The sequence below is a fragment of the Melanaphis sacchari genome, unplaced genomic scaffold (assembly GCF_002803265.2).
Source record: "Melanaphis sacchari strain LSU unplaced genomic scaffold, SCAv2.0 Contig0_pilon_pilon, whole genome shotgun sequence".
Taxonomy (NCBI): Eukaryota; Metazoa; Arthropoda; class Insecta; order Hemiptera; family Aphididae; genus Melanaphis; species Melanaphis sacchari.
Window position 1 is genome coordinate 18699559 of NW_020270366.1, and position 468586 is coordinate 19168144.

General features: G+C 24.6%; 30 protein-coding genes, 1 long non-coding RNA gene and 2 pseudogenes across 49 annotated transcripts in view; 16 read left to right on the forward strand and 17 right to left on the reverse strand.

Moving 5' to 3' along the window:
• Window positions 1-806: 806 nt before the first annotated feature.
• Window positions 807-3526, reverse strand: LOC112604019 (queuosine salvage protein). Its single transcript, XM_025352878.1, has 7 exons — window positions 3055-3526; window positions 2250-2477; window positions 2020-2179; window positions 1821-1934; window positions 1624-1738; window positions 1165-1235; window positions 807-1088 (listed from the first exon to the last, which is right to left on the reverse strand). Exons 1-7 carry the CDS (start codon window positions 3148-3150, stop codon window positions 862-864), a joined length of 1011 nt encoding a protein of 336 aa, XP_025208663.1. The 5' UTR covers window positions 3151-3526; the 3' UTR covers window positions 807-861.
• A 385-nt stretch (window positions 3527-3911) lies between these two features.
• Window positions 3912-9334, forward strand: LOC112604007 (isoleucine--tRNA ligase, mitochondrial). The gene is made up of 16 exons (XM_025352867.1): window positions 3912-4278; window positions 4334-4456; window positions 4520-4679; window positions 4780-4931; window positions 4994-5043; window positions 5107-5423; window positions 5485-5654; window positions 5741-5977; window positions 6663-6826; window positions 6887-7010; window positions 7077-7237; window positions 7304-7438; window positions 7512-7838; window positions 7906-8048; window positions 8113-8306; window positions 9113-9334. Exons 1-16 carry the CDS (start codon window positions 4105-4107, stop codon window positions 9323-9325), a joined length of 2844 nt encoding a protein of 947 aa, XP_025208652.1. The 5' UTR covers window positions 3912-4104; the 3' UTR covers window positions 9326-9334.
• Window positions 9335-9353: 19 nt separating this feature from the next.
• On the reverse strand, window positions 9354-9964 carry LOC112604027. The gene is made up of 3 exons (XM_025352886.1): window positions 9859-9964; window positions 9666-9775; window positions 9354-9598 (listed from the first exon to the last, which is right to left on the reverse strand). Exons 1-3 carry the CDS (start codon window positions 9865-9867, stop codon window positions 9427-9429), a joined length of 291 nt encoding a protein of 96 aa, XP_025208671.1. The 5' UTR covers window positions 9868-9964; the 3' UTR covers window positions 9354-9426.
• An 864-nt stretch (window positions 9965-10828) lies between these two features.
• Window positions 10829-14664, reverse strand: LOC112591606 (src substrate cortactin-like). Of its 2 annotated transcripts, XM_025335477.1 has the most exons (10): window positions 14383-14664; window positions 14190-14309; window positions 14006-14126; window positions 13735-13900; window positions 13552-13673; window positions 13361-13475; window positions 13018-13253; window positions 11477-12173; window positions 11232-11287; window positions 10830-11023 (listed from the first exon to the last, which is right to left on the reverse strand). In XM_025335477.1, exons 1-10 carry the CDS (start codon window positions 14541-14543, stop codon window positions 10943-10945), a joined length of 1875 nt encoding a protein of 624 aa, XP_025191262.1. In that variant the 5' UTR covers window positions 14544-14664; the 3' UTR covers window positions 10830-10942. The 2 variants fall into 2 exon arrangements, with proteins under 2 accessions (XP_025191257.1, XP_025191262.1); XM_025335472.1 differs by having other exon boundaries at window positions 10829-11023; window positions 14006-14309.
• Window positions 14665-16450: 1786 nt separating this feature from the next.
• On the forward strand, window positions 16451-18681 carry LOC112595493 (cuticle protein 1). The gene is made up of 2 exons (XM_025340734.1): window positions 16451-16937; window positions 17934-18681. The coding sequence occupies exons 1-2, from the start codon at window positions 16923-16925 to the stop codon at window positions 18357-18359; spliced, it is 441 nt and encodes a 146-aa protein (XP_025196519.1). The 5' UTR covers window positions 16451-16922; the 3' UTR covers window positions 18360-18681.
• A 724-nt stretch (window positions 18682-19405) lies between these two features.
• LOC112600182 (SET and MYND domain-containing protein 4-like) lies at window positions 19406-25043 on the reverse strand. The gene is made up of 6 exons (XM_025347354.1): window positions 24962-25043; window positions 23770-23891; window positions 23059-23694; window positions 22839-22993; window positions 20367-20448; window positions 19406-19450 (listed from the first exon to the last, which is right to left on the reverse strand). Exons 1-6 carry the CDS (start codon window positions 24999-25001, stop codon window positions 19406-19408), a joined length of 1080 nt encoding a protein of 359 aa, XP_025203139.1. The 5' UTR covers window positions 25002-25043.
• Window positions 25044-29571: 4528 nt separating this feature from the next.
• LOC112596106 (alpha-1,3-mannosyl-glycoprotein 2-beta-N-acetylglucosaminyltransferase-like) lies at window positions 29572-31260 on the reverse strand. The gene has a single exon (XM_025341606.1). The coding sequence runs from the start codon at window positions 31258-31260 to the stop codon at window positions 29980-29982; it is 1281 nt and encodes a 426-aa protein (XP_025197391.1). The 3' UTR covers window positions 29572-29979.
• Window positions 31261-31883: 623 nt separating this feature from the next.
• On the reverse strand, window positions 31884-34807 carry LOC112596116. The gene is made up of 3 exons (XR_003114746.1): window positions 34393-34807; window positions 32680-32781; window positions 31884-32172 (listed from the first exon to the last, which is right to left on the reverse strand). It is a non-coding gene; the product is annotated as an uncharacterized LOC112596116 (long non-coding RNA).
• A 226-nt stretch (window positions 34808-35033) lies between these two features.
• On the forward strand, window positions 35034-61410 carry LOC112596122 (proto-oncogene tyrosine-protein kinase ROS). Of its 4 annotated transcripts, none has more exons than XM_025341624.1 (28): window positions 35034-35498; window positions 39932-39988; window positions 47532-47591; window positions 47671-47767; window positions 47842-48062; window positions 48649-48891; window positions 50274-50430; window positions 50515-50634; window positions 50709-51003; window positions 51071-51262; window positions 52495-52811; window positions 52890-53188; window positions 53459-53659; window positions 53720-53909; window positions 53997-54152; window positions 54216-54380; window positions 54650-54825; window positions 55082-55417; window positions 55486-55761; window positions 55855-56048; window positions 56125-56573; window positions 57244-57435; window positions 57498-57719; window positions 57789-58264; window positions 58340-58566; window positions 58622-58813; window positions 60793-60914; window positions 60988-61410. In XM_025341624.1, exons 1-28 carry the CDS (start codon window positions 35385-35387, stop codon window positions 61275-61277), a joined length of 6036 nt encoding a protein of 2011 aa, XP_025197409.1. In that variant the 5' UTR covers window positions 35034-35384; the 3' UTR covers window positions 61278-61410. The 4 variants fall into 4 exon arrangements, with proteins under 4 accessions (XP_025197409.1, XP_025197417.1, XP_025197420.1 ...); XM_025341632.1 differs by having other exon boundaries at window positions 57792-58264; XM_025341635.1 differs by having other exon boundaries at window positions 54234-54380.
• A 3116-nt stretch (window positions 61411-64526) lies between these two features.
• Window positions 64527-78725, reverse strand: LOC112601250 (protein inturned). Of its 2 annotated transcripts, XM_025348747.1 has the most exons (20): window positions 78174-78725; window positions 69644-69790; window positions 69336-69582; window positions 69088-69274; window positions 68932-69017; window positions 68592-68866; window positions 68448-68537; window positions 68307-68384; window positions 68068-68230; window positions 67958-68002; window positions 67828-67887; window positions 67503-67771; window positions 67332-67432; window positions 66696-66785; window positions 66553-66633; window positions 66310-66482; window positions 66186-66247; window positions 65928-66117; window positions 65757-65860; window positions 64527-65692 (listed from the first exon to the last, which is right to left on the reverse strand). In XM_025348747.1, exons 2-20 carry the CDS (start codon window positions 69748-69750, stop codon window positions 65578-65580), a joined length of 2523 nt encoding a protein of 840 aa, XP_025204532.1. In that variant the 5' UTR covers window positions 69751-69790; window positions 78174-78725; the 3' UTR covers window positions 64527-65577. The 2 variants fall into 2 exon arrangements, with proteins under 2 accessions (XP_025204532.1, XP_025204542.1); XM_025348757.1 differs by lacking the exon at window positions 78174-78725 and having other exon boundaries at window positions 69644-69847.
• On the forward strand, window positions 69873-74942 carry LOC112601259. 3 transcript variants are annotated; one of them, XR_003115044.1, is made up of 5 exons: window positions 71602-71682; window positions 73257-73546; window positions 74375-74609; window positions 74680-74786; window positions 74851-74942. XR_003115044.1 is itself a non-coding variant. In XM_025348767.1 (4 exons), the coding sequence occupies exons 1-3, from the start codon at window positions 70217-70219 to the stop codon at window positions 74749-74751; spliced, it is 405 nt and encodes a 134-aa protein (XP_025204552.1). In that variant the 5' UTR covers window positions 69873-70216; the 3' UTR covers window positions 74752-74786; window positions 74851-74942. The 3 variants fall into 3 exon arrangements, 1 of the variants encoding a protein (XP_025204552.1); XM_025348767.1 differs by lacking the exons at window positions 71602-71682; window positions 73257-73546 and adding an exon at window positions 69873-70328 and having other exon boundaries at window positions 74694-74786; XR_003115043.1 differs by lacking the exons at window positions 71602-71682; window positions 73257-73546 and adding an exon at window positions 69880-70328.
• Window positions 71438-73419, reverse strand: LOC112601269 (nuclear RNA export factor 1-like). The gene is made up of 2 exons (XM_025348786.1): window positions 73190-73419; window positions 71438-71603 (listed from the first exon to the last, which is right to left on the reverse strand). The coding sequence occupies exons 1-2, from the start codon at window positions 73354-73356 to the stop codon at window positions 71510-71512; spliced, it is 261 nt and encodes an 86-aa protein (XP_025204571.1). The 5' UTR covers window positions 73357-73419; the 3' UTR covers window positions 71438-71509.
• LOC112600191 lies at window positions 74988-78159 on the forward strand (annotated as a pseudogene).
• A 9733-nt stretch (window positions 78726-88458) lies between the features above and the next one.
• LOC112591003 (pre-mRNA-splicing factor Slu7) lies at window positions 88459-91299 on the forward strand. Its single transcript, XM_025334626.1, has 6 exons — window positions 88459-88680; window positions 88750-88935; window positions 89619-89921; window positions 89993-90216; window positions 90275-90581; window positions 90642-91299. The coding sequence occupies exons 1-6, from the start codon at window positions 88567-88569 to the stop codon at window positions 91233-91235; spliced, it is 1728 nt and encodes a 575-aa protein (XP_025190411.1). The 5' UTR covers window positions 88459-88566; the 3' UTR covers window positions 91236-91299.
• A 1287-nt stretch (window positions 91300-92586) lies between these two features.
• LOC112593039 (transmembrane protein 87B) lies at window positions 92587-97479 on the forward strand. Of its 2 annotated transcripts, none has more exons than XM_025337264.1 (16): window positions 92587-92833; window positions 92913-92973; window positions 93354-93442; window positions 93511-93627; window positions 93693-93746; window positions 95048-95221; window positions 95287-95407; window positions 95469-95637; window positions 95702-95911; window positions 96393-96513; window positions 96576-96679; window positions 96749-96831; window positions 96897-97003; window positions 97080-97132; window positions 97217-97244; window positions 97306-97479. In XM_025337264.1, the coding sequence occupies exons 1-16, from the start codon at window positions 92729-92731 to the stop codon at window positions 97345-97347; spliced, it is 1638 nt and encodes a 545-aa protein (XP_025193049.1). In that variant the 5' UTR covers window positions 92587-92728; the 3' UTR covers window positions 97348-97479. The 2 variants fall into 2 exon arrangements, with proteins under 2 accessions (XP_025193049.1, XP_025193059.1); XM_025337274.1 differs by having other exon boundaries at window positions 92588-92833; window positions 96749-96828.
• Window positions 97480-97736: 257 nt separating this feature from the next.
• Window positions 97737-115186, reverse strand: LOC112598232. Of its 2 annotated transcripts, none has more exons than XM_025344645.1 (12): window positions 114807-115186; window positions 114177-114737; window positions 113094-113408; window positions 112340-112504; window positions 110347-110634; window positions 106053-106093; window positions 99524-99970; window positions 98869-99075; window positions 98400-98595; window positions 98194-98342; window positions 97958-98116; window positions 97737-97878 (listed from the first exon to the last, which is right to left on the reverse strand). In XM_025344645.1, exons 2-12 carry the CDS (start codon window positions 114378-114380, stop codon window positions 97749-97751), a joined length of 2301 nt encoding a protein of 766 aa, XP_025200430.1. In that variant the 5' UTR covers window positions 114381-114737; window positions 114807-115186; the 3' UTR covers window positions 97737-97748. The 2 variants fall into 2 exon arrangements, with proteins under 2 accessions (XP_025200430.1, XP_025200422.1); XM_025344637.1 differs by having other exon boundaries at window positions 114177-114474; window positions 114550-115186.
• LOC112598249 (UDP-N-acetylglucosamine transferase subunit ALG14 homolog) lies at window positions 105057-105852 on the forward strand. The gene has a single exon (XM_025344654.1). It carries the CDS (start codon window positions 105116-105118, stop codon window positions 105764-105766), a length of 651 nt encoding a protein of 216 aa, XP_025200439.1. The 5' UTR covers window positions 105057-105115; the 3' UTR covers window positions 105767-105852.
• Window positions 115187-117758: 2572 nt separating the features above from the next.
• On the reverse strand, window positions 117759-120811 carry LOC112595825 (UDP-galactose transporter senju). Its single transcript, XM_025341197.1, has 5 exons — window positions 120559-120811; window positions 119886-120000; window positions 118848-118894; window positions 118269-118756; window positions 117759-118188 (listed from the first exon to the last, which is right to left on the reverse strand). Exons 1-5 carry the CDS (start codon window positions 120671-120673, stop codon window positions 117916-117918), a joined length of 1038 nt encoding a protein of 345 aa, XP_025196982.1. The 5' UTR covers window positions 120674-120811; the 3' UTR covers window positions 117759-117915.
• A 1148-nt stretch (window positions 120812-121959) lies between these two features.
• On the reverse strand, window positions 121960-124358 carry LOC112595813 (lariat debranching enzyme). 2 transcript variants are annotated; one of them, XM_025341185.1, is made up of 8 exons: window positions 124211-124358; window positions 123913-124129; window positions 123564-123855; window positions 123367-123467; window positions 123145-123280; window positions 122700-122914; window positions 122158-122609; window positions 121960-122093 (listed from the first exon to the last, which is right to left on the reverse strand). In XM_025341185.1, the coding sequence occupies exons 2-8, from the start codon at window positions 124107-124109 to the stop codon at window positions 121987-121989; spliced, it is 1500 nt and encodes a 499-aa protein (XP_025196970.1). In that variant the 5' UTR covers window positions 124110-124129; window positions 124211-124358; the 3' UTR covers window positions 121960-121986. The 2 variants fall into 2 exon arrangements, with proteins under 2 accessions (XP_025196970.1, XP_025196960.1); XM_025341175.1 differs by having other exon boundaries at window positions 124201-124358.
• A 3381-nt stretch (window positions 124359-127739) lies between these two features.
• On the forward strand, window positions 127740-131299 carry LOC112601000 (zinc finger CCCH domain-containing protein 15 homolog). Its single transcript, XM_025348399.1, has 7 exons — window positions 127740-127978; window positions 128093-128273; window positions 129402-129643; window positions 129712-129831; window positions 129928-130137; window positions 130204-130329; window positions 131034-131299. Exons 1-7 carry the CDS (start codon window positions 127907-127909, stop codon window positions 131232-131234), a joined length of 1152 nt encoding a protein of 383 aa, XP_025204184.1. The 5' UTR covers window positions 127740-127906; the 3' UTR covers window positions 131235-131299.
• A 37-nt stretch (window positions 131300-131336) lies between these two features.
• LOC112600224 (renalase-like) lies at window positions 131337-132326 on the reverse strand. Its single transcript, XM_025347403.1, has one exon. It carries the CDS (start codon window positions 132324-132326, stop codon window positions 131337-131339), a length of 990 nt encoding a protein of 329 aa, XP_025203188.1.
• A 511-nt stretch (window positions 132327-132837) lies between these two features.
• Window positions 132838-136482, forward strand: LOC112601010 (fibroblast growth factor 1-like). The gene is made up of 5 exons (XM_025348407.1): window positions 132838-132939; window positions 134593-134803; window positions 135726-135820; window positions 135899-136193; window positions 136249-136482. Exons 3-5 carry the CDS (start codon window positions 135771-135773, stop codon window positions 136432-136434), a joined length of 531 nt encoding a protein of 176 aa, XP_025204192.1. The 5' UTR covers window positions 132838-132939; window positions 134593-134803; window positions 135726-135770; the 3' UTR covers window positions 136435-136482.
• A 1126-nt stretch (window positions 136483-137608) lies between these two features.
• LOC112601019 (short coiled-coil protein A) lies at window positions 137609-139016 on the reverse strand. Its single transcript, XM_025348419.1, has 4 exons — window positions 138736-139016; window positions 138531-138647; window positions 137971-138057; window positions 137609-137879 (listed from the first exon to the last, which is right to left on the reverse strand). Exons 1-4 carry the CDS (start codon window positions 138797-138799, stop codon window positions 137737-137739), a joined length of 411 nt encoding a protein of 136 aa, XP_025204204.1. The 5' UTR covers window positions 138800-139016; the 3' UTR covers window positions 137609-137736.
• A 168-nt stretch (window positions 139017-139184) lies between these two features.
• Window positions 139185-145040, forward strand: LOC112601029 (cysteine-rich hydrophobic domain-containing protein 2). The gene is made up of 5 exons (XM_025348426.1): window positions 139185-139437; window positions 139722-139863; window positions 142356-142566; window positions 142667-142783; window positions 144794-145040. The coding sequence occupies exons 2-5, from the start codon at window positions 139742-139744 to the stop codon at window positions 144842-144844; spliced, it is 501 nt and encodes a 166-aa protein (XP_025204211.1). The 5' UTR covers window positions 139185-139437; window positions 139722-139741; the 3' UTR covers window positions 144845-145040.
• Window positions 145041-147849: 2809 nt separating this feature from the next.
• Window positions 147850-150502, reverse strand: LOC112596455 (SH3 domain-containing protein 19-like). Of its 2 annotated transcripts, XM_025342153.1 has the most exons (9): window positions 150439-150502; window positions 150181-150360; window positions 150056-150110; window positions 149851-149983; window positions 149277-149449; window positions 148963-149218; window positions 148383-148466; window positions 148116-148319; window positions 147850-148035 (listed from the first exon to the last, which is right to left on the reverse strand). In XM_025342153.1, the coding sequence occupies exons 2-9, from the start codon at window positions 150212-150214 to the stop codon at window positions 147916-147918; spliced, it is 1059 nt and encodes a 352-aa protein (XP_025197938.1). In that variant the 5' UTR covers window positions 150215-150360; window positions 150439-150502; the 3' UTR covers window positions 147850-147915. The 2 variants fall into 2 exon arrangements, with proteins under 2 accessions (XP_025197938.1, XP_025197931.1); XM_025342146.1 differs by having other exon boundaries at window positions 150181-150474.
• Window positions 150503-150770: 268 nt separating this feature from the next.
• On the forward strand, window positions 150771-153901 carry LOC112596468 (60S ribosomal protein L18a). Its single transcript, XM_025342165.1, has 4 exons — window positions 150771-150830; window positions 151028-151207; window positions 151276-151452; window positions 153684-153901. Exons 1-4 carry the CDS (start codon window positions 150813-150815, stop codon window positions 153843-153845), a joined length of 537 nt encoding a protein of 178 aa, XP_025197950.1. The 5' UTR covers window positions 150771-150812; the 3' UTR covers window positions 153846-153901.
• A 1165-nt stretch (window positions 153902-155066) lies between these two features.
• On the forward strand, window positions 155067-159342 carry LOC112592704 (protein C12orf4 homolog). The gene is made up of 12 exons (XM_025336862.1): window positions 155067-155250; window positions 155313-155458; window positions 155531-155715; window positions 155787-155895; window positions 156871-156989; window positions 157066-157239; window positions 157309-157430; window positions 157507-157655; window positions 157718-157835; window positions 157896-158014; window positions 158370-158495; window positions 159026-159342. The coding sequence occupies exons 1-12, from the start codon at window positions 155067-155069 to the stop codon at window positions 159182-159184; spliced, it is 1710 nt and encodes a 569-aa protein (XP_025192647.1). The 3' UTR covers window positions 159185-159342.
• Window positions 159343-161009: 1667 nt separating this feature from the next.
• Window positions 161010-171401, forward strand: LOC112592095 (protein dispatched). Of its 5 annotated transcripts, none has more exons than XM_025336104.1 (12): window positions 161010-161276; window positions 163651-163780; window positions 164755-164878; window positions 165766-165942; window positions 166282-166444; window positions 167707-167924; window positions 167989-168165; window positions 168238-168370; window positions 168455-168887; window positions 168963-169350; window positions 169430-169975; window positions 170054-171401. In XM_025336104.1, the coding sequence occupies exons 2-12, from the start codon at window positions 163770-163772 to the stop codon at window positions 170930-170932; spliced, it is 3249 nt and encodes a 1082-aa protein (XP_025191889.1). In that variant the 5' UTR covers window positions 161010-161276; window positions 163651-163769; the 3' UTR covers window positions 170933-171401. The 5 variants fall into 5 exon arrangements, with proteins under 5 accessions (XP_025191889.1, XP_025191882.1, XP_025191864.1 ...); XM_025336097.1 differs by having other exon boundaries at window positions 161010-161315; window positions 166279-166444; window positions 170054-170932; XM_025336079.1 differs by having other exon boundaries at window positions 166279-166444; window positions 170054-170932.
• Window positions 171402-175902: 4501 nt separating this feature from the next.
• Window positions 175903-181628, reverse strand: LOC112600231 (annotated as a pseudogene).
• Window positions 181629-184955: 3327 nt separating this feature from the next.
• LOC112596044 (60S ribosomal protein L8-like) lies at window positions 184956-185954 on the forward strand. The gene is made up of 3 exons (XM_025341496.1): window positions 184956-185065; window positions 185421-185767; window positions 185835-185954. The coding sequence occupies exons 2-3, from the start codon at window positions 185429-185431 to the stop codon at window positions 185874-185876; spliced, it is 381 nt and encodes a 126-aa protein (XP_025197281.1). The 5' UTR covers window positions 184956-185065; window positions 185421-185428; the 3' UTR covers window positions 185877-185954.
• An 11938-nt stretch (window positions 185955-197892) lies between these two features.
• Window positions 197893-424350, reverse strand: LOC112591463 (protein eva-1 homolog C). Of its 2 annotated transcripts, XM_025335303.1 has the most exons (9): window positions 424061-424350; window positions 259027-259223; window positions 229831-229963; window positions 211918-212067; window positions 211277-211420; window positions 207516-207725; window positions 205540-205677; window positions 202439-202710; window positions 197893-198184 (listed from the first exon to the last, which is right to left on the reverse strand). In XM_025335303.1, the coding sequence occupies exons 1-9, from the start codon at window positions 424146-424148 to the stop codon at window positions 198107-198109; spliced, it is 1410 nt and encodes a 469-aa protein (XP_025191088.1). In that variant the 5' UTR covers window positions 424149-424350; the 3' UTR covers window positions 197893-198106. The 2 variants fall into 2 exon arrangements, with proteins under 2 accessions (XP_025191088.1, XP_025191096.1); XM_025335311.1 differs by lacking the exon at window positions 205540-205677.
• Window positions 424351-442212: 17862 nt separating this feature from the next.
• Window positions 442213-460106, forward strand: LOC112600240 (ionotropic receptor 25a). The gene is made up of 15 exons (XM_025347427.1): window positions 442213-442282; window positions 447676-447795; window positions 448257-448466; window positions 448525-448688; window positions 448767-449042; window positions 449170-449370; window positions 449458-449631; window positions 449720-449819; window positions 454288-454462; window positions 455061-455244; window positions 455970-456091; window positions 458440-458587; window positions 458879-459048; window positions 459118-459239; window positions 459820-460106. Exons 1-15 carry the CDS (start codon window positions 442213-442215, stop codon window positions 460104-460106), a joined length of 2523 nt encoding a protein of 840 aa, XP_025203212.1.
• A 225-nt stretch (window positions 460107-460331) lies between these two features.
• LOC112598645 (protein transport protein Sec24D) overlaps window positions 460332-468586 on the reverse strand; it is a 10712-nt gene continuing 2457 nt past the window's right edge. Inside the window, exons 4-18 of one of the 3 annotated variants that reach the window (XM_025345208.1) lie at window positions 467992-468586; window positions 467748-467927; window positions 467482-467677; window positions 467304-467419; window positions 466257-466460; window positions 464672-464878; window positions 464398-464524; window positions 464179-464339; window positions 463905-464084; window positions 462728-462929; window positions 462469-462663; window positions 462200-462403; window positions 461945-462138; window positions 461723-461877; window positions 460332-460475 (exon numbers count right to left, since the gene is read on the reverse strand). The exon at window positions 467992-468586 is cut by the window's right edge and continues 1271 nt beyond it. In XM_025345208.1, the coding sequence (XP_025200993.1) occupies window positions 461737-461877; window positions 461945-462138; window positions 462200-462403; window positions 462469-462663; window positions 462728-462929; window positions 463905-464084; window positions 464179-464339; window positions 464398-464524; window positions 464672-464878; window positions 466257-466460; window positions 467304-467419; window positions 467482-467677; window positions 467748-467927; window positions 467992-468586 (2902 nt within the window). In that variant the 3' untranslated portion in view covers window positions 460332-460475; window positions 461723-461736. Of the gene's footprint in view, window positions 460476-461722; window positions 461878-461944; window positions 462139-462199; window positions 462404-462468; window positions 462664-462727; window positions 462930-463904; window positions 464085-464178; window positions 464340-464397; window positions 464525-464671; window positions 464879-466256; window positions 466461-467303; window positions 467420-467481; window positions 467678-467747; window positions 467928-467991 lie in introns of those variants that run through there. The other 2 variants (XM_025345291.1, XM_025345372.1) reach the window with 2 other exon arrangements.

A 468586-nucleotide genomic window follows, 5' to 3' on the forward strand; every position in this document is an offset into this window, starting at 1 on the left:
TCTCCTCATATTAAATTATGTAAAAGTATTATAAAATAATTTTTATACGTCAGTGAATCTTTATAATATACATTTTATGTATTATTTTAAATTTATTAAATAGTTACTCATTATATAAAATACTGATGATTGATGCTATAGAATATTTTAACTAGACTGTAGGATCTGTGATTAGCATAGATAATTCATGAATTGCAATTACAGAAAAGAAATAAGAAAGGGATTAGGTCATTACTTAATAGGGATAATTGACGAAACTATTACAGGAATACAGTTTCGGTTTGGCATTAGGACCTTCAAGGTTCCAACATACACACCACTAACATCCACAAACTTCTGCATCCTACTCATTGATTATTAATTATATTAATAATATTATAATATAATTTAATATTATAATTATAATTCTATAATCAATGATCCTACTACATTTATCATCTAAAACCAGAACCGAAATATGTAAGCATACATCAAAAACTAATTACTGATAAAAAAAAAAAAGAAATCATTAATGTTTATTTCTATTATTTAGTATTCTACTTAAGAACTTTTAAAAAATAAATACATTAGTAATTACTGGTAATAAGTTACATACCTAATACCAAAATAAAAAGATACAATTCTTAAGCAATTCTTATTTCATTACTATTCTTAGATTTATAGTAATATAATTAAAAGGATTTCAAATTTGTAAGACTTTAAATGAAACTGATTGAAATATTATGCAATTTATAAAATTTCAGAAGTCAAAATACTATATTTATTTTTTTTATTATTTAAAAAAATGACAATGTTTAATTATTTGCTGTATACTAGCAACAAATTATCAAAAAGCAAAATTAATTTACACAAAACATAGTTTTAATAATAAATATTTAATGTCTTATGGTATGGTGTGTCTTCCAACATTGCAGCATTTTCTCTTCGATAACCCCATAAAAAAGTATCAACCATAATAGAATTACAAATCTTATGTATATTTTTTTCTGCCATTATTTTTTTCACCTCATTTACAATATCATCAACTGCTACAATAGAAGCTGCTCTAATTTCCACTTCTTCTGAAGCTCCATGCTCAAGAAGAATACCTAAGTTATGATTAATAATATTAAAAATAAATAATGTAATATATACAATACATTTTTAAATAAATAAGCTCCTTACCTTGTTTGAGAGTATCTTTTAAATTATCTGAATACTTCAAAACACCAAAGTATAATAAAACTTGAGGGACTCTATAATGAATATAAATTCTGTATATTAAGTAAATAATGATGCCAATTACTATTTATAAGTATTGAGGATGTAATATCTAATTTAGGTAGGTGGTGTCATGATGTGCAATAATAGTCTATAAGATGTATCATTTAGCTATAAAAGTTATAAATATTTGGATATAAGTACATGTAATTTATCCCACATCTAAGTTTAACTAATTCACTGTTTATTAATACTTCCATCTCAGATTTTAATTGTATATAATATAATTTTAAACTGACATTGGTGGAGCTGTTAGTAATACTCATCTACACTTAGAGATTTATCTAACTTATAATTCAACACAAGATCAAATTTGTTAAAAAATTCATAATAAAACTTATAAAACTGTAATATGTATTTTACCTATAATCTGCAAACATGGTTAAAGTATCTATGTCATGAAATTCGCCAAGGCCAGAACCCCTGAATGATGACCAAATGTCAGCAATCAAAATCTGAGCTCTTTTATAAATAGCAACTTAAAAAAAAAATTAGCATTATTTAAATATAGTGTGTGTATTTTATTCAATACTTTAATAAATAATAATATATAATATTACCTGTTTGATTGTTATAAATAGATTCATCTCTAAAATGAAAAAAATTTTCAGAAATGATTTCTAATAATTTCTGAGCAGAATGATTTGATTCTAATATACAATTCACAAAGTTTCCTAACAAAATAAATTAAAATTAAAAATATCAAGTCTGCATAATTGTGCAAAAGATAAAATTATAGAATTAATTTGAACAACATACCTTTATATTTTTTTAATAAAACATCTGCGGATTGTTGTAAACACAAATACCTTTCTTGTAATAGTGGAAGAGTTGCTCCATCATCTCCCAGTAATATTTCATCTAATTGCTTTTTTGTTAATTCCAAACATGTATTCATATCAATCATATTTATCCCTTTCTATAAAAATAGAAAAATTTTTTTAATAATTAATGTTTAAAATATAATTATTTTTAAAATATTAACAAACTTCTATAGCTCTATTGATAGCAGCGCACAAACCAAAATATCCTGTGTGTTTTTCATTTTTCCAAGTCACACTCCAATGCGATTTATTGTTAGGATCAAAAAAACAAAAATTCAAAGAATCAACAATAAATATCCAATTGATTGCTTCTTCATCTTCATTTTTTGGATGTAATGGACATTTTTTAAATTCATCAAGAGTTAGTTTATCTTCTTCTATTAATGTATAAATCTAAAAGAAAAATTAAAAAGTATTCAAAAATATTTAAAAATTAGCAAACAAATAATAGTTATATAGTATGTAATATTAATTACTGATTAGTGATTATACATTTTCAAAGTTTAAATAGTTAGATTTGATTTTATAGTGTTTGTACCTCAACAGTAAGAACTATTACTTATTAAGGCTTATTATCTAATGTTTATTAATTATTTTAGCTAATAAAAAAAATGTGTAAAATCGCCATCATAGTCTAATCCATTGACATTGACAATTTAATGAGTTTCTACTGTACTATATTATTAAAAATACCTCGAATATAAAAATTGTGTTGGATATTCATTTATTTAAAGTATAGTAGTATAGTACTTAAATTATAAGGTTAATAAATTACATAATATAAGTGGTTTGTTAATTTTACTGTTATTATTTAACTATATTTAACTGGTCCAATATTAATTATATTATTCAAAACTTAAAAACAATTAATAAGTTAATATTTTTATTCTCGATGAAAATAGATGGATAGAATAAACCCAAATATTGATAAAATATTAATGTGATAAATATAACAAATACAATTAAATACCTTTTGAGCCAATTTTGGAATGTTTGATGAAATAATTTGCACATCTCTAGATTGACTTACTACATTTTGACATGTACTTAATATTTGTAAGACCATCTTGACCCAAGTTTAATATCCAGTAAGTAGCAACTAAACTGTGAACTGCTTAATGTTTATTCTTCCTTAAAGGAGTACCTACATAAAGGGCGTTTTCGCGGGATTACCAAGAGTCAACTGATTTGTGATTACTTAAATGTTTGCTCCTATCACTGACTTTCATCGGTTTAATGCATAGAGTAAGTCTCTGGTACTCCTGATAATACATTTTTAATACAAATCTCTGATCATTTTGACAATGAACAAACGTCATTTATGACGTATTCAACAATCAACTAACAACTAACCATTTGTTTTGAGTTTTTATTATCTCCGCAAACTCATTTATAGCTTATAGTTTATACCGTTTATAGATATAAGTGATTTAACATTCAACATTCTATATTATAACAATAATAATAATGGTAAAAATGTTTTAGTTAAGTATTACCAAACCAAATATTATTAACGAGTATTTAGAATTAGCATTGGGTAAAAAAATATGATAGAATCTTTTATTCGTATTATAAAAGACAAGAAAATTAAAATAATAATTAAACCTGTTTTTTACTTATTTTTGAATAGGTATTGATCGTTATCATACCATAAAATAATCATAGGAGTATAGGACATGGACCTGTAAATAAATCTATTATTTTGTCCATCGCTATGTATAACCATAGAATATATAACATACATATTATTTTTAAATAGCTTTTATCATATCATATTATTATAGCACGTGCTTATGATAACACTTATCAAACAATCCGGCTAGTCTCAGTCTTTACACTTTACAGTTTACAAGCCTAAAAGAGCAAATGCGATTTTCCAGAAATTTCCTTCTTAAATAATAACAAATGTTTTTTATGTATTTACATTAGTTTAATTTGCTTTTAATGAGCATTAGATATGTAGAGTATTGTACGATCTCTCTATTAAAACTATACAATTAAAGAACAAGCCACAGTTATCATGTATAGTATAACTTCTGTAACCAAAAAATATCTATATCGTTTTCATTTAATTAATCGTTTTTATTCCGATGAAACAACACTATTAAAAAAATCGGTATTCTTGCCTGCAACCAAATTTAAAAATCGGTTGAATGCAGATCAAACTATTCAAAGAGATAGCCATATTTTTAAGGTAATAAATAAATTATGTTATAATACAAATTAAATAAAAATTATCATAACTGTAGACATGTGGTTTTTCTGAACTATATTCTTGGCAAAGGCAACATATAAACAATGAAGAATATATTTTACATGATGGACCACCGTATGCAAATGGCACGGCACATATGGGTCATGCAATAAATAAAGTAACTTATTACTTTATTCACCATATTTAATTTTTTAAATTATATATTTATTATTTTATGTAGATACTTAAAGATATTACTATACGTTATAAACTTGTAAATGGAAATAAAATAAATTATATACCAGGATGGGATTGTCATGGTTTACCCATCGAGTTAAAAGCTGAAAAAATTTATGGAAATAAATGGAAAAACTTTGGTCCATTAGAAGTACGAAGAAGTGGTGCGAAGTTATAACATTAATTTATCCTTATTAAAAAAATGTCTTAGATTAATAATTGACATTTTGAAGACTTTAATACAAATGTATAAATATTTTTCAGCTAGAAAATATGCTTTAAAAGAAATAGAAAAACAAAAAACTGTTTTTAAGTCATGGGGTATACTTGCTGATTGGGAAAACAATTGTTATTATACCTATGATAAAAAGTATGTTCTAAAGCAAATTCAACAATTCTTTAAGCTATATAAAAAAGTAATACTGTATAATATGTCTCCTATAAACATTTAAAAATACTAATAACTTATTATTTATAGGGATTAATTTATAGAGATCTCAAACCAGTTTACTGGTCACCTTCGTCCAAGTAACAATCTATCAATTTTACTTGAGTATCTTACAATATTTAGCTTACCTTATAATTTTGTAGAAGTGCACTTGCTGAAGCAGAACTGGAGTATAACCCTAATCATCAAAGTAAATCAGTCACTGTAAAACTTGAGCTATGTCCATCTACTATTTCAATAGATTTAATCAATAATAACAGTGAACCAATTTATGCACTTATTTGGACTACTACTCCATGGACATTACCAGGAAATATTGCTGTTGTTTATTCACCTAGTTTATTATACTCTTTTATAAAAATTCATGATACTCTTGGTATTTATTTGCTAGCAACTGATTTAGTAAACAATTTAAGTACCAAAATAAAAAAATCTATTGAAATAATCACAACTGTTAAAGGTATGTATCATAAATTAACTGTTAATTTATTTTCGTATAAGTTTATAGAATATCTTTATAGGTCAACATCTCAGTGGTTTAAAATACAAAAGCTTAAGGTATGGCGAAAGTGATAAAACATTTTTGGCTGGTGATCATGTGACCACAGACAAAGGCACAGGATTAGTTCATACAGCACCGGCATATGGACATGAAGATTTTTTAATTGCATTAAAACATAAAATACCCATTGTAAGAATCTAAAAGTATTTCATATCTTATAAATCTCTAAACAATAAATACTAAATAATATGTAATTACTAATTAATTTTTCTCAGGAATGTCATGTGGATGAGCATGGTATTTTTATGCCACAAACATGGTCAGAACTTATAGGTTTACCCGTTTTAGGTGTTGGAAATGAAACTGTATGCTCATTATTAAGCGATAAAATATTGCATACAGAAATATATGAACATAGTTATCCTTATGATTGGCGCACCAAATTACCTGTGATAGTTCGTGCCAGTAAACAATGGTTTTTGGATACAGCTGCAATTAAAAACCAATCAATTGTAAATATTTATCTAATACAAATTGAGTATTCATTAAGTTTGCTAAGTACTACATATTTTATCGACAAATATGCTTATGATTTGTATAGTAATTTATATTAAAATTATTTTTTTTCATTTTTATTTAAAAAAATTATTAATAAACAAATAGGGAGTGCTGGGTGACTTCTTCCCTCACGTTTTCATGTCAAATAAAATATTATATCACATATTCTTATTGTGCCCAAGGGTACGGATTGTATATTTCTTGTTTAAAAAAAAAAAAAAATAATTTTTATTTTAATAAAATTATCTCAGAAATATTATAATAATTTTCCAAAAACCATGAAAGTATTCCTATATTAAACTTATGTGACCAGAAAACAGTTAAATTTTAAAAACAATTAAAAATATAAATTTTAATGATTTATAAATAAAAGTAAACACATTGTGGGTAATTAATAGCATATTTAACTAATACAACAAATAATTAATTTATAAAATTAATATTAATATTTCTAATTTTAAATCTAAAAATACTAGATATGTATTTAAAATTGATTTTATTATTCAACTAACCATTATTTCTGAAATAAAAACCCTGAATAAACATTTGTTAAGTTCTTATTACCTTTTTACTTAATAATATTATAGTAATGTTTAATTAAATTTCAAAAATGTATTTCATATCTTTTCATAATCTAAGGAATGTTTGAAAGATATTAAAATTTATCCTGAAATTGGTGGAAGTCGTAATGCTCTTTTGGCATTGATTGAAAAACGTCCATATTGGTGTATTTCCAGACAACGTTCATGGGGTGTAGCCATACCTGTGTTATATGACGAATCAGATAATGCAATTATAGATGAGTAAATAATTAAATTTTTATACTTTTACTCAAAATTTATATGTTATTATATTTTTTCCAGAAAATTATTAGACCAGTACCATACACTTTTAGAAAAAACAGGGCAAGATTTTTGGTGGATTCATGATGTTCAGAAGTTGGTTTCAAACACACCTCACAGTCCAGAAAAATTAAAAAAAGGACTTGTGTGTTCATGTCTATGAATTTTTTAATTATTATTTAAATATCTCATTGTTATTATATTATTACAGGATATTCTAGATATCTGGTTTGATAGTGGCATTTCGTGGAGCTGTGTATTAGGCGATAACAAAATTGCTGATTTGTACATGGAAGGTGTTGATCAATGCACTGGTTGGTTTCAGGCATCTCTTATGTCATCAATTGCCCTTAGAAATGTTTCACCATTTAAGTAATACAATTTTTTTTCTCTTAAAAATTAATATTAAATATTAATTAGAACACTTTTATTACTAAGGTCTTTGTTTGTACATGGTTTTGTTGTGGATAAGAACGGTAGAAAAATGTCTAAATCTATCGGGAACGTAATTGATCCTCAAGACATAGTAAATGGAAATTATGATAAATTAATTAATGGAATTGACATACTCAGGTAGACTAATTAAAACTTTGAATTAAGTTATTTATAAATAATATTTTTGTACTTTTCTGTAAAACATTATTAGATGGTGGGTTGCTAAACACGGATCACATCAAACAAACATTCCAGTTACGAAAGAAACCATGAACCATAGCAAACAATCAATTGATAAGCTTCGCCTTATTATACGTTTTTTACTTGGTTCACTTAATAATATCAAAGATAATAATTTTATGCATGGTATAAATTATCTAAAATATTTAGATAAATATATGATGTTGGAACTCAAATCATTTGAAAATGAAATATATGAACTGTATAATACATTTCAATATAATAAAGTATGTGCTAAAATATTACACTTTATCACAAATCAAGTTTCTGGATTATATGTACATCACATAAAAGATAGGTACAGTAAAAAAAGGATATAAGTCTCTAATAAAATTAATTGTGTTAATTATACTATCTATTCTTAGGCTCTATTGTGATTCTATAGAATCAGATGACCGACTTGCATGTACGGCAACATTACAAGCTATATTAGAAATTCTTCTCAAGAATATAGCACCAATTTTACCTCATTTAGCTGAAGAAGCATTTTCTTACTATCCTCTTAAAAGTAATTTTAAATCTTCAATATTTTTAAAGAAATATTAATTTTTGTAATTTCCAACTTATTTTAGGAAACACTACATTTTTTAAATCGTCCATTGTGAATTTAAATCAAATAGTGATTCCAGACTCAGAACACGTAATATCAATCATGGAAAATGCTTTAATGGTTAAAAATAAATTATCCAATTTATTACAAGGAAAAAATTCACTTGAACAATCGCTAGTTATTGCATCACCTAACAAGACATTCAATTTATTAAAAGTAAATATGTAATATTTTGCTTATTTTATTAATTAAAAATATTTTAATGTAAAAAATAATAGTTTAAAAGAACAATTATTTAAAATATTATCAAAAATAAAAATCTGGGAATTGAATGAATCCATGGAGTAGGTCATTGAAAAATATTAAAAATTTGATATATTTATAAACAGAAGTAATATTTCCAAAGAACCAAATTTAGTATTTTATCATGTCTATTAAATTATGAATATTTGAAGAAAATTTCAAGTTTCTACAATTATTAGTTTCATTAGTTTTTGGATTACAACAAATTAACATTTTAAATTATGTTATGCTAAAAATATAAAAATGTCTGTTTTTTTTTTAAATATTTTGAAATGCACTGTAGTATTTACTATCTATAAAATACGTAAACTCAAAAATATAAAATTTGTTGTTGTAAAATAAATACATTCATTTTTCGACTCAGAATTTAATATTATTAGCAGTTTTTAAATTATTTAATCAATTAATGTTTCTGGTAAGTCATGGTCATCGAGTATTTATAACATGGCATTTAACAACATTTTTCATTTAAGATGGTGTATAAATGAAGGTTAGTTATAGATTAGATTTTTTTGGGTTAAACAACTTTTCTTGTACTTCTTATAGTATTATTTTAGATCAATAAATTAAGAGTATTAAAACATTTCATTCTATACAATTTGTATTAAAATGTTGTGCACTACTCACTTACTAAATATAAAAAATTATGCTTCATTCCATGATGAAAAAAAAAAATTCAAATAAACAAGTAATAAAAAATTAATATTTAATTGTTTTAGATTTTGCATCCCAAAAACAATGCTACAAGATCTGAATTAATTGAATTACTTCAAGTAAGTTCAATTGATTTAGTTCTTAATGATACACTTGATTTAAAAACAAGTGACACAAAGCAAATTTTATGCAAACGATGCCGTAGATGGTCAGCAGAAAAAGAAAATAATTTATGTAAACGATGTGAAAAAACAGTCAATATTTTTTATTCAAAATAGATGAGTAGATAATTTTTATAGTAATAGTTTTAATTTTAAGGTAATTATACAAGTATAATTAATACTGTATTAAAAAATTATAAAATTGTATTTATTGTTTATTAGACTTTTGAGATCCTGAAACCTCTTGTGTCTGCTATCCAATTGTATGTTATAAGTCGCCCATCGACATTTGTAGTATATGAACCTCGTTGAACGAGAATAGCATCCTCTCCATTATTTGATAATAGTTTACCCATCTTCTCTTCTCCAGTACCATCATCCAATTTATAACTGTTAAATATTTAATTAAAAGTAAAAAACATTATTTTAGTATATTTATTAAATATCAATACATTACCGTGATAAGAATTGACCAGAGTCATCTCTTTTATTTGTTAGAGACACTAATTCTACTGGGTTACATTCAATTAAATTAAGCATTAAACAACCAATTACAAATAATAATACCTAGAAAATACAATAATTTCAAAATAAGATTAGATTTTTATCAAGTATTTAATATAGTCTAAAAATATAAATAAAATACTCACAAATTTCATTGTAATCGATATTGGTATCGAATTATGTGGAGTTGATTGTATAAGCTATTCAACCATAAGAAGACTGCAACGTAAAATAAATTCCTTCTCACTACTTCTAATTTATTTATTATTATTATTATTATTTTTTTTATGTGCCGTATAGTGCCATTGCCTTGAAGATTAAACAATAAATTATGTTTCGGGGTGTCAAACTGGTTTTACTAATGTATTCTTAAATATACATATATTATATTATACATATATATGTGTATGTATATATATATATATATATTTGGCAGTGTTCGCAGAACATCAATTATCGTTGGACAATTTGTATGTGACAGAATTAAACAGTTTTTAAATGTTTAAAAAATATATAATGCAAAAGTAATCAGATATAAAATTATATAAATTATAATGTCACATATAAAGTAATATAAAGTTTTATTAACATTAACCTGTTTTACTACTTTTCTTATGACCTTACACTTGGTTATTTTAAGTTAATAATACATAAAATATAAGTTAGTACTATTCTGCAATTATTGAGTAATAATTTAAATTATAAAAAAAAATTGTATAATTTTGATTATTTAACAAAAATATCACAATAAAAATATTTAAATATATAATAAACTAATATTTAAATAAAATAAAACATAATACAATAATATTGATAAAATATACTAGATAAATAAATATTGAAAATAAATTATGTAAGAATCAAAAAATTAGTTTTAGTACATTGAGCAGATAAGATAATTTATAACAAAATAAAAAACATACATATTGTTTTATGAATAATTGTATTAAAAATCAATTTTTTTTATAAATTTCAGTTATTTATTAATGTTTCGATTCAAGTGTTTTTGTTTTTCATTTTAATTAGAACTTAAGACTTATGATGCAATAAACAATATTTTGGAAGCTATATGATAATTATCAAATAATAGTAAAAATTAAATATAATATTGGAAACCAATTTATTTATAAATATTATATTACATATGATTTTGTTTTGTTGGTTAGACTTTACATTATAACTTGCTCGATCACTTAAAACACTTAAATATAATTACTGGCAATAATTATACTAATTAATAATTTCAACATAATTGGCTGGAAACAAACCATATTGACCTTTGCATAATCCTCTCCACCAACCTTTATCAATCTGAAAAAAGTTAAGTTACAACTTATAATATTCATAAAAAATATTAATTCGAATATTATTATTTATTTAAATACAACCTTAAATTTATATCTGTATTAAACACACTTTTAACTTAAATTCTATTTTATTGTTTATATATACATACAATACATATTATTATGTAGTTAAATACATTTATTAAGGTTATACTATAATTTTAAGTATTTACCATTTCAATGTTTGTCACAATATCATCGGGATCAAAACTTATTTCATCATCAGCAGCTAAAAAATAATTAAAAAAATAAATAATCATATATTAATCACCTAATCTAAAAATCTAAACTAAGGTATTTTTTTTATAATATATATTTAAGTAATTGTATAAAAATTATTAATTAAAATAAATGTATGACAATCATGTTCAAAAACTAAATAATTAAAACACATATGAAGTTTAAAATTTATACTAACATGCTTGATAATCATATAAAGCCACAGCAATATATCCACCTTCTGGATCTTCTTCAGATGCTGCTCCATTCTTAAGTTGCTCATGCAGTTTTTGTTCTTCTAATTGTCTTTCCTCTTCAAGTCTATTTTGCTCATCTTTTTTCTTGGCCTCTTCTTCCAATTTAAGCTTAGTCAACTCTTCATCTTGTTTTTGCTTTGCCAACTCTTCGTCTAGTTTTTGCTTTGCCAACTCTTCTTCTAGTTTTTTCTTTATTGATTCTTCCTCAAGTTTTTTCTGGATTGCTTCTTCTTCTAATTTTTTTCTTGTTGCTTCTTCTAATTTTTTCTTATTTTCTATAATTTTTTCTTCTTCTTTTTTTTTTAATTCAGCTCTAGCCAAATCTTCCTTTTTTTTATTCTCATTATCTTTTAATAGTTCTTCATTCATTTTTTGCTGTTCTTCTAATTTTAACCTCTCGTGTTGTCTCTTTATTTCTTCATTTATTTTTTCATCTTCCTTCAGCTTCTGTATCAGTATAGTATTTTCTCTTTCAATTTTAGCTTGTTCTTCTTTTCGTTTACGTTCTTCATCTGCTGTAATTTTTTTTAATGCTTCCTCATCATTTTTCACAGATGGTTGAATAGTTGCACCAACAACAACTGGAGGACGAATAAATTCGCTAGATATTGGTAACTCTTCTTCATCACAATCAATTTTCTAAAATAATATTAATTATCATAATTAATAAATATTTAATAACATCTAGGTTATAAATTCTAAAAAACTTTAAACTCCATAGGAAAATTATAGAATAAACATATATTATTAATAATAATAATAATTTATTGTACATGGTGTAAAATCAATAAACTGTTTTAAAAATATATTTACTAAGATAAAAATTAATAAAAACAAAAAACAAATATGAGGATAAACATTCTAATATTCTCTATTGGTTTAATAATTTTTGTTTTCTGTTTATTCAGAATTTTACAATAAAACATCATTATAGAATCTAGATTTTTAAATGTTGAAATGAAAATTCCATCAAGTTATCGATATCTTAAACTTATGTACCTACTTATAAAATATATTTGTACTACATTGGGCAATACCATTTTTATATACTATTATTATTTAGTATCAATACTAATTGGATAAAAAGTTACACTTAAAGTTGTTATCATTATTTAAATTATAAAGATAAAAATTTAGTCTTTACACAATATATTAAGCCTTAAAATTTGTCATTACTAAATAAAATCAAAAAGATATAAATAAGATTGATTTAATAATGATAGTTGACCTCTTAATAATCTATAAAATTACATGACATTAACATAAATTATCTTCTTATTTATAATGAAATTTAGTCATCTATTAGAGATGGTATCTTTCTATACTACTTTGTTTCAAAATTTATAGTTTTTCAAGAGCTAGCTAATCTCTAACTAAACACTGTTTTAAGTACTGATATTCAAAGTTTAAGAAAACTATATCCATTTCTTTATCATCACTATTATATTTCATCTCTAAAAATGTTTTTAAATATAATACTTACTGTAATTGGAGTGTTTTTAACTTTTTCTGAACCATCAAGAAGCTTTCGTTTTTGTTCTTCTTTCTCTTGTAATTCTTTCAAACGTTTTTCTTCTCTTTCACGAGCTTCCTTTTTTTCTTGTAATTCTCTTAGTTTTCTTTTTTCTTGTTCTACTAAACGCCGCTTTTCATTTTCTTCTTCTTCTTGCTTAGCCATATTTTCAAATTTTGCTCTAAGACTTGATGGTTTAATACTTGCTGAGAATAATAAAAATTATAAAATAATTAACTTTAAAAATTATGCACAAAAAATAAATTAAATATTTAATTTAGAATTTAGATATTATACATAATTTAATACATACTTATTTCTGGTTTCTGTTTTTCATAATTTGTCCCAACCTGACCAGAACTTTCATTATAATTATGAGCAGATTTATCTAACCTATCATTTTGAACACCAAACTTTCCTCCAAAACCCTATACATTAAATTATTTTATTATATAGTTATCGAATAATATAAAAAAATTAATATATTTTACTAAAATAACCTACTTTACTGTGGTCTACTTGACTTTGATGTTTTTCCACAGTTTCTACATTATCCCACCCAACAGCAGACTTATCTTGACGATCTGACTGCACACCAAATTTTCCACCAAAACCAACAGCATAATCTATTGACCATATAAATGTAATTAAAATAATTGTATTAAAAATAATAATGAAAAGTTATACCTTTTTGGGATTCGTGCTTTTGTAATTTTTCCACATAATCCCATCCAACAGCACTTTTATCCTGACGATCAGCTTGCACACCAAATTTTCCACCAAAACCAGAACTATAATCTTTTTGAGATCCATGTTTTTCCACTTTTTCTTTATGACTCCAACTGACAGCACTCTACAATAATAATATAATGAATAAAATCATTTTTAAGTATACATAATATCTACTTAATCATATTATTTTAAAAATAAATCAAAGATAAAACATTTATAGACATACCTTGTCAATTCGATCTGATTGAACACCATATTTACCACCAAAACCAGAACTATAGTCAGTCTGTGAAGCGTGCTTAAAGTGAGGTGCAATATAGTCGTGTCCAACAGCTGATTTATCCATTCTAATAAAACACAACAAATTACAGTTTATTATAAAAATGTATTTAATATTAAAACAACTATACCTGTCAGATTGCACACCAAATTTACCACCATATCCAAAAGCTGCTTGAGGCCCTTCTTCCATTTCTTTTTTCTTTTGAACTTCGTGAGCCTTAGTCACTTCTTCTCGTAATTGACTCATACTAAAAAATAATAAAAAATAAAATAATATAAAAAATAATAAAAATTCCAGTAAAAATATCAAAAGTGACTAACTCGACATGATCTAATACACGTCCGGAACCAGGGACAGTGCGTGAACCCCATCTTTGTTCTTCCTCACTCACGTCGTTCACAAAATCTGGATCAGTTTCCCAGTCATCATCCGTGTTCTCAACCGGTACCTCAATGTTGACTCCAGCAGACGACTTCCACATAATGTACTTTAAAAACTCTTCTGCCGATTACTCTATAAATCCACATACAAAATTGTATATATATTATACTAATAAATTATTTAGATTAAGCGAGCACGAAATTTTAAAACATAATTAACAAGTAATGACTAATGAGTAATGAGTAATAATATTATTAATAATAATAATAACAAGTATAACGGTATACACTATACAGTATAGACTAAGTGTTTATAAGAACATAAGTTAATGTTAAAGTCGTAGGATTGTGATAAGGTCTTGACTCTTGAGTTCCATCATCTGTTATCTAATCATTTTCCATAAAAATAAGATGATAATAAATCATGGAAATTATTTTTTATCACTTTTTTGCAACGATGATTTCGAAATCAGAGTACCAGGACAGAGTCGACTTCCAAACGAATAACGATTCGGTTTTATAAAAATGACAAAACAATTTGTGGTTGAACGGGACGATGTAAGTCGTAACAGGCTACAGTGTATCATTACAATAATGTTCAACTATATAGGTATTCGACTGTTAAAGTGTATCATAATTCATGATATCGCGTGTGTGCATAAATATTGTGTGCACTGACGCGCGCAAATGTGTTGGTTCACACAACCATACACTCATTAGTCATTAGGTAGGTAGGTGCTCATTATTACGGAAGGGTGTCGGTTTGGATGTTTCGACGCGTTTTCGCCGTTTTCGGTCTATTAATGAAATCTCCGGTCGTGTTGCGGCCGCATATCATTATGAGTACACTGCAACGTGTGAAAATGGTGTTGAACTGTTGATATTGTACCTACATTGCAATCTATATGTTAGGCACCTACCTATATTGTATTGGTTATTAATACTATTGACAAATGTACCCAAACGTTGCGTGATCGCGTCGATCGAAAAACGTGTCGAAAACGGACTGCACCTGAGTACCCGACCCGACGCTATATAGTATTGTAATACAGGGTGATTCACTAAGCATGCTCACCCAAATGTTTTTCCATAGCTAAAGAATTTTTTTTGTATTCTGATCGTTGGAATTTTAAAAACCAATATTTTAAATCTTGAGATATTTTCACTGCTTAAATATATCCTATGACGATACAGATTACTAATATTTGTTTTTAAAATCAGAACTTCACTTTTTACTAAACATTATAATATTTTTGGGACATTTTTTTGAACTTTTATTTTCTAATTCAAAATTTTAATTCCTAATATACAAGAATTTCTTAACTATTGAAATATTTAATCGATGGAATACTAATAAATAGATAGTCCTTAAAAATGGTTTTACCAAAATATTAAATAACAGTAATACTGGATTTAGTATTTAGTGTATTTGAACCATTTTTACGAATTATAAATAGGTATTGATAAATTAATGTATGTAAGTTATTACATTTTTCAAATCACCATAGTTTAAGTACCCGTATCTCCTAAACCTATTATCTTTCATACATTAAGTTAAATAACTCAAAAACTACTCGTACCAATTTTAATTTTGATACGATTTGAAAATTAGAAGTATTTTAAAACATTCCTCAAATAGTACAAAAAATTTCAAAAATTATGTATCTTAGAGAATATATTTAAAAATTTTTAAAACCAGATTTTGAATAACTGCATTGTTCAAGAACAAAGGGATGAATCACCCTGTATAAAAGGTAACATAATATTATATTATCACACCTGTTTCGATGCTTATTGTTTATAATAATAGGTATATAAATACATAATATATTATTGTAATAATAAAATGTATCATTATTATTATTATTATTATTGCGGTGTTCCGGTCACTGCAAGTTGTGTTATTATGTTAAACCTTTATGGTAAATGCGCACTACATTGCCCACCGTGACAACAAATTTCTGCGTCAATTATTGTACCAATGTTAATGTTTTATTATTTTATTATCATATCGTATTGCGTATCTTACGTGTTTCGTTGGTTGCGGTTTTTGGCTATTGGTAGTGGGCGCCGGTGGTTATTTGGAGTGGCGGCGGCGTGCATAAGAATATCTGAAATTTTTTGACTTTTGTATAAATAACGGCCACATCCACGACAAACGCATACTTCGTCGTCATATTTCCACAGTTCAACAGATCGAGTTCAACGTGCAAATATATAAACAACTAATTTATATAACAATATATTACCATCCAATTTATTTTTTAAGTTTTAATCGAGTTTTTCCAGTCGTTGTACATTCGTGTTCCGCAAACGTTTACGATTTGTCGCATTAAAGTTTAAACTTATATTTTACATAATTATTAAAAATTGCCCTACGATTGCAACTACAGTGTCTTAACTTACAACTGTGTGCATTTGTTGGAACAAAGCAGTCTTCAGACAACTCAAATATTATATATATCATTCATCTATTCATAATGATCGGAATACTCGTGAGTAAAATAATATCTTTATTAAAAGTATACATTATTGATTAGTCAGTTACCGCGTGGCGTGATTAGTCGAAATAATATGCATCGATAATAGTTTAATATCAGGTAAATACAGTCGACTTTTGAATAAAATACATATTTGTATGTATTTTAATTTTTAGTAATATTTTTGAATATTCTAATAGTTGCAGTCATGCTAGATAAAATTATTTGTATACATAAGAATTTCATGACTTAAGACTTTATGAGGTATAACGAATTATGTTTTTATGCATTTTAAATCATACTAATAGTTATTAATTAAGTACTATACATGTATGCGAAAGTTTAAAAATTTAAATTTATTTGTTTATTATTTCAAATTCTAAAATCTAACCCTAGTTGAAAAAGATACCCAAAGAATCATGAACATTTCTTAAGGCACAAACCACAAGGAATTTATTTATAAAATAATTTCATTTAGTATTATGTCTTATGTATTATTTACGCATTCGTTATGATTTATAATTATGTAACAGACGATGTTACTATTATATCGTAGAAACTTAAGAATTTCTGATAGACTCCTGGTCAAAAGACTCGGTGTAGTGAAATGTGAAAACATTTTTCTATGAATTATTGGTCATGTTATATTATTATGTATAACGATACCTACCATAGGTTTCTTACCAAACTTTTTTTATAAATATATTCTTCAAAAAATCAACAAAAAAAAAATCACTTAAGTAAGTTTTGGTATACTTGAAAAGTTTGTGATCATTTCACAAACTTGCATTTCCAAATATATATATAATCAGGGTAAGTTCGATGTTTGAGAACAACCCTATAGGTATCGTAATCTGTTGTGTTTACACAATACCTACCTATTTAATGGATTTGCAATAGGCACACGTGTTTAACGTGTATACCTAATAATTACGGCGTGACCATATATAAATATAGTATTACTGTACATCGAAATATCGTGACAAACCGTTGTTGGTCTGTTGTACTCAGGCTGTCGTTTTTGCCGTCCAAGCCGCGGCGGTGCTGGCCGGCGGTGCCCGGTACCCGTCCGGACTGAATCCGGCCCTGTGTCCCAATTATCCGCACTGCGACAACGTGCTGTTGGCCGCGTACGCCCAACCGGCGGCCGGCAACGATTACAACGACCACTACACCAACAACAACGCCGGTCAGTACCATGGTTCCGGTGGCTACCAACACCATCCGTCCGAGGCGTTCAACTACCACAACAACCAGCCGCTGGTCCCGTCGCCGTACTCCGAGCCCGGTTACCCGGCCGGCCTCACGTCGTCCAACTGCCCCAACTACCCGTACTGCTCGCATCAGGTACCGGCCGAGGCGCTCAAGTACGCAAACAAGAGATACCCGTCCGGCGTCAGCCCGCACAACTGCCCCAACTATCCGTACTGTCACTGACAGTCCGTCGCCTACGTTTGAATAATAATATTATACGTCACGTGCGACGCACCGCTGACGCTAAGTGCATGTTACATTTATATAATATATGTCGTATACGTTATGCACCCATGTCATGTTTATAGTCAAAATATAAACACGCATATTAGTATGCATATATTTTGTTGAACACTCATTAACCCAATTTACTTATAGGTATATGTAATATTCGAATGCACTCAGTGCCAAAGTGCTGTAGCGTACATCGCGCACTTTATTGTTAAAAAATTATCATTATTGTAATTTTATATTGTCATACTTCTCGCACTTATAATATTAATATAGCTACAATAAAAAGTTATGAATTAATTTTTTTTTCTCGGAAATTTCTTCCTGTACACCTAATATACCCGTATATTACGTAGGTACATAATCTATACGTACAACAGGATTATTATTAGTATTAGAGCTCGGAAGTTATATAGGAGCTACAACATGCTAAATATGCACAAAAAATGTTAAGTAGGTATGCAAAAGAATTATTCGAAATTCTAAAAAAAAAACAAAAACATCTTTTTAAATTGAAAAGATTATTTTAAATAATACAGTGAATGTTAATTGTATATACAATAAATTAACTAATGAATAAACAATAAATAGATTTATGATAAGTCGATAACTTAAATTTTAGGTTTTTAAATTTATACCATCATATAGTTTAGATTTCTTATTTGATCTCTGCTATGAATCGAGATTATATTATAGAACAATATGCAACTCCTGAATTTGCACGTATTATATTATATTATTTCGTTAAGTTTAACGCATTACATATATTTGTTATTTTAATTTTATACCGATTACTTAAGTTATAGACAAAATATATAAACATATAAATCTTAGCCCTAGTTAATAATATTCAAAAATCAGAATTCAAGAATGTTGACTATAGAAAAAAGAAAAAGATCTTTTACCAAACTTTTTGAATACAAGACACGAGTACATATTATTAATACCACGTACACTTATTATATACATCATATACACTGTTGTTTTTTAGTAACTTATTAGTTAATGTCATGTATTTTTGGCGTCTTAGACAAAAAGTAGTTCTGAAGGTAAAGACAAAAAAAAATTAAGCTAACTATGTATTGTGTGAAGGCTGGTCATAGTTATATTACTCTGGCCATTTTACTATTTTGGTGAACACATCTTGCTAAGCTATGGCATGATGAGACATTATAGAAATCTGCTGGGGGATTTGAGGTACCTATATTGTTCCAGTATGCTGCTGTGATGAAAGAGCGGTTGAGAGTTTAGATATGTACTATGTAAGTTATTTTGCTATGAGTTCTGTTAGTATATATCTAGAATTACGTGAACAGATATTAAAGCCGCAAGGGTTGAATTTAGGCGGTTTGGCACGAGCGCAAAGATTGTCGGTTATACTAACCAACATTCTTCAAAGTGAGATATATTACTATTACAGATAACCTGGAAACTTCAAAACTATCAGAAAACTGAAAAGAAGCCATAGCCTTCATTTTTTGACCGTTCTTTCATCGTAAACCTAATATATAGGCGTACTACATAACTAGTCGTTTTTTTTCGTAAGAAACCAAAACTGCGACGTTACAAATGAATTACTTTATAGGATTGAATAATAGTTAAACAATTATTAAAAATATGAGATATATAATGTGTTAAAACAAGCTTTGGGATGAACATCTTTCGGAATCACCTGCAGTTCGTAGTCGTACCTTCTGAGTTCAATACTAAGCCGCTACGCAGAGGAGTGTGCGTTATTCTTCATACCACTATATATATAATGTATTATTTTATATTTTTATTCAATGGCATATAATGTACTTGATCTGAAATGTAATATAAACATGCTTGAACTAATTGAATACATTTATAGTAAGTGGTACATGGTTTTTTTAAATTAAAGTATAACAAATTTAAAAATCTAAATAAAAAATCTAAATAATCAATATTTATCTTGCGTTGTGTTAATAATAAATGTACAATTTCATTGAATTTTGATAGAGTTGATTTTGGAATACTAAGCTGGTTATAGTCCTCTTTGTTAGTAGGAAGTAGATCATAGCTGCAAAATAAAACATACATGAAAACTAGTTTGTTTAATTATAAAAAAAAAAAAAAAATGACTATTTCAAATATAAAATAAATTGGTATAAAATCAGTTTCATGATAATAGCGCCATAGAGTCATAACCGAGCTCCGGCCCACCGGGAAACTTCCGGTCCTCTGGTGGGTGGCACAATCCGCCACTGCAGCGTACACCATATTTTATTCAAAGTAACGCGTGCTTTATTAAAAGGTAATAATTTATCCAATATTAAATTACATAAAATTATTCGGTTTAAAAATGTCATCAAACAAGGTTGTCATAAAATAAAATGGATAAATATAGTCATAAGCGTAATTCGCAAAAATTATGATACAGGGCTAACGTTGGTTGCAAATTTTAAACTTATATTATATATACAATATACATGTATATATATATATAAATACAGAATATTCAATAAACTTGAAAATGGTCTTTGGACTAATTGAGATTAATAAACAATAATATGATATAATTAATGAAGTTATAAAATAACTAGTATTATACATTATAAATGTACAGCAATCTGTTATTGTTCCACATATAAGTATTAAATTATGCATATAGCAATTAAGCGAGTTTCCAAACTTATTATGCACTAGGTATAAGAACTTTATATACACGATATACGTTTAGTATTGCATATTATAGGATAATATACGAAAAAAATATGCATTTTTTAGCAAGTGAAAAAAATACAATGGAAATAATAATGTCCGAGAGAGGGAAAAAATGATTGATTTTTAATAATTATAAATATTCTTTTGCTCACGACCAGTCACGAGTATGTGGCAAAATTCGCTGGTGTTATGTTAAGAAGACATGCCCAGCAATAAAAATGTTTAATATTGTATATATTATTGTTTTACATATCTGTAGTATTTTTATAATACTAAAAGTATGAATTTATTGATGTAATTTAAGTGTGTAAAAAATAAAATTATACACAGTTTGGCATTGATGATAACTTTTCGCGAGAATCAAGTACACATCTACATGAAAATTCTACACCAATATTATTGTTCGGTAAATGATTGTATAACAGGATAAAAAAGGAACTTGATGATTTATTACTGATCGTTTATCGGTTTCTCAAGTTAATAAAACTTAAAATAGCAACTAATTTAATAACAGCATCAACTTAAACATTAAAGACACAAAATTAAGTTTTAGAGATACCATTTTTTCGTGGACGCATACGAAATTCACCAAAACTTCCAAATCTAAATCGATTTTTGGAAGTAAATGAATATATTTATAATATTACCTAAGCAGATAACAGTTAAAACTTAAAGACGAATATCATATTATTATAGCAAATGATCCGTTAAATCATATAATTATTATATTTTAATGCAATTCAAATTTAAATTTTATATGTAATTCCCTTTAAATGTCTACGGTAAATTTAAATATTGTACGAACATTTTTCATCCGTTATTTAGTGCTCACACATATTGTAGATAATGCAGTGTACTCTGTGTACTCGTATTTGTATTGTATCAATTATGTTCTGTTTTCTTCCAAATAAAAATAAAGATAGATATACGGTTATTTGAAAAATATTTCGTGAAAAATGTCAAATTTTTGTACTATTAGTAGTCAAAAATACAAAAAAAACTTGTGTGCAGAGTAATAAGGGTGATATCTCGTAGGTACTATAAAATGACTATGATGAGTGTACAGTTACGGTGTATCGATATTATAATTACGCCAATCACGGTTTGTACCTGTATGTTCTTGATTTGTATATTTTATTATATGCACAATAATATTTTTAGGAAAGATAAGTATTATTTATTTGTTGGTTTTGCATAGTTTCATTGTATCTTATTGTACATTATAGTTTAGCTGATGAAGATTTTTTTTTAAAATAGAACAGTTGATATCGAATTTCCCAAAATAATTCTGGGATGAATTATCATTTATCACTAAACAGTGATATCTAAAAGTTTTGCTGAAAAGTAAAAGGTTCCTTGGTATGTACTAAGACTAAGTTATTAACTCAGAATAAAAGTATATCATTATATTATTATATTTAATATAATATATTTATAGATAATAATTTAACAATACACTTTTGTTGTTAATATATTCAACATAATCATGTGTACCTATTTTGTTAACCAAAACCGTAAATGAAGTGACTTTTTATACCTACGTTTATCTGATAGGCAAATGTATATTTATTATTCATATTTTATAGGTAATAAATAATGACCAAAGTTTTACAGTTTTGAGTTTCAGAAGATCATTATGGATTGTACAATTATACTACAATAATTTATCCAACTATCAATTCTATTAATTTTTATTTTAATACATCTTAAATAGTTATATAGTATAATATATTAATACATACATACCCAATAAATAATTCATTGAGTTCCAGCAATGCATAGTTGGGCCAATCATTAATACACGCCTGACAATGACATTGAAATTGGTATTGATCAAATAAATGTGCATTGCGTTTTTCTTTGTTATGTGACATAAATTTGACACCATAGTCAGTAAATACCTATAATGTAAAATAAAACTATAATTTTTGTGAAAACAACGTGTGTAGAGTTTAATATGGTTTACTTGGGATCCTTTTGAAATTGGTTGAATTGCCCGAGTTACTTCTATACCACTATACGTTTGAACCATCACATTTGGATCGCACGAATGATTTATCAAACTGTACACTGAGCATAGAATTAAAGCGATAGAATCAAAAGTTTCTAGTCGATTTGAGACAATATTATTGCTGTTCTTGCCTATATATTTAGATAGCTCTATAGACGCATACGAGTTCAAGTTAGCTATACACAGCAAATGAACTAACGATTCACCAACGGTGCCTAACAAATTTGAAGGGATATCATATTCATTTAACAACAATAGAGACACCATCATTGATGCAGTACAATACATAAAAAATAAATTGGATGTTGTTCTTTTGGTTTCATTTCCATCCAGTGCATAAATTGAATAAAATAATTCCATACAATAATTGCTGCTTTCGTCAAAACTTAAGTTTGATTCATTATACTTTTGTACCATTGAACTGTAATATTCAATGCCCATTACATTTATGAGCTGTATAAAACAACGTAAAGCCAAATCGTGAGTGGGTTCAACAGTTGGATCCTCTTTGAGAGGATAGACTAATGAACATTCTATATTGTGGTAACTGGCGTAGGCTTTTTGTAAACACGTCTCATCACAATAGATAGCCTGTTATAAATAAAATACTTATTTCATAAGTATTATAAACTTGTATAATTTAAAATATATTAAAAATCGATTTACCTGTGAACATTTCGAACACGGTATGGCTGATAAACATCGTTTGAAACAATAATTGCAGTTAAACATCCACTTATTATTTTTAAATACACCAGCAATAGGCTCTTCTACGATGAGTATTTCACCTTAAAACCGTAGACTTGAATTTTATTCATATAAAGTTGTTACAATTTATTGTTATATTTTTAAATAGCCAATTTAACTTAAAATTTTGAACTAAAAACATTTGATTTTAATTTATATTATAGTTATTATACTCATATTTATGAATAAATAGGTACGCCTGAAGTTCCATCAATGAATCTTTATAATAAGTTAATTATTCACATATTGTTAACACTATAACGATTCACACTATATCTATAATTTATGTATGATTATATCTAAATATTTATATTTTATATAATAATGAAAGACGTAGATATAATAGCATAATAGGCAGGTTTGACGTCCAATGCTTAATTGGACTTTGTATTTTAATTATTATTAGGACTATTATAGGTATCTCAAGTTTATTAAAGGAATAAACAAGGAAATTTATAAACGCATTACATATTGTTCATATTGATATATATTAAGATTACCTATATGTATAATGTATCTACTATATGTCTTTATAGGTACATCTATTTATATTTTAAGTTTTAACTTTTTTTAACAATTAAGTCCAAGAAGATATCTTGCAGCAGTATTATAATGGTAATGCAGTTTTAATTTTTTATAAGTTAGATGGTACACTCATTCTATATTATTATTTTCGAGATAATATATATTATTAATTATTATATATTTATATGTTTATTAAATTATTATGTTGGGTTGCATGAATAATTGATTAATTTAATCCAATTATACAAGTCACCAATTCGTGTTTTAGGAGCTTAGGATCACTAGCTCACTATTCAATATTGATTCATTATAAATATTAAGTGATTGATATATAACCCTGAATTAGAACGATAGTTTTTCATTATTAATTATTATTATTAAGACAGTAAGATATTATATAAAATATTGATATTAGAAAACATATCTCTTCAAACTGTGTGATGGATTATAATTTATAGTGCTGTGTACTGATTGCACACAATATATTTGCTTATAATGTGTACATTGTGTAGATACGGAAATTTAAGATTATAAAACGGTAATCACTAATCACTAATTAGTATAAATTATAAAGTATAAATCATACCAGGTTTTATGTTTTTTGATGCGAATAGTCCTTTTCCCATTTCTTTTGAATTTTGTATTTCAATACATTTTAATGAATCAGAATTTTTATCAAATTTAAGTTTTGTAAAATTTTTATATATACGAGTAACATTCACTTTTTTTGTTTTTTCTTCTGCCTTTTCACATTTTTTCACAAATTCTGATATTCTGATTTTGATTTTTGCTTTGGCATCAAGAGTTATAAAAGTATTATTATTTAAATGTGACAAACAATCCTGAAAATAAATAGATATCAAGAATATAACTATTTAAAATAGATATTTATAATAAATATTATCAATGATGTATAATAATATAATTTAGACTAATAAAAAAACTATAAATTTAAAAAACTTATTAATTTAAAAAGAAAATTATAAGTAAATGGCTATTTTGGAAATTTAAAAATTAAAATGCATAAAATAATTGTTTTTGAAATTTTTGAATTTAAAAAAAAATAATTTAAATCTTTATTTAGTTAGATTTTTTTCATTTATTAAATAAAAAAAAACTGGCATTTAAATAAATTGATTTTTTGCTAAAATACTAAAGATGATACAGACAGAAATATATAAATATACTAACTATAAATAGCATATATATTTTATCTATGGTGATACACTTATATGTCAATATGTGACTTAGACACACACTATATGTCTATATAATTGTAAAACTATTAATTTAATTTTAAATTATATTATTAAATAAGCAATAAGTATATCTAATTAATAGTTAATTATTAATACAGAACGTGAAATTAATAACCATAGAACAATACATTGATACATCAAAAAATTAAAAATGTTATTATCTTAGATGAGAGAGCTTTCAGTAGGAACTACTGTTCCTAGTAATACTACTAATACTGAACTGTCTGAATTTTTATCTAGATAGAGATTACATTTTCAAATTTGCCCAGTGGTCTCACAAATGTCTTTATCTGGCTACGCCTACGGATTGTTCAGTGCTCAAATAAATTCAGGTGCAACACTGTTATTTGCCGTATAAAAGTATTATTTAAATTAAATTATTAAAATATAACATACCGAATATAATTCTAAAGCAAGATATGTATGGTTCATCTGACGGTAACAATTTCCTTTCCTTTCAAGTAACTTGTAATGATTTTGCAATGGATATTGTTTAGATTTAAATGCTTGATCAATATCTTTTAAACAATTCTCGTATTCTTCTAAATGATATAAAGTAGCAGATCTATTTGCCACTGATAAAGCAAAGTTGGGAGAGTAAATTTCTGCTGTCATTATACTTAGAGTATACATTTTTAGCGATTCCTCATAATTTTTAATTTTAAACGCTTCATTGCCACGTGATCTATATTGATCAGATATATTATTATTTTTGTTTGCTGTGGTACAATCCATATTTATAAATATTCCATTTTTTTTAAGGTTTTTTTTTAGTCGTTTTCTCCATCGTCGATGCGCCTGTGATAGTCTAATATGACTATCACATTTTGTAGGTAACCAATTATATTCTTTTAGTAAGTCATGTACGTACAGAAATCGATCGTTATAATTTTCCTTGTCAGTAAATGTTAAATAAACATCTTGATCTACATTCATTTCTTCGAAATGTTCTATGTACACATATTCAGCAATTGGCATCTTGTAATGCGACATAATACCTATTAATTTTTGAAAACATTAAACATCAAATAATTAGAATAACCAGACTAGGTACATTATGTATTTTTTTAAACAAATTTTAATTAAACATAGGTCTCAAAATAATCAAATGTAAAAATATAAAATGTATAATTATTAACTATTGTAATCCACACAGCAGTATAATATTAAACTGTTTAAAATTCAAATACTGTTAATTTAGTTTTTATATTTAATGTTTTAATCTATAATACGAAATTAAATATTTTTATATTTTAACTCAATAAAGATACCAGGTACCTTATACATTTGGGTAAGAACTAAGAACACCGAATAAATGAATAACGTGTTCTGACTATGATTAATTTTATATATAGGTCTGTAAAATGTATGTAAGTAGGTATATCTACTAATTATTTACTGACCACCACGCATAATTATTACCTACTCCACATATTTTCATGACATAAACTAATTCCTACGTATCCACCAATTGAATAATATGTAGGTATAAAATTTTAAATATATATAATATAAGTAAGTACATTTTAAGTTATTATAAATGTTAGGTATGTACGCGCGAATGCATGATAAAAGATAATAACGATCATTATGAACTATGGTTAGTAAATTCCGAGTCTAAAGTGTTCAAACTGCTTTCACTTTTGAAGTTATGTGTAGCCGTGTAGGTATAAATGTATAATTAATTTTTAATTGACATAAATGTATACCAAATGAAATATTATACACCTGTATCTATAACATATTTAGATACTGTCAACCACCTAGACTATTATTGAATTGCACTTAAATACTAAAATTTGATCTACCAACACATTATTATTTATTTAAGTTATACTTACCATTTAATAAATATAAAAAATATATTTTAAAATATTACTTACAAATATACAGTATAGATACATAAACATAACAATTTAATAGTAACGAAAAGTTTATTTAACATATTTGTGAGAGCATATTATTTATGTTCCTCTGTAGGTAGTTAAGGTAGTTTGCTTATATACCTAATAGCAGTAATCCTACATAGTAGGTAATTCAGTGACGTATTTAAAATGAAGATTGAAAGAGCATTTATTTGAATGTACGTCACACAAATAAAATATATTTATTATTTATCTTTTTAAGCACTAAACTTTTTTTAACGCGTTTTAATTATACAATTTAATATTTATAAATTACAATATATATATACACTTCTATGTGGACATAGTAGACATAAATAATATTATGATTAAAAAAAATAACAATAATTCTTTATTTACGGAAATAAAACTCCAATTTAAGCACAACAAATTTAATTTACATAATTTTAAAATTGTTTTATTTTACTAGTAAATCTCTACTCTTTAATATCTCTTTAGCCTTCTCGGAATATAATAGTTATATAATATATATAAATAATATAGGTATTCTATTACTAATACCTATTATAAAATATGCATAATAATTAGTGCTGCAATATCTACTCTAAATTAGTACCAAAAAACAAATATAACTCACAAAATAGGTACCTACATTTCAACACTGATAACTGATAAATTATATGTAATAAATAATTTCAACCTACTGTAAAAAAATACAATATTATTATCAATATTTAGTAATATATATGATGATAGATCATATCCACTCAGAAATGTTTTTCGTATACTTATAATGAAATATTGAATTCAAATTTCCACTTCCATTAGTGATCTTGGTAAGATCACAACGACGAGGTACTTATACTTGATACTTACTATACGACACTACAGTAGAATGAGTTTCTGGTTGTATTTATCTTTAGTTATTAAGAATAAAAGATTTTTAAAATTTAATTTTAACAATAATTTTTTAAGTTATTTTAATATTCAATACCTGTAGTAAAATAGTTTTAATTATTTTAATTTACCTACCTATAAATTTTAAATTTGGATAGGTACTAGGTTATTCATATTTTTTAAGTTTAGGTAGATGATCTACTGGAATTAAAACGGTTTCAACCCGTATGGAATTTCTATGGATTAATGATTATTTAGCTATTATATGAAAATTAAAAGTACTGGTTTAATTTATAATAAATGATAATATTCATACCATTTAAATTTTAGTCAAAACCCTAGTACTCTACTGGTTTAACAATTTTGTTTTATTACTAAATTGGTTTATTTTTGTTACATGAGTTTTAAATTTCAACTAATTACCAATTAGTTAAACTATTGTATTAATTGTATCCTAAATGTTTTTAGCCTATCTCTAATAGTCTATGTTGCATACAATACATATTATAACGATAAAATAATATTATATTAGTTCAATGGATGTGTAAATAAACATTTATCACCTACATTATTGATTAAATGTGCCTTGTAAACAAAACACAAAAAAAAAAAAAATAAAATATTTAATACATAAATGATAAATAGCTATTCAAATATATTTATTATACCCAATTTCTTTTTAACAAATAAAACACAAAACAATAATTTTCTAATTATTAATTTATAAATAAGATAACAAAATAATTTAATAGATAATTAAAATCTTATTAGTTATAACAGCCAATTTGAACTATAAAATTTATATAAAATAAAAAAAAAAATAATAATAATAAATCAACTTCTCATTATGAATATATTATTCTACATATTCTTTGGTGAACAAAATATAAAAAAAGGTTTCATAAAGAACGCTGCTTTTAATTTTGCATTAAACATTTAATATTTTTTTAATATGTTAGCTATTATATATTTTGTTTCTTTATAAGTTGAGATTTAAATGTGAAGAAATTTGATTCAAGCAGAATGTTGTTACTAGTTATAAATCCAATATGATAAATGCTTTGATTTTTGAAAAGTTGCACGGCAAACTCTTGTCTCACGCTACCGAGAATATGAAATTAAATTCCATGTAACACTTTATGTTTAGAAGTTGAGTAAATCACAGGTTTAAGAAAAAAACTGTAAACTTTAATAGATCTCAAGCAAGGAATTTACTGGATCGTCAGTGAGCTTGATGGATAAAGCTGATAACATTTGATTAAAAATTACATCTATTTTCAGTTAATTAAGAAACACTTGATCAAGAAAGTTAAGTAGATGAATTCCTGTTATAGTATTTCACATTTGATTCACAACTTATAGTAGAAAAACAAAATATAAAATAATTTATACACTTTTTATTTTTAATTAAATTGATTTATACCAAAATTAAAAGCTGTGCTACTTAAGAAACACCTTTTACATATGTATACTAGTAATGTAGATATATTGAGTTTAAATTATAATTAAAATAAAATGAGTGTATTAAAAATATTATATTTTATTTACATTATATATAAAACTATATTCAAAAAGATAGTAAATCATTGCCAACTCGGATCATAACTATGCCATTCTTTAACAGGTGCTAAATACACTCTTCTATTATCATATGTAAAACTAATTATGCCTTTGTAGGCAGTTCTTGGTACACCGCTTTTGAAATCATCCATGAGACCAAATAGTTTTGTTAAAGATTTCAAGTTATTTTTGGTATAATAGATGATTCTCACAGGATCATTGTGACCAATTTGCTTATTTTTGAGTTCATTTATACTGACAAGTGGCGCTCTATATACCATTTCTACAAAATTATTATCATATTCATTTTTTAGTAAATAAGTTAAATTTAATTTGGTAAAATCAACTGGTAATTCATTTAAGTATATATATTTTAGATGTTTTTCATAAAAAAGGCCATTGCTAACACCTATTTTTCCAAATGTCTTGGTTCTGGATAGCTCAGGTCTTATACATGATCTGCCTTTTCTTTGATCAGGATGTCTCATCCAATCATCCCAATAACTGTGAGGCCATTTATGCATTAATTCTATCCATAATTTACGAGTTAACATCCATCCAAGACCAGGAAAAAAATCTGACCGATATAACAGCTTTGGATCATTTCTATCAATCAATGCAAATTTTCCATTATCATTCCAAGCAGAAACGCACCATAGAGTTTCATCTTTTTGAAGAATTGGTAATGTAGCTTTGAAATATTCATAAAAATCTGGAGCTACATCCAAGTCATCTTCAACAATTATTGCAGTTTCATAATTATATGTGTTAAAAACTTGATTAAGTGCCCATTTATAGTGTCGAGATATTTTGAAATAACCACTAAATTTTTTTTCTTTAGATGGCACTTTAATTTCTTTTTGATCAGGTTGATGTATATGAATTAACTCTCTGCCAAAACTTTTTATAACTTGTGATGTTCTTTCATGAATACAATCTTGAGACACGATGATAGGAAACTCATCTTTTGATTTGCGATATTTTAGTAATTTGTTTATGCACCTTGATATAGATGGACGATTACAAGCAATTATTAAAATAGCAACACTCGATGAATTTGATAAATTATGTTCATTAAATTGATAACTATCTTCATGGCTTGAATAATTTAACTGTTTAATATTTTCACGTATTAAATTATGTGTTTCTACTTCAATTTTTAAACGCAACTCAAAATCATCCAAATTTTCATCAAGATAATTATTGGGTTTAGAAATAAAATTATCATTGAGTATAAAATGATTAATACCAAGCCATATAAAAATAATGAACAAAACTAATACTAAAAACCGATTTTTTTTCATAGTAGCATATAATAACTAAATGGTGGACTTTAATTTAATTATCAATAATATTTGTGCTATAATATTCAAAATCATGTTTGACTGATGACGTTTCTGTTATTTGAATTTTAATACAAATATAGATTTTTCTTGTAAAAATATAGGTACTTGATATCTGCAAAAAAATATTCTTATTAAAACATTTTCAATGTAGGATTCCATTAAAAGTAAATTATCAAAGTGTATTCAAAGATTTGACAAATTTACATTCTAAAAGTAAAATATTTACAACATTCTAGTTTGTCATAAAAGAATAAACCATTATTTTTAATATAAACTAAATACATTTTAAAAAATTTAAGAGTAATCAGCACGCGCATGCTGATAGAGCCCAACTATGAATGGAAATAGATAAATATTGTATGTAGTAGGATATGATGAAATTATCCTGCATTTATTAAATGCAATAAGAGGGTGCAAATAGATTTAATTAAACTATGTAAATAAAACTCAATGATTTTATTGTTGAATTTTAATTTAAGTTTAATGATATTGAATTCTATTGGTAGAAAAAATAATAAAATACAATAAATTAACATAATTTATAAATGTATAAAAATATGATAACTAATATTATACCTATATATTATCATATAATTCATACTAATTTTATTTGTACAATAAATAATAAATAAAACTTAAAAAGTGGACTGGTGTGGTGCGGTGGTTGTCTCAGTCATTAATATGTTCTGAGGTCAAGCATCGGCTGTCGTCACTAGCTTTCAGATGGGTGACTACCCGAGTTCTTAGTGATGAATCCATTGCGCACACACATACACACACGTGCTCCAACTGTGTACTATCCAAAACTTTATAAATCTTACAAAAAAAACCTACTGTTCCTATCCACAGCTAATGGCCTTAGTTGCCGGGCTTAAATAAGATCAAAAAAAAAAAAAACTTAAAAATATAAGCTATTATAAATAAATTATGGTAGGTATTAAGTATATATTAAACTTGACAATAGATTAGATAGTTTACATCAGTGATCTCAAACTCAAAATACCTACGGGCCATATATTTTTTCAAAAAAAATTTGCGGGCCAAATTTTAAGTGTCACTTTTATACTTATACACTAGAAACTAAAGACAAAATGAAGGCAAAAATACATACAAAATCCATTTATTTACTTTTTATTACTACAAAATTATCATTAAAAAAATATAATGATCGTTAACTTAAAAAAAAATTATAATTAAAATTTAAAAATAGCTTGAATATTTGATAATTTTTATTTTTGAGCTGCAATATTTTCATATTTTTGTTCAAAATGTATTTTTATTGCGGGCTACATAGAAGGGGTTCGCGGGCCACTTGTGGCTCGCGGGCCGTATGTTTGAGACCACTGGTTTACATGTAAATATAAATAGTATACTTACATCAGTCCAAATATGAGGATTGATTAGAAAATTGTTGTCATAATTTATTGCACAATAAAAAATAAATTGATGTAGGGATCTTGCAACATAATACATAGATACCTGTAAATAAATTATTCTATTACTGAAATATTAGTCAAAAAAAGTTAAAAAAATATCTGATACTGTATTATAAGTACAAATATAATCATAATCAAATTAATTTATAGTTATTAGAATATACCTAAACACATTATTTTTATGAACATACATGTTTAAACTTTTTAATACTTAGTTTAAACAAGTATAATTACATTATTATGCAGACATGCAGTGATTTAATAACTATCAGCAGGGCAGTTACCCCAAGAAATTATTTTATTATTTCATATTATTGTTTTTTCACAAATTTGTTTGGTAATCGATTTGACTTTCTTAGGACACTTAAAAATATAACCATTTTACTGTGTAGTATACAGATGCAAAATTCTGTATAATGAAGAAAATAAAGATAATCTAATGGATGTTATCATAATTTTTAGTATAATTGAAACATTTTCATTTTAAGATTGGATGTTTTAATTGTTATAAAAATAGTAGATAAATATTAAACATGATTTGTTAATAAATAATTTAAAATTTTAGATTAGGATGTTAACTTAAATTATTACAGAGAGTATAGCATATTAGCAGTGTATACTTAGTAATAGGCAGTAATAGGCATTTGGTATTTCATTTATGTATAATGAATGGTGCTTATCTAAGAATAGTTATAGATAACAAAGATTTATGTTTAAATTTAATTAAACATTGATATAATTAATTGTTTAATACCTATAAGTAAGGATTTACCCAAAAGAACTTTATCACACAATAATGTATAAAAATAAGAAATGTTGATAGTACTTTTTAGATAAAGCAAATGCTCTAAAATGTATTATCTGGAAGTAGTTTTGATGGATGTTCCCTGGGCTCTTATTTTTCAAGTCTTGTACAAATGTTAACAAATTTACTTACTGTATTAGTGTATACAAAATGTAATGTTTTTTTTTAAATAAAAAAAAAATTAATTAATTAAAAATGACAAATGTCAATAAAACTTAATTATTTAAAATAAAAGAAACAATACTTGACAACTAATTTTTCTTAACTATGAAATAATTGTTCATAATATAATAGTTTATTTTATTAGCTTATTAGTCAGTAAGTTAAGTACCTAACTTAATTAAATTTAAACACTGAAGCCAATAGACAATCAGTAAAAAGAAAATAATAGAAAAATATTTTACCAAGACTTAATGATGATCAAAAAATTTTAATGCTGGTACTGGTATTAGAAAAAAAAGTTTATTTCCAAACAATTAAATAGATAAATAGGCCAAAAAATAATAAATTTGCAGCAGGATTTTTTCTAATAAAAGTTTTACTATTAAAATATAGGTAGTATAACACAATTAAATTATTGTAAATTAACTGCAAAATATTTTTAAATAATAACTTTATGATTTAAATTAATTATAGACAATTATGAAAGATTTTAGCAACAAGCATAATATGTTTTCAATTTTCAATTGAGTTATTGCAAAAGGCCGTAGCATGTAGGAGATTGACAACACCAGAGTATAAGACTAAACTTTATATTATTCTGTAACAATAATAATCGAGTAATACCAATTGGGAGCTTTTTAATACAAATGAGAAAACGAGATAAAGGATAGACAGTATGTAACGTACCTAGATCCTGGGAATAGAGCATTTTACGTATTCGCCACTACAAAATCCAACCGTCGAATGGTGTAGAAGAGCTCCATATTAGTAGCTGGCGAACACGTATCTGTAACGTTATAACATGATGCTGTATAAATGTGTGTTGAAACAGTTGTTTGTAGTCCCTCTACTAAGTCGAAGTGTATAATAACAGTCGTGGTGATCGGTAGTAGGCCAACAACACAGTTGGCGTACATTAATGTTTACCCGTAAAATGGTTAAAACACACCTACGGGTCAGGAGACGAGTGGTGAGAAAATAAAAATTAATTATTATCACCAAACAAATGACTAAAATAACGATCATCTATATTATGTATCGTGTAATTATTTTATTAGCCCGTGCAACGATCCGGACGTTATCACAATATTATTATTAATAATTAATATTATTATCATCAATGTATCAGGCTGAATTTTTATTGTTATTTTATTTCTATTATATTTATGCGGTGTGATAACGTATGATAAGAATCGACCCGACCTGCACCACCGCGGAACTTTTAGTGTGATGGTATATAGTACATTTTTCGACCATCGGTGAATGATTGGTGGCGCTAGCTGGTATGAGCATCAGCTGCAGCTGTTGCAGTCTCCTCTCTCTCTTCGTTACCCGCAGTACGGCGCAAACTTTGAATATCACGGCCCTACGAACCAGTTTACTAGAGTAGTAGAGTCCACTAGTACGGTTTCTGATGCGACCGTGGTTCAGTTGTATGCGTAAATTTTAGCTCTTCGTCGTCACCAATCGTTGGTCAGTGGTCCCGGGTCCGACAAATTTAGATTTCAGTTTTTCCGCGACCTTCGCAGTTCGCATGGATCATAATATAGTCATATAGTGGTTATGAATTGAATTTTGTGTGCGCTGCCTCTATGTGTATCTTCGTCACTTCGACGTCCCGTTCATCAATATTATAACTTTTAATAGTATATCGTTACGCACACACGCGGAATTTGATCATGGATAATCTTTACTTATTTTTAACTTTGGTGTTGGCCATCAAAATCTCTGCGCATTCAGATTTTCAAAAGGATACCATTCGTTTGGAATGCAATGAAAGGTGCCATTTACAGGTAAATAATTTGTTCGTTTAACCGTGTTTAGTTGGATATTTTTCAGTTTTTAAATTAAAATTTATATATTCAGTATTATACTATTATAGGAAATGTCCTAAGATTATTTTTAACGATACTATATGTCTATATACCTTTTACAGATAATTAATAACTATTGCAAATAAAATATTTGTGCGTTGGATTAATAAGCAAATCTATAAATAAATTTTCCTTATCAATTAAAACACTACTATTTAGTATTGAAACTACCAATATTTATTGTTTTGTCATCTGAATACTTATAGCGATAAACCGTTTATATCATTTCAACACTTTTGAATAATATTTTATACCTAATTTCAATCAAAAACATTCATCACCAATTAAAATACATTTTTTAAATATCAGTGTAAATCTGTATTCAATAATGCACTTAATTGGTTACAAATAATTTGAAGAATCGACAGAATAGTATGTTAGTAATTTTTTTTTTAATGTTTTACTATTTTTATTTTTATTATAGGTATTTAAATTAGGTAGGTATGTATCAATTGTATATGTTTTTGGTCTACACAACAAATTTAATATGTGACGCGGTTAGGTTATTCAATGACGCTAAAAAATAGTATGTATTTTGATTTTTGTATGGAGAGATTGAATTTACCATTACCCAATAGAGTAATATTTTAGCTTAAAACCAGCCAGCTTTTAGACAATATTAAAAGCGTACATATTTTTTTTGTATTTCTACTAAATTCAATTTTTATGAATAATGAGTAAATAATTTTTTTAATTAAAAAAATAAATAATTAAGTATTATAATATTTTCATAGTTATGTTAAATATGTTTAAGGTTTGTATTCCTTTATACATTTATTTGATGTAGGTAATATTTTATAACTAGAAATAATTGGTCCATATTAATTATATATGCCTATCGGTGTAAAATTGAAAAGTTAAAAATGATAGGTATTAAGGTCAGATAATGAAGAAAGAATGTTTTTTTATAATATTCATAAATATAGATAAGATACCTAATATTTGTTTACAACTAATGAGTAAAATTAATAAATAATAAATCTTTAATACGTGTAAATGAAATAATTATTGTTTTACCGTTATTCTAAATAAATAATTGATCACTATTTACTACGATAAGCTGATTACAAATATAATCATAATTTAAAATAATGTACGTTACTACTAAAGTAGATAATATTGAATTCCACTTTGAAAGGTATATTATGTTTTATCTTTTGTCAATAATATTCTGTTTATATTATTAATTTCAGTTCAAATTATTAATTTGTTGGTTAAATTGGTTAAATTATTATTCGTATCAATAAAATAATATTATTTACGCATTTGTAATCGTACTAATCATAGGTATAAAATATAATATTATAGGTATACATTTTAATTTTATTGATATTATCATCAAAATCGTCAATTAGTATAAAGATGTATTTCACTTTTGTCTAATATTATTACTGGTTTGGATTTAATTAGTTTTACTTGGTAAACTTAAAAATAATTTTTGTATTCATTGCTTAAAACATTACAGTTATTGTATATATAACATATATATATTTTCATATTTAACTAGAATTTTTTTAAATTTAATGGAACACCGTGGCTCTTGTAATTAAAATTAATGGTTTGAACTGAGAGGTTATCATTGAAAATGAACAGCTTTTAAATGCTATTTTTGGAGATTTCAAGATTATAAACTAGTATTAATGAACATAATAAGAGATGTTAATTGTTTTTTTTTTTTTTAATAAGTAATACTATTAAGACTATTAAGAGCAATTATTACAATTGCATTCAAGTATAATATTGTTTAATATTTTCTCTCTATAGTTATATATTTCCTGGCCATAAAATTCACAAATTAATTAAGGCAATTTAGTGCGCTGACATGATGAAACATTTTAGTTAAACTATTTATGTATATTATTTGCGTGTCTTTTGCTTATACAAGTTAAAACTTTATATTTTGTATTAACTTTACTCATAAATATGTATGTATATATAATATATAAATATTATAGATCATATTCATCTTATCAATAAAATATTACGAGAAGATATTATATTAATAAAATAAAACTTTAGTGTACTTTTAGTTGAAAAAGACGTAGTGTAGGTATATTGGTTTTACAACATTTAAAAATAATAAAAGAAATTACATGAATTAGTTTATTGTTAATTTCAATCATGTATTATTAAAATGATTTGTTAATATAAATAGTAATAAGTTACATTAAATTATAAATTAATAAATTGACCTTTTATCAAATTTACGGTAAGAATATTATCTGTATTTGTACTTTGGTTTTTTACGAAAATTCAATTTTTAAGCAAGTAATGAAAATGTTATTAATTTTAATACTTTACATATATCTCGTTAAAAAATTTAATAATAAATTAATTTGCTCTAATATTCTAATAACACGTAATTGATTATGATCGCAAATTTGCTTTGGCTTACGTTTATAAGATGGGGAAAACACGAAATTATGAGTAGCTTTCTTAAAGATTGATTGACCTTGTAAATATAAATTAGTACAGTTAATTTAACTTGTAATTTCAATTCTATAATTAAATTGAAATTAACTTATTGTATTGCCGGAATTTTATTTTTGTTTACATTGCGTTTCTTAAGTTTCTTTGTATTTATGAAATGCGTTCCTGCCCTTGCAGCCTACCGGTATCGGTCAACTATCTGGATATTAAATATAACCATGTCGGCTATTAGTACAAATTGTTCTTATTATAGTATAGATTAGTATGATACATTGCTGCTATGACGTAATTTAGTTATTCACATAATAAAATTACTGAACTGTTTTTATAAACTTTAAATAATTAGTCATAACTTTATTTGATTATAAAAATAATAGTTTACTTAACAATTACTAAATAATTGTATTTAAAAGTAGTTTTAATACATTTTAGAAGTAAGTATCTATAAAGAAATACTGTACCTTTGTATTAATAATCGTAGTAGTAGTAATGATCTTCATATTTAAATGTAGTAAAATTATTCTCTTCATATCCTACCTGTTACTAGTAAAGAAAAAAATAACAATGTTCATTCAGACAGTTACTATTAAAGGTAGTTAACGTGTCTACAAGGGCGTACAGGATGTCCGCTTATTTCACTCGCAGGTAGATAATGAACATTTATTCAACCACCTGTTCAAAAATGTGATTCTTTAGTGTTTCTTTGGGCACTTGTTTTAACGTTAATAAATTCTCACGCGTATTTGTTTCATTTAGGTTATATTTTTGAATAATTCTACTACATTAGATATAGTTTTTTTTCAATCGTAATTTAATTTTCGTATTTTTTTTCAGATGAATAAAATGATTTTTAATTACCTACCTAACTATTATTATTTTTGTGTTTAAAAAATATACTCTTATAATTATTTTAATTTTAAAATGTATTACGTTAATGCATATTATATAAATAGGTATTTTATAATATTAGTTTAATAAATAAATTATAACTTCTACCATTTCACATGAGTAATAGATTTAAAATTAATAAAAAAGTTTATTAGTGAAATTACAAAATCATATAATATTAATATACCAACATAGTTGGTTGGTTGATAAAATTGTATATATAGTTGTAGTTTGTACTCAGCAGTTATAATTTAATATACAGACTGTCCGCCGTGTTTTTACATCAACTTACGTCCTACTTTATCATACTATTTAAATGGTTAATGGAAATTAAACTATGTACTAAATATTTAAATAAGTTGACTCTGAAAAATTTCATAATTTGGAAAAACATTTTTACTCAGAGTTTATTTTATTGATCTTATTATAAGTCCGGCAACTAAGGCTATTAGCTTTTGGCTATTCTGAGTTTCAGCAAATAAAAATATACAATCGCTCTTATTTATTACTAAATTTCTATTATCATATTTCAAGTATATATAGTATAAATAATATTATAATTATTCGAATAAAGTTATTAACGCATAATTTACAATGATACGTACTGTATATTATATTTAATTGATTTATTTGTTTATTTTTAATTTATCCATCTAAAGAATACGATACGTATTTATTAGAAACAAAAATAAAAATAAAACTTATTTTAATTTATGATAATGATTTTTTTTACGCTTAAATTTCAAAATACGAATACAATAAAAATTAGTACTTATTAATAAAACTAACTTATTACTAACTAGTAAAATAAGTATTGAACAAAAACACAAATGTAAAATATATACATTTTATTTTTAAAAATTTATTTTAATTGATAGTTTTTGTACCCTTATCAATGAATAACTATTTTATGAAATGTAATTTTATGAATTTCATTAATTTTATTATATTAAGAAAACTATAATTTTTAACAATAGACGAATTTATAATGGTTATAACTACTAATTAATTAAATTTTAATTATTTTATTTCAGAATGAAACTATAAATCATGGAGAGCTTTTATGCAATTCTGAATGTGTAGTGAATCAGGTAATATATATATATATATATATATATATACATATATATGTATAAATTATATTTCTACTTTCATATTATAACAAATAATAACCTTCATTTAATACGAATTATTTTGGTTTCTATCATTGGGTGTATTTGATATCATTTTGTATAATGTATTTATTTATGTACTAGAATTTCTAAAAGAAAAAAAATCTCCCTGAGAATATATTTTTTTATATCCGGTGTTTATATATATGATTTTATATGTGTATCGTTAATAGCTTTCGTGTCGGGTGAATTTCTGATATCTATTTTCATAATGTGGTTAGGCGTAAAATTATTTTTTTTAACTATGACATTTATATGGAGAAACCCTAAAAATAATTGAAATTATAATGTTTAGGGGTTTTAAAATAAAACACTCGTATTCATTTCTATAATATATATCTATTTCTATTTCTGCTGAGCTTCATCGTAATGTATAGGTATTCAATTGTTTCAAAAATTGAAATTTTTAAACTAAAAAAACAATAAAAATAATATATATTAAACATTTGTTAGTTTATTACATTAGTACAAAATATTTTAATATGAAACTTTTCAACCGGATACAGTTTAATTTGTAGGAATTTTGTAAAAATCTAAATGTCAGGTGGTTATTTGATGGGATATGAAGGGCGCTACGGAAGTTCACTCGACCGCTTACAAAAAAACTGCCGAACAATAGGATGAACTAGACTGTGTATTAATGCGTAGATCCTTTTTCAGGTTAATATTTCTGTTAAATCTGTATAACATTGTCCTATATTATAATTTACAATGATACTTCTTAGAAATTACTGAAGTAATGTATAACACTATTGATTTTGTAGTTTATTTGATTTATATTTTTAACTTTAATTAAGAATGTGTTATTAACGTTATTAACACCTTATGGGTTATTTATTACAGTAAAAATATAATATTCAGTACAAAATAAGTTTTGTGAATAAAAACTATTATTTTGTCACAGTTAATGGCTAGGAAAAGAACTAAACCATGAATATAATTTATATAGACTATACATTATATATCCGGTTCCTTCATGACCAATATATTAATAATATTAAATACGTCTATCTTCCAAACCTTATTAAGTAATATTTGATTTGGTGTTCCGAGTATTATAGATGATATTATTATCGCAATTAATTTATATTAGTATAAATTGTATGCATAATATATGTAACGTATATTGGTTTATAACTGAAGATAGGATTTAGATGTATTTTATATTTTATTTCCCTTACTAGAGTTGGTGCATAAGATCGCACCTAATTGCTACTAAAATATTTATTTAATTACAATAATAGGATATTATTTAAAAAATAATTGAAGTTACTCAAATAGATTCAATGAATATTATTGTTTCATGTCATCTTTTACTGTATAATATTAAATATATCTAGTTTTATTTTACTAACATTAATTTATTGTGAATGGCTCATTTTTCAAAAATTGTATAGTTTAAAATCAGCAAAATATAATCGTCAGATTATTATGCGTAATTATTTTGCAGTACGGAATGATTGAATAAAGTGGCCGGGATACTTGTACATATTTTGCTGTGAACAAATATTTATTGAATGTTTCCTGTCTTGATGCAGACAATAGAAATTAATTGTAATTTATATAAAACTTTAAGCCTTGGTTCACACATGAAGAAAATAAATCTTTATATATTTAATGCTTGTGTCTCTCAGCCCTTCATGGATAAAAATAAGTTACATTTAACGTTGTCTTATTAATTAACATTTTCTAAATTGATTCGTTCTATTGTTTAAAATTAAATGTAAATAATATGTGTGCTTTTACTTTTTCGGATAAGAAAGTAAGTTTTTAATATTCATGTAGTGATGTATGAGTACATTTACATTTTTAAGGGGAAAAGGGGGTTTTATTCTGAAAAATATTAAGATTTTTATTCTTTAAAAACATTTTCATTTTTATATATAAAAAATTGAGCAAAGTCGAAAAACCAGTGTGTATGCCACTATATCATATTACCTTATTATGATACCTAAATCCAATAAAACTCAAATTGTAATTCCGAATAGTAATGTTTTGAATTTCTATATTGTTTCAAAAATCCTTCTAACACCAACAAACAATTAATAATGAGTATTAATCAAATATATACAATAGTAGTTTTAGTATTTTAAATAGTAATTTTTTATCACGTTTTAAGTGTCGGGTCTTAAACGAAAAGCCACACTTACATAACCACATCTATGAAACACTGTTGATATTTTTTTTTTTTTGTCATATCTATTTTATTTGTACAATTTGTTTAAAATATATTTACAATAAACACAATAGATGGAAGGATATATAATAGGTTATAGTTGGCTTGAGTGAAAAAGCTATTCAGTAATAGCACTTCATGTTGATAATTTAAATTTTTAACTTACATTTTTAATCGTAACTTAGTTTTTCTAATCACGATTAATTATTGCAATAATTAATAAATACTCATGAGTATTGACAATTTATCGTTTATATAAATATATATTTAAAATTCTTATTTTTAATATTAAAAACTCTTTTACATTGAACATTGTTTATTTTACATTTTAAAATATTTATATGCTCAAAGCAGAAAACATTTTTTTTTCGAAATAGTAGTGTAAACTTTATATACCTACCTGACTATATAGTTATATTTTATAAACTTTAATATCAATATATTAAATTGTTATAATTTTACCATGTACATTGTATTCCATAATATTATTATTCAAAATATTGTATTACCTAAGTACATTGTAATATTTAATAACTAATATGGCTTTATTTAAACTTATTCTAGTCTATTAAATATTAATCCAACATAAATGTTTGTGTTTGGTGTAATAAAGAAGTGTGATCAGTACGTTTAATAATAATTATTGCTACTAAACAAAGTCAAATTGATATGAAGGGGCTCTCGACCCGCATTTGTGGATTGACTAATAAGTAACCCTGACTATTATTTTATCGAATTAATACATTGTTAGGGTCCCCCGGATGATGTACCGTGTGAATTTTATTGCCGTGGATCTGGTCAACATTGTTTTTAATTTAAGTAAAAAAAAAATTTATTTATTCTACTTCATTTAATTTTACCAATAGTTTGTATATTTTTTTGTTCTGAGTAAATAATATTAATATTATTATTAAAATTTAATCAATAATTTCAAAATTGTAATATGTTAAGTTAAGTATTATGTATTTTTTTAGACTTTATAATCTGTTTTCGTAATTACATTTTAAGCTAGAGCATATTTTGATTTCATATTTAAGTTGATCTTATTATTTAAATTATTTTAATTTGTTAATACGTATGAAAGTTTGCAACATAAATACTAATAACTAGGGCTGGGATTTTAATGTCTTAAAAAATCTCAAATAATACAAAAATTACTTTAAAAACTCAAAAAATGCTCTATAAAAATGCATTTAAATTTATTCATTATAGCTTATAAATTAGAAAAAAATTTTAAAATGATACTACAATACCTAGTGTATTTTATTTTATTTATTTTTTTTTTTTTATAGTATTGTACGTTGTTACTTGTTTAGTTAAATTATCTTCTATTCTTTCTTAATCATTATTGGAAAGACCTATGATAAAATATTTGTTATTGGCGATAACTTGTGTTATATATAGTTTTTTAATCGTATCATCAGCAGTTAGTTGAAAGTCTCTTGTTAATCGCAAACATTTTTGTTCATTTATGGACAAATTGTGAAAAATGTTCTATATACTAAGAAAGTGCACCTAATCTAGTTAAAAAATGCAAAAAAAAAGTTACTTTAATATAATCAGCATCACCCAAAACACGTTTTATAATTACAAACGAACGTTTCAAAACACCAGAAAAAAGATCAAAATCCCACTCCTACTAATAACAGGGCTAATAACTATACTTATTATTATTTATTAATATTTTAAACTAAATTTTTTTTTTTTTTTATAACTTTTTGGTTGTATTATTTAATATCACAGATAAGTGCACAATGTTATTTTGAATATAAAATTATAGGAATACCTTGTGTTTGTATATGCTTTGATTCACGTTTTATTCTTACTCAGTATACGTTTATTAATTGTTTTAAAAATTATTTTAAATTTAAGGTCGATTATATGAATTAAATTCAAAATATAATTTCATTATAATTATAATATCACCATGAATTATTAAAAACTAAATTAATAAAATAATTTATAAAAATATTTACTGAGATAGTCATCTACAATATCTAATTTACTATCATTAGCTATAGATACAATTCTGTACAATAGTATTTATAATCAATCCTATATTATTAATTACTATCATTTACATTATTTTTATTTTTATTATATAAATAATTAAATAAATACTTATTAATGCATTAAAATACTTTTAAAAATATCTGTATCTTTATATTCACTAACTAATGTCGAATTTTAATTATTTTACTAGGTATTTTATTCCATCTCTAATAAAATACATTATTTGCACCTTAGATCATAATATATATTTCGTTATCGTATTATAAATTGTTGTGACATTATGGCTGGTAAATCACAAATAACTTAATTGTCTGATTAGTGTAATACTCAAATTTTATCATTTATGGGAAAAATAATAAATTACATTGCTAAATTCATATCTCCTTTATTAATACATTTTTATCTAAAATTATTTTCATTTTTAGATATCATATTAATTATTAATAGTCTAAATGTATTTATTTTATTGTCTTACAAAATAAAAAAAGTATAATTATTGTGTAATAATAATATTTTATATAGTATTTACTTTAGTCTATAATTATTAATTATCAACATTATTCATCATATGTATATTTGTACAGAACAAATATGAACCTTAAATCAATATTAAATATTTAGTAATACAAAAATGGAATCGAGATTTCTGTTAGCCGTCAATTAATTCCTGGTACATAATGACATAAAAGTACCAAAGCCACTTTTGTTAAATTTATTCAAAAAAATATGGTGTAGATCCATGTATAATTTATATGACTCAAGATTCACCATTTAAACCTTTTACAATCTTATTTAGATTTATGAATCATGGTTATAGATATGATATCTGTCAGAGTATCTAAGTGTTATAGAGTAATATTGTAATCGTAATGTATAATAATTAATATTGCAGTCTAAACTGAATTGAACAATAACAATAATTATCGTATAAATATCTAATATCTATTATCCTTATTATAGTTGTATCATTGTCAGTTATCGCTTTTATAATCGCTTCTATAAACTATTAATCTGTTGGAATTTCTCCAACTGTAAAATAGTGACTATAAATAAATAATACAAACTCGGACACTTCGTTGTCGAATTATTCGCCTTACGGCTCAAATTGCTCGCCACTGGGCCATTTTGCCCATTTTCTCTTCCGCGAAGAATTAACCTCCCTACAAAATATTAATAATGCCAATAATTTATCTGAAATTAATATACAACTATACTAAGATTATGATATTTTTTCAAACCTTTTTTGATCGCCAAAAATTTTACAAGCGTTCGTTCCTGTTTAATACATTTTAAGTTATGAAATCATCAGTGTTGATATGTTGGGTCAAGAAACTTGAAAATTTAATACGAAGGATTGCTCATAAGTTATTATAATAGCAGTTAAAAAATATTAAAAATATATACGTATGATTAATGTTTTATAAGCATTTAAAGTTCAAATTTTGACAAAATTCATTAAATTCTCGAAATTTGTTAATTATTTTGTAATTAAAAATTAATAAAATGTTTAAAATTATAGTTATGAATTGAAAATTTAAACAAGGTTTTTCATAAGTAATTCAATTTGTTATTTTTAAAGCATATTATTATATTTTAAATACACAATAAAGTTTTTAAATACAATATTTAAGGCAAAAATAAATTCAACCTACTCTATTTTTTTATTTAGTTATGTATAAAATATTAACTTAAATTACATTAATAGCAACAATATCAAAAAATATATTTTTTTGGTATAGAATTTCAAGTTTTCGCTCAGAATCGTTTTTTATAGGTAAAATGATTCCTCTATACTCTATTTTATTTAAAGTTATGTTTCAGTTCGATCTGAAAATGGATATTATGATTAAATAGATCGAAAGACAGAAGTTATTTGTCATGAAGGATTTTAATATATATTTGATAGAAAGAGCGTAGACAAAGTTTTAAAATATGTTTTTTTTTTTCCAAAAGTGTTATTTTGCGGGATTTAGTTCATATTATAGCTTCTAAAAAAAAAGTGTCCGCTCCCGGAGTATGCAAGAGGCAAGGACATGGCTGCATACCCCTTGCGCATGCTTATAAGTTATAAGTAGTGTATTTATGCACACGAAAATTAGTGTTGCAAATTTTAATATGAGGAATGATAAAATTTAACTTATTTTAATTAAGGAATATTTTCAAAATTGATGTTTCACAAGTCCTAATATATTTATCAGGGGCGAACCCGTGAAAAATATCGAGTGGCAACGTTTGAAGAAATGTCATAATTTTAGTATTGTTGTTTATTAATAATAAATACATTATTGATGTTATTAATATTTCGTGGGAAAGTTAATCCTTCACGGCGGAGAAACAGTCATGGTAAATAGTCCAAACTCCTAGACCCTAAATAATAATATGCTTGCAAGTGAAGTACATAACTATAAACTCATAGGTTAAATATCTACTTAAATTTAACATATTTTGTATTAGTAGATCGATTTTGTTATTTTAAAATTAATTTAGAATTCTCATATAAGTCACAATAATGGTACAACCTTTTAGTTTACAAAAAGAATGTTCTAGTAAATACCGTTCTGCTGTACGGTAGGTTTAGAGGAGTATGTCATTGTGATGGATTTGTTAAATTTGAATTAAATTATGTATTATCGTTGTACACTAAAAAAGATTCCAAACAAAGATGGTTTATCAGCCTATATCATTAAGTATATTTCATGTTATGTATTTGATATTGCTATTGGCTAAAGTAATTTATTTTACTTTTATTAGTACAGTAGGTCATATATATTTTTTAATTATAATAAAATAATGAATATTGTTATTTATAGTTTAAATATTTAGTTTTGTTTTGTCCAAATTTTAACTCCAATTTGGATATTAATAAAAAATAATATTATGCTTATATATTTTTAGATATGGTGAACATAAATTTTTTTTTAAGTTGACTAAAGAGTTTCAAATTTTAATAACGATAAATATTATATTAAATCGGTAGTATAGAAGTATACTTAAACTTTAAAATATATTCATATGATTTTTTTTTTTTTTGTATTCATAATAGTAATCAACAAGATAAATAATAATGCAATGCAACATTGTAATTTGTAAATATTCGACTTTCATGTTTTGATATAAGTACTTCTAGAAACTCATGCCCCCTAATAATACATATTATTATATTTTTTATTTTTTTTTTGAATTAGCTGTAAAAATTCCCTTGTATTTTGATTGAACATTAAATTATAATTTTCTACATTTATAGCAGTATTTTTTTTTTTGTTTATTTTTCAGTGTATTAGAGGATGTGCTTTATGGAACGAAGCACTTACTTATAATTGTTCAAAAGTTTGTGTAAGTTAAAGTACTTTTAATTAAGTAATTTTGTAATAAATCTATATTTATTAAAAAAAAAAATTTAAATATATTACAGGACAAATTTAATGATGCAAATCATATATCTCAAAGTAAATTATATTGTATTGCAGGATGTAATGATGCTATTACTTTATACTTTCAAAAACTCCAATGTATGTTAAATGATATTTTACTTATTAATATTAATTCGACTATAATATTAATAATATCAATATAATATGTTTAGTTGAAATTGGGCCTTTACCATCCCCGACATTAGTACCAGATTCTCTGTTTGATAAATCTCTTAAACTCCAATGGAAAGGTGTAAGAAGGAAAAATTTTAAATATAGAGTTCAATGGAAATTAGAAAATAATCCTGGAAATTGGCAATACTGTCAAAAAGAAACATGGAATAATGACTCTATTATACAATTGGACAATCTTCGGCCTTATACAAATTACCAAGTACTTACTTATTAATTTTATGTGATTATATTATATTATATTAGTTCATGTTAAAAATATTTGATAACTAGGGCTCGGATTTTAAAGCATAATAAATAACAAAAAAGCACAAAATTGTTGTAAAAAAGCAAAAATGAAGCGTATTTATTTTTTAAAAAAGCAAAAAAAGCACGACTAAAAATTAATTTAAGTTCAAAAAACAATTTACTACCATGTATTTGCTAGATTTTCATTACAGAAATTGACTCTATTGTCTGATATTATTAATTAAATTAACATTTTTTTTTATTATAGTATAAGAAATATAATATAAAAACTCCACAACTAGAAAAACTGAAAAAAGCAAAAATAAATTCGTTTATTTGGAATCAGCATGATGTGAAACGAATTTATATATTAAAAGAAGTATTTGCTTTAAAATCCGAGCCCTATTGATGACTTATATTTAATAATATTAATTCAAAATAAATTAGTTTGATTCTCTTATTTGTTCTTTATAAAAAAGTTTTTAATTATTGATCAATTAATTAATTTTACTCGTTGTTTTTATTTATTTATGTTGTATTGTTGTTTTTATCTTTATTAGTTTCGCGTGGTATTACTGTTAGCATGGTCTGGAATGATGCAGTTTGTGGTTTCTGAACCAAGTGTGGTAATCAGCACACATCCCAGCAGAGTACCACCTTCAATGACACCAGAAATTGTGAGAACAATTCCTGCAGATTCTAGTATATCAATTACATGGGCTGCCATTCCCTTTCCTTTAGCCCCAATCCTTTCCTATCATTTAACCATCCAAGAGCCTACAAAAGAGTACACCATCTTCAAGGTCAGAACATAATATATACATACAATTTCTGTTTTGCTTACATGTTCTTCTTCACCAAAATGCATGGTCTTTAAAGCACAAATTATTTTTATTAAATGTATTTAAAAATAAATTTAATTAGTTCTTAAAGTCGATTCTGTCAAAGTAAACTTACTATACTAATATTTAAATTTAAATATTTTCATATTATTTAGATTAATTATATTTCAAAAGTAAGGTTAAAGTTACTTAATACTTTGTAGTATCATTAATGAAAATACTACAATATACAACATAATATTTATTGATATTTTAAATTCTGAATGGATGAAGTGGTTTTTATTTATTATTGTTCATTTATGTTTCACCTTTTTGAGTAGAAATATTTCAATCTTCAACTATGAGTGTATTTGAGAGATCAAAAGTAAAAAAATTAAAATTACTTTTAAATAAAATTAAAAAAAAAAACTGGAATATTTACATAATAACAAAATTAATATATATTTTGTTGTATTTTAAAAATGAATACTTAAAATTTTCATAAATTATTTATTTTTAAATTTTCTCAACATCAAACAATTTTCAAAATATTTTAATTCTTTTTGATCTATTTATAAATAAGTTTTACTTTTTTTAATATTTTAAAAATTTATATTAATGAATGAACTTTTCAAATCAAAATACGCCAAAGATTAATACAAAAATCATAATCTGTACTTGCTGCAATTTTAAATTATCGGTATTGGGAAACATTTTTATGTTCATTTAAAATACAAATTCATCAAAATTATGTATTATAATAATTTATTTTGTACTTAAAATTAGTACAACCTACATAATTATTAATACAAATTAATTTGATAAGTATTATAAATAAATCATAAAATATCTTTAAAAATTGATTCCAACAACTCTGTTTTGCTCAGAAACATTGGTTTGAATTCAAATATAACACATCCATTACAATAATATTTTTAATGATGAATTGTATATAAAATTTACTGCACAGCAGAGCAACTTCCTTTTTACTTTTTTTTTTAACTAATAACTCAATCATAACACTGAAATTCGGGATTTTTTATGTCTAACCTTCCACTTTTAGTTTTAGTAGAAGTTCTATAGTAATTAATGCTTCTAGTTTCTCTTTGCCCGTGTTAATTAATAAATAATTGAATGTATTAATGTATTATAATTTATATCTTTCTAATGTATTAAAAAATATCAAATATTTTATTTTTAACTAATTATTTGTTTTAATTTTATTAATTAGATTTATGTATTTTCCTTTTACTAATATTCTATAACATTTAACACTTCTTTTCAAGTATCTCTCATATATTTTTATTGTTGTATTTTTTATCTTCAAAATGTTTTATTTTTATTAAATGTATGATACTATTTAGGAAATATTAACTGGTAAAGAAAATGAAACAGAATTTTTTTATATGTTTCGTAATTTGGAATCTGCAAAAAATTATTCAATTTCACTTGCTGCTAGAAATGAATATGGTGTTGGACCAATTACCAATGTCTTTGTTAAAACCCTCCCCACATCAATGAGTAATTATATGCTATTTATTAGTTTGATTTAAAATTTTAAAATATTTCATGATTAATATTCTGTGATTCATTATTTATTTTTAGTAAAATATTCTCCTGAGCCTGTACACTTATTCCTTATATCTAATCATGATATATATGTGAAAACTATTGAAATGATGGATATACCTATTAGTGTTTATTCTACAAATCAAACTATCAATAGTATGTATTAATATTATTAACTATATATATTATATTTTATTTATGTTATGGACTTAAATAAAAATTTATCTTAGGTGTATCAATTAATATACATACAAATATTACCTATATTTTGGATTCTTCGAGTTCGTTACTGTCATTATCAAATAATAATGTAAACACCATATTTACTACAGAAAGAGAAACATTAATGGATACCACTATTGATTGGCTAAATAATCACCTATATATCTTAATGTCATTAAAAACAAATAGAAATACCATTGTGTATAGTATAAGAAAATTTGATTTAGAACAAAAAATAATGGAAGAAATAATTTCTGGATTTGATTATAAACCACTCCAAATAGGAGTGGATCCTTGCAATGGGTAATTATTTTTTTTTAATTATTAAAAGTGTATAATTATTGTATTTATTTAATTTTATTAAAAACAGATATTTATTTTGGACTACAAAATTGGGTTTATATCGTTTGGATTTAAGTAAAAAAGCAAAAAACTTAAAAATGTCAAGCATGTTAATCCTACAAAATAAAAATATTGGACCATTTATTATAGATTACATAAAATTTTGTTTATTAGTGTTATTCCAAAAGAATAACACAATAATGTCGGTTTCTTTGGATGGGTAAGTTTTTAAAACACTGTACTAATAATAATCATTACTTAATGTAGATGTATGTTTTTGTTCAATTGCTCCTGTAATAGCCAATAATTTTATTTTTTTCTTCTATTCTATTCTCAAAATTTTAAATTTTATAAAAATTCTAAACAATGTTGAAATTATTTTTAACAAAAATTGTTACAAACATAATATATAATATTAATTGAGTATAGTATGCACTGCTGTACCAATATCTTATCTTCATTTTTAAATTAAAAATTGTTGTCTAATAGTACATTTTCTGTTAATTTATTTTCATATTATGATAGTTTTGATGATAAAAATTTAATATTTCAATAAAAACGTATTCAAGTATATATTAATGTATTCAATATATTTTTCAAATCATTACTCTTGTTTTTAGTAGTTTATTTTAAATCTAAATATATAGTAAGCAGATGATTTTAATTTTTTAGTACCTTGCATCATGTGAAGCTTATTATGTATTTAGTTTATACTAGTGTTGTTTTTATTCTTAGTTACTCTTAAAGTATTTTTTGTTTACTATCGCTTACCAATATTTCTTAACTAAATACAGTAGACGCCGCTTATAAGACTCACAGATATAAGGTTCAGTCGCTTATTAGACTCAAAATCGTCTAGAACGGTCCGGACGTATCCAAATACATTAAAAAAAATCGGTTTTAAGACTCTACACTTCGGTTATAAGACTCAAATTTTGTAAAATAAATAGTAGAAAATAAAGTTTTTTGGTTATAATTTAGAAATAAATTGGTTTTGAAAAATGAAATAATATTCGTGTTGATTATTTCCAGTTTCTGTTGGTACCTTATAACGTATAATAATTTTTATCGCAAATAAAAGTTCACATTTATCGCAACGATAATTATAACGATTATAATTTTAGTTTTTTTTATCAGGATTATTAAATTTATTCAATAATAAAGTATGTAATATGTAATATGTGTTAATGTATTAAAATCAAAGCAAAATATGTAGTAAAATAAAATTTATAAATACGTAATTAATTTTTTTTTTCCACTTCGCCTATAAGATTCATTCGGTTATAAGACTCACTTTGTGCTGGTCCCAAAGTGAGTCTTATAAGCAGCGTCTACTGTATATTAAATGAAAATAATAAATATATTTTTTTGTAATTGTTAATATTATTATTTAAATTAATCTCTTTAAATTTTATAAACATTGATTATTTTAAATATTTTGGTATTTTACAGTCAAGATGTAATAGATATTAGAAATAACACAATAACTGCCTTGTTTAATGATGCAATCACCTTATCACATGTTAATGGATCTTTTTATTGGTCAAATGGTTCGGTATTAATGGGAGAAGAGTATTTTATTAATGAACAAAAATACTATCAAAATATATACCCAGCTATGCATTTTTCCTACAATTTAATTTTATCCAATTTTACTGATCAACAACCAATACCAATTCCAAGAAATCCACCACAGTCTTTACAAGCAGTTTCTACATCTAGTAAACTGAAGGCTACTTGGCAGGTTCCACATTTATTAGGTGGACAAGGTAAATACTAATCAATTACTATTTTAAAAGCTATTTACGAATGGAATACACAATAATTTAAATTATTTATATTTGTAGGGCGTAATTCATGGCAGAAATGGTCATATTTGTTTTCGATATCCTTTGAAAATAAAACAAATTGGATAAATATCAAAACTAATAAAACAGAAGTGTTAATTAATTCACTTTCACCAAATACAAATTACATAATAAAAGTAGCTGCTTATTCGTCTTCTGGTCAAGGACCGTGGTCGTCAGAATTTGTAGTAAAAACATTAAATCATAATGTTTCTGTACTTTGGGGAAATGCTCAACAAATTTTAATATCTGATATCATGGGTGATTTTATAGAATCAATTTCAATAAACGAAGATGAAGTAAATATTTATAAATGTTTTATACTGTAATAATGTAGTATTAACTAGAAAATAATGTGGATTAAATATTGTGAATTTGTTTTACTTGATTCATTTTGAATTTCATCATAAAAATTATCATATTCTAAAAACTATTTTGTATTGACAATTTATTGGAAAAAAAAAAGATTATTATTATTATTATTTTTTTTTTTTATAAAGCTAATTAATTTAACTGTCTCAAATTGTATTTTAACAATTATTTGATAAATGTTACTTTTTATTTTCTAGAACAGTATTAAAAATTCTTCATTAGATGATGTTGCTTGGTATGAAGATTGTGTTTTTTATGTAGTTAATTCAAATAAAATTAATTGGCTGAATCTAACAAGTCGTCAAGGAAGTACATTAGAAGATATTAATAGTGTTCAAAGTATTGCAATTGACTGGTTGGGTCATAAAATTTATTGGGCAGATCCATCAAAACAATCAGTAATAAATGTTTTTATTTAAATTAATTGATGAATACTTTATTATTGAATTAATTTTTAGATATTAAGAGAAAATTTATTTGGAGGTGAAAGAGAGTTGCTTTTAGCATCTAATATTGCCAAAGAATTGAAAGTAGAATCTGTTGGTGGTTACTTATATTGGTCAACAGGGTTTGCAGTGAAATCTTCAAAACTCAATGGAAAAGAACAGCACAGTTATTATAGTGCAGATTTCTTTTCTGGAAAAAGAGGTATAATATCTGAAGATAAGTAGAATTTTTAATTTTTTAATTACTTTTAAAAGAAGTTGTTTGTATGTTTCTACATTTTAATTTTAGTTATGAGTTTAGCCGTGGATTCTGTTGGTAGTTGGGTATATTGGATACTTTGGGAAAATGAAAAATCAAAATTATTCCGTGCACCAACTGTTGAAAAGCTGAGTGATTTAAATAATCCTAATCCTATCAAAGAATTTGATGACTCTTGCACTCAAGGTATATAATATTAATATATTGTGCATTAGAAGTAGATATCAAGTTATTTTGTTTTATATCCAGGACCTTTATTCTATGTAGACCATCATTTGCTGTGGCTTCAAAAAGGTAATGACATAATGATGAGTGATACAGATGGCCAATATCCAGCAATTATACGAGCTATGAATTTAAATGGTATTCAGACATTTAGTGTGCGTGACAAATATGCTCATCCTAAACCAAAAGGTATATAGTATAAATACATTTATAAATATGATATTAGTTTTTATAATATAGTTAATATTAGAATAAAAAGTATTACATATATATGAATGTCTTTTAATAGTTATTTTTTAATTTTAAACTTGTATTTTCTAATTATGTTCATAGTAATTTTATGTTTAATAAATAGTAATATTGTTTTATATTTTAGTAAGTGACTATATTACTTACAGAATTATCAAGATGTGTATTGTTTTTTTATAAATATAAACAATTATTTATGTGTTATTTAGGTTTAGAAACAAATGTTATTCCAGAAGAAGTGGACATAAAAATGATAAAAGTTAATCCCAGAATTAATGAAAGTGTGTTTGAAATTATCTGGGAACCTGTCAAAACTGTTAACCATGGATTAGTTTCTTATACTGTTAAAGTTTTGGAAAAAGAAGACAGTAAAATTGATTCTTTGGTTAGTATATATTTAAATTTTAAATGAATTATATTTAAATATATTTTTTTTAAATAAACATAATGCATACATTTATTTATTGCTGTAGTGTATAAATTAAAGTTAGTACTTGTTAATATCAAAAAATGTATTGTCTATATTAGTATATTATGTATAATAAAATATGTTATAAGCTAGTATGAACTCATTTTATAATACATTATTCATAGTATTGATTTAAAGATGTAATCTTAATGGTTTTAATTTTATCTAATAGTTTGAGACACCAAATACCAAAGTATTAGTTGATAGTACACCTTTAGAAATCAGTATCAAAGCTTCTACTGTTTGGGGTTCATCTCAAGTTGTAACAGTTTATTCACCAATTCCTGCTATACCAACAGACATACGTGTTTTTGTGAACTTTAATGATAATTATACTATGAATATCATACTGCAACATTCTATAATTCAAAATGTTACAAACTACGAAGTTGAATGTTATTATCAATTAAAAAATTATTGGCAAGCATGTTCAAAACAATCTATTGTGTCCACTAACACATTAACAAAATGGACCGGACTTTCTATTTATTCAGATTTAATGTTTAAAGTAATATTTTACTATTACTATCATTAATAAAATATGTAAATTTAACAATTTTTTTTTTTATTTAACAGATACGAGCTTGTTCTATGGCTGGCTGTAGTGGATGGAGCCAAGATATAATATTTAATCAAACTTGCAACTCGGCAAATTTTAAATTTAAAACTGCTTTTGTGAGTGGTTCCAAAATAATGATTTATCATTCAAATAAACAAAATAATCATCTAATAGTGTTACTTACAAAAAGTTTGGTAACTAGTTTTACTTTAAACGATGTGGATGATATTGCATTTTGGACTGATAATAAGACTATATACAGTTCACCAATTAATAAATCAATTAATAACAAAGTAATTATTTTATAAATATTAAATTAGTGATTTTGTTCTTTTATACATATAATTAATATATATACATATATTATATGTTTTATATATATATAGATTTATTCAATTTCTGAAATGAATACAAAAATTGAAAATCTTTCATTTGATTGGATATCAAAAACACTTTTTTGGTGTGAAGTTGCTGAAAATCAATCAAATATTATGGCCTTTGATATCAGAGTAAAAACAGTTAAAAAAGTGATGTCTAGATCAAATAAAATATCTCCATCCTCAGCTGTCCTCTCTGAAGGGTAAATAATAATATAGTTATCTTGGATTAATATTTGATTAAATAGATGATTTATAACAAAAATATTGAATTCACAGTTTATTTATTTGGATTGAACAAATTCCTGATTCCAATGAAAAAAATATACTGAAAAGTAACATGAGTGGCACAGATATTGAAACTTTTATATATTCTAGCAATAGCAATTGCAATTGTACTAATTTGTACCCGTTTGATAATGTATTAACATCTTATATATCAAATAGTGGTAAAATGAGACTTCTGTGGATTGAAGGCAAATATCGAAATATTATTGTTTCTGATATTAATGGTTGTAAATGTTCAGTTATATATTCTGTAAATTCAACTTTAAATTTAACATCTCTGGCAGTTGATAAACGCAATATTTACTGGACAACAGATGAATCAATGTGTACTATAGGAATTAAAGATTTGAATGACAAACCCGTTATTGAAAATAATGCATCATTATATTGTTTAAATAATATAACAGCTGTATATACAATTGATGGATTAACTGAATCAAGTAAGTAGTAATAATTCAATATACATTAGTACTGATTATTTTTGGCTACTATTATTATAAGTCACCATTTTTAAAATTATATTCTATTAATAGAGATAAATAGAAAAAGATATGTGTGTTAAGTATATGACTCTTAGTAAGACCATTGTAGAGTGGGATGAATTGTGAAAGTCAAATATAACAATTAACTTATTGGTAGTTACATAATCATATAAAATGGTTATTTTTTTATATATAAAATTATTTAAATCGAAAATGTTGAAAAATTAAAATTTATTTTTGATTTAAATAGAGCAACTTTAAAGAAAGATACCTAAATAACAAATAGTTTAATAATATTTTTGTCAACATTATTATGATATTTCATCAATTATTTTTTATGTATCTACTCTATTAATTTTTTATATTTTCTTCGAAAAAATTCCATTTATAAGTAATATTTCTCAGTTCTCTATTTGAAAACTGCATAATTTATGTACTCAGTTTTTAAGTACTTTTTTAACCTTAAAAGTAAAAAAAAAAATAAACTGGTTATCATAGTATGAAATAATAAATTGTCTTCAGGTTTTAGTTTGATTAATATTTATAATATTTCAAGTGAAATGAAGTATAAATTAAATAATCTTTGCCTCTTGTATCATTAATTTATTAATTTTATATTATATTTTAGTTAAAAGACCGTGCCCACCTGGATTTCCTCAAGTAAATCAAACATTACCATCTGTTTATATAGTATATTGGGATCCGTCAGAATCTCGTGTTAAAAGTTATTCTTTAGAAAGAATGATAATAAGCGAAATAAGAAATAAAAGAAGTTTGAATTTAAATACGACTAATTGGACAACTGTTTACAGTGGACCTCGTAATTTTTAAACAACTTAAAAATTTAGTATTAAGATGTACTATAAAAATAACTTTTTTTAGAAAATCATTGGTTCATGTCTGATGTAAAACGTGACCTAGTATTTAAATTCCGTGTTAAGGCAGAGAATCATCATGGTTGGTGGAGTGAATATAGAACATCAGATGAACTATTCAACCCTCAATACCAAGTGGAAACTTTAAGAAATGAAGATGTCCCTTGGAAGATATTAATAACAGGATTTATTTTGATTTGCCTATTCTTAACAATGTTAATTAAGTATTGTATGTAATATTTTATACAATTGTGCAATATTATTTTTAATTAATTAATTTTTAAATAATTTATTTTAGTAGGTTCAATTACTTTCAATGCCAAAGGACCGATGAGACCAGATGTTGAATTAGGAAGACTTAGAGAAATGCCACAAAGGCCAACATTTTTTCAAGCGTTAAATGTGGGTTACCAAGGTGCTGTATTATTCCAAAAAAAAGATAAAAATGAATTGCCAAACATCAAACGAGAGCAAATAACACTTACAAAACGATTGGGATCAGGTGCTTTTGGAGAAGTTTTTGAAGGAAAAATGAAGGATATAGTAAGAGGAGAAGCAGAAACACGTATTGCCATTAAATCATTAAAAGAAGGTGCTACTCAAAGTGAAGTTGTAGAATTTTTAAAAGAAGCAAAACTAATGAATAATTTCAAGCATAAACATATTTTACAATTAATTGGAGTATGTTTAGATAATGATCCTAATTTTATTATTATGGAACTTATGGAAGAAGGTGATTTGTTGAGTTATTTAAGGAAAAACAGACATACTAATGTAAGATAAGTTTTATTATTTTATAAAAAAAATAACAAAATTTTAAAATCACATCTATCTAATATACTCATTTAGGTACTAAATCTTATTGACTATATACAAATGTGTATTGATGTGGCAGAAGGATGCTCATATTTGGAACAGATGCATTTTATTCATCGTGATTTAGCTTGTCGGAATTGTTTGGTATCATCTTCTGATCCTAAAGAGCGAATTATAAAAATTGGCGATTTTGGACTGGCAAGAAATATTTATACTCATGATTATTATCGAAAAGAAGGAGAAGCTTTACTGCCTGTTCGGTACTATTTATATATTATATTTATTTTGTGTGTCTATATTATATTTTTATTTTAGATGGATGTCACCAGAATCACTAGTGGATGGTGTTTTTACCAGTCAATCTGATGTTTGGGCCTTTGGTGTCTTATTATGGGAAATTATGTCTTTGGGTCAACAGCCCTATCCAGGACTGTCAAATATAAATGTTATGTATCATGTTCAACATGGTGGAAGGCTTGAAAAACCAATTAATTGTCCCAAAACATTGTAAATATACAATAATAAATAATAATTATATATAGAGTATACCATATACCAGAGATGGGCAACTCAAAGTAAATAGCGAGCCACTTTTAAGTACTTTAAAATATAGTGGGCCGCAGTGCATAGGAGAAAGCAAAAGAAAAAAAAAGTCCTTCAAATTTACTAACATTTATTTTTTATCTTTATTTATTTATATTTACAATTATTATTTAATGTGATACTTAAGGATGAGGTTTTTCAATAGACAATTAAGTAAAATCCACTTCTATTTCTGTAGTTGAAACTCATAGTAAATGTCCCAAGGTTTCATCTGTTAAACGATTTAATAATTTAGTTTCGGTTTAAAACTAGATAATAATTTATATCTACATTTTATAGAAAAATGTAATAAAATACAGATAAGCGCTAAAGCTATATGAAGTTATTTGAAAATGTAGTGCGGGCCGCCAGTTTCCCATCCCTGCCATATACCATTAATATTGTTCCTACAATATTATTTAACCAACAATTTAAAGTAATTTTTGAAAACCTATGTACCCATTATTGATCAAGTTTATTAGTGAATTATATAACGAACTTGTTCAAAGTTTTTAACAGGAACCAATTTATTTGACCTTATGGAATTTATAAATTATATTTTTTTAAATTAATATTTATATCATAATCTTTTTAATGTAGAGACTCAATATTGACATTTTAATGTCTATTATAATTTTAACACTTAGGATTTTTTTATACCTATATGAAATATCCTGTTCAAACTGATAAACTTAATTTTGTATCTGATTGAAGTTCAGTTTGTAAATATTTCAAAAACTGCAATAGGATAGTCTAAACTTTGAAGTTAAAATTTAAAATTCAAGCTGTTACAAAATATTAGATTTTGAGTGGAAATATAATGTATTGATTTTTTTATTATGTCTCATTACCTTTTGGGATAGTAAAAATGCTTCAATTTTAACTTTTAAGGTATTTTCTGGTAGCAAATTGGATTTAATTGGTGCTTAGTGGAGTCAGAAATAAAAATATCCAATATTTTTCTAATTGATCAGATAAAACTAATTACCATATAAACTTCAAATGTTCATATTATAATTTTCAAAATATTTTATTTATATTTTTAATTTTTTTTTTATTGTTAATAAAAATTGTAGTCATATTAAATGTCTTAGACCAGGGGTCTCCAAACTTTTTTTATCCAAGGGCCAAATTAAATAAAAAAAGCTCTTAGCGGGCCAAAATGTATGAATACATTTAATTTTTGTATATAATTTATAAATTACAGCTAATACAGCTGATAATTGCTCGTGCGCGCGATAACGACTATGAAAACTAGGTATATATATTTTTAGAATATTTTCCGTTATTTGGTGGGCCGGTGAAAACTTATTCGGGGGCCGTAGTTTGGAGACCCCTTTCTTAGACTAATAGACTGACTCCACTCAAAATGTTTTTTCTAATCAATGATATATCATTGAAATAAAATTCAATACATTCATTACAGTGACCCCCACTTGACCCCTATTTTACAACAGAAGAGTACCCACTTGTTTACCTTTTGTTGAATATTATTAATAGAAAAATATTGTTGATATTATATAATACAATGTTTTAAACGAGTCAAGAACGCTATTTGTCAATAATTTTTATCTTTCATTTATAGAATTATTAACATAAATGTTTTATTATTACTTATGACTTATAAGATATTAATTGTCTCTGAATACTAAAAATTATTGTTGATCTATATTTATAATACAAAAACTATTTTATTTATGATAGGACATACTGCCTTCAAATGAGGGGGATTAAATAAAACATACATAGTACATTTTGACTGTATAAAAATAAAAATGGTTGACTATGCTCAGTCTTTTTAAAGTACAATTTTTTCTTTTAAATAAACATGAACTTAATTGAAATTCATTATACAACATTAAACATAAAAAGAAAAGAATCTGTTCTTACATATTTTATTGCAGATATAATTTGATGCTTAAATGTTGGAATGTACAACCAGAAAAACGGCCAAGATTTGAATTCTGTTTAAAAGTTTTACAATCATTTATGGCTATGCCACTGGATTATGTTAATATCTCTCATAGTATGTAAAATTATTTTTAAATTATTAAACATTTTAATTAGTTATGATATATATGGAATAATGTATTATTTAGCTCAACTGCATAATGTATCATTACCATCGGAAAAATATACAATAGACCTTATGACGTGTACAGATTCGCAACAAGAATTGCCATCTCAACTCATAAGTAATAATGAGGGATATGAAGTACCAATCAAACTAATTAATAATGAATATCTAGAATTGTCATGTGAGTACCTAGATTTATCTGGAACACCTACAGTTAATTTTATCGATAACAAGGATTCAGAACCAGAAGAATTAATTCCCGAAGATATAAATATACTATATTGCAACATGAATCAAGAATTTTCAGGATAAATTTGGTGATTTCTCACTTAGCTGAATACCAATTAATCAAAGGCAAAAAGACTTAAAATTAGTTGTATATTATTTTTGTTTTGTATGAAATTTTGTAAAAGGGTTATATAATTATTGCCTTAAATGATTTTTGTAAATATTTAGTCAAATCATAACTTTTGTTGAAATTTATATTTTCTACTATTTAGTTAATTATATTTTGTTGAATTATTTCTGTTTATCTGATTATTGGCATCTATTTGAAGTTAATGACAACTATTGAATGATACAGTAAATGTACTGTATAATAATTATTTTAGTTATTTATTGTATACAATCTTTATTTATCAATAAAAACTAAAACACTTGAAAGTGTATCACTTTTGGGTGTTTAGATTGTATAAAGTTCAAAGTTCCTAAATAAGATATTATTTATGTTAAATATAATTAAGTTAACTGTAAATTAATGTAATATATTTAATATTATGTTGTTATTTATTTATTTATTTTTTTATTGGTTTATAAGTTTTCAGAGATGTTTTAGGGGATTTGGTATTGAACGTTTCTTTTTCTTATTAAATATGTGTGAACAAAAATGTATAAGGATTCTTTACCAAACACACCAACTTTATAAGTTAATGTAGTGATAACATTTCTGAAAATAAATTTGAATTTGTCAATAAACCTACTTAAGATTGACCTTCCCACATTTATAATTTTATCACTACAATGCTAAAACAGTTAAAAATAATTAGAAAACATGTGTAAAAATTGATTTCTAGTAAATTTTATCAAAAATTCAAATATTTTCTGAATTATTATTATAATTTCAATATATTAATCATTGTTTGCCAATGCATATTATATATAAATTTCTATTTTGCATGATTTAGACAAAGATTAAAAACTGTTGCCTAAACTATTATTTTAGAAACAAGTAACAATTGAGGAATTAAATGATGTGTCAATCATCTCACATATCTAAGAATAGATACAATTAGATATTACAATACTGTCTCAGTTGGTCAAAACATTTATCATTCTTTGATTTTAATTTATTTTTGAATTCATATTGAAAAAAAAAAGTTATTGCAAGACTAAAAATTTATTCACAACTATTTATAAATTTTAGGCAGTTTTTTATTTGATTCTGAGCTGATGAATATATTGATTTTACAAAGTGTATTTCCCTTTGTGTGTATTTGTTCACGATTAGTAGTCAATGAAATGCTTCAATTTTTATTTTTAGAGTGGTTTTTGGATAGTTAATAGAATCTAGCTTTGTAAAGGTCAACATTTAATAATTCTCAATACTTTTTTTTTTGTAATTGGAAAAAAAACAAAAATAGCCAAGTCCAATTTTCAACAAAATTGATTTGATTTTTTTTTAATGTTATTATTAAAAATCAATTAGTCGCATGTACTTTGAATTCAATCAATTGTTTAAAAAATTTTAATTTATTTAAAGTCATGATGATTACATTTTTTTCTAAATTTCGATTAAAAGTAAGAAGTTATCTCCTAGATAGAAATGCTTGAAAATGTAATACAAAGATCCTCACAATTTTTAATTTTTCAGTTAAAGAATATTGAACATCTAGACACAATATTTCTTTATAAAGTTTAAAATTATAATTCTTACAAAATCCTTTAAGTTTTTCAATCTTTAACCACCGTTAAACCAAATTAATTTTTATGAACATTTCAAGTTCAAATTTTAATATTCACCTGCCAAATAATTATTTCTTCTTGAACAATTGATACTTGGTTGCATTTTGAATAAAACATAACTGTTGATCCATACAACACATTTTGAGTTATTTATATACATGAAAAATTTTCATTTTTTTTTTTTTTATATATTATGTCAATAAATTAATTCATACTAAAATCATACATTTTATTATTTTTTTTACACACAATCTATACAATAAAATTAGCATAATAAGTTTAATTGAAGAGAGTAACAACATAACACGAGAGGTTTGATTACAGCAGCCAATAGCCATTCATCGGATGAAATTATTTATACTAGGTATGAATTGATTTTTAAAGAAAATTAATACACTAACGATTATACCTCGGTTATTCGAATTTCTATTCGAACTATAATTACTAATTATCGTATCTGAAAGTTCTATGGTTCTGTCATCGGAACATGAAAACTCGTATCCGGCCGGCCAATTTATCGAATTTATCATAACTATCGCTTTTGGTTTATTATTAGTACATATTATTATGTACGTATTTTACGTGCATCAATTAGTAGATAGTAGATGACCAAAACCCAACGGACTTATCTAAACGACGTCCTTGTGAATCGTGTTTAACTTGCAGGTTAGTTCGGCTCTCTACCGTTAACATAATATCGACTATCGTTATACATACGTGCAAATATATTACGATTGTCAAGTATCTAAAATGTCTAATGTATTTCTGATAATGTATTGTATGTAATTCTAATAAAATATTAATAAGAATAATAAATAATTAATTATAAAAATAATAAATAATTAGTACATGATATTATTAATTTTTTTTATTTTATACTTCCAATATCCGAACTAGGTGCATCCCAATTAGTTCGGATAATCGAGGTTATACTGTATATAATATTCTAAAAGTATAAAAATACATATGATATGATTAATGCAATATTTTTGAAAAAAAAAACTATTTTGACCTACCGCTAAACTAAATATAAAATTAGTTAATTCAAGAAAAAACAATCATGAAATAGAGACTACCTACATAGTTTTTGATATAGGTGTCAGACCATCTCAGCTCAATCTCATTTACATACATGACATATGTAATATGTATGAATTCAAATTTAACGCATCAATACTAGTGACACACTTGACACCTAATTGTCCTAATTAGATTAGGTTAGGACCATTAATGTACAGAAAAGCTATATCCACTTACCCACATTTATTTAGAACAGGTGTGATTTAGTTTTAGATATACTTTTTCAAAATATAAATTTCTATCATCAATAAAATAATTTTAAAATCAAACTTAAATTATGCCATATTTTTTATAAACTATAGACTAAATAAAGTTTTTTTCATAAAAAAAAATTAAAAAAATAGCAACAAAAATTCAAATAATCACTGTCCACTCACCACAAATAACACATATTATTATCTGATGATTAATAGATTTAATAGTAATCAATAGTTATTGTTTATATTTTATTTATAAAAATGTATTTGTAACATTAATAATAATATTGTTTGTTAATACGGAATAAATTCCAATTACATTATAAATAAACAAGGTAGTTACAAGAGTATTCAGGGAAGAAGAGAAAAAATATATAAATATAAATCAAGTTGTGTGTACATTGTACATAATAATATATCGTGTATAACAAAAATAGAAAAAAAAAACACAAAAAATTGAAAATTAATGAATACACGAAGAGAGATCATTAAGTGAGCAGTGAAATAAATCTACATTATTTATGGAATTCCCTATAAGCTATAACTATTTGAGTATTAGAAGGAGAGAATGACATGTATTTGGACGAAATTTTGGTGGATATAAAAGTTGTTTATGTCTATGTCTAGAGTTTAAGGAGTTCATTTTAAAGTATAAACGTTCAACTAGTTCTGGGCAGAGCAATCTATAATATTGTGTAATAGTTTATAAAGGAATTTTAAATTCAGTTGTTTTAATCTTTTTTTCAAGTGGTGATATAGAGAAAAACCTATTTATAATATTATAATATTATAATCAGAATGAGAAACTCTATAGATATGACATTGAATGCTTAAAAATCTTAAAAAATTATTCTGCATTCTTTGTGAAAGATTTTTATTTTGGATTATAGAGTTAGTGTGCCTAATCAAATTTGCATATTCCAGTTGAGAGCGTACTAATGAGAAATATAGCTATTTAAGAACTATCGTGGAAGTCTTTACAAGTGCGCTTTATAAATCCTAGTTTGGCTGATGATTTTTTAATAATATTATTAGTACCTATGCAGTTTGAAATTAGGTTTTGAGTCAAATGTAACACCAAGATCATTAATTTTATTTACTCGCGAGATTTTAATATTTTTTAATTTATTATCAGAAATGATAGGTTCTTTTTTTAAAGAGAAAGAAATAATTGCACATTTTTTTATATTTAGAGACATACCGTTTATATCACACCATTTTTTAAATGAATTCAAATCGTTTTGAAGTAGCATAATATAATTTTGAAAGCGAATTATATTAAATAATCTGAGATCGTCTGCTAGTAATAGAAAATAAGAATGTTTTAATTCATAAGCAATATCATTAATAAAAAGTAAAAATAGTATTTGTTTCTATACAGTTGCATAATTTGTACACAACTTAAATGCAATTTCAATCATATTTTGAGATATCCCTTCTTCATAACAAACATATAACTCTCGTTTATTTGGTTCTTTGAGTAATCTCCTAAAATATTGATAAATTTGTTTACATAATATTAAATAATTATTATCTTAAAGAAAATACTCACCCCATAACCCAGAATTTTATCATGGATGATTTTTTTGGAGAATCTGTGTTTGATGATGAAGGTACTTGAAATAAAACCCCTATCTCATTTATTTTATTTTCATCCTTAAACATTATTTACAATACTTTTAATTTATAATTAATTCATTAATTTTTTTCATAGCATTTATACCTGATTTGAATCATCAAATAAATCTCGTATTACAGTAACAGTTAAATTAAATTTGTCATCAATATTTTTAAATAAGTCTTTGATTTTTAAATCATCTCCATTATATATTGATGGTGAACATAACATAACACCAGTATGACAGTTTATATCAAGATAACGAAACAGCATACATAATTTACCCAAACCAAGTCTAAAAAAATATTTATACATTAAATATTATTAATAATTATTAATCACTTGTTAATTTATAACATTTACTTATTGGGTAATACAGGTAAATTTTTTGTAATATCAGTCATATCTATTGACCGTGAACCATCCTAAAATTAAACATATTTATTAATATTTAAGTATTTACTAAAAAAACCATTTATAATATTACTGAAACGGTATATTCATCATCAGAATTATCAGACCACTCAATTGACGAAGCTTTCATCAAACGTTCAGCTCGACGACCAAACACTGGACCTTGCACATATGTACTATCTTCTGTGCTAGGCGCTCCACTACTCGTTAAACTTGTTTCTGAACATGAATCCAACTGTCTAGAATCTGTTATAATATAATTTTAAATTATTTAATACAATATAATATTTCAATTGAAATATATATAGGATCTAACCATTAAGCAAATGTGAATTTGATGTGATGTCATTTTTATGTTTTAATATAGAAATTATTTCTGGTTTTTTTAATTGCAAACCTAAAACAATTGAATTTATTATTTATTATAAACTAAACAAAGAATTCAAAAAAATAAATTACTTGTTGATTGTTTATTATTTGCAGAAATGCTTAATCCTGCATTTTTTATGTTTTCCATTTGGTATATTTGCATTATATTACCTTCAATCCTACAAAAAAAAAATATAATATTATGTAAATCGATAAAGCTATTAGTGATGTGAATTACACATTATGTTACATTATTAAATTATACGAATGCAAACTTAAATTTTTATTATTTATGATATTTGTAACATAATTATCAAAAATTAAAATATTGCTTGTAAAATGTAATTTAAGTTAAAATGAATAAACTTTTCAATATTTTTTCAAATTATGATAAACTTTCTTGCAATAGTTCAATATTCAAAATATTCTATTTTTATAACTGAACAAAACCAGGGTATTAATATTATAAGGTTAATGAGATCCAAAATAAATAGATGTAAAATGTTTAACAAATAACATTGTACCTCACTTTAAGTTAACACTTAACAGTGCTGGTCAAATTAAATGTCTGATAGAATTATTAGCTTAGAGTATATGATGTAAATACATAAATTTTAACATGTGTCATTTAAATTAAGTAAACAATAATACATAGGTGTTTGTAGGATTTGTTTTAACCATAGCTTAACTAAAGACGAGTTAATGTTATTGTATTATATAATACCAATTTTTCCGCTACTTCATCAACATTCATATTCAAAACATTTTCTAATGTATCTTCAGCTTCTTCCACATATTCAACATTGGGTCCATCAAATGCTTCATTACTGTATTAAAAATAAAAATTAAATAAAACCTTACTATTTATTATAGTTATTTTTTTAAACTTTTTTTTACTTTAAACAACAAGGACCAACTTCAAGGAGTGTTACCAAAAGATTATTTCCACGTCCAACTATTAATAAATACCATTTAGCTTTAGGCAGTGTATACACAGAACCAACAAATGTACTATTTGATCTAACTGATGAAGGATACACTCGTTTAAATATTATTAAACGCTCTAAGTATTCTGATTTAAGCAAATGAAACAATCCATTTTGTAAACAAAACATGTGAATATCCAAATGATCTTCATAATTCAAATGAGATGACAACAAGTATTCCTATAATAAAGTGTTATAATTCAATTAATGCAATTTTAATGGGTTAGTTTAATTACCTTGTAATAAATTGATGAACCAATAATCAAGTATGGTCTTGGTTCTCTGGTGTCTTCATACTAGTTTTAATGAAAAATCATAAAAGTAATTATGTTGTAAATACTAAAATATTTGTATAAAAATACATACTACATAATTGGCTTCAAATTCATTTAATATATCATCAAGTTCCATCTAAATAAATAAAAAAAAAAAATACAAATTGTGTATTTAGATATACAAATAAGGTGTATATTTACTTGAATACTTCTTGGCAAAGGAATATTTTTAGAGGCAGGTAAATATTTTTCAAGCTCGTGAGAATTTTCTATATTATGAAACATATTAATATCATATAACTCTGAGAATATGATTGTAAAGTATTTATCTAATGAACAATGATTATCTTCATTTGAAAAGCAACTAAAATTTTAAAAATTAAAGTATTTTGTACGTAATAAAACAAAATGCATTTAAAGGTATGAGGTAAATAAATTACCTATTTAAATTTTCATAGCAGAAACATAAATTTCTTACTATATTTGAAGCCATCCAATCAGCATAGGTTAAGTTTAATCTAATCAAACAACAGAATATATCTATAAATATATTGTGTTTATTCCTACCATACATTATTTACTTTGAATCTGGTGCAATAAAAATAAACGTTCCTTGTCCTTCAGAGAAAAATATTGAATGAACAAGCTGATCATCACATATCATTGATGTACTATAACATAAAATAATACAAAGAAAATGTATAATTTTTAAATTATTGTTTTACCTTTTAGTCTGGTTTTTGACAATCTGCGGAACAATATGGCTAATAGTTTGAAAAGCTCCTTTAATTTGATTGAATATAGATAATGGGCTAGGATATACATAAATAGCATTTGAATTTTCAGATATCAAGTACATGACAGCCACAGGATATTTAGCAAGTTCTGACACAAATTCATCATTAATAGTCTTCAATGATAAATAACTTGATAACTGTTGATTATTGTGTTTATCAACACCAACTAAGCTAACTGCAACTCTTTGAACAACTAGCATAACCTAATAGTAATATAAATTAGACTCTATAGCCTGTTTATTCAGTATTATGTTTAATAAAATATTACTGTAGTTGGTGGAGTTATGTTTGATAGAATTTGGTCTAAAGTTTTAGCTGTGACAATTTCTCCATTAATAATTTTAAGCCAATCTCCTATATATAATATTATAATAGTACACTTTTTATTCAGATATAACAGATATATACTAAATTACAATAATACCTATTTTTATAGATCTCTGGTTATCAACAGGTGTATTTGGAATAATTGATGCTACCATTATACGCAAACCATCATCAAAAACTGTTGTTGATATGCCCAGTAGCTTTTCAGTCAAAGTAGCTCTTCTCCCGAGATTACTATAAGTATCATTTTCAACTTCAATAGCCACTTCTCTCACCTCACCTTCCTAGAATTAAAAATATGTATTTACTCACATCCGTATTTTACCTAAGATATGAATTTTATACTTGTGTGTCCAAAAAAGTGACTTTATTAGAATTTGCAGTATGTTTAGAACCATCATTTCTATCTCTACCCCTTTTCTTACGCTTCAAAAGCTTCACCAATTTCCCTGCAGTGGTTTTGGTTTTTTTTGGTGTATCATTTGATTCAATTTTATTGTGTTTGGCATATTTTATATGTTTTCGTGGTGAACATTTAACATAAAACAGTTCTCCCTGATCAGTTATTTCATTTTCCCATTCAAAATCCGAACTGAAGAAATAAATAAGTATTATGTAATAAATATTTGACTATGAAAATAATTTTTTCTTACACATTTGAATTGACATCGTTACATTCACATGATGAATGAGTTGAAGAACTATCAGTATCACTTAGGTACGTTTTGAAAGATTTACCAAAAACGTTATTATCATTCATATTTAAAAATTCAACTACTGGAGACTTTAACAGTGGTAAACTAAAAATATAATTAATAATAAAATATAAATTAAATAAACTATAAAAAATATATGAACATGATAAGCAAAAATAATATGACAAATTCAAGAAATCGAGTTGTAATTAGTAGGCAATAGGCATTATAGCCTAGCGGCTAGCGATATTACTACTTAGTAGTTAGTACTTATCATTGATTATAGAATAGACTATAATCAATGATACAACGTAAATCGACATATCGTAATTATCGTATCATCGTGGACAGAGGTTAACTACCATTTCTGCAAGCCGTTGTCACACATTTCTCCAGCTACATTTCTTTGCGTTTTGTGTAATTTACTACGTGCTAAAGTTCGTCCGCACACAACGGCAGTACCTATTCAATCGTCTTATTCGAAGCTATAAAACAATATATTATAACATCGAGTTCGACCATCACCGCGATATGATATTATACATTTTGATTTGTGTGTTTCAAGTTTCTTTCGGTTCGTCTGGCACGCGCAGCGAATATTTATACTTCGCAATGTATGCGAGTGTGTTGCCAACGAGTAAAGGTACGCCAAAATTGTAGATAAAAACAAGTAAAAAAACCGTGTTGCTGCAGTATCTTCGGTAGGTAGGTACCTACCAACACAAATATAATATTATTTGTCATAACACTTAGGGTGAGACTTGAGTACTGCGTTGTTTTGATTTTTAGCCGTGGTTTGCATATACATGATAAAAAAAGTGTTTGAATGTAGTACGTGTCGTCATCATGGGTTTTTTGTATATGGAACGAGTGCATATTATGGGTTGATCAATTCTGGCACTAACTACAATTCGGATAAAAATTATTATCATGATATAAAACCTTAGTATAAAGGTAAAAATATATAAAATAAAAATAAATTTAAAAATTTGCCTGGTAATTCTATTTTGCATATTATTTAACAATTTTTAGTGCTAATTTTAATGTTTTTAAGAGCATATATTATAAGCACCAAAAATACACTTTTTTAGTACTATAGGTAATTTCAGAGTTTTAATCATAGCGATTAATAAATATGCATTTGCCATTATTTCTAAAAAAAGGTATAAAAATAATGTATGTAACATATTACTAAAAAAAAATCTTTTGAATTATCTAATAAATAAAAAAATTTAGATGTGAAACCTGTTTTTAAAACAAACAAAATCTGATGTTTAGAAAATGTTCTTCAATAGTTAATTTAAAAAAAATATTAATTCAAAGTCCAAAAACACTAGTTTTTATAGTGGAAAATACTATAGAGTTTAAGAGTTTAAATATCCCAAAAGTAGGACATAGGTAAAATATATTCTTAACAGCAAATATATATAAATACATTTTTTATTGTCATTTAATTATAACAATTATAACTCTGATAAGTAAACCTTTCATTCAACATAAAAAAGAGCTCAAATTATTTTATTAAATTAAATGCATAAAAAAAAAATTGAATAATTATCTTATTTCCAATACAACTTCTATTACACATACATAAATACTTGTTTTTTAATATTGAAAATGAGTAAAAATTCCACATTTAATTAAACAATCAACAATCAATTACTGTCAATATTTATTTTTTAAATTTAAAGAAATTCAAAGAGCAATATTTTCCATTCTTAAAATAATTTAAATATATCAAAACAATTTAATAAAAATGTCACATCATGAAAATAAATACACTCATTGCTTTGTATAAGACTCATTTATATTAAATTATGCTCATTAATGTATGAAAGCTACAGGTGGAATATTAGCTTTAAGATCTGAAAAGCATGCAGCAGCTTTAGCATAATCCCATCCGTTTTCGTCTAAACACCTGTGCAAAATAATACCATATATAAAAAATACAAAAAACTTAACTACAGGTCTAAACAATTTAGAAAACAATTTTCAAGGTAAGTCTAATATTATATTATTATCAATTTGTAAATATCAGATGAAGATATTTCCCAAACTATGTTCAACATTAACAATACTTCCAATTTTAATATTGTGATTAATAAGATTAAACGGTACTGGTCTGTTATCGCCCCGCCAATTACGAACGCGGCGATTACGAACCATATCAAACACATTATTTTTTATTTATATCTACGACAATTGAAGCTTCATCGCTTTATTTTATTAGTTCAGGTAATTTTACTTAGCAGTATGTCCAGTATGTCTAAAGCTCTGCCCGTATCAGTGTCGAAGTATATATTGCAGTAGTTGAAAATGAATTTAAAAGATTTGTATTCCGAAGTCTCTAATGAAGATTTTACTATTAATTTTCTCCAAACGAAAAATGTTTTATTACAAACTCAAAAGTGCAAAAATGACCATAAAAGGATCTCGATGGCGTTGTCAGAGAAGAACTTGCCGAAAAGAAAAAGGTATAAGAACCAACAATTGGCTAAGTGGTTCAAGATTACCAATACATACAATAGTATACTACATATACTGCTGGGCTTATGAAATGACCTCTGTATCGTATTGTAAACGTGAGTTTGGAATGAGTAAAAGCGCCGTTGTTGACTGGAATAATTATTTACGTGAAGTGTGCGTTTGGAAAATTGAAATTGGTAATAAAGAAATTGGTGGTCCTAATTTAATTGTGGAAATTGACGAAAGCCTATTTGTACGTAGAAAAAACAATGCAGGTCGTATACTTCCTCAACAGTGGGTATTTGGAGGCATTTGCCGAGAAACTAAAGAATGTTTCATTGTGTGTGTACCTGATCGGTCTGAAAAAATTTTACTACCATTAATCTAAAAGTTTATTCGCCCAGGGTCCATAATATTTTTGGACAGCTGGAGATCGTACAATAAAATTCAACAATTAGGTTATCAACATAATCAAGTCAATCACAAGTACAACTTTGTCGACCCCTCTACTGGAGTTCACACCCAAAACGTGGAAAGAATGTGGGGTGCTGCAAAATGGGGCAACAAACGACGTCGCGGAACAGCTCGAAATTTCCTTGACTCATACATGGCAGAGTATATGTGGCGATCAAAACTTACCAATCAGAATGATCCATTTGAACAGATTTTATTGGATATCTTAGCATTTTGGCCTCCATCATGATATAGTAATTATTGTAATTTTATTTTATTTTATCTATATATTTTTAAATTTTATTAAATTTTAGATTTATTTTATATATTACATATTTTTTTTAATGATATAATTTTGGAAATAATTAATGAATTAACGAATTAAATTGATGATTTTTTTTAAATAAACGATTTTTTCTGATATTTCTATACACTGTATGTACCTATATATATATATATATTTCAATTTCTATTTACGTTTTAAATAGTATAGCTGCGTGCGTAATTGGCGGGGCGATAACATTTTTCATTCCCGTGGCGGGGCGATAACAGACTAGTACCGATTAAACATATGTAATGACTTACTTTTTAGCCCACTGATTATTCATTCCAGACTCATTTGAAAAACTCTTAACCATGGATATATTTTCAGGATTTACATTAACATCGCTGATCACATTTATAGGCATTCCAGTAGATAATTGATTTACAGTCAAGGAGGCAGGAGTTGACGGTGATATTGTGTTAAACATAGGAAAAGTAGCAATTGACTACTGTTGTGAGTCTAGTTGGAAACTTAGAGTAGCAGAAGGTGATATTTGTGAGATATGTGGAACGGATATCTGTATGCCTTTTTGATATGGTAATAGCTGTTGTGCATAGGAACATTCATTGGTAAAGGCTAGTAAGATGAAAATGTGGGTTGCTGAAAAGAAGATAATGGTAGGTAGCTGGGTGTGGGTGAATGTTAACAAGATGCAGTTGCGTATTTAGGTTTTTGTCATGGGGGGGGAGGGGATATGACTCAATATATTATAATATTTTAATTCTTGTAAATTTAATCAATTATTGATATAAAAAAAAAAAAAAATAATAATTTTTAAATAATATGAAGACTATAATTTATTTGTGTGTATACAGCCTATGGGGGGATTTATTCCCTTGACCCCCCCCCCCCGTAAATACGCTACTGTTACAATAAGATGTTAGTATTAAGTCGTAGGAAAATATTTAAGATTTTGTAATATGAAAATCGTTTTTCATTTTGAGTATTTTAAGTTAGTATATAAATATATGAATAAAAACTTTTTTAGGAAATGAATGTATTAAAATAGGCGGGCGACCAACCGATGAATAAACTTGTGACGTCACGCATCAATTTAAAACAGCGATAAAAAACAGAGCAAATTTCAAATAATTAATGAAAAATTGTTTTTATCAAAATTCATAATTATTGTTGTTCCACAATATACCATAATAACATTTTTTCTAATTTTCCTTGGATAGTCCTTTAACAAAAATACAGTGCACTTGTCGGAGAAAAATTATACTACAATTTTTAATTTAAAATAGCAGTTATAATTTAAATAATTTATCTAAGATATCTAACTTTTTGATTAACAAATAAAAAAGGTTTTCATTCATAAATAATATGAACTAATAAGTAAACGTACAAATTTGTTTGAAAATTTAAACCATTTGTATACAGTTTCACACAAAATGCGTTAATCTAATCACTTTCTTGTTCATCATTAGATTTCTAAATTATAGGAAATGAATATTATAATGAATATGATGATCAAAATTCAAGGCCTAGCACTAGTCGAGGAGGTGGTGGGTATTCAGATCATTATGGTTGTACTAAAAAGGTGACATTCAAAGCAAATAACTGCAGAGGTAATCATTTTCGTAAAAGTTGGGATAATAAAACTGAACTGGTTCGTGATCATTTGGATAGTGAATTTTTTAATCGATGTAGATCACCTAAAAATAATACTGGCCGACGGTAAATATTTTGAATTTTGAATTATTATTGCTTTTAAATTCAATATAGCCATAAATATGTAATCCAATAGGTTTTTCCTAATAGAAATCATAATCGCAATGGTCATGGTAACATGATAACTTCAGAAACTCATGGTCTTTAAAAGAAAGTAGTACTGGATGGTACTCAGTATATTATGTAAGTTTCAATTTTTAATTTATGAATTTTACATATTTGAATTATTATTGTTTTTATTTTTAAGGTACCCAATGTTGAAGATAGTGATGAAGTCTTACAAATAATCCAAAATTATATCGCACCTGTTGAATTTTATCCATATAATGTATGCTATTTATATGCTATTAATATCCTAATAGAAAGTATTAAAATTATCAATATTTTGATAATGCATTAAGATTTCTTGTTGATGATTATAAAGTTGCTAAAGCATTGCACAACACTAGTTATAAGATAACACTAAGAGATGATCGAAAAGTAAGTTGAAATGATTCAGTTTTAGGGTTTTAAAAATGGATTTTAACAAAAATATTTGTATTTAGTTAATTATAAAAGTGTTATTGTATTCACCTCCACGTGGTGCAATATCATTTACACTAGTATCCAGTAAAATAAGGGAAAAAATGATAGAAGCTATGGCAACCCATTACAATCCCAGTACCAAAAGTTTGGATTTGTCACGTTTTTATGCTTGTCCATGTACATAATGAATTATTTTATATTAATTTAATTACAGTTTAAAAATATATTTATTTTTATTATAGTATTTACCAATAATCAACTGTTTGTACCATTAAATCGACCAGCAGTTCTTTTGGTAGCACTCAATATGGCTGCTCAACATACTAAACACGATTTGTATGGTTTGAGTTTTGAAAATAATCATATTTATTTAGGTGAAGGACTTATATGGATATGTAGATTGTTTCCTGAACTGTAAGTGTTGGATTTGGCTGAGAACGAAGTAATGTGTTCTATATTTTTCATTTTTTTTTTTAAACAAAATAATTACTAAACAATTTTTATTACAGTTTTCTGATTTAAAAGAACTAAGGTGTCTCTCTGGTTATAGTGGTTATACTATTGAAGTGTTGAACTTATCAAGAAATCCTGTGTGCGATATCAAAGACAAAGAGCATTACAAGCAGGATATTTATACTATATCTGTTTTAGAGATATACAACAATGTTTTCCTATGCTAACTAAGTTGGTAAGTGTTATCTGTTTAATTTTATTTCATTTGAATGCTAAATGTTGGCAAAGAATTAGAAGACTGATGTTTTTAGAGTACTAGTTTAACAGTATTTTAATTATTTTTGGTGTATTGTGAGGTAACATGTCTAAAGTAAGTACATCTTACCTGGTTTGAATCTTAAATGTAAAGAGTTGAAATTACTTTGATACATTTAAAAAAATGCATTTGATCTATGGTTGTTTGATAGAACTTGAACCTTGTACATATTTTTGACATATTAAAGCATGTATTTGTGTATTTTTAATAGGTGTTACATCAGCAAATAAATAAATTATTCGATGTTTTTTTTTTTTATGCATTTAATTAAACAAAATAATTTGATCTCATAACTTTTGTTGAATATAAAGTTTATTTATAAGAATAATACATATTATAATTGAAAAGCAATAAAAAATGTATTTATATATATATCTGTCAATCAGTACACTTAATTCAAAGTAATTTATGCTCTACATTTGAGTTAAAAGAAGTATTTAGATTTTTGATTTATTACCTTACCATCAAGAATGAATTTAGTACTTAACAAGAGAAATTTTTTTATTTTAAATCCTCTATATATTTATTAAGTTGTTATATTTAGGATGTAGGGTAATGTTGTTTAATTGTTTTCAGGATAACTCAGAACTACCGTCTCGGTACAGTACGATAAGATCCAAGTTCAAAATGCCAATTAACTTGGGTAATTGTTACCCAGTACCAGGAGGTCATAATTCTGAACTGCCAAATCCTGTGATGACCTTAGTTGAATCTTTTCTCACTCTTTATTATGAACTATATGATAATCAAGTGTCTAGACAAATGGTTTCAAAAGCTTACCATGAAAATGCTACATTTACATTATCCAATGGTTTTCTATTTAAACAGTAGGTATATTATTTATGGGTAATAAAAATATCTATTTAAGTATTTCTGTTAAATAATTTAAATTTTATTTAAATTTAGTATTAAAGGAAATTTATCACAATACTTACATGAAAGTAGAAATTTCTTAAAATCTAACAGACACAAACAAGGAAGACGTCATTTTTTACACAAAGGCAAAGAAAACATAATTAACTGTTTAGACGAATTACCTAAAACCAAGCATGATCTTGACTCATTCATAGTTGATGTTCCTTTGGCAACTGTGAGTATCTTGCTATTAAAATTATTTTTAATAATATAAGTTAGTAGGGTGGTACTTCTCAATATCTTTCAACTCGGTAATTTCTTATTACTTTAAACTGTTATAAAAATTACCTATTGTATAAACGTTTATATATAGGTTGTAATTACACTTTTTAATGATAAAAAGATAAATAAAAATATTTGTAATTTAAGCAATATTAATGAATAATTTTGTTTTAATTTTTTTCCAGACTGCAATGGTTCAGATTGTACTCAATGGTGTGTTTTCTGAAGACAAATTACAAGCATGTATTCCGATCATTCTGTAGAACATTCTGTATAGTGCCAGTTGGAAGTGGTTGGAGTATAATTAGCGATATGTTTTTTATAACAATAGTCACTGAAGAATTATTATTAGTAATTTAATTTATGTTTTGAATTTAACCATAGTAGGTGAATGTTTTATCATGAACCACTTTAAAAAAAAAATGTTCTTGCATGATTTCAATTAAAAATAACAATGTTTTAAAAAATATATATTTTTAATAACTTAATATGACATGGTGGTTGGCCTCAGTTACTAACATGTTCTGAGATCAAACATTGGTCGGTGTTGCTCCTAGATGGATGACCATCTGGGTTTTTAGTGACAAATTATCACCACATATATACATGTTCTAAATACAGAATCTTCCTTCACAGTAAAAATAAAAATAAAATATATTGTAACTTTTGAACAACATGCATTAAACACATATTCTAAAGCAAAATATTTTTAGAAGATTTTCATAAAATATTAGATATTTAATATGTTGAGTGGTTGGTGATAAAGAATCATACTGTATGCTATAGCTATAATATAAATATTTTAAATTTCAGGAATCTTCTAAACGATTCCATGTTTTCAAACCAAAGTCATCAGAAATAAATAATTCCAATTACAACAGTAACCAAAATGTAACAATGTTTATGGAGGATACTGATGAAATAGCTGGCATGGAATTATCTTTGTCATCTTGACATAGGTAGGTATCTAAGGAGTGCCGAACGGTATATTTCAATATTGTGTTCGAATGAAAACAGCGAGTATGTTAATAGTAAATATTAAGTTAATCAAATTTTTAATAATTCATAGTTTTCCGAGCACTTTACCATTAAACCCTTCAATATAATCGTTAATTTGTCAATTTATATGGTATACTCACGAGAATTGAAATAGTGAAATCTGTCGTTAGTGTTACGTTTTCGGGATCTACCAGTCATCAATACTTTTGGCATGTGTGCAGTCGAAAACAGACGTCAAAACTAAGACTGTAGGATAAAATGTGTATACAAATTAGAAAACTTATTATTCATCTAAAAAACGTCTGAAGAAAACAAGAATTAAAACACTGAGGGGTGCACACATAGTAGTTAATATTAGAATGGATAGGACCACACTACCATAGAATAATATCATTGATTATAGAATAGATCAATGGTACTTATACAGTTACACCTTACACCTAGGATAAACGTTCTTATCAATTCTTGATGACTATCATCAAAATTTACAATTTCTTGATAATGGAAGAAAAATAATCTTACTTCTTAATTCATAATCCGTAGATAATATGTTTCACGGATTAATATTTAATATTAGATTCCTAAATCACGATCTTAAATTAAAGAAGTACTGTAAGCCTGTAAGGGGTATAAATAATAAATAATAATTAATCGTTTATAAATAAAATTCCATTATGTAGTATGTACTATGTACTGCAATTATGTGCCTACTATAATTTGTTCGCCAATATTTACTATTTAGGTAAGTATTCTATAATTTTTTTCATCTAAAAATATCTTTTATAAATTTAGATTAATTTTAAACTATTAACTAGATATTCATTTATTAAATCTGCATTTTTTATATTACTAATTGCTATATGCATTTAATCTACAAAAATTAGTTCAACCCACCGAATTAAGAAATTACTTATTAAATAAATAATAATAATAATGATAATATTTATTGATTTAAATGTATTCTGATTTAAAATACGTTTAGACCGTTTAGTGACAATAAATTTAAAAATATTAGAGTAAAAACAACAAATCGATGTTATACATATAATAGTAAATAATAGTGACCTACCAAATAACACGTTTTTCAAGTACTTATAAAAAAAATATATATTACAATAATAATAATTTAATGTGTGGATAAAAATTAAAAATTAAATTTTGATTTGTATTTTAAAATGTTGTTTTATGTTAAAACTTGAAACCTAATATAACGCATACTTCCATTTGTATAAAGGCACTGAATTTTTATTAGTCCCGGTCATCAAATGTCCTGAAATCGGCACTGATAATTTAAATATAAGAGTAAACCAAAAAAATGAGTAATAGTCAATAATAAATGTATCAGATTTTAATTGTAACAAAAATTCATTAAAAGATAAGCACGCAGATTAAGATAATATAAACATAAATATAATTCACTGTATTTTGACCTTTGTACTTTTAAATTATTTAAATAATAGATTTTTTTTTGTGAAAAAGATAAATTAATACACTTGTTTATGTTTATTCATAAATTATCTTTAGTACACTAATCCTGGATATTATTTAAATATACCTATACGTATAGACTTTCTATATCTTTTAAATTCTTTATTTCCTTGAACGTTTTTGCGTCAATAGCGAATATTAATATATTATTTTAATAATTAAATGGACAATTATTTTTGATAAATCATTTATAAAAATCAAAAATATAGTAATGACGTCGAAGCGATAAATGATCCACCTGTTGAACCTCACATCAATGTCCGATTAAAATACATTTTTTAATGATAGACTAGGTATGGATTTATAATTTCATAATAATTTATCTTTAAAATTAAATTTTTCAAATGATTTTTTCTATATTGATGTATTTAGTATCGCTTAATGCTCCATTTCTGTTTGAATTTACTATTTTTTGTTCTAACAAAATAAAAATTGAATATCTACGACAATACCGGGAGATGAGGCTTTGTAGTTTGTATACTAAAATAAAAAATAACACCATTTGTAGTGGGATACAGAGATATAAAAGAAACAAAAGCTAGTATAAAAATTAATTTTGGCGGTACATTAATAAATATTACGACGTTGAAATGCACATCTAAAGATGTCAAACGTTGAAACGTTCAAACGTATAATCATTAATCAGTCGATATGTTAAGGTTAAAAATCCTTTTTTACTTACAGGGATCTCAATGGCCACTGCCGTCTGTCATAGTAATTTATGTTTATCAGAAATAATTGAACTTGAGTGGTTCTGGTTACCAGATCTGGTAAATTTAATTTTTTGATGGACAAGACGAGGCAAATTCACAATTACAATTTAAACAGGTTCAATTTATATCAAAATGTTGATGATCTTTTTACAAAACGGCAAATAATGGGCAACCATAACTATGTGATCAAGTTAGGTAAATCTCTTTTTCGCGGAAAGCATAAATACTATATAGGTCTTATAATGCGCGTAGACTGAAAAACTACAGACAACATTGGAGACAGAGATAACAATATTGAAATTGAAGATGAGGTAAATGAAACCTATGAAAATGTAGATCCCAATATGTTATGTTTGTAAAAAACACAATTACTTATACACCGTGTCACCGTAGGTAGTCAATTAAATAATATAGGTACCTATGTAATTTAACTAGATTAGTATAAATTTCATTTGTTTTATGTTCATTACTATTATTTTCGTTGGTTTTTAATGGATTCTTTATCACACGTAGATTTTTGTACAAACTACAAAGAGAACGCATCGATGAATTTAAACTCGAAAATATTTTATAAAAATCAATATTTATTATATCAGTCATCAATGCATCTACAAAAAAATATTATACGAATTTATACCTATACTCATATATCTACTGTGATGTGTTCACATTTTGGCCATTTTGCTGTGATCATCCTTTCGAAATACAGGAACAAATGATACCCCATCTTAATACCTACCTTATATGTATAATGTAGATATTAAAATATCTTATTTACTTGTTTATCTAAGTATTTATATTAATAAAAGACAATGTTTGTGTGTGTGTGTGTAGTCTAAGCGTTGTATACACTCTACAGCAAAGTTTATCATGCATTCATGTTAATGATTCTGAAATTTGATACATTGGTTATTGCAGGTAATCCAACGCCAGCGGATGTGCACCTTGATGCTAATTAGAATTTTGCTTACATAGATTTATATTGGCTTTTTTATTATTATTATTACACGTTATATAAAAACTGTGCCCTAGGGCCTAGAGTACAATAAGAATATTTGCTACAGAGTGAAGAATATGAAAAAAAAATATGAAGAAAGAAGCCACCCAGTAATGACAGAATTTGTTGATTATTTTTATTTTTTTTTTTTACATTAATTAGCATATCTCTACACTATTTTTTTTTTAGCCGTCTTGGAAAATCACCAGGTATTGAAAGAAATGATAGGCTAACTATAAGGAGATTTGGATGTAAGTAGAGTCTGGTATGATATCTTTTGAAGTAAATAATGACATCTTCGTGCGGATGGTTTTAATTTTTAAATCCGTATTGAGAGATAGATTAGTAATATGTAATATGGGGCATTAGTTATGATTCGTAGGGTTTTATCTTGTTCAGTTTGGATTTTGTTTAGATTCGATTTGTTTGCGTTACCCCAGAGTTGGAGACCGTAAGTCTATATAAGTTGTATTAGCTTTTGAAAAATAAATTGGTTATGAATACATTTTATGCATATTTTATTCAAAGTAAACACAGATATTTAAATTATTATTTATGGTAAAGAATAGACCTATTTAAATTTTCAAATTTCAATTCTAGTTATTCAAGTTACAAACACAACTTACAAGTAAAACATTGGTTGATTAGAAAGTACTGTTTTTGGTCATCACAAAAATATCTTATTTTTATTATTATTTTAAAATAGTTTCCTAGGATATTGATAATTGTGGTGCTATAGCAAAATTGCAAAACTATTTATGAACAAAGTTCGTAATACCAGTATGCAACATAAACAGAAATTGTAAGTTTACCTATGATTTATTTAATGATTCATTGACTATAATATATATTAGTATTATATACATCATTAGTCATAACACAATATTTACACTAAATCATTGTATAATAATTTTTAACTGTTTCAATAATGGAAAAAATAAATAACCGAAAACGCAAAAAAAAAACTGTAAAGGTTAATTTGAGCGTTAAAATAATCGCGTCAAACTATTATAATATAACAGAAGTCAGTAACCACTGTTGATTTTTCGACTTAAGAAAACAATTATAATTTTTTCGTTGTTAATTTTATTCTACTACTCCATTTATTACTATTGACTATATATACGTACCTATAAAATAAGTATATGACAGTTTAGGTATATTGGTTAATGATTAACCGTTAATCACTACCTTTATATGTAAATGTCATCGTATATTCACCTTTCAAGTGTGATATACCTCTATCGAAAGAAAAGAGTACGACAGAATAGTGTGGTTACTCAAACAAATTATACAATCATTGGTCGGAAACACAATTTATTAAAAAGAAAAAAAACACTATTTACAAAAATATTCCTGTAGTTCTTCCATATCTCGTCGAACACTTCGACGACCACGGACCGACCAGGATTCCCCGGACTGACCCGGAGTCCCCTGCACTGTTGTTTGACGGCGTTATATATTACACAATTTTTGTTGCATCAGCACATTTGCTTCATAGGCCTAACCTACTTTAATAAAAATATCTTTCTTGCTAAAATTTAATCCTTCCTGTATTATTAAAAAAAAAAACAAAACGAATAACATTGACGAGTATTTACATTATACAGCAATGTTATTACTTATTAATTTAAAATAAAATTGTATTTGTTGATAATCGCATGTACACATTTATGCAAGAACTACAAAAACGTTTTTTATTTAATACCTACATAAAATTTAAAAAATTTAAATAATTTCATTTTTTTCGTACATCGTACTTGTACTAGTTATTACTTATTATACCTACAAATAGATTTTAGAACCAATCTAAACACAAAATAATAATTTTATAAGGTTTATATAATTATATGCATTGGTTTTTTTTTATATTCGTCGTCATTTTAAATACTTTGTTGACAATGTTCAAGAATCATAAGTATAGGTATGTGATATAAATGTATATAATTTAAGCATATTAGAATAGAATTAACTTGTAAAAAAGTTTAAAAATAATCAATACAAAGGATTTTCGCAGGTTTTTTTTTACTATATTTCACATTGTCAACATTTTTACAAATGCGCGTTGGCCTTATTTAATAACAATACATCAAATAAAAACTAATAAAATTAAATAATAAAACGTTTAATTGTGTAAGTCAATACTATTTTCAATAATTATCCTAATATATTAAATAGGTATCGCAATCATAAGTTCAGACATTATAAATTATATTATTTTTTTGCGCAGCAAAACAAAAAATGGACAAATTGTTTAGTCCTTTTCCACAACGTACGGCGTTTTTTAAGTTCGGCCGTTGTTACCGCGGGCTGTTCCAGCATTGCATTTATTATTACAGGATCTAAACAAATGTGCACACAGGCCTACAGTATGGTTCCATTTTCAATCTCGGCCAAAACTTGTAACGGAATGCACTTTAATTCGGCCGCTTCGGTCACATCAAACGCCATATGAATGTTTGGCATTGAACTCCATAATTTTCTCGATGGACCGATGAAGTCGCTCATTGCCACGTCCGGTTTTCGGATCTCTAATGCATCACCAGCACCAGATGTCACTGCAATATTAGGAATTAATCTATATTGCCTTATGATCGACCTGGAAGAATTGTGGCATTCTTTTTCGGACTGACCATTTGCAAGTGGTTTGGCTGAAACCAACAGAATCACCAAGCTAGCAGCAGCAGACAGCGATCGAATTTCGACGTCAGACATAATATATTCTGTATGAGATCTTATAGTATAGTATACGTTAATATATGTTTACGATAAACGTACGCTTAATAATTTTTGAAGAGAATTTGTTAATTAACGTAGGTAGGTTTTATTCGTAATAACAAACTGTGTCACAGTCCACAGAAACGAATATCATGTATTTCAACACATCAACACTATACAGTAAACATATAGTTTTCAATAGCAACAATATATATTAGTTTTTGTATCGGAAATACATTTTAATTCAAATAATGAAAAATAATGATGAATTTTACTTTTAAAATAGTTCTGATTGGTTACGCCCTGCTGAAATAATGTTTAAAATGAAATCTTAAATAGTATTTTAATTTTAATTTTGACATTTATCAATATTGGTATATACCTACTGTTAATTATTGATTATGTTTTAGTTTTTAAATTAATTATTTAAACTTATATTGATACAATAATTCGGTACATGCGATCTATGGAAATAATTGAAAGCAGGATTATGTACCTACATTTACGTATATCTTTTTTTATATGGTCTGGTGAAATTTCAAAATAACATACTTGAAATCTCACATGCCCAAAAAAAAACCTGAAATGACGCCCCTGAATTATATTAATCCTAAATATTCATAAATAAACCGTTATTTGTTATTTTTTTTTTTTTAACGTTTAACTAAAAATAGTTATCCAAGTTGTAGATAATACGAAGAAATCGTACAACGAGCAGCTCATAAAGGTCAAAACAAAAAAAATCATAAATATTATATCATTCTTAATCGTGTTTGTGCAAATATACGAGAAGGCTCGTATGATATAGCTATATTTGGTAAAAGTTCCAAAATGTATTTCAGGTTAAGTAATACATATTGTAAGATATATTTTTAATTTATTAAACTTTTTTTAAACATTCTATTACTGTATACCTAAACCGAGTCAATGAAATTAGAATAAGTTTATTGTTTAAATTACTCTCCTTGTTATATACTACCTTAATCACTATTATACTTAAATCAAATTCTATTAATCAATAAAAAGAACAATTTTTTTTGTGAGTTTATTTTTTGATAATCGATAAGAATGATAACATAAGATTTATATTTTATTCAAGTATAATTATCATTTACGATATACCTAAGATATACACATATCACGAGATTTACAACGTTTTAGTTTAATTGCCTATTTAAGACGTCGTGCAAAAAAAAAAAAAAAAGAAAAAAAAAAAAAAAACCCAAAGAGAAAAAGACCACTGGGTAGACCAAGGCTACGCTGGGAAGATGGAATAAAAAAAGATTTCCTAAGTGCTGGCGAAGCGGAATATGATCACAGGGACTGGAAGGAAGTAGCGGAGAATAGAGAAGAGTGGGAAAGGATTTGTTCTATGGCAAGATGGTCTCAAAGGCCTTAAAAAAAAAAAAAAAAAAAAAAAAAATTTAAGTCGTCGTGCAGTAACCCTATTTTTTTTTTAATCTGTCCAACTTATAACTGTATAAACATAATACGTATTATGTTAATTAATATTAATAATAAAACCGCATGATCACACTTAATTATTGATCAACTTTTTGAGCATATTATCGCAGGTCTGTTTGTATTACATCTTACAATTTTATAAGTAGGTACCTATAACTTATAATACACAAAAATTAAACGTATAAATGTTTAAATCTGTATGTAATACAAATAGAGAAATCGCCTGGACTATTAATTTTATTAATCTTGCTCTGAAGGCAGTGACGTATCCATAGACGTAACTAGAGCCATTAAATTGAGTGGGCTTAAGCTCATAATTAATATGTTAACACTGGGAAGGGGTTATAACACTGCTACCCTCACTCTTAATAAACAAGAAAATATATTAAAATTATGAATATCAAAATGTTCAATAAAGAAATACAATTTAAAATATCTATTAGTAAAGTATATTTATTATAAAATAGTATATTTTTATTATATATATATATTTTTACATACATTGTTTATTTGATTCGTCACCAGGAGAACAAACAAATCATGTTTAAATGCTATAAAAATAACTGAGCCACTTGTACGTCAATGATGGCGTCGTTGATCTAAATATGTCGTTTGACTAAATAAGCTCTTCGAAAGCTAAACCCTCCGAAGCCAACTGTAGTAGGAGGTGTAAGTGCAATTAGAGAGTTAGATTAGAAGGCGACATCTCTCTTTTAATGGTTATTTAATACGTTTAATGTAAAATTAATCGATTTTAATCAACAGATAATTAAATTCCACGGTTCGATCTCCGCCTGATGACAACATTTTTTTTTTTTTATTATTAATTAACAATATTATTATCATGATAAATAATTATTATAAAAAAAAAATATACCTACCTCTTATTTTAGTATTTAAGTTAATTAAACAAACAGTACTTTTTTATAATACTTGTACCGCTGTCTTAACGTACCTGGTTGTTCTTAATTATTATATGGAGATTGAAGTTTGAAGTTTTTAATTGTTATCCAGAGTAAGATCATACCAAACGAATAGTTTAATAGTTGATTATAAGTTTAGACAAAGTAAGTGGAATAGCATACTACAGTTACCATGCACAGGAATAGATATTCCGAAAAAAATGTTAGTCTATAACAGTAAATACTTTAAACTAAACTAACTCGTAAGAAACTTGATTATAGTATATTGTATATATACATTTTTTGAATAATGTTCTGTTTCAGAATATTAAATTAAAAATATGTAAATAGTAATTTAACAAAGTAAAAACTTAAAAAATGATATAGAAAAATAAATATAATTTAAAAAAAAATGTTTGAGTTAATTATGACTTAAAATAACGTGAAGAAATTTCAAAAATGTTCAAACTTTTTGAAAAAATAAATGTTGAACCTTTACCTGAATCGCCTTTTATGGGTTTACATGTAAGAAATTATTCACACCATTTTATGTCACACAAGTGACAAGACTCAAGTATACAAATAACATGTGTACTGAAAAAGTATAAATATACATATATATATATAATAGATGTTATATTAAGTCTTTAGTATAATAGGTTTTATGAACTGTAAAACAGTTTTACTACCGGCGGAAACTGTCTACTTTTCCTATATGACAGCATTGGTGTATTTATTATTATTTTTTCTACCTGTGACGAAATGTGTCCTTCTTGATATCTACAGTCTTACGCACTGCAGCAGTATAGATTTACATATGTCACGTATACGACTTAAGTACCATTCGTTTCCTATCGTGTCGAATACATAATAATAAATAGTCCATTTAAATAACATACATTTTTACGCAAACAGTAGTTGCATTTTTTTTTTTGGCAGATTATTTTTTATAATTATTAAATATGCTAAACATAATGACTTTAAACACTTAACCATAAACACTTTAAATAGAGCAAATGAAAAAAAGAACACATATTATGTAAGCTACAAAAATCATCGTGATAACTTTATAATTTATATTCTTCAGAACAAGGAAAGTACTGGCATATTTCCATTTATAAAATAATTTTACTTAAATCACTGATAATAGTTGTATTACATCTACTATGAATTACTACCTCACAACCTGCATCAATAACTTGTTCTACACCATTATCACAATATTCGATAATTATAATCAATTATTTTTTTTTGTGTCAGTGTGTCACCCATGATTGTGTTCTATTGTGATATAATTAAAGAAAAACGTATTATTTGAATAACTTACTTGTTTTCAAATTTTCAAATCATATTTCACTTTAGGTGGGTTTGAGTGGCTGAAGAGTGAGTTAAGCTCACCCAAGCCACCCCCCTATTTACGTCTATGGATGTATCTATTTGTGGACGCGGCTGCTGTTGAGCATCAGTCATCAATTAATAACGTGATGGTGAACGACGACTTGTGTGCGCCAATCCGGTGGTAACCCCACAGATCGTTCCACGTACACACCACTCTCTTACAACATGTACGGTTCTCTCTCGCCGGACATGGCCCCTTACTTAGACGTCTTAGACTATCATTAAAATTAAAACACTGCACTCCACAATTCCTTATCTAAAACATTACTGTAAATCAATAACATCTAACGAAATCACAACCAAGGGAACTGGTACGGATAATGCAGCGATTTTCCTCTGCCTACTGTGGTTTCACGGCTGGAGTCGTCCAAAATAGACAACGAACGTTGCAATTTGGGAAAAGGTCTGCGTACAGGGTTGAGGGTTAGAGGTGAACAATGAACAAACAGCTGCTGACAGTGACGTAATACTCTTAATACCATCCGTTTTTAATAATTTTTATATTTTTTTTGTTAAAAAATAACAATTATAAATATCTATTTTGCTGTAGATTATTCCAAAAACACACTACACGTCTATATAGATCTTTATCGATAATAAATAATAATATATACATATACTACATAATCATGAAGTGTACCTTTGATAGTCTATGCACGACGCCGCGTGAACATAGTTATACAATTGAATTACATTTATAGCATTTTTCCATGATAAACTATCAAAACAATTGATAACACTGTTTACAGTATTATTTAGCTTTTCATATTTGTCTGTTTTGATTTTAGGGTTTACACTTTACTTCTAAAGGCAAAATATTAACTAAAAACTTAATTTTTGCTCCTATAACACAATGGCAACAATATCAGAAATTTTAAAAACGAAGACCGATGACGATGAAGAGGAACCAAAAAAGAAATCGCGTGAAGATTGGAGAAAAGCTAAAGAACTCGAAGAAGCCCGAAAAGTTAGTAAAAATAATATTCATTTTTTATGGTTTGTCTGACGGTTGATGACTAATTATTTATATACTTAGGCGGGAACAGCTCCAGCTGCAGTTGACGAAGAGGGCAAAGATATCAATCCTCACATTCCACAATATATATCATCAGCACCATGGTATTATGGTACTTCTGGTCCAACACTTAAACATCAACGTGTTCCCGGGAAAGCCCAAGAATATTCAAGTTTAAATGAATGGTATAAACGAGGTGTAAACACTGTAAGTATTTTTCATCATATTATACCTTTTAATTTGAATGATTATCTGTTATACTAGCATTATGTATGCACATGCAAGCTACATGTCTTGCTTAATATTAATTTACACACAACAAATTTTAATTTAAATGTGTATTATATACTATCAAACATTTTTCTAAAACCATTAAAATAATACATTTTATTTTTATTATTATTGAATTTCTTTTTCAAAGTGTTAAGATTAAAATATGTTTGATATTTATGTAGCATATACAATATTAATAACATTTTAGTTATTAATAGTTCTGTACTGATTGATATGATTCAAAATACATAATTATAGTTGTATACCAATAATATATATCTGTCATACATTAAACTTTTAAACTATTTTTTTTTATTTTTTAAGCTATATATATTACTGAGAATTATATTTGTAAAAAACTTATATCCACAATGTCAATATTGTGATATTTTTGTATATTATACAGATATCCATGTTTTGTAATTTCTTTAACTATATCTTTAAAAAAAAAAAATAAATAATATATATTTTTATATTAAAAATTAAAGTAAATAAGGTTTATAAGTTGTATTATATAATTCCTGGTTTGGTAAGATATTGTATAGTTTTCAATAAAAACATTACTGTATATTAAAATATTTAAATATTCACTTAATACAATAATATACATTTTTAAGGAATCTGTAAGCACCAAATTCCGTAAAGGAGCATGTGAAAACTGTGGTGCAATGACACATAAAAAAAAAGACTGTTTTGAAAGACCACGAAAAGTTGGGGCTATTCATAATTCTATAAATATTGCGCCAGATGAATATGTACAACCTGAACTCAATCAAGACTTTGATGGAAAACGAGATCGATGGGCTGGATATGATCCTTCTCAACATAAAGTAATTATTGAACAGTATCAAAAAATTGAAGAGGCTAAGCGTGACCTTCGTGCTCAAAAACTAAATGCCGATGGAGATGAAAAAGGAGAAGTAAATTAAATTTTTTTAATCAATTTAATTTAAATGATAACAATTTTTACTATAAAATATTTAATCTCTAGGGTAACAGTTCTGCTGACGAAAATGATGAAGATAAATATGTAGATGACTTTGACATGCCTGGAACAAAAGTAGACAGTAAACAACGTATTACTGTTAGAAATTTAAGAATCCGAGAAGATACAGCAAAATATCTTAGAAATTTAGATTTATCATCTGCTTATTATGATCCTAAAACAAGATCAATGAGGGATAACCCACACAAACCTGGAGAAGATCCAGAACAGTGAGTTGTATATTAGTTAAACACGTTAAAAAGTAATTAATTTATTGATCAATTTTAGAGTGGAATATGCTGGTGAGAATTTTGTTAGATACAGTGGTGATACAACTAAACACGCACAAGCCCAGTTATTTGCTTGGGAAGCATATGAACGTGGTGTTGATGTACATCTATTAGCCGAACCTACAAAATTAGAGCAATTGAAAAAAGAGTATGAAACTCATAAAGATCGTTTTAAAAAGAAAACACAGAATACAGTGTTGGCAAAATATGGTGGAGAAGAACATTTGCAAACACCTCCTGTACAATTGTTATTAGCACAAACTGAAGAGTACATTGAGTATTCTAGAAGAGGAGATATTATTAAAGTACGACTTAAATAACAATTACTTTTCAATATGGATGACTATTTTTTTTTTTTTTTTTAGGGTGAAGAAAAGGGAATTGTACGTTCACGCTATGAAGAAGATGTTTACCCTTCTAATCATACATCTGTTTGGGGTTCCTACTGGGAAGCTGGAGAATGGGGTTATAAATGCTGCCGTTCATTGGTACAAAATTCTTATTGCACGGGCAAATCAGGAGTTGCATTATCCACAAATTTACCAGAGTTAGGAAAGATTGTCCCTGTTGTTGAAAATACTATCCCAGAGTCTATTAGTATATTTAAAGAAAAACCTAAAACAGCTGAATCAATTACATCTCATTGTTCATCATCATTGTCGTCATCTTCATCAGATTCTGAAACATTAAAAGAAAAGTCTAAAAAAAAGAAAAAGAAGAAGAAGAAGAAGAAAATGACAAAAAAGAAGGCTAAAAAAGAGGAAATAAAAGATGCATTACAAAAGGCATTAGATAAAGAAGATGAACGATTAAAAGAAGTTGATCGAATTATGAAGATGGATGAGAGAAAACGTCCATATAATAGTATGTATGAAGTTTCTAAGCCTACTGATGAAGAAATTGAAGCATACCACATGAAAAAACGCAGAGATGAAGATCCTATGTCCAATTTTGTTTAATTTTTTTATTTACTTGAATTAATCTCATAAAAATGTTCAATTTTACTGTAAATTACATCATATGTTAAGTGGAAAAATATTATGCTTATATTATTAATTTCCTTAGTAGTTAGTTCATTAATATAACACATATTAGTATATAAATCAGTGCTGGATTATCTAACTTAACAAACTTAGAATAAGGTTTTATATTTTATACAATATTATACAATAATACAAACTCTGTTTAGTATTGATTTTAAATGTTTTAAACAAATTTCACTGTTGGAATTTCTGGAAGGTTATAATATTAGAGAGTTTGATAACTTGATAAATTCAATTGCCCATTCCTTATACATTTAAAGTCAATATTTAGATAAATATAGTTTGTATTTTATAAAATATAAATAGCCTTATTCTAAAATACTATTTTTATTTCCAATGTGGTCCCTAGCAATTTAAAATTAAAAAAGGTTAACAATTTGATTTTATTTTAATTTACAAATTTATTTTAAAATATTTAAGATTAATGCATATTTTAAGGTTTCAGATATTATTAAAAATAAAATTAATATTATTATTGATCTGAACTCTATAAAATCTTTAAATATTTATGCTGATATCAATCAAAGTATATATAAAACAAGATAATTAATATTTAACTGCTAATTGAAAAGTTTTCAAAAGATTTATCTTTTTAGATAAAAAGTAAGTGTATTTTTTTAACAATAAAAACTTTCTATTGGTTCTTTGTACCCCTCATACATAAAGAGTGAACAAATAAGTTTGTAGGTTTAAATTGTAAGTTTAATAAATTAAAGTAATATTGCATAAATGAACAGTGTTTCTTGTAAAACATTAATGCAATTCAGCATTATAAGTGTTTTGAGACTATAAAATCAAACATACGTCTATGTATTTCAAGGTATATTAACACTATTAACGTATTGTAAATGTGTAACTGTTCTATAAATAGGCATTAGACAACATAAAAAATCTGTGTTGAGCAGTTCTAATTTAGTCATGATTTACTAGTTAGTTAATTATGAATTTAGTTTTATAGACTTCAGTATTAAATTTAATTTACCTACTATTATTGATTATATAATATTCTATCACAGAATAATTCTGTGGATTCCATAATCAATAATCAATGCTATTATCAAACTTAGAGGTAAGGTTAAATTTCAATCGTATATTATTTATCTATAGTTTTGTTTAAATCAAGAAGATTAGAGATCTCTAATCTTCGTGGTTTGGTTTAAATATAAAGCGGAAATATCCTGAATAGTTATTGGTTAATATATTATTATAAGATATAACATTGTTATCACGGAATAAGTATCAACTATGATAAAGCTTATATTTATTTACATTAAATATTAAAACGTTGTAAAATTTTGATGGTGAATTGTTTTTGAATGACAAACGTAGTAACTAGTGAATAATTTCTTGTACATTTGTGTATTAGATTATAGAATTACTATTACGACATTTTATTAGACATACTTTCAATGTTGTCAAATGTTCCGATATATTTGTTGTATTGTACTTTTTTAGCGTTTACGTGTCATGCAGTTAGACCCGGTGAAGGATCGTGGTCCACCATTATTGACAATGTGAGGTGTTTACTATGCCGATGTAATCGGCTATTCGTAAAGTTTACTATATATTTATTCTTCATTTTTATTTTTGCAGGAAAATTCTATACAATTTTGTGGCGGTAGCCTATTTAAAGGCACAGAAATATCAATTAAAAGTATATTTATTCATATGTTGATATTACCAGGGCTGTACTTAGACTAGTATTCTGAAGTCGTTTGTCTGGGACTTGTGCTTTAAAAAAATTAAAAATCTTAACGAGTCCTGGTTTTAGTTTAGGTATTGTGCCCCAATCACCTATTAAAACTTATTTATTTATTATCATTGTATTTACATTTGTTGTGTATAAATTAATTATTGGTTTTTATGTATAATAAAAAAAAAAAATTCCTCTTAACAATCAAATCTAACTCTTAGGAAAATAAAAGGCCTGGAAGATTTGGTTTGTCCAGTACTCTCCAAACCTAAGTACGGTCTTGGATGTTATTGTTCTATATATGCACAAAACAAATATTTTTATTTTTATTTGTGTTACAGTTACTTGTAGCAATGTGTATAATGTCTCTGTTGGTTGGATCCTAACAGAACCTGAATGTTGGAATGACTACTTGAAACTTGGCAGTGGAGTAAGTTCTCTTTTTATTTAGTGTCAATGGTTATTAGTTATTGCCTAAATTTGGAAATTATTTTTTAGCTTATAAAACAACTCCAAATAAAAGATTTAAACCATGACGCTAATACCAATAATACTTATATGAATCATGTGAAATTTGATGATAAAGTATACTCCTGTGCCAGTGGAATAGATTTGGTATTTATACTTATTAAATATTGCAATTTAATAAATAATTTTAAACATTTTTTTTTTTTGTATAGGATGATTTATCGTCATTTGAGACTAATAAAACTAATAATAAAGCACTACACCAAGTAAGTAATTTTTATCAGTTTAAATTAATTGTGCAGTTTAGAGATGTAGTATATATAACGATTTACTAATATAGTATTAATATTAATCACTTGATTAATTTATGTTGAGTCCAAATTTGTATGTTCTTACTCATCATTTATGAGCAAATGCAGTTTTAAATAGTAAAAAAAAGTAGATAATTCATTCTATATCAGAGGTCCCCAACCTATAGTTCATGAACTATCAGTAGCCTCTAAGATGTTGTATAATGGTCCACAAGTCATACTTACAAACTTTAAAAATATTTCATTTTTTCTTTGGTGTGTGACACAAATACCAAAGATATGTATCACCAATTTCATATTGTGTGTATATTACATTGTTTATATTTCATAAATTTTTATGACAATACCACTTATTTTATTATTTTAACCAATAATCTAATCTTGTTTGTACAGCATAATTAGTTTATAAGTAGCATACAAATAAATAAATTGATTCTTGTTTGTAAAAAAAAATAAGGTCTAAAATTTAGGTGATCTGTAATGTTCTCTAAATAGTCCGTAATGTCAAAAAGGTTAGGAACCACTGTTCTATACAGAAAAGTTTTTTTAATATTTGAAATTATTAGTTTTTTAGCTTATTTTATCTTGGAATAATTTTTTAAACTGTGAGAAAAAATCTTTAGATATTTATATGTTTTAATTTTAAGATCCACTATTTTTTCTTATAAATTATCAATAAAATAATATTTTTTACTTTTTGTTTTTAATAATTAATGTATGTTAAAGTTTTAGAATTATTAGTTTTTTATCTTGTAATAGGTAACACAAGTTTATCTTTTTATTTAAAAAAATAATTAAAATTTGTATATTAAAGAATATTTTGATGTTCATTGATTATTTTCATACATTTTTTTTATTTTTAAGAGAACACAAAAAAGTTTCTTATAAATTAACTTCCCCCAGGTATAAAACATTTAAAAATTAATAAATAATTCAATTAATTTATGTGAAAACATATGTGTATATTGGAATATTCACAGTTATTATGTAAACTAAATTAAACTTATTTAGAATAATACATTTTAAAACAAGAAAACACGAATCTTATTATAACGTTAAAATTATATAAATTTATTTATACATCAACATTAAGACTATAGACTATAGATTATTTTATTCTTGTTAATAAGTTATTTTGAACTAGACTTGTTAAATAAAAGTAAAAATAATATAACTATGAAAATATATTACTTTGAAATCACTATAAACTTAATGTTTCCATTATAGATAAAAATTTTGTTTTATTTTTTAAATAGAGATCCAATCATCGAGTTTATACAATTTTAACAGATGGAGTGTACTTATTAACGGTGACAATTAATCAAGATACCAGATATGATATAAAGGATGATCAATTTACTGCCAATTTAGAAATTTCAATGAAAGGACCACATGGATATTTATCAGCTACAAATTGGCCACTACTACATGTAATTAACTTTAACAAGTAAATTGTACATGAATAAAACTTCATTTAGATTTTACATTCTTTTAGTTTTACGGGTTCATGTGTTTCGTTTATATATTTTTTGGTTTAACGTGGTTAGTTTTATTATTTATGCAATGGAGAGATTTGCTTCAAATACAATTTTGGATTGGAGCTGTCATTCTTTTAGGTAAATAACTAAAATCACTATGAACTCTAATATAAAATATTTACCACCTTATACATTTCAGGAATGGTTGAAAAAGCAGCTTTTTATGCAGAATATTATGAACTGAACCTTACAGGTCATTTAGATAATATCTATGGAGTAATGACCATGGCTGAAGTGATTTCTTGTTTGAAACGGACACTTGCACGTACTTTAGTTATCATTGTAAGCTTAGGGTTTGGTATTGTTAAGTAAGTTTTTGGTAAAATAATGATTTACTATAGTGATTGCATTTAATTATATATTATTATTTAGGCCTAGATTAGGTCCACTTTTACCAAAGGTCCTAGGAGTCAGTTCTTTATATTTAGCGATGTCATTAATGGAATCATATTTTCGATTGTCAAGTAATATGACTGCAGAAATGTTATTAGTTGAATTACCGTTAGCTGCTTTAGATTCTGGAATTGTCTGTTGGATATTTGCTGCCCTAACTCAGACAACTAGGGCTTTAAGACTTCGGAGGTACAAAATAAATGTTTCAATATTTATTATATTTTTTTTTTATCAAATACAATATTTAGAAATTACTATTATTATATGGTTTATGATATTATTGATTAAAATAAACTCATTATTCCAAAAAAATATTTTTAAAAGTTGAATATTTTATTTAGGATCTATTTTTTTAATCAATACTTTGACGTTTTATTATATTATATGTAACAATGGTTCTTAACCTTTTGTAGATCACAGGCCCCTGATCAAAAATTTTTAGAAATCACAGACCTCTTTGTCAATTTTTTTTTAATTACATTTCTTTTACTATACGTTACGTATTGATGTATAAGTATGTTAAGTGTTAAGGCTACCGCGGATCCCCGACATAAGTATCACGGACCCCCAGGGGGCCACAGACTACAGGTTAAGAACCGCTGATATATAATATTCATTGTACATATAAGTATGAAGTATTATTTATTTACACATTTAATTTTATTTTAAGAAATGCAGTTAAACTCCAGTTATATACACATTTTACCAATGTTTTGGGTTTTACTGTTATAACCTCCACTTTATTCATGCTGTACTCTATAAAAACACAAAGATTATCAGATTGTGGTGGTGTAAGTTAATTTAAAAATTTTAATTATTTAATAAATATTAATATTTTTTTCAATATTTGTAGAATTGGAAGGAACAATGGTTAGATGATGCATTTTGGCATATAGAGTTTTCTATAATATTACTTGTGATTATGATACTCTGGAGACCAACTAATAATAATCAAAGGTTATTTATTATAGCTTTATTAAAATTTGGAATATTAATTAATATTTCAACTCTTATTTTGTTACATAGATATGCATTTACTCCATTGTTAGATGCTCCTGATGATGATAGAGACGAAACTGAATTATTTATTAAAGATACTTATAATGGTGGTATAAAATATTTATTATTGTATATTTATAAAGATTTTTTTCATTGTTAATTACATTTTGTTCAGATGTGAAGATGAGAACCACTACAAATACATCCAATCACAATTCTAATGTGACACCGTATAAAGATTATCCCGCTTCAAATAGTAGTACAAAAAGTCAAACACAACTTGTATGTATTTAGTTTAATTAATTATTTTATAGTTATATATTATAATGTTTAATTTATTGTAATTAATAATTTGCAGGATGATGATTTAAAATGGGTCGAAGAAAACATACCAGGTTCATTGTATGAAACGTAAGTTATTAATATTTTAAATCAACTAAACTTTTTATATTTTATATAAAAATTAATACTGTATTTGAATTTTTTCATTTCTAGTACTGTGCCAATTTTGGATTATAGTGAGGTAAATATTTATTTTAATTTAATTTTGTAAAGTATAACATGTAGTATTTTTATATTTTCAGGATGATCATAATACAGCCATTGAGCGGTCAAAACTACAATAAACATTTTGAATTTAAGTTTTATATAATGCTGTAGTTCACCACATAAAATAAGCTAAGTATAAATGTTTATTATTCTGTACTACTATTTACTTATAATTTGTTTTTATTTATTTTAATTTAACTATTATTTTGTTATTGGTCACTACAATATTGTGTATTTTAATATCCATATTCCTTTTTAATTTATGTTGTTTTAATTTTAGTCTTAAAAGAAACATTGAATAATTACGAAATTATGTAAATATAAAAACAAAATTATGTAAATAAAAAAATATTTACTATTCTGATTAAAAAAAATGATAAAAATATTTTAATAAAGATTGTATAAAATATTACAAATTAAAATACAATATGTTCACTTGATTTAAAAAATTTAATAATTCATTGATCAAAAAAATATTTCATTTAAGAAATATTCTTGACAACGATTTATTTAATGTAGCTTTTACATTTGGTGAAGCTGCTGATGATATCAATGCTGCACCTCTCGGATCTTCGCTCAATCTGGTTAATATATGTTGAGCGGCTTGACTAAACATACATAAATATTTCTAGATACATCAAATCATTCTTCAATCAGGGCTATAGTTTTTTAAGATTCATTACTTACCGAGAAGTAGGCGTATTGTCAAATACCATATTAGTAGCAGCAGTTATCACTGCATCTCTGGCATCCGTTGGTAAATGAAGAGTTCCGCTGACCCCGAGCTTATCAACCACTCTGGCTAAGAGACGGCACGCTTCAGCACGAACGATTCGATTTCCATGTCTAAGAGGTTTTATATAAAAAGTATTTTCTTTATTATATACACCCAATTTTGTTTTGACTGATACGAAAAGACTCACTTTATCCCTTTAACTGTGATCACATGCACACATTTTACGGGATTTACGTTGTCGACCATTGCATTCAAAGCTTCTGCACTTTGCACTCGAAGAAATTTATTAGTATCCGCTGTACGCGGAAACAGTGCCGATGCGATTTCTTCAACATCCTAAACAAGAGTGTTTTGTTTAAATATTTATAGTCGAACGTTTATTTATTTTCGTACCGGTTCGACTGATTTCGGTACGTAGGAAAACATTTTCTGTGCAGCCGTACATGCAGCTCGCGCTACTTGAGATCGAAGACATTTGATATGCTTAGCCACATTGCGAGCGAAAGGTTGTAAAGAACCCGGACGCAGTTCTTTACCATGGAACATAGACAGCCGTGAAATATTTTGTAGACCCGTAACAACCGCTTCCCTGTCATAACATTAGTTATTTGTTAATCGATCAAAAATGACACAATTAATTTATTTCCTGCTTGTTTAAAACAAATATAGCAATCATAATTTAGTGCTCTATCTTTATGTGGGAGGAATGAGGTGGGTTTAAAAGTTTTATTTTTTTTATTTCTGGTGAAGGGGGCTTATAAAAAATATTAATTTGAAGGAAAGATAAGAGAGTCTAGCCTCCCCTCCCCCTAACCAAAGTTATCCTTATAAATTTTAATACGTGTCATCACTAATGTTATACCATTCCGGGCTATTGATTTGAGTAGAAACCAAATGTAGAGCTCTTTGAGGTTCGTTGAACGGAGTGAAATTTGGTCCTATTTCAGTAGATCGTTTATTTTTAAGTTTCGTTCCAATAGATCTCCTCCTTTCGGCTATAGATGCAGTAGGTGGCGCCGATGGTTGCACAATAGATTTCGTAGGTTTTACTTCAGCTACAGGTTTTTTACTGTGATCAAACAAATAACAAAATAAATGCATTGAAAATCTAGACTTTTAAGTGCAAAAATGTCTGTGCCTTCCTATCTTATTGGAGATACGTATTAATTTATCAAAGCAGTTTAGTGTAAGCGAATAATTGTTTTTAAACTAATCTCAGTAATCTCATAATATTTTTGTATATGATTAAAATTATAGTTATGTTTTCATATTAAGTTAAAAAAAATAATCACTTTTGCCAAACTACCAAGATATAACAATTGGATTCCTTTACTGTCTAAATTAAAAATATAAATAATAATAAACACAGTATGTTCATTTTCCCAAATCAATAAGGTATTCTAGCCTGTTTCACCATAGTTTCTAGTCTAGTCGTACTGCGTGTAATATCGTATAAGTATATAGATATATGTATTCATATATTGTATTTCGTCTATTTGTATTTTTTATAAACTCACTCGTTTTGCGACTGAACGTCTGTGCCTGATGTTATGCTCGTGGTAGAACACTGAGGCTTAACGTAGTTGGCCGGTTTGATGAGACTTGAATCGCCATAATTTTCAGACTGCGTTGGCAATTGTTTATGATCTTCAATCACTTGCTGCTGCTGAGGCAGTAGCCGATCATCGTAATTGACTGTCCGAGTTCCCATTATTGCGCCACTATCAGCTTTTTCGGCCGGAATATTTGACGACGTTCGATTGGCCAGAGTCTGTCGTCGAACGTCAAATTCGGTGTCCCACGATTTAGTTCCGTTGTCATTTTCACTGCTATTGTCCACGGGACAAATAAAAGTACGATGGGAATCATCGTCGGCGTCAGACATTCTTTTGTTGTCATGTTCCTGTCTGCTGATCTCCGGCACCACGGTCATGGAAAACTTTGTTTTCACGGAAGACTCAAAACTGATTAAAAAAAAAAAATACAAGTACAATTTTATTTATGTAGGTATACTACGATGTAATAGCCAATAGGGAAATTATTTTATATAGGTGCGTATACCTATTACATCAATTTCCTTATTGTAGTAACTAGAAGTATTGTACTATCATAAATTTATAGTTTATAATTTATACCTATACGAATTAAACTTTCAACTGGTATGTAATGAATGTTAATATAAAATTTATTATTATTACATTTAATATATTTAAATATAGATATGTTGTCAAAAATGTATAGTAAAATTAAATGATACAGGTTAAGACGTACAGTTAATTATATCTTCAGAATTGATTATATTTATTTTTAGTTAGAACTATAACTTTCTTAGAATTGAACTTTGTTGTTCCTATTTTAAGTAAGGTAGGTATAATAGAAAATTGGGTGTTTAAACACCCCCCAAAATATTTTTTATTTTTGTAGGATTATTTACTTATTCAATTTTAATTTCAATTATTATATTATACTTTTAGATAGGTATAATATTACATTATGTTTATAAAAAATCGGCTAAAGTAAAATAAAAATTTAATACTATCAAATCAAAATTAATAATAATAAAATTTGAAAAAAAAATACTAAAATAGGATTTAAAAGTAAAATAAAAATATACCCATTGTGTATTGGGGTATTTCCTATTATATTTATTATATATTTACTACATTAATTAATATCTACTTTTCAACAAATGATTATAAAAAACATCCCCCAAAACTTTTTAATGTGTACGGCCTTGCTTAGTTCCCTTTTATGCAGTGCTTTAAAATCAAAGATATAATAAGAAAAAGATTTTTTGGTTTACAATTTAAAGTTAACTATAGGCACGCGTGTTTAAAGTAAAAGAGTTTTAAGAAATTAATAAATAAAAAAACTCATACATTTATTCATATAGGTGCGCAGACTTTTTTTCAAGGTGTGTAGAAGGCTGCCACTGGCGCCCCCTGAAAGTTATTTTAAGTATGTAAAATTCTGGTAAAAAATATACATTAATATTGAAATGTCTTATTAACTATTTAATTAAAAATGTAATATTTACTTAAAATTCAAATTGAATTACAAAATAAAAATTAATAAAACCTAAAATTGTTTGAGTAATACATGGAATCATATAACTTGTGTAAATAAACAAAAAAATAGTCGTAAATGAAAAAAAAAAATAAATAAATTTAATAAAAATTATAACTGATTATACCATTTTGAGTTGGATAAATTTTTTTAAATCATTAGTGATGTCTTTGGGATTTAATTTTACCGCTATTTCTTGTTATATACAGTTATCAGTATTAAGTCATTTAATCTTTCTTGAAGCTTAGTATTTTTTAATTTGGATTTCACAAAAGTTAATTTAGAAAACGATCGCTTACATGCAGATACGACGTGTGACTATAATATTACCATACAAACTTTAGTATATTACGAAATTGTTCAAAAATACTTTGTTTATTAAAATATTTTAATCATTGAAGCCAAATGCGAAGCTTTTATCGCCCAAGTTAACTTAAATTTATAGGAAAAATGCAATAATGTAAATGGTCGGCTGGCTATCATTCCGTTGTCCTCATCACTGTCAGTATTTATACATTTATAGTTAATGTTTTTTAAAAATAAATTAGGTACAATGACTGAATATAACAATATAATATGATTAAAAATCATATAATTTTATATTTATAAACAAATGTTAATACCAAGTATATTGATTTGATTTTTATTTATGTTTGATATGTCTGAAAACAAGGCTCTGTGTTCAGGGGAGGTATACAGCTGCATAACCTGTATACCCCTTACGCACGCTTATATACTTATTAATTAAATTACATTCGTAAAAACTTAAAATAAACTCGTCTCCATTTTGGTACCTACATATATTTAGGATCAGGTGGTCTTATACGCATAGCCGAAAATATAGTCGCAAGTGTGACTTAAAGTTAATATCATAATACTTAGAGTGGTGACATTTTCATGAAAAATACCAAATACATATTATATATTTATATAGTCATTTAAAAATAAAAATATGTAATGAAGCCTGGCCATTATGTTCGGTACAGTTATGTAGGTACATATTATATTTATAATATAAAGATCTTACTCGACGATTGTCGGCGCACACGACGGTACGTGCTTAGGTACTACGAACACGGTGTGATTCAGAGATATCTGTTTACGGTTCAGTTTATTTCGTTTGTCCCGGTGCACGGAATTGTGAAATCTATATCTGCGTTTAGCCGGTGGTAATGTAGTAGTAACCGGCGTAACGATGCAATCTTTGGGCGATGAAGACGCCACGAGGCTACGACGACGATGAGAAGGAATAGGACCACAACAGAAACAAGAACGCAACATAATCATTACCGACAAAAATTATTTAAGTGTATAAAAAAAAAAAAAAATGCCATCATCGGCCATCATTTGTAATGTAAAAAACGGACTGCCGATGTGCCGAACACTACATTTTCTAATACTCACGCGGTAAAGGTATAATGATAGCAAATATCGATATGTAAATATCTATATATATATTATATTATACCTAATATATTAATAATATGATATATGCTGTAATAGTGCAGAGGGTCCTGCTATACCTCTTCCGAAGGGGAGTGGACTTTTATATGCACGCATTGGTGTATATAATATATATATATGATATTGCATGCAGTTATAAGGTTATTATGGACGCACGCGATTGATCGGATTTTTAAATAAGGTCAACGGTCAACTCGCTCCAATACAGCATGGACTGTACGTTTGCTATTTTACTCATCTATATTATGTAGCCTGGTTTACACGTGAATACACAATACCATTGAGTATATTATATACTATATATACTCAATGATAATACACATGCAAGGGGACTTGTTGATATTTTTACCTTAAACGGTTTGACCCGACTATGTATGCTGGCTACATCGTTGATATAACTTATCAGACATTAATAGGTATTCTTTACAATTTAATTATTTAAAAGTAGTATGCCATAAAGCCAGTACCTAAGATAATATGCACTAATATAATATAAAAAATTACAATGTATAGTCTATAGGTATATGATTTAGAACAATTAAATCTAGTACCTAAACCCATTTGATTATATAATATTAAAATTGGTACCTATTTAGATTTCAAATACCTACCAAGTATACTTTTTTATTTATATTTTATTTAAGCATTTTAGGCTTTAACAAAACATTAAATGTTTATTGACACATTAAAACTAATAACTATAGAGTATAGACCATGGTGATTATTGATATAATAATACAAATAAAACTAACATAAGGTCAAGAAAAAAAATATATCGTATAAAATAATTAGGCTCTACCTATATGTCTTAAAAACAATAATATTTTAGCATCAAAGACTTAACAAAAAAATCTTAGACTGAAGAGACTTTATTGGCGTTTAAAAAAGCTTTTAATAAAAATAAATTATTATTACAGTTGGTTTTAAATTTAGGTTTATAGAACAAATCAGAATAACGTCTAGATATTCCCACAAGGGATTTTAAATTCATTTAAATGTATTATTTATATTTCATAATTGATATTTGCAGTTAATATAGTTATTTAATATAACATAAACGTATATTAAATCTATTAAATCACGCCTAATGGTAGAAGAATCAAGACCTATAGGCCTATAGTCTTAAACTAAAAGGAAAGAGTTTTTATAGAGATAGTAAAATGGGTAACATAGACAATTCTTTTTAGAAATGTACATTGAATGATATTAAAATGGTTTAAGTAATTTGAATAATTATTTGACCATATTAAAGAGTTAAATTCTAGATCAGATGTGACAAAAGGAATTATATATATTTTTTAAACACAAAAGTCCTTAATAGGTATTTCTATTAACAAAACCTAATAGCTTTTGCAGTTATTCGCTATATTTATGATTTACTTTGAAAGACAAATCAGATTCAAACAAATACCATCTAAATCTGTGATAAAATTACATATTTCGAAAGGATAGTTGAAAAATAATTTTTAATTTATTAAAAAACTTAAACCTACTGACAATTTCAATGTACAGTGTTAAACTTACTATATTAACATTTTTATTATTACTTAACATAATAATTTATTTATGACTGGTGTCCCAGATTTCTTAAAATAAAATATTTTTATAATTATTTATATTATTTTAATTCATAGATTTGTTTCAATTGGTTTTATTGGTAATAACCAGGGCTTGCATTAAAAAAAAATTGTTTTACGTTATTTAAAATTAAAACGTTATACAAATTTTGGGTTTATCCGTTATTCAGAATTTAAACATTATTCAACTTTTGCGTTTATCGTTATTCAGAATTAAAATGTTTAATACATTTTATGAATTATAACTATTAAATAATTGGAAATTAATTATTTCATTTAATGATATACTATATTTAACGTTTAGTGTTATGTTTTATATTATGATATATCATATATTTCGTTTTGTGTTATTTAACTATTTGCGTTTATCGTTTTCCATTATAATTAGTTACAAATCTCAATCGTTTTTTGTCAAATATAACGTTAAAATCATAACGTTATTATAACGTTTGCAAGCCCTGGACTAATAACTAATAAGTAGATATGGTATTATCGACTATGGTTAATGAATACATCGTTTATGATAATAGATAGTCAAAATAAATTTATAGGTACCTACTAGTTTTGATTTACGAAAATTATAAATTTATGATAGATACATTAAAGATATAAAAAAATATTAAAATTCAATAATATTATACTCCATTATACCAATATTATTTAATCTGTAATAATACTACAGATAATATTGTGAATAATACCGACGAAAACACGGTGTTTGAAAGTTGGTACCTTAGTAACTTTATCATTTAAGATATGTTATCAATTATCATATTTTTTAAAAGCATTATCTAATGTTTGTTTATCGTCATATGTCGTTTTGTCGTAAAGCGTTCAGCCGTTCGTCGTGTATACTGTATAGTTATTTTTCAAACATAAATTTAATTTTAAACTGTGTTTTATAATTTTGGTTGCACATTGAACATTTTAAATATTACAAGCTCTAGTTTAAAATGTTATTTGTCGACAATTAAAATTAATTTTTAAGTTGCATTTATTACTATGTTATTCTTTATTATGTGGTTGTTGATTCCAACCATATTTTCTGCGTACTTTTCGGGTCGTCTTATGTATCTAATCTTACAACGTCTAACTAATTCACAATCAATTAAAAAATCAAAACAACCAATTCAGACTTTAATTGTAATTGGTTCAGGTGGACATACAGCTGAAATGTTACGTTTAATGAATTCTATGAACAAGTTGAAATTTATGCCACGTTTGTATTTATTAGCTGATACAGATACAACAAGCCGGAACCTTGTAGAAAACAATGAAAGTGGTTTAGACTGGTCCATAGCCATTATACCACGATCAAGACATGTAAATCAATCATACTTATCATCTATTTTTTCAACTATTTATGCAATTTGTATAACTGTGCCTATAGTTATATCATTCAAACCAGATTTGGTTTTATGCAATGGACCTGGTACTTGTGTTCCAGTATGTCTGGTTGCTTTTATAATGAAATTATTCCATTATGCAGATACATCAATTATATTTGTTGAAAGTATCTGCCGGGTTAAATCATTATCTTTAACTGGAAAATTAATGTACTTTATTGCTGATTTAATAATTGTTCAATGGCCTGAATTGAGACAAAAGTATGGACAGAGAGTCAAATATCTTGATGAAGGATTGAATTCATAATTCTATTGCTTAATGTAGATAACTTAATATATTAAGTTATTTATGTAAATTATTAATATATATATACATGTTAATATTATGTGGAAACTGTGTTTATAAATTATTTATTTAATTTCTAATTTTTCAAAATCCTTACAATTAGTATTAAATAATAGGTAATATGATCATTAGTAAAGAATAATGACAAACTTTACGTTTACATTTTATGCCTATTATTTATTTGTAAAATTATTTAAGTTAATGTGTTGAATAATATATAATATGTTAATATATATTCTGTACTCACTTTTTAAATGTTTTATCCGTTTTCATATTCTTATAACTTCTCTAAAAAAGAACAATATAAAATTTAGTAATGAAAAAATGATTATTATGAATTACACAAGTTTTAATAATTTTATAGTACTTAATAATATATAACCAATATTATTGAATTATAATAATTTTTTTTAATAAACAAATATTTAAGTACCTAATTTATATTCAACAAAAAATAAAAACAACCATGCTATAAAATGTGATTATTTAATTTTATATTTTGAATTGTATAAAATGTGTGCATACAGTATAGTATTCCTAAATTAGTTTACTAGTTATTTACTATTTAGTATGGGCAAAATGCTATCAAGAGTTGAAATAACCTTAAACTTGAAAATATTACCTTCTTCAATTTAAGTTATGGTAACCTATGGGCTATGATTAATTACTAGTCAAGAAATTATTGGAGTTATAATAAATTAATCAGCTATTTATTAATATAAAATATATTTAGACATTTATTATACATATACTATATAAGATACCTAACAGTATGCTATTTTATTTTAAGATAATTAAAATTACACAAAATAATATAAAACTAAAAGCAACTAATTTTTAGTATTCCTCACTATTTAGTTGAAAATGGTCTTGTTGTAATAAATAAAACTACAAAAATGTTTTTAGTTATTATTTAAGTAACTAATACTATCTTAAAACTAAGTAATAAAAATTGCTAATCATCTATAATTATACTACTGATTATAAATAACACTATTTATAATCAATGGTAATACTTTTTTAAGTATCATACTATAGAAACAAAAAAAGTGTGATTTATAGACTTATAGTGAATAGAAATAATAATATAATTGCACTCATTCAGGCGCGTATTAGGGATGTCCGATAACTAAAAAAAGTTTTAACATTGATCAATTTTTTTTTTATGTCCAAGTCGACATTAATTGATTGTACGTAATGATTGACTTAAGAAAAAATAAAATTGTGATTAAATATTGGAGTTATAAATAATTGCAGCCTTGCCGCTATTTCTAGATTAATAAAGGATAACCAGGATTCACCCGATCACTTTAGTCTAGAAATTAGTTTTAGTTGTTTGAAGAAGATCAATTATCTATCTTATAGTTACATCACAGATATCGATTGTCTCTTAATCCCAACTTCAGCATAGCATGTTTTCCCCTCTTGTAATGTCCGCATCATAAACTAAATAGTTTAAATGAAAAGGTATCGACATTTTTCTTATTGATATTCTTAGATCTTGTAATTAGAATTATTAATTTAAGTCGTACTTCAGAGATACTAACATAATTAAGGTAAATATTTTAGAAGACCTTAAAAGTTTATTAAGTTACGATTTGTTGAATTGTTCTATCTATTTGTATTGATATATAATTAATAATTTATAAGTTTTTTTTTTTGACTGCGTAAAATGCATATAAAAAGGTTAATTATTAACCTTTTATTTAATTTTATATTTATAGGCACTAGTTGAATAACCATAATCATATTTACAGAAATACGCTTGTTAAAAATAATGGCAATAATGAGATGTTGTAATTTAGGAGAACTATTTGAAATAATTGAAAAATAATTGGAAAAAGTGAAAAAAACAAATACAAAGTATGCCTTCCTTTTGCTCAAAATAGAGATTTTTCCATTATAAATGTACTAATTTTGTTAAAAGTGTATAATAAGTTTTATTAGCGATTTTAGAATCACAATATTTTAACTTTAGATTTATTTCAAAAATAAATATTATCTTTTCAAACCATTATAAATATGTTAGGTATTGCTGTGATCTATACTAAAATAAGAAACCATCAGGTTTATATTCTTAATGCATATACCTACTGGCCACTACCGCATAGGGGATGTTTACATTTGATAATCCTGGATACGCGCCTGTAGGCTTATAGCTTTAGTTGGGTGTATAATAGTATAAGTTTATTGTTTTATAAAAGTAATAGGTATACTAACATTAAATGAATCGTTGGTTCTTCCAGTACAAAGAATAGCGTGTGGAGAAAAAACTCCCTTATTAAGTGATTTTCTAAAAACAAAAAACTTTTTTAATCTTGTTCTTTAATTAACAAGTGTTGTTAAAAATACTGGGAATTATTTAACATATTATATACCTATCATCCAATTTTCTTCTAAAAGTTGTATTTAATAATGGACCTACGGGAGCACTTGTAAATTGTTTGAAATCTGAAAAGTTTTAGAAAAAATATCTAATAATTTGAAAAATTGAAACATAAAAAGTTATTGATAGTGTAGGTAAATACTTGATTGTCGTAAGGGTGGTAAAATGTTTGGCCTCAAATGATTGATTACTCGTTTTTGATACAAATAATTACCGGAGCTTCGAAATTGGGTCTAAGAATAAAATAAAGTTTTAATGCCAAGTTAAATGTAGAGGACTCAAACAAAATACAACATAGGTTTTAAAGAAATAGACAATATAAATACTAGGTTTATAAGCAATAAGCAGACGTGTACCTATTTAATAACAAAAATTGGGGTTATTCACCCTCGGTCAAAACTGTTTTATAGATTTTCTGTCAGATACCATAGGTCTCGCATGGTCACTAGTAATTTACCATTAACCTAAAATGTTAAATTTTCCTAACTATTATTCTATATTGATCCAAGATGGCCTTATACGTATAACATAAGATAATATATTGTATTATCATAGCTAAATAAGTTATAGTTATATATGCATATAACATTATAAATAAAATGTCAAAAACCGATATGCACGTTGTGATTATTTCGTATAAATAAAAAACATTTAATTTGACCTAATTTCTTAAGCGTCATAACTTTTTTATAATACCCACGTTTAAGTTTAAAAGTAAATACCTAAAATAACACGCAAAAATGCTAATTTTTAACCTCTTTATAGCTATATGTAGGGCAATAGTGTTTCGTGATTAAATTTGATGGTTTAATGTTGACCTATTTATAAATACCGTCACTATAGCCGGAAAGACTTGGACGTTATCGGACACCTAAATCTAAACAAAAACTATGTACCTACTAACAGTACTAACACACAGGTCGATTCTTATTTCTTAAATATGTATGACGCAATTTGTTTTTAAATACGAAATAAGAAAAAAAATAGTTGAAGTTGAGTATTAAATAATTCAAAACTTAATAATAATAATAATAAATCCATTAAATTCATTTTGCAAGATTTAATTTGGTGTTTTTGACTTATATATTTAGGAATTAAAATATTTTATATTTTAAAACAATACAAAACGAGTTCCAGTAATACGAGTTAGGTAGAGTATCATTTAATATTTACTATGTAGGTATATCAAATAGAATAAATAATAATAAATCTATTGTAAAATCTGAGTAGTTTCAGTTAATGAACATTTTATAGACAATTAGCCATCTTTGTTAGCAAGATGCATTGGACTACAATGAAGAAAATATAGTAGATAGTTAGATCAGGAAAGAAGAATAAAAAATATTTAATAGATAACTACTAACATGTTATGTTATTAATTGAAGTCAACAAAAACTTGAGATGTGTACCTATATTTACATTTTATATAGGTACAAATTGTTGTAATAGTTAATAGATTTTCTGAAATAATTTTAGCTACGAAACTTGTTTCGTACAACAAAACTACATCAATTGCAAATGCATTAATTCAAATTAAATTAGATAAAATATATAGATACCTACCTTAAATTATTATAACTAATCAGAACTCTGTTATTAGGTGTATGTAATCTAATATAAAGTCAAGAACCCAAACCACTAACAAAGTGTACAATTAATAATTACCTTAAAATAAACTTTTGAAGTTGTATCTTGTGGGACAAACTTAAAAGTTTTTAAACGTGAGTTGAAATTTTGAGATATTTTACTTAACTTCATTCTTAACTAGTTTATTTTCTATTTATGTTAAGTCTTGTGTGGAAAAATTTATAACCACCAAGTCACAATTAACACGTCATAATTAATGTATGTGCGCCAATTTAAATCCAATATTGAAAGTTATAACTATAGTTAACTATTATTAAAACCTAAATTATAATAATTGTCTGATAGTAGCGGTAATTACTATTAAAAAGCGCTAGGTTGGTCAAATTAATTTATTAATTGAAGTATGTAGATATATAATAAATTACGAGACTAAAATTGTCTATATAAGGCATTATTTCATTAAAATAGTATTATTAGAGCATGTATTGAGGCATAAAAATATCAAAAATAAAACAATAATCATGCTAAATAAATAATGTAAAATTTACGAGATAAATGTGATTTTTACTTGTCGTGAAAGTGGTAATTTTATTGACGTGTTTTCCACTTCATTTTTGGGATGTTTCGGTATGCTTAATGCAGGCTTGATTGGAATTGGAATACCAGTAGACTTGTGAACCTCATTATGGTCATCAGAAACATCAGGACTTCGAATCTTAATAAGCTCTCCACCAAACGTTACTCTTCTTGGCGTTTTTGGAGTTTCTACATCATCTTCGTCATCATATGATGATACTGAAGAATCTTGACCAGATGATGAAGATATTCTATACACTTCACATAACACTTCAAAATCCTAGAAGGAAAAAATAATTTAATGCAATCCTAAAATTAGAAGTTACTTAAATTAATATAATAAATAATAATAATATGATTTAACCTGTGTATATGTTATAAAGTATAGATATTCAGTATTATATATTCAGTGAAACCTCTATTAACAGACACCTCCCAATAGCGGACGTTTTTTTGAAAAAGAGGACATTTTCACTACTTTTCAATGGGAAAACATCCAAATAGCGTGCATTTTTTTAATAATTATTTGAAAATAATAGGTATTTACATTCATATTCTCGTACTCACGTAATAATGTAAAGTAATAATCACGATAACAAATCTGTTAGGGCCGGTAAGATTACGACGAATTCGGTTATCGGTGAAACGTTTATGACTTATTATGAGTTATGAGAATTATGGCATACAAGTCAGTGACGGTTTTCATCGCGATGACTACATTAAAAAGAAAAAGGTTGTCGCTTCGCGAAAAGGTTGACATTTTAGATTTCCTACTATAAAAACAGCGGAAAAAAGAATTTGTGCACTCACAGAAAAGTTCACCGATTTTTTTCTCACAAAAATTATTTAAAAAATATATGCACTTAATTAAATAAATAATTATTGATTATAAAAATATAATTTAAATAATAATAATTTGTAAAAAAATAAAAATGTAATAATTTACAATAAATAATAACATTATACTTACATACCTACATGTAAACATACGTACATAGTACACTATTTAATTTAACTTAAACATTTTTCTACAAATTTAGGCTTAATGAATTTAAAAAATATATCCCCTCTGAATAACGGACAACATTTTGGTGGCCGAGAGTGTCCGCTATTCAGAGGTTTCACTGTATATATACATTTTCGGAATGATTTATTGTATACATTAGGTACTTAATAGTATAATACACTTAAGTAATTTTATTTGCATAGGTACTAATAAAATAAATGTCTGTTCTGTTCATAATATTTAAAGTTTTATTTATTATTATTATAATTGTTCTTATAAACTTACTTCTGAACAAATGACATACATAAAATTTGGTTACTTAGCATAATAATTGTCGTATTAAAAAATAATGAGTAATGAGGAAGAAATTGTTTTATTATGTTGCGGTACAATTTGTATTACTAAATTTTGTACCCCCCCCCCCCCCCCCCCCCGAAATTGTATTTTGTATACGTGCCTGTATACATATACAATTCATAGACGTAATGGTAATTCAATTTGAAATGAAAATAATAAATTATACTTTATATTAATAAAATAATACTTTGACACGGTATATATATTTAACCTTTATAAAGATCCAACAAATATTTATAGACATAAAGTATATCTACCCATTTAAATATTTAATTAATATTTTTTCAGTAAGTTTTTATTATATTTATATGTATATTAATACAGCCAGTACAGGTAATACTTATCACTTATATAAACTTGTAGTTATATATAAATTTATACGTAAAATATTTGACATCTACTTAATGAATTATAAACTTACCAATAAATTGGTAATTCATATTTCATATTTATACAGATTATGGATATTTGATATATTGTAGCATTGGTTATTAATACTAGTAAGTAGTAGATATTATTAATTATCAATGGTTGAAGGTTCCTAGTACTTTCTGGCTCTTACCAGAAAAATACATACATTATTCAGATAAAATAAATTGTTTAAAATTTAAATAATTATTACCTTTTTAATGATTGGATGAAATGTTTCAAGGTAGTGGTCAAATTTATTTCTTCCAACAATTTCTTTAACTCTGTCTAAACAGTAAACAGCAGCTTGTTGAAATGTTGCTTGTACCATCTTGTTAGATAGGGCAGTTACAAGGTGTACAAATGTGGGTATGGCAATCTAAAAACCGAAAAAATAAACTAAAACTTATACCTAAATTTATTGAACTTAAATTTTAAAGCTTATTGACTGAAACCTCATTAGTTGGGCTCAATATGAACTTATTCCTTAACATTTGCTATAAATTGAGACATATTGTTTAGTACAAAATTGTACAATTTTAATTTAGTATAAAATGTTTAGTGATATTTAAAACATTTACCTAATAGTAGTTTCTATTTATTAGTATTTTCCTCTTTTTTTTTTTTTTGTGAAATCAACAATATTTAGACCTTATCAATATATTTTTAGAAAAAAATCTATTTTTCTAAAACAGCATTTTATAAATATGATTTTAAAACTTTAAACCACAAATGATTTAATAAGGCATAAGCCCTATAAACTCCGCCTTTATATTATTGCACAATTAACATTAAATATCTGGGAAAATTATAATTTTTTTTAATTTTGAAAAATAAAAATATATAGGTCTAATATTTATATATGTTCATATTGAATTGTATAATTATATAGTAGTAAATCAAGTTTAAAAATTTTTTTTGCAATTAATATGAATATTAGAGATTATTAATATTTATTTTCCACTTACAGGTCGTTCTCCATTTCTCTTAACGATTTGCTGAAGTACTACAGGAACGCATTCCATAACATTCACGGTGAGACTTGATTTGGCACCAAATACATCTAGTCCCTGTACGATCATGGACTTGAGAACGAATTCGGGGTCAGCTGAGTGTTGAACGTAAACCAATATTGCATCCATAGAGCTGCTTCTGAGGGCCGGTGAAAAGTGTGCAAGATTTGTTATGACAGCCGGGAGTATTGTCGGGGACATCAACGCGTCCAGTTGTGGGCCAACTGCAGGTATAACGTAAGCTAACACTCGTGAACCATGAAGTCTCACCTGTAACATATTGCATAATATAATGCGTCACATGCTAGTCCTCAATCAATTCCAGTCTCAAATTTTGAAAATTCACGTTTTTCTTTTAATTTAACTTTTTAGAGCTCGCCATACACACTCTGAGACATATTTTCTATACAGTAGGTACTAAAAAAAGGTAAAAATTTATTCGTTATTTATAATCCGGATCAGCATTAGATGTTATGCGGAAAAATTAAGTATAATTTTTACGCTAAAATTAAGTATAAAGAATTGACAATGAAATTTTGATTGTATAAAATAAATATGCATATTATTGTAAATTGAAGATTTCCCACGACGACTATAATATATAAACGAGTTTCTATGAAAAATTTAGCTTAAAAAAAAATTGCCGTATTTAAACATTTTATACCAATGAATGAATGATATATGCCGGAAATCGTATAGAAAATTGTATTTGAAAATAAACGATTTACATATTTAGATATGTATTTATTACTACAACAGAAATGAAAAGTTTTTTGAAGATAACGTGAATAAGATGACGTAGTACCGTAAATATATATCATATAATACTAAACGACGCTTAAAAATAAAAACAATTTGAACCCGTGATTCGCTCAAACTAGTCAAATTTTACTATAATAATGCTCCGGAAAAAATTATTTTCAATAACCATCTTATCATTCTGTACAATAGCGCAAATAATACTTCGTGGACATCAATACTACATCTTTTTATATTATATTAAGCTCATTCGCGATCCATCGCACACGATGCACCGACCTGCCATTCGGGATGATGCAGTCGGACGGCCAGCTCGGCGAATACTTCCTGTCGGTCGACGTTGGCCGGGAACCGGTTCTTTTTGATCACGTATTGCCAAACGGGCGTCAGCTCCAAGTGACAGTGGCCGGAGCGAAATTTTTCCGGCGTGGACACAGGGTCGGCGGCTAGTCGGACATCCGGACGCAGTGTGGCGGTTTGCATGATTGTTACGATGTGCCGCTGCGGCGTATCTGTAGCGGTACAGCGTTGGCCGCGCGAGAAGGTACGCACCGACAACAACAATTTTGGTTAGGATCTATATGCATTAAATATAGAAATTTGTAAAAATTGCATTGTTAATAATAATTATTATCGTGAAGTATATTTTTACGGTGCAACAACACGAGTGCAGGCATCGCACACCATCTATGACCGCCCGTCTTCGTCGGTTCGCCCGCGCGCAAAACGCCTTATTACAGTGTTGTAGGTAGGTGTCTTATATATATATAGCGTTTGCATAGCAACACAAATCGTGTACGTATGTACGTATACAACTGTGTACCTACTACCTGTATGTAACTAAGTGCAATGATGAGGCGTTTAGTATACGGGGTGAATCGTTGTTTAAGTGACATATACTCTACTTACTTAAGATTTTATAGTCTACAAAATTTATATATTTATGTCGTATGCTTGTAGGGATATTTCCGTTTAATCTTAGGTGTATGGGAGCGTATTATATCGACTAATTAACATCATAGTTATTTATTCGTGGATTCGTAGTCATAAATACATTTAATAATTAGACGAGTCGAGTATTATATAATACACTGTTATATTGACAAGAGGTTCTCTGGTGAGGTTTGCTCATCACTTATAGCTATTATAGGGATCATATCTGCTCATTTGAATCATAAATGATTATTAACACACAAAATATGTTTGTCTGCGATATCGTTTCATTGTAAAAATAAATGACTATCGAGCATTGAGATTTTTAGATGATTATAATAATTTCCTTCATAAAACATTGATTGTCACGAAAATAATTAAAAAAAAAAAAAAAACACAGTTTAGGTATAGGGTTTTTGTAAGATGGTTCTTTTTAAACCACGTAGAAAAAACATTTCAATGAAAAACTCAAAAATTAACTAATAAAATTAGTGTGACCACTCATAATACGAATCACCCCGTATATTATAATGTATTATAACTTATGAGGTTATAAACCTACTATACAAACACGTCGGAATAAATCACACGAAATATAACACTTAACGCTCGGCGACCGACGCACATACTTCATGTACGGGTGAGCAGAGGGACACTTTCTTATGTTCCCTTAACCACCCCACCACAAATGGTAGTCCGTGCAGGAATTGTACATTTATGCAGGACACATGCGCGTCAAATGTCAATTAAAACTAGGGAGTTAAGAAACACCCACAAACCATAATATGTATAAATGACGTACACTAACAGAAATATACAAAATTAGTAGTTTATAAGTACAGTGTATATTGCACAACTGTATAAAAAACAAGTAAAGAATGATATATTGATACACCGCGTATGCTGACTCCCATTTTTTTCCTTTAATAAATAATAACGAATTTATTCAAATTATAATTTTTGAAAGTTAATTTAAAAACCATATTTTAACCTAACCTAACTCATTTTAATTTAAATTTGGATACTTACATAACATTTTTCATCAAAATCATCTTATGTGAATATAAAAAGATTCTCATTTGAAGAAATTAAATTACTCTAGGTATTGCTATGCTATTGCCATATGATACTCCTTAAATGGTATACAAAATTTAATTATCTAAAAATTAAGTCATTATGTATAGGTACTTAAAAACCCAGAACCTAAAATATTGATTAAATTGATTATTAAATTAAAAAATAGAGGTTAGCACTGAGAATGTTTAGTTAATCGCCGCGTACATAATAGGTATATAGGAGATGTTCCTGCAGTTTTCCGTAAAAAATCGACTTTTCCGTTTACCGCTAATATGTCAATATAATAATAATAATAACAACCACAATAATTAATAATATTTCCATTTTCTACCACAATTAATTTTAATTACGAGTTAAATATTAGAATTTGGTAACCCCCTAATTATACCTAAAACATAAAGAATGCATTGGCTGTCTCAATAAAATTTTATCAAGTAAATTGAGTTATAAAATACTTAGATTGTACTTTACAAGAATTTAAATTAATATCAATTAATAATTAGTAAGTATGTATGTAAAAATCAAAAATGAATTGGTCAAAAAACATAAATTAGTAAAAATGTTTTGAAAATAATAGATATTATCAATTTTCTGTTCATTATATACCGAGGTTCTAAAATATAAGATTTCGGAACAGCTTTCATTTGGGCAAATAACCCAAAATAACATATTGTTTAGGTGAATATTTACATATAATTTGGGCGTGCTTATATATATCCGTTAGGTGAAATTTATATGAACTTATTCGTTAATTTATAAATTTTCCCTAACGACCAGTTAAGTTAAACCAGATAAATTTTAAAGTTAATATTTTAGGATCAAAATCAGCTTTAACTATAAATTATAATTATTAAAGGAATTTTACTATCAAAAATGTTTCTTAGAACATCTAATCCCAATTACTAATGATATACCTACATATGTTCAGAGTATTACAATATTTAAGAACAAGATAGTCAAATTTATTTTTTTTCGACAAAAATTAACAAACAGTGATACAAATAACCCGTAATACTGAATTATAAAACTGTAGGTACTAATAGAAAAGTAAATTACTTAAAGAAATACAATTATATTATTATAAATTTATAAAGTATCAAAGCTGAAAGTCTCCTTACAGAATTTTTTTACATACCTACTATATGATTATTGATTAATCATAAAATTCAGACTTAATTTATTCATTGCTTAATAATGAAATACACTCGACTCCAACTACACAACAGTACGAGTAAGTTCCTGGTTTTTGTCAATTGCTGTGACAAGGGATATTTAGATGAAAATAAATAAGTAACTATATTAAAACACAACATAGAAGTATAATGAATAAGGAAAATAGTATTCAAATTTTTCACTTTGAATGTATATCAGCTATGTGCCATATTAAAAAAAAAATGCAGAAATACATATCACTAAGTAACATATACGTATTATTTATAGCCTAATTAAATAATAATTGAATGTAATATTTATTATTAGACTTATATTTTGATGACATATATTGTTGTTTATTAAAACTTATACAACAAAAATAAATTACATTTTTCTGACTTTATTATATTGGTAACTAATAACAATGATATTAAGTAACTTATTTATAAAATAAATAATTTATAATAATTAACTAAAGCTAACATTATCACATTTTATTTTATATTTACGGGTTAAGTTAATTAGATTACAGTATAATACAGAATATGTTCGTGGGTATAATAACTTGGTTTCTTTTAAAAGATTTCAATCATTACTTATACAATAAAAAATAGGAATTATTAAACAATACAATACAAATGTTTTGATTTTCAAAATATATATCATAATAATATTATTAGTTATATATTACTTAGGTACTTATTGGTATAGGAAAAAAATAATAATAGAATTAATAATTATAGATACAAAATAAATAATTCATATAATAACACACATCCATTATTTTGGTGTTAAGATATTAAGTAGGTGGGTAAATATAATATTTTATTCTTATAATTATTTATTTAATTAAATTTTAAATATTAGTCATATTTTTTTTATAATTAGTAGTTGGTATTGTACTTTTTGTAATAGGATGTATGGCATAAACAACCACAGAACACGAAACAATACATACAGCTGCTGCAGTCTGCAAAGTAATTGGATATCCAAGAAATACCCACGATAATACAGCAATAAGGACTAGTTCAATTGCTGTGGCAAAAACTTTTATGATTGAATTTAAGCTGTGTAGCAGTAAACTAGTTACAACACCATACATAGCACTATTTATCACAATAAACATGACCTAAAAAATAATGGCAATTGTTTTAATTAATTAATAAAAAGAACAAAGAACAATAAATAATAATGTAATAAATTTCATACCATATAGTTTTTAAAAATGTCTGTTTCTGAAACACTGCTTTTGTTTTCATTATGTTTAAATGTTATCCACAATAATAAATTACAAATTATTGAATCAGTATACATATATATGTTTTGCAAATAGACATTTACATTTATACCCTGACCTTTTTTAAGTAAATATTCATTGTAGACACCAGCTAAACACGAGCAAAGTATTTGAGTCAACATCAACAATATACTTATGAAAAAACTATAAGACTGTTGTTGGATATTGCCCTCCATTTTTAACTCTTTTATAATACATCCAATAGTCAAAAGGACTAAAGATAACCATTGAATTTTGCTGAGATCTTTTTTAAACAAACACTGATATACGACACCAGTGAGTATAACCCTTAGTTGAAGAAGAATAAAATATGTAGTTGGGTCAAATATTGATAGGTTCACAAATGCCAAATTATTATAAAGGCAGTAGAGAAATGCTGGCACCATGTAAAGAACGAGTACTGATAATAAAAATCCAAATATATATATATAAGTATAAAGTATACATATAAAATGTAAACATTTTGTTAATAAAGATCAATAAGTACTGACCTGTATAGTTTTGTCTAGTCTGATCGATAATACTTCTTAAAGGATTGCTGAAAAAACAAAATATACAATCATTAAAATTTGGGATGAATGATAATAAAATTAATACTTAATATCTATTGTTATACCTAGATGATATTGTTTTTATTTAATCTATACCGTAAAAATAAAAACAAATTCCATTAGCATCAGCAGCACAAATAGATCATTTGGAAGGGGATGATATGGATATTTCATAATTGTTACAACTTATATAGGTTAAACAAACCAACATTTATACCTTATAATTTATAAAAGTCCATGTATTATGTTTTTTATTTTTTATTTTTCTAACCAATCAACATGGTAAATAAAAAAATAAAAGATTTGGAGGGATGATATAACACCTATATCATCTCCTAGTTACGCTATTAATCAGCATATTACATGGATATGTATTTTTATATTATTATTTATTGAAGTTTAAATTGTATTTACCTAAACTATATTTATTTTGAACTTGTAAATGTAAAATATTAAGACTGTGTTAATAATTTAAAATTAACATAATTATTTTTAATTTTTAACTAAATAATATTGGTTTTATTATATCATTTCACAATTAATGCTAAAAATATTGTTTTTAAACAAGTTGTATATCAGTAGCATGTATCAAAATATCAGATATAAATTAACAGTAATATAAAATATTAGTCCACCCTAAATTAAAATATAGTATTTTTAAGTAAATAAAAATGTTTACAAAATTCAATAATTTATTACTTTATATTAATTTAATGTAACTCGAGTTTGTTTAGGATTTTATTATTGGATACAATTAAAAATCAAACCCAATAGTGTTTTATAAGTACTTTATTTTTACAAAGAATATAGATTTATACAATATACCTATTAATATAAATTGCAATGAATAAGACTAAAATTTGTAAAAATATAAATTAAGTTTGGAGAGCTATTAATAATATTAACCTATTATTATTTTATCTTGGTAAGTAAATATAAATAATATTATACTATAGATATTTTAAAAACTTTACTTACTCTTTACAAAACAAAAAAAAGGATATAACTAGTTTTGTGACTTCAGTTAAAATAATTACTGAGACAATATTATAGTTGTAAATGCCTTTTTCTTGTGATAATTTTACTAACAATCCTGCAAAAGAAAAATAATTTTAATATATTCAAATAAAATATTATACCTACTTAGTGTTTATATCAAAGGAAAAATATTGACTTAGTAATATCCATGCATGTCCTAACTGTTAATGGCCCCAAGGCCTAGGAAAGCATATTTTTTGGTTATTTTTAATGAGTTATAAAAAAAATATATCTATATAGTTGTATAATAATATTTAAATAAAAATAAACATTTAAACTAATTTCTAATAAATAGTAAGTTATAAATCATTTTTTATATAATGTAAATTATATTGTGTAAAGTTATGAAAAAATTTATTGAAAATTTTCATGGAGAATGTGAATAGCACTCCACGCAGTGCATTTGTACAACATCCATGCATGGTTTTAAAACATTTTTTCATAACAAAAAGCATTTCCTATACTCTCACCAATATCAATATATTTGTTTTTCATACATAAAAACAATTACATAATATAAATTCATCTATTAACTATCATTAATTGAGTTTATCATAAGGCAACAGAATGAGAAAAAAAAATTATTAATAGTAATTGAGTTTTTAATTTTTACCATGATTCATCGATAGTGCTATGTACAAGACAAATACGATAAACGATGTTTTAGTGGGAAACAAACTAGCCCAATTATTGGATTTCCACATAGTTAATGACGAGATTGCTAACATTATTAAGTTAATATAATATTATACTATTCCGCATTGAACGTGAATTGAACGAAACGTAGGAGTGAAAAATATATAAAATACGATTTATACATAAAAAAATACGAAAATATTAATACTTAATAATTACATTTAATTAAATAATAAGTATACTTAATCATTAATCAATGATGACTACATTTTTCAAAATTAATAAAAAAATAAATCGTTGATACTGTTGATAGATACTTGATACAGGCGTAATGTTAACATAGAATAAATATTCTGTGATGTTAATATACACTAGAGATAACAATACCGGAAATATCGTTGACAAAACGATAACGCATTAACGTGTTTAATCTGTTCTGAGTGTTCTGACTTCTGAGTATATTGAAATGAAATCATAATTTTATTATGAATTTGTACTGATTAATGTTTATAGGTCAACGATTGCAATATAGGTATTAGCCATTTGGTAATAATAAAGTAATATTTATATTTTAAGGTTTTTATTAAGTACCAAAGTGAATACATAAAGTATAGACTATATACTATTATAATATGTATGTATATATATTTATGATATATCACCTTGTTGACTTGTTAAGTACCTGCTTATTTAAACCACTCAATTTCAAATAAGCGTTTTATTACTTATATTTAATCATTTTTGTGTTTAGGGAAATAATTAGTTGCAGTTTTTAAAGATTTACAAATTCTTTAAATACGATTACTATGAATGGTAAAATGTGTAAAGACTTATGTAAATATGTTGAAGTACTTGGGAGGAATTGTACAAAAGTCAAAAGAATGGTTATTTTGAGGATACCGTCAGAAATAGGGTTATATATGGAATGTATGAATGGATGGAGAGGAAAGAACGCAAGGTAGTTTGGATGGCAGGATGATGTTAAGATTAAAAGGTAGATTATGTGAAGCAATTTTGAAGCCAGTTATGTTATAAGGATCGGAATGTTTAACAGTGGATGATATAACAGAAAGTAAGTGTAACAGAGATCAGAATGCTATGGTGGGATTTATAAGTGAAGATTTAAAAATGTATTCATTTACTGGTAGAATAGGAGTAGTATCAATTGTAGAAAAAATGAGGGGGGAAATAAGTTGAGATGATTTGATCATATTGTGAGGAAAGGTGACTGGGGACAATGAGAATAGCTATGGAAATAAATGTAAAAGGAAAGAGAGGAAGAGGAAAACCGAAGAAAAGATGGATAGATAGAAGCAAAAAATAAATATAAGCACTTAAATTTCTTAAATTATTTATTAAAGTATAAACATTAGTTTTTAAAAAAAATAAAAAACAATTCATAATATTATTCACAATCATTATCAGAAATAGGTTGATAATTCCTTCTTTTTAAACATTTTGTTTTAGCAGTTATATTATTTACTTCATGACTTATGACATTTATATCGGCATCTACAATTTTTTCAGTAATATTTAATAAAATATTTGAAATATTTAAGTATTTTATAACATTTACCTTGAAATTGGTGAACATCTTCATCAGATTTTTCTATAGATGTATTTGACATTGTGGTGCTTGAGCAATTATTCAAAAATGAATTTTCGTCAATATTTGAATATGTACTATCGTTTTTTGGTTCAGGTAATACAAATGGGGACATTGGTAATTTTTCTGAAGACTTATCTTCTATTTCATCTTCATTATTTGAACACACAGTAGAGTTTACAAATGATGAAAATGTAGAATCCATTTCATTTTCGTTTTCAGTTAAGTTAGAACGAGACCATTGTCCTAGTAACAAAGCAAGAGGGTCATCAATACATAATTTCTCACAAAAAATAGCTGTCTGTGGGTTTGTCTTAGAATTATAATTTTCAAGAGGAATAAAATTGTTTGGGATTCTCAAGTCATGAGAAAACATGTTAAGAACCTCTGTCATTTCCTCTTCAGTTGGGGTAAAATCACACCTAAATATAAATTAATAATTTATTGTAAATACAATAATAGCAGTATAATTGATACAAAGTTGAATGCATTTAAATAATTTATATAAAAACCTTTCTGAAGCAGTAGGTCCTGGTAAATAATACATGTTACTATTGGTATTTAACAAATGATTGGTAAGATGCAAAATTGAAAGCCATTCAAGGTCATACATTAAATTAATTGATTTAGAATTATCATGAGGAACATCTAAAATCTGTAAAAATCTTTTTTTCGGCAAACACTTGTCAAGTGACAAGAATTTAGTACATCTTTTTTCCATTTTTTCCTGTAAATATATAAATTAAATAATATTATTAGGTAACAATAAACAATAATACACAATCATGCATATAATACATTTACTAATCCTACATCATTCTTTTATCTAGTATTAAATACAAAGATTTATTAATTTACATTAAATAATAGTCCAATCATTAAAACTCATATTTGTTTCAGAGTAATGAGAGTTTATAATATACAACACATTTTTAGATAGATATCAAAACTAGTTACATTATCATCTGTTGTATGGTTTACTATGGCAGCAAATTTACAATGAAGATGAGCAGAAAACCAGTATTTTGGTTTTAATTCATCCAACAGTTCTCTTGCAGGTTTACTACCCAATTTGCCTTCTTTGATATCTGTTCTGAAACAATGAAAGTAAATGTAAATTGATGTTTTTTTTTTTATCAATCAGGATTAAAACGTATTTTATTAAACATTGTGCTTACTTCAAAAAAAGGTTTGTATTTAAGTAATTGTTTTAAATTGCCATGATTTTCTATTCCTTGAGGCCAATCGTGTGATAACATTATATCAATTGGTTTTTTTAGCTATAAAGATTGAATAAAAATATTTATTTAAAAAAATTTTGAAGCATATCAAATTTAACTCAATTTAGAAATAAATATTAAGTTGTTTATATTTACTTGTTTTAATCGAAATACTTCCAATTGTCGAATGTGATATATACTTCTTTTTGTTTGTTCAGTGTATGGTTGTTTTTCATATCTACCTCGCATATAATCATTTGATTTATAAATACCAGATAATCCTCCAATCCGAATACCACCAATATTAATTACACCAGCTAAACCCATATAGTATATATTCGGTGCTGCCCAACCACCATAACTTAATTCTTGTAAATGATTGGAAGCCTCATGATTTCCACCAATAAATATGGTTAAAACTGGTGCCACTAATTCTCCGGTATAATATCTATATAAAAAATAATTTCTTTTATTTTGAAAATATTAATTTAATTTTAATGCTAACTTGTGGAAAGTACACATTAGTCTGTACTTAGGTGGAACTGCCATTGTTAATAGATCTTCATTATTTCGTGTTGCTTGAAAATCTCCACAGCATATTAGCAAATCTATTTTTATGTTGTCACGTTTTTCAATTAAGTCTATTGTATTATAGATTTGCTGAAGCTCACCATGAGCACAGCCTTCAATGGCAATTTTCATTATATGTTTTTTAATAATATCTATAATCCAATAAATTATCAAGACACATTTAAATTATAAAATAATAATATAAATAGTGAAACATACTAACAACAACTCACTTCCAAAGCTTAAAAAGTATTTGTATTTTCAATAAAATATTTTAGTCAAAGAGTATCACTTATTTAAAATTCTAGCTTCTTAGTCTTTATTCTTAGACCATAACATTAATGTATAGAATATAGATTATATAATTTAACTTACTATTTTAAATTTTAAAATTTTAGTTCTAAAGTCTTATGATAAATGATAGTGATAAACAGTGTGTAACACTTAATAAATCTTAAATCCTAAATCGTGGTTCAAATTATTGTATAGAGATAAATCATATTATATTTATGGTAATCACGAAAATATATTTGATAAGGAAAAAAAAATACTGATATTGTCACATTGATGATAACTGATAGTAAAAACTAAAAAGTTGGTCTTTCACTCGTGTAAGACTAAAGACTAAAGAGTATAGATAGGAGTTGAATGATTATTTCTTTACTATAGTTAACTAATTTTTCAAAATTCTCAAGGAAGAGACTGACAATCGATGTAGGTTAATCCTAACCTTTCAGTTATTTATACATAAATAGTTTTCTAATATTATTAAGACATTAAGATGTGTACTATTTTATAATTGTTATATATTTTTCAGAATGAATTTTTTAAGCAATTTATTCCAAAAAGCTACAATAATAAACAGAACTTCTCAAGTATTATCAGTGTTACATACACCATCAGTTAATGGATTATCTATAGTCCCTTCTAGAGGATTTAAAGTTTTTGGAAAAGTAAGAAAGCGTTGTAAGGATTGTTATTTTGTTACCAGGGATCAACGATTATACAATTTATGCAAAACTTTTCAAAAACATAAGCAAATGAGTATCAGACATCCAGACAAGGCTTACTATATACTTACAGGTGTACAGCAAAAAAAATACAGGGAATGGTGATGGAATTAATCTTAAAATAATATAGTTAAAGAAATTCAACTTTTTAAATTGTTTTATGATAACATGTATTCTCTAAATTTATGTAGTTTAAGTTAATAGTTGTTTCTTGTATAAACTAAAATGTAAGTAAATATATGAAATATATAAAACTTATTTTATTGTATTTAAATCCAGTACAAAAATTATATATTTACATAATTGCCTATATTGGGTGTTAAAATTTGAATTTTTTTTAAAATATTTAAAATTCAAGTTTTTTTTGTTATACTAGATTGTCACTTTTTTTAATTCTGAATAACTAAGCTCAATAATTTTATTGTTGAATTTTCTTTTTTTTAAAGAAATGCAATTAAATAGATTAGTTTAAAAAAATTACGCTTGATATGAATTTAATTTTTAAAACGCGAAATGCCTATCAACAAAATAATTAAATGTCTCCTAGCACTTCACTAATAAAACTTAAAAGGTATAAAATATTCTCTAAGGCATTGTATAGGCTTTTATTGATATATATTTTTTAAAGTTTTAAAATTTTACTTAGTTATAAATCATTTAAAGTTAAAACATCAATAAAAACCATGATGCTCTAATGTTTTTACCTTTAATTTAATAATAGTATATATGTATTATTTTAAATTTAGTGGCATTTATTCGTTCAACGTGTAAATTGTGAACTCTACAATTAATTTAAGATAAATTAGTTGATAAATTGATTGTTTCAGATAATAAACCACTTAAGATTTTTTGGCGAGCATTAAATTGATGACTTGCCAGAAATGAAATATTAAGTTGGTTGGCAATAGGCTTTTAGTTATTTTCAATATGTCCCTGTGGGATACATTTAGAGAAAACCAATTTTCGAAACATTTACATTGGATTCTTATTAACTGATTTGAGTCTCCAGAGTTATGCCAGTCTAGACATCTAATCTATTTTCCGAAATTTGATGTACTAATTTACAACACAAATAATACAATACTTTAAAGATCTTTTAAAGTTGTAATTCTTTGAAAAATCACAAAGCCTACAACATTTTATAACTTCCTGTATAAGGTTACAATGTGCGGATAGGTTAAGGTTATGGTTTATTGTGAATAAAAAGCCAAGATCTTTAATCATTAATAATATCATATTTCTGATGTAAAGGGAAGCATTATAAGGCCAGTGAACAGCAACAAGAGAGGTGCAACAGTTTATCTCATCATTTTGTATTTGAAAAATATATAAATTCAAGAAGTAGGTCAAACTGTTTGAAGTTCGAAAAAATCAAACTGAATTGAACTCAAACCAAACATTTGAAATTCTATAACTAATTTAAACTACAAAAAACTTGAACCAAAAATTTTACCGGTGTTTATTGTTAAATGTTAAATACATTTTTATTTTATTAATTGTCTATATGACTATATACTATATACTCTTCAACCCTTATCTATACTAGTTTTTTTTTTGTTTGGAGAGTTAAATGTTCATTCTAATTGCATTATATACTGTGTGTTATATGTATTAGATAATGTGCATTAATTCACTTTTCATTAAGTTTATTTGGAAGTTATCTGCATATAAATACATGGCTTATAACCATTTATCAAGTGTGATTAAAATGTTCAATTTTACATTAAAAGGTTTTGTTCACAACCATACTCTGAAATTTAACCCACTTCTAATTAATAAATTGATAAAATAGTATATTATTTTAATATATTACACAGATCATCAAATGGGCGGTCCATAGATAAATTTTATTCAATTTGCAGGCAAGAAATTTATTTTTTATACAAGTTAAATTAGGTCTTAATTTTTTTTCATTGGATAAACATGATGTACAATAAACTTGGATGGTCCCCAAAAATTAATAAATATTAACTAGTGATTTTTGGTGCACTATGTTCAGGGTGGCCAACAGGTTAATCACGATTCTCTTTTGTCTTTTCTTGGATTTTTTCAGAAAACAAATAATAAAAGTGTAACTCGCATGCAAATAAAATATATTTTGTTTGCTGAAAATCTTCTATTTTTTTTTTTTTTTTGGCTCATCACAACAACCACCTAGGAAAGTTCAGACTGTTCAGAGGTCGATCACAAATTTATTAAAGTTGACCACCCCTGCATTTTATTGCCTATAGTAAGATTTATGATTTCTATATTATGAATGTTGAAGGAGAAGAACGAAGAATCATAATAGTATGATTGTAAAGATCCAAACTCCAGGTTTGATTCAAGTCTTCACACGTCAGTTGCTTACCCATATTGTCAATTATTAATGCTATGCTTAAATATACCTGCCGAAGAAATCGACCGTCAAAGGTATAGATAACTATTAAGCATTAATAAGAGTTCTGTTTAGTGTTCATTGCATACCTTGTTTTTGTCATCGGAAGAACTACTTAATAATTAAAAACCCAGACAGTTCTTGGGAACATCTCAACATCTGATATTAATATTCTATAGATCTTATCACATCATAAGATTATTAGTTATTTAAGATACTATTATCTATGTTAATACTGTATAATATTTTTATCAATGGTTTATATGTATATATATTATTTATGTATTTGACACACTGAATATTTTACAATTTTTTGTTTTTGAGGTTATCGTTCATAAATCTTGATATAATACTTTCAACTTACTATAGTTCATAGTTAGTAGTTATTATTAATTATTATTATTATTTTTTTTTTCATAAAATATATCTTAATTATTGTACATTTTTTATTTTATGAATACACATAAAACTGGAATACTAACAGTACTATTATTATTTATTAAAGTAGCTTATACTTAACTAGTTGTTTTATAACAAACGAAATGCCTCCCAAAACAAAAGCACAGGGAACTAGTAAAAAAGCTGATGCTAAGAAAAAAGAACGAGTTATCGAAGTAAGTTGTTAAATTTTATAATTATCCATATTAACTATTACAATTAGCACACATTTATAAAAAAATCTATGGTATTTATTAAAATCTTATTAATCATTCTTACTTGGTTTAAAGGATAAAACTTTTGGCTTAAAAAATAAAAAAGGAGCCAAACAACAAAGATTCATTCAACAAGTCGAGAAACAAGTTAAATCTGGTGGAATAGCAGCGCGTAAAACAGATGACAAGAAAAAGGATGATAAAACTAAAGATGAATTAGGATTGATTTTTAAACCAGTTCAAAAAGTTGAAAAAGGTATAACTTTAGGTTTAGTTGAAACATTACTTTTAAGTTCTTAAAAATTCATCCCTTTTTACCAACTTAAATTGGTTTTTCTCAGTTTAACGGTTTTTTTTAATTTTTAAGTTTTTATTAAATAATTTTCTTTTTTATAAAATTTGAAAATTCAATGAAAGGTTCCATATAAGTAGTTGATACTGAAACCAAAAAGAACTTAAACAAGTTTTTTTTTTATATTAGAAGTTACAAAACAAAAAATAATTATTTAAGTAATTTTCTTGTAGTTAAAAATTTTATTTTGGGAACTTGATACTTTTACATTTATTAATATATTTTAATTCAAAATTACATTTTAAAAACATTTAGATACATTTTATGAAATTGCCTATTTATACTAAAAATCTTTTCATAATTTTCTATTTAATTTAATATTGGCTCTAAAAATAACTATTATTCATGATATTATAATAATTAAAATATTGGTAATATTATAAATGCAGTATTTTCAACAAAAATTAATTTAACCTGCTATATTACTAATAGCATTATTAAAAAAACATTATTAAATATACTTGGTAATATAAGCTGATAAATCATCTTCCCTCAGTATCATTTTTTATGTGCAATTCTTTATCATTGAATTCAAATTTAGCACAGTGATTTACTGAATGGTGAGATATCTATAACACGCGGAATAGTTACCTACTTTCCCCCTTTTTAGAAATGTTTCCATAATTAATCTAAACTTTGTGTATAGTCTGTTTATTAAAAAACTTGTCAAGTAATTGATTAACATAATCATTATAAATTTCATTCTGAATTTTATTTTAATGATACACTCCCTTGTATGTACCATGTAAAGCAATAGTGGACTATATTGTCTATATAAGTCTCTAGAATATTAATAAACATGTCTTTGATTCTTGGATATATAAAATTTTCCCATATTTTAATTTACCAAATTCATTTTTTACTGGTACCTCCTCTCAGATTTCATATTTAAAATTAACTTCAACACCATCTATGTAAAGTTGGTATAAAACTAGAATCATATTTTGTCAGAATCTCTTATTTAATTGGAAAAATATTATGTATTATTTGCTATTTATTAATAAACAATGATTATATTTTATAATAAATTAGGTGCTGATCCAAAATCCATCCTATGTGCTTTTTACAAACAAGGTCAATGTGCTAAAGGATCAAAATGTAAATTTTCTCACGACTTGGCTACTGAAAAGAAAGCTGAAAAAAGAAGTATGTATGTAGATTTACGAGATGGTGAAGAAAACGATACTATGGAAAACTGGGATGAAGATAAGCTCAAAGAAGTTGTAAACAAAAAACACGGAGAAACTGATAAAAAACATCCAACAACTGATATCGTTAGTAACTTAGACATTTTCATATTATTTTAAACCTACAGTTTAATGCAATATATTTTCTGATTTAGATTTGCATGTTTTTTTTGGAAGCTGTTGAAAAAAGTAAATATGGTTGGTTTTGGTCATGTCCAAATGGTACCTCTTGTATTTATAGACATGCATTACCACCTGGATTTGTTCTTAAAAAGGTTGGTTTTTTGTGTTGAATATGGAATACAATTTTTAAATATTATGATATCTATTTAACATTTTTATCCCCTTTATAATTTATCAAATATATTTAGGACAAGAAAAAAGATGATAAGAAGGATGAAATTCAATTAGAAGATTTAATAGAAAGAGAACGAGCTGCATTGAATTCTGTTAAATTTACTAGAGTAACCTTAGAAAGCTTTTTAGCTTGGAAAAAACGTAAAGTTAGAGAAAAGAAAGATGCAATTATTAAAGATGAAGAAAAGAAACGAACAGACTATAAAGCTGGAAGACAAATTGGGGTTTGTAATTTGTTTTTTTTTTTTTTTTAATGATTTTAATTAAATATATAATTTATAATTCTTTAGCTTTCTGGTCGTGAAATGTTTTCATTTAATCCTGAAATGGCAATTGGTGATTCAATGGATGATGGTGAAGAAGCATTTGATGCTTATACACGTGATGAAGATGAAGAAGTTGATGGAAATGTAAAAGTAAGTTTTAAATTTAATAGATATAATATTGAATATTGTAGCAATCACTGAAAAAACCTACCAAATTTTTTTTTAGTACTTCTCTGACTTAAATCATAAAATATTTTTATATTAATTGTGTAGAAATAATTTTGATTTGATAGGTTTTAGATAATTTTCTGGTGCTTTTTTCATTTCTCCTATACTAGGGGGTTATTTTTTTATTTACCTTAAAGCAACTTTCAATTAAAAGTAAATAAAAACAATATATAGAGCTTTACAGTAGCATAGTTATTATTTCATACTTACATATAAGTAAATAATGACTAATAATGATTTCTTGACTATTTAAAATACATTTTAAATTTTTATGAGAAATGTATTTACTTAAAAGTTAAAACTATAAATACAATATAGCAATAACCCAATAACATACTAATATAATATTATGATATTAAATTTCTCATATTCTACAATATACTCACCCTTTTTCCACAAATAGATTATATACTTATCTATTAAGATTCAAGACATATAGAAATATAGAATTTTTATTTAAAAGTCTTTGATAATTTGATGGCAAGGTGTTATCAAACAAGTACCAATTTTTGGAAATACTTCTAACTTAATTTTTTACTGTGTTTCTGTTAGATAAAATTTAGAATATTTTATTTGATGCATATAAATATTATTTATTTTAATTATGTAATTTATAATTTTTATAGGTTAGAGAAATTCAATTAGAAACATTAGAAATGGAAGCAAGTGAAGTAGATGATACTGGTACCCGATTACCCCAGGATCGGTTTAATAATTCTGATATAGCTACAATCCCGATCAATGAAAACCTTTTTGTGGATGAAGATCTTGATGATCTGGATGATGAATTAAATGAAATGAATTTAGATGATGATACAACAAATTAGATTAAAAAAAAAAAAACCTTGCTTTAACAAATAATTATTTTTAATAAGAGCTCTTAAAACATTTCCTCCTTGTTATTAATTTAAAAAAAAAAGTATACATGTTTATGACTTTAAATTTTCCATAGTCTCACAAATTTGAAGTGCTGATTCTATACAACCATTAAATGTTGATTTGGTGAAACTATCTCCACCAGCTAAAATTGGAATGGATTCATTTAGTATAACACATCCAGGGCTGTTACTATAAGGAGTTGTAACTTGTGAATATAACCATTTATGAACATTGGATGATTCTGGTAATGGCCATTCTGGAAATAATTTGTTTACTTCATCATTTAACATTTGAAACATACTCTCTGTGGTTTCTTTTATGTGTTTTTGTCCAAATTCCTTGGTTGTATGAAAAACTACACAATCTGGTGAAGTATGTTGTTCACGTTTTCTATTTTCTATAGAAACATATCTGAATGTTTCATTATCTAAAAATTGTACGTCCCATTCTGTTTCTAATACAGGTTTTTGATAAAACATATTGTATGTAAAACGTGTACTATAAACAACTTTTTCTAGTTCAGAGCGAACTGTTTGAGACATTGGACAATCCATTTGAAGAATTTGTGGTACTGGTGCTGTTATCACTATTATGTCAAATGACTCTTCACTTCCACAAATACATGTCACTTTACCTGTAGAAGTAATTGCGCTAACTCTCCTTTCAAATTTAGTACAATCTATATTAGCATAATTCAAAAAATATTTCACTAATGAGTTTGCACCTGATGGCGCAATAAAGTGTTGTGTTTGGTGTGAGTCTGATAATCCTTCGATTTTGCAATTCATAGGTGTTAATGTTTTTGAAGAAATTAATGGTTCGTATATAATAGAATATTTTGACAATGTTGATGCATCCGTGCTAATGAATTGAGCACCAAGGTCGACAAATGTACCATTGGGGCCACGGCGAACTGAAGTGCGGCCACCTGGGCCTCTGGCTTTGTCCCATAGTGTCAAATGAATATTTGGTATACGGGTACGTAACAAGTATGCAGTTATTGTAGAAGTTAGTCCACAGCCAATTAAAAGCACTTTCATTATATTAAATATTTGAAAATAATATATTTAATACAGTAATAAGTTAAGGTACCTGGAATGGTATGAAAATTGAAAATAAAATATTTTATATTATGTACTGTAATATGTTACCTAATAAGTAATAACTATTATGTTTATGTATTCAATAATTTTTGCGCTTTATCAGTGAACACTATACGAAGTTAATGAGTGATAACACTGATAACACACAATAAAATTATTTATTGTTGAGGGAGATGAATCAGCTGATGGCTTTTCTATGATTGATAATTTCTATCACAATTCACAATCAAAAATTAGATAAAATATGAATATCATTCTATTTTTAATTTTAGTTTATGCAACTATGATTTAAATGATTATTAATTATTATAGTTACATACTTACAAATGTTTTACAATGGACGAAACGGAACTTTAAATAGCACTGTCTTTTGATAATATATAACTATACAAATTACAAGTAAACATTCTGCTTAAAAATAATTTTTCATAACTACATAAAAATCAAACATTCAGTGGCGCCGAGTCATATAAATTTAAGTGAAGCAAAATCAAAATATTTACACACTCACCCACCACTAAGGAAATTATCTACCTCTAATAAGTAATAAGTTGAGTTATTTACTTAATTATTTAGTTTAGGTATTATGTAATGTAAAAACAAAAACACATACAAATAAAACCACCCTCCCTCTTTATTACATGAAGTGATCGCTTCAGTTGATGCATAGGTTTGGCATCACTATAAACATTATTTATTACCTATTTAATATTTTCAAATAAAGAATATCTTAAAAGCTTTTATATTGAATAATTAGATAATTCATTAAATAAATAATATAAAAATATTTTAGATTTTAAGTTGAGCAATGAATATATTGATAAAATGATTTTTATTATTTTTGCATCTACCATCACTTTATGGGACAGTAAAAATGATTCAATTTCAACTTTGGTAGTTGTTCCTGATTTCTAATAGTAAATTTTGATATAAATTGTGTTAAAAATTTCTAATAAATACTTTGAAAAAAAGAATACGAAAAATCTTATCTAAATTTATGCTTAGAATCAGTTTTTGGTAGAACCAATTTTATTTTTTAGCAGCTTAGATAACTCGAAAACGAATTACTGCGAATAATTTTATTTTTCACTGAAGATTTGTGTTAACATTTCTTAAACATAATAACAATTTTTAAATATTTACAGTTTTGAGCTATTAATAGACATTTAAAATTAAAATAATCTTTTTTTATATATTTCGTTAAAAAATGTTTGCCTTTCAAAAAGCTTGTCAATTTAATACAAGATTCTCATAAGTTGTTTTTATAGCTATTTAAGAAAATTAAAATTACATAGGTACAATATTTTTATAAGCATTTATAGTTAAAATTTCAACAAAATCATGAAAATGTACAAATTATTTTTTAGTTAACAATTTATAAATATCCAATTAGCAATTTTAAATTCTAAGCGGATTAATAAATGTATTGATTTTACAATGATGTGTATTTTTTATTATTATGTGTATCGTGTATGAAAATATAATAGAATCAAAATACGATAAGTAGTTGAAGAAAAGCTTCGATTTTTAATTTTGAAGGAGGTGTCCGATAAAAAATTGAATTTTGTTAATACTTCAGAGAGATTAAAATTTCCTTTATTTTTCAAAATGAGAAAACAAATTATTGAATTCACATTAAACGCAGTTATACATTCATAAAAATTAAAAATTATCCGTTTACAGACACCTACTGTAGGTATAATAAATGTAATGTATAGCAGAACAATACCCACAGTCGTATCTCACTTATTCGTGTTTTTTACATTTTTTCTCAGAACATGTGATTCATGGTAGTCGGTAGGTACCTAATATGAAAGTGTTTTAAATAATTAGTTTTGTTTGTGTTATTTATAATTATTTAAAATATTCTACTATTTCAATTTGGTTTATATAATAATACTAAATTATAATGTACTTATTTACAACTAAATTTTAATTAGAGATAAAGGCTTGAATATAGGCAGTTAATTCTAAGTTCCTTTGGTTTTTCAGAAATATTAAAAATATCAAAAATACATATAGGTAGATAAGCAGGTATTTATAATTTTCTTTATAAAGATTAAGGTTAATTTTTTATGAAATTAGTTTAATTTCAGACCATGAAGAAGATTTCTAAGAATTATAACAGACTTAAGATTTTTAATAATTAAATATTGATGGGAATTTAAGCATATCATTAAGATAGCTAAAAAATGTTTGTTAGATATAACTTACATTATATTATATGGAAGCGACGTATTGAGGCCATGGCGGAGAAGCAGAGGTTGGCGTTTGGCAGAATGGTGGTGGCGATTCTCTGGTGGAAGGAGGATGCGGAGCGGTCCAGACAGGCGCGATTAATATATGGTGGTTGAGTTTGTGGGCTGAAGGCCAAATACCTAGGGTGGTTAGAGACCCCCACGTATGTATATATAGTATGTATCGCTATGTTGTTGTAATTGTTTGTTATGGTGAATAAACGATACGGGTTCGGGAGGGCAGTATTGTGCTTAACAGTTCCCACCCGTTCCCGGTTTCAAGAAGGAAAAAAAAAAAAAAAAAAGTAGGTATCTATAAAACTGGACAATGTTGTTAATATATTATTACTTACCTACCTCTGAATATATTAAATTTTAATATACCTACTCTAGTCTTAATTCAGAGATTAATAGATAGAAAGTATTTGATTTTATGAATGTTTGATATTACTTAGTAGCATTCCAAATGACCTATGGCAAATTTGTATGTCATATTGTCGTAAACCTAAATTAATATTAATAATGATTAAATATTTATTTAGGATTAGCTACGTATTGAACGAATGGACTTGAATTAAACTTTGAATTTTAATTTAGTAAGAATTAAGCGTTAGAAAAACTGTCTATAGAGTTATATTAATTTTAAAATCGACGAAATAACATAGGCGCCCCTACTATACTTAAATATATTTTTATTTTGTTCATAAACACAAGTTACTACCTGCCTATTAATTTAATGGCGTTATCCCTCTTTTAATATGTCAAAAATTTGTAGAATAAATTATATGATTTTATACATTACTTATAGCCTATATTGTAAATTACTTTATATTAAGTTATGGAGGGGTTAAAGGTAAAAATACAAATTTAATTTTAGATTGTTAGTAGTCTGCCCACGTTAAGCCCACATATGCCTCAATGGTTATTACAGTATTGCCTCTTATGACATATCGTACATAAATATAATACATAATGTAGACATGTGGGTTGTTATTTATTTTTTTTTTAGTAAATCCTACAATATACTTGAACAAAGCTGATTTTGTTAATAAACATTTTGTTGAAATAATAAATAATAATAAATAACACATTTTTCTAGTAACAAAATTACTGTAATTAATTTTGATCACATTTCACATTTTTCATGGATCAACAAGAAGAAAAAATTCAAACATGTAATGGTGCAGCTTCTAAGTATGTAGAAAGGTTATAAATTTACTACTGATATTAAAAACAAAATGTTTTTATTGTTTAAATTTTGTGATTTGTTAGTCACTTGTTGAGTAATGTACACGTGTCTTATGGTCATTCTTCTCAGAAGAATCAAAAACCAGTAATTATTGACAAACGCGCGATTAAACATTATGGCCGCAGGATGAAATTAAATTGCAGGCATGGGTATAATATTTTAATTCTTCAAAATGGAACAGTATCCAGTTCCGATGATGACATCGATAGTCATTGTATAATGGAATTCACATCAATATCTCCTGGTCATGTTCGTATTAAAGGAGTTGAAGCAAATTTGTTTTTAGCTATGAATAAAGATGGACTTCTTTACGGAGAGGTGGGAATTAATTTAAGTAGTTTTTTTAAATGTTTAATTGATATTTCCAATTTAGGCTGATCCTAACAACAATTCAACTATTTTCATTGAACAACCCGAAGGTCCTTACAGTGCATACCTATCTTTGAAATATCAACGAAAAAAATGGTATGTAGCTATAAAAAAAAATGGTAAAATTAAATTAGGCCCGACCACTAAAAGAGGACAACATGCTACACATTTTTTAACAATTATTGTATAATATGATATTACATTCTTTGTTTTTAAATACAATTGTATTGTTTAATAGTTGAATAAAATAATATATCAATGTATTTAACTAATTTTATTTATATTTTTCTCTAACTGGACATATTATATACATTATTCAATATTATTTATACTTATTTTTTTTTTTTAAATTCATAACATTTACTTTTAAGTAAAAGTGTATTTTATTTAGCATACAATACAATTATTTTATTATTCATTTCACATTTTTATATTAAGAAAACAATATCAAAGAATATTTCTTTTTATTGTGAAACTAAAGCACTGTAAAACCAATGCAACAAAAGCTAGGTTAATATTATAATTTATAATTCACGATGTTACTGCTATGAGTATTAAGCTAGCCACTAGTCAGTATTTTTAATTTGTTTTTGAAATTCTTTGTTATATTAAAATAAAAATGTATTGTAATATTTTTTGTGTTTTCTACATTCTGTTTCAAAAGAAAATAACCAGTTCACCCATTAATTTTTCTGAGGCTTAGTGTGTCTCCCACTATTTACCTGGGTGTCAAAGTGTCTATGTAATTAAAAACTACTTGAAGAATTAATTGTACTATTTACGATGCCACTAAACTGTTTTAGAATTGTGTATAGTCATTGATATATTGTGGACAAATAAGACAATATTAAATATAAAATACTTAAATTTAGATCTAAACTTCTATAATTTTAAATAATAACAATAATAATAAATTAAAAAGAAGATTAAAATTTAAAGCAATCATTTAACATTTTGAGAATATACCTACATTTCAATTTAATTAGTTTAATACTGATAATGAGATACATACTTTATTTTTAATAGCTTTATGCTAAAACTTAATAATAAGAAATTACAAAAAAATAAAATCATTATTTTGATAACAATATACTGAAATATGAATGGAATGTGAGAATTGAAATTTAACATAATACACAATGTGTTACAATCTAGAAATTATTTAAAATTAGACAATATGTTCAACATAAATAAAATAGATTCACTTTTTACAATTTGGTACAATGAGAATAAGATAAAAAAATTAACTTTGCCAATAAATTATTAGTTTTTACACATAGAGTATTGATATAACTGAATTAAAAAAAAAAAATTAACTTAGATTTTATAAATTAAATAGCATAAATAAATAAATAACTTTAAAAAAAGATTTGTTTATGTAGTGTTATAGACTTGAGGTTAAAGTAAATAAAGCTTTGTGCGTATTTTAACCATTTAGGTTTAATTAATTTGCATTGTTTATGGCAGCAAATAAACAAAAATAATCTATTCTTCATTTCTTTTTTACTCTTGGAGAAGTGGTTTGGAATACACTAGATGCAGACATAAGATTTTCAATATATTGGCCAAGAACTTGATTTTCAGATCGTAGTTTCAAATTTTCTTCTTTTACACTATCCACACGTTGAGATAAATCTAAAAAATAATGCATTATGAATAAACTTTATACATATATTTATTTTATTTTTTCAATGTAATGTATTTTAATATATAAAAACATGTTTACCGTCTAATGTATTTTGTAGTTCTAAAACTTGAGTAATAAGCCTGGCTTTTTCTTCCAATTCATCAGGACTCATATCACGATCTAAACCTATAAAATCAGGCAGCAGGAAATCAAATATTTAGATTGATAATATAATATAAATTATTTTATTTTATAGAAATAATTGAGCTTTGAAAAAATCTGCTGTAAATATTGATAAATAAGGATTTCCATTCATTCAAAATTAATTCATGGTTATTACTCATGTATCATAGAATGAATAAAAAAATAAAATGATATAGCTTAGTACCCTACTTGCCTGCACCACAGTGGTGCATAAAAATAGACTTACTCTAAGTAAATGGATTTGAATAAAATTATCTTTTGTTTTTGAATGTTTATACTTCTAACTATAGAGTATAGATAAAACACAAATTAAAATATAAGACTAATGTTTAAAAAGCAATATTTTGAAAATTCTGAATGAAATTTAAAAGATATTGAAACTATATACTGAAAATCAGTAATGTTCTGGTGCAAAAGTACAGATGGAAATCCTAAAATATACATAAAATACTCACTGTTTCTGCTTGGACTATTACTACCATTTGTAAATGACGACTGCAATGAATCCATACTTTGATTGCGTACAATGATGTCAGAACATTGAGATATGTCTTGGTCATCATGAATAATGGCTATAATCATTTTTTTTAAATGAAGCAATTTCATTAAGCGACCAAAGTATAAATCATTAGCAAAATAAATATACAGTTCAAAACATACCTTGAGGATCATCGTCCGCCAAAGGGATATTGTCTTCCGGCGACTTATCTCTGTCTTCTTCCATCTTAGGTACGTATATGCACGTACACGTTTGGCGTCTTTGCACTAATGCATCTGTTATCCCGGCAGGAAGGGGTTCTATTGGAAATTAGAAGTTTAGAAGAATTTAAATCAGCAAATTACCACAAAATGTACGGCAACAATAGTCAATAACTATTAAGCATAGTATTGTAATATCTTATTAATATTTACATTTTTGTCGATAATCGTGAATTTCTAGATATCGTGTGATAGCGATTAAAGAGAATGATATCATGCAGTTGTGGTAGGAACATCACAGCTTAGATATAATAATATAGGTAGTTATTATTGCCAACATAACTAAATATGAGAAAACAAAAACAAAATATTATTTTTGTGCTCAAAATCACAATGACATAATTATTTTCCGCTGCTGTTGTTGTACGACGAAGAACAATAATATAATAATAAATAATAATAATAATAATTAATAAATATTAAATATCATAATACGAATACTACAATAATACTGCCTACTTAAATCAATTTATTGTTTGCGCCTTCTTATTTTTGCCTTTAATTGTCGGTGGCTTTTGGACTTTGGTGCCGTACCGTTCTCGTCAAAAACGCAGCGATCGACAAGATTTTCTTATAATAATATTTATCACAATAGATCTCAGGGTAAGTGCCATTATTAATATTCTGTTTTGCAACTATTGCTTTGTTAAGATTCTGCAGGAATACAGCTAATATAGGTCATGAATAGTAAACTATCCAAACCATTTATATATTTCAGAAAAATCTATGAGTTTTATGAACTATTCCACTTGTAGACATCCAACGAATGTTCCAGCTGGATATCCTTGTTACCTTTGATTATCCCTTCCTCTCCCCTTGAGTTGTGTTAATTAGTTTCATCTGTGTTATTTAACATCACATTGAAATAAAATCAATTTTTTATTTAGTGTACGCCATCACAAATGTCATGGCTGTATTCGACGACATACAGCGGTATGATGAAGAGATTGCATGCACATCTATGGATGAAGCATACCTAATGCATGTTCAAGAGCCAGTACTCATCAGAGGAATTGGCAATCTCACTGTGTAAGTAATGACATGCTCTAGGCTTAACAGTGATTACTTATTGGTGTACATGTTCAAAGTTCAATTCATAATTTCATAAATTGTACTTTTATTAATTTATTTTATCTTCAAAATATTTATACAGAATGTTACAAAATGTTTGTGTTTTATGTAGAAATTTATTCATCAAAAAGAGTAGGTACTAAGCTGTTAAAATTTAAATAAATATATATATTATCTTTAAGTTATTTCAATTTAAAAAATAATCTTACATGAAAAATTAACTAAAATATATAATATTAACTTAAACCTATAAAATAATGTAAAACATTAAATATACATGTTTTCATATTATATATTATAAAATCTCTGAAATATTAATAAAAATTATTAATAAATAAATAATGTTTATTAAAACATTATAGATAAATATGACAATGATTTATTAAATATTTTGGATCCTAGTGTTGATAGATATAGTATAAATTTGTAGGTATAATCACTGATTAATTACAGAAATTATATGCTGTAATTAATCAATGGTAAAATTTAATAACAAAGCACTATTGATTCACTGTATATTATCCACATTTATCCTTTTATTAGGTGTTTATTGAAATACTAATTTAAGTAAATACATAACTAAAATGTATTATAGGTGTAAGCATATCTGGTATATTTTTATTGATATATTATAGGTATTTTAATTAATATGGATATTAAATAAAAATAAAGTATTTGAATGATATCTGCAATAGGAAATCTGTATCATAGGAACAATTCTTTTGTTGATTATTAATATTTTTAATATAAATTATTATGAATCTATAAAGTTGCTTGAATTTGGATTTTAAGTAAAAATATTATATTTATTTCAGAGGCATGTATTTGCTGATAATATAAGTAATTATTTTTTGTTTAATCATCATGAAGTTTTTTTTCTTAACTGGTATTAAAAACTATATAATAAAATAATGTTCAATTATTGCTTGGTTTTAAATTTCTGCTTTAATATTGATTACATAATTATAAATTTATAATACTGTCATAGATTTTGCATAAGATAATTAAGAAATTTTTAGCCTAAATTAGTGAGTAAAATGAGCACCAGTTTATTTGTACCACCTTTTTGATATAATTCATTATCTTGATACAATATTTTTTTATATTGGTTTGAATATCTTGCATATGTATATGATTGAATTTTTTCGCTCATAAATAACAATAAAAAAATATAATGTATCAGTTATCGGTAAAAAGTATAATATGAAATATTATATTATTGTAGATATGTTTATATCTTCAATATTCAATTTATTTTTAAATCTATTCCTCTTGGAACATTTATTATTAAAATTTAGCAAGTACCTACTTTTGTTTCTTTTCTAATTAAAACAGATTTTAATAACAAATAAAAAACACATTTTAATTAATTGAACTAAAATATTTATATACATAACTTTTAAATGAAATTAATTATTATATATTTACTTGTCTAAATTACATTGCTGTTTTATTTATATTTTTAACTTTTAAGTTATAAGTTACAACTAATCATTGGTATAGTATAGTATAATATAATATGTAATATAATGTTATATACTACTATTACATACTAATTTACAAATATTTTGGTTTAATTTATTTAGTATTTTTATATGGTACTTATTTTTTATCGCTGAGTCATAAAGCTGTATAAAATTTATCACTCTACTAGTTGGTGACCATTCGTTTTATTATCATATTTTTAATATAGCGCTACAAAATTTTCAATAATGATAAATAATAAATTGCTTACAATTCATAGAAGAATGGTTAACAACAATATTTTATAATGTTATACACAAAAATAAAACATTTTTCTTAAGATCCTTAAACGTTACACATTTTGTTTTATCAATAATTTCTCTTGTAAAAATGCTAGTATTCAATATTGTGAGAAATAATTCATTTTTAACTATATTTTTAAATAAGCTAATAGCGTTTGTAAAATAGGTATCAACTTTAAATTAAAATTATATACAATATTAACAAACTAACATTATTAAAATATAATAAAATAAAATTTCAAGTATAAGAATTACCCTTTTTTTAAGATTTGGTAAAAATACACAGAAATATATATGTGCAAAAATAATTAAGTATCATAAGAAAGCATTTAAACCTTTCATGTCTGCCTATAAAATGTTGAAAAATCAATTGATTGCTGTCAATTAAAACACCATCAAATTTTAATTTTTGGTTAGGACAAGTAATTTTTAACTAATATCAATATTTTTCGAAGAGCTATTTTTATTTATAGTTTTTATATATTTTTTTTTCAATATAACTCAAGTAATTGTTTTAAATATTCATTTTAATGGTCAAATAAAACAACTGCTTATACAGGGTGATCAATTTAATGTAAGATATTCTTTAATAAGTGTCTTAGTTAAATGAATTACTCTGTTTAGTTGTGTATAGATATAAAAGTAATTATTTTACAAGTAAATTTATATTTATGTATATTATAGTTTTGGACTGAGTAGCAGATTTCAATCAGAATTTCCAAGTGCTCTTGTATCACGTGTGGCTCCAGAAGAATTTGAAGAAACAATGGCGCGAATTAATTCTGTTTTAAAGAAAAGTTTACCAATGAATGCTAAATGGTTATTTTGTGGATGTATGTGTTGCTGCTGTACTCTTGGTTGTTCTCTTTGGCCTGTTATTTGCCTCAGCAAAAGGGTAATTACTCTTAGTTAATATTATAATGTTTTTATATTTATTTATTTATTTATATCATAAAAATCATATAATTATATCAATTCATCAATTTTAATTTTAGACTCAGCATAGTTTGAATAAATTACTCGATTGGGAAAATAATCATCTTTACAATAAAATTGGTTTGCATTGGAGATTAAATAAACAAAGAGTAGATACTTCATCTATTACAGAATATGTAAGTTTTTGAATTCTTCTATATTTTTATTTAAATATTTAATGTTTTTAATTCATACCTAATTTATAAAATATTTTCTTATACTCTTGTCCTGAACAAAATGTGTCCTTGTTGATGTCAGTCACTGATGTTAGTATGCATGTATGAAACAGTATAATTTATTCGTGAGCTAGAGTATAGTATTAGAGTAAATTACTTTAAACTCAGTAGTTTGTTTTATAGAAAATAAGCATTGCTATAATATCTTTAAATTATTATCTAAATTTTAGTTATAGATTTTTTTTTATTATAGAACTCATTAGATATACAGTGTAGTTGACCCATTTTTTCATAAGTTCAATGCTGTAAAAATAAATGTGTCGGGTTTATATTTTTTATTTAAAAATTAATTTGTGTGGTTTTAAATTTTTGTAGTTGAAATTATTTATACATTTATTAATTAAATTCTTATACATTTTTATACAGTTATCAAATTTCAGATTTTTATTTAACTGAATGAGTGTGATGAATGATGACTATAGTTAAGAAGTTTTAGATAAATACAATTTGTTTGCTGTTATTATTTTTACCTAAAGTTTTTATTAAGCTTAAATGATAACTAGGTTCAGCCACAATATGACTGATAATACTTACTTCTATATATATTTTTTATTAGAAGTAAAATTGTACGTACAGTTAACAAATTATTTATTATTAGAGCAAGATTTCTATGAATCTTATATTTTTTTCCCTTTATCATTTTTTTTTAGATTTTTTCAGTTATTTTCACTAATCATAAGAATTCGAATCTAATGATGAAATTTTATTTGTACATTTTTGTAAATTTTTACAAAATTTGAAATATATTGCATATTAAAACGAAAAAATTTTAATACTTAGTTTATTTGTAATTAATTATTGTATGTTGTTTAATTTGTAAATTTTATTTAAATAAAAAAAAAATTTCTTACATATTTTTATGATTTTTACTGCATATTATATAGCATATTACAATACTTTTTTGTGCATAAAAATCCGTGCTCTTGTTATTAGTGTTTTTCACAACAAAAGTCCCTCAGTATTAACGAACCTAGAAGCTATTTTTCATTATGAGTACATGAAATATTGCTGATTATAATTTAAGAATACATGTTCTTTATTTCCCAGCCCTAACTGTGGAGTCCTGGCTTGATTAATAATCACCATCTGGTGCGTTAGTATCGATGAACATTCATTGAGAAACGTATATGATAGCTTTCAGCTTCATTTGACATTTGCAAATTTCAAATTTTCAAATTCTTTTTTAATGAAAAGTCATTTATTGAAGTTTAATTTTAGATGAGATTAGATATTTAAATGATGAATAATGATTTTAGTTATTTTGTTATAATTTAAAAATATTATTTGTATGGACCAGAACTTTAAGTTTATTATGATATTAAATATTCACAATGACCTTTTTAAAACATTTAAATTAATTTTAAGCTATTGCTTATATATACCATGAACTTTTTATATTATTGATTCAAAAATGAATAACAATTTTGTATGAAATAAGTAAATACTATTATTATAATTGAAAATTAATAATATAAATATTATAATAAATGTTATGTTTTTTATTAAAACATAATTTGACTTATAACAATATCAAAAAATATACTTAGTAATATATGCTGGCCAACTATCTTTGCTCAGAATTGTTTTATATTGAAACGATATAATATTTAATAAAAATGTAACACATATATTATAGTAATTTATTTAATGACAAAGTAAACTTGACTCCTACTGTTTAGAAGAACAATAACTTATTTTACTCCCTTTTAACTATAAGTTAATTGTTTAAGCAAAGTATTTTTATTTAGAATCACATAATAAGTAAAAAGTTTATTTTAATTATTTTAAATTAATAGTTATATATTATATATTAGAAGCAGTATAAAATGGTATGAAAGTTCTATAATTCATCACTAATAAAACTTAATTTTATTATGCAATGTTATTTACTATATTAATTATTTTTTACAGGTACTTTTGGTGGAATTTATTCCAAAAATTCCAATCTATAAACCAGATTAGGTAAAATATAACACAAATATTTGTATTTTGTTTTTTCTATCAGTTTAAAGATAGGATATTGGTTAGTTATAAATTTGCATGGCAAAAAAAATTAAACCAAATATCTTTTTACCAGATAATATTTAGAATTTGTAATGATTTTTATAAATTATTGTTTTTGGACTTATTTATCAGTCATCCAAACTTGCTCAATATTGTAAAATTAAATGGATTTATGACTATGTAAAACTAAATTAGTTGTTTATATATTTCATTAATTTTTAAATGTATGATTACATAATTCTTTCAACAAAAGTTGATTGAAATAAAGATTTAAGTTTATGTCTTCATACTATTAATACTTAATTTAAAAATTATAAGTTAATGTGATATCAATTTGTGTGATACCTGGACGGGTACTTAATATTATTTATATTTATCTCGTCCTTAAAGAATCTGACCTGATTTTTATTTTTTTTTTCAAGTTATTTTTGAATAACTTTTAGGTTTTAGAAATTTAATTTTAAGTCAATTATATGAACAAAAATTAGTATCAAGTTTTAAACTTAAACTTAGTACTTAAAATATTTATATACATATATATATATATATGAATACAGATTGTATATATTTAAGTAAATTTCATGACAGCATCACATAAATTTATATTTTTCTTTGTTAGAAATGTTAGTTTATAATTTAAAATAAATATATTATTATTTGGTTTTAATTGTATAAGATATATTAAGATTTACCTATATATATTTTTTTTTATTATTTAAGCGTCCAATGTACATGCTTCCAAAGGATCAAATATGTTAGTTCCAAGTGATTAATTTATGCATAAATAAATATTTTAATGTTAATATATGTATAATCAAATTGTTTATAATTGTGGTGTAAATATTCTTTTCAATAAATGTTTGTAAACGAGCTTACATATATTTAGTACTTTTAATAAACACTTATAAACACCAAAATATGACCTATAATAATGGCCAAATTATAATTAAAAAATATGTTTTTTTAATTTTTTTATGATTTTAAGTGTGTTTACTTTACATTTTTAATAATAAATATAGTGTAAGAAAGAATACTCATCTATTATCACACACAAATTCATTTCAGTATAAAAATTTCTTATTCTTGTTTGATTAAAAAATATCTATTTATTAAATAATTCTAAAATGATAAATATAAAAAAATTAATAAAACAAAGTTTAGTGTATGACATCGTAAAAGTTTGAGATAAATCTTACTTGCAATATTTACCAATTTTCTGTTTACTTGGATCCGAATTTATTATTAATGATGATTTATGCACAATAATTCAGAACATCGAATGATTGTTAATTAATTATTGGAACATAACTTAATTATTTCTTGTCTATAAGTATTCTTTAATACATTATTGACTATAAAATCTAAGCTATATTTATAAGTTTATGGGTTGCATTGAAGTTATTATTCGTATCCTGGGACAGTAGCTAGTGTTGAATGGAATTTCTCCAAACTAAAACTGACTAAAACACATATGCGTTTTTCTATGACTCAAGAATGTTAAGTTTTATCACGAAAATGTAATCTGCTTTGATCAATTTTTCTATAATCTATAGTTAAGCTCAGAAAAATAAAGAACAGTGTTGATCAATAATAAAGTTTAATTGTTTCAGTATGGTGAGTTATATACTGCATCTTAAATTTACTATAACTTTGCAATTACTTCTGCTTTTTTTTTCATTATTAATTTAACAATTTTACTATAGACTTCTATAAAAATACTGTTAAACAAGATAGATTAATGTGTTACAGCATTTTTTAATTAAAATAGTTTAATTATATGTTATTTCTTTTTAATTGCAATGATAAATGGATTTATTTTTACTAGTATTTAGATGCTGATAAATATGCATTTATAATTTACGAGGTTTGACACACTATTTTTACATGCATTAAAATTTACTCTATTCTAACACATTATGTTACAATATTTTTGTATTCTTATAACTTATAACTCATAAGATAATATTCAATAATACATTATGATATATTTTAAAAACAAAAATTAAATGAATCCTTGCGATAAACTAATAAGAAATTGTATGTTCGACCTACAAAGTAAAAGTGGTGATTATTAATAGTATAGGTTAACATAAAAAAAAACATGACCCTGAATGCCTTGAGACTCACTTAACTTGATTTGATTGAATTGTCTAGCTCACAGAGACTGCAATCTCCATTTAAATTTTTTTCTCATATATTTATTTGTGCATGATAATTTTTTTATTATTCATATTATATATTTTACGGAGAGTACATAACATACATAATATTTCAAGTAATTAATAACAATAATAATGTCAGATAAATAATTAACATGTTTTGAATAGTAAAAAAAATAATCAAAGTATACTTATATATTGACATAAGTTTAGCAAAACTAGTGAGTTGCCTTCCTCTTTTATTTTCATGTAATATTATGTTTTAAGTATAAAAATATAAATACAAGGCTAAACTTATTTGTTGATTATAGTGGTGTTTAATAGTAAATTAAGATTTAAATAAGGTTATTGATGAAGAAAAATAATTCATAATACTAGTGTTTATTTAAATTTAAAACGATAAAGTTAATAAAAACTGTATAACATAACTCTCGGAGAATATAATATAATAATAAATATGTATCAAAAAATAATGTGTATAGTACATCTAATATAATGACATTTAGGCTAACATGGACAAAATTATATAGCCTAAATAACAATATAAATACAATTAATATTTTAATCCAAATATGAATATTAATACCATAAATATATATATAAAAAAATAGTGGTATAACAAATTAGGTAAAGTTAAAGAATAAGTAATTAATAATACCCTGTTTGTTTCATAGATTGTTCATTTAAATTAGTTTTAGTTCTTTTGATTTCATACATGCTCATTAATATTTAGTATCATACATTGTATAATTTTAAAAATCACATATTATTACTTTACTAAATATATAAAATAAAAAAAAAATATATATTAAAATTAATAAATTTGGTAAATTTGTGTATGTACTTTATTTTAATATCACAATATGCTTGTTATAAATCATCAGGTAGTTCAGTGACAAAATTTGATGGAAACTGACCTTTAGATCCATTACACTCCCCATATAACCAATTTTCATTGATTCTTCTTAATACTTGAATTTGATCGCCTTCCTAAATAGTTGAAAATTAGTATTTAATATAATGATTTTCTTTTTAGGAAATGCTAAGTATGAAATTGTATTAATTATTACTTGTATACTTAGATCTTCCCAACATTCTGGTTTAAATGAAAACACAGCTATTACTTTGCGAATTTCTTCATTAGCTAGAGATTCTTTGGGTAAAGGTTCAGTTATTTCAACATAACTAATGGGAAATATTCCAGTACGCTCATTTAATGTACCTTCTAACCATTCATCATTGACACATCGTGTAATAAAAATTTCATCACCTTTCTAAGATAATGAAAAATATTTAAATAAATAAGAATATAATAAAAAATATAATTAGGATTTTACCTTAAAAACTAGATCATCTTCATGACCAGACATGTAATCAAATTGAGCAATACATTTTGACTGTGATTTTGATAGTTCTGTTTGCTAGAATTTTAAGAATAATATAAATTAAAGGAATATACAATATATTTTTAAATGAATATTCCATTTTAGTTTTAGTAATACAAAATGTGACAAATAAAATTAGTATACTTAAGATACAAATTTGATTTGATCACTAATGAGTCGTGTAAACATTTTTTTTTTTAGTAAAATAATTATAAAACTCATATTTTTATCATGAGCAGAGGACAAGTTACAAAAATATTTTGACATAATCTTATTTGTTAAGATAACAATTTAAATTGTTGTGTGATAATTATTGGTCAAATCAATAACACTGATGTATTTTAAATAACAAGTATTTACTTTTAAGACATTCAAGAACGAAAACTACTGGCGGTATATAATTCATAACGATATAAAGACATTTTTTTAAATAATGATAAAATAAAATGAATACAATTAATAATCAATAAAGTTCATGTAAAAAATAAATAAATAATTAAACATTAACTATCAATATTAATATTGGACTTACCATTTTATTCGGTCTTGGAGGTAATTTAGGACCATTTAATAATACATTAAGAGCATCTGGTGGTAACATTGGTGGAGGTAAAGAAGGTGGTGGTAATGAAGTTTCAATTGAAAAGCGGTTTTTGAAATAATCCATATCTGCATTCGAACATAATAAATCAAAATCATCTTCAAAACCACTACTTTCAGCTTGTGAACCTTTCCAAGGTCCAAAATCACTGTTGAAACTGTCAACACTATTTCCATCGCTACTAGATCTATATAAAAAAGTTTTTTTTTTTTTATGGAATAAAAATAAAAATATGAAATACAAACTTATGAGTAGATGTAGGAGAAGTTTGAGGTGAATCTAAGTCTATAAGACATCCCACGTTCTGAGAAGTACTTGATGACTTCATTGAGATTTCATTGGGTTTTGCAACCCAAGAAGGTGTTGGAGTAGTTTGCTTTGTTTTAAATCCAATTAAAGATGATAAACCAGCTTTAACCTAAAAAAATTTGATTGTTATAAATAAGTACATGAAATAAGTTGTATTTAATTTTTTTTTTTTTTTAATACAGTTTATGTACCTAATTTAGGATAATGAAACGAGTTAAAATTTTTTTCTAAAATAATAGTTGAGATGACACGCAATGTAATGGAAAAAATAATTAACTCTAGATGTTAAATTAATTTTTTCCATATTTTAATGAACTAATAAAGGAAATGAAAATGATAATTAAATAGGCAACTCTAATAAGGAGGAGAGCATCATAGATTCAAAATTTTATCATAACAGCTCTATACCTTTTTTTTGATGATGATTTATATTTTAATGAAAGACCTAACAACAAATTACAATAATATTATGTTTAAAAGTTTAAGAATTAAATATTATTTATAAATTACTTGATTTTTAGGTGTTTGTACAAATTTTGGGGGAGGTGGTCTAGGTGGAGGTTTCTTTTTTACAGGCTGTTGAAAACCATTGAGTGATTTTGAATGTTTCAATGTTAGAACTTTAGCTAATCTTGATTGATTTCTAAACAAATAATAATAATGTCATTATTTTGTTGATTATTAAAAACACCGGAAGTACTATAAAAGTACTTACAAAGGCTTGTTCACTTTGGGCGGTGGAGGAGCGGGACGATTTGGCACTTTGGGTGCTGAAATATAAAAAAATCTTTCATTAGTACGTTGAAAAAATGGAATAGGCAAAGAAAAAAAACCACATACAACTGTCGGAAGTGAAAGCAGTCCAATTGGCCATCTTGAAATGATAAAATGTCCGTTGTATTTTTCAGTGATGGAACAGTCATAATATTTCACGCCGAAATGCCAAAGTCATATTTAATACATGGGCACAAACATTTAACGTCACGACCTTCGAGACTGATATTTTTTTTCAATCACTATCTGCCAACACATAACGAAAAACGAATGTTTTGGTTAATGATTCATTATTATTATTACTATTACATATACAGTACACACTATTCAGTTGAAACGTAAAACTGGTATTGTTGTCTAAAATTATTAATAAAGTTCTTATCTCTTCACAGCCAGTGAATAATATAATAATAACAATATATTTTTTACAAAAAGATGTTGTGACGACAGAAGACACCAGTGTAGCTGTTTCAAAGAACTAAAATCGCGATTTATAGTGTTACTGTGGCTGCCATTGCAGCCTGCTGCACATGGCAGGTTGTAATTATTATTCCATGATCGTGCTGTGACAAATAGGAAAGAAGATAAAAACATTATTCCATCAGCTTTGGGGTTATGTTTGGTACTCTCTCATTTCATAATTTTTTTCAGTAGTTACTTATTTACCAATTAATTTTTAGGATCTTTTTGAATTCAAAATGAAAGCCAAGGGAGATGTAAGTATTTTCACGTTTTTAGTCATTTATTTGGAATATTTAACGTTTATTTAAGTATTTATACATGAAGTGTGTTTCGATATACACAACTGGATTAATAATGATGTATTCAAAATCACATGACATGTGGCACTGCAGTGAAATTAAATATTAATGTGGATTGTATTACATTTTAATTTTGTTTAATTTGCTTGCAGTTGAAAGAATATGAGGTCATCGGACGTAAATTGCCGACTGAAAAAGAAAAGACTACACCTTTATACAAGATGAGGATTTTCGCTCCAGATCGCATTGTTGCCAAATCTCGATTTTGGTATTTCTTAAGACAACTTAAGAAATTTAAGAAAAGTACAGGAGAAATCGTATCTTTGAAAGAAGTATGTTAAACCATGATTATTGTATTTTCTGAATGAAATATATGGTTAATTGTTTTTCTTTTTTATAGGTTACCGATAAATCTCCAACAAAAATTAAAAACTTTGGAGTGTGGTTACGTTATGATTCAAGATCAGGTACACACAACATGTACCGTGAATATAGAGATACTACTGTTGCTAGCGCTGTTACTAAATGCTATAGAGATATGGGTGCAAGACACAGAGCCAGGGCTCATGCTATTCAGGTATTGTTTCTTTTATAATTACTAAGTATTAAATTGAATTTTAATAGTTAATGCTAGATTTTAATAAGTTTCATTTCCTTTAGAATATTTTGTATGTTAAAAATTAATCAGGATTATCTAAAATGAAATTATTGTATGTTTTTAATTATAGACAATCTTTGCCATAAATTATAATATGCTTATTAATTTTTAATCAAAGTTAACATTTGTCAGTTTAATATTTTTCAATGTATGTTTTTCTTAAATTTAGTATTGAAATTAATATATCTCTTATAAACAATATAAATATAATATAATTTAATTATACTTTTCATTTATTAATTTAGGAATAATTTGTTTTCAGACTAAATGACGTATCAATTTGCCCATGTAGTTGTAATTTTTTATAGGATTAATTTGTTATTTCTAATTTTTTTAATCTTATTACAGTTAGTTAAATTTACCAAATCTTAATTTAAAGTTGAAAATTAAAATAAAAAATGCCATACCATGTTGATACTGTATTAATTTAAAAATTTTTCTTATTATAATAAAATATTTCTTAAGTATACATAATTTTTGGTTATTTAAACAATAATTATATTAAAATAGGAATGGATTAACCTTGTTAATATTATCAATATTAAAATGTCTACAGTATTTTTAAATTTGATATTGTATAACCTCTAGTACAGATCTCAAAATCAGTGTGAAAGATTATATATATTTTGATAAAATGTATCCAATTCCTGTTAAATGAATTATATATAATGAAAGTATAATTTTTTTGTATTTTTCCGTCATCCTAAAAATATTCCCCAAATAACCACTGATGGTTTATACTATAATTAAAGTGATAAATAAGGCTCAGGTTTTATAACAAAATAAATTCTTAAAAAAGTATTTAAAGTAGCAAAAAAAAAAAGCTTTTATTAAATTTAAATTTAAGTTGCACATTAAATTAAATATTAAAAAAGGAATTTACAACCATATATTAGGTCAAGTTACTTTCATTAAAACTCATTCTATTGAGTGCTAATAACAATTATAGAAAAATTGTTTAGAGCACTATACCTTACTAATTAATAATTACCGGTTAACTAAAGTATTAGAATGTGCTATAGAAATATGCATATATAATTCAGGTAATTTAAAACCTACAATTTCGGCACAATATCAACTTATTTTATTAGTCATTTATTTATTATTGATTTTTTCGTGGGTTTTATGATTTCTAAATATAATAATATAGTATTTTTAGCCTATAAATTATTATTAAATTAAATTTTTAATAAAAATAAGTAAAAATTAAAAAAAAAGATTATATAGGGGAAAATGCAATAAAAACATGTTTTGTGGAAAAAAGCAATAAAAAGTTAACTTCGTTGAATTAGAATGATTCAAAACGTATTTTTATTTAATAATTATCTTTCTAATACACTCCCCTCAAAAATGTATTTTCTACAAAATCTGAGCCCTAGTGACAAATAATAATTTTAGATTAAATTGCAGATCGATAAAGATCCAATGATCTCTTGATTAAAATTTACTGATCTTTAAAATATAATTATTGATCCATTAAATTTCAGATATTAATTAAATGATTTAATTTTTTACACAACTGTATTGGGTTTTTATATTATTAAATGAGTCTTGTGACAGTAAAGCATAAAAGCATATATCCTCAGAATAAATATTTTTAATTACCTTTTATTTTAATATTTTCTGAATAAAAGCAAAAAAAAAATAAAATATTTAATTTTTGTCAGCTTCTTAAAATTATATTATCCTAATAGCTAATGATTTACTTTACCATTACAATTATTTTTCTTTATTAGTTATTATATTCCTTATTGTGTTAAATAATGTCAATATGTACAAACAATTTTATCACTTAGTTATTAGATTGTATTTATTTTTGTAGTTTTATTGATGTTCTTAATCATTAGAAGTTAAAAAAAAAAAAATGTGAATATAATATTTTAAAATATAATTTAGGTTGAGTATTTAGGTACAGTATTAGCAAGCTAGGTTAGGTTAGATCTGGTCAGGATTTAATTTTTCTTTATTTTTTGTGGAGGGGAGAGTTTAAATAATTTTGAGTACAATTTTTATTTTTATGTTTTTACAAGATTTGTATAAAAAACCTTTTATTTTTAATTTTTAAAAATTGATTGGATTTACATATAATATAGTTTATATTTATACTTTTATTGATATATTTATTATAAGGCATATTTATTTTTTTTCAGATCATTAAAGTGGAAGTTGTGAAGGCTAAGAACACCAGAAGACCACATGTGAAACAATTCCACGACAGTGACATTCGTTTCCCTCTACCTCACCGTGTTGAAGGAAAACGTCGTCGTTATAACACATTCTCTATTCGACGCCCAACAACCAGTTTCTTGTAAAATCGATATTATATTTGATTTTTCTGAATAAAAAGAATTCAATTTAATATTTTTAATTTTGCCTTTTATACTGCATAAATTTAGATTTTAAAGTTTTTTTTTTAACAGGATTACATATTTATACGCATAAATATGATAATTGTTAATGGACTGTAATATGGTCTTAATAGAATTCAATATTTGACCAATATTGTCATTTGTTGACTATAAATTAATTTATTAATATAATAAGAAATAATTTGATGTATGATTCAATGCACTATCCTACTGTACCAAATGAATTGGAGTAAACCCTGCAAAAGTCAGATTACATCTTGAATATTTTATTAAAAATGTGTACCAAATGATTTATAATTGATACCAGTATATTATGTTTAATTACTATCATAATGGTTATGTAGGTACTCTGTACATGATTCAAATTAAATAATGTGTAGTGAACAATAGGTAGTCAATAATGAATTAGATTGTATTATAAATATTTCCTTCGGAAATTAAACAATATTAATTTTTACAGTTTGTTTTTTCATAATAATGGGAAAATATTGCCTTCTTGCTTCTTAAAGTTGGCTTAGAACTATTATTTTTATTTGGTTCAAGTTGATTTTTAAAAGTCTGGTGCTACTGACTAGAGGAAATTCAGACTTATAATTATAGACTTTAGACTAGAAAAAGTTTGATGCTTATAATTTATAACGCAAGAGAAATCTTTCCTATGGTTTGCTGATTATGGTACTTAGTATATGCATAATTAATAACTACATTATTATCTAAAGATTGCTTGCAATACAGGATGCAATTTGTGATTATCAATGATTGATAGTGATACATCATTTTAATTTAAAAATAACTAGATTTGTTTAAATATTTTATGCTAATAAATTATATGTATATGTAATGATGGACGTTGGCAGACAAAAAAAAAATATTGGAGATTTAATCATCGAGCTTTTACACTCGAGTATAATTTAATAACATGACTTCTATAGAAATCTTTGCTTAATATTTGTTGATAAAGGTTAGGTATGATAAGAAATTATTTTTCTGCGATGACTGAATAAAGATCTTTATTATCTATAATATAGTGATAAGTGTATTTAAACTTGTTAGATTGTCGTTTATGTGTATAGTACTATAGTTATAGTATATGATATTTATTTCATTAAATAAAACTATGAAATTTTGAAATATAATTGTTTTAAATACTTAGCAATCGTAATAATGAATGGGAATAAAGATTACGAAAAGAAATATCAGAAAACTTTTTGTTATACAATTTCTACGCTTAGTATTCCTGACAGTTATAAGATTGAAGTGCCAGTTCATATACCATTTGAAGGTAGTATAGAAGAATTAAGTCATAGAATTATAAATGGATTTAATTTACCATTATACGTAATAGAAGGTAATAATATTTTTGTGTCTTCATTTATGGACAAAAATGTTAATTTCATTTTATCTTTATAGAATTATCGGGCGAGTTACAAAAATTTGTTGAAAAGTGTTCAATTGAATTTTATGATTGTCAGACAGTTGAAGCTATAGAAAGTATAAAAAATGAATCAATTGAAGTTGAAGACATTGTTAAATATTGGGAAAAGGCATTTCAACAGGTAAGGTGCCAAGATCATAAAGATGTTTTCTTTTACATTTACAAATATAATTTATATTATTAATGATTTTAGGAAACTTTCTCATTGACTAATAATAAAGGACCTAGTAATGATCAATTGTTTGGTACTGCATTTCACAAATTAGCTCATTCAGGACCTTCTTTGGATGCCATTCTTCATATTGAGTATGGTTATGCACAAGCAGTCCAAGATATCATGAGTAGAAAATTTAGACAAGTTACATCCTTGACAAAAACGTGTGTTCATATAATTTAAAAAAATAAATTTGTTTGAACAAAATGGTTAATATTTTTAAAATTTTGTCTAGTCAAACTGAAGAAATGAATTATGCCATGGATGGATTGAATAAATATAGTACTGAAGATGATATTAATGCTTTAGCACTAAAGCATTTTGATGACCAAACATTACTTCAAGTAATTTGAAATATTTTATCTCAGTATAAGAATAAATTATTGTTTTATAATCAAAAATATTAATAATTATGATGTAGAAACATTTTTATTGTAATTAAAATCTTGCCATCTTAAACATATTACAGTAATTAAAATGTTCCTAGGAAAAGCCTCATCAAATATAGTCTGGTTGTTCAACCAATAATTTATGGTATTAAATACTAATAGATTAGATTATATCTGTATCTACAACTGTAGTTTTGTACTGCAATTTTATTAAAATTGCTTACATCAATTAGATCACAGTATAGTGAGGCAAGCAGTTAAATTTATTAAAATATATACATTTAAAATAAAATAAATTTCATATTTATATATTTATATATTTATATTTAATAAAATATATAAATTTATATTTATTTATTTATATATTTTATTTTTATTAAAATTGAATAATGATGGGTATAGTATATTGATTGAAAAATATAAAAAAGTGTATACAATAAATGTATTAACACAAATTAAATATTTAATATTACTAGAATAGAGGCACTAAATTATTTACTGAATATGGAACTATAGCTCTCTATCAGGGCCTGGCAATTAGTTTATATCTATATATTTAATTATTGTGAAAAATTCAGACCTTTTGTTTTATCTGTATGATAGCATTAGTAGATTTCTTTCTGGTAATCAACTATTTATTTTTGTATCTAGATGTTGGAAATAATCTACAGATTATAATATGTTTGTATTAATTTGCATAACTAAGAAAAAATCTAGGGGGGAGGGAATAATTTATTTACCATTGTCAAAACTTTGTAAATTTGTATTGTTGGATTATCTATGGGAGGATATGATATCATTGCCCTCACAACATTGTCAGGAGGAAGCAAATGTCCCCCCTTTCCCCCACAATCAAGCCACTATTTGTATTATTGTTTTATTATGATCTGTACTATGTGATAAAATAACTTATATTTTAAACATTTTTAGGGTAAATGGAATAGTAGACTTGATACTTTGAAACAGGAACAACGCACTGGGTATAGAGAATGGATTATGAAAACAGTAGAAGAAATGCAAGGAGTCGATGGATTGTATTCTCCTATTGGGTAAAAACTAAAAACAATAAATCTAATTTTCCCTAGATTAAAAACAAAAAATTTAAATGGTAATAATAATTTTTAGGAATTCTCCTATTAGTATTGTTTCAAATGGCTTTACCATTTCAAATATGTCATTATATGATATGGAAGAAAGTTTCACTATACACCTTGGGTCACAAATGAAATCTACTCATAATATTCGCATTATGTCAGCAGATACTTTAAATCTTCTAAGTCTAACTTTAGAAGAAAACGGGTATTTAATATTTATTATACTACGTAATATTCAAATTAAAATATTATTAATAATAATAATATTTTTTAGAGTTGTTGTTCATCATCCTCAAAGATTACAAACAGTATTAGAATTATATTCTCAAGATCTTAAAGGTCTTGTTTTATTTATTGATACAAATAACTTAGATTTCTACTCTGGTCTAGCAAAGGGTAATTTTTAATATAATTTTAAATTAATATTAGACTTAATAATTTATTAATAAAATTTTGTTGCTTTTTGTTTTAGAGTTTTTTGATATTTGCGAAGGTAGTACAGAATTTCATTTTGATTCTTTACAGGATCAATTAGAAATTATCAAATCTGATCTTAAAGTAGCCGTTGAAAATCGAAAGTGCAAGGGTCCAGTTAGTAATTTTTTATCTCCAGAGTTACAAGTAAAATATTAATTATTTATTAATTTAATTACTCTATCAATAAAAAGTGTGTTAAATTGTAGGCCCGACGAAATAAATCAAAACTTTTACAATGTGGTGACGTTTATATTACAAAACATTCAAATCTTGCTTCTGTTCATCTCGTATTTCACATGGTTATTGATGATTCATTAAAATCAGGTTAATTGTTTAACATGCCTAAAAAAAAGTGTTATTTTTAAAATATTTAAATATTTTTAGGTGATATAAACTCAAGACATCCAGTAATCTTAGGATTAAGAAATATATTGAAAACAGCTTGTTCATATGATATTACTATGATAACTATTCCATTATTTTTAACTCATGAAATGACTGAGGTAATTACAAATACTTTAATATAATATGCTAAGGATAATCACTAATTACATCACATTAAAAAAAAAAAAAAAAAAAAAAAAAAAAAAAAAAAAAAAAAATTATGAAGCAAGGACATTTATTTAAAATTTTACTTTTAAATATATATTGATCTTAAACAATTTAAATTTTAAAGATAATAAAAAAATTTTGATTTGCCAAATTTTAAGTCTCACTTTTTATAATAAAATTAATTTATTTAAAGAAAAAGTAATTCATAAAGAAATAATTAGTTTTTAATTTAAAATTTTATCTTAAATTAAATATTTGATTACTAATTATTGTTTTAATGTTTTAAATTAGTTATTATTTGTTTAGGATATGACTGTTCCTTGGTGTCAGAAACGTGCAGAACTAGTTTTAAAGTGTGTAAAAGGATTTATGATAGAATCTGTATCTTTAGGTGGATCAGAATTAAAAACTATTCAGTTCCTAGTTCCAAAAGTGAGTATTAATATGTTACTGTGCTATCTTGTAGTACGTACTATATTGCAGATTGTGGCCTGCTTGTAATTAAGGGTGGAACGTTTTGCATATGTGTTTTACTACATAATTTATATCTTTATTATTGTGATTTAATGGTGATAAAAATTTTCACTCTCTTTTTCTGCATAATATAATTTTTTATAGTATATTTAGTAATTGATCAACAGTTCTCGGGTATAACTCCAGATTTACTTTCAAGGTATAACATAATAATATTACAGGTATCACTGTTGATAATATGTAATAATTTTTAGTGATATGTTACTTACTTTTAAATTAATTTTTAAATCATGCATTTGTTACGAGAATATTATATAGTTTAAAATCTAAATATGTTTATAAAGTGGTAAAATATAGTATAACGCATATTGCAATCACAATGTTGTTGACAGTGTGCTTACAATAAGATATCCTATTACTGTTTTATTATTTAATATATTTATAAACTGAATAAATAAACAAACATAAATTAATAATAACTTACCTAGGGAATATCTGAAGAAGTGTTTGGAATACTAGCGACAATGGTTCCAACCATATTCAGAGTATCTACTCCACTTGTGTTTGAATCATCAGGGCCAGAAATTGAGTCTCAAATCAAGAACAAAAAGAGTTCAAAAAGTAAACGGAACTCTAAGTCCAAGTAATTTATACTCATAAATTGAACAAATTATAAACTATTAGTTAAATTTTAGTATCATTTCCATGTACTAAAATTAATATCATTAAGAATATTTTATTCAAATTAGAAATATATAAAATTTTATATGAACTTTTGTAAGTTGTTCTATTAGCTATTGTTATTATATTATTTTACTTTGATAAAATTTTGTAAAATCCTTTTTTTTTCGGATCTAAAATAAAGATAAAATAATACTAATTATTACTTTAATGTAAAAATACTTCAATTTTCACTATAAATGAATGAATGTTAAGACTTCTTTTCTCTAATTTTTTAATTTTTTATTTAAAAAGTGTGAAATATGAATTTTGTTTAGATTGTTGTAAAATATATTTTATTTTAGATTAGACTTTGCACAAGCCTACTCTTGATGCCATAATTCAATTCATACAGTAATTGCACTAATAAGTTAGATAAGCATCCAAATATTGGGTGTAGCTGTATAGACAAAATTAGGAGTGAAACTGAAGTTTCACTGTTAGACTTAAAAAGCTATAGCAAATGCTAAAAGGATAAACTTCCCCACTAAAAATCAATAATACTAAATAAATAAATAAATATTTAAGAAATCATTAATTTACAATATAAATGCATTTTTTCAAACATCATGTCCCAAATTTTTTGTTTACTTATTATTGAAACATAAATTTTGATGTGTAACTTAATTCAATCAAAAATTAGATATATCTTGCCACTTCTCTAAAATTTCAATTTTAATTTAATGTTTCTTAACCATTTGTACATAAATGTTTAGCTACATTGTAGGGTTAAGTCTTAATCTAATTTTTAGAATGGTAGCCCTTCCTTTCTTACTGTTTTATATTTACATTTAAAAATGTACAACCTTGAACCTTCTGATTAATTAGTGTAATGAAATTATTAGTTCAAAATAATATTATAGCTTATTTCTTTATTGGGTACTACACAGATTTTATAGCCTCTCTTTTAGTCCCCACATTGAAATGTATGCAGAATTAAATGAAAAATTGAACATAAATCATATTTTTAAAATGTAAAAAAATGAGAAAAAGTACTATATTTATTATTTAATGATTACGGCAAAATTATTGATCTCAAAATTAAAATTATACGATCATTAGAAAATCCTATTGTTAATTGAACAGACACACACATGACCACATAATAAATTGTATCCTGTAAAGCCGAAATCGAAGATTTATAGGGGATTAGGGGATTTTTATTTGTATTTTAGTACTTGACATATTTGATCTAAGTTCATAGTCATTATTACTGCCATTGTCACGTTATCGTTGAAACGTCGACAAGAGCGACCACCGATACCATAATATATTTTTTATCGCCGTATAGAATGTGTACCACAAGAACGCGAAAAAAATCGCCTTTTCCTAGTGAGTCGGGACGTTTTTGGAAACATTTCGTGTCCATTGTCACGCGACGGTGTTATAATGTCATGTCGACGAGTGTACGGGTTTGTCATTTGTGAAACCCATCGACACGGGCAAACGCTCGTATCCCCCGTCCACCCTCACCCTTAACACGCGTCTTTTAAGCTCGAGCGAACCAACAGGTGTTGGGTTGGTGGGAGTGGTACAGCCTACTGCTGCAGCCGTACAGGTGCAGTGATGCCGTTGTTTCCATGGGAACCGTGTTCCCGCCGCGCTTTCCCGCCCGTAATCATTACTCACTGGTTGTGTATTATGGAGTGTATATTATACCGTGTTAACGCGGCGCCCGGCACGTCCCGAACAGGCTCTAACGATCTACCGAGTGGCGGCGGCAGCAGCGGCGGCGACGACATTCTCTTGCGCTCGCGGCTCAGTCTTCTGTCCAGACAGTTCAGTGTCGTGAGCGCGATGTGTGCGGATGGCTCGTCGCTCGTTGCCGATCGCACGGGTAGTGCATCAATTGTTGTTGTTTTATCGCGCGCGGCATAGATCGTCGTCGATACAAAAAAAAAAAAAAAAACAAACCGTAAATCGATATCCGGCCATCGTCTGCGATCGTTTTAATAATACGTATAAAACCGTGTGCGCCATCATTGTGGTTCCGAGAGCCGTCTTCGAACTGGCTCGTAGGTAGATACTATAGTATTATGATGATTAAATGATATGTGGGTATGTACCCGGCATTGCTACAAAATATAATATAAGCTGTAAATCGGTACCCAGGTACAGGAAACCGCGTGCTACGGCAAACAGTTTTGTTTGACAATACATAATATACATCTGTTGTCTCAAAAAGTTTTAAGTTTCCGAGCAGACAGCGGTTATGAAGAGACCTATTTTTCTATTAACACGTTAATCATTATTCATTACACATTCAATTTCAACTGCAATTCATTAAATTATATTAAGATAGTAAAAACAAAGATAAATTTATTATCAATATGATAAAACCACGAGAAAAACGTACGGTAGATTTGAATAGCGGTTGATGTTGACTATTAGGAGAATTTTATTTTAAATTTAACATGATTTTTATGCAGATCATAGGTTTTAAAATGATTTATACATATATCTTATAGAAAATAGAATTCATTATTAACAGGAACATTTTTTCTACTCTAGTATATTTTTTTATTTAAAAAATAACCACTGACCTATACTTCAGGCCTGCGAATTCGATCAGGTATACCAGTTGATTGCTTGTATACTGTCGGTAAAAAAGTTTTCAATAAAGTATTATATGATTATTACAGATTTACTTATAGGATTATACTATTTATACCTATTGAGTATTGGCTATTGCCTATTACTGGTCATTTTTTTTTTTTGTAAATACTTTTACGGAGACAGGTTGCTTTTTGCATTACTACTTTTAGCTATTACTGATCTAATGGTTTATATATATATTTAAAAATGAGTTAGATAGAGCAGATTGTTTTTTCTTGCACATATAAATTTCAACATTTTTAAATTGTGTTTGAGATCGCCATAGTGTAAAGTAAATGCTAAATATTATGTGTAGCTTATGAAAATAAAAATAAGATAAAATTAAATTTATGAAAAAAAATGCAAAATTTTTGGATCAATAAATTTATTGAAAATGCGTTATTACTTATTACGGTAGAGTATATTATACGTATAATAAAAAGCAAAGAATACAATTTAAGATTTATTTTTAAAAATTTCTTTTGTAGATAAATACCTACCTACTTATTGCAGATGCGTATTTTTTTTATAAATATTATACGTTTTCAATTCATGTATTTTTCAAATATCAATATTTGTGATACCTATTCACTGACATTCCCTTTAGTTTTATTCAAACGAGAGGGTAACGTACGTTGTGTAAAATTTCTCCAAAATACAAAAATACATTAATAATTAATTAATATTTATCTAAAATATTCGTTCAAATAAATTATGCTCATTTACTCAAACGTAGGTATTACATATTTCATATTTTATAAATTCGTCCATAATTTAAGCCGCATATTTTTATGAGCGATGTGCTTGTTTTTTGGTTTAATTGTCTATAATATGTCTACAACTCTTACTATATAAGTAATATATACTATATTATAATATATATATATATTGTTCTACTTGAGTACTTAACAAAATGAACATATTATAATAGTGCAACTCTACCTGCCTGCATATTTTCATTCTATATATACTAAATGTCTATTTAGTAATATCATAATAATTGTAATAGTTATGTGTCGATCGTCGGCACGGACTATATGTTCAGCTACCGCTTACTAATCATTCCAATCATAATATTATTATATATATTATAGCATAATGCTTTAGATTAGAATTTGTAGTAGGTATTTAATCATAATAATATTATTGTTATTTTACATTTTTTGTTCACTATTTAAGGTCAACTATTTAAAAACACACGTTTAGCTGGTGAATTTTTCTGAATAATTTCGGAAGTGTCAATCTTGGTGTATGTGAGTGGTATACGTTTAGACATCTTTATAATCATATTTCTTTTTTAACTATGATTCATTATTATAATTATAAGACTTCATTAATACAGTAATACTTAATAGTTATTGATAAATATTTCTTGCTATATATTCGACGAGTATAGGAGGTACACGTACAAAAAATAATTGTCAATTTATTAGCAATGGTTATTTCTACTTATTCAACCGATTTTATTAATTGTTTCGGTAATAATTATATATAGGTTAGGTACCTATAGTTAAATAAAATAAAATTGATTATTTTAGGTGAATCAAAAGAAATACCGCTTATGATGTTTTATAACAATCAAATAAATAATCGTTTTGTTTTATAGAGAAATGTAAAATTAATTTTCAAAAATTTTCAAAAAAAAAAAAAAAACAGTAAGAAGAAGATACAGCAGGGTTAGGTTGTAATATTTATTTTTGAACTAAATATTAAAGTGTAATGTATTTAGTTTTTAAACTAAAATAAAGTTATGGAGAGGCATCTTTAATACTTTTTATTTATGTATTTATATTTTCAGAAATTAGGAAAAAAGAATTAATGGTTGGAAGACATGCATTTGTAGTATTATAAGATCTTTACTACTTATTGTTCGATTTTGTTAATCAAGTTTTCAATTTGTTGTGTGATAATTTTAAAATGATTGACTGGTAAATATAATTTATTTGATTTTTATTAATTAATATAAGTTTAATATTTTAAGATGATTACATAAATGTTGCATATTTTATGAATTTTAAATAAAAAATATTTAATGTTTAATACAAATTTTGATTTTTAACAGGATATTAAACTATTTTGAGTCTAAAATAATTAAGGGATCAGCCAGATAAATTTATTATGTTTTCTAAGTATTTTATAAAATACTAAATTTATAATTTGCTATTAATGTTATTTAAATTGTTTCATAAAAAGTTAATAATAAATAAAAAATTCTCACATCTTTAAAAGCTTTATATTGTTTTGCAAGTATTTTTATGCATTATACATAGATAGCTAATAAATATTTTTGATTTATATTATTCGTAAATTTATGTAATTATGTGTTTAATATTATACTTGTTTATTTATATTTAGTTTTATTCTTCAATAATTTGGGTCTTAATAATAATTATTAATATTATAAAGTTAGATAGACATGATATGTAATATAAATAGTTATTTTTTTTATTAAAACAAACAATTGTGATTATGATTTATGGAAATTGAGTTGTTAGTACTATATTTTAATTGACTAATTAACTTTTCTGAAGTATTGGGTTTGATTCTCAATTTATCATTTTTCTCATAGTTTAATTTTATACCAAATTAAAATTATTTTCTTATGTTCATACTAATATGCTTTAGAGTTTATCTTTAATGACATTATTGCATATGTTGATGCAATTAGTATAATTATAAATAATTGTATATAATTGTTCATAAGTTATATTTTGATACTATAGTTTTATATTGGTTAAAAAATGAAATTTTTATAATTTTAACTTTTGGATATAATATGATTGAATTTTAGTTATTATTACCTACTAAAAATGAATTATTATTTAAATTTAATATTTTTTATCAAAATTTGTATTTATTTTTTCATATATATATATTTACATTATTTTAAAAATTATTTTAGGTATGTGAAATTATTAGTAAATCATCCACGTAAAGTAATAATAACTGTGGTGTTATTATGCAGTAGTACCATTCTTATACCCTATTTTATTGGACGCTTACCAGAGTTTTCACATCCTGAACTTGTAAGTATTTAAAATTTTTGTACTGATTTAATTTATTTATGATTTATAGTTAAAATTTTGATTATATTAAATTCATTAAAAATATCATTTATAAAAATACATAAATAATAGACTTTATTTATGTATATAGATATTGTAAACTGCCACGGCATTTTTTAATACTTATGTTTCTAAGTGTATTACTTGTTGACTGTGGTACATAGTTGAAACATTATTGTGCTACATATACAATTTAAGGTACACTTTAATCATTGATATTAATAACAGTGTGCACCATAATGCATACATGAAAATGTGATTTTCTTATAAAAGATATTTGTAGTATCCTCTTAATAATGTTTTAGTAAAAATGGTAAAACAAATTTATAATTTTTTAATATTTATTTAATATTTTTGATACATGTAAAAAAAATAATTTACACAGTAAATTATTACATTCAAAAACTGAAATCATAAATTAAAAAGTTTATTTTTTGATTATTTTGGTTTAGCATGATGGATAAACATTATAATGAATGGTATGCATTTTCTGGCAGTACTACATTGCACTGTATGGTACATGTGATAATTAACTTATTTAATTTAATAAAATGTTCCCAGTGGGATTGTTTTATAGAATAGTTTGTAGTTTAATAATTATATTTAAAGTGAGGCAGTGGCGTATTTACAAACTTATTTCTGGGGGGAGTGATACAATTAATATAAAAGTCAAATAAGTTTATTTTTTCAGTAAAATTAAGTTGCTTTAGTTTTTATTAATATTGTAATATAAATAATATGTAGAATTTATTATATAAAATCATATATACATACATACATACATACATATCACTGTATTAATTATATTATATAAAATTAAATTTAAATAATGCTTTATTTTTTAACAGGGTTTTGAGACACGTGGTACTGAAATTGGTAATCGTCAAGTTACTTGGGACAATTTAATTAAAGCATTGGAAAAAGGCACAGAGTTAATAGATGATATTACAAGAATACCAATTCATATATTACCAAAACATTATAAAGATATAGACTTCAGAAAAAATGATGTTGTAGTTAATTTTGTAAGTTATGTTTAATATTTTTTTTAGCTTATTTAGTATTTTTATTTATTTTTAATAACTTAAAATTTTACAAAAAATTATTATTTTTTTAGATAATTTAGTAAAAGTAAATTTTTAATTTCTAAACAATGGTAACATGTTCTTATTAATCAAAGATGTTTTATGAATGTTTAATTTTGTACTTTTAGTTTAGATAAAGAGGAGTAGTTAGGCGTTGAATATTAATATATTTATATTTAATAAGTATTTATACTACATTATTCAATTCCTCAAACGTTAGATGCTTGTTAATACATTTTTATTCATGTACATTATTTTTTAATTTTTTTTACATAGAAGAATTTGAATTCTGATGTGGATTCTATAAGTACAGATATAAAAAAATTCCTACCTCAAACGTCACCATTAGATGATGAAGTGTTTGAAGAAACTGAAATAATGACTCAACGAAACGATAAGAAAAGACGAAAGAGTAGATTAGATTTTTTTTGTTCTAGGCCAAGTTAGTAATATTAATAATATTTATTTAAAAATGTATTTAAACTTAAAATTAAATATTTAATGGTCTGTATTTTACTAGTTTATGGTTAGTAAGTTATTATTCTATATTAATAGGGCTCAGATTCTATAGTATTTGCTAATTATTTTAGGATAAAGATAAAATATCTATAAATCTAAATTTATATAGATAAAAGCTATACATTTTTTTGTGTTCATTAAGGATTACAAAATACAAATATATAATTTTAATATTTACGATGTAAATTTTATACATTTTATATTTTAGTATTATTTTTTCCATTATATATTAAAAAATTCGTTTGATTTTGTATTTATCATAAGTGGAAGAAAAAAAGTTACGTGAATATAAGATAATAAAAATATTTAAAAATATTTATTCTTTTCCAGATAATTTTGAATTTTGCATCTAATTAACAGTATTAGAAATAATTTTAGTTTTTTTTTTTAGAAATTTTTAAATCATCATATATTATGAATTACTTTTTAATTTTTTATTCAAAATAATACAATTTTTATAATGTTATAAATTTATAATTGCTTATATTAAAGAAATTTTTTTTTTTAAAGATTTTTTAGTTTATATATGCATATTTTAGTACTTTTTAGGGCTATAAATCTGAGTTTTGTACCTATATTATATTGTTGAAGAAGAGTAAGACAATTTTTGAAATGATATATTTTTAATTTTGAAAAACATTTTTTGGAGATCAGAAGTGTTTTAAAAATGTTATGTAGTTCCAACATGTTTGGAAAGTGGTCATGAGTCGTCTGTGAAAATATTGTGTTTCGACCATCAAATTATTAAGATACAATTATAAACATAGGAATAATGATAAATAAGTTATATTATGGAATTTTAATTTTGCTTGTGGAAAATTTTAAACTTGAAATATAGATGTTTTGCTGTAATTCTCAAAAGCATTTATAATAATAATAAAAAAAATATACACCTATAACTAGCAGAATACTGAAAAATATTAATTGCTAAATGGAAAAATAATTATATTAAATTACTAGATTATTAAAAATAGTTATCTAGTAGATATGGCTATGCAATTACAATTTTAATCTTATTATGATTATTTCTTTAATAACTTTATTAATTAACAAAGTTGTATTAAATTTTAATCTTAGTTCAATTTTGAAATGAATAACTTTAGGTCAGACCAACATTTAGGTATCAACATCTCAAATTCATAATTATTTAGTACATTAATGATTAAAATTTATATGATTTTGTAGCGTATGATCATGCTAGAGTGGTGTTCACATCTAGTGATGGTGGACATCTTTTTACATACCAAGCAATCAAGGATATGTGTCTTATACAGGAGCATTTAGAAAACTTAGTAGCATATAAAGATGTCTGTGATGTACAAGATCATGAGTGTTGCCCACCGTGGTCTTTGGTTAACTACATTACATTGTTAAGAAAACATAAGTCTTGTTCAGAAATTACAGTAATTTAAATAAAAACTATTTGTTTTTAAACTTGAAATACTTATATTATGTATTATTATTTAGCCTAGAGATATTAATGCAACAATGACAATACTTGAAGGTTGTACTCACTTTTATCATGATAATAAGTTGTTTGAATGGCAAACAGATCATCCAACAATACCACGTCAATGTGTCCAATTTAGTGGTGTTTATAATTTAATGCATTATCACTTGGATGTAAATTTTATGCCACCACATGTAAATCAATTTTATTGTTGTTATATATCTACATATTATATTTTTTTAATTATTTTATTTAAATAATTTTAGGCTCCAACTAATATTTTAACAAGTTCAATGATGTTTTTACCATTTGGAAAAGGATCAATTGTTCATGTTTATGAAGCAATGAAAGATGCTAATTTATCAACACCATTAGTTAGCATTTCAGCAATTGATTTTGGTAAGAAATATATCTTATAATAACTTTAATGATAAATGTGTTTAAGATTTATATTATTATAATTATGTATATTATCATTTTTAGGTATTAAAGAAAAGTTATTTGACCTTGAGCTTGTTAGGGATATATATCTAATTTTCCTGAGTACCTTTTTCATTATGTTATGCGTATTATTTTATACTTGGTCAATAATAATTACAATTGTGACCTTATTGAATATATTATTTTCTCTATCTGTTTCCTATTTTATTTATACATTTGTGTTTCAAATACATTTTTTTCCATTCATGAATGTCCTTGCAATAATTGTACTAATTGGAGTCAGTGCAGATTCATCATTTATTATGTGTGACGTGTGGAAAGTAATCAAGATCAATGACCAAGCTGGTACTTTGGTTGATGTAATTTCTAAGACATTGAAACATTCATTACTTTCTATATCATTATCCACAACAACGACATTCTGTGCTTTTGCATCATCATTTCTCAGTGCTATTAATGGAATTAGTTGTTTTAGGTATGTTTATTAAAATTATATTTATCACAATATTTTATTATTCTAATTACTATTATTATTTTTTTTTTAAATTAGTATTTTTTCAGCTATGGCAGTTTTTGTAAATTTGTTAATAACTGTAAGTTTATTGCCATCCTGTATTGTACTTTTAAGCTCAAAGCACAGGCATAATATTGTGTTATTTGAAGTTGGATCAGTTAATAAATTACTTTCAATGGAGCAAATGTTACGCGAAATTCAAACTTCTTTTAATGCGTGGTTATTGAAAATTGTATTTCGTTTTCGATGGGTGTGGATAATATTTTTTTTTATTTTGGGTGTTTTGAGTATAACTATAATATGGATATGGCCAGGGATGAAATTACCAGAATCTGTGGAATTTCAGTTGTTTCGAGAGTCTCATCCATTCGAACAATATGATTTGGTATATAAAAACCAATTTTGGTTTGAAAGAATTTTAAGGGTATGTCTCTATCATATAACAATTATTATTAATTAAAATGTGAATATTCTTATAATTTAATTTAATTTTAATATTATAGATTGATAATAATCCAGAAAATCGTGTTCCTCTACGTTTTATCTGGGGTTTGTTTCCCAATGATACGGGTAGTCATTTGGACCCAGAAGATCACGGAAACTTAGTGTATGATCCAAACTTTGATATAGCACATCCAAAATCACAAAGTTGGCTATTGCAGTTTTGTGCAAATTTACGTTTACAGCCCTTCTATCGAGCTGTTGGTGGACCACAATTGACAAATTGTTTTATGGAAACTTTTGTGAAGTGGATGGGCCATGCTTGTGTAAATAATCTTGAAAAAGATCGATGGCCATGTTGTAATTCTTTTGAGTTTCCATACCCAAGAAATATATTTCATTTCTGTATTATGAAAGCCATGTACATTGTATATAATACACCAATTTCCATATTTGTTCCTTCTGCAGCTGGACCTAAGTTTTCAAATCCATTATTTCATTCAGAAAACCAAACACTCTTGCCAATTATAAAAGCTGTTGTTGTAGAGTTTGAAAGTAATTTTATTTTTACTACATCTTATACCGATATGGAACTCTTTTATAAACAAGTAATTATATTTTGAATTTATTTAATTATTTACTAACAATGAAAATGTTTATTATGTAATGAATTGTTTATAATTTAGGTTGAATCATGGTCATCTAAAATGATGGAAACTGCTCCGCCTGGCCTAAGAAATGGTTGGTTTTACAGTCATCTTGGTTTCTATGATCTTCAAAAGACATTAATTGAAGACACTATAATATCAGCTTTTATTGCAATTTTTCTTGCTTTTATCATAATGTTCGTTGTAACTACAAGTATTTCATTAACTGTAATTACAGTGCTCTCCATATTTTTTATCATATGCACTACAATTGCTGTGTTGGTTTTGATGGGCTGGCATCTGAATGTTTTGGAATCAATTGCTACTTCTGTAGCTATTGGTTTATCTGTAGATTTTAGCCTGCATTATACTATTGAGTATCAGTTGGCTTGTGAAGATTCTCCTAGAGCGACAGCTATTTCAAAAGCATTGTCCTTAATGGCTTGCCCATCATTGATGGGTGCAATAACAACTGGTGCTAGTGGAGCATTCATGTTACCTTCGGATGTTTTACCGTATGCTCAACTAGGCATATTTTTGATCATCATAATGTTTATTAGTTGGTTCTACTCAACTTTTTTTTTAGTATCACTTTTATCAGTATTTGGTTCAGATTATAATCATGGTCCATATCCATATCGTTGTTGTAGGAAATTACGAAACATCAATGTGAACGAAAGACATAAAAGTCGTATAAGACAAGCTTCTCCATTTTCTAATGTCGCTTCAGAATCAACTGTATCATGTATAAGCACTGCTATTGTTAATCAATCTACAGCTCAAGAGTTAGACACTTTAACTGTTCTCCCAGTCAAATGTCAACCTTCTAATTCAAAATCTGTTACTTCATGTTTATATTTGAATATTGATGATAATGATGCGGTTAAAAAAAATGAAACTAATGCTATACACATTTAAGAATACCTTTAGTTAAATATTTTTGTTTGAACACGGAAAATACCTACAGAATTTTATTATTTATTGGATATTTATTATTAATAAACTTTTATTATCCCATCATTTCCATGAAATACTATAGTATGTACTGTGTTCCTACCATAGCTGGCAGATATAGGGATTGTTTACTGATTGTCATACTTAAATTGGCAAGGTTATACTCATTAGATGAATACTTACTAGCTTCCCTTAGCTTTGAAGGATTTCTATGGTGATTTATTCAGCCTTATAGGCTTGGAGGCCACTATAGAGCTTAAGTTTAATGACCCAAGTTAGTTGGCGCTAGGAACTACCATTGTGATACCTCAAATTTTATACTTTAATAACAATTTGAGGGATAATTGTACGTGCTTATCAACGCATAAATACATAAGTACTAATGCCTGTTGTACATAATATTAAAATATGGTTTTTTTTTATGGAGTTTGAAAACATAACTATTATTTTAAATGAAAAACAAATTAATAATTATAACTATTTATAACTATAGTATATGTTTAAATTTATACTTAATTATTAAAACTGCTTGTGCTCAATTATATGTTTATTAGTTAATATTAAGTATACATTTTATTTATATGAGTAGACAATTAAAATTATTTATGATTATAAAATATTTACTTTGTTAATATTAGTTTTGAATTTTGATCTCTTTTGTTTATAAAGTTATTATGTTTTTATTATTTTAGGAAATTTTTTGAGTTTAATTAATTAATGCCATTCATAAAATGCTATTTTTTATTATATTATAGTTTAACAATCTAATAGTTATCATATTCAAGTATAAGTTACATGTATATTAAATTATATTTACATTTTTTAACTTTAAAAATAGTATACCTATGTATAGAGTTATATGTTTATTAGTTTATTGTAAAAAAAAAGAAAAAAGATATTCCAAAATATATTATAAATAAGTATATTTGACTAAAAAGAAAAAAGGGAATTAATTGTATTAATTAAAAATTATTTTATGGCTTCTAATAATATAAATTAATTTTTAGTCTTAAGACTTAAATATCTTTACAATTTTTATGATTATATTTATATAAATTAAAATTATATCGAATTAAGAAGTAATTAAGAAGTGAGATACAGAAATTCAATTTAAGTAAACAACATAATTATTAATTTATTTTTGATGGATAAAATTATTCTAATTGTTATTAAGGAGAATGTTAGTGTTATTTATGTTTTTTCTCTGATTCACGCACAACATCTTAAATTTGCATTCTATCCTTTAGCAAAATAATATTATTGACTTTAGTATTAGAGTAAGGAATAAATCTATCGTAAAATTTAAAGTTAAGAATTTAATCTATGTTTCTACTTCTGTCGTTGGATTTTATTTTAAGATATTTAAATTTTTAAAGAAGTTTTGTGTAAGAATGTGTAAAATATCACAATTTAAAAATGCTCATATTGTCTCTATACTGTGGTTTCACTGGTTTCAGTAATAAACATGTGAAATTATTTTATAATTTTACGTTGGTGCGTTTTATTCATATTAAAATAATGATTCAACATCTTGCTTTAAAATTGAAACCTCATAAAATTTTAATTTAAAAATCACAGTTCGTGTTCTTTATTTCAAGTTTGATAATAAGTCAATTCACTCTAATACTAAAGCTAACCATACGTGTAAGATTCAGTTGAATGCAATTTTTTTTTATGTTGTGCACTGGTCATAGTTTGTCAAGAGAAAACAAATAGGGCGCTGACATCCCTTTAATTGAAATGATTTACAATAGTGATGGTGTGAAATATTGTTCACTGTAACGTACAAAAAAAAAAAAACACTTACTTAACGAGTCTTTAATACCCATAATTTTTGCATAGTCTACGCGACTACGCTATGATTTATAGTGATGGTTTTCGATTCCTTATTTCAAGCACTCGCAAGCACAACAATTAATTTAACAATCTACTAATCATACCAGCACTTAATTCAACAATTTAATATTGCTCATTTGCATTATGGTTGTGTTTAATAAATTGTTAACAGTATAATTATGAATGTTGGTCGATTTTATTAATTGTTTAAAGTAGGTACCTATTTATTTAACATCGCTATAACTACATAACTTATATATGTAATATATATGTATATTTATCTATATTAAATACATGGAATTGATTTGTAATGAATATTCTGTTGTGATAGGATATTGTTTGGAATTTAGTACAAAATAAATTTAATGCTAAAATGGAAGTAAATTTGATTGCAATTTTTATGTTTGTAATGCACCTATCACTTATTAGTTATTACTACTATATAGGTATCTATTATCGATTTATGTATATTGTATAGTTTCTATATAGATACTTAATTAAAATTATGTAATAATTAAAGTTGACTATATACATCCAACCCAAAATTAATGTTTGCATAATTATTAATTAATATGTTCAAATGTTGTCGTACCAACTCTAGTGTATCTGTGTTTCGAGCCACGTATAATGTATACATGTTACACATTAAGTGGCATGGTGAACAACAATTTCAGAGACAATCGCTTCTGAGATTTTTTTAAGCAGGGGGTGGCTCCGGGGTGAGTGGTGGCATAGGCGTAACTAGACCTTAAAGTTAGGGGGGGCTTCAGCCCTAGAATTTTTATTATAAGTAAATTAAGTGGAAGGCTCTGCCCCCCATACCCTCCCAAACACCTTACATTCATTGATTATACATATAATATGAATGTAAATTAATATTTAATTATAAAACAAATAATAAACCAAGTGGTATTGAGGTTAAATATTTATATATTAACATATTATTAAGTATTATTTTAGATATAAAGAATTTAACGATTTTTAGTTTATTGACAACTTCTTAGTAGGGAGTATTTGTGTAGTAAAAATTACACAACATGATACGTCTTACACAGGATCATTACATACAATAATATAGTTTAAATTAATATTTTTCCAAGATATTAAATAAAAAAAAAATAAAACGATATTTTAAATTTAAGTTTAAAAATGTTACTAATATTGGCGGGAGTGTGGGACTAGGAATTACGACAGGGGGGCTAAAAATTATATTGGGGGGACTAAGCCCCCCCAAGTCCCCCCTAGTTACGCCTATGGGTGGTGGCCGTTGGGTCCCCTAGTTAAAAATGTGATACGATGTACTAAATAGGTAGGTAGTCAATAATGATCTGAAATAATATAATTAGTTGTATCACATTATAATGCATTTATGCATTAATAACTTACATTTAAAGCCAAAAGAGGCGTTGAGTTTGTTAACTAATGGTTAGTCAGTAATAATACTAATATACTTACTATTAACGCAAATTAAGTATGTTGAATTTTGTAAGAAAAGGGAAACACATGCGGATAAGATGTCCTCAATATTTTCCTTTAAAATTTCTTTCAATATTAATATTCAGAATTTTTTTTTGAAGCCTTCTTCCCCCTGTTACTTGCTGTAATAATAGTGGCGGGTGGGTATTTAGGGTATTTGTAACTCGCTTCTGGAAAATTTTTAATTTGCAACGCCACTGATTACAACCATCAGAACATGGAGTTTTAAGTTGGTTCTTTATTACATGACTGATACATGATAACGAGATTAATAAGAAGAAAAAGTTTTTGGACAGTTTTCGCTACGTTAGTACGGACATTTGAAACGAAAATATCCCTCGATTTGCTATGAAACACCACCTCGAGTAGGTAGTTCACACGACAAAGAAAATGCATTTCGAGACCAAGCAAGACCACACGCTTGTTACGCTCGCTCGGATAATTAAAACGAAAATATCCTCTGATTTGCTATGAAATATTGTCTATAGTAGATACACATAATTTAAAATGAAAAAAAAAATATAGCTAATTGGTATGAAAAATGTATAATATGTAGGTACCTATTATTTTAATCTTAACGACATTTATCAAGACAATATAACTAAGGTATTTTGAGTAAAACAACTTAAATATAAGATTACAAAGATATCTAAATTCTAAACTTTCAATATTGCACTTATTATATGAGCATATCAGTGTTTCTCTATTTTCTACAAATTCGAATCTGTTCTATGATTTAATATTATACCAATTACGAAAATAGGAAAAAAAACATTTTATTAAAAATGAAAGTGTTTCGAAACCTTTATCTTCTCGTTAGTGTGGCAACACTGGTAACGCATTGCCCATTATTCCACGGTTAAAGCTGGACGAAATATTAAATATAAACTATTTAAGCAAAATATCAAACTTTAATAGGCTGTAAGTCCCCAACTAATGATCTACGCCAAATTTCGTTTGCATAATCGTTTTCAGTGATAAAAAATACATATAATTAAAAAAAAAATTCTAGAATTTAGGGTGCCCAGTAAAGTAGAAATATGCCAAGTTTTTTTATAAAATATCATGAGAATCGTAATGAAAAAAATATAAATACAAATATTTTTATAAAAAAAAGGATCATCTGAAAAAATTCCTCCCAAGGCCCCCTAAACATATTTTTTATTGTCTTTATTCTCATTTATAAATCGTATATAAGATGATTTTTTACCTCTAAGTGATGGCTTTCAAATTAACATAAAACTGTACAGTAAAGAAAAATCGATATTGTAGACACTTATGTGACGTACACATTGATATAATGATCAATAATGTAGCTTGAACGACTCGGGCCATAAATCTTCTAACGCTAACACTATGTGAACATAAGGAGGTCCTATCCGAAGGAATCGTGCACTACCAATATCTACCATAACATATAATTATATCAAAATACTATAAATATAATTCAAGATCACACAAAATATTTTAATGGAAAAAAATATCGAATAATTTACTAATAATAATAAATAAGTAAGAGGTATACATTTCATCGCTACATATCGGAAATTGATATCATTGAATTAATCGACGTTTTAGGAATACAGTTACTGTAAGAATATTAGTTGAGGAATTACACAAAGCTACAAATCGTCTGTTATAATATCTGTACAATTGTCTGGCATACAGTCTCCAGGCATTTTCACTTCAATCGCCATCGCTTCACCACTGGATGAGTCTTTAGACCCATATAACAAAAATTAAAAATATTTTATTTAATGTAACATGGTATTTATAAAATAAGCAAAATATAAATCTATTAAGCGAAAATATTTGCTGCTATAAGTCATTTAAAATGTAATTCGTATTCACAACGCATTATTATATGCACAATAAATTAATTAATTTAATTAAAATACAGAAATTGAATTTCAAATTAAAAATATTATTAACATCAAAAATATTGATTTACGTACTTATTATTAAGTTTTGGTAAATTGTATTATAAATTTTTATCTTTATAATATGATAAGAAAAATTTTAACTACAATCTTAAAATTAAAATTTTAGTCTCGTAATTACCTACGTGGTTTGTCATATACATACAATTGATCTAGATATTTTAAAACATAAATTTAATATAATTATAAACATATAAGTGAATATATTTTATATTTTGATAGTCGGAGAAATAATAACAGGCAACAAAGATTGAAAAGTGAAAATTGATAATGAACTTAATGGCTATGAAAAAATTTCGAGATATGTATATATATATATATAGAGAAAAGCAAAGAATAGCTCCACACGTTAAAGAATAAAGTTGATAAAAGAGAATGTAACTAATCTCACCGTGCAAGAAATTGTTACAAACATTCCAGAAATATACATTTTAAGTTACAATGTAAACATTGTAAACATAAGAATGTAACGATTGTAACGTTACTTGAAAGTTTCTGTAATATTCCACAAAAATATAAGTTATGTACTATGTACATTTACTACATTTAATGTTCCAATGTAAACATTACAATGAAACGTTCTTTATAAACCTAAATTATCTAATGGTCTTGTAAAAACATATTTCTCTATAAGTATATTGTAATGTTTCCCAATACGTTACGGAAATATTTTAGAAAAACGCAAATAATGAAATAAATATGATAATCGTATGCATGGGTAATTAACGGTTATATTTCTAAAAATATACATTGATGTAAATAATTACATATATTATAAAAACATGTAATTATAGCGTATGATCCGATCGCGCGCGTATTTTTGTCGACATCAGCTCTCTCCGCTGCCTTTGTCTACGGATAAGGATAACCAATAATCATTAACCATTGACGACCATTTACTCGTAACACGTAAGTACGTAGTCCATCGCAGTATCACACACATTTTAATTTTTAATGTTATTCCATCATTAATGTAACGTGGTTATTATAAATTCGTGTTGCTTGATTTATTAATTGTTTCTATTGCTTATTCTTGTGCGGTGAAAGCTGTGTTTTCGTTAACATATTTTAGAATCAATTAAAAGCAGTTATGTCAAAATATTCCCGATAAAAAGATAAGTTTTTAAACAAATTTGTATAATATTTTTAAAAGCGCTTTATGATATTTTATTATATTACTGTTTTCGGGTAGTTAGTATTTGGGTGATATTATACTTTTTCATAATTCGTAGGTGTTTAGCGTTTGGGCAAAAACTTTTGTATTTCCCACTCCCATCTTAACAGACTTTTGAATTATTATGTGTGTTTAACGTTTAATCACAGATATGATTAAAATTAATTTTGTACGAAGATCATGGTACAGCAGTCATTTTCCAAACTCCGAAAATTATAGTAACAAGCCCTTGATTTTTTCGCGTTCGTGTTACAAAAGAAAATTACCTATTAGTTATAACCTAAATGCACATTGTACAAAACTCGTTTAAATGCTTTGTAATTTAATGCTTGTAAAATTTCAATTATTCCAAAGTCCAAACGCGCCAAACACATTAGATATAACCTAAACAAATGGCGGGACAACTTGTATACTAGGTACTTAATTAACGACATTTAAATACCTAGTTTTATCATTGCAGATGTTTAAAAAAAGAGAGAAATGGGTAGTCTTCATATTTTTTATGGGCAAAGATTATAGTGTTATACCTATTAATTGGCTTTTAGAGACAGAAGTTGACAATTTATCTATAGTAGTTCTATAAAATATTGTTACTGGCCACCCTTCAGAGTTACTTTTATCCATTTAAAAGAGGCCACAGATCTAGATTCATTGTGACAACTATATGAAATATTGAAATCTAAGTCGTTGGTGGTAACAAGATTTATGGTATGAAAAATAAAACTATTTCAATTTAATACGTATTTCAATATAAATATTTAATTATAATGTAATATAAATAATTTTAATTGATAGAAATTTTACTGATTTCTTTTATATTTTGATTAAAACTATTTTATAGTTTTTAACTCTACAATAAATTGTTTAGTATGTATTTAATTTACTTTTACATATAATGTATTTATATTTATCTATAATATACAATATACATGTTAGGTAATTTCAATAAGGCTTGGTATAAACGAGTAGAAGTGAAATCAACTGATACTGAAAATGTTTTAAATAATTCGTTATTTAAAATAAAAAAATACCTTTGAAAGTAGTAACAGTGATAATGAACTACGAAGGTATAAATATTATTATATATGTTTAATTTTTATTTCATGTATTATTAGCATACACTTCTCCCCTTCCAATCAATCAATTAAATTAACTCACAGAGTACAAAAATGCTAATAAAATTAAATAAATAATATTTAATTTTATTACCGTAATACCGTAATCTTTTATAATAAATAGATAATAAAAACATAACGTTGTGATGAAGATAATTTAAATATATCATATATTATAGTTACAGCCACTATTTGCATATTTTAGTAGATATGTATAGTATTAACAATATATTATTTATTATATATATGGTATCATTTAGTATGGATCGAATAAAAATATGTATAGGTTAGATATTGAAGAAACAATGGTCATGATATCCCGTATGTTAGAATAAAATTTAAATAATAGTAAAAATAATAGGTTTCTTAAATTTAAAAAATATCTAATTAATAATTATTGGTCATCTCTAGGACCTTGTGTAAAATAGACGAAACTGCTAAGTCGTGAAACATATTTTTAACACAATTTAATTGTAAAAGCGCATCTTCTATTCTGAAATATCTATTGTTGATACTTGACATCATATTGAGGTCTAACTATCTAGTATCTAAAATGACATCAATCGCTTCTGGAGCAACTACGATCGCTTCCTTTTGCCATAATATGTTCTTAGCTTTCTCTTCTTTCGATTCTAATAATTTGATTTTTTTCTTCGATTTTTTTTATAGACTCGTTTGTTAAGATTATCGTATCCTTTCTTGTTTTTGACTTACCTATTTAAATTATAAACTATGGTTAAAAAATAATATGACAAAAAATAAAAAACATGAATATAATTTGATTTATTATTTTTACAAAATTAAAACAATACATGGAGGTTACTACAAAGTTCAAACTTATTGCCTTGTAACAATTACTATTGTAATAAGAAGAACTTAATTTAATTTAAATTTAAAATATTTTCTATTACGTAATTATTCTAATGCTAAATAGACATTTTTAATTTTATTCGCGAAGAAAAACTATACAAGGATCTGATTTAACTTATAAAAAGTATTTTTTATAACTTTTAAATTAAAATGCATAAAAAAAAATAAATATTTTGTGATAAAAATTAAATTTGTACAATTTACAAACTTATCATCAGATGTAAGATATATCATAAATATTAACGCACAGTAGATATTTGTTTAATAGTTATGATTCGCGTCACACTGTCCGGATTTCTATAAAAATATTTAATGGTAGGTATACAATTTTCAACTAATATAAGATATTTTTTTAACGGAACATTGATTAAATCAAATAATTCATTGATTGCTATAAGATATTTAATAAGATATTTTAAATTTATAGATTTTTTTTTTCTGAAAGTACCTAATAAAAACAAATTTAAAGTTAATAATTAAAAATTTTATTTTGACCAATTTTACATAAGAGATTTTTCATGTACAACAACGATATACTTTATATATTATATTAATATTGATAAATTTTTCAAAATTTTTTAAGTAACTAGCAGCTCTTAAAATACTGATTTTTATATAACACGTTTAAGTTAATTTTATTCATTAACATATTATTATTGTCATTATAAATATTATGCAGGATTGGTTAATTCGATTTACACACTTACTAATTTCATACTACACATATTTTTTATGGTTAACTAGATAATAACTAAATGTTGAAATATTAACGATAAATAATTTATTATTACTTAACTACATAAAATTAAATATATTTTTTATAGAATCGATTAGATATCAATTGTTATAAGTTAAAATCTAAATTTACTGTTGTTTAAAACTATTTTACTTTTTTAATTAAGTAATATTATTATTGGATATCAATAAGAATATTACTATATTATATTATTATTATCGCAATGTGGATCCACTTATAAATTTACGATACATTCTTGAAATATGTCTCCATTAACTCCATGTGCATTGTACCCCTCTTTTAAGAACCCACCACACGGCATATTAAAAAGTATGAGACATGAAGACGGAATTCGAATTATTAGTGTTCTTAAAATACACTACGATAGTGATATTAGGTCTATTTATTTTATAACATGAGATAATAATGACAATATTATTACTCGTTTATTCTTATTTGTCGTGAACTGAACACTAATACAACGGCATTATACAATACTTTTGTAAATTATGATTATAAACACAACATTACAAATATTGTTCAAATTTTTCTGTGAACCATCAAATTTTTACCGTGGACCACCGGTTGGTGACCGCTGATTTAAATTATAAAATAATGTGCAAATTTTCATACTTTTGATGAATTTTGCTTATGACAAAAATGATTTTATTTTTTCAATAATTATTTCTATTAATAAACTCATAAGGTCTTTTTTTTTAAATTTTCTAGTATTTTGACTGGGAATACATTTCTCTAACGTAAAATTTATAAAAGAAACATATTTCATATGTCAATAAATAGCTTACAAATACTGATTAATTATTTTTAACATTTCATTCTAATAAGAAAATAATAATTTAAGTAATTGTAAAATATTTTAAGTTTCTACGATTAATATTTGCAAAGTATTTAAAATCGTTTTTTTTTGCAGGTAAGTAAAGATTCATTTTCATCTAAATTAAAAATTCAATAATTCGTATTAAATGTTTGTGGCTCTATAAGGTTATTTTTTTTTTTTAATTCTTGTAAAATAAACTCATGAGTTTTACTTTTGTTTACTAAAAATAAGTATTAACTAAATCCAATTTGCTATTAAAAATCACATTTTAAAATTAAATGAAGTTTGAGATATTTTTAGTGTTTGAAAAGGTAGTGACACAAAAAAAAAAAAAAAATACATACAATTTGAAATAAATATATTCTTCCATTATAATATTAGGTACCTATTACCTAAGGCAACTCTTACAACGAGCTAACTACCAGCAATTGACGATAAGTAATAATATTTATCATTTGATTATTCTTGTAGAGCCTAGTGATAGAGTACGAAAGTTATTGTTATTTTTGGGCTATTAGATATATTGCTAAGTAAGCTTAGTATAAAACTTATGATAATGTTAGTTAATTTTTCTACCTTTAAAACATTTTTAAATTTATTTTTTAAACACTTAATACCTCTACAGCATAGTGACTTAGGTGTGATTTTGGTAGAACACTCTTGATTCTTACTCATGTTATGTGCTCTAATATTCTACAACAATATAGCAAAATACTGCGACGTAGACAACACATACGTACCAGCACCTATACTTCAAGGGAGAGTAAAGGGGCGTAACTTTTTATTTGAAAAAACAGCACGATTGCGCACTTTTTATGTTTTAATATTTGACAAAACACCATACGATTGCGTACAAAATTAATTTAATTTTATATTGTTGGCTTAAATGATTTTAAGAAACCCGCCTATAGTACAGTATACGTATTATACGTCATGTACACAATTGCTATGGCCAGTGGATACTATAATATGGTGACTTCGTGTCTGTAAATAATATTTTATTACTATAATAACTGATAAGTTAGTGACTGTGATTTTAGCCATATTTCATTTTCAACGTATTCATATCCGAAAATATTTATTGTATCGAATTTTATTAATAGTTAACTAATACTGTATATTATAACGAGATGTATAGTGTGGCAGTCGTTAGTCACATACTCGCGTCATATCTAAATGTGATATTATACTGTGGCAGTCTCACATCATACAACGTGTATATTTCCATTTTATTTTTGTGCAATTTTGTTTTGGGAAAATGGAGAAACAAATACAAAAAAAATTTAAAACAGAAATTGGGAACATTCGGTATTGCTGTACAAATAAAAATTGTTCTACCTGTTTAATCGTCGATAAGGATATGACCAAAGTGTTAAGTAAATTAAATGAGTACATACATGACGTAATTCCAGAAAATATTGTTGGTAGGCAAATAGTAAGTTCTAGTTTAGAAAGAAAATGTGAAAATGATTTTCTCACTAGGTCAAATAAAATATTTAAGCAACAACTGAGAAATACCGAAAAAGATATACAGTTGGCTTATTCTGATAGAGTTATGGAGAAAGTGTATGTACGATAAACGTAGAAAGAATATACAAAAAAATCCAAAATCTTTAGAAGAAACGATAACTCAGTTATTTGATAGTCGTGAAAATATTACAACTAATACTAGTGAATTATTTTGTCACATGACAGACACTTCAAGCCCTGCAGTTATAATCGCTTGCAAAATTTATTTTGAATTATTGAGTCAATCTTCCAATATTTTTGCGGACAGAACATTCGCATATACCTATGCACCCAAATATTTTGAACAACTGTATTCAATACATGTATTACAAAATAGTTTTCATGTTCCTGTAATTTACTGTTTTTTTAATTTCAAAATAAAATGAAACTTATGTACAAATGTGGCATACAATTATTAATTTATGTTTACAATTTATTGTCACAGATATACAAAATTTATTAAAGCATTCAAATTTTTATTTTGATTTTTAAAAAAGTGCTCACAACACTGTAAGAAATTTTTTCCCAATTTGAAAAATTATGGCCTGCAGATTTGATTTAAACCAATCTTGGTGTAGGAAAATTCATAGTGACAATAATTTAATAAAAAAAAAACTATAATTCAAAACCTGAATTAGGTATTTGGTTGAAACAATTTTTAATTTTCATATTTTAGTTTGATATAGGATCGCATAGATTTAAAATATTAAAGCACTGTAATAATATTCATGAGGAAGTTATAGACAGGATAATAAAAAGTTACGGCTGGAAAATATGATAGTAACGATTAATTTTTTTAAAAACAGGAGTATTCATTTGTACATGGGCATTTAAATGAATTTGGTATTAATTAACATAATAATTATATTTTTATCAAAGTTATTTATTCGTATTATATAGTAGGTTATTATAAAATGTAAATACATTCACAATTTAAAATACGCGCGCTTTTTTTTTTTCATTATTTTAGAAGTCATTATAAAAATGTACCATCAGGAATGTTCCCTTCGGTGGCTACTTTTCATTCTCCCGACTATACTATCTACCATATTTCAACAAATAAAATGTTGTTTCGGCGTTGTTTCCTATATAAACGTATAGAAATTAGCGAGCTTCTTCTAAATAACATTATACTATCGGTTTGAATTATCTTTAAGACATCTAAAAATGAATAAATATTTAGATGGGAACGATTAAAAAAATCATTACGTTTTTGTGAAAAGATTCGTGCGCATTTGTCGTTTGCTGTAAATTTAATTTGAACTCTTTTCTGTCCATATTGATGGAGGGAAAAGTGATTCTTCTAAAATATAGTTGTTGACTAAATAGCCAGCAAAATCTACAACTTTAGAATCTACTGGTGTCTGGTTGTATTTCTGATAGTTCAAATGAAATCAGAATTAGGAATCGGTAACAAAATCTATGCGCTATCGTAATTTATTTTATCATAAAAACATAATATAAGATCCCAGGCTGCTTTATAATTAATACACTATGGAGAACTCCTGAAAACGAAATAAAAATTCTGTTTTCTAACTAATATAGTGGGACGCGATTCGTGTATACTTTTTTTATGGGACGTAACTAAGGTGTCCCGCCTGTGAGTTTTCTTCTTTAAAATGCCAATTATAAAAAAATGATTTATTAGTTAGTGCCTTCTTTACATAAAACTATGAATTTACTATGAACATTAGTTGTTATCAGTTTTATAAATTAACAAATCATTTTTATAGTTACTCTATGAAATAATTGAACTATTGATTAGATAGCTAATTTAGCAGTACGAATAGAACATAAGCATTTTCTTTCATCAACACAATCTACTGTCGATTATGAATAAATATACAGTTAAATTTAACTAAGTATAAATGTATATTTTGTATTGAAAACATAAAAATGTAAAACGTAATTCTAATAGAATTAATACTCTTATTGAAAATAAGTTTTGATGCAAATTAGAATTTTATAAACATTACACGTATTTATATATTATAGAGAAATAATGTATAAACGCTAAAAAAATCTGGGAAGGTACCACTTCACATCAGATTTGAATACTAGTTGATGAGTCTAAACGTTGTAGACTTCGATATACCTACTTAAATCGCAAAATACAAACTAAAAACATACAGTGGGATGGTATCGTCGCATAACGCATTCATGATCAGCCGTCCGTCTCCTTTTAATTTATTCGGCCATTTTTGGCATATTTTGCTACAATAAGTTTTTCATTACAGCCTAATACCATTTCACTGATTTTATATTAGAATAGCCATGACTGTTCTACGTGTACTAAAGGTTAGTCTAGTGGTACTATGGTTTTAATCAAAATACTTTTACTATTTTTTGTAAGTCCGTAAGTATTTTAATTATTTTTTTTTATTTAGATTAGTTGTTTGATTTAAGATTTAATTTTGAAATGGTCAAAATTTAGGTTTTCATATAAATAGCTTTTTCTTGACGGTCAATATAGTTGGCTAAACTGTGTTTGTGTGGTATACATTACGTTGTTGTGCATCCGTACTGATTCCACAGTGTACGAGTTTTTCGTTTGGGAAACAGTTCATTGTTCATTGTGTACTACGTAGTTCATCGTTTAAATCGTAAGTAATATGTTTATCCTTAATTATCTAACCAATTCAATTTGACAGACAGATATCCGTCTTAGAACTTTTTAGTTTGTATTGTGATTAAAATATATTAATTTCTCCAATGTTTAGACTCATCAACTGGTATTCAAATCTGGTGTGAAGTGGTATATTCCCAGATTTTTTTAACGTTTATAATCTAATATTGAGTTTCGTGCTTTAGTTTTAAATAATTGTAAGTTACTGAAAAATGTACACTTAACGTATTGTCTTATTTTGTTTTTAAACCTGAGCCGACTATTTGGATTGTGGATTTTACTCTTAATTTATCTACAATAGATTTGATTGTTTTATTACGTTTATGTTCCAGATAACACTATGGGTAGAGTTATTCGTTCTCAGAGGAAATGTGCGGGAAGCGTTTTCCGTTCCCACGCTAAATACCCCAAAGGAGTCGTTGCTATGAACTCAGTTAGGCGTCCTTATGGAGGCGGTAATCATAAACATATTGATAATCATCAACATACTGGTAATCATCAACATGTAGGTAATCATCAACATGTTGGTAATCATCAACATATCGGAAATCATCAACATATCGGTAATCATCAACATATTGGTAATCATCAACATATCGGAAATCATCAACATATCGGTAATCATCAACATGTTGGCAAAGCATCCAGAGTTAAGAGAGGAACCAGCGCCGGAAGAAAGGTAAATTACATATTTTTTTTTTTAATATACCTTAATTGTTACTAATAATATTCAAACTAAATTTTAGGTTGGTTTCATTGCTGCCAGAAGAACTGGTGGTGGAATTTGAGAAGGTTAAGTGGTTACCAAGAAAGGTGATGATTTATCTGTAGTTTATTATAAATAAAAAAAAAACAAAAGCAACTAACTGGTTTATTGATTTTTTCTTGTATTGCAAAATTATTTATCATTTTATTTTATAACCTTGTTTAGCCGATAACAAATACTTGAATTCCTTGAAGAAAACACAAATGAGTCTTTTATCATTTAAATTTTTAATTTAAAAAAATAGAGCCGTTACGACACGCCTGGTAGATGTGAAACTTTGGAATTGATTATTATTGAAAGTGTTTACAACTAATAAAATTAGACTATATCAGTACAATTAATATTAATAAGAAAGTTTGTACTTATGATTTGAATAGGTGGAGAACGTAATATTGATAGAAAACAACATATTATGTAAAGTCATAATATTATGATAACGGTACATAGTTTAGTTGGGTGAGTAAAGGTAATAGGTCAGTTGGGTAGAACTGGTTTAGTTTAATAAAGAATTTGAGATTACTCCAATTAAAGCATACAATGCAGATAAAAAGTATTAAATAATATATTGCGATGAACTTATATAAGTTACAAAATATATACACAGTAACGTGGAGGAAAAACGAAAAGCGACGCATCAAACGATTTCAGCGGAAAAAGAATGATGAATTGGTGAAAATGGTACTGTTGGTAGCCGATGATGTTTGAATGACAATCTTCATTTATATTGTGGGGTGCCCCAAGGCACAGTATTAGGTCCTTTATTATTTATTATTGTTATTAATGACCTCTTAAAAATTAATAAAAATCCAAGTATTGAGATTCTAAATTTTTCTAATGATATAGCTATTTAATTATCAGAACTAACTAGAAAACTTGTATTGTGAACCAAATAAAATTTATGTTTGGTTTTGTCAAAACAAATTAAAATTATATTTAAGCAAATCGAAATATATTAGGAAGTTTTACTTCAAAAATTACAAACTGCTTAAATAATTATAACTTAAAAGTACATTCATTAAAATTTAGTATTAATTAATGTATGTGATTCAAAATGCATAAAATTTGATAATGTAAAAGAACTAAAATATCTTGGTTTAATTATTGACAATAGATTAAAATTATAAAGTCATATAAATTATTTAAATAATATCCCACATATATTTTTTTATGCATTTCAAGAAGTGAAATTATAAAAGATTAATGTATTTATCACTCTTACAATCAAATTTCTTATGGTACCTATGTAAATTTGAGTGGGATCGTATAATGTTTTCTTACCTATCTAAAATTAATATTACTATTAATGCGTATTTAATATATCTATGCAAACTAGCACCATTATAATTTACAAGAGAATCTTAATTTTATTTATAATTAATCAACCCTGATAGAACTTTATAAGGATAAGCACTTAGTCTCTTTCTCTTATCATGAATATAATATTAAATACATACAAAATGTAAATATATATTATGTACCATATCAAAATTAAGTTTTTGATAAAAATAGTATACTAAATATGAGCTTAAGTTTATGTTGTAAGTTAAATATAAATATCAATAATTTTTATAATTTAAAATCTTTTAAATAAAAATTATATAAAAGGTTTGGATCTATCTATTACTTAAATTTTGATTTCTCTTTTCCCTAAATTGTATTTTTGTCTAATTCTAATACAAAAATTTTTTATTATAAACTAAATTTAAATAAACGGTAAATTATTATGCATATGTATACTTAAACAGATAAGAATCGCTATCCCAGCACAAACTCTGCTTTTAGGAGTAGTTGTGATATTGTAATCTATTTTTGAAATTGACAATTATGAATAATATTGTTGCAATAAAGCTATTATTATTATTACTGTTATTATATTGAATACTGGGATATCGCGTATTTATGATTGAACAATATTTTTTAAATATTATTACATAAGTGTACATTTTACTGTTATAATTATTACACGATGTTCTTTTTACGGCCTTTGCTTTTGGAGTAGATATCAGTCTCTCTTAGCAAATTAAAGAAAAATTCCGCGAAAACTCGAGAAGGTGTAATAATTGTTGATATTTTAAATCAGTTTTCCATTTCTTTCTTAGACTTTTCAACAATGCCAATGTGTAGATCACCAGCATGAGAATGCGCTATATCTAAGCTTGGATTCCTTAAATCTGTATACATAAATAAATAAATTAAAAAATTGTATTAAAAATATATTTATCTCTGTTGGTAATAACTAATGTACCGTAGAAAATTTCTTTGAAGACTTCCGGGAACATTTCCATCTCGTGATTTTTATTAGTTTATGCTGAATTGTACTCGTACATAAAAATCTACCATAAATAATTTTTTTATGATTTTTTTTTATTAATTTTACACTATCCATTATTATATTAGCACAGTATTACTGTTAACATTTCTCTGACATGCGATTGGCTATAGTGATCATTAGTGCTATATTGTAGCCATTGTAGGTGTTAAATGCTAATGTTACCTACTTATTGGTTTTATATTGAAATACATTCAATTGAGATACCATTGTGTATAAACTTGTCTCTAGAAAGTAAATTTAAGTATACTGAGCGATTAAAACGTATTTGAAAAATAACTATTTAATGATAAAATATATTTTTTCAAATAAGTTTTTACGAACTAATTTTAATTAGTTATTTTAGTATTTTATGATGCTAAACAAATAATCAATATACATAATAATTTTTTCTCGGACTATATTTTTTAATAATATAAAATATTAACCAAGTATTTTAAATAGGTATGTAGGTAACCCTTGTATCATAATATTAAAGAGAAAATAATCACTAATTACAGATTTTTATAAAAATAAATTTAGGTAGGTATCTATTAAAAAAAGAATTATTTTAATTTTAGATGCATGAAATATTTTACTATGTTATAAAATATTCCATTCAACACCATAGCAAGTGACTTTGTCGACGACAAAACGCTCCTTGCTGTATATCAAAATCAAAATATAGCTGCGTAATATATGCAAACTCATTTGGACCTTTTATCATTATGTACAATGAATGGGGCATAAAAATTAATGAAAGTAAGTTAGTTTACTACAGCTTACTCTCAGACTCGTTTAATGTCCACCCTCATATTTTAAAAACCAACTCTTCCGCTAAAACAAAATACTAAAAACTTAGAAGTTAAGAATAATATTTGATTGACTGAATTTGATTTTTATAAGACGCGATATTTTGTGACCCACGTGATATCTTCTGATTTAACACTATGTGATTTTATTCTTTAGGGTTATGTTAAATCTCAAGTTTATTAATGTTGTCCAAGGAATTTGGAAGTTTTGAAGGAAGTAATTACTATAAAAATTAGTCGTATACCTCAAAAAATGTTTGAGAAAGTTATTCAAAACTTTTTATTTTGCTTGAAGCAATGCAAAGGACATCACTTGATCGAAATTTTATTTAAAACTACATAAATTTAAATTTCCAATATTGTACAATAAATATAAATAAATAAAAAAAAAATTGATAAATAAAATTGTTTTTTTGTTTAATTGTCTTAAAAACTAAGGAGGATATTTTTCCACACGCTGTATTTTCAATAAATAATTCTCCATTCAAGTATATCATGCCACTACTCTATTTTTTAGCGATTTCGCTTATTGTATGAATATAAACATAGGTTGTGAAAAATAATATATATATATATATATATATAAAAAAAAAATTAAATTAAATATTCAAATATTAAGTATAGAGATTAAATTCATATCAGTTCTTCCAAGTACATAAGTTAAAGTGATATGGATATAAACATTAGAGAACTCTTCATATGTTTATAAATCCAGTCCATATTCCATAAAATAAGTATTTAATACTCATCAAGTAGTCTATGGACTTAAAAATGTTTCTGTTTTAATTTTAAAAACGTACATTTATTTTAAATCTCATTATTTTTACAAGTAGATAGGAAGGTAGCTAATAAGTAAAAAGTATATGTAAAAACGGAAAACAGTTTTTTTGTATTTTGAAAATTTAAACGTATCTACTTCAAGTATTTCCTGTATTTATCGGAACTTGTATAATGTTTAAAATATTCTCTATTGGATTTAAAAAAATACAGTTGGAATTTATACAATTATTATAGTTTTCACTTTATCAAATTGTAGCATTTACTGCAAATTGCAATAAGAGGGAGTAGATACATTTAAAATTTACATTTTAAATACATAACTTAATAACTTATCCTGCTCACTCCCATGAATATTAAATTAGGTACGTGTACGACAACGGAAATTCATTATTTTTCACGAATAATATGGTCACTTTTTTTTTCCAAAAACCTACGTTTATCTTATAAACGATAAAACTACAAAATAATAGACTATAGTTTCGTCAATAAATAGATATAGGTACCTATCTACGATGAGTATGTAATTATAACAATTACATTTAAAATGTAGTGTGTGTATCGATCTAAAACTTGTCGAAAACGTTCAAACTTGTTGTAATTTGTTGACCCCGTACGGCCGTGCAACAATTGGAGTGGTCTTGTACAAAAAAACAATTAAACTCACCTATAACCGACAAAGTAAGTTTCGACCAGAGTTTTTCATTATAATGCCCGCAAAGGGTACGGTATAGTACCTTTCAGCTCGTTCAGGGAATATTTTTTTTCATTATACAGGCATTAACAGCAGGGTAAATATTATTGCGAGTCAACGATGTGCGAAATCTTGGAATTGGTGTGCGGTTTCAGGTGGAATTCTGAAAAGAGATTATGTTCTATTTTCCGGGAATAGCAAATGCAGCCATCAAAATTAAGAGAAATCGTGGTTGAAGAATTAACGGACCTTAGGTTTTCTGCCTTTGAACTATTATATCCGATTGCGCTATATTGCGGCGTGATTCGTTTGCGCACATTCAAAGTTTTTTTACTTGAAAATCGATGAATAGTTTGCGCACAACGAAAACACATATGCATATTATTTAAAAAAATTTTATTTTGTAATAGAAATAATTATTTGTGTAGATTTTGACATTGGTTTGGGCTTACGCAGGTAGGTAGGTACTTATTTTGAGTACAATTTTTACGGTGTTCACACGTTGGTGTTGTGCGTTGAATTGTTAGTAGTAGGCCTATTAATAGTGAGGAAATTATTTGATGTAGATGAATTTTTGATATCTTATTGTGGGCATAATGACAGTATAAAAACAGTAGGTATGTAAATAATTCTTATGTATTATTCAACGTGAAGGTGGAGTATGGTCTGTGATCGATTCGGACCAGTGGCTGACTTTTAACACTATTTGTGTGATATTGATTACTACACTCATCAGTAAACTATCAGCATAATCACCGCGTAGATAAAATGGCTATGGAAAAAATGTGTTAAAATGTCAAACGCGCATCTTGAAAACGTACCAGGGGACATAAACCACGAGCTGTTTCAATTTCACTTTACGCACCCACTGTTAACTGTTGGAAAGTTTTGAAAAAAGACGGTTGATTTTTTTGAAGAACACGTACAGTGTACAATTAATAAATATTAATATTTTATTTAATATCTATTTTTATTTTTTTTTTCGTGAATTGGATGAATAGGTAAATTTGTAGTTTCGACATTCTTAAACACACATCCACATCAAAAGTAAAAATCATATAATAATGGATAATTGGATAATAAATTTGAAATTATTAAGGTATGAATTGCCTATCAATAATGTTCATAACAACATAATTATACAAATAATAACTTTATCGATACTTATAATATTAGTTATAATAACGATAATACTGACAACTGATGAGGAAAGAAAATATAACTTTTATACTATATCGTTGGGTTCAGTTGTATTTGGGATGGATTAAGATAAATCTAACTTAATGTAAGCGCCAAACACATAAAAAATATCTGTTATTTGTGCCAAAATTAGTAGGATATGAGTGCTAATATAGTATTATACTTAATGTAATACGTATATCACGAACGCCAAAAAGTTGAAAATTGTAAAAAACATCGATAAAATGTAAAACCACAATGAATAGAAATATTCTAATCTAACAGTCAACAAATTATTAATTGTTATAAATTATATGACATTTATGACATATTACTACTGGCCATTTGGCGAAAAATTTGTACTTTAGTTCATCTAAACAAAATACATAAAATGATTTTTTATAGCTGTTTTTTAAAAATTATTTTTTACTACAGACATTATAATTAGATAGCAATATATTTTTGAATTTAACGTACGAGTATAAACGCACTTGAGTATATTGTACAAGTACTTAAGATTTTGGCGCTTTTGTACGGTACGATTTATTTTCTCCTCACCTCGTTTTATCCATCAAACTTATCAACATTGTTATTAGGATTGGCTCGGATGAATGTTGCTTATCTAGAAAAAAAATTACGTACCACAAAGCGCTATACAGTGATGCAAGTTGTGACAGTCGTGGGTGGTTCTTCTCGTGTGTGTCGAGAAGTTCATTGACAACGGCAGTAGATGGCAATCCAGTTATCGTCAGGACAAATTGACGCCCGCTTTATAAGTCATCATCACTTCAGATTTTGAATTGATATTTTTCTTTCAAATACAAAATATCGGTTGATCACATAATGTAATAGAATAGATGTTTTTCTAATTCAATTATTATATCTTACAACAATAAATTTAAAATTCTAAGAGTAATATTGTAACTACTCGTATATTAATTCTGGATTAGAAAAATTTCAACTAGAAATCTGAATTTTACAATAAAGAATCCCAAATCAAACATTTAAAAATTTTGAAACCGGGATCAATAATTTTTCAATCAGATATTTTATATGTGACTTAAATATTGATCATAGATGTATCAAATTTGTGTGTGTTTTTTATAAAAATATTTATTATAATTAGGACAACTTATTATATTGTGTACAATAATAATAATAATTGATATTAATAGTTTGTAATAACCACTTATGTGCACAAAAATTACTAAATATGTACTTAAAATATATGCATTATGTTGACATCTGTTTAAAAATAGTAACTTGATAGAGTGGTATCATTTTGGTTAAGATGTTTATCGGCCCTTCGACTAATTGACTTTTTGAACTATTTAATTTCATTGATCTGGTTATGACTTTAATTATTTTAGTATTCCTCACCCGTATACAAACGAGTACGTATAAATAAATATAAAACAATGACATAGTATTTACGTAATTTAACAGACTACAAAATATACAAAATAATTTTTTTTTTTTATGAAAGTCTAAAATAATATGATGGTATGTTTTTATCGAAACATATTTTATTCGGGGACGCAGATGGATTAATCAATTCCAATAAGATCTTAATGATTAATCTCTGTTCGTTTTTAAAATTTAGACGGAGGAAAATGTCTATTTATTCCTTACAAGGATTGTACCTTGGTGTTTTGTGCATAAGTTATATACTTATTTTATTTATTTCTATCATAACCTGTATTATTATCTAGTACTTATTATTGGACGAATAATCCAAATCATCTAACTGTTTTATAAATAGGTATTGATTTTTGATAGCTACTTGGTATTTTAACGAAATATCTACATAATACATACGCCTATACAAATTTCAGTATTTTTTAGAAAAAGTAATCAAAACTATTAAGTGTTTTAAATAGTTTTGTAACTCATTTTTGATTTTATCCAAACTTTTCTTTGGATAGTTCGTCATCTGATTAATGGTTTTTTCGTTTGACGTTATTTTTTCTATCATATAATAAATTGTTTAAAATTGTTATGGATTTGAATCCAAAGAAAATAAATGTTAACTTTGGACACGTCATTTTGATACAAGTACAGAATATAATTTTGTCAAGTATAGTATACATCGTTACTGAAAGCAGTAAACTTCAAAACACTAGTATTGATTTTTTTTCAAATTCAAATACTTTATGAGTTTTTTAATTTTTTTTTGATTCAATTATTGTCAGAATAATGATAGGTAGGTATTATTATTTTGAATGTAATTTGTAAATTTGATTGTGGTTTGTTCAGCCATACACAATTTTTATATGTAACTGTTTAAATGTTTATAATTAATAATTTCGGTAGCGTATGAATAGTTACACTTATTTTGTGCATGTAAATTTATACATTGGAAATTTGTTTTATTTTAAAATTAGATCACTATTATCAAAGTTTAATCTTGGTTGTATTTTTCTTATAGTTTTAGTGATTCCTCCTACAAAGTATCTCCAATGGGAGATCTCTTCGCTATGTCATTCCTACGACTATTTAATATATATTATCAATTAAGTTTATTGTTATTGTTTTGTAATAGATTGCTGAATAAAAAATTATACTAAAAAAAAAAATAATTCTAGTGATTAGTTCATTACATCACTTATCACGGCAGTTTAGAGTTAAATTGATTAGTAAATAATTTTAATTAATATAATTAAACTAAATTTACTTAACTAATATGTAATTTTAGAAAATATATTAATTCAAGTCGTTCGATCAATAAAGTTAAAAATAAATACAATTGTTAGCTTTAGTATTTTGGACAGTCTTACGAACATAATGTATAGTGTGGCGTATTATATAGGCAATATAGATACTAAGTTGAATTTAAATATATTTCATCATTCATTGTTGTATATTTGGTGTTGCATTGTATAACATACTTAAGATATCATATAATTGCAGTAATAATCATGTTATTTTTATTCTTTTTTTTTTTTATTGAACTTAAGCTTCAATGACTAGGGCCATTAGCTGTTGTAGGGGTAAGGTTGGTACGGTAGGTTGTTTTTTATGATTTTTACGGTTGATAGTAAACACGTGTATGTGTGGCAAAGTTTTTAACCACTATGATCCCAGGTGGTCACCCATTCGGGAGCTAGTAGCTATGGCCGTTACTTACTCTCAGTCGCATTCCACGACTGGTAGCAGCCAACGCGCCACGCCAAGTCACTATTTTTATTTATTTAATTGTATAAGATTTAAAATCTGTGTAGTGGTGTAATTTTGGAGAATGGTATAGAACTATATGATCACCAGTTAAGTTGTCTTTAATATGAAGTATAATATTTATTTTTTTAACCAGATGATCAACTAATACGCTAGTATTCAACTCATTAACTTTTGGTGACATTAAAATTTGGTAAGTAGGTTAGTAATCTACTTAGATTAAAATTATTAACTATTATAATAAACTATGATCAAATGACCGACTAAAGTCAGTTAATTAATAAATCAACATAGATTAAACTATCGAAATAAAGAAATACATCGATACAATACAATATCATGATATTCTTATTTTTTTTTAAGCAGAAGTTTAAGTAAAAATAAATTATTATTAAATATATGTATTAACATAACATTTTACTTCGATTGATCATTTTGGAATTCTAATATGAGTGATGGGGAAAGCGTAGTTGGTACCACGATAAACTGCTTTATGCAAGATGAATTGGTCGAAGTCGTTTGAAATTTAACTACGAGTATAAACCTATACATGTCATGGACATGTGTACATACTTGATATTTAATATTTATTATTAGTACTTAAGTGATAATACTAAAATAAACACGAAAAATTCTGTATCATTAATATTAAGCTAAAAGCAGTTTAATATTATTAATAGAAAATTAAAACAATATTTATTCAGACAATGAAAACATTGTTCATGATAAATTTCAATTATTTCAAATAATTAAAATAACAAAATAACAAAAAAAAAAAAAAAAATACGTAAGACAATTTTATTGAAAACTATTTAGTTTGTACTCAAATAATTTATTTTTATTTTTCTCGATGAGATAAAGATAAAAGTTATTTATCTAGGAAATTTCAACGCTGATTATCATTAAATTTAACGATTAGTCAGTATTTATGAAAAGAACATTAGTTTTATAATACTTGCAACTTGCAAATATTACTATTATGTTGTTATGTCCTCGGAATGTTCTTTAAATAATAATTTGAACTTGGTGAGTATGATGTTTTTTTAAAAATAATTTTATTCAGAGAATATTTACATTACATTTATTTACATTGCATTGAGGTTTAATGAAAAATAAATAAAAGTAAAAATGGTTTTGGTAAGTACATAATAAAACAATATCTATTACAATTTACATTGATTAAATTATATTATCTATTGTATAACAATTGAATAAATAAATAAATTGTATTGACTACATAATTTTATATTTTGTATTTCATCATAAAAGTATTAAATAGAAAAAAAAAAATAATAAATAAATATGGTGAGATTACAAAGTAGTACAGTTTTAATGATAAACAATGAACTATAGTTATCAACACAGTTAAAAAACATAAATATAATAATAAAATACAACAAGATTACTTAAAATGTCTTTACATACAATTAACATACATGAATACTAACATTTATTATACTTTAAAACTGAGATAATAAAGATATGGTTCGTTTATATATTATTACTTGTATTATAAAGAAGTATAACAATCACTTTGATTTTTGCTTCAAAACAATATTTTTCAATTATTTATGATTTCCTACTGGGCGGATTTTATACTTGAATACTCGTAGTCGTAAAGTTTGAGTGTTGTGAAAATAAAAATAAACTAAAACTAAAATCACTTTAGGTAAGTAACACGTAATGACGTAACTAGTAGTAAATAGTATTGTTAGTTTATTTATGTTTGGAGAAATAAAATAATTTTTTTATTGTTTAGAATGGATATTTTTATATTATAATGATATTCTTCAATACTTGTAAATATTACATTTAAGTGTTATAGCCTATAAGTAATAGAGAGATCAATATTGGGTTATTACCTTATTCATTTTTTAATTGAGTTTATGTTAATCTGATTTCGTTTAATGCTTAACAAATATCGTTTTTGACTACCTATATTTTTATATTATGCACTGCTGTGTGTCTAAAAATGTCTAATATCCATGCACTACAGAAAGGTGTTGTTATATTTAATGAATGATTTTATATCCACGATTAATCTACCTGTTTGTTTGGCTGTGTTGTGATAATTAATTGAATTTTTTTATCTTTATAAAATCTATTTATTTAAATTTAAATTATATTTTTTCATTTTTTCATTTTTTGATTTATTATGTTTAATAATGGACATTAATACTACATTTTCATCATGACGGGTATAATACGCGATTATAAGTGTCATTTTAAATCCTAACTAAGATTGCAAAAGAAAAACAGGTTATCCTCCATTTGTAAATCGTTGATTACATATATTGTTATATTATATTATACATATATTAATTAATTATCTGTTAAAAAATTCATTTATGAATTTAAGCTAAAAAAAATTAAATTTTTATATTTTTATGATAAGTTAAGCTATAATTTTGAAAGTCATATGTATTACGTTACAAAATATTTTTGTGTTGTACAGGTACAGGAAATTGCTGTAGCACTCAAATTAGAAGTTAATGTGAAAACTGTATATTATCCGAAAGTGTATTAATTTATATTTATAGTATTGTATTTAATTTAAATATATATATTTTTTTTTTGAGATATTATACTAATTAAAAACAACAATCTCTAAAATTTGTTTATTTTGGATTAAAAAAAAAAAAATAATAATAATTCTATATTTACTTAATGAATTAATAATTTTAAAATAAGTTTTATTATAATTTTGGATGTCAAAAGTTAATAACATACCACCAAGATTAAGTGTCTTTTCATGTTGAAATTTATCAAATTAGTCATTACCTATCACTTTATGAAGTTTTATTCGTCACCTACGGTTATTTTTAAGTGCAAAAAATCAATACTAACATATTCATTATGGTAATGGATATGAAGCTGTAATCTTCTTCATGTTTTTAAATTACGTAATGTTCACATCATATAAAACTCATCTGCTGTGATAATTATTTTTACATCAATTTAAATATAAATTGTTTTCGATTCGTTTCTCTTTCTTTGGTTTTGAATTTATTAAATTACCGGTAAATTTATTATACAATAATTACTTAAAATTATATAACACGATTTGACTGATACGCAGATATTTATTAATATATATGTTTATATATATATATATATATATATATATAAATAAAAGAAATTATAGACTAAGGTAAATTCGAAAGTCTTTTAGTTGGATTTTGCTAAGCTCATTCTTGGGCAAGCAACGATTCCGTTCATTAGAAACAATACATTCTTGATGCGGCAGGATTTGCTGGCGTTTGAGATGAGCAAGGCAGCCGGCTGACCGTCTCCTTGCCGCCATTTTGTCATCCATAATAATATTGCGAGCTGTCATTCCTACACAAACTTTTGGGCGCAATACCTTCGTTTCCATATCTCACCACCTATATTGGCAACAAAATATTGAAATTACGATTAATCGTACATAATTTAAATTTTAAACGTGATTAAAATACATTTGAAACGTCAATTATGTTTATGATAATTGAAAATTATGTTAAACAATTTAAACTATAGCAGTTGTTTGTATAGATGCAGGCTTATATATATATTTTAAGAATAATTGAGTACAATATACTCATCATTAATTCCCAAAAGAGTTGGTAGGAAAATCCGAGTGACTTGTGTTGAGAAAATAAACTTCAAACAAAGATAGTGTACCTAATTAGAATTTTAAAAATTGTAAAGAATAGTTTGGAAATATTAAGTTACAGTACATAATTGGTTACATATATATTATATACATTCTAATTTATAAATATAAGATTTGTATTAACTAAAATACTTAAAGAGGAAAGAGATCAATTTTTTTGTCCTTTAATTAAGCGTCAAGCTTTCGTGTCCCCATTAAAAATACAGTCTAGTTAAAATAGTTAGAACTTAAAATTATTTAAGCAGCATTAAGAATATTATTACGATAGTTTAAAGTAGAAAAGTTATGGATAATTTTATATTCTATTGGTTTAAAAATAATTGTAAAAAAAACGTAATATGTTCTACTGTCTTACATTGTTTTATTCTATTAGAAAAATGTATATATATCTTTGCATAATTGTGTAATTTCTATTCCACGATCACACAACAGATGATATTACGTTAGAGTTAGATCACTTATGTTTCATGAAATTTGTCGGAAATTGTTATTTACGACATTAAGTAGGTATATGTTACCTGTAGTGGGTAGTGTATATATTTTTAATCATTTGTCATTTGATTTAAAATGTCGTTGTTTAAGCCTATGATTCGATTTGAAAAACTTTTCAACTTTATACTTATATAAAATATTTTTTAAGATGTAAAACTGTATTGTTCTGTAACATATATTTATAGCTTCTATATAATTTACTATAAGGTTGGTACGTTTATCAATTTAAAAGTCATTTAACACCGTTATAAATTAAATAACTTATTTTAAAATTTATATTTTTACTAGTATAAATATTAAATACTATATTTTCAATTAAATTAGATCCTACATATGGATATATCATAGATTAAATATTATAAAAAAAAAAAATTTTTAGAAATTTTGTTTAATTGTAAAATTTTTACGAGTAGTTATTTTTAATACATTTGACTGTTATAATATATGTAATGATGATATGAATTAGTCAAATTTTATCACTCTTCAAGCTGCCAAAAAGAGGGGGTGAATTGAGATTTAAAAATTGAGCTAATTGTATTTTATATTTTTTATATTCAACGTTTAAATGTTTTATTTTTAGAATATATATATATGAGTATTATTCAGATTGTAAATATCTTAGTAAATAACAATAAAAAAAAAGTTCTCAGGAGTCACACATAAATAAAATACTTTTTATAGGTGTCTATTTAATAATATACCTAACTTGTTATTATTTTTCGTTATCTATGATTAAACAACATAGTTGGACATTTAAAAATTATTTATTTTGTATAAACAAAAATATTTTTTGAATTTTGATAAATATATTATGTAATAATTTTTATATATATTTTATAAGTTTTATATTACATTTTTTGTTTAAAAACTTGTAATTACAAAAAATATTTAAATTGTGACTCTATATAATATTTACCAGATGGTTTAAAATAACGACATTAATTGTGTATTTAAATATTGAAAATTATTTCTAGTTGATTTTGTCATAACAATATTATTGAGAACATAAAACGTTTTTTTTGTAAGAATTTCAAGGTGGGTATTTTTGAACACATCAATAATATATTGTATGTATTATAAATTATTTTTATGGACTGTAAAGATTTAATTTTTTTTTCAGAACTCAATCCAATAATTTTTTTAACGCTTATTTTTATTGGAAATTTAATAAAAAACTATAACAATACAGTTTATCTCCACTGAATAAATTGGACTTGTGTTACCAGTTACATTATTAATACATCATTATGGTTTTTTTCTAATTCACTCATTTTCTGTTAAATTCAAAAATTAATCTTTTGGAGCATCATATATGTTTTCTAAATGACCAACCGATGTAGGTACTGGTAATAATATGTTATGGAAAGCATTTGAAACTTTTAAGTACGTATTAATTCATATTTTTTTATTGGAATTTTAATAATATTGAAATATATATAAAACATTATTAATTAAAGATTATTTACTCCGCACAAAATTAAAAATGAAGTTAAATTTAAATTTATAATCTTATTAATTATTATTAATAACATCTCCTAGGAACCACGACAAAGTTATACAAGCATAATATATTATTTTCAATGTATTATTTATTAAATACGACAGTTCCCGACGATTTTCATTATTTTCTTGATCATGAAAATATGTAATAAGTTTATACATCTATTATACGATAAATAATTATACTATATAGGTAGTTGGTATTCCATACTTTTTTTTTTTTTTTACAAATAAAATTTATTCTTTTAGATGTTGTGAAATACTGGAATTATTATGTACAACGGTACCTTGATAATTCAAATTAAATAGGGAATAAAATAATTCAAGTAATCAAAATAGAATAATTTTCTTTACTTACTTATTTTAATTTAATTTATATTGATTAACGTAACTATAAATAATAATTATTTAAGATATTTTTACATTTATATTAAAATTGAATAAAAAATGTTCTTCATATATTATTACAATCGTAAACTATTCATAATATACGATTAAATATAATTTTTAAATTTGATGGACATCTCGGATTTGTTGAAAAAAATTGTATACTTTAACTTTAAATTCAATTCATTTGATTTTTCTTCCCATTTATTGTGTGATAAACTGGTATGTATTTATACTTTATGGCGAATCGTACAAATCATTTAAGTTAATTATTAAACTTTTCATTATTGGGAAATGTTTAATTTTTTTTCCACGAACGGTATTCTCATCAGACATAATAACTTATTTAAAATGATACCTTTATCTTTTTTTAACCATTAAAAGGTACTAGCAGTAATTTCAGTGTTAGGCGGTATTTTATTTTTTTCAAGTAATTTTTTTACGAATTTTATAAACTTTACTTATTTGTCATTGATTATATGTTTATCGTTTTTTTAATATTTTTGTGCCATAGTATACTCAAAAAATAATTATTACATATTTACCGATGTCCACCAATAATAGTAGGCAGACTGATTTTTTACATATTGGAATATCAATAAGTTAATTCACAACACGTTGCTATTTCAAAAGGCCTCGACGAGATTAAGTTTTTTAGTTTTGCATCAAAAGGGAAATATTATAGGAATTTTCATACTTTAGTATAATAAAGAACTTGAGTTTTGAAATAAAAATGCATAGCTGTATGTAAATAACACACAGTTAATAGTTAGTATGCACTGCGTTATTAGTATTATATTATTGTAGTTGTATTATTTTCTTATTTTCACGATTAAAAGAGGTTCATCTAAATACTTACTGTGTGTAAGTGTTAATTGGCGTAGGTCTATTAGCTGATGACATTTATGCAGATTCAGTTATTGCGTAATCGGGATAAATTTACTTTATTTTATGAGTAAATTTAATTTACATATTGTATTCTGTAAGTGTGTGAATTTAAGCTATTAGGGTTGTGTAAATTTACACACTTTTGTAAAAATTTAGGATTGGTGTACGGATTTATCAGACCACCACAGTTTTTTATATTTCTCGTAATTTTAGAACAATTGAATGTAATTTTCGAATTAAATAATAGTAGTGTATAGATAAGTTTTAAGAGTTAAGTTTTGATTAAAAATGTTAAACCACTATACTTTAAACGTTTAAATTAAAAAAAAAAAAACAGATTATGTACCTATTTAATTTAATTTATAAGGCTGTAGAGGTTATATACCCAAGGAGAGTAAATTATGCGATCACTCCCTCCTATTATGTATAAAATAAAAATAAAATAACTTCCTCTCTTTGTGTAGAGTACAAATTTAATTTATTGGTGGGTAAATATTTGGATTTTAAAATTGCCAAATGATTTATAAAACTAAAAAATGTATAGGTAGGTGATACTCTTAACATTTTATTTGTTGTAAATTGTTTAAAAATTAGTTTAAAGTTCTGTTCAAAATCATTCAAGGGTCTTATCTACTATATTCTATTAAGATTTCTTGCATATTATATTTTGCCTTTTGAGAACATAACATTTTTATCATCATAATAATAAATCTCTTACTTCGCTTGGCGATAACTGTTGTGTTGGTATAACGGTGATGGGAAATTGTGTAATATCCGTTAGATCAATATCGGCGTCTACTTCGCTAATGTTATCGCTAAATGCATTTGGGTCGATTGACATGTCATGGCTGGTGTTATCGGACTTATGTTTGTTGTCCAAATGTCTCCTGGAACGCTGCCAGACGTATTTGGCCGCCACAACACATAATATGGACAACAGGCCGCCAATTATTCCACCGCCCAAGTATAAGTAAAACTTGTCTTGTTTTTCTAAACAAAAAAATAACACAAAAAATATATATTCTAGTATATAAATTAATCATTTTCGTACACATATAGCGTATAACAACAAAAGTACCTAATTATTATGATAGATCCTATACGACAAAAAAGACTCGCGAAATATATCGATAACAATTTAATTATATCGAAACGACGTGGCGGACAATAGTCAAATCCGTAATGCATTCGGCGGGACTATAATATTTTCCGTATTAGACAGCAGTATTGCGTCTATAGATAGTATATAAATGAAGTGGGTAATACTACGGAGCATATATTATTATTATTATTATTATTACTATGGCGTAGTGGTTCGATCGCCTGACTTACGTTTTGCTTGTATTATAAGCACGCAGTCCTAGCACCACTGTGAACGGTTAACGCACGCAGAATGTGAGATCACTGCTGTGTAGAAGTTATAGCTCCGACCACATAACACAATCTCTATCATATATACTGACTTTGATGCTACGTTTATTAATTCAAGTTCGGCCGTTAGATTATCATGTATATACCTCTATTTTGGTATACGTTTTTTTAAAAAAAAAAGACTAGTCTGGTGTTCAATAATAATAATTGTAATAATGATAAATAAAAAACGACCAAGCCACATTGGCGTAACATTATTGTATTGGTATTTGTTTTTGGTATTTTGTTGGGAACGAATTTAAAAAATCAGATATCACTCGTTGAGCATACATTTTTATTAGTATTTATACGGTTGATTATAATATAACATAATATCTACAACATTCATTATTATTGTCGTTTTCTAATAGAATGGTGTGATTACACAGTAATTGGCTTCAATTTTATGGAATGTAATTATTTTTGACTATTTTTGTGTGTATAATAATAATATTGACTTTTGATTTCAGGCTCTGAGTAGTACAATAAATATATTGGTTTTGCAATGATGTGTGTTTTTTTAATTTCTTTTTATGTCTGTTGATATTTTTTATATTTCGGGGAAAGTATTTTGATCTTTAACTTTAAAAGTGGTTTCTGATAGAAAGTAGGATCTAGTTGGTACATTTGGGGTTAAAAGGGAAAAATAACAGAAAAACGGAAATATTAACGCAAAACCAATTCTTGACAAAATTGATTTTGTTATAATTCAAAAACAAATAACCGTAGATACTTGAGATTTTTACCAAATATTTATATTAGAATTTTATAAAAGTGGTATAATTTTCAAAATATTTTGGCTTATTTTAAACATATTTGATTTTTATACGTACACATTTCTACGATCAGCTTAAAGTTTGAACATTTATTAAAAGATTCTTAATAGTTTGTCTTTATAGTGATTAAAACATATCAAAAATATATTAGCATAATTTCTTTTTTAAGCGGAAGTTCAATTTTAAACTAAATTCGAATAAATTACAAAAGTTTCAAATTATTTAGATTTTAGAAGTTTAAAATTCATCAAATTATAAATGTTTACATTCAAGGCTTGAAAATTTAGTATATAGTTCATCTCACAACATAATAAAAGTATCGAAAACATTACTACATAGGCATGGTTTTTTGTTAATTAATATTTGAAGTTGTAATTTTGATAAAATTGGTTACTTGAACTAAAAATAATGATTTAGTTATTATGCTAAGATTTAAAAATTATTTATCGCAGGGACATAAAACTTTTTGTTTTAACACATAGATCTAATTATTTTCCGATAAGAATTTTCAAAATATTCTGACTAATTTTTATTTATCGATACCACAAACTCATTAAAACCATTTAACTGTATGTTGGTATTGACTTAGAAGTTTTTAATATTAATACATAATATAATATTATAACAAATATTTTTGTGTAATTAATGTGATGTTTTTAGTAAAATCAATTAAATTTTTTGGCAATAATTGTACAAATAAATTATAAAATAGCTCTAGAAATAGAGGTTTACATGAAAACACTGTTATTATATAGTAACACACTGGCTTCGCTCAAAATCATTTTTCACACCTATGGAATGACTTGTCATTGAATTCAAATTTAAAATATTCATTTCAGTGACCTACTAAATGACTAGGTATAATCAAAGTAATAAATATATAGCAGAACGATATCCCGGTTTGGTTGTTATTGCTAAGCTGTATTATATTGGTACGTATATTTTTGTGTTCATTTTATAATCAAATAATTCAAGTTTTCAATATAATATAATATAAATAATATATATAGATTATATTATTAACTGTTCAGTTTTAATGATAAAGTATATACTTTTTAATAGAAATATCAACGTTTATTCGTATAAATAATAATATTTTATACTATACCTATATGATATTTTTTTTAGAAAAATTGTGTTTCTATGCTTATCTGTAAATATTTTACACGGAAACATAAATATTATATTTATAAAGAGTTCGTATAAGTAATTTGGTACTTTATTATCTTTATTTTGTTGTTATTATTTTTAAGATTTTTTTCTTACTTATTTCCGGGAAGCAATGTAATTGTTGTGAATATCATCAAAATATTTGTTAAAAGAAATAACTAAATTGATAACTTATTAAAAAGTTTTTTAACAAAAGTTTGAAATGATTTACAGAAATGTGTTCTTATATTGGAAACTTTTAATGATTTAAATCAATCTTATACATAATTAATGAAACAATATTGTACGACATAACAATATGGAAAATTAATTTGATTAAGTACCATTAGTTGCTAAATTATTTTTCATTGAGTTACCTACATTGTTTATTTTAAATTAATTAAATTTATTTTTTTATTTTTTGTTGACGGATTATGCTTAATTCCGCAATGCCGTTCAAATCAGTCATTAATATTTCACTTACTGTACACAATCTTGTAAGAAATGTAACCAAAAGTAACGATGTTAGCTAAGACGGTATTTGGATCAGCCGTCTTGATTTTGGTAACATTTTGTACCGGATTCGACGTGGACTGTTGATACGTATGCCGAGATATCGTACCTAATGTTCACAATACGGAAATGAGATTTGTCAATAATTATTTTCTGTGATTTTTTTCACCCAAAAGCGAAGGTTTTTGTGTTCCATTTATACAGTGGTAGCGATGACTGTGCATCAGCGCGTGTGCTAAATACTGATAACTTATAAGCTGCAGCGTAAGTGACTATATAGTGTACGTAATAGGTATATAGTTGTGTGTGTATTGTGTATACGTAGCGTTACAATTAAACATTATTATTAGATTGTTATTGCATCGCCTGCTGTAGTAATAGAGATTAGCATGTAATATTATATTTATAGAGCGTCAAAGAGTTAGTAACAAGCAGAATTAGCAATATTCATCAAACCATTATAATATTTATATTTTTACCTCAAAGTGTATGATAAAACGAAGATAATGTGTTCTCAAATAATCGAATAATACTTTTGTAAATTTGTATAAGCAACCACGGGGAGTCTTGTAATAGTTTTTAATTGAAATTAATTACGTTAAAGAAGTTTACAGTATAACAGATTGTTTAGTGTAAGTGTGTAACAAATAACTGCGGTAGAAATATTTTTAATTTATTTTGTTTTTCTCATTTTTAATAATACAGTTAAGAAAATATAAACTTAATTCTATTTCAATAAGTAGGTAGTTTTCATCTCGCTATAATTTAATTTTGAATTTTTGAAAAAATACTTTTTAATAAAAAGAAAACAAGGTTATTCATTATTGTAGAATGTACAAATGTAGAATTCATTATATTGCTGTTAAATAATATTCATTTTTATGAATTTCATTGCAGTCTTTACAACTTAAATTTGCGAATATTTTATTGAAAAGTTTTAGTGTAAATATTAGGTAATATTTTATAATATTTTTGGAGCATTGTTGAATATATTTTAAAATAAAAAAATTATATTGATCATATTTTATTTTTAAAATTATAGTGAACACATCATGTTTATAAACAAGTTGATGGTTTTAAAAAGGGTCAATTTAAAATACCAGTTTTTCACTTATATAATTAAAATTTTAGATTTATCTTTTTAATTCGCAGTGAACATTCAGTTAAGTTAATTATATTTAAATATGTTTTTCTGATTTACATTAAAATAATTTAAATTATATTATTCAACTAAAATTCAAATATTCTTTTATTTATATAAACATTATTACCGAAAAAGAAATAGTAGGTACGTGACAAAAAATATACTATCTATTATAATAAAACAAATTTAATTGATAGCCAACGGCGCTTTTCGTTAAATTGATTAAATTCCTAATTTACTAACAATTTCCATTTTTTAGTTTTAGGTATTCTCCAGTATTTCTCATATTTTTATTTAATTGTCTAACATTAAAAGAAATAGAAAAAATAACCATTAATTATTTTTAAATTGTACGACAATATTACAGCAATTAAAAATTCTTATTGATATTAATTTAATATAAAAATATTTTCATAAAATAAAAAACATAAAAATTAATTAAAATAACACATAACCGTTTAAAATTAATTGATTATTAATTTAATTATAGTTGGAATTATTTAATTGTTTACTTAATATTCGTTTTAGAAAAATTAAATATTGAACAGTCTTAAACAAGTTCACTGTATTTACGTAATTTGTATTTTATAGAATATTATATATCTCACGAGGAATCATTAATTTAAAGTGGTGAGTCATTGTTTTCTCACAATTATAAATCAAAAAACCTATGATAGATACCCTAAATATAAAATACAGTATGCTGTAAGTATTTTTTGTTATTCGAGAACCATATCAACATTTTTCCATTAATGATATGTTCGTGTTAGAAATAACAATAAATCAATATTCTTTATGTTTACCTAGTGACGAACTAGATGAATTTCCATGCCCAACGGGATCAGCAGCCGACTCGTTATACCTAGTCCTGGGGTCGTTGGCAGGATGGGATAAGGATTCGAATGGTTGTACGGGGGCCACACCAGGGTTGTCAAAGTAGTCCAGTTCCATTACAGTTGGTTCGTCGGAATGAGCAGGCTCTTCAAATTGTTCTTTTAACACTCTCCTGGGAACTATAAAAAACCAATATCGAAAAAATGTAAATTAGTCTACAATATATTATATTGTTAACACGGGGTCTTATCATTTTTTTTTTGTGTTTATGGTTCAAATTGTATCGTTCATCATGGGAAATGCCGTTTCAAATAAATGGACTAGTACACTCAAAGGGGTATTAAAAACGCCATTTTAAATTCGATCTATGTTTTCAACTAGATACATATTATTTTTATAATATTATAGTGTATATAAATTTTTAATTAGTCATTTTCCATTTAGAACGCATCCTTATATATATTACATGTTTAATAAAAATAAATTGTCAGAAAAATTATTTAAGATTTTTTGAAATTATCAATATATTTTAAGTAATAATTTTTATTAAGAAATTTAATAAAGATTTTATTTATTTATTTTTAAATTATACAGGTAGTTTCATTAATATGAAATCTATTTCTTGAAAAAAAAAATGTTGAATTTTTTTATCCTTGTAATAACTTCAAATGTGCTTTAAAAAATCGCTTTTTATAAGCATTAGTAGTAGTAATATATATATTTATCAATAAGTGCTTTCTAATACTACATATAGTCATATTAAGTAATTATTATGAAATGTAATATTTCGAAAGTAGATAGAGTACACATAAAATGATGGGTTAAAAACATAAAAACGTACTTATATATTTTCTATAACTTAGTAAGAATTGCTAAAATATGATAAGTAGATTAAAATAAATATAGACAAGGAGTAAACCAAAAAACTATTAAATAAATGGAAAAATACGTTTATATAAGTTTATCATACATTTTGTACATAACTATTAAACTAACCTATTTAACTTATAATAATACTAAGAAATGTAGAATATTTGCAATTTCGTCATAAACTTGTTTTGATAAATTTATCAAATAGAAATTTTCAAATTGGCTATAAATAATTAAACTTGTAACTTTTAAATGTAGGTAGGATTGCATTATGTTATATTGAATAAATAAAATCATAAAAGAAACAAAATAAATGGGTTGAAAATGTTGTAATAGATCAATTGATATAAAAATATATTGTTTGATTCTATAAATAACTATAAAGAAAATAATTATTACAAAAAGAATAATTACGTATAATCTGATATGTAAGTTTAGAATATTGATATTATTGTTTTTAATGTAAGCAGTATATATAATCCATATTTAGTTGAAATTTAGATTTATTTTTTAAATTAATGATCTGTTTGAGTTATTTTATGAAAATGTCACTTGTATTAGGTACTTATGATATATATTTTTTTTAATTTTGATTAATATATTTTGTTAAATAGTTGTTGAATAAAACAGTCGACATATTATTACTATAGGAATATTGTGAGTTATTTAAAATGGAGATAAAAAAATAAAAATAGAAATTAAGTCATTAAAATTATTATGATGTTATTTTAGGAAACCTATAAGAATTTTGCTCCGACGGAAATATAAAACAATATTAAAGTTTTCGGAATATATTAATCTTAAACCGGGAATTCTATGTACAAGTCTACAAATATTTACTAAATGTAATATTAATAATTCAAAAATGTAATGCGTTATTGATGGTATAGTGTATACATCATATTATTACATACAGACATGAGGTAGCGAACTATATTTTTGCTTTATTTAATAATAATTTGAGTTTGAGAAAATATAGTTCTCTACAACATGTCGTTTTTTGAAAGCGAGAAATGTAAACGTTTTGGACGTGTATATTTGCTTTTCATCAATATTTTTTCCAGGAATACATTACGGGTAGGTATCTATTTACAACACATACGATATATATATATATATACATATATACATAATATATAAACGTAGAAATATTTCGTATTAAAATGATTTGTGAGGAGGTCGCAGCTAGAAGGACTAATTTTCATACAAATTCTTCAGATTTTTCGGCATATGAGCTCAGTACTCCTACTCTTTTTTTAAGTTAAACGCGTAAGATAGTATACTATTTTGGCCATTGTATTGATGCCCTATTTTTTTTCGATTTTTGAAAATACTTTGAAAATTGCTTTCACTGGTTATTATTGTTTATATTTAAAAAAAAAAAAAAATATTACACAAGTATGTAATTGTGTACTACAAGGGACATATTCGATTAGGTTTTCAATAAAATTACTGTATTAGTTTCTTGGTAGCCTATGCCCTATGGGTAACACATGAATTTTATTGTTTACCATGCTATTTAATTTTTATAATAATATGGTTGAAAAAATAATTATCAAGTCGACAAAAGTTTAACAGGTTAATACATGAGTGTTTCTAATCAATCTATATAAATAATAAGTTATACTACACGTATTTGTCCAATACTAATAATAGTAGTTTAACCCAATATGAAATAGGTGAATCGAAATTAATTGAAATAAATTACTATAAAAAACAATTAAGCTGGTATACACTAATTTTTATGAATTTCTTACAAGGAATTTGGCAGTCATTCATTATTTTCATTTATTTTGTTCACCAATTAACTTTTCATTTTCAGCTGTTCTTCTTGACTTTAAGTGTGCTTCTTTGTTTAAGATATATTTTACATTAGATCTATTTTTTAATTAATAAAAAATTATTATCATGGATGGAATAAAATTTTGAATTAAAACTTTCGTAAAACGATTTACAACAATATGTATCGTTACAATATCGTACATTACCGTTTTAAAGTAGATCAAAATTCTGTCCATGTTTTTAGCGGAAAATTAGTTATTAGATATTTTTAACCTTTTTTTTACGTATACGAAATAATTCGAACCGTTGTATGACAATAATTAATTTTTTATCGGTGACAAATTCGTACAATTTATTTTGATACGGGAACCATTTTTCCTATTTCTAGAATTTTCTAATTGATCTTTAAAGTTTTCAACGATATTTAAAAACAAGAATTGATCACTAAATTGCATGCTCGCTTACCTATCTATACGGAATAGTAGGTACTTTATAATCTACACATATATTAATGTCTGTGTCCATAATATTAGTGTCTCTGTAATATTAGGGCGGGATCATGCGTATATTATTATCTGAATAGAATTATTCTAAGAATGGTTTCATCAGGGGCGGCGCAGACACTTAATTGGGGCGGAGCTAAGTCATAATATTTATGATAATATTATACCATACCATATTTTATATTATTATAGTTTATTTATATTTCATAGTATAGATAATAAAGGTACATAACCCTAACCACACACTTGTAGTAATAGTCAAAGTATAATGATTTTTTTCGTTGTTATTTTGTTTTTAACAATATACTGTTTTTAAGAAATACTACGGACTTGGGGTAGCAACCCTTATACTCCCCCCTCTACTGAAATCATCCTGGAATCTTGTACATCCATAAATATAAAGGCTACTATGTGTTATACAATCGGTAATATACGATGTTAGAACGTTAATACGTGATGATAAGAAACGTATTTTTTTTTTTTTAATAACCCCTAAAGTGTTCATTACTTTTTTGTTGATTTACTGAATACAAATTTTGTAACGAAATAGCTTTTAGTAACATTTAGATACTTACCGCAGTTGTAGACGACTTTTAAGTACATCCTGGAAGCTGGTTTGCAAGGGTTGCCAAATGTCGCCGCATCCGCTGCCAGTCTGCAATTTCTTTTGCCATGGCACACAGTCATCACGGTTTCCGTCGCGTAACTCACCAAACATGCTGGAAAACAATTTAACGGTTTAACAAGGTTTAATAATAAAATTTTTAAATTGCCGTAAAATCGTTTCTCGTGATCGTAATAATATAGGTATAATAATATCATTACAGACTATTTAGTTAAAGACTTTAACAACTTAAAAATAAAAAAAATAATAAAAAAAAATAGAAAAATAACTGACGCTACATCATTGTTTTACTTTTCTATCAAAAAAATATAGTTAAATTATTGATTACTGTTATATTGTATTGTAGTAAAATATAATGATGTATTAAATTGAGTTCTTTATTGAAAAAAAAATGTATTTTATAACAATGTAAGCAACAATTAAAATGTGTACAGTAAAAATTTAACTATATTATGAGTATTCCCAAAATTATTTACTTTAAACTCTATAGTCAATTTAAAAGCTATTAGATTTTTTAAATAGCACTATTGAAAAGAATACACTTTTAGTTGTGACAGCCTGAAAATAGACAAATAATATTATGATATTTACTCTCTTCGGGAACGCCTTGTGGTTGCGGACACTGAATACTCTCGTACTCAGTCCGGCCGTAGCTCGCCGAGAACATGGCTAACCGCGAATTCGAATTGCACTGTAAGTTGACCACCTCATTTTCACACGCCACTTTGCTCCTGAACTCAACTGTTAACAAATTAATACAATTGACATTAGAACGGATCACATTAAAACTTGTATAATAAAATGTTATCGCCATCGTCGTAGGTGTAAAGTAGTAGGAGACGAAACGATTTTATTGATTTTTCGCTTCTTTGTGAAAACTTAAACGTTGAGAAAAAAAAATTCTAAATGTGGCGACGTACGCTTGTTTTTGTAGTCGTTCAAAACAGGTTTTTTCAATGTTATTAATTATAATATTTAGTGCTCAGTGTATGTAATACGTATCATTGTAGTTATACTATTCACACTTGAAACTGTTTTCAATGTTTTGACTAATTTTTTCTTTGAATAATATTTTAGATTTAGGGTTCTCAACCTGGGAGCGTACCTCCTCCAAGGAGGCGTGACAAAAATTCAGGGTGTTTAGGGAGTGTAAATATGTTGAAAAAAACACAATAAATAACATTAAAGTATGTTATGACTTATATATTATGCATACATCAATCTTATAATAGTGATGGGGGGGGGGGGGGGGCGTGAACTCATATAATAGTTTGAAAGAGAGCGTAAATTTTAAAAGGTCGAGAACCCTTATTTTATATAATTAAATTAATTTCAGTAGTTAAATTGAAAATTGTGTTTTGTAAAAATATTGTATAGCAATTTATATGAGAAATGATCTTTTAAGAAACAAGAAATGTAAAAATATTATTCTTTTATTTTTATTCTAAGTTCTTACAATTTAAAAACTACTATAAAAATGTTTACATTTTTTAAACAGTTCATCAGTTTTTTAAAAACAACTGTTTCTTTTATATCGAAAATGTTCTAAAACTAACAAATATAGCTTAAATACATTTAAAATTGATTTTGATTCGTACTAAATTTAAATTTTTTCATCCTGAGCGGAGCAATGAAAACATTGATTTTACAATGATTGGTGTATCAATTACATGATACACTTTTGTTTACCAATTATTAATGATACGTTGATTATACTATTGCACATGTATTAATTAATGGTTAGTTAAAGTTGACGAGAAAAATAAAACATTTTGTACATTATTCTGTGAATATAATTAAAGGTTAATCAAAATAATAATAATCTTATATAACTTCGTAAAATATTATTTTGGGAGAATAAAAATAAAAAGTTATTTGATTTGTAGAATAAATAATTTATATAAACATTCATAATTGCTAATTATAAAACAAAACTTTAAAAACTAAATTGCACTATTGATAAATTGTAATATGGAAGTTGATTTAACTAAATTATGTCAGAGTAATTATATACCTACTTGAATAAAAAAAAATAGTTAACATAATTATATAGAATTGTTCACCGTAAACATATTCAGATACGACCATCACAACATTTTTTTTTGATATCAAATTTTTAAAATTATAGGTTTAAATAATATTTTTTACACGGATTGTTTTAATTCTTTATTTTTTTTTCATATTTAAGTGTTTATAAATAATTACATGTACAGTCGTTTTAATTGTAGATATGATTTTTTTTTACTTAATCTTATTTAATTAGACATAAATATAAGTGTGTTAATATTTTAATATTATTATTTAGTTTAAAAAAAATTTAGTATTCATAACTACTAGAAATGTATTAAAAAAATTAATATATGATACTTTTATATTCTTTTTAATCTCGAAAACATTTATTGGATTTCAAAAACAAAATAGATAATTTTTTTTCACTTAAAAAAGAATAGTGAAATTATTGTATAACAGAAAATGAAAAATAAATGTTTTAGCTTTAAAAATGGTACATTATATTAAGTAAGTAAAATGGTGTAAAACACCATTATAGTATTTATATTTCATTATTATAATATACATTTATATATAACATGTTCTAGACGGATAGAAACACGTGTCATCTTATATTCATTTTGAATTATTACAAAGTTCTACCATATAAGTATAAAACAATTTATAATGATTATAACAATATAATAATTTAGTCTGCTAAATATTTGTGTGCCAAAGTAATATTATTTTATTGTTGCTCCGTGTATTGCTACCAGGTTATCGGTAAAGTAAAAAAATATTATATTAACATTTTATTTAAATATACGTTAAATCGTACTTGGTATAACTAAGAGTCTTGTATAATATTATTAACATTGATATCCTCTCATATTCCTTCGTTTGGTATTAATTTGTTACTTTCATACCGTATTAGAAGTAGACAACATTTTAAAAATTGTTACTTATCATGCAACATAGGTTTAATTTTTCATGTTTGAATTGTGCTTGATATCAATGTGATGTGATTTAATCATGGTTTAAAAATAACGTCAGATAAATGTTTTCTGTACTTAACAAAGGTTAGTTTTATAGTGAAAATTATTTTACAGTATTAGATTATTGGATTATATTTCGGGTCACCGAAATATTTCAATAAATTCCGAATAGGAAAATTGATAACTTTATTTATATTTTCCTTATAAAATAGATTTTATCATTTAGATAATTATTAAATTAAAAATACATACATCATAAGTTTAATGAAAAGTTAATGGTTAATTAGTTACATAGACTAAATTTAAATATTAATAGTTACAATAAATAAATATGAATTATATATAAGCAGTAAAAATAATAATTATGAAATATGAATTTAATTATTAAATAATTGATTTTAAAACTCTCCTATAAAAATATAATCCTGATTAAGTACATCCAATGGCGTTGTATAAAACTTGAGCTTCTTTTTATCAAATAATAAATTTAAAAAAAAAAATCACATTTTGTTCTGTTGCAATTTTCAATTAAATAAGAAGTATGACATTGTGTTGAATCATTTTCAACCTCAAACCGAGCGGCTTGATTATATTTCAACTTAAAATAGTAATAATTTTATGGACATTTTATTGAAATGTTTCGTATATCTCTTAATACCTAAGAGTATACTTTTAACTTTTATTAACTTATTTTGAAGGAAAAACGAATTCAGGAATAAAAAGGTCAAGTTAAAAACAAACAGTTGATTATAATGATTAATAGTTAAGTTCAACGCAACACGCAAAAAAAAAAACAATCAGTATTAGGTATATTATATACAAAACAAAAAGAAACGACATGGTACAGAGACTGCAGTATTAGACATTCGTCTCGCTACGTTCACCCAGAACAATCCAGTGTCGTATTATTATTATAAATTATTACATTCGAAAAAAAGAAACTGAGCGGAGCTAGGTTTATTTTATGTGGTGTAGTTTATCCGGACGTTTTCGCGCTTTAAATTCACATAAAATGTATATATTTATAAGTAAATAAATAGTAAACCACGATTTTAGGGGCTTAATTCATGTGGCATTTGAATGAAACGACGCGCGACGATAATAATTGTGACATTTCCGACACAACCAACATTGACCATAACATTTTTATGTATTTAATCCTTTTTTTTTTTAGTTGTTACTTGTTGTTAGCTAGATGAGTTGTCGGAATATCGACCATATCTTATCTTCTGTTGGCATTTTAAATATTATAATTTTCGATCTCTATGTTGTCCTTAGTAATAAGTTCCCAAATATAACTCACCACGTTTTTATTCATGTATGTACCCGTTTGCCTATTATTGGTACACTTATTAAGTTTATACATATAATCGTTATTTTAAATTTTTGAGGAACACAAATATTTTTATTTATTTTTTATTTCAAGTTTTAATGGGCAAATCAAACATAACCAAAAAATATAATAATTTAGTTTTTCTAATACGGTTAAAATATTTAAAAATTAAGAAATGCAAACATTTTTTGGCTAGAATATATAACCCTATATTACGGTTGAGCTAAAAATATTTTCATCAGTAACAGATCATTGGGGTGATATTATGAGAGGATAAGATTTTCAGAAACAAAGAACTAGACTAGAGTTTATTATAATTTTTTCAACATTTGTATGTTTAATTTGTCAAAAAAAAAAAAAAAAAAAAATGAATAAATAAATAAAAATATTATAGTATTAAATCAGTATCCGACTATATGAATTTTCGGTGCTTATTGCGATTTTTTTTTATTTAGAAATTTTAAACATTTGACTTTTAAAGTACAAGTTTGTGAAAAATTTAAAATCTAACTAAGTGATGGACTCTGTATGAGAACTTGAGAATTTTTTTATTTATTAAATTTATATGAACCGAAAATAATTACATAAAAATCGCAAAGCATGCAGGACATATTAATTGTATGGACGTTCAAGTTACCAAACGCGTTAAATCAACGATGCAAGTGTACATTATATATAGAAAAAGCTCTAAATCGTCACCTCTTAAAGACACATTTGGGTGTTTTGCGAATAGGTATACGTGATATGTGTTTCAGATGTTCCGGTGCGTTTTAATGTAGTGTATATGTATTGTGGAGAGGGAAGGGTAGAGGAGTTAAAAGGAGGCGTTCTTTACTGGTTTGTCGTTATTTTTATTGCATGCGAGTATCAAAACAATGTTAGACGTTTTGTTAGCCAATTTGTTGCGAATTACCTACTTTTTCCTTAAAGTTTCAATCACGAATACCTTTCTGACAATGGAATTATCCCGTTGTTCCTTTATAAATAATATAATGGCTTACGATTAACTTTTATTCTAATTTCTAATGAATAAAACTGTCACGGCTATCCCCACGATATTGTCCGCATTGCGACGACGCACGTTTGCATAAATAATTTGTGTGTCTCATTATATGTCTCACAGATTATATGCGAATATACGCCATGCAATAATTATTAAATCGTGTCAAATGAAAGTCTATAACGGTTCAATACACATTTATGTGTTAGATGTTCATTTGTTTTTCAACTACGCCAGTAAATGTTAAATGTTGTTTCCAAAGCATAAAAATACTGACGCTAGCAGTACTGGTGGCGTATTTCGATGGAAATGTATAAAAGGTCGTCATTTTCAATTGAATAACCTCATTTAAATATTATGTTTATTCACAAAACGTATATTTACATTCGTTTTTATAAAATTGTGATTATAAATACTCCCTATACTCGTTGAAATACAGTTATATTTAGAATCTATACGGTGGAAAATTATATCGATTAATATAATTCATATCACAAAATATTTTAAATTCATTAAGCCCAAAACCAAGGGACAAATAGTCGACCATTATCACCTAATAATATAATACTTACGAGGTCCCAAATTTTATGAAATAGCTCGTTAATACTTCTATCATTTTCGTAGCCATTATAATATTTTCTATAGATCTACACTCGATCTATTAAGTATATGTAACAATCAACAAAATTAATTTCGTAAATTTTTAATGTTTATATGATATTTATTTCTAAAATATGAATTTAGCATATTGAATCCGTAGCAAAAATTCCAAGAGTTTTATTTTGATTCAACAGATATGGCGATGTCTTTATTTTATCTCTTTGCAATGTCTGAACGATTTGTGTGTAATCATTTTATCACTTCTATCTTTTAAATTTATTGTCTATAAAATGTTTTGTTTCAAACGGTCAGTTTATTCAATTTTTTATGTCCCTTGTCTAATTCAAGTTCGAAAATTTACCATTTGAAATTTAATACAATATTTTAAAAAAGCCATCTGTATTATATAGATGTAGTTAGATAGTAAATAGGTGTTTATTATTCATAAACAAATATAATATTTTTATATTCTACTAAAATATTTATTTTTTGATCTTTTATCATTAAATTTAAGGCAGTTAATTTATTTGACTGGATTCGGAATACTCTACATTAGATTTATGACTAGATAACTTGCACGCCTATTTTAAAATTAACCTGGAATTGAACAGATTTCATCTACTAAACACACAATCAATCGAGATTATTATCCAATAACCAACTGAATTTGCAATTACTATATTTAATTAATTTAAAGCTGTAATGGATTTCCTGTGTATATATATATAATATATTATAAACAATTTATTTTCTTTGATACAAATTTAGAGCTTAAGCTAAACGTATAATATTATATATGATTGGTTACTTGAAAATTTTAACTCATGGCAAATATGATTGCCTCAATGCATATTTAATTTTATGCATTAAAGGCTTTAACGTTATTTTTATTTGATTATGTTATATTATTCCTTACAAAATTAAAATTGTATTTTTAATTGATTCAAAATACTTAAGTTAATCGTGATCCAGTTTATTTGACAATATTGTAGTATGTATACTATAAATTAACGATGACATATTGATAGTTTTTTATTTTATTATTTATAAAAGTTATTTACAATCTGTATACATAATAACACATATATTGATAGTTATAATTTATATTTACTTTGGATATTTATTGAAATTCAATACCACGATAGATATGTGTTTTACTTTTTCGGTTATTTTTCAAATCAAAATTTTTTCAACAAAATCTTTAATAATTTACAATAATAAAAAAAAAAAAATTAAATATTTTATGTAAATTCGTTTCAAGTTTACTAATATTGGTATATTTGTTTATGTTATGATGGTTTGTAATCTATAGTGGTACATAATTAAAAAAAATACCATCTGATGTAGTCGATAACATATTTTATATCTAAACTACTTGCTATAATAAAATTACGGTTACGATGGCGCATGACCTCAATTTAAATTATAAAAATTCACATATACTCAGTCAGAAAATCATTTCGATTATGTAGTTGGTAAATGACAATCCTAGCAAATAAAATGTACGTTGTTTATTTGCCAGAAGCGTCTAACCAAGAGGGATAAAAAAAAATCGATTAAAAAGTTTGAAATAATGTTGGAGATGGATGAAACGGATAAGTTGAATGGGTTGTTTGACAAATGAGTGTGTATAACTTTTATTTTATAACAATTTTTCGACGTCACAAAGCCGCCAGGACAAAGGCGTTTTTGAAATTCAAAATAAATTATTTTTATATTAATAAATGGTTACATGACGTATAATAAGTTGTGTACTAATTAGTAAAAATAACTACTATTTTTCATCACAACTTTAGGTGTGGAAATAATATGTTTGGAATTATGTAAAAAATACCTGTCTGTCATTTTTTAAAATTAAACAAAACAGTTATGTTTTATATTATTTATTGTTTTTACAAGATACACGTGTAAAAAAAGTTTTATACAGCCGGTAGTATTTAATGTAGTAATTGAGTTGTTTTCGAGAATGTTATAATATGTGTTGAGGAATACAATTATTTAAGCAGCGTGCTTATAAATTTATAGTAATTAAATTCCTGAATACTCATAGAAGGATTAAGAGCAGTGTCGGAGATAGACTACGGAGAAAGGGGAAAGGAGAATTGGAATTTAATCTCGTGTAATTTCAATGAACAGACCCCCACAAAAATTTAGCCTTCTTGTTTATATTTCTCTATTTCCATGACTGATTAAATAATATAATATTATACTCATCTTTAAACTTATATTTTACAGTTGCATGGATAATTGATAATCACGTGTTAAGAAACAATTATCTTTTATTCTCGTCTGTATTTCAAAAATGTAGAAAAACAAGTATGACATTTTTATCTAAAATTAGTAAAAAATCTTTAGTCAGAAGTAGTTGATTTTTTTAAATTTAAAAAAAATCATAAAAAAATGAAAAAATAAATACTATAAAAATATATGACAGCATAAACAATAAATTAAAAAACTACATTTTTATATATTGAATTTACAATGATTTGTGTGTATTTTTTGTGTCTGACATCAACTTTTGAGACAGTAAAAATGGCTTCAATTTTAAACTTAAAAGATGGTGTCTGATAGAAAGTTTAATCTAGTTAGTACATTGAGTAAATTGTTATTCATGGAAATAAAAATAAAAATAGAGTGTAAATCCTTAAAAAAATATTATAAGTATTTGAAATTAGAATTTTAACAAATTTCGTCAAAATCGCGAAAATTAATAAATCATTTTATGGTTAAAAATTCATCAAATTTTTTTATAGATATGGAATGAAATTTATTATAATATTTCTAATAAGCAGCATATATTTAAACTAAAACATTTAAAAATATATATTTACATAATTATTTTTTATAAGCATTGGGGTTCAATTTTAAACGAAATCACATATTTATACGATGAATGGCGATATTCATTATTTTTTATAATTTAAAAATATTATTTATGTGAACTTATAACTTTTAATGTATATTATTATATTTTATAAATAAAATGGTATTTTTAAATGCAACGTTTTCGACGGATTCATTTTATTTATTGTGTTGTTAAATTTAGCGTAAAAAATATAGTAATAAAGAAAAAGAAAATAACAAATAGTTTTTGATATTTTTTATTTTTTTTATTTAAGAATATTTTATATACTTCTCTGCTATGTATATATGCGTCAACTATTAATGAAATAAATGCGTAAAATGATGGTTATTTAGATTTTCAAGTTATGACCAAAATAAATATGAGGTATATTATTTCCTACCCTAAACAAAATGCACAGACATTTTTGACATTTTAGACTGAAAATTATTCTCGGTAAGACATTTGTGGCTAAACGAAATAAATCTCAAGGGATTTAGTCAATAATTCAATATACTTCTCTATAACTTATGATAAAATAGGAAAATTTGAGGTGAGTAGTGGGTCAGCCACTTTATCACGGGTCCAATGTCATGGCGATACACTTATGAGAATTTATAGATACCATTGGACGACCTGAACAAAATGTTTAGACTAGCTAAGTATTGGCATCATAGGTTATAATTTATGGATAATGTCATGCAAATACACTTGTCGTACTTATTTAACTAGTGATACGCAAAAGGATATTATAGGTTAATAAGATTATATTTTCAATAATAGGTTTAAATCTTGTATATTGTGTATAGAGTCAAGTATTTAAATTATAAAATGTATACCTATATTACAATTTCATAGGATATTTCTAATTTAATTATTATTTAAAAAAAATATAAATTAAACATTTTTGAATAACTTTCCTGAACAAATCTATAACAATTGTACACAAGATATTGTTTTAAAAAATAGCCGAAGTACATTATTTTTCTTGTATTTAGATATAATTTTATGAAACGAATATTATGAATCGTTATGCTCTTGCCTTGTAATAAAAGGTATTGAAAATAATTGCATAAAATCACAGTACGCTTTTTATTGTTGTATATTTAGTTGCGTTTTGTTTATAAACATTGAAATCGTCCAAGCATCTCATTTATAGTGACAAGGAGCTTATAGAAGACGGAAAATGGTGATATTTAGTTTTGGTTAAATTAATTTGTGTGTTACTAAAGAGAAAGAGGTAGGAAAACTTGGCGATAACTTAGTTGACAATTTTGCAATTCTACCAGCGCATATTTTATCATCCGACCGCCCGTTCCACCATCTCTGGCCAATATTATAGGTGAACGTTATAACGCTCTCAATGCATTTGGTTATAATAATGTAAATTATTCAACCAAAACCCGAAGTGTGTTTGCAGCTATCAACTATTCCCCTATCATACAAGAGATCGTATGTGTTTAGAATGTAAGTTTATGTAAATCATGGACCCCAGTGGTACGCCATTTGATTTGAATGAATAATGCTCGATAAGTTTTCTTCGGTGGCATGGGAAGGATGTTAGTGTTGCATAATCTTCTCTTCACAAAAAAAAAAAAAAAAAAAATGAAATGGATCACACTAGTAATTTTACATATTTGTTTATTAATTTTATGTAATAGGCAAATATGTATTCAAAATAAAAAAATAATAATAGCGAGTTTGAAATTAATAAATGAATTTTAATTTACTAGTAGGTAATAAAATTAGGTAATTGTTATGTGTTGATGTTAAAAAAATAAATAAAAATTTTAATTTAATTTAATTTGACTTGAGTTAATTTTTGAAAATAAATGGTAATTTTTCATTCAACTGTGTCAAAATATTATTCCATCAAATCGGTTTTATCAAAAAATAAAACGATTCTATTGGAAAATAAATTATTTGATATCAAAATATATAAATTAATTAACTTAAGTAATACTATTATAAGGGTGGATAGGTACTTATTCAATTATTTATTTTATTATTGAATATGAATAATGGAGTTTAATAACTTCTAATAGCAAAGTATCATACGCTTGTTTTATAAAATAAAATCATGGTAATATGTACTCATCTTAATCATGATGAGTACCTATATTATTTATTACGTATATCATACATCAAGTTTACTTTGTTCAAAGCTGAGATGATTGATATTGATGTGGTTTTAATTGAAACTTATTTAATCATTGCAAATGATATTATGAATAACTTCATTAGGTATTGAATAAGCGAATAATATTTTAATGTGTAGTTTTCAATCATAACTCATTAAATTAGGCTCAAATCGTAAGATTATGGTAAAACTTAATATAATTGGTAATTATACATAAATAATATCATAATGTAGGTATAAATATTTGGTAAACTATGTAATATCAGTCGGTGATATTGAATTGAGTCCATGCTAATTTTATGTGTTTGAATTGTATGTTTAGATATTGATCTGTAAAATAATTATTTCTCTTCAAACAATTTTTAATATTTTGTTATATTCCCAAAAATAATAAGATAAGTATGTACTTGAAATTATTAAAAAAAATTATTATTTTCAATACCTAATTTATGATACAATTTTTAACAAATTTTAACTCTTTTTGAAATATTTATAGGTATGACAATTTTTCAATTTTTTTTAGTATTTTTCTATAACTGTTGATAAAAAATTATTCTCTAGGTAATTGTACCTATATTAATTATTATTTTTAATATTTTTTAATTAATTGGCTCTTTATACTTATTATTAAAATAAAAGAAAGGGACTCAACTCAAATAACCTTACAATATTGGTCGAACTAAACTCCGATAACTCAAAAGTATTTGCGGGACTCAATTCAATGTTATCCATACCAGTGCCCATAGGGTTGTCTAGTTATCAAATAAATAATAATAATAATAATAATAATAATAATATTGCTTGGTTCATTATTGAACATAATGTTTCATCCGTTTTGTCAGTAAAACAATTATTGATTTTATAAACACAATATTTGGTTATATCTTGATGTAAAATTCCACGAGGTTAACACTCTTGTTGATAAAATATTATTGTTTTATTATCATTAAATTAAATTAATAATATGATTTTGTATACCTTTTAAATTGTACCCATGAGTCAATAATAATAATGATATTATCAGGTGTTGTTGTTGGATGTACATATTTGTCATTTTAGTTATGCAATTAATAATTATAAACATATTTCATATAATTAGATAATGTGACATTAATAACTATTGATATAATTTTAATAGAATCATAAATTACATATAGGAAGCATAAAATATCCATAGAGTATTCTTAACCTATTACTTGTTTGTGTTTGAAATTATTTTCTTATTGTCAATTATTGATTTTTTTTTAATGTTCTTTAAGTTTATTAAAACATTGTACCATTCCCCAAGAGACTTGCTAGGTTTGCTTTATTTTATGATGTACTTTGCTCATTGAATTTTAATTTGGTATATGCACTATTAAAATACGAATATTATTGATTGAAAATTTATGTTTTCTTTTATTGTCGCCTGTTCGTGATATTTCAAATAATGATTTTCCATACTACCTCTAAAATTAAGGTAAAACTTGTCCATACAAATTTTATCAATTTTAATTAATATAGACATCTCCATTTTCCATATTTTTTATTAAGTAAAATGAAAATAAAACAATATATCTGACCAACGGATCGCATTTATAAAGCAACAAAATGAAGATAAGTAAGTGAATATTGCCTCTGCCGTACATTGAGTGTTGAGTGAGTCACTATAATAGGTGTGTTAAATTTGAATTCAATGATATACAATTGCATACGAAAAACGGTTATTAGCGGAAACGGTTTATCAATTCATATCACCAGTAATATGAGTTATGAGTAGTTTTTGATATATCTGTTAGTCATTTACTGTAACTTTTAGTATTATAATAGGACGATATATTTTTTCCAAAAATCTTGCATTTAATATATCATTAGTATTTAATTAATAATTATTATAATAATATATATTTATACCATAATAGTATATCAATTTATATAACTTATAAAATATCTTCTGTAAATACTGTTAGACAGTAAAAATGGATTCATAATACTTATAAGTAGATAATATTTTTAAATAAATCAAAAATATTATTGCGTATAGTAAAATTCATAATGATATAAAATTTTAAGTTTCTATAAATAATGTTTTTAAATTATAATAAAATTATTTATTTATCGTTTAAATAAGTAATTTTCTCAAAATCATAATTTAAAATGTCTATAGAAAAAAATTATCTTTATATATTTTTTAGATTTTATGGTTTCAATGAAAAAGACTTTTGAAGAGTCTTGTGTACAATTTTCTAAATTTTGGTATAAATAAAAAAGGTTTTATAAATTTTTATATGCAAAATAGTTTGCAATATTTTGGGATTTAAACGGATTTTATCAAAATTTTTATTTAAAATGCTCATTATCGATATTTTTTAACTGAGAAATTTACAACTTTTGAGAGAAGTTTTGTATTACATTTTTAACTATTTCTATCAAGCAAATAATTATTATTTGAAATTAAAAAAAAAAAAACCTAGCAAAATATTGAAAATTGTTCATGCCTTTAAACAGCTCAAAAATAGTTGAAATATTTTGAAAATTCTATCATGAATAAAAACGATAATATAAGCATTTAGTGAATATTTTAAGTAACTAAATATATTCGTTTTTGAGTTACATTGACAAAACAAAATCAATTTTGTCAAAAATTGGATTTGCCTGAAAATGTCCGTTATTTTTCTAATTTTTTATTTGTTTTTCCTGATTATAAAGTCAGTATTTACTGAGAATTTCTAAGTTTATTATCTTTAAACTACAAACTAGATCAAATTTTATATCCAAAACAATCTCTATTTTTGGAAATTGAAGCATTTTATTGATAATTCGTCGTGTAATCGCACATATACACAAAAAAAAAACTTCGTGATAAAATCAATACATTCATTTCTCTGTTAAAAATCTAAAATATATTTTTTTATTATATATTTATATAACTCTATTTAGAACAAGCGTTGTAAAATAAAAATTTTCAATTTTTTTTTATACTTATCGTTTGTTTGTTTGTTTATTTTTAATCTAATTAGTAGAATATAAACTAGATACATAATTCAGTTTTGTGTTTTATGTATGGATTTCGGAATATTATTTAAAGATTCACGAATAATAGAATTAGTTTATTTACATTTCATGTTTTTTTGTTTCTTTGTAATAACTGAGACTGTTCTTTATTTTTTGTGTTTTTTTTGTCCGTAATTTCTCATAGCGAGATATAGATTTAATACCTATTTATGAATCCCTAAAAGGCTAAAAGGTGCGTGTACAGTATAGATGTTTAACACAATTTTGTTTTGTACATAATTAGTAATTATAAATTACTTATATAGCAATGGTAATTGTATGTTTTAGACTCTGAATAAAATAAACGACAGAATTATAATAGTTTATTTTCTTGGGCATTTGCTGAAGAATTTTTGCACTTGTATTTGTTAAAATATTTAAAACTTAATATAGTTTCTAAGGTTATTTTTGGAATTTTCTATAAAGTTAAAAAAAAAAATAACTCTAAAAGTGGACATAAAATTATGAAAAAAAAAAATAAGAATGTATAAATTTACACATAGATTGTATGTCGAGTTATAAGCTATTCGATTTGAATAGCGTTTATGGTCTAGTCAAAATGATAAAAAATAGAAATACGCCTTTATTATTTTTCTAAAATCTCTATAGTTATATGAATGAAGCTATATAGACGAGCGACCATAATCATTTCATTTCAGCTTTTTATCTTTTTTTCTGTTCAATTTATACAAAACAATTTTAAATTTAATTTTGCTCGAGGCTCTGTACTTATTATCGTCAAAAATAATACTCTGAAAAGCTTCATTAATTATTTGTAACACACTTTGTTAAATTAATTTTATAGACCACTTAACTGATTTGTCATTACTGATTATTTAAGGTGAAACACACTGTTGTGACCAAAACCCACAAGCGCAACAACATTTTATTAACCAATGTAAAATTAAATTTGCATGCTTGTATATAATTTAAAATTGAAACAAAAAGATGATAAGTATTTAGTGTTCACATAGCGTCGTTTGTATAACGAGACAATATAAAATCAAAAATGTTGTAGAAATGATAAAAAGATATCATGTTATTTTTTTTAGAACTTAATTTCAAGAAATTCAAATATAATACTAGTATTGTTGTAAGATTAAATATAATAATCTTAATATTCCATAATTTAATTTTTATTTTTTAATGAAAATTATCTATACTTAAATTTTAATTTTATTTAAATTAAAATATTGTATACAATTATTTTTAACATTAACGAATTAAGTGTTCAAAATTATATTGTTATACTCAAGTAGAATTTTAATAATAAAACAAAAAAATATATATAAAAGTACATATAAATTATAAAGTTACTAGCATTCCATTAAGTTAAACTTTCATTTGTGAAAGTTTAAATATATTTAAAACTTACTCAAATAAAAAATAATAGTATAATTGCAATGAATTATTTTAGTATGTTATAGCTAAGTTTTTATTAAAGTAAATGGTTTCATAACATTTATGTCAAACATTACTATTATATTTTATTTATGATCATTAAATGTCACGCATTGTAGCTTTTTCAGTTATTTTTATCACAAATTCACTGTGTGAATTTTTTTATTGATATTTGTTTTATTAGTGACGTTGAATCTCTCACGTGTGAAAAAATATGAAAAGTTATTTTTATTTTATTTAATAAATAATACGAATGTGTATTAACAATTTATCAATAAAACTTAAGAATTTATATAGTAAATATAATACTAACATAAATGAATTTCAAAGATATTTATTTCTCAATGAAAATTTTAGTACACGTGGTTGACCACAATTTCTGAGGACTGTTTAAAATAAAAAATAAAATATTAACTTGTTGTTTAAAATATAAATAAAGTAAGATCAAGTATAATATAATATTTAAGAGGTTTTGAGTATTTTTTTTTTTGATGCTCAATAACATAATATATGTATAATTTTGTATTATATTTGATGTCAATTTGACATTTTTTGTCAATTATCATGCTGTTCATTCAGTTGAACGCAATGCGGAGTTTAACATTTTATTATTTTTTAATATTTTATATACCTTGAAAATTCATTTATACTTATTTATTTTGATAGAATCAATAAATATGGGACTTTTGACGAAAACAAAAGTAAAGTGATAGCAGGTAGGTACATAGTAACATCATAGTAATATCTACATTTTACGTATTATATACCTAACTATTAATTATAACTCTATACAAAGGTATGTAAATTATAAACATTTTTTATTTCTTGTTTGTTTATAATGTCATAAATGAAATTTATTGAATTGTTAACGCATATAAGAAACGCATACTTCCTATGTTATTATAGTGTTTGTTAAATTTTTTTTTTTTATTTTCAATATTAAAACTGATATAATTATTATTAAATTTATGCTCTCTGTTGTAGTATGAACATAATAAATTTAAGCTAACAGTATTAAAACAAGCGTAGTCATAAATCTGAGAATTGTGGCGTGGGTGAATCGTAGGTTGAGAGGAGGGGGATTGTTCCGTCCTGTGGAAAATGTTTATTATACAAGGCATAGATACACAGTTTTAACAATGATCCGATTACAAAACTTTTCGGGTTGAGCAAACGATAAAACGAAACATACATTGCTTTATTTTCGCATAAATGTCACACATTATACGAGTGCAAGTAGTGGCACAGAGTTAAATTTGAATTTGTGTGGTTGTAGGCAAGGTAAGGTAAGGTAAGGTAAGGTATAAGCGAACCTTGCGACCTTCGCCTAACATTACCACCCTTCATCGCACTCCATCATAAAATTATATCATTGTTATTCAGTGCCTACCGAGTGCAAGTGTTGTTAAACGTTGCTATATTGTATAGTACGAGAATGGATTTGATAACATCAAAAATCGATTTGGTGAGAATTTCTCTTCGTTCGAAAACGTTAGTTACAAATAAAAATGACTAGAGGGGTTTTATTCGTTAAACATGAGTTTAAATTTACTTACAGTAATGTTAAATATTTTAATGTCGTATAAATTTTGTTTGGAGAAATTAAACTCTAAAAGGTTGACATTTGCCACAGGTCAATTTGTTCATAATTTCGTTAATATGCAATTATTTTTTTTTTTTTTTTATAATTTGATTAGCTATTTTGCAAATAATAATTTCTAACAACGGGGATTTATATCAATCTTATTAAAAATGTCAAAACAATTATTCCTTTAAAACATATTTCTTGATATCGTATCATGTTTTCATTAATAAATTAAAAATTGATACTTAACTTAATCAAATAATTACAATTACGTGTCAGAAATTAAACTTGATTAGTAATTCAACAAAAAGTTTTGTAAGAAAATGTTTATATAATATATTATAATGTTATATTTTTATAAGACTATGTTGCATATTATATTATTGTTTTCTATAGTTTTATACGCACATATTATTATCATTATCATTTTTAAATTCAGTAAAATTTTATCATTTTGATTTTGTTAAAATGGGTAGTATAATATGTATTTATTTATCATTTGAGTCTAGTTGTTTTATAATTAATTAATTATAATAATAATTTGTATATACATTTAATTGCTTGGTATAATTTATCAGTTATCAGTTATATAGCTAAAATGAATTGTTTACTTTTGAAGACATACAAGTAGATAAATCATTTTAAACTTTGGTCACAAGCTTTGGTTGTATATAGTTTAAATAATAAGCTACTTGAAAAAATTTTTACATTAATTATTGCGTTACGAGTTTGTCAAAATAGTAGATTACTTAATTAGTTTTAAGAAAACCAAAATACGAACGGTTTAAATTTGTGCAAAATATTGTTGTATAATTTATTTTTCCTTAACTTTATCATTTTTCAAAAATAAAGAAATGATTAAGAATACTCGAAATGTATCACATTAGTTTGTGTAACTGTTTTGTAATCCTCTTTAAATTTTTGATGTTATTATAACAGCGATGACGTATAATAGCAATCTCCGAAGACGAATATTTGGTGATTGTTTTGATTACTGAGTATTACTAATAACTTTGTATAAGTTTAAGAAAACAAAAAAAAAAAACTCAATTGCTTATCTTGATAAATTTAATTTATGATTTTAGTTTATTTGTTTAAATTTTAATTACTCATATTGCATATTTTATGTGTATATTTTGTAAATACATCGGAATCGTTAAAATTGTACGGTAAAATAATAATATTTAAATTAATATAGATTACATTTTTAATATGATCTATAAATATATAAATAAATAGCATTTTATGCATATTCTGTTTACATATTTAAGTATGATCGAATCATTATTGTAATGACAGTTTAGTTGGACCAATCAGTTCGTATAAATATTAAATTGTAGCATATTGTCTATGTTATAAATATAAAGATTTTATCTAAAATTTAATGATGTTACCTCGCTTCTCTGTTGATTAATAATATAATTTATATTACCTAAATAAAAAAAGTTTCTTTTAGATTGTGTAAAATGCACTTCCTGCAAATTACTAGGACTACTTGCAATTGAGTTCTGTCGGATTTGACCGGCGGTAGAATGGAAGTAATTGAGTTATAGTTTAGTGTTATAATGTAGTTGAAAATTACTTACATGGTCGACATTTATAATCGACTTGGATGAACTTTGGGTGGCCTGGACAAGGATCGTATTTACCCACAGATGGCTGAACTCTGCATTGCTGTTTTTTCTGGCACGCCTCTACCACAGTCTGTAGCAGTGAATACTATAAAAACATAATAATAAATCACCTTTATATCATAATTGAAATAATTATAACAGCAAAAGTCAATATAAAATGGTGTTTTGTATTTGACAGAATTTAGAACATTGTTTTGAATTTAAAATAATGCCAAGCTAAAATAATTGTTCAACATATTTAAGATTGTATTGGCATTACAGTGTAATCTTATGATTTATATTTATTCGTAAGTAATAGAAGTCCTATATCAGGGGTCGGCAATTACATTTTATGGAGATCTAGAAAATCAAACAAAAAAAAATGTCGAGGTCTAGTAAAAACTAAAAACTCAGATATTAGTTAATAATTATTGTGTTATTGCAACTATTATTATAAATAGTAATAAACGATAAACACCATCGGAATCACTAAATATATTATAAAATAGATAAAATATATATTATTATATGTGGAAAATCAGTATTATTAAAAAATATATTTTTTGTAGTCCAATTATTTTTCCTTCGCGGGCCGGATTTTGCTGACCAATGTCCTATAGTATTGAATTAAAGTTTAAAAGTTTAATAGTAAAATAAATATAAATAGTTTATGATGAATAAGACACGTTTTAAAATATTTATTTAAATTATTTTTATAAAATCGTTTTGAATATTTTTTTTATTTTTTAAATAATACTAGACAAACCTAGATAAACAAGTAAGGATGGTACTTATAGTAGGTACATTAATAAGGTATTAATATAATAATATTATGGGAAGGATTAAATTACACGTCATTTATTCATTTTTAATTAAAAATGATGGATACGTAAAAATTTCTTATATATTCTCATTTCTCATTATTTATACAAATTTAAATATTATGCTAATTTCTAGTAAGTAAATTAGAAATTAGTTGATAAAAAAAATAAAATGTTATTAAATTGTTTATTTTTAAATAAAAAAGGGAGTTTGTGTTGAATGATATAAATACAGTATTTTAAATCAAAAATTGTATTATAATATTATACCATTGCACATTGTATATAGTATTTAAAACATATTTTAGTAATATCTTTTTTTTTTTTTTTATTCTTTAAAAAAAATAAATATATTATATAATCTGTATTATGCTATACAATAAGTAATATGGTTAATAATTTACAAGACTGGACGGCTTGATAGAAGGGGGTGTCCAAACAACACTACTTCAATTCTAAGTTAGGTTAGTTTTAGTTTAGCTTAGTAATATCTTAAACATATATTTCTATTTCAACCATTATGTAAATATGTTAATAATCTAAAAATGAAATTGTTTTAATTTTATTTATTTGTTTGTAATTGCTACATAAAGCGTCGGTCATTAAAATCATTCCATTTCTTATTTACAATTTCACAATGTCTACGGTGTCTACGCATAGATTTGCTTTTATCGAAAACATCCATTCATATTTTGGCTCTATTTTCAACACTGGCAGTTGTATAGAAAAATTATTAATAGAAAATTTTAATAATAAAAAAGAATAAATATATTTTTTTTAACAAAATGTAATTTATTTTATAATAAAAACATTTTGAGTATTATATAGCATTTGTACATTGTAACGATATTTTTTTAAATCCAAAATGTTTTAACTCAGTTTTTAAGTTTATTTTATTTTATGGGAATTATTCAAATTTTTATTTTTATTTGACCGGAAAGCCATGTTGAATAAGTAAAGAACATTTTGCTTTTCTTCTTTCTTTATTTTTACTTTGTGAGAAGTTAGGAATTTATTTGATTTTTTTTTTTATTATAGTTGATTACTCATTTTTTTAAATTATAAACGTGTTTAAGTGGCTTGACGTGGTGCATTGGCTGCATAACCTGGCTTTAATAAAACTAGTCTCGAAATGCGACTGGAAATAAGTAACGGCCACAGCTACTAGCTCCCAGATGGGTGACCACCCGGATTCATAGTGATTAAAAACCTTGCCACACACACATGTGTCTGTTATCAACCGTACCAATCGTAAAAAAAACCTACCGTACCAAACTTAACCCTACCATAGTTCATAACTCCTACAACAGCTAATGGCCCTAGTTGCCGAGCTCAAGTTCAATAAAAAAAAAAGTATTTTAAGCCTCTAAATGATTTATCTTGAATTATGTGTTACCTAAGTCATTAATACGTGGTACTAAATAATTTATTTTTAACTATTCAATTTTTAATATAGTAAATGTTATTATAAATAAAGTAATTGAAAATATATTTAAACATAATTTTTCATAAAAAATTAAATATAGACACATTTTATTGTTTTTAGGCATTATGATGGTGATGGAAAGGTGATAAAAAAGGTGCGGTCTTTGTCTTATAACATTTTTATATGACTGGTCGGTAGTGTCTAACAAGTTAGAACACTGACCTAGACATTTGTTTGAACTTGTAATACAAAATATAATTATTTTAAGCTAAATTTTGTTTTTTAGAAAGGTGGTTTTTTGATATTATCTGTAGGTATAGTTTTTATAAGTATAAGGTAGTATAATTATTGACAAATTGCAATCAAATGGTAAAATTAACAGCCTATATTTTAAGGAAGAATTATTATTATTATTTTTTTTTTATTATAATTCAGAAATTTATAACTATAGTTTTTAAGTATTAAACGTTTTTAGTACTCTAAATGCTTATTGTGGTCATTATATTTGTGATTATTGTAAATATTATAGGTAATAAATATATATATGTGCTATATGCAAAAATCAAATATTAAATTTTTTAAATTTTTGTGATTGGATTATTACACTAAAATATCAATATTACATTTTTACATTTAATTATAAAAAATGTGCCTATTGATACTTTTTTATGTTTGATAATAGATATACAATGTATATTGTACTTACGATAGATTGCACACACACATAGACATCAAAACTCTTAACAATTATGCGTCTAGTAAGAATTTCGAGGGATATAATTAGAAAAATCCAAAAGTCAAAGTGTTGAAATAAATCTCAGTCTGCTAAAAAAAATAAAATATTGTAATGTGAAAAAAAGAACTTGAATTTTAAAATCGAGTATTCTGGGATAACATCTGAAATAAGTTTGTATTTGTTTTTAATATTTAATGTTGTGCTATAAATTGTCAATCTGTTTAGAATAATAACAGTGCTTATTAATTTTAAAAATGAGGTTAACACAAACTTAGGTGTTTGGTTAGCTAAATTTGCAAGAATATATTTATTTATTTTTTGCGTAGATGATCAGTTAGTTATACGCAGATAAATAGTAATATCAATTATAGTACTTTGTTAATAAATCTGTTTGTTAAATGGCTGAAATGAAAGAGTTAGACATGGCGAAAATGGATGATACATTTTAAATAGTTATTAATATTTAATTCACAAATTGGAAATCGCAATACAGGAATAAATGGGGTATACGAGTATACAACGATATCACTCATTCGATGTAATATTTCTCTAACCCTTTGGCATAACATATTATACTTGTAAAAGTGATAAGTGATTCATCAAGAATGATAACTTTACTTGTTGTATAATACTCGTAGTTTAATCAATATTATAATTTAAACAATGAATGTATTTAATTAATTAATTTTAAGTATGCTTATAGAATATATTATTTCAAATACTTAGATTTCTACGTAGTGACAAAACTAGGATCTTGGGGCCCCCAATGATAAGGTAAGTCTAGGGCCTTACAGTTATTGAAGTGTTTGAGGTAAATTATTTATTATTTTTTTTTTTTTTCAAAAGAATAATAATGTGTAAACGGTACATGTTATATGAAATTTTAATAATATTTATAATAATTAACAATAATAATTATTGAGAACATTTTTTTAAAAAAAACCCGTTAATAGAATAATAACTAAATGAAACCTAAAATTACTTATTCGACAAAAATTGAAAAACTATATTGTGTATTTATGTAAAAAATCTTAAGTCCAATATTTTCGTTCTGTAAAGGTTATCAAATAAGTACAATAGATATTACAATTTTTTTTCCTATAAACATAAGCATAAGCAGTTTTGTTATATAAAGTTAGTATATGCTTATGAGTATTGAATATTTACTATAATGAATACAATGTTATAAATATTAATATTTTCATAGTTATTAAATTGATATTACAATATTGATCATTAAATATTATTAGTATAATTATTTAACTAATTAAATTAACTTTTCTTGTTTTGGCTTCAGCAAACTGATAAATGGTTTAATCCATACCCTAGGTTATTTACTTTTTTTTTCGATGTTTTACAAAGCAATATTTGGTAAATGATTTTGTCCCGTCGAATTTCTTGAATAGTTTTTTTAAATGGATATTTTCTCAGTTGTAGATTTGTTATTTGTTTTAAAAACTGTTATTACTGTTATTTGTTAGGTAAGTTCTTGAAATAATTTGAACCATTTTTCCCTGACTCACATTTAATATTTTTACACTACTCACCCTTAACATATTTATAAATATTCATTTATAATCTAAAACCTGTATTATATGTATATACATATCACTATGTCAGATAAATCAAAATGACAACTATTTTCATAGTAATCTATTACTATAACATTATTGATGAAAGAATAAATAAATTCAATTTTTTTTATTTAACTTTATTATGCTTTAGCCTAAGGTACTGCTATTGTGTTACTGTATGACTTACGCAGAGGACATAAATATGTCGCATCCACATCGTGAAACCACTCATTTTATGAACTGGATATCCAGATAGTGAAATTCGTCCAGATCGTGAATTTTGACGAAAATACATTATATGGACATCCATTTTATGAAACGGACATCCATTTCATGAAATGGACAATACCTATATCGTATACTTTGTGTAATTATTCTTTTATTATATAATGATTCATAAACTATCATTATACATTTATACGTATATTATATTTTATTATATAAATAATTATATTTTAACAAAAATATTTTTATTTTATTTTTCACGATTGATAATGACATTGACTGTTACAAAGCATACTTTTCAATACCAATAAAGATAATAATGCTTTATCCATGATCTATATTATATGAGGTTATTAGAGAGATATCAAATTTAATTTCGGTAATTTCACATCCGATATCATATGAATGTTTCTTTATCGGATATTTGGATGACAGTTGACGGATACCTATGTAATTCCTAAGTTGTTCAAAAAATAACATTTAGTGAGTGTTTGAGTATAACACAGTTACTATTGTGTTTGCAGTTAATACGTATACCTATTTATTATTTCATAATAAATAGGTAACACTCAGTGTCATAATCAATCGTGAAAAATAAAATAAAAATATTTTTATTAAAATATAATATACATATAAATGTATAATGATAGTTTATGAACCATTATATAATAAAATAATAATTACACAAAGTACACGATGTAGGTATTGTCCATTTCATGAAATGGATGTCCGTTTCATAAAATGGATGTCCGTTTCATGAAATGGATGTCCATATAATGTATTTTCTTCAAAATTCACGATCTGGACGAATTTCACTATCTAGATATCCAGTTCATGAAATGAGTGATTTCACTATGTGGATGCGACATATACATTATATTATCATAAACTTTTAAAAAATATTCAAACTACTTTTTTTAATCATAGAAAAGAAAACCCATTCACTCACACATTAATATTTTAGGGTACATACAGTTTTTTTTTGTGTAAAAAATTAAAATAACTATATTTTATACTTTCATATTATATGATTAAGACAAAAATATCAATAACTATTTGATAATATTAAAAAAATAATTTCGCAGCCCGTAACAATGTCACTATTATATATATATATATATTTGTATATTGAAAGCAGCATCAATGATTGTCTAGTATTTTTTGATATATTATTATCAATAAAAAAATTTATCAAGAATATGGATAATAGGTGCTGCACCCTCACGCAATAATCCATATGGTATTTATCGTTTATCGGACTGTTATTTTCAAAATGTTTACATAATATTTTAGACTATAATTTAGTTAGTAATGACTGTAGTAATATATTTACTACTTAGTATTAAGTATTATAATACTTAACTTAATACCTACTTTGTTATTACTTTGATATGAGGACTGCGTAACGCCACACATCAATGTCATTATCCTCTCAATATCACCCATTTACAATGTTGAAAATTTTAAATGATAACAAATTTGATTTGATTATTTTGCGTTTAAAATACCCTCACATTTTATACCTATTATGGGGCCTCTTTTGAGTCGTAGACCTCAATATTAGGCATCGTAATTCACCTCGGTTGTTACACCACTGTTTATATGTCAATTAGGTAAAGGACTTCTTATTTTTTTTTCACGAGAACCATACTTTTTATTGAAAATTATAGATGTACATAAATCAATATTTGAACCATTAGTTTTTGAGTTACTTAAATGTATGTACTAAGAGTAAAAGTTTATAATATATTAATTCTAGAAGAAAAAATAATTATTATACTTGAGCATTATTTTATAATCTTAAATAATTGTAAATAAAATAACATTAACCAATAAAGTATTCAATCCATAATAACCTCAGATCTATTTGTTTATACTCCTAACTTATTATTATAAGTTTTATAATAATTAAGAAATAATTTTTTCAAATTTCAACTTTAGTATGTGGTTATTTTTAATAAAATTTTCCGATAATAATTAACAACTAAAAAATTCTAACTAAAATAAAGAAGTTTGTATCATCATAGGTCACTACTTAATTAACATGAAAAATAAATTTATTTTAAAATAAGATTATTAAGCTTAATTAAAAATTTTAATAATTAAAATTTGAATGGAGGGTAAAAATAAGAGAGCATATTTGGAATATCACTCTGTATAGTATATATACACGTTAATGTAAAGTATTTTATTTATATCTCGTGAAATAATTTAAATAATTTCTTTAAACATAAAATTTAATTTTTACTTGCATCGTTTATATCCCATTGTTTCATTTCATCGATTTTAAGTTGAATACACGTCTTATATTTTACGACAGTAATTGTCAAGGTAATAATAAAAGCTGTAAAAAAATTGAAAAAATAAAAAAATAAATATTTAAAAAAATGTAGTTTTGGAAAATAAATAACTTGTAATGGTAAAATATAATTAAAAAATAATTTTTTAAATATTTGATTTTATTAATTTATTGATAAATTACTATCTACGGTTTTAGATTAGATACTCCTTATGTTTATTAACTTAAAACTATAAATAGTTTACTTAATATATGTTTTATAATTATATTACAATTTATCTAATTATAGTCAATAATATATGTCATGATAATAGTTTATTTGATACCTATTAGTAATTTTTTTTATAAATTATAGCGTTTAATAATTATACATATACGTTTCGTAATTGTTATAAAACACAATTATATAATTTTTAACATTGTAATTTATTTGCTGTGTTACAACTTAATAGTTCTAATTCATATTATGTAATGTTATATATAATTATGTAACGATATAAAATATTTTCCTATTTGCTTTAAGAAGTGACTATGACGTATTAATACGTATTTTTCGATTCAATAAGTTTTTGTTTTTAAATTTTACAAAAATCTATTATCAAAAATATAGTGTCTATAAGAACGATTCTTATTATGATGTCATTAAAATTTATTTTCTTTACATACTTATTACAGACTGAAAATGTCTGGACAGTGAGTTATCCATTCTAAAACATTTAGTTAACGCGTAATTAAAACTATAAATGTGTCAACAAAAATTATGGAATAATACATAGACGTTTATATTATATTGGACTTGGTGTGGTTAAACTATGTAGGTATTTTATATTGTTTAAGTTTCTACGTCAAAAACTTAATTTAATTTGATTTATTTATTTAGCACTTTATATTATATGAAATATAGTAGAAAAAAAGTTCGAAATTTATTAAAAATTTAAGTGAATTGGTATATAAATAAGTAAAATAATACATTAACTTATTAAATTTATCACTTATATTCATATATAGATAATTAATTAAATAATACAACAGCGGTAAATGGCTTCTTTTAAATATGCATTAATCTGTCATGGTAAACAATAGAACAACTGAAATAAATTAAATACATTTATTCATAATTAAATACCTACTGTAGTTAGTATTTGTGAACATTTCAAAATGTAATGTAACGGAAACTGTAACTTAGATTATTAGTTGAATTTAATAATTATAGAAAAAATAATGAAATTATGTATCAAATCTTAGTTAGTGTTTTCAAATTTTTAAGAAACCTATCCTGTCGTTCCTTATTCAATAATGAAAACTTAGAATATATACTATTTAAATAGTTTTTTTTTTTAATATTATGATTACCTAATTGATAATTATAAATGAAAAAAAAATTGTAAGTTTAAACACTCTATTACAGTCTATAGTTCTCTTATTAAGTATTAAATCAATAATTTTGTATTATAATATAACATAATATTTATTTATACAATATACATCTATGATATATTATTTAAGTTAATAGGTAATGTTATTCTTATAAATAATATAGATTATGATTTATTGCTTAATTTTTATGAATTAGACGATAATTATTATCATTTATTTACGTTAATTTATAGCTGTTAATATATAAATACATTCTTCTTCTTCATTTTTTTTTTTTAGGAGCTATTGGCTACTAAGATACTACCTTGTCCAATCTTCAAAATTTCGATTTACTTCATCAGCTTCTCGTATTTTTTTGTTTAGTCTTACATACCTAAACATATTTACATCTCACATATCAATTTAAATACACTTGACTATATATATATATATATATATATATGTATCTAATAAACAGTAAATATAGATAAAAATATAACATTTTTTTTATTGTTTATTTAATTCATTCAATTAAATAAATTTAGGAACAGGTATTAAATGTAATTGCAGTAATTATAGTAAATGAATATACAAAACGGACTGATATAATTACCAAGATTTAGTATTTGAAATTATAATGCTTCATTTACCTTGAAATAAAATAATTTAGTGTTTACACGGTATTTTACAAATGTTAAATGCTTATAAATAATTTCAGATTTATTCGAACAAATCGATGTGAGAATTATAATTATTAATTAAAAATTAAAACTAAACATTAATTTTTTTTTTCTTGATATTATTTATTGTTATAGTGGTATCATTTTTGAGATGAAGCGTTAATATACAATTTAAAAATAAATATAAACAAATACAAATAAATAAAATTATAATTGATAAGAACGTTTTAATTTGTAAAACTAATATATTTTGTCAAAAAAAAAATTCAATAATTTATGGTCATAAAAAAAAAAAAAAATGTTAATACTAATTTCACTAAAATTTTACTAATATTAAAAGAGATTATTGATAAATATAACTCACAACGTCCAATTTTATTATTTTCTAAATTAAAATGAAATATTCAATTTTTTTTTTTAACTTGCTTGCCGTGAATGTTATATATTTTTTGTGGTTTTTCATAATTTTATAACTTTCTAGAAATCTACTGGGAAATTCTAAAAATGACATATATAAAGTACCATATGTGTTGATCTGCATTAAATTGAGGTACCGTATGCAACTTTTAGAGCATTCTTCCTACCCGGAAAACTGTTTACATATATTTTAATACTGTTATAGCACATTATCGCACATATGAAAAAAAAAAATGTTAATTTGTCTACATTTGTCGAAAGATTAATGAGAACATCTTGATATCATAGCTTGGTCATATTTTGAAATAATACGGTTTACTTGCATGGTTTAATCTGGATAATCGCCAAGTGCCTTTTTCCGGAAATTTGAACCGTATTATATATTTATAAAATATATATATATATACAGTATGAGGTAGAAAAGCCAAGCCATTAAAAATAATGTAGAAATATACCACAATTATTGAATTACCTAAATTAATATAAGAATCATTATAATATTAATTTAACATTTTAAAATATAATTAACCAATTTTAAATTTATTAGATGTTATTCATCATAATAATTATTGTTTATTATTAATAGCGAATTATTCGTTCAGTCTTAAATTGTATAATATATCGAAATTATTTTATATTATTATGTAAGTATTTTAAAATTTAAACATGATATTCATAAAACGGGAAATATAATGTGGATTTATAATATCAACCTATAATATTTTTTAAAAACTTCATTATTCATCATCAAAAACAAATAATTTTAAATATCACCAATGTTCAATATAATTTCAGTATGATAAACAACAACATATATTGTTTAAACTTAATTATCTATTATAATATATCTTAATATAATTTAACATATTGTTATTATTTCTATTGTCTATTGATAAATATATTGTTTTGAATTTTTCTATTTTATTAAATTTTAATTTTTTTATATTATCATATTAATGTAGATTAATTAACTTTGTGATACTTTAGGCTTTCAAACGTATCTAAACAAATTTATTTATATTCTACTAATGTTTATTACTAAAATTCTAAAATTTAGTTCTTTCAAAATATAACTACGGGTTACGTTTCAGATTATCACTCAAGTTACAAATATTTATTTATTTTTATATCTAGGTCAATAGTCATAAACAAGAACTTTTATTAAAAAAATTGCAATAACAAATAACTGAAGACATTATCAATAATCAATGCAAAATATTTATTATGTGGTTACGTTAATAATACATACATTGACATGTATAATATGTTTTATGGCTGGGGGCCATTTTGTTAATTTGTCCGACACCGAGAGTGTTACCATGACGTTATTGGTGCGTTCACGTGTGCGTGAGTGTGTGCGTCAACTGGTGGGGACCGGTTCCCGGAAATTAGCGATTATATGAACGTTATCGGAATCGCGGTGGCTTGTGATCTATTAGTAATATTAGGTATAGCCCGCTGTATAATAAATGTATTGACGATAAAAATAATTCGATGTAAATTATATAACTAACGTTGGTTAATAGTTTGTTCATCGATGTCATTTATTTTTTACACGGGTTAAAAAACTTACCTACAGTTTAATCCTCGCCTCCTCATATCTAATACCAAATTGACATCGACATTTTTATGTCAACTATATTCAGTAGAAACAAGACATATACATGTACCGATGTATCTGTATGTAGAGTAGATACTTTTGATTTAAGCTTGACTAATATTATAATTCAACTATCGTAATACTAGTTCATAAAAATATTGTTAATTTTTATTCAAAAAAAAAATAAAAAAATAGATTTATCACTATTGATTTGTGTTTACTTATTTGTTTTTAAATATTAAATCATGCGGTTTAAATAAATTATCTTAGCATATGGGTTAATAATTTCTTCCTTCAATATCAACTCATATCGGATAAAATGCTCAAACAGATATCAACAATTTAAAATGTATATGGTAGTGAATTTCTTTTACGTCATTGCTTATCTATATTTTACAATCTACATGCATTATTAAATCAATGGTGAAAATCCATGCTTTTAAAAAGAATTCGTGGGCGTGTTTGCTATGATTGTCAAATTAATTACTATTTATTTATGAGTAGTAAGTCTTAATAGTCCATGATAACTACTTATAAAATTTAAGTTTTAACAGCGTAAAAATTGTTCATGCGTTTTATTAATACATTTATTATTAAACTAGATATGAGGTGAAAATGTTTAGGAATAGTTCACAAAGCATATTTTTGCTGTAATCAGACTTTGAAGTAACTACAACTATGATGATATTGTTTAATTTGATATATAATAACAAATTAATAATGAATTTAATAAACTAATCATTTGGATACCTCGTTAAAATATTACATTATTTTACTTAGCAGATTCGAAAAAATATTATTTATTTGTGATAATGGAATGATAACGGAAATAGTAGGTAGGAAAACATATTTATTACAATAATAAAATTAATTAATTTTTGGTTTACCATATTTTAAGATAGGATACTGAAAAATGTGTAAATGTAAAAAAGCGTCTATACCTTGAATGTGGTTTACAGATTATTATTTAAATAATAAACCACGTTGTGAATTATGGCAGGTAATTTTTTTTCCTACGAAATAAATATTAAATAAGTGCATAATATTTTTTATGTCCCAATATTTTTAATTTAGTTAAAGTGTATAAATAGAGAATTGTATACAAATAATATAAGGCAAGCCTTTATTGAACTAATAGTTTTTAACTTTAACTCTAAAAATACATCGATAAAATATAGTAAATATTGAGTAATTAATATATTGTTGAGTTTAAATTATATCATGATTAATGATCAGGATAGTTTAGCATAATTGTTTTAGAATTTAATAAAGATATATTACGAAATTTAATTTTGAATCAAAACAAATTTTCATAAATATTTATTATAATATTAAAATTTATAGTTTTGTCAATAGTATAATTTGTATTTAATAATTTAATTTAAAAATTTTCTTGATATATATTCTTTGTATTTCTGTAAATTGTTATGGTATTTACAAAAAAACGAATCTACTCTTCTTTTTGATTTTATTAGTAATATTTATAGTTATTAACTCTAAATAGTAAAAATTTTTCATGCTGTTCTTTTTTGATTTTTGCAAATAATTTATTATGGCTCTTGAGACAATTAATTTTCGTTGAGTATTATTTGACGTTCATAAAGTGTAAAGCGACAGAATATTACTCAAAAAAAAAAAAAAAAATAAAAATATTTAGTATCGGTAGTATTTATTATACGTTATTATTGATAATAATATGGGTAATATTATTTATTATTAGTTATTATACTAAAATAGTAATTTTTGTGTTGTTACAAATTATTAGTAAGTTTAGTATTATAAGATTGAATACCTTTGAATGGATGTCATAATAATAGTTAACTAGTAAAAAATTAGTTAAAAATAAAATTATATGGGATTTTCAAAATTACAGTTTATATTATTAAATTATAATATTCTATAACTTAAAATTTAAAAACATTTTCACACAGTTTTTTCTTTGAATGATAACTAAATCTTTAAAATCCATTTTTTCTATGTACCTACTACAAGGATTAAAATAATATTTAGTTTCGAAATATAATTGTATAAAAAAATTGAGGTTTTGAATGAAGGTACTAGAATACTAGATGATTATTGCGTTGAAATTTACCATTTCGTATTAGGTAAAATATATTTTTTAGTTATGTTAAATGATTTTCTGCGAATAAAACTAAAATATGCTGAGAATTCGTTTTGACATTATAAAGAGTTGTTTACATTTTTTTGCTCTACTCTAAATAATATAATATATCATAATAGAAAAAACTGAAAAGTTTTATGTTTACTCTACTCTAAGCCCTAAACAATTTGAGCATGAATTAGTAAAAATTTTTTTTAATAAGAAATGGATACGTATGTGTACAAAACATTTAATATAATATTTGAAGTATATTTTTATACCCAAAACAATGTCGAATTAATATGTATAACGTAACGAATTTAAATAATCAAAATAAATATTGTTTACATTATTATTAGCTATGCAAGAATAACAAAATGTTTTAAGTTAATAATAATAATATGTGAGTTTATAAATGTCAAGTTAATAGAGGTAATTTTATTAAAATAAACATTGAGGATTACTGTATAAATACTACAAAGTATAGTAATTTGATCAGCTGGCTTATTACTCTACAGAATAAAAAGATAATTCTTGAGTATTTAAGTTATATATATACTGACATGGGTTGTCGATAATCATGAAAAATCGAATAATTTGGAATTACCTAAGCTGTCACATATAGAGTAAGTTTTTTTCTCATTTAAAAAAAAAAAAAAAACACTTTAGCTTTATTTTTTTTTGAAATATTTTTATTTCAATTTATTGATTTGTTATAGTAGGTATTTGTTTCCCATCTATCAAGTGTAAAATTAACTTATTTAATATATTATAAGTGATTGATTCATGTAAAAATAATTTTAAAGGTTTTTAACCAATCAAAAAAAAAAAAAAAAAAAATCGAGAACAATACTGTTTATAGAAACATGCATTCAAATAGTATGAAATACACTACAAAATTATGTTCTCATTTTTTTTTTTTAATTTAATACAAATATAACCTAACATAATAATATTTAGTATATTAGTTATTATAATTATTTATTTGTTTATTTTTTTAGTATAATTAAAATGCTGGTATTTTTTTACGATAGTTAAATATATGAAATACAAATATTAAAATGATAGTATTTTGTTGTTGAATATGTAAGCATTGTAAAAATAAATAGTTTACTATAATATTTTAAAATAAGAATATACTTATATAAAGCTCAAGTGGTTTATGTGACCTTCTTCAGTATCAAATAATATATTGTAATTACTCATATTTTTTTAAAAGTATGACATTCAAAGACAAATCGAATTTAATCATGATATAAAATTTTTTTTTATCGTTATTATTTAGTTTAATATGTAGTTTAAAAATATTAAACTCCGAAATTCGGCTAATATGGTAAATCTATAATATAAATTAATGATATAAAGTATAAACGAATGAAAATATTTTTAAGTCATGTCACGAAACAAATAATATTATAACCAAAAAATATATAATACATAAAATTCACGTTTTAGAACTTGAATATATTTAAGTTATACATCACGAATAGGAGAATTTGGACTTTCTACTATTTTGTTATATTGAGATTAATTGTCTATAAATTTAATATATTTATTATTATATAATTCATAAAATGAATTGGATAACTTAATATTTGGTTAAAAGAAATTATACTTTCAAAATATGTTTTTCAGATTTTGAAATATATACCCAGAGTATGATACATTTATAATTAATTATTAAACACATAGAAATTAAAATATTTAAAAAATGTTTTTTCTACAAGTGTGCTAACCTAATAGATTTTATTTATATTTCTTTATTCTGTTAAAAAATTAAATAATTTAAGATTAGTATAACAGTTATAATATTCTTGACAACCGACTTAGATATATTAGTGCTATTAATGACAATTTTCCCAGTTTTTATACAGATGGTTTATTTTTTGAGATTTTCTTAGATAATATATTTCATTTATATCAAAAGATATTATACCAAAATTATTTTTATGAATTTTCATGAACAAAATTACGATAACACGGCGTCTTGGTTATGCAATTTAGCTGCACTATTGTCGTGGTGGATATTTCCTGGGTTTTTACAAGCATGATACGAGATTCGAATTAAAGTGCACTGTGTACTGTCTTACCGTTCTATATAAGCATTACTCCCGTTAAGTAATTAAATGAATAAAGTTAAATTATTTCATAAAGTTTGATATTGAGCTTAAGTAAACATATGACATTATACATACTTAAACGATTTACACATTAAACAACACGTAATAAATATACTATACTGTTGATAAAACAGCATTATTTAATAAATATCATATTTATTATTATATCGATTTTATTTTGATAAAACGATATAAGTTAAAAAAAATTGCATTGATTTGATATTGTTATTACATAATAATGTAAAATTTATAATACAGTCATTACTCATAAGAATTGAGCGATTTCTCCGCCCATTCTTACTGATTTCCTCTCTCGTATCACATTCACTTATTATACATAAAATTATATTTATTTTTGTACAAATTTTAAATAACTACATTTTAAATAAATAATAATGATAAAAAAAAAAATTATCATAAGAATGAAAATTTAAACGAACGAAAAATATAGATCAAGTACGGAAGATTTCAAATTATCTTACTACATAATCATTGAAAGTTCTAAAAATATAAATTGTTTTTTTTTTTTTTTATTTAGTTGACCCGCGGTTACTAAGGCCATTGGGTTTTTTTAAGTAAGGTTGGTTCTGTAGGTTGTATTTTTTACGATTGATACGGTTGATAGCAAACACGTGTATGTGTGGCAAGGTTTTTAACCACTATGATCCCGAATGGTCACCCATCCGAGAGCTAGTAGCTGTGGCCGTTACTTACTCCCAGTGGCATTCCGCAACTGGAAGCAGCCAACGCGCCACGCCAAGCCACTATATAAATTGTATTTTTCATATAGTGTACAATTGTTCATACAAATATCACACAAATCGTGATAAAAATATTTTTTGTAAAATGCACCTACTGATTTTTGAAAATATAACCCATTTTATTTTGTTAAATTATAAATCGTGTCTAATGAGATTTTTTTGGGTAATAATATATACTTTTGTTTTGTACGATTTGCTAGTAGTCTGAGCTTTATTACTTAAATAACCTTCGGAAATGACTGCAGACGGTGATAAATCGAATTTCATTAACTCGGTAGTTCTAGTGTAGTAGCAGTAATAGTGTAACAGAGATGAACCTTTTTTTCACAGACAATGAGTTAATCTTGAACCAATGACCTTTTGTATGAAGTTGACATCGAAAAATGAAGTATGTAAGACTTGGGGTAAGATTGTCAATTGTGACTTTCTCCCTTTTCGTTATATAAGGGTGACAACGAAGACTCAATGGCAAGAAATACTTCCTTCTCGGTAACTCAAAAAAGTAACTGCTGTATAAGGCAGTGCGTTTAAAACTGGTCTCTTTTATAGACTTGAAATATATCATTTGTCACATTTTCTAGGAAATGAAATGTCATAAAACTAATTTGTCATGAAATGTCGAGTGTTGAGTTGAATATATTAATTTCAAAGAAAATTTGGGTTTACTAATTAAAATTTCTATACTTATTTATGAGTAAATTAAAAGGTCAACACAGTACTGTGTTTTATATTATTATTCTCAATAATTCTGCATCAAGTGATAATATATATTTAAAAGTCGTAAGAGGCTTGTTCATTTATACAGTTAGTGACCAAATCTTGATTTGATAATTTTAATCTTATTAATAACAAATAGTTATTATCGTATTAAGAAAACTTAAATAATTTATATACTTTTTGTTTTTTTAAATTTTGATTCGTTTTACAAAATATTTTATTGCAAGGTATTCTATTTTAATTTGAAATAATTATTTTTATGAGTTTGAGAATTTTCTCGAACATTCATATTAAACAAAATTATAATATTTAAACATAGAACCATGAAAAATATAATTGATACTAATGGGTTATTGAGCGTTTACTAACAAATTATAAATTTAGAAACCATAAATTACATATCTAAGTTATTTCTCTAATTTTACCTAAAAAAAAAAAAAAAAATACAAAATTATCAACTATCTGAATTTCTTTGATATTATCGACTTAAATGAGGTTATCCACAGAAAAATTAGATAAAATCTATTAGTTATTTGTATATCTAATTAAATTACCGTAATTTTAAATAAATATTTTTCTCACATTTTCTAATTATTATTATTATATTATTTACTACTATAAACGGCAGTAATAAGGTCAATCTTAACCCACGCATTCCATATACAAGATGTAACATCCTAAAAAAAACTTTCTAAAACAGAATCTCAAGAATAGCATTTAAGTCTTAAGATCTACGAAGATCGTGAATAATAAGCAGCTTCAGAATAATTTTACTTATTACCAATAGATAATAAATACATTTAGATTAAATAAAACCAAAGAAGCTTTCTATTTTAAAATCGGTAAAAAACTATGTTTATATTAAAATAATAAAATCCCTGAAGATCAAAATGACCAATCACATAACTAAAAAAAAAGTTATGTGTCATATTGTGTAAGTTATAACATCCATAACCATTATGTGATAATTCTAACATTGTAAAAATATAGAATGTGTTAAATGAATGATTGAATTAAAAAAAAAAAGTTATTATTTATTATGAGTAATTACTAATACATAAAAAATTATAATATTTATGTTATTATTTTTAATTGATGTTAAAATCTATTCATTACATATCATTAACTTGGATAATAATATGTGTCAGTAAAAACTTTCTAGTAATAAAAAAATAATTTTAAATACATTTTGAAACAGAAATTATTAAATTAATTATTCATAAAAGTCATACATAGTGTTCAAAATTGATATAATATTTAAAAACAAAATTAACTGTGTGATAAAAAATATTTTCTACTAATAATAAAACAATTAAAAAAAAAAAAAAAAAAACAATAATTATCATGTTTTTCTAAGGTGGTATAATTATTTCGACAAAATGAGTTTTAAAAAAAATATGAAATCACCTCCAAGTGTCATCAGAGATAAAAAATATTCAGCATCTTTTGACGATAAATTCGTCTGAATATAACTAATGCTTCAGTATGATATAATGTTTAACTTTGTATAAAATGAAATTTTAAGCATTAAAAAACTTTAGCTGGATTTAAACTATAGTTGTATTATATGTATAATATTTGCATTTATATATACTTGGAACTTGTTTTATGAATACAAAAATAATGATTAGAGAATTGTCGAGGAACAATAATCATAATTTGATATTTTTAGATGATTTATGTCATTTAAATCATGTTTAAAACTCACTATCAATGGGTAACATTAATAGTATTAACTCTTCTGTTTTAAAATAATCTGTATGTTTAATAATTATTTAATATGGAGAATATTCTTCTTTTTTTTTTTTTTTAAATTCAACATGGTTTACATAGCTGTGAATAAATGTAAATTGGTTTTTTGATTTAAAGATATTTCAGCGGAACAGGAAATTATTTGAACAGAGAAGAATTTTGTATGTAAGAAATAAAAAGTGTTATTTTTTCCATGCTACTTAATTTTAGACATTACTATAAAAATAACAATTTCGTCTAATAAAATTTCTTTTTATATTTTATGTGAAATGATGGAAAACAGTGGATATACAATTTTTGTTGGTTTAAATTAAAGTTGTATAATATATGGATTGATTGTTAATTGTTATCATTGGGATTTATAGAAAAAATTATTTTATACCAATGTAAAGGTGATAACTGATATAAATTATAATGTTAGCAATAGCTAAGTATATTTAGCGGTTGCTTCAGTAAATATATTTAGTTCTCTGTTATTAATTATCTATTTGTTGTTTTTTATAAACACTTAAAGTTTCCAAAGTGGGAATTTAAATAAGTTGACATGATGCAACATAATGTGTCATTATGTCGATTTAATTTATTTCTTTATGGAGCATCGTTTTATTATTATGATAAATCGTTTAACTTGCATACTTAGAACAAACAAAATAGTTTGAATTGATTTTGATATGTGTGATATATTATATAAGTTAGTATATTTTAATTATGTTTATAAACAAAATAAATAAATATTTTTAAGTAGAAATACTAGGCAATATTAAGATACTTATAGTCTCATGAACGGTGTGTTGTAATGCCTTGGTTTAACAATAATCTGGGTTTAATTTTAGGTACTAAATTAGATCTATTTCGTATTACACTTACCGAAAATCTATGGTAAGCTACGAGTAAGTCAGTGATTAAAAATAATCATTATCCTTTACGATTATATATGTTCCTCCTACATGGCTACATGATTTGTAAAGCATAAAAATTGATGAATAATCACCGAATGCACGACTCGTATAGGATAGACTTAAATATTTGAATCATTTTTTTGTAATTTATAAAACACTTATTGTGACTTAAAAAATTCACTATTAAGCCGTTTTTATATGCGTTTTTAGCGAGCATCACAATCGTGAATGTTTATCGAGTATTTTGACTTTTTATTTTATTGTGATTAATTTTAAGTTATATAAACCACGATATTTTTTCATGAAATACTAAAATACGTCAATATTCACTAATAAGTTATTAATACTAAATTAATATGAAATAATATTATATTTATGTATGCAATTATTATAACATAACATATTATGCATTGCGTTTCTATATTTTTATATATTATGAATTTATAGTAATTTTCTAAATTAGATTATTTTGTTGAAATTTAGGGTTCACACATTGTAAATATCAGATTTTAAATTTATAGCTTATTATTTATAAGCATTTAAAGTTGATATAAGTGCAGCGGGTCATATTATCTGTCAGAGTAATCTTCTATTATAAGCTATTAATATTGAAGTAGTGTCGATGGATGCCCCCTTTACTCATAATTATTGTTTTAATTATATTGGAAACTGTAAACACGTATTTATTTAAAATAAAAAAAAAGCTATTAATGCTTATAAATAACAAATTATATTAACTTATATGTTTAATGTGTAAAGGAAAAATGTGTAATTTTTTAAATTTTTTTTGTAATATTGTATAGTTGTAACTTATAAGTATTTATTGCAATAATAATAATAATAATAATAATATAACACCATCATAACTGAAAATTGAGTGTATCACGTTAAAAATTTAAGTCACGTGTATCATTTGAAATGTGTTAAAGTGTATAATGTATATTATATAAGTATATGAAACTTGGATAAGGTTAGAGTTACTTTTAAGAGTACTAAGACTGGATTTTATTTTTATTTTATCGAAGTAGGGAAATAACGTTATTAAATGCTGTGCATTTTATTTTTTAAATTCTACTTGCTTTCTAAACATTTTTTATTATACGTTGTATATATTTTAACGTACACGCAAGAGTTTAAACTTTTTTTACGATGGGCGTTATATATATATAAAGCATACACAAATCTACCAATGAGGTGAAGGAGGAAACAACGGGTGCACCCATGTTTTAGCAGTCTAAATAATTGTATAAATTATTTATGAGCTCTTTGGACATTTCTTATTTTTATCGTAGATTTATCGATTTCCCGGATAATTTTATTTTGTTTATTTTACACGCTATATACCTGTATGTAAATAATTTAGAATAGCGGCCCCAAAAAAATATTTATTATTTTAGTAAAACTTACAAGTGATAAAAATAATTCAACAATGAATGCGTTTCAACAATGCTTATAATATTATAATCTTGAATCGTTCTTTCTATATATATTTTAAACGTGACTTGGTAAAACATATTTATAATGAGTTTTGTTTACAATGTAGGTTGTAACCCATTCACATAATTTATAGTATTTTTGGAAAAACGACTTGATAACTATAACAATTAAGTCAAATTTATTATTTAATACTGTTACAATTTTTAGGTACATTATTATATTTAATAATATTATGCTTTATTTAACTATGTACATATTGCAGTGTTTGAAATGTACGTTATGCTTTAAATTTACTTTTAGCGATTAGTATATTTTGGGTTATTTATAGTTAGAGTTGGATCGATAACTGTATCAATGTGGTTATGTAAAAACATTACTATTATATAAAAGTAATAAAAAATAAAATAAATATTAATGCAATTTATAAAAAAAGTAAGTATGGTACAAATGATCAAATATGTTTCAAACAAATGTTTAATTTTCATAAACATCAATTCATATGAGAAAAATATATTTAAAAAGTCATTATATTTTGCTTAACTTCATTGCGTTTGAAACATTTTTAAAGAATTTAATCGACATTTTTTTAAATAATAATATTTTAAATAGTAATACATTTTTTTTTTTTTTTTATTATTTATAAGGTATATACAATCTGTTTCTTTAGGGACAATAAGAATATGTGATATTAGAAGATGTTAACATGAATACGTGATGGGAGGAGTCACCCAGTGGTTACACTACCCTTGCATGATAAGAATAGTAATAAATTAAAAATATTTATTTTATTAATACATTTCTAAAATTAGTTTAGAATTTTAAGGACCGCGAAAAAGTTGTTTTTATACAGTCATAGAATTGTTTGCTAATTGGTAGCTATTGTTCAATTGACCTTCGACAATTATTTTTCTCCTGTAATTTTAAACTACTGGGAAACAACGTAACAGTGTATGGTGGGATATCGTTTACACAGCAAAACTTTTGTAACGAAAAGCTGACGTTGTAAAAGTTCGAATTCAAATAATTTATATATATATAAGTATGTTTGTATGTATGTTTATAGTATAGGTATATATAATATTAAAGTTTGAATTGCACGTTGTTTAAGGCATATTTTATTATACGGCGATCCGGGCTAGAAAGGTTAAAAAGGGAGATAAAGCTATCACAGTTAAATGGGAAATTACGATCACTTTTGGGAGGACAGAAAAAACCTAACATGTTGAATGAATGGGATTAATCCCTTCAATTGTTTGTGGTTGAGGAGTGAGGAAATCCATAGTTTTACTCCAAACAATATATATAATAATAATTGTTACACAAAAATATACGAAATTGTATTTACCATGTTTTGACTACTATAGCAATATTTTATATAAATAAAATTGTTTTTACATAATGTTAAAATTAATAATTATTTCTCTGACGAAAGTGTAAAATAAGATAAATTATTATAAATAAAATAAGGATATTTATAAATAAATATTGATAAGGAACTAAAATGATTATCTAATAAAAATAGTGATGATTATTTAATTAATTTAATATTATGTATGAAATAAGAAAAACAATATTTTCTCAAAATAATTTCGTACTTATTTTTATAAACACATTTTATGGCTGTTATATACTATAATATGAAAGTATTTTTTTCATATTTATAGAATACTTTTTCTCTAGAACACTAGATCAAAGAGTTTAAATTAAAAATTTAACTTTGCTTTTTTTATCATTTTTATGAATATACGTGTTTTTAAAAATATTTCTGGTCATACAAAGTGAAATTAAATTAGTTTTTATTTTTGAATCTTCAGGTTAGTTGTATGGTTTTATTTTCTATTACTTATACGATATATTGATTTAAATTCTTACAAAAAATGCGAGTATATTATTATTAAATAAAGTATAATAATTGTTACGATATTGTACCATCATATAATATAATTATTGTTGTTAATGTTTATGTTATTACTGCATTTCATAGAATGATATAAGTAAGTTTGGGATATAAATAGCTTGAAATTAGTTTAAATAATTTGAAAATTCCATCGTTTATAAAAAATAATAACTTCGATAATATGAAGTTTCAAATCTTTACTATTAATATTGTTTCAAACATATTAATTAAAATCGTGAAAGAAAAAAAAACCGTTATTTTTCATTCAAGTATTAAATATTGTCAAATTGAGAATACGTAGCGAATAAACAATATTTTTATCAGTCGCAAAATGTACCATCTATTGTTTGTTATAATTATTTAAAACAATAATTTTCTTCTATCAGTTGTCTATGATGGTTACAGCTAATTACCGAAATTTTACTTAAACGAACTACAAGAGGGTGCAAAACTTATTGTTTTACAACCACGCTAAAATACCCAGACCAACGAGTTCCTTTTGTAACCTAGTAATTACGTCTATACTATGCGTGCTGACTAAATAATAAATATATACATTATTATGTAATTTGTGCTTCGACAGATGGAAGCTAACGGTTATGGAATAAGTGATAGCTAATGCATATTAAACAGTTAAAGTACCTATCTAGAGAATTTATTGTGTGTGGTTTTTATTTCTATTTGTAACATAATGTTATGCAGACGTTTTAAAATGTGTGCAATTTAGGATTTAAATATCTTTTGAGGACTTTTTATCTATCTGTTCACATGTTTTACAATGCAATATTTTGTACATTATTTTCATTTTATTTTAAATATTATATTTATTGATAAATTAAAAATGGTGCAGAAAATCACTAATGTAAATTAATCAACTATATGAATGTGAAAATAGTTAAAAAAAAAAAAAAATAAGTACTTTTAATTCATGATTAAGTATTTTGAATATTTATCCAAAAAATTTATTTGAGGAATAATACTTATTAAAAAAAACAATGACTGACATACAAATAAGTTAATTTAAATAAATATAAAAGTACTTACAAAAATACACCTTTTTTATGATTCTTTAATATGATAATTTTATTACTTCTTCCTCATGATCTATTTACGGTGAATAATTTGAATGACATAAAATAATTTTTAACTTAAATGATAGTATTAAAGTATTAATTAAATATGACTTGCACATATTTTAATTATTTGAATAATTTTTGGAATGGTGATATAAGTATCCACTAAAATGGCATAAGGTAAACAGCACACTATTTTATTTTTATGATAAATTGGTGTACTTATATTTGTGTTATGGCTTCATATTATCTATTAATAGGTATATAAAAATTGCTCTATTCCCATTATATTTTATACAATATAAATGTTTTATGTTGTGTTACATAGAGGTTTCACCTATATTTTTAATCAAGGATAACAGAACACTATCTATGTTGATGATACGAGTTCCTGGCTTTTTTTTTATCTTGTTTAACTTTTTAACCTCAAATATGGTTAATCGTTACAACATGTTATTATATTTTGTAAATTGTTGTTGTTTGTTTGTATTATTAAAAAAACCAATAATTACCTCAAAGAGTGTATAGTGATATTTTTTGAATATTGCAAAAATATATAAACACTAATATTTTAAAATTGTTTTTATTTCATGTAACAAAAATTGTATTAAGCGAATTTTTTCCCCATTAAAAGTATATTTAAATTCAATTATTAAAATAACTGTAACACCAATAAAATTATTTCATATATTAAAATATTATTATTAATTATATTAAACATATAAAAGGGTGATTAAAGTAATGATGCAGCAATGTTTTAGATTCCTAAAATTATAAATCTTTAAATAATATGAAAAAAACTAAAATCGTTTTATGAGAAATTGTGTTTTATGTGAAAATATCCATGTTCGTCAAAATTTTTATTTCAGATGCTTACGAAAAATAACTGTCGAATTATACTCAACTTTTTTATAATTTAAGTAATAATAACTTACACGGAACTTAATTTTCAATTTCCATGCCATAAGTATGAATATTAAAGAATTGACAACATTGTGTTTTTAAACGCTCATAAAAAGTTGTTATAGAGAATTTACGCTGAATATTTTTTTTTATGACAGTTATATTAACAACTTATGAAATGAAAAATATAGATAAAAACTGAAAAAAAAAAATAGCCCAAAAAGAGTCAAAATATTTTGAATATTATACTTTGATTTCAAGTATCTTTAATTCTTCGTATTTGAATTATTACAAAATAAGAAAATAATTTTTTTTTTTTTTAAAGTGGTATTGTTTATAATATTTTATTTTTTCTAATTTATTCTTGTTTTTTTTTCTAATTTTAAAGAAAAAACTGTAAATTTTTACTTTTTTTCTCACTTGAACTACAACTAGATTCACTTTCGTACCAGAAAAGAAATTGAAGTTAAACATTAAAATAGTCTTACTACTTCAAAATGTAATGAAAGACACTTACATACACCAAAAAAACACATCATTATACAATTAATACATTTACCGCTTTGCTTAGAATTAAGAAATGTATATAGAACTTAAGTAGATTCTAATAAATATAATGAATATAATTAAATTTATATATTTAGAAAAAAATATTATCATGTTGATAGATATATTAAAAAGATAATAATATAGTATTTAGATTTTAAATTTCGTATTTATAATGTATTTAAAAATTTAAGCTGATATAAAAAAATAAATAAATAAATAAATAAAGTAATAAGAAATTGACAAAAAATAAATATAGAGTTGCATAATTTAAAAAAAAGAACAACGACTATTTAAAACTCAGCGTAGGTAAATAGTAAAAAATAACAATAGTGATTAGATATAAAAAGCCAGCTTTCAGAATACAAATGTTGATGCTTTATACATTATAATTTTAACAAAAGCTCAGTAATGAATGGAGGAAGTGTAAGAGTGAGTATTACGCAGTGAAAGAGATACACGCCACTGAGCTGAAAGATACGGACAGCCAAACAATATGCGAGAAAGATCATAGATACATTAATTAAGGTGCAGTATTACGAATACGGTAGTCATTGAATGAAAATTGAAAAGCATATATATTGTATAGTGGTAAATGGTAATCAAATAATAATGAATGACCCAATACGCATACAACTAAATTAAATTATACAATTCATAAACGAGTTAAGATTTGTTATTTATAAGCCACGGCTAATGGATATTGGGCATGGTGTACGGTATATTTCAATGTTTGAATAATATAATATAATATAGAGACAAAATTAGCATGCAGATTAAACGTAGTACGATATGAAGATCAAATTACTAGTGAAGCATCATAAAAAAGGGGAAAAATCGTGCTCAGGACGTTTACAATGATAACACCATGTGATATTACAACGAATGTAGATTTAGTCAAGCGATTTTCAACCTAACTTTGAATTTCACCTGATATGACTGACAGAAACCCAGAGGAGATTTATAGTAGAATTAACGCAGTATGGAGAAAAAAAATCATATTAATGCGACAATACTTAAGGGAGGGGCGGTAATTCGAAGGCACGAGTATTATCGATTTGAAAAATAGAAGTCAAGAAGTCGTTGAGGGAGATATTATTTAAACATTATTGAATGGGAAAGAGACGATTTCTTAATATGAACATTTCAATAATCTATGAAACGAAAAGAAGAGTAGTTCGATTGTATAATTGATATTAAATAAATAAGAAATGGAAAATAATGTTGATTGTTTGATAAGAATTAAAATTTAAATTCCACACTATGATTATATATTTTGGTACTTACTATTATTTTGAAATAACTAAACCCAAAAAATATTTGGTGTATACTATTTTTATCATATACCTACATTAATTTTAAATTAAATTTAAATATTCATTATTATATTAGTTGTCAATTGAAAGTCTACATTGCATTTTCACTGAATAAATCTTTCCCTATAATTAAAAAATTAGGAAATTGATAATTTTTATTTAACATTTTTAATGATATTGGATTATTGATAATAATTATTATAAGAAGAAAACTGTCATGTTGTAGTTCACTTGTGAGCTATAGATATATTGAAAATAAAATGATTTTGTAAAGTAAAAAAAAATATATAAAATTAACAATTTTTAATAACTAATTGAATTAATAAAGTTCAGAAATTGCTTTTATGCTATGGTTATTTTAAAAAAAAATATTTATATTTCAATTTTTTGTTATTATCAACATTTTAAAATATATTGAGTGTTCTTTTCTGATTTAAATGTATAATTTATTTATTTTTGAATAATAAAAGTAAAATTGCTTTGAATTAATTTATTTTTACCCGGAATTGCTTGTTTTAATTTAATTTGTTAATACCAAGCAGTATTTATTTACATATATTATATAAATCTAATGAGGTAGAACATATTTTAATAAATAAAGGTAAGTATTATTTAATTGTGTTAAATATTTGATGATATATATATATTTATTTAATTCTCAGAAAAATAATTTTGAAATAATAATAATGACATTGTCAATCTTGATTCGTTAGTGAAAATAATTAGTTGGCTTATTACAAGGTTTATTTTATGGTAATTGAAGGTTATGCATTCAAAACTCTATAGTGTTGTATATTAAGAAGCCCTCTATAAAGCATTTACAATTTAATCTGTTAATGGAGAGGTATGGTAATTTTATGTATATATTAATTCAAATAATATTTAATTATATTTACCTATCATAGCTATAAGGTTATTTAAAATTGCTTGTAATTTAATTTTATTCATATTGGTGAAATGGGTTTATGTTGAACACAACTTATACGATAATATTAGGAAGTATAGGTTTTTGAACAAAAGTTATTTATAATAGCTACCTATTGAAATTGGTCAATTACAATATTCATTGTTCAGTTAATAATGCATTATGCATTTATTATTATGATAATAATGTTTAAAAGTAATAGTTTTTTACCAATTTAACTAATTATTACTGTTTAATACATTATATGAATTTTATGTTTATATTTTTTTTTAGTAATAAATAGCCGTTTTTGATATTACAGTACAATTTTGGACCAACGTACATTTATAGGTGGTATAGAAAAATCATTTACAAAAATAGCTATTTGTAGTTCAATAATATTGTATACAGATATGATATATGTAATAAATCTTGTTGCACTAACATTAATTATAGTTTAAGAATTATTATCCACTTTGTAGTTGTGCTTAAATCAGAATTTCAGGAAATTAATTTTTGGAGTTTTAGACTAAATATTATTTAAATGTATTCTGATTAATTCAAATTACTTGTGCATTATCACGAAAAGCCATAAATTAAATACGTATTATAATTTTTTAAGTTGACCTAACTTATGAAGTTTTTTTATACAAAATACGTTTTTTTTTCATTATTATAGTATGTGATATGATCGAAATTGTTGTTAACGTTTCAATATTTGTCATCAGCATTTATAATGGTGGTACGAATTTCTTTGTACTCGGACAAGTGGTTACGTACACATATGTAATATATAAAAACTATAAAACATATCAACAGATTGTTGGAAAAAAAATAGAGGTATTTATTCTGTTAAGTTTGTCTTTCATTGATAATTTTTTTTTTCGGGTAATACGTCAATAGGTATAAGTATAATTATATTATGGTAAAATTAATAATAACTACATGATAGTTTTAAAATATTTGCATTGGAATTTCATTTCTTAAATATTTACATCTGTAGATTCCAAATGAGATGAGGAATGTATTGGTATTTTGTAATTTATTTTCACGTTTGACAGATTATTTTGTACTACACTAATTTATTCTTTCTTTCACTCCTTACCACCACTATTTCTGTCTCTCTTTATAATAAATTGATTCTAAAACGTATACGATTTATTTTCATTTTGCTCATGTCTTTGAACCAACATTTGTTTTTATTCATCTATACATAACGATCGATATACAGAAATAGTGGACGGGGAGAGAATTATGATTTATAAGATTTTTGGAATAAAAGAGTGTGTCTATTCGTTCTTTACAAAACATATACGCTTGGCGAATCACATTTTTTCCAACTTTATCAAAATAAAACAATAAAGTGGTATAAAACATAATGATGATATTTAATTTTGAATCCCTATCGTGTTACACATTTTATAAAAAAAAAGAAAGAAAAAAATACTAAATAAACCATAAGTGTACCACATTTATGTACTACTGTTCGTATAAACTTCAATATTTTGTGCATGGTGAGATTTGTGCGCGTGCCACGATTGGTTCGTCAAAGATTGCATAGCACATAACATAACAAACGTAATATTGTATTATATTTGTTTCCGTTTACCTGTAAGGCCTGAGGCCAGCTGCAATTGTTGTTGGAATTGGCGGCGGGTTTGGTGTCGGAGCAAGGTAACGCCAACGAACCTGGCGTGTACTGGGCTGATTGCACTGAAATGATCGTTCCGGTTGGACACGTTAACGCCAATGTTTGGGTCTCGCAGCCAACCCTGTGATATGTCCGCAGCGTCCCAGTTAATAATGCTGGGGAAAAAAAACCAAACCTCAAGACATTAATATTTTATTTAATAAATTGTTATTGTTATTTATACATATTTTTTTTCACGAATAGTAAATATATATTTTTTAATGTCACGTTACAAAGTATAATGATAGATGGGCTCGAAATAAAACCGAAAGCGGTAGGTAGTTAATTATACCTACCTTTTATATCGTATCTGTATATTATAATATAATACGCGCGTGGTGTTTATATGCGGAGAGTCATCGGCTTAGGACGCGTTCTCCCATAGGGGTACACACGAACTTTTGCGTGTGACGTATCAATATTTTGGGCGTTTCCTTTTTATTTACCTAATGGATTCGCGAGTAGCAAAGGGTGTGGAACCGTGTAGGGTTAAAGTGGGAGTTATGCTATTGCTATTCTTCATCATGCTCAGTTTCGTTTCAATCCATTTTCACTGCGGTTTCCGTTATATTTGCTCGGTTGCACAACAATGACTACCAAACTTGTTTGGCCTTACAAAATTCGCAAAAAAATATAGGTACATATATTGTATGTAAACGAGTAATATACATATATTTTAAGCCATAAAACTTATTTACGATTAAATATAAATACTTCTTAAGATAAAACACAGTGCTATTGGCGATAACAATTTTATTCGCTACAGATGCATATTTTAAATAAAATTATATATATTATTTTTGTATTCGAATACTGTAAACTTATTGTTTATTAAGGTCTTATAAATTTATTTTTATTATTTCTTTGAAATCATGTTCTAAACTTATATTGTATTAAATAATATTTTGTATCAATTTTGTAATCAAATTTGTAGCAATAATTCTTACAAACGCTACCAGGTTATATAATATGCAAAACCAATTTAAAAAAAAATACTTGTAATATTATTTTAGATTTTCAATGAAGCAAATGCAAAAGTAGAGTATATATATGGGTTTTTTTCGTTAGTTTTGTCTATCATCATGTTTATGAGTAAAAATAGTGTTAAATTTTATACGGAATGATATATATATAATATATATATATTATAGCTAGTTAGTAATATAGATAATTTTTGAGCTAATTTTAAATATTTTTTTATTAATAACTCAAAAAAAAAAAGACGATTAGTGCACGAAAAAATAATTTTAGTTGAAACTCAAGCCTCGAAAATTCAAAGCTTTAATTACGTCTATATAGATTAGAGTTATACATATTTACTAGATCATAATTTAATTTATACATTGCTGCCATATATATACATAATATTATAATTTGTGAAATATATAAACAATAATGAAATAACTATATATTTTTTTTTTAAATGCATTGTTTTATAAAAATTTTAAAAACAAAATTTATGAATGTATCAGGTCATCACTTTCTTCTATATGATTGTTCATTTTATTATTACAATTAAATACTTCTTAAATTAAATGTTAATTCAATATTTAGATATACATACTTAACTATGGTGTATGTTCATTAAAATAGCTGATTCGATATTTTATAAAAATATAATAGTATTAAACCACAGTTCTGTGCAGATGTGCCTAGAAGATTAAAGCAAGATGACAAGCAAAAACTTAGTCTGGTTTACGAATGGTAACAGTTTTATTGTTGCTATTCGAATTAATATATGATAAGACTTAAAATTTAAATTTGCTTGTCTATTAGTTAATAAAAATTATTTTGAATTTATTTTTCAAATATTTACAAAGACTTAATGTTTGAGAATATTCAGAGTTCAAATATTATTCAATGCTGATCTTAGTTTATATCACAATAAAAAATTTAAATGATAGGTATAAATTCTATTTAAAAATAAACTATTGTAGAATTACACGAATTTACTAAAATTGAGGTATGCTAGCTTAAATTTTAACAGTCGGACTTGGTGTATAAAATCTTTAAAACTCAAATTAATACAAATAATAAACATGTTAATATCATTAAGAATTTAAAAATTTTGATTAGTACTGATTTATTTTATTGGCCTAATACACTATTATAATATAAATTAATACATACTTTGAAAGATACCTACTAAGGTTTTAATTTGTAATTTATTTAAATAAATATTATAGGATTTACATTAAGGCATTATTATACCAATATACCATGGTTATCGAATATACAAAATATTCAAATTACAGTTGTATTTATTTTAATATACAGTATATAACATTCTAACTTGAAAATAAAAAAAAAAAAACTGAATGATTTTATTTTATTACTGTATTTTATACTATGTACGTAAATATTATGTAATGTGTTTTATGGTTTTTTTTTTTGTTTTTGTAAATGAAATTTACTACACTAAGTTTTGTGTCTTTTAAAACTATTTTATTTTATTGCATTTAAGAAATCACTTTTGCTTGTAGAGTATTTTAGTAAGAGAATTATGGGCTTTTAACATTTTTCACATAATATTTATTAAAAGTTTAAAGTCGTCTAACAAAACTTATTTTTGTTAAATCTATGTACTAATACTAATTTTCTTTATATTTTGTAGATGTGATGTAAAGTCACAATTTATAAGAAATTCTAAGAAACTTTAAAATATTTTTGATAGTAGGTACCAAATTAAATTTATACAGACAAATTATGTCTGCAAGTATTGACCTTTTGATCATATAAATGAGATTTTTTAGAATATAATAATCTATGAGTTGTAGCCTGTAGGTAATTTATTTTATTTTTTGTTGAGATATGTTGGTACCGGAAGTTGAAAAAAAAGGTTTACCATATTTTCGAAATTCATGTTCCAAGTAAGATAAATATTAATAATCAAAATGCATTGCAATAAATAAATATCTATCGATGTGTGTGATAATAATAATATTATAATCCAGTATTTCACTTACTATATTATGAGTCATTTATTAATTTATGTTGTTATATTATTTAGTAAAATATAGTAGTTTTATGAAAATAGTTTGATGTAAAACATAATAGCTATAAGCAATGTGTATTATTTCACTTATAATAAGATACGTGTGTACATATATAATATAGTTTGCTGTTCAATATGAATAATAACTAGTTAATAGTATTCCTAATATTTCAATATTATTTGCACAAATAAATAAATATGAAACCTTTGTAATTAAATTTTTTGGTTTAGAATTGAAGGTATTATAAAATTTAAAATAATTAAATAATATTTAATAAAGTATAAAAAAGTTGTAAAAATATAATGAAAATTAGTTTATCTTGATTTAATAATTTAGAAAGATATAATTTTAAAAATTATCAATAAAATTTTCAGAAAATATTGCATCATTAGTTAAGTTCCCATAATTATTATAACTGTAAAGCAATTGAACATTATTTGTATGTATTATTTAGAATTTTCAGTTTAATATTATGTAACTTCTGTACCTAATGTAGGAACAATATAAAATAATTAATTATACAGACGACATTTTATAACAATTACACAATATACATACGAATAAGTACCTACGTACCTCCATCATTAAATTAAGTAACTTAAATATTTTAAAGCCAAGATAGCTTATTTATGAGAGTTTTTTAAAAAATAAATTATACATAATCAATGGATTTATAAAATTAATTCAAATATAGTTTTTGAGCATTGTTGTTTAATATTTACTTTTAAAATTTTCTTTATTTATAAAGAATAAAAAGAATGTAGAGCGTAAGAATAAATGATTGTTCTATTATACAACGTTTAATTTATTAAAAATATTTTAATTAATATAGGCTCAAATTTTTCAATACCTACTTAAAATAATAGAAAAAAATGGATAGGTATAAATTTTAACGTGCGGTTATTAATTATATCTAAAACACATTTGTTCAATGATTTAAATACAAGCCAGTGAAAGATATTGCATAAACAAATAACGATTTAAAAACCAAAATAGCAGTTAAAGCTTTATATTTCATTTAACTATATTATGCGTTACATTTTAAACTATGATAATGAGCACCGGCCAATGAGTGCCACATGGTTTAAATATTTAGAGTATTTAAAAATTTTGAACAGATTTCAAAAATATTTTTTCGGTATAAAACGAATACTGTTGAAGTTTACTTCCTTTATTTAAATTAACATGATAGCTGTTTCTTGTATTTATTTTTTATTTGTCATTTAATAAAAATATCAAGACATCAAAGACCTAAACATATTTAATATAAATATTAAAAATGTATATTACATGAATAATGAATCAATATTGATTGGTAAAATAATATTGCTTATAAAATAATAGTGAATAGAGGGGGGGAGGAACTTTGATAACTTTCAATTATTAACGAAGGATCGATTAATGATTATATTATAATGTAAGGAATATAAACATAAATTAAATAACAGGTTTTAAGTGTCTTGGTAACTTTTTTTCGAACAACGTAAGGAGTGTTATATTGCTACTGTTATGTATCAATAATTAATAGTTTATACAAAATAAAAATAAAACTTAATTTTAATGACTTTCACATTGTTAACTAAAACTTTAAAGTTAATAACTCTGGTTATTAAAAAATTTAAACATACGCAATTATTACCTATATCTATGTAAAATAGTTATGTATGTTTTTTTTTTTTTTTGACAAAAAGATATTATTTTTATAAAATATAACAGTATTTCATAAAAATGAAACAATTAAGAACCAGTACGAGGTACTTATATATATATATATATATATATATTTATAAATTTAATGAAAAATTACACAAAAAAACGTATATTTTAATTTAGAAACTATATTTTTATATTAAGTGTGAAACTTTCAAAACTTTTTTATTTCCATTTTGCGGTTGATTTTTAAATTTATGGCTAATAAAATAAGAAAGATTTTTAAGTTAATGCTTTTAAAAAAACTGGGTTAAGATATCATCAAGAATTCTAAAAATTAGAAATTAAAATTAACCGCTAAAAAAATTTTTTTAAACATTTAGTATTCAAATGTTCATTTAATATAGATAATTTTAATGAAAATACATAAATATATTTTCGAATAAAATATTTGTCAATATAATTTTACTATTTTTTTATGATATGATCTTTTGCATAGCATTTTAGATTATGTATAACCTAATTTTTTTAAATAAAACATAATGATAAAATATTTCTTTAAAATCTAAAATTAAAAAAAAAATTAAGTTCATAAATAAATGTTAATTGTTTTTACTAATGTTTCCCAAGTGTCGATATGGTAAATTTTAATATATGTATATAATATACATTCTGGTGGATTATAACAGCAGGAATCTCATTTCGGATTATCCTTTGTACCTATATATTATTGTATTGTTTCGGTGGTCATAAACCAGACAACATGAGAGACTCTCACTCTATCCCATCCGGCGATGGTGTTAATTAAATAAATACAATTAAAATTGTCATTCTCTAGCTTGGCAGTATTCGGGATTTAAAAAATAATTTATTTTATAACGTTTTGTGTATACTACTGCGGTTTGCATGTGTATATTTAAATATATTGGACTTATATTGTGACAGCAAACGCTCTTTGAAATTATGAATAACTATTATGTTTATAACATTATGCTTTTGGAAAGACTTATATTTATAAATGATAATTTAATACAATTAAACACAATCGATTGAGTGTATAAAAAATATCAGAATGATACTCTGACGTCTATAAAATACTTACATAAATTTATTCTAATTGATTCGACGTAAAACGAATATTTTTTCTCCCCTATTTATTTATTTTTGAACTATTTTACCTGTTTACTAACAGCAACAGTTTTAGTTTTAATTGATTATGAGATGGGTCTAATAATTTCGCGGTATATGTGGCTCAGTGTAGGTACATACGTAAGGTTGTATTTCACTGATAGTAACAATTTGGTCTATAGACCATCGTATATCCTAAATCAAGGTGTAGTTGGCATTTAAATAGCCTTTGATCTATATGTAAATTTTCAATAGCTATGTTTTCGCGGTATAATGAAATTGAACTCTATAGGAATCTACAAAAAATTGTTGAATATTGATATATTTTTAAGAGTAAAAAAAAATTTAACTTAACTTTTAACCTAATTTGAATTTATTTTCAAATCATAAATAACGTATAATACATTTTTAATTAAGTGGTTTTTTTTTTTTTTTTTTTTTTTTTTTTCATGAAAAATAATCTCTTCTCAAAATTGAGCTGAAAAATGCCAATATCTATACATCATATTGATTGATTTCCTGAAGTCATAATTTTTTTAATTTTTCAAAACTTCATGAATAATTTCAAGCAAGAGCATTTTTAACTAAAATTAATTTATTTTTCAAAAGAGTTTATTTATCCATGTATTCAAATGTAATATAATACATTATAGAACTCTGCAGCAGAGTATTTAAATCGTACATATTTATTTTTAAGTATTTTGTTCTTATTCATAGATTTAAAATCGTTTAAGTGATTTATTTTAATTAATGTACATAACATGTTTCTAAAAAAACTATAACTTTTTTAAAACAGTATTATTATTTTGTATATTATTGTTGAACGTTAAATTATTAATTTATGTAATTACTTCTTATTATTAAGAATTAATATTATTTTGTATTTATAATTGAATTATTTTTAAAGTTTTTAGTTCATAATTGGTGGGTATTTCATAAGTTTTTATTTTATTCAAGTTATAGAGTAATAATTTAAATATTACATAATCTTGCAATTTAACTGTAACTAAAAAAAAAATAAATATTTTTTTTCGTAGAATTTAGTTTTTATTGAATATGTTATATTGGTATTTTATAGAATAAATAAATATATTCATTGAAAAAAAAAAGCGAGCAAGTGGTTAGGATCGTGTATTAGTATTCTACTATATGGTTACTGTAATGGATGAGTTAAATATGAATTCAATGATAATATATTATTGTATATGAAAAACGATTTTAAACGAAGACGGTTTATAGTCTATACCATCGAGTATATTTTATGTTATGATTTTAGTTATTACTGTTAAGTGAAGCATTTTATTATACTATAAGTAATACATTCGACTGTATAAATTATTACAGAAAATATTCCGTTTAAACATATCATCATGTGTAATAATACTTAAAGCTCTAGGTTTCTACGAATAATATTTTTAAATTAAAATAAAGTAATGAATATCGATGATGACGTAGTTTAAACATTGTGAAATTTGATCCAAATTTGAACATCAAATATCCATAAAAAAATGTATACATGTTTACCAAATGACTATTAGGGTATGTATATATGTTGTTGATTTTTATTATTCACATGAACGAATAATTTAAAATTTTTCATACCCACATAAATGTGGGGCAGATAGGTAATAAATTGCATTTGAAAGATCTACTCGTATATTCACTCTATCAATTATTCAGTTAGGATTAGGTTTTGTTAGTTTGCGATTTTTATTATAATTTCTCGAATATTGGATTTATTATTTCATGAAATATTGTAATTTAAGTAAAAATTACAGCCACAAATCGTAATTGGCTTAAAATATTTTTTCCATCTAGTCATTGATAAATTATTTGATAAAGATTATTAATATTCATAAAATCAAAGCATTATTCAAACATTGAGTAATAAATAGAGTTTATAATTATTAAGTCGATCAAGCTGGTCAGTATTATACTAGTTAAAATGATGAAAATCTTTTATGGATATTAAACTTTTATTAAGAAAAAAAGTGGTTATAAACAATCACTTTTTGAAAATTTTTATTTTTATTGTGTTTCACCAAACAGTTTTAATTTATTTTATTCTTATTTTATCTTAAATTATTATAACGATAATTTTTACAATGAATTTGAGTATTAGAAATTTTTTAAACATAAACCATTAATTTTTTAATTTATTACTAAGTATTACTTTTTTTTTTTTATATAAATTTAAAGATTTTTACGAGTTAGTTTGAAGTTTTGAAGATAAGTTAAGAAGCTATATTAATGTTGTTGCGTTTGTGGAAGTTCAACTAAAATAAATAATTGTAGTATTCAAAGTAAAGTGGAAAACATTGAAAGAGAACGTAAATTGTTTTGGTATCGGTTTTACAATAATATGGATCTTTTTTTTTTTTTTAGTTTGTTGTAATCACTTTTTTGCCAGAAGGAGTGCTCTAAAAGTTTTATTTAAGTTCTCTATACATCGGATTTTAGACACAAATGGTACTTTAGAAAGAGGTCGTTGGAATAACCCTACAGTCTTTTCTAGGAAAATTTCAAAAGACTATAATAGAACTACAATCCACAACCATACAGTATATTCAGTTAGACCTAGGGATTCGACTTCCGATGGGAAGGAAACTTTTGAGTTTTTTAATAATCCTAGAGACATGGAATTTTAACTGATTACGTTTTGGTTTTTCTGTCATACATAAATAGCAGTTTTAATTTTGATGTTTTGCTTAACAAACATATGATATTCTTTTCTTTTTAAATACATTAAAAATGAATTATTACTCAATATTTTTTTGTCCAAAGAGTAAAACTCTAATAATATTACAAGTACATTTGACTTTTGATATTTTATAGCAAAATATTTATGTTAGAATTTTCTAGATATGATATAATTTTCAAAATATTTTAATTTATTTTGAGATATTGATAGTCCTTTGCAAATTTCGACTTTTTTAGTTTTAATAAAATATTAGTATTTTGATAAAATGGATTAGACATTTAAAACAATGCACCTTAAAAGATATTCTTTCGTCAGTTAAAAAATATTGAAAATATATTTTGATCACAGTTTGTTTCAATCGTATGAAATTCAATTTTGGATATTTAAACGAAAATTAAAAATTATTATGTATACCTCATACGATTTTATAGTTATGTTATTGTAATTCAAAAATATTAATTATTCACTATTTAAACTTTATGCTGTTATGTGTATTATAATAGTCTTTACTTATTGAAATTTTCAAAATATTTAGATAAACTCTGAGCTATTTATGCTACGAAACTAATTCATATCATTCTACGCTAAGTCGGTGTTGACTTTTAATAAGTAAGTTATGCGTGATGCTTTTCTAAAAAGTTAGTTAAACTTACTAAATTAAAAAATACTATAAATAAAAAATAAGATATGACTATCTATAGAAATAGATTATGATCTATCTATCTCTTTTGTTCTGAAATGGTTAGTTTTTAGAGAAGACTTTTCAAGAAGTTACACAAAACTTAGTATACATTTGAAGCGAGTTCTCCAGTTTTTTAGATTCCGATTAGAGCAATGAATGTATTAATTTTACAATGACGTGTTTAATTTTTTGTTTGTATGTAAACGATACGTAATAAAGAAAATGTTTTGATTTTATAAAATGGTGGTGTTTTTGAATAACCAATTCGATCTAATTTGTACTTTAAAGAGATCAAAAATTTTTTTATTTTAAGATAATATTATCTATTTGTTTAATAAATCTATTTTTACTGTTTTACGGTATTTACAAAAATATATTATTAAATTTTGAGTTAAACAAGTTGGTATTATAATATATTATAAATGTGTATATGTTACAGTGAAAGACGAAAAATTGGTTATTAAGTACGGCATTTACTTAAATAATTCGATTATATAGGTAAATAATGTAAAAACTAAATTTTTAATTCAAATGTACACCTTTCACCGACAATTGACGTCATTTACTATAACTGACAGTAAATTATGACAAATCTCAAATAATTCACTAATTGTTTTACTTTAAGAGCTGGTACTATTTATACTAATGGTTTATTGTTATTGAATGATTCATTTTTTTTATTATAGTTACACTTTAATTTATTTCAGATAAACTTTTATTTAACTTAAAATATATTTTCATTTATCTTTTTATTGTTGATAACTTTGTCGATTACTGTTTTAAATTTATTCTGTTTTTCCAAATTTATGTAGTTAAATAAAACTATAACGCTTTTATTTAGTATAACTTTTATTATATTTAGTTCACGATTACAAATTATTACAAATAATTATAAAACACGTGCTCGTTACATATACAACTCGCTAAAATATGCACATAGACTAAAAAAACCAATAGACCATCTCTTATTATTACTTGGACTATCGATGTCATTGCTAGTCGGGATTTTCGTTAATATAATATCTACTTCCGACATGATATTTTTAACTAACGAAAGTTATTCGCGTACTTACACACTTATCACTGATCATTCACACCGACATAAATGTATTGATCATCATTCTCTAACTAAACTGGGGATTGACGAAAATAACTAAGGAATGTCTAAATTTACAATACCATGTTTACATCATTTACCGTAACATAAATAAATATATATATAAATATATAATGTGTAAGGTTAGAGATTTATATGAGTTTACATGTTTTTCAATTATCATTCAAAATATATTTAAGTAATATAGAAATTTGTTTTATAGTACTCTAAGTACTAGAAGTTTCAAGCAATCATTTTTATGTTGCATATTTTTTATATTCAGCTCTTTTTTTCTTTATGTGCATATTTTATTATATTTGTATTTTAAGTAGATATTTTACATATTTTGTTAAAAAAAAAAAAAAAATTATAACCAATAAATGACATAGAAAATACTATTTTATACGTACGATAAAATAATATTTAATATTGACTTTCTAGAAATTGAAAAAAAAGATTAAAACAATTAAATATAAATTATTGAATAATTTATCTACTGTGTTTTCCCGATTGTGTCATCTGCAAAACACAAAGTCCGTTGATAAAGAATACGCCAAATTCGTCAGTTGATATTGTATGTGTTTTCGTCTGGCATTAATCTAGTTAGTATAATATTCTTAACTAGGTACAGTTTTTTTGTTGTGAAAATTAAATTAAAAACACTTTATTTAATAATAAATAAATTTATAATTTGGGTTTTTATAAAAAATAAAATATTTTTTGGGGTTTATTTTAGTATTTTTGCATATTTTTAGATCGTTTATGATAATTTTTAAGGGCATAAATCTATGTATTTTTTAAAGCATGTAGTCCCTAGCTCTACTAATAATATAGTAAATGCAATATTTTCGGAAAAATTAAGTTAACCTACTGTAATATTAAAAGCACCTTCTCTGCTCAAAATAATTTTTTTTTTTTTTTGATATAATACATTGTCGATTTTAAATTTAACTTGTCTTCAAAAGAGTAACCCATTTTACACCTTATGTATAGCATATTGGTATCCATTTACTTCATTTTTTATTTAAAATTCTATTTAATGCATTTTTAAATATTATATTTCTTTTTTTTGATTATTAATATATTGAATGTTTTATAAACACATAATACGCATAAATAAACATGATTTTTCATAATATGTGTAATTTAATTTAGAGTTTTTTTTTCCAAAAATGATGATTGTTTTCATATTATGACACAAGAGTGATTTTTATCAAAACATGAATTAAGGCATCTGATTAAGTTTTTTAATTTATCCAGTGTATGCACCATTTAATTTAAATTAATTTCTTATTAGTAAAAAATTCTAAATTTTGTATGTGTGAGTGTATTTTTAAATTCAAAATTATAAAAAATTATAAAATACAAAAACTATTTTTTTTTCATTTGCAAGCCATAAACGAAATAATAATAACTACCAAAGTGTCATCGGAAAAGGGTTTGTTTTTATTCCGGTAGGAGGCTGTTAAATATTATTATAACCATTTTGAAACTAATAATAGATGGTGGTATTTTATTGTATAGGCATATTAATATTGGAAAATTGTAAAAGGTCTAAATCTGGCGATGGTCATACTAACGTACTAAAAAGATAAATCGAATATTTTTGCAACTATACAGATCATTCGATTCTAATCGTCCTCGTTAATCATATTATACGAATCACGCTGCATATCAATAAACCGGAAATACAAATAATGTGGTTGGACCTTTTGTCAGATTTTTTGAATGATAAAATCCCGTTTAGTCTTTCTGAGGTCTGATGAACGATTTTATATTAATTAAAATGAATTGAATTGTAATTGTGTATTTTTCATCTATATCATTTTGAAATATCTCATATTATGTATTTTAAAAATATAATATTAATGATGGTATGGCGTATATTCTATATATTATCAATGCTTCAATGTGAGTTACACAAATAAAATAATACATAATTCATATTTTTTTTATGGAAGTTTGCGATTTGATTTCTTAGTTATCATGATTTGATCAGCGTATAGAGAGGTAAAATACTACCTATGTAATGTTATTTTTCTTCATTTATTAAACTATTGAATCAAATAACCTTAAAAAAACATTACTTTTTTTTAACTGATCCGAAAAACAAAGAAATTAGATTACAATGAGGACAACAAAAGCATATTAATTTGATTAAAGTTTCATTTTACTAATGAGTTATAAATAATGCCATTAATTTGATACTGCAATTTGCGAGTAACAACTAACAAATGCGTGTAAACATTACCTTATAAGTGATAATTCATCAGACTTTTAGGAAATGTAAGTCAATATTAATTATAATGCGAATTTTTGTTTACACATAATTATCTTCTAGATACTGAAATAATAAACAGAAATTAACCAAATCAAAACTTTTCATTGTATTGTTTTTTTTTTTTTGGTTATTACATGGCATAGTATTCTTTCTTTAATAGTTTAATGCGAACAATTGAACGAATGAGTTCAATCGTCTGATAAACTTCCAGACACTAATCTATTTATTCTAAGTCTAGAAAATACGATTCATTGGTATTGTTAATTACAGATAATATATATATATACACGCACACATACATGTATAAATATATAAAAATATAAGTATAAAGCTTATAAACTATTATCGTCAATTAAATATTTGAACTTTGATTTGATAAAAACAGAGTGTTTATTTACTTTTTTTTTTTTTACGTATCTATAATAATTTATCTATTACTATGAAATTATTATGCGAAAAATCTTATAATTTTTAATATAAAGTAAGAGAAAGATGTGCTAAGGTGCGGGGATTTTACGTATTTTTCTCGATAAGTACTTGTCACTTATTATATACATACACTAGTTGATATAAGCGGTAATATTGCAATGATATATTAAAAAAAAAATTACTACCTAAGCGTAACGATTTACCTTCATGTACGATTATATTAAAGTTACCGTGTGCGGCTTTTATAATATTTGCATTTTGACTGGTTACTATTATATTATGTAACCTTTATGTAGTGTATTTAAACGCATTTAGTGTAACGTAAACATTCAAGTGTGTGCAAATTACTATATTTAAGTGACAAATACAATATGTATAGCACATCGTATTATGTAATATACCTTTTCCAGTAATGGTTAACGACAAAAATTCAGAAGTTCTTATACGAGTAATATACTCTATGTATTCGATGTGTTATATTTTGTTAACACCTAAACTATCAATATTATATGTATAAAAATACTACCTATAGTAAGATAGATATATTAATATATGTGTTATGTGTATTATATTTAGGATATCGCAAAATTGGTACCATATTTGTATAAACATAATATATTTTTTATGAACTATAGTTGTAACGATTGATAGTACCAAAAAATATGAATCGGTGTCGGTTTTGAAAAATATCGTATCCATGCTTTTGTTTATTACTTATCAGACTATCCATGGAATTTTCAAAAACACGAACAACAGTTAACGTCAAACTATACTCTAATACCGTACACCAATCAATGTTTATTGTTTTTGGTGTTACATTTTTATCTAAAAAGGTAAACAAAATAATGTGACATTTGTTTTTAGAGTAAAATTGTGTAATAAATTATTGTTAACTTTTATTCCTATCGTAAATAACATCAAATAGGAAAAGCAAGTTTTTAATTTAAATTAATGAAATAATTAACAATACATAATATAAAATAAGTAATTAACATAATTCTTAGTTAATCATAGTAACAATAATATAAAACCTTGGTACTGAATTGTGATAATGTAGGTACTCGACTCTTACATTACTATCGATTTTTTTTTTAAGTGCTAATATGAATGAATAATTTTTCATAACACATTTTATTTATTTGGTATTATGAATATTATAAAAATGCTAATACATGTTCTGCATTTTTTTATGCATTTTTGGCACCATTGAGACCTATCATAGTGCCAAAAACACTGAAAACTTTGGAACAATTTATGTAAGGACAACATTTTATTTCATCTTGAAATAGTATTCATATTTTTATAAGTCCAATGGGTAGCCTAAAAAAAAAAAAATTCAAAAACCAAAAATTAAATATATATTTTTAAGATTGATAATAAAACATATTTTTGTTTATTTATTAATACTAGTTATCTCGTAGAAATATTTAACATAATATTAAGGTAGATCAATTTTTTGTTGACACATTGTTTATTATTCATTCTACTTTATTAAAACAGTTCTTTAAATTACATTGTTGTTTACTATTAAAATATAAATTAAGTGTATTTAAATAAACGATATGTTTGTCACGCTTACATATGAGTATAATTTGATGTAGCAAATAAATATTTGATCTTGTATTTAATTTTGGAAAATAATCCTCAAAACTATTTTATATATACACAGTGCTCGTTTAACTAACCTAGAGTTTTCAAACAGTTGTCTTGATATATGATATTATATTGACTGCAATATGAAGAAGTTGGTAAATATATGATAGTAGTTATATGAAGCCGAAAGGAAAATTAATGTCAATAATGGCAGTTTTTTTATTTTTACGTAATGTATTTTGTACTTATTGGTATTTCTATAAAACGATGTTTGTAAAGGACATATTGGATGTTTCGGTGTACGTGATTTTTGTATTTTATATTTAATCATAATAAACTGACAAAAAAATATTTTGAATTTTCAATTTAAATCGACAACTTATTTTTTATTTACAATTGCATTCTAAAATCTTAAATAATTTTATGACTCATTAATAATTACTTCTATATGTTTAACTATAATATTTATAATATTTATATTATTATAAATATAGATTTTTTTTTTCAAAAATGCTAAATCTAATATATATAACATTTTATTGTTTTGGAGAGTTCATGGTAATCTATACAAATATTTTATTATATTATATTAAAGTTCTGATGCATTTTACAAAGTTTCAGATTACTTCTAAAAAATATACTCAAAGATAGTCAAAAACTCTTATTCAGCTGCTTAGAATTCCAATGGCGATCTTGTTTCAACATCCTACTTAGCCACATCACTAAACCTTGCTATAATCTTTGCTACTTACAAATAAATAACAAATATGAATACATAGTTTATTACATATAACATGCATGTTAATCATGGATTAATAACTTAATGCTAGGACCAAAGTTTGCTTCACTGAATGTATATCTTATGATAATATGCACATAGAACTTATTAATTTATTAAACATAAATATACTTTACCTGGGTCTTACAGTGATTAGTGAACAATTATTTTCAAAATATGTCTTTATTCGTTAATAAAATCAGAAAATAAACAAATTATTAGCACCTCAAAATTCGAATTTTTTTAAAATTATTTTTAGCATAATCATTTAATATTTCGATCAAAAACATTTTTAACATCAATTTTTTTATTTCTCGAAGTTAGTCAAATTTTCTTGAAAACTATTACAAATTTTAAAAGTATCTCAATTCATGTACCTTATGCTTTTAATGTCTAATCGCTGAAGAAATTTTTAAAATATTTATAGAGCACTCCTCTAACTTGAAATGTTGATTATGGGTAAAAAATTCTTATGTTATTGCAAAATTAATAAAGTTGTTGCTCAGAATATATAATAGTTATCTAGTTAGGTAGTATTTTAAAATAGCGAAAATACTCAAATAAAATGCTTTATAATATACAAAATAGTTATTAAATATTTATGCCAATCTAATATGGATATGTATTTTAATTTATAGTGTTGTATAGATACTGATAAATTAAGAAAATGCCCACCTGATGTTCTATATGCGTATATATACAATAGACTTTTATTAACATTTTGAAAAAATTTAAATTTCAAATTTCAAATCTTAAATATATTTAAATACTTATTCAAAGTAACTTACTAGTAATCCTGTATTAGTAATATTGTTGGGCGAATCGCAATTACAAGATTTTAATTTTATAGAGATATGGTTTCACGGGAGAAAACATAATTTAAGCTAGTTATTACAACCAAATTTATACCCGAGAAGAAAGTCAATAAAAATAATGGTGAATAATTGTTGTGTTGAAGGTGTTTTTCTTAATGGTAAAGAAATGAATAAATAAACCATGATGGTTATACAGAAAATATTGTCTTCTGTATCGTGGAAAAATTTGGTTTTTCAATCATGGCTATAAACTTCGCTATAAAACGTTTCGCTCGAAACGAGTTTCATAAACAAGAAATTCGGGGTAAATTTTTTTGAATGTATTTTTGTGACTGCAAGCATATTTACATTTTAAAAACGTTTTTCATCACTCAAAACAGTAAACCACAAAGTCAATAATTTATGAAAGTTGTTTACAATTAATGTACAACACTCTTACACCAACTCCAATGAGATTTTTCAGAACTTAAATCAAGTAAAGATATTGATTATTAGTTAAATGTCTTTATAAAAACGGTTATTATATAATGTATACTAATATACGCGATTGATAATAATAATTACACAAATTATTAATTCAAGGCTTAAGCGGTATTTATATATTACAAGTGTAATATTCTCAAAATAATATGTTAACTAAAAAAAAATAAAGTTCGAAAGATTTTTAATCAAAATTTACTTGTAAAGTTTAATAATTGTGAATTAAAAAACTGTTTTGTTATTGAACTTTGTGAAGGTACCTATTTTTCAAATTAAACTATACTATTTTATGGCATATATATATATATCTTACCTTCTCATAATTATTATCATAGATATTATTGAACAATTATTATTATAATTACATTAGTATTGATCATATCATATTATAATTTACTTTTTTTATTTAAATTTTGTAAATAAATTTTGACGTTTTTGTGTCGATGTTAGCGAGATATAATTTACTTGATTTATTCTATTTAGAATTAGTATTATTTCTCCGAGAAACTTTGTTTAATCTATACATATATAAAATGTTCATATTGTATGGGATTAGGCTCCCTAACTGTTAAGCTTATGGATTTTGTTGGGTGTGTATTAAACGCTACATTAAAGTTGGCAAAATAAATCTTGCAACATTTACTAATTTTTCTTCATTAAATTCAGGTAGAGGTATAGTAATAATTTGTTAATTTAATTTTTTTAGAAAATCCATGCTTAGGAGGTAATAAAATTGATTCAAAAATGTCATACACTATAATTTTATAATTCAATTAAAATGATGTATATTAGATACCCATATAAGCTAAAATTTGATATACATATTAAATTTTTTATTATTCAACGAAAAATATCATAAAAACAATATAAAGTCTGTTATAGTAGGTAAAATTTTCATTTTTATCTTTAAAATAAAATTAAGTTATGATTTTGATAAAAGGTAATAGAAAGTTTTGAAATATTTAAGATCTTAAAATAAAACAAATTCTATTAAGCTACATAAGAATAATTTTAAAATGATGTGATATTATTGCTTTCAAATTTAATATGATAACTGATAACATCATAAAACCTACTTTCACTGCACGAACAGAGGGATGTCCTAACATAATATACATACAAATATACTAATAAATAAACTATATTTTATTTTCTTGGTACGATTTAATAATAATATTATTGTATGAATAGCAGTATTACGACCAAGTTTGAAGCAGTTAAAATAATATATACTTAATGTTATGCTAACTGTTATGTTTTTATCTTTATTATTTTAGTATATTTGAAATCGTCAACTGTATTAAATATTAAAATAACAAATCAATTTTATTTGTGTATTAAACAACTGAAATTTCAAATCGATTAAAGTGTAGATTTACTTGACCAATTAATTAATTAATTAATTATTTAACAAGTGTAAAGAATTATCATTTTTCTTTGTATAATTTATTATCGAGTTTTTATAGATTAATTAAAGAAAAGCATATTCAGACGGTCAGACGGAAAGAATAGTGATTTTAAAGTAAAAAAAAAATTATATCAATATTTCGCAAACATAATAGTTATGATAATATATGCAATGGACTGTTGAAATTAAAAATCAATGTAAAAAAAAAAAAATAAATACTAAAATACAATATATTCTACAATAATAATAACAACAATAATAAAAATTTAATTTAATTTAGTCAAAAGGTGAAGAAATTTCCTTCCTCTTACTCAATTTTAAATAATTATGCTTTTACTTTGATTTTATCAGGCCATGTTTTCTAAGAAATTAGCATCTTTGTTTCTGAATGTCAGCCATTGATTTATTTTAATATTGAACGAAGACAATTTCCAATATTACTTGTGCAAGATGAACATAATAATGATGGCTTAAGTAACAAACTACTCTACCATAACTAATTCTCGCTGACTGGTTGGTATTTTGAACGACGTGTCTAAAGGGTTGTTTTCATCACCCTTATTAATGAAACACCAGCTGTCCTTATTCATTAAACGAAGTACTTCTATGACCGTTGCAGTCGATGAAAATGGAAGTTAAGGGGATCAATTATTAGTGATAATGTATGTATATAAATATATATATATATATAATGTTTATAATGTTTTTTTTCTTTTTTATATATTTATTTAGTCAAATCGAATTCAACTGAAAGTAGTCTTTTTTTTTATCAAAAAAACATATTGAATGATTTCGTTAATATTTTAAAACAGTCTTATAGATTTAATAGTTAAAATATAGGATAAATCTCACCTGGCATAGGTAAATAATATGCGATTTTATTATTATAGAAAACCATTGCGTTGCTAAACAATTATCAGTTTTAAGGTAATTTAAATTTATTGATCAGGAAACTGTATATTTAATTCACTAATACATATCCACTAAAACAATGGTGTATGATAGGTATTAACTATAGTTATCGTTATTGGTTTTTTAATGTTGTAATACTTCAGTGGTACATTAAATTGTGTAATGAATTACTTTTTCACATAATATATAAAAAAAAAAAATAATAATAAAAACAAAGTTTTTAATTAAATAACTAATATTGATACATCCAAATTATTATTTGGATCATAAATTTTAACATTTGGAATAAATGTAGTTAAATAATGGAAATTACACATGAATAATATGTACATAATATTGAAAAACATAGTTTTCTATCGAGTGATTATATTATTTTTTTGGTATTGGATGGTGGAAGATTTTTAAAACAAAACATTGAACTATAAAAATTTCTATGAGATTTACAAATTTTTAACGAATTTTAAATTATGTTATACATATGTTTAAACAGCTCTGCTGCATTAGACTTATTAAAAATTATGATTACTTTAAATTGTGATACTCTTTAATATAACTTATTAATATTTTTAATACGATAATTTACCAAGCATTTTCATTAATTTTTCTTCTTCTATATAGCAGTTAGTCAAAACTTGATTTTTGAAATTTTTAAACACACTTTAAGACCCCATCTTAAAATCCCACCTTAAAATTCTTAAGATTATTTGAACTGATTATGGAGTTTTCTGTGTAGATAAAAACTTTTGCTTGTTAAATGAGTATCCTTTTTTTTACTGTAAATTATGCAATGGATGTTTTTTCTAAAATTTTATAAACATTATTAAAATAATAATTTTAGTGATTAGTTTTGAATTGTTTAACTTTGTATGCTAAGAATAATAAGTCTATGATAATAAATTTGAAAGATTGAGAGTTATAGTGATTGAAAAAATGTAGTCATTAATTTTAATTTGTCAACATTTAAAATTTGTAAAAATGCTCTGCATATAATTAAAACTAGATTCAATAATATATTCATCGACCTAAAAATAAATTTATCAATATGTGTAAGATTTTTTTAGAATAATTTTAAATTTTTTATCCTTAGTATACATTTTAATAACTGAAAAATAAATTAGCTAGGTAAATAAAATTAAAAATTAAAAATTATCCACTTAATAATTTTTTGTTAGGGAGAGGTCTTGTTTTAAAAACAGAAGTTTGTATCACTCCAGGACAATTCTTACACATTACAAAAAAAATTCAAGAATTTGAAAACATGTTCTTTAAGTATATTTAAAAAATTCAAAAATCAGAGTTTGAATAAATCCATTATTAAATAATAAAAGAGTGAATATGATATTTAGTTAATCATTCTATATATAAAGTGCGGTTAAGTCGATTCCCGCTGTCTTGTTATTGAAAAACTGCGCCGCACATGCCGTTCTGTGGGCTCTTGTTGTTGCAGTTGCTTAAAAAAAGATGGTCATCAATTAGAGTATAAATAGTGATTCTTTGTAATTAATAAATATAAATAAAATATTGTATTTCTTGCAATTTCTTTGTTGTGTTAATTGAGGAATTGACTTTTGCTACAATTTGTATTAATTGCTTGTCTATAAATGCTATTTACTACTTTCCTTTTCATTAATTGAATCACATTTATACTAGTATGTATCATATTATTTAACTGTTACATTGTTTTGAACTTATTTATGAATAAGTACTGAAATACCTACACTTATTTAAAATTAACTAAATATATTAATTTTATTTAATATACCTATATTTATTTGTCAAGTAGATAACAATATATTATATTGACTTGTTTTTGGAGGTGGTCATTCAAACAATTTTTCGATTAAGATACTTATTTAATTATAAATAATTAATTGTAACTCTTAATTAGAATGAATTGAAATTTATTTATTTTGTGAATATGTTCATAACAATTAACAAGTATTTATTGTTAGTTATTTTATGCAAATTTACAAAATCTAATAGAATTTTAGAAAATGAAATATATCATTCCGTTTGTTAATAGCTGTAATTGAAAATCTCAAGAGTACTGACTCAAGACGTTTTTAACAAAAATTGGAAAAAGATTAAGCACAAAACGTTTTTCAATTGCTAAAATTTGAAATTCTAATACAACGGTGTTTTATACTGATGAAATAAATTAGAGATGAGTGTTTTGAACTCAGTTTATACACCCAATATAATTATTTTCGTGTATGTCATTTATTGCACAAGTTTAAATGTATAATTCACGAATAATTTATAATTATTTCATATTTTCTTCATTTTATTAGACATTTTGCATAGGACGATATTTGCAGTGTTTATTTACTTAAGCTAATATATGTTTACTTTGGACAAGTGCGTTAAGGTTTTATCTATGACAGTTAGAATAATTTCGAATACGAAATTGCTTTCCAATGAACCCAAAGTTTTACCATAACCTGAAGGGTAAAAATATGGTAGTTACCTTTCATGCTAGACAAGTATTTTTTTTTTATTTTACGTATTGTTCCCTTAACTATAACTAAGGATCACGTAATATGTTTTCTATATTTACTTTGTGACTAGTATGGTATCATAATATATTATGTATCAAGCGTATTTTATAAAAATATAAAAAATTGTTTTAAATGTAAACCACCATAAGTAGATAAGATTTTTTTTAACTCATTAAAGTGATTCACTCATTTTTTGAACATTAACTTAACCTATACATTCACTGACTGGTGTACAATAATTTAAAAAGAAATAATTGCATTACTATAAACTCGTCAACAAAATATATTATATATTATATTACGTATAATAGTATCTTTTACAGTTTTTGGAAATATGAAATAAAGTTTAAAATTCACGTTAATACTCTGGTAGATTTTTTAAAGCCTTAATTATTTAAAAATTTATTTATTTTTCAAGAAAAAGGAACTAGTATAGTATTTATTTTGATTTATTGGTTAGTTATCAACTTAAAAAGTTATTAGAAAGCAACTTTGAAAGATTTTGAAGGTAAGTATTTGTGTTAAAAAGTATATCTTACAATACTAGGGTTTAGTTTATTATAGGAATTCTTGTTACTGTAAACTGTATAATTAGTTATTAAATTGTAAGCAGGTAACAATACGTGTTTAAATCAATTAAATAAAAACTCAAAACATGGAGTTTTATCGTAGAGAATAACTTATTACTATTATGTTAATTTTCTTAAAATAGGAAAGCATGTTTTTGGATAATTATATTTAAAAAATCATGTATGAAAAAATTAATATACATGATAAATTATATAAAACGGGTCTTATAATATTAAGTATATCTTGTTTTGAAGAAAAAAGGTTTATAATCTCGTATTTACCAAGTTCAAAGTCATTTACACTATTTTCTCCTTCACTTATAAGAAAGCTTTATCATACCCTTGCGTTGTATTTTTATTTTATATAATCTCATATATTTTAATGTGTGACACAGAACATAGCCTTACCATGCAGATCAAATAAAACATATTATGTTCCACTCAATTATTACATATTTTGATTTTTAATTAAATCATAATTAATCTATGTTTTTAATTCGTTACGTTTAATTGAAATCGACTATCAGTTATTACTTAAACGGTTTACTATCTAAGTGTCTGATTTAATAATTTTAAAATAATTGAATTGGTTATCTTTATAAATCATCTTTGTATAACAATAGAATAATTTGAATGAAAAATAAATTTACAAATTTAAGATCTAAACATTTAACTTGGGCATACAACCTATGATCAATAAATACTTATGCAGGCGTATGTCTACCAAAGTATCAAACCTACTACTCAAATATAAAAAATAATAAAAATATAATTAAAATATTCAAAACTACAGTACCTATTTAGTAAAATTGTTAAGTGTATGCCATATTATATAAATAGTTTACAGAATATCAGTTAAATTATTATTTTTACTAATAATAATTAATAAATAATGTTTTAAATAATAAAAAAAAATTGATAATGGTGTCCTGTAGGGCAGTGTGTTAGGACCAATTTTGTTTATTTTATTAATTAATGGTATTTGTAATCTAAATACAGGTGAATTAGTGGTTTAACATGTTGATGACACTTGTCTCTTTTTTCAAACAAATTTTGGGAAATTGTAAAAGAAAAATATGCTATTGTTTTAAATAGAGTATTCCATGAGTTAAATAATAAAAAATTAACCTTAAATATAAAAAAAATCTAATTTTATTGTTTTCTCAATCAAAAAACTTTAATTTTCGATAATACATATATTATTTATTATAAATACATGTAGCAATATTAATTTTAATACGAATAACTGTTAGAAAATATTCAGGGTAACATGAGTAAAATATCTGGGTGCCATTCGAATTTGAGATGGAATAAACATATTGAAAAGACAGTAATGCGCTTGAGATCAGAAATTTTTAAATTTTATAAATTGAATAAAACACTGCCTATGAAAGTCGCGCGTACTGTACATAAAACTCTGTATAAATCCAGTATGGAATATGGCTCAATAATCTGGAGAGAATGTTCAGATAATGCAATAAGATCTTTAATAGTGTAATAGAACTTAGCAATAAGAATATGTTTAGACAAAAAATAAAGAAATGGCTTTTCATCTTTAAATTACAAATCATTAAAAAGTGTTACCAGTTAGAGTTTTTTATAAGCTATCTACAATTGTAAATGTTTCTAAACAACCTATAAATTAATGTGAAAGTAAAAGAGAATTTAGATCATGTAATTTTAGTGTAAAGTACACAAATAGGCAATTTAGTAAGATGTTTGTTGATTACCTAGGTCCAGTTTTATGTATAACTCATAACATTTGAATATAAAAAAAAATAAAAATTTTCATTCATTTCGCTTTAAAGTCTGATGGTATTATGTACATTGAAAGAACTGTTAAAATTTGCTTGTTGAATAAGTTTGTGTAAATAAAAATGTTTTATTAAAATAACGGATAGTTAATGCATACAATTTAGATTTAGTGATATATGTTAACATGTAAAATGTAATTTTATTTTCTTAATATAGGTACATATGTCAACGTTTTTGTAACTCGTTTAACTCATTATAAGTTTTGCTTTCTGAGTTAAATTAATTAAGCTATTAATAAATATTAAAATAAATGATAATAAATAAAAAAAAAAACTAAATTATTCCTTGTATTTTATCATAAATGATTCATTATATTATAATATTAACGGCAAGTCCTCATCAGAGTCTTCAGATAAACTACAGATGTTCCCCATCATCACGTAAACTATTGCAGTTGTTATATTGGGATCAATTTTTATCAAACATTTTAAAGTTTTGTAAATAAGTGTTTTTATATGCATGTGCGCTTACACTAAGTATTCTAAATATTTGTTTAATTTGTTTTTAATTTTATATTTATTTGTACAATAGTTTCTATCATTATAATCTTCATGAATATTTAACACATTTAAATTAATTTAAATTCGTTTTTATTTCAAAAACATAATATTATGAAGTCCAATACTTAAAATGACATCGTATTATATTTTTATTAAAAACTTGATATTCAAATACAAAATTATATTAATTATAAATTTATTCTAAATTAAAATAAATAAAACTTAGTTATATAATTCACAGAGATAATAAAATATACAACTTTTACGCTTAATACAAGTGTCTGGGTCAATTAAATTAGTTTTACATGACGTTAAGAGTAAAAAAAAAGTTACAAAAGTGGAAAATGGGATTAGTTTTACTTGAAAGAATTTATTCTTGTAAATCTATATACGAGTATTTCATGAACGTTTGTAATATAATTATTATTCAGTTGGTGTTTTTTAAGATAAAAAAAAAATACCATATGTTCTAGAAATGACGATTAGATTAATATTGTGTAATTTAAATTATAAAATCTATTAGGTTTTCTACTATCATCTTCTTTATACCATTATATGAAAGAGTTTTTTTGTTAAAGAATAAATTCAAACAATTACTATTTTTAAAATAACTTTAGTATCTAATTGTTTAAAATATGTGTTTTTTTGAACATAAAAACTCACATCATTAGTGTTAATTGCGTCCGTCAAGTGTTAAATATTTATTGCATCACAATATAATATGATATTATATAATGTTTGTGACGATGGAAAATAAAAAAAATAAAAGTTGTTGATACATTTACTCAGTTAAATTTTTAAACTGTATTTTATTATAAATTATTATATACGTATTTAATATACAATTTATTAAAATCATATTAGAGAAAAAATCAAAACAATTTTCATTTAAATTTCCTTTACAGGAAATAATAAATAAACATAACGTGTTTGTTCAAGATTTTTTCATATTAACAATATTTAATAATAGTACTTGTACCTACTAATAAACAATAAAAAAAAAGATCAAAACAATACATAATTAAAACGTAGGCGTGTCCATGTTCAGCCGTTAAAACAAAAGATGAACGATTACAACACTAGTTCAGATTTTTAACATAATTAATAATTATATTGGTTCGTGCAAATCGCCCCGAAATGTCAAACTCAGGTTGTTCATTCATTCATGATCGTAATAAAAAATGTATTTTAATGGTGTATATATTTGAAACACCAGTAAAATTGAAATGCCACTGTCAAAAAATCACGTATTCGTAGCCTCGTTATCTTCAATGCTGTGCATAAGTATTTTTTATTTTGTATTTCCATATATTAGGTAAGGACTAAAGAGTGATGACAAGTGTAAAATGATAAATTTGATTAATCGCAGTCAAACGTGCATCGTACTCGATCCGGCGTATATTACTGCAGCATATAGACGTTACGTTATAATATATATTATATATATATATATATATAGCTTATACAGTGATTGATATTTTTAAAAGTTATGAGCTTTCAACTATCCTATTGCCCGAGAGATATTTGTATATTTTTATTTTATCTCATAGTTTGTTTATTAAACATAGGTAGTTAGTATATTAAATATTGGATATTATTATACGTGTATATTATTAACTATTTTGATATTTTTAATCTCTCTTTATAATGTCATACTTATTTAGGTAATATCAATTCTAAATTTTCAAATAAAAATATTTAATTTTAGCTTATCATTTTAAAAACAAATTATTATTCTAAAAATATAATATTATGCTTAAAGTATTTTAAGATTATAATACTTATTATTGAATTAAATATGTAGCAAATTTTAATTCATATAGGTTTATAATTAATAAGATAAAATTATAATGAAGATGTGTTGTAAGCAATCAATAAGTAATTGAGTTAGGTATTAATAGTATTTGTATTAGTGTTATGATTTATCACCAATTTAGTTAATGGCTTTAAACTATATAAGTCGAAATCTATACTATATTAAAACATATAATTTTGTCAAGTGAAAAGAGTTTCCAAAAAATTAAAAAAAAATTATTTTGCATATTTCATGATTTAAAACCTATTGGTTTGCTAAAAATAAATCTCAGTAATAACTTGAAAGTCATATCGAAGTTAATACGTAACCATTTCTGATGACATTGGGAAACTAATATGCAGACTTAAAAAAATGTTGCACATTATTAAATTAAAATTGTATGTCAATGTTTGAAATTCGAGTATTTAAGTATCTGAACTAACCTTATCAGAAATAAAGTATTTATGCTTTAATTTATAATTGATAAACATCAATTCATATGGCGTTGGCCATATGGATAATTAGTTATTTTGCGAAAAAACTAGGCTTTTTGTAATGGAGTAGCCCGTTTGCGAACAACTTATTATTTTTCCATACAGTCTACTAACCTTAAATATAGTCTAACTCTAACAGCAGTTAGGCCTTTTAAGAACTACAATCATTTTACAGTAATTATCATCTGACTATTGTATTACTAGTTTTATTTTATATTATTAACCATATGTAACATGTAAACTGAACTATTATATTATAATTATAACTGTTACATTATTTTCTTTTTATCTACAACTTTGCTAATATTACATTTTGAATGTCTAATGGTCCACCATCTACCTTTGTAATATTGACTAGAATATAACTGCCAAATTCAATTATAACTAATTTCTTATCGCTATTTCTGTATCATTTTTCTGCAGTAAATATTCCAAAGGTAGATTGTGGACTATTAGACATTCAAAATATTAGATTGGTAAAGTTGTAGACAAAAAGAAAATAATGTATTTGTGCTACAATAATATAATAGTTCAGTTAGTAATATAAAATAAAACTAGTAATACAATAGTCAAATGGTTATGACCATAAAATAATTATAGTTTTTAAAAGGTCCAACTGCTGTTAGTATGTATGCAATGAGCCTGAAAAACAGCAAGCTGTTTCGAAAAATAATAAGTAGTTAGCAAACGGGCTACCTCATTGCAATGAGCCTAGTCTTTTCGCAAAAAAAACTAATTATCCATATGGAACATATTCACATGAAAACTTTTATGTTTATGGTTTTAATGTACATGATGTATTTTAACGCGAGCTGTTTGATAGAAAATAGAAAAAAAAACATCAATGAAAAATATTATGGTATGAAAATTTTTTTAACATATTTTTACGAGTTTTTTGAGTAAGTAATATCATATAAAAATATGAGAAACAAAAATAAGTCAGGTAAGGTTATATTGCGTTAAACGTTTCTATAGCGACTTATGTATAAATAAATAAGGGTACAAAGTATATAATATGCATATACTGCATGTTTCTAAAACCTAAATTGAATTTTTTTTTACCAAACTCAACAATCAGTTTTGACATTTCGAAAAATAAAATTTACATAATAATATATATGGCTTTTCAATGTACATACAATATTTCGGGTATAACAATTTGCTTATATTTCAATAGTAAAAAGCTGGACTGGATAAATAGATATATAACATTACATAGAATCCCTATGTGTGATACTGCCATAATAGGGTTTATTATTTCACGTGATTTTTATAAACTTAAATGCAAACATCGCAATTGTGAAAATGAGTTTGAAAGGAACTAAGTGTTTTCAGATTTTTTAAGAAGGGTATCATAAAAATTATAATAATTAAACATGTGAAAGACATTTAAAATAACAATACACACTTTCATTTTTTATTTCTTAGAAATTTATTTTCTTTTTTTTTTTACTAAAGCCTAATAAAAATTAAAGAAATTAATTTCGACGGTTAACTACAGTATGCGATTATTTAATTTACAAACTAAACAATGGCACTACATGAATAGTTTTCAATCTATTATCGTCTAAAATAAATCAGCTGGAAAATAGAACGTATAAACAAAGTAGTAGTGTATACATGTAGCTTAAAAAATTCATAATATATTATACAGTTTCTCATAATACTCATAACATAAATGCTATTAACGAGTGTAAATGAGCGTCATTCGAAGTGATAGAAACTTTAATGTGATAATGAAACAATTTAAATAACGAATGAAAACTGAAAAAAGTTGTCAACTGAGATAACCAAACTGTATAACATGTAAGTAAAACATCACATTACTTATATTGTATTACGTCATATGTTATTCATACGCATACGTATCAGCCATGTGAAACTAATTCATTCCTTTTTGCTTGATAACGAGCTGCCATCGTTCTGTATCAATTGCAACATAATTATTATGATAAAACTGTGATATAACTTCAAAACTGCCGCAAGTAAAATCTACTGAACGAGTACAAATTCGAACACCGGGAAACTGGGAACAAGTCTCCACAGCAAGCCCGATGAACAGAGGCGTCTTAACTTCCTCATACACGTAAAATATCTGACCGATATTGTGACATACAAACGTAATGTAATATAGTAAGTTCACCACAACGTTAATAGTAATTATAATTACGCTTCAAGTAGTCGTGTACAAATGTACGGTACGCACCACCGTAGATTAAATAAGTAAATGCTAAGAAAAGTTATCATAATCGTTGCTCGTAACCCACACGTCGATGACATCTCCGATTTTATCATAAACTTGAGAATTCCTCGTGCGGTTATTGTTAATTACTTATTTTACTATTCACCACCAATGTATCAAAATTATGGTATCCCTTGAAAAGACATCTAAAGATAAGTCAATATCTTATCGATATTCATCAAAAATAATCATAAACATTTAATGTGGTAAATATGACTAGGATTAAATTATTTTTATTATACTAAATATTTTTTATAACTGACGGTAGGCATTATGTGTGGTTATTTATTTATTTTGGCGTAAGAGTATATGAATTAAAGTTAAACGTGATTTGAGGAACTACTCATGATCGTTTATTTTTTTTCTTTTGTGTTTTTCTAATATGTTATTTTTTTCAAAAAATGTAGGTTGAAAATGTTTAACATGATGATATGACTACACTCGTGGCGAAAACCAAGATCAAAAAAAAAAAAAGGAATGAGCGATATTAAATAAGTAATTAAGTTCCTGTAAATATGCAGCTTTTATATTACATGGATGTAATTTAAGACTGTATATATAAATAGTTATATTCTTTGAATTAAAATTAGTTAAATAAGTAATTAAGTTCCTGTAAATATACAGCCCCTATTATGCGTGGGTGTAATTTAATACTATATATATATAAATGATTATATTCTTCAGATAAGAATTATGGAACTGAAAGCACCTTTAAGCTATATGAATGCCAGGATTGTAAGTGCAGTTCAAAAGTAATATGTGTAAAATATAAATTGTATTCAATTATATATGCCAAAAAGATATACTTCCTTTGATAATTTCTACAAGTAAAAATAATAATTGCCTTATACATATTTCTTTAACTTTAAAATAACATTTTTTTATTTTATTTAAATAAGATAATTCATACACTAAATATGATATTATGTTATTTGTGCTTTAAAAACCAAACACCTGTTCCTCTTTGCTAAGAAGGGATTTAATTTAACAATTTTTCCACAATACATGTCATATTATCAAAATCCGACGACACTCATAAAATTTGAGTTTCTTTAAAATCATATTTTGTAGTCGTTTTATTATTATAACATGTTGAATGTTAAATAATTATTTAGTGAAATACCGCTTTTATTCGTCAATATTAATCAATATATAAATAACACAAGTACTAATAATTTTTATGTAATATTACAAATTAAAAATACGATTTTTAAGCATCAACATTTTCAATAATCACTTGCAAACCTTAATAATACTTGTGTTTCTAAGCTTTAATGTAATAAACTAAAAACGTGTTCATATAAAATATTTATTTATTGTTACTTTTGTATTTAATATTTTATATTATATTAGAAGTTCAAAGTAAATTTAATTACTTCTCGTCTTTTTTTTATTTTATGTATTTTTACACAAATAAAAAAGACCTGAAAAACCAAGTAAAATTCTTTTGTTCATGGACTTTTCTTCGTACTTCTTGTTTTAATATAAGTTGAATACTTTAATGCAAATAGAAATTACTATGATTATTTAAAGATAACGGCTACATTTTGAGCCTATAGTGCTACAGTGCGCAGTTAGTTATGAATAATAGTCAAGACCTTTGTATATAATCCTATATCCAATAAAAAAAAGTAAAGATTTACAATGTATTATTAAAACTATTTTATATTTCATTTTAAGTTTTTGTTGTATTTAAAATTTTATTAATTCATGTTTTACGATTAAAATTGGAAAATTTAATAAAAAAAATACATCAAATTAAATTAAAATGTCTTGGTTTTAATAAATTAAATTAAAAAAAAAAATTAATTTATATTTTATTTTATTTATAACTTAAAATGTGTATATGAATAAAAAACTAATTATGTCATTTGAAGACTCGTGCAATCTATAGTTGTTAGTTTTTTGATAGTCGTCATTTGTTGTTATATGGGAGAATATAAGTTGTTTATAGAATTAAAGATATAATACATTAAAATAAAATAATCAAGTTTTTCGAGTAAAAATAATGTATTTCAATAGTATCTAAAATTTGTAAAAAAAAAAAATTAAAATATAACTGTTCGTACCTATTATGCAAATTTAAATTCGTTGTTTTAAAAATAAATTAAAAGATTGAATGTTGGGCATATTTTGCTTGATTAGTGGAACGCATTTATAAATAATAAAATATAATATATTAATACACGAATATCCTATATAATACTGTTCAATTTTTTTTTTTTTTTTTGAAAGATTTAATTTCTTTTTAAATATTAAAAATATACGTAAATTATGCTTATATAAAGTAATTGTAAAGTTAAAAAAATACTGAGATTTGATGTCAAGTACTCCTCTTGTTGTACTAATTTTGTTGTGAGCCGGCATCATACATTTAAAAACAATTAATAAATCATTTCATTTGCAAAAAAGATTTTACATGAAGATCGGTTTGCTCAAGTGTATATAGGATACCTTTAACATTTTAAGTGCTTATAAAACTAATTTATGAGTAGATGTTTAAAATGTATTAAATATTGTAATGAATATGATATGGGAAACTATATTATCTAGTCATAATACCCAAAGCTACAAGTTTTACTAAATGAGATCTAAAAATCATATTTTTCTATGAGTTATTAAATTAAAAATACATTTACAAGAAAAGTTCTTATGATTTATTGTAATCTTCGTTTGTGTATTAAAAAAATAAGTAAATTTATCTTAATTTTGAAAGATAGAAGAAATCTCTTCTATCTAAGTATCTTATTATGTTCATTTTAATGTTTCTATTGAAATCCAATTTTAAAATTGTGAAAATCATGAAACATTATTTCATGCAAATTTTTAAGTTTTAATTTTGTGTAGAGTAAAAAGCTAAATTCAATTACCTATTGAACTATATACAGTTCTGGGAATTTGTCATTTGTTTGAGAATTAAATATTTATTTTAAAATTGGCTTCCCAGTATGTACCTATATGAAAATATTTCGAGTGAAATAAAAATCAAATCAAAATTTTTACTCTAGTTAAGCCGTTAAAGATTATCTTGACGTGGTACTTTGTTGTTTCTAGATTAGTACCAATTACTATAACGAAAAATATTGATAATATTAAGCTTTTTAATAGGATTTGTAATGTTGTTGACAATATTCAATAAAATAAATATAATATGGTAACATTGATTTCGAAACACAATATTTATAGTGCAAATTTCTTTGAAAAAATACAATAAATTTATATTTTTATCATTAAAATTGTATTTACCTATGTATGACATATTCGTATACTATCCTATTAATTTATAAAATAGATAATAAGTTATTTCAATATATAATTTTTAAAAAAGTAATTAATTGTTTTTATAAGTTATTCTATACTTAAAACTTTATACGTATTTATTATATCTAAATTTTAAACAAATTAAAATACATATTAATATGTTTATATTACATAAAAATGATTTTTGAGTATCAATATTAGCTAAAATATATTAAAAATTATAATTATAATAAAATAATAAATAACGTGATAAATAAAATTTTAGTTTTTTTATAATTTAATAAGAGGTGTCATTTTTTATGTATATAGATTAATATATATATATATGTATATATTTGAAACTAATAAGATTAATATCAAAATACTGCATCTCATGTAAATGTTACGTAAATTCTTTGATATAACATAAAAATTGTTTTTTGTCATATTTGTGACAATCTAATTGGACACTGGAACAATATTAGTCATGTCAGGACTTTATAATGTTCATTAACCTGTTAAATTTAGTATATGGTTATTTAAAAATATAAGTCATGTGAAAAAGAAAAAAATTTAACTAAGTATAAATTAATAAATTTGACACTATACTTAGTACAAATATCATTTAAATATATTTTTTTATTTTTTTTTTACTAAGGTAACTCTTAAGGAGGCCTTGGGTTATTGATATCTTAATAATATATTAAAGTTTCATACATAAATGTTTACAATTTAAGAGTGGAAGCTAATTTAATGTACAATAATTAGATACAAAAGTTATAGAAAAATATAATGGGACATAAACATTAAAGTAAATTCATAGATCTTACGTGTTATTTGCATCATATTCATGCTTTAGACAGTTTGAAATTTGGTGTTTAAATAGTAGTGGTTGTATATTTATTGAGAAGATCGCCCATCTTCTCAGATGTTGTTTTTATGTATATATATATATATATATATATTAGTTTATATTTATTATATATAAATATAAGATTTAAAATTTAAAACGTTAAATTCTTTAATTAATATTGTTTTTGAATATCTATAGTCTTTTTTCATCATGATTTTAATCGGAGCGTTTTAACAAGTTTCTAGTTGATTAAGAATATCATCATAGGCTCCACCCTAACCTATTATATCTATGTGAATTGAGATTCAACAAAAGTCAAGTAAATTAATCTAACATCTTTAATAGGTAGAAAATCACGTAATTGTTTTATAATACAGATTGTTTTTTTTCAGTTTATTACAGACTAATGAGATCTTATTTTTCTACCTCATATCATGGCATATTTCTATACCAATATATTTAAAAAAATCTTATAAAATTGACCGACTATCAGTGAAATAATAATTATTCTTTTGACAGTTATCATCGTAAATTTTAAAATATTATATATTATTAGTAATAAAGGTTCTGATAGAAAATGGAATATAATAGCTGATTTTTCAAAATTTAAGAAAAAACTATTAGTGTCTGAATAATTATCAATAGTTTTTAAATCAGTCACAATATCCTTAAACACTCCATTTCAAGTATTACCTATAAAAATTAAGACTATGTCATCTGCATAACATATTAGTTAAATTTTTAAATTAAGTGATTTTATATTATTTAATTGAATATTAAGTAGAAGTGGGGATAACATTGTACCGTAAGGTACTCTACATTTAGCTGTTAGCTTGTGACTAATATTGAGTAATTTATTTTATATTACTTAGATATGAGAGCAAAAGATGAACCGGATATCCTTTTATCATTTATTTAATTTAATAATATGTTTACTTTTTCGAATGCTTTAGTTAGATCTAAATAACTCTTTGTTCATATTTTCTTCTCCTAAAGCAGTGTATATGAGTTTGGTTACATTAGTTATAGTTTGGCCAGCGCCCTTTTTCGATCTGAAACTAAATTTATTTTTAAAGAGTGTAATATTGTTCGTTTTTAAGTAGTCTATTAATTTATTTTTTATTTATTTATTATTATTATTATTATTTTTTGAATATTTTCACTATATTTGCAATCGAAAAGATTAGCCGAAAATTATTGAACGATGTTGTGGAACCTTTTTTTTATGAATTAGTGTGATTACGGCTACTTTAAAAAATCTAGTGTTTGGTTTTGAGATATACATAAATTAAAAATGTGGCATAAGGGCTTACATAGTATTTCATTATATTATTTAAAAATATCGGGTAAAATTTTGTCAAATCCAAGAGATAGGCCATTTTTTTAGTTTTGCGATAGATCTTATAATTTTATCTATTGTTGTAATATCAAATTTATTTAAAAATAAAATCTTGTTGTGTGCATGTGAATTATTTAGTTTGGATAGAGTAATTGTATTTTTACGCTCATGGAACTGTTGAATTAAATTATTTATTTAGATGCTACATATTTTATAAAGTATTTGTTGAATTAATTTTTTAATATAAATATATATGAATATTGGATAATAATTTATTATTACCTGATTCATCATTAATATTATTTATTAAAATTTTTAAATTATTCTGTTTTTTATATTTTGAAATTACATCATTGATTTTTTTCTTTTTAAGGTTTATATTATTTCCAGAATCTTTTTAGTTCCATTTTATAGTATACTATTTTGCTTTTTTTATTAAATTTTTTATGTATTCCTAAATCTTAAGTAGCAGTACTTAAACTTTAGATTGAGTGAGGATTTTCTGATTTGCATGTGTAGGCAATCTCTATATCTATTCAAATTGATAATACCAGTTGTAATCCATGGCTTTATTTTTTTTGTTTTAGACAAAATATATATTTTTAATGAGGCATGATCTTTATGTTTATTTATAGTTTCAATTAAGCTATGAGAAGCTTTGACAACATTGAAAATGTTTTTTTATTTTCAGCCAATTGTACTTTGAATTAAGTCAGTTTACTTAAAATTATCTATTTTCAATAAATTTAAGAAATTTTGAATGTCGTTTAAGTTATCTGATATGTTGCTTATACTAAGAACCATTTGGTAGTGATTTATTATTTTTGAATGAAAAATTATTAGTAATAGATTATTAAAAGATGTTTTTCTTATAAATATAAATGTATATACATGTTTTTGTGGAGAGTTTAGTGATTTTTTTACTAAAAGACAAAATTTATACTATACCATTATTAGCAAATAGTTTTTTTTATTTATTAAATATTTATGTCTCCTAGAATAATTTTACATTTAGTTATTTTTAATGTTAAATTAAGTAATAAAATATATTTTAGCCCATTCAAAGCGGTGTTAACAACCCCACTGGATGGTCGATAAATTAGGTAAACCGGAAAGGCAATTTTAGAAAGTTAAAATCAAATTTATAGAAATGTTTGATTCTAAATGTTATGTATTGACACAAAGATTTTATTTAGTATAGTTTTTAAATAAAATACAACACTATAGTTTTTTATTTTTATTACGTTTAGTTGAATGAACAATATATTCATTCATTTAGAAATTACTATTAGATATATTATCTTATCTAAGTCATGCTTTACTTAAATTATTAGGTACCTCAAATTTAGTTTTCTTACTACCTATTTGAAACCATAGCTCATTAAAGTCTTTTTGTATATTATTACAAATATTAATTGTGATTATATTAATCACATTTCGATCATATATTGAGGCATTGAGATTATTACATAGATATTCTATTACATTCACCTAATTTATATTACTAAGGACTAATTCAATATTAGTTAATCAATTATAATGGCATTTAATACAGGGGATATTATGAAAATGAAGCATAGAGCAATAGCAGACCGGTCTGGTGTTAAAAGAATTTTTGTTAATATTATGATAATTGATTTAATAGGATAATAATATGAATGAAAAACTTGTTGGAAAAACAGATAAGATTAAATATGTTTGAAAATATATAACATATGAACATGATTTTAACGAAACTTAGTTTTTTTAATTAATAGCAGAATATTTGACAATTATGTTGTAGCAAATAGATTAGTAGGAATAAAAATGTATAGAAGAAGAGTGTTTGATTTTGAATACTTACAAATTATAGTCTGATGAGTTCACGAGTAAATATTTGATTTGAGTTTTAAGACTTTTAACAAATTTCTTGCTATCGATACATATTATTTATTTTTTTTTTTGTTTATTTCATTTTTGCGTAAGAAGACGATGTTTTTTTTTGTCTAAACAAATTGATAATTGAGCTGCTTACAGAGATCTCTTGCTTTTTTTAAAATGTCATTTTTTTGGAAGTTAGATTTTCTTTAAAAAAATAAATAAAAAAATAGGTTATCAGGTAGGAAGGTTTATATATTTTTTAGAAAAATTCCTATTAATTTGGCAAGCTTTCAGTATTATTAATTTTTCTTGGTGACTCGTAAAATTTACCATAACCGTTCTTGGCCATTTCAAAATACTAAATGATAATTATTTATTATTGAACTGTTATTTATATTAATTTTTGATTCTTTCCTAATTTATTGTAATTATTCAGCGTAGTTTTTAAATTTATTTCCGGATATTCTGTCAATAATAACATCGTTGGCAATTAAGTGGCGTTCAATTTTGTTTTAAAGTTTGCTTATTAATGTATTTAGGAGACTATTTTCATTAATATTTTACCTATAACATTTATTTTAGTGCTTTAAGTATAAAGTTACTGCATAACTCATCATTGAAATGACGGGAGCTATTTTTAAATTCTAAATCAATATCTTTTATCTCAGATAAATTGACATTTTTAGAAACCTTATTTTTTGGGTCAAAGTAAAATTTAATTGTCAGCAGAATATTCGTTACACCTCAAATAATAGAACCTTTTTTTCATGTATGTTACATCTTTTTCTAAAAGTTGTTGACATTTAATATACTATGACTTGTTACAATCATTAAAAATTACAAAAAGTGCTAGTATAATGTTAGTAGTGCAACTGCTTCATATAGGCATAGTAAATCAAATAATTTAAACGTATTGCATAATTAGCTAGTTATTCATAAACTAAATAAACCGTTTTGATTGGAGTATAAAAGTAAAAATATTTATGAACTATGGACTTTTTAACTCGCAAATTCGATACAAGCTCAATAAAACGAAACATATAATTTTCCTGATCGAGTTTTAACTGATAACTCGTGTTGTTAAATTAATATGAATTATCATGAAATAAACATACTATTATTTTAATTCTATAAATAAAGATTCGTTAACGATAATACATTTAATATTTTATAATAACAGATATAAGTCAGACAAAAATAATATGCATACTTTATAAAAATCTACATTAATATAATTTAGGGTCATGGTTATATCACTTATATCATTAAAAGCTTTTTACTTGATAATAGTACACAAACTATGTGTACATTACATGAATTGAGAGTATATAAATAATTATAAAATTTTAATGATGTGAAGATAAATATTATTAAGATGCTTTAATTTATCAGAACATTATCATATATGTTGACACTAGTCTTATATATGTATTTTGTTCTATACTATTTAACGTGCTATTAATTTTGATATAACTTCTCTAAATTCAGAAAAATTTATGAAAATATTATAATGTAAATTTAATTAAAAGGTAAATAAATTATAGTTCAAGAAAATAATTATAACAAACGGAATAATTTTTTAATAATATTCATCTGTCTTTGCACATTTGTTTGGTACTTTAAAAGTTACCGTTTAGTCCATACAAATTTATATCTATAATCCTATATAGTCATAGTATTAGTTTGTTTTTAATTATCTTATAGTTTATTTATATCTTTATCATCTTTACTATATTTGTACCTTATTTTTTATGATCCGGATGTTTTAAAATGCAAAATAAATAAATAATTTATTTTTAAAATATTATTAAAATAATACATAATAGTAATGTTAAAAAATTATATATTAAATATCATATAATAATATGATACTACCTAGATGGATATGCCTTAATGTCTTAATAAGTAGAAATATATAAGTTTGTATAATATGCAGACACCTATATAAATTATTTTTTATAATATTATGTTATGTATTTTATTCATTATTGAAAAAACATTTTATAACTGTACTAGTGATATCCATAAAATAGATTTAACATGAATTATAATTTATATTATACTGAAAAGATTTTAACTGGTATTTAGTGACTTTATGAAATGAATATCTAATATTAAATTTGTTTTTTTATGTTCTAGAAAATAATTAAAAAATAAAAAATACCTCTTGTAAAAAAACAAAAAATAATAAATCGATAAATTAACTATCATTTGAATTGATTATAATGTTTATCTAAAGTTTTATCATTGACTATATTGTTTATAATTCCACGTATTGAATTATTCACTTTGCGTAATGAGTTTAAAACCAATTTTCGTTTATTAGTACCATCTTTCGTATAACCATTCTTTACAAGTCAACATGCTTTGGAGAGATTCCAGTTATCTGTTCCAATTGTTCAACCCTATTATTAAACTCAATTATTTTCATCTACTTGTTCCCAGAAAAAAAACCTGGACATTCCTCCACGGGGTTGTTTTTAGACATTTTCGTTTATTGTAGATAAAATTGTTTTTTTTTTTTATTTTTTATTTTCATCACTTATTGAACGGTCTACAAAATAAGTTTTCTTTTTCGATCATTCACTAGAATAAGATACAATATTGTAAAAAAAAATTCAACAGATTTCTCTATCATTACATTTTTATTTTTTTATTTTCGATAGACAATAAATGTTATTTTAAACATTTTTTTTTTTATTTACTTGACTCTAGGGTTTTGACATATTATTCATTTCTAATTTTCAAATTCAGTAACATAGGGGTTGCATATCATGAAAAGTCTTTAGGCTAATTGGTATTGTTAAGACACAAAATGAGTTGAATTTTCGTGAGTACTTTTAAAATGTTTTAATTACAAGGTCTATAATATGCGAGAATACAAGATAAAAGAGTGGGTAAATACATTTTGATTAAATCATGTGGGTAATTTAAAATATTTTTGGATGAATTATTTTTAAAGTGATAATTTTAAATTTTATCATAAGCTGTTTATCACAAAAGTATAAATTCTCCAGTATGTTTGTTATTTAAAACATTATATTTAAGCAGTCAGAATTTGAATATTAGAAAAATATAATACGTCTATTATATCTATACCTAAAAACAAAATCAGCGTTAATAGTTTTCATACACAAATACAATAGGTAAATATAACTAATTTATAGTTTTTGTTGAATTACTTCAAAATCGCATGACTATATACATAATTATTTAATATTTTTTCTAGGTATTAATTTTTATTTTATTTCTTTTAAAGTTGTTATTATTTATTTTTAGAAGTTTTCAGCGTGTATTACAAACAATATCTTAAGGAGTTTGAAAATGTTTTTTCTGTCTTTGTTTTATACACTTAGAATATAAGAATTTATGTTTTAATTCTAACGTACCTATTGATCTAGTGAAGTGTAAAAATTATAAAAACATATTTAAATTTGTTGATAAACTTTTCCAGATTTTTAATTTTTTTATTTTAACTCTTTCAAAAACTGAAATATTCTGTTTTTTAATAGGATAGTTTTAGGATTAAGGGGAAAAATAAAAATAATTCTTATCAATAGGCATGTTGGAATGAAAATACGTCTAAACTCCTATATTACATGCGTGTTAGACAAAAACAGAAAATCACTTTTTAATAATCCCTTAATATATTATACGTATTTAATTCAGGTAACAGCTATTTTTGTCAATATTAGTGTTAGGCTTTAATTCCAATAATATAAATAATTATTATATTAAATAGTAAAGACTATATTGCTAACACCGTATGAAATAATTATATGGCGGAATATCTTAACAGACAATATAGTGATATACATATTGTCTTAAAAAATTTAAAAAAAAAAAATAGTAAAATATTACATAAAAATTCTTATTTTATGTCTTTCAGGAACGGTCATAAAAAAGAAATATAATAAATTAGATATTTTACTGTTTATTGTTATAATTATCACGGATATAATACACGAATGTAAAATATTGTTTAAAGATTATATAATTATGTTTTAATTAAATTATTTTGTTATTTTATGTAGGTACATGAACATCAAATATACGAAAAAAAATATTTTCGTAAAATAAGTAGGTATTAACGTTGAATGATCAATGAAAAAAATAAATAATATTTCTAATAGTATGAAAGGTAAATACAAATCCTCACATATATTTTTACACAGTCGACTTTGAAGTTAAAACCATCAATCCATTAACAAATATGAGTTTAAGAGACAGGACCCATAAACGAAATTTCTATAGAAGGGATGAAATGAACATAAATATATATTTTAAAAAGTGTCATTTAATAGACAGTTCATTTTAAAATAAGTAGTTAAATAATAAGTTATAGATTTTTAATGGAACAAATATTTTTTTTTTTTACACTAAATAAATAATTTAAGATACTTTATTATAAATTATTGTATGTTTAATGAAGACTTAAAGAAAAGTACCATTTTTTATACATACATAAATAGAAAAGTAAAAGCTCTGCTAAAAAGCTTTCAAGAAGATTTCAATTAGTATAATTTATTTGAATGTAATACTAAAATAATAAATAAGGGTTTCAAAAGAAATTAAATAAAAAAATATATCTATTGTATAAGAAAAAAAACAAATTTACTATTGTGAAAATATTTATTTTTATTTTCTATAAATAAAAAAATAATTTACATAATAAAACTATCTTTGAGATGTGGTTATTGTCCTTTACGAATGGAATAAAATCTAATAGAGAATATATAAAATCCTATATTGAAAATATTAATAAACATGAATAGTTATAAAAGATATTTAGCTAATTCTTAGGAATATAGCCTTCTTTTCAAAATCTCAATTGAATAGATAAACGTGTTATATTATTTTAAAATATACAGTTTTATCTATGTTAATTCAAAAATCAGTCTTGTTGTAGATAGTATCATTTTATGTTTGCTTCTTTGAGAAATAATAAAAGAAATCGATAAGTAAAAGTTAACATATTATCTATAGTCTATTGTTAAAATATCTTTAGAACACCTATTGATAAGGTACACTCGTATTTAATTTGTATATATATATAATACATGTACCTAATCTATAATACATAAATTATATACTATAAAAAAAATCTTTAGCCATATATTATATAGTTTCTATAGTTAATTTAATTTGAAAACACATTAATTGTTGTCTGTACTGAGCAATAGGTATAAGTATTTAAATATTAGTTTATATAACGTATTTAACTTTTTTTTTTTAATAAAAAACATATTTTCATTTCGTGAAATTATATTGAAAGTAAACAATTTATAGTATAACAAAATATAATGTTTATGTTGGTAAAAAAATTCAATTAATATTTTTGGGAATATATTTCGTTAAAAATTGACCTGACCATCATATCCACAACATCAAGCTTACATTAAATTATCGTATTCGTATCCTTAAATATTTTTTTTACTTAAAATAAAAGTTTTCATTCCATACTAAATCAAATCTTTGAAAAATTCTTCTAAAACGAAATCAATTTGGATATATGGCATCAAAATTTGGGGCTTTGAAAAAATCGAACATAAATAAAATGTAAATTACTCAATATAAATAAATAAAGCTCAATAAAGTCTCATTCTATACTTTTAACCAAAAAATAAATTTAGGTATAAAATGAACTCAGGATTAAAACCACTTTATTTCACATGTTACTATATTTCACTGCTTAATTATCTAAATATCCTAGTAAAATTTTTAACTAAACCAATGTCTGGTAACCCATTTCAAAAGAAAATTATATTACAACCTATTCTCTTAATTAATTCTATAACTACAACCCAAGAATGTCATTAGTGGGTGGATTCTCTCATCAAGTCTTTGTTTTAAACCAAAAATATTAATATTTAAGTTTATTTACGAAATCAGTATTAATAAATAATTTATTAAAAAACTAAAAATTAAAAAATTAAAATTTTGATAGTCATAGATGGTTATTTTTAACTCCATTTTTTATGTTTTTTCTAGCTAAGAAATATAATATTATTATTTTTACCATTTATTGTAAAGCAAAGGGTTGGATAGTTTAAGAGAGTGGTTTAGAGTCTGAAAAGAAATTATTTGTGGTATTAAGTTGGGAACTGTTTGGATTATAAGGCCACTGTTCGGGATTTGATAATTTACACACAAATGAGCTTTTGGCAAGTAGCTTTAAATAATAAATATAATTAAAATTTTGAAAATATTGTAATATTGAAATATTATACGTTAACAAAGATATTTGACATTATCATTCCAATAATCATCATGATTTATAGATTATACAATGAGTACGGTAAAAAACAATGATATTTTAAATGCATTTAGTTAATTGTCTTGGGATATTTTAAACCATAAAAATGTTTTGATAGTGTAGACATATTTTAATATTATTATCATTATTCTGTTTTACAAAGATTCTTCGTATAATCTTTTTATATTAATCGATTACAAATTAAAAAGGTTTGTTTTTATTTAATGTCGGTTTAGCGATTGATCCAGGTAGATAAAATATCAATAAAAGTTGTGGGTTGTATTTATACAGGAACATAATATCAACATAGAATAGAAAAATTTTTGTTATATGTATTAATTTTTATTCTTTATTTGCAAAAAAATGTTTGCAGGAAATATAAATTATTAAGTAGTTATTTAGAAACTAAGAACCGGTGGCAATCGGGTGGGTAATATTGGTGAACGTAACTATAGGGCTGTAAAATTTGTATGAAAAAATGTCTACGGCATGGTATATAAATGTCATGCAGTACCAGGATTAGTATAAATATGTAATATACTCCCATGTGGTACTTACGATTTTATTTGGTATCCTATTACCAAACGGAGTGGTATTAATAACATTGAATAGGAAAGGTTTAGCGATTGGAAAGTAATATTATAATCTAAGAAAGATTGGTACTGATGAATATTCAGATATATAATGTGTTAGCAATGTTAACATCTAGGCTTTTTCCATAAACTCTGACCACATCCGAAAAAAATAAACTCCCCAGCTGAAATATAAATATGCATGACAATATTTATTCTATGTTCATGATTGGAAATTCTGTATGCATTAAAATTGTAAATATATCAAATAAAGTTAAAATTTAAATTTAAAATAAGAATTTAAATTATTATATTTTTATATAAATGCTTGCAAATAAAACGGGTGAAAATGCATTGGTATTATACATTTTGGAATGTTCTTTCAGTTTTAATTAACAACATGGTAAAATGAGAAACTTTTTATATTTTTCACATATTTTATTATATTAACAGTTGTTACAAAAAGCAACAAACAAAATACAATTATATAAATACAATAAATTTAATATATTAAACTACACAAACAAAAAGCTAAAGGTATGCTGATTTCACAATAATGTATTTGTTTATTATTTTTATGTTACAGTCTATATTATAATTACATTTTAACATAAAAAATATCAGCTGTAGTTCACTGTTTATTTTTTTTTTTTATAAAAAACGATTAAAAAAAAAAATTGCATTTTATTGAAATATAAATAAAAAGATATACATAAACTTTTAATTTAAGAAAATCACAAAAAAAAAAAAAAAAAATATAAGTAAATACTTACGTTAATTTTACTATAACTACGTTATAATAAAGATTCTAAGGATAATTTGCATAGGTACCTGCATTATTTTTACCGATGTAGGAACCTGCATTAACATTTTATATTCGTGTTTTCAAAACTAAAATCTAATATTTCCGGATACTTTCAAATTAATTTATTAATGTTATGTTTTAATTTATTTTTCCAGTCTTAGCGATACTGTCTTGCGTCTTAATAAACTACAGTTAACAGTAAAATATAAAAAATATAACATTTGGATAACTTCATAAACAGTTTCAAATAAAATAGTGAAGAAATATTATTAAAGACTAAAGGGTATCATTACGTTTTCAAGTGACGAAAAAAGTGTTATTCGTTCTTTTTATCAGTTTATTTTATAGTAGTCATTCGTATATATTGCAAATTATTATATAAACCAGTCGTAACAATAGTAGGTACCTACATAACTTATATAACTTTCCCCGAGTGATTTTAGAGAAGATTTATTGGACCTCCGAGTCTTACAATTTTAATTAAAAGTTTTTTATTTTTAATAATAACAATGTCATGTCTTGTTTGGATATTTAAAATTGGTATATTTGATGATTAAAATTAATTATCTATTTTAGACGCGATCGAAATTCAAAACTTACTATTTAGGACAAAACTTAATTCAAATTTGTAAATTTATCGTTTTTATATACCAAGAATATAAAACATAATTAAATCAATCACACTGGCTTAAAATTTAGAACTGCAATATTCCTATCTGTATACGATATTAATAAATACTCTATAATATTTTCTTTAACACGTAATGATTATATCGAATTCATCGATATCTGAGAATTATTTTACAACATAGACGATACAATTTATACTACTTAATAACGGTTAATCAATAATCACACGCAGTTTTTACTTATTCTTCAGCCATAAATTGCGATTGCTTTCAAATAAAAACTAATGATATTATTTTAAATGTCTACCCCGAAATATTTTTACAACTTATTCTATAGCGTTTTTCAATTTATTCGACCTCTTGTCGACAAACTCCATTTTTTTTTTTTTTTACATGAGTTCTATTATTAATATTGTTCATTCCACAATGGGGAATGGTAATAAATTTTCACGCAAACTTTGACAAATTGGTTGCTTTTGTTCTACATACCCATCTTAAAAATGCATGTAAACTCTATCATGTTGTTCAGTGATTGTATTATTGCAAATTCTGTATACTCCTATTAAAGTTAATAACACCAAACATGTTACCTATAGATAGATTTATATAATAATATAGTTACAATAATATAACAGAAATATAATAACTTGACAGAGACCTTTTTTTTTTTTTTTTAATATAAATAAATAACAAAGTCAAATCAAAATGATATTCAGAGAAATACTTCTAAGGAATATAAATCCAAAGTATTACTTCGTATACATTTACGTCTTTTAATGTTTTTGCACTTTTCTTATCAGAGCGTATTCATGCATTATTAAAATTTTTAAAGATTATTTGTAAAAAAAAATTGCTCTTTTCTTTGATAAATCTAAAAAAAAATTCTAGACTAAAAATTTAAACGCCTATAATATTTTACTAACCTATTACAGTAGATGCCGCTTATAAGACTCACTTTGGGACCAGCACAAAGTGAGTCTTATAACCGAATGAATCTTAATAGGCGAAGTGGAAAAAAAAATTAATTACGTATTTATAAATTTTATTTTACTACATATTTTGCTTTGATTTTAATACATTAACACATATTACATATTACATACTTTATTATTGAGTAAATTTAATTATCCCGATAAAAAAAACTAAAAATATAATCGTTATAATTATCGTTGCGATAAATGTGAACTTTTATCTGCGATAAAAATTATTATACGTTATAAGGTACCAACAGAAACTAGAAATAATCAACACGAATATTATTTCACTTTTAAAACCAATTTTTTTCTAAATTATAACCAAAAAAGTTTATTTTCTACTATTTATTTTACGAAATTTGAGTCTTATAACCGAAGTGTTGAGTCTTAAAATCGATTTTTTTTTTTTAATGTAATTTGATACGTCCGGTCCGTTCCAGACGATTTTGAGTCTAATAAGCGACTGAACCTTATATCCGTAAGTCTTATAAGCGGCGTCTACTGTATATTAATAATACTAATACTAAGCTTTGCATTGATGACAATTTGTATGGACTTTTGATTTTATTGTTATAATAATTAAAAGGATCGGAAGACATTGATATAATTATATATAAAAAATAAAATAAAAAATAACACAAATAATAATAATAAAATAAACATTACAATATATTTTAGTCAATATTTTTATTTTTTTTAGTGCATATTTATGTGTTTTTTAGAAATAAAATACTCGAATCCTATTAGTTTATATTCTACTTCTTAAATTATACGGTTATTCATAATATTACACAGTCGAATCGCGATAACTCGAATATAAGATTTTGATAAATAGCTTAGTCAAAATAATATATTATATAATTTATATCTGAATGTTTTTGTAACCATATCATATTTTGTCTTCTTGGCTGTATAATAAATACGATAAATGAGTAAATAAAAACTGATTATTAGGGCATGTACAATAACATATATATGTACTGATTAGTATGTGTCTATTTAGTGTTATATATCATTTAACTATAACTGACAAAGTTCATATTATACAATTGGTGGAGAAAGGTAACCGAAAAAAAACAAAGCATTGCGAAACAATTTAAAATTCCGCAAAGTACGCTGTCAACATTTTTTTTAAAAATAAGGTAAATGTTTAAAAACAAAATCAAAGACAATAAAGGTGACAATAAAAAATTAAAACCAGTCAAATATTCAAAAATAGATTTATGTTTATTTGATGTTAAGTTAATAATATATAATATATAATATTATATAAGTAGATTAGTTCTAATAGAAAAATCAGAATATTTCACAACTTAATTTGGTTATTCTAATTTTAAAACAAGTCAAGCTTGTTAAGGAAAGTGGAAAAATCAGCATAACATAATTTTTTATGAATTATTTGGCGAAAGTTCTTTTGTAAATGACTCTTTATGTAATGAATGGTAAAGAAATTTGTCAAATATCATAAAAGAATATACTCTCGATGATTTATTTAATGTGGATGAGATACCATTGTTTTTTTAAATATCTACCCAATCGTACTTTTATTTTGAAAGAGAAACTTGTTCAGGTTGCAAACTAAGTAAGCGACGGATAACAATTCTTTTAAGACTAAATGTCAAGTTTCACAAAAAAATAAACCATTTATAAGCAGAAAATCAGCTAAACCACGATATTTTAAAAGAGTTAGTAGTTTATCATTAGATTATGAGTCAAATAAAAGAGAATGGATGACTGGTGATTTGTTTAAAAAATGGCCTGTAAAATTTGGTCAAAAATCAAATAAATGTTTTATTATTTATTGATAAGTGTACAGCTTATCGTAATTTTAATTTAAAATCAGTAAAAATCGTATTTTTACCTCCGAATACTACATATAAACTACAACCAATGAATCAGGAAAAAATAAAAAAAATTCAAAAAATTATACCACAAAAAGTTATTTGAAAAATCGTTTACGATATTAATGAAGGCATACCATGCATAATAAATCTATTACAATCTATAAACGCGTGTGAAAAAGCATGGTTGACGTACACGTGTACAACTAAATATAATATTGTCGGTTGTTTCAAAAAAGCAGGATTCTATTTAAATGAAGAGGTCTGTTATGATATAGGTTTAGAAAACAATGACGGTGATGATAATTAATATATGTTTGGACAATTGTAGCAGATAAATTTGATATCGATCAACAGACTACATTGCAATCGGTTGCTTCAATCGACGATAATTTTATAATCAGAGAACTGTTAATTGGTAACGAAATCGTGGACATAATTAATATACCGAACAATGATTCCAAAAATTATGAAAATTATGAGCCTCAAAGAACTTTAAATATGATTACGGCAAATCATCATTAAAACAGTTAGAAAATTTATCGAAGACGTGGATATTTCCTGAATCAAAGTCGTAAGCATAATAGAAGATTCTGCCAATAAACAGTTGAAAAACCAAAAATGAATAATAAATTATTTTTCTATTGTACATAGTAAATAATACATAATATTTACATATTACCATTGTATCTTTTTTTAATGTTTTAAAACATTAATGTACATATATTTATCAAAACGTTTTTTATCTTAAAATCTTAAAATTATGCTTCACTTCATAACTCAAAGTTTTGACTTAATTTTGATAAATTCGAGTTAGGTATCTCGAATAATACATATCTCGAAGCGAATTTTTATCCCCCTTCAACTTCGAGTTATCGTGACTTGACTGTATTATATAGATGGCTGTCTTCTATATTGGTATTTTTCGCTTCTGTGACCTTACCGGTTTTCGTGTTAATGGTTATTTCCGTTATTTTTTCCCCATATATAAAGGTCATACGTAGAATGAAATATTCGGTCGGAGAAACGGAAAATCGCTAAACTTTATACTGTAGATTATTATCACTGCGATCTAGTGTGGCGTTAGATATATAGACGTAACCGGCCAATTAAACGCTAATGTATAGTAGTTGCACTTATAAAAATTGTAAGTGTACACTAAATCATTTTGTAACTGCGATGTTTCACTGCAGGTTTCTTAGTAGGTACCTCTATATATAAACACTTTTTGAAATAACGAATACAAATAATAGCGTTTTACTTTTCTATAAAGTTAAACAATATTTATAAAAAATATAATAATAATAAATAGTAATAATTTTACCTAAGTATATTATTAGAAAAAAAAAATATATAAAAACTTATTATATCATTGCTTATAATTACGCATAATAATAACAACCCATTATCATTAAATCATTTTTAAATATGTTTTATTATTAAATATTTATTTATTTTTTTATTATTTAGTATATTGTGTATTAAATATAGGATAAAAAAATTTATAATTTTTATATTGATGTAAAATTTTTTGTGGACTTTGAATTTATGCTTAAAATAAATTTTAACGTTAATTTAATTAACTGAAAAAGCAAGTATCAATATAAAAATTAAAACAAATTTATAATATATTATGTTGGTAACCATCATCAGTTAATAAACATAGAGTCGTGCAATTATAAACAGGTATATTTAGATTTACGTTGTTCCATATTTTTATAGAAATTCTCATAGAAAAATTGTTATGGTTATTGTTACACGAATCAAACAGTTTACACTGTCACTTTTATTTTTACAATATTTTTAAATTATTATTATTTTTGATTGTAATATTTTATAAAGGATTTTAATGAAATTTAAATTTGATGATTAGGTTGTTTATAGGTGTATTAATATATTTTATGCATACATATCAATTCAACTTACTGAATTACTAATGCTAAAATAAATTATCAAATAGCAATATCAAAAACTATGAAATGAAATATAGTTATAGTGATAAAAGCTGATTGACCATTTCCTCTCAAAATCGTTTTTTGTAAACAATGATATATCATTGAATTCAAATTTAACTTATCCGTTACAGTAACCACTCAACACGCATCTACAATACAGCAAAACTTTATCCGCAAGTTCCTATACGTACTATTCCATAGAAATATATTTAAAATAGTTATGGGTTAAAATAAAATCAATTTTCAACAAAAATTCTTTTTATTCGTTTTATTAAAACAAATATATTTATGTATTTATTTAATTTTACGCAAGGGAATACCTCAAAACTTAAAATAATATAAAAGTTTGCAACGAAAACACGGAGCAATTACACGAAACAAATATAATTATTAATTTTTTTTTAAATTACGATAAAAAATAATGATACAAGAAACTTGAAAATAAATAATCAGGATTAACATAAAAACTAAAAATAAATATTTTGACATGGATACAAAAATGGGTAGTTGGAAGATTATTATCGGTAGTAGGTAATACACAATAGGATTTCAAATAAACAAGATATTTTAGGCGAAAATGTTTTTACTTAATGAAAATAAATCAAATGTTAATCAGAATTTAGGTACCTATTAAAAATAAAAACTATTTAGGACCGTATAAAGAAAGAAAGAAATATTGTTTTTATCTAAAATCAGACAACGGGAATTGTATTTTTATTTTACAGAATCTGGATTATATAGTAAGAACGATAAACCTAATGAATATATATGTTGAAAAAAAGAAATTGTTAACTATAACAATTAAAAAAAGATTGTAAACGACCTAGCTAAAAAAACATTTTTGTTAAGATCGAAGTCTAAAATTATCGAAATTATATATCAATAAAAGTTACCGGGCTTCTATTAATTATTCTAATAAGCAAACTAGGAATTAAAGCATAGAAAATTGAGTAATAAATGTGATTAGAAATTAGAATTAAATGAGCAATCATTTTGTACGATGAAATTGGTTTTGAGTGACGATCTATTTACTGCCCTATATTTTTAACGGCTATTTTTTCTATGTATAGATATTTGTTATTTATTTATTTTAGTAATAATTAAATAGATTAAAAAAATTATTTTACTAATAGAAATCGCATAAATTATATAATTTAAATAGCTGTTACCAACTTTAAAGTCTATTTCTTATTTTTAAATCCTTATACAGACATATTATAGTGTGAATAGATTTATAGTAGAAATAGTTTAAAATTATCTGAATATATTTAAAATGTCATTCTACTTTTGTAGCTAATAAGTTATTAGCTAGGTACACAAGTAAAAATAAAATATTAGTAATAACATTAACTGAAATTATTATTTTTTGTTTACATTTTAAATATCTATTACTGTTACCATTTTAATTTAAAATTCTATAAAAGAAAAATTATATACGTATGTATTTTTGAAATTTATAGGATTTTGTAAAAATGACTTACAAGTAGTTTTTAGGTAAATGTCGAAGTTTTAGTTTTAAAATCAATAATAATTGTTTAACTATAAAATAACTTGCAAATGTTTACAATATTATAAATAGTACATTATTCACAGTGCTTATGATTTAAAAATAATATCGACAAACCTAATAAAGTAGGTAATGTTTTTTTTTCAATATTCTTATATCCGTCGATAAGTTTTATTAATCATCAGAATTTAATAATATATTATACATGTAGTAGAAATATTAGTTGATAATATAAGTATAGATTAAAAATAGTAACAGCTTAATTTTATTCCTTTCAATATGTTTTCTTCCAAATATTGCAATATTACAATTCTAAGAAATATATTCGCTTGAAGATTAATTTAACATGTTCGAGATAAATTATTAATCAGTAAAACTGATTGATTTCTAAAAGCACTACAGTTAATTGTTAAAATGAAAATAAATATTTTTAATTTTAAAATATTACAATATGTTAAGTATATTATTAGATAAAACAAAACCGAACATTTTTTGTTTATTATTCTTTTATATCGCTTATGAACTAGGCACAGCTATGTTAAAAATATTAAAAAACATAAAGACCGGAAATATTACTTGGTAGGAATTTAGAGGAAATTAAACAATTTACGATAATTAATTACTATTAATCATAATGTCAATATATTATATGTATTTTAACTAGACATACAATGTTTAATTAACTATTGTTGAATGCATTATAGATCTCAGTTTTTAAAAAAAAAAATTGATTTATATCAACATAAATATATATATATATAACAAACATAATTTAATAAAAATGATTTATTAATGATGTAAATATTTGTACAAATGTACTATTTAATAAAATATTTGCCTTAGCGTATCCTATCTTATGAATTATGAGTGAAAACTAAATTAGACTATAGTTTTCTAATAATTGATAATAAATTAATGAGGAAATAATGAGGAAATAAAAAGTACAAACATATGTATACCGTTATTTTATTTAAATAATATTTAATTTAAATATTAAAGAAAATGAAGTTATTAAAAAAGTACACTTTTTATTCATTATATTCTCAGAAACAATCTTTTTCACGTAACATTCTGAAAATTTCCAAGAATGAAAACCATATAAAAAAATTGTGTTACCTTTTTTATGGACCAAACTTCTTTATTAACATTTGTTAGTTAACTTAAACACCTTGTTGATTTAGATACAATATGTCTTATAATTTGAGTATTGAATTACCTAAAAAAAAAAAAAATATAAAAATTAACTTTTTATTATATTTAACTTATTACAGACCACAGAAGTTATATTATATTTTATATTGTTTTATTCGATACACATTTGGGTTAGGTTTTTATTTCTTATGCTTTATTTAATACACTATTTGAAACCAATTAAATATTGTATAATTTTGTATTCATAACTTATATGTTATAGGGTGAACATTTCTAAAATATTATTATTTATTTTTCACTTTAAAACTTCATATGTTTCAATAACTATTTTTAACGTTAATCAAGACATTTAAAATATATTTTATTATATTCTGATACTTATAATATGATTAACCGTGATATTTTATAATGTAGTAATATATTCAGAAATACCTATATTAGTTTTAAATTTAAGTGATTGAAATGAGTCAGTATTAATTAGCTATATTATTGTTTTAATATTTGACTAAGAATTAATTTAATATAGTATTATATTGGTATTAAAATTTATGAGTACTTATGTAAATTCTTAAATTTGATTAAATTAAATATCTAATTTATTTATGAATAAAGAAGAAAAACTATATTGATAATTTTGAAAAATAAGTAATCGAAATATTTTTTGTTTAAAACGGTGTTGTGCAAACAACCGTCGACTGTGCTCATGTTATCGCTATGTCTTAGTGCAGTTTATTTCTATAGATTTGTTTTTGACTTGCATAAATTGTAGTGAAATCATGCTCAAAGGAAATATCCATTTTCTCTATAAATGTTATTCATTGATCATCTAAATAAAAATGAATATTAAGAGCGTAATTTCTAATAATATATTATTTAATTAACTATCAAAGTCAATCATTGTCGTGTACAAAAACCAAGGCACCGTCGCATATATGGTGCAATTTTTGGACTCGGACAACTATACCTGGTAATAATACCTCTAAAATAGCACGCATCATGTCACCTATCAAGATAATTAACAATAAAGCCATTAACAACATAAACAAAAAAAATAAATCACAATTTTATTGCAGTTGGGAAGTAACAAACGGCCATTACTTTCTTTGCCGACGACCCCTTTCTCTAAAATCGCTAACACCTCTATCTCTAACGCTATAAATAAATCAAAATACTTAATCTTTGTAAACCACTTCTCACTTTTCAGTCCTTTCTGAAAATGAGCTCTATTTTACCAATTCAAATAATAACAGTCAACCTTAAATCGACACATAAAGTCAGATGTCCACACACTCTAACACATATACACCAAAGAAAAAAAGTTTGTCACAACCGATATTCATAAAAGACGTACAATTTTATTTCAAATTATATAAAGCACTTATTGATATTGCAATTCACAGGCTCAAACAGTTTTAGCTGTAAATCAATGTCTTCACATCTCAAGCTCCAGCTTGATTTTTCTATCCATCGACTTCTGTTTCCGAAATGTTAACAGTAGGTATTAGAAAAGATTGGCTATTCTGTCAGACAATTTATTAATATTATTCATCACCAAGCTAAAATCCCACTACCATCGGTTTTTGTAGATCTATAGATCAAAAAGAACAATAATGATATTTTTAATGTAACATCCATATTCTATATTAGAATAAAGGTTGAAGAACAATACAAGCAACGACATTTATAGATATTCTCTAGTACTTAAATTTCAAATTTTATAGTAATACTAAAAATTATTTCAGCTATACTTCTCACTACGTTAAATATGTTAAAAACCATTACTCCACGAGTTGTACTAAATCACGTGATTATTCCACCATTTGCGCACTACGCAATGCCAACCATCTTACAAACTGTAAGGGTATGCACTGTCTATAAGAAACTTCAGAAATGACGTAAACATCCTGCTAGTTCCAAATATGTCCACATACAACATACAAGCATTCTAAAGATAGCCAATCCATCAACCAATCAGCCAATCAAACAACTCCTCGCATCACAAATATGAAAGCTTAATCATACTCTAATGTAATAGATTACGACACCACACAAATAAAAGTAATGCTTCTTCAAATAACGTAGTTTTCATGCTTCCTAAATTTAAATTAGTCATTAACCTCTAACTCATTCTTCTAATAACTATCATTGACATCATTAATAAATGTATTGAATCTAAAAAATGATAAATAATTCATACACCTTTAATTCCCCCCTTTTTCTACTCTGAAACGCTTAAGAACTTAAAAACTATTGAAACAAACTTCTTGTCACTCTCTAGAAAAAAATAGCTGTTATAGTACTTATTTCTGAAACGCGTTTTACTAATGCATCGTATGTTAATTTTCCTGTTTACCATACATAACGTGCAAATCGTCCAAATAATACTGCCCACATTAGTGTAGCTTTATTTATCAGAGCTTCATTCGCATATAATATAACTCTACCTAACTTCCAAACTAATCACATTTAATATTGTATACAGTTTCTTTATTGTCCAACATTATATCTGTTACAATAGCGACAGCATATAATATTTTTCCTTCCCTAAGCACAAAATCTTAGCTGATCAATTAACTAAATCTCTATTAACTTCAAATAATAGCTATATAGTCGGTGGTGACCTCAAGGCTCAAAGCTAATTATATTCAATGGGGTTGCCATGCTTCAAATCATAGAAGTAAATATCTTTTTCAAACTATCTTCTACTTTAATATTTCAATTCTATCCCATCAATTATACCAACTAGAATTGATACCGTTATAAAATGCCTGATATTTTTAGATAATTATATAGCCAAATTCCAAACAACCTACATACACAGATTTAAAACTTTCTAGATCTATACTCAGACCACTCACCAGTCTTACTTACTGTAAATTATCAAACTGATTATAAACAATTTGATAAAATCTACCTTTTCTGTCACTATTTTATCTTATTTATCACAGTAACAGATGAAATTATATAGAATTTCAAAATAAAAACGGCGATAGTGTAATTTTAACTGTATTTCCAAAGTTGATGCAATTCCTGCAAAAACAAAAACGATATAAAAAGTATACAATGTATTTATTTTTATTAATAATTACGTTTTACATTACATAACATGTGTTTTGCATGCTTAACTGATAAATTGTAACCATGTTTTATTCATTTGACATATTTCAAAAAGGGTAGTGCAAATCATATTTATATTTAAACTTTTATCCAACTTAATTTTGAAAATAAAAATAAAATGGATTTATAAATACGAAAGAGAAAATAATTTCACTGGCATTGCAATAAACAGCGGCTTTAATATCAGTGTTTCTGACAGAAAACTGGAACGAAATATGACTATATATCCTTATAAAATTAAATGAATTAAAAAGTACCATGTATGGAATTTCTGGAATAAAAATAATTTTTTTGTGTTTCATTTTTAAACTTTTTAAGTTCTAGCTTTTTTTTTTATACATATTTTGTTTTTGAATCAAATTCATGAATAAAATATGCCAACCCAGTGGAATTTTTTTATTAACAGATTAATAATATTATGTTATTGGTTATTAAGATTTATACTATTCATGTAATTTTAAATACTCCACTAAACCTTTACAGTATTTTTCTTTATATTATACTTGAATAAAGTACCTTTGGACCTTTATACACGACATTTTATGTTTAAACGAATCATATTATAATAATATTATATTTTACTCCAGTGTCTCTGCAATGGGTGCATGTACCATTATTCTTTTCTTTATCAATGAAAGATGAAATTCACAATTTTAGTAACGCCGACGAAGTATAAAATGTACAAAACAGAGCGAAATCTACTCTCGAGTACGACTCGTACCAAGACGGGTGAAAAATGAAAATCATTACAATAAACAGAGGAAAAATAATAGTACCTCTTCACATATTTTTCACGTGAACAATAGACCGGAATATACGGGCAGGTAGCATTAAAGAAAGCTCGTTTCTGTGTACCTATAGGTTTTAAGCAAACAACCAAACTACAAAATATTATACGTTTTAACTTGTAGAAGGACAGTAGAAATACGCATTTCTCGGTGCGGCCGTTGTTATTATTTACAACACAATTTTTTTCCGGCTTGGACAGCCTCAAATAAAAAATATAAAATAAAAAAAAACTACACAAATGATAATGTTTTCGGTTAAACCTTGTGATTTACCAATTATTACATTCGTGTTTTACTACAAGCTCTCTTTATATACAGATTTACTTGTTGGGCAAACACTCAGCAAAGATGTGGCTGCATACGACGAGCTGTCAACAATAGATCATCTCGTATACCTATCTTTCCGCATTTTGTCGTGCGCAAGCACCAATCAACATTTATACTACAATATTTGCACACCCTTCAAAATGTAATTTAAATTATTAATTTTCACGCACGTTTTGTATTCTAAACAGAATCCCTGATAAGGTCGTGGTTTTCAATTAACACATCTCCATAATATTCATAATATAACTGTAAAACGCACAGTCATAATTAATAAAACAGTACTACGAAATTGATAAAAAATAAACTCACAACTCATTCGGCCATACTTACTGTGTTGACTAATTCAAAACAACTGTATTAAATCACCAACGTTCTTCGTATCTGAACGTAAAATTAATGCAAATCGAGAATATCTTTAACTCAAATAGTTATTGTTTATTAAATACTAAGAAGTATAATAATGTAGTTTGCGTCTTTGTGATACATTTTTAAATCTATTAAAATTACAACTAGTTTGTTTACTTGTTCTTACATATATGTATATATATTTGTGATAAAAAAAAAATAATCGTCAAAAGTAATAACAATTATCAAACAATAATTTATTTACATTAATAATTGTAATATAATTTTATCTTTTGGCCTTAACACGTTTCTATACGTACCTACTTTCACAATAAATAAAAATTGTATTTTACAACATAACGTTCTTGTTAAAATACATCTTAAGAGGAAAAATTGTTTCATACCATGATTTTTTCTATAAATGTTCATATTTTCGGTTAGCGCTATTAAACGAAAACAGTGTATGACTACCGATGTCAAACACAAAATTGTCAAATAAAAACAGTGTTAAACCATAAGAGATCAGCAACGGTAACATTTATATGCACCCACGCCGAAAATTAAACATATAAAATTCGTTATCAACCGCAGCGTAGGTTTTATAAATTTACATTTGGTGTACAGCGCAAATAATTCCTCCTGTTATGGGCTATGAGATATGCTAATAATATAAGTATATATAATATAATATGTAATATTGTTAGAAGTATTAGCGCTAGTAATATATATATATATATATATATATATATGGCCTAATAATTATAATATATACGAGATAGTAGATTCATATTTCTATGAATCTTGTTTTTAAAAAACATCATAATAAATATATCAAAATAGCAATCGTGTGACGAGGTTGTTTAAATATATTATTGCATTTCCACGAATTTCCAATTAAGAATAGGAGACTTCCTGGAGATTGCTGTTTTCAAGTGTGAAAACAATTCCAAAAATAAATATGAATTAGAAGGTTGTCGACTACAACAACAAGAGACTTCTTTGTATATAAGGGAGTCCAGAGACCAACAAGGGCATAATATGTACCAGAGCCACGAAGACTTGAGCAACTTCACAACACTCAGCCACTTTTTGTATCAGTTACATTAACTTTATTTATACGTAATAGACACATTATTGTTCTTAAAAGTTATAATTCTCATTTAAAATAACACCCTGGATTTGGATCTGATATTGGCACGCAACACTCCTATATTTTCATCTTATCTGTAAAATGCAAATTACATAAGCTCTATATTATTGAACAGTTACTTTACTTAAAAAATCACAAAACTAAAAAACTAAATATTAAACAGGTTATCTGTTTGTGATAAACTCTTTTTGAAGCTAATTTATCATGGTAAACTAAAAATACAAATAGATTACTTTTTACGTTATCGAATGCAAAATTTAAGATATACGACTTCTATTATTATGTTGATAATAATTTAACTATTGAATTATTAATTTCTATTATTAATATGTAAATATATAATTAATGTCTAAGTAAATATGAAGTATAAGTTAGTGGTGAGTGCACTATCTTACTATCCATTGAGAGCTAATCCGTGGGTAAATTACAGATGGACGGTTATATATTTACGTAAGAAAACACCACATGACATTCCGTTTAACATATATATATATATATATATGCAAAAATAATGCAATTTATAGCACGGATTAAACTAAAAATGACAAATTAAAAAAACAAAAAAAAAAAAAAAAGCATGACAATTTAATGTACCCTTCAAGTATTGTGTACAATATCATTTTGAACAAAATAACTGCAAGTTTTAGATTTTTATTACCCATATTAAAATATTGAATAATGTTGTCAATATTGTTCTTTTTAATGCGTATTTCGTGTATTTGTGTACACAAGTAAAACATTGTTTTTTTATGATGTTTTTTTCTTTCAAAGCTATCAAACTAACAAAATCATTTTTAAAAATGTTATTTTTTTTTATTTAATAATTATTTAAATATTTAGTAAAGAAATATTTCTTAGTTAATTTATTTCTACAAATAATATTTTATTTATAAATTAAAATAAAATATTAAGATCCATGATCATGGTTACAAAAAAAAGAAAAACTGTGTGGTGTGATTGCAAAGTAATTATTAAACATCCTGCTTTAGTATCGTCACCATAGCTCCTATTATATAATAATGTATATAACCATAATATAATTTTTGTTCATGATCATATTTATTTATATGGATATTATGGACAGACGATAATTGGTGTTTCTTTTTTATTAAGTATATATAGGTACTAAAGATTTAAAAAATAGAAAAAAATTTAATTTTGGTATTATTTTTGAGTTGGAAGATCGGTGATTATCAGTTTTTGATGGCCATGAGGGATGGTATAATATATTATCATATGTAATAAACATTAAAGCTGTTTTTGTTTTATCCATTTTATTGAGGTAAAAGTTTAGTAAATCGATTATGAAAAACATTAACTCAGGGTAAATCGGCTAGGTTAGGTAAAACTAAGTTTTCTTCTACAACGTCATCATAATGTCATAATAAATAATAATTATGTATAATATTATCTGCCTTTGTCTATCGTACATCGTATTAAATGAACAATTATTTAAATGCGCTGTCATATTATTATTATTATTATTATTATTGTCATTACATTACCCTCTATTATTATTCTATTTGATATGCTTTTATTTTTTTTTTATTTCGACCCGTGTGTATCGCTATATACCGGAGATACGCACCCGGCAAATCTATTTGTGTACTCACCTACCATATTCATCGGATCGCAAAATGGTTTAGAAGTTAATCTTGTACCTAACACCGGGATACGCAGCGTTCAGTTCTACGCGGCGGTTGTCTAATTAATATCCTTGTCTGTAATAGGAGTCCAGGCGTTTAATCCTAGTCGACCGAGCTGCGCACCCCTCGTCTCAAAAATACATTCGGTTGTGGCGGCATCCGGCGGTGGCCAGATAACCCTTATTCTGTCGGAAGTCACAACGACGAATAATTCAAGGAAAACCGACGCTAAAAAGCATTTTGTAACAGCGTTACGCTAGTGTATAACACGCATTATATATACAGAGGTATATTACGCGTATTATTGTCGCAGTGTATATTTATACACACGCATTACTATGTACATTATAGTTAAGGTGCTGACTGTGAAATACGTGTAATCATGTCGGTAAACCAAAGATGCACCGCCAGGTTTAAATAATTGAATTTCGACGGTGAACGGGCACGAAAAAGCGATGGCAGGCGGTTGTAATCAAATTATACGATACCATAGATGAGATATTTTGTACCGTATCGTAGGATACAGCTTTTATAGGTTTTTATTTCACACAGGGCTTAATTCAATGGTTTGAGATACGTACACATTATTTGTGACAATATCATAATAACGAGTATACAAAGTATACAACCATATAAGTGAACATTGTTAATATCATTATTTTACATCTAATATAGAATACCATCAAATAGTGGTAAAATTGTAATCGAAAAAACATAAATTTACAATTTAAGACCTATATCCACTTATTTTTAATTATAAATTTAAACTTTTTAAGTTTTTTCTTCCAGACAATTTAAAGAGGTAAATTTTATCTAAGACACTGTTAAATTAATCTTCTATCGTATTATATACTGTCAAATACTTTAAAGTTTACTAAAAGAGAAATCTGAATAAGCCTTTTTTTAAATAATTTGTGAAATGTTACTATTAGTTTGTTTTTACTAAGAAATGTTCAAGTTTTGTTAGTTTTCAAACCAATATTTTATGGTATTAAATTACTATTAAATTGTTTGCAAGTTTAAATACGAAAGTTTTCAAGCAAGAAATGTATCCATGTTGAATGAGATGTCAAATTAATAATTTCATGATACATTTAATAAATATACGATATGTTATGGCCCGTAGAAGTAAATATATAAAGAATTACTGGAGGGAGGGTCAGGTGTTTCAAAAGAGTCATTAAGAAGACGGGAAATGAAAGAAAGTCGGCTACATCAAAGCGTCGGAAGTGACTGTTGGTATATAAAGGGTACTTCATGTAAGAAAATAGTCATATAAAAGGTGTTCTTATTTTAAAAAATGATTTTTTTTTTTTAAAAAGCTAAAGGGAAAATATTTAGAAAACAGACTTTTTATGAGAATATGGGAATCCAAGAATCAAAATCATAACATACCGGTAAATGAATGGCGTAATAATATTGGAGGCAGAATAAACGTCACTACCTATATTGAAAAGAATTAGTTATTCTAATAAAGTATATTATGGAATATTTAAAACTAAATAATCTTTTATATTTTGTTAACACCATGAATTAGATATTTCAAATTTGTATAAGAAAAACTCCTTAATACTTCAAAGTAAATAATATACATCTATTGTTGATTATTTTATAATTGAATTAAATTTATTGACGGTTACCAGGTTACCTCTATTATTATTATTATTATTAATTGTCAACGGTATCAGCAGTATTATAAGTGGTTTGTTATAAGCAAACCCGAAAATTCGATAATATGAAACGTGTCTACTCAGCTGTCCCGGAGTTCGTTAATAGTTATAATTTTTACACGAGCTATTGATTTTTATTTATCGTTTGAAATAAAATATTATGCTCCCTTTTTGGCTCATTAATATATAATACCGCGGATACAATAAAGCGCGCTGCGCGGTGTTCACCGTTATATTAATAACCCAGATCAGACGTATTATTATTTATTATTATTATTACATCGTATCAGTATGATTGAAGCAGCTGCGATGTATTTTGGAATACGCATATATAAATGCCACAGCCGATGAATGATTACAGTGCATGCCGGTAATGTGCACGTAGCTAAGAAGACCGAGCAGAGTAATGCGCATCAGATAGCCGACCCCGCCCGCAACGACGACGACGCGATTTTACGGAATACCGAAGTCTCGAAATTGCAGACATATTAGATCTGTAGGCCGTTACGTCTTGCCATCGCACCCGCTACAGCGGTGTAGTCACTCTTTGATAAGACGAACGCGATAACTGTTTTCAAATCGTAGGTACGCACACCGTACAAGGAATAACACGTATATCATAGAAATACACACACACACACACACACACACATATATATATATAATATATATTATAGAACTACGCGGTGTACGGTGCACGCATTTATACCGAATTCGCCTGCCTCTGTGCGGGGCGTTTATTGTGCATATTTGATGTATTTTATAGCCTCATAATATCGTCGTATTCTTATCAATATCGTTAATTCAAAACCGCACGCCGAAATCTTAACGGCCACTTCTAACCGGGGCTTCGACAATAACGGGGTCCGATACAAATGCGTGTAAGTATAGTGTTATCAGCCGCCATGACTGCGGGCGTCCGTGTAATAACGATACGATATTATTTTAGTACTATTATCATACGACAATATACTAGGTAATGCACCTCCACCTACTATCGTGCGCGTGTACGCAATATTAATATTAATATACACGTTATACCTATGTGCACTCGCGTTCTACATAAATTATTAACGGTGCACGCTGGTGCACGCATCTATGACCAATTCGGTCGTAGATATTAAATAAATATTAGCATTACTATCTGCTTAGCCGTTCACGCGTGATTCACTGTGAGTCAGCGCGGTTACTGTATTACACAGACTGTAAAATCCTGTACAATAATAACAATTAAAATAATTATTACGATTTGTGGCATCTACTTGTTTTATCTGAGCAATATTAATATCTGTTTGCGTTAGTTTTGAATTTTAATGCCACCTGAGGGTTAATGTAATGTTATATTGTAATAATCATTTGACGACTTGCACGGGCAAAGGATCTTAGTCCCTTTTCAAGGGTTAGCAAATTAGTTATTAATTTAATTGATTTATCATAGTAATTCGAGATACGGAACGTATAGTAAAGGAGCTATTGATTTTACTGTGACCATTTTACGCGTATATATTTTCCACAAATTACATCATTTTTGGTTTCTACAAGGTACCTTAAATTACCACACATCTAAGGAATTGATGATTTTAGTGTTTGAAAACGATCGATGTAATTTTTAAAAAAATTTAAAAATAATTAAATTATGATAGAAAAATTTAAACGATTATTCATTTAGAACAGGGGTCGGCAACCTTTTTAACCACACGGGCCATTTTTTTTTCAATTGTTCATCAAGGGCCACATTAAAAAAAAAAAATTATATATTATGATATAATACTTATAATTGTATTGCTATTATGAAACGGTTAGATTAGATTTTATTTATAAAGGAAAAATAATTATATAATATTCAAAATTATATGAAAAATGTTATTGAACAAAAGTAAAACACAAAAATTAACCACCTTTGTGCAGGCCATCAAAAACTGCTTTGCGGGCCGCATGCGGCCCGCGGGCCGTGGGTTGCCGACCCCTGATTTAGAATGTAATCTTGGTATTTTAGGATGAAACTGTTTTTGACCAAATAAATTACTTTTAATTTTGTAGAAAAAAAATATTTATAAATATTTAATTTATATTTGATAAATTTATGTATAACTTTTATTTGTTTAAAAAAATTTTATTTTAAATGAAATTAGCTATAATAATAAAATATAACACTTTTATATTTAACAGTTAAAATATAATCTAAAATTACCAGTTTTTAGTTTTTGAATTTTCTACAATATTTAGTATATTTTTATGGTAAATTAGCAAGTCAATATTGTATTTCAGTATAACTTCTGTAGTTCTGTGACCAATTTAATTTAATTTTACTGAATAAATATTAAATAGATTAAGAACTAAACACATTTATTTTTTGATAAACTCTGCCATAATATAAGATTGTTTATAATTATTTAAAACCGATTTTTTCACTCATACTCCCTCGATAAAATACGGTGCATATTTGTTTTTCTCAAAAAATTCTGAGTCATAGTCGCAATTTGGGAAGATTTGAAAGGGCTATATGCTTCTCAAAAAATTTATATTTTAATTTATAGTCAGAATTTTCGATACATCCAATCTTGAATTATTTTTACTAATTAAAACTTATAATTTATCAATATTTAACAACAAATATTTTCTGTAAATTTTTAATATAATAGATGTATTTTTAACTTATATAACGTCAATTAATCACGTTGTTGAATTACAATCTAACATTTACTCAGAAAAATGTTAAATATATTCATTTTAATCTAATATTGTCTATAGCTTTGATATTATTATTGATAGGCTACGTACGTGTCACTTTATATTTATCATAGCAAATGCACTTGAGCACTTTTTGAACGTTACTTGTTGATTTAGAACTCCATATTTAATCATATTTTAATTTTACTCGCCTATATTATCCTTATGATGTAATTTAATATTCTTAAACACTAATAGAACGGCACTTGATTCAATTATTTATTTGTTCATACAGTTTTATTTTATTAAAATACACCATCAATAATTATACTATACATTTATAATGTTTAACAGTTTAAAAGGTATACTAAATATACTAAATAAAATGTACTTATACAAGGCGGCTGCGTGATTTTTATTTATTTTGATAAACTTTGTGTAGATTCATATGAAAAAACGAAGGTACTCGTAGAATAATTTTAATCCAAATTAATCATGCGTTTTATTTGAATGAATAAATATCGAAAAATTGTATTTAAATTTTTGTAAGCATCAACATTTTATAAGCTACATAAAAACTATAATAATTATTGTTTTACTCAAAATCATATTTGACTGTAAAAATTAAATAATAGCATCAGCTTTCATTTTTTAATGATATAATTCGCTCACTCTAGTTTCCCACTCAAAATATTGGCCTATATAGTATACACTACTCGTCTCCTTTGTTATATTATTAAATTCCCTATATTTACCACTCGTAATTGACATGTATACGTAATTGCTCACTATTGTATAGTGATTAATGCTACTATTATTTAATGAAAATTAATACATTAATGCCATTGTTTAATATTTATTTTGTAAAACTTCAAACAGTTTAATTTTATTACGCTTGATTAAAAATAAGTAGTTAATGTATTGACTAATATTACATTTACTTATTAGTTATATTATTATTATAATATTACATTTACTTATTAGTTATATTATTATTATAATATATTTTTCCATGTTAATAATATTATAGGTAAGAAATATTTTTTTGTGGTCTTTACTTACTAAAGTTGAAAAAATTTAATTTTAAATAAATGAGGAAAATATGTGATTACACGTTGACTTAAACAATTTTAAATAGAATTATGAAAATTTATATTAGATTAGTCTTTGTAAATGTATTATTTGTGACGAAAATATTAAGTTTAGAATGTTTTATATGACATAAAAAATGTTATATATTACTGTAGTATGCATATTTTATAATGATTCTAGCACATTATTTTTGCTGTGAAAATTTCAAAGTAATTATTAAATAAATGTAATAAATTATGGTAAATAAATCGACTTTAGATATTGGGTACACAATATATTTTTTTACGAGTGGCGTAATTTGATTATTATTTTTCAAATAGATGTAAAACAAATCCATTACAAATCTTTAAATAGCTGTATATATTTTTTTTTTCAAAGGTATTAAAAGAATTAAAAAAAAAAAAAAATTTACACCCTTTCGAATTTCAGCAATATTCAACAAATCACGTCATTGTCTGCAGGAAGGTATAATATTGCATAATAAGCGTCGGTACAATATCAATAAAGAAAATTGTTCTATTGTCTATTAACACGATCACTGCATGCTGAGATAACGTTAGTAAAAATATTGAATTTTTCAAAGAGAAATCCTTGCAGGATTATGATTTAATATTCTATGGTTTCTTCATCATTTTAATATCCTTTATAAAATATGTAAACAAAACGATTCTAAAGAAAAACAGCGACAAATACAATCGTTTTCATTGTGAACACATACAAATAATACATGTTTGAAGTTACATTTATAAGCTTATAAGTTATACTACTTTAAAATCTTAAACTATAAAAGTTTATGTTTACCTATACATTTATAAATTATAAATACGTATTAGTCCGATTGAGTTAGGTATATATTTTTTCTCCTAAATTTATATTTATTAATTATTGCTACTTACTGTTTTATTTTATAAATTAACTTCTGTGTTTCATGTATTAATTTATATAAGTTCTATTTAGGTGGCTTGTTTATTTTTCTCTTATGCATAATTGGTTCCTTATATAAAATAATAAGTAAATTATATATTATTTTCTCAAAACATTTAATAATTAATTTACTCACTAAAATTAAGTTTTGTAGTCGTAATATAATGTTACCAACGATTAGTTCATATTTTCAAAATTACATCCAACCTTAATATGAAGAAATAATAACTATTATGACTTGGTAAACTGTGTTTTCATTTTCATTGTGAAAGTTGGAATCCATAAAGTGGGCTCAACTCTTAGGGTAGCAGTCGTATGAAATTAATTCCTGTATGTATAGGTAGTATTTGAAAATTAGCGTTCCCAGAGGCATTATAACGAGTCATTTAATATAATATGCAGATGTAAATTTATCCGAGTCCGAATGTAAAAATAAAATAAAAACATTTTATTTTCTATGGTTAAAATAAAAATAGTAATTTCATGTAAAATCATAAGTAAAAAATATAATAACTTAATATTGTAATGAAAATCGTTGTTAAATTAGACTCTAAAAGGATAAATAAAAAATAAATTTAGGGATATGAGGACTTTTACTTGTGTTAATATAAAGTGGATTTCGTTTTTGTTTTGAAAAATAACTTTAAATCTATTTTTGACGTCAACCGAAAGTTATTATGTTTCGATTACGTTTTGGAATATTGAAGAATTCAATAATAATATAGAATATAAAAAGAGTAATGTCGTAAAAGTTTTAGTAATGCAAAACATCTGGCTATTTTTTAAAAAATGTTTTGATTGGTTTTAGTTTGACGTGGTCATCATTATTAATCTTTATTACTTACCGAATGTTGTACTTAATAGATTTTTATTTATTACAAAAATATAGCTCAAAGTTAAACACTTACATTAGTTCAAATCCTAAATTTATACTAACATGTACGAATTTTTATTATTCCGCATATAAAAATTTAAAATTTAAATTAAAGGTTGTTGTATATCTAGGTAACAAAGAACAATATATAACATTTTTAAATTTAATAAGATTAAATATATGGTTTTTTTTTTACAATAATGAAGCATATTATAAGTTATTATACGTACTTAAACTTGAACGAAAAAAATATGGAATAAAAAAGCTAGAATAGCGTGTTAAATGTATCACTCTTTATATTTTATGGTTAAAGAAAAAAAGTAACTTATTAAGTTTAAACGTGGCGATGCCATTAATTTCTCAAATTTCGTATTGCGCTAATAAAACGAAAAAAATATTCTTGATGTATAAATTACAAATCATTAAAATAAATTAATATTTTTACATTTTTTAATGTTCTAATTACATTTTGTACCACACATAGACAACTTATTACTATCAAAATACTAATCAAAGTTGTTTATTAAAGTAAACGATATTTTTTATAATGATTACATAATTTCTAAGTATATCTCAATGATATATTTTTTTTTTAAATAAAGCGTGATAATATTATGTAGGTCAAAGGAAATATTTGTTTAAAAAAAAAAAACTTAGGTGACATTGTGATTGTGGATTTCTATTGAAATTTCTTTCCACGATCTTTCTACAAGATCCCGATTTATGGGTCTAAGGTTTTTCTGAGGTAGCATTTTACCGTTATACATAGTTTATAGTCGTATTTCCATTTTAATGATATTCCAACTTTTTTTTCTAAATACTATGTCTAAATGCAAAGAAGAAGTACTATACTTGGATTTATATTTGAAGGAAAATACTATTTCTGGATTAAGTAAAAATTAATTTATGATTATACATAAATAACACATAACTACAAATACAACATTTTTATTTTGAGCAATTCGTTAATATATAGAGATGGTCATAAGAGTTATTGATATATACTTCCATGGGCCACTGAAAATAAGATTATGATCCGAGACATTTTTTTTTTTTAAATTTATATAACTTTCAGTACTACACTATTACAGCTCGACAATAAAATAAAATAAAATTATTAATAGATAATATTACATAGTAATTTATAAGTGTCTAGTATAAAAGTTTTAAAGTATAAAATAACAAAATTAAATTGTTAGACAATAACAATATACATAAATAATATAATATAATGAATAATTATTGGATAATAAGAGAAATATTATAACTATAGATATAAACTTTATGATCCGAGACATTACTTGAGTAAAAATTGGCTAAGTTTCAACTGTTAAAGTTTTTAATTTTTTGAAATGAATGATTACATTAGTAAATACGAAAACAGATCTTATTCATTGGTAAAAACTCTGTTATAATCCAAACTTTTTCACCAAAATCAATTAAGTTATCTACCCCTTAGTATAATATTTGAGCACAATTAACGATGCATTCAAAGGATTGAAATGGAAACTTTATAAAATGTAATTAATTCCTGAGTATAAAATCTATAGTTTTGTACAACCAATAATGGAAGGCATTATGGACATCTGTTAAAATTAAAAATAATTAAGTTTAAAAAATATGATATTGAAATGCATTTGTTAATTTTAAAAATAAAACATTTGTAAATTATTGATTTTTTTATTTTTATTTCATAACTTCAACCGACTCTCTCATTGATGTAAAATATTTTCTAGAATTGAAATAATTTTTCTATAATATATATTATAATAATTTAAAAAAATATTATTCTAAAATTACAATCATAAATTATGATTTTTAGAAATTCAAATATTATGCTGATTTTTTTTTTTTTTAAGAGGTAAACATTTTTATTACTTTTTATGCAAAAGTCAGAAACAGTAATCTACAATAGTGCATAATTTAGACAAATGAAAATCAGTTTTTGTATTTTACAAATTTGAGGTAATATTTGTTTTACTTTTAGCAGGTTAAAAATTTAGCTTTTTTTGAAAGTTTCCAAAATAATAAAAATAACTCTTAGAGAAATTAAATAACATTTTTTTCATAAAATTGTAGTAATTTTTATCGTTTATTTACTAGACAACAGCATTTAAAAATATTATTTTTCAGTGAAAATCCATACAAGATATTGTGAGATTAGCTGAAATTTTCTGAGGCTAAATCTTATTAAATGTGTTTGGTCATTTTAAAAAAAATATGGAAATTAATCCACTTTACAAATTAGATCTTAAATGTGTCTATTAAAAGTACTTTAGTCACTAGTGTTTTTGAATCTACGAGTATATAGGATAATTTATACACAATCTGCATTTATGACTATAACCAAATATTAAATAAATATCTATTGAAATAATATAATAAGTAAAATTGTATAACTTTTGTTGTTATTAATAAGTATTTAAATTGATAATTTGAAAAAAATATTAAACATTTTTTATGTAATTACACAGAATTTAATTTTAATTTTAACCTTATTTTTTATAGATACATTTTTTTCATACATATAATAATATTTAAATCGATTTACGTTAAAAAAAAAAATCGTCCTGAAAATAATAATATGAATATATTACGTAAAATAAAGTAATTATTTCTAATCAGTTATAACTTTATGCAAGTTAGGTTCACGCTGTAAACCAAATAATATTAATAAACGTGAAACGATTATGAAAATCGATTGAGCTATTAAAATGTGTGTAATCATCTGATTCAACCGTGCTTCAAACAGCAAGTGATGAAATAATTACAAATCCATGGTTGATTAAAACATCATAAACACTATTTTACAAAATAAAGGAGTATATGGTGACATTATAAAATATTATGATCGTGAGTTATGTTCCGGCTTTGTTGGAAGTTAATACTTACTAAATAAGATGACGTAAAGTAAATCATTTGATCTGAGTGGTATTTTGTAGATATGTATAGAATATAATATAAATATAAATGTGTGTAAGTTTCCTGTGTATTTAAATATTATATATTATAAGTAGGTATGTAATCATATTAACCAACGAGCAAGACTATGCAGCATCTTGTAAGTTGTAATAAACTTAAATTATACTACCATAAGAGAAAACATTGTCGTGTGTTTATAAACAATGGATATTAGAACCTCTAACTTTACTTGTTAATTATAAATTACTGACTGTCATCGAAATTTTACAAAATTTACAAACCATGATATAATCTATAATATATATATATATATATTATAAAAATATTTTTCACATATTATTCTAAAATCAACATTTTTCAAAAATGTTCAAATGGTCGTTTGCAAGCTTACTGGGGCGTAAGTAATTATAAATGTTATATGGGGATGTCTTAGATACCGATCCATAATATTATTTATTATCGTTAAAGACTGGTAAACTATCTTTCAACCGTTTGCTTATGTCGACAAGGTACAAAAATAAAACGCGTCACATATCTGCAACAATATGATCTAAAAATAGCTTTTGGCAAGATTAATTATATTATATGTTCGTGCATTTTAAATAATATGCAACAGACTAACAGACCAATTGTATTGGAGGAATAGAAGACTATGAACGGAACACTAAATAACATGCCCGCAAGTTGATTTTTTTTACAATTATTGGAAAAATTCAATTGTTAATTAATTATACGTCAAAAACTTTGCCAATAATTGTGTATTTTTTATGGTACGATACGGTACGGTAAGTTTTTTGAAATACATGTTTTCACATGTGGTACATGAAATCGTTGTTAAGAACCTGGGTGGTTATCCATCCGAAAACTAGTAATGCTAGACGTTGTTTTCTTGCAGCACTATTCTGTGACTTCGATTGAACATAATGCTACCTTTTCTTATTTATTTCATTGTATATTATGGTTTGATGTCATAATTTTCAGTAAAACAACCGTCGTGCGTATTAACTGTTATTCTATTATTTTATTTGTAGTACTAACAATTGTCTATAAAAATATATAAGTAGGAGCTTGTAAGCTTAGAATATATCGTACTATAGTACGCTACTATGTAAATTTCAAATTTGAACTTGCAAATATTTTTCTAATTTTTAACCTCCGTAAGAAAGGATTTATTTTAAATAGCAAAAATAATACATATATATACTCTGCTATCATCATAGCCACGCTTATATGCTTGTATCGTTTAGTTTAACTATACAACGAACCATTATCAATTCTATAATCTGCACTTGATTTGGTGCCATAATATATTTAACTTTCAAGCACAAGATTTATTATACATTTTGTAGATTTCATAGATGAAAAATATTTTTAAAAATACACAACTTTATGGAGAAATCATTTCGTTAATAAATATAAAAAATTATTATTTAAATTGTCAACAATATTTTGCAATGAAATAAAACCAGACGCCCAAACAAATGACATTGTGACTTTGTAATCGCTAAAATTTGTATATTTTATTGATCGTCTTGGTAAGGTATTTTAACATGTTTTACGTAGTACAGCAATAATTATTACGGCTACATTATATTGTCAAGTGAAACCGTTACAAGTATAAAACCATTATGTGGTTGCAGAAAACATTTCTATATGCTCTCTACCAACTGCCTATACAGGGCGATTCTTGTATCAAACAAAATTCATTAATTAAAATTGTATTTAAGTTTTTTTAAATATATTTTTTGCATTACTTCTAGTAAAAATAAAGCAATATGATCTATAAAATAATATATATTTTTTAATAATTGATATCGTTCTAATTTTTTTAAAGTTTTTATTTTTTTGAATAACGCATACTTTTTTAATTCATATTCTGAAGCAAAATATTTTTTGGAATATTTTGATACACAAAAATTGAAATTTGTACAAGTATATAATAAGTATTCACAAATATTAAATTTGAAATTTCGGTAAGCTGAGTGTTGGTGTACAGGAAAAACCGCAAAATGTTGGTTTAGTACTCCGTTTACTTAAACTTTAAATAGTTATACTTCATTAATTACTCGTCAGAATTTAGATTGATATGTATCAAAATACTTTGAAAAATATTTTATTTTAGAATATGAAGTTAAAAATGTATGTTTTTGTTCAAAAAAGTAAAAAACTTAAAAGATTATATCAATAAAATATGTACATATTTAAAAAAAAAAAGTTAATAGATTTTAAAGTAATGAATGTTGTTCAATAAATGAATAATCCAGTATAACTCCATCAATTTTGTAATGATGTAGTACAGTATGTAATGTGAAATTCAGCTGAAATGCACTCAGGATTAATTGCCAACATTGAGAATGTCCAGGGAAATCACATGGAGAACTTAAATGCATACGATCGATAGTTTGCAAGATTTTGGCATGCAATCTCGTTGTACATGTTCACCCCGTTTACCTATAAATGCGTTTACAATGTTTATATACACTATGCAGTATTTATATATTGTATGTATTTGACCAACACCATACGATAATTTGATTTGAAATTATTGAATTTGTTATCAGTCCTATGGATAGCTTACACACGTTTCATCTTCCGGAAACATCAAACAATACAACAAATAGGTAAATCATTTAAATTCTCCAAGCCAATATAATTGCTTGTCACTATTGCACAATGCCCATCATACTAAACATTTATCAGGAACTCATATTATAATATCAAATTTATGTTTGTTAAGCGTTGTCTATGATAAATTAACACATTGTGTATAGTTTTGCCTTGAGTGAAGATATGAATACTCCTTTCCAACATAATTTAGCTCACGATCGTGATTTTAAGTAATAAATATCTCTCAAAGTCGCAAACCTAGAAAAATGCCTATGACCAAATTTAAAAACAAAATTTAACGAAATTTTCAATATTTTTAATTTTGTACAGCTTTAATTATTATAAGCTCAATGTGTATTAATTATATTAATTATTATATTGTATAATATCTTATTATGTAACTATAAAACATTTTTTTTATTTTTTGTTTGTGTAAATTGTATTATCTATTCGTATTCAAATAGTCTGGTCAATGGTCTATCATTTTGATGTCAGTTTGATGCTTTTTCATGTTTATTACAAAACTAATTCAAAGGATATTTTGTTAAAATTACGAACGCAAGTCTTACTTAGAATAAACAATGACAACAAAAAAGCGTGGGTATATATCGGTTTGCTCGTAATTATTGTAACTAATCGTTAGTGTTAAGAATAACACTTTCTTCCGTCTTGTATACAAACTCATGTATCGTATATATTTTTATATAGGTAGGTAGTGCAGTTATAACTGCAGTTTTGCTTTTTAGGCGTGGACGAACGAATAAAATAAATAATGGTGGTATGTAAATAATAATAATAATAATAGTAACAATAGTACTGATAATAATAATAATAAATATATCCGGCTATCGGCGAACACAGAAATACGGTCGTGAAAAATACTTGGTGGAAGGTGTGTAAGGGGGACTGCACGTGTGCCGATCCTTACTGTGGTTCTCACGAGCAACGCGCGCCAACGAAATCGTAAATTTACACTGTATAACGTGGGTAATACTGCTTCTATTGTGCGCAGTGTGCAGCCCACAAAAGGAGGCAAGTGTTTTTATTTACGACTATACGCCGTTGCCGTATAAAACGAATAACCCGCGTGAGTCGTCGACCGCGTATATTATTATTATAACGTAGTCGACCGAGATCGTGGGGTCGCATATTATAGCTGGCCTCTCAGACTTCGGGGTCTAGCGAGAGTGTATAATAATATGCATGTGCACAAAGACACACGAACCCTGCATCACATTAGCTGTTATTTGATACTGTGAAAAAAAAAAAAGAGAAAATATTTTATAACATAATTTATCAGTCGCGTGCACTTTAACTGAGATTCCTGCGATACTGAATACTTACTATACTATGTGTAAAATGCTATTGATACCTTTAATTTTCAGTTTCGATCGACCGGCAACTATATAGCAGTTCAATAATATTTTGAACTATATATTTCTCGTAAAGAATACGTATCATACATTCATACTTTACGCGCACAACGCAGATGCTTAAATAACAACGTTTATGGAAACGTATTAAATCCATAAAAAATGTCATCACAATAATAATAATGTATCGGCGGTTACATGAATCAATTATCAACATAAAAATATAGTGTATAGTGTATACTTACTTAGGAAGAGATAATTATTCATTGTTACATAGGTATCTAGTTAATTTTCAGAGAGCTGTTCGCTTACTTTAATAATTTAATCATCCGACTTGGACATTAAAGCATACTTGTATTGTATTTGTTAAGTATGGTTTAATATTATTATGATATATTATGATCTTATAAGTTCATGTTCAAATCAAACAAAGAAAACCTAATCTGAACAATTTTTTTCCGAAATTATCACCTTTGCATTGTTGTCAGTTCGATTTTTGGTGACTGTACACTTGTTAATGTGTAACAAATACAAGTATAATTAACTATGCTGTTATAGAAGCAGTGCTGATGCGTGAAAGTTCAATATGTCACTTGTGTACAGAGCGGTCCATTGTGTTTTTCTACCCCACCATAAAATTAATACAGAAATACGAGAAAACATAGTGACCCACTCTGTATTTATCTATAATATTGAAAGTATAATGAGATAAAGTGGATAAAAAGACACACTTGGCGTCACACGCGACTTGTGACCAAAAATTCGTTCTTCGTCTTTTATGTAGTATTTTCTATAATTATATACGATCTATATTGTACATGAAAAGTCAGGTTCTGTATACATTTGAGTTGAAAATAACATATATTTATTTTTGAGGTGACTCGCCTCTAGTGTGAATACGGACTGTATAGTATATAATAGTCGAGTGATATGGAACAAAAGGTTACGAATTACCTTGTAAATGATTAATTGATTAATTGCCTGTTTAAACAAATTAAATTATTAAATTTTGCACAAAATTGCACGTTTTAAGGTTTTAGAGTTGAAAAGTAGGTGTATTTTAAATTTTACTTCATAAAAATGCACATTTTCGTATAAAACATACAATATATATATAAGTAATTTATGTTATTTTATTATTGTTATTGTATATTTTTAATTGTTCGCAAGAAGTATACAATTAAGATCCCATTTGATAACTCTGCACAAGGAACGCAATAATTCGTTAGTTGTCACGCTACTTAACAGTTGCAGATAGGCAGTGCTGGTACCAGTTAAATTGTAATATAGGTACCGTTACACTTTATACTTTACCGGTAGGTATTAACGAAGTATCTACTGATCACTAGTATATTGACTTATAGTATTTGGTTAACAATTTACATACTATATTAATGACATATTTAATACTTATGAATTATGATACATGTACTGCTAATAACTGCTAAATGCTAATATAAACGTGCAATACCGAGTTCTATTACTCCAGACTTTGTACTAGCACTTAGTATAGGCACTCAATATAATATTGTGCAACGAATATTTGACAACCATAAGACCGATAGACGGGTGACTGTTATATAATACAGTTTATCTGTCGCTAGCTCGTGTTGTTTTTACGAAAACGCAGCTGAAAGTACATGTTATCTAATTTAATATATCGAAAATATGGTGAAGTTTTTCATCTAAAATAAGACGTTGGCTTGAAAAATATCCAGGAACTATGTCAAACGCAATATTGTTTTCATTGTGATAGTTCTATCCTGTTTTGTTTTTCCTTTAACTGATTGAATTTGTACCTATGTTTTATTTATATCACCATTCACCGCCCAGGTACCGTGCTGGTTCTACACGTTCGTCGAGCATGGATTGACAAACGGTGCCTTTGATTGGTCACTACAGAGGAAAACGCCTCCGCTGTTATCGATAGGAAGCTATGTATAAGTGTAATCTATTTTTTCATTTAATTGGTTCACTACTATATTTACTATTTATTACATTATCGTGATCGACAGTATTTGTTAAGTTTATTAAACTGCTTATATCAAGGGACACCAACAAAATATTATTATTCAATTGAATACAAACACTTTTTTTATATCAGAAAGCCAAGCTGTTTTTTTATTTACAAAGACAGTATATCTGTGTCACTTATATGCGTGGGATATTTATTCGTGATATTGATTTTTGTGACCAATTTTGTACGTTCGAATGAGCAAAGTTGTACAAGTTGTGCATGTGTACTTTTAGTCAGAGATCCACACTACGTATTCGATACATCATCATTACCTACATATCTACAACATACACAATTAAAGAGAGTGATAAAGAGAGAAAAAGAGAGAGAGTGTGTATGAGAGAGTAGCAGTGAATGTAGCTCTTTATTATTTTTCCAAACATCAAACGTGTGACATTAATATTATGTTATAATATCGAATGAACGATATTGGTATGATTCGCGACTGTTTGTATTAGGTGAATCATGAATAATTCCATACGATAATATATTGAGTATACTGGCTAAATAAAAATGCAAAAAAAAAAACACTTATCAATAAAAAAACATACGATTATTATCACTAGACACAAATGTCGGCTATTTCAATTGCATATTGTTATTTTATTTATAACCTTCTCAAACTAACCTTAAATATTAAATAAACTGCCATGATTAAAAATTCCTGCATTACTAATCTAAAATAATAACAACAATAATAATATTTTATTATTTTTAACTGAAAATAATTTAAATTCTAAAAAAAAAAATTAGTTTAGTCAAGTTGCATTATTTAAGCACTTCCTCACTCATTGAAATAGATTTTGATCATAATTTAAAAATTCAAGATTTCTCGAATTATATAAATATACACAGCTATATATTTTTAACAAATATTGTTGTATAAAATAAATGTATGAAAAACAGATTGGCTTTTTTTTTTAAGTAGTAATGTAACCGGCAATGCAGACGTTAAGACGTGTTAGGTACATACATTGATTTCAACGTGAATAGTAAAGAATGGAAAAAAAATGACTAAAACCTCATCCGGGTTATTGTATTAGCTCATTCAATTTTCAAACAGGAAATATATATTTACACATATTCGTATATACTTCAGGGTTTTAACACCCGAGTCAACATGGTATAAACTAAGCGCAATTGATTTCGAGTGATATTATATTTGTTTCAATACATTTTGAATTACATTTATAAAACTGTATCAACAATGTATTTCAATACTCAGAAAAAAATGTATAACACTTCCCATATTAATTTTAAAAACCAAATTAATTAAATTGTATGATTTATTCGTGGATACCTATTAGTGAGTATTACGAACCGTTTTACTTCAATAGTTATATTTCCAAGAACCATAAAAAAATACATTTAAAACTTTAATTTTAATAACTTTTAATTTAAAATATGAACACTTGTAAAAAATGTAAATATGATGTGATATCTAAAAAATGTACATTTTGATAATCTTTTTATTTTTATTTTTACATCTATTGAAATAATCATACTTAAATATACTTACTATACAAGAATTTGAGAAATTTATAAATATCGAAAATATGTATTAGTATTATAAACATTTCCATTTTGTAGTTAAAATGTGTAGAATTTCAAGTTTTAAAAACTAAAACTCGAACATTATTAGATTCTTCTAGTTATAATTTTGAAAAAAATAGATATTTAAACGATTAATAACGTTCTTTTTTTATCATATTATAGTTAAAAAAGAAATTTTTAACTTTTTAAAATTACTTATCTGTATTATTATTTTCTATACACAATAATATTTTGAAAATATTTAGATTAATTTGAAATCATTAATATAAAAATTCGATTGGCTTAAAGGTGTATTATATTGATTATATATTTATTATAATAATGAATAGCACCTTTAATGGTTTGTTAAAAACTAGTCCAATATACAGCTGATAGAAAAATTATGATAATAATAATTTGTATCTTGGCACGGTGGTTGGCCTCAGTCACTAATGTTTCTGAGGTAAAACATCAGTCGGCACGGAATCACTAGCTCTCGGATGGGTGACCACTTGAATTCTTAGTGACGAATCCATGGCACATACAAACCAACCTTACAAACAAATCATACACAAAAAAAAATCCTACTGTTTCTATCCACAACTAATGGCCTTAGTTGCCAGTCTTAAGATAAAAACAATAAAAAAAAAAAATAACAATAATTATTATAATTATTAAATAAGCCATAAAATATCCTTAGAGATAATGGTTGATATTTCATTCTGTTCATAGTCGTTTTCTGTATACAATTATTTATTAACAACATTTTAAAAAATAAATTATAATAATCAATTGCAATTACTCAATAATGGTGTAATTATACTCGAAACCAGCTCTACAATCTAGCAGAGTATCTTTCTCAGTTTTTTTTTTTTTATTATTAATTTGGCACAGAAACTGTTTTTCACTGGAGGTTATTCAGCTTATTTCAAATAGATCTGTGTTTCAAGTAGATGTTATTTTTATTTTTTTTTTTTCGTTATATTTTCGCAGCGCATTAACCAATTTTTGTTGGATTTCTCTCTGGTTTCCATTTAAATGAAAAACAAAAATAAAATTGGCCTTCGAAATAAAACACACATTCTTCTAAAAGTCCCGAGCTATTTTATTAATATTTTCTTGTAGAATAAAGATTTAAAAACTGCATACATACGACATCTATTAAGCAAGTTAAAAAAATATGTTGATCAACGCATTATCAATATTTTAATAAATTGTTGGCTAGTTTTTTATCTTAATATGTATAACATCATGAAACTATAATAATTAATAACATAATAAAGTACCTAATTTCCTAACATATTTAGTAAATTTTACTACAAGTAGATTCCTATATTGGTTACTAATGTTACTTAAATACATAATATTTTGTATTTACTTTTAATTTCAATTCATGATAAAAAAAAATCTATGTGCTTTCATTAAAAAACGTGTATTCAATATTAAAATATATATAAATATATTTTTTTATATAACAAAAAAATAAATATATATATATGTACTTATGTTTATGTATATAACTAGGTACATATATGCATAGTAGATTTTTTTTATCACACAAACTTATATATTTTTAAATTGTCAAACTTCTTAAGATGTTTTTTTTTTTTAAGCCAAAAATTAGTACTCATGGTTACTAATTAGTAGCTATTTATGTTAAACTTATTTAAAATGGATTTTACGAAACGGTTATTTTAAATAAAAAAACTATTATTTTTGATCGAATGCTTAATTTTTTTTTAAATTTTTAATGGTATCAGTATAAAAGAATAAAAAAATAATCAAGTGACACGACAAAATACACTAACTACTGCTATTAAAATTCTGTTCTGGTATTTTACGAGATTTTGTTAATTTCTTACACTTGTGTCAAAAGGTTATAGTAAAGAATCAATATATACTTTCTTAAAAAAAAAAAGTTAAATAGTTTTTAAAATAACGAGTGTTCTTCTTCTCTGAACGGATTATTCAGTACCTAATATATATTGAATAGCGTTATTAAACTTTTGAAGTTTATACTTTTGATTAATTAATAACATTTATCAAATATATTCCTAATTAAATTTAGTGTTCATATATTAATTAAAATTTCAATACTTATAATGTCATTGAAGAGTTTTAATGATAACTTAAAATTTTAAATGCAAGTAAGTTAATTTTTTTGATACTTTAAATTTTCAATTAAAATAATCAATTATTATTTTCATTAACCTTTTTTAATTTAATAATAACTATGACATTATCTAAAAGATAGTGTGAGAGAATTGTATACAATTTATGGTAACAATTAAATTGAAGTTTTATATTTATAATAAGCAGTTCAATATTTTTCGATGGGAAATTTCATATCCAATTATGTTGTTATAAAAATAAGAAAAATTGAAGGAAATAAAAAATTAAAAACTCAATTATTTTAATTTGTATATGTTATGTACCTTAAATTCATGTTGAAATTCATCCAATAAGATAATTATTTATTATATTATAAGTTCTCAACAATTATACTAACATTTTCAATTAATTTATTATTTAAAAATATGTAACAGATAAAAAAAAGTAATGTATCTATATTACGTACTCATACGTCATTTCATTCAATAGAATATTAAAATCCACTCTATACGTATTTTATAATATTTATTGTGAGATAGTATAATTTTATTTATTAATAATAATATAACAGTTTAGGTAAAGATAATAATATATAGAAACATTGTATAAAAATAGATATTATCTATTTTAACATATTAAATTAAAAATAAACTTAAATGTTTCTTTATTCTGAAAAAAAAAAAACTATTATTTCATGTATGGTACAGTTTTCAAATCAATGATTTTAACTATTACTAATTAATACATAGTAATAAATTTAATAATATTGTAATTTAAAATAAAATCAAAAAGATTGGTATTCTCATATTTTATAAAATAGGTTTCATATTAAGAACTTACAAAGCATAATATTTTTATTATATAATATATATATATTTATTTATATATTTTAATTTTATTATTCTTACAACAGATAAAAACAAATAGGTAGATTACAGTTTTGTGTTCACATGAAATCCTTACATAAATATGATGTAAAAATTAATATATATTTATAAAATGAAATAATTCGTGTTAAAGTACGAGTTAATTAAATTAATTTTTTAATTTTTGATAACGTTACTGTAATTTCACTTTTTACAATAGTACATGTAAACATAGATTACATGCTTTTTGAAAACAAAGTTTTTATTCTTGTAATTATATTTTTGATAGATGTTTACTTAATAATTATAAAATTATTTTGATTCATTGTTGGTTTTAATCAAGTGAAATTATTAATAAGTAATTATTTATTTGGATAAATCAACGTTAAGTATAATCTCTGAACACGGTGATTAAAATATAATAATCAAAATTTATTGTGAGAATTATTATCTACTGTAAGTAAAATCTAAAACATTATTTCATTGTTATTACTCTCCGTTTATAATGGCGACTGTTACATATTATTTTTATTGATTTATTATTTTGTGCATGTACCTCATATATTGTTATTCACATAGCATAAAATGCAACAAAAATATTTTTCAACCATACATTTAATGAATGTTTTCCTTTTTTTTTTTTTTACAATAGCGAAAAGAGCAATTATAATATACAATATACTTTAAAGAATTACAATAGCTTAAAATATTCCTTACGTAAACTTTACGACGGTATTACATTGGATACTTTTAAACATGATTAACATATACGTTTTTTTAATAAAGTACTTCAATAACTCTAATTATAAATTTCATAGTAAAATAATAAATATTTGAATCCATATTCTATATCAGAACCTTATAGTTTTCTGTTTCGCACTGATTTTATAATTAGATACATTTCAATAATAATAATACTTATTAAAGTTATCACAAAAAATTATTGACTATTACTTTAAATTTATAAAAGAGGAGAATTTAAAAAATTTATTTTAATTACAATTACCTACGTATATTTATGGTTTTTGGCTAACGATTAGTATAGTAATAAAAGTATTTCAAAAATTAATCTTTGATAATATTTAGTACAGGAAATGAAACATGAAACATTTGAGCGCAGATATTTCGAGGAAATTGAGCCCTAAAAAAATAATCCACATGACTTTCGAATACAATAATAATAATAATAATAATAATAAGTACATTGTACAGTGTATATAAATTAAAAATCAAAAATTATATATTTACAATAAATTAATTTACTATCATATTTGTCAACATACTAAATTAAATATCACTAATAATAAATAAAATATAATATTTCTAACAGAATCTCTTGAAAAAATGTTCTAAGAGGAATTTTTGCTAACGAATTAAGCATATAATTATTTACACTAAATAAGAATTTTGATGTAAGAGACATTGTAACAGAGAGTTCAGTTTGCAAAAATTTAGACAAAACACTTATTTAATGTAGTTTGTGGGAATAATCTCTACACAGCATTTGTATAACTATGGAAGTTTTCTAAAAATTACGCATTACTGAAATAGGATGTAATTTTCGTTTGGTTTCAAAATTAATTTAAACAAACCGAAATACCTAAATATTATTCGTTTTATTAGGGTTAAAGCAAAAATTAATGACTGCGACATTTCATTGTCTACATTCAATACACCTCCAGCTATTATTTTTATCAAATCTGTACAATTATTCTGTTGACATTTAAAATGTGTCTCCTACTAAACCTTAGTTACCCTCGTAATAAAAGGGTAGAAACAATGTCACTTTGAATTTAAATTTTCTAAGACACATTAGCCTTTGTAACTACTAAATCCTATAGTAACACCCCTGGACTAGTTTTAATTTTTAAATATCTATATAATCACAAAATTCGAGGAATAGTAATTTCTATATTTAATCAAAAGAACAAACTCATTTATTAATTTTACCTAATTCTTAGTTAATAATAAATACATTTGTTGTTTAGAAAATTAAATTACATTACATTTATTTTGTGCTGGTAAAATTTCAGTATTTTTATATAACCATGAATTGTAATAAATACCATTCATTGTTACTATGAGTTTCAATAATAGTTATAAAGTTATTTAGCAATGATTAAAAAAACTTGTACATCATGAATATGAATAAAAATATTTGTTTGTACCTGTTTGTGGTGCTATTTTAAAATTTAAAAATGATTACATTTAACCATTTTAGTAGTTGTTGTATATATCCCGTAAATAACCTACAAATAGCTATTAGGTATAATAACAACAACGTTTTTGTGTATTGATAGCTGACTGAAAAATAAACGTTCGCGTTTGATTTAAACGGAAGATAGTATACAATAGTTCTGAGTATTATTTGAAAAAAAAATTCTGAAAAAATAAAATAAACTTTATATATATGATTCCAATAATACTATAAAAATATAAATAAAATACATTTATATCGGTTTCGCGCCAACATCGCTTCAGGACAAACATTATGATCTTTTCCTGGTTTTGTCGCTATGGTAATATTTTATGTAATACGTACCGAATGTTTACAAATTTTACAGAAATCACAAACAAATATAATTATATATGCAATTACTCTTGCTTTAAATTATATCAATAATATTTTTTATTTTATTCGATTTTTTGAATAAAATAATTATATAGAATAAGTACCTACCTTCTACCTAACAAAAACTTTTAAAATATTAATTGTATTAAAATATATTACATAAATAATTTGTTTCATATATTAATGAAAATATTATTACTATTATATACCTATATTATATTATACAATGTTATATATATATATATATATATATATATGTATATGTATATTTATTATACATTTTTGAAAATATAATACTACAAGTATATTATGTATATTATATAGTATGAAATTTATAGTAAACACTCAATATTCACATTAAAACTTATAAGTTAAAAAAAAAAACTTTTTTCATTTTGTACACAAAAAGATTCACTTTTATTTGTAAATTCAATTTGATCATTATAGATATCAAAGAATATAAGACACATAAATAAGGTAGATATTATAGATAATGAATATTTTAATAACATTTAAAAATTATCTTTGTGTTTGGGCACATGAAAATCAAAACCGTCAGAATAAATCCATATTTTGTTCACCATAATAAATTTGTGATCATCCATTTAGGTTATTGTGGTATTCTACTCGGTTTTACTAGGCGGTTGTACAACAGAAAAATTCAAACGATTTAATGTAGTGTGAAAGGTATAAAATAAACGTAGGAGTCGTAGAGCCATTCGAAAAATAACTTTTTTCCCCCAAATATAAAATTGATACGGTTCACCGCACTGTTAGTCGATATTCCATATCGTAACTGTATTATATACACATATTATATCATAATAAAAATATATTACTATTATATATGCAAGATACAACCGCTGAACCGCCAATACAAGACGATTATGTATTGTTATTCGATTTTGTACACTAAAAATAATATTTCACAATTCGTGTTTTATCATTTAAGAATATATTCGAAAAGAATGGTTTTTTTTCAACTTGCGTTCTAAAGTACATGTATCTATTTAAATACATATTTGATGATTGTTGATTATACATAAAATTTTGAACAGCTCAGTAATCTGACTTATCTGACTTCACGTTATAATTTATGCTTTAAAAGGCACGAAAATAACTAAATGTTATAAATTGTCTCAAGCAATATACAGAATAACAACAAATTTTTAACACATAATAGACATTTTTCTATTTATTTGGCAAATTAAAAATTAAAATTACAGATACAAAAACCCAGACTATCCGGATTTTTGGATTCCTGCCAAATCGAAATTACGGCTTATTAATTTAATTCCTACTAATTCACAGACTTAACTTGGCTTATTTTATTATATTATATTCAAACTTACTTAAATTTAAAAATAATAATATAAAAATATATTACTTTAGAAACACTTATAGCATTACTGAGTGAATTTTCTTATTATCAGAGGATCATGAATTATCATTGGATTGAAATTTATAACAACAATTAATACATAAATATCATTCTTCAAAGTGAGTATAATCACGTAAGCACGATATGTTTAATTGAGTCTGTTTTAACCGATTCATCTCCTTGTAGGCTTATCATAATAGCAACCTGTTAAATATGCAAATATTAGTGTGCTTAATATATTAAATATCAGAGATATTTTACACATACAACTTTATTTATAGATAACATGTAGACAAATAATAACGAACCTATTTAATATATTTTGGGACCATAATAATTATAAATAATTGCATTCAATCGAACAACAATTATTACAATAAATATTAAAAAATATATATATATAATATAATTTAATATACCATTTCACTGTTTTCAATGTTTTAAATGGTTTTTATTCAATTAATATAAAAGTAATTATACATTAATCATGGATATTTTACATATTATTTCATCAATCAAAATATTACATTGTATTATAATTACATTCTTTGAGTTATTTTATCTTTAAACATCGTGTAACAATAAAAACAATAAAAATGTAATAAACTATTTTTAGGTAAAAGTATAAGTAAAAGCGATATATTTAAATATATTGTAGGCAAAGTCTTAAAGTAAGTAGACAAAGTGAATAATCTTTCTAAAGAGTATAGAAACTTTTCTGTTCAATACTGTTTATCGATTGCACGTTTGCAATTTTATTATCAGCTGATAGGAAAGTTTTAAACGATCCAACCAAATAATCATTTTGAACCTATTTATTTCTCTTTATTTCTTTTTTTTTTAAATACTTTACATTTAGCTTAAGTACTTCAGGCACAATTTTGCTAAAAGGTTTACCGTGACAAAATTCTACGTTAGCTTTTATTACATTTCTTAACCAACTCTCGTTAATCGAATAAAATAATAATATACTCTGAACATTCCTTACAAAATTATCACATTTGAACAAAATTGTATAAATATCGTCAGATTATTTAAAGAAATTATGTATCTCTTTGACAGTTAACTTAATTTATTTTAAATCATAATTTAAATTAATTTGTTTAAATTCGAGCTTATTAAGATTTACATTTTAGATTTGATAATTCTGTTAATTAATATACAATTAAGTGAATTATTTTCTATAGCTTAAAAGTGAACATTTCTAATAAAATAATATTTAACGACATCTGTCTGTTGCAATGAGATTGGTGCACAGTAAAAACATTTTTACATGAATGTTTATATTTTTTGGCTATTCGTATAATTATTTACGCTTTTATTAATGTAACTATATTGTTTTTGTTTTTTTTTTTTTTTGTTAAAATAAATAATTATAAAGAATGCGACCTAAATTAACAACGTATAGTGTTATATTTGCACCCTAATTATTTTTTGTCGCACAAGGTGGTAATTTCAGTGGAATTCTTCTATTCACCATACAGTTTTAACATTCAAACAAAAGATAATTCATTTAAAATAGGATAATTATACTAACATGTATACTTATTAATTACCTACTATTATTATAATACTTGAGCTAATATTTTGCCTTATTTTTCTTAGTATAATTAAAAATATATTTTGATTCCATTGTTGATAAAATTATGTGGCAGAAAAAAAATTATAGTTACACGTGTGCGAATAAATCAAAATTTATTTAACTCGAACATTGAAAATATGTTGTGCTGTATAATATGCATACGAATCATATAAATGCGTTCAATATATATCATCACGTATACACGCACTGTAAAAATGCTTTCTAAAAAAACGAGAACACCAAACTTCTATACAGTACTCGACAACGCAAATTAACTCGAGGTCGATATCATTAATTTAAAATTTCATAGAGGTATATTTTAGTAATAATATAATAGGTTAATGTGACTATATTATTACTTTATCGAAGGATATTCTATGGGTACCGACCGAGTATCGAGGATGCGTGGATAGTTGCCGACTAGTTGACTACCTGGAAACATTAATTGCCGGTACATTATAACTTTACTAAACAGGTCGTTCTATTGTCTAATTATCGAAATTGCACAACAAACTTGTGGTTTAGGTTCACTGGTTGTTGATTTCCAATCAAGTTTTGTGATAAGTGCCAATAACAGTCCACAAAAATGACCAACCTAATCATGCATAATATCACAACGGAGCAATTAAGAAAAAAAGGGTAATGTAGTTAACTCTTCTACGGTACATTAAATGTCGAGTTTATCTTGTCATTGAGTAAATCACTGTGATATATATTTAAAATTTAAAATTAATGATAATTCATTTTATACGAAAAAATTCTAACGGTCAGCCTATATTACTAAGTACATTTGAATTTTTATCATATTAATTAATTTTACTATTAGTAATACGTTAGACTGTATAATTTTTTTCAAAAAAACATTGCATTTATTATATCATTATAATAGTAAATATTAACAGTAAATTAAAATCCCTCCCCCACCAATTACCATAAACGATATCGAACCGAGTTTTAAAATCACACCTCAGTTATAATTAAAACGATTTAACCACCAGCTAAGTCCTATGTCCTAGAACTTTGAAAAACAATACGTTTTTAGTGACTGGTATAATGTATCTCCAGAGGCGGATTTTCTATTAGACACCGTAGGCAGCTACCTAGGGCGGCAAAATCTGAGGGGGTGACAAATATTGTAGTGTTTTATTAAAAAACATCAAACTTTTAAAAAAAAAAAAGAAAAAAAAATACTTTATATTTACGAAAAATAATTAATAATGTGCGTATTTATTTTATATTTTCCTATATTGTATATGGTATACGGTTTTGGTAACTTGTTCAGTTGTTCACCTATTATAGGGGCGGCAAATTTTTAATGTCTAAAGCCTTAAAAAAGATAAATCCGCCTCTGTGTATCTCACAACAACAACCGATTAATTTCCATTATACCTTTTATTAGATTATACGTACTCATAATTTAGATACCAAGTCATCACTTCTTTCAAACCATAATATATACATATATATATTGTTTTATACTACATTATAGATTACACCGGAAATGCGATCACGAATTGACTTATTTTCTATAATCACAAGTTTTTTTTTTAAAAGTAAATTGTAAATATTAAGTATTAACATATATACTACTAAACTATTTAATATTTTAATATTACTTTGGTGAACATTTTTTTTTAATTAACGGTATTTAATGTCATAAACCTAACCGACATGGTGTGTAAAGGATATAAACTTTGGAGTAAGTCATTATAAAATGTTGGATTATTTTAAAAATGTTTTAATTATTACTAATGAAACATAAAAATAATAACCTAAATTTGCGTATAGCCTTATATTACGCTGTATCATAAAATTATATTAAAACACTCGTATATAATCCAAGACACTTTCTGTCCTTTTCATCAGCAAATTGAATAATCTATAACATTACTCGCCGTTGATATTATTGGAACATGAGCTGACAATAAATTCAAAATATATAAGGTTATAGTAAATTGGTATTATACGACGTCACTCACTACGTGTCAGACAAAATATAAAAAATTTATCATATTTATGTATAAACTAATTTGACCGGAAATGATCTCAATAAAGTAATACCTATATTATAATATATATGACATGTGCGACTTGTGGTGTATGATATTGCAAATTATTTTATATAATAATATGAGTTGGCTCTTTTATAATTTATAATAATTCGTATTTAAAATAATAATATATTTGTATTTAAAGTCAATTTTTTCTGTTTTGGTTTTTTTTTACTATTTATATCAGTTGTATTAATTTTTAAATTTTTCTAAAACATGAAAAAGCGTAGATTTTAAATTATGGAATTTCAAATGTTTCAAATACCTTCACTGATAAAATGACTTAAAAATGCAAAGTTAATGTTATATCCACTATAGCTGTATATAGAACAGTAATTTAAATAATAAGCCAATACACCTAGATGTTTTAATAGCTTGCATAGTATCTAAAAAGACTATAACTAATACCTACACTATTTAATGAGGTCAGCAATATAAAAAAAAATATAATAACATATAAACCAAACAAGTCAACATTTTTTTTTTTAATAAAAATGAATTAGTCAATAACTTTTTTTTGTTAACCTTAAAATTAATTTAAATTAATGTAATAATCTATATCTGTAGCGTGTCAAATCCTATTATAAAATTCTATAACATGAAATACAATAAAACCTATTTAACCTTATTAGGTTAATGTAAAAACCAAAAATATGTATCCCAACTACGATAGTTTAAAAAAAAAAAAAAATTGTGCCGATATACACAAATATAAGTCCTTGTCACATAAATGCATACTGTACCAACATATACGGCATATACGATCAGTTGATTCAGTTTTGTGTTAGCAGTTTAAATATTAAAATGAATTGACTTATGATCAAACTCAAAAGTAATAAGTTATAACATTATCTGTGATGTTTAGTAGGTGTTAAATGGTATTTTAATTTTTAAGTAAGTTATAAGTGTAAAATATTTATATTTAAAAAATATGATCTACAACTATAACTACATCTATACTTATAACTTGTTTGAAAATTAAATATCAATAAATACTTGAAAGAAAATACAGTTTATATTATTACCTTAAAGTTTGATCAAAACACAAAATTGTTGAAAGCAAATTTGCTCTGTTGTTTATTTGGATACGTTCGGGTGGAATAATTTATTATGCAATTAAAATATTGACATTCAGTAAGAATTTCAATTATTTAATAAATCAGTAGAAGTAAATATATTTTTGAAGTCAGGTTTATAAGATGTGTATTATTAATATACTATGTATTTATAGAAATCAGTTTATCTATTCATTTGAAATAAACAGATCAGATAAGCATGTCTTCGTAGCTCAGATTAAAATCGAATACAAATTTAACACATACGTATTTTACAGTTATCTACTAAATAACGAAATACCTTAAAACTTATTATAGGAACAGTAGAAGTGAGCTTCCTGATTGTTTTTTGTACTTAATGTAAAATTGTGTTGTTTTTCATTTTTTTTTTTTTTATCAATAAGTGATGTCATTACTGATTATTACCGGATAACATAATTCAGTATTTAAAAATTTACGTGTATTAAATATTAATTATGAAAGTAAAATTAGATAGTTTCATTAAGCACTGATATTAAATAATATGATAATATCTTATAACAATGTAAAATAGGTGGTTAAAAGTTAACAATTTATAATTAATCAATAAAAACTGTTGCACCCGTTATTATACTGATATAAATAGTATGAATACGCACGCTTCACACTGTCGTCGTTAATACGGCAATTTAAGTCTATAGACAATTTGATTGACTCGAATACATATTTCTGAACAGTGCCGTTTAAAGCATACACTTATTTTTTATTATATATCGTCGATCATTAATTATCATCTAACCTTCTTTGGAATTCATTATGATATACTGTTGACATATTTTTATTGTCAGTGACAGAAGTTGATCATAGTCCACGTCACGCATCCAAATTCATACAGTTATCATGCAATTTTATGACAGTCGTCCGACGTACAATAGCCGTCGTACGAAGGGATATTAGCGGGAAAAGTCGCTTGCAGAGGCGAATAGGTGCACAACATAATTCTATAGTTATGTGGTGTAGGTATTATATTATACAGTGGCGCTTTGTCAAAAACTGATGCGCCACAACAAATCATGGTCCGGGAGGATGCTCGTCAATGTTAAACTCAAGGCCGATAAGCCGAACAAACACATTAAGGTCTCACTATTCCCGAAGGGATGTTCGGTAAAGTACAATATATATTATTTGGGGCAACCACCCTTTTAAAAATAAAATTGATTGATACGCCTGTATACGAGAACGGTTGTGCACGATAAATAATACTGTTACATTAACTCCGGTCTTCTTCTAGTGTTTTCCTCCGTTCGCCAATCCGGCAGACCCTCCTCTCTAAATCCCCTTACATACACCACCGCCACTGCACACGGCTGCCATAGTATTGCCGAATGTGACAAGGCTGATGGGATTCGTGACGTCGACATTTTGATAACAGCATATAAGAAACAGCCAGTCATTTGTACACGGGGAAAGGTCAAACGTATTACAAGGAGCAAAAACGTACTTACTCAACGGCACTATTGCTATATTATCGTGTTATCCCCGTTATATTATTATTATTATTATTATTATTATCATTATAAACGCGGTAATGGAGTTGATACTAACCAATGTAATATTATTTTTAAACAAAAGCAGACCATGAATTTAAACTTGACCGTAATATTATTAACCATAGCACAACTAATAACATCTAAAGAGAATATCACAGACTTGGTTAATAGTATAGCCATATCACAAATCGTCAATGGATTACGTCTTACGTAGTAGACACGTAATCCATGTGTATAATATGCCAATGTCTATTCCAAGCGGTTCACTGAAATCGCATGCGACGTGTTCATTATATAATCATTTACAAAGGTCTTTATTTAAAAAAAAATGTTGTTTAAATTTTTAAATTACATTACAGTTGACAATACATACACGATATTCATATAACACTATATTACGTACACACAGTATTTAATGTTACATCTTATCTATAACATGCATTTTAGCATTTATAACAACTAACAAAAAAGTAATAAAGAATATCGTAATAATACACATTTCTAGCAACAAAATAATAATTTGTTTGAATTCGATATAAAAGCGTAAATATAATAGACATTTATGATCACTACTTGTTCTTTTACAGATGTACCTACCGATTGGTTTAAATGGATAATATATATCAACCGTGTCTGGCACCTGAACCTCTAAACAGTCTAAACTAACACCATCGTCTCTGTCTACCCTTTAACTGGTCCTTTGTAAAAACAAATGATAATCAATAATTGTAGTCGGAAAATTCTTCTCTATTACTATAGAGATATATTTATTGCTTATCAATACCGATGCCAGCTATTTTTTTTAGGTTTTTGTAATAACGTCAGTAGTCTCTTGTAAAACAGTTTCGAAAATACTTAATTTCAAATCGTGAAATATTGTGAGATCTATTGGAATGTTTATTGACGGCCGTCATCCATCCATGGTTTGTAATTCGTTGTCATGTTTCCACTATTTTCTTCAATATGGCAGTTTTGAGAGCGTTATAAATTTTGTATTACTAAACAGCTCACTTTTTGAAGTTAACCAACGTATATCTATTGGTGTATATAACATGATATTTCTTATCGACGAGAACAAATGTTATAAGAAAAACAATTTATGTTACTAGTATTGTTATATTTATTACAACACGAAATTATTTGTAAGCTCGGCTCAGACATAAAAAAATCCTTACGATTGAATACAGCAAAATCAATAGAAGATCGTTTTTCGATGTAATATTAGAACTTGACTTTTTTTTTTATAACTAACATTTTTTCACTTTTAAGCACTTTTTATTGCAAAAAAAAAAAAAAATGTTATTTAACGAAAATTGTCCGTTTATAAGTACTAAGACCATGAATTAAGTTATTTTACGATTTTTATTTCGACAAATAGTATTATACCATCAACAAACTATTAGATATAATATATTTTTTCGTTTGTAAATTATACAACTAGAATAATCTATAATCATTTCTAGGTTTTTATGAGCCAATGTAATGTCGACAATAATGTTTATAAATAATATTTATGTTAGTCTCGAGTGATGGTACCGTAAAAAATTAAAATAAATAGAATAAAAATTAATAGGAATAAAAACAAACAAGCCAGTAGATAAAACGTAAACATGGTAAGCAGCCTCGAGCATTATTCTTTGAGTTACAAATGTTTATTAAAGTGTACAAAGATTATGATTTTATTGTAGTTAGGTACTACTAAATTTAATGGGGATATCAAAAACAGTATAATTTTCTACTATACATATTGGTGTATCAAATTTCAAGGAATATAATATATTTACAAACAAGCGTACTAGTTAAAAAAAAAAAAAAAATATTTTTTTTTCCTATACATATCAAAAAGTGTTATTTAGTTTAAAAATGATGAAATATATTTAAAATAAAAACAACTGAAATACAATTATATCATACTTAATTAATAACCTATCACTGGATTTCATATTTATAACAAAATAACTAAATTGAAATTAATTAAAGATTACATTTAATACAATTATTATTATGTTACTGTGTTTTAGTTCATTTCAAAACCAACCTCTCCAGTAATTATTCATCTGTGTATTACTTAAAATCTATAAATGAACATAATAAAATGCTTTATACTATTTTTCAATATCTTTACCAACATACCTAATTATACATGAAAACACAATATGTAAAATGTTAAACATAAATTATAAACTCATTGTTTTAATCAAGATCCAAAATAACTAACATATGAGCTAAAATTATTTAGTCGAACTACGAAATTAGTTGGAAATGAACAAGTAAAGCCTATTAAAGTGTTGAGTTTTATAACAACGCATGTATACATAATTAACAATTAAAACTAAAAATATAAATAATGATATTCTATTATTTAAAATGTAATTTTTAAAAATTTAAAATCATTACCGATCGGTATGTACTTACTTTTGTAAAACCAGTGATAGGTATTAATGTCTATTGTGATAAAACATTTTAAATAAGTACATGAAAAATATAAATCAAATGTATTCAATATTTCAATACACTGATTATTGACACGCACCTTCTGTAAGTATAGGTAAACTTATGAATTGAAATAGATAAATATCATTGAGTTAACAATTAAATATGTTTATAAATTCTTTTTTTTATATTATACATTTTTTAGGTTTTATTAAGAAGGACATACGTGTATTAAATTTATACTAAACTTTTAATTTCCGCTGTTATGTAAGAATGAATATTTAAGCGTATTATTTTTATTTTGACGTCAAATAATAAGGATGCATTTTCTAAATTAATGTCAGTGGCGTTCATAAAAGGCTACAAAGTTAATTGTTTCCTTTGCATGTTACGACAAAAGCAAATCTTTTTGATAGTCAACTCTTCCATTATGGTACCTAGTTATAATAATAAGGTAGTGCAAATAAATACCTTTCCTATAAGAGAAAAAATTGATTTAGCTATTAGTATGTACCCATGAATAAAACTAGTTCACAAATATATAATTTCATACCTCTTAAATGAAATAGTAAAACATTTCTAAGCGAATTATGAACATTTTTATATGGTCATTACTTAGACTATAACATTTATCTTTAAATATAATATTATGTATACATATTTATATAGTCAATATGCATCGCTGTAGTCAACTTGCAAATTATTTTTATTTTCTAATTATTTTTTATTTTTAAGAAATAAAATTGTGTTAAAAAGATAAGTTTTTATAAATTAAGAGTCTTAGGTTTATTCAAAATAAAAATAAAAAAGTTTCTTGCAAATTAACTTAAAAACAAACCAACTAATGTAAAAATTTTAAAAAAAATGAATAATAAATTAATTTCCATTTAATATTCTAACGATGATGTCAGTTTTAAAAGTATAAGCAAAATATAATGTATAGAAGAATATACTTTTAAAAAGGCTGGCTCGTATGTAAATACGAGGAGACGAAATATAGTCAGCTGACACCCCATTGTGCGTCATGTATATATCACGTACTTATGTTTGTTCAGAAATGTATACTTTTCGTAATATATTATAATTTTATGCTGATCGTTGATAAAAATTATTTATTTTTTTTGTAACACGTCTATAATATTTTAATATTTTACACGTATTACGTGCGTGGGAATATTATTAGGTGTCTATCAATTCATGTCCGAAAATATAGTAATGGAATATTTTAATGTTTTCTCTTAAAATTTACTATAAAAGTACGTTTTTATTCTCTTCATGTATCATTTATTGACGATGAAGTTTTTTTTCCCCTCTAATTTTAATAAACGAAAAGGTGTAACAAACAAAAATGGGTTTACGAAAAAAGTATGTAACTTAACGCGCTTATAACACTAATATTACCTACCTACCTTTTTAATTAAATGTGTTTTTGAGTAAAATACATTTTAAGACTCATTAAAAATTGACTCTTCATTGTACGATAATAATTTTTTTTTTATATTAACAGGGGTAAATAATCGTGCATAATTAACTAATTTTATAATGACATCAAAGTAAAATGTATTTTTTAGATATTGGTGGAGCGATGAATGTATTGGACTTACAATCAATGAAGTGTTTTATTTTGTGTTGTGTGTGTGTGTATGTGTCTAAAAAGTAAATCGACAGAAGTGGAAATTTTTATAAAAAAAGGAATACATCCATTTTAAAATTCAAATAATTACAAAGAAAAAAAAAGGTAATAATATTTATCTAACCTAACCAATCATTGTCAAAATGTTTGTTTTTTTATGCTGTTGTTATTAAAAAAACCGTTACGATTAACAATAGATACTTAAAATGTTTTATATATGTATTTTGTGCTTGTAAATAATTAAAATATTATATAAATAATAATGAAAAATACTATTTACATTTAAGTATCATATTATAATATAATACTAGGGACATATATATCATATACAATATTATGTTTAATCTATATTATTTAAAATGTATGTTTAATTATTATAGGTCATAATATTGTTCATTATGAATTTATTGATACTATCAATATTATTTTGGCGAGTTACCCAACCATTATTCAATATTATTTTTTTTCAGGTTTTCAAATCATATACTTCTTATAGATAGTATCTATTAGATACCTACAATAAATTTTAAAACAAGAAAAAGAGAAAATGTCGGTACCTAACTAAAATAATGAGATTATATTATTATATCACAGTTGGCTATTGTACGCACCTGAGGTATAAAATGTGGAATAAGAGTATATGTAGCAGTAACTTTTCCCATAATTTCTCATTCAAACCAAAAAAGCCGTTACCTTTAGTAGGTAACATTTTTTTGCACCCCTAAACTCAGTTGAATTTAAACTAGCGAATACTGTAGGTACATATGACAGATATATATATTGTGAATCTGTACATCAATTTTATTTTAAAAGTGTAACTATGCTACATATGTATAAGCATAAATTTTTGTGATAAAATTTAAATTTATTATCAGCCAAAATTGTACAAAATACAAAATCACACAAATGACAAAAATTATCTTTGCCATATAAACATTAATTCATACTTTTCAGGAACCAATAAGATTTATTTAAACTTAACTAAATGATGGCATTTATAACTTTTAACAATTCATTGTTCCCTAAATTATGACTTTTGTTAAATAAAACTTTTTAAGAATTTTTAACGAAATGTTTGTTGTTGAAAAACTGTTTGAGACATTATTACGATTACATATTATTATTGTTTTTATTTTTTGTTACAATTTTATTTATCATACTAAAGCACCTTATATCTTTTATAATATTATTATTTTATTTATTTAGATTTCACTCCATACATTTTACTTATAGTTGTACTCTATTAAAATGTAGTTTGAACTTCAGTCGATAATAACTATTTATGAAATCATTTTAGATTGATAACCGGGTAAAGAGGATTTTGATTTTACATATTTGAATTAATTTTTCCCAATACTTTCTTTGGTTTTATAGTACCTAAATTAACTTATAAGTACTTAATCTGTATCTCATTCGCTTTAATAAAAACTTCAAAAATGTAATTTTATTTTAGACATTTACTGTAAAAATGAAAAATTATTTAATTTTTTTTTTTTTAATCAGTGTAATAATTTGTGTTATAATCACTTTGATTCAATATTGAAGTATTATAAGATTATAAAAGAAATATTCATGAATTAAAAAGCATTTATCAATTAGGAGCGTGTGATCATACTACATTGTCTTATAATTTTAAAATTACTTAAATTACTTAGGTATTTGTTTCTGACTTTTATATTTCATGAATGTTGTGAATTTAGTTGTATTATACTCCTGATTCAGAATGTGAAATAAAGAACAAAAAGAGAATCAAAATTCCAGGTCTGATAATAAAAGGTGGCAAAATCTTTGTCAAGGTTACAAGACAACTAACATCCAACAAAGAATGTTTTGTTACCTCACTAAAGTAGAATAACTCTGGTATAACTGAAAAAAGTACAAAATGACAATATAGCTTAAAGGGTTCTAGAAAAAAAGAGTCTATAATATTCTAGTGATATTAAAAAAAGCCTAACCTACATTAATAGCTTTTAGTCAACAATTGAATTTAAATCTACGTCGAAAAGTAGTTCCTTTATCATCGGTAGATCCTCTATAAATTTATTTTCTCTAGATAATTTAATTAATATAAATAAATTGTTGTCATTAATATAAAAAAATCATTTTATATTATATTACATATGCTATGTAAAATCCGTGCTGATTATCAATTGTACCTAATTATAATATCAATAATGCCTATAGAACCTTAATTGAAGTAGTAAATATTTTTACTTCATAAATCAGTTATGGAAATAAATTAACTATTATGATAAATATTATAATTTTTGAATATTTGTAATATTTTGTTCTAATTAATAACGTTTCTATATTTATCAATAATTGAAAATACTTCATTATTATAAATATATGAAAATCATCTTTATTATAATATTTAAATATTTTCATAAACACATATATTTAAAAAAAGTATGACTAAATAATATACTATCGTACCTATAAGTAGTTTTTAATTTTTTTTTTTTTTTTGATTGCTATAAATAGTAATAATTTCTTTGAATGTATTGAAAAAAGTGGAAGTTTGGAAATTAAAATATTTTTAATTTTATCATTACCTAATATAATATTTTTTATCCTGACTTTTAACTTATTACATTTCATTTTTTTTTTTTTTTTTTTTTTAGGAACAATTTATGTTATCTATATACCCAACTAACTTTGGATAATCATAGTTTGTAATCAAATATTTATTATCATTGATACGACTTAAATTTCCAAAATTGAAAGACTTAAGGATATTTCTTGACTCTTACGCAAAAAGGAATTAACTGCTTGTTTAAGTTTTTTAATGAATAATGGTAGCTAAATTCTTAAAGAAAAATATTCGAAAATATAAAAATATATTTAAAACATTTTTCGAAAAATTTTATATTTTTTAAAACACATTAAATGTATTATAATATGATTAATATTATTACATATTGATAAATAAAAATGTATCGTATACCTAAATTATAGATTTATATTTTACCTAAATGAAAGAAGATATATGAGAAATTTCCACCTATTTTAAAGCCTTCAAAATTATTATTTTTTTAAATAATAAATTACAAATAAAAAAAATTTAATTCAGTTACAAAGTAAACAGTGTATAGTTAAAATAGAGTTGATAATATTATTAAAATAAAAACCCTAGTATACAAAATTAAATTGTTGTCGAAGGTAAATCTAAGTTTTACTAAAATATAATACCTATGTTAAAGAGAAGCTATGTGAACATACTAAATTATTCAAGCTAGGTCATTACTCCAAGAACTTTTTTAAAACTTTTTGATCCTTACTTTAAACAGTGTTTATTAGGGTTATATGTCAAAGTTGATTTGCATACACTTTAAATTTACGATTATAGTATTATATCGTAAAAATTATTACAATTTTAGTGATCCATCAAGCATATAGTTTGATATAATTTTCCAACAACTGAAATTAGGATTATTCAATGGTTTTAGAATTAAAAATAAATGCTTCCTAAGGTCATATATATAAAAATAAACTGTACTAAATTAAAAACATTTTTTTTTTTTTTAGATTATTGAAAGTACTCTAACTTAAAAGTATTAGTATGTAAATAAATATTATTTTAACTACGATTTATATGTAAATAATATATACGTAGGTATTGCCATTTCGTAGTATTCCATATGAATATATTTTTTAAGTTTTTAAAATGCTACGGTATTGTGTTCTCAATGTAATTTTCTCAACAGTACGCATTTCTAATTTTGCCTAAATGATTTAAAAATATTTGAAGTACTATGTATATTACATTTTTTTTTTTAATTTGTAATTACTTATATATATATATATATATATATATATATATTTATATATTAAAAATAAAAATAGTTATAATTACAATTAAGTTATTACTAATAATATGGTTCAATTAACTTGGTAGGTAATAAACGAATGGTACCACTCAAACGAATATATTATTGATTATTTCAATATTTAATCACTATGGACTGAGCATTGTTTCTATAATTTTTATGGGCAATAAAATATAATAAATCATATTTATCTTACGTAAGTATTTTAATACTTATCTAATTTAAAATTAGGGTAAAAATGATATAGAATACAAATAATGATATACAAGTTTGTGTAATCATTTTCAATTATGTTAACTCCTTTGTTTAAGTTCAGGTACCAGAATATTTCTATATAAATGCAAATACCTCAAACAGCCAGTTGACTGCTCTTATTAATTAGTGTATTTCATCAAGTATAAAGTTAAGGTGAAAGTTGATAATTGTATTCAACATAGTCACTTATATGTATACTAGAAAATCTTTTCTCTTTTTGATACTTCAAATAGGATGAAAATTAAATTTTTTATAACAATAAAATATGATTTTTATAAAGTAAAAGTAAAGTAATATTACACAACATTTAAAAAATTAAATCATAGCACAGATAGGTACATAGCCAACGGGCAGGCACATTTTTATTTGAGCAGTATTTATAGATTTTTATAGTCAATGCTTCAAATGTAAAATTTAAAGAAAAAAAAGTCTAGCAAAAAGTCAAAGAATTATTATAAAAATATACTGAAAAAACAATTTTTAATTTGTACTTACATTGCAAAAACCAAATTTCAAGTATTTGAATATATTCTGTAACATCTATATTTACCTAAAAAAATAACATTATTAAGTTAAAAAAAGATACACAGACGGAATACTGTTTACAAATATTTAGTTATATTAAAACAATTCATTTTTTTCTCTTGATTTAGTGTAACATATTTTATATACTATAGTATTATTGTTATTATTCACTTTGAACCATAGATGCGATATCTAGATTTTTTCTTAAAATTATGTATAGATTAATACATTTCATGTTTGTTACTTCTTAAACAAAGTCAACATATTTATTACATTAACAATAAATTCTTGATGTTCATAAAAAATTAAAAAATACGAAATAAGAAAATATTTTAGAGACTTTTTTTAAATACTATTATATTAATATATTGGGTAAATAATTTTTATTATATATCTTTTTCATTTTTATGAAACATAATTTCTTCTATGCATTTCAACTAGGTAATACATTTTATATAAATATTTGTTTAATAAGCTATTAATATTTTTCACTATAAAATATAAAGATGCAATTTTTTGAAAATTATTAAAAAGTGACATATTAATGAAAAATCATAATATGCTTATAATATACCTAACCTTTCGAATATAATATTATTAACTAATATTTTTCACAAAAATCAATTGAACTTCTAATAAACCTAAAGAAAAATCAAACTGTCGACAAAATTGGAGCTTTGTTACAAAAAAAAAAAAATAAATAAATAAATAAATATGTATATAACCACAAATACTCTGTACTGTGCTTTTTCATGATGTATCCCAATCTTCGATAAAGTTTGGCACACATCAAGACTCATATGCTTTTCATAGCAAATTGAAAATAACACTTCCTTTTTCTTTCCATCTGAACTTTCTTTACTACCTCACTAGTTGTTAATTTGATATCCGCTATCGTAAATCTTTCTCTTCCGAGTCTGAAAAATAATCATGAGTACCCAACTGAAAGAACCATTTATTAAGTTGTAGTGACCACATATCTTCAAAAGATCATCTTGATTTTTTTTTTATGGCTAAGTAACATAATACCTAGGATTCGGGTGATAAAATCTACATTGTTTATTAATGGTCTTCATTTAAAACTATAGCTACTGAAAAGCGGAGAAATTTCTATACGTTTCATCATTATCTCAAAATTAGGTCTCAGTTTACACATGTATTTAAACAGTGTTTATATCTCTACATCTTTGAAAATAAAACACTTTTATGAAGGTTAATGAAATATATAATTATATAATATCAGGATATAATAATTTCAAATATCTAATATTTAACGAACATTTGAACACAAATATGCAATACGCCTGCTATTCACACCCTATGTTTAAGCAAATATTTTCTCAAAAAAATCGTTTGTTTAATTGTCTGGGAAACTTTTATAAAGCTAAAATGCAAATGGTACTGCTATTTATTAAATTCACAATACCCCGCCAAAAATAGCGTAATTTTTAATTAACTTAATTATCAAACGAATCTCGTGAAGTGTCAGCGGCTTCATGTACAAAAATACAAGTTGTATTAATTTATTATTAATAAATGTTCTAATTATTATAAATTATATTTTATTTAAATTTCTAAAGTTACATTTCATGTTAAATGAACCATATTATTATGGGTAGTATTAAACTACAAAGAAACAAAAATTGAAACTATATAATATAATAACATTATACTATTATAATTACGATGTTGCCGCCAATTGCTTTATATTATGTTTTATTTATTTATTTTTAAAACATTTTGGTGAATTGTGTATGTTTAAAAAAAAGATTGAGAACAATAAAATTCAAACAATTAAAATTAAATGTTATGTATATGTTAGTGGTTATGTACATAATATTGGTATTTTATAAAATGTTCGGGAACTCTACCTATATAATATCAACTACAATCGGCAATCTAAAAAATTATTAAAATTACTTAAGCAATATGTGAAATATCAAACAATTTACAAGTATAGGTAATGTTTAAAATTCATATTATCAATATTGTATTTTTTCTTTGTAAGTACCTACGTTCTTCATAAATTCGTGTATATTATAGAATAATATAATAGTAGTATAATAAATAACTGCGAACTACCCATACAATTTGCAAATTAATTTTTTTTGTTTCATTTTTATGCATTATATTTTGTAATATTAAATTGGTACTTTGTAATAAATATTTTTTTGTGTCCTAATAAAATCAATTTTTTTATTATGATAAAAAGAAAATTGATTTTTTTTTTTCGATTTTTCTTAGTGATTTCCCCATTCTACAGATTTCCAATTTCCAATTTGTTGTTTTGTCATTTTATGAAATTCTAATATTCATTATATAAAATATTTAAAAAATTTATATAAAAAAATATATATTATACGTTTCTTTAAAAATCACGTGGTATTATATTGAATTTCTAGGAATTGTATATATTAAATTTGTTATACACATTGCCGCTAACATACATACTTCAAATAATAATCACTATACAAATACCTTATAATAAAAACCTTAGAAATAATAAGTAAAATATTTTTATATAATAACTTGTTATCTAATATTAATAGGTTTACATTTTTTTATTAGTTAATAGCTATTAATAAAATAACCTCATAATCATTGATCAATCAATTTGAACTTCCTAGTAGTATATTGTGTGCGGTCAGTAAAAGTGATTTGGTTAATGCGGAAAAACACCTTTAAAAGTTCTGTTTTAGTATTGAGAAAGTCAAGAAAGTCGTAAGTATAACAGTAACTGTGATTTATAACAATCACTTTATACTAAGTAGAAATAACAAGCTGTTACTTAAATTAAAATTTATCAATGATTGCTATTTTTAATTTAGTACTATTTTGCATTAGTAATTATCTGAAACTCAAGAGTTTGTGTTAAAAATGATTGATTAATAATAAAACCAAGCTTTTTTTTTTATTATTTTATTAAGTTTGAATATTTATCATTATTATAATAATATAATCACAATTAATTATAATATTATCTGAAAAATTATCAGATTAAAAAAAAACTAAATAGATTATTTTATAATTTACTCTGTTATTATTTTTACTTTAGTAAGAATTATATTATTTTATAACAATTTGATTACTTTAAAACCCACTGTTATTACAATTTGAGAAATATAGAACACCTATGAAATACACAACTGCGCAATTTTCAGTAGTGAAACGTCGAATACTTATTTCTTGTACAATATTGATAACTACAGAAATTATTAGCTAATAATATACAGTATACACTATAAATTACTATTGATCTTAATTTAAATAATTTTTAAGAAATACATTAGTTCATTTTCATGAAAAATAATTTGAATAACAGAATTTAAATTTAAAAAATCTGACGAATGACTATATATATATTTTTTTTTTTAAATTTAATGATTATAATTTTTGATTGTTTATTTTTTTTAATAAAATGTATTCTAAATTGATGATAAATAATTATTTATCTTCAATAAATAAAAATCAATTGATATAGAGTTATTAATTATTAAAAATAAAATTGTTATTTAAATTTAAATTTAATTGTTTTAGTAGATATGTGTTGCATAAAATAATATCATCACAAAAAATATGTGTACAAATAAACTATGATTACCTAGTTATATTCATAAATACATTTTAATCTGAAAAGTAAATATTTCCTGTCACCTTTGTCGACTGTTGATGGAATAATACAAATTGTATTAGCTTCACTGAAAGTATAATAAAATAAAATACGATTTCTAAAAATAACTGTATCTCAGTAAAAGCTGCACAACCAAAAGTACAAGTAGTGAGAGTTCAAAAAACAAAACTGTGTTCATAAAATATTTTTCAGGCTTAGTCATAATAATAACAATTTATCGAGCACTGTAAAGTGTAACTTAAATAACAATATAAAATTTACTCTTTGCGTAGGTTTCAGTTAATGCGCTATTACCGTGATATTTTTATTTTATTTTTAGATATTAATACATTACTATTGTTTTTGAAGTATTTTATACATCCCTACATCCAAGATGCGGACCATTAGCTTTCGTGCATCATTGTTTTGACAAGGTAAGTAATTTTTCAAAATCGACAAAAGCTGACAGAATAAGATCGGCTATAAGTAGTACGCAGTTTTTTTCAGCTCATTTTGTGTTCAGCTCATTAATTTCTAAAAGCTATACAAGCTACCCTACCGAAGAGGCACCCGAAACACCAGTTTTCACGCGTCTGCCAACTACAGTTTACTTAAAACACAATCTGATAAATCTTTGTAAAAATTAGTGAAATAAAAATAAAGCTAAAATGAATCGAAATAATACTAACTTATCATTATCTAAACACATGACAATACAATTTTTACAATACGTGTATGCTTTTGATCATAAACCATAGTTAAATAATTAAAATAGTTAATGGAATAACCGAAAAAAAAAAAATGTTTTATTAATGTAAATACAGTAAAATCTAAAATGTAATAACTATTACTAAGCTACTGTAGTTTAAATTTAAATTTTACAAATAACATGTAATAAAATAAAATGTTTACATAATTATCAAATATCTTAATAACGTAAAGAATATAAAATATAAAATAATAATAATTGAATCATGAACATTACATATTATACCTAAGAATGAGAATCTTTCTGATATATAAAAGTAAAAGAAAAATATTGAAATATATTCGTTAGCTTATGGGTGTTTCATTAATTTTAATTGTTTTATGATTTCACAAATAAATAATTTTAAAAACGTCGATAACTCTTGGAGATTTATAAAAATAAATTGTATTGTGTTCAATTTTTACAACCAGTATGAGTATTTCAGATTGAATCAAACCATAATATTTTTGATAATGGAACAGATGTTTTTAATATTACTGAATAGATAACAAATTACGTTATTTTTCGTTGTTTAGTTTCTGCCTATATTTTGATCTTATACTACAAAATAATATAAATATTGTAAAACTATCGTATCCATATGCAACTACATAACTTCACATACCTAGCTTTAGTCAATTAATATTCACTTTAGATATTCACTAAAAAACTTATAAACATAAATTTTGGTCATTGTTTCTTCTCTTCAACTAATGTCTAATTGTTATAGTCTTATCCCCATTGTGTTTATATAGCATACAAATTTGTATACAATTTTTTGTCTACTGCTATTTTTTATTTCCTTCCATATTTTATTAATTCAATATAAATGAGTTTTCATGATATTGGATATTTTATTTTCTCAGTGTTCGATCAAATAAATTAACCATCGGTTATGATAACAGTGAGGGAAAAGTTATTCATATATATAACAGACATATGCATTTAATTCATACATAAATAATAGTTGATATTATTGACTATAATACATACCTAGGTTATTATTTTAATGGATTAGAATACGTCTTGTAAAATCAATATTTTATTAATTATTTATTACATCATATGATATATTATGGTTTCTTATTTCCCTTTAATTATGACTACAAATTATATCCAAATATATAATAAATAGTTGAAAAACAATAGACATAATCCATAATATAAACTATTATACGATTTTTACCCATATAACTAAGTTAAGAAATACTTTTATAAATAATTGTTAAATTATTAGTATCAATTAATCTTAATATATTTTATTTTTATCAATCAACTTTTACTTTTCATATGTAATTTTTTTAGCTTTAAAATAAATTTATAACTTTATGTTACAATATTTTTTTTTTAAATTTTTTGATTTCTTAATATTTAAAAGTTTCAAATTATTTGAAAGGAATAAATATACTTTTTAATTTTTTTTTATAAGTTTAACACATAATCTCAACCTTTCTCCAGTATTCCAACTGATATTCAAAACTTTTCAAACCATTTTGCTTGTGTTAACTGAACCGAAAGTCTCTGCATTAGATGTTTTAACGATCAAAGACTTTCTTTAACTATATAATGTTTCACCGTATTATTTCTTGTTAAAAATTAATTCTGATTGAAAGCATTGACTAATTGTTTTAAATCTATGAAAATTCTAATCATATAATATTAACAATTCGCTATATTTCTACTAATGTAATAATATATTAACAAGATAAAATCAATAACGAATATAATCTAATAGTTTATTTTTACCAACATAATTATATTTTTAGTGATTTAATAGCTATCGATGGCTAATTAATTATTATTAATACGCTAAATTTATAGTCATGTTCTATAATCATATAGATTCACGTATTTCTATATAATGTCAAATTACAATAGTTTTTAATTTTCAACGTCACTGTTTAAATTTGAAATACATATAACGTATATTAGTTTAATAATTAACTTATATAAATAAATTATTGACATAATAGGTTAATTTTATTATTGAACCTTGACCCTATTTTAAAGTGATAGTTAAATATTAATAGATAATAAATACTAGTTATATATTACTCTGCATTTTCGATGGACCGCGACAAATTTATATTGAATAGAGGAAGCTTTGCCGAGAATTTTCATTAACAGAATATAAATGTTTGGTGAAGATGAATTCAATTTCGAAGGTGAATCTGTTCAAACGGTTTGCCTTAACCAGTAGTATATCGGGCCAAAGCAATTTAATTCTCAAACACAAATCTTACAAAAAAAAGAAACTGTGACAATTGTTTTAAAAATTCAATTTATTTTTACTGAACGGTGTGATATTTAAAAAGACTTGTAGACTGTTTATTTCTAAACAATAACTTATGATTCATATAACAGCAAATTACTTCTATTTTATTCAAATTGTATTTCAAAAGTTCAAGGCAATAAACTAATTAGTAGAAAAATATGATTAATATACAATTAATGAGATGTATAAAATAAAAATAATTTACTTTGTATCAGTGCTATACTACGAAAAACATTTTATTGAAATTATAAACAAAATAAATATGAAATAATTATGTAAAAATGACGAAGAAACTGTTTGAAAAATGATAAATATAAATAAATTAAAAGTCACTAAGTAAAATCAACTCAAGTAAAACTCAAAATACAATAATTGAAAAATGAAATTGTTACGCTTTGTTACGCGGACCTCTCTAGTAAGTAAACATACATGTGAAGCTGTTATAAACTGTAGCTTACAACTGGCAAAGTAAAAAGTTTACGCGCTTTTGCTTTCTGTACGTTTACAAAAGTTTTCCAATGGTAATTAATCATAAGTTAAAAACAAAATGGTGAAGTATTTGACCCTAGGCTGTAGTGATAAAAGAGTTAGTGATACGTTTTCTCTGTGGCTTCGCATTATATTCTACAAAGCTAAGCTACTTGAAATACTGTTAATTTAGAAAGTCATGATTTGTTATCAAAGGCTTTTAATAAAATATGCCTTAGTAAAATAATTATTATTTAACCATTTTATGAGTATAAATTAAGAACTAATGTTACAGAAAAACTGTGAAATTTCATGTACAGTTTACATATATATATATATAATGTTTATATTATAATATTTAATCTTATACTTTTTATTCAATCGAGCCTATGTTATGTAACATGTTGTAATTACATTACATAATTATTATTTATTGTATTTGTATGTGTCAACATACTAAATGTTACTACAATCTACATAAATATTATACGTTGATAATAATATTAAAATTACAGCTTAATAATTATTAGTGATAAGATAATAACATAATAAGTTGATAAAAGTGATTGTAAATATGATACAGTAACGAAAAAAATCTTTTGTTATAGGAAATAAGGATGATAAGGAGACTAATCGTATTTAAAAGAGATATTATAACAAGTAAAAATATCTAGAAAGGAGTTGGTGTAATGGGAATGACGGGAGTGGGATGATTTTTGATTTTATCAGTTAAGTGATCCGATCCATATTTCACGCTGCGCAGATTGGTGTAATAATAGTTAGTTCATATTTCTTACAATAATAACGTTAGGAAGGGAAAAGTGGTCTTTATTGATATTAAAATTTTATACTCAATTTAAATATTTTAATGGTTTTAAATATTATATAGCTATATTAAATTCGTGGTGTTAAAAATAAATTGTAAATTTTAGATTTAATAAATTTGATATCTGTTCAAAAACCTAAATTTTTATTTATATTTTAAATTCAGCTGTTTCAAAGTTTTATAATTGTTATTGTGTAATTTGCATTATATTAAGAATATTTTAATTGTTTTCAATTCTAAACTTGTATTGTACATAAGTTCGGTATCAATAGGTACCTATGTTTTCAATAGAATACATTTTATTTATTTCGTTGAGCTTGACAATAATATTACACCGCTTAAAAATAAGTTTTAAAAGTTTGTATATATAGATTTTGTTGTTATAAGAAAAATCAAAATCTCCGTTATATATCTTTTTTTCTTTTCATATTAAAACTGTGTATACCGTATAATTACGTATCATAACCATAGGTAATTTAAACTATTAAATTATAATATAAAAATGCTTTTGCAACATAATTAAAATAGTTAAAAATGTTGTACATAGTTTTATAATATTTGTACAGTTCTCCTATAAGATAAAGATTTTTACAGTTAGTTATATAATTATGTTTATTAAAAAAAAAAAAAAAAAAAAAAAAAAAAATTTTGACAAGTGTTATTATAATGTAAAAATAAAGTTTTGCTCATATTTATACAATTTAAAAATATGAAAATTAAAAATAATTTTAAATAATGATAAAATTATTTATTCAATTTTATCAAAGGAATAGAAAAAAATTCTCCAATATATTAGATGTAAATAATATATTATAAATAAAACTATGAAACATACAAATACATCATAAGATTCAAATGACAAAAACATAGATAAATAATAATATCATATAGAGTAATATGGCATGGTTATTAAATTATATCGATGAAACATAATTCAAAGATAAAATGATAAAATTGCTAAAGATTAAACACTAAACAAATAGCCGATAGGATATTTTTTGAATTAAAATAAAGCAGTGGCACTTAACAGTGGCTATTTGATAATCAGACAGTTCCATATTATGTATTCATAGTACATCATATACGTAATACTGTAATACTAAATTAATAATTACTTGGGACTTAAATGAGTTATATTAATAGATTTATAATATATTCAAATTAATTTACAAGCATAGATATTTTATCCGATGATACAGCTGGTGATTGGTTAGCTGTGATATTGCTATATGTTCGCTTATGAATGAAACTGCTGACTGCAGAGGTTCTCAGACTGCGCGAAGCTAACTGGTCTAGGAATGGGAAGAAGTCGTTTTCCCTTTTCTTTGTTTTTTGAATATCCAGCTTTTTTATGCTAGACATATTTTTTAAAACGCTGTGCAATCCCTGCACAAAGTGTGCATTTTGCTGAAGTAATATTTTGGGTACTTGTCCAAAAAGTTGTCTTCAAGGCATTTTATAAAAAAAAAATTTGTGAGAACAGTATAAATTCATCATGTGATTATTATTCTGAAAATTGTGACATTGAGGTGAATCACGATTTGTTATATAATATATTGTTTCTATCGAAATTAAATAATGCAGTAGCTTAAAAATATCACATATCTTGGAATTATTTATTTATTTATTTTTAGAGATCCGCACAAAATAATCGGAATAGCTAACTGTGTTTTTTTTTTTTCATATTTTCAACATATTATCTAATTAAATAGCTTAATAAAATTCAGCTAGAGTATTCGAAAAAGAAAAACTAATTAATTTGAATAATTTCCAATTACAAGTAACAGCCCTTATAGATCATAAGCTGCGTGAAAAAAATATATAAAAACTTTAATCTGTTCTTTTTAGACGATAAAGATTTTTTTGAATTCTGAAGCATGTTTAACCAAACGGTTAGAAAATATAACACTGACTTTCAGGTGAAACCATTATTAACCGTCAATTGTTCTATTACTTATTTTTAAGTATAAAGAGTGAATTATGTTTTTGATATGAATAAAATATGAACGAGATGAGTAATTTATGTTTTCAATTTGAGACTGATTCTCATCGATTTTATTATTGTAAATATGTGTAAATGGGAAAAATATGTTCTCCCTAAGTCTTCATCAACTGATAGAGCAGCGTAACGGTTTGTAGAACTAAACATTTTTGACTTTTTAATCATTCGAACCGGAGGAACAGACGTAGTTGATCGATTCCATTTCAGATCACCATAATCACGTTTGATTTTACCCAAGTACGATACGTGATATAAATTGTGATGCCTGCCAACGGTTTTGAGCAACATTGTAAATTACGAATTTCATTTTTTCTCGTTTATTTAATATATTTCTTTGTCTGTTAATAATTTACCAAAATCTAATCAATAAAGTATAATATACTAAGCTAAATATAGCATTGTTATTATTCCATTATTTAAAATGGAATTCGTAGTTATAATTATTTTAGGTTTATAACATGTGTGTAGGTACATCGCTATTTATAGACATCTTAAATATACTCAATATTATATCTGTGGAAAAATTTTTAAAAAAAAAACCATTTTTATTTTATGTAAAACAAGAAATTTTTTTATAATCAATTTTTAAATTACGGTTTACTATTGTCAATCATTCATATGGAAATTATATTTTTATCAAACAAATAACAGATTATCTAATTGAACAGATTTATGACATTAAAATATTGTTTTCCAAATGAAAATTTTTTTTTTTTGGAGATTTCATAACTTTTAGTAACAAGTCTTATAAGTTATAGATGTTTAAAATTTACCAACGATGTTTATATATCTTGTGCAATAATTTTGTAATATTGGAGAAGCATTATCTTTATATTTTAATAAATATTTCTAAAACATGTTTTTGTTTTATATAAAAATAAAAATAAATATGATATTTAAATATATTAAAATAAATTATAATTTCGCTATGATTCTTAAAATTAATTCAATTTATTTTCACAGTTATTTTAATTAAAATGATATACCTATATTATTTTATTTTTGAAATTATTAAAGTATATTCAGCATGATGAATAATTAAACTTGTATTCAAATTTGATGTCTTTGAAAATAAAATTACTAAATTACCAAAATACATTTGGTTTAAAATGGGTTTGTCATTCATTTCCCCGTTTCACGGTACCTAGTTTTTTCACCATTTTCTCGAAATCCACTGGGAAATTCCAAAATTAACCTGTCTAAATAATGCCATCTGTATCCAATTAATTGTCATTGTGTTGTGCTTATAATATTTTTATTTTTGAAACAGATTTTTAAACTTAAAAAAAAAAGGTACGTAATATTTAAACGTTGTAAATAAACAAAAATATAGTTACAAATACTCTTAAATCTCTAATACTACAATTATTATCTATATTATTTTTATAAAATTTTATATAGGTAACTATTGATCGGAATTTTTTAATAAAAAAAGTATAAATAATAAAATAATAATGAATTATTGAAGATTTTTATAGATAGTACAAGTGAGCACACCATAAAAAAGCTGTTATTTATATTATTTTGAATTAAAAATTAGTTGAAAAATACGACATTTCATATTTGTGGTTTGGCAGTTTTATTTAATAAATTTAATTAAGTGTTATCTAAAAAAAATCAATTTTTAAAATAGATAAAAATCTTGATAACTGTTGTTTATAACAAAGAATAATAAATTATATGATAATATCATAATTCTCATATCATGTATTCAATGAGATATATTATTTATAATTATTTAACACTACATAGCAATCCCTGTACTTACCTATATGATTAATATAGTTAAAAATGAGGAAAATTAAATGTGTTCTTCATTTTTACATAAAATCAGTTTTGCTTAATATATGAAAATAATATGATCTAAAATTAATCTTCACATTCTCAACAACCTACCAAACAAAAATATGTTATTGAAAATTGCCATTATTATAATTATGTAATAAGGTTTGTTTAGAGTTGTCGTACGCGAATATGCAATGGAAATCGTTAAACAGAATAAAAATAAACATAACATTTCATACAATCTTAATACCTTTTCAATCTGTTCACATTTAAATAAATAATTACAATCAATAGTATTATTTATTATCACTTAGGAGTATTTCCTATATAAATCATTCTAAAACATGTTATAATTATTATTGTTTAAGCATTGAAATCAAATTTTAAATAATTTTAACACATTAATCTAAAAGTGTATATTTATACTATAAATCAAGAATATAATATATTTTTATTGTTCAATTTATTGAGCAAAATGTTTGCATTCAAACTATATCACGTAACTGATTAATAAAATTTGTTTATGGTCCAGTCGTATACATTTTCAAAGATTGAAACGTGTGAATAAATGATAGTGTCAAAACCTTATTGAATTTCATTAACACAAGATATACTGAAATCTAAAATTTAATTGAGCCCTAACTATGCTCTATAATCACATTTACTATAAGCTTGTAGTTTAAATTTAGAAGCTTACTGTGGTTATTCAATAAAATTATATGGCTATAATTAGATTTAAAAATTAAAAATGAATCAAAAAAATACTTTATTGTATATTGATACTAACAGTTAATAATATGCTAATTTTTTTTTAAATTTAATTGTATTTAAATTTTCTAGAAATTCTGTAAAAATTTTTAATGGAAATTTAGTGACCAACATAAAAGAATAATAGATTTACAGAAATTATATTACAATTGATAGCTCTTCTACCTTGAACTTAATGTTTCAAAGTCGTAATTTTAAAATCCATCATGGTATTTTGAAAGTATCAAACTAAATTTTAACTTTAAAATTGGTTTATTTTTCTTTTGATTTTATATTAAGTGTAGCGATGAATGTATTGATTTTATAATGATGTGCTTTGTATGTGTGTGTGTGTTTGGAGACATTTATTTAGGCAGTAATAATTCATCAATTTTCCACTTTGGAGGATGTTTCAAATAGCAAATTGCATCTAGTTAGTACTTTAGGGTGCAAAAAGTGAAAATTCTTAAAATACTCAACTAAATTTAACAGGAAAAATTAAAAAAAAATTAAGGATATAAACAGGAATTTAAATGTAAAACTAGTATTCAACGAAACAGATTTTTTTTTCTTGTGAGTATTACTTAAAAACAAATAACTACAAATACTTTAAATTTATATTAATTTTTTTTATATTATTTCAATATTTTATGATATAATAAAATACTCTAAATATCTTTTTGAGCTTTAAGTATTTATTATAAATAAACATTTTAAATTTTTAATATTTAAATTTAGATTTTTTTGACTCATGTAAATGTCGATAAAAAATGTTAAGAGTCAAAAATTTTAAAAATTAATTCAAGGCCCTTCATACATTTTTACTATGGCTATTGAAATATACTAAAATACATAGGCATGATATATTTTTTTTTTATAATCATTTATTGTTCAAATTTTCAAAAAATTCTTAAAAGTCACGAAAATTTGCAAATTTTTTGTTGATACAAATCTATAAAATGTTCCATGTTTATAACTAAGGATTGAAAATGCAATACGTCATTTTTCTTAAGAATTTCATATGAGATTCATAAATTTTTCAAAAAATATTACAAATGTAAAAACATAGTTATTTTAATTTACATTTTAAGTTCAAACTTCAAAGTCAAACAAAATTATTTATTTAATTTAAATAACGGTTTTAATTATTTTGTTGTACTAAAAATACTATTAATTTGTACTAAAAACTTTTAACGTATATTGTTATATTTTATGCATACAATAATATTTCAAAATAAATTGTTTTCATCAATAATAATTCAACTTACTAAATAAATATAAATACTAAAAAAAAAATAATAATATATATGTTACGGTAAATGATGTTAAATGGAAATTAACGTTATTCACCGGTTATTAACGTTATTTACCAAATATACAGGTAATTATCGTTATAAACTGGATAATCACGTTAATGACTAAATACACAGGTAATTGATGTTATAAACCAGATAAGCGCATGAATCTCAAATACTAAAATTTGAAAAATTATGTAAGTACCCAGATATTTTTAAAAATAGAATAAATGCATTATTATTTTTTATTTATTTTTACAAGTTTTACTCCCATGACATTTAATATAACATAATTTTTCAGCCCCAAGGTAGGCACAATGCTTATTATTATTACAACTAGTCTGGCAATGACAACGCTGGTACCTTCGAGGGCTCGCAACCGAATTATTACTAGCTACTTCCCTCAGTGTCAACTGTCTACCATCTGCTAATTTTATCACATTGTCCTTGTCTAATAGATTTTATTTGCAAACAGCTATTTTTGACATGTGAAATAATATTTAAGAAAACTATATTCCGTACTTATAAAATAATAAAACAAATTTTAATTTTAATAGTATATTTTTTCATTAAGAATTAACTTACAGAGTTTGTATAAATCATGTTCAACTTGAGTGACAACTGATAGTATATTTTGCATAGAACCACGAGCTCTATCAACGTTTGGTATAAATACACATACAGTTAAGCCTATTTCAAGCTGAGGAAACTTTTCTTTAGAAAATTTCATCATTTCCTCTCCTTGTTTTTCTAAATTTTTTTTTGAATTTTTACATGCAATACAAATATTTTCTTGACAATCATCAAAAAAATATTTAAAATAATTTTCAAATATTTATATTTTAGTTTTATTTTTGTTATATTTAAAATTCGGAAATTTATCGTTAAATAATTAAAAAATATTTAAGTACCAAGTTCCGAATTTTTTTCTGCGATTTCTATGATTTAATTTCCGATTTTGTCTTTTTTGATGATTGGTTCTTTGGTTATTTTTTTAAATCTTCCGCAATAACCTCTTTTATTTTATAATCAGATCAAAATTTCCCAAATCATACGGTTATTAACGTTATTCACTAGAAAATAACGATAATTCCCACATTCGTTGGTAAATAACGTTAATAACCGGCGAATAACGTTAATTTCTGATATAACATCATTTACCGTAACATATATATTAGTAATATACTTACTAATATAAATATATCGGAATTCTTTTTCATAAGCTATCATTTATTATTTAATTTTAATTATACATATACAACATTAGAATGGTGAATGAGTGGTATAGTATTTGTATAACTCATTTAAAAAAATATATTTCTAACTTTCTTATGTTAATATATTTGATGAAAAATGTTGGTAGATTACGGTTTCCATTCCAGACCCCAGACCATTTTTCAATTTTTTTTTAATAATTATAAATAATAATGTACTATTCTACCATAATAAAAGTTTGCAATTAAATATTTAACATAAATAATTAAGTAGATATTTATGCATGATAACATTCTATATAGAAATTAAAAAAAAAAAAATCACAATTTATGAAAATGTTGTTTTCACGTGTTTTAATTTATAAAAACTAATATAGGTATAAATAAAATATGATAAGAAAAATTAAATACTTGACAGATATTGTTACATAAAAATTAAATACCGTCTTACTAAATTAATACCTATATTTTATTTAATAGAAAAAGAACAAGAAAAAACCTCAATATTGCACGGTAATCTACCACGAATATCAGATAAACCGTCGTAAATTTACAGGTAACTATTATAAGCTATAGTTAAGACTCATCAAGAAGGAACACTATTTAATCAGGGTAAAAAAATTGGTATAGTTTTTACGAATCCATCAAGTTAAATAATTTAAATGATACGTACGTAAAATACGGAATTATTTTAAATTATATTTGAAAAATGCAATCAATATAAAACGTGACATTTCAATTAATACCGATAGAAACTAAATTTACTAAACCAATTATCAATTAATTACTAAAATATATAAAACATCAAGGTTATATTATGTTGTATCGAATAAATATGAAGAAAAAATTATCCATTTTATGGATAGGTTAGGTAAAAATCCAAAAGAAGTGGTACAGTAATGCAGCTTCAAATTAATTACACATAGCTTGAACAAGTTCTAAAAAGTTAATGAAAGATACGCGAAAAAGATTTCTTAAAAAATTGACGGACTTAATTAAAAATGGATAGAGTAACAGACAAGGGAAAATTAAAGAGGATAATTTAAGAAGTTAAAAATTTACATGATAAATGATTTCTAAACGGTAAAGAAAAAAAACCATAAGTACTTGGGTAAGGGGATATAATATGAAACGTATTCAACTTAATTAACACCAAAAAGCAAACATTCTCTGCACATAAAGTAGGCCACAGTTTTGTGACTACATCACAAACAGGTGCGCTGTCATATTAAATTTGAAAGAAATTACTACCGCATACTGAAGTGTTATGGATTTTTCTAATTTTAAACAAATGAAAAATTTTTTTTCCAATTTAGTTTTATTTGTAATACATTTATAAGAATACTTAAACAAAAAATTATATAAATAATGTAGATAAATATTCCTTAATAACAACAATAGAAATTCATAATGAAAAGTTCTTATGCCTCAAATATTTTTTTATAAACCAGAAATTTAAGACCTTGTGATGAATTCACAGAAGTTTTATCATGGTTTTGTTATTATTATCGAAAAAAACTATGAATAAATTTTAAATTTATTAAATACTATTCATGTGATTTTATTTTTTAAAAACCATTTCATAACAATGCAATATTATTAGCTAATAATCCAAATATTATTTATTTTTAACTAGTATATATGCGCATATTAATATTCAAAATAAAGTTTACCCAAAACTATTATTAAACTTTCATACCCTTTACACATTTTGTAATCTGTGGTAAAAAACTGTCGTCAAAACTTCAAAGATGTTGACGATTGCGCAGTTAAAATAATTTCAATCACTTCAATTTACCATAATTTAACATAACTATACAATTAATAAAATTTTATTGTAATAACAGCTATTGTATATATATATATATATGAAAAAATTAGCAAAAAATAATACTATGAACAAGTACATTAAGCGAATTTTATAAAAATTATATATATAATATATTTTTTTTTTTTAATAAACTGAATTATTGATAACTAGTAATTAATATTATATAATAATTAAAGTTAATAAACAAGGTATATCTACAAGATGTCTAGTTGAATATTATGTAAAATTAAAAAAAAAAACTTAAATATAATTCATTATGTTGTATAAAATATTATTTTCAAGAATATTTTGACTAGTTATTAAGCATTTAGACTTTATAATTTGAATATTGTGTTATTTCTAATACCATAATTATTTCAAGGATTTTTATCAATTTGATTCATTTAAACCAAAATATGAGCACTGAAAACTCAGCAAATTGACTTACAAAAATAGTTCAATTAAATTTTACACTTAAAATAAATAACGAAACAATTATAAAAATATAAAATAATGACCTACGTTATTTACATTGATTAAAACCTGTCATCTTACCTCTTTTTTCTTTAGGTAAACTAAAATTTAAATTATGAAAATAACATCAATGTTAAATTTATGTCAGTATTTAAATATTTTTGCGAGAGAATAAATTGTATATTAAAATAAAAATTAAAGTTTGGAAATTTAAACATAACAAATAATTAAAAATTATATTTTTTTTTTTTTTAATGAAGATACAGAAACGGCTATATTAGTTATTAAATATCAATAAATAAGAAATTATGACTATTTAGTGTGATGGCCTATTTGTGGACCATTTTTTATTATTAAAATTACATTACATAAAAAAACTTTTGAATCAATGCAAACTAAAAAAAAAACATAATGACTAATGACGAACTCAAAACAAAACACATATAATTGTAATGAAGATTTTCATTAAATTATACTTTATTTAAAGTAAATGAAATTATATTAAGTATTTTATAATTATATTTTTTTAATACCTGTAGAACATTAAATCTATTATATTTGGATTATTTCTAACGAGATGAACTTGTTCAAAAAAGAACCAAAAGCTCTGTTTGATTGATGACTGATTTAAAAAGCGATAAAAACCAGGACGTGTCGATGATTAATATTAAACCGTTATAATTCCACTCTTAATGAATAGCCTTTTTTTTTTTTGCTTACCAAAAATCCTTGAAGTAAAGACACCCCGTTGTCAATGACAGCATGCTAATTAATGTGTATCTAATTCTCCTCCGTCACTACCCTTTGGGAAAAATTCGATTAAAGATTTCCACTGTGGAGACTTTACGAAGAAAAATGATTATTTGGTAGAGATTAAAACGAGTTGACGAAAAAAATTTAATAAATTAATCAATAATAGAAAAAAAAGGTGTTTCTGATACCATATTTATTATAAATAATGGGGATTGTATTAAAACTTAACTCACATTAAGACTTTTAACTAAAAACATCTTTATAAATTACCTTACATAATAGAAAATTTACACACTGAAAACTCACTAATGGCAAAGTTAACCTAATATGTTATACCTACAACCTATGATAAACAAAAGCAAAAGTGTTCAATATTCAAAACACAGTTTGCTTCTAATTAATTAAAAGTTTAATTAATTGTGAAGTTTAAATTAGTCTAAAAACATTGAAGTCACTAAAACAATCACATTTTAATAACTTATACATGTTAGAGACTAAAGTAACAATCAAACAAAAATATCTTATTTAATTTATAAAACCAAATCAAGGTAACATAGATTAGTATTAAAAATAATAATTTAGAGTTAAATAATATTTTTATCAATTTGTGAGTTACTTTAAATGAAAATACTTTACAGAGCATTTTAAACTCTCCAAAAATTGTACTTTACAATAACATAAAAATAAAAATATAAAATATAAAATATAAAATATAAAATAAAATATCAAAACTATCATATTATACTCCTTCTATAAATTAGAAAGTAAACACAGGTGGCATGTGTTTGTTTTCAAGGGATTTGTGTATTTTAAACGATAGTTGCATTTTATATATAATATTATGATTATTCAAACTAATTTAAATTCTATCAATGTTTGTTGATATATTTTATAGTTTTTCATATTTTTTTTTGCGTTTATAATAAAATTTATTCACATATACAATTTTAGTAGCCATTTATAAAATCACTTAGTATTACTTTTACTAAAAAATTTAAAAAAAATTAAGCATAATTTCAATAACAATGTATATTGTTTAAATAATTCAATTACTGACACATAAATATTTTTACACAAATAACTGTTGATATCTATATGAGTTTATAGTATCTAAACAAAGAAGCAACTTGTTTCTTGCAATCTTGCTCTATTTTAAATAAATCTAAAACCATAAAATAATAACTAAACTTTCTTAATTACCTTTTCAAACATTCTTAACTTAGTACTAACAACAAATTAAATTTATACAAAAATTATTAATGCAATCTGTTTAAACTTATTGCTTACAACGGATTATGAAGCACTAACATTATCATAAAATAACAAGTATAAACAAAAATAGTGCACATAATAATAACAATTTAATTTTGTGTATGTATCTAATGAAACTGCAAACTTAATTTGTCAGAGCTTACAAATAATAAATGGTGACATATTTTTAGACAAAATATTTTTCGAAACTAACTGACAGTATCTATGAGTATTTATTTAACTTTTCTATATTTTGAATTGTTTATTTATTTTTTATATAAATATTGAAAAATGAAGCCAATTTAAAATAAACATGAAATTATACATTGCATTTATTCTAAATATATATATATATATGTATATATAATTAACATTTAAAATATTACCATTGTGTATTTTCTTTTTTTACCTTCATAAATATATATTTAATGTATTTGTCATATATATTTTATAATTTAATTTATTTATATATATATATATATATAAGCCGTGTATAAAACATTATTCCTTCAACAAATAAATAAAATAGAGTAAAAAATTTAAGTTTAGTAGTTATTTTGTGAGATCAAATTCAACACAACAATACAATCAAATACAATTGCAATCGATGATAGTATAAGTTTTAAGGTATAAAAAATATAACCCAATAAGCCTAACAAAATGTCCGTCTATAAAACTAACAAATAACAAGTTTGTAGGAGAGACAAACATCGAAGAAGTCTAAAGTCATCAAGTTTAGTCGTCCATTTTGCTGTCACCCATAGAATGACTTACAAAATAGGAAGGATGGCCCTCATTTCCATAGCCATATTTTCTACCACGACATTTTGTGTTTATTTGGTGTTGAATTTTAAGTCAAGTAAGAATTGTCGATGTAAAATTTACGATAAAAAATAAAATATTAATGTCCATAAATAATGTTCTTATACTTTATTACTTATATAGAATATTATAATTATACAAAAGTTGAGTAACTGAATTATTTATTTATTCAATACAACTGAGCGAAAATTTAATAAATTAGTAACATTGTTAATAATAGAAAATAGTATTCTTTTGGTAACTACTCTACAACCCAAACTTTTAATTTAATATTGTTAATATCAAATTTTAAACTATACGTACACATATACCTAATAAAAAGCATATAGTGTACATTTTAAACGAGAAAACTTTTACAATTTTCAAACTTATGTAAAAACATTTAGTCTCGATAAAACATTAAATATTATGATCAACATTTTAATAGAAATTTAGACGAACCACAGCTGTGGCGGTGGTTGTAGAAAAGGTAACGCAAGCAATAAATGATAGATGTAAGAGGTTTCTCTAGCTGCTACAAATGGACAACAACAAGATTGTATAGGCCGATGAACTACAAAGAAAATCTCAGAGGGTTGCACAAAGCATAATCCGATTGATTTTTGATAACCAGGTGAATGTATGGAGTATTTTCTTTTGCGTTTCGACACAACCTATTGTTATATACATATATGTATTATATATAACAAAAACATTTATCAGGATCCCCTTGAAAAATATTTTATTTTTACTTTATTATTTGTAATATCACATAAGTGAGAATATTGTACAAATAATTACTTAATATAATACAATCAAAATTTATATCATGACTTTACTTTAGTTAAGTAAAAATAATCGCTTTTGTTTTTTTTTTTTTTTTGTTTAAAAACTCAGAAAAAAGGTTTTATTTCAATATCAAACACTCTGTATTAAACTAGGAAATTTAAGATATAGACTATATTTTGCAAAAGATAAAATAATCATTATTATTTATCTTGGTAATTTATAAATGTTTAAAATAAAATAAAATATGTAAAGTTACATATAAATGACAGATAAAACCTCATGAAATTGAGTTACACTTAACTATATTTATCCAAACTTTTTTAATGAATTCAATATTTATTATTATTTATTTATTTTTTCATATTTTTATTAATTTATTTTACTTTAATATGTAAAACAAAATATTTTACATTAGTATGAAAATATTATTTGACAAAAAAATTAAAAACTATAAAAATAAATTGTTCAACATAAGAAGAGAAATTCAAATTTCAAATATTTATAAGAAGATTAGATATACTTGAGAAATTTATCGTGTTTATAGAATAATTATACTTGGTGAACAATTTTTGATAATTTTTATTTTATTTTAGTTATGTTTTTGAAAGTGTGGAAGACTAAAATTTAATTATGGGCCTTCAAAACTTTTTACTATACATTTTTGTAGTGATATAATTGTAAAATTATCTCTCTTCTTAAGTTACTTCTATAGTTATTACTTATTAGTTATATTAAAAGAACTATGTTATTTATATGACATAATATAAATAATTTATAAAGTGGCAATAATTCACAATAATACTCGATGCATTCATAGATTCATAGGTATATTAGGTTTATCTTATATTTCTCACGACCGTTTTAATCAAGTTTTTAAAGATATTCTAATCACATACAATACTTAATACACCAAATTACAGTATATACACACATTACACGTAAATTCAATATAATATAGGTACTAAATGAGCAATAAAAATGAAAATATTACTATTACTATAAAGTACCTATTACTCGTATTTATTATAAACTAATCACTAAATATTTAAAATAACCGTGAGTCAAAATTTAAAATGTTTAATTAAAAATTTTTAAAATTCCTAAAACATGTTATATTAATTTCATCGTATTATATTTTTATTTTTACACAACCTGACCTAATGACAACAATTTCAAACAACTTATTTGGTCTAAACAGAACTCTAAAATTGATTCAAAATCGTTTGTATTTTTTTTATTGATCATAAAAATCATAACAATTCCAGTCAGGGGTTTTATTCTTCGTATGTCCAAAAATATTTGGTATAAATTCTATTTAACACTTTTTTGTTGCTTCGCTATTTTGTAGTAAATATTTCATGAGCTTTGTGTTTTAATGTAAAAAATAAACATTATAAAATAAATTAACGAAATAATATTATTACAGAGTATTCACTTTCCGTATACAAGAAAAGACCAGAATATTATGCAGTTTCCGCAAAACATTGGAGACAGTATAACATTTAATTACCATAGGTAGGTACCATGTTATATCTATTGTGTAAAATTCCGATTTTCGTACTTCTCTCATTTCCCTATACCCTCTACTCATATACTCACACGCGTGCCATCACTGTTGGGAAACCAACGGGAAGGAAAACTCGGCTATTAATCAAGATATAGTCGTTGTACCCCAAGGTAAACCTTTTTTTCACAAACTTTCTCTCCTCCGCTGGTCATATGCTTTTATTTAAAATGTTCGTTAAATTAACAACTTTTAAAATTTACACCATACAAAATAAAATGAAAAAGACTACTGTAAAGTTAGTAAAATATAGTAACTTTTGCGTGCTGCACAAAAACAATTATACTGAAAAGAAACGCACCTAATTGGAATATAAATTCAAAGTTATACAAAATTTTAGTGTTGAAATAATAATATAAAGTTAGTTGGTTATATTAATCTTAACCTAATATTCATTAGCTTTACACAAAACTAAACAAATTAAGTTTATTAAAACAGTATAATACATAGATTTTTAATAGATACAAAAAATTATCCCGTAGGAATCATAATTTAGAAATTTAAATGTTGAACTATATAATTATAGTTAAGTTAACCTTCGTTGATTTAAAAATCGCCATAAGTTATAGTCATATCATATTCTATGATATACAATGAATAAAAAAAAAAAATTTAAAAAAAAAATGGAATAAAGCAAAAGTAACGCATAGATCATAATACTAATATATACACGTGTATTAAGTCTAAGTCGTTAATTATAAAGATGAAATATAAAAAAATGATTATTTTGTATAGTATACAATTTTTTCAGTTGACTTTACAGCTTTTAGGTCAATTTTGAAAAATAATATTTAAAAACAATTGTTTTTCCATTAAATCAAACATTAATTAAATCTGGTCGGCTTAGCTATTTTAAAAGTAGGGAGATAATTATAATTTCATTGAGATCTAAACGTTATTTTATCGATGTATATTTTTTAATTAAACTTTTGAATGACCTTATTTTTAGTTCGAATTTATTGTAAATCATTTCATTTAATGTACCACAGTTCACTACTCCTAATTTTTCGTACTTTCTAAATAAAAACATAAATAAACAATTTTGTTCTAAGCAGTTATATAACATAATATATCGTACGTTAAGCTTTTATATTAATTTAAAAGATTTTAAATTTTTATTGATTATGAGATAAAATTAAAATGAAGTGTGTCCTAAATGTATTAAACTATAATAATTTATAATCTTTTGGAATCCTGGAATATCAACAAAGTTTAGAGATTTCAACTACATAATGGTTTTGTATATATAACTGAATGCACATTTTATATGAATAAATAAATTTTATTATATTATTATTAATATAAAATATATATAATTAATAAAACAAACAGTGATAACGGTTATGATAATATAATACTAGCAATAATAATAAAATAAAATATTCAAAAAATGTATCGATACTACATTACTAACGTAGATAGCCAGTGGTCTAGCTGAATTTCAAATAGTTTATACCCTCCCATTTTAGTGTTCAGCCGATAAAATCCCATTTAGACGAATGAAGAACTACAGACTTATTCAATACGGTAGTCATAAATATTATTTATTACATAGTTTGGCAGGCACTTAACTGGTTTGAAATATATACACATTTGGCATTGGTTTTAGAGATATATAAATATGTAATGCACGTCTACAGGAATAATAATCAGCTATAGAAAATATAATATAGATTTATTAAATAAAATATTTTTAAGTTATTTTATTTGTAAACAATTGTACACCGCTATTTAAAAAAAATATATAAATTATAAAAGCTTGTGATTTTTTTCACTGAGAAAATAAATATAAAAATGAATACATTGTTTATAAAATTAAAAACAAACTAGGCATTTCATATTATTTAAAAAAGTCATGTTACAATTCGTGTAATATAAGGTTTGTGACATATGTATCATAAATAATCTAGTTAACTTTTATATAAGACTCCAAAATTTCTGAATATTATATTACAATCAAGAAATTTATGCGGAATTCGCTTATATTATTCATAAATCATGAATATTAATTTATATATATATATATATAACAGTATTCATAATTTTATATACAAAAGAAAAGATGACAATTAAAATTAAATTATTGTTATAAAATAATAAAAACAAAAAAAAACTATCTATAATAAGTAGCTTTTTTATGATTTTGTAATTACTACCCTTTTTACAATGGAATTTACTTTAATATTGATCCAAGAATAAATAACTATTTAAAATCAATTAAAAATGGTAGCCAATTTCTTAAAACATTATTATTTTTGTTTCAAAATAATTATTCTTTAGCGCCTATAATAATATTACAAACAAATTAAAATAATTATCATTTTACCGATAGGAAAACGATCAATAAGTTAATTGATAAATGACCTAGAAGGATCAAATAAAAAATATATGTTGTTGTTAAATTTGTACCTTGATATAGTAGCTATTCTAATTTTTGATTTGTTTAATTTAAAAATTGTTTAGGTGATTAGAACTCGGATAAAAAATTTTTGAAGCAAATTTATTTAAGCTCATGTGAAAAATTGTTAGCTGCAAATTGGAGATTACATAAACTATCTAAAATAAAAGTGAAAATTTAAGCGACTTTTCAGGTGTACCATCAATCACTCTACTATGATCCTCTATATTGTTTCGAGCAAACACTATAAATTATATTATAAAACTAATCATTATAAAATTAGTGTCAACAATTAATAATTAATGCAACGATTTTCCAGATAAATTGGTACATTACACTTTTCAACAATATCCTGCGTTAGTTTTAATATTTTGTAAAATAAAATAATTCATTATGTCATACATTAAAATGAAATGTATAATTAAGTAATTATACAGAGTACCTATGAAATTAATTATTCTGAAGAAATTAATACAATATTTATATACCATAAATACTAGTTTTTCATAATTACATATTTTTTTTTTTCTGACTTTTATGATTTTTATAAAGTTTATTAAACTAATAAAACATTTTAAATTATAATCTATAATTTTTATTCAAAATATATTTTCATATAATAATACGTTTTAATACTATAAATATTTAAGGTATATTTATCAATATTTCCTAATACACCTATATTTGAAAATAATACTTAAAATATATATATATATAACTTATATATTTAACTTGTGCACATGTATGATATTCTTTAAAAAGCAAATTAATTATTTAACGTATTAATAATATTTGAAACATCTATTTAAATTCCAATCAAAGTAAGGAGTATAATTATTTTTTACATTTATGTGTTTTTTTTTTCTTTTTAAGGACATTTTTTTTTTTGTTTTTTGTTTAACAAAAGAGTATATTTTAAATTTTTTTTAGTACCTATTATCTTGAGCTATATATAATTAACATATTGCATAATCTAGTGAATATAGTATATACTAACTGTATAATTACAATTCTATAGTTAAAAATATTTTTCAGACATGTATGATAGTTTCTTTAAGACTTAAGAAAAATCATATAGCATATTATCGAATTTTTGTCCAAATAAATTAATTTTACATTGTTAGCTTTAGTATTGAGATACTTTTACCTGTCATCGAACATAAAAATAAGAATATTATCTAGGTATTCTCAAAGGCTTTTATTGATATTATCATTTTAAAGTGAATTATAACTATATAAAATATTAAATTAAAATACGCATGATGCACTTTAAAAATAATATTACTTAAAGCCTGTGTAAAGCCTGATGGCCTAGATTTTACTCTAATATTTAAGTTTACAACCTAAAATGAATTCTGTTAAATGCAAATTTACTATGTTATATGCATGTAAGACGGAGGCATGACGAGCGGGTGTGGCGTCTTCTTAGAAGTAAAGAAAAACACAAAGAAATTTTGATACGATGAAGAAATTTAAGCAACCGTTCATCCCAACAACTTTAGAATGGTTTGATGGATACTAGATTTATCATTGTTTTAAAATTAAACAGCACAATATAAATTTAGAATACTTGCCACAACAGTAACTCTGCAATTAATTATACTGATATTGCTAATTTTATACTTATTTTAAGACTCGTTTTGATTTAATAGATAATAAATTATTTTAGATACTTATATTTTAAATTTAAAAATAATTCATCCTCCATTCATTTTATTTTGAAAGACTTTAGTCGATTATTCTTGAGTACTATTATAGTACAATTATTTAAGTAAAGTAAGCTTATTTTTTTTTAGATGTTTAACTAATAAATTATTTTTAAATCCAATGAACTTAAAATTAATAAATAATTTAGTAAAATACTGTACTGAAGTAACCAAAATTCCCAAGTCTTGATTATAGTATTTTATTAGCTATTCAAAATAATTTATTTATAGTAAAATAACTTGAAAAGTAATTAAATTATTTATAATATTTAAGAACTAGATAAAATCATATAAAAATTATAACTTAAAACAATAAATAAAGGTAGTTCAAAAAAAATAAATCAATTACTATGTTTCATTTATTATTATAAAATAACAAAAGATTGAAATAACGAAAATAAAGTAAAGAATTTCAATCAAGTAGTTAATCATTAAAAGTAGTGGTCTAATAAATAACAAATACTCCTCTACTTGAAATTGAAAGTTAAATTGTGGTCTATTCAAAATATAACAATATATTACAAAAAAAAACCTAATATACCACGAATCAACGTTTTATAATTTAAAATTATACACAATAACGCCAAAAATTTCAATTCCAAAATTATTGTAATAAAATTATTAAAAATACTTTTTTATAAAACCATGTTTTTTTATTAAGTATCATTTAAAAATAATATTTATGTTGTAAATTTCCATAGTATCACTTGAGTAATTAGTTATCAATGCATAAAAAGATAAATTAAGGTGAAATTATTTTCTTTTGAGTCATTATTGTATTGCTAAAAACTAGATTTTCGTAGTTAATTGCACAGAAATGAGATAATCATGATAATCAAAAAGTTCGAGACCTGCTGCAAATTATAACTTATCGGTAGCCATGATAATATTCAAGAATTATTGTATTCATTAATAAAGAGAATATTTTATATATTATTTTTAACTACTGAATTTTTTAACGTGTAGGTATTTAAATATATAAGAAAATATTATAAGTTAATTAACAGTACAAACGATCCATACATATCATGTATGATGGTATATATTTAAATTAAATCAAATCAAATTAGAAGATTTATTATATTACTATAATAAAATGATATATTTATATATAAATAAAAATGTCAGTAATAATTCCAATGAGCTTAGAAGATTTTTCGAAGATCAAAAAGTCATGCGCCATTATGTTTAAGAAACAATATTGTTTCATGAGTTGAAGAGTAAAATATCTTATAAATGTATAATATACTTTAAAATTCTCAATTATTGTAAAGCTATATTATCGTTATATAAGTATGAAAAATAAAAACTAGTGATCAATAACCGTTCATTTAGCTTGTTGAATCAGTGTTTTACACTCCCAACAAAATAAAAAAAACTTAATATATAACAAACATAGTCACATATTTTTATTTCAAACTTTATTTTTTACTATGTAAAAACCTACGTATATCAATTTTTATACCATACAATTTGTAAATAAACTAGCAAAATTTATCTAAGATATAAACATAAGACAAATAAAAACTAACTTCTAAATAAGCTTAATGTAAGATGAATATTAAACAAATTAAAATAGTAACCATAACTTTACAATCTCTATATTTGAATCATAAATTACGTTTCTCAACTCATCATCAACATCATTAATCTATTTTACAAAAAAAAAAACTTTACATATTGCACAGCATAATATATAGGAATAATTTGTATAATATATACAAATAATACCTTTTTTTTCTATTATACAAAACTAAACAGTTCAATAAATTTAAGTTTATATTAAATGATTTAATGACTTTTAAATACTAAATAATATGATTTTTTTATAAGTTATAACCATCAAATGTTTTTTTACGAAATAAACTTCCATTCAAAAAGACTTTTGATCTTTTTATCAATTGGACTAACCGAAACTCTAAACAAAAACAAAAAAATGTTTACTCGGAAGTTCTTATTCTACAATAAGGGTGGCACTCGTATTTAAAATGTCAATAAATAATGGCGGTGACATGCGTAATACAAGAACAGGAGCTGAATCTAGCCTACAACGGACCACGGTATGCGATAAATCAACCGCGGAGTTTCTAGCCAGCATAATAAATATTCGGCTCAAAGGAACTTTGCAGATGTCCCCGGCCCATAAATTCCACCCTACCCTCTGTCCGAATAAGGTGCCATATAAAATAAACTATTTCCCGTGCAGACATTCGCCAATAACCTGACCGGCAGTTCTTCTTCACACACACGCGTGTACCACTTAGAAAAAAAAAGACAAATTGTTTTTTTCTGCCCTTTTCCGAAGGGCACACACTATATTAAAAATATGAAATAAAGTAGTCAATGCGACATACCGAGGGTTTTGATAGAACACATATTTTATAAACTTTTGCATTTTACCATATAACACGTTTTATGCGCAATAAAAAATATAAAAATACGCCTAAATATTTCATGGAATAACAAAAGTTGAAGACGTTACCACGATACAAATGAGGTTTTATTGCTTCAATTTTGTTTTTTCACAGTTCAAGAGTTTTATGAACTAGGTTATTAGTTATTATGTTCAATAACTATAGTGTAAATCTCAACATCAGAAAAATCCAATTTATACAATATTTGTTTGAGTAATTATCATGTAAAATTATATCAATAATATTTAATAACAACAAAGTTACAGTAATTAACAGCTAATTAACTATAATTCCAGTAACCGTTAAAAACATTAAAACAATATAACATTGTAGACTAGATTAATCATTTATTTGGAGAAATATTGAAATAATACTTTGAAAATTAATCCTCAAAAATATAATAATTTAAATATTATAAAACACTAATTTGTTAATATTAAAAAACAAAATCATCTGTGTTTAAACTGGGTATACTTATAACTATAATCAGTGTTATAAGCCATTATCTAAAATATATTAATATTCACAATTAAAAATTAATAAATATTTTATATACAATTATTATACCATACGTGATTATAAAATCAAAGTACAATTTTTAGTACATTAGAATATTATTTTTTGTGGTATTCGTTTCCAAATCTGTACGACTATGTATAATTAATTTTAATATTTAAAATTATTTAATAATTATACTACAAAAATAACTGGCTGTTGTATAAGCTCACATCTCAAATATAAAATAAAATCTGATAAATTTTTAACGTACTTACAAATTCAATGAAAAATACTGTAATTTTGATTGAATAATAAATGTTAAAAATCAATTACCTAAAAAAACAATAATAAATATAAATTAATTAAAATGACCTATATTATAATAATTATAAAAAAAAAATAATAATTTTTGTTAGTTTTGATAGCTAAAGTAATAATAATTGAAGTATTATTCAAATTTTAATAAATATTTTATGTATATAAGAATTTTAACAATGTTTACAGTGTTTGAGCACTTAAAATTTTACAAGCAACAAAAACACTTTAGTAAACTGAGCTCTACTTATAATTATTTTTAAATGAGATGATTTATCGTTGTTTTTTAATTTATCAAATAACTATAAATATGACACTACCACCACCGTCACCTCTTGCCCACCTCTGAATCTTAGTGCACTTTCATGTTAAACCTTTATAGTTTATAACATTGTAAAATTAGATATAAAAATATATTTTATAATATATTGTACGATTCAACAGCTATAGTTATTATCTAAATCTATATTTAGGTATTTTTATCGACCCAAGTGTTCAAAGATGTACAAGTTATTATTTTTTTTTTTTATTTAATAACCGAAATAAAAACTATTTTAAATCAATATTTTTAAAAAACAAGTATTGATATAGACGAATTACACTCATAAATTAAACATTATTATAACACCAGTTATAAAAATAAAATCAACAAATATCATTTTATTTTGACATTTTTCTGGAGCTTGCAATCCCAATCCTAATCTTCATGCCTGTGGCTCACATCAGCTTATATCAGACTTCCAGCGATGTTTGTGCTGGTACCCGCACTTCTACTATACATATTTATGCGACCACTCTCAAATGATCGCCGTACGCCGTGGGCTTACCTTTTTTTCGCTTGAGATATTATTTTAAAATTTTATATGTGAAAAAAACTATGCTATTGCATATTTTTAAGTATTAATAATAAACATATATAGTCTTGATATAATATTCAAAAGTGTCGGTTCCGAAATGTACACAAAGTACGTGTGTTATACTTATCTATGTACTCTACTACAGAATAGCGCTATGCCACATTATATTATTGAGCACTTTTGTCTTTCATTGTATCATTATTTAACATTATTCAGCATTTTGTGTTATACGTTCAACACGTACTGATATTTATGAAATGAGAAAGAAAACTATATCCTATCTATATTATATGATGACCTTAGTTTTTTTTAAACATAAGCTGCAGTTAAGTCCAAATTTAAAAAAAAAAAAAATTAAAAAAAACTTTTGCTATTTTTTTACATTATTCAAACTTGTAGGAAGAGATAATTTTAAGTACTTTTTAGGAAATTTGAACGCCTTCGTGGTAACATTAAAATTCATGATGTATAAAAATATAGGGGATGTTTTGGCTTTAAACTTTTAAAATAATCATTGATGGTTTGAAACTATCGCAATGTGATTTAAAATACATGAAAATCGCTCTGCAGTATAGTAGAGTTGTAGTGTATCTTATCATTAATTAGATCGCTGTAATGGACGTGTCAAATTTATATTCAATGATAAATCAATACATACGAAAGCGATTCTGTACGGAGACAGTATAATAACAGCCTCTATTTCATATGATAGTTTAAAATGTATTCATATAAATATTGTCTATTGGTATGAATAATATAATAATTGTGTTTGTTTTAAAATTAAGATTTTATGTTTATTTATTTTATTTTTTTCATTACTATTATTTAGTTTATTATTGAATTTTAGAACAATTTAAATATTTGTTTAATTGGTACTTTAAGGGGTAAAAAACAAGGAAAAATCGAAAACTTTTACACAAAACCAGATTACATTAAAATTTTTAGATATAAGATTTAATCTTAATGTTGTCAATAAAAAAATAAATAACGATAAAAAAAATGTTATTAAAATTTTCAAAATATTTTGGGTTTCTGCGTATATTTCAAATTATCACTAAAATAAATAAATAATTTTTTTTATACATGAAATGCTTAACAATTCATGATATGATTCCTCATTAGTTGTTCTTAATACAATTAAAAATACATTGTTATTTTTTTTTATAAGCATTTGATGTTGAATATTTTACAAAATTTGACGAAATACTTAAGTTTTTTTGCATTTATAAAACTTTTTATGTAAGTACTTAAAACTTAAAAACTTAATACAAGGTTCCTCGCAAGTTTTTTTTTTACTAGAATTTCAAAACAAAGCTTAACATTAAGCCACATATTATATTTTGTATAAGTGATTAAAGATCAAATGTTGACTACATAATATAATAAACAATATTTGTTATTTTGTTGTAATTCAAAAAATATTAAACGTTTGAAATTATTATCCACTATTATTTAATTTATAATTTTCTATACACAATGAAATTTTTAAAATATTTAGACTAAGTTTAAGTTATTATAATTTAAAAATATCATAAATACATAAGCACATTATTTTTTTATAAGCCGATAAAGATTGATTTTTAAATTATTTTGTTAACAAAAATTTATTAAATGATCAATCTGTATAGGCCTTGGCTTAACGATATAATTTAAGGTTTCCATTAAGTGATTTTTCTTACAAAAAACTAAAAATTTAAAAATTACAATTACTATTTTCTAGCAAAAACCACACCCTTGCCCCTCAAGGTATTTTAACTGTTCAAACAAGGTTATGAAACATAAAAAATATACGTCATTGTAAGACCAATAGATTCATCGCTTCGCTAAGAATCCAAAATATAGTTGCAATATTTTCATTCGTGACACGAAAGTTACTAAAATAACATTAAAATAATACAGTAGATATCGATGTTATTTTGCTAAAAGAGTATATACCAAACTTTAAACCTATATAATAAACCTATTTTTTCAGAAAACAAATAAAAACTATAAAAAAACCCAATTTTAAAGATTGTTATTAGTGGTACAAGACTTTTTAACTTTTTTTTTTTTTTTTAGCATCTATTTTAAAATATAATTATTAAAGTTTATAAAGAACAATTAAAATATCTATATTAACATGTATACATTTTAACGAGATCGTTACTTTATTTGAAATAAATACAATGACTTAGTGATAAAATCAAAAATTAATATTTGAAAATAATAGTTTAATATTATTTTACAATAACTTGAAATTTGAATAAAATAAAATAGTAAAAAAACGACTTCTTGACATTTAACACGGCTTTAAAATTTATAATAAAAAATAAGATCACTTAAAATTGCCGTTTTAATAATATTATATAAAACAAAATAATAATGTTAACTAATTTCACTTAACAATATAAAAAATCAATATTCAAAAATAATGATATAATACTACCAACAATAACTTTAATAAAATAAAATAATAATAACAATGACTTTTTGTCATTTAACATGAATTTAAAAGTTACAATAAAAAAAAGAGCATCTTCTTATAAATTGAATTTTTAATTATTATATAACATAATACAAAATAATGTTTTTTCTTATGGTCACTTTAGTTAATTTCATCTTCGTCATCTATCTCAGGTAAAACATCTAATACCTACTGATAGCTTTAAAGAAACAGAAAAATATTCTGAATAAAAAACTTCAGGTATAATTTTTATTACGCACAAATTTCTTAGATCTTTGTATTTAGCTGCTGTATCAAAAAGTTGTTCTCTTTATATTGATGATTAATATCTAGATAAATATTGCAATTTGATCTCCATATTGCATTAATATGTAAATCTACAGTTTTATAATCATCGTCACCGTTTTCTTTAGGTTTAAAATTATACAAAGTTTTAAATTCTTGATTAATAAGAATAAATGTAAGAATTTGATTGTTATCTATAAAATAATTTTGTTGATTTATATTTTAATTATTTTCGTTATTAAATTATTAACTTCTTAAATAAAGTTTTCATAACCAATACAATCCCTTTAACTATCAGACACATATTTTTCTTCGATATTTTGTTGCATTTGAAAATTAGAACTTCTCCATACATAAGTACAACATTATTATGATGTTCTTAATATAGATGTTGACTATCCAAGTTAATAGTATCTTCAGAATTGTTTGAATATTTTAAAAATAAAGAAAATAACATTTTGTTTTTAAAGTTACTTATTATTTTTTTTAATGTATTATACAATATTATTATGCAATCTAATAGACCTAAAGATTTAAGAGTAAAAAATAAATAACGATAATACGTAATGAAAAATTAATGTTCTTTGCGCCATAGACCATAGTAACTATAACTTATCGATTTATTATTAATTAATAATATCATATTGGAAGAAAATTTGTTATCGAGTATTATAACTATAAGTGATGTTCAGTATGGAGCCTAGTAAAACCACTTTATTCAATCTGCAGGTAGTATACAAATATCAAAAATCATAATTATTATAAGCCGTGTAATTTGTAAGCAATTAGCATGCATACGATATGGTAAAAGCTCTTTCAGCAATTCTGTGTAGATAATTTTAATTTTTAAAAAGGTGTTTTAAAGGTGATATTTTGGATATGTTTTATTTGGTAAACCTATCTTATTTTTCCGTAATTAAATACGCTTTTTTAACAGATTGTTCTCGATATTTTTCTGAAAATGTTGATACCATAAACGTATTACTCGATTTTTAGTGGTATACGTTCTTTTAACAAAATACCGTTGATATGTAACAATGAAAGTTATCCAATGTAACACGTACAAGTACACAAACAGTTAACAACAATACAACGGTGATGACTGACGAGTTTGGAGTGAAAAGAAGGACGTGAACACACAGTACTAGACAACTCGTTAAGATAAGACATGTAGCTATAGATGGTCACCCTCTCCCTCTTCCATCCTATCATTTTTAAATAGTGAAGCTTTGTTATGCGACCAATACCTACTATGTGTCTACGTGACGCGTTGTTACAGTAAATATTTTTAAAATGTTTATAATGATTCAAGTATTAATTATTTCCAAGTACTTTTATAGAGTTTTGCAAGGCTCTGTCAATGTGGTTTTATATTTTAACTTAAAAATTCTGTTTTAGAAATTATATTTTATGTTTACATCCAACGTAAAATTCCATGAATTTGGTACTTTAGTTTTTCTTTACTAAATTCATACAGTCAAAACTATGGAACATTTGTTAAATTTAAAATAAACATTATGAATTCATAATATATATATATTATTCTATCAGTTGCGCCATTTTATCTTATGAGTATTCACCATAATACACTGATATAATAATATGTATTTCTAGAGATTTAAATAAAAGTAATAAGAGTAGTTATTAAATAAGTATTTAAATAATAAATTACTAAATTTTCAGCAGTTCATTATCAACAATATCAAAAAATGATGTTGAAATGAATGTGTATACGTTTTTACAATTTCTTTTTAGGTTTACTAAAAACATTTCAATACAACCTAAAGGTATTCTATTGTTCATAACTTTAATACAATCTAATTTTTCATTTTTTTTTTCATTTTGTTCTCTTGGAATTTGTAGAACTAGATTGAAAAAATTTCCGATAATAAAAATAATTTCTTTAATATTTAAATAATTTTATGTTTTTACAGTTTTAGATACTGAAAACAATCATTAAATCACCCTTATATTTTGTGTTTTTGTTTGTATATTTAAAATAATAATCATAATTTGTAACTATATAAAAGGTAATATTAAGTTTTTGATCATCTATATAGTTATAGCTAATACCACCAACAAGAAATCGGTATTATAACAGCATAAATAATTTATATTGTTACCGGCAAGCAACATTAAAATTCAGATGCGTTTCAAACGCGTGGGCTGGTTATTAGTATATCAATATAGACCGCATAATTGTTTGTAATAAATTTAATTAAATTTCTATCACACTCTAAAAGTGATTTTTAGTAGGTATAAATTTGTTCTTGGAACTCATTTGACTGTTTGTGAATAATATAAGCAAATTATTGATAAAAATATTAAGACTTTTAAATTTTATTGATTTAAAAATATAAATTTACAATAGCTTCGCCTTCCCGAAATAGTATCTATTAATAATTATTATATGGTTATTTTAAAAATAAAAAAATTATTTGAGTATTTTACTATATTTATTTGAAACAATTTAAATTAATAAAATATTTAAATTCATATGAAAAAAATAGGTTAATTTAAAAATAAAACCAATACAAATAATACATCATCGGAGTATATTTTTTTTAGTAACAATTTTAAATGTTTTCTTTTATGACTTAGACTAACATGCTCTATAGTAGTAAATTTTTTATTTATCTGGTTTCATAACTCAATGGTAATATTAAGAAGTAACTGCTTTCTAGAAAAGTATACACACATGAAAATTTTAACTTTCTTGACATAACAAAAAAAATAATAAGTACATTAAACCTGTACTAGTTTCAGTAAGTTAAATTTTTAACTCCGTTTTGTAATAATTATACCTATTTTATACATTTGGAAGTACATCATCAATCTTTAAAACATTTTAAATATCTGAATATTATAATTTTTAAGTTCACTTTATTAATACAAATGCTTATAAGCAAATCATAAGAATAGATTATTGAATTTATAGTATAGTAGTATTTTTATTATATAAACTTACATTATTTTATTAAGCACTTGTATTAGAATAAACATATAAAATACACATGCTTTAATAATACCGTAGTGATATTTTATACTACCGATGAAACTTTTCACGAATTATGTAGGTATTGAAAATTATTAATTCATTCTAAGATTTTCAAGTATAATATATTTAACAACAAGATAAATAATAATAATATTTAAAAAAATTAATCAAATGTTGTACATTTTCATTTAGAAATTTGCAATTAAAATAAACCCGAACGAAATTTACTTTATGAAGATAACCAATAAAAATTTCATCAGATAATAATTATAAGTATTTAACGAAACATTTTTACACAATAAAATAAATCTACACGTGATCTGAAGTTAATGTTTAAAAGTATTTCATTGTTTTAATTCAAAATAATATTTAATATCACATTCAAAACAAATATGTTATGAAACTAAATCAAGGAAGATTCAATTATTCTAAACATTTTGATCATAGTTTTTTGTAATTGTCTCACAATTTTAAAAGAAATTTATTATTTTAGAACTTTCGAATAAATTACCTATTTTTAGACGATTTTTTACACTGCATAAATTGTTTAAAACAGGTTTATAAAGAGCTTTTTCCACAAAAAAGTTTACTGTGACTATCTTACTTTTCCTTTCTACTAATAATTAAAATAAGTACTAAGTTTATGAACAGTTTTCATGATAGTTCATTAATATTTATACTCAGTTATTTTTATGGATACCTCAAATTATATTTCGAAAGCAATTAACCATCTCAGTCCTCAGACTGTGTACCACAATGCTATTTCAATGGCATAATAAAAAAAACGTCGTTATCAAATTCAATTCAATTTTTTTTTACTTTATACGTAAACATATGTATAAAATACGTCAAAAATAATAAGAAATCAATACGAACCCAAATAAAGCGATAGTATAAGTTAATTGATAGCAAAAATGTTTGTCAGAATTTTTTTTTTTTTTTCATATCACCTTTTCTTCTAACTCCAAAATAATACGAGCACTAAAAATCCCATATTTATTTTCTCAAGGCTAAACTGTTATTGTTAACATATTATGAAAAGATTTTGTATTTACCACTTATCGTTATCATTTTATTATGCCGTAAACCATTTAACCGTTCCTTTTTGTAATAATGTTTATTTGGTTTGTAAAATATATATGTTTTTTTTTTTAATTATAAAATATTTAAGATTTATTAAAAAAAAAAAAAAAAAGTACTTGATTTATTGTTTTGTATCTATATCCGTAGTTGTACAATTGCCATTAATATGGCATAGAAAGTTACAAGCTTTAATGCCCAACTGCCATTACAATGGCATGTCTCAATAACTTAGGACTTAGTGATCAAAACATTCTCAAACTCAAAATTATTCTTGGTTTGGTCATATGTATAAATAAATATTTATTTATTTTTTTTTTATCAGAAAATAATTTGGGACTGAGCGGGTTAAATAACATAAGTATACTCTAAAAATAAAATTTCCAAAATATCAAAACGTCAAAAAGCAAATTAAATATGAACATATTTATTTAAACGTGATTATGATTGTAATATAACCATCTTACTCGTTCTTTATTTATAATCATAAAATATTCCCCTTTGAGGGGATATTAAATGACATTGAGGCCAACAAAACTTGTAACTTTCTTCTCCGCCCCTAACTACTATGTATTTACTCTCTTCCGTTTTCTACATACTTGCAACTCACATTTTATCAATCTGCCGTTATTTTAATCGCCTCGCTGACCTTTTTCTAAGGGAAATTCAATATTAGCTTTAATAATTTCAACAAAAACAAATCAAGAAAATTGCGTAAAATGAAAGTCTTACAGAAACTTTTTAGGTGGCTCACATTGTTGTATAACTTTTGTTTTATATGATAAAAGAATATTTTGATAAATAAGTTGAATTAAAAAAAAAAATCATACATAAAACTTAGTATAACATTAAAAATATAAATAATATATATCGTCAACAAATAATTTAAAGGTATAAAAACGGTCTCGAATTGACAAAAATTGGACTTTTTGTTTTCTTTTTCCACAATATTCTTTTAAGTTAAAACTTTATAATAACCTAGAGTTCTTTTCCCGCAAGTATTAATAGTTAGTTTATCAAAAGAGTTCTTTCTTCCCCAAGATGAACGAAAATGATGTTTAGCATTTTCGTTTTCATTGTTATTCATGATAGAAGCGGAGGAACATTTTGCTACTGCGTGTTTCCGAGCTCATAAGCACTGAAACGTCCGGTGTGTTCATTCGCGTACAACCGGGTTTTTTTTCGTGTTCTTTCTGGGGCGCAAATGGAGCGTACCTAACCTAACCCATAGACAATCTAACAAATTCAACAACGCCTTTTTAGCATACATTTTCTAAAATATAAATTATAATTTATAATTATTATACTACGGTAAACGACCATGTCTTCTCCACCCTGTTTTATGTTGAATAAATGCATAATGAAAAACTTAGAATACTAAATATACTATATTCAAAGCTACTCTACAACTTATTTTCAAAAGATAAAATACTCAAAATATAGAATAATAAATAATTAAACAATACTAACAAGATATTAAATCATATTATATTATAATGTATTACACGTCATATATATGTATAATATTTTTTTTTTCATTATTATTTAGTAAAATACAATTTGTAAATCAATTTTTTACATTGATTATTTTAGAACTTGCTAATTATTATCATCGAGAAACATAAACAGAAAAGCTATCCTCTGATGATACTCCATTTTATATGTATTGTTTAATAATAATGTGGTTTTTTTTTTTTTGCGTATTCATAAAATAGACATTTTTCGTTATAAATAATTGAATGATATTGATATAAGCTGATAAATAATCAACAAGAGATAAATAAACCTAAAAAACAAAATTAGAAGAAGAGAAATGAGAAAATTCAAATTGAATAGGATCAAAGTATAGATTTTTATATTTATTTTATAACAATCTAACCCAATAGTATTCGTAAGATTTCGACTTAATTTCCGATAAAAGTGTATTTCAAATTCCAATGGATTTCTTCTCGTTACTGTTTTTCTGACCTGATCTAATTTATTATTTCCAAACACAACATAATATGGACATTCACATTTTTTAGACTGTAGATAAAATACAATTATACTATGATAAATAAAAAGACATTTAAGTTTCTGAGTTTCTGATAAAAATTATAACAAGCTAATAATTATTTTAATTTTAAATTCTATTTTTACTCTGGTAAGAGTATTCTCTTAGAATAATATCTAACAATAATTCTGAGCGAATAATATTTATAAAATTAAAATCGTTAATGATAAACAGATTATTTTGTTGAATTTACAAAATAGTATTTTTTTTACGCAACTCATCAATAATAATTATTACAATTAATTCATATGTTGAGGCAAGTGTAACATACCTCATACATAAAAATAAAACATAAATGAAAAATAGCGAACAGACCATCTGGCTCTGAAAACCTATTAAATTCGTATCATGCGTGTTTCAATGCAGCCACAAATTTTTCGAAGTATTGAGATATTTATTTCTGCTTAAGATACGAGTATAATCAATATGTCAATGTATTGATGAATGGTTTACATGTTTCAATATTTATTTCTATTATTGAGAATACAATTGATACGGTATCTGTATACCGTGTACTAATAATAATATATAATAAAAAGTTTAACATATAAAAAAAAATATCTATGAATGCAAAATATAATATTAATAAATAACATAATACAGTACAACTGCGTATAATTTATGTTTTAAGATTTTCATCTCAAGAAAAGCATAAATATTTAATACTAAAATAGTTAATAAATTAAATAAAATGGTTAGGTTAAGTTAGGTTCTTTTTCTTCTTTTTTTTTTAAGTTGCAATAGTTCTACAATTCTAATGTTTTACACCTTACACTTTAAGACTTACAGATTAATTACTATAATCAAGGTAATGAGTACCTACCATGTCATTTGAGATCCTAATTGTTTTTATTCATTCAATATTGCTTGTTTTTTTTTTTTTTTTTTTTTTTTTCATTAAATGCACAAATCATAATCACTTTATAATCAAAACATAATAATTGTATATTAAGCTGAAAATTTGAAACTATATGTAAGTTGAATAGTCCACCTCTTAACATCAGAATAAGTTTGATATAAATTCAATTTACATACCTATTATATTATTTTTTTTTTAAATACTTAGAGCTTACAAAAATATTGATGGTATTAATTGTTATTAAATATTATAATAATATACAACAATTAAATATATCACAATAATGTTGTTAAACAAAAATAGTAAAAATGCTTTGTTTTTTAACTTTTTTAAATATTTTCGTTGTATACACTTTAATTCTTAAACTTAAGTAAATTTCTTGAACTATTTTACTTTTTAAAAAAAAAGTTTTAAACTGAAAATTCTTAAAAAATAGGTCAATAAATACATTTAAAAAAGATAAATTTACAATCTTCTACAAAAACTATAGCTTCTAAAAGAATGTGTCTAGGGTTAATAAAATCCTATTGTATAATATGAGTAAAAGGTCCTAGCGCATATTAAATAATACTTCAACAACCATCCTAAAACGAAACCAATAGTAACTACCGACTAAAGTATGCAAATGTTTACTACGTGCTCTTGGACGGCATTGAGAAAATAAAAAATTTAGTTTTTCAAGCATAATTATTATACTTAAAATAACTTGTTAAAATTATTATTACTCCGTAAATAAGTAGTAGACATTAGTAATTATATTTGATATAATCATTTTATTTTTATGAAACGTTTTATGTTTTTAAAAATTGTTTATGATTAAATAACGATCATTTGAACTACTCAAAATATCAATAGAATATTTTTATTTTTATAAGATCATTTATTATTCAACATTTTTAATTATGTTTTTATATTTATTATATTTATCATATAAAATATAATATAAATGTTGAGCTATTATGTTTCTCAAAGAATTTTCGATAGTTATTTTATTAAATTTGAAGTTCCAACTTGTTGAAATATATCCAAAATTTTAAAAATAAATATTATTTAAATTAACTTAGAGACTACTTTCAGCTTAAATCCGGAAAAATATTAAAAAAATAAATAACCTTACGTAGCATAAAATAAAGATAATTCTGAAGGGGTGTATACAATTTATAAATAAATTTTAATTAATAGTTTTATATGTATATATATATATATATATATATAAATTTATAAATACGAATATCCGTGGATCTATGGCCCTAAAAGTGGCCAAGACTCAACAATTTTATTCAAACTAATAATTGAACCCATTTAATGGTTAATATAAACAGCGTCCTAAGTTGTTAATAAGTTTCTATACTTAAACTTATGTTTGATTAAAATGTTGAACATTTTGAAATTACCTAGAATCAAGTTTTGTAGTAGTAGTAACTATACAAGCATAAGCAACTAGGCGATATAATATTAATGACCAGCCTCATAATAGTTTGATAAACAATGTTTGTTTTGGACATTCTAAAATAATTAGCCTACTATTACTTATTTTCACATAAATTCACATAAATATCATCGATAATATTATACAACGTTTAAATATATATGTAAAAAAAAGTACATATAATAGTTATATTAATATTCAAATTCTGATTTTTTTTTTTTTAAAGTTTAATCACTAGTTATTATTTTATTGAAGAATAAGTAAAGTATTATAAGGGCAAAGAAAAACATATTATCATTTTATCAATATCACTTTAATTTAATAATCTAATATTATCAATAAGCTATACTATAATATTATTACGAGTATTTACTAAGTAAATATTATAAAGCATAATTTAGTTAGTGTAACCATCGGCGTAACATATTGGATTTTTCAATTAAATTAATACACGATCCGCAATACTTGTTTTCACAGTAATAATATTATATTTTAAGATTGGATAAAGAAGTACAATAAATACGTAACAAAGGTGACTTATTAAATTCGAAAAATATACTGATTCTATAGTATAAGCACACACACACAGGTATTAAATAATTTTGGGTATAATAATTAACCTAATTTCTACTCCAATATTAATGCATTAATGTACTACCTATAAAATAAACTAATAATAAACAAATAAAAATTGAAATATTTTGTTTTTCAATTGTACAAAAATTCATGTTATAATTTAGTATTCTAACTTATGTCACAAGTTAAAAAAATGTGTATTGTGGAACTCAAAAAAACTGATAAATTCATAAAAAGACAATGTTATATAGTTTTTATAAGACTTTTTATAATTTTAAGATATTCATATATATAACAATAATGATTGAATATCGAGAAATATAATATGGTAATGCAAATAATATGAGTATTGAGTTACGAGTAGCTTATATTAAAAGTAAAGATTATGAATACCTAAAACTACAAATTCTCGAATGAAGAATTTCTTAGATCTTTACAAATAACATTATTGGAATAAAAAATAAAAAAAAAAAAAATGCTAATTAAACTATATTTTTATAATTTACTGACTAGTATGTAATATATCAATATAAATAATATTGATTTTGATTTTTGAATAATTATTATATTCATATTATTCAAAATGTACATCTCAGTGATAAACATTTTATTGTAAAATCTTTTATAATTGAATGCGCATACTGCACAAAGCATAGATATGTTAATTAATTAACGCATTCTGTTTAGTAATGAAAAATTAAATTTAATAAATACAATAATTAGCTGTTAGCTTGGTATATTTGTACGATTAGGACTTAAATAAATAAATAAACTGCCGTACGTACAATTAATACGTTTTATAAAAACATAATTTTTACTTAAAGCTTAATTATATCTCTTGTAAAATAAAATTGACCCATGTTCATTTACAATGAATTAATTCTATCCTGTTTATTAAAAAGTACATACAAATTTAAAATGTATAGCAATAATTCACCTATAAAATAATAATAACGATTAAAATTTGAAAGCAGAATAATAATCAATCAAGTATTGTTACTTAAAATATTAACATATTTTTAAATAATTACCATATCTACAATGATAATGATAGTACATTTGTATTCTCAGACATTATATTATCAGCTCTGTATTGTCAAATACATACACGACAAGAAATTTAAATTTTAGAGAGTGAAATTAATTCAGATCCTTTTGAAAAAAGGAAAATTTATATTTTTGCAGTCCTTTTTGATCTATTGTCGATATTTTTGCTCTTCCGTAGACCTATAACATATCATATACCAGTCCCATCCATCATCATCTTATGGTTGTTGATAGTTATTTTTTTCGGTTCTTCCTTCTTTTTATACCGGCAGATCATTAATCTTATTTTTCTTGTTCAATGCCTAGATATAAAAAGTAGCACTGGGGGTTAGGACTGATGACGAAGGAAGGACCGTAGAAAATAAATGTCATTTTCAACTATTTTCACCCTCTACATTTGGTAATATAACATCCCGTACGACTTTCGACCTTTAGTAGGGTTGAGTACCTTTACTTTTTTAAATAGTTTTAATACTTCCGGTATCTCATTCATCAAATGAATCACTTTATAAAATGCGTTGTAGTATGTTATTTAAATGTTAAAAAAAAATATTAATTGAGTTTTTTAAGAAATGTATAAATTATAAAGTATGTAAACGTTATATAAATAAATATATACATTCCCATATCATTTTTTAAATGTCGTTTTGTTCATAAAATTGTCAAACTGTTTTCCATCTATAAAACAATATTTCATGATATAGAATCGTGGTGCATAATTAAATTTGATATTAAATTAGCATAAGTTTATAAACTCTTACAGAGTGCATTATTCTTCTATAGTTATATTACTAAATTAATACTAAGAATATTTTATAATAATAGTTATCATAATGACTTTAAGCACATAAATAAATATGGTCTCTTTAAATAAAATGAAAAAGGACATGATATTGATTATCTTATTTTCTTCTTCACTCTCAAAAACTCATCAAACTAAACAAATATCGTATATATTAAAATAAATTTATAAAACTAATTTAGATAATGGGCACTGTGTAATTAATGCCACTTTTATAGTTTCAAATAAAAAAAAACACGCACACGCACAGACAAAAATAAAAACCGAAATTGAAGCGACAATGACCTTTGCCTTGCATTCAAAAATTGTCGAATGAAAATATTTATGATTAAGTAAAAACAACTTTCCAACATTTATATAAAAATAATATGATGATTAAGATCGAATTAAACTTACTCGTCACTTTTTACTGACTCATCTAGATATTTAAAACAAAATAGCATATATGAATATAAGCCTATCATTCGCTAACAATAAAGTAATGAACCTTAAACTTTAGAAAGAACAATATATCGTCTTGTAAAATATGATAAATAGTATTATCAGTTCTAACTTAACTAAATATGCTCAATTTAAAATATGCAGCTATTTTGATGTGTTGTATTTCATTTTCGTAACCTAAATATTTCCAATCCACTATTTCCCTTATTTTGATTAAAAAAAATTGATTGTAATTTTGGTATATTTTAGTAAAAAAAAAAAACTATTGTTTTAATTATGAAATTATTGTACTGAACATTAATCTGAAAACAATTATATTTAAAATATATAAATTATTGATAATGTTTCTTTTAAATATCTTCTATAACCAATGATCTCATAGATTTGTTATGTTTTTTCCTTATTCTACTTTTAAAAATAACAAACAAACTTTTTGTCCAGTTACAAAAAGCATATCCTGCACGTGTGTTGGATAATAGAAAAAAAACAGTCGGCGCCATAGTTAATCTACCAAAACGGTTGTTCCCTCACGTCGGCACGGTATACATATCATCATGTCTTACTATATATTTGACGTAAAACATAAAAATTAATGTAAAGAGTTAGTGCACTTTTTCAACGTGATAACCGGAAATAACTTCAAGTTAAAATAATGTTTTATAAATACATGCTGTGTATATGTATATAGATGTGTCTTTTAAGTACACAAAAGTATAATAGGCTTAAATAAATTCTAAGTTAAGAACAGAGGTACAAGTTGTTCCATATAAATATTAACCTTAGAATGAGTTTTTTAGAATTATTTTAATGAACCAATAAGCAATTTTAAAAATGTTATACTCAAATTTTGGTTCATTTTTTTTTTAATTAAGTGTTTATAAAATATATATATATCCATTTTTCAAAATAATTATGAATTCTTAGTAAAATCAGATTTGAAATATAAATATTTAATCTAATAGTATATTCAACCTTGGAATTCTAAATTAGTAAAAACTTTTTTTTAATGTTTAAAATTTTAATTAACAGTATATTACACAATGTAAAAATGTATCAATTTTAAATTTAAAAAAAAAAAACCATATATTAATATCAATTTCTCTGAATTATTGTTTTTTAATTAGATAAAAAAATATCACAATACATTTTGATTAGAACGAGATCGACGAAGACTACTATATTTCACAGTTGTATGGATTCCTTAAAAATTTTAGGAAACTTCACAAATTACCTTTCTGAAGTACCATATATATTCAATTTCCATTTAGTATTGCACAAATCTTTTAAAGCACTTATGTTACAAAAATAGTGCGCAAAAAGTCATAGCAAAAATTACCTAATTAACTAATTATTTTTTATACGAATTGTTTTAGCCTTAAGTATAAAAAAATCAATGACAATAACAAAAATAGTAAATATTAAAAATATTATATTTCTTTTTTATAAATCTTCACACTAAATCCAGACTTAAATAATTGAATACGTTTTTAATAAACTTTTTGAATATATGTTCACTACTATGGTACTAGGTAGTTATCTAATACCTATGAACAGTATTATGTTAAAATTTAATCATTATAATATGATGTTAATTATTTTTTCACTTTAAATCAGTATTTTAATATATTTCCAATTATTTTATTATTTTTTTTTTTATATTTAATTTATTTTAATCTAGTTTTGTATCGAATATTACGCCTTGTTAAACAAGCACGATTGGATGTTGACTGAGCGACAAAAAAAACAATATTTACGATCACCGAAAATATGTAGGTAAATAAAGATATTTTTATATTACATAAACTAAATTATAAGTACTTTTTTCAGAAGAAACCTAATATTTTAAATTAAATATCGATACCTCATATTTTTTACGTGTCAGTTTAATTTCTATACGTGCGACAAGCCCTTAAATAAAAGGATTGTTTTCCATGACTAACTGAGTACAAACGAACAACAATGAACACAATACATGAGCTAAATATAAATTTTCAATAAAAATAAAAATATATCTTCTAAAAATTCAATTTTTAAATATATAAAAAATAAAGTAGGTAATAATTAAATAGTCACAAACAAAAAAAAAAAAAACAACAGACATATTATACTTTAGTTGCAGTAATAGTGTTAATAATGGTATTCTATTCATGTTTTGTGCTTTCAAAAAAATGGTTAGGAAGTAGGCACCTTCTAGACTTTAAATTTTATAGTGATTAATATTTTAGTAGGTGCAAAAACAATAATTCTGAGTAAAAAGATTTTTACTTATTTTAGAAGAAATTATACTTGAATATGAAAAATTGCATTACTTTTCAATTATAAAGCTGATTGAGTTTATACAACTTATATACAAACATTCAGTTGAAATTCAATTTTCATCCAACTCTAAATTTTTATATTGGAAAATTACATTAATAATTATGTAATAAAATAATTAATTTGAGTTACTTCTACAGTTGATTAGTTTTGTTTTATTTTCTTAAAAATAAGTAATCAGAAAAAACATTATACATAATTTTCGAATAAATCATTTAAAGTTTTCAACACATATATTAATTATTTCATAGCGAACTCATGAAAAAATGTAATACTTTTTGGAATTTTCTAAACACATATACTTAATGTGTATGAAAAAATAGACAATTTAAAGTGCAATTCTATGTCCACGTACATAGATACGGGATAATTTTTTTCCATAACAATAAATTACTCCACTCAGACATTAAATACATACCGAGGGATTCACTAATTACAAGCAAGTTATTGTCATGTGTAATGAAATAATCATATTTTTATTATGCATTTCGCAGTTATTTCTGACTCTTTGTTTGCAATTTCCCCAAAATATCGTATAATAATCGTGCATGATATATGAATACAATAATTCACAAATTTCTATGATAAAATATATTATACAAATATATTGAATAGTTCTGTAAGCATGGTATTGTTGTATTTAATGTTTAACGATGTATTTATTTATTTATTTGTTTATATATATTGTTTTAACATGACAAAAAAATAATGAAACAACTCTATTCGACAATAGTCATACTTCTATAAGTTAATAAAATATTAATATAAATAAATTGATATAAATTTTTATCCTACTTTCATGAAGAATAAAGTAAAAATAACTTAATTTAGTAAATCTATTTTCATTCATATTTATCAGAACCTTTTTTTTTTAAATAATAAACTTTTTATAATATAAACTAGTATTATTGTACAATATTAACGCAGTACTTCTATTATTTAAATGAATGAGAAGTACCAATATAAAATAATAAATAATACTAAATAATATGATATTTTATAAGTGACAAAATCATAAATCTTATAATATATTACAAACACTTAACAAAATTTAGTACTTTAAGGCTTAAGTACTTTACTTAAGCCACTATTATATTTTTGTTTTTTACAAAGTTTTCCTATATCTAGGTACATCAAACTATAATTACAATATTTTAAAACCTATAATTTATTTTATAAATAAATTCTAAGTTATTAAATTTGTAGCACCTTTTATTTAAAACTTGAAATCTGAATAATTTTATTATTGTAAATTTAACATTAATATTTATTGATTTTATTTGAAATAAAATACGAAATTGAATTAACTACTATAAAAATAATTCATTAAAAATAAAATTATCCTACTCCATAAAATCATTCATAAGGTTTCCTTTAGATGTTCAAGTTTAACAATGTGAATATTGCATTTTTAACAATACACATAAATCCCTCAAAACTATATTTAAATGTATAAAAGTCAAAACATTTTAAGTAATGCTTTTGTTAACAATAAATAAAACATTTTCATGAACTGAAATAAGAAATTGAAACTCAAAAGTATATTTTAAAGAGTTTCGAGTAAACTTGTACTACCTTTAATAATTATCGTTATATTTCAAATATTTATTAACGCAAAAATTACTTTGAAATATATTCATATCAAGTATATTATTTATAAAGACACGAATTAAATAAATTACTAAAATATTTATTGAACAATTTCATGTCGTATAAAAAAAAATACCATACAATTTTCAAAACTATAACAACGTGCAATCTGAACTATAGCAAATCATTTACCAATGTTTATTCAGTTAAACGATTATTTCAATATGATTTCCCAATAGGCAAATAACTCAAAAAAATATTTTCTTCAATAATTTTATTTTAACTTAATACAAACATAATTGTATAATGTTATTTACATTAAAAACAAACGTAATAAACATATATATACAAATCCTTAAATAAATCCAATATCATATTTTATAAATTAATTTACTTATTAATAGAGATAACAAAGATGCATGTATACATTAATACAGTTAAATAAACTTTGAACTCTGAGCAAACTAATAAAATATACCTATCATTATATTACTTTTTTTCAAAAGATAACGTAATAGTTAAAACCAACATTTTATTAAAAATGAATAAATATAATCACTTTTTTTTATTTATTTGCTATTCATTACATTTTTTAGAATATTTTTTTTTTTTTTTTAGAAATTAAACAAAAACTAATATTTGTATAAGTTTTTTAATTGTTTACGAGCTATTTCCATTTATCTAACTAATATAATAATATAATCACAAAATTAATCGTAAATAATTTCAAAAGGATCTAAAATGTACACTGCGTGTTATAATTAATTTTGGAATTTGAAACAAATAACTACCAAATCATCCTTGAACACCGATAATAATATAAGTGTGCAATGAGGTATGAGACATTTAATGTAGGCAAAACTGAAATAAGATGGCGTAAGAGTCTAGTTCCAGCGACCATAGATTTTGGAGGCCCATTCTTTCTTCTAAGTTAATATGTTAATATTGAAAGATTTCACATTTTAGAAATTTTATTTACTATAGTATTTATTTACAAGAATATATCTTATATCACAATAATTTATATCAAGCATCTCGAACATCCCTACAAAAAGTATATTTTGAAAAAAAAACAGAATACACAGCTGTGAAATCAAATAGATCCTAATGAAAAGATGAATTCCAAACTTAATAGATGTAGTTATTTTGTTAATATATTTTATAAATATTATTTTAGTATATTAATCTAAACAATAAATCGAATAATTTCCAAAACAATAATGCTTTTGAATTGAATCTACACCATTCCCAATAGACTTAAATTTCATACATATTCTCTTTTATCATTTTACATCTAATTGCTATATTATTTAAGTGAGGTTTTTTTTTTTTTAAACAAACACATTTAATAAAACAAAGACTATTTAACACTTTATTTAGTATTTAATATTATTTATTTATTTTCAATTAATATTTTTTATCACTTAAAAAAAATATATATATATAATTTTAATAAAATAGTATATTTATATAAATATAATATTAATAATAATTTAATTATGATTTATGTTGCATATAATAATATTATAATCATTATTAACATAAAATATCCATAGTTACGCTATAAACTAATAAACATCTTTATTTTATTTATAAGAATGTTTAATACTCGTGCCCTTTTACTTTAATTAAAATATTCTTTCATTAAATTATCTAAATACAAATTTCTGAAGTAATATTTTTTTAAATTAAATTTATCATAAAATAACAATAGTCAAACGGACATTATACAAAATACTAACTAATAAAATGTTTAAGTGTATGTAAAAAAATATTCCTCACAGATCTAGCAGCATCAAAATAGATTTCAATTCTACCTGATAACCTAAACAATGGTTTCAGAAACATTATAAACTACACCAGATAATGTGACTTAGTACCCGCATTTCAAATGACAAAAGTTTAACTAAAAGTTTAGCTGGGGTATTGAGTTCATTAAAACATCTTAATTACACCGCCTAAACTAAGTTAACCGTTCGGTCCATTAACCAAAATCCGTCTTTATGACTGCGGAATCTTATCGCACGTTTTAGCAAAATTGAGCTGATATAGGTATGCAGTATGCACATATCTTCTCAAATATTGTTTTTAAATAATGAAATGATTTTAAATTTAGCATGTTAAGTTGTAATTTAAAGTCAGCAAAAATATCCTGAGAAAATATTATTTTTTTACGTAAATAATCATACAATTTAAACTTCTTGTTATATATATATAAGTCAAGTATCTACTTATCTAGTCATAATACCATTTAAAATTTTTTTCATTATTCAATAACTGATAATATTAAGTAAAACAGTTTATTCAAAATTATATTGATGATCTTCAAAATGATAATTTCAAAATTTAAATATTTTAATTTCCAGTTTCACTAACATAAATAAAAATGAACCTCCTAAACAATAGTTAAAAGTTCAATCCTACTCACATTGTCAATTCTTTTTCAAATCATCATATAGAGAGATGAATTGATCTTATAAAATATTTGTAATAGTAAAAAAAATGAGCACTTATATATATTATCCCTACAAAAATATTTATCTTATTTCACTAAACTTCATGAAACAAACAAAATACGAATCAACAGTACTTCTTACTTCAGTAGTCTAGAAAGTTGTTAATAATCCCTAGATTCAAAAAACAAAAATATCACAAAGTTTCTTAATAGCCGATTAATTTAAACATATTTTTACCGACTACTATTATACAAATTTCAAGATAGATAAAATTTAAAATTCCCGGAATCGTACAATCAAAACCACCAACTCTATCTCTACCATCATAAAATATATGATTAATGCCAACTTACACGCTTAACTATAATAGGTATATCATAATTGATCATTAAATAGTTTATTTCATTTCATCCGTATATCTGTTAACGGTGTATTATGTTGTAATCTAAGTGTAAATTTGTATCCATGAATCACTTCCATGATCATTGCTGCTGAAAAAGATATCCTTAAATAAAAATTAACTAATTTTTAAACATTTATAACTTCCTTAAAAGTATGTACTATTTTATTAACAGTCCTAAATCATAATATTAAAATTAAAAAAATTTCTAGATTTAATATAATGTATATAATATATATATACATACATTGTACAGGTATGCGTAAAATAACAAATTTATGTTTGCGTGTCTAGAGTTTAAAACAAAATGGTTTCAGAATTTTTATAGTTAAATTTTTCTACATGCACCCTTTTGTAAATGGTAAGTATTTAGCTAGTAAATTAGTTTTAAGTATTTTTGTTCTACATGTATAACAATAAATGGATAAAAATAAGTTTTGTATCTACTTAAATTATATTAAACTAATTTAATTAACATTAATATTAATTAGTAATAAGAGTAAGATACAGAATTCCGTAGTAGGTACCTTTTATTTGTATATAAGAATAGAAATAAATAAACAAATTGTCTAATTAGCTGTTTACTTACTCAAACACTTAGCTAAGTAATTTGACATTTTAATTATGTTTGGATATTATACGCAAGAGAAGAAATAAGACCAGTTTTATTTCAAAATTAGATAAAAAATTAAAAACCATTAAAATAATAATATTTATACAGGTTAACCGTAATCTTAGTTAATTTAAAAATGAACATTTTGTTTTCTCAAATGTTGATTATGCATATCTTTACATAATAATTCGCAACGATTTTAAAAATTTACAATTTAGTTTTTTAATAATAAATTAAAATTAATAAAACATTCTAACAAAAAATTATGAAATAATTATTTTCAAATGAACAAAACAGTTATTTTTTTCTGTGATTATTATATTGTTATTAGTATGTATTTCAGATCTAAATTGAAATTGATGAAAATTATAACTATAAGACTTAACATGAATTGTTATATAGCACTTTTACAGTTTTAGATTATACTACGTAAGAATAAACAATACATTTCATACAATATGACATAATTTTTTCAGTTATTATAAATATTGTATAATATTTAAGATATTATATTCATAGGTAAATGATTATTAATTAATTGAATAAAACGCAATCAATATAAGAATGTTTTGCATTTAATAATACTCGTACCTTATTTATTATTAAAATTCAAATAACGGTCAATTAATTTGATGTATTGTTGTTTTAATAAAATAAATTTTTGAATAACATACTATATTTGAAACATTTTATCGTTAAACAAAAAAAAAAGTTCAAATATACATCGCAACAATGATGATTTTTACAACTTTTACTTTTACAGCCTTATTTTAGGCCTAACCTAACTTTTTTAAGGTCCTTCGTACACGTGAAGTTTGCCACGCAATTCGCGTTCAACACTATTCGCCCCAAACGATTTCCTTAACGAGTGAATGGGATATACCAACGTCGCAATTTTGTACCTAACAATTAAAAGGCGATGTAAATGCGACGGGATGACTTATGCACGATCAGTACAACTGATCGTGCAGCAATCGTATTGCCCTAATTGCACGTGATATTATTTATTTTTTTTGTCGTTAAAATTGAGGCTTCTGGTTATTATTTTAATATTTTGTTAAATTTTTAACAAAAAAAATTATACAATGTATACAATGTGTTAATGGTTTTATACAATGTATGTTTTATACGAATTTATATAATTAATCAATATTTTAACTAATTTATGGGTAACCATGAAAATTCAGTAAGTCAAGTCCAAAAAGTTCTATAGTTCGCTATTTTTAATACTAACTTTTATTTATCACTTTACAACTACTTATTTTTTATTGGATTAATGGCATGGTGCTTATTCTACATTACTTATAAATAGTATATTAGAATACATTTATAACCTATTTTTTCGATAAGTTTAAATGCAAAATTAACGATTCGTAAATAATACGTGACGCTTTTTAGTTACACAATTCAGAGCCATTAGGAAAGATGACATCAAAAACATGCAATGTACATAAAATGTCTAATCTATAGAAAGTATTGTATAAAACTATTAGATTACTCATTCTATTCTAGAAATTGTTTATGAATATAAAAAAAATTTATTGTAAAATCAAAATATATTGTTCCAAATCTAAGAAAATATAAAATATTTAAACACCTAAGAACTAAAAAAAGATATATTGATATAACGTTTTATTACGCACGTAAAAAACGTATTTTTAAATATTTTATTTTTATTTCTCAAACGAAAATGTTTACTTAGTTGAAGTTTCTATCACTGTTGATCTTAACGGTCATAATAGCCATAATTATTCAATATTATAAATTTGAACTATACATTTCATTATATTATAATATTAATTATTAACACTAAATTAAAATGTATTAGAAACCAAATTTTGGTGGTAAAATATTTTTGATAAGATCAATTTAAATTTTAACTGGCTGTTAATAAAACCGTTAAATTTGTTTAATGTGGGTTATTTTAGTTTTATGTATATAATAATTTATAGCTACAATGCTACATACCTACCTAATATAATCATATCATATTTAACTGACTATCAATAAAATGGCTCCGAGTATAGTTACATATAAAATGCGCAGAATACAAACGGCCAGTTAAACTATATCGACAAAAATGTCAGAGATTGTTGACGAACTAACGGTGGAAGGGTAAACGGGTAGTCCGAACAGATAACCTTTATTGCGTGGGCAACCCAACCGAGAACTACCCTGGAGACGTGTGCTATTAAAGGGTGGTCTCGGGGTAGGTGTATGGAGCTATTAACTTGAACGCGGATGCTATCCATCATATAACCTCGCTGTGAAATCGTGCTAGTTTTTCGCGCTCCGTGTACCTACCCCCTTTCAACAACTAACAATTTTAGGTAATATGTGTTAATGATGCTCGTACAACCTGAAACATAAATACCACTCTCCTACATTTATAGAGCGGTTTTATAACAATTACATTAGCAGACCTAGGCGAGTTAATAAAACATACAAAATAGAATTTATCTCATTATCAAAGAAAACGAAATATAATTAAAATAATGATTGAGATATTATAATAGGTTTCCAATATTTTTTCTGAATTGTGCCACTTTTATCAATTGATTTTATTCTAACAAAAAATGTTAATAATTTCGACCTGTCTATTAATTAGTACATCAGAAAATTAAAAATTTTTATACTGTATTACTTAACTGCCATTTATATCCATAACGTTAATATTATATTGATCAATATATCGTATATTAATTATAGGTACCTATCATTCTATTTTATTAATATTAATATTTAGATATTTTTAAAAAGCTTAAAACTAACTGAAGTTGGGTGTATCATATACTCTTCAGATTTATTCACCATGGTTATTTTCGATAACCTTAATATTATCAATAAACAAAAATATATATAGTTACATACGAAGTCCGGAATTGTATATTTTGCAATTTTTACAGAGATTTTTGTACACATTGCGAAGTGTACAATGTTGCTGTATGAAGTAACTAGATTGTACAAGTTGCGTTATACAATTCGCGATGTGTACAATAATCACTGTACAAATTCCAAAGTGTACAATTGTTGTACAAATCATAAAATTTAAAAACATATTCTAAAAATTACAATATAATAACTATTATGTTTTAAAAGTATTTTCTTAATAAATATTACATATTATTACTTATTTTTGTGATTTGTTCAATGATTGTAGTATATTAATATGTAAAAACCTGGTATATCTATTTTTATATGGTATACTAATAAGTAATATATATGTTACGGTAAATGATGTTAAATGGAAATTAACGTTATTCACCGGTTATTAACGTTATTTACCAAATATACAGGTAATTATCGTTATAAACTGGATAATCACGTTAATGACCAATTACACAGGTAATTTATGTTATAAATCAGATAAGCGCATGAATCTCAAATACTACAATTTGAAAAATTATGTAAGTACCCAGATATTTTTAAAAATAGAATAAATGCATTATTATTTTTTATTTATTTTTACAAGTTTTACTCCCATGACATTTAATATAACATAATTTTTCAGCCCCAAGGTAAGCACAATGCTTATTATTATTACAACTAGTCTTGCAATGACAACGCTGGTACCTTCGAGGGCTCGCAACCGAATTATTACTAGCTACTTCCCTTAGTGTCAACTGTCTACCATCTGCTAATTTTATCACATTGTCCATGTCTAATAGATTTTATTTGCAAACAGCTATTTTTGGCATGTGAAATAATATTTAAGAAAACTATATTCCGTATTTATAAAATAATAAAACAAATTTTTATTTTAATAGTATATTTTTTCATTAAGAATTAACTTACAGAGTTTGTATAAATCATGTTCAACTTGAGTGACAACTAATAGTATATTTTGCATAGAACCACGAGCTCTATCAACGTTTGGTATAAATACACATACAGTTAAGCCTATTTCAAGCTGAGGAAACTTTTCTTTAGAAAATTTCATCATTTCCTCTCCTTGTTTTTCTAAATTTTTTTTTTAATTTTTACATGCAATACAAATATTTTCTTGACAATCATCAAAAAAATATTTAAAATAATTTTCAAATATTTATATTTTAGTTTTATTTTTGTTATATTTAAAATTCGGAAATTTATCGTTAAATAATTAAAAAATATTTAAGTACCAAGTTCCGAATTTTTTTCTGCGATTTCTATGATTTAATTTCCGATTTTGTCTTCTTTGATGATTGGTTCTTTGGTTATTTTTTTAAATCTTCCGCAATAACCTCTTTTATTTTATAATCAGATTAAAATTTCCCAAATCATACGGTTATTAACGTTATTCACTAGAAAATAACGATAATTCCCACATTCGTAGGTAAATAACGTTAATAACCGGCGAATAACGTTAATTTCTGATATAACATCATTTACCGTAACATATATATATGTATTATTAATAACAGTAACTGTAATCAGTATAATTACTTTATCATTTGATAACACATAATTTTAACAGTTCAACTTGAATAATGAAATAATAAATTTTATGTATATATGAAATATACGATTTTGCGCATATACAATAACATACGTAGGTATTGAATTTGTGGCGGCGCCAGCTTCTTTTTTTCTAAAGGAGCAATATGTATTTGTTTTTTCAATAACCATTGAAATTTGAGGACTACGATATTTCAATATTATTTTTATTATTATTTTTTTTTTTAACATTTTAATTTAATTTAAATTTATCAATATACGAGTACAGGTGAGACATATGTGAGAAAAAATAAAATATATAGTGGTTAATAGCGCATTTATCCCCTTGGCCCCAATGTAGTGTCACCTCTGTAATATTGAATTATGTATACAATATTATCATCTCAATTGGTTCTTTTTTTTCTATATAAACAATTTATTTATTTAAAACAATATATAAATACATGTAAAATAATAAACGATTGATTTATGTACTTTCTTTGAGCAATATTTATGTTGAACGCTAAGAGTCATTAAGTTTTATATTAAAAAAAAACTCCTGAAACAACTACGAGACATAGTTCAATAATACATTTCAAATAAATTCAACGATTAAGATGTACTTATTAGTACAACCATATTATATTATAACAAAAATATTACCGAAAAATAAGATAAATAACAAAAGAAAGTTAACTCGCTTAGGTTAGGTTAACACAGTCGTACTTTATTATTGAGATATTTATCAAAATTCTTTATAATTTTTTTTTTTTTATTTTAAGAAATAGAATATTTTACTAAGTTTAATAAAGTAACTTATGATAAATCAGTTAATAATTATCAGGAAAACTGATCTTAATACTCAAAATTCAAGTTAAAAATAAAATAATACACAAGGTATCTATTTTAATTTTTTCACCTAGGTATACACAAAATATTCAATACCACCAATTTGAACTAATCCATCATTTTTAAAAAAAAAAAAAGTAATTATGCTTTACAATAAGACTGTGACAATATACTTGAATATATTTTATGTACCTAGAAAACATTACACAAAAGTATCATATTTATTTTTACTAATAATAAGCATTAGTTTAATTATTTTATAAATTAACGCAAATTAAATGAGTTCAACTTTTTGAGTAGTTGTTATTTAATATAATTATTAATAAATACACTTTTCTAGAAGAAATAGTAGTGAGAAATACTCTTGCTATATAAAAACACGTGTAAATATATTTTATAAATAAATAAAATAGATAGATAATTACTATATAATAATATATTAGTATAGCAAAAATTCAAAAATATTTGAATTATGTAATTGTTCTTGTCAGTTAAAAATATACAACAATTCATGTTGTACAACAATACTATCTATTATAGTCTTGGCTTCAAGTCAACAATAACTTATTTATAAATGAAAATTTCTAGTCTTGAGTGTAGGAGTTTAGTAACAAATAACTGAGCGTTTGTTTTTTTGTACCTATATCAGTAAAATAAAAGTTATAATGTTGTTTGATACCTATTTATATAAATAATAAAATTAAAAAATAAATTTACTGATTTTTAGTTTTTTAATTCTGTACAATAAATGATTGTGTAAATAAATTGCATTTTTTTAAGTTTATAAAAACTGTTTTTATTAAGTTGATAATGGTTCAATTGACAATATTTTATATAAGTATAGTAATAAATTTAAAAATATATTTTATTGATATACCTTAAACACCTATAATAAAATAAAAGTTATTCAAAATTGTTAAGTCTTAGTAGTGAATATTTAAAAATTATTAATTTTATTAAAACACAAATCCAAATTAAAATCATTAAACTTTATTTTTAAAATTTTTAATATCTTAAACTCCAATTTAACTTTAGGTCAATATTTACTATTCATTAAATTGTTTGTGAATTTAATCAATTTTACATTAATTAATTAAATTTGAAATACTTTAAAAACTTTTATTCACTTATGTTTTTGAATACAACACAATTTCATAAAATATAATTGAATTTGACATTTTGTGTTAATCAATTTTTCACTTATAAAAAATATTAATTTAAATTTAATTTTCAATAAGTAAACATATTTTTTTTCAATTTACAAAATCAAATATTTTAAAATAATCTAAGGTATATTCATAAAGCATCATTTATTATAACACTTAACAAACAATAACAATTTTAATCGTAAATACAACATTTTAATAAGTTTGATTCTTAATATAAATTGAAAAAACCTTGAATTCATGAAATTTTAGCTTTATAAACTCTTTATTTATCATATTATTATATAAAATAATAGTATAATATATTTTTTTTACAAAATGTGCATTTTCTAAATGTATTAAGTATACAAAACTTACAGCAAGTATAGTTTATCAAATAATAAATAACATATACTTTAATAGTATTAATTTTTACCACAAAAGATAAAATTAAAAAAAATATTTTTTAAATCATCATAAACTATCATAACCTCATTTGTCTAAACCTTACTAAAAAATAATTATAGTAAGAAAAAAAAATAGGTATTGTTTTATTCGCCCAAAATTAAATAATCCATGAAGATAAAACACAAGTGAAAAAACATACCCCACAATTAGCCTCAGTTAGATATGAACTAAATTAGACTAATTTCAAAATAATTACTAACAAAAGACAAGTAGAAATTGCACCAGTAATTCAACTATTCGAAAAATAAAGATAAAAATTTTAAAATATAACACATGATATTTTACTACATTATAATAAATAATGTTTTTTCAAGATTTAACTTATATAAATTAAATGTTTTATAATGTCATTATTAAAGTAAGATATTAAACAAAATATCTATTAAATAGTGACTAGTAGGAAGAAAATTCGAATTTTGGTTTTATAAAAGTAAACATGAGTATTGTTTTTAACTAAAGAGAAGAATTATTCAATCAATCAAAATAATTCGTATCGACAATGTAAAAAAAAAAAGAGAGACGATTTTAACAGAAATGTATTTGATATTCAAAAAACAAATAAAACTCGGTCTGGAATAATACCACTAATGGTTACGGTACACCACTCAACAAAAAAAAAGCTCAAAGTTCCTACTAAAAAAAAATCCTGTAAAATTGAATGACGCATATAAACGTCCTGATTACGTTTCAAGAATGCCAATTATCATTGTTGTTACTCACATTAAAATAAACAATGATGAGTTAAATTTAGAGTACTCACTGAATACTCTTCTAAGTGTCTTACAAAAAATATATACAATTTTCCAAAACATAAAAAAAAATATAGAATATAATTTTCCCACATTTGACATTAGATTTATTTTCTCTCAAAATACATGGACTTACTTGGACTTATACGGATATAAAGGTTTATCTCGTATGTTTAAAAGGAGTATTTTTAGCGTTCAACGACCATTCAAGAATAATTTTTGGTGTTTGCATATACAAATTATATTCAACTCTTATATGTTATGTAGTTTAAAATTATTATTTTTTTTTAATCGATATAAAAATATTTAACAATATTTATATATTAATTTATGCAGTGTGGCAACATTAAATCATTCCAACTAGAAAAGATATAAAATTATAAAATTATTTTACGTACAAATAAGGCAAAGAAGAAAAATATTTGTGAGAAATTATATTCAAACAACATTTTTATTTTTCATAGTTATTAAATCTTAGTTTATCCTACAAAACATGATTCGAATATAATTTTTTAAGTATAATCATTATTTTTTAAACAATACAAACCATGTACAATTGTAACTGAATATGTGTAGAAAATAACGTCTGTAAATACCTGATATAAAGGTCTAATGCGAACTGGCGGCTTACATTTTAGTAGAATTACGGAAGGACTACCATATGGTTCAGAAATATGGAGTTCACGTGTCGCACATGTAGACGGTTAGTTCATAATAATATGATGTGTATATATATATATATATATATTCTTTGAGCTATACTTGGCACACGCACCCCATTGAGAAACACACCTTTCAAATTCTACACGTTTCTAAACACAGTGTGGTGCCGCAAGAACCACACTAATACTATCACGGTATTACACGGTGTTTATCTATCTTGTACCACAAACGATTTAAATAGTAATATTTAAACGTATTACACAATATGTACCGAAAAACGACCGTTGGTCTACTTTCCATCACTTGCAAATTGGCTTTTATCAAACCCAATGATAACTTTACAAATAACGACATTCAGTAAGAAAAACAAATTCGGTTTTTGTCTTTTTTCAAAATCTGCAACACCAAAGTATTTAGTAAAACAGTGCACATGAAAAATCACACAGGAATAAATCCATCTTCATGAGTTGAAGTCGTAAATTCTATTCAACGAATGACAATCTAACGAAATGCATGGAATTTCACACTGGATAAAATTTGTTTTCATATAATAGGTAAACTATAAAGTTCGAGTTTAATAAAAGACACGGAGAACAATACAAAATAAATAAGCAGAACACGTTAGTACATTGTACATTTAAAAGTTTCTCACAATATTTCGATAACTGCTGAGAACTTACAAAATAGCTTAACATATTATGCACCATATTACCGCCGTGCTTATTTTTCAATCTATAAAATTGCGATAAGAAACATTTTAATAACCACATACGAGTTTTGATTAAAAATAAACAATTTTTTTTTAAATGTTTAAAAATAATAATTTTAAAATGTTATCTAATTTTTATACATAAATCTCATATAAAATTAATAATGTTCTAGTAGTTTATTACAGTTGTCTGCAGTATAATATAGTAGAAATAAATAAAACACGATCCATTGTATTGTTTGAAGAGAAAAACTATTCACGTTTTTATCATCAACAAACATCACATTTACGTAACCTAAAATTATATAGTAATTCGTAATCATCTTAACAAAAGGTACCAAGTCACTTTTACTTGGTACTTATTCATCTGAAGTCGTTGAAATTAGGGTATAAATTATATAATCTAAAGAACAAAATAATACTTTAAAAATCTAATGGGATGTAAGTAAAAAACTCAATTTTTCAAAAAATAAAAATATTGATTCCATCTAAGATTATATATTTCCAAGATATGATGTATTTATATATTTTAAAATTTAATGTCATATTTATATTTTTTTAATGCAACTAACAATTAGAATAAGAAATTTATATTTCTACTTAGTTTCATACTCGTTGATTTTTTTGCTGACATACGTACAAAATATATTTTTTACCATTATTTTTACTACTTAAATATGCTCAAAAATTCTCCGGTTCGTTATGTTTGTTGAAAACATTTATGATATACGATATTTATGATTATTTCAGTGTAAAATACTTATAGTCGAAGCATTTTTTTTCTAACTTTATATTAATGTTTTTTCATTTAAATAAAAAATGTTCATAAGTTAAAATTATTTACAAATTAAGTTTTGACAAAATAAAAATATTTTAAAACAGAGGTCATGTAATAAGAAAAGTAAAAAAATAAGCTGATAGAGGTAGTTAGTAAAAGAAAATTAAAAGTCGCAGATCGTGTCTAACGACGAACAAACGTTCTACGGTTCATTAACGTGTTATATATAATTATTCCACCTACATAATTCCTTTATAAATCCAAGGCACACACACAATAAATTACAAAGAACAATTTTAAAACAAAATAACTAGGTAACAATTTGAGCCTTGCTTTAATTAAAATAAGAACCATAATGATATGTTAAAACTTTTCATAATGACTCTGCATTAGGATATGGGTAAAGAAAAAAATACACCTATTTTCAATCCAATATGTCAAACATATATGCAGTGCGTAATAATATTATTGTCAAAAGGTTGTTTTTATGAACATTAAAGTTCTTTTATTTTTTTCTAATTATAACTCTTAATTAGTGAATTTGAGTGGTTAAACAATATGTAGTATTCACACTTCATGTTGGAAAATTAATTAACTGAAACTAATTTAATTTCGATATTAAAACTAACACTATAACCGAATTAAAGCATAATAAATAAAAAGTACTATATTTACATCCATAGATACATTTTTAAATCTATATCTTAATCTTTAATAGTTAAATATCAATCGCATGGTATATAACATTAACATATAATTTTCCCGTAACTGTTGAGCTATCATAATCGTATACTAGTAGCTTTTTAACTAAAAACATATTATTTATCTAAATAATCACTGTTTTAAAATCTTTACAAATTTTAAAGCGTAAACTTTAATTTAGGTAATACTGTTTTGATTAGATACATTATGCAATAAGGTAATTTGAAAAAAAAAATTTTAATTGAATTTAAACATTATACAAATACAACCAATAGTTTGAACTAAAAAATCATTTAACTACTTTATTTATTATTTTTATATACACATATTTTAATTGCTCAACACAACAACAACAAAATTAGATATTGTTTTTATTTTGAAAAAACAACAATGTTTAAAAAAACAATGAAATATTTAAATTAATACAAAACTATTACAGATTTTATAATTTTAAATGTTATAGGTACTAAATTAAATTTTAATCTATGAAGTTACTACATAAATCATTTTAGAAAAACTAATTTTACCACGAATTTAGTATTTAATATTCCCACATCTAACAAATAAACAAACAATTCTAGAAATTTTTCAAAAACTAAAATTAAATCAAAAAACACAATTTTTGAACTGACAAAAATATTGTAGCATACTACTTAATACTTGAGAAAATTTATTTTGAGTGAAACTGTTATAAGATTATCTTACATTTTTTATTCGATTATAATCTCTACCTCCATAAAAATTCTTACTTCAATAATAACAAAAAAAGCTATTAAACTTGTTCTTATAAATCGTTTTTCTTTTAAAATTTACTAAAATAAATAATTATTTTAGGTGTAAGTACAACCTACTCTCCCTATCACAAGCATACAACTATTGCTGGACTTGTCATTTATATTAATACCTAAAAAAATGGAAAATTCTACCTTTAATGAAACTTTAATTTACATTCAACAACTTATATAGGACTATAACCGCATACATTTAATTATCACAGTATTTTGAGTTTCATTATTTGATCTTTGTCGATAAATGTAAGATAAGTATAATCAGCCGTTTTACCAACTTTAATATTTTATATTACGGGTAAGAGATCGGCGGTTGTAATATAATATGTTTACTACAAAAAAATAATAATATTGTTTTTAAATTTGATATTTTTATATTTATAATTAATTTTAACCTGATAAATAACAAAAAAAAAAAATTGAATTGCTATGATAATTTTTTTATCATAAATATTCAATTTGAAATTACAATCATTGCATATTTTCCAAATTATATTAAATTAACTTAATTTAATAGTTATTTTAATTTATCGGTTGTTTTAATTATTAATTTAAAATTAATAGATATATATAACAACATAGCTTATAAATGGTGTAGAAAACTAAAATATAAATATGAATCAGTATAAATTTTACGTGACTATAAACACTGTTTTACTCTGATTAAAATAATGTGTATAATGTTATGATAGTTATGATACAATTATAATAATTGAGAATGATAACTATTCAATGTCCACATCAAATAAATTTTTAATTTTACCAAGAATAATATAAGGTATAAAAATTATATAAATTGCATTATCTACAGTTTATAATCAATTTCACACCAAATAATTACCATTTAAAAGTTAGAATACATTTACTTCCCCAAAAAATGTTCTTCAAAAACATATACTGTAAAACCAATAGCTTATTCGCTCCTCGCTCAGAATCTAAAAATCAAATAGGTCACAGAAAAGTTTGAAGTACCCAAAAGTCTAATAAAAATACGTAAATGCATAAATCGAAGAAAAAAAATTACTAATTATGTACATAATACACCATGACAACTCTATAGTGTCACACGTACACATTACCAGTGAACTGAACAATTTATCGGTCCAAGCACTAATTCTTTATTCTTACACATTATTACACAGTTCACGTACAAACTTTTTACATGCGCACTATAAATTTGTAAAGATTTTAAAACAATACACAATACGATGAAATTTAATGACAATAGGTTAAACTAAGTACTAATACTAGAGACTAGAGGTGTTTAGCCATCTATAAAACCAAAACAAATAATATTAAAACCTAATGATACAACAACATATGTGATTTACTTAATATATACTTTTCCAAAGTAAATAATTACTTATTAAGATGCTCCATAATACACGCACATACGCACTCATACTACTCCCTTTGTCAGACTTATTGTACTTACGCAATTCCGTACACACGACATTCATACAATTATAACAGCGATTACAGATTAATATTACATTAATTTATCTATTATCAGACTTATAAATGAAAAAATATTATATTAGTAGTACATCATTGGTAAAATATATAAACTTTTTCTGCATTCTAATTTTAAAGTATCGCATCGAGTTTAAAAATACGTACTAATAAAAATAAGCAACTTAAAGAATTTTGAAATTCGAAGTAGAAATCGTAAAAGAACTACCTATTGCAGAAAATTAGTTTTCATTAAATTATATAATTTAATTAACTTTAAGACATTAAGTTTTAACATAAACAGTTTTGGTTACACATAAACAAATAGACAAAAAGAACAAATCAGCGTATTGGTCATCTATTAAATATTCAATAAAGGTATAATTTAAGAATATACAAAATACGTACGATTATCATCTTACTAAAAGTAACAGATAATATTGTTAAATTATGTCATTTTAGTGCAGTAAAAAAAACTAATCAATAAGCTCTACTGTATCAACAGTGTAAATTCTCCACAAGTTTAAAATTGAGAATAGTTTATTAAAATGCATCTTTATAAAAAAATGTAAATTTGATAAAATGCCAATCACTTTTCTATACCGGTATTTTTATAAAATCTTAATGATTTTTAAAAAATTCATTCTTCTCTCAGGATCTTTTTTGAAATTTTATCTCAATTTTTATTTATGTCACTAATTCTGAAGTGTCAAAGTTCAAATTTATTCATAATTATTTCAAATACTACTTACAAGCATGTCAAAAAAAATGTTTAAAGCATATAAAAAAAATTAAGATATATGTACTTATAAACTACTTTATTACTCAGACCTATAGAAAATTATAATATATAATATATATACCTTTTGTAATAAATACACACTAATATATCAAACAAACTTAAATCTACTTAACTAAGTAGGAAATAGTGTTTGTTTTCGAATTAAATATGTATTGTGAAACTTTCTAGGTAATAAAATATTAAATATATTACGTATAGTTCTGTATTATTGTTCAATTAGGTGTATTAGATACCTAATAGGTAACGGTACAATTATAGTTATTGTATATTTACAATGTACAAAAGGCTATTAAAAATAAAGAGTGGTGTTAAACCATTATAATATCATGTAGAAAATACAATAAAATAGAAAATACCAAGTCCAATATATATACACCCTAAGTTGTAACTCAAAAATTGTAGGATAAAAAAATATTTACATAACCATATTCTCCCTTCTAAAAAAACATAATTTTAAAATGGTGCAACTACGAATATATATTAATATTTAATATATACACATATTTTTATGGTTGAGGGAAATTTTGCATATTGTGAACAAGAGGTCGGACAACGGTTGTGTATTACTTAATAATAATATTATACTCATGAAAATCATTAAATATTCTATTTTTGAACTTCTTTGTTAGTATGATGAGAATTAATCGAAATCTAAAATTTAAAAGCCATAAATTAAATATTCAACAAAATAACACTATATTGTTAGATATTGTTAGGCACCTAAATTATCCGCAATGGCCATCCGATGAAACGACAGCAACAGCAGCATCGCCATAGTAATATGGCGTAACATCATGGCCGTCTCCATCACTTAATTTAGGGCATATCACAAAACACTACCGCCGGATAACGTACAAAACATGTCGTTAATAAATTTCTAGGACATGCATATTATACGTCACGATAGAAATTTAAATCGAAAAAATCACGCGTAGTCTATCGTAAAAAATTCTGTGTTTTTGGTGAACGCGAGACAGAAACGGCGACGAACGAACGAACGAACAACATGAAAGCTGCGGGAAAACTGGCGACGGTGCACACACGCGGGTAGCAGCCACCGCCGCCGCTCCATCAGGAACTGTACCGGAAACATCACGCAACGCCCCTCACCCGTTTCCATCGCCCATACCCGCCGCCCGTCATGACCACAACCACAGTCCCTGATTAAACCAGCCAGTGACCACCCTCTATACGATATACCATTTGTGATATACACAAAACGATCGACGCATTATAATTATTATTGTTGTATGGGTACACTTCCAAATTTATTTTGACACCTAGTCTCATTATGGTCGTTATAAACTCTGACATGCTAAACGTAACATGATATACCTGAATGGACAGACAAACAGCGATTTTGTTCAAATACTCGACAATATAATAAACGATGAACTAGTGATTTTCCGAATCCGTTTTTTAATAATATTAACGTAGTCAGTAAAATGATATCAATCGACAAAATAGTAATCCTTCGGAGTATGTATAAACTCATTTTTCGTTTATTATTGATTATCAACGGTAATTAAACCACTATGGCACTATTTAAAGTTAAAATAAAAATAATGAATTAAACAATTTCAAAGGATTTGGTTTAAAATTAAATAGGCAAATTTTCATCGTTAGTCAAGAAGTTATATGTGTTATTATTAAGTACAATATTAGTAAATATTTTTATGTTTTACATATGAAACGTATACTAAATTTGATTGATTATACTTAGTTAATTAAAAATACTCTTTTTAATATTAACTATTAGACATTTTACTAATTAAAATTTAATAGAATCTTGATAATTTAAAATCTAAAATGATAAAGCTTAAATTTGAGTGATTAAATTACAAATAGAAAAGTCTTAGCCCTTAGGTAGAATATTATAATATCGACTCTTGTCCTCATTCTTCGCACGTACTTGTTTATTTATTTAATTAAAATAGTTTTTTATTGTTATTCATAAGATATAAGATAAGATTTTCTAATTTAAACTATCTACATCAATAAATATATTAGATTAGCAATTTTTTTTAATTATAATAGAAGCATATTATATTATTTGATTTTGATTTTATTAAGTACCTAGGTATAAATTTAAATTATAAATAAATAAATAGTTTGCAATAGTTTGTTATAACCTGATAACTTTTGACAATAGTTTTATTACATTTTAAATAATCATGATTTACCGCCACCGAGTGCAAATCTAGAAGAAAGGAAAGATTATATCATAATAGTGTGTATTTATTCATAATAAATAGTAAGAACCTTTTAAAATCCATGAATTTAAAACATAAATATAATTGTTCATATTGTTATTAAATTATTTCTATAATTTATTATATACCAAAATTACAACTGTATTTTTCTGAAAAAAATATCCCCCCTTAAAATATATAGATCCACATCTGACCACCACTATTTCCAATCAATACGTATACGTCATCTTTAAAAGTAACTAAACTAATATTCCATCGTTTATTGTAAAACAAAAATCATACCCCAGAATATAATAAATACATTTATATAGCCAAAAATACTATACATAGTAAAAAAAAAATGTTACAAAATAATAATATGATCTTATGGACCTTTATTTTCATATTATACATTTATAATATTTATAATTTAAATTATCATAGTATTTGTATCATTAATTTTTTTTTAATAACGAACACATCGATTGATTGTAATGTCGCAACCAATAATTAATAATAATTATTTGTATTTGATTTCTGATAACTGATGGTTATATGGCTCAAACATATTCTGCATTTAATATAGGTCTAAATCCATAATTATAATTAATTATATAGGTATACATATTGTTATATAATAACATGTACACATACCACAATATACGTATTTGTACTTAAAAACTATTTATCATTTTATTTTTTCACATTATTGTAAATGATAAAAAGTAAACGGCTAGACACACCTTATTATATTACAATTACTGAGTAATATAGCGTTTGTAATAATTAAAAGTTATAGTACACTGTCGTTTATTAATAAATTAAAAATAAAAACAGTACGTCATATAGAGGGCTTAAATAATTTGAAATACCATTTTATAATAATTATAATAACCTTGTAAATATATATCTTTAAATTTTTTTCCACTCCTATATTTTTATATAGCACATTTTTTAATTATACTTATATATATTATTTATTATTATGTACAAGATGATTTTTTTAACAGTAAGTACTCGTTATTTCAAAAAGTATTAACTTTTTTTTAGAAAGACACAGATTAGGTTAGATATGCATTCCTAAACATTTATATTAACCTTATTTTTTCACGCTTATTGTAATTTATAAACCAATTTTCAACTTTTAAATATTAAAGTTATTAATCATCATTATATAGTTTTAATTTCTTGATAATCTAAAGCAAAATACTTTTCTAAATACGTCAATTTTAAAATAAATCGAATATTACAAGATTTTTTTCTTTTATACACAAGTACTTATTTTATGTTCAACTGACCATGATTTATTATTTCTCTTAACTTAAAATTCAAGAGAAAAAAATTCGATCATATTTAAATAAATATTAATACGTCAATGGAATAATTAAGAATGTTCAAGTATTGGATTTTTTATTATTTTTTTGGTGAAATGAAAAAATAATTCGATAAAGTGATTGGTAGGTGTGTTAATATTCTCACGCATAGTCATGTATTAAATAGGGTTTGACTGATTAAGTTGTAACCACACCCAAATTCTTATTGAATCGTATTAATCCAATTTTAATCTACTTCATATTTTTATTTGTACTCCTTAATCAAGGAATAGCCGAGTAGATCAAACGTGTAACCACAACTTCTTCTATGGCCAAAATTTCTACACACTTCTTTGCAATAAACATTCTCATAATGTTATATACATAATAAGTATGGATTTAGTCACAAAGATTTGGTGATCACATTATTCTAAAAAATCGAGTATCCACAAAAACAATACATTTAGGTTCCATAGTGTGTGGGAAATTTCGTAAAATGTGTAAATTAATGTATAGTTTAGGTAGTCTTTAATGTCTGTCAACAACTTATTAACCATTTATTAGATTTAGCGAATTTGTAGTAACATAATATTATTCTACTACTCTGAGCCGAAAACCTGAACACTATATCCTATCAGGCTTTTTATTTCTAGCCTTTATCATAATACTAAATTACGTTATTCGCATTAGCCCAAATACGGGTTACAACATACACTCGACTTCAAATCATTAATCTCACATAAATAACACTTTTTTAGAGAGAGGATTAATTTAGAGTAAAGTCATAGATTTATGCGAATCGAATATTAATCGTATACATTAGTATCCACTAAAATATTATATATTTACAATACTTTGGTCGCTGAAATTGCAAAATAGTTTAATCTATTTTGTGGTGGAAATCAAATCAAACATGTCAACACACATAGTCACAGTCCACAGAACACTAATTTATCTAACAAACATTAGTGTACCCACACAAGCTGATTGCTTCTATAAAGACTATCAAATATATTTTTTGCAATAAATAGTTGGCATATCTTTTTATCAAAAATATTATAAATTTGTTCTCAATAATTAAAGTGTTTGTACACTTTTTATAAATATTTATTTATTTATTTTTTTTTTTTTTTAATTTTAGAGTAGTATTCTTACTTTTAATAATTATATATAGGTACTATAATATGTATATGTATAAACATACAAGTAATTTACATTTTTACGCTGAATTGCGTATTATTTATGACATTACATGCATTCAAATCAGTTTTAGTAGACTACCTATATTACAATATATTGTAGATTATTTACTTTGTTGCCATTTCAAAATTACGAGATTTAACGTGTTATAATTTATAATTCTAGCATAATATGTTCCATTTCTAAATGACAGATAATTATAATACCTAGTTAAATTTAATGTCTTATGAATAAATAATTTTTAGTGTTTCCATATTTTACGGTTTATAGTTTCTAGTTATCACTATAATAATGTAAGATATATTTTCATTTTTCCTCAAAAATTCAGTTTAAAATTACTATTTAATTGTGATAAAAATCTGAAAAACTGATAAAACACAACATTTAACTATGAAAAAACATTATCTTTTCAAATGAACTGATGCCCGGTAGTTGTCAAAATCAACAGACTAAAACTGTTATATGTATAGTACCTATTACCTATATATTAAATACATTTATAGTTTGTGAATATATTAAATACAGGGTTTAATATCGTAGCCCGTAGGTTAAATATAAAGTCAAATGTTTTGAAATTATTAAATGTATTTCTTATGAAATTGACGCTGAATATTATACCATGCTGTATATTAATTAGGTACCTAATATTATTATATTTCCTAAGTTGTGTTCAATATTTTCTTTAATTACCTTTCTCCTTCTTCTTGTTCTACAATTATAATAATATTGTTACAAGTTAATATTGTAATGACTAATGTTAATTGATTCCTCTAAGTGCAATCTTGCGTACTGTATAAATAAACAAATTAGTACATTTTATACTTAATATATGTATTATTATGATAAGTTTAAAAATCGTGAGAAGTAAATTATTTTTTAAATAGTTTAAATAAAACTTAAATTCTCTTGACTATTATTTTAAAAGCATAATATTATTATTATTATTATTATTATTAAAGCCAATTGGCGTTAACTTATAAAATATAGACGATACAATTTTAATAAATAATGAGGACTATACAAATAATAATTGGAATTATTCAAAAGCTATGATTATTTCCACAAAATAAATTTAAAAATAACATGAAAAATAAATAAATAAAATTTAAGGAAAATATCAACACTTGTATAAAAAATTCAACTAATGTATCCTTACCACTAGGTACTAACTTAATTATTAATAAAATTAAATGCAAATTGCATTGATATTTTTTATAAATAAAATATTTTAAAATCTAATAATTTAAATAAAATATTTTTAATGAAATATGGTTATAAAATAAATTGGGTTTGAAAAATTTGTTTCTCTATCATGACTCTTCTAAACAAACAATTTATTTATATACTTATTTCAAGAAAACTGATTTACATAAGATGATTTTTTTCCCGTTATATTTAATATATGTAATAAATTTATCTTATATTCACTAGTATATAAGTTAGAGCCAAAAGATTTAATAGTTTTCTCCAAAACCACTCAATAATTCGAGTAATTAGACGTTATATTATATATATTATATAAAAAAAAAAACAATTTTTATTAATATGATTTCCTTCAACTGCAGTTATATATAACATCGGTGGTGTGTGATAATATACACCCTCCTAATGACAACAGCTTTTCCACCCCTTGCCACATTCTGTTGAAGACAAATATATATACAATTGTCACCAGATGGGCGGTCAGTCTACCACAGCCGGTTAAAACAATCGGATTTGTTATAAATTATAATATGATAATATTTAACATAATATAATTTTAACACATCGTAGCGGTAAGTGTGATGACATACACGGTTCATCTTCAAGAGTATCTCTGCAAATGCAAACAGCATTGAAGAGGAGAGTAATTTACGACACCCCGTAATGATATTTTTATTTAATCGATCGAATCGATCGAGTATTTCACGGTTACGTACACATTTTATATAAACGAGTTACAGCCGATCATGAAGGAATGAATTGGGACGGATAGGATGTTTTATTAAATCGGAAATAAGCGATTTTACGAGATGAACCGCTTCTTCCGGAAAACGATTTTTAGCCGGTGGCGATTTCGTTGCGTGGTACGGTTTCTTTCATGGCTTTGCTGTTTTTTTTTTTTTTTGCTATTCTACGCAATTTTTTCTCGACTGCTGAAGAATTCAAAAATTACCTTCCTAAAGTTTAAAGTTACAAACCATGTTCAATTTCCAATTTATAGAAATTCTATACGAAACTTTTTCAACTTTTTTACTATCTATAAAAGTATTAACCAAGGGAAAAATACGAGTGAAAAAATATATATAATAATTTGAAACTATAATAATAACTCACCATTCAAAATCAAAATATAATAATGCGTAAGCATATTGTTTTCTATTTTGATGTACGAGTTGATAATATCATAATATGTATAAATGTTAATAAATGGCCTCTCCTTCCTATAAAGTAAAAATTTGTTTATTAAAAGTTTATTTTGAACAGGACATTTTTTAAATTACCCAGAATTTAAAAAAAAAATGTTAACAGTATCATTTACATTAAATACATTATAATTTAAACGTACTAAATATTAATATTTTAATAGTAATTTCGTTAGTATGATAAATCAAAAAATAACAATTTTACAGATTTTTAAAGTTAAAAATACACTTAACATTTTTCAGTCAAATATTATTCTAAAACTTTTATTAAATAAATTATATTCAGTTATTTTTCTGGTTATTTATTTTTAAAATACCATTACACTCGTCTAAAATAAAAACGTCAGTTAATCGGTCAATTAATTGTACAATACACATTACCTTAACGAATTTTTTCAAGTTGTTTTCCGTGAACTCTTTTTGGAGCAATAATAAAAATGTCAAAAGATTCATGTAGCTTAGAAATCGACAGCTGTTGGCATTCATAAAAGGTCATGTTTTTTTTTATCTTGGCAGTATGGTTTCTTTAAGCCATAAGGCGTTACGAAAAACCACTATCGACCGGCATGTACGACGAAAACAAATAAACACGATTTTAACCAATATATTCAAATCAGTTATTTTTTGAGTACAAAGATTACTTTAAAATAATGTATTATAATCAGTGGCGAATTTATGGATGTTGAAAAATGTATAATAATTTACTCTCACCTCCTTAAACAAGGGAATTTATTATATTCATTATTCCTGTATATTTTCTTAAATTTATATAGAAAAAAAACTAAGACAAAATGGTTTGCCGCACGATGGGTGTATAAATATACATGATCATTAAATATACTCGTAAGTCATGTGTTAAATTTGAATAAATTATAAATCATTAGGTATGAAAAACAGTTTTAAGCGAGGATGGTCTATCAACCAATACTTCTATTTCTTATTATATATTTAAATTATTATGATAGAAATTTATTGCTGAGATTATTTACAATAGCAGTTATCAACATGTAATAATTATTTAACATTAAATAGAGACGTACACAATTATTCACTCCTTTCACCAAAAAAAACCCGTATGGTTTATACTAGAAACGTATCCTTGAACGTATAATGTAATATAAATGAAATTTGAATATTTTATACACTCAACACTGATTCCACCCAAGAAGTAAGGACAGACATAAGTGGCTAAGCTCGAATACTGAACTGCAGTTTATCCTTTTTATACCCAATTGTGGGTACAGTAAATATCTCTTGACGTAATTGTTATAACGTTTTATGCACAAGTTATTCCACTATTTTATACATACTACATCGTTTGCAAATACTACAAATTGAGATGCTTTTAGCACATATTATAATATGTGCAGGATTGCTGTAACATTTTGAATTGGCTGTTTAGAAATTCTACAAATCGCAAATATTCGTCAATAATATTTCTCACCATCTTTAGCCTCGTTAGTATCAACAGTATTTGATGTATATATATATATATGATATACCTATCGTGTTTTATCCGTACACGTTTTTGTATAGAAAAAAAAAACTAGAAAAGTAAGCCCCCGCATGGGAATATCTTAACTATATGTAACCCGGCGATCATGAGTTCACGATAGCTTAGGAATAGCTTAGAGTTGTTGTGTTGTTGTATATTTACACGCATACAATGTCGTTAATGTTTATTATTGATGCCGACGCTCACTGGCTTACTACATTCACATCACACACACTGCTTGCACGGATATAGAAACAGCTACGAGCTTCCGAGATAATAATGCGTATTATGATCGACGATGAGCTGGTCCAGCCGTCGGATTACATAACTATGCATTTTTACAATAAATATTTTGGCGCTTTGTTGGTAGAACCTATATTTCTTAATTTTAAAATATCTATTTTTGTATATTTTTTTTTATTATATTTTTAATTTAATAAATTTGAATTGACACACATAAAGAGTAAATATAATTAAAAAACTGTTTTCGTTTAAAAATAAAACAACATGATGTGCCATCGGTTCTAAGAAAATTAAGCACAGGTATAACATTATAAGATATCGATAAGTTACTTTAGATTTTTCATTAATTTCCAATGCAATTAATATATTATAAATAGTTTCGTCAAAATTAAAATTAAAACAACAGAAATTATAATTTTATTTAATGTACTTCTTAGTTTACCTATATTAAACAATTTATTAAAGGCAAATTAGGTCTTGTGGATCTTGGCCAATATTACGTGGGCGCCTAGTACCGTCATTGGATGAAGAAATTAAGGGTTGGTAAAAAAAAAAAAAGGTAAAAATATGAATATTCGGGAGTGATAAAAAACTTAATTTACATAACTGTTTAGAAGACAATAAAATGTATTGGAAAAACATTAAGCGAGACCGCATATCTCGGATCCAGCGGTGTATATATGTAATACAGTATAAAAATCGTTTAAAATAACCATCAAAGAACCAAGAAAAAAAAATCATAGTAATAGATACTTTTATCGTGCAAATAAAAAAAAATAATAATAAAGTTATTATAAAACATATTTAACGTAGTAGATTTTAATCACAAGATATTAACTTTTTTTTTAAATTCTCTGTTAGCTTCGGCAGAAATGGTTATTAGCCTACTAAAATATTAACAATAATTATTATGTTTATTATTAAAAACTGAATTGCTTATACATTAGGTACATATTACCATATTATTATTAATTATTAGCGTTATTACATATTTAAAAAAATCTATTAATTTTATTTTTAACATGTTTTTTTTTTTTTTTTATAAAAACCGTGAACGGTATATTTTCATTTCTTCTCTTTCAAAATTTATTTTTAAACTTCCATTATTAGTGGCCATTTAATTTTACCTAACACTGATGGTTTAATATTTTGTATTACCTTTAAATTTATTCTTATCATAATCCGTCGATAATACGACCCAAACATTAAGCGTGGTCGTTATAGATAAAAATATATCGGTCTAAACTCATCAAAAATAAACGGTATTAGTTATTACAATATAATATATTTGTATGGTCATCAATGTGTACGCAACAACAATCAACACAATTGATCATAATATAAAACATAGAGGTTTTGACGGGGTCTTTAATTTTAGTCCATTAAAATCGATATGCCACTAATAAACGGTGCTCAAAAATTTGTACTGCGTATAATAAAATAATGCGCGTTACGTTGCGGGCTATTTAAACGGTCGAGAGTCCCTATAGAGGACCCTGTGCAAGTATAATGACGATGTAAAACTCGTGTAAACCACGTCGTATAGCCGGACAAACATTCGATTATGCAAAAGTGCCGCTGATCGACCGAGTGGCGTGCGACGGACACCGTAACAAAAAGCCTACCCGTAACGGTATTTTTTCGGATTTCCGTCCTATCAATATCGTATTACTGAAAAACTTGTGGGCGGTGGTACGCGTTCGGTTTGCGCGCCCAGGACAAAAACTCACTCGACTCAGTGTCGGTGGATCATACACACATCCGCACAAAAAAACTCAAATTTGACCCGGTTGAATGGCACGAACGTCTTGACACGACACGATCGACCATTATGCCGATCGTAGAATGTGTGATATTAAAACATATGCGCAATACGTCATTATATCGTGTCGCTATATACGACGAGAAAATCATTGTGATTCTCGGCCGCCGCCGTCGTTTGGTCATAATATAGCGCGCCGATAAACGTCCGCTGTCCGGTCCAACCGCGTTTGGCGCCGTCCAGCTCAGCTCGGCGGTTACACATGTTATTATACTTTTGTCTGATAAAAATGTCTTCGTTAGTAAACGTCCTGCTATTTCGCATGTCGTGTCCCGCAGAACGTCGAGTGCATAGGCGTCTGCGCAGGACTTAGTGGTTGCTGTTGCTGAAAATTATTCATTTATTCACACTTTATAACAATAGCACTTTTTCTTTGATCTTGAAAATCTATTTTACTGATACAAAAATACAATTTATTTTATATAATACGGTCAAACCCGTAAAGCATTTAACCCATGGTTTATTCAAACTTGTATCAAAAAAAAAAAAAAAACGAACTACTATAGTCACTGGTTTAACTGGTATATCAGCAACAATGAAAGCTTATTTATTTTTGAGCATAAATCAATAAATATTTCGAAGCATTGCATTATGTATTGACTGTATTATATGATTTTGTGTTCTATTACTTGTGTACGAAGCATTTCTGAGACCTTTTTCTAAATGCTTGACACTTCTAACAGTACTGACTATAGTTAGTTAGAAAAAATAAAAATTGTAAGTGAAAACTGTAACTATATATTTAGCTATTAGCAGTCCGCAGGTGTTGCTTAAGCATACCCTGAAACACCCGTGCGCACGCCTATGGTCGAGTGTTTTTACAATTATTTTTTACGTACACACATTTACCCGCTATACGTAGGTATAACAGGTGTTGTGAACCTTTTTGAAATTAAAAACAATGCGGTTCGATGATCGATCACAATTTGACTCTTTACTATTTTTACGCCAATGGCCTATAAATACAGTATACAAAACTATAATATCATAAGAGTAAATTTAATATACTAATACCAATATACCATTGATAATTAATATGTATATTTAATCAATATACCTACCTACTAATACTTTATTTATCTTTGCATTTTAATTAGTCCCAGAAAACTTTTACCTTCTACCGTCAGCAATAGTTTCATAAACTACAAACCGTATTATGTAGTTTTTTAATTGTCTTCCTACTCGTTTCGTTTATTTGATTTGATTTTTCAGGGAATTGGGAAATTCATATAAATACCTTTTGATGTTTGTCTTTGGTATGTCGACTAATTTTCTTGAAAAGCTCGATTTTTCCGTTTTGTACTGTTTCAATATGGCGTGTTTTTACGCATTACGAATCAAACTCTTCGTAAACGACCAACTTCATATAATAAAGATACTCTTTAAATTTAGTCAATCATTAAAATAAAAGATTTACAACTTATACTTATACGAAAGTAAATAATAACAACAGGCATACTTTATCAAGCTATATTAATTTGCGCATCTAATACGAAATCCGTTGTACGTTTTATGGATGGTACACGCACTAATACAAAATAATAAAACGAAAAACTTTATCGTTGCGTTGCACTTTTACCGCGAGTGCGACAAACAAACGCGACGACAATTCAACCAAGTGTACAACGATGAAGCGTATAAAACGCAGTAACACGATTCCTCGTGACAATCGTTGTGAATTAATAAAATAAAAATTATTGAGAGATTATTAGTATTGAGATCGTTTTAGATTGTTTTTTTTTTTTTTTTTTTTTTTATTCAAAAAATAAAAACCTATACCGAATACGTCGGAGTCAAAATAGTATTGAAATTGTAAGCATAAAATATACGGAAATTCTTGATAGTCTATAAACTTCGAGACACAATATTGTATTTGAAATAAAAATATTTCAAAATATCATTCGTCTCCGTCCGTCGCAATAGAGTATAACACGCCTATTTATTATCGCCGAGAAACAGCACGGGAAAAGACATCACTTGAAGAATCGCGAACACGCGACGAATTCAATATTTAATGCAATTTTTGTTATTTTTTTTTTTTATCTCCGAACGCCTTATATTTGTTTCGCTTTCTTTTTTCTTCAATCCAGTAGAGTATTCATATAGTATTTACGCCGCGTAATCGCAAACACATCGACCCCACGCGGATCGATTAATATTTATTACGCTCGGCCGTTTGATTTTAATTCGACGAGCGGAAAAGCCTACACACACGTGCGCGAGTGTGAGTGTAAGTGTGTGTGTGTGTGTACCTATATAGTAATAGTTGCGGTGGCGGTAGCTGAGGTGGGCGCGGGCACCCACGCATCCTCCCCGCCGAAGCGCGTATGGGATACCGCAATAACTATACGCGCGACGTTTGTACTTCCAGTTGCTGAACCCGGGCAACGAGTCAATTCGCCGTGAACAAATAATAACAACAAAAACAACAACAACAATAATGATAATTCGCTCGGCCGCCGCCCAGCGGGGTTTGTTTCCATTTTCTTCCGGTCCGTGAACAGACTCGCGTACAGGTAACGGTTATTGCACGACGCGCGTTGTACACGTTATGATAATATTTCGATCCGACGATTTGGAATCATCGGACCGTGACGTGTTCGCGCGGGGACGGGTCGACGCCCACCTCCCGCCCACGCGACAAATAGGTCGCTGAAACCGTTTTATCTCGTCGCCGGTGAAAATTTACACCACATTTCCATTATCCCGACTACAAGGCATCTCGGTGTAACGCGCACATGTCGGACCGCCGCCGACACGGAGCTTCTTCCGCAGACATAATTTAATAATAATATATACGACCCGAAAACGTTGCGCCGTGTACAGACACGGAGTCGTACGCTGCAGTGTGTGTGTCTGTGTATGTGTGCTCGATGGGCCGTGTGTAAGTACGTGTAACGCGGATTTTGCATTATATCCATCGAACGCCACTGAGCGCCGGTCGATCTTATGTCGTTTCGGATGTGAACATGCCTACCCTACGTGTGTGCACGCGTAATCGGAAGCGATAGTTTGTGTGTGTGTGTGTGTGTGTGTGTGGGTGTATGCTTCCGTGAGTTTTGTTCGTGGAAACACGGCGGGTACGGCGTATTATAATATCGTAATTATTATACACATATATTTGGTGACGACTGCAGGCGAGAGCGCTGCGGACGAAGAAGACCATCTGTTTGAATCGTTTGATTATCATTGCATTGCGCGGTAAATTAATGATATGCATCGCATAAAGGGGTGCGCACGGGTGCGCTTTCACTGCACGCGCAATTTGCTTCGGGTCTGACGGTCCGATGAATATCCATACTTGAAAGGCATGCGTTACGTACGGACTGCGGACGACTTAAAAGATATCGGGTTCAGAATAAAACTGAAATATCGATATCGGATGTCGATTGAATTGTCTAATCGGTACAAAGAGTCTGAAACAGACAGCTCCAAATAAGAGTACTGCAAACTGAAACGCAGCCACACTGTGTACATTAACATGTTTTTTACAAACGACAACCGTTAACCGTTCGATCAGCGTGTCGACAAAGCTGCAGGCATTAATATAGATACCTAGTGCCCATTAACCTGCTTTAATAATTTATTAGTTTGTCAATACTATAAACGGTATTTTACTCGTTCAAATGATATACGATTACGTTGTTTTTATTTCACGGGCCTTTTACCTTTGTCGAAATACATGTGAATTTCTTATTGTTCTAACGAACCAGTTAAAAATATGCTGCGCCAAATACAAAAACCTACGCGCGCCTATGGTATTTATATTATAGTTGCGTGGAAAATTTTAACTGCAAACATGTTACGGAAAAAGTAGACTATCGGACAATTTCTTACATTGCCCAGTGTTTTTGGACAATATATTAAAAATACTATTTTTGCCTTGCAGAATTGTAATTTGTCCGTACTAAATTGGGCATTGTATTTTAAGTTATAAGCAAAACCTTCCATATGAATATATTTTTTTTATTAATATGTTAAACAGTTAATAGAAATTAGATATTATAGTGAGATGGATAGGTACTTTGTTACTGTCAATTTAGTAAGTATTATATTTTTCGAGTTATATACGTACTTTTATATTTATATTTTATAAAGTAATTGGTATGAGGGTATAGAAGCAATGTTTGGATGTAGTGCAAAAATTGGATTAAACGATGATTTTACATCATGATTATACATCCAATACTAATAATTATTAATAAATTAAAAACTAAAGAAGATTTAGAAGCAACTATACACCTATGAATACTGGGAATTGGGTATTGTGAAGTTGACGAAACATTTATTGAACGAAAAATAGATAATAGAATAAATAAAATAATTGCTTCGAGAACAAAGTCAGTTGTAAATTTAATAATTCAAGCGAATTGATTTGCATTACCCAAATTTAACTGGCCAATTCTTTACAGCCCGAACAAAGTATAATTTTGCCTACATATTGCCCATCATAATCGGGCAGTACCATAATACTTGGGCAATATAAACATTGCCCGACAGTCTACTTTTCCCATAACATCTATTTACCGTTGAGTTTTAAATCCCATAGATCATTATAATATTATGGTCGTAAACGATAAAAATTCGATTATATATTTTGAATTTGGCCAAAAAAAAAGTTTGTTTATTTATTGCCATGCATTTACAGCATTTTCCTGTCTCTATTTCTAAGTCATTATAATATAGGTTATAGACAGTACGCCTACTATGGCAAAACCACGCTGTTTTGCTCATTTTGTATTGCTTACGAGCGCATTTTTCGATATTTTAATTTACAAGCACGATGAGTGATTTGAGTATTTTATGTTAAATATTGTAAATTTTCTATTGTGTAATAAATTAATATCCTTAAGTCATAACAATATAATTATTATGCTAAGTTTTTAGAAATTTTATGATTACTAAAAAAAAATGTCATTCCTTAAACAAAAAATATTATGATATGCAAATAGATCAATAACCTAAACATTATGATGCACAAAAATGTACAATAAATTTATACTTCAGACTCCTTAAATAATTGTATCTTCTTTAAATCCAAAAATATAACAAAAATTAAGATTCGTCGAGGTTTATTTTCCTACAACGTAAAATTGTACGAAGCGTAATAAATGATACATATTAATTTTAATTAAAAATAATATAATATTTTATTACTTAAATATGTAACATTTGATAATAAAAAAGAACCATTAGTACATTTTTCTAGGTGATTAATTATTGTAATGTACTTTTAAAAAATACACACACATATATGTAATATACGTAAACGATAAATACATCGCGCTCTAAATGACCTTTGTGACAACAGGCTAATTTAGTGTACCGTGTGTTTATATGTTTACGTGCGCGTGCTAGTCTGCACTTTGAAAATTAGTTACAACAAAGTTTCATATATTGTGGGCAAAAATTCACCACTATAGACGGCAGAGGTATGTGAACTGCTGCTTTTTTACTGGTAAATATGGTAAATAAATCTACCACCAAAAACTTGACGAGTTTTAATTATTGGTGCTTGTGCGATATTTAACCCCAAACGATAATATACAGAAATATATTCCGACACCGATATATATATATATATACCAATTTTCAACTATATTATAATATCACATTTGTATCTACATACATAGTAATATCAATACAACTGTGCAGGGTATTGGCCGTTGTGTATCAATAATTTTCCGGCAACATTCGTACAATGAGTTAGAGCTGTTTGATATAATACAATGCTTTATGAGTACTATTTTCAATGCTGCGAACGCTATTTACCTAAGATGCTAACCACTAAAGACTTTTTTCAAAGTATAAAAAAATGATATTATATTTTTTCAAACGAGGAAAAATTCTACAATAGGATTCGTTTCCTTATACCTAGGCATGCTCTCAAGTTTTTAAGAGAAATTATTATTTATGTTCACGGTTAAAGTCTAAGCAGCACACACACACACACATACACACAAAACACCTATATGTTTAAATGAATGAATTATATTTTAGAGAAGGTTTATACATTTTAGCACATAACACAAACCATCGAGATTTAAAAATAAAATTATGTGGTTAAGAACTCATTACTCAAAAATACAAGTATACCTTCTCAGGTGCATCTAAAGTTTTATTTACTTTAAGTAAAAAAAAAATACCTAAAACGTAATAAAATAAAATTATAAAATATAGCAGAAAAAAGCTTTTTACTTATTAATAATTTTACGATTCTACATTTTTCATTCGGTGAATATATTATAAAAGCTTTAGAAAATGAATCGTAAAAACATATAAAAACAACCATTATATTTTAATGGATTCGAATAAGATTTATTCATGTTTAAAATACTATTTACGAGTTACGATCATTTAAAACAATATCAACAATTATGAAATATATTAATATTATTCAATTGAATCATATATAAGCTTCTGAGCACTAAAAATTTACACTATACTGACTACTTTATTCTAAAGAATTTAAAACATAAAATATTCATTAACTTGTCAGTATAAAACACAAATGAATATATAATAAAACATTATAATGCAATTCATAGAACCATATTAAATCCACTTAAATTTGTTTATTTTTTACATTTTAATGATACATACTATTTTATAAATATACATATTACCATATTAATTAAATTCCATATATTTCTTTAAAATGAGAATAAATGGAAAGAATTCTTTTATAATATTTTATCGAACGACCTCCTTAAGCTGCAATAAAAATCATTTTATCCTTAACAAACTCTATATAAAAACAAATAATAATACTCGTATTACGAGTATTTAAAAATATTTAAATTTACAGTCAAACTGTGACAAATTTATTACTCACATTATTTGTAAAATATCGAGTGCGTGTTACACACTCTAGACGTTAACAACGGAAAGGAGATATTAATGTTTTAAGTAATAAAATTACAGAATATGAAGAATCTAAAATTGTAGAAAACTCAGGGAAATGAACCTTTCATCACTCGTTAAGTGTTGGTGAAACTTCATGAAAAAACACTTCACGCATTACGCCGGATCCGGCTTTAAGCATATAATAATAAATTCAGAACATTAATTAAAAAATAATGGATTAAAATATAATATAAAAGTTTAATAAAAATTAGGTATTGTACTATTATTGCTGATCTATAATTATAGCAATACCTTTATATGTTGCAGTACTTCCAAAACTTAATAAAAACATTATAAGTTTAGTTTAATTTTAATGGATTACTTTCTTTTAACTTGAGACACTTCGAAAATTATTAATGTTTTTGTAAATATTTTTTTATGTAGTTTAAAGTTGTTACAAAACAATATTTTGGAAAAAAAATTATATTTTTTAAGTTTTTAAATTTTTTGAAATATAGCTTACATTTTTAATTTCATACTCTTATGTAGATAGTTTTTTAGAGATTTTCAATGTATAAAAAAAGAATTTTTAACAAATATTTTTTATTTATTATTAATAAGTATTTATTTTGAAATTTTGATGAGGTAAATAAAGTAATAAAGGAGTAGGTACCCATTAAATAGTCCACTAAGTTAATACTCGGAATGCTCATCTAAATTTTAAAGACTCATAAGTAATAACTAATTAACTTTCTACTCGTTTGAAATAAAATTTTTATGTATAAACATTTTAAAAAAATTGATAATAATCTACTTTGGATACGAAATTAAAAATGTATCATTTCGTTAAAAAAAGAAAAACTTTAAAAATTATTACGATACTTACAAATAATAGTAAAAAATAAATACTTAATCATCTTTCAAAAATGTTGTTTTAAATTATTCAAATCAGAAATAATAAATTTTCAAAAACGTTAATTTTCTTTAAATTAATTAATGTTTATTTTTAAAAAAGATTATACAATATACAAGTACATTAGTTATATTAATAAGTTTGTATTTATAATTTATTTATTGATTTATAGTCATTTTTAATTTTTACTGTGCTATGTAAAAATTATTTATGCTTTTTGAAGTATTTTCATTCAGAATATACCCCTCTTTAAACACATATTAAACATGAATCTATTTAATAATGCAGGACTCACCATTGTATAAAAAGAATTAAATAGCACAATGACGTTTGCGAAATATTTTTACTGTCCAATTATATTTAATTGGCAAAAAAAACAAGCGACCTATAAGTAGTAATCTTCTAGTTTTCATATTTAGTTGCTTTTCGTTAGTGAAGGCACAATGATTATGACAAATATACATATTTTATTGTGGTTAGCAGTTTACACAAATGGAGAAATTTACAAAATCGGTAATGTATTATTTACAACATTTAGTCTGTATTAAAAGAAATAAAATCTAATTTGTACCTAAATTATATACCTAATACACGAAAAATAATTACTTGGTACCTACATGGCTAATTTTGATTCTTTCAGACTTTATAGCAAGCTTTTAATCAAATACTTATGAGGACGCCATACCTACATGTGTCGTCTCCGTTTTACAGACGTACCTGACAAATATTGCGTCCACAATAATCCATGTTATTCAATTATTGTTAAAATTAGATTAAATTAACATATTATTAAATTTAATGGTAAGATTATTATCAATAACAACTCTGAAGATTTCGAGGATAATTTAATTACAAAATAAGTTATGAACATTTTAAAACTGTACATTTTTTAATGATCTTAAGTTGATTCAAAATTAAAATACCAATATAAAAGTCTCAGAAATTCCCTAAATAATAACCTAACTTTAAAATTGTATAATAGATTATTTCGTTATAATTTAAAAAAAAAAAACAGAGTTAAATGGGTTATTGTAAACGTAACATTTTCCATAGTTATTTGTAAGACTGATACAGCAAGGATATGGCGTCCTCTTAGTGAATAATGAATACAAAAGATGATTTATAATTTATATTTATAACTACATTAGGTTTACCTAACTTTCATTTTAAAATATATTTAAATATTTTTAAAATGTCATGATTTATAGAAAATAATATAATATACGTAATGCAAAAAGTATCAAATCCCACAATTAATTTATTTTGAGTTACACCAAATAACTTAAATTATAATTTTTAATTTAGATAATATATAATTTTGTAAGAACTAGAAATAAAAATTTCTAAAAAGATTAATGTGTATAAAATTTATTTTTGATAATTTTAATAGTTATGTAAGAAAAACTTATGAAAAACCTTGCAATAAGTTTACAAGCTCTTAAGTAAAAAATAGAAAATGTCTATAAAACAGTTTAAAACGAGCCAAAATATTTTGGCTTTGCCATTTCTGTAAATGCTAATATAAATATTTAATAACAATTTAAACTTTAAAATTCCTACTTTCTTGACTATATTAGTATTTGTTGAATGATTACAACAAAATAATTATAAAATCAATCTTGTCAAAAATTGTTGCTGCGTAAATCTTCCCGAATATTTTTTTATTTTTAATCTCAAAATACCAACTAAATTCGATTTTCTACCAGAAACCATCCAATAAGATTAAAGATAAAAGTATTTTTTCTACTACAAAAAGTGTCATTAAAACAAACAAAAAAACAATAAATAAAAAGCCCATCATTGTAAAACCAATACATCCATTGCTCTGCTCAGAATCTAATAATAAAAAATTACTACGAAAGTAAGTATAAATTCTATAATAATAATATGATTATTAAGTACCTATTCAAAACTATATTATTTTATACATAACTAAATTAAGCATTTACCATGTGTGCATAATTACCATTTGTATCAAGGATTTAATTTAAATGGACGACGAGATGATACTCCTCACAAAGAGCACTTGAACATTTTGATAGTACAATATTTTTAAACTTCTGTGGCCGAATTTTTTAATGAAATAATGGCTGTGTTTTAACTACCTGAAGTAATTTAATAATCCAAAATTTTAAATATTTTAAACTTTAAAAATGTTACGTTACAAATTGCAATAAAAGCTTATAAATAATTAAAGTTTTTGCTTAAAAATGTTTGAATTTAAAATTATACAAATATTTAAACTAGGAATTCAAATTTATTTTGTATTTATAGTTAGATATATGTGTTATATTTTTGTTAAAATAAACTTGGGGTTATTTTATTAAATCGGTTTTGTTTGATTAGGTTGGAATTTTATTCTTGATTAATAGAAAACACGTCCTTTTATTATATATTTCTATTAACACACTAGTGCACACTTATATACAAGTGGTTTTTTAAAATTACCTCCTCTCTTCACACACACACACATCTTAAACTAAGGTCTAAGAAGTCAAGAGTTAAGTGTTTACACATAATAAAATCAACCAATATACATATAAAAAAAAATGTATTATAGGTTTATAATGTTATACTTGTACTTGTACATGTTAAAATATAACAAAATAAAACTAAATACATACTATTTTTCTCTTTGTTGTTTGTCATATTTATTTTATCTATATTAATTTACAAATGCATTATTTGCACGCAAGTTTTTATGTATACTTACCAACTACAGCCCGCGATAATTTATTAAATGGCCTACCAAAATATTAAAGTTAAATCAAAAAAATAAATAAAAATAAAAATACCTAACTTTAAATTTCAAAAATTAAAAAAAAATTAATTGAAATTTTTATTTGAATTTAATAGATCAAGATTCGTACTTTATTATCATTTACACCTATTTACCTACACAATTAGACATTACTATTTTCATATTAAGATAATGACGTATAAAGTAGTAGTTGTAGCTAAAAATAATAATCATGAACTTTTAAATATAATTTCAGATCTATTGAAGATAACTATAATCTATGAAAAAATTCATATCTTCCTAAAATTGTATTATGACTTTGACATATTAACAATGTAAAAATATTACCTCTATCATACATTATGTCAACCAAAAAATACCAACTGCAGTATTACATTATAACCTTCTGTCTAGTTTACTCGTTCATTTTTGTTGTAATACCCATGTCAAAATTAAAACCATATACCTAACGACTTCATTCACAATAAAACAACATTCCTTTATATCACCATCGACTTCTCTTTTGACACTGTAATTCAAAACATGACAAAAAAGAAACTTTTACACTGAAAAATAAATTATTTAGACAATAAATAAATTTCCGTAATTGAAGCCTAAAAGGTCACTTTAACACAACAAAAATAGTATAAATAAACGTATAAAATATTAATATATTATACAGGATTTTAAACTTTTTAAATTTAATTTGTACATAAACGGATCTATACTAAATTTTTACTCTATTCGATAAAAATCACATCAAATGTTTCGAAATCTTTTAACATCTTACTTAACATACTTAACACATTTTATTACATAATACTATTTCTATACTATAATACAACTAGAGAAAATCGTTTTTTCCATCATATTTATTTTTATTTAGTTTTTATCATTTATTTTTTTTTTACTTTATCATATACTTCAAGGCATTTTTCATTACTATAATTAGGAAACGATTTAGCTTTCGTATACAAAATACGCTATGCCAATGTGAAAATGCACCCATGTAGATATTCCTGAAAATAAAATAATATTTATAGTATATCCATCACTTTTGGGACTAAGTTTATGATCGGAGCACAAAAAAGGTCGGATTACCAGAAAATATAGAAAAATACTGTATATAGTATATGAAATATTAAATTATATAATTTATTTTACATACACTAATACTAAAAAATTCAGTTTAAGCTTACTTATTGTAAGAAAATATTTAGAAAAAACGTCAATTATAGATTTTTGTATAGTAAATGAAGTTCTAAACTTAGCTGCAATGTTTCTCCATTTCATAATCCACAAAATGTCTGTAGGTGTTGTTGATGTTAAGGTCTGCTTGATGTACTGAAAAGCAATATCTAAAACGTTCTTGATGTCGGTGTGTGAAATCTGAATAGGAGGTTGGTCAGTAATTAACTGTACATACCTACTATATAAATTGGTAAATTAAAAGATATTTTGAGAAAAATATACTTAATATTGATAATACTACGGTCGGATCAACAGACCAGCCAAGGGCTGACGAGAAGGATTTTACTATACCTATAAAAACGTTTTTGTGTTTTATTAATTATGCCTTGAATTATAATAATAATATACATTTTTTTTTTACATGTGACTTTTTTTTAGGAAATATGACGTTTAAAAACTAAAAGTTTTATACAAACACACTTTAAAGTTTAAATATATCACTTTAGCCAGAATTTCTAAATAACAATAAAAAAAATTCAATAAACTTATAAAAATTGAAAAACATCAGTCAAATAAAATTTACGATGCACTTATTTTAAGCAAAATAATATATTTATATTGTAATATTACAATTAAAAAGATAGTTATTTTGGTGTCAGGACAGAACAATTTGACCGATCATATTTTATTTTAGCATTTTTATAAACATATATATGAGGTAATCATGATGCAATTTTCAAAAAATTTTAACCAATGAAAATAATTTTTAGCTTTTATAGCTAAACTTATCATAAAGCAAAGCCCAAAATATATTGTTTTGAAATTGTATAGTTAGTTCACTATGAACCAGTGGTGTATTTACGTTGAGGAGGGGAGATCAAGGGGATAAATCCCCCCATAGGCTGTATACACACAAATAAGTATAGTAAAAATTATTATTTTTTTTTTTTTTTTTATCAATAATTGATTAAAATATTATAATATATTGTACAATATTCTCATTGGTATCTTCATTTATAAAGTCATATCCCCCCCCCCCCCATGAAGAAAACCTAAACTCGCCACTGCTATGAACATAACTTAATTATAAAAATTTTATTTTTTTATTTACGATTAATTTTATCGTATGGCTTAATTTTCATGTTAAAATTAGGGGTGTAATTATCTATTGTATCCGAGAGTTAGAAAGTATAAAAACCAACAGGTCTTCCTCATAAAAATTGTTGGCCGTAAGCTATTTCGGTTAGGTTAAAAGTCTTATAAAATACTACTGATAATTTATAAGACTAAGAAAAAAAAAATACATGAATAATAAAAAAAACAAATCGTTTTTATTAAAAGGCTATAGGCAATAGGCGTACAAGTATACAACGTCAATTCAATAAACGTAGTAATTAAAAGTATACTTTTAGTAAAAGTATCTTTTAATATTGTATCTATAGTTAGTATTTAGTCTATACGAGGAGATCGTTAGTACCACATAAATACCTATTTCATTAAACGAATTTACTTATCTACTGTTAATTATTTGTTCCATATAGTTACAGTTAGTTAAGTATTAATACTGACAGGACTTATGCAGGTATGCACGATTATTGTCATATTATGTTTCCATGGATATATCAAAACTGAAATTTGAAAAACTCTCGTAGTATTTAATATTTAAATACCAGTACTTAGCCAGTGACTTAATTAAAACAAAAAAACTTAATCAACAAGCATGGATTTAATAATATGAATAAAAAAATTAGTATAATTTAAAAAAACTTAAAATATATGAAATTAATTTTTTACCAATACACTATGGCAAGTATGTGTGTGTTATTGCTGTTGCAACTGTTGCATTTGTGGGGATTATCAAATTATAGTTAAATTTCAAATATTTTACAAATTCTAATAGCTGAATAAAGCTATAGACATTTAATCATTATTATAAAAAAACTTTACTAATGCTATATTTCTAATATATTTACAGGTGTATTAACACAAAATGAAAATGATACAAACTTCGTCCAATTGAAATCCATGTTGACAAACTATGATATCTCGATCGAACCTATTTTAAACGACCCATTGTACAATGTAACTAATAAATGTACGTATTATTTTAACCCTTGCATTAGTGATTTTAAATTAGAGTAGATATTTGATACAATACAGACTTATCCCTGCAATATTATTTTCGCTATAATTAAATACTGTTATTCAATTATATGATGTATATCTCAAAATTAATTTTCTAAAGGAACGATTAAAGACTAGCTAAATATTGTATTTTATACTGAAATGTATCTATAGTATACTACGTTATAAATGCCTATCAGTGTTAACCAGTATAAATATTTACACCTAGATATACCTACTCGTTTACTCATTACTCGTATAAATTACTTATTCTCGTATAAACTAATATTTCAAGATTCAAGTTTCTGTAACGTCCTTAAAAGTTTTGGTATTGATATAATTATATAGGTATATTATTATTTTTTACCTTTATTATGCTACAAATAATAATTCAATTTCAATATTAATATTAATAAAAATTTGTTTTAACAGTTTGCAGTACTATATCAAATAATACATTGGCTACCATTGATCTCCTCAATCCCCCGTGTACGCCATGCTCGAAAATAAGTAACGCTAATGCAATGGCCTATTTTCGAACTGACTTTTCCTACATTCAACCAACAATCCAATTAATTGAATCATATATTACATGGTTGAATATTACCAAAGAAATTACATTTGTATTCACTAACCAAGAAGGTTTAAATGCTTTTTTCAATCTGTTTTCTAAAATATTAAGTATAAATTATGTCTTTAGACGCAGATCAAGCTGTTATCTACTTAACTTCAGGAAAATCATCTTTAAGAGCTATTGTCTTAAATTATTTAACATCCAAGGAAATTGATCAACTTAAGAATACGAAAATTGGTATTAGACACATAGCTCTAATAGGTAATAACTTGGATCAATACGTTAATAAAGTTAGTATAAAAATCAATATCTAGTCAGCACTAAGTAGTCATATACCTATAATATAAAAAATAACTTCTTTAAATCAGATAAACCAAGAGAAATTAATAAAATTGGATGAATCATGGATAATTGTTACAAATGATACAAGCAAATATAAACTTGAATCAACAGTAACGCTTATAAAGTTTACATCGTGGGAAAATGGACATACAAACAAAATGACGCGTGCTAGAACATTATTTAACTTCATTCTTTACTTTCTTGACCATGTATCGCGAAATCCTTTAAAACTTAATTGCAACATGAGTTCTGATATTCTGGTGTTAGATAAACGAAAGGAAATCGAAGATATACTTAACTCGGTAAACTTGTAAAATTTAAATATATTATTTTATCATTATAACCTGTGTTGTAATTTATAATTATTATTATTATTGTTATTATTAATTATTATAATTTATAGAATAACAAAACGTAATAATTTTTTAGTACGAATATAAAAATGAATTTCATTACGACATCGATACCAAACTAATGACGTACAACGAACAAGCAATGATACTAAGACTTAGTCCGGACGGCGTACCTAATCATTTGGGTACGTGGACTATAAATGGAGGTTTAAAAATGAAATACGATGCTTTGACCGTAATCAGCGGACGCAGATTCTTCAGAGTTGGAATTGCAAATGTTAGCATGCATTCTACTAGTTATTTAGAATCATATTGTTATTGATTGTAATCGTGATTTTTACAAGCTCTGTTTTTATACCCAAAGGCTATTCCTTGGACGTTCATGGAAGATGTGTGGAAAGGTTATTGCATTGATCTAATCGAAAAACTATCCGTAGAAATGAATTTCAAATACGAACTAGTCGTTAAAGACCAATTTGGTGAGCTCGACCCAGTGACAAATCAATGGAATGGACTTATCGGTGGACTTGTGGATGGAGTGAGTGAAAGCGCATTTATAAACATGTATTGTTTATATAGGTACATTATTATTGATTTCGAGCTTCCATATCACTGTGTGGTTGCAGGAATTGGATATCGTTATAGCTGCACTCACCATGACATCGGAACGAGAAGAAGTTATAGATTTTATTGCCCCGTACTTTGAACAAACAGGAATATCAATAGGTAATAGATAAATATTAACGAATTAATCGATATTGGATTTTTTTTTTTTTAAAGAGGGGATTTCAATTTGAGAAATATTAGGTGTTGAATATACCTATAATTCATCAATTCGTAGAAAAATATAATGATTGTGTCAAAATATTTTATGATAAATTTATATTTATAGACAATAATGCGGTAGGTATAATAATAATTTGTACCTTTTTAATATACTAGATGTTATTATCCATTATAAGACAACACTGACTATAGACCCGATTCGTAGTATAAACATCTTAATCTAAATATTTTGATAATTTTACTATGTATACAATAATATACAAACACATACGTAGTAATGAAAAACTTCAAATCACTACGAACTTTCTACACGTTTAAATATCTAACTTCGTCAAAATTTAAACTGGAAGTGTCAATAAAAAAATCGTACTTTTGATATTTAAAGGTTTTTATAAGAAAAATATACGTGGACTCTACAGGACTCTACTAGAGGATTGACAACTCTACCTAGATATTATTTATTTACACCATAATATGATTCATAAACTTCCGTGATTTTTACAAATTTCGTAAAAGAAAATAAATGCCAATGTATTTTTAACATTTTTAATTTGTTATAAGCACAATTTATGTGTGATTTTGAAATATTTTTCAAATTTTTCGAACCAACCATAACATAATTAATTAATAAAGAAAAAATACCATTCTATATAAATAGCACAAAAAGAGTCAAAATATTTTTAAATCTATAATATCATTCATATAAAATTCTAAAATAAATATCTGGAGTAATTCATCTTTGGGATACAATAAAAAAACAAAATTGATTTCTAAATCTATTTCTAGTTAAAATTACCCATTTTTCTCTAATTGTTTTGTTATTTTTCCCAATTATTTTGAAAAATACCAATTCTCCTTAAATAATAACTAGATTCGATTTTTGATATCAAAAATCGCTCTCGAGTTTAAAAATTGAAGAAATTTTACCGCTCCAAAAGGTGGTGACAGTCGACAGACACAATAAAAAATTTTAAAAACAAACATTGCTGTAAATTAAATTCATTCATCGCTCTGCTTTAAACCTTAACATTTTAGCAATACATTGCGCTAACTTTTTACTTAACATCTTAAGAATTTACAATTTTAAAACACAAACTATAAATGTAAAATTACAATGTTAAAGTGTTTATTTGTATCAATAGTACCTACTATTTACTACAAAGTATCCCAACATTTAATTATCCGGGTCTTCAAGAACTGGCCAGAACACCAGGTAACATATTATTTCAGTTTAGATATTAAATTTAAAATTAATAATTATAGCATTCGTAAAACTATTTTAAGCTACTGTGCGGTTAAAAAACATGCACTTGTTTACATTCCTTCGTTTTATTTCTTAAACATTCTTCAAATATTTTTAAGTGCTTAAGAAAATTACCGAGAAAAGCGAACATATGATATACTTTAATTGATATACATTATTTTTTTGTTTTCAATTTATGTATTCAAAATAAATATTGGTTTAACAAAACCTATTTAAAAAGTTAATTCTTAAAGATACACTACTGAATAGCAAAATATTGATTCAAAATCAATTATCTTAGCTTCAAGAACCATTAGAACTATTTATTTTTTATAACACAAATACTTCAATTGAGAGTAAGAAATTGCTTATAACACATCAGTGTTGGGTTTTTAATTTTCTGAAAGTTAAAAAAAAAAAGTGTATTTAAAAAAGTAAATTTTTAAGTTTTGATTGTATATAGATGAAAATCAACAGCAAACTTTCTATTCTCAGGATATAATTCTAAAGGTCAACAAGCAGATAGCAATCAATACTCAGAAAAAGTCTAATGAATTATCAAATAAAATAAAATGCGGAAGATAGTTTTAATTTAATTTAATAAACAAAAAAAAAAACAGATAATTATTTATTCATCTTATTTTTTATTAAAACCTAAGAAATAGAAAATTGTACATATTATAACATTTACGAGTACAAGTAATATACTGTTATCAATTAATTTTTAAACGTAAATACATATTTTAAATTATTTATGAGCTGCATATAATCTATAATAATGCAAATTAATTACTAAATAAAAAATCCTTTTAGATAAAATCGTATCTAAGCCGCTGTTTATAATATCAACTGCGGTTTACTAGGTAAACCAGGTATAATATACTACTTACTTACGTAAAACACTATATCGCCTGTCAATTTCCCAAATAATTTATGTTTATGATATACAGTAAAACCTCACTTAACGAACACCTCCAAATAGCGAACATTTTTTTTTTAGAAACTGTACATTTTCAATGTTTATTTATAGAAAAACTATTAAATAAGGGGCACTTTAAATAGTGGACAAGATTGACTAGATTTCGATAATTTGTACCATAGTTCTAAGTAAATTTTATTAAAATATACATTTTTTATTTTTATACATTATCATATTATTATAGGGCCGCATGTACTTGCATCCCTTAAGATAGTTGATAAGAATTTACTATATTACAAATTACAACAAGTAAATAAAGTAAGTTGCATCCCAAATACTCGGACGCAACTTACCAATAATATTTATTGATGGGTTATTTGAGTGTCAAACGATAACTTTGGTTAAGTATCAACAATTTTGTGATTATATTCTAAATAATTATATCTCTGAAGATTCGCGTTTCCCTCCTCAATTATGGACTGAGTATTTCACTAGTCTTCGGCGAACCACTAACTCATTTACTCGTGTAAACCATTTCATTCGAAATTTAATTCTTCGTTTTATCTGTTATCACTCACAATCTATTATTTTCGTGATATCAAAATACTAAAAGAATTTCAAATTAATTCATAAATTCTAATGAACGTTTAAAAATATAGTATAGTGACCAAAAATATAAAAATAAAATTTATTGAAATTCAAATTGCCAAACGAAGTTAACAGTATGTCATTTAGGTATAACTAATGAATGTCCTAAATTTTTACCTAATATTGATTTATAACAACATTTATAGATTTTTTTAATTATATGACAATATGTTTTATTTTCGTAAACTTTTTTTAATAATTATCAAATATAACAATTTACGCATCTACATGCTTTTTTCTTATACATATAAGTATGCCTAACTATAAAATTATATTTACGAAATTATAATTCGAGACACGATTAACACATCAATATGTAGAAGTTACGTCATAATTACTTGGACGCGAGTCACCTTTAGTAATAATTAACATAAGTAACTTGCGTCCGAACAGTTACCTGTTATTATCAGTTTTGGACGCAAGTAGTATGCACCGTATTATAGCTTATCTTATGCGTCATAGGAAATTATTGTCTCATTCAGTAGGTAAGTAGGTAACTAATTTTGTTTTAAATAATATTATATACAAACAATATAAATATACACATTATGTGTATCATGTTTTTTACATATTTTAATATTGTTTATTTTTTTGATTTATCCTTCCACTATCTCTAAATATCAGATACCTCCAAATAGCGAACAAAATGTTGGCGACCATTAGTATTCGGTATTTAAATGTTTCACTGTATTTCTAATACATTTCAAATTCAAACGTAAAATATTAGTTTCTAATAATTACCTAGCCAGTTGGTATGCCTAGATTTTTACCAGAAATCAACATATTAAATACCCATAAATATTCATATTATTTTATTGACAAATAACATACGCATATACGGTTTGTGGACTCAATAAATTTAGTTTTCAGTTTTTTTTCTCAGGATCACAACAACAAGAGACAAATTAAATAAAATCTAAAATATTTTTAAAAACTAATTATATGTTATAAGACTGTTGATCCATCGATATTTCATTATCAAATAGAGAAAAAAATTACACACACGAACATTCATACATACATATGAATATATATACATAAAGAATATACATTAAATAACTATAAAGTCACTTAAGGTGATGGTAACAAGAAAAACAACTTTTCTTCATGTGCTTTTATCTTTCTTTGTGTCTATTTCATAGACTATACTATATATTATTGTGCTGTTACCAGTTGCCACCAAACTATTTCAGTGTCGCCTGTCAAAATGTATAACTTAGGTAGTTGGGTATATAACGATAAATGATATCACTTATTACCAGCAGAGCTCATTTTTATCCAAACAATGAAAATCTTTTCAACAAAAAATAAAACAAAATTCCATCAAAAGTAAAATACCTAGTTAACTTATATACTGCTATTATGTAAATACTGGCTTGGGAGCCAACGATGTGTTGGGAAAATCGAATAATTTAAATCATACACAAATTGCGTACCTATTCGTTGTGTTGTTATAACACGTCTTGTTATTATGATAAGCCTATCTGCCCGCATAGCTCCGTCTATGTGATATGCTTATAATTACATTACCTACTAGTACTTATTATATTCCCAAAGTATCAATTTTTGTCGCTTACCGTAACCACGTGTCATTTCAGTGATCAGGAAACCATCGAGAAAGACTTCTCTGTTTAAATTTATGACAGTACTGAAACCCGAAGTTTGGCTTAGTATCGTAGCTGCCTTGGCCACGACTGCGTTCATGATCTGGATACTAGACAAATATTCGCCGTATAGTGCACAGAACAACAAACCCAAATACGAACAATTCCGGTATTGTATTAATCGTATTGTACAACATAAATATCTATGTGAAGAAATATAAGTATTGTACAAATTATATTATTTATCAAGTATAACTACATAGACATAAACAGTGATCGCTTTAAAAGAAAACAGTCATCATAATATATATATATATATATATAGGTTAATTTGTACGTTTAAAAAAAATGGTGTCGCTTTATTGTTTTTATTTTTTTTTTTTCGTTTAAGTAATCTAAAATTAATTACAAATATCGTTTATGTGTTTACTTTAACTGTAAAAAAAAAAATCCCCCCTTTATTATATTACACTATACAGACAAAAGTCAAACGTTAGTATACCTACCTATATAATATTTATTTTTATACTATAATGTAGACATATAGGTAATGATATAGTGACATAGTGTGTAGTGTACACACTACATCTTACACTAATGCAAGGCCGCTAAAAATTAAATATTTGATAAACAATAGTCGGATAATGGTCTCTTAAACCTTATTTAATGGCCCGTAATTGATCCATTAAATTTTATTGAACTATTAAATCAATCAATTTTTTACGTGACTGGCGTATGTCTTTATTCTATGTGTCCCGTGCATATAGGCATTTCACACTGGTCGAGAGTTTTTGGTTCGCCTTAACTTCTTTTACGCCGCAAGGAGGAGGAGAAACGCCTAAAGCTATCAGCGGCCGCGTCTTGGTCGCCGCATATTGGGTTTTCGTCGTCCTCATGCTGGCTACGTTCACTGCAAATTTGGCAGCATTTCTGACGGTGGAAAGGATGCAAGTGAGCTATAATACTTCCTTAAACTTATACCTAACTGCGTATAATACATATCATAGACGTGCGCTCAAATGTTGCAGGGTATGCTTAAGCAACACCAACAAGTTGCTAATAGATAAATATAGTTACAGTTTTCACTCACAATTTTTATTTTTTCCAACTAACTATAGTCAGTACTGTTAGAAGTGTCAAGCATTTAGAAAAAGGTCCCAGAAATGCTTCGTACACAAGTAATAGAACACAAAATTACATAATACAGTCAATACATAATGCAATGCTTCGAAACATTTATTGATTTATGCTCAAAAATAAATATGTTTTCATTATTGCTGATGAAACCAGTGACTGTGGTCATCACGAGCAATAAACAGACATCTATAGACTATAGTAGTTCGTTTTCTTTTTTTGATTCGAGTTTAAATAAACCGTAGGTTAAATGCTTCACGGGTTTGGTCGTATTATATAGAATAAATTGTATTTTTGCATGAGTCAAATAGATTTTCAAAACTAAAAAAAAGTGCTATTGTTATAAAGTGTGAATGCTCTTTTTTTAAAAGCTTAAAAACACTTATAAATGAATAATTTTCGGCAGCAACCAATAAGTCCTGCACACGTCTATGATGCATATGCATACGCTGTAACTGCACTATATATTATATAGTATTAATTATATTACTTGACGTTGACTATTTGTTCGTATTGTACTTACTACATAATATAATGTATAGACACCAGTGCAGTCCTTACAACAGTTAGCTCGACAATCAAGGATCAATTATTCGGTGATTGACGGTAGCGACACCCATCAGTTCTTTCGCAACATGAAAATGGCAGAAGATATTTTATACAAGCGAGTATACCTATTTTCAGTGACTCCCCGTACTTAAAACCAGCGAAATATTATGAAAACCGCGAAATATTTCCGGGGTTTTTTTTTTTTACTGTAGAAACTCATCACAATAAAAGGTAGTCAAATGGGAAACCGCTCTACTGAGTATATTAGGTGTCAAATAAGTCACTGTTAAGGACGTGTTGTGTAAATGTACAGAAAATTATTAAGTTAACATGGTGTGAAAATTCCAAGTATCAACAGTAATTCGTTTTCGAATTACAAGAAAATAAAGAAGAAATAAATGGTTTAGCATAAAAATGCTATTTGTTTTTCTCAATTATAAAAAAAAGTATCAACAGAGAATTTTTAATTTTAACCTCTTAGAAGTACCAACTAGATCTATTTTGCTATCCAAAACCATCCTCAAAGTTGAAAAAAGCATTTTATCGACTACTTATCGTACAAACAAAAAATACACTCGCACGCATTATAGTAAAATCAATAAATTCATCGCTCCACTCAAAATCTAATATAGTTCCCAGAAAATTACATTCTTTACTATTCAGTTGTTTAAGTTGAGTGTGGTTATGGTTTTTAAGAAATCTATCATTTTTTTTCTATTTTTTATAGAACAATTTAAAAAATTTTAGATTCAGAACGGAACGGTGAACGTATTTATTTTACAATGATGTGTTTTTTTGTGTCTGTGTACACGATAAGTAGTCCATGAAAGGCTTCAATTTTCACTTTGAGGTTTTAAATAGATAATTGGATATAATTCGTAATTTAAAAAGGTAAAAATTAAAAATTAATTTTATCATTTTTAATTTATTTTTAACAATATTTGGAAAAACAAACAAAAAATTGAAAAAAAACTAGGAATTTTAACGCAAAATCAATACCAAACCGAAAAAACTGATTTTGTTTTTTCATTGTAATTCAAAAACTAATAACTTGAAATACTTGAAATTTTCATCAATTTTTCTATCAATGATAAGATCTGATAAAAATATTTTAAGCTATTTATAGACAATTGAAATTTTCCATTTTTTAATTTTTTTTTTTTAATGTCAATAACAAAATATTACTTGAGAGAAAATGTTTGAAAATAAATTATTGCTTGCCTAAATTATTTTATAATTAGAAATTAATAAAAAAAATGTTTATATCTACAACTTCAAAATTTAATATAAGATTTTCTAAAAACAATAAAAAAAAGTTTACCAAAGAATAACATAATATTTTTATTCCCATTTAAAGTTCAAATTTTAACGATATTAGTTATTCACCCGTAAAGTAACTATCTCTCTTCTAATAATTTTTAATATTTCGTTGTTATTAAAAAACAAATTTTTTATAGAGAAAAATTGAAGTTCAAAATTAGTTAAAATTATAAAAAAATTAAATTTCTTTGTAGTAAAAAATATATAAAATATGTAATTTTTATAGCTAAGGCTTGAAAATTTGATACAAAGTTCTATAAGTAGCTCATACTGAAAGCAAAAAAATCTAAAAAAAATATATATACCTAAGCATAAAATCCTCTGTTAAGTATTTTTTTTCTGAATAATATAATATGTTGAATTCAAATTTAACACATCCATCACAATGACCTACTCGACACTTATCGTCAGCAGAGCAATACCCACTTGTCTATAATTTTAAATATGTCAAGTTAGTAAAATATTTTAATGCTTTAAATTAAATAATTTATAATATGATTATACCTAAGTAGGTACATATTTGGTTATGTCTAATCATTTTATAATCTTTTCGAGTTCAGAATTTTATTTTTTAAAACAATGATTTATAGTATAGCTTTCAAATTGAATTAGAAAGATTAAAATAAGCACAGAACACTGTTAAAGTGTAACGCAGTTACAACATACTGAAACGCTAATAGGTACAGTGATACCTACAAAAACTTAATAGAAATAACAATTTAAATTGTTTACATCATCAATAACAATAGTGTTAAACGTTCAATGTTGAATGTTTTGAAACAATTTAAGATAGGTACCTAGTATAAGATATTAAAATAATATTTTTATATGTGTGTTTAAATATTGAAAAACCGAAAACAATCATATTTTTTAGGAGCTGGATAAAAACTATTTTTTTAACTATTTTCTTACATTTCTTTTGAAAAGTAATATTATACATTTGTATTTGTTGTACCATTTACCATTTGGAATGTATAAATTTAATGCTTTAACCTTAATTAGAAAATAATATGTACCTAACTAAGAGCATACATATTTCACATAAATATGGTATACGAGTATATGGAAATTATGTTACCTAGCTATTCATTATATTATTGTGGATAGGGTTTACTTATAAAATAAAAAAATTCATATTTTTAGCGTATGGAAAGAGATAGCACTAAATCAAACAAACAATCGAAAAGATTTTCGAGTTTGGGATTATCCAATAAAAGAAGAATATGGACAAATATTAGCAGCAATAGAAAGAACTGGGACCGTTCCAAACAGAACAATTGGATATCAAATGGTGATCGTTGTTAATTGATATTATATTATAACATAATTAATGCTGGATTTAGTAACTACATATTATTTTTTACCCGAATTAAAGTATAAAATTAGCACTCTCTCATAATTCAGCCCCCTCTCTATTATTATACTTTTATACCAGTTACTCTCTAAAAAAAAAAGTGGATAAAAAAATGTATTAGGTAATTTGGCACTCCCGACTCCCGACCAAGACTTCCGATGTAAATTCCCCCCTAGATCCTACCCTTAAAAAATAATACATTTATACATCAATCATGTTCAATAATAGGTATTGGACAACGAGCAAGGTGAATTCGCTTTAATTCATGATTCATCAGATATCGAGTATGAAGTTTATAATAATTGTAACCTGACTGAGGTAGGTGAAGTATTTGCGGAAAGGCCATATTCGATAGCTGTCCAACAAGGAAGTCTTATACAAGAAGAAATTAGTAGAAAGTAAAATTAATAAGACTAAATAGTCTCAATAACAAAAAAATAATAACTAACCAACTAATAATTTTCTAGGATATTGGATTTACAAAAAGATAGATTTTTCGAATTATTGAACGCCAAGTATTGGAATGCTTCCAAAATTAGCACATGCCCGAATTCCGATGATAGTGAAGGCATCACATTAGAGAGTTTAGGTAATTCCTAAAAATATAATTGAGCCATATACTTACTGTAACTGTCATTATTATAGTAGGTAGATAATTTCTAGTTTATGGCAAGATAGGTGTATGGTAAGCCTGATAAGGTAACCTACATGATTGTGTTCAATATTCAATGTGTAATCTTATAGAAATTGTATCAGTCAATGTACTTTAATACCTACTCTAGACGTTTTAACTCAAGGTGTCAAGGTGTATCATGTATACATAGTTTACTGATTTGATTGTTACTGATTGATTTATACCAGACAAGAGTCTGGGTGGTGTAATAACCTAAAGAGAAATAATAATTAAAGTCATCCCAATCTAAATTTAATTTAATTTAATGCTTCATTGAATAATATATTATCTTAGATACCTAATATATTATAATAATATGCTAATAGTTAAACTATAAGTTAATCCAATAAAAAAGTAAGCCATTCAATTATCGGTTAGACCAAGTCACATAGTTATACCTATCTAGCCTAACAGAAATAGTTTTTCTTAATATTTATATAATTAAATATTTTAACAAATTCCATACTTACCTCAATATTAATTATATTATTTTTAGGAGGAGTTTTCATTGCAACATTAGTTGGCTTGTTGATAGCATTAATTACACTTGCTTTTGAAGTTGTCTATTTTAAACATAAACGCGCCAAGGTAACTGAAGTTAGTGTTGTTAATAACACCATTTATAAGGATAAACTGATATACGGTCACGAGTTATTCATGACACTGGGCAGGCATTCAAATTCAGATGATCAAACACGTTGGGCAAACAAGATCAAGCTAGATTCAACTAAAGGCCGACTAAACAATGCATTATTTTTTCGTAGAAACAAATTTCAAAATTAGAACTTTAGTTGTTTGATATAATGTTTTATAATATTTATAAATATAGTATAGATATAAATTGATTAACTAATACAGTTTATGAATAAATTATTTTACATTATATATATATATATATATATATATTATACAACTGTACTATTTCAACATAACACCAAGAGAAAACGGCGAAACTTTAAATATAATCATAATAAATCAAAAAATAATATAATAAATATAATAACAACAGATATTTCTATGACTGTGTATACATCATTAAAAATTACAAATGTAACATAACAATCGTGCAATAATAGACAAAACGATAAGTATTTATATAGTTATTCAAGTAATTGTATTGGTATTAATCCCATATTGACCCCAACCAATTACCTAAAAATAAAAACAAAATATAAAATAATTAAAGATTCAAATTTAATTTTTAACAACATGATATATTTTTAGTACTAACTACAATTGTATTATTTTATGACCTAACATGAAGCTAAAGAACTTGTCTAATATGAATATAAATGCTTATTATTTTTATTTTTGTATTAATATTGTTTAGTATATTAAATTATTACTTTATTTCATTGAAAATCAATAAATTAATAAAAAAAAAAAAATTTTAAAAAAGTACTTATATATAATTAACATTCACTGTATACAATTTGATGATAGTTAAAACTTCTGTAGTTTCAATTTAAAAATAACTATTGAAAGATTTACTTAAAATAATCATTACATTTAAAAATGAATAGTATTAATTTAATTTTCAAATAATACCTATTATTTTAGCGTTTCATAAAAAAAAAACTACTTACAAATTTTAAGTTAAAATAGATATTTATTTCATTGAAAATAGTAAAGTGAATAATAAAAAAAAATAAATAATACAAATTATGTTTATATCTTCAAAACTAAAATTGGAGCAATAAATCTGAACATTATAAACTAATTAGTATGTATTGGAATTATTGAATTTTACTTATATATCCAATATAATAAGATCTTGAAATTATGATAAAATGTTTGCATGATGATTACATTGTTATACATAAGTCATAAATAAGTCAAATGTATTGAATTTTACTAATATAGTAAGCAACAAAATTGTATACATTATACATTAAGAATAATTCATAGACAATAAAATTTTAAATGTGGAAAATGCAATGTTATATAAAAAAAATTGACTCTATTACTTTGATTAGACTTATTGAAATTTGGATTATCACAAACATACTAAAAATTACAAAATAAAACATTTTTAAATGCTATTGCTAATAGATAATTCATTAACAGTAATATCTTTAGAGCAATCATAAACTTTTATTCCAAAGAATTATAGGAAAATAATTCATGCATTATGCATATTGGAAAAATATTGCATAACACACTATAACAAAATAATATAACAATTTATTTAAAAAAAATATATTATCATTTTTAAATGAATATAAGAAATAATTTGAATAAGTAAAAAAATGGATAATAATCAAACATTAATTTTTTTTATACCTTAAAGTAATTACACTCAATAGGTTATAACATAAATATCAATAAATGTCTTCAATTGTTGTAAAGCAAACCACACTAAGTAGTATAATAGTAAATACTTAAAATAATATGTTTACCATTTTTGTGTGTGCTAACTGAGCAAATTGCGAATTTCCTTATGCATGTGACATAAAAATTCTACATAGGATGGACTATTGTCAATGCCATGATCTTCAACTAAGAAATGTCTCATAACAGTTTCAATTTTATCTTTTTGCCGTATAATTGAAAGCTATAAACAAAATATAACATTTAATACACGAAAAGTAAATTTTATAAATCCACAGACGTATACATACTCTCATAGTGTGGCTTCGTTCTTTTTGAATTTTAGACAACACCTGACGAATGGCTTTGTTGAGTGGATTATCCAACACAGGAATAGCAGAATGTTCAGTATCGACATATGTTATGTTCTGAACACCAAACACGTCTGACAAAAATGTTTGACTAAGACCCATACCAAGCCACAAAAACATATAAACTCCATTTTCTAAATAAAAAAATATTGTATTTACTAATACAAAAAATAAAAATAAAAATGCTTTATTTACCCAAAATATAAGCTCCATTTTCAGCAAACTTTTCAATAGAACACCTCAATTGATCTGGTATTGGAACATCATCCAATAGTTTTTCATCAGCAAGTGTATGAATAGGAATCAGTCGTGGATAGAAATAACCTAATGTTGTAGGTATATCCGCAGTAATAACAAGATGCATGTTATACCAACGATCATCAACTGTCAGATCAGGGCCTACAAAAAAAAAAATGTATTAATTGTTTTAATCTTATCATAGATAAATTAAAGAAATAACATACCACCAGACATTGCATCACATTTGATTAAACAATTAACATATAGAGGCATAAGTTTCATGCATTCAGGTAATATAAGTTGACCAGCTGAGGATGGTGATGCACAATGCTTTCTATAAGTAGCTAATATTTGAGCAGTCTTATTAGTAATTGCGTCCTTTACTTGTCGTCCAGAACTTTCCAATATTTTATACATAACTAAATAAAATTAAGTTATAATTTTAATAATTCAATTTACACCATAAAAACAAATACAACATACCTTGTTTTCCAAAGAAATTCATTATTGTATCTAAATCACAACTACGATATAATTCACCCATTTGTCCACTAGAACGTAATGATAAATTTAATATACGCACACGTCTTTGTCCACTACATGATGTGTACAACATGGCTGTTTGTACCAATACTCCATCTTGTTCATCAAGCTTATCATCATGTTTAACTTCAATTGCAATAGCCTGGAAATGCATAATAATAATAATAATAATCACAATAAATAATGTAGAAAACGACAAAACCGCCAACACAATAAATTTATAATATAAGAAGAAAAGTTTACTGATTTGGATTGACTAAGAAAACAGAAGAATAATATTATGTATTATTATTAGTAATACACATTATAAACTTAAAATTATTGAATAACTTACACTCAATGTATGTGATTATACATAGTTTTAAACAGGTATTTTATTTATTTCAACATAGCAATACATATTTATAGTTTCATATTCTAAAGTAGGATATTTTCTTGAATGTGTATAATATAAAAATATAGTACTGTAATAGACTACCAAATAACTGCAAATTTTAAGAACTATTAGGAAAAATATTAATGCATGATATTTATGGATCCTTGTACTTATTATTGAAAAACAATAATATATCGAATGTAAAGAAATTAAAATCACAAATTTGATTATTATGAACTGAATTTGACCTATAAAACATATAAAATGATAAAGTATTATAATAGTAATGGCTCACAGAATTGCAACTATAGAAATAACAACTTTTGAAAGATACAACAATTAGGTCACGCTCAAATAAAAGACATCAGATTCAAAAAAAGAATAATAGGGATGTTACTAATAAGGAAGCTCAAAGCACAGCATATTCAGATGTATCAGAGCTGTTGAATCCACAGCACTTTCACATCTCATGCTTCAACATACACTTGTTATACGCGAGTTAAATTAAATAATCAAACTATTTTTCATTATAATTGACTTAAACAATCATTCTGAATCCACAACTTGGAGAAACAAAAAGTAAAAACTCTATAATAAAATAATATTTGTTTTCAAAATTAGACCAGAAAATTAGCTTAGAGCATAGATTAGATCACCTTGTACAAATTTTTACGTTATTTACCTAAATACAAATAACTTTACAAAATATATCATAAAAAAAATTAAGTTTTTGTAACATACTTTATCACAATCAATAGAAGCTAATTCAACATCTGTAGAATTTGACATAAAAAAATGCCCATAGAAATCAGTAGGACGAGTACCGGTAGATGTTCGTACTCGCATTACAGCATCAAAAACAGTTGGTCGGCTAATGTCATGTTTTAAATCAGATAAGAATCGTTGACCATCAACTTCAGCCTAAATTTAAAAAAAAATTAATTGTATTACGATTAAGTGAAAACATGACAAACATGTACATATTATTATAAGAGATAAAATCCAAAGAACTTACTTGGAAATAAGTGTATTTGAAAATTTCACCACCACTAATTTTAGAAACTTGACCAATTGTAGGCAAATCAATAAAAGAATTATTAGTGATAAATAAATCAACACTACATCCAACTTGAACACACTCTTCTCCCAATTCTTTATATGCATTAGTTTGTGGATCTATTTAAAGGATATATTTATTAGTAAAAATTTAAAATATATTCAAGGTTGATCTTACTTAAAATAGTTTTTTCTTTATCAGTGGCAAGTAATTTCCGATCTTCACGATTCTTAAGTTTACCTGGAGCTTCTGCTATTGGCAAAGATGAATGGAATACAAATAATTTACCACAACAATCTGCATTCTAACGAAACAATATTTTTTTTGTATAATTAAAGATTACTAAGAACTACCTTATTAGAAATAAAAACATAATAATGTTATTCAATTTTTTTCCATGCATATTTTATCAAGAATATATTATCGTGTTATACTACAAAACAAAATGTACCTTCAAGGCCTCCATTCCTGCTTTTATTGCTGGTAGAAGAATAGTTTCAGTAGTCCTTGTTTCATTAAACTGAGTAGGAATTTGTTCCATAAGTACATCAATAACTTGAGATGACTGTTCTGGATCACACAAAAATCCATCTAACAATGGCATAAACACTTCAGAAGTATCACCAACAATCATCATTTGTGGAACAACTAATGTATCCTGTAATATATTTAATTATTTTAACTATTAACGGAGTTATGGGTATACTTATCATTATTTCAATCTATTATAAATCTTATTAATACACTTCCAAAATTTAAATTTATTCATTATTTTAGACATGACATTTATATTAATACACAATCATTAAAACAAAGGGACATGGTTGTACATATATATTAAACACATGTATAGTCATTCTAACTTAAAATGTATCAAAATTTGTTTTTTTAATAAAAAAGCAATATAAATAAAAATATATGTTAATTACTAATACTGATTTTTTAATAAAATCTTAATTATCAATTAGATGCTCATAATCACAAAAATATACCATGAGTATACTTTTATATTTCAATAATTAACAAGGAATTGGTAATTCATAGCAATGAGAGTGAGACTCTTTATGGAACCCTTCAAGGTTTCAATTAACAAGATATGTTGGTAAAAATATTCGTATGAACAGAACCAAACTCATATTGTTAGCTTTAGTATTAGAGTGAATTATCAAACATAAAGCTAAGAAAATTATGAAACATGCTTTTTTTATGTTGACTTTTTAACTTTTATTAACAATTTTAAGATTTTAAAGCAAGATACGTAAATTTTTAAGTGGTAGAATTTTACACTTAACTCGCATTTTCTCAAATCAAAAATCATAAAAAAAAAAAAAAAGTAACATATGAATAAAATTAATGTTTTTAACTTTAAATTTATTAAAAGATCAATACTCCTTAATATTAAAGCTAGCAAAATAAAGTTGGTTTGGCTGAATGCAAATTTGTGCCATGTTGCATATAAATCAAAATAATAATCACATCATTTATTAACATCCACTTAAGTTTTATAAAAATATATATTTGATTTTTAACCTAAGCAAATATAAAACTTTTTCAATTTTAGCTTACGCAAAAATGTTGAAAACAAAAAATTGTAAGAACTTCAGAAAAATTTGAAAATATGTAAAAACATCTACTATATTTAACAAAAATTCAATGTTTAAATAATTAAGCTTTATTTAGAATTATTTCAGATTCAATAACAATTGTTCGATTCCACAATTTTAAAACAATAATATACTACTATCTGAGCTTAGACAAAAGAAAAATATATCTGTACCTCACCTTTTTTTTTAACCGTAATACTCTGTTAATCATATTTGAAAACTACTTTAAGTTTGTATTTTTACTAATAAATAAGAAAATAATAATAATATAATAAAATACAATAATGATCAAATATTTTTTAATTTAATCTAATGATAAACATTTGCTTAATTTTTTAGTTTTATTATTAAAAATAATTACTTTTTTATGTTCTAATAAAATTATTCAATTTAAATTTAGTTTAAGCATGCTAAGTTAAAATTTTTTTTTACCTTTATATTATAAAAATGAACAGTTGTATCATAAGTTATAAATCCAACACGTATTTTACTTTTTTCATTTCCCAACTCGGTTGGTAATTGAGTTAATAACTCTTTCATGAAAGCACATATGAGTCGAACAAGTCCAGATTTAATATTATTATAAGAAACATCAATTACAAATATATATGCAGGAGGTTTTGGTTGAATTTCTTTCTGAAAAATACAAATTAAAACATTATATTAACTAATACAGATTACATATTAATAAAAAATATATTTATTATTTTAAAAAACTAGATATTATAGTTAAAACAGTTATAATATCATAGTACATATCATTAAATTAATGAAATGAATAACTTTATTATAAGTAGACAACTCTGCTTTTAATCAGAATCTACACTGTTCTAAATGATAACAAAGTTATAACTAACAGGACTACTAAGCCTTATGAAGTGCTCATTATTTTCTTAACACATTCAATGCTGCTAACCTGTTACCTGCCATTACAAATTTTCAATTGAATATTAGTAAATCATTTATGAATTATATTTATTCTACATCAATGCACTGCCAGTGACCATAACTGAATCTTGGAAAATTTATTTAAGGTAAACTCTAATTCTATTTGTTATATGCATTATTACTTACATGAATTGAATAAAAAAAAATAATAGAATCTTATGCTTGAGAAGATTTAAATCTCTACCTTCCTACCATATTCTATGAATGTTGTTCCTTTATGAAATTTAAATTAGTCATTGTGGATAAACATACAATAAATAAATAATGATGGATCAATTTTGTAAACCACTGACATAGAAACAACTTAGTAAAAATTAAACACTTAGTTTATCAATAAGACTAGTCTTGACATAAAAAAGTATCATAGACATTATATATACATTAAAAATTGACAATTTTAAATCCTTTAAATCCAAAAATTCTATTTTATAAATAATATTTATTCAGTTCAATAAAATAATAAATCATAATAAATGTCTTTAAAATTTAAACACTTAATTTGCACTAAATGCAAATGTTAATTATACATACCCTACAATATTCTTTTGGAACAATAAATTCATATGATCCAAAACATAATTCAGGTCTTTCAGAACGGTCAAGTCGTTGACCAGTATGATCCAAATGTTGAAAATATTCAACTGGCACTAAAAATACCATTATATTTTATTAAAAATAAACTTTTAATTTATGAAATATTAAAAATTACCTTCAGTTGTAGCTTTACATAAAAGACAAGTAAAGTGTTTTCCACCATCTATGAACTGCATAAATGGACTCATATAAGCTTTACACCTTTTACATCTAACTGGTCCAATTTCACCAGTATTTATAATAGGTAAAGGATACTCATCAGGTTTTATTTTTGCTAATGGACTGATAACTAATCCAAATGGTACAGAAGTCTAAAAACATTTAAAAAGTAGTTATTTAACACATTTTAATTATTTAAAATTAAAATTAAATTATATTTACCTGTTTCATAATATCTGTTGTGGTAGGTACACAATACATAGTTGATCTTATTAATCTAGGTGATGCATTACCAGAATCTTGCACTGTGAAATCTGTAGTAACTAAAGGGGGTACTAGACCTCTTTGATTAGTTAAAAATAAACCACTTTTACTTTGTTGGTCATCTTGTATAACTTGTACCTGAATATAATTAAATATTTTAATTTCTAATTTTCTAACAAATCCAATGTAGTTTAATACTAACTGGACTGGGCATTTGATCTGGATCTAATCTCCTACTTGGGGCTGGCTGACCCATATAAGCTGGTGTACCTTGATTAAAACCAGCTTGTGGAGAGTAGCCTGCTTGTTGAGATAAATACCCAGGTTGTTGAGGTGGATAATTAGGTTGTTGAGGATGAAAACCATTATGTTGTTGTGAATATCCAGGTTGCTGAGGTGGTTGAGATGTTAAGCCCGGCTGTTGAGATAGGTAACCTGCTTGTCTTGGTGGTAAATTACCTGTCTGAGAAGGAAAACCCATTTGTTGAGGTGGTAAACTTCCTGATTGGAGAGGAGAGCCTTGTTGCTGTTGAGGTGAAAAACCTGGCTGCTGCAGTGTTGAATTGGGTTGAAGTGGGAAACCTGGCTGCTGCAGTGCTGAATTGGGTTGAGGAGGAAAACCAGGTTGCTGTGGTGTTGATTTAGATTGAGGTGGAAAACCTGGCTGCTGTAGTGTCGAATTGGGTTGTGGTGGAAAACCTGGTTGCTGCGGTATTAAATTAGGTTGTGGTGGGAAACCTGGTTGCTGCAGTGTTGAATTGGGTTGAGGTGGAAAACCTGGTTGCTGTGGTGTCGAA

Excerpts from the sequence above, each read along its gene's own strand:
- LOC112604019 (XM_025352878.1), bottom strand. The coding sequence starts at position 3,150 with ATGGTCTTACAAATATTAAGTACATGTCAAAATGTAGTAAGTCAATCT. Across the intron at positions 2,478-3,054 it reads TTCCAAAATTGGCTCAAAAG|ATTTATACATTAATAGAAGA; the intron begins GTATTTAATTGT and ends TTTTTCTTTTAG. Across the intron at positions 1,739-1,820 it reads TATTTATAACAATCAAACAG|TTGCTATTTATAAAAGAGCT; the intron begins GTAATATTATAT and ends TTTTTTTTTAAG.
- LOC112604007 (XM_025352867.1), top strand. The coding sequence starts at position 4,105 with ATGTATAGTATAACTTCTGTAACCAAAAAATATCTATATCGTTTTCAT. Across the intron at positions 4,680-4,779 it reads ATTAGAAGTACGAAGAAGTG|CTAGAAAATATGCTTTAAAA; the intron begins GTGCGAAGTTAT and ends AATATTTTTCAG. Across the intron at positions 8,307-9,112 it reads AGACATTCAATTTATTAAAA|ATTTTGCATCCCAAAAACAA; the intron begins GTAAATATGTAA and ends TAATTGTTTTAG.
- LOC112604027 (XM_025352886.1), bottom strand. Across the intron at positions 9,599-9,665 it reads TCTGGTCAATTCTTATCACG|TTATAAATTGGATGATGGTA; the intron begins GTAATGTATTGA and ends AATATTTAACAG.
- LOC112591606 (XM_025335472.1), bottom strand. The coding sequence starts at position 14,543 with ATGTGGAAGTCGTCTGCTGGAGTCAACATTGAGGTACCGGTTGAGAAC. Across the intron at positions 13,254-13,360 it reads AAAACAGAAACCAGAAATAA|CAAGTATTAAACCATCAAGT; the intron begins GTATGTATTAAA and ends TATTATTCTCAG. Across the intron at positions 12,174-13,017 it reads TTAAAAACACTCCAATTACA|AAAATTGATTGTGATGAAGA; the intron begins GTAAGTATTATA and ends ATATTATTTTAG.
- LOC112600182 (XM_025347354.1), bottom strand. The coding sequence starts at position 25,001 with ATGGGAAAAGGACTATTCGCATCAAAAAACATAAAACCTG. Across the intron at positions 23,892-24,961 it reads ATCAAAAAACATAAAACCTG|GTGAAATACTCATCGTAGAA; the intron begins GTATGATTTATA and ends TACGGTTTTAAG. Across the intron at positions 20,449-22,838 it reads CTCAATGAATTATTTATTGG|CTATGATCTACTTCCTACTA; the intron begins GTATGTATGTAT and ends TTTATTTTGCAG.
- LOC112596106 (XM_025341606.1), bottom strand. The coding sequence starts at position 31,260 with ATGAAAAAAAATCGGTTTTTAGTATTAGTTTTGTTCATTATTTTTATA.
- LOC112596122 (XM_025341624.1), top strand. The coding sequence starts at position 35,385 with ATGGATAATCTTTACTTATTTTTAACTTTGGTGTTGGCCATCAAAATC. Across the intron at positions 35,499-39,931 it reads ATGAAAGGTGCCATTTACAG|AATGAAACTATAAATCATGG; the intron begins GTAAATAATTTG and ends ATTTTATTTCAG. Across the intron at positions 52,812-52,889 it reads ACATTTATTAGGTGGACAAG|GGCGTAATTCATGGCAGAAA; the intron begins GTAAATACTAAT and ends TTATATTTGTAG.
- LOC112601250 (XM_025348747.1), bottom strand. The coding sequence starts at position 69,750 with ATGAATGATAATAACGTTTTTGGTAAATCTTTCAAAACGTACCTAAGT. Across the intron at positions 69,583-69,643 it reads AACGATGTCAATTCAAATGT|TTCGGATTTTGAATGGGAAA; the intron begins GTAAGAAAAAAT and ends TTATTTCTTCAG. Across the intron at positions 68,867-68,931 it reads ACATAACTCCACCAACTACA|GTTATGCTAGTTGTTCAAAG; the intron begins GTAATATTTTAT and ends TATTACTATTAG.
- LOC112601259 (XM_025348767.1), top strand. The coding sequence starts at position 70,217 with ATGATATTATACATTTTGATTTGTGTGTTTCAAGTTTCTTTCGGTTCG. Across the intron at positions 70,329-74,374 it reads TGTGTTGCCAACGAGTAAAG|GAAATGAATATTATAATGAA; the intron begins GTACGCCAAAAT and ends TCTAAATTATAG. Across the intron at positions 74,610-74,693 it reads AAAAATAATACTGGCCGACG|AAATCATAATCGCAATGGTC; the intron begins GTAAATATTTTG and ends TTTTCCTAATAG.
- LOC112601269 (XM_025348786.1), bottom strand. The coding sequence starts at position 73,356 with ATGTTTAACACAATATCACCGTCAACTCCTGCCTCCTTGACTGTAAAT. Across the intron at positions 71,604-73,189 it reads AATAATCAGTGGGCTAAAAA|GTGTTTAGACGAAAACGGAT; the intron begins GTAAGTCATTAC and ends TATTTTGCACAG.
- LOC112591003 (XM_025334626.1), top strand. The coding sequence starts at position 88,567 with ATGGCAACAATATCAGAAATTTTAAAAACGAAGACCGATGACGATGAA. Across the intron at positions 89,922-89,992 it reads ATGGAGATGAAAAAGGAGAA|GGTAACAGTTCTGCTGACGA; the intron begins GTAAATTAAATT and ends TTTAATCTCTAG. Across the intron at positions 90,217-90,274 it reads CCTGGAGAAGATCCAGAACA|AGTGGAATATGCTGGTGAGA; the intron begins GTGAGTTGTATA and ends GATCAATTTTAG.
- LOC112593039 (XM_025337264.1), top strand. The coding sequence starts at position 92,729 with ATGTTGTCAAATGTTCCGATATATTTGTTGTATTGTACTTTTTTAGCG. Across the intron at positions 92,974-93,353 it reads CACAGAAATATCAATTAAAA|TTACTTGTAGCAATGTGTAT; the intron begins GTATATTTATTC and ends TTTGTGTTACAG. Across the intron at positions 97,133-97,216 it reads CCAGGTTCATTGTATGAAAC|TACTGTGCCAATTTTGGATT; the intron begins GTAAGTTATTAA and ends TTTCATTTCTAG.
- LOC112598249 (XM_025344654.1), top strand. The coding sequence starts at position 105,116 with ATGTTATTCTTTATTATGTGGTTGTTGATTCCAACCATATTTTCTGCG.
- LOC112598232 (XM_025344645.1), bottom strand. The coding sequence starts at position 114,380 with ATGCAAACCGCCACACTGCGTCCGGATGTCCGACTAGCCGCCGACCCT. Across the intron at positions 112,505-113,093 it reads AGAGAAATGGAGAACGACCT|ATTGCCATACCCACATTTGT; the intron begins GTAAGTGGAAAA and ends TTCGGTTTTTAG. Across the intron at positions 106,094-110,346 it reads AATTACCACTTTCACGACAA|AGAAGTTATAAGAATATGAA; the intron begins GTAAAAATCACA and ends GTTCTTTTTTAG.
- LOC112595825 (XM_025341197.1), bottom strand. The coding sequence starts at position 120,673 with ATGTTAGCAATCTCGTCATTAACTATGTGGAAATCCAATAATTGGGCT. Across the intron at positions 118,757-118,847 it reads GACTAGACAAAACTATACAG|TACTCGTTCTTTACATGGTG; the intron begins GTCAGTACTTAT and ends TTTTATTATCAG. Across the intron at positions 118,189-118,268 it reads ACATTTTTAAAAACTATATG|GTCATGTTTATTGTGATAAA; the intron begins GTATGAAATTTA and ends ATTATTTTTTAG.
- LOC112595813 (XM_025341185.1), bottom strand. The coding sequence starts at position 124,109 with ATGAAAATTGCCATTGAAGGCTGTGCTCATGGTGAGCTTCAGCAAATC. Across the intron at positions 123,856-123,912 it reads CTAATGTGTACTTTCCACAA|ATATTATACCGGAGAATTAG; the intron begins GTTAGCATTAAA and ends TTTTTTATATAG. Across the intron at positions 123,468-123,563 it reads AAGTATTTCGATTAAAACAA|CTAAAAAAACCAATTGATAT; the intron begins GTAAATATAAAC and ends CAATCTTTATAG.
- LOC112601000 (XM_025348399.1), top strand. The coding sequence starts at position 127,907 with ATGCCTCCCAAAACAAAAGCACAGGGAACTAGTAAAAAAGCTGATGCT. Across the intron at positions 129,644-129,711 it reads AACATCCAACAACTGATATC|ATTTGCATGTTTTTTTTGGA; the intron begins GTTAGTAACTTA and ends TTTCTGATTTAG. Across the intron at positions 129,832-129,927 it reads CTGGATTTGTTCTTAAAAAG|GACAAGAAAAAAGATGATAA; the intron begins GTTGGTTTTTTG and ends AAATATATTTAG.
- LOC112600224 (XM_025347403.1), bottom strand. The coding sequence starts at position 132,326 with ATGAAAGTGCTTTTAATTGGCTGTGGACTAACTTCTACAATAACTGCA.
- LOC112601010 (XM_025348407.1), top strand. The coding sequence starts at position 135,771 with ATGGATCAACAAGAAGAAAAAATTCAAACATGTAATGGTGCAGCTTCT. Across the intron at positions 135,821-135,898 it reads TGTAATGGTGCAGCTTCTAA|TCACTTGTTGAGTAATGTAC; the intron begins GTATGTAGAAAG and ends GTGATTTGTTAG. Across the intron at positions 136,194-136,248 it reads ATGGACTTCTTTACGGAGAG|GCTGATCCTAACAACAATTC; the intron begins GTGGGAATTAAT and ends TTTCCAATTTAG.
- LOC112601019 (XM_025348419.1), bottom strand. The coding sequence starts at position 138,799 with ATGGAAGAAGACAGAGATAAGTCGCCGGAAGACAATATCCCTTTGGCG. Across the intron at positions 138,058-138,530 it reads TAATAGTCCAAGCAGAAACA|GTTTAGATCGTGATATGAGT; the intron begins GTGAGTATTTTA and ends CTGATTTTATAG. Across the intron at positions 137,880-137,970 it reads ACTACAAAATACATTAGACG|ATTTATCTCAACGTGTGGAT; the intron begins GTAAACATGTTT and ends ATTATTTTTTAG.
- LOC112601029 (XM_025348426.1), top strand. The coding sequence starts at position 139,742 with ATGGCTGTATTCGACGACATACAGCGGTATGATGAAGAGATTGCATGC. Across the intron at positions 142,567-142,666 it reads TTATTTGCCTCAGCAAAAGG|ACTCAGCATAGTTTGAATAA; the intron begins GTAATTACTCTT and ends TTTTAATTTTAG. Across the intron at positions 142,784-144,793 it reads CTTCATCTATTACAGAATAT|GTACTTTTGGTGGAATTTAT; the intron begins GTAAGTTTTTGA and ends TATTTTTTACAG.
- LOC112596455 (XM_025342153.1), bottom strand. The coding sequence starts at position 150,214 with ATGGCCAATTGGACTGCTTTCACTTCCGACAGTT. Across the intron at positions 150,111-150,180 it reads TGCTTTCACTTCCGACAGTT|CACCCAAAGTGCCAAATCGT; the intron begins GTATGTGGTTTT and ends TTTATATTTCAG. Across the intron at positions 148,320-148,382 it reads AAGATGATCTAGTTTTTAAG|AAAGGTGATGAAATTTTTAT; the intron begins GTAAAATCCTAA and ends TCATTATCTTAG.
- LOC112596468 (XM_025342165.1), top strand. Across the intron at positions 151,208-151,275 it reads AAATCGTATCTTTGAAAGAA|GTTACCGATAAATCTCCAAC; the intron begins GTATGTTAAACC and ends TCTTTTTTATAG. Across the intron at positions 151,453-153,683 it reads CCAGGGCTCATGCTATTCAG|ATCATTAAAGTGGAAGTTGT; the intron begins GTATTGTTTCTT and ends ATTTTTTTTCAG.
- LOC112592704 (XM_025336862.1), top strand. The coding sequence starts at position 155,067 with ATGAATGGGAATAAAGATTACGAAAAGAAATATCAGAAAACTTTTTGT. Across the intron at positions 155,716-155,786 it reads GTTACATCCTTGACAAAAAC|TCAAACTGAAGAAATGAATT; the intron begins GTGTGTTCATAT and ends AATTTTGTCTAG. Across the intron at positions 157,836-157,895 it reads TGATGATTCATTAAAATCAG|GTGATATAAACTCAAGACAT; the intron begins GTTAATTGTTTA and ends AAATATTTTTAG.
- LOC112592095 (XM_025336097.1), top strand. Across the intron at positions 165,943-166,278 it reads ATGATGTTGTAGTTAATTTT|AAGAATTTGAATTCTGATGT; the intron begins GTAAGTTATGTT and ends TTTTTTACATAG. Across the intron at positions 169,976-170,053 it reads TGGAACTCTTTTATAAACAA|GTTGAATCATGGTCATCTAA; the intron begins GTAATTATATTT and ends TTTATAATTTAG.
- LOC112596044 (XM_025341496.1), top strand. The coding sequence starts at position 185,429 with ATGGGTAGAGTTATTCGTTCTCAGAGGAAATGTGCGGGAAGCGTTTTC. Across the intron at positions 185,768-185,834 it reads GAACCAGCGCCGGAAGAAAG|GTTGGTTTCATTGCTGCCAG; the intron begins GTAAATTACATA and ends ACTAAATTTTAG.
- LOC112591463 (XM_025335303.1), bottom strand. The coding sequence starts at position 424,148 with ATGGAGACGGCCATGATGTTACGCCATATTACTATGGCGATGCTGCTG. Across the intron at positions 259,224-424,060 it reads GGCCATTGCGGATAATTTAG|CATTATTAACTGGGACGCTG; the intron begins GTGCCTAACAAT and ends TTTTTTCCCCAG. Across the intron at positions 211,421-211,917 it reads ACAAGGCGTTCCCGAAGAGA|CATGTTTGGTGAGTTACGCG; the intron begins GTAAATATCATA and ends ATTGTTTTCCAG.
- LOC112600240 (XM_025347427.1), top strand. The coding sequence starts at position 442,213 with ATGATTATGACAAATATACATATTTTATTGTGGTTAGCAGTTTACACA. Across the intron at positions 448,467-448,524 it reads TGTATTCACTAACCAAGAAG|ACGCAGATCAAGCTGTTATC; the intron begins GTTTAAATGCTT and ends TTATGTCTTTAG. Across the intron at positions 455,245-455,969 it reads TGACGGTGGAAAGGATGCAA|ACACCAGTGCAGTCCTTACA; the intron begins GTGAGCTATAAT and ends TATAATGTATAG.